Source organism: Schistocerca serialis, chromosome 3, assembly GCF_023864345.2.
Source record: "Schistocerca serialis cubense isolate TAMUIC-IGC-003099 chromosome 3, iqSchSeri2.2, whole genome shotgun sequence".
Classification (NCBI taxonomy): domain Eukaryota; kingdom Metazoa; phylum Arthropoda; class Insecta; order Orthoptera; family Acrididae; genus Schistocerca; species Schistocerca serialis.
Window position 1 is genome coordinate 282,014,652 of NC_064640.1, and position 576,716 is coordinate 282,591,367.

The window sequence follows — 576,716 nt, forward strand, 5'->3', positions numbered from 1 at the left end:
TGATCATTGTGAAGGAAACGAAGATGTAGCTTAATCGTCTGAGACATTGCTATCGCCGGCCGAGGTGGCCGATCGGTTCTAGGTGTTACAGTCTGGAACCGCGCGACCGCTACGGTCGCAGGTTCGAATCCTGCCTCGGGCATGGCTGTGTGTGATGTCCTTAGGTTAGTTTGGTTTAAGTAGTTCTAAGTTCTAGGAGACTGATGACCTTGAAGTTAAGTCCAATAGTGCTCAGAGCCATTTTTTGAACATCGCTTTCAACACCTGGAAGAGTTTTAAAGGAGCCTCACTGTGGGTTTCCATTTGGCCAGCTGGTTGAATGGGGCAATTCAGACTTGTCGGGTGTGCGGATCTGACGGCCCAGTGTTGGACTGCATTGTTTCAAGAGAGCAGGCCCACTCGTCGTCAAGGCTTCCGGTCAACCATATCTCACCACCACAAGGAAAGATCGCCGAATAGTGTATCAAGCACGTAGTAATCCCTTCGCATCTGCACCTACCGTCCGAGAACTCGTAATGGACTCCCTGCAACACTATGTGTTTTCGTGCATCATTGGCCGGAAGTGAGCAGTAGCCGGATTAGGGAATTATCACCTGAAGCGTAAGCTGCCGTTATCACTACAATGCAAAGGACTACGTTTGGAGTGGTGGCGTGACAGGGAAGCATTGACTGCTGATGAATGATGTGTTCAGCGATGAATCGCTTTTCTGCGTCACTCCGGATGACCATCGTCGACGAGTATGATGGCGACCAGGGAAGAGCTCCCATTTTTCCCATGTTTTGCAGAGGCACAGCGGGGATACTGCTGGCGTCATGGTGTGGGGAGCCATCAGGTATGACTACAAGTCATGACTGGTAGTGATTCAAGGAACTCTGACAGCAAAATGGTACGTCACGGTCATGCTGCTTCCTTGTATGTTACCTCGCTTGCGACAGTATCGTGATGCCACTTTTCAACAAGTCCACACTCGTCCACACGTGACATATGTCTGTATGAACTTTCTGCGCGATGTTGATGCATTCCCGTGGCCAGGAAAATCCTCATATTTGTCCTCTATATAACACGTGTAGGACCAGCCCAGACGTCAACTCCATCCCAGTTCCAGTATACAGGATATCAAGAACCAGATACGAAAGTTGTGAGCTAGCATGCCTCAGGACAGGCTACAACGGCTTCCAAACGTAATTAGTGTATGCATCCAGTTCTGAGGGGACGTAACGTCATATTAATAAGGAGGCTCAAACGGTGAATTATTTGAGCCGAGTATTGTCTCAATTAGTAATCACTGAAATAACATCACATACTGAAAAATATAAGATACTCCCTCAGCCAGTGATTTTCATTTCATTTCCTGCTCCCCTGCTGGGTGCTTTACTTTTCTTGTCAAGCAGTTTACTTTACAGAGTTCTGATTAGAAAATTTTTGAACAAAAGAGTTAAGGAATTAAAAATACACAAAGAACATTCTGAAGGAGTGTATAAGTAAATAACTCAATACAGTGAAAAGTTCTCTACTGCTGCCTTTACAGAATAGAAGAAGGGAACTACAAGGAAACTTTTGAACATGGATTTAAATACTTGGAAGTTATCAATCTTTTTTTAAAAAGTTCTGCTGGGAGCATATTAAAAATTAAACTTGTGGTATAGTGCACAGGTTTAGTGTTCACAGAATGAATGTTGCAATTTTTACTGAATGAGCCTTTGTTGTCAGCAACATATCCAATGAAGGAATATATGTACAGCGATGCTAGAGTTATGATTCCGTGAAACCTGAAAAATGGTCTACGCGAAATTCGTGAACTGACACTGCAGATGTGTCTAACTGCTCCTTTCTGGCCTAAGAATATTCTTGGTCATTGAACACAGATGGCCCAAACTATAAGAGCTTATGAGATGATAGAGTGAAAATAAGAAAACTAAATCAGCCTTTCGGGTTCAATGTCAGTAGTGACAGTGGAGAACAATCTTATAGTAAAAATAGCAGCATCGGCACAAGGTCTTGAACATTATACTTCCAAAAACTTTCCACCTACCCATTTAAATTTAAAATGATCGACTTCCCTCACTGTTTGACCAGCATGGGACAGCAAAATTTAACTTTCACAAGAGTACCATATCAGAAACTGTATGTATTGCGTTGTGTTGCAGTTACGCTTTGATGAGTTCTCTGAAAGCCACGTGCTGATGTTACTGACTACCCTATTAGCTACACCATTAACACTACGTTCCACATATTTCGCTGTAACACATGTGTCACATGCGAAGACTTTTTTTTTAGTTATGCCGTAGTAAAGGCTCTTGCCGTCAACAGTTCTCAGTCATCGCCATATAAGACAATATTATTAACCCACGTCTGTCGTACCCATTTTAACCTCCTGATGGTCGGTTCCACCCTGTGCTCAGCAGCAATTAATAGCCGGCTCCTGAAGCGACTTACCATCAAGTCAGTCTTCGATTATAAAAATTACCTCCTTCCACTTACCCTGGAAACATACCCTGAAATTTTTCACTTAGGAAGAAAGCACCGAAAGAAATGCACTGGCAGATTTTTTGGTGCTGAGGCGCGAAGCAAGCTATTTTTTTAAATGTTGAAGTTACTCAATTTTGGTGCACAAAACAGCGGTTTGTACAGCTTTTCCTGTCTACCACGCGACTCGACAAATAAGCAGATGCTGGTCCATCAAGAGGAAGTAGTTCCATGTAGCGCGAAATCCAAAGCTCACACACGTGAATCTCAAGCACTTTAACCATACCAAAAATGTCTCAAATCATTAATTTTTTGAATAAATTGCAGTTCATAGCGACATCCAAACTGTTTCATATGTAATTGATGCATAAATTACTTGTAGAGGAAACAAAATCAAGGCAGTGTTGATGTTACATTGCAGACGACTTCCATCAATCGGTACTTTATATTTTATAACAGTTCCTGTAGCACAGTTCATATGATAATTTTTCATTAATGTGTATTTTACTAACAATGAAACGGTTCCTTGTTTATTCCCTGTGTTCGCCACAAAAATTCGAAGTGACTGTTGGACCACGAAAACGAACATTTTCCTTACACAAGGCACTTCTGATAAAAGAAAAAACTAATACATCCAGACACTTCACAGTAATTACTAGTTTTGTTTAGACAAAATAGGAATGGAGGAGGAAATGGTCGTGGAAACTATTGTGGATATTGTGCTTCGTATCAGGCATACTTGAGCAAGTTGGTGTTGGCCTGCTCAGCTGAGTGGTAATGTGTTTGCCCCCATGCAGCGGGTCCGGGTTCGATTCCCGACGGTTGGAGATTTTTCCCCGCTCGTGGACTTCGCATTGTGTTGTCTTCATTATCACCGCTGCAGACGTCGCCCACTGTGGCATCACCTGAAATAAGACTTGCGTCCGGCGGCAGAACTTCCCCGGATGGGGCCTCCCAGTCATCAATGCCACACGATCGTTTTTTTTTGATGAAATTGGTAAAACGTAGTGACTGCCAATGCACAATGACTGAAGCTTAACAATACTCTTCCAATGATCTGAAATGACAAAGTACTATCGGAAATTACACTGTCTGACAATTTTCTGATGAATGCTTTACACTGTCGAAAAATTTCTTTATCAATATGGTGAATCAAACTATTAGCTCCGTGTGAAATCGAAACTACACTCCTGGAAATGGAAAAAGAACACATTGACACCGGTGTGTCAGACCCACCATACTTGCTCCGGACACTGCGAGAGGGCTGTACAAGCAATGATCACACGCACGGCACAGCGGACACACCAGGAACCGCGGTGTTGGCCGTCGAATGGCGCTAGCTGCGCAGCATTTGTGCACCGCCGCCGTCAGTGTCAGCCAGTTTGCCGTGGCATACGGAGCTCCATCGCAGTCTTTAACACTGGTAGCATGCCGCGACAGCGTGGACGTGAACCATATGTGCAGTTGACGGACTTTGAGCGAGGGCGTATAGTGGGCATGCGGGAGGCCGGGTGGACGTACCGCCGAATTGCTCAACACGTGGGGCGTGAGGTCTCCACAGTACATCGATGTTGTCGCCAGTGGTCGGCGGATGGTGCACGTGCCCGTCGACCTGGGACCGGACCGCAGCGACGCACGGATGCACGCCAAGACCGTAGGATCCTACGCAGTGCCGTAGGGGACCGCACCGCCACTTCCAGCAAATTAGGGACACTGTTGCTCCTGGGGTATCGGCGAGGACCATTCGCAACCGTCTCCATGAAGCTGGGCTACGGTCCCGCACACCGTTAGGCCGTCTTCCGCTCACGTCCCAACATCGTGCAGCCCGCCTCCAGTGGTGTCGCGACAGGCGTGAATGGAGGGACGAATGGAGACGTGTCGTCTTCAGCGATGAGAGTCGCTTCTGCCTTGGCGCCAATGATGGTCGTGTGCGTGTTTGGCGCCGTGCAGGTGAGCGCCACAATCAGGACTGCATACGACCGAGGCACACAGGGCCAACACCCGGCATCATGGTGTGGGGAGCGATCTCCTACACTGGCCGTACACCACTGGTGATCGTCGAGGGGACACTGAATAGTGCACGGTACATCCAAACCGTCATCGAACCCATCGTTCTACCATTCCTAGACCGGCAAGGGAACTTGCTGTTCCAATAGGACAATGCACGTCCGCATGTATCCCGTGCCACCCAACGTGCTCTAGAAGGTGTAAGTCAACTACCCTGGCCAGCAAGATCTCCGGATCTGTCCCCCATTGAGCATGTTTGGGACTGGATGAAGCGTCGTCTCACGCGGTCTGCACGTCCAGCACGAACGCTGGTCCAACTGAGGCGCCAGGTGGAAATGGCATGGCAAGCCGTTCCACAGGACTACATCCAGCATCTCTACGATCGTCTCCATGGGAGATTAGCAGCCTGCATTGCTGCGAAAGGTGGATATACACTGTACTAGTGCCGACATTGTGCATGCTCTGTTGCCTGTGTCTATGTGCCTGTGGTTCTGTCAGTGTGATCATGTGATGTATCTGACCCCAGGAATGTGTCAATAAAGTTTCCCCTTCCTGGGACAATGAATTCACGGTGTTCTTATTTCAATTTCCAGGAGTGTATATTAAAAGTCCTTTCGTTTTCCTCTTAAAGACGGAGGTGGTGTTATGTCCAGGGAATGAATGCAACAAAAGCAATCAGTTATTTTCTTCAAGTAGTTACTAGTTTCGGGTGTAATATTCAAACTCATTGTCTCCCATATTTCCTAATTTTGCTACGACGATTTTAGCAGGTAAACAGTTGTTTTTTTAAATTTTAGGTCCTAATTTGCCCAAAGGTTCCTGAAAATAGGTATAAAGCTGCGGAAACAGTAATCCAATCACGGGAATTGTTGTATACGAATGTGCTAGAGCGTTCATCGATTGCAAACTGCCTCTGTATTTCTTTTTCTTTCTTTCTCTTTTTTTAATTCAAAAAGATAAACGTGTGCTTTGCATGCAGTTCTTGGACGAAGCCTGAGTGACTGGCTTTATACACAGCATTTTAAGGGATAACAAGAAGCTACGTTTTACGTCAGCTATAAATTTCACTGTAGCATTACCTATTAATGACATTTCCTCTACACGTTTGAAGTAAATTCAATAATTTTGGGACGTCCTTTTCGATGTAATTTCCAGAATCTTTTTAACTAACCAAGTAAAAGAAGCCTGGAAATCAATAATATCCATCTCACTTGTAATTTAGCGGCCGAGTCTCAAAGATCTATCTCAGTAAAAGTGCAGTGACTCTCACGAGCAGTTCTAAATCTTTAAAACAGCTTTTCTTTCATACTTTTGCGAGTTTCATTTTGGGGCATATTTCATAGTTTCTTCCACTTATAAAATTCAATTTCAGATTTTACGAAACAAAACCAGCTTTGCACAGTGCTTAACTATAAGCGTTTTCAGCCTTTTTTGTGTTTCTGAAAGCTATTACTGTAATGTTTTCTTTGGGTTAGGAAGGCATTGCTTCTTTGTTATGGACTTTAATTAGCATCGTTGGAACCATAGTTAGAGGATCGTCCAAATTATTTCCTGTTTCTTCTAATGTTTCCTCAGTTTCTAACGAAATGTCGACATCACTCAAATGAATGCCCAAGAAGTTAACTACTAAATACCACATATGTAGGTCATCAGGAGAAGTAGGTGATTTCGATTGTCTCTCACGTTCTTCATATTTCATCTTTGGAAGGTTAAAACAATAAACTGGATTACACATTACCGAATCTGCAAAAAGACGGATGCTATTAGGAAGCATATATGAAGAATTTACAAATCAAATTAATTCAGTTTCATCTACATTGTAAACAATTAGCTATATCGCAAAGGCAACTGCTAATTAGTATGGATATGAAATAAATTGCAAATTTGAGTGCATAGTAACTGTGAATGATTGTATCAGAGAAAATATCGACAGAACATGAAATCCGCTTTACAAAATTACGATCAGATTGTCGTGTTATCTGTTTATCGACGCGCCATCAACCAAGACTATGCTTCTGCCGTGTTGCGCGTTTGCTGCCTGCTACAGTTATGAAAGGGGTGTACGTATCACCAGCCGCCTGTTCAACAACAAATTTGGCAATTTTCAACATTTTTAAAGAAGTACTTGCAGTTTGTCTTAGCAGCTAAGATTTTGACGTAGTATTTCTTTTGGTACAAACAATTTCAAGGAAGGTTTCGACAGGTCGGATTGGACTGTTCCTTGTGAGCACCGGTGCTGTGACAGCCAGTAGTAAAACTGACATTCAATTGCCATCTTACAATGGTGGCGAAGGGAGGGGGGAGGGGGACATTGCCTAAAGCTCTTGACCGTATAACCACATGACGTGGCTGAAAGCTAGAGAAGATTTTATTTATACGTACTCAGTTCCACGTTTCATGTATCATTAACGATAGCAATGCTCATTCAAGCACCATAATGAAGTTACAACTGCTTTAAACACAGAGTTTCACTTCCACCCCTATCTTTAGTTTCATAACTTGTGGGATATCAACTGTGTAAATATTACTCTGACTAAGAGATATCTAACCCGCCCTGATAGCTGCTCGGTGTAATGCGTTGCTTCCCGAGCGGGAAGGCATGCCGGTTCCCGGCACGAATCCGCCCGGCGGATTAGTGTCGACGTCTGGTGTGCCGGCCAGCCTGTGGATGGTTTTTAAGGCGGTTTTCCAACTGCCTCGGCGAATGCGAGCTGGTTCTCCTTATGCCGCCTCAGTTACACTATGTCGGTGATTGCTGCGCAAACACTGTCTTCACGTACGTGTACACCATAATTACTCTCCCATGCAAACCTTGGGGTTACACCTGTCTGCTACGAGAAGTTCCCGTGTGTGTGTGTGGGGGGGGGGGGGGGGGGAGGAGGGGGGGGGTCCACTGGGGGTCGAACGGCACAATAATCCTGGGGGTTCGGTGTGCGGCGGCACTGAGGCGAGTGGACTGCTGTCGCCTGTTGTGGGGTTGTGAACCACTGAGGGCCACGACGGGACGAAACCTCTCCGTCGTTTCTAGGGTTCAATACACAAAGAGATATCTAACGAATAATGTCTCTCATCTTAAGAAATTACACTAGGATTACATTTTGTTTCTTTCGAACATGATACTTCTGTACTTTAAATTATTTTTCTGATTAGAATGTAGTAGGTTCAAATGAGCGTATGACAACGGCAAGTAAAAACAAAATATCGTAAAGTTCACGTAATCCAACCATTGGAAATATTTTTATTACATCATAATAGAAGTAATGCTACGACGAGTCTAGAATCGTTGCACACACACTACCTAACCCACTTTGACTTTGAATCCAGTGACTGACCTTTTCAGTGTCATCACATCATCCTTAAGGTTAGCTTGACGTCATCAATGACCCTGAGCTTAAGACATCATCAATGAATCAATCAGTCAATGAATAACTGGAAATGAATAGCACCATCCATATCCACTCCCCTTTTTCTGCAATGGTGTTATGTCCACCTTAAACACGACCATTTCAGAAGCCTCGGTCTCAGTGTCTCGTCATCCCATATGCATCTCTTATTCAAATGGAATAACAGTCTCGCAAGTTACAGGATAACTTGGTTAGCGAATTCCGATGTGCTTCGCTTCCGACCACGCAGTCAGCCGACTGTAGTCGAACCTAGCCACTGCAAGCTTCCACTGCTATTCTAACATCTATGTGACTGATAGCTGATGTGGACGAGACTGAGCCTTCCCACGGTGAAGGGACATACCAAGTGACTGCAAACTACTCCTTACAACATGACACTTGGGTATCACCTCCATGGCTGTAAGTAGTACCACCTCCCTGACTGAATAATGCGTTGCCGATTTGGATCTTCACGATACCTGCTTTCCTTAATATGCCGTTGCCATCCACTTAAGCACACATCTGTCTTTGAGAGCAGTGGGGCGGTCCTAATGAGTTAGTGGCGAGTCAGGGTAGGCTTTCGCCTATAGATTCCTGTTCTTGCCACCTGCACGACATCACCGCTGGGTCCTGACCTACAGGTTCCTTAGGACATATGACAGCCACCCACAGCGGTTCCTGAGGTCAACCTCCTGTAACTGTAGTATCATCACCTCGCCTGCTCAGCCTCCATGCCCACTGAAAATAATAACATGATGGTTGACAGCTACGACTAGTGAGCAGAAGTGGGCCTCACATTGCCGCTCTACAACTGACAGTGCTACAACCACTCCATCACCACAGCAGCTTCCCTCATGTTGCAGTCAATTCTTTGCACAATGCATACAGGGTGGTGAGTGGGAAGTATTGTTTTATGTTTTAACTTACCTTTTCTGTTGCGTAATTCATTGACTGTGGTGGATCGTAGGGACAATCATTTTAATGTGAAAGTGACTCTTCTACAACCAGGTTAACCTCCTGACTTATCTGCTTTTAAGGGTAACTGTCATTGGGCATAACTAGCAATTGTCAGGTGTACATTTTGCAATCTTTCTGAGCACAAGCTGCCATGAACGAAGATTGTGCCAGCCATATGTTTCAGTTGTTGATGTTGGGGTCCTTTGGCGCGTCACTGTAGTGAATGTAGGAGGGTTATGATGTGCCATAAGTACTAGAGTAAGTCATAGCTTATGGTTTACTCTCTAGTGTGAACTTTGTGTCATTCCCTTTTGTACCATACATTTCTTTATTGTTTGGGCAGTAGCAGAATATGCAAGAAGCTGGTAGAAACAAGCACTACTAGTATGTGTGATTCTGCTGCCGCCATGACGGAGTAGGTCGTTACTTTACAAGCAGATCTTGAAGAGAAAGACGAGGAATTATAAGACTAGTGGGACCGGGCAGAGGCACTGTGTGCCGAGAAGGAACAAGTACTAGGACAACTTGAGTACGTTAAGATTATACAGTGTGTTCTCTCCCCTTCTATCGATCCTGTAGTAGCGAATGTGATGTCGCCTGTTTCTGGCAAGGCAACAGAGGACGATAACATCTCAGCTACAGCCAAGTTGGGCGGTTGGTCTGACGAAATTTGCCTCCGTATGATCAATTTGTGTTTGATCAGAGAGGCTAAGACATGCGTTACCTAACAAGAGACCTTGCAGGATGCACAAACATTCGGATAGTTAGGTGAGAGGTTACTACAGTGGTATTGTGAACAGAACAGTACTCGCTTGTTTATGGAGAAATTGAATATGCTAACACAGAAGCATAACGAGCCCATTCAGTCATTCGCGGATAGAATCCTTTTGTGTAGCTTACGGGGAATGAGGAAATCAATACAGTGCTACAAAAAGTCAAGTACTTTTGCGCGGCATTCCCTCTGAAATGTCACGTAGGGTTAGGATAGAGCATTCGCCTGATTTGGCCACAGATTAGCACAACTACACAGTTGAAAGAGATAGATACAGCTACTAGGGGACGTGGTGACTGCTGTCTGATCACTTCAGTAATAAAATGGCACAGATATGGACATCAGGGCTATGTGCAACAACGATATCGTCAGCCAAGTTGGTCACAAATCTCGGTATTGCATGAGTAAGAAACGGGAAAATCTGTATCAGCAAAAGCGTTCGTTGAACGTGAACAGGAACGTATCAACCGTCGAAAAACGTTCCCACTGAAGTGCAGTATTGGACGAGTAGACGCAGAGATCGAATGCCTCATGTGGAGTTTCGTTAGTGTCAAGGAACATGAGATTTTAGTAGATACAGGAGTGCATGTGTTAGTCGTCACGCTAGATCTCTTGGGTAGAAAGAGACAAAGCTCTCCATATTATTAAACTTCATGCTACAATCGATCTTTCGCGTCATAGTGTTGGATTTGGAGAGACTTTCTTTTTTGGTGAGTGATACCACTTCAAGGGAGGCAATGTTGCAAGGCGCACCAATCACGAATGTGTTGCCATTTTCACTGCATAAACGCACGCTAAATATGGGTTCCCATGGTAATGTACCATCAAGTACAGTAACATTAGTTTGGGTCTCTGTGGGTACAGACGTACAACAGGAGATGTTATGTGTGGTTGAGCCACTTGAAAATAAAGGGCGTTTGTATACATTGCACTATTTTGTATGGAGAAGTGTAGCATATACAAGAAACGTAAATGGTGAATGTATGATTCTGTCTAGCCTAGACAGTTTCGGTATGGGTGATGAGAGTGTACCAAAGGGCGTAATGACCGCCACAAGCATACCATAAATGATTCTGCATGATGTGACAAAGTGAGTCATCTGCAGGGCAGTGACTGGAGAGCTATGAAAGCACTACTGTTACAATTTAAGGATTTGTTTAATGCACAGCGTCCATTACCCACGACTTTAGTTACCCAACATAGGAAATATTGCTCTGGTTTGTAGGAGACCGTATCATATAGCAAAACAATTGCAACAACTCATGAATGAGTTCACTGACTAACGTGTGGCAGAAGGCACCATAGATCCCAGTGATAGTCCCGGGGGGGGGGGGGGGGGGGCACCTGTGGTCTTGGTCATGCGAAAAAGCCAGCGGATGGCAGGAACAAATATCACTTTTGTTCCGGCTGTAGATACCTGAACGCTCGAACCATTATCAGTGCCTATCCGATAAACAGCATCATAGAGAAGCTTGATAAGTTAGTCAGATGAAAATACTTCTCCACTAGTGATATGTGGAGTGGTTACCAGCAGATGGAGGAATCGTCGAAGGACAGACCTCAAACAAGTTTTACATTCCCATGGCCACGTTTTCAATATAGCAGAATGCCATTTGGGCTTAAAAGTGCACAGGCCGCTTGCAAAATATTGCTAAACAGGGCTTTGCGTGGCCTAAAACTTTGAAAATGTATGGCATATCTTGATGATATTATAATTTCTTTGGAATTTATGTGTGAACATGTAAAAAGCTGGAGGAAGTACTGAGTTGACTACAGGCAGTGTATCTTAAGCGAAGTACTGAAAAACGTAATTTTGCACGACTCAGATACCTTGACCATGCTATTAGTGAAGATGCATGAATAACACCTCCTTTAGTGTCGGCATTCTCTGAAGTTTCAACCCTTCAAACAACGTAAGAGTTACAACCTTCTCCCTCGCCTCTGTAATTATTACCGAAAACGTATCAAAACTTTATGTAAATAGCTAGACCATTAAATCATTTGTTGAAAAAGGTGTTAAATTTGAATGATCGTCAGAATCTGAGTGTGACTTTCAAGCATTAAGAAAAGCATTAACCAAATGCCCGGTACTGGTGTTTCCTGATTTTGACAAAGAATCCATCGTGCCCTTGGTTGTATTCTCAGCCAGGATATACAGGGTGGTCCATCTGAAGTTTCAGATAAGGTTATCTCGAAAACTTTACATCAGGTAAAAATAGTGGGTAAGACAAGTTCGTAAGCTCAAAGGGGGACATCATATGATACTACACGTGACCCTTGGGTGGGGCAAGGGCAACTTTTAAATCTTAAATGGGAACCCCCATTTTTTATTTCAGATTCGTATTCTCCATAAAAAAGTAATCAAGTTTTGTCTGAAACATTTTTTAAAACCATTGACAGATGACGCTGAAATCGAGAAACATTAAAATTGCGGAAGAACTCCGATTTATTTAGAATGATCCGAGAAAGACGCATCAAGTCGATACAAAATTTGCACCAATTCTTTCATTACGCCAAATTAAGCTATTTTGTTACAAAATGTATCCTACCCGCTACAGTTTTTGATGGAGGGACGCGGAATGCTATTGAAATCTCGTTAGGGAACTCTTCACAATTGAATTACTCATCCGACTGTGGCGCTACTGTGGCCAAACTGCGAACTATGGCTCAGTATAAAGGTTGGTGCAATGCGATCAGACATCATTTCCACTTTCAGATTGTGAAGCGTAAACATCAACTGACGAAGGTGAATCATTCTTTAGCGAAACATGGCTCACTATCCTCCTACAGATATTGTTGGTATGATGTCAATTTTAGGTGAAGGCCATAACAATTACACTGCAGCTGCGCAATTGTATGCGGACCGTTTTCCAAACAGATGACATCCAAGCGAAAACATTATTCGAAATTGCACTCAACGAGCTCGAAATGGATATACGCACCGTCCAACTCATCATCGCGAATACAATGAAAATGACGCTCGTACCCTTACCGTTCTCGCCTGTGTTCAACTTGTAACGCTGCGCTTTGGGGCACACAATACTCATTACAGCCTGTACTATGGTAAGTTGATGGGCTTCACCTTATGAGAAAGGATTTTTGTATAGAAATTGACCGCGTGTACCTGAATGGAGGCAAATCAGACTTACACCCACTCGGTAATAACAATGATACGTCAAGTAAGTCCGAAATGCAACTACACGTCAGGACGGACAAGAAACGACACAGAAGATGCTACCAATTTGTTAATTATACGGTCGCCAGCCTAATTAGGCATTAACTGAGTTTCTTCCCTGTACAAGTTGATGTACGTTCATGCAAAACAACACGTAATAAGACTGCATAATATGGTAAATTTTAGAACCAGAAAATCTACTGAACTGATAAATTCACTTTCTATATTGATATGAATAAACCATAAATAAATAACACCACACTACAATGTTTACTACAAAACTTCGTAGTGGCTATTGATCTGATTAAAATCGGGCATAGGTTACCCTAGAAATAGCACTTTCGAAACACACACAAAATGTCAATTTTGATAAAGGTGAAACACTGATAAATTTTGGTTTTTTATATTGACTTTAACTTTGCTGATCAAATCAGTCTAGAACACTTCAGAATTCAAATGGATAAAAAAGAGGGGGGGGGACCTTGAAACTGTTATGATCACTGTATTACAACAATTAATTACTGAAATCATTATGCACTCAAGATTTCCAATATATGAGTTACTACTCTTTTTGTCTTATTTCCTGCTCATTTAAATACCATTATATCTGTCTCGAAATAATTAAGTTTCATTACTAATTCAATATCAAAATTATCTTCCCACTTTGTCAGACCTTTGTTATTCGTCTATTAGTTCATTAACAAAAAAAATTCTTTAAACATCATTCTAACACAGCTAGGTCTGCAGGTAATAATTATTAACACAAACTTTAATTTTTCATCTTGGGACACTCGAATTGCACAACATTTGGAAAGGACCCTGTCTAGGTTAGTTGTGAGGATAATTAAATGATAGGACAGTTCTGGTAAAATTTAAGTTGTTATTGAATAGTATGGAACAAAAGTAACACTGGTCCACACGAATACAGTACTAAAAGTTTCAACCTGTTTGTATCGATGTGACGGTTGGCAGGCGGCGAGATGGCGAAGCACAGAGCGCACATACAACCACAGCAATGGCTCTTGATGTATCGGCACTTTACTTCTTCATAGCGTCGCAATACTTTTCCATTTAGTGCCTATGGAATTTTGCCATGCTGTATAGGCGTCGGAACGGCATATCCGAGGCTCAATGAAACTACGTCTTCCAGGAGAACCTCCTCGATCCAGAACGTGTTGCTCAGACCAATGCCCAACTCCGACTACTACTGCTGAGCCCGTTATGCCGTGCAGTGCCCGTGTGCATTTTCCCGCTCTCGCCTGCCATCCACCTTTTACCGCTCCCCTACAGACAGGGTATTCACCCGAGGTTTTGCATTCTACATATTCTAACACATTGCCTACGTATGGACCAGACGCACAATTACAATTTCAACATCTTACAATAGTTTCAACGTTTCTTACATTTCAATTCTGTTATAATATTGCTTGAAATTTGACATAAACATTAATATTCACATCGAAAATTGTTTACAGTTTCTTTAACATAATGGCATGAAACAAAAAAAAAATAAATGAAATCAGAACATCGATTACACTAATTTATCGAAAATCGAAGAAAAAATTATTATATGTACAACAGTACAGCGTTGTTGTTATTACAAACTGGATCGCGAAATTAGTAGTCGTGCGATTCAGAGACAAACTGGAATACCGAAATAAACTGTTTTGAGGATTTTGAAGGCACATAAATATCATGCGTATCATATCACACTGACACTGGCGTTAACGCCGAAAGATATGCAGATAAGCGTGCATTTCTGCCAATGGGCCTTGGAAATGATAAGAGGTGACAATGATTTTTTAGATACGTTATGTTCACCGAAGAAGCCACGTTCAAAAACAATGGCCAATTAAATCGTGATGATTGTCATTGTTGGTCCCTTGTCAATCCACACTGGCACAGCCCCGTTGACAAACAACACAAATGGCCATCAATGGTCTGGTGTGGAATTTTAAACGGTTACTTGATAGGACCGTATTTTTTTGACCGAAATGTTACTGGGGAATCTTATTTACAACTTCTCCGGGATGATTGGTTGGAGCTAATTAAAGATGTTGGTTTAGAAACTATGCAACGAATGTGGTTCCAACAGGATGGAGCAGCTCCCCATTATGCTAAAATGTGCGGAACGTTTTAAATTTACGGTACCCTGGTCGGTGGATAGGACGCGGTGGACCAATTCAGTGGCCTCCACATTCACCAGACCTAACATCTCCTGATTTTTTCTTGTGGGGCTATTTAAAAAATGTTGTTTATGAAAGACAGCCCACAACCCGAAACGATATGCAGCAACGCATTCGAAGAGCGTGTGCAGCCATACCACGGGATGTGCTGCTCAGAACTGCGGACAACTTTCGCAGACGTTTGACTTTATGCATTGAAGCAAATGGGGATAATTTTGAACAATTTCTTCGTGGCTAATTTCATTAATTAAGCACCCCAAATTGTGAGAGGCAAGGGGACTCACACTAATGAAGCACCCCATGGGAACATCATTCTACAACGTCCATGTCGTTGTTCCTGGGTAACACTAAAAGTAGGATACAGTACATTTTGTACAAAAATAGCTTAATTTGGCGTAACGAAAGAACTGGTGAACATATTTTATCGATTTGATTCGTCTTTCTCGGATAATTATAAATAAATCAGAGTTCTTCCCCGATTTTACTTTTTTCTCGATTTCAGCGCCATCTGTCAATGGTTTAAAATAATGTTTCAGACAAAACTTGATTACTTTTTTATGGAGAATCCGAATCTGCAACACAAAATGTGTGTTTCCATTTAAGATTTAAAAGTTGCCCAACGCTCCACCCAAGGGGGCGGGGGCTGGAGGTCACGTGTAGTATCATTATGTCCCCCTTTGAGCTTACGAACTTGTCTTACACACTACTTTTACCCTATGTATAGTTTTCGAGATAATCTCATCCGAAACTTCAGATGGACCACCCTGTCGACAGTAAAGAGTATCCTGCAGAGTATGCAACTTAACAGCTCAACAGTGCGAAAAGCAATTAATCTACCACAGAGAAGGAAATTTTATCAATGATCTATGGGATCACTTACTTTTGATGCTACCTGTACAGACAGAAAAACAGAGTTGTCACAGACCACACTTCATTGAAAGGACTGTTTGGTTTGAAGGAGCCCTCTTGCAGATTGATAAGGTGGGCTCTTAAGCTGAATGAGTCAGACTACAAAGTCATTAATAAGCCTGGGAAGAAACATAGCGCGGATACTTCGAGCTGCAGGATTCCAGTGCTACAAGCACTTAGGAAAGCTGTGAGGTACAGGAAGAGAACGCAACAAATTACACAGACTGTCAGGTATTTAGGTCACAGGTGCAGTTTATAAAACATGAGGGCCTACTATGCAAGTCAACAAAATGTGGACCATGCATAGTGGTTCCACTGTCACTGAGGAACAAGGTGTTGCAACAGGCACATGACCATGGGTTGTTGGGTCATGGTTATCGAGGACCGACGGACAGAAGGACAGCAGAAAAATTTCGATGGTGGACGAGAAAACGAGATATGGACCAGTATGTTCGAAACTGCATACCATGTGTGCAACGGGGCAAACTCAGCCATAACAGGATTCTTCTCCAAAGATTGCTGGATGCATCAAAACTTTTTAAAATAATAGGGTTTAATATTTTGAGTCCAGAAAGAACGTCAGCTGGTAATAAGTATATGTTAACCATTATTCATCGTTTTTTCGCGATTCATATCTATTGATTAAAACAGTGAAAATTTTAGTTGGTAACTTGATCTTAACATTTACTGAGGAGGTCATTTCTATGACGATATACACCATCGTATTTCATCAGAAATTTTTCGGTTTTCCCTTTTGGTGTGTAAGGATTGGTAACCAACATTCACTGGTCAACTCTGAAATGTGGAAGCTGACTTACACGCTACCCCATACATTCTTGTCTTTCCAGAGCCTTCATGTTTGCTTGTTTCACTCTCTCCCTAACTTCGCATACTTTCTTTGCAGACTCCTTTGATGACTCAATGTCGGAACCTAATTAAGTTGCAACATGTTGATGGGAGATGGCATTTTCCCTCTACAGAAAACCTCGTACGGTGAGAAACGAGTACTAGTACGGATCCTGGAACTTGGAATTGTACACACTGGCCACAAATTGGAGATCTTTGTCCCAATTTGTATTTTGGCTGTTAACGTAATGACTCATCACCTTGGGGATTGTTTTATGAAAGAGTTCGTCTAGCCCATTTGCTTGCAGATGGAAGGAGACTCGTCCATAGACTGTGAATAAGAATTACACAGGACAGGTGTTTCACCAAATTGGATAAGAAGTTTGTGGCCCTCATAAGTCATTACAGTTTTTGGCACGCCAAATTTAAGACTCCAATTATTGACTAACTCTGAAGCAACTGTAGTACCCTGCTGGTCAGGAATTGCTGTCTTAGATATAAATCGCGAAAAATGATCAACAGTCGTTAATACATACTTATTACCAACTGACGTTCTTTCCTTTTCGGAATATCAAGCGAAAAAGATCTACAAGGACTGAACACTACAATAGGTCAGGAGCAAGACACAGTAGGAAGTATTAAGACCACAGTAGAGTGGCTTACAGCACAGTTAACAAATTTGTTGCTAAATGTGTTGAACAATGCTAACGTAATACACTAGATAGCTACGGAGCTCACATAGTGTGTGTTTAATACGGCGGCCACAGCAGACAAACCCTGGCAGTAATTCAGAAACATTAATTACAAAGGAGAATCAACATTGATCGTGGAAGTAGGAATCTTTATTTCTTTTGCAATTCGATTTCAATGACTGTGTGACCACCATCAGTGCTGTAGATAAAACAAGAATAAAAAATCAGACTACACTATGACATATTACATCTGCCCGACTAAGCAAGTAAGAACATACAGAAGAGATCGTTTGCATCAAGATTCGAAGTATTAAACCTCTGTGCACTCATAAATACAAGCAGTGACACTGCAATATCTGCACATATCATTGTCAGACCGAAGGTACAAAATCAACTGGGCTAGCTGCTTAAAGGGACTTACATGGCTATGCTCATTGCCAACGTTGGACGCAACAGCGCCCTCGCTAATGATCATTATTGCATCTTCCATTAATGGAAATAGAAGACATAACGAAATATAATATCGAATCCACGCACACATTAAGAACATTAAAAGTAAAACTCTGTAGAATTAATAGCAAAATCATAAAGCTGACTGTCCTCACGCCTTCTGGTTTGTGTTTCAGGAACCATGTCTCAACATATGTGGTGTAGCATGAACCATACTAGAACTATCCAACTTACTTTCAGTGAAAAATGACACATTCATATTCTGTTTTATAAAAATTCTAGCTATGCTTGGGTTGTCCGGTAATTAATAACATTAATAAATATGAGCAGCTGTAGGAATCACGTGTATACAGATTGGCGCGTTCTGCATGTGATGCCAGTTATATTGGGCAAACTGTAAAAAGGCGTGAAGTGAGGTTCCGCAAGCATGTGACATTGGACAGGAGGGATAGAGCAGATAAATCTAACTTTGCGGTATTTCTGATTGCTAACGGCCATGCCCCCCCCCCCCCCCACTGACCAGGCATCAGAATTAAAATTGTTGTACAGGGGTGAAACAGGAAGATACCACGACGTCCTTGAGGAGGTGGAGATATTTCACAGTAAAAAGTTGGACAGATGTATGCTCTCGCTTTTGGGATTGCTTCACGTCATTTCTGGTGCCGACTACGAAAAATGAGACACCGCAGTCTAACGGACGGGCAGTAAGGGCTACATAGTTCCCCTTATATCACGTCACTGCAGCAGAACACCGTATGAGAAGGAGTGTACACAGCTACTCTTTGTTCCTTTTATGTTTCGATAAGAAACATTTCATAACAGCAAATTGTAATGTCGTACTGTAGACTAAGTCTCAACTGCAGTAAAAGTGAGTAATTATTTTTCAGATTCAAACGCCAAGAGAACGTTATGGAAATACATGATGTTAAAGTCACTTTACCTAAATATGATTATGAGAATTTTCTGTTCACGTTTTTATAAGGTCTTTTTCTAAAAGGTTTTAGATGGTGTTGTACATATGTTTATATCTACGTGGTTTTTATACGTCATTCAAAAGTATATGAGTGTCAAAATAGATGCCAGTGGGTGTGAATACAGTCACTATACTTTAATATGAATAATGACGAATTTGTATCTTGGTTTTTAAAATTTTTTTACACATTGTCGTGTATTTTTATATCTTATTTGTATTTTAAACATTGTCTGTCATACAAGCGTTTGTAATTGTAAGAATATAGACATTTAATGTCAGAGGGCATATTAGTGTAGCCCAACTTTTGTTTCACTGAAATTATTTCAATGTTACGTTAGTATAATGATTGCAATACTGTGTTCTAGTACGGTTCATGTTACACCACGTTTGTTGGGACATGCTTCCTGAAACATACTCCAGAAGGCGTGAGAATTCTTAAATTTTTAATTTCCTATTAATTCTACATATTTTTACCTTTAAGTTCCTTGATGTGTACGTGGATCAGATATTATATTTCGTTATGTCTTCTGTTCTCATTAATAAAAGATCTTGTAGTAATGATCATTAGATAGGCTGCTGTTACATCCGATGCTGCAAAGAGCATTGCTGCCTAGGTCCCTTTAAGCTGCTAGACCAGTTGATTTTAAAGCTCCGGTCTGACAAGAACTCTTCATTAACGTGTGCAGGTATTGCAGTTTTACTGCTTGCATTTATGATTCCACAGGGGTTTAGTACCAAGTATGTTGATGCAAACGATGTCCTCTGTATGTTCTTACTTGTATAGTTGTGCAGATGTAATATGACATACAGCAGTCTGAGAATTTTATTCTCATCATACCCTTCAACTCTCCCATGCCTACCTCCAACGCCACCTGAATCTCCTAGTCGAGTGGTGTAATACGTGGAAACTTCACGTTAACTCGCAGAAAGGCCATGCCGCCATCTTTGATTACACCAAACGGTGTTACTGTCGTCCAGATTTTCGTGTCTCCATCGACAACCAACCGATCCCTGTGACTAACACAGTAAAGTATTTAGGACTAACTCTCGACAGACAACTAACATGGAACGCACAGCTCCTTACCATCCAACACAAAGCCCGAAACCGACTAAAACTACTAACAGGCCGCACACGTGGTCCACAGCCTTCTACCATTATCCTCACCTATAAATCCTTCATCCATCCCATCCTAACCTTCGCTGACGTTTCCTGGAGCTCTGCCTCCCCTAAATTCTATAAATCCCTTGAAATCCTGGAAAGACATGTACTCCGCCTCTCCTTTTGCATCCACCTACCTTATCCAACTCGTATCCTGTACCAGATTCATCCACTTCCCACACCTTCTTCTCTTCCTACAGCACTTTCGATTCTATACATTAATCGTAAAACCCAGTCCGAGCACCCAATATCCCACCCTCTAATCACTAATCCACGTACCCCGTTCCGCCACTCCATCCATGTTCCATCTTCCATGCAACTGCATGCCTTATCCATCCTCTCCCGCCGGAATGTTAACAAACTCCCGCTCCCCAACAATGAAATCTGTCCCAAGATATACCCCTCATTCCATCCCTAATCACAACGCTCCACCTCCCTTCAGCCTCCAATTTTCTCCTTCCCCTTTCATCCATCTTGCTGACTTCTAGTCGCTACCTGGGGTTGTACAAGGCCCCGTAGTCATACTCATCACCACACCTCGATCATGGCAATTTTATCGTATGTCACATGGGATCACCCTGGCATCATTCATTTCAAGAGTGACTGTATTTTCATTGTAATATAAAGCCGCCAATCAAGTTTTAAAAACCATCAGTACAGGGTGTTTGAAAAAGAACTACCTAGTTTTAAGTATAAATTTAATGTGGAAATTAATGAAAAATTACATCAATGAGCACGTATCGTGTAAGAGAATTCCTTCACATTTTGTTTGATGTTAGGAGACGTCAACGTGGAATCGAATTGTTGCTCTGCACACATCGAGACGATATTCTACTTCTCGTAACGTATTCACCAACATTTCAGGTGTAACTGTCCCAACCGCTGCAACGATTCTTTCCTGTAAATGACTGATGTTTCTGATCCTTTCACTGTACACAACATTTTTTAAGTGGCTTCAAAAGGAAAAGTCGAGTGGAGTTAAGTCTGGGCTTCGTAGTGGCCAAGGTATTGGGCCAGCCCTGCCTATCCACCTTCCTGGAAAGCGAGTGTCAAGAGCCGCACGCGCATGGTTACTGTAACCAGGTGAGGCGTCATCTTGTTGGAAAAACACAAGCCCCTTTTCCGCTTCAATGTCGTCCATTTGGGGAAAGATGTACTCTTTCAACATGTCACAGTAAACGTCCTTGTTTCTTGTTTTTTCTACAAAAATGAAAGGACCAATCACACGATCTTCCATCACACCGCACCAGATATAAACTTTGGGAGAGTCACGTTGACGCTGAATAACTTCATATGGATGCTCTGCCCCCCAAATTCTGCAGTTATGACGATTAACTGTTCCACACACATGAAATACAGCCTCAGCAGAAAAGATAATCTTTTTAAAAAAATTGACGTCATCATCGATTCTGTGTAGAAAGTCAATAGCAAACTCATACCTTCCGATTTCATCAGTAGGTTTTATTTCATGTACCAGTTGCAATTTGTATGCATGCAATTTAAGTCTTTCACGCACATCCTGCACAGTATCTGTAACCACCCCTGATTGTAGACTACGACTGGCCAATGATTACTTTAGGCTCCGAACACACGAAACACGGATCTGTTCAACAACATCTTCAGAAGTTCTCACTCTACCTGGTGATTTCGCTTTTAAAACACTACCGGTTTCCTTGAAAGACTTTAGCCAATGACAGATAATTTTTGCTGTGGGTGGTTGACCACCATACTGACATCTAAAATACCGTTGCACTGTTATAAGTGACTCAGTTCTCACAATCCAAATAACACACTACACTTTCTGTTGCGGAGTACACATTGTTGCTGAGTTGCTCTGCACTGCACTGCACTGCACGCACACCTGGACTGAACCGAGGGAACAGAGGAAAAAAACGGCAGCGGTGCGGTCTCGAGGTCAAACAGACCTGCCAAATGGAGGGGAGCGAAACTTGGAGAGTTGATGAATCAAGCACCACAATCTAGAATGGTGTATGTTACTTTGTACATATTAAAACTAGGGAGTTCTTTCCAAAACACACTGTATTTTCATCTACGGGTATTTTACAAATCCTCGTTTATTGTCACTTGTTCTTATGTAAAATTTGTCACTATCGGCCACCTGTTCCAAGTTTAACCATTTTTAGATACAGTTTTTGTAACCTTTGGCTTAAGGGCGGTGTTTTCCTGCTGCCAGCCCGCCCCCATTGTGGGGAAATAAAATAACAATAAAAAAGAAAGTTATTTTATTCTTGTTTTATCTAGAGCTCTGATGAGGTCATACAGTGATTAAAATCGATTTGCAACAGAAATAAAGACTTCTTCTTCAACAAACAATGTTGACTCTCATTGGTTGTTAATAGAGCTCCTGATGGAGTACCCATTAAAAAAAATTCAGTAACAAATAAGTGGATGAAACGATGAATGTCACTAGACTTATAGATACTGGCAGACAGCATTAATGACTCAAGACTTCAAATAGTAGGATTGCAGGAAGTGGTACATCATGCAGTACGAGGACACTTACGTTCGGCATTGATGCCGGCACAATAGTTTTTGGAAGGGTTATGCCAAGCTCAGGAGGACTTACCAGCAGAGCTCCGGAATGTAGTTGACACAAGAAAACTTAGCACTATTCTACTCGTATCATCTAGCAACTGTTGACGTAAAGACGGACAGAGCAAGACTGCTCCTATCAGTCTGATTCGCGGTAGTACATAGAAACGCACATTACCAGTACTACATAGTTTATCCATACCCACTGAAATAGAAAACCGTGAATAAACGGGTACAACTACAGACTAAGGAAGTATTTGTGATTTTGTAACAAGGACATCCATATGCTCTTGCGATATCAGAGAAACTGCGAGGGTGCAGAACAAGAAGTGTTTCTCTTTGTCCGATTAGAGTAGTTCGAACACATGCATGGTCATGCGACGTTCAGTTGTTAAGAGGTGAACTTCGCGCAGCGTAATGCCATAGAGAAGTGCTGGAACTTTAGCACGTACCCACTAAATGTACTCAGTCTATACGCCGCAGATCGTAATCATTAACTTTTACGATGATGGGGAACTTAGGGGCATGAAAAGAACGTAATTTCAGAACAGTAGTATCTTGATCAATGGCACGACTTGTAATGTTGTTGGGGCTAACTGTCGTTTACCGGCACTATTACTAATATGACCATGATCAATTTACCGACACCAATGTTGTACTGGCCGAAAAAAACATTTGAATATCCTGACTACCCAAAATCTAACCTCTCTTAATGATACTTTTAATCCGGAACTCGTACATTCAGTAGATGAACTGACTGCATCGTATTACTACGAAACAGATGTACAGTCACATCCAACATTTCTGGGAAAGGCAGCATCAAACTATGTACTACTAGGATAGCCGTGTTTGTTATAGTTACTTGTCTACTCTACCTACACCAGAGGCAAAAAGCTACCACTACTAAGACCTACCTATGTATCAGATCTCTGCAGAATGACTTGACGCCATAACAGAGACGTAGGAACTGAAACCAGTTGTACCAATACATGTTATTAAATTACATGAAGCAGTACGAGGAAGATCTCGACAGTATTAGTTAGTAAAACCTAGATTTAAGTGGGAACAAATAATGTAACTCGCTCTTGTGAGACATTAACCGAGACTGCACAGTGTAAACCATTGTAAATGTATTCTGTGTAAAATAAAGTTATTCTGGGATAACACCAAAGTAAAATTTGAGACGAATTTCTTGAAGAAGGGAGGACTGTTCCAGATCAGATCCAACTCCAGGGTGCACATATACTTTTTAAAAGTTATTACTAGCCGCAGACGACAAAGAATGAGATCGGGCTATTACCGTGTGTCACAATTTGTATCTGGGGCATGCAAAGTGTGCCAGTGTTGCAGAAGTCAGGGCGCCACTTATATTTCGACACGGAGCCGAGCCGCAATCGAGGAATGCAAACGGCACAGGATGACAGCACGCAATACATTATTCTGCGAGCCTTGCAGTACAGAGCCATAAGACGCAACCTTGGACTTCAGCCGCTCCACAGCGTCCTATCACTGATGTAAAGTGTTTAGCCAAGGGAAACTGACAATAACTGAGACACCATGGTGCGCATAATAATTCTGCTGACTCCTCCAGATGATGAGGACAAATCACCATAATGCCAGCCGTGATGGCATTATGTCCAGCTTAAATACGACCGTTTAAGAAGCCTCAGTATAAGTGTCTGGTAATCGTGCCTGCATTTCTAATGGTGACGGAGCGACAGTCTCGCAAGTTATGGGTTAGCTTGGTACCTGAATTGTGACGTACAGCCTGCTGCCGTGAGAAGACTACACCTCCGAGACCGTAGCCAGCAGGCTGTAGTGGAACCTAGCCACAACAAGCTGATACTGCTATTTGGTCAACTCCATTACTGACAGAAGTTGTGAACGAGCCTGGGCCCTGCCCTGGTGAAAGAACATACCATGTGACTGCAAACCACCGCCAACACCCTGTTGGACGAGATACCTGAGTGCTACCTCTTACGCTGTTCGTAGTATCACGTCCATGGCTGTATGCTATGTTACTGCTTTGGACTTTCGCCTTCACGACCTCCACCGTCCGTGATACGCTGTTGTCACCTGTTTAAGCACATGTTCGCACCGCGCTGGGGCGGGCAACACGAGTTATTGACGGGTTAAAATGGTTCAAATGGTTCTAAGCACTATGGTACTTAACAGCTGAGGGTAGGAGAGGGGGGAAGGGGGAGGAAGGGGATGTGAGAGGGGGAGAGGAGGGAGAGGGGGCAGAAGGGGGAGAGGGGTAGAGGGGGAGATGGAGAGGGAGAGGGGGAGAGAGGGAGAGGGGGAGGGAGGGGGAGGAGGTAGAAATGATTACTAGATATCACAGTATTTGACGTATTAAATACATAGAAGTGTGTGTGTGTGTGTGTGTGTGTGTGTGTGTGTGTATGTGTACATATACAATGCATATCTTCGACCCTGTAGTCATTTGAACTTCATACCAAAGGTATGTATGTGTATATATGTATGTGTATATAAATAATGCAAAACTCTGACTTTGGCTTCACTTTAATATTAAGTCAGAGGTACTTTACTTTCACAGAAACTGCTAAGGTCATCAGTCCCTAAGATTACACACTACTTAACCTAAATTATCCTAAGGACAAACACACACACCAATGCCCGAGGGAGGACTCGAACTTCCGCTGGGAACAGCCGCACAGTCCATGACTGCAGCGCCCTAGACCGCTTAGCTAATCCCGCGCGGCCAGAAACAGCGAATATATTTGATCTGAAACTGAGGTTTGCGTAATTTATAATGCATATACAGTGCATCATTTTAATACCATGCTCTGACTGGTTGCAGGCTGAAGTGTACATCAGAAATAATGTAACTTGACACCATGTTTCGAGCGGTTCTAGGCGCTTCCGTCTGGCAAGGATTCTAGCTGTTCCAGACTCGCCATAGCGTAACTACGCATCATCGAATATGTCTCTTTGAGCGGCAACTAAATAAATGTTTCCAGTTTTATTATTTACGAGTATATAACACTTAAGAACATTGTAATAAAAAGAACAGAATACTAAGTTTCCTTAAAATGAGATAAGTTTAATGAAGTTTTCATTATTAGTAGAAGTTCTCAGTCTCACCTAAACTACGTACATTAATTCCCCCAGACTGAGATAGAAATATGTCACATTCACCAGTGTCAGCCAATGTATCTGCAACAGTGTCAGACCGACAGTGTAGTGGCTTGAGGTGACTAAATCTGTGAAACAAATCTCGGCCACAGTGAGAGGACAGAATGCCTAGTGGACGTCTTCACCTATATCTGCATATATATACTCCGAAGTATACCTTTCTGTTATGGCAGAGAGTACTTCTGGCATCACTACATTTATATCCGTATTCACCGTTATCCTGTTGCATTTGCAGACAATGTGAGGGAAGAACAATTCTCGACAAGATTCCGCTGTGTTATAATTTCTCTGAGTCACGGTATTTCAAGTGACGTACCCGTGACGAATCACGATACTCTTCAGAGCTTCTCTGTCTCCTAACAATCTTAGCTGGTAACGCTGCCAGACTGGTGACAGGTATACAGTAATTTATCGTATGAGTTAGGTCTTTCGTTCATTAGTTACATTTCCTTAGGATTATTTTTATTAACCTATCTGAGATCGGCAACACCTTCAAGTACTTTTTTAGATGATTGAACTTATGTTACTAACAGACATTTAACAGTTGATATAGTTTTCAGAGATTTATCGAGAGTAGTGTAATCGAACAATATTCGTTTCTAAGGCGTCAAATTTATTTAGCTTTGACAGTCCAATTCCAGTCCCCGTATCAAGTATCAATCCTTGCATTCTGCTACAGTTTTCTGGATATGCCACTTTCCTATGTACAACACCTCCACTCGCGAACGGTCTCACGCAGCTTCCGATGTTACCAACCAAATAATTTATACAGATTATGAAAGTAATGACCCTATAACACACCCTTGGGATATTCCTGAAACTATTTTTGCATGTGACTACTTCGCCCGTTTAGGAAGATGTACTGCGTTGCTAGGAAGTCTTCACTCCATTCAATAAGTTAACTGAATATTCCATAATCTAGTATTATATTAACTTGACGATACCACGGAACTAAATCGAATTAATTTCGACAGAAAAGGAATGCATCAACTTGAGTGCCATAATCGACTGCCTTCTCGTTATTGTGAACGAACATTGCGACCTGAGTTTCACAAAATCGTTTTTTGCTGAATCCATACAGATTGGATCAGATAACGTTTTCGTGCTTCGAAAAGATCGTAATAGGCAAGTACGAAACATGGTCCATATACACTGATGTGACAAAAGTCATGGGATACATCCTAAAATCATGTCGACGTGTCATGGACTCAACAAATCGTTGGAAGACCCCAGCAGAAATATTGAGCCATGCTGTCTTATAGCCGTCCGTAATTGCGGAGGTGTTGCCGTTACAGCATTTTGAGCATGGACTGACCTCTCGATTATGTCCCATAGATGTTCGATGGGATTCATGTTGGGCGTTCTGGATGGACAAATCATTCACTCGAATTGTCCACAATGTTCTTCAAGCCAATTCCGAACAATTGAGGCCTGATGACATCATTAATTGGGAACATGAAGTCCATGAATGCAAATGGTGTCCAAGTAGCCGAACATTCCAGTCAATGATGGGTTCAGTTGGACCAGAGGACCTAGTCCATTTCATGCAAACACAGCTCACACCCTTATGGATCCACCACTAGTTTGCACAGTGGCTTGTTGACAACTTGGATCCACGCTTCGTGAGGTCCGTGCCATACTCGAACCATACCATCAGCTCTTACCAAATGAAATCGAGACTCATCTGACCATGCCACGGTTTTTCAGTCGCCAGAATCAACCGATCTGGTCAAGACTGGTCACGAGCCCAGCAGGGGCGCTGCAGGTGATGTGCTGTTAGCAAAGGCACTCGTGTCGGCTGTCGGCTGACTGCTGTCACAGCCCATTAACGCCACATTTCGCCGCACTGTCCTAACGGATTCGTTCGTTTCTGCACTTATTTCGCGCAGTGTTGCTTGTCTGTTAGCACTGACAATTCTACGCGAACGGCGCTACTCTCAGTCCTTAAATCACTGCGTTGCCCGTCCTGAGAGATAATGCCTGAAATCTGGTATTCTCAGCACACGCTTGACACTGTGGTTTTCGGACTATTGAATTTCCTAACGATTTCCGAAATGGAATACCCCATGCTTCCAGCTCCCACTGTCATTCCGCGTTCGAAGTCTGTTAATTCCCATCGTGTGGCTATAATTACGTGTCAAATCTTTTCATCTACATCTACATACATACTCAGCAATCCACCATACGGTGTTTGGCGGAGGGTACCTCGTACCACAACTAGCATCTTCTCTCCCTGTTCCACTCCCAAACAGAACGAGGGGAAAATGACTGCCTATATGCCTCTGTACGAGCCCTGATCTCTCTTACCTTATCTTTGTGGTCTTTCCGCGAAATATAAGTTGGCGGCAGTAAAATTGCACTGCAGTCAGCCTCAAATGCTGGTTCTCTAAATTTCCTCAGTAGCAATTCACGAAAAGAACGCCTCCTTTCCTCTAGAGACTCCCACCCGAGTTCCAGAAGCATTTCCGTAACACTCGCGTGATAATCAAACCTACCAGTAACAAATCTAGCAGCCCGCCTCTGAATTGCTCCTATGTCCTCCCTCAATCCGACCTGATAGGGATCCCAAACGCTCGACCAGTATTCAAGAATAGGTCGTATTATTGTTTTATAAGCGGTCTCCATTAGAGATGAATGCTTTTCACGTGAATCACATGAGTACAAATGTGAGTTCCGCGTATGCACTGCACTTTTATACCTTGTGTACGGAATACTACCGCTGCCTGTATAGGTGCATATGGCTATCCCAGGACTTTGTCACTTGAGTGTATTTCCACGAAATGGCTCAAATGACTCTGAGCACTATGTGACTTAACTTATGAGGTCATCAGTCCCCTAGAACTTAGAACTACTTAAACCTAACTAACCTAAGGACATTACACACATCCATGCCCGAGGCAGGATTCGAACCTGCGACCGTAGAAGTCGCGCGGTTCCAGACTGTAGCGCCTAGAACCGCTCGGCACCACGGCCGGCGTATTTCTACAACATATTGCGATAGGAGGTACAACTTGTAATTATGTGCAGCTATCTGATAACACTTCTTTAAAACGATAATGACTCGCGTCTTTTTTCAATAATTGGAAAACCTTCATGGCTCCCGCAAGTTGCGACAAACTACTGCAAGCCGTGCATTATGTTTAACATAATCTCATCAGATACGGCTGGCTTTCTACCTTTTGACAATTTTATATAACATTCCATACTGCGACCACTTAGCCCAGTATCTGTCTTTTCACTGTTCACGTGCTGAGTGGAAGGAACGTAATTACGATCTCCCGCTGTGTAACAATTATGTTATATCGAATTCAGTATTTTGGACTCATCTCTGTCGTTTTCCATTTGGATACCAGAAAGATCAGTGAGAGATGTTAGGAAAGGTTTTGATCCTTTTACTAACTTTAAGTATGACCTGACTTTTTAGGATTTTTAGTCGGGTTGGCCACAAAAAATTTACATTCAAATTTGTCGAAAGGTGCTCTTATTACACTTCTTCCTCTTTTGGCTCCGAACAGATTTTGTTTGTTTACAAGTTTTTGATTTAGTTCTATGAAGCCTATTGAACAGTGAGGGTTTTCCGTCCCTCGATACCTTGTACGTCCGGAACATTCCTGTCTACAGTGTAGTGTCAAATCTTTCTGAATTTCATCCAGTGGTACTTCAACATCTTCGTCCCCAGAGAGAAATTTTTGATGTTGACTTCTCAGATAATCTACAATTTATTTTCAGTCACGTTTGCTAAGCGAGAATATTTCCTAGCTTTCTTAAATTTTTATAAACAAATATAGTTATTTATAATCTGATAACACTATGAATACTGATTCCCCGCTGTATGGTACCTCAAGTGAATAGTTTGATCCGATTAGTTATCTGGAGGCCTAAGATGTTGTTCTCGTGTGTCATTTCTGTAATTGATCATTTTTCAGAAAATACGTTCCGGACAATCTTACACGAATTCTGGTTACGAGTACTTATTTAACTCGCATATTTGCGGTAGCCGGAGTGTTCATATTCGAAGTCTTAAATGAAGTTATGCTCCCCTTATTCATTTACGATGAGTAATTCCCATCATGTTTTACGTCATGTGATTTGCTAACATGTGGCTTTAGTTGGGCCAATCCAAACATGCGTTACAAAATATTGTGTAGATCAAAGCTGCTGGATAGTGTTTAATATATTTACACAATTTAGTTATTGGTATTCCTTTAAATATAAGGCGTTTTGCGATTTAAAGACAGTTTATCCGCTTTTCGTCGGGATGCAGGCCCTTGGTGTCATAAATATTTCTAACCGTGGAGAGACAGAAAACTTCCGTCATCTACCGATACATCATTGTTCGGCTTCAGCATTTTCCGGCGTCTTTTTTAGCTTGCTTAGGTCCAATAAGACGCATCCTTCAATTTATCTAAAGAAAGCACCTGCCAACTACTTTCCCGAATCTCCCTGTGATCAGAGTCATTACACTGCTCCTGCGAACATTGAAATATTTGTCGAACACTTTTTCTGGTGTTTAAAGTGTAAAAAACTGGCTCAAATGGCTCTGAGCACTATGCGACTTCTGAGGTCATCAGTCGCCTAGAACTTAGAACTAATTAAACCTAACCAACCTAAGGATATCACACACATCCATGTGCGAGGCAGGATTCGAACCTGCGACCGGAGCGGTCGCTCGGCTCCAGACTGTAGCGCCTAGAACCGCACGGCCACTTCGGCAGGCGTTTAAAGTGTAGTTTTATCACTGTTCTTGACAATGGGACATACTTGTAAGCAATATCATAGGTGCAGTTTTGTTTAGGTAAGTCATATGATAAAATTAAGCTACCAGTTGAGAGGTAAATTCATATGAATTACTTTATTAATTGTAAATTAGGAATAATTATAGCTGTGCCGTTAGCAGGCAATTAAAAATAAACAGATTATATGCGCCAGCAATAATAATGTAAATGGAGTACATTATAATTGCTTTTATTTGTGTGAAATCCATCTGTTTTGGTGTATAACTAAATAACTTTATCACGTAGTACGAAGAGCGTTCAATAAGAAATGCAACACATTTTTTCTAGGGTAATTTCGGTTGAAAAAATTCGGAATTTGTTGTGGGACATCGTGGAATATTCCCGCTTCAGCCTCTGTAGTTACACGAAGTTCCGATACGTGGCGATGCTATATGTAGCTTTCAAAATGGCGTCTGTAACGGAAGTGCGTTTCAAGCAGAGAGCTGTCGTTAGGTTCTTTCGACGCAAAACCAGAGTATCACAGATATTTATAGGCCCCTGCAGAATGTCTACGGAGACCTGGCTGTGCACAAAAGCTCAGCGAGTTGTTCGGTTAGGCGTGAGTCATCACCACAAAGAGGTAGCGCAAACCTGCACGATCTCCCGCGTGCCGGCCGACCACACACAGCCTCTGGCAATTGAAGAAACGACTTCAGCGTGTTCGTGCCACAAACATGAAAACGAACTTCTGATTCTCCATGGGAGTGGAAGACCTCACACGAGTCTGCGCACCCGAGAGGAGCTCACAAAACTTCATTGGACTGTTCTTCCTCATTCACCCTACAGTCCGGATCTCACACCTTCCGACTTCCATCAGTTGTGCTCAATGAAGGACGCTCTCTGCGGGAAGCGGTACGTGGACGATATGGAGGTTATTAATGCAGCAAGACATTAGCTCGAACATCGACCAGTAGCGTGGTACCATGCAGGTATACAGGCCCGCCCAGTAAGGTGGAGTAAGGCTGTCGCAAGCACGGAGATTATATTGAAAAATAGGCTTTTGTAGCCCAAAGAGTGAGGAATAATATGATGTATTGGAATCATGAATTAACCCAACCTGCCTTCAGAAAAAAATGTGTTACTTTCAATATCCCTTCCAATCCCAAAGAAAGCAGGTGTGAAAATTACCGAACTATCAATTTAATAAGCCACAGCTGGAAAATACTAACACGAATTCTTTACAGACGAATGGAAAAACTGGTAGAAGCCGACCTCGGGGAAGATCAGTTTGGATTCCGAAGAAATGTTGGAACACGTGACGCAATACTGACACTACGACTTATCTCAGAAAACAGATTAAGGAAATACAAACCTACGTCTCTAGCATTTGTAGACTTAGAGAAAGCTTTTGACAATGTTGACTGGAATACTCTCTTTCAAATTCTGATGGTGGCAGGGGTAAAATACAGGGAGCGAAAGGCTATTTACAATTTATACAGAAACCAGATGGCAGTTATAAGAGTCGAGGGACATGAAAGGGAAGCAGGGGTTAGGAAAGGAGTGAGACAGGGTTGTAGCCTCTCCCCGATGCTATTCAATCTGTATATTGAGCAAGCAGTAAAGGAAACAAAAGAAAAGTTCGGAGTAGGTATTAAAATCCATGGAGAAGAAATAAAAACTTTTTGAGGTTCGCCGATGACATTGTAATTCTGTCAGAGATGGCAAAGGACTTGGAAGAGCAGCTGAACGGAATAGACAGTGTCTTGAAAGGAGGATATAAGATGAACATCAACAAGAGCAAAACGAGGATAATGGAATGTAGTCGAATTAAGTCGGATGATGCTGAGGGAATTAGATTAGGAAATGAGACACTTAAAGTAGTAAAGAAGTTTTGCTATTTGGGGAGCAAAATAACTGATGATGGTCGAAGTAGAGAGGATATAAAATGTAGACTGGCAATGCCAAGGAAAGCGTTTTTGAAGAAGAGAAATTTGTTAACATCGAGTATAGACTTAAGTGTCAGGAAGTCGTTTCTGAAAGTATTTGTATGGAGTGTAGCCATATATGGAAGTGAAACGTGGACGATAAATAGTTTAGACAAGAAGAGAATAGAAGCTTTCGAAATTTGGTGCTACAGAAGAATGCTGATGATTAGACGGGTAGATCACATAGCTAATGAGGAGGTATTGAATAGAATTGGGGAGAAGAGAAATTTGTGGCAAAACTTGACTGGAAGAAGGTATCGATGGTAGGACATATTCTGAGGCATCAAGGGATCACCAATTTAGTATTGGAGGGCAGCGTGGAGGATAAAAATCGTAGAGGGAGACCAAGAGGTGAATACACTAAACAGATTGAGAAGGATGTTGGTTGCAGTAGATACTGGGAGATGAAGAAGCTTGCACAGGACAGAGTAGCATAGAGAGCGGCATCAAACCAGTCTCTGGACTGAAGACCACATCATCAAACAACAACAACTTCTTTAAATAAATGTCCGCAAGATGATCTTTAGGGGAGTGGGGGGGGGGGGGGGGACTCCAGCTATATTCTGATTACACGTTCTTGTGCTCCGATTACTTTTTTTCCTTAATGACGAATTACCCCAAAATATGATGCCTTACAAAGGCATTGAATGAAAATAGGCATATCAAGCTAATTTACTAATATATTTATCACCAAATTTGCAAGAACCCTAATAGCGTAATTAGCTGAAATCAAATGTATCAGCAGATCATCAATGTTTTTCTTCCAACTCAATCTCTCATCAATGCACACACTGAAAATTTTTGAATACCCTACCTTACTTCAAACATCCGTTCAAAGTTTATATTTACTAATAATGTCACGCCATTTACTGTACATAACTAAGCATTCTGTCTTTTATCAAAATTTAATGAGAATCTATTTGCAAAGAACCACTTAGTAATTTTCTGAAATACATTTTTTACAATTTTCTCAAGTAATTCTTGTTTTTTGGGTGCCATAACCAAAATGAACTAGCTTTGCTTCTTCATGAAGATAGTGTGGAAAGTCAGTAATATATATTAAAGAACAGTAAGGGACTGAACCCTATGGGACCCCATTCTCAATATCTGCCCAGTTCGAGGAATCTGCTGATTTTTGCACATTAAGTGAAATGTTTATTTCAACCTTCTGCACTATTCCAGATAAACATGAATTAAAATATTTGTACACTGTGTAACTCATACCACAATACTTATGCTTATGTAGGAGAAATCCATGATTTACACAATCAAAATAATTTGAAGGATCACAAAAATTCGCAGTGGGTAATTTTCGGTTATTCAGAGCGTTTAATATTTGACCATTGAAAGCATTTAGAGCATTTTCTGAAGAAAAACTTTTCTGAAAACCAAACTGACATTTATTAGTACTTTATTTTTATAAATATGTGAATCCACTCTTCAATTCAATACTTTTTCAAAAATTTTGGATAAAGCTGTCATAAGTGATACTGGGCGGTACTTGTTGGCATCAGACCATGCGAATTTTATGCAACAGTTTAACAACAGCATATTTCACTTTATCAGGAATATTGCCCAGTTTCAGTGAGCTATTAAATGTGACACGTAATCCTACTTATCTGTTGGGAACAAAGTTTTAGTACTCTGTTGGAAATGCCATCAGTTCCATGTGAGCTTTTACTTTCGACTGAGTTTATTACATTCCTAGTTTCAGAAGGAAAGATGGGTAGAATTTCAATCAATTTTATCACATTACATAGATATTACCTCTTCCATATATAGCTTTGCCTTTTCTGATGAACCTGTGGACCCTGTTTTCTTCACAACATTTAAAAATAATTATTTAATATAGTTTCAACTTCTGACTTTCTGTTAAACTTTTCGCCGGCCGCGGTGGTCTAGCGGTTCTGGCGCTGCAGTCCGGAACTGCGGGACTGCTACGGTCACAGGTTCGAATCCTGCCTCGGGCATGGGTGTGTGTGATGTCCTTAGGTTAGTTAGGTTTAAGTAGTTCTAAGTTCTAGGGGACTTATGACCTAAGATGTTGAGTCCCATAGTGCTCAGAGCCATTTGAACCATTTTGTTAAACTTTTCATTCAATCTCATTGTAATACAGTCTTTCTGTGCTCTTGGTTGTCCTGGTTCCCTTTCAGTAATATTACAAATTGTTTTCATTTTATTGTCAGAGGTGCTGATCTCAGACATAATACACATACTCTGGACTTGTTAAAAAATTTCGAAAATACATTACTGTAGTTGCATAATATTTGACTGTTTCTGGGTCATTACTCTTTGTTGCTATTAGATCCATATCTCTTTTATTTCCATTTTCTGATTAAAAGATATTTTTATCCCTTTAGTACGCCATGGTTTTGCAAATGGTTTATTACAATTATATTTCACTGTTTCCTTTGGGAAACTGTTTTCAGACATACTCTCAAATGTATCATGAAATAAGTTGCATTTTAAATTAGCATCAGGTTCCTAGTACGCTCTTCCCAAACTAACTGGTGCAAGCTTTCCCTAAAATTTTCAACTGTTAAACCGTTAGCTGTATGCACCATTTCGGAGGACTGTTTGGCATTACTCTATGGAGCTATCTCATACACTGTAACTAGCTGTGCACCATGATCAGAAAGAGTACTATGAACAGAATAAATGTTTATTTGATTACATTTATCTTGATCTGTGAAAGTATTATCTATCAGTGTACTGCTTTCCTGTACTACTCGAGTAAGAAAATTAATAATTGACGCCACAGTGAAAGAACCGGGTAATACTTCAGAGTCATTCTTCCTATCAGGCTCTTTCATAAAATCTGCACTGAAATTCCCACAAACAATAATGTGTTTCCCTCTGTCTGACAGATAGCACAGCAAAGAAGCCAAATTTTTCGGAAGTAGCTCATAATTTCCCACTGGCAACCCATACGCAGTTCGAATTATAACAGTATCATTATTTAGTTTAAGCTTACAGACATACTCTTTGCTCTACGCATACTTTTTACTCTACGCAAAAAATTTTAGTTTTTAAGTTTTTCACGCTACGACAACTTTTAATATATATGGCAACTGCTACTTTCTCCATATTTTCTCTGCTTACATGTGCTGAAAGCTGATATCCACTTAGATTTACCTTATCCGTATCTGTGATCATATGATGTCCAGACAGGCCTATTACATCTATTCCATCCTCAGTTCTGTAAATCTTCTAAACAAACAAAAGGATCATCTACTTTTTTTTTAATCCCCTGATATTCTGGTGCAATATAACAGCATTATTTTTCAATGTACTTGTATGAGGATATTGTGATTTTTATCACCTGTGGTACCTGCCTGTCTGAGCTCCTCATTAAGCTTAATTCTTTTCAATTCTGACTTACCAGACACTGGTATTAGCCTAAATTAGAGGTACTCCCATGAGTTGCAGTGCTCCCTCCCGTCCACTTAAGAATATTGCTATCAACATAACCAAGTTAGCCTTCAGTTTTCTATTGAGGTTCAAGTCATGCGTCCGCAGCTCGTGGTCGTGCGGTAGCGTTCTCGCTTCCCACGCCCGGGTTCCCGGGTTCGATTACCGGCGGGGTCAGGGATTTTCTCTGCCTCGTGATGACTGGATGTTGTGTGCTGTCCTTAGGTTAGTTAGGTTTAAGTAGTTCTAAGTTCTAGGGGACTGATGACCATAGAAGTTAAGTCCCATAGTGCTCAGAGCCATTTGAACCAGTTTTTGCAAGTCATGCCTAATGAAATCCCGTATACCAAGAGTATCAACAAGAATCAAAACCCATGTCTGATCCAGTAGCTGCCCGAAGCAGCTGATCTAACTCCATACGGATCCTGCTTACAGGGCTGTTCAGCTGGGGCAGATCATACCACATGAAAACAGGCACCAACCCGACGCTTGGATGGGTCGTTGCAGCAGCTAGTTTTTCTCAATGCTGTAAATCTGATACCTGTCTATACCATTTCTTCTCCACCCACTATCACAACATGACCCTGCTTTGTAAGGCACTTGCATAGAGATCCTACATCCCCTACCACGAGGCTAAGAAAAAGTTTGTGACTGTTACCTGCCACCTAATTTTTCCTGCAAAATCTGGGTCATATCTCTTCTGTGTCTACTTCCTAGCAACAACACTTTCCTCCTCCTAGCTACTTTATGTGGTTTGCTGTTGAGGGTCTGTTGTGTATTATTCACTCCTACGTCTACTTGTGCCTCTTCCTTACTTAACTGAGATGTTTTCTGTACCAGTGATGAAACTATCACATACTGCTGTCTTTCCAGGGCACCTGTTCCCTGCTACCACTTTCCATTTATCTTCTACATCTACATCTATACAGATACTCTGCAAGCCACCGTACGGTGCGTGGCGCAGGGTACCCTGTACCACTACTAGTCATTTCCCGTCCTGTTCCATTCGAAAATAGAGCGAGGGAAAACGAATTTCTATATGCCTCCGTATGAGCCCTAATGTCTCGTATCTTATCTTCGTGGTCCTTATGCGCAGTGTATGTTAGTGGCAGTAGAATCGTTTGGCAGGTAGCTTCAAATGCCGATACTCTAAATTTTCTCGGTAGTGCTTTCCGAAAAGAACGTCACCTTCCCTTCAGGGATCCCCATTTGAATTCCCGAACATCTCCGCAAAACTTACGTGTTGTTCGAATCTAGCGGTATCAAATCTGGCAGCTCGCCTCTGAATCGCTTCGATGTCTTCCTACAATCTGTTCTGGTACGGATCCCAAACACTCGAGCAGTATTCAAGAATAGGTCGCACCAGCGTCCTATATGCAGTCTCCTTTACAGGTGAACCACTCTTTCCTAAAATTCCCCCAACAAACCGAAGTCGACCATTCACCTTCCCTATCAGTTCTCACAAGCTCGTTCCATGTCATATTACTTTGCAACGTGGGACCCAGATATTTAAACGACTTGACTGGGTCAAGCAGGGCACTAGTAATACTGTACCCGAACGTTACAATTTTGATCTTCCTACTCATCCGCATCAACTTACCTTTCTTTCACATTTAGGCCTAGCTGCAATTCATCACACCAATTGGAAATTGTGTCTAAGTTGTCTTGTATCTCCCTACAGTCACTCAACTTCGGCACCTTACCGTACACCATGGCATCAACAGCAAACAGCACAGATTGCTGCCCTCCGTGTCCGCAAAATCAGTAAATAGAGACCAACAGCGGTCCTATCACACTTTCATGGGGCACTCCTGACGATACCCTGTCTCTGATGAACACTCACCGTCATGACAACATTTTGGGTTCTATTATGTAAGAAGTCTTCGAGCCACTCACATATCTGTGAACTTATCCCATAAGTTCGTACCTTCGTTGAGAGTCTTCAGTGGGCCACCGTGTCAAATGTCTTCCGTAAATCTAGAGATACGGAATCTGCCTGTTGCTCTTCATCCATAGTTCTCAGTATATCATGTGAGAAAAGAGCAAGCTGATTTTCGCAAGAGCAATGCATGCTGATTGGTGGACATGAACTTTTCAGTCTCAAGAAAGTTTATTACATTTGAACTAAGAATATCTTTGAGGATTCCGCAGCAAACAGAAATTAAGGATATTGGTCTGTAATTTTGCGGGTCCGTTCTTTTACCCTCCTTATATACTGGAGCCATCTGTGCTTTATTCCAGTCGCTTGAGACTTTGCGCTGCGTGAGAGATTCATGATAAATGCAAGCTATGTTGGGGGTCCAATGCCGTAGAGTACTCTTCGTAAAATCGAACTGGGATTCCATCTAGACCTGGTGATTTATTTGCTTCCAAATCTTCCAATTGTTTCTCTACGCCACGAATGGTTATTGCTCTGTCGTCCATTCGGGAGTCTGTCCAATTGTCAAATGACGGTATGTTTGTACGACTCTCCTACGTGAACGATTTCTTAAACGTGAAATTTAAAACTTAGGCTTTCGTTTTGCTTTCTTCAACTGCGACACCAGTCTGGTCAACAAGGGACTAAATAGAAGACTTAGACCCCCTTAGCGATTTTACGTAAGACCAGAATTTTCTGTGGTTCTCCACCAGATCTTTTTCTAAGGTGTGACGGTGGTAGTTATTGTATGCTTTGCGCGTACAATTTTTTTACAGATACACGAATCTCTACTAACCTTCTCTTCATCGTTCTCCCCCTTCAACCTCATCAGTTCCTCCCTAGCACTATCCAGTTCAGGCTTAAGGGCGCTAATCTTCTCTTCCTGTTCAGATATTTTCCTGTACCTTGAACACACTCTGGGGAGAGTCTCATTTACTTCCTCAATTCTCACGATTCTACATTCGCCCCAGTGAAACCATCTGTCACAAAAGCTGCAGAGAGCCCCAGAACTAACTTCCCTATTGCAGCTCAAACACTTCGCACTCATTGTTGTTTACAAATTTATTTACGAAATTGCGCTAGATAATAACGATAATATTCTGTTGACTACAGATCACAGGAGACTCCAAAGTTATGTAGGACTCTAATGTAAGTATGTACTATTAATATAGCAACATAATGCACTTAAAATTACGTTAAACCGTTAAACTTGTACACACGAAAAAGGGATCTATTATTTATATGTGAAACCAAAACAATATAAATTATGCACTTAATACTTACGCAAAGGTCTTAAATTTGTGTAAGCCGACTTCTGGAATATGCGAAAACCGGAGCGAAATTTTAATAGATAAGCTAGAATAGGCGCTAATTAACTTCTTTACGGTGTAATATTAACTTAATTAACAACTATTTCAAAATTAACCACTTATCATTATGAGTTCAATATTGTAGCGTCTGCCGTCTGGGAGAATACTGATTTGCAGAATGATGCAGTTAAGAACACACCCAAGCAGCTTGGTGAGTGGATGCCTCTAGCTGAGGAACAGTTTCAGCAATACTATTGTCTAACATGTCATAACGTTTACTCTACTCTGTGGTAAGGCTTACAGGTGAGGAGCGCCAGTCACTACTTATCAATCATGCACGGTGTACTTCATAAAGTCCTGTTTGGGATGTTAGTAGGGGATCAGTGTCGATTCCCAGTTCTGCATGTATTTATGTTGCAAATATACTTTCTCTTCCCCCTCACCCTAAGGTCTAGGTCAATGATATGTCACCCACCTCCCTCTATCCCTCGAGCCCCCACATCTCCCACGCTCTCCCCCTGGAGACAAGGGATTTATTAATCCTCTCCCATGCAGCAAAGGACTTCACATAATTTATTACCCCTGACAGGTTTCAAGACAGTCTACACATATGCTGCTAACTGTGTAGCCAACAACACACAGGCAACGGGGATAGGCAACGAACAGTAGATGGGGGACATGCAGATAGGCTACATCCAGTAAAATGTTACCTCACCCCCTCAGTAGTAAGGCAAGGGCAGCACGAGGACACTTTTGATATCAAATTGATATGCAGATTAATTAAAATGATCAGTTAATTACAAAGTGAGATCAATGATTATGACAATGAACAAAACCTGTTTGTCTAATATGTTGTCACACTGCCCCCTACACTAACCCTATGCCTCCAGCAGCCCCATCCACAACTGCATTCCAATCTTCGATGGAGAACACTTGCATTTAACGTCAACACATCTCCCATAAGCAAGCATCGCAACAGTAATAAGTGTTGTGTTCCCACGAAAATAGGTGCTCTCATTTTCTTTTAGTTTTGTGAGCAAATTCGGTATAGTTTTTATGTTCGACTGCACCATACAATTTGCATCTCTCTCTCTTCCCCGTTTCCCATTATTTTGCGATATCCAACGAAGTAAAGTAAAGAAAGAACTACAGCACTGCAGCCACATAGGTTTGTGTTATATATTTGTCAGATGTATTAATTTACCTAACATCTGCTACACATATCTACCCTATGTCAAATCGAAAAAGAAACTGCTACTGTTTTGCTGTGAAAACTACCAATTACTGCATAATGTTTGCATTATTTCGAACCTGTCATTGGAGTTAAGAAAAAGTGAGAATTTAAATTCTGAAGAAAAACATCCATGTCAAACACTTTCTTTCAGCTTTAGGACAAAATTACATGTGTATTACAAAGATTTCAGACACTTGAAATAACATTACAAAATACAGCCCTTCACACCATTTGCTCACTTGTCAGAAAAAAACGCTATCATTCTGTGTTCGGTAACACCAAGCTGTAATTCAAGAGAACATTGTTGTTTTGTATACTGTGTTAAGTGCCATTTTACTAATGTATTGCTATTCCACACAGGCGTTTACGTAATGTATTAGGTCTACAACTTTGCTTCCGCCGTTTTGCAGTAAACGGCATTAACGAAAAGTAGTGGTGCAAGTTGTAGGTCGTAAGTGTCACACAGTAAGCTTAGGCGTTTGAGAACATAACGCCACCAGAATATTAGTCGGTTTTTGATTGCATCTTAAAATTATTGTCGGCTGAATATGTCAACTTACGAGCTCAGTTCTCGTCATCTGCGCGAGGTTTTAATTTTCTCCTTTGATATGAAGAAATCTGTGGCTGAGGCTCATAAAAAGCTGGGTGAGACTGTAGGGAAGCAGCCTACTCACGCTGTAGTAAATTCACATCAGTTTCCATTGTGTGCCAGCCAGTCTGCTGTAACTAGCTCTGACATCATAAATGTTGCGCAATACCTTAAAAATCAATGACCTAAAACTTTTCTAGCATGTCAGGAATAATACTAAATTAATGTGTGTTAAATATCAGTTCTATAACTTCAGCCATTTTCGAAATTTGGACGTTTTTCTGAAAAAATCATTGGCGCAACGGAAAAGAGCTAGAGACTTCAAAATTTATATTTAGATTCATCTTTCATAATGATTTAATAAAAACAGTACTTTGGATTTCACAAATTAAGATTTTAGTGGAAATTCATGATTTTCTGGTTTTCATCTCAAAACTGAAGGAAGCAAGATAGATTAAGTAGGCTAATAAATAAGGCTAGGATGTTTAGATTTAAATAGGCTGGAGGTCCGCTATGACTATGAAGATGTGTAAAGTTTCTTTTGAATACCTATAAAATTATAGCGATAGCGGATCTCAAAAGGGCCAGTTCAGAGCTCATCTACTGCGTGCAGTGTAATTTAATTAATTCTCTCGCCCAAAATATTTAACTTAGCCACGTCAAAATTTTATTATCAGTACTTACCTGCGTGCTGAATGCACGTTTAAATTAAGAGCTTCATCGGCCATCAGCAAAAGAAGCTATAAATTATTATGTAACTTGAAGTGGTGCGTTACTAGCCCAGCGGCTAGTCGAGAGAGCCGATTTGATCAGGCGTTCCCTTAGCCGTCCGCACCGCGGCTTTATATATAAGAACGCTGCGCGAGGAAGCAAGGCCCCAGTTCTCTCCAGACACTAAATGACACGCCATCTGTGTCGGGAGTCGCGTCGCATCAGTGTCACTGCTACAAACAGCCTCGGGTGCCGTATTAAGTTACTAGAGATACGCAGAACCATGAAAACATTTCAAGTGAAGTGTTAATTATGGGATGATTTTCATTATCTAGCTTCAGTTTGCGTATTGTCGTATTTTCAAGTGCCGTCGCGGGACAGACATTCTACCAAATATTTAGCGTGGCGTTTGATGAAATATTTTCATCAAATTATGGCGAGCATTCTTTTTAACATTTAATTCGGACATTTATTGTTGCATCAGCGCATTAGACTCTGAACTGCTCTGTTAGTTAGGTTGTAGCGATACTTGTGTTTTTTATCAGTGAATTTCAGAATATACTCAACTATTTTGGAAAATCGTTTTTTATTAGAAATCCCGGACAATCTCCTAATTCCTCAGAGCTATAAGCTGCAGCTATAATGGTATTCTCAGATGAAGTGGGCACTAGGAACTCTAATTACAGGCTTCACATTTGTTAAATCACTTTCTGGGTGCTAAAAAAAGTAAATAGAGAGCCAGTGTTGAGAACGGCGAAAGACAGCATTAACAACATTCTAAAAGACTGAAACTGATTCAGCATTCAAACATTTATACAGCAATTTATAGATTTTGTACAATCTATTCGCCGCCCCCCAAGACCTATGATGAGACGCCTGATAGTGACAGAACTTTCCAGAATATGGTTTCCATGCTTCAGAAACGGTGATTTTGACGTTGAAGACCGGAATGGTTGTGAAAGAGAACAATCACAGGAGATCGTTATCACAAGTAATTGATGTGTTTGAGACGAGCACTGGAAGACAAACGGCCACAGTACAACGATATACTGGGTGATCAAAAAGTCAGTATAAATTTGAAAACTGAATAAATCACGGAATAATGTAGATAGAGAGATACAAATTGACACACATGCTTGGAATGACATTGGGTTTTATTAGAACCAAAAAAATACAAAAGTTCAAAAAATGTCCCACAGATGGCGCTTCATCTGATCAGAATAGCAATAATTAGCGTAACAAAGTAAGACAAAGAAAAGATTATGTTCTTTACAGGAAATGCTCAATATGTCCACCCTCATTCCTCAACAATAGGTGTAGTCGAGGAATAATGTTGTGAATAGCACTGCAAAGCATGTCCGGAGTTATGGTGAGGCATTGGTGTCGGATGTTGTCTTTCAGCATCCCTAGAGATGTCGGTCGATCACGATACACTTGCTACTTCAGGTAACCCCAAAGCCAATAATCGTACGGACTGAGGTCTGGGGACCTGGGAGGCCAAGCATGACGAAAGTAGCGGCTGAGCACACGATCATCACCAAACGACGCGCGCAAGAGATCTTTCACACGTCTAGCAATATGGGGTGGAGCGCCATCCTGCATAAACATCGTACGTTCCAGCAGGTGTTTATCAACCAAGCTGGGGATGATGCGATTCTGTAACATATCGGCGTGCCTCTGACCCGTCACGGTAGCAGTTACAAAACCAGAATCACGCATTTCCTCGAAGAAAAAAGGCCCGATAACGGTACATGTGGTAAATCCAACCCATATCGTGACTTTCTCGTCGCGCAATGGAGTTTCCACGACAGTTCTAGGATTTTCGGTAGCCCAAATTCTGCAGTTGTGGGTGTTGACAGAGCCTCGGAGTGTGAAATGAGCTTCGTCGGTACACAACACGGTCCTCAACCAATCGTCATATTCCGACATCTTTTGAAACGCCCACACGGCAAATGCCCTCCGCTTCACTAAATCGTCAGGTAACAGTTCAAGATGCCGATGGATTTTGTACGGATAGCATCGGAGGGTATGCCAAAGTTCCAACCAAACAGTAGTGTATGGAATGCCGGTGCGACGTGCGACTACACGAGCGCTGACTTCCCCGTGCATAGACGAATCCGCTACAATCTCCATTTCTTTCTGAACTGTCTCAACAGCATTACGCCTTGTGATCGGTCGGCCACTACGGGGTCTATCGTTTAAACAATCCGTATCTTCGAACTTCGAAATCATTCTCGCCACAGCTGCATTTGTCAACGGACCTTTACCCGTTCGAATCCCCTTCCTATGGCGATAGGATCGTAACGCTGAACTAGCACATGCTCCATTCTGATAATACAGCTTCACTAAAAGCGCCTTTTCAGGTAACGTCAACGTGCTGCGACTGCTGGCGCATCTGATTCTCTTTGGCATTACAGCTCCTTTTATACACGATTGTCATGCTCAGTCACTGACGTTTTGCTGTGCAGCGCCATCTGTCGAACATTTTGTGAACTTTGTTTTTTTTTTTTTTTTTGTTCTAAGAAAACCCCATGTCATTCCAAGCATGTGTGTCAATTTTTACCTCTCTATCTACACCGCTGGCCACCGTAAATGCAACACCAAGAAAGACAAGAGGTAGCACAACAAAATTTATTTTGTAGATAACATGTTGACCAAGTATCAAATGATTACGATTACAGACGTCTGTGACATGTGGTTAGTACCAGAATCAGTAGCCAGAGTAGCCGCCATTGTTGGAGATCACCGCTGCCACACGTCTCGGCATTGAGTCAAAGAGACGTTGGATGTGTTCCTGGGGTACAGCAGCCCAAGCAGCTTCCACACGTTGCCAAAGATCATCTGGTGTGGCAGCTGGGGATGTAATCTGGGTCACTCGTTGAGCAACCATGGACCACGTGTTTTCTATCGGCGAAAGATCCGGAGAGTTAGCCGGCCAGGGAAGCACTTCAATCTGGTTATTGACGAAGAATCTTTGGACAATGCGTGCCACGTGGGGTCGCGCATTATCCTGTTGAAATATGGCTGTGGCCGAGCCCTGAAGGTAAGGAAGGACAACTGGCTCCAGCACCTCGGATATGTAGCGCCGGCTATTTAAAGTACCGGCAATGCGTACTAGAGGCGTGCGAGAGTAATATCCAATACCGCCCCATAACATAATACCTGGTGCAAGACCAGTGTGGCGGTGCATAATGCAGCTGTCCAACATCTTCTCTCCACGGTGTCTCCACACTCGAATCCGACCATCGTGGTGCTGCAGACAGAAGCGTGCCTCGTCAGTAAAGACAACGTCATTCCATTCTGCCGTCCACGTCCGTCTGTCATCACACCATTGGCGATGGAGACGTCTGTGGTTCTGCGTCAATGGTATACGAAGCAATGGACGTCTTGCGGACAGACCACTCTGCTGTAAACGGCGTCGAATAGTACGCGCTGATACTGGATGATGCGTTACAGACGCAATGTGCTGTGCTATGGTTCGGGATGTCACTGAGCGATCAGTCACTGCCATGCGCACAATTTGCCTATCAGCACGTGCAGTGGTGCACCGAGGTGAATGCGATCGACCACGTCGGTCCGTCGTACCCTCCTGCATCCAACGGTCACATATCCGCATTACAGTTGTTTGGTTTCGTCCAACACGACTAGCGATTTCTCTGTACGATAATCCACAATCTCGGTAAGCCACTATCCTTCCTCTGTCGAACTCGGATACTTGATCAAACGATGTTCGCTGTTGTCTACGAGGCATAACTGATCGTCTTGTGAAACAACCACAAGCTAAACACACGTGCCGAACGTACACTCGTCGATATCGCCAAGCCTTAAATGGCGCTATGAGGTGGCGCCACAGGCGCGCGTGATGTGCGTCTGCGCTGAAATTCTAATCAGTTGCATATCTCATCGTTGCAAACCCATGGTGTAAATTTCACTTGATTCGGATGCTTCCTTCAGGGTGTTGCATTTACGGTGGCCGGCAGTGTACATTATTCCGTGGTTTATTAAGTTTTCAAATTTATACTGACTTTTTGATCACCCGGTACATGAAAACGTGATTTTGTAGCATGACAGTGCTCGACCCCATGTCGCATAACCAGCCAAAACATACCTGGAAACGTTGAAATGGGAAGCCCTACCCCACACACCGTATTCTTCAGACATTGTTCCGTTTGACTAACAACTTTTTAGTTCAATGGCACACGAAATGGCTGACCAGCGCTTCCTGTCGTGTGAACAATTGCAAAATTGGATCGATGCATGGATCTTCTCGAAAGACGCCCTGTTCCTCCGCCGCGGGATTCGTATGCTGCCCGAAAGATGGGAGAAAGTAGTGGCCAGCGATGGCCAATACTTTGAAACGTAAATTTTTTGTAAAATGCTCGCAATAAAGCCTCAAAGTTTGAGAAAAAACGGCGGAAGCAATGCTGCAGCCCCAGTAAAAAACAAATCGTGAAAAATGCCTTGTAATAGAACCTCTAACATCACCTAGTAGAGAACCCTATAAGATTCCACTGATACATCGAAAACAAATACTGTACAGAGTGCGTTCCATAAGTAATGAGACCAATTTCTTTCTGACGCAATGGTACACCACAGCGTGTTGTAACCGGCTGGGCTAAGTGGAGGGGGGTGTTAACTTCAAAACGCTCTTTGTCTCACTAGGCTACGAGCTGCCGGAGAGTCAGGACGTGCGTTTCCGTCAACCCCGTTTTGAGTTGATGTAACACGGCACAATGGATCATTCTGTAGAGCAATGGTAAACTTTCAAATTTTGCATTGAACTTGGGAAGTTCGCCACCGATACGTTTCCATTACTCCAGCATGCCTTTGGGAATGATTGATTGTCCAAATCACAAGTTTTCCGATGGCATAAGTCGTTCATGGAGCGCCGAGAGGAGATCACTAACGAACCTCGCAGTGGACGGCCATCAGCCGCACGAGTCGACGAAAATGTGATGCGTGTGCGCGATTGTTTGAACTCTGACAGACGGCTGAGCCTTCAATTGATAGCATAAACTCTAAATATGTCAAAAACAACCTTTTTCTGCATTGTGACCAAAGATTTGAACATGAGAAAGGTGTGTGCCAAACCCGTCCCAAAAGAGTTGACCGACGAACACAAGCACATGCGAGTGCTTCAGTGCTGATAAATGTTGGAAATGTGTGAAAATTATCCTCATTTTATAAACTCAGTTATCAATGGTGATGAGTCGTGGATTTTTTAGTACAACCCTGAAACAAAAAGGCAGAGTTCAGAGTGGCACAGCCCATCGTCGCCCCGTCCCAAGAAAGCATGCATGAGTAAGTCCAGGATCAAAACCATGCTCATTGTCTTCTTTGACGTCAGAAGCATTGTCCATCACGAATTCGTACCTACCGGGACTACAGTGAACTCACCTTTCTACCTCGAAGTGCTCAAAAGACTGAAAAGGAGGGTCTCACACTGCCGAAGTGACATAAAGGACATGTGGAAAGTTCACCACGACAACGCACCAAGTCACAGTGCCTTCATTGCCAACGACTTTCTGGCCAGGATCAAGACCCCATTGGTTTCCCAGCCTCCCTACAGCCCTGACCTGGCTCCTGCTGACTGTTTTTTGTTTCCTCGGTTAAAAGGAGTCATGAAAGGAAATCATTGGGACGTGATTGAAACCATAAAGGAGCTTGTTACATCAGCTCTAAAGGACATTCCGGAAAAGGCATTCCAGGATGCCTTCCAGGTATGGAAACACCGCCTCCAGAAGTGTATTGTCGCAAGAGGGTGCTATTTTGAAAATTTTTGATTATTTGTACGAATTATTCAATAAATGATTTTTTTATGAATTTGATCGCATTACTTATGGAACGCCCCTTGTATGCGTGCTACATCTGACTTACTTTTTCCATAACTCGCTCCAAGCGACCTTGAGATTCTAGGAATACATCGGAAACAAATACCACACGCATGTTGACATCTTATATTTTTTGCTCCATAATTCGTCTCTAGCGACCTTAAGATTCCACCAATACATCAAAGACAAATATCATATGCGTGCTGACATCTGACAGTTTTTGCTCCATAACTCGCTTCTAGCGACTTGTATAATAATAAAAAACAGCCATGATTCCATGAGGATAGATACAGTCGATTTCTGTTAGGTTTATGAGCAAAATCGGTGTGGTATGATGGCATCCCATGTGTTCAAATTACAAATTGTCATGCATTCATTTCATATGTGTGAAATACCAGTACAGATCAGCATCTATACAGTAGTCATTTAGTATGTGTGAGAGGACCCCTCATAGTTATTTAGTAACATCCAGAGTAGGTAAAAAAACTACAAACTATCCGTATCCAAACTTTAACCAGTCATACCATTCCTTGTAATAGGGTCACCTATATAATTTTACTGTATCTCTCTCTTCTGATATATTGGAAAACAAATATTGTCTGCATGTTGACATAGGGCATGTTACACATACACATATTGCTCTATTGGAGAAGATGGCCAGTGATCGAAGTTCCTTGCACAGACATGCGTAAAATTTCTTTGTCTGTAATGGAGAAAGACCATATCCCACAGATTGTCAGTCACAAGAGAGCTTTGTACACTACCATAGATTTTGTTTTTCTACCATGACTTAGAGGTCTGTGTCAAGTTCTAAATCGAGATTAACACATTTCGATCCATATGCTCTCACAGAAAGTTGGACATCGTATGGCACAAACTATGCTGCTCCTACAGCACACATGATGGTAGAAATAAAATACAGAGGTCATGTTTCTTATTGACAAAAATGTGGAAGAGTTTGCAGCATTGTGGAGCGTTTACAAACAGTTGTACAGTTAATCTCATCTTCCGCTGTGATGAGATAGCACATGTCTCAGTGTTCTGTTTTGAACAGCTTTGTTTCCTTATTTTGCAGTCATACACATGATCACTGTTGTGGGGACGACGATTGCCAGAAGGTGCTGTTCACAACATGTGCAGGGTAGTATAAATATGCACGGGTACTGTTGTCTTACTGGTGAAAAAAATCTGGTTTGCACCACAGCACATGGAAATGAGATGAGTGTGCAGCATTGAGGAACGCATCCAAATAACTGTTTGAATGTTATGACCTCTACATTTAATCCCATGCCCCACAGTCACAAGTAGTAGATGTTGAGTGTTCTGCCAAGGCTCTCTCCACGTGAAACAAGTGCAAGTGGTGACAGTCAATCATTATGTGATAATCAACAGTGTACAAGTGGATGGGTGGGATGGAGAAGTCACCGCAGCTATGGGATGATGTACTGTAATGAGCACTGCAGTTGGGCGCGTGATTGTTGCAATTTCACCAGTTTTTCCAAAATTTCAGCACCACTCAATGACACAGTAGAATGCTTCCCAATTTCTGTATCATCGCTAAACCACCATTGTACTATTCTGCTAGTAGCATATACTAGATTGTGAATGCAGACAGATGACTGTGCAGTACATCCATTCAGTCACACACACCAAAGTATACCAGACGCTATCCTATACAGATTTTTGGTTATCTACGTATTTCTTGCACATTGACCATAGAGCAGAGTTTATAATTAGGACTGTCCATCTTCCTCTGTGTGGATGGGAATCACAGAGTATTCTTGCATTCGCAGGAAAAATCGGAGATTGACAGATCCTCCCCACATTGTCCTTAGCCAACCCTCCCTGCAACACAGTTGCTGATTTCATCTCCAACTGACCAGAAGTAGGGTACTAGACACACTACATTCCACGTCTGGTGAAGGAACAGAGAGACCTGTGTATGCAGCTTCTGTTCAGCAAAGACGGTTCGGCACCAACTTACCCACAGAACGCATCCAAGTGCAAAAGATCTCCCAGATGCGTGCATGTTGAGGAGGTTAGCACCCCTTATCGGTCTATAGTAGACAGGAGAATGTTGTGATGATATAACAGATGGTTAAAAAGAAACGTGTAGGCTATACATGATGGAGCTACAGACTCATGGAGTTTGAAACATTTTACATAAATCAACTGTGCTATCAATTCTGCAGTATTATTCCAGTGTTTGCAGGCAGTACCGCCATAACAGAAATAATTGTTGCGCTGCAACACACACTCCTATGGCTATGCGTATGTTTCGGATGGTCCCCATGACCCAAGTAGACCTGAGTTAGTGTTTGAATGGGGATTCGCCCCATGTTATATCCAGATGGTGTCTATCCACCACAAATTATATCTGGAACGGTGCATAGAGGATGATCTGCAATGCGGTACATCTGGGATAGGAATCAAAGATGGATCCACAAGTAAGAGGACTGGGTTAGGTTTAGTGGAGCCATCCACGACACATGCATTGCCACAGACAAACAGAAAATAGAGCAAATGCACTGCATCTGTAGAATATATGGTTGTGAGTGACTGGATGCATTTGAGTACAATGCTATACTATACTGTCTGACTAATTCGCTATTCTATGTTGTACATAAGAGTAATACACATGAACGACTGTCTCCCACCATCCAACAGACATCCAGCACACAACATAGAGGAATTTGGATGATCATTGTCAAAGCTTCACCTTCCATTGCTGATGGCGGACTGGAGCCGAGCTCACGGCCGCAGACTATATGTACATGGCGGGCCAACGTCCAAGGGCTTTTCCGTGGTAATTTCTGGTGCGGTTCTCTTCTTGCTACCTGCAACGATCGTACGCTGCAGCACGGGAAGCCAGGATCCGTTTACCTTGAGCATTCTTCTTACTTGTTTAAGCTATTCTCGTGTTTGCGTATTTCTAAATATGGTTCAAATGGCTCTGGGCACTATGGGACTTACCATCTTTGGTCATTAGTCCCCTAGAACTTAGAACTACTAAACCTAACTAACCTAAGGACATCACACAACACCCAGTCATCACGAGGCAGAAAAAATCCCTGACCCCGCCGGGAATCGAACCCGGGAACCCGGGCGCGGGAAGCTAGGACGCTACCGCACGACCACGAGCTGCGGACTGCGTATTTCCATAGGAATATGCGACTGCCTATTAAATATTGAAAATTCTCATCTCGTTCTTCTGTCACTCCCATTCATTTTTAAAGTCTTGCGACAATAGATCGCTAGATTGCGTCTTTTTGTGCAAACAGTGACTGTATCTATGAACGTCCTTCGTAATACGAACCAATAGCAAAGGGTTAACAGAGCTGCCACCACGGTTCTCCTGAACTGAAGAGAGTTGTGCCAATCGGAGAACGCCACACCACAAAATTAAATGAAATGTCAAACTGTATCGGGTATTTCCGGGAGAGACCTAGCAAACCTGAGACAGGAAAAGCCTCAGCCCACAGGCGGATCTCATATGGCCTGCATTGGGCCTGCACTCCTGGCATGCATGCGGTTTGGCACACTGCGGCTGGCCCTGAGTTGTCAGATGGGATAAACAGCACTATATGAGTGTTCAGTGACAGTACTGTTCTTTAGAGTAAAGTATCATTTTTACGAACTTCCAGCATGCTAGAATTTGCAAGTTTGGCTGATTTTTCGTTGTACTGAAAGTATCATTGTTGGACAGTCATACTACGCAAAACCGGCGACGAAGGACCTGAAACTGCTGTGGCCACGCCATATAAAGTGGAACTGTCTGATGTTCTGCTGGACTAACTGCCTTGAGTATTACAGTTTCTCATCGTTCTTAGATGCACAGGTTCGAAGGTATTGGAGTAGACACAATCCTTGCCTTAACCCTTTTCAATCCTAGCACTTCTCTCTTGGATTTTCAGTCTTTGGTTCCCTTTGTGACATGTAATATGAGAGTCTACAGTTCTGTTTCGCGGACCAATTTACCTTAACCTCTATGTTATGTAACACAAATTGCATCCACTCTACTGAGAGTATGTCCGGACGTCAACTGCAGATTGTACAGTAATTTTCAGTAAGAGCCTATTTTAGTACTAAATTCACAGTTTTCGACATAAAATTCGTTGATTTTGACACAATTTTCAATGATTTGGAAAACATTCAATGACTTCGACACAAAGTTCAAACCCATATCTCCCTGCAGCCTTTGCTAATTTTCTAGAAATTTCGAATATTTATTCACTAGCCCAACAGATATCCCACCCTCCTGACAGCGAATCGTTTCACACACTATCCACATCACTGCAGGAATGCCATAGGACGATGCTCGACAATGGTGATTTGTTGCATGCAACTGCGAGAAGCCTTACCTGATAATCCATCTCTTTCACCTTGTGTTCCATGAGCATAGGTATACCTTGGCAGTAACGAGTATTATTTATCAAGATATATAATAATTTGATCTACAAAACTACAAAACACACATGCCACTAGTACTTTCTAACTTTCAGGTTAAAATGCTGTCACGCATTGGAAACTACGTAATATTTCCATTAAATAGCATGCTGATCAGTTATATCCTCTACCGATAACGTTAACTAATGCAATCGAACGGCGGAGACAACATGTCACTTCGCTTCATACATCGCCATTTTACAAAAAAAAAAAAAAAAAAAAAAAAAAAAAAAAAAAAAAAAAAAAATTTAAAAATTGCCCCAACCTTGTACCGCCTTGTTAAGCAAAACTGTAACAAAGTGCTCTATATATCGGCATGTCACAGCAAAACTATAGCAAGCTCATATTGAAATCCCCCTGCTTCATTCGTATCAGTTTACATTTACGTTCTACGATATCAGAACATTGTATTCACGGCTGGATATGTGTCTTCACATTGATTTGAACAGGCTGAGTTCAAGAAATAGATTCCACTACATTCTGACCTGGTTACATTCACATGTCTGCGCTATTATCATTGCATTTTCCTGGACATCTTAAACCTCATAAACTCTCCCACAAATCGCCACGTTGTAGCAAAATTGTAACAAATTACCTCATACATGATCATGGAAATGGAAATTTGTGGTAAGGTCTTATGGGACCAAACTTCTGAGGTCATCAGTCCCTAAGCTTACACACTACTTAATCTTACTTAAACTAACTTACGTTAAGGACAACACACACACTCATATCATCATATTAGAGAAAAATTGTAGCAAGACGCTTCATACATCCTTAATGTAATAGATTACAACATGAATTGTCATGTAACGGAAAAATTGTAAAAAGATGCACCATACATTGTTGTTATAAAATAATGTACATAATGTTCCAAAATTCATCATATTACAGCAAATTCGTAGCATAATACTCGACACATTGCTACATTACGGCAAAATTGTGGCAAATTTCCCCAGTCATATAAACGATGCAGCAAAACTGTAACAAAATGCTCTATATATCATAACTACAACTAATTGTACCATATATCACCATATTACAGAAAAATTGTAGTGAAGTACCCATTCATGACTGTATGCTTTCTGCAGTTTCTGCCCCACTGTTTTTGTTGGCACTGTTTTCCAGACACATGTCATAGGTTAGTCGCCATCTCCTTTGATACTGCTCTTTGTCTATAACTAAATTTAGTTATTGTCTTTGCATTAAATTTAGCAATATAGTTTCACTATAAACCGTGCATGCTCCCGAAAGACATGATGGAGTACCCTCAAGTAGATCTGCAACAATTTCCTCCCATTTGTTCCCATTCAAAGTCTGTTATATCTGATTTTACATCTTATTAACTCCACCATAACGGTAGCAGATGTACTGATAGCTGCAGCTGGATACAGAACTAAGTCTGAGCCTAAAACGTAATCAGAAATTACGCTTCAGAGAAGAGGCGTTATTTATATTACTTACTGCTTCACCCAACTTATTCCATTTGTGTGTTGAATGAGGGCAAATGACTGTGTCACAATCACTCTTATCATACGATCCCTATGAGAGATTTAGGATGGTTAAAGCATTATAGTCGCATAGTCTTTTTTAAACACAAGTTCTAAAAATTTTCCCAACCTAGTTTCGTGAGAACTATGTCGTCTTTCTTCCAAAAAACCCCTTTAAGTACCGTTAGAATTTCTGTTACTCTTTCGTACGGCGGCTGTATCGACCTGTTAAGATTCTAATAGTGCATCTCTGAATTTCGATAATTGTTGTCACACCTTCTTGATAAGGGCTGCAAACGCTGGAACAAAACTACGGAACTTCTGGGATTAACGCTTTATGCATGACTTCCTTTACAGTTGCATAGTATTTTCCTACACCACTTCCATTTATATTTCCTAACACTGATTTTATGCCATCATTCCACTTAATAGTATTATGCCTAAATAATTATGTGTTGTTCATCACTAATCTAGATATTAACAGGTTATTTCTCTATGGTATAGCCATTATCATACGTCTTGCCCTTAATTTTCTGCAGTTCTTTATGACTGTCCAATAATGATGATTTCGTTGATACAAAAGTATCCTCATTAAACAGTCTTACTGTGATGCTGGTTCTATATACTAAATACACTCCTGGAAATTGAAATAAGAACACCGTGAATTCATTGTCCCAGGAAGGGGAAACTTTATTGACACATTCCTGGGGTCAGATACATCACATGATTACACTGACAGAACCACAGGCACATAGACACAGGCAACAGAGCATGCACAATGTCGGCACTAGTACAGTGCATATCCACCTTTCGCAGCAATGCAGGCTGCTATTCTCCCATGGAGACGATCGTAGAGATGCTGGATGTAGTCCTGTGGAACGGCTTGCCATGCCATTTCCACCTGGCGCCTCAGTTGGACCAGCGTTCGTGCTTGACGTGCAGACCGCGTGAGATGACGCTTCATCCAGTCCCAAACTTGCTCAATGGGGGACAGATCCGGAGATCTTGCTGGCCAGGGTAGTTGACTTACACCTTCTAGAGCACGTTGGGTGGCACGGGATACATGCGGACGTGCATTGTCCTGTTGGAACAGCAAGTTCCCTTGCCGGTCTAGGAATGGCAGAACGATGGGTTCGATGACGGTTTGGATGTACCGTGCACTATTCAGTGTCCCCTCGACGATCACCAGTGGTGTACGGCCAGTGTAGGAGATCGCTCCCCACACCATGATGCCGGGTGTTGGCCCTGTGTGCCTCGGTCGTATGCAGTCCTGATTGTGGCGCTCACCTGCACGGCGCCAAACACGCATACGACCATCATTGGCACCAAGGCAGAAGCGACTCTCATCGCTGAAGACGACACGTCTCCATTCGTCCCTCCATTCACGCCTGTCGCGACAACACTGGAGGCGGGCTGCACGATGTTGGGGCGTGAGCGGAAGACGGCCTAACGGTGTGCGGGACCGTAGCCCAGCCTCATGGAGACGGTTGCGAATGGTCCTCGCCGATACCCCAGGAGCAACAGTGTCCCTAATTTGCTGGGAAGTGGCGGTGCGGTCCCCTACGGCACTGCGTAGGATCCTACGGTCTTGGCGTGCATCCGTGCATCGCTGCGGTCCGGTCCCGGGTCGACGGGCACGTGCACCTTCCGCCGACCACTGGCGACAACATCGATGTACTGTGGAGACCTCACGCCCCACGTGTTGAGCAATTCGGCGGTACGTCCACCCGGCCTCCCGCATGCCCACTATACGCCCTCGCTCAAAGTCCGTCAACTGCACATACGGTTCACGTCCACGCTGTCGCGGCATGCTACCAGTGTTAAAGACTGCGATGGAGCTCCGTATGCCACGGCAAACTGGCTGACACTGACGGCGGCGGTGCACAAATGCTGCGCAGCTAGCGCCATTCGACGGCCAACACCGCGGTTCCTGGTATGTCCGCTGTGCCGTGCGTGTGATCATTGCTTGTACAGCCCTCTCGCAGTGTCCGGAGCAAGTATGGTGGGTCTGACACACCGGTGTCAATGTGTTCTTTTTTCCATTTCCAGGAGTGTAGTTTATGTATACTGATACGTGCTACGTCTGCCTCATGGTATAATGCACTATGTTCTATTAGTTAAATATTCCATAGCTAAAGACTTAAAATGTTTCAAATAAAAATAATGAACCACAATTACAGTGTTTTTAGGATACGTCAAACTCATTCTGTATGCTACCCACAAAAGGACAATGACACTTTCGTGTTTCGCACCACATCATATGACTTTTTTTCAGGTTTATATAAAGTATACCCACAGAAGGTTCCATTCTATAGATGCGTATGACACCGCTCTCACATCTGTAATGGTAGTATATAACGACAATTAGCTCCTTCAACCACATCATTCTGGAGACAGAAACGTCTCCATCAGCCATTTTCGCCAACATGGAACGAGATTTTGACTTTAGATATCGTGAATCATTGGTTTACCTGGTGTTCTAACTTTGGTATTTTAGACGAGATACAAGCCTGTGATGGATATGTACCATCGATATACAATCTAACTATTGGCTGCATGTCTTCTTCGATATTTTACAGAGTGTTCTGATATGTGAACATCGTATTATCAGACTGGAAACTAACATTTATAACTAGTGTCATTGACCTTACCCAGTCAAGTAGTATTTAAAATGCACTCCATACCATATGGTTCAATGTGGCGAAAATTAGAGAATATTTGCTGTGCTGTGATCTGCAAAGCAGCGACTTGGGTTATAAAAATATTACTTTCTTTATGTAGCAGCTACAAGCCATTTACAGAGTTTAAAACCGAAGGAATATTTACATTTAACGACAATTCGTTTCTTAAAGTGGGAAACTTGCCTGTAAGCTATGTTTAAATCGACAACACAGACTCTAACACTATTTACATTTCAGTAGCCATATTACTAATTTTTGAAGAGCCCTTATATGCATATTCCCTGACTAAAGGACTTTGAACTATACCATTTCCTACGTGCATCCGACATACTTGAAAGCAACTTGGAAGAAAGCTACATTCTCATACATATATTCACTCATTACAATTTATATCGCTTAAAAATACAATTCTGGCTGGGGCACAAGAGCACTTTCTGCTTGTGAGAAGGCTGAATGAAGTTCACCACACCACTACATCGATATCATCAGACACTTACCACTAGCTCACACTGATGGGAGTCTGAAGCGACCAAATAATGGATGTTTAATCTGTTCATTGTAGGTGCCTAAGATGCAACAACTTTACACACTACTTCCGGTCACTTCTTCTATAAATTTGTCTGTAACTGCAAATGTACCTACTAGATATCTGAGGTGGACGTGCTATACTCCTTAGTATACAGGGTGAACTTGAACCCCACTCTTGTTCAGCCCATCCGGTGTTTGTTGCTACGTCTCTTAATTCTCTTTGAACACGTTTGCCATTTGTTTCCGTAACTGTTCGACTGTTCGTTGTTGGTGGTGATCATCGCCTGTAAGTGTTCGTTGTTGGCGTCATGCGCTCCAATAATTGTTCGTTATTGACGGTCATGGGCGCCTTTAATTGTTCATTATTGCCAGTCATTTGTGCTCCTAAATTTCCAATTTTAGCTTTGGACGCAAACATATGCGCGTTGTCCGCGACCATTAGCGCCTCACAAGCGCCATGAACTGCACCCAATCTGTCACACACGGCACCTGGTTCGTGACTATGCCGTTAGCGGATGCAGCAAGTGTGTTGTCCGCACTTTGGGAACTCTGTGTTGCGCACTGTTTCTCAGAGATCACAGGTGGTAGGGTTGTACACTTTGCGATTGTAATACTTCAGCAGCACCAATGAAATCAAGTACGCAGAACGATACGTATGGATCACTAACTATGTGAGGCAGGTACATTGTTTACATTATTCTGCATATTTTGCGACTTGTAAAGTGAAGCTTCTGCTGATGGCACGGTATCTTCAATTTCGTTGCGTCTCGTACTGCTCTTACAGCGGCTACGCGTGTCCATCCTTATAGCTGATGTCTGACTAATATTCGGAGACGCGCCTAGCTCGAAAATTGCTGCACATTACGCGTAGACTGAAACCGTGTAACGCTAATAAAATTTCCCACACGCAAAACACAATGAAAAAGTTCCTACGCCTACGTAAAATGCTTCGCGAGCAAATTACAAATTTTACAGGATCCTACTTATCGGAATAGAATTAACAGGAAGACAAAAAATTTAAATACGTGAATAGTACAAAATAAACAAGGAGGTACACAACACAACACTGTTTTCATGTTTATGGGTACTTTAAACAGCGCAGAAGTTGTTCAAGTGCTAACTGTAAAAAACTTTTGTTTAGTACATTTACACATCATACGGAAATTTTTCGCAGAAAATTCCTAGAAAGTACGTACCAAAGGTCAGGGTCACCATATGAAGGGTGCCTGCGCGTGAAGAATCTTGTTGGGGATCAGTGCTCGTGATGGAGGTGTCAATAAAAATGAGTTATCTGTTAACTATGACATCCAGTGACGCCTGTGGGCTGAGGATGACACGGCGGCCGGTCGGTACCGTTGGGCCTTCTGAGGCCTGTTCGGACGGAATTTAGTTTAGTTAACATGGGAGGTGGAAAGACGATATCTGGATATACATGAAAGAAAAACCTTTTGCGTTTAAATGAACTCATTTCCGGATCTGCACATTCATTATAGTCAAATAAATATTAAATAAATAACTTGGCCATATTTCTCTGTTGCACAACGGGTAGCAGTAGGACATATAAATGGAAGTCTGCGAGGGAATGCGTAAGCACGTGCTCTGTTAAAAATATCAGGTTTATTGAAGACACAACTGAACAAACTAATAAGCTAAACAACTAGTGAATGGGCGATGGCTGAGTTCGTAACACTCTCGGCTGAGTTACAAAATTACAATTACAGCTGTGTCTTGGAGAACCCAGCACGATTTAACATTGATTATCAATTATTGAAGAGTCAGAGGAATCTTTCAATGGGAACATTCACGCACGTATACACATATAACAGGGATTCAGGCCAAATATAAGAATAAAGAAAAAAATTCACCAGTATGCACATGGTTTGCAAACGGTCGTTCCCTTGGTTTGACTGCACGAAGCAAGTAAGCAACAATTCATCGATGAGAATAAAATGTTAATAATTGCACCATAGAAGAAATTCTGAAACTAAACTACTGGCCATTAAAATTGCTGCACCAAGAAGAATGCAGATGATAAACGGGTATTCATTGGACAAATGTATTGTACTAGAACTGACATGTGATTACAGCTTGGATGGCGTGTACAGGTACAGCTGCCCATGCAGGTTCAACACGATACCACAGTTAATCAAGAATACTGACTGGCGTATTGTGACGAGCCAGTTGCTCGGCCTCCATTGACCAGACGTTTTCAGTTGGTGAAAGATCTGGAGAATGTGCTGGCCAGGGTAGCAGTAAGAACATTTTCTGTATCCAGAGAGGCCCGTACAGGACCTGCAACATGCGGTCGTGCATTATCCTGCTGAAATGTAGGGTTTCGCAGGGATCGAATGAAGCGTAGAGCCACGGGTCGTAACACATATGAAATATAACGTCCATTGTTCAAAGTGCCGTCAACGCGAACAAGAGGTGACCGAGACGTGTAGCCAATGCCACCCCATACCATCACGCCGTGTGATACGCCAGTATGGCGATGACGAATACACGCTTCCAATGTGCGTTCACCGCGATGTCGCCAAACACGGATGCGACCATCGTGATGCTGTAAATAGAACCTGGATTCATCCGAAAAGACGACGTTTTTCCATTCGTGCACCCAGTTCGTTGTTGAGTACACCATCGCAGGCGCTCCTGTCTGTGATGCAGCGTCAAGGGTAACCGCAGCAATGGTGTCCGAGCTGATAGTCCATGCTGCTGCAAACGTCGTCGAACTGTTGGTGCAAATGGTTGTTGTCTTGCAAACGTCCCCATCTGTTGACTCAGGGATCGAGACGTGGCTGCACGATCCGTTACAGCCATGCGGAGAAGATGCCTGTCATCTCGACTGCTAGTGATACGAGGCTAGTGATCCAGCACGGCGTTCCGTATTACCCTCCTGAACCCACCGATTCCATATTCTGCTAACAGTCATTGGTTCTCGACCAGCGCGAGCAACAATGTCGCGATATGTAAACCGCAATCGCGATAGGCTACAATCCGACCTTTATCAAAGTCGGAAACGTGATGGTACGCATTTCTTCTTCTTACACGAGGCATCACAAAAACGTTTCACCAGGCAACGCCGATCAATTGCTGTTTGTGTATGAGAAATCGGTTGGAAACGTTCCTCATGTCAGCACGACGGCGCCAACCTTGTGTGAATGCTCTGAAAAGTTAATCATTTGCATATCACAGCATCTTCTTCCTGTCGGTTAAATTTCGCGTCTGTAACACGTTATCTTCGTGGTGCAGCAGTTGTAATGGCCAGTAGTGTTTTCGAAGTTTTATCCCGAGAATCGGTAACTGTTACAGTGTAACGTTTCTCACAATCCACGAACATGTGGTCGTCTCAAACAAAAATTCTGCATCAAATGAGCGGTAAAACTGAGAATAGCTAAGCAGATTGGACAGGATACATTACTGTGAGGCACTATGTGCGAACTTATGGCTCTCAGATCTGTACTTAACACGTGCTGAGACAACGAAGACATGTGGAAACTAGACAGCGAACTGAAGTCGAAATTATACTAGACTCGTGAGATCACCAACGAACTAAATCAAACTGAACTGAGAAGATACGAGTCCACATGTTTGAACAGAGGTAGAGAAGAACAATGGCTTGCATGCGTGGCTATGTGCAACTGGTTATAATGTTCCGAAATCAACAAGAAAAATTTCGTATACCGGTGAACGAGCAATGTTGGATGAGAGCTAGACGTTAGTTTTGACTGGAGCTGAATCTACAGAATTAATATACTGAATTAACTATGAATTGGCACACTCACACTTAGTCGGTTGTCGCAAGTCTCATGTCTCTCCTCGACAATGACCAGAAAAATTGTGGCGCTGCTGCAGAACTCAGATCTACCAGAGGAAGTGAGGAACCGGCTGTATCCCAGAGCTCCAACTACACCTCGCCTATATGGACTGCCCAAGATACACAAAGAAGGGTTGCCTCTACGTCCAGTACTCGTCACCATCAATTCGCATAACTACGGACTCATCAAATATCTCGCGACACTCCTAAAACCCTTTATGGAACACAGTTAACGTCACGTGAAGAACTCGGCAGATTTCGTAAGAATACTTAAGGATGTGCGATTACAAAGAGATGACCTTCTAGTAAGCTTCGACGCTGCTTCGCTTTTCACAAAAGCTTATCTGCAGGACTCTTTGGCTCTGTTGAATTAACATTTCGAGCTTCAAATAGTGAATTTGAACTTGCACTAACGACCACCTACTTTAAGTGCATTGGAGAAATTTATGGACAGACGGATGGAGTGGCCATGGGTTCAAAATGGCTCTGAGCACTATGGGACTCAACTTCTGCTGTCATTACTCCCCTAGAACTTAGAACTAGTTAAACCTAACTAACCTAAGGACATCACACACGTCCATGCCCGAGGCAGGATTCGAACCTGCGACCGTAGCGGTCTCGCGGTTCCAGACTGCAGCGCCCAGAACCGCACGGCCACTTCGGCCGGCGGAGTGGTCATGGGATCCCTCTTGCTCCAGAGATCGCAGATCTACACTTGGAACACTTTTAGGAGCTGGCCCTCCAAACTGCTCGCCAAAACCCCTAACACTTCTACCGCTACGTGGACAATACTTTCGTTTGAGTTTCGCACGAGCGATGCTTCCACAGTTCTCAGCATATATCTAAACCGATTTCCAATAACATGCAACACACTATCACTCCCACTTGCTATTTATAAAGAAGCCGCTCAAGCCGGCCGAAGTGGCCGTGCGGTTCTAGGCGCTGCAGGTGCGAATCCTGCCTCGGACATGGATGTGTGTGATGTCCTTAGGTTAGTTAGGTTTAACTAGTTCTAAGGTCTAGGGGACTAATGACCTCAGAAGTTGAGTCCCATAGTGCTCAGAGCCATTTGAACCATTTTTGAGCCGCTCTTTACGCATGTGCTCAACGTGGTTCGTACAGATAACGCGAAATGTAGCGGAAATAATAAAAATTTTCCAGTTATCATGTCGCTTACTTTACTGCCTCGTAACTGTATTTGGCGTCGTGATTAGTTCTATATCGATAACAGATGCTACTTAGAGTTGCAAGCATAGAACACTGTCCATAAGTTTCATATTGATTCTTTCAATAAAAAATTGAAATTTTATGGTGGATCAGGACCCGAACACAATTTTTTTTCGTAGTAGACAACGGTCTACCATCCGTGCAAATCGTGTTGCCTCACGGAGAAATCTGAAACTTACATCTCCCATCACATGTTTCTTCTTTTGTGTACTCATGCGACAGACTTTTAGCGACACTAATGAAAACTTCAAGCTCTATTCCCGGTTTATAGTTTAATAATTTAAACCTCTGTGGAAGCATCGCGCATAATCCACGGAACACAGGAAATTTGAATCTAAGTTTAAAAATTAAATTGTCTGATAAAGAGATATTAGTAGAAATAGCGTGCAGCAGCTAATAACAGATACGCTGGGAAAATTTAAGAAGCATTTGATGTGATGTCTATAAACGTTCCTTACTCACTGACGCGGTGTATACGCAGCGGCGAGATGGCACTTCTGTTTGTCCATATTAACAGAATCTTCGTGGTTTGGGTTCAAAATGGTTCAAATAGCTCTGAGCACTATGCGACTTAACTTCTGAGGTCATCAGTCGCCTAGAACTTAGAACTAATTAAACCTAACTAACCTAAGGACATCACACACATCCATGGCCGAGGCAGGATTCGAACCTGCGACCGTAGCGGTCGCTCGGCTCCAGACTGTAGCGCCTAGAACCGCACAGCCACTCCGGCCAGCTCGTGGTTTGGGATTATGGTAGGGAGGCACTGGATAAGTTTCTCGACCACCTTAAGAGCATTCACGAAAACATTGCCTTCACTGTGGAAATAGAGGAGAATGGCTGTCTCTCATTTCTGGGTATACTAACAAGGAAGAAGGCAGATGGTATATTGGGCCATTCAGTATATAGCAAGAAGATTCACACACACATGCACCTCCATGTAACAAGCTGTCACCATCCAGTGCAGCAGAAAACAGTAGTGTCCACCTTCGTGCACAGAGCACACGTCTCCTGTGACAAAGAAACCCTCTCAGACGAACTTTAGCACCTGGAGGAGGTATTTCGTAACAATGGGTACAGCGAAGCGCACGTTAGGAGGGTGTTGAAGACGAGACGGTCATGGTAAATCGGGAGTAGGGAGAGAAAGACAAGAAATTCGCTTTTCTTCCGTATTTCACTGTCAGTCAAAATTAGGAGGCCTATGGAGAAATCGAACTTACAAACCGTCTTACGACCACCGCAGAAGGGAAAGAGTGGCTTGGCTTTGTGAAAGACCCACTTAAACTCAACGAGCCAGGAATTTACAGCATCGCTTGCCAATGCGCTCAGTAGTACATTGGACAAAGCCAGCCATGTATTTCTAAACGCTACGAGGAACTTATCAGTCATGTGTGGCTGGGACAGACGGGTAAATTGGCGATAGCAGAACACAGCGTCAAGGAAGAGCACACATTTGACTTCGAGAACACTAAGGTGCTCTGCCGAACCGCCGGCTGTTGGGACAGCGTCATACAAGAGTCCATCAAAATTCGGATTCACGAGAATCTTGTGAAGCACCTGGTGTGTAAGATGTATGAGACACTTGAAATACCCGCAGACTGTGAGAAGAATGCAATAATTCCAATTCCAAGGAAAACAGTTACTGATGGGTGCGAAAATTACCGAACCAACACTTTAGTAAGTGGTTGTTGCAAAACATTAACACGGGAAAAACCGGAAGAAGCCGACTTTTGGGAAAGATCAATTTGGATTCCGGAGAAATGTAGGCACATGTGAGGCAGTACTGACCCTATGACTTACCTTAGAAGATACGCTAATAAAAGGCAAACCTGACGTCATAGCATTTGCAGACTTAGAGAAAGCTTTTGACAGTGTTGACTAGAGTACTCTCTTTGAAATTCTGAAGGTAGCAGGGGTAAAATACTAGGAGCGAAAGGCTATTTAACACTTGTACAGAAACCAGATGGCAGTTATTAGAGTCTAGAGGCATGAAAGGGAAGCAGTGGTTGAGAAGGGAACGAGACAGGTTTGTAGGCTGTCACCTACGTTATTTAATCTGTACATTGAGTAAGCAATAACGAAAAAAAAAAGAAAGACTGGGAGTAGGTATTAAAGTTCAGGGAGAAAAAATAAAAAATATGGGGTCTGCCGAAGGGGTTTTTTTCCCAGACAACAAAGGACTTGGAAGAGCAGTTCGGAATGGACATTGTCTCGAAAGAAGAATATAAGATGAACATGAACAAAAGCAAAACAGGGACAAAGGGATGTAGTCGAATTAAATCAGGTGATGGTGAGGTAATTAGATGAGGAAATGAGACACTTGAAGTGGTACATGAGTTTTGCTATTTGGGCAGCAAAATAACTGATGATGGCCAAAGTAGAGAGGATTAAAATGTAGAGTGGCTATGGAAAGAAAAGCATTGCATAAGAGGAGAAACTTTTTAACATCGAATATAGATTTAGATATAACTAAGTCTTTTGTAAAAGTATTTGTACGGAATGTAGCCGTGTATGGAAGGGAAACATCGACGATAAACAGTTTAGACAAAAAGAGGATATAAGCTTTCGAAATGTGGTGCTACAGAAGAAAGTTGAAGATTAGATAGGCAAATAAGGTAACTAATGAGGAGGTAATGAATAGAATTTGGGATACAAGATATTTGTGGCACAACGTGACAAAAAGAAGGGATCGGTTGATAGGGCACATTCTGAGACACCAATGAATCTGGAATTTAGTATTGGAGGGAAGTGTGGAGGGTAAAATTTGTAGAGGCAGACCAAGAGATGAATACACGAAGCATGTTCAGAAGTATGTAGGCAGAAGTAGTTATTTGGAGATGAAGAAGCTCGCACAGGATAGAGTAGTATGTAGAGCTGCAGCAAACCAGTCTTCGGATTGAATACCACAACTACAACAACAACATGTGATGAGGTGACAACAGAAGTATAGGCTACACGTGCATAATACATCTCCTTAATCTCTTATTTGTTTCGTTGCATTAAAATGGGAGGCTAAAATAAGTTTAAGTAGCACAGCTGACAAACACATGAGAATAATGTTTTACGAGCAGCGTAAAAGTTTGCAAAATCGTCTCTCATTTGGACAGCTTCATTTAAAGTTCTGTTGAAGTTTCTTCCTGTCTGGTAAGTGTCTTATGTAGAACCCGCGATTTCTACTATATGTAGCTAATCGATACTCAAGGGCCATTTCTAGGTCAATAACGGTGTTTTGGGGAACAAATGTACATTTCAAAATACCGTCAGAAAACTGTGGTGAAGCTCTGTTGTATTTCAAAATATGCTCCACTTGGCGCTCATTAGCCCAGTCAATTACTTGCCGTGGTCTGGAACAGCGTTTACTGAAAAATTCTTACCCTGGATCTAAAACTCATCGTCTCTAAGATTAGATAAATTACCTCAACAATGGATATGCCTCATTTCCAATCAATAAAAAAGGCACTCCAACTGATGCGTTTCGTAGTAGAGAGTATGACAGTATCTGAAGCTCCTCTTCTTGCATGAAGCAAAATACGCTCGAAGAATGAAATCTACCACCATCACTTCCCTTCCTGTACCCACCAACATCGATTATAATGTATTTCCCGTAAGGATGTGCAACTTCCTGTGGTACAATTGAATAAAATGTTTATAACTATAAATCACTATACCAAGGCTCCAAAAAGCACGCAGAAGTGCCGGAACACGACTTGCATGGACTCGACTAATGTCTGAAGCAGTGCTGGAGGGAACTGTTACCATGAATCCAACAGTGCTGTCCATAAATCTACAAGAGTACGAGGGTTGGAGATCTCTTCTGAACAGCACGTTGCAAGACATTCCAGATATACTCAATAATGTTTATATCTGGGGAGTTTGATGGCCAGAGGAAGTGTTTAAACTCAAAAGAGAAATTCTGTACTTGTGGGGTGCCGCATTGTCCTGCTGGTATTGCCAAAGTCCGTTGGAATACACAACGGACATGAACAGATGCAGGTGATAAGACAGGATGCTTACGTACATGTCACCCGTCAGAGTCGTATCTAGACCTATCAGGGGTCCCATATCACTCCAACTGCACACGCCCGACACCATAACAGAGCCTCCACCAGCTTGAACAGTCCCCTTCTGACATGCAGGGTCCATGGATTCATGAGATTGTCTCCATACCCGTACACGTCCGTCTGCTCGATACAATTTGAAACGAGACTCGTCCGACCAGGTAACATGTTTCCAGTCATTAACAGTCCAATGTCGGTGTTTATGGGCCCAGGTGAGGCGTAAGGCTTTGTGTCGTGCAGTCATCAAGGGTACACGAGTGGGCCTTCGGCTCCGAAAGCTCATATCGATGATGTTTCGTTGAATGGTTCGCACGCTTTGCACTTCTGTCACGTAGAACGACTCCTTTCAGTCGTCGTTGGTACCGTTCTCGCAGGCTCTTTATATGGCCGCAGCGATGTCGGAGATGTGATGTTTTACCGGATTCCTGATATTCACAGTACACTCGTGAAATGGTCGTGCGGGAAAATCCCCACTTCATCGCTACCTCGGAAGTGCTGTATCCCATCGCTAGTGCGTCGACTATAACACCACGTTCTAACTCACTTAAATCTTGATAAGCTGCCATTGTAGCAGCATTAACCGATCAAACAACTGCGCCAGACACTTGTTGTCTTACATAGGTTTTGCCGAGCGCAGCGCCGTATTCCGCCTCTTTTCATATCTCTGTACTTGAATACGCACGCCTATATCAGTTTCTTTGGCGCTTCATTGTATATCGGCAAGTGCATTTGGAAAGTTCTGTATGTTCTGTAAATCATTTACAGCATTTAAAAAGTTAACAACAAAAGGAACTCTCGTGTGGAGTAGGTTCGTAAGTTAAAGTTCCGCGTTCTGGCCTAAGACGGGCCATTCGGGCCCCACCGTCCGCCGCTCTTTCAATTATCTCGCTCTCATGTAGAATGGCTGGATGCAATCCCGCAACACTTTGGTTGTTGACTCCTCAATTCTTGCAATGGTTGTGAATCCTATTGTGAATGTAAGAGCCATGACCCAAAATTTCTGAATTCTACGGATCTGTAACAATACTCGGTTCACTAGTTTTCAATGACACTTGAAAATTATATTATTCCATCGAAAAAAAATCGTATTTACTTGTATATCGCACTAAAAAGGAAGTTATACACTGTTACCACATGGCACCACGGTCTCCTCTTTGTGTTCTATCATTTTCGAAAATCTCGCTTCGATATCTCAAATTGTTTATGAGATACAAGTGTGTTACGAACATTTTACTCTCGCTTTATTGTCTGCTCTTGCGATCGAAATGGAGTGCGCTATATACAGTTTATTTTCTGAGAATGCAGTGAATTATAAATCCCATCCCAAGTTTAAAGAGTAGTTCAATATCTTACCTCCATTTGGTAACATACACTCCTGGAAATTGAAATAAGAACACCGTGAATTCATTGTCCCAGGAAGGGGAAACTTTATTGATACATTCCTGGGGTCAGATACATCACATGATCACACTGACAGAACCACAGGCACGTAGACACAGGCAACAGAGCATGCACAATGTCGGCACTAGTACAGTGTATATCCACCTTTCGCAGCAATGCAGGCTGCTATTCTCCCATGGAGACGATCGTAGAGATGCTGGATGTAGTCCTGTGGAACGGCTTGCCATGCCATTTCCACCTGGCGCCTCAGTTGGACCAGCGTTCGTGCTGGACGTGCAGACCGCGTGAGACGACGCTTCATCCAGTCCCAAACATGCTCAATGGGGGACAGATCCGGAGATCTTGCTGGCCAGGGTAGTTGACTTACACCTTCTAGAGCACGTTGGGTGGCACGGGATACATGCGGACGTGCATTGTCCTGTTGGAACAGCAAGTTCCCTTGCCGGTCTAGGAATGGTAGAACGATGGGTTCGATGACGGTTTGGATGTACCGTGCACTATTCAGTGTCCCCTCGACGATCACCAGTGGTGTACGGCCAGTGTAGGAGATCGCTCCCCACACCATGATGCCGGGTGTTTGCCCTGTGTGCCTCGGTCGTATGCAGTCCTGATTGTGGCGCTCACCTGCACGGCGCCAAACACGCATACGACCATCATTGGTACCAAGGCAGAAGCGACTCTCATCGCTGAAGACGACACGTCTCCATTCGTCCCTCCATTCACGCCTGTCGCGACACCACTGGAGACGGGCTGCACGATGTTGGGGCGTGAGCGGAAGACGGCCTAACGGTGTGCGGGACCGTAGCCCAGCTTCATGGAGACGGTTGCGAATGGTCCTCGCCGATACCCCAGGAGCAACAGTGTCCCTAATTTGCTGGGAAGTGGCGGTGTGGTCCCCTACGGCACTGCGTAGGATCCTACGGTCTTGGCGTGCATCCGTGCGTCGCTGCGGTCCGGTCCCAGGTCGACGGGCACGTGCACCTTCCGCCGACCACTGGCGACAACATCGATGTACTGTGGAGACCTCACGCTCCACGTGTTGAGCAATTCGGCGGTACGTCCACCCGGCCTCCCGCATGCCCACTATACGCCCTCGCACAAAGTCCGTCAACGGCACATACGGTTCACGTCCACGCTGTCCACGCTTCCAGTGTTAAAGACTGCGATGGAGCTCCGTATGCCACGGCAAACTGGCTGACACTGACGGCGGCGGTGCACAAATGCTAAGCAGCTAGCGCCATTCGACGGCCAACACCGCGGTTCCTGGTGTGTCCGCTGTGCCGTGCGTGTGATCATTGCTTGTATAGCCCTCTCGCAGTGTCCGGAGCAAGTATGGTGGGTCTGACACACCGGTGTCAATGTGTTCTTTTTTCCATTTCCAGGAGTGTATGTTACACTACTAGTCATTAAAATTGCTACACCATAAGGACTGGCAGATGATAAACGGGTATTCATTGGACAAATATATTATACTAGAACTGACATGTGATTACATTTTCACGCAATTTGGGTGCATAGATCCTGAGAAATCAGTACCCAGAACAACCACCTCTGGCCGTAATGACGGCCTTGATAGGCCTGGGCATTGAGTCAAACAGAGCTTGGATGGCGTGTACAGGTACAGCTGCCCATGCAGCTTCAACACGATACCTCAGTTCATCAAGAGTAGTGACTAGCGTATTGTGACGAGCCAGTAGCTCGGCCACCATTGGCCAGACGTTTTCAATTGGTGAGAGATCTGGAGAATGTGCCAGCCAGGGTAGCAGTCGAACATTTTCTGTATCCAGAAAGGCCATTACACGACCTGCAACATGCGGTCGTGCATTATCATCCTGAAATGTGGGGTTTCGCAGGTATCGAATGAAGGGTAGAGCCACGGGTTGTAACACATCTGAAATGTAACGCCCACTGTTCAAAGTGCCGTCAATGCGAACAAGAGGTGACCGAGACGTGTAACCAATGGCACCTCATACCATCAGTCCGGGTGATACGCCAGTATGGCGATGACGAATACACGCTTCCAATGTACGTTCCTGCGATGTCGTCAAACACGGATGAAAACATCATGATGCTGTAAACAGAACCTGGATTCATCCGAAAAGATGACGATTTGCCATTCGTGCACCCAGGTTCGTCGTTGAGTACACCATCGCAGGCGCTCCTGTCTGTGATGCAGCGTCAAGGTTAACAGCAGCCATGGTCTCCGAGCTGCTGCAAACGTCGTCGAACTGTTGGTGCAGATGGTTATTGTCTTGCAAACGTCCCCATCTGTTCACTCAGGGATCGAGACGTGGCTGCACGGTCCGTTACAGCCATGCGGATAAGATGCCTGTCATCTCGACTGCTAGTGATATACGAGGCCGTTGGGATCCAGCACGGCGTTCCGTATTACCCTCCTGAACCCACCGATTCCATATTCTGTTAACAGACATTGGATCTCACCAGCGCGAGCAGCAATGTCGCGATACGATAAACCGCAGTCGCGATAGGCTACAATCCGACTTTTATCAAAGTTGGGAACGTGATGGTACGCATTTCTCCTCCTTACACGAGGCATCACAACAACATTTCACCAGGCAACGCCGATCAATTGCTGTTTGTGTATGAGAAATCGGTTTGAAATTTTCCTCATGTCAGCACGTTGTAGCTGTCGCCACCGGCGCCAACTTTGTGTGAATGCTCTGAAAAGCTAATCATTTGCATATCACAGCATCTTCTTCCTGTCGGTTAAATTTCGCATCTGTAGCACGTCATCTTCGTGATGTAGCAATTTTAATGGCCAGTAGTGTACTTCCATTTGAAGAGCGGTTTATTTCCCTACAGTTCTGGTAGACACAAAGGACAGCTACACATTCAAAAATATAGACAACCAAGTGGTGCGGATTCATCACAAAGAAACGAGCAAAAATTTTAAAGTTTCAGATGCACTGTGCAAATAGCATTGAGCAAGTAAGCACACATTAGCTATAAATAGGCGTTCATTCCTTGCAAAGTCAGCCGCTATCAGTGAGGGTCTGTGGTGTAAATCTAGTCCAGTAATCTGAAGCATAGGCCGGCCGGAGTGGCTGAGCGGTAAAAGGCGCTACAGTCTGGAACCGCACGACCTCTACGGTCGCAGGTTCGAATCCTGCCTCGGGCATGGATGTGTGTGATGTCCTTAGGTTAGTTAGGTTTAAGTAGTTCTAAGTTCTAGGGGACTGATGACCACAGATGTTAAGTCCCATAGTGCTCAGAGCCATTTGAACCATTGAATCCGAAGCATAATATAGAGGGCAAGAGCAAAAAATGGTTCAAATGGGTCTGAGCACTATGGGACTTAACATCTATGGTCATCAGTCCCTTAGAACTTAGAACTACTTAAACCTAACTAACCTAAGGACATCACACAACACCCAGTCATCACGAGGCAGAGAAAATCCCTGACCCCCCCGGGAATCGAACCCGGAAACCCGGGCGCGGGAAGCGAGAACGCTACCGCGCGACCACGAGCTGCGGACGGGCAAGAGCAGCAGCTGTTACAGAGTGGGAAACGAATGAGCTGCGACATGTGTCTCGATTGGCGAAACTTGGCCAATTGACCTTATTATACTGACAGAAATTGAAAATGTTACACCATAAAGCACCAGACTGGTATTCAACCAACACTGAGGAGATGTTCATCACATAACGGGTATTAAAATTTTAAACTTTGATTCCATTCAGAACTGATTTCCATCAGCAACATCGGTCTGAACTGAGTTCTCCACGGCCACGAAAACATTTTATTCGTCTTTGTATGGAAGCAACTAGCCACCGAACGTCATCTTTAGGAATTTTTTGTCATGCATGCCTTGACAGTTGGTGAATATTGCTGGGTGAAACCTGGTACTAAAGGAGACCTTTTCGTATCATACACAAGGCACGCTCAGTGTGTGAAAAATCAGGGAAATGGGTACCTCATTCTAAGTATCTGTTGTCTGAACTGCAGTCGGTGGTGTTATATTATGCTTCTAGCATCAGCCGCTTGGTGGCTTGTCATGAAAAGCTTGAAAACTAGGTTTAACATTCTTGTCACACACTGGCGAGCATTCGGCCTCCCTTCTACAACTGCCAAATGATTCCTATTGTCGAATCGAACTGCTCCCCACAGCATTATTCCAGGAGTTGAAGAGCTGTGGGTATCGACAACGGCTGCTTCCTGTGACCTTTCTCCAGACGGTCTATGGACACGATGGCGTCGTTGTCATCTGCACAAAAAGAAGCGAGACTCATAGCTGAACACTGCAGAATGCCGCTCAGCATCCCAGTTGGCTCTGGTTCTACTCCGTACAAGTTTCTGTTGTCTGAGATATGGGGTCAGCGGTAAATGACGTTCGGGAACTCGACATTGGAACCCAATTTCCAGTAATCTCTTTTTAACTATTCGTGCTGAGACTCTGCCTACAAACTATGGTCTGGTTTCAGTTGTCGTGATCCGTCTATTTATCAGTGTTAGTCACACAGTTCTATGATCTCGTGGTGTAGTCCTTTTGGAAGGACCCGTGACTACCCTTCTCGTCAGACTGTTGTCCTCAGTCCATCTTGTCACCTCACGCTCTGTCCACATTGCACTACAGCCAGCTGTCTGTCCGATCTGTCGGTATGATGCTCCCATGCCCCAATGATTTGCCAATGATTCGATTTTTCTCACACCATGGAATATGGCGATAAGCTGAACTTTCATGTCATCTGGGAGGGCTGTGTTGCGCTCTCTGCACGAAAATTTCAAACAACATTCGACACACCCAGTAACCATTCCTCAGTAATAGAAATGGCTTTTTCCTGCACTGAAAATGTAGCTTTAATGAAAGTATACCTGACGCTTTTAAATACTGTAGTTTCAGTTTCGTAGGGCTCACTGCAGGTGTTAATGGTGTAAAAGTTACCATTTCCGATACTGTATTTGTCCACGTCCGAGCTCATATTTCTAGCAGCACGATGTCAGTTTTAATGCCTTCAAACCAGTTCATATCAGGTCACAAGACTCAATCTCTCCAGATGGTAATGTTGTGAGACTTCATGAACCGACACATCCTTTGGTCGATACATGCCTCTTCATCAGTTCCGATACTGTAGTCCACACAACACGCTGGTTGCTTGGTTATGCCACAAGATTACTATTGGCTCTTCATTAAAACATTCGGAGTCGATCGCCCGACCTTCTTATAATTTGATAGGCAGTGATAAAGCAGCGATCACATTATGTACCAAACTTCCATAATGTGCTGTTACACGTAAGGCACCTATTTCAAAATGATTTATATCCTTTGTACTCGTTACCTACAAAAGATCAGAATATTTGTTGGAATCGACTCTAGTTAACAATCGGATTTTTCGTGTTTTCCTATATATAATTAAATTTATATCCTTTTTTATCAAACTGTGATCTTATTTTATTTTGTGAAATATTACAATGATGTCTCTCCAGTTCTTGCAATAGATGTGTGAATCTAAAATTGATAAGAAAAACTATGACATAAATTTTATTAGGATATAACAGATTGATCAATGAGAGCATATTTGAGTTTAATAAATATTCGTCAATGTCACATCGACATGTTAATCTCTCCTAAAACGACTTCTGTCTGCAGTAGTTCCATCCATTCCCTACAGTACAGTACTGATTTCGTCTTCCAATCACTTAGTACAGACATTTCTCTTTTATTCGATATTGCAGACCATTAAACGTTGGAAACCTCTTTTATGTGCTGTGAAATACATTAGGAGTGATAAATTGAGATTCTAAGGAAAAGAAGCTTTCAGAGATGGCAAGTCAGGTTCTGCATTATTCATTCCGCAAAGCTTAACACGCTATTGAGGAATAAGCACGGCTTTAAACGTTTCTTCGTCTCTGAAGCAGCGCAATCTGATTCGACAGTATCAGGATTGCAGACAACAGTAGCGGTATTGTTAGATGGTTTTCGTGTCACATACACAACACTGAAACAGTTCTAGATTTTCTTGTAGACGAACACGGAGAGTATGTAAACGAGAATCGGTAATGTCTCCTTCCGCTGAGTACGTCACTCGGGTTTTGAGATACAAAAGACTATCGATATTAGGGGATGGAAAACATGTTTCTTCATTTATCCCTACAAAAGCAAGAGGGACTACTGGCACGTCTTTGTGACTGAGTTTCCATGTCTTCCAGGACCAACCTAGCGTTAATTTTGACTTCATTTAGAAAATTAATACGTCGTTTTGCTTCGCTGGAGCTAATTCAGTCACCTGAAAGTAGAAATTACCAAGGCCAGGCTCCTCATTTAGTATCAGAATGGCCAAATAGCTTTGTCCTGTAGCAATATTTACCTCGAAAATTATATTACCATAAAACTTTGTATGAGAAATTACATAAGTGATTTCTATTTCGAGAAAGTTAGCTAAAGCACCACACTTGCCTCAGGATACTGTTCGCACATTGCGCTCATCCAAATTCAACTGTTTCTACGAAATAATTAGAAAATACATCTTTCCGTGCAGATAAGTGACGACAGAACTGACTGAAGTTGTCTAACAGTAAAACTTTGGTTTCAAATCCGAATCTGACCACACGAATTAAAGTGGCCGTTGTTTTTCCTGAATCATAACGAAAAAAGCTGTAACATTTCCTACAAGGAAATCGCAGCAAGTTCTTTTCATTGTAGCTACTAAACAAAATTCGAGACGGCATTTGGATGCAGGTTTTATCCATCATTCTGCTAAAATTCATTAGTAGCTGTTTTCGTTGTAACCATACTTTCTCGACATTCACTCAACGACGGTCAGCGGAAAACTTCTCTGGGTAATATTCAGAAACTCAATACCTGCGATCAGTTGTCCACTAACTGACATCTCAGTTGTAGCGCTAAAGAAAAGCTATGTTTTCTATAGCACGAAGAGAAATAGAGCTAACATCTGCTTTAGGGCAATTAAAAGATTTCTGTTGAATTCACATGAATTCCCTCATGGATAAATAAATGAGTATCGATTCAGAACTTTCCACGTACACACAAACAGTTCACAAATTTTAACTAACAATACCTTGCACCCATTAGAAATGAAAGGTTACGAAGGCTTGTAACCTCCCCCTCACTTATCGAGCTTAATGACAGTGAAAAATTAAACCGCGTGTACCTAATGGAAATTTGGGAAAAAGCAATCGTCACCGAAGTTAATCTGTCGGTAAAGAGGGAGGAAAGGGTTACATCTAAATGAAAGGAAAAATGCAAATGAAACTGGTGGAAATTAATTTTGAAAAGGGGTAAAGTTAATGAACAAAGTAAATGTGCGGCCGTTACGTTAACAATTAACTAGCGGTAATTAGATATTTGAGATTTGGGGGAAATTACGGTCGCCAGTCCTAAGGACAATTACTATAGTAACTGAAAAAGAAAGGTAATTACACATATAATTAGCACTAGAAGCGTGGCAACTGAAGGTTGACACGTGTAGTGTGAAAACTGAAAGTTTGTCAGAAGTAATAAATTTCGCTACACTCTGACTTAATTTAGCAAAAGAATTAATAAAACTGGAAAATCGAAAGTTAATTTAGTGACTGAAGTTAATAGTGAGCTTTCTTTCTGAAGCACATCGACATTCAGTAAAATAAGGTTAGTCTTGGACTACCTCAACAATCATTTCAAAAGCTACTTGAATCTACGCAATTTAGAAATAAGAGAATTAACTTTGAACTTGAATTAAATGATTCTGAACAATTAACAATAGTAAAATTTAGTACGTACCAAGCTGAGCTGCAGTCACAGGTAACTAAAATACGGTAACAAAACTTGCACTCTTAATTTGTGCTTGTGCAATCTAAATATTGTAGCCAGCTGAACTTTGAAATTAAAGCAGTGAAATCGAATGATGCTGGCGTTTGAATTTCAACGACCCTCGGGCTCATTTCGGAAAAGGAAGGGACCCTGCTTGGCAATGCAATTGGGACAATGAGCAACAAAGGTTCATGCTAAGTTGCTGTAATTTTGCGAGGCAAATGGAACAATTTGAAAAGCTGAGGTCTGCCATACAGTTCTGAAACTTTACGTGCTTTTAGTCTTCCTTGTTGGTTGATTGAAGGTTTGAAGCCGTCGATCGAGGAGGTGGCGACAGTCACTCATTGTCGGCCGTCGCTGTTGCAGAAGCTGGATGTTGGCGCGCCTTCTTCTCGACACGGTCACCAGGCGAAACGGGCTCTTGATGTGCGCCAGCTAATGCTTCCCGTCCGCGACACCATGTCAGAAACTATCATCGCGAGTCGAGCGCAATTACATGCTGCCAAACCCCGAAAGCGCGGCAACTCGCGGGAGCGTCACACAACACACCTGCTCCACTCGCTACTCCAGCCAGACCCCGACAGCTCTGCCCGCGCTCCACGCGGCAGAGTTAACACTACCAAAGATCCTACACACTTTGATTCTTCACACGACCTATCGATGTAATCGTTCGATAGCAGTTTTCCCTAGGCAAGACCCAGCGTAAAAATACAAATAATCTTTACACAACAAACCAATTATACATCGACATAAATGCATAAATATATATATACAAATAGTAAAACAATTACAATATGTGAAGACACAGAAATATCATATATTCAGGTAGCAAAAATAAGGAAAACAAATTATAGTACAATAGATGGAAATAGGAGGATATGCATTTCCGGCGTTACACGTGCCCCACATTGTCTGAGGATGTTCGTGTAACGTAAACAGACTCAGAAAATGTCCCAAAAAAGAAACAGCGGAAATGCATATGCTCAAAACATCAAAAAAATTTAGCATTCGCCTAATTAACCATAAACCAATTTTTAGACTATAATAATTGAGTGGAGACACTCCTAATCGTATTCCACTCTGTCATCTTGCACAAAATAAAACAGGTTGACAACATATCAAAATTCATAGAAAACATAGAAAATGATTTAGCTATTCCAAAATCATTAAAATTCGTAACACTATGTGAAATGGAATACTATTTGCAAAATTAATCAGAGTGCATGGTCATAAAAACAGGTAGATCAAAATACGCAAATAGATAATTAAATAGACTACACATTTTATATAACCTTTTCATAATTAATATTCTCGTCACGAGAATCTATTTAACGCTAAACAAGAAAATAATGTACAGCAGATCGACAAAAACATAAATATTGACAACAGAATTCTTTCATATCAGCTGTCCGGGAAGAAAAACAACTCCGCCTTCCGTACTCGCAAGTACAAAGAATGCTGACAGCGGCACAAGAGCCGACAGCGGTTCCGCCCCGCCAGTATTGTTGCGCCCGCCTGTGCGGCACGCTTCATCTCTCTCGCCCTTGTAACGGCATTTCCAGAACGTCCGTTTCACTGAATTCTTTCGGTAAAACTCACTCCCGAGTAATCTCAAGGAGTCCATAAACACTATCACAGTGGATAACTCAACACTGTCCATCATCACACGCATGTACTAGCCTGAAACCTAAAACAGCGTCTAAGTACATCGGCAATGACTAGTAAACCACATATTTATGGAATCTTACAGCTATTTACAAAATCATATTTACATTCCTTAATCTACTGTGACTCAGCTGAAAACTTAAACTAGCAGCTTGGATTTTTCAGTTGATTAGATCATGATTAAATTGATTAAAATTAAATTGGTTAATCAAAATTAATTACTTATTAATTACAACTTCTTTAATGACCTTGGTCAGTCAAAAGCATGGCAATCTAGCAAATCGTTAAATCTTACACTCTATTTTACATACTGTACAAATTACCCATTCTGTGGTATTAATCAATCCTAGGTTGGTACAATTTCAGGTCTACAATGTTCCGTATACCTAATAGTTTTCCAGAGCTTGGATACTCTAAGCAATAAGCATTTGTGTGAGGTATACCAATGACTTTATATGGTCCATTATAAACAAACTTAAATTTAGAGATTTCATTGTCTATCTCGCGCGATTTCTCATGAGCTTTTACAAGTACTAAGTCTCCGATTGCAAACTTAGCAAAACACACTTTAGCGTCATGACGACGTATGCGAGCATCGGCTTTTAGCTTCATTACTTCTCGCAAACGATCTTTTTTCACACAAATACTAATGTCAATCCGTGGAGGGAATTTGATTATCTCTTCCACTAAACTTTTACTTCTGTCAGTGCTGAAATTCCTCATGTTACGGCAGTTCAAACTCATTCCTACGTCAATGTCATCCGGCCAGTTAACAATGTGTATAGGTTGGTATTGCCTATGCACACCGTCTCCTGCCTCGTCAAAACCAACTACTATTGTTTTATCTAGTGACATACATGTCAAAGTTTTGCTTTCGCAGTTAATCACTGCACGTTACTTTAATAGCCAATCTAACCCGATAATTACTTCCGTAGTTAAGTCTGGCACGACGACAAACTCTTGCTCAAATCGTGCCCACATATCTCGAAGTTGACAAAAATCCTTTATGTGACCGGTTTACTGGCCTTCCCAGTAGCACCGATAATTTTCACTCCTGTTACTGGCATAACTACGATGCCAGGTCTGTCTTTCAGTAACTCAAATATTTTCCCAGATACAGCACTCAATTCTGCACCGGTGTCAATCAACACGTTTAGTTGTAGGTCGTGCATATTAACAGACACTACCATCTGTCTACACTTGTCCTCGACTGTTTCTTTATTTTCCCGCAGTAAATTCTCGTCTATATCCAGGTCATTCCAGAAAAAACCATCCGGCTTTGATCCTAAATCCGGTTTATCTGGCGGCTTTTCAGCCTCTGTTCACATACAGTTTTAATTTCAACACGTTTGTCCTGAGGCTTAGTCTCTAGCTTCGCATCCAATACCGAAACCTTTTCCTGTAACTCGTCAACTAGTGAGTGTTGCTTTGCTATCAATTCACTAATTGTCACCTTCGTTGATTCCACTTTGGTCAGATTGATCTCATCTGCCAATGTACCTGGAGGAATGTGCCCAGTAGCATCTGAAATTACTTCCTCTGGATCTGCGCAACCAACACTGCTATCGTCTGACTGTATAATGTCAGCTCTAATCTCATACACGCTGTAATCTATGTGCTTTTCTACCAATCGTGTCCGGCTATCACTAAAATTTTCGTAATCTTTCTCCTTAATACTCTCGCAACGTTTAAACTGGAGGTTTGCGTCGGATGGGTCGGCTACTTCTACCACTACGACTTTCGGTAAGGTCTGCCGGTTAGGGCCAGAACTTTCCGTTACTACTTCAACATCCAACTCTTGCGGGACGAAACACGACCAATCTTGCTCGTGCTCCCCATTATCATCAACTATTTCTAGTAAAGTCTGCCGGTTAGGGCCAGAACTTTCTATCATTTCACAAACACTATCTTCCTGCGGGACGAGACGCGGAAAATCCTGCACGCGCTCCCCATAAACACTTCTCCCATACAGGCCCCTATAATCTCTTAGTTCGTCGTATAAGCGACCGAACTGCCTTAACCAGACCTCATCCCTCTCTGCATCCCCTCGCTCGATGACGGACGTTTTATCCGATATCTGATCTTCTCTCAACACTTGCGAATCATTCTTAAACTCAATCTCCAGTTCCGCTGTGGGTATTACAGCTGCCACTTTATAGTCGATTTCCGGAACACTACTTAAATTGTTCTCACTGACAGTGAATGTACTTCCTACTGCCGTGTATACAGCTGATCTACTACTTGTGGGCGCACTCCTTTCTCCTAACACTGGCACACTCTCCCGCCGTTGATTATTCCACACGGAATTTTCATATCGACGACACCTGGATTTTCTCCTGCTATTGGGCCGCCAAAATTTCTCCACGCCCGGTCGGCCCCTCACCGGCGCGGCTAATGGTTTCCCTGTCTCGTCCCAGCAGATACGGTCCCCGGATGCTGCTGAGGCGGCTGATCACACCCTCTGGCGTTATTACTATTCTGTGAAGCCCGTATCACGTTAGTATGATACTGGTTTCCGTCATTCCTGTTATTATTTGCATTGTACCGATTGTTATTACGATCCGAACCATTATTGTTATTGCTGCCATGGTTGCGGTATGCATTATTCCCATGGTTGTCGTTGTTGTGGTTGCTGTGGTACCCGTTGTTGTTACCACGGCCTCTACCACTGTCGCGATTATTGCGCCAATTGTCCTCGTCCTCCACTCTTTCCAGGAAATCATTTATTGTTCTGTAATTGCTTCCTACATAGCGTTTTGTATCATCTGGAAGCTTTTTGTAGAGTTCCCAGACTATTTCGGATTCCGTGCGGCGATCACGCAAGTATTCCAACTTGCGGATCCAGCCCTCACAATACTCCTTCATCGAACCGCGCGAATTCGCATCGAAAGGCCTCGATACGACAAATTCGCGCCAGACACTTTGCTGTTTTTGCTCTGACCAGTATTCAGCCAGAAACAAATTTTTAAATTCGTCAAAAGTCAGGTCCGTAATGTTGAGGTTTAAGCCCCAACGCTTGGCATCACCAGCCAACACATCAATAATCGCATTAATTTTTCTCTCATTAGTCCATGATCTGGGTAAAACTCTTTCACAATTCTTAATGAAATCCGTCGCGTGTATACCGCCTTTTTTCAAGGGGTCGAACCGCTCCTCTTTCGTCAACAATTCCGAACTATGTGCATAGATTGGCACATAGCTCTGTTTTTCGTCAAGTTTCTTTTCTAATTCCGACACTCTCGTAATTACTTGGCAAGTGGTTGTCGCAAGCGTTTCTACTTCCCTTTTTTTCTCTTCGCAGGTATTAGCCTGCTTCGTCACTTTGGTATCTACTTCGGACACTAAAGCCTTTAAAGTTTCCACCTTCTTTTGATCCTCTTTTTTCACTAACTGAATTTGTTCCGTCACCTTATTCTCGATGATCGGAGCAACTGATTCTCCCACACTTTTCTCGATTCTGCTAATTTCAGAATTAAAACGAGTATTTATGCTCGCAATTTCCGCCTGAACGCCTATCATTTCCTGTTTAAGATTACCGATTTCGGTATTAATTACAACAATATCTTCTTTGATTTTATCAACTTTTGTGTTAACGACTCCAACATTGTTGATAACAACGTTAATAGCTTTGTTCTGATTGTCTAGCATCCGTTCAAATTTTTCAGACTGAGCTTCTTGCTTGGCAGCCTGATCTTCTTGCTTGGCCGATTGACTCTTGATTTCGTTAATCAAAACATTCAATAAATCAGTTAAATTCCCGGAAACTACCGGTTTTACTTCCGCAGCGGCTTCCTCTTTAATTTTCCCCCCGTATTCGTCATCAAGGGATTCAGATTTGATTTTCACTTCCGATTCCGAAACATTTTCTAAAGTTTGGAATTCCATTTCTGCTCTTTGTTGCGTTTCGGCGGTCGCGTCTCTCATGCTAGCCGCCTGCCCCTGAACAATGGGTACCGCGGTGCGCGTTTCCCACTGTTCGACCGATTGTTCCGTATCCAAGTCTACCAAATTTTGGCAATTGTAGCCTTCACTCATTTTAATAATTTTCAATATAAATGCCAAATCTCAAATATAATTAGGATTACTCCCACTACTTATTCTCGCTGACGTAACGGCCTGTACGTAACCAGTACTTCGTTACGAGATTTGCAACATACAAAATTCGTGTCCAGAACAACCTCAAATCCGAAGATTGTCCTGTCACCAGGTCGCCACGTGTAACCTCCCCCTCACTTATCGACCCTAATGACAGTGAAAAATTAAACCGCATGTACCTAATGGAAATTTGGGAAAAAGCAATCGTCACCGAAGTTAATCTGTCGGTAAAGAGGGAGGAAAGGGTTACATCTAAATGAAAGGAAAAATGCAAATGAAACTGGTGGAAATTAATTTTGAAAAGGGGTAAAGTTAATGAACAAAGTAAATGTGCGGCCGTTACGTTAACAATTAACTAGCGGTAATTAGATATTTGAGATTTGGGGGAAATTACGGTCGCCAGTCCTAAGGACAATTACTATAGTAACTGAAAAAGAAAGGTAATTACACATATAATTAGCACTAGAAGCGTGGCAACTGAAGGTTGACACGTGTAGTGTGAAAACTGAAAGTTTGTCAGAAGTAATAAATTTCGCTACACTCTGACTTAATTTAGCAAAAGAATTAATAAAACTGGAAAATCGAAAGTTAATTTAGTGACTGAAGTTAATAGTGAGCTTTCTTTCTGAAGCACATCGACATTCAGTAAAATAAGGTTAGTCTTGGACTACCTCAACAATCATTTCAAAAGCTACTTGAATCTACGCAATTTAGAAATAAGAGAATTAACTTTGAACTTGAATTAAATGATTCTGAACAATTAACAATAGTAAAATTTAGTACGTACCAAGCTGAGCTGCAGTCACAGGTAACTAAAATACGGTAACAAAACTTGCACTCTTAATTTGTGCTTGTGCAATCTAAATATTGTAGCCAGCTGAACTTTGAAATTAAAGCAGTGAAATCGAATGATGCTGGCGTTTGAATTTCAACGACCCTCGGGCTCATTTCGGAAAAGGAAGGGACCCTGCTTGGCAATGCAATTGGGACAATGAGCAACAAAGGTTCATGCTAAGTTGCTGTAATTTTGCGAGGCAAATGGAACAATTTGAAAAGCTGAGGTCTGCCATACAGTTCTGAAACTTTACGTGCTTTTAGTCTTCCTTGTTGGTTGATTGAAGGTTTGAAGCCGTCGATCGAGGAGGTGGCGACAGTCACTCATTGTCGGCCGTCGCTGTTGCAGAAGCTGGATGTTGGCGCGCCTTCTTCTCGACACGGTCACCAGGCGAAACGGGCTCTTGATGTGCGCCAGCTAATGCTTCCCGTCCGCGACACCATGTCAGAAACTATCATCGCGAGTCGAGCGCAATTACATGCTGCCAAACCCCGAAAGCGCGGCAACTCGCGGGAGCGTCACACAACACACCTGCTCCACTCGCTACTCCAGCCAGACCCCGACAGCTCTGCCCGCGCTCCACGCGGCAGAGTTAACACTACCAAAGATCCTACACACTTTGATTCTTCACACGACCTATCGATGTAATCGTTCGATAGCAGTTTTCCCTAGGCAAGACCCAGCGTAAAAATACAAATAATCTTTACACAACAAACCAATTATACATCGACATAAATGCATAAATATATATATACAAATAGTAAAATAATTACAATATGTGAAGACACAGAAATATCATATATTCAGGTAGCAAAAATAAGGAAAACAAATTATAGTACAATAGATGGAAATAGGAGGATATGCATTTCCGGCGTTACAGGCTCCTTAGTTCAACATAATGAACTGAAAGTAACTGGCTGCCAGCTTCAGAATAATGTTTTCTCACCGTAAAACGAAGAGATTTTAACTTGAGTTCCACTTTCCACGCAGTATGACAGATCCACAAAAATGGAAGCTTTCGGAAAACTGGTGGAGCTCTAGCAAATATTTAAACACTCAAGCATGCCTCATTTATAACCAGTCTAAATTTATTCCGATTTCCAAGAGGAGCTTCCGCCACCAAATTGACATAACATCGAAATTTTCAGACTTTTTCCACTTTTCCTACTATTTCTCACGAACTAAGCTTTCAATCCAAAAGGATACATGTACATAAAATACAGAAAATTACTTTCTGTATCGATTAAGTACTAATACGTTTCAATTCAATGAAGGAGTACTGTACAAACACTAAACTAATACAAATGTAATATAAAACAGTAGGAATACAAACTGTAATGAATGCCTTTCTTTGTGCAAAACCAAGTATTATAGCTTACAGCAACACGGCAATGTCATCAAAAAGAGAGTGAAGGAAGCTATTCTTCTATGAATATGTTCCTGTATAGCTGTGTTCCACTATCCATCTGTTTCGACCCGTTGTTCCTCCATGATACTGCCAGCGTATCTGCTGCATTCTCGAGAGACCATGATGGGTTTGAGCATCTTCTCCTTCGTTCACCACTACCTTTGTGTGAAGTCAGGAAAACGGGGCAGGCATTTTGTCACAAATGACTGTAGGACAGACAATGATGCGATAAGTGAATAGTTCTGGGGCCTTAGCACACGGCAGAAGATTGCTTGCTTCGACGCTATCGTTGTTGACGTCCTAGACTAAGTCTAAAAAATTTTTGGAGTGTCGTTTGAAACTAGTGAGCAGCAGGTGGAAGCTAGAACCGCAAGAATACAAAGAAATAATTTAAATGCCAGGAAGTTGTACGGCTTTTTTCATTCGAAGATCATTTTTCTGATGTCGAATCTGTAACGTCCCTTTGTTCTGGGATAGCAGGTGATGTGGAGGGAGGCATTCATTACAATTTGTAGGCATATTGTGTTATTTTACCTTTTCGTGGTGCTGGTGTTCGGTCTGGAATAGCGAACGGCTCTTGGTTCCGACTCAGCGAAACGACGTCATAAGGAGGGCATTGCAGGACCCCTCAGTAACTAGGCACCCTGATGTAGTAACATGTATTCATGAAGCTGGCACTGCAGAAGACGCCACACATCGCTTCTGAAATCAGAAGTTATACACATTCTAACACCGTCAGGGCTTCTGGAGGCGATGGCATGGCGCGAAATCTAGGGCAAATGACCTCAATAATTATACAAAGATAACGCCCGGCATCTCAGACCTGTTATAACTTCGCACGCAGGACAACTGCCGCTTCAGAAACATTAACTCACCTGGCTTGCTTGCATACCACCTAATGCACACTGTCAGTGTCAGTTACGCAGCCATCGTCAGCTACTAGTCGCGTGGAAAGGTCCACACCTATCCGATGTCTGGGATAAACCAGCACGCTGCTGCTGACAAACTCTGTAAACAGTAGCTGTAGGCCGCTGCCTATTCGGAGTCAGAATGCTGCCGGCATGATGCCTTTCCATCGGCGGGCCACCCACTGGGTGACTATCAGCTACTGCCTGTCACCCATCTGACGGACCGGGCTTCGAGCCTGGGCCATCTAGCTGCCCAGCCACCTCCATCTAAGCGGGAACATGCTGTTCATCATCACCTAGTGCAGGCACACACCACCATCATCATCCGTGCTGGGGGCCGCAGTTTTATCCCTCCTAGTCTAGTACGCCTCGTGCTGAGCAACAGAGTTAGGTCAATTACGGCAATCCACGCGCTGTCTGTTTGTCACGCACCACCCGTTGCACCCACTCCTGAGTCAGTGTTATTACCAACTGGGGGCTATTGGCCGCCTTTCCAGCGTGTTCCTCACTGCTGTAGTTGTTATGAAAGAAAGTATTTCTTCAACAAGTATTGTTTCCGTGACAGGTAATTACCCGACACCCATCACCACACCACTGCAGCGCCGCCCAGGGTGGTAAACTGAAGGCATACCGATCTATCACAGCCAACCTCGCCACCCCCCGTAGCGGTCACTCAACGCTACATTTTTCTTCATATCCATCTCTTAATCGAAATTAAACGTATCAGTGGTTAAACGACTGAATATACGATGTTTTGTGTCGTCTCATTGTCAATGTAGGCTTGTACCATGGGAAGCAAGGAGAGGATGTTGTTCGGTGGCCGGTATCCTCTTTCTGTAACATACCTGCAAGCGTATATTAACAGGATTCTTTATTCATAAGAATAAGAAAGTTACTTAACTTAAGCTAGTTGTTGTGGTACAAGTTCCTTAACAGTCCCCGTTAGCCTCACTGCTGGTGAAGTACAAGTCCGCTATGTACACTACTCTGGTCACTAGGAACTGACTGACTCTGAGCTAGAGGCGGAGCTAGCTGCGACTGCGACTCCCACTGGGCTGCGACTGATGACTCACTGGATGACTGACTGTGTCTGCTACTGACTGGGGCCTCTGGTCCGCGGTGGCGATCTAAACACTAGTGGTCGAGAGGGCATTGGTGGCGTGTTTCTTGCCAGTTTGTCTTTGGCCTCTCTCCGGATAGGCTCACTTGCTCCCGTGCTTACTACCGATCTTCTCGCAGCCTCCTTGCCGATCGATCTGCTGGCGCCAGCTTACTCCATCACACGATGATCTATAATTTTTGAACTGGTATACTTTAAAATCTTAGATTTCTGTGGAACTAGAGGAATACTCGAAAAAGTGTGAAAATTTCAATATTTGTATCAATGTGACTGCAAAATTTCCACTCATAAATCAGTGCAAACTCAGACTGTTCGTACAAGAGGCATTCCTAAATAGGTAGACCAGTGTCCTGGACTCTATCAATAACTAGTAGAATTCTAATTTTACTAGCATATCAATAAAACATGGTAAGTTCTTACTTAACTTCTGGGGCAGCTAACTGAAGTTACTTCAGTGTTCCATAACGGTTTTACACACAAAATGCCATTTAACATGTTCTTTACTATGTGATGAGACAGTCCTTTTCGAGGTACTACAAACTTACATCACCCGGTAAATTTTTACCATTTCATTGGTGATATGCAGTTTTAATAACACCATCATCGTAGGTTCTCTCACAGCTTAACTGCTATGATTGTACAGCAGAGTCTGAGAAGGCCCTCTGCAACGCTCCTATAGGTGTACCTGGACGCAGAGGCATATGGAACACCTTCCTGAAGCTTAGTGTGAACCCAGGCCATAGCTGCGAAATTCCTCTGCTTCTTCAATTAATCGCTTATGACTTTCTCATATTGGTTTTTGCTATAGCGACCTATTTTATTTACGATACAGGATAATCTTATATTGAATCTGAAAAAATCCTAGCCCATGATTTAGTAAACATTTTTAATAAAGAAGTAAAATTCGTGTGAAGATATAACCCTTCATTTCCAACACAAAATATTTAAAATTAACTGAAAAAAATAATCAACTCCGCAATCTGGCCCAGAATACCATGCGATGCTGATAGGCCGCCGCGTCATCCTCATTCATATGGCATCATTTGTATACGGTATGGTTCAAATGGTTCAAATGGCTCTGAGCACTAGGGGACTCAACTGCTGTGGTCATCAGTCTATACGGTATGGAAGATCCAATTGTCAGCTTTCTAGACTTGTAGTCGCAGCTTTTATTTAAAGAAATTCCTCAGTTTGCTTCACAAGGCTATGTTCGTTCCTTTCCAGTCCTCCCAACGAGGAAAATTCTCTGGCAGTACTGGGAATCTAACACGGGTCCTCCACATACCATTCAAGCATAGTGGCTTATCTGTTACGGAAGTTGATCGCACAACAAAATGGTACAGATATACTGATAAAATTTGGTACAGTTTTCTTACCTATTTAATTGAAAATGATGCAGAAATTTCTGAATTGTTTCCCAGTTCTAACAATCAGTTAATCTGCAATGTTTTTATGTTGTATAGTTGAAAATTACATTTTCCTCAATAAAGAAAATAATGAAAACATTCCAAAATGGCCTTTCGAACGATGTTTTCACGCTAAAGCTCAAATTTGCTGCTATTGTTTGCAGTGGCCCTAAATTTTACGAAAAAATGAAATATGTCGAAAAGTACTCTTTAAAATTAAGAAAAATACTTGATATTATTTGTCTTTACATAGATAGCATCGTATGTCTTCACATACATAGAATCGTATGTCTTAAAAAATTTAAAGCCGCCATTCACGAACGATTTAGTTGGCCAAATGACCTCGCACCAAGGCGGGAAACTCAGATGGACTGATGTGACTCAGCCGGCTCGACTGGTTTTTCGAAATGTCCAGAATACGTCGCGCCGAGCAACCGAGCCAATGTTAGCCTTATCTTGCTTCCGTGTGTGAGGGATCCAAGGGGGCAGTCCATCTGAGATTCCGGACAGTCCACGAGGTTTTTCGATTTGACGTCACTTCGGCGACTTGCGCGTCAATGGGGATGAAATGGTGATAAGTAGGACAACACAACACCCAGTCCCTGAGCGGAGAAAATCTCCGACCCAGCCGAGAATCGATCCTGGGCCATTAGGATTGACCTTCTGTCGCCCTGACCACCCAGCCACCAGGGGCAGACAGCGAGACCGCTTGGCTAATTAGATAGTTCATGTGTGCCAGTCTAGAGTAATGATGTCCTGTGAAAGCATAAATTTTCCTTTCCCTTTTTTTTTTTTTTTTTTTTTTTTTTTTTTTTTTTTTTTTTTTTTTTTTTTTTTGGAAGTTTCATTTTAGGTAATGTTCATTGATAATTTTTAGGGGTTTTTCAAATGAAGGGAATAGTAAGACAACTTACGTTTAGCATGGGGACAATTTCATTTTTGTTGTTGTTTATTATTTGTATTTAAGGTACACAGTTCATTGTGGATTGTAAATATCCGTTATTTTTTGGCTACTTATTCCCCTAATTTCATCTTCACGTGATTTTTGTTCCTTGGGTGTGTTCATTATAGGTTTTATCATGCTTATACATGATGTCCCAGGAGAAATGGTGAATATTCAGGGATATTACAGAAACGATAATTTGAAACAAAGAACTTCATACGAACGTATGGCCTGTTCCGAATGGTTTCCGAGATGGAGCACGTTTAATGTGAACTGTTATTTATTTTCTGTATCGTTCAGTACACTGTAAGATTTATACATGTTCAACAGTTAGTAAAAATTGCAATATGCGTTTTACAAAGTATCAACTAAAAATATGTATGTTTAGGACATTCACCTCTAAGTATTATCATCCACGTCACATTACAGCTTTTGACAGTACACAATAAATGTTCGAATTTCCCGTCGTCAACTTCAGTGCATTTGTGTACTCTTGGGTGAACATGTGCTGCTTGTTTCATTGCCTCTACACATTCGCTACTGAGGTTAGCAGCGTCCACGATGCGAGCAAACAGTTCATCTCGCTTATTCACCTTTCTTTTTACACTTCATACTTCATCCAACTCCATAAACAAAAATCTAATGGCGTAAGGTCTGACAAGCTTGATGGCAAGTTAACTCTACTACCACAACCAATCCAGTGATTAAGGTAAGTACGGTTGAGACGTTTCCACACAGGTTAGGTAAAATGTGGAAGCGCTCCGTCATACTGGAAGTGCATTGCAGTCCGCGTATCCAAAAGAAGTCCTCAAGATGGTCAACGAACGAATTTTCCAAAATTTCCGGGTAATTCTGCCCCGTCATTAGCTCTTCTGAAATGGCTGGACGCATCAACACGTTACTGATCATACCGCACCAAACATTGATCGAAAACCGAACTTGGAAACTGATTTCCACTGTATTGTGTGGATTTACATGTGATTCCATTCCTTGTAAATGTGGCTTCATCAGTGAATAGTGTTACGAGGTGCATTCAAGTTCTAAGGCCTCCGATTTTTTTTCTAATTAACTACTCACCCGAAATCGATGAAACTGGCGTTACTTCTCGACGTAATCGCCCTGCAGACGTACACATTTTTCACAACGCTGACGCCATGATTCCATGGCAGCGGCGAAGGCTTCTTTAGGAGTCAGTTTTGACCACTGGAAAATCGCTGAGGCAATAGCAGCATGGCTGGTGAATGTGCGGCCACGGAGAGTGTCTTTCATTGTTGGAAAAAGCCAAAAGTCACTAGGAGCCAGGTCAGGTGAGTAGGGAGCACCAGGAATCACTTCAAAGTTGTTATCACGAAGAAACTGTTGCGTAACGTTAGCTCGATGTGTGGGTGCGTTGTCTTGGTGAAAAAGCACACGTGCAGCCCTTCCCGGACGTTTTTGTTGCAGTGCAGGAAGGAATTTGTTCTTCAAAACATTTTCGTAGGATGCACCTGTTACCGTAGTGCCCTTTGGAACGCAATGGGTAAGGATTACGCGCTCACTGTCCCAGAACATGGGCGCCATCATTTTTTCAGCACTGGCGGTTACCCGAAATTTTTTTGGTGGCGGTGAATCTGTGTGCTTCCATTGAGCTGACTGGCGCTTTGTTTCTGGATTGAAAAATGGCATCCACGTCTCATCCATTGTCACAACTGACGAAAAGAAAGTCCCATTCATGCTGTCGTTGCGTGTCAACATTGCTTGGCAACATGCCACATGGGCAGCCATGTGGTCCTCCGTCAGCATTCGTGGCACCCACCTGGATGACACTTTTCGCATTTTCAGGTCGTCATGCAGGATTGTGTGCACAGAACCCACAGAAATGCCAACTCTGGAGGCGATCTGTTCAACAATCATTCGGCGTTCCCCCAAAACAATTCTCTCCTCTTTCTCGATTATGTCATCAGACTGGCTTGTGCGAGACTGAGGTTGTTTCGGTTTGTTGTCACATGATGTTCTGCCTTCATTAAACTGTCGCACCCACGAACGCACTTTCGACACATCCATAACTTCATCACCACATGTCTCCTTCAACTGTCGATGAATTTCAATTGGTTTCACACCACGCAAATTCAGAAAACGAATGATTGCACGCTGTTCAAGTAAGGAAAACGTCGCCATTTTAAGTATTTAAAACAGTTCTCATTCTCGCCGCTGGCGGTAAAATTCCATCTGCCATACGGCGCTGCCATCTCTGAGACGTATTGACAATGAACGCGGCCTCATTTTAAAACAATGCGCATGTTTCTATCTCTTTCCAGTACGGAGAAAAAAAATCGGAGGCCTTAGAACTTGAATGCACCTCGTAGGGAAGCAAGTGACGACTGTCATTTAACCAGTGATAAAATTATAGACATGTGGCATTGTCGCCAACCTGATGGCTGTAGACATTCTCTATGTGAAATGGGTACAAGTTTTCCACATGTAATGTTCGCCATACACATGTTCGTGACACATTGATATGTGCAGAAATTAGTCATGTGACGATTGTAGGACTACGCTGCACCGTTCCAACAATGTGTTGCTGCTCCTGCACAGGTTATTGAACTATACGTTCAGAAAAAACTGGGAATTTGGAACAATACCTGTTTCACACAATGCGCCAAAAATCTGGTAAAAACTCTACGAATAGGAATTTGACTTGTCGGAACCTGCTGACGGTATTCTTCGACAGTAGCAGGAGCACTAATATCGCAGAAGCCTTAAACATACTCCATATCTGTATATTCTCCATCAGTTTAGATGTCTGGCATTTTAGCCAGCGTATGTACAAATACAGTTAACCGATGCTTCTCTTTGATACACTCTCAGTCCCTCGCACTACGTCATTCGCCACGGACATCGGCATGTTCCACGTGCTAGTTTGATTGCAGAGAGACATCCTGACCAAAGAGGCTGAAAGCAACGATGTAGGCTGGACTACAATAAAATGTCAGAGAGGTTGGGTGGTTAACATACATAAGTATGCGTCACTAGCCCAAAAACAAATTTATTAGGAGAGTCAAATTAAAAGGAGACAGATGAATAAAAAGTAACTACACTCATGCTCATAAATTAAGGATAATGCAGAATGTGGTGCCATACTACGTGGCACTACACAAAACTGGCGCTAATAGCATAGGCACATCGGGAACACACACGGCACAGATCTGTAAGTCCACAGTATTGGTGATAAGTCGAGAAAACCGTCCCGAATCACATGTGCTACAAAACGCCACTGTTTCCTGCGCATGTACCCCGACATCAATATCGGATATGATCACCATGCAGAAGTACACAGGCCGCACAACGGGTTGACATACTCTGGATCAGGTGGTCGAGCAGCTGCTGGGGCATAGCCTCTCATTCTTGCACCAGTGCCTGTCGTATCTCCTGAAGTGTCTTAGGGGTTTGAAGACTTGCAGCGATACGTCGACCGAGTGCACCCCAGACATGCTCCATGGTGTTTAGGTCTGGAGAACAGGCAGGCCACTCCATCCGCCTGATATCTTCTGTTTCAAGGTACTCCTCCACGATGGCAGCACGGTGGAGCCGTGCGTTATCATCCATCAGGAGGAAGGTGGGACCCACTGCACCCCTGAAAAGGCAGACGTACTGGTGCAAAATGACGTCCCGATAAAGCTGATCTGTTACAGTTCCTCTGTCGAAGACAGACAGGGGTGTACGTGCACTAATCATAATCCCACCCCACACCATCAAACCACGACCTACATACAGGCCCCTTTCAAGGACATTAAGGGGTTGGTATCTGGTTCCTGGTTCACGCTAGATGAAAACCCGGCGGGAATCACTGTTCAGACTATACCTGGACTCGTCCGTACACATAACCTGGGACCACTGTTCCAATGACCATGTACTGTGTTCTTGACACCAGGCTTTACGGGCTCTCCTGTGACCAGGGCTCAGTGGAATGCACCTTGCAGGTCTCCGGGCGAATAAACCATGTTTGTTCAGCCGTCTGTAGACTGTGTGTCTGGAGCCAACTGTTCCTGTGGCTGCGGTAAGGTCCCGACCAAGGCTATCTGCAGTACTCCGTGGGCGTCTGCGGGTACTGATGGTGAGATATCGGTCTTCTTGTGGTGTTTTACACTGTGGACGTCCCGTACTGTAGCGCCTGGACATATTTCCTGTCTGCTGGAATCATTGCCATAATCTTGAGATCACACTTTGTGGCACACGGAGGGCCCGTGCTACGACCTGCTGTATTTGACCAGCCTCCAGTCACCCTAGTATTCTACCCCTCATAACGTCATCAATATGTGTTCTTTGAGCCATTTTCAACACACTGTCACCGTTAGTACGTCTGAAAACGTCTACACACTTACTCGCTGCACCGTACTCTGACATGCACCAACACACCTTTGCGTATGTGGACTGCTGCCAGCGCCACCGTGCGACGACCACAGGTCAAATGCGCCGCACGGTCATACCCCGAGGTGATTTAAACCCGAAAACCGCCCACCAGAGCGTTGTTTCACCATGTATCACCATTATCCTTAATTTATGAGCATGAGTGTGTATTGTTTATTATTTCAAAGATAATCGCCACAGCGGTTAATATACGTACCTCGCTGTGAGACAACGCAGTCATTGCCTTCAGGGAAAATTGTTCACGGTTGCATAAAGGAGCATGACTGCACCCAGGCGTGCACCTCTTCGTCCGAAGCAAATCAACGGCCACGAATGTCTTTCTCCAGGTCTCACAAAATATTTAAATCGTATGAGGAGAGACCGGGACTGTATGGAGAATATGTAAGGGCTTGCCAGCGGAACCTCTGCAATGTAATCCAAACATACATAGCAACTTGAAACTTGTGGTGAGAAGATGGGCGGGGGAAATATTTTGCAACAAAAATGATGCTGTCCGTCAACATTCCTGGTATTTGGACTTGATGCAGTTTTTGCAGATCGTCCATGTATCGCTGTGCGTCAGTTGTGGCACCATGTCCCAGAAAGTAAATGAGCAGCAGGCCCTTGCAGTCAAAGAGAAAGGTCCTCATGACTTTCCTGGACGGCTTTGGATTTTTCGGTGGGGGTAAATCCATGTGCTTCCTATCTTGGTACTAGGACACTTTGCCACAGTTGAAGCGAGTCATCAAGTTCAAGCGCCCAGGAATATTGACGACATCATTCTGTTGCAGAATAATCGGCCTGCCGCCCCCCCCCCCCCGCCCCCCCCCCTCCACCCACGTTGTACCAAGGTTGTTTTGACTACGATCCAGAAGTTTCAATGGGAAGCTCTTACAGATCCTCCATACAGTCCCGATCTCTTTCCATGTGGTTTCCATATTTCTGGAGCTCCAAAGAAAGACACTGGCGGTCGCCGATTTGCTTCGGACGAAGAGGTGGACGCCTGGGTACAATCATGGTTCCATAGGCAACAGCAAACATTTTTCCTTGAATGCATTGTCCTTCTTGTTTCACAGTGGGATAAATGTATTAACAATTGTGGCGATTACTTTTGAAATAATGAACAATTCACAGATTTTACATGTCTCGATGCCCATTATACATGAAATGTGTTCTATCTCGGAAACCTGTCTGCGTACGGCATATGTCGATATGAAGTTTTTAGTTTCAAATGAGCGTTCCTGTCATATCCCTCAATATTGACCATTCCTCCTGTGACGCTTGTATATACTGCTAGTTAATGTGTTGCAGGATGGAAGGGGCGGCCGTGGAGCAGACGGAAGGAGTCCCATGAAATATTTTAATATTCCCTTGATTGGAAGAATATTCTAAACATGGTTACAACGTTTCAAGACAAGTAGTAAAAGTGAACTCATTCAATTAAAAAGTAAAAGTGGTCTTGTCTCACAGTACCAATAGACAGGGAAAATGTAAACACCACGTGTCTTCAAGATCATACTTTCAGACCGTCCGAGGTTTTAAAGAATTAGGAGAGATAGATCATTTGATGTGTAGTACCATGAACATTGTAGTTCTACGAGTAAATATATAACACAAATTGTTAACAGCAACTCATGTTTAGAGGCTCTAGAAATATGCGGACAACAGAACCTACATACAATATATTATTTACTATATTCAGCACTGAATGTCTCCTCGTAAAATACCTCCTCGATTATAAATGACACTAATGATGTTTTTCACAGTCGCACATCCATCACCCACCCTCCCCAACACCCCCAAAACCCCAACCGCAAACTCTCTCTATTTAAAATCGACAAACTGTCCCACCATATAATAACTGACTACTTCTTTCGGTCACTACCTGACGAAACTGGAAAACGATGTAAATTTAATCACAATCTATAGTCGCTGGATATTGAGCTCCGACTCGAACCACGTTTGAAATGAATAAGTAAAATAAAAACATTGACTGGAGGCAGTGTTTAATTATTAGAGTACGTTCACTTAAAGTAGCAGTCACAGCTGCCTCACAAAAAGTAATGCCTGTTACTGACGATAACATTCGGTATATTATGGGTAATATTTTACTCTAACTCTTGTTTTCAGAGTCTTGAACCATTCATAATAATCAATCAATAACTATTCCTTCTCACACAAATCAACAGCTTCGAAACGACCACAAGTGTAAACAGACGATGCCTTCGAAAAAATAGCCAAAGGAATGAAAGAATCTGTCGCCACCCTCAAACCAAGTGTGAGAAAGTTGCAGAGAAATTTCTGTTGTTAATATCTCTGGCCCCTTACTGTCAGAAAATAATAAACGATACTGTTTTCTTGGTTCAAATGGCTCTGAGCACTATGGGACTAAACATCTGTGGTCATCAGTCCCCTAGAACTTAGAACTAATTAAACCTAACTAACCTAAGGACATCACACACATCCATGCCCGAGGCAGGATTCGAACCTGCGACCGAAGCAGTCGCGCGGTTCCGGACTGAGCGCCTAGAACCGCGAGACCACCGCGGCCGGCCTACTGTTTTCTTGGCAGAGACGCATAACTTCAATTATCCTCTAGGGTAGTTACTGAGCAGACAAATTCTGGTCCGTCAGCCAGAAGTAAGGAAACGGTTATGGCAGTATTTTACACATCTGTCAATTTAGTTGCTAATTATTATGAGTAGGAAAAACGCAAAAATAAACATATTTCATACACGTTGTCTTTGCTTACCAAAAATTACTTGTGAATTGTATTATTTCTATCAGCTTTGTAATAAGGGACTATTGTTTACATGTCACTGAAAAAATATTTTAATTCTTTGCTTGCGTAGTGTTTAACTCCTTTCCCTCGATTTGGAGCAATTTACGTTGTCTCATCCATTCATAAAAAATTTCGCGAATCACCAAATTCGAGTGAGAGTTTCTACAACCACTTTAAATGCCTCAGTTGCCTTCTAGTTGAAAGCCATATTTCCTGTTGTTTCCTTTTGAGTTTCCTTTGCTTTTTGCAAATGCAGAGTTCAGCGGCACCTAAGTTAAAGAAATTTTCGTCGTTCATAGCCACGGTAGTTTACTGAAAGCGCTTCACACTTCACAGTCACAAACCACTCCCAAGTGGGGACCCATAGCACTCGGCTCTGTGTGGCTCATTCGTGAGTATCCCCATCGTAAGGGCAGCGGTTAATCGAACCTGTCAAAACGGACTACGGCCAACTGAACGGCTCATCTGTGGCGGCCTTTATGTGGGTCATACATCAATTATTCTGATGATGTGTTACTGCCCAGTCCCTGTCATCAAACGACACGCCATACCTAACGCCAGCTGCTGCATGCAGTGCCGGAATAACCAGCTCCGCAGGGCATTCGAGGCTACTCACCGCCTGGGTCCTGCATAGGAAGCTGTACTTGCTTTCCCAAAGAGACAGAGCGAACGATACTCTTCTCAGGATATGCATGCTTTCCTCACGAATAGCTAACAAAATAAGAAGAACTGACGGCAGAAGTCACTCGTGGTGAGGTACGCTTTTGAAACTTAACACATTCCTAACCACCTCGAAGTCCGTGAAATAATGAGTCAGAAATTAAGTACAAAAAAGAAGAAACGAGAGTCACATACGAAGGACCAACTTTATTATGTATCTCATTATAAATAATCAAATATGTACTATCAAAGTACAGTGGTTGGTCAGAAATATGGAAACACAGCGAGAAATGCATGCTTAAACATAAATGTGGATGCAGACAAAGCCTGCAAGTTGTGCTGTTGTATCTGACAACGAACGGCATCTGTGCAGTTTCCTCAGTACGTTGCAAGTATCAGTCATGATCATAATAGTGTTCTGTCTAGTGCGTGCGTTATGTCGGTGCTAAGTGACTTTGTGAGCAAATTGTTGGTGCTCATATCGTGAGTGCTTCTATAACTAAGGTACCCGAAGGGTTTTGTGCTTCGGGAGGCATTATATCAAAGATTTATACCGCATACAGGGAAAGCGGAAGAACATCATCCGCTTAGTCTCAACGCGGAGGAAAATATCAGTTGAGTAGTCGTGACAGACGGTTATTGAAGAGAATAGCGACAGCAAATAAGAAGGTGAGAGCTGCAAAAGTTACTGCAGAATCGAATATCGCACTCGCGAACCCATGCAGCACAACAAGACAACGGAGCTCCGTAAGAGGGGAACCGAGGGGCGAGCTGGAATTCCAGAACCATTCGTCACTCATGCCTATCCCCGTCACAGGAAAACTCGGTGCCGAAGCTATAAAACTTGGACTCTGAAGCAATTGAAGAAAGTCATTTGGTCGGACGAGTCTTCTTTCACACTGTTTCCATCTTCTGGCGAAGTATACGGCACAAGAATGAAACATGGCGGTGATGATTTGGGAAGTCATATCGTGATATTCCATGGCACGACAGCTACTTTATAAGGTCGCATTACTGCCAAGGATTATAAGAACATTTTGACTGATCAGGTCCGTCCCATGGTACAATGTTCGTTCTCAAATGTTGACGCTGTATTCCTGTTCACACAGCTCGCATCGTCCAGTACTGGTTTCGTGAGTACGAGGATGATACCCTGACGACCAGTCACGAGATCTCCATATTTATTGAGCCTTTGTGGTCTGCTTTGGAAAGAAGGGTGCATATTCGCTACCCACCTCCGTCATCCTTATCTGACCTACCCACTACTTCGTAAGAAAAATAGTGTTATTGCGATGTAAGACAAGAGTGGTAAAATTATAGGACCTGAGTAAATGGTTATATTAACACCAACTACTATACGCCATTTGATCTGATCGTACGTTTTCTACCTAAAAATTGCCGAAACACTTGTCATAGGTTTATTCTGGGAGGAGTTAAAAGTAGTTTATTACAACCTCTGTTTTTTAGAGGGTGCCTTGTGTGATGTGTTCTTGCCAGCTTCAGTTTTAATTTAATATACGTATTTAGTCAATCTGCATGGTGATGGTAACGAACCAGTGAATTTTCATCCACAGGCCGCTTCTCAAAGAAGTGAAGAAGTCCTCAGAGACGCGAGTAGTCCTGGACTGTGAGCCGGACCTCATACTGGACGTTCTGCGCCAGGCAGACGAGGTCAAACTGATGCACGTTTACCAGTCATTTTTCATCACTTCTCTGGTGAGACATTATGGAGTCTGAAACTCATCAGAGTATCTATATTGGTGTGCAAAATTAAAGGCCGAAAGTAACGTCCGCTTAATGTATTACTCGATGAAAGTTGGACGATATATGTAAAGAACTACTACAGCATAGGACAGAAGGCAACTGAAAGAAATACGCAATGAGAAACTTTTATTCAAAGACAAAAATTACGTTCAAGTCACAGCGATTTGTGATGGTCCCCTGGACATTACAAAAGGCGGAACGTGGTTCTTGATAGGGTGTGTGGTCACTCTGGACAGCAATACATCATGTTCTGTAATGTGCTCGCATGCTGGCCACAAGGTTGGTAAGGAGTTCTTGTGGTAGGGTCCCCATGCTTCCAGCAACACGGTTGCCAACTGTTGGATGCTCATTGCTACATGTGGACATTATGCAATACATCTCCCCAACGCATCACACAATTGTTCGATGGGATTAATGTTGGGGGAAGGGACAGGGCAGTCCATTCGCCAAATATCCTCTCCTTCCAAATGCTTCTACACCTGCGTTGTTCGATGCGAGCGCGCATTCTCTTCAACAAACATGACGTCATGGGCGAAAGACGCACATGGGCAAGGAGTACAGTGTCACAGTTGTTCCCGCGCAAAGTCAAGCGCCGGCAAGCCAGTCGGGAACGTTAGAGCAGAGAGGGCTGTGAAGAAGATGTCAGCCAATAGCACGTTGACCGACCCTTCTCTAGGACGGCAACGCTACAGCAGCGGACTCTAGTCGAAGTGAACATAATCGCCGCTCCCAACTGGTCGCGCCCAGTTTTACAGAAGCGTCAAGACCAGTGACCTGGATAGAAGCATCCACTGTATTACTTGACTTGTATTGGAATCGCTACACTGAACGGCATTGATTATATTTCGTGTCACTCTTTGCTTGCGACACATCTGTGTTTCTCAAAAATAAGTACTGTCATTTACTGTCTGTAATAAAATTCATTAATACGATTTTCTTGAATTGTTGTCTAGCGATCGGAGAAAGCAGGTTTCCTAGGCACCCCATATTTGACGAGTAGGCAGGATAAAACAACAATAACGTAACCGTGTTCAAAGATTTCGTAGTCAGTGCGCCCATGCCACAATCCACCCTCCCCACTACACCATAACATCTGGACAAACAAAATCAACATGTTAGAGACGATGCTGGACTTAGCCACATATGGCGAGAGGTGAGAACACCATAATGCACCGAGAAACATTGTCGCACATGGTCGCTTTTGTGATACTGGTGTTATGTAGGGAGGCATAATGTTGCATGGGCGTACTTCCCTCCAAATCTTTGAAGACGGTTCACTCACCGGTCAGTGTTATTGTGGCACTGTACTCCTTCCCCATTGCGTTTTCCCAGGAATGCATTCGGCTCTGACTCTATTTGTATGCATGACTATGGCGACCACATCGAACAGCGAAGGTGGAAGAGCTCTTGGGATGAGAGGATATTCGGCGAATGGACTTGCCTGTCCGCTCCACTACATAAATCCCACTCATGAGGTGTGGTACGCATTGGGAAGACGTATTGCAGCACGTCCGCATGCACCACCGACTATCCAGCACTTCCCAACCGCGCTGCTGGAACAATCGAACGCTCTGTCACAAGAACTGCTTACCAACCTTGTGAACAACAAGGGAGCACGTTGCAGAGCATTCACTGCCGTCCGTGGCGATCAAACTCCCTGATAAAAAGCATGCAGTCTTTTGTAATGTGTAGGTGACTATCACAAATAGTGGTCACTTTACTGTAAATACTGTATTGAATAAAAGTGTCTTTTCTGTTGGTCTCACTGCGTATTTTCTTTCTATTATCTTCTGTACTCTAGTGTACTGTACTCTACTACACTGTAGCAGTTCTTATGTATGGTCCGAGTTTCATAGGTCTATGTTCTCGGCATTGACACATCAGCGAAAGTTACTTTCATTTTTAAGTTTTGCACACCAGTGCATTTAATAAATAAAATTTTATTTGTTTCACAAACACAGTTATTACACTTTTCAGGTACAGATATGATGCTTTACAGCCTGTTATTTATACAGACAGTTTACTATAATCAGTTAACATATTATGTCGTCTTCGTACTTATTAGAATAAGCATTACTCGCTCACTTGAACTGCTGGTGACTAGAAAGTTTTTGAAACGTGCTGAAGATCCAGAGAAAACATACGGTAGACTACAACTCCAAAGAATAGCTGATGAACAAAGGTGTGATCGGTATGGCAACTTTGAGTACCACAGAAACGGCAATGCTCATCTGATCTTGTCATACTACTATCATTAGCTTTTATCTGAAGTGGCTGAACTCTGTCACATAACAGGGTGGAAACAATGGAGGCTTGCCACCTCTGCAAAAGTGAATCGTCAGCAAGTAGTGACAAAACAGATGATAAATACATCTTGCTGAATTCACAGTATTATAGCTTGTGACTACTGTCGGCGAAGGAGGTTTGTGTTTGGAACATGGAAAAATGGAAACGAGTAGTCTTGTGCAGGGGTTCCCAACAAAATTATTTCGAGTATCCCCTCATCGAGCATGATTGGTACCTTGTCATATCACAGCATCAAGTACCTAAAAAAAGCCAAATTAAGAGTCTTGTTATACGTTTTCTATTTTTGGTACTTAGGAAAAACATTGACATATTCACTATTGGAAAAAATATTAAGCTTAAAAGTTTTTCAATTTAGCCACCATTGTCATTGTTAAATTTTTGATTATTGATCAAAATCTTTGTCTTCAAATCTGTGTATTTAGTATAACAAACTCCTTAAAAAAATAGAGTGTGATAGTGTCAGTTGGGTCTAGGAAGACGCTAGACGCAGAAGTTAGCGTTCGCTAAAGCTCTGCTCATGCAGGAAACGGCCAAAACAAAAAATCTGTTATCATACGAAATATATTTAATATATTTTTTATTCTAATAGCATCTTGCGGACCCGTCTGGCATAGCTCGCGGACCTCTGAGGGTCCGCGGAGCACCTATTGGGAACCACTGGTCTAGTGTGATGAATCAAATTCCAGTAACGTCACTGATACAGGGTGGTCAAAAACAGTGTGAAAAGCTTGTTTATGGTGTTGAAGAGAACGATGTGCTGAGAAATAACCGTTAAGGAAAAAATTCTACCTGTTGCGCCGTTTTCGAGTTACGGAGTGTTGAAGGTAATCGCGCGAGCAAATTCAAGCAGCCTGCTAAAGGCAGTGTCACCAAACCTGTTCTCAAACCGAACAAACGTGGCGTTTGCTCACCTACCATAAATTTATCACTTCCGAAAAAGGCACATTTCAATTATTAATGGCATTGTAACAAGTGGTAACTCACGAACCCACAGATTTATGTGCATTACAGCATTTTAGAGCATCAAGTGCATTAGTTTGCGTTCACAATAAACTGATTGGCTAACTTCAATGCTAAATGACTCGGTACGGCGCAACTTACCGAATTTCTTTCTTAACAATTATTTATCAGCACAACCTCTCCAAGCTAATGTCCTTGACCCAGTGGCAGCAGCGGTTTCCATCAGGTCCACAAAGCTAAGCGTTCTCAGGCTTGGCTAGCACTTCGTTTGGTTATCGTCCGACTCTGCCGAGTGCTATTGGTAAGCGGGGTGCACTCAGCCCTTGTGAAGCCGATTGTGGAGCTACTTGACTGAGAAGTAGCGGCTTTTGTCACGGAAGCTGACAACGGCCGAGAGAGCGGTGCGTTGACCACATGCCTCTCCATCCCCGCATCCAGTGACGCGTAAGGCCTGAGAATGACACGGCGGTCGGTCGGTACCGTTGAGCCTTCCGCGGCCTATTCGGACGGAGGAGACTACCTCTCCTGCAACACCATTACAGACTTTTCAGATTGTTTTTGACCACCCTGTACAGCCATATAACGCTGCGTTGTTAAGAGAACCGTTGATTGATACTACACACTGACTGTGGCTATATTATCTAGTGGGGAACACATGAGTGTCCCACAAGGCACTATGATACATGAGCTTTTCTGTAGTAAGATGGGCTATTGGTAAATGTTCTGGGGGTTGAATGTCAGCTACACAGGACTTTTGTTTATACTGGTGGGAGCTATCCATTCTTGGTGTCTCTTTTCGGAATAAACGTTTTAGCACTATAGTTTGTAAATAATGTCTAAGTATGATTTTATGAATTACTGGCTAAGGTTACAGTAGATATGGATAGAGTCTTCATCAGAGGAAACAGTTACAGAAACTTAAAGAAATATTAAAAAAGGCATTCTTCAAATTTTGTAGGAACTACGTAACAACGAACTTAACAAACTCAGATTTGGTGAAAATGTGTATATTCGAGACACATAGTATCAAGATGAGGCATATCAATTAATCCTGGAAGATGGAACGTATTTAGACTAACCAGTTCCAAGAAATAAGAAACAAATAAAACTTATGTAATATTGTGTGTACAAACCAGATGGCAGAGGCAACATACAGTAATGGAGAAAGAAGCTCTTGCTATCATACATGTTATGCAAGAAGTCATGCATTATCTGACTCACGCAATTGCTGACAAAAAAAGCTGAGTATCTACTACAGCTCTGCCACGAAAATGAAAATGACGTTTGCCATACGAAATTACGTCACTGAAGGGATCGTATCTGCTGGTGAAGCATGTTTACGCTACCTTAATATGGTGATAAATTATGAAATTGGAAGTGAAACAACTTCAGATTGCTGTATTTATGGTAAATGATTGGACATGTGGCATTACAGCATCGGTAGAGCAAAGGAGTAAAAGCAAAATAGCTCATAATCCCACAAGAGCTGTTGCAGATGGTCCCTGAGATTTTGAGAAAATAATTATGGTTACGATACTTCTAATCCATCCCAATGAACTGGTTTTTGAACATATGTATGAGAGCATAAAATCATTATATTTGCACCAAAAGTGAACTTAACATGTCAATCATTTAGTTGTAGTTTTTCACATCGAACGTGTAACAGAAAGTGCAAACTTGCAAAGTAGGCATCGTTAGAGAATAAATGCAAAGCTGTAGAATCATATATGGCTACGGCAAAGATAAAAAATTAGAGAGATCTTTGTAAAGAGAAAAATCCATATATGACTATTACGAACTCGGATCCAAGTCAGTATTAGGCGAAAGAGAAAAGGCTCATAGGAGGAATGAATATGTTGAAGGGCTACGCAAGAAAAACGACTATAAAGACAACATTATGTATAGGGGGAAGAAGTAGATTGATATGATGTGATATATATGAGAGACTTTAGCCGAAATAAAGCACCTGCAGCAGGTGGTAGTCCCTCAGAATGATTAAGATCATTGCAAGAACACTCCACGATAAAATTGTTCAACCTGGTATGCAAGATGCGAGAGAGAGATGAAATACCATCAGACTTCAAGAAGAATATTGTAAGTCCAATTACAATGGCAGCTGTGAATATTACAGAACCATCAATTAAATAACAAATGGTAGTAAGATACTGACACGAATTATTCACAGAAGAATGGAAAAAAATGGTATGCCGCCATCCGGGAAGATCGGTTTATTTTCCGGAGAAACATAGGATCACACGAGGGAATACTGACCCTACGGCCTGTATCTGAAGATACACTGAAGAAAGTAAATCTGCGTTTAATCACTTATAGATTTAGAGAAAGCTGTTGACAGGTTCGATGGTAATACACTCTTTTAAATACCGATTGTAGCAGGTATACAAAACCAGGACTGAATGATTGTCTGCTTGTCTGCAATTCTGCAGAAAGTAGACTACAGTTACACGAGCCGAAGGACTCGAAAAGGAAGCAATAGTTTAGAAGGGAGTAAGACACTGTTGTCGCATATGGGCGATGTTATTCAATTTGCACCTTCAGCAAGCAGTAAAGGAAACCAAGGAGATATTCAGAGGTAAATTAAAGTTCAGGGAGAAGAAACAAAAATTTTGAGGCTTACCAATGACATTATAACTCTGTCGAAAACTGATTAAAAGCTGAATATCAACAATGGAATGTGGTCGAATTAATGAGGCTGTGCTAAGGGAATTAGATTAGGAAATGAGACACTAAAATCAGAAATTACTTTTTTAGGGTGCAAAATAACTTACAGTGGCTGTTCTAGAGAGAATATACAACGCAGACTAACAATAAACAGCAAGAAATCGTTTCTAAAAAAGAGATATTTGTTATCATTCAATATAAATTTAAATGTTAGGAACTCTCTTCTGAAGGCATTTGTCTGGACTGTACGATTGTGAAAAATGTACTATAAACGATTCAGGCAAGAAAGGAATATAGGCTTTTGCGATATGGTGCTACAAAAGAATGCTGAAAATTTGATGGGTAGATCAGATTACGAATGAGGAGGAACTGAAAACAATTGGGGAAAAAGAAACTTTTGGCTCAACTTGATTAAAAGCAGGGGACGGTTGTAAAAGGAGACCAGTGGCTGACTACGCTAAGCAGGCTTTACTGGTCGTAGGCTATAGAAGTTACGCAGAGATGAAGGACTTTACAAAGGTCAGTCTAGCGTTGAAAGCTGAAGTCAACAACAAGAACAACCACAAAAACAGCAACAGAAGAGTAATATTGAGCCAAAGCTATACGTGCTTGAAACTATGCATAATAGAAAAAGTTTCTTCCGAGAAAAAGGCACTTTGAACGGCCGATTACAACGATATCTTCAGTCATTACAAAATCTAACGAAAAGCTATTTCAGATTGCCGTTTGTTAGGCAATAGCTTAATCTCATGGACTTTTGTTTTGGAAATTCAACCTGAATATGGATTGAATTTCCAAAAAAAAATCCATGATATCAAGCTATTACCTTACAAATGGCAATCTAAAATACCTTTTCGTTGGATTTTGTAATGACTGGAGATACTGCTGTAGTCGGTCGTTCAAATTGCCTTTTGCTGAGAAGAAATAGCCATTTGTACACAAGTTCGTTATATTTTGAGATGAGGACATAATATTGTAGCTACTGAATTCATCAGTGTACATTAATATGTAATATTTAATTCTTATGCTCATAAAGAAAAGAAAATGGAGAACAATAGTGAATATTCATAAAATTTTTTGCATGTCGTAAATTATATGAATTGTAGACAGTTGCAGATAACCTAGTAGTTGTAGATTTCCTTTCGATATGTAATAAAGTACGGAACTATACAGTATTTGTAATCATTCACAGGATGCCCACACTGTAGACTACACGCAGTTCCTGAAGAGTGGAATAAATATCACAACGTTGCGTTTAATCCAACCCGGGCGGGAGTCCGTCATTAAGAAGATGCAAGACTTTTCTTATGGAAAATATTACAATAGAGAACTCCTGAAGCCAGAGAGAATCAGGGTGAGCTACGTTCCGTTTGTCCCTTTCTCCGCCGCTTAGCTTTTAGGTTTAGATGCATAGCTGATATTAACAACTGTCATAATAAAGCTGTGGAGCTATTCAGCAAAGTAATATTCCTGTTTCATAGGCATCACTTATTAAAATTAATTAAGAAAATGATTTTTTGTTGTTACCTACTTACTTCTGACCACCATTAACTCTCAACAGTTTGTCAAACAAACCTCATCTGAATATTGTTCTTGTGAGGAAACAGTGTTTGGAAAGCATGGTGCGTCCGTTGCCTAAAAATGTACACAGTCGACGGTAATTTACTTTTCTTGTTGGCAAAAAAGATAATTCGCAAAAGATAGTTATATTAAGGCCAAAGTCGTCACACATTCTTATTCGTATGTAGTAGATGGAGCAAGACATGTTGACTCATTTTCAGTACAAGAAACAACCATTTTTTCATAGGAATAGTGTTATTGAAAAGAAGAAAATCTTTCTCATGAGCGCAAGCACTTAGAATGTCTTCTTTTTACATTTTGTGTTTTATGCTCACTTCAAGTCCTATTCTATTCTCTTATGTCTTCCGCAGTCCTTCTGATACAGAATTTGTTTTCAAGCTTCATTTATTTTAAATGCATTAATGAACATCATCAAAGACCAAGAAACTCCCCGTCACAGAAATTTAGTAGCAGATAAACCTAGTGAACGCGCTCTATGAGTATACATCAGTATTAAATGTCATTTAGATTTACAAATATATACTCAAGAACGTTGAAAATAGCGCACAAGGGAGGAATATCGATCGAAATGAAATTTATTAGACATAGTGATACAGATGAGAGATTCACTTGGTCCCAAAATCAAGACAAGTACAGTGCAACATCAGTAACGCATTGGATCACCTTTTGCTGCAACACATGCCGCAACACGGTTCGGCATCGAGTTGATCAGACGTCTGATATCGTCCTGAAGCAGACTGGCCCTCAACTCTTCGACAGCCACCTCCAAATCACGTACAGAGTGGCACGGCGGCTTCTGGCGTTGGAGCTGGTCCCACACATGCTCTGTAGGGGCAATTACAGGGAGCGGCCGGCCATAGAAGATTCGAAATATGACGTAGAAAGTCTTAACCAACTCGACCTGTATGCGGACGAGTGTTATCTTGCTGGAAAAGTGCCCTTGGTACACCATGTATGAAAGTTTCCACATCTGGCTGAAGAAAGACATCAACATAACCCTGGCCTGTTAAGGTTACACATACCACAATTACAGGGGATCGGCTATCGTAGGCTATGGCTCCAGCTGTGCGGACGGTGTGGCGCACGACAGCGTAGGTGGAACTGTATCGATTACCAGGCTGTCTCCACACCCGTATGTGGTTATCATCTCTCCCCAAAACGAATCGGGATTCGTCACTAAACAACATGTTTTGCCAGTCTGTAGCAGTACACGCCGTTCTCGCTTGGCACTACTGTAGACGGAGTTCAGAAATGGTTCAAATGGCTCTGAGCACTATGGGACTTAACATCTGAGGTCATCAGTCCCTAGAACTTAGAACTACTTAAACCTAACTAACCTAAGGACATCATACACATCCATGCCTGAGACAAGATTCGAGCCTGCGACCGTAGCGGTCGCGCGGTTCCAGACTCAAGCGCCTAGAACCGCTCGGCCACACCGGCCGTCTGTAGACGGAGTCGCCGATGTCTCGCTGCTAAAGGTAGCACACGACAAGGGCGCCTAGGTTGCAAATTCACATCCTCAGGCATGGTATGAGGAAAAACTGGAGGCGGTACATCTACTTTTATCGTGATGCGAGCCACTGTAGGATCCCTGATCGCTTGCCGCACGATTCTTCGACCACCTCGCTTCTTCTTCTTCCTCGTCGCTCCAGATAAGGTACGTCGCACGTGGGTGCTATCTCGTGTCCACTGCTCCCAACATCGTATCATGGAACACTTCGAAGGATCGACCTTGCGAGCCACTTGACGTGTCGACTAGCCTGCGGTTTTCATGCCGCTAGGTAGACCCCTCTCAAACTGGCTTAACGGTGAGAAATGTCATCTAACACTTCCACGTGGAAGTGAAATGTGCATGTCACTAGCGCCTTCCGTCGTGTACACAGGTTGCCTGATGCAAGTCCTTCCAGTTGATGCCACTTCGGCGACTTGCATGTCGATGAGAATGGGATGATGATTAAGACAACACACCAGCCAGTCCCCGAGCGGGGAAAACCTCCGACCCGGCCGGGAACAGAACCCTGTCCCCTTGCATGGCATTCTGCCGAGGTGACCACTCGGCTATGGTGGTGGACATCCATTAGAATCGCCATGGGGTGTAGCCGTGTGGTCTGGGGCGCCTTCTTCACGGTTCGTGCGGCTCCCCCCGTCGGAGGTTCGAGTCCTCCCTGAGGCATGGGTGTGTGTGTTCTCCTTAGCTTAAGTTATATTAGGTAGTGTGTAAGCTTAGGAACCGATGACCTCAACAGTTTGGTCCCATAAGATCTTACCACAAATTTCCAAATTTTCCATTTAGAATTCTACAACTACTAACGTCCTCCTCGAATCGGGATGTGATCGTCACTTGAATGACTCGCCCACTATGCACCGTTTAAATAGGTCCCTGTCCGACTGCAACGCCACTGCAGGGTCTGTGGGCATGCGCACTGGCACCAAAATTGGACCATTTGGATATCTGACAGCACTGAACTTATCTCCGAAGTTTAGCGTTTTTACCGTTCTCCCCTCTTCAGTGTTCCTGGGTGTATGTATGAACTATTTCAAGATGGTGTAATTAAACCTTGTGCTATTCGGTTACTATAGAGATAGTAGTAAATAAATCCGTTCCAAAATGTAATTATTGCGAATGCTCACATTAGAAGAGAAAAACAGTAGCTGTGAAGTGTTCTGACATTTAAACAGCTTTTATCGGATACGACATCGCAATCTATCTTACTAACGATTTGTTTAGGATAGCTGGGATCATACAACAGTCTCGATCAAGTGGCGCAGTCAGGATATTCAGTGTTTTGAAAATACACATATCTATCTCACTGGTATGTTTACATATTGGCCTGATCCCAGTGAAATTACGTAGATTCTCGGAAACTGAACAGCATATGTTGCTGGGTGACGAATCGATACGACTAGTTGCGTCTGATTCACTGTATGTATGAAACACTGCATTGTTGGCATTATAATCTTCATATTCAACGCCATTACTGATACCGACTATTTCTCAAACGCGGCTGTCGTTCGCGATCAAACATTTGCAAAACAGCCAGTTAGACACCTTGGGTAACGTAGTACTAAAAAAAATGGCTCTGAGCACTATGGGACTCAACTGCTGTGGTCATAAGTCCCCTAGAACTTAGAACTACTTAAACCTAACTAACCTAAGGACAGCGCACAACACACAGCCATCACGAGGCAGAGAAAATCCCTGACCCCGCCGGGAATCGAACCCGGGAACCCGGGCGTGGGAAGCGAGAACGCTACCGCACGACCACGAGATGCGGGCAAACGTAGTACTGAAATTAATTCGAGAGCTATCAGATGCGTGTATCACGGGGCAGTAATACATTCATTAACTATTTCCGTGGAATGTGAAATCAGCCACAAAACACCTTGTAATGATACACTAAAGGAAAAACAATACGTAACTTCATCAGTTGAACTACGGACCAATGTTCAGTTTGAGATATAGTACAGACTACATGATTTGTCAGTAATAAGAATATAAAATACGCTTAGCACCAGTTGTATTCACTGGAGTGACATAGCTGTGAAAAGTGTCTTCGTATATCGACAGCATCAAGATAGGAACTCCGAAGATCGGATGATGACAGCAATCATCTGTCGAAACGGGTCATCGTGAAATAAAATTATTACCCAACGATCTTGGCTGCAGATGAAATTTCTTTTCATTAGTTCAACACATGGCTCCGAACACATACCTTGTGTAACCTATTTACCCACGAAGGAGGTAGCTTACAGAACTCTCATTCGACCAATACTTGAATATTGCTCGTCAGTCTGGGATCCGTAGCAGATAGTATTCAGAGCGAAAATCGAAAAATGGTCCAAGGAAACAAAAAGAGTTACTCACAGGTTCATTTAGGAAGTATCACAGAGATGCTCGTCCAAAATCAGTGGCAGGTGCTGCAAGAGAATGGAAAACTAGTTGTCAGTCGTAGGCAGTAGTCCGGTCAGTCAGGCGGCAGCCGCTGGCCGAGCAACAGCAACAGCAGGGAAGTAATCGATTTTAGGACATTTTTAAGAGTTCCTAACCGGGAGCGAATTATAAAGGTCCATCTGTGTGACTTGGTAGCTTATTTTTTCTATTTCTGCGTCTTAAATTAATATTTACGAGACACAGTTCTTGCGTTTTCAATTGTGTCAAAAAGTAACCATTTTTGTGACCTTTTAGAAGTTTCTAACGAGGAATGAATTATTTAGTCTCATCTGTGTCCCTTGGTAGTTTAGTGTTTGAATCTCTGCGTGATAATCTAATTTACTAAACACAGTTCTTCCGTTTTCGTTAGTATCTACAGCAGAGTTCTGCAGTTGTTGTCGATAATCGTTTGTCTGTGTAGCGTAGTTTACCACGGTCTTTAGTACGGATAGGGACTGTGATTGCTGTGTGAGGACGAGAGCTGATTTGGAGACGCTTCAGTCTCAGTTCTAGACTGCGTTGGCTTCGGTTACACAATTTGAGATTGCAGTGGATGGTGCGGCCGGAGTGGCCGTGCGGTTCTAGGCGCAACAGTCTGGAACCGAGCGACCGCTACGGTCGCAGGTTCGAATCCTGCCTCGGGCATGGACGTGTGTGATGTCCTTAGGTTAGTTAGTTTTAATTAGTTCTAAGTTCTAGGCGACTGATGACCTCAGATGTTAGGTCGCATAGTGCTCAGAGCCATTTTGCAGTGGATGGGCATCACTGTTGCGGAGCGGCCGTGGGGATCAAATGGACGTGTAGCACGACCCACGAGTTGGCTGATCGTTTCGCACAGATGACCAGCCCAGTTACTGCTCTCACTGAGGCTGACCCGTCACCTGTGGTCAAATGGGAGGTCGCGTAGGGGCGTGGCAGACTGCGAAAGACTTCCCGGGGCCCAAACGTAAAGCCTCCCTGGTTAATATCTCTCACTCAAGATGCAGTCGCTTGACCTGTTTCTGAGGAAACCTCTTAACCTGCAAAATATGGACAGTCACAGGGGGTGGGATTATTGGAAGTTGGGTTCAAAAATGGTTCAAATGGCTCTGAGCACTATGGGACTTAACATCTTAGGTCATCAGTCCCCTAGAACTTAGAAATACTTAAACCTAACTAACCTAAAGACATCGCACACATCCATGCCCGAGGCAGGATTCGAACCTGCGACCGTAGCAGTCCCGCGGTTCCGGACTGTAGTGCCTAGAACCGCACGACCACCGCAGCCGGCGGAAGTTGGGAGCCCCAGGACTAAGTACGTTATAGGGTTCCTTAGGACATGATTACCAACAAGGTGAAGGATGCCTGTGTGCACTCCATGTGCATAGCAAGTGAAGTAATTCCGGATACCATGAAGAGCACAGGATGCAGCCAGCTGTAGGTGGTGGCTCACGTCGGTACCATTGATGTACGTCGCTTTGGACTGGAAGAGATTGTCTCTGGCTTTTAGCGGGTGTCTGAAGTAGTAAAGGCTACCAGTCGCGCTCAAGAGATGAAAACAGAGCTCCCCATTTGCAGTATAGACGACATGACCGATTGCGGACCTCTACTATGGAGCCAAGTGTAGGATCCGAATCAGAGGCTGAAACCGTTCTGTGACCATGTAGGCTGCAGATTCCTCGATTTTCGCCATTAGGTGACGGCTTCTCGGATTGCGCTAGGTAGGTCAGGAGCCCAACATACGCAAGAGACGGCTACACAGGTAGAGGGCACTTGTGGCGTGGACTGTGCGATGTTTAGGTTAGAGAGCCAAGAGGAAACACAAACAGGGCTTCAGTCTCAAAGGGTGCAAGGTCGAATACAGGAAGAACGTAGATCTAGGACCATCGATATAAAAATTGTAAGCTGCCATAGCTGTGTTGGGAAAATACGAGAGCTCCAGAGCTCGAAGCGCTAATAGAACTCATTGATGCTCATCTCGTTATAGGCACTGAAAGCTGGCTAACGTCAGAGATAAATTCAGCAGAAATTTTTGTGAAGGACTTAACAGTGTTCAGAAAGGATAGGCTCAATACAGTTAGCGGTATCGTATTTGTTCCTGTTAGAAGTAGTTTATCTTGTAGCGAAATTAAAGTAGACATTTCTGTGAGTTAGTATGGCTAGAAGTCATTCCTGGCAACAGAAATAAAATAATAATTGGATTCTGACATCCCAACTCAGATGATACAATTTCTGAAAGGTTCAAAGATAACTTGAGTCCAGTTTAAAACTAGTATCCGACTCATACAATTATAGTTGGTGGTGACTTGAATATGTTGGTGAAAATTGATGTTTAAATGTGGAGGTATGCATAAAATACCATCCGAAATTGTGCTAACGCAATCTCTGATAATTATTTGGTGCAATTAGTTCACTGGCCCACACGAACAGTAAACAGTTGTGAAAAAACACTTGGCCACCTACTGCCAAAAAATTCTGAGCTGATAACGTGCACCAAAACGGGTACAGGAATTAGTGAATACAGCGTTGTCGCAGCGAGACTGAATATCGTTAACTCCAAAATCCGCCAAAAATAAACGAAAAATACATTTATTCAGGAAAGCCTTCCTGAGAGACAATCTCCACTCCTTCCAAATTAACAATGTAAGTGTAGACCAGATGTGGCTTTTAGTCAGAGAAGTAGTATCGACAGCGACAGAGCAATTTGTACCAAAGATATTAACAAAAGACGGAACTGATCCCTCATGGTATACAAAACAGGTCAGAACACAGTTGCAGAAACAACGAAGAAACCATGCCAAATTTAAACGAACACAAAATTCCCAACACTGCAGATCTTTTACAGCAACTCGAAATTTAGGGCGAACTACAAAAACGGTTCAAATGGCTCTGAGCAATATGGGACTTAACATCTAAGGTCATCGGTCCCCTAGACTTAGAACTATTTAAACCTAACTAACCTAAGGACATCACACACATCCATGCCCGAGGCAGGATTCGAAGCTGAGACCGTAGCAGCAGCGCTGCTCCGGACTGAAGCGCCTAGAACCGCTCGGCCACAGATGCCGGCGGCAAACTTCAATGCGAGATGCTTATAATAGTTAACGAAACTTTGCCTCGAGACCTAGTAGAAAATCCAAAGACATTCGCTGGTACATAAGCTATCCTAGCGGCAGGACACAATCAGTGCCTTCTCTGTTCGATATCAATGCAAATACTATCGATAACAGTGCTGCTAAAGCAGAGTTACTAAACACAGCCTTTCGAAATTCCTTCACCAAAGAATACGAAGTGAATACTCCATAATGCGACTCAAGAGCAGCTGACAACATGAGTAACTAATAAGATGATATCCTCGGAGTATTGAAGCAACGTAAATCACTTAATAAAAGCAAGTCTTCCGGCCCAGACCGTATACCAGATAGGTTCCTTTCAGAATATGCTTATGCAATAGCTCCATATTTAACACTCATATACAACCACTCGCCCTTCGAAAGATCCGTGCCGGCCGCGGTGGTCTAGCGGTTCAGGCGCTCAGTCCGGAACCGCGCGACTGCTACGGTCGCAGGTTCGAATCCTGCCTCGGGCATGGATGTGTGTGATGTCTTTAGGTTAGTTAGGTTTAAGTAGTTCTAAGTTCTAGGGGACTGATGACCACAGATGTTAAGTCCCTTAGTGCTCAGAGCCATTTTGAAAGATCCGTACCCAAAGACTGGAAAGTTGCACCACTGTTCAAGAAGGCAATAAGAGTAAGCCACTAAATTACAGGCCCATATCATTAACCTCGATATGCAACAGGATTTTGGAACATGTGTTGTGCTCGAATATTATGAATTACTTCAAAGAGGTCATTTTATTAACAGATAGTCAACAAGGATTTAGAAAACCTCGTTCATGTGAAACACGACTAGCTCATTACTCAGACAAAGTTGCGAGTGCTAGCGATCAGGGATTTCAAATTGTTTCCGTATTTCTATATTTCCAGTAGGCTTTTGACTCCGTACCTCACAAGTGGCTTGTAATCGAAGTGCGTGATTATGGAACATCGTCTCAGTTTTGCGATTGGATCCGTGATTTCCTGTCAGAGGGGTCACAGTTCGTAATAACTGACGGAAAGTCATCGAGTAAAACACAAGTGATATATAGCGTTCCCCAATGTAATGTTACAGCCCTTCTGCTGTTCCTGATTTATATAAACTATTTAGGAGATAGCCGCTGCTGTGGCCGAGCGGTTCTAGGCGTTTCAGTCTGGAACCGCGCTCCTGCTACGGTCACAGGTTCGAATCCTGCCTCGGGCATGGATCTGTGTGATGTCCTTAAGTTAGTTAGGTTTAAGTAGTTCTAAGTCTAGGGGACTGATAACCTCAGATGTTAAGTCTCATAGTGCTTAGAGCCATTTGAACCATTTAGGAGACGATCTGAGCAGCCGTCTCAAGTTGTTTGCAGATGATGCTGTCGTTTATCGTCTAGTAAAATCATCAGAAGATCCAAACCAATTGCAAAGCGATTTAGATTAGCTATCCGTATGGTGCGAAATTTGAAACTGATCCTAAATAATGAAAAGTGTGAGGTCATCCACATAAGTACCAAAACGAATTAAATTGGAAATAACACACAGAAAATGTTGCGGGGAAGGCGAACCAAAGAGTGTGTTTTATCAACAGAACACTTACAAGATGCTACAGATCTACTAAAGAGACAGCCTACACTACGCTTGTCCGTCTGCTGCGCGGTATGGGATCCTTACTGGACAGGATTAACGCAGTACATCGAGAACGTTTAAAGAAGGGCAGAATATTTAGTATTATCGAGAAACAGTGGGGAGAGTGTCACGGACATGATACAGAATTTGGGGTGAGAATCTTTAATACAAAGACGTTTCTCAGTGCGGCGTTATCTTCTCTCGAAGTTTCATTCAGCAGGTTCCTTCTCCGAATACGAAAATATTTTGTTTATGCCGACCTACACAGGGAGAAACGATTATCATAATAAATAATTGAAATCAAACTTTGCGAGGGGAGATATAGGTGCTTGTTTTCTTCGCACTCAGTTCAAGAGTGGAAGAATTGAGAATTAGTGTGAAGGTGGTTCAATGAATCCTCTGTCAGGCAATTAAGTGTGATTTACGGACTAGGAATGTAGATGTAGATGTTGAAGTGTCGTACAGTACGGTGTGCCTTATTGGTAAAATACCTTCCTCCTATTTATGTCTTGCGAAAATACGACGAAGGTAAAATTAGAGAGATTCCATTTCTGACTGGGGCTTACCAGCAACTGTTCTTTCCGCAGACCATTTTCGACTGCAACATAAAGGGGGGGGGGGGGAGAGTACACAAAGTACATTTCACTGCACAACGTAAGGTGACCTGCTGAGTACAGATGTGGGTACAGATATATACAGACATAGAACAACTGCAGCTTAACATGAAATATGAATCACACTGTGAATTTGTATTTTTACATACATAATCCCATAGCGGAGGTGATATTGACAATATGTGGCAAAAAAACGCCTCAGAAGAGGGGCTAGAGACTGTGGATCATTAGTTTGACCGTTAATCAGGCGAAAAGCAAGCCACACGACTCTGTTTCATTTTTGGATTCTGTGCTTGTAAGTTACTGTGGGTGATTTTTACACCACTATTAACATAAGACTTTTACATACTCCACGTGGAGAGAACCTGAGGTAACAGTGCAGTCCATTTCTGAGTAACGTTTAGCGTTTGATATCTTTCGACAGATTCATTAGCTGTTAGTTGCTGCTGGAGATTTTATTGACAATTATGACCAATGATCACGTTTTCTGCAAACAATCATTGCAGAAGATGAGACCTGGTTCTGTCATATCTATCCCAACGGCCATAGTACATATTTCCACATACACATTTCGACGAGTACCCAGACAATTGTGACATCACTTCTTCGATTTCCGTATGCTTCGTTAATAGTTTTCAGTAGCTTCGTAAGCGGTGCATAAGTTGTTTCGCGCCAAGTTGAGATTAGTTTCAAGATGAAAGAAGTAATCTTGTTTGTATAGTCTGCTTTCTCTGCTTTATGTAGGTATTCGATAAACTTGTAACCTACTTCATGTTAAGGGATATGACACTGAAGAGACGGTTTAACGCTGTATAATGCAAAAACAGATTACTTTAGTCATGGGGCAGGAAAGTTTAATGGAGGCATTTATGATCAAATCGAAAGTTTAAATTTCACCTATCCTAATATTCTAAGAAACGGGATTCCTTAAACATCAGTTGATAACATTTAAGTCTCATACTTGTATAAAGCTCTGTTCAACGGATACGTAATGTAAGTTACACCAACTGCTAGGCTATTTATCTTAACTTCATTGCTGCAGGCTTTTTGATATGTCTAAAAACTACCTCTAATTCGAACAATGCGCACCAACTGTTCGTTTTTAACCCAGACGCTTGTTATAAGGGGCGTTCAATAAGTAATGCAACACATTTTTCTTTCTGAAAGCAGATTGGTTTTATTCAAGATCCATTATACCATGTTATTCCTCAATATTTTGGCTACAAAACCCTGTTTTTCAGCATAATCTCCGTTCAATGGAACGTCCTTGCGCCACGTTACTGAGAGGGGCTCCATGTCGTCATGGTACCACTCTACTGGTCATCGTCGGAGCCAATTTCTTACTGCATCAATATCCTCCCCGTCACCCATGTACCACTTCACATGGAGTGCAGCTTTCATTGGGCGGCCAGCCGGTGTGGCCGAGTGGTTCTAGGCGCTTCAGTCTGGAATCGCGTGACCTCTACGGTCGCAGTTTCGAATCCTGCCTCGGGCATGGATGTGTGTGATGCCCTTAGGTTAGTTAGGTTTAAATAGTTCTAAGTTCTAGTGGACTGATGACCTCAGATGTGAAGTCCCATAGTGCTCAGAGCCATTTGAACCTTCATTGGGCCAAACAGGTGGAAGTCGGAAGATGTGAGATCTGGCCTGCAGGGTGGATAAGGAAGAATAGTCTAACCAATTTTTTTGAAGACAACCAAGAGACGTCCGTTTGCCCAGCGAGGTATTTGTTTGTGATACGTCCATCACCTCGAATGAGAGTGTCCGTACGTTCCAACATCGCAGAAGTCACAGCTGTATGCTGTCGGCCAGCACACCGGAGATCGGACAGGTTTGTGCAACCTTGTTGTGATGATGACAGACGCCTCGCCCAATGACTCACCATGCTGTTGTTCAGTACCAGGTGTGCAAGCGCCTATGAATATCTGTAATGGTATGGTTTACCGCCAAAAGAAAATCAATGACAGCTCTCTGCTTGGAACGCACCTCCGTTACAGCCGTCATTTTGAAGGCTATGGGTAGTGCCGCCACCTACTGGAACTTCGTGTAATTATAGGGGCTAAAGGGGAATATTCGACGACGTTCTATAAAAAAATTCGCATTTTTTCAACAGAAACTGGCGCAGAATACAAAATGGGCTGCATTACGTATTGAACGACTCTCGTAGCTCATTTTCTATGGAATTATTCTCATAAATGTAAGGTACTGGTTAAATTCTTTCACTGCTTCAGAATTCTTCATGAGACGCTAAATTCTAATGAAGATCCGTCTATTACTAATGTGTTTTAACGCTTTTTTTTAAACATGCCCGTTTATTCGACACCTGTGTAACACTGAGAGATATGAAATCACGAGAAAAAATATATTTATATAAAAAAATACTACAGGTAACAGCAATGTTAAATTGATAAAGTCTCTGAGAAATAGGAACGAGAAAAAGTGTGGATTTTTTATGATTAGTAAGATTGTCACCATCTTTACCAACTGAGACATTGAGACGCAATTATCTGTTATTTTACAGGTGGAAACAGCGTTGGCGTACGACGCAGTGCATGTTTATGCAAATGCGTTGTTCAAGCGAGAGACAGCTGTACCAGTGGCCGACGAGAGTCTCTTCTGCAATGACAGCCTCGTGTGGGACCACGGCATCAGCGTCCGTGATTTTATGTTGAAGGTAAGACCCAATGAAGCTAAAGACGTCTGTTCCCAAATACATCATTAATGAATTGTATAGCCAGAAGATTATGATTAACGCTCTGCCACATATAGTAGCGTGCTTGGATCACTTGGAAGTCATTTGATTGTGTACTTAAATTCCCCCAATAAGACATAGATAAACTATAATACTTTGTTGATGGTGAACAGCAACCAACCATAAATTGGTTTTACATTATTTTATTCAAAAAGTGCCGATACCGGTTTCGAATTTTTTACAAGTCATCACGACATTTGTTTCATGCTTTCATCAATACAGGTTATACACTGGTTTCCTGTGCATTGTCCTAGGGTAAAAAGTAATTTAGAATTCACAAATGTGTAACAAAAATGGTTGCACTATATATTTATGTTGGAATGCAACTTACGTGAAACGTCCATCTGGCGCAGATGAAAGGTGTGGCAGTGAAGCAGAATTCCTGATCACAAGACTTTGCACCAAAATCCTATTTCTCCTGAGAGCTATTCGATAAGAGTAGGCATGTGCTGGAATTGGGTTTCAACATCCCCCTTTTCTCACCACCATTCAATACAAACCTGACACTACACTACCTACAGGTCCATTATAGTTACATACACTTTTCAGATACACTTAAAACAGACAACTCTCAAATTTCAACAAGGAAATCTGCTATTGTGCGCGAAGCGAACGAAAATGTCTCCAGTTAGGCCGCTGAACCTCCCTTTCGGAGTTTCGCACCAAAGCATGCAGTATGAATATACTTTTTATCTCTAATATGAAGTGACTACCCAAAACATTATGACCATCTGCTTAATAGCGTGTTGGTCCATCTTTTCAATGCAGTACAACAGTGATAAAGAGGGGCATCGATTCGAGAAGTCCTTGGTCGCATCCAGAGGTGTGTGGTACCACATATCGTTGCACACGTCACTCAGTTCTTGTAAATTAATGGGCCTATGGTTTGTGTATGCAGAGCTGGCGTGCAGTAGCCTCCCAGATGCCAAGGTATCAACTTGACTTCAGTATCATCTTTCCTAAACCACTGTAGTAGGATTCTCACCTTGTGACATGGACAGTTATCATTCTGGAAGATGTCATTGCCATCACATAATACATCAAACACAAATGATGAGGTTGTGGTGCAATAATGTTAGTGACAGCACGAGAAGCTAGCTTGTGGCATGAGGGAGCGTTAAGTATGTGGTGACTCATCCAGCTAGCCGTGACTAGAAAGCCAGATGAAGCTTGCGAGGAATTCAGGTAGTGTTGATGGCTCAGCCTCAAGACGCGGGTATTCCTGAGGCAGTGTGTATGCACTGATTTAACGGGGTGGAGACAACACAGTGGTAGATAAGATGGATTAAATGAATGAGAGATAATATATATTTTCAATGAAATTACATTACAGAACATACAAACATTACACAAAAATGGAAATACATAAGAGGAATTGTGTCTGCTAGATGAGTTCAATGTAATTTCAAGCATGAGGCTAGGATTCTTATTGTAATTTTTACTATTATTTGGAATTGCAATATATTATAAAATTAATAAAAATAAACAACTGGAGTAGTTTGAGCATACAATTTGTCACTTGAAATATGATGACACAAACAAGCCACATTTAAAACCACGCATGTATAAAGAATTACAGACACATTTATTAAATGATAATAAACAAATTTTCCAGTCCTGTAATCCATCCACAGTTGCAAGTAATATCAAGACTGTATGAGTTTCACAGATCCTTACCAAATATTGCAAGTGGATGAGTAACAATAATTTTTTATTTGGTAAGTATGCATTATTGTATGGAGAATTTTGGGACTCTCCTTCATAGGTGGGGGGGGGGGGGCACTACACACACACTTAGGTAGCAGGTTCTAGCAAAGAGCATATGGCTTTTTTCTCCAATGGAAATTACTTGAACGAAGATGATCTTCTTTTTGTAAAAGATCGTTGAGAAAATTTACAGAATCAGCATTTGCAAGTGACTGTAGAATGACTACTGGTGCCAACACACATATTACATAAGGGCCACGAAGAAAATATAACAAATTAGGGCTTATGTGGAGCCATTTATTTATTTAACCTGATCTGATTAGGACCATCAGGCTCTCTCTTACATCGGACCAGTGTTTCACACCTACAGTGCCTTTTTTACATCAAAGTTTCCTAAGAAATTAAAATTTTAATACCACACATAGTATTAAAATCATCTGAACATCTGAGGAGAAATTGGGAGTAGATATTACTGATGTGAACTAATAAAGTTAATAGTGGCAGTTCTTGCTCTACTGCAGCTAATGCCACTAATAGTGGTAATATTAAAGATAATAATAATAATAATAATAATAGTAATAATGAAAATAATAATGACAATAACAGCAATATTGATAATGACCTAGAAAGTACTTGCGAAAGGTAATTTAGAGAGACAGAACCAGCTAAGAATACTGAGAAAAGTGGAAAAATCTAGATGGAAAGATGGATGTATAAGGATAAAGATTGTGTACAGGAGTAGTACCCAGATGAGAGTTCTGATGCAAAGAGCATATTGGATTAAAATTTCCAAGACGCAAACAATATTCTAATTTTGCAGTCTCCCCCCCCCCCCCCAAAATTTATCTATATCCATAAAAGGAAATTATCATTTAAAATTTAATACTCATACATTAAATTAAAAAATCTAAAATTTATTCAAATTCAGTTATGTGAATCAAATTACCTTTATTTTGTTTTCTATGTCAATAAAAAAATTTAATCCAACAATTTTTTCTAATTTATCTTCATCTTCTGAAAAGATTTTAAAATAGCAATCTGGAAGAACAATTTTAAATTTGTCATCTAAAAGTAATAAAACTTTTTCACCATATTTAGATGATAAAAGTTCAGCTTATGAAACATTGTAAGAATTATGTTTCTTCAGCTCTCATAATTCAGTCAACACTTCTGCTCAACCATTACTATTACTGTTAAGGTCTCTTACTAGAGTTTCAACTCTATAAATTTTGTCCATTTTCTTTTGGTTTTATTTATGTAGAACAAATTTTAAGATTTAACTTTTTAATCTATAGAAGTCTTAAGTTTTCAATTTTTATCTTCCCTAGATCCATGAAAATATTTCATAAGCAAAGAAAGCATGAAGTTAAAATTTCTATAATTTTTTCTAATTTGTTACTGATTTAATTAATTAAAAATTTTCAGTAAGCGTTCTGTGTTGAGAATTATGAGTTAAATTCTTCTCGCCATACGTAACAACATATGCAATTGAATCATTAGCTATATTCTCATTAAGGAATGCATATAATTTCATTGTTGATTTTTGAGAAGCTACAAAATTTATTCTTCTAAACATATTTATTACATAGATAGTGCAACTCTGAATAAAATGCAATGCACTTGCATTTACATTTTGTAATTGGGTTATTCTCTTAAAATCCCTAAAAGTATCATAAGCTTTTAAGAAGTTATTTGGTGGATAAAGATTCTATAATTCTTGAGGCAAAATTTCATTTATTCCATTTTTAAAATAGATATTTTGTAATTTAACATGATCGAATTCAGAAGATCATTTAACTGATTATTGTTACAGTTAATTGGAAAACAACAAAAATAAAGTAGGGCATATCAAATTTGGCACAATTATAATAATTGGTGTTTTGTAGTTCTACAATTTTCTTTCCATTTAATCCAGCAAATGTAGTTGTTTGTAGTTCAAAGAAAGAAATAGGAGTTTTTGGAGTTTTCTCTCTTTCTTGGTGTAGTTCAAGTGAATATTCTGGTTCATATTTAGTAATAGGAACACAGGTTTCCATACTTTTTACAACAATTTTACATTATTTAAGAATAGTATCATTATTATTATCATCAACAGGCCAATGAAGAATAGAATCTTGCTGATCTTTTCTTGAACTCCAGGTGAAAATTACAGTTAAACCTCCCTCCCACATAATTTCTTGATGATCTTTAAAAAAACTCACCAAATAATTCTAATGAATAAATTACTTGAATTTTGTTGGTTTTAATTTTACCATTGTTATGAATATGTCCTTCCATATTTAATTCATTCAATAAAGATGAAGTTGATCGAAAAGAGTTGAGAAATAAATAAATGGATGTTTTATTCTAGATAATATAGTTTCCATTTCTGATTGTAAAAACATTAAATTATTCTAAAACATAATTATAAATTAGTTTAATATTCGATTACCATCATAAACTGAAATTCTGTTCCATCTGTGTGAATAACGTCAAAAGCCATATAAAATTGAGAACAGTTAGAATGAATCCTAGCATCACTATTATTAATATTAAATTCTGTTCCCTGTTAGGAAGATTCAACTTATATTTTGTTTTCACATTAGCAGAAAATGAATAAAATTGATAACCCTCGATATTGTTCATGATTTATTAAAGTAAAAACTTATTAATTCATTTCTAAAACAACTGTTACATATTTAAGGAGATTAAATTATCATTTTCATCAGTTATAGTATCCTAAATTCTGAATAGTATAAAAAATTGGAATATTTGTAGGATCAATTGATTCATAAATTATTAGACCACCAATTCAGCAGTAGGTGTAAATGAAGCAATTGTATTAGTTTCTCAATCAGTATTCGGTGTAAATGAAGCAATTAAATTAGTTTCTCAATGAAAATGATCATTATATTTAACATCAGCTATATTAAAGTTTATTTTTCTTAATTCAAAGGAATTATTTTAGAAATATCTTCAGTAACAAGTTTTTATTTGCCTTAATAATTTGATTAATAAATCCTACCAAACTCAATATTATCTTCTTTTATATTCCATGTATAATTTTTCATCATGTTCCATAATAATTCTACTCAAAATGTATATGAATATTTGGATTTTTCGATTGGATTGATTTTTCTAAATTTTTCTGACTATACTGAATGTGATTATCTATCATTTGTCCTGTGCAATACAGTTTCTTATTTTTGATATAATATTCAGAGATAAAATAGTTGAATAAAAACCAACAAGTGATCCACATTTATAAGTTTCTCTTATTGGAACAGCGAATCTGTTTTTCAGAAGAGACGAATTATTACACAATTGAAATAGTCCACTCACTTATATTAGTAAAAATTATGTAAATAAATGTCAGATTGGGAAAAATAAGCATTCCCAAGAATAAATTAAAAAATAAACATGGTAAACTTTTACCAAATTCTATTCGATGTGCGATCATAGGACAGAGTGGTTGGGGAAAAATGACTGATAATTATATTATAGTTACAGGATCATCAAACTGGAAGAAAAATAATCAGTTGTACACTTAATATAGAAGTTTAGATCAACCAACATATCAAGAATTTATAAAAAGATGTGAATATTTAAGGATAATATTAATGAAAAAATTTCCAATTCTATTAAAAATGATGATGAGATAATTCTGTTACATAAATATGAAGATAATTCAGTTTGTGATGACTTCATTCTCGAAAACCAAGATATAGTTAGCAAATATTTTACTAGAGAAAGACATAAAGGTACAGATTGTCTTTATTTAAGTCAAACACATAGAAAAACACCAAAAATACTAGTTTGTGATAATTTTAATTTCTTAAATGTTTTTAGAAAAGAAGATACAATTTTAAATCATATTTATCATGAATTTGTTCATGGGTATTTAAACTCTGATGAATTCAAAGAAATATGTAGTAAATGCTGGAATAAAGATACATTTGGTTTTATTACAATAGATTTGACAAGAAACATTATTGATGGTAAATATAGAGAGAAGATCAAAAGATTTTTAAATGTTGAATGTACAGACGTTAAACTCGGAAAAACGTTGAACATTAAAACGTTGGCCATGAAAATGCATAATTTAAACGATGAACATAAAATAAAAATCATTAACATAAATATATGTTTGCAAAACACGATCAAGATGTTTTTAAAAAAGCCAGACAAAATAGAAGACTAAAGACACAATTTAAAGAAGTTGTTTAAGAAACAGAAAAAGCAACCAAGAACAGAATAGGCAAAATTTAAAAATGAAGATCAACCAGTTATTGATACAATCGAAAAAGTTAACTAAGGGACTGAAGGATTAGGAGAAAAAGTTATAAAAGCAATTCAAGCAAATGGAGAAGTTGAAAAACAAATTGTTCCTTCTAATCGACGTTATTTAGAAGAATTTAATGATATTCTATCAATTAAGCAATATGGTAGTGATAAAATAGATTACACACTAACGGAATCAGAATTAAATATTTTCTTACAGAATTGTGAAAAGAAAGAACAAAATAAAAGAAAAAGATGTTTAAAAATACATATAAGTGAAAGAATGTTAGACCATATCAGAGTGAAGAAAATGTTTTTGGATTAGAACCTGCTGGTCTGTATAAATCTAGTAATAAATTAACAATATATTTCAATGATGACAAATTAAAAAATGGTGAAAAAGAATATGAAGGAACAGATGGATTAATGAATCTTTTAATTAAAAAACAAATAACTATGGATGATTTAGTTATAGAATTTGATGCAGATGCTGTATATAATGAAAGTAATGCAGGTAAAATACAATCAAGTAAAGGAAATAAATTTAATGATTTGACAAGAGCAGTTGCTATAGAATATTTTTGTAGTCTTTTCATAAAGAAATCTTGATGGAGTCATTTGAAAAGTTGTGAATGTTAATAAAAAAAATATGCAGAAAAACCAGTGCAATATGTTTGGGTGGATGATGTTTGTCAATTAACTGGCAGATTAGCAGTGATACATGGAGAAGACTTAGCTGGAAAAAAAATTATCATACCAAAAAAGTTGGAATAAACTCAAATGTTAACAAACAAATTTAGTGATTTTATTATTAATCATCTGAAAGGATTCCTTATTTAATCAGATTTTGGAATAATTTACCACATACCATTTGAAAATGTGAAAGTAAAGAAATGGATTAGTTAATAATTTTCTTAATAAATTACCATTTGAACTACATCTTCCAGGATATCGATTTTGTGGTCCAGGAACCAAATTAAAAAAAAAAAAAAGATTAGCTGAAGGAGATCACAGAATTAATCCATTAGATTATAGAGATAATAAAGATTCAAAAAAAGCCATGAAGCTGATAAAGAACTTCAGTTACTTGGAAAAGAAAGAATGCTTGCTTCAGATGCTTCATTAGGAGAAAAAATAGCTTCAAGTACAGTTAGAGGAATAATGTGTGGAAAACGAAAATTAGGGTTTGGTATTAATAACTGAGGATTATATAAAATTCGTTATTAATTTTTAATCCATATAAATGAATAACTTAACAATTGATAGTGCTGTGCTATCTAGTGGCAAAATTAAACCAATATCACTTAAACTCAATTATGAATTACGAAATAGTATTGAACCATTTTTAACTGATGCTCAAAAAAGGAAGGTAGAGAAAAATCTAGTAAATATTTTCTTGTTACATTTCGTGCTGGGAAAAAAGTTGTTGAATATCTAACAAAAAAGAAAGAAGGTAAAGAAATAACACAACATGAAGGATGATTTCTTCCATTTCTTTACAGCTTTACCATATTTAACTCCACTTGGTTCATGTGCTGGTGGTTCCACAGCAATTGCAAATGCAGTTATAAATAAGAAAAAAGGTAATAAAGAATTAGACAAACAAAAAGGACGTAATTTAGCAATGGGAAAGAAAGGAAGTGCAGAAATTTTAAGAAATTAATTAAAAAATTTAATAATTCTTTATATAATTTTATAGAAGAATTAGTTACACAATAAAAAATTAAACATTATCGTCGCTTTTTTATGATTGATGAATTACTGAATGAACCAAAAAATTTATAATTTGGAATAGTTACTTTAGATGGATCTGATCATGTTGGCACACATTGGATATTTTATTATAAAAATAAAGATATAAAATTTGTTTTTCATTCATATAGATGACATATTTCCTAAACAACTAGTTAAATGTTTAGGAAAAAATTATCTATTGTACAATATCAAGAGAATACAAAACTACAATGCTGTAATTTGTAATCATTTGTGTCTATTTGTTCTTAAACTATTATGTATGAATTATAAGTTTAATGAAATTTAGATTTCATTAATGGCCATTTTTGGAAGTAAGTTTTATTCTAAACTCAATAACGATTTAGGAAAAATATTATTTTTTCAATCAAAAATTAATAGTAAGTTGATTTTAAGAATCAGATATATTCAATCATCAGTAGACTCAAAAGTAATTAATGTAATTAAACAATTTCAGAGATAATGAAATGGCATTTTTAAAGTAACTAGACTCTATATTGGTTTCAAAGTTAGAAGAATTGTGAATATAAATGATCCAATAGATGTGTAAGATGTACTGCACAAACAATATTTACAGAATGAGTTATCAAATCTTGTTACAAAATCTGAATACACAAATATTCTAACACATCTCAATAATTATAGTACATAACAAGAACTAAGTAAAAAGTTTACAAAAAAGGAAATTGAAGGAAATATTTCGGAAATGCATTTAACTCCATACCTAAAAGAAATCGTCCTCATATGGTATATGATAACCAAATTATTGAATTTACTTTTATGACTTGAGGCAAGCAAAAAAAGCAAATTTCGATGAATATAATTTCATTCTTAAAAAGGTTGTTGTTGAAGGTGAAAACATAAACAGAGTTTTAATATTTAATAATGTAGATATTTGGAAGAGCGTTCTTGACCAAAATAACTCATAACATCCAATCAATAAAAAATAGTGTGCAAATCATATTTTCTAACTGTAATATTAAAAGATTCTGTTAACTGTTCCACTCAATGTAAAGATCATTGTTTGGTGAAATAAATCTTTTTGTATTCTATATCAATGAAGAATGATAATCATATTTACTGCTTTGAGTGGAAAAAGTTTACTGAATCACATAATCCTGATAGATTAACAACTAAAAATGAAAGACAAAGAATTGAAGCTATTTCTGCAGTATGTATAGGTGGTATGTATAGGTGGTTTAGGTAATGGGTTAAGTATTCGTGAACAAAATATTTATGAATTGCATGAACCAAAAGGAAAAAATTTTAAAAGAAAAAATGTAATTCCTTTTGGAATAGATGACTTATAGCGATCTGAGTCAGTCAAAATGGATTTAGGTAAGTTGAAAGGAATTTAAAAAATTAGTAAAAGATATGAATGTATATTAACTCTTATAAATGTTTTTTTCTTAATTTGCTAGGGCTTTTCCAGTTCGAGATATATAGGTAAGAATATAGTTGATTCTTTCAAGAAAGTTTTCTTCGCTGGAGTGCTAAAAAATTTACAGACAGACAATGTCGAAGAATTTTGTGATAAAGATCCAAAAGAATTGATGAAAAAATTTAACAGTAAACATTATTCAACTTTTAGTAAATTAAAAGCATTGTTGTTGAAAGATTTAATAGAATCTTGAAAGAAAAGGTGTGGAAGAAATTTATTCTTCAAGGAATTTTTAATTCGACTGTCTTAGTTTCTAAATTAATTGATGAATATATTAAAACAAAAATTCAACATTAAAGATGTCGCCAAAAGATGCGAATAGAGAAACTGAAAAAATGTTATTGAAAACTGTTTACATAACAAAATCGTTAGCTAGTGAACCTAAATATAAAATTGGTGAAAAATTGAGAATAAGTAAATTTTGAGGAATTTTTGAAAAAGGATTCACTGCTAATTGGTCAACAGAAACTTTTGAAATTGAAGAAGTCAATCATTCTAATCCAGTCACATATAAATTAAAAGATTTAAATGGTGGCCAAATAAAAGGATATTTTTATAAACAAGGACTACTTTAAACGAATTTTCCAGCAGTTTAAAGGGTTAAAAGTTTTGAAAAAGAAAGGTGACACAGTAAGTATTAAATGGTTGGGTTTTGATAATTCAAACAATAGTTGGATAAATGAAACTAATATATTTTTTAACATGTTAATAAAAAATTTGTGTATAAATGGTCAGTGTTATCGATAATTTAATCATTTCTGACATTGAATATAATTTACATTATTTTTATTGTTTCATTAAAGAAGACAGAGAATATTTTAATATTCAAATAAAAGTTAACAAAAAGTAGCTTAAAGTCAAAATCTTCGTGAATTTCAAATTTGAGTTGATGGAATCATATGTTATTAATGAATTTTACATATTACGATATACATAAAATATTTCATAAATGTTATTTTAAGTTTTATTATCAAAAAAGTAGTTCGAAAATTAGTTTTATGTTCTAAGATACCATCGGTTTGTCTGATCACTGACTTTCGTTATAATTACATACAGCGAATTTCTGGTAAAGGTAACGAATAACCACCCTTCAGATTTTTAAAAAAAGTTGAATTTTTGCAAGAACTCAAATTTTCATTAAAAGAGTTTACAGGCGTAGAACTGATGAAGATTTACTATACCATCATACAATGGTTTTTATGAATAATTATCCAAAGTACTGAAATAATTTTGGTGACAACTAATTCTTAAAGTTTCTTTCATTCAATTATACAAATATACTGAGTTTGGTACATAATTAATTGTTGAAAATTCTGCGCAGTCTAGATGCCTATTTCTCTTTTACTAAGCTTAGAATATTTTTTAATTTCTTTATTTACCACATTTTAGCAAGATCTTTTACAGTTTTTTTATTTAATCTATTATCATTATCGTTTCATTGACATTGCCATCAGGATTTGCAATAAGATTGATTAATTACTCTTTATTAAGTTTGGAATAATCCTGCAAAATTTCTGTTTTACAAATTGATCAAAGTTCTTTTATAGTTTTATATCATATTTCTTCATTTCTGTTCCATTAAAATAATCAGTAAATACCAACAAATTTGTCTAGTTATATTTGAATAAACCATTTTCTTTACAATAATTTTCTAAAGTTCTATAGCTCAACCCCTATTTTCGTTTACTATGATTTTCTTAGTTTTGAAATAGCTCAGCTATGGTGTTAAAATTGTTTTGGTTGTATTTATATAGAAAAATATTTGAAATTTCGACATTAAAATGTTTGTTGTTGAAATGTAGCTGTGTGATTTTTAATTTAATTTTAATTGATGATGTACATAGGCAAGTTTTGACACGTCTTATTTATAAAGCGAAAAATTTATTACATTGTTATTTTTTAAATAAATTAAAATTTGGTTATTTCCATATAGAGAGATGTGTTTTGATGGCTACTAATTATAAAGAATAAAATTTATTAAATTTGTAAATTTTTTAATGTGAAAATGAAAATTTAGTTTTTATGGTATAGACAAATGAGGTTTGGTTGGGGTATATTGTGAAATTAGAATCTTTGTTTATATCCTGGAATTTTTAATGAAATATGCTCTTTGCATCAGAACTCTCATTTGGTACTACTTACAATGCCAATGGTATGCCTTATTTGTGCTTTAGTAAATACGTTATTGACTAACTGCTGAAGCTGGAGATGATATTCAGTTCTCTCATATACTGTGGGAGTCTATTCAATGTCATATTCCTCCTATTGAGAAGGACTTCGAGAAAGTGACTGAATGATGGTGTAGGACAGAAAGGATTTTGCTGTGATGGGAACAGTTGTTTTTGCCATGTTGTTGAGACAATCGAGAAGACAAAGAACATTTAACTTCCTGCCGCTTGTCTGCATGCAGCCTGGATAGCTGTGCATATTATGGTGAAATATTATCAAAGAATCGAACATCACAAATATAGCGAACATCATAAACAGTTTCAGGCGCTGTGAGCTTTCCTGAGAAAGTCCTTGCAGGATAGCATCACTGTAATCAATAAATATAAGTATCTTTGTAGGTCAAGAGTTAACAGCTTTTTATATTGATACAGGGCATGGATAGATGCTGATGCCCTCTTGCACATTTAAGTTACATGCTCAGCCGAATTTAGATTTTCATCTAGTATTACTCCCAGACTCTTTGCTGAAGGAAAGAAGTAGATAGTTGTCCCAGTAATTGTTAAATATGGCAACGATTTCCGATATACAGGCTTATTAGCCTAGAATGACCATCCAGCACAGCTTGAGTTTTGGATGGGTTGAGCTTCAACCCTATATCTTGCACTCATTTTGATAGTGCACATGGCCAGCAGGGAGATTCTCAATAGTTGCCTTCACGTTCATTGGATTTGCAGTGAAGTACAGCTGGCGATCATGATAGTAGAGGTGGTACTTTCTCTAGCACAAAACTGATAACACATCTTTTACTTACAGTGAAAAGAATATAGGACCTAATACCAAATCCTGGAGGATCAGAGGCTACATACCTCCATTGTGACATTATGGTCCTGGACATGATGCACTGTTGGTGAAACGTCAGGTTTGAGTGAAACCATTACAATGCACTTGGCGATAAACTTAGGCTTCTAAGTTTCGCAAGTAAAATGCTGAAGTCGACAGTATAACAGGTTTTGCTGAATTCTAAGAAGCACATGATTGTTGCCCCTTGTGTATCTATGGCAATCTTCAGATCATCTGTTACCTTAATTAAGTTAGCTGTTGTGCTTTGATGTTTACAGAAATCTGACAGGTATTTGTCTAGTAGTTTCTTTGTAGTATGCTATGAATTACTCCATTAGGGATTTCGTTGCAAATTTATCTATGAGAGTCTTACTACTGCTGCTATGATATGTAGGAGCAAGCTGGAGTAACGACACATTAGAAGAAGAGAGCATGAACTTAAATTTCAAACTGGAAAGAATATTGTATAGAAAATTTATGTTAGTATCAACAGTTATAATTATTTTCTCATATGTCATTCCAAGACTTGAAAGAGTAGTTTCAAAGCAGGCAAACCCACCTACTTTAAAGGTTTGCACAGGACACATATCAGACACTTTCTGTTAAGGGATTTGATCTCTGTGAACATATATTCCATTATTGTTGGATGTGTGCACCATATAAAGTGACAAATCAGAGCGTAGGTATGCCCCTGCTCCACCCCCTCGCCACTTACATCTATCATGTCTTAACACGATGTTGCCATCTAGATTTACCGAACTTGTGGGAATACTAGGTTTGAGCCAGTTTCCCAACAGAATTATTACATACATATTTATGTCTTGAAATATATGACAGAACTCCTTGAGATTAGCTATTGGAGACTGGACATTTGTGGGTACAATATGGAGCTTAGTGTGCTAGGGTGCAAAAGGTTGCGAGTATTCCTCTGCTGGATATGTGGTATTCGGGGCCAGTGGAGGTGGGGGAACAATGCATAGCGGGGCGCTCTGCGGTAGGGCAGTTCCCAGAAGTGAAAGCGACAAGCGTCTTAGGGAGAAGAGAGGTTTTGTGGCCAAGGCCAGCAGGCTTTGAGCAGCCGACTGGTCTTAGGAACAGAAACTAACTAAAGAGCGCTAGAAAAATTTGTATGCAACAGTGATGAAAAAAATATAAATGGAAGAGAGGGAAAGTGTGCTACTGATAGTTCTAATGATGAGTAACGACAGTGATATGATAATAAATTGTTTAAAAAATGAAAATCAGGTTCAAATTAATCGTCTGAATTAGAGCTCGGCGACAGTACTGAACTAATAGTGAAATAACGATCTATATTGGTATCGGAAGTATGAAAAGTGAATAGAAAATTTATAATTATACTCAAACGAAGTATACTTAAACGAACAAATGACAATAACGGGTAACTGTTTTAAGGAAAATATTACAAAATAAATTGTTTCTTGCAGAATAAAGGCACAAAATGAAACACACAAACTAGAATCTAGAATAGCTAACACGTTTTTTAGCTCGTGAAGCACAAGCATTCGACTGCATTTGCATTGTAAAGTGATTTTTTCCCATTTTCAGTCTTCACCGTTACCTGCAATCATTTGTTGACAGGCTTTGTAGCCCAAATTTAAAGAGCGCACTGTTCAAAATCTTAATGTTTCAGAGGTGAGATCATCGCATATTGTCAAATTTGACTTCGCGAATTTCTTCTTCGCTCTGAAAACTTAAGATCCTTTCTTTACGACACAAACCTGACTGGTCTACGTTATGAATATCCTGGCGCTTTACTTCCCTCTCTAAGACTGCTATATATGTCTTTCACTGTCGCCTGCTAGCTTCTCTAGGGAAAGACTGACCGCTACTCGTCTGCATTCTCTGTGTTGTTCTCGGGAATCCCGAATAGTCTCAGACTATTGTGTCTCTGGTATTGTTCAAGTCGTCTGATTTCTTGATCAGTTTCTGTGCAAGCAATCGTGCCCTATCTTCAGTTTCTTTTAAAGATTTGTTCAGAGCATGGACCACGCTCACATTCTTCTCCAGAGTCTTCTGTATTTTGAACGACACTGCTGCAGTGACAGCATTAGTTATTGTCTGTACAACGAGCCCGAGTGTGTCTTGTGACTGGCGCATGACACTCACCTCAGCCTTCACGAACACTGTAACGTCGGGAACGTTAGGCGGTGCGGCCGCAGCTCCTCGTTTCAGTTCAAAACCAGTGCTCCCTCCAGAATGACCATTGGCGATGCTGTGCGATGTTCGACGGTCATCCATTTCAAATGCAGTTCCAGATCACAGCACTTCAGAATCAAATACTAATGAGACATTATTTGTTTATTTATTTGCTATTTTCTTTTACGCTGTTATTTATGTTTAAGAACAGGCTCAATGTTGCACATGAATTGCCAGGCATAATGCACGTAATATTTTCACATGATTTCAAATGTGTTAGTATAACTAAGCATTATGCTATTTAAGGGGGCAGGTGGAATCCACATAGAATAACTACATTAAAACTAAATAATAATAACTAAAAAAGTTCTGCATACTACCATTTGGCCATCTGGCCCACAGATATCTGTTCATCCAAAATCCAGAAGGCACACTTTATTGGTCTTTTACACTATGTAGCATTTGTGATCACAAATTTCTTAATTTATAGTTCTGGACTACACTACTACGACACTACACTATACAGCACTACATTACACAGCACTACATCTCATTACTGTACTTGGTATTAGAACCAAGCTGGATCTCTCATTTGACTGGATCGTTAGCCTCTAGCTCACTGAGATGCGACTCAGGATTCACAGGGGCTGTCCCACCTAAAGTGTAGAGATTCGGAGATGGCTATCAGGATCTCAGGAAGTCCTTCCTGGTCCTCTCAGAGGCTAGTCTCTTCACTGTATCCAGAAAGATGTTGTAGGTGGGTGATGTGCCGTGGCGTGTCTCTTTATCATGATATAATTCCTCTTCTTGTCTCTCAGCCATGTAGGCTTGCAATTCAAAAGCTGATATCTTAGATGTAAGCGAGTTCAGGTTATGTCACAGTTCCTCATTCCTTGTTATATTAAAGAATGTTGAATTTCCATATGCGTCCCTGTCCTGGTCTGTAACATCTTGTCTAAGGGCACATTTCCAGACGATGTGATCCGGGGTACCGATTGCTTCACACTCTCAAGTGTCTGTGGTGTACTGTCCTGTTTTTAGTAAGTGGCTGGGATACAGACCATGTCCCGACAGGTAGTGTATAGCTCCCTTGGTCGGAAGGAAGTATGTCTATTTTGTTCGTTCGTTTTTGTTAGGAAGGAACTAGTAGATTCTCCTCCCCGTTTCCACCCTGTCCAGGTTTCTTGTCATTCCCTATCAATGCCTGGTTTTATTTCCTTGTTCGATACGGCTCTCGCGCCCAGTATCACCTTTACCTTATCATATTCGCGCGTTTTGAGCCAATATTGTGCACCCCACTTTCGTACTGCTAGATCTAGAGGTTGCAACGACTCAGTCGGTGTTGTTCTATACGCACCTGTCAGCTGCAGGAGTACACTATACCGTGCTCGCGGTAGAGCCTGTGCTGTCCTTACCTTTCTGATTCTATGAGCCCAACTGTTCGACCCGTAGGCCACAATAGCAAGTAAGATTGCGTTGCGGTACGTTCTTACTGAACTTAGTAGCAGCTGAAAACTTCTTAGGCCAATTCTTGCAAAATAGCTTAGGATTTTAATGCCTCTCTGGCAGACGATTTCTACATACGCATGGAAATTTTGCTTTTCGTCGATTTTAAATCCAATGATCAAAAGCATCCGAACACCTGGCTGAAAATGACTTACAAGTTCGTGGCGCCTTCCATCGATAATGCTGGAATTCAGTATGGTGTTGGCCCTCCCTTATCCTTGAAGACAGCTTCCACTCTCGCAGGCATACGTTCAATCAAGTGCTGGAAGGTTTCTTGGGGAGTGGCAGGCCATTCTTCACGGAGTTCTGCACTGAGGAGAGGTATCGTCGTCGGTCGGTGAGGCCTGGCACGAAGTCGGCGTTCGAAAACTTCCCAGAGGTGTTCTATATGATTCAGGTCAGGACTCTGTGCAGGTCAGTCCACTACAGGGATGTAATTGTCGTGATCCACTCCGCGACAGTCCGTGCATTATAAACAGGTGCTCCATCATGTTAAAAGATGCAGTCGCCGTCCCCGAATTGCTCTTCAACAGTGGGAAGCGAGAAGGTGCTTAAAACATCGATGTAGGCCTGTGCTGTGGTAGTGCCACGCACAACAATAAGGGGTGCAAGCCCCCTCCATGAAAAACACGACTACACCATAACACCACCGCTTCCGAATTTTACTGTTGGCACTACACACGCTGGCAGATGACGTTCACCGAACATTCGCCGCACCCACACCCTGCCATCGGATCGCCACATTGTGTACCGTGATTCGTCGCTCCACACAATGTTTTTCCACTGTTCAATCGCCCAATGTTTACGCTCCTTACACCAAGCGATGCGCATTTACCGGCTTGATGTGTGGCTTATGACCACGAAATCCAAGTTTTCTCCCCTCCCACCAAACTGTCAAAGTACTTCCAGTGGATCTTGATGCAGTTTGGAATTCCTGTGTAATGGTCTGGATAGACGTCTGCCTATTTACATTACGACCCTCTTCAACTGTCGGCAGTCTCTGTCAGTGAACAGACAAGGTCAGCCTATACGCTTTTGTACTGTACGTGTCCCTTCACATTTCCACTTCACTATCACATCGGAAACAGTGGACCTAGTGATGATTAGGCGTGTGGAAATCTCGCATACTGACGTATGATGCAAATAACACCCAATCACCTGACCACGTTCGATGTCCATGGGTTCTGTGGAGCGCCCCATTCTGCTCTCTCACTATGCCTAATGACTACTGAGGTCGCTGATAAGGAGTACCTAACAGTATGTATTTGGGGGTGTTCGGATACTTTTGATCACAGGTTGGTCATTATTCTGATTGTGGGATTTTTCGTTCTTGATAATTTTCCTATAAGTAACATATAGACAACAGTATGCGTTTCACTATTCTTTTAATTCACAGAACAGAACCTTAGCAGTACCTCCAAAAAGCCTAACTACCGCGCGTCACTCACTCGTCGCCACGTTGGTCCTTCTCAAGCCTAGTTGTCTTCCCCTCGCTGCCTTTGCGAGTATAACAGGAAAGAAAATGGCTGCTAGTGGTGTAAGGTACCCTCTGTCATGAACCATAAGGAGCATTCACGTAGATGTATATACTTGCAATTTTTCGTTAAGATTTTTTGCATTGCAAGACCGGATGAAGGCAATACTTTGTGAACTTCACTAACAATTTGTTTAAAACTCTGTTGCTGTTTTAACGAGAGGTTACAAGACTACCATAATAACGTTCCATGTAATACAGTTAATTATGTGTATGTCTAATCAGCTTTAAATTTGTATGGTAGGCATTATGTAAGCACCTAACTTTGATTCAGTAGCGTGTGACGTCATATCGGGTATTTAAGTATCTCGCGAAGAGACAATGAGGATAAAATAGGAGAGGTTAGAGCCCACACAGAGGCATACCGACAATCTTTCTTTCCACGAACAATACGAGACTGGAATAGAAGGGAGAACCAATAGAGATACTCAAAGTACCCTCCGCCACACACTGTCAGGTGGCTTGCGGAGTATGGATGAATATGTAGATGTAGATGTGAGTATAAGCAGTAGGGTACAAGAGATCTTTTATCGGTGGGCTTTTGTCGATGTTGGCGAGTGTGTTTCTGTCGAAAGGCTGTGGCGCTAAGCAGTCACGTGTGTGTTAAATACTTCAACATTTTAGTGGAGGTGGAATAATTTTGTGGGCACGGGTTGTGCACTCATCATGGGGTTTGGAATATTCCACTGTGTTTTCGCTGATTTATTTTGCATGACTATGAAATCTTTAATTTTGTTTGCTTGATTTGATTCAGATGTGAACTGCAATTACTTGGTGCAGTTAATACTTATATTCGTGTGCGATAGATTTTTTGCACGTTTTCAGTGTAGTTATTTGGAATAACGAAGTTTCCTTTACGTTGCGATTGATAGTGGAAAACTACACGTTGCGGACTTTCGTTGTCTGCTGTTGAGTTTCGTGAATTATTGTGTACCTAAGTGAACTTCGCTCACACATTTTTCTACATTCAGCATTCTGCCGTTGCAACATAATTAATTAATGTTTAACTTTTTTATTTTGATAACACAATTCCTGTGAGGCCACAGTTCTCATGTGTGTGAACTTTATTAATAAACATTTATTTGATTTAGACTAGAACTATTTGATTTCAATAATCCTTTAGGATTTACCCAGAAATTTTTTGTTTTATTTATAATTTCGTTTCGCTAATTTGCTTTTTTTTACCAAAAAGAGTTAAAGGATTCACTCCGTGTTAAATGTATGGACTTTAAAGCGATGGTGTGTGATCGACCACTACTGACACGAAACGAGTGAAGCCAACAAATAATTAGGTCGTAGACGTTTAACATAATAACGGCATATAAAAAACACCGGTGCCCCCTATGTGTTCACGTAGTCAACAGCTGCGCTGGTTCCGTCGATTACCACCGCAGGTCACATCGAAGGCCAGGTAAATGTTCCCCACTGCTTAATGCTCCCCCTCACCCCCTCCCGTCTTCAGATATCTCACAGATCATCGCCTATCATGCTTAATAAAGTGGGCTAGCTCAGACATCCAGATTGTGTGGTGAGTCGTATACATAGAGCTCCATGTCGTACACTCGTTGTTTCATTATCCGTCAATCACTTTATACACAGGATGAGTCACTATTGCCACCTAGAATAACTAGTAGCTGAAAAGTTTGTGGGACAAGTGTTGCATGAGACAACAGGGGCCCTAATATGACGTTGGTTTTTTGTTGCTAAGTGTGGTAGCGTCAGAGATATGAAGGTCAACTTTGTTTTTTAAATGGGATACTGTAGTTTGGTGGTTATTTTCTGATAGCGGCTATCGAGACGAATCCAATGATGTGTAACAATAAGGTATTTGAAGGTCAATGAAGGTCAAAAAGGTGGCATGAACGTTCCTTTACAGTAGGTGTTCGAAGTGATTACCATTGGCATCAGTGAAGTGCTGCAAGCTTCTTAATGTGGATTGAGTGGTATTCACTATCACTTAGACACTTATCGTAGCACATGCTCTGACAATTCTCTCTCGTATATCGTGCAAATAGTAAATATTCGCCGTATACGGCGTATCCATCTAACTTGCCATTTACATGTAAACACCATTCGGCGGTTTCGCAGTACAACACTAATAGGAACTGTAAGACTAGTATCGTCGAAACAAGCGAATGTGAATGATGTATTCCTTCGAAGAACAATTCAATATGCTTCTCATTTATGGATCATGCCAACGAAATTCAGTGAGAGCTAGAGACTTATACGCTGAAAGATATTTCAACATACTCACCTTACAAGTCGTACATTTAAATATGTGTATGATAATTTGACAACAGCTGGATCTTCAACACATCGGAAACATATCCGGCTAAGGAAAGTTGCTAACGAGGAAACGGAAATTGGTACTGTTGCCACTGTGGTTCGAGATCCTTGTGTTAGTTCGCGTCAAATCGCAAGGGAATCTGGCAAGACCCAGAGTAGTGTTGTTCGCGTTGTGCATCGCCATGCATATCATCCTTACCGTATCTGTCGCCACCAAGAATTAACTGGTACGGATTGTATGCGTCGCATTGAATTCTGACAATGAGCTCAACTTCAGATTCAGAGGGATGGCACATTTATTAATTTGATTTTATTTACTGACGAGGCTACATACACGAACCATCGAAATGTTAATTTGCATAACATGCATTATTGGGCAACTGAAAATTCATGTTGGCTGCGGCAAGTTGCACTTCAAAAACCGTGGCCGGTGAATGTATGGTGTGGGATTCAGGAGGCCAAAATTACAGGCCCCTATTTCATCGAAGGAAATCTTAATGGTAGGAAGTATACCACATTCCTGCAAGAAAAATTAGGTCTGTCATTGGAAGAAATACCTTTAGGAACCAGGAACAGAATGTGGTATCAACACGATGGGTGACCGGCACATTTTTCGCTGATGGCTAGAAATGAGTTGCAGACACAATTCCCAAATCGTTGGATTCGACGCGGAGGAGATGAGTTGTGACCGGCTCGTTCGCCAAACTTGATGCCTCTGGATTTTTTCTTGTGGGGATTCGCAAAAGTCATTGTTTATAACAATCCATGATAAGAGGATTGCAGCACCGCATTGATACCAATGGTCATTACTTTGAACACTTTCTGTAAATGAACGTTCGTGCCACCTTTGTGACCTTCGTTGACCTTCAGAGGTTGCACACCACTGGATTCGTATCGATAGCCGCTATGAGAAAATAGGTACTAAACTACGGCACCCATTTAAAAAAGCAAAGTTGACCTTCATATCTCTGTAGCGACCCCCACCTAGCAACAAAACACCAACGTCGTATTATGTCCGCCGTTGTCCCATGTATCTTTTGTCCCAGAAAATTTTCTTCTACTATCACACATTCGGAGTTATTCTTGGTGGCAATAGTTAATGACTCACGCTGTAGATACTCACGACAGTAGCACGGATACAACCAACCAGCTACACTGTTTCTGAGATGGTACATAGTTACAGGAAGACATTAGTCAGTCCAGGGAAACACTTAATTGACACGTATTGTATTATACAATGGAGAACTTTCAACGAGACCTTGATGAAGACTCAGATATTTACAGGACCATGTAGACTATGTCAACATCTTGTTAACTGCTTACAGCACTAGATATTTGTTTTCTGTCGGACGTGATGCTCTTCAGAAGGATAATTGTGCATACATAAGACCAGACCAGTACTAGGATGACATCATATCAATTACGATTAATTTTTGTATCCTGACAGGCAAAATATGTGACTATTGACACTAAAGAAAGCAAATGGGGCATCATAGAGCACAGCTTCTAAGATAGCATGCCACTTCCCCGCAGTTTACGGGGATTTAGATGCCTGTGCGTGAACATTTCATGGTATCCTCTTCAAATCAAATGCGAAGGATTTCATGTTATCACAAATTTAACAGATTCCAATTATTTTGCCTGCCAGTGGTTGACAAACTCTACCGTATATGGAGGGTCATAATATAGTGGCTGATTAATGTTGTATTTGGAACTGAAGAAGTAGTTCATTATATATAAGGAGCGACCAATATGTCTCTTTTGGGGGCGCTGCTACAGCGCATATGCAACGTAGAGCGACTGCGACGCGGCTGTGTAAGCACTGACTCATAGATTATTATGGAGCACATGTCTTTCTGACATGCATGCAGTAGATACAGGATCGTGAACTATGGCGATATTATTACCAAATGCGTCACTACACGACCAGCATGCTGTTATTATTTTCTAGGCTGCCGAAGGACAAACGCTGGCAGACATCCATCAGAGAATGAAGAATGTGTAAGGGGCAACATGCCTGTCGAAAACCACCATTGTGGAATGGTGCGCTAAGTTCCGTGCTGGTCCCGATTCACCACAGGACACTGGTAGTAACGCAAGTGTTACGCCAACCCAAGTGGGAGGCAACCGCGCTACCACCGCATTGTCATGAACTCTCCCCACGTGATTATCACGCCTTAGATCTCATGAAGAAGGCCAAGGTTCTACAGGTACTGTGGGATTAGGATGTGAAGCCGCCAGTTGTGGACTTCCTTACGCAGTAGAACATGGTGTTTCACCAAAGGGGTTTCTTAAGCCTGATGAGTCAGTGGGAGACTTGTTTCAATCCTCACGGTGATTTTGTCTGTTTTAAATGAAAAAAACATTATTAACAGTATATATCTTTATTCTTCATGTCTACATATTTATTTCTCAACGTAATCACTCTGGAGACGAATACATGTCTCCCAACGAAAGACAAGTTTGTTGATACAGTCAGTGTAGAATGATTGACTTTGTTGATAGAGCCACAACCTCACTTCTGCCTGCACCGCTTCATTACTATCAAAGTGAAGTTCACGAACATGTTCTTTAAGATTTGGAAACGGATGGAAACTGGATGGGGCCACGTCAGAGCTGTAGGGATGATGATGATGATGATGATGATGATGATGATGATGATGATAGCGAATCCAAGGCGTCAGATTGTTGCAGATGTCGCAGAGTTCGTGTGTGTGGTCTGGCATTGTCTTGCTGAAAGAGAGGATGCTCCATGTGCGGACAAACTCTTAGAATTTGAAACCCATTGCAGTACGCTGATTCTCACGCACCGACATCGTTACGTTACACATCGCAATGTTACACGCTATAATTCGGAGGCCTCTAATGGCAAGGGCTGCAAATGTGTAGACTTGAAGAATAAATATGTACAATTTTAATAACGTTCGTTATATATAAAAAGCCTTAAGAGTTTTCACATAAAAATTCGAAGGCATTACTTACAGCACGCCCTCATACAAATCGTACATTACAAATAATTATTTTGATTACTGTTGGTTGTGTTACCCCAAAAACAAATTACAGATCTATCTACATAGAAACACTAAGCTCCCGTCAAAGCTGAACTCTAAATTAATCTAGTCACGCTAAAAAAGTTAATTAATTTGTTGACATTTTAATTTGTGGTGATTGTACATTTATTTAAAGCTAATTATTACAAGATAAAATGCGATGCAAAGACATTCATTATCTTATATATCGGGATTGCTTAACGAGTTGTGACCAATCATACGCAGGGCCACGATTCAGTATTGCTCTACAACATATTCCGGACGATGTACTCCGCTTTGATACGCTGAAGAACCATCGCCCCTCTTCGGAGAATACATTAATCATCACAGATACACTATGTGATCAAAATTAACCGGACACCTGACTGAAAATGACTTACAAGTTCGTGGCGCCCTCTATTAGTAATGCTAGAATTCAGTATTGTGTTGGCCCACCCTTAGCCCTGATGACAGCTTCCACCCTCGCAGGCAAACGTTCACTCAGGTGCTGAAAGGTTTCTTGATGAATGGCAGCCCATTCGTCACGGAGTGCTGCACTGAGGAGAGGTATCGATGTCGATTGAAGAGGCCTGGCACGAAGTCGGCGTTCTAAAACATCTCAAAGTTGTTCTATAGGATTCATGTCAGGACTCTGTGCTGGCCAGTCCATTACAGAGATGTTATTGTCGCGTAACCACTCCGCCACAGGTCCTACATTATGAACAGGTGCTCGATCGTGTTGAAAGATTCAGTCGCCATCCCAGGGTTGCTCAACAGTAGAAAACTAGAAGGTGCTTAAAACATCAGTGTAGGCCTGTGCTGTGATAGTGCCAAGCAAAACAACAAGGGGTGCAACCCCCTCCATGAAAAACACGACCACACCATAAAACCACCGCTTCCGAATTTTACTGTTGGCACCACACACGCTGGGAGATGACGTTCACCGGGCATTCACCATATCCACACCCTGCCATCGGATCGCCAATTCATGTACCGTGATTCGTCACTCCACAAAACGTTTTTCACTGTTCAATCGCCCAATGTTTTCACTTCTTACACCAAGCGATGCGTCGTTTGGCATTTACCGGCGTGATGTGTGGCTTACGAGCAGCCGCTCGACCATGAAGTCCAAGTTTTCTCACCTCCCGCCTAACTGTCATAGTACGTGCAGTGGATCCTTATGAAGCTTGGAATTCCTGTGTGATTGTCTGGATAGATGTCTGCCTGTTACACATTACGACCCTCTTCTACTGTTGGCAGTCTCTGTCAGTCAACAGACAAGGTCGGCCTATACGCTTTTGAACTGTACATGTCCTTCACATTTCCACTTCACTATCACATCGGAAACAGTGGACCTAGAGATGTTTAGGAGCGTGAAAATCTCGCTTACAGACGTATGACACAAGTAACGCCTGATCACCTGACCACGTTCAAAGTCCATGAGTTCCGCGGAGCGCTCCATTCTGCTCTTTCACGTTGTCTAATGACTACTGAAGTTGCTGATATGGAGTACCTGGCAGTAGGTGGTAGCAAAATGCACCTAATATGGAAAACGTATGTTTTTGGGGATGTCCAGATACTTCTAGTCACATAGTGTATCTTGGAGACGGCACGCCAAGAAGGAACAGTCACAGAAAGCGTCCCTGAAGTTTTTGCTTTACGGCATGAACTGTCGAACGAAAGAATGAATTTTAAGTTCCGAATTTTCTGCGGCACGTTCTAAAACCCCACCTGCTGGTGGAGCTATAGAGTCCGAAATGAGATTATTCAAATCTGGGGATTGAATATATACGTGCTTTTCTTTGTGTAACTACATTTATTTTCGTTTCTATAAACGCAAATAAAGAGATTTCAGTACATGTGGAAATAAGCGTGGAAATAAGCCACGAAGTGTGATTCTTTCTGATGAAAGTAACTATTATACTCTCACACACTTATAAGCATGTTATAGATAGATTAACGACGTATAAACTACATGGGTAACTCATGTATGGTAGAAGACTTACGGTCAGAGAGAAGAAATATAAAGATGAGACTCTTATAAAGAAGAAGAGATTCTTAAGTACTTGTGCAACTATATTTCTCTCTGTCCATGGGCCATGCGCTTATTATTTTCATAGAAACCGGCATCATACTCACGTCACCGAAATGACAACGCCATCATCGTTGGGTGACGATGCTGCTTTTTTAAAATCTCATTCCCCCTTTAAACGAGGGGTCTGCAATGATAAATGAAGGCGGTATTGCTGGCCGGTGTCTTCATCACTGCGTGAAGCTGAGTCCGGAAAGTGGCCAATAAGTGTACTGATGTGGAGAAGTATTCGTACTTGAATGAACACGTTGGAATGTAACTACTGCTCAAATTTCGTCACTGGGTCCTTAGAGTCAACTATCGTGATCATGCAAGTAAAAGGCGCCAGGCGATGTGGATCTTGGAGTTGTTTTAGACATGGAAGACCGATAGAGTTCATGTGGTGTTGAATCTAAATGTTAAAGCAGGAAGCTTATGCAGCAGCAAAGAATATGAACCAGGACATCGAGTTTTTATGACTGTAGAATCTTTTCGAGGTATTTATTGAGGTTATATGTGTGTTACGGATACAACTTTTTATTTCGAAGTAAAGAGTTTTGGAAATAAGTCAGGATCACGTCAAGATAAAGCAAATTAGTTGAGGGTAATAAGTGTGGAATCCATGATGACAATGATGTCATATTTGAGCTGTATTGTTTCTTAGTAGAATGTCTTCTGTTGGTATAGCTAAAATTAATCCTGACGAATCTGATGATCTGGTGCAATTGAACTGCTCCAGTGGCTGGAACTTTGCTGGCTGTGCTGTTGTTTTTGCTAGCCTGCGTAGTTGTAGCGGTATTCTTGATAGTAAAAAAAAGGGAAAAAACGATGCAGACTGTAGTTTCATTGGCTACATATGGCTGCATACGTTGGTAAATTTGTGGTGGGGAAAACTGATGACGGTAGATAATGGTAATGGCGAGTACAAGTGGTGGGGAAGACACGTGACAGTAGAGATTTACGCAAGTGATGACAGGCCAGCTAACTCGAGAAGTCATTTAGTGGCTAGATGTAGACTTAAGCTAATCAGAAACATCGTTCAGAGGAGGCCACGCCATTTTCTGGACGAATGAATGAGGTTTCTGGCCTTCGGATGGTAGAAAGCTGTTCCAGAGAACCGATTAATGTGGGAGCTTGCTAGAAAGCTGCAGGTGCTCGGAGTTGGTAGGGACTGTTACTCCATCGTAAGCGTCTCTTCCAGAGACACCAACGAGGGAACCAGCGCTGCTACAGAAAGCCTGGCCGTAAGTTACACAGCTCGGCGTATCGCTCACGTAGTCAATGACCGGTAACCGCAGATACCCTGTATGGCTTGGTCTTGTGCGACATCGATATCCATCACATCTCTCTTAAACAGTGCAGAACGTTGAACAATTTCGTATTTTCGTATACTGACTAGGAATGTTGTACATTCTTGGCTTCCGAAGAATAAGATCATATTTTACAGAACACAGCAACATTTTCATCGAACCACAGTAGAGAAGATTCATTTGAAGAAGGCTGTAGCCACCAGCATAAGACAAGAAAACCATAGTAGTCGGTTTCTGTTTATCTTCTGACTTCTAACTATGTGTAAAACGTGTAAGTCGAAACGCGCGGTGGATCTGATTCTTGTAGTAATAATCCGGAATAAAGACGCAATAGATTTGAGTACGCTCTGTTAACATACCTTCAGGATCTGAAACAGCTCGTGATATACGTACGAGTGTATGTAGTACGAAGGACCCATATTCTTATGTATGAACCGTGCAATATATAATAGGAGTTCTCATTTTTTCACCAATTTCGTAGTGAATAAATTATAAGGAGAGTTCTAATAACAAAACTAATGGTGCTGCTATAGATGACGTTACCACAAAAGTTTCTTCTGCGTATCTTCAAAAAGAAACGGATTTCAGAATCCCTAATGAAGATCTTTATTTATGAATTCTCCCAAATACAATTCCAATGCTCCACCATCGGGTTAACTCGCTCGGAAATTAGGCGATGATGCGCACGATGTCATAATCCAGGTTATCTCTTATAAGTTGCAGTCACACAAATCTAAAGGTTGTAAATTCAACTGAATACCTAATAATTACAATTCCGATCAGCTTAAACTTAAACGGAAACATATGTAATTTGCCGGGAAGGCAAACAAACATTGCGTTTTTTGACAGAACGCTTAGAAGATGCAACAGGTCTACTACAGAGACTTCCTATAGTACGAATGTCCGTCCTATATTAGAGTACTCTTGAGCAGTATGGAAGTCTTACCAGATTGAATTAACGGAGGACACCGAAAAAGTTCAAAGAAGGGCAACTCATTATGTATTATCTTGAAATAGGGGAGAGAGTGTCACTGATATGGCAGGCGAGTTCGGGTGGCAGTCATTAAAACAAAGATGTTTTTCGTTGCGGCGAGATCTTTTACGAAATTTCAATCTCTAACTTCTTCCTCAGAATGTAAAATTATTTTTGAGACCCGCAATGATCATTGTAATAAAATAAGAAATATCAGATGAAAGATTAATTGTTCGTTTTTCCCCCTGCGCTGTTAGAGAGTGGAGCGATAGAGAAATAGTGTATAAGTGGTCCGCTGAACGCTCTGCCAGGCACTTAAATGTGAACTGCAAAGCATTCATGTAGTTGTAGATCAGGGGCGTAGACAACTTTTTCTTCGGGAAGGGGGGGGGTGGGGAGCAGGGGGAGGGGGGTTCAGATCTGTTGAAGTACAAGCTGTTCATTCAGATCAGTATCGCAACATATCAGCAGCTGAATTGTTATAAACTGTTTCAGCGATTGCAGTTGGAACACACGTTGCTTAAACTGAAAATCCTTTACTATGGAGATAGGAGTGACGGTGCTGGGTTGAGAGATGTGCAACAATACTCAGGAAGCATTTTGTTTAACCATATAAAATCTTAAATGACAAATCAAAATTAAGAGCTCCCTTCCGTGTTAAACATACAATACAATGTGCAGTTTGCAGTGTCCTCAAAACACGGTCTTTAAAAGAAATACGGAATAGAGCGACTTACACAGAAATATATCTAATTTAATTCTCATAGTAGCCAGTTGCCAATGCCACTATTTAAATACCCTAAAAATTTCCGATCTATGGCGCCATTTATGTTTACCTTTTTAAAACAATTACGTAACACGCATTGTGATTTTAAATCGAGGCAGATCCTTTCAAAATAAAAATCAACCTTAACAGAGGTTGAAACGGTACAGTAGTTTCCGCTCTATAAGCAGCAGGTTTCGTTGCTCGCTCGCACCGGGAAATAGAAACAGAGGCGGCTCCGCAGCCAATTTTATTACACGACGCGGCCGGCCGCGGGTGCAACAGAACCCATGTGGACGGGTGGAAAGAAATGTGTCAGGCTTCATAATACGTATTTATATGTGTCGTGTATTATGCACGTGAATTTGAATCTGCATATGAACTTTCCTAATCTTCCTTACGCCGACCGCGGTGGTCTCGCGGTTCTAGGCGCGCAGTCCGGAACCGTGCGACTGCTACGGTCGCAGGTTCGAATCCTGCCTCGGGCATGGATGTGTGTGATGTCCTTAGGTTAGTTAGGTTTAAGTAGTTCTAAGTTCTAGGGGACTGATGACCACGGCTGTTAAGTCCCATAGTGCTCAGAGCCATTTGAACCAATCCTCCTCACACCTTTCGGTAAAGTGTGGCCAAATCTTTGTTGGGAAGTAGTTCTGTAGTATAGTAGTGCCAACCTTACTCCTGGGTAGGTTATCAGAGAGACAGCACAGGCAGGTAAAAGTCAAAGACTTTCCAGTGTGACAAGATTTGGGGTTGAGAGGTTGGTCGCGGCCAAGTGTTTCGACCACCCCCTCAACCGGGGCCCAGGAAGACCTCCGGGTGCCCGCCATATTCGAGAGGTTACAGAAGACGGGTGAGTGAGCAGACGTGCCCTCAGCGCGTCTGTCTCAATTTTCACGCATGGAAGAGAGGTATTTGAATATTTGTACTAATTCTTTTATTTCCAGCTTCGGATTGTGTAAGGAAATGAATGATATCGTTAATTTAGGAAATTTCACCCCCTGTGTTAATGTATCTGGTCCCCAGTTTGCCCGTTATCCTCCTCACATAGTGGATGTCCTATGTAAAATATAGGGAGACTTTGGTGGTATACATTTGGCCAACGCAATTCCGTCTTGCCCGTAGAAATGTGCGTGCAGATTAGTATATAATATACCCGAGCTATAAGTTGTAAAATTGTAATATCTGTAAACTGGAACAATTGCTGCAATCGCTGTAAAATCGAGTGATAATATTTAAAATAAATACGTAATCAATTGTCATCTTTAACATACCTTAAAAATCACATAGGAGTCCAGTTAAAGGAATTCATTTTAAAATAGAAGATATAGAATGCAGGGACCCACAGCGTGTGAGCCCTCCAGCTCCTTGCCTGGTATCGTACAGAAAGGGCACGCTCTCTAGGTAGCGCTATCAAGCTCCCCTCCCCAGTTATCCGTTGCGCAATTTTTCATTCAGGGCTTGACGACATCAACTTCCATCTGGCGTCCCTAGGCAAGGAGGTTTGACGGTAAACTTTCAAGGTTTTAAAAAAGTCAAAATAGGACCACCTACTCAATACTCAAAACATTACCAGAATATTGCTTCCAGTTACCACTGAGCGACTTGTTTTTTAAAGAAAAGAAAGATACAGCTACTACCATTGGAATGGCAACATAATTCATCTTGGCACTTACAACTACTACTCTGTAATGAATAGAAAACATTTGTACAAATAAAGAGCACAATCTCCATTAAACATGTCAAAGCGGAGTGTAAAGGACATCCGCAACCACGTGCTCCTGACACCTATCAAGTTTCAAGCGAGACAAAAATTCAGTGCACTTAAGCTCCATACTATACAAGCCAAACTGAGCAGATACAGACCCAAGGTAACATGCCGGCGGCAAATCTTGTTGGTGGGTGCAGCTTTTCAGTAGGTCGAGGCACGTGACACACACAACAAACGGACCGCCGGTGAGGTGACAGACGACGTTGGCCGCTCGATAAAGAAGACTATGCTCGGAAAGCAGCGCCGCCTGAACGAGCCCCGTGGCGCTCCGTCTGCAGTTCCGGCGAGCATGTGCAGGCAACACCACCTAGACTACAAGTCTGCGCGCACACTTGTGACGTCACATACTGATGGCCGGGTCTGTGCAACACCGACTCAAAGTAAGGCCTCGGCGCTTGTTCGTGACGTCACGTCAGCTAGGCACGGCCAACGCCAGGTCTGTTGCAGGCATACTCATAATGGTGGTGTCTCCCTCTCTGACACAGGAAAATGTGAAACTATTGGAGGTAGTTGACCAAAACACATTGTTCTGAGAGATTTCTGCAATCAATTAATTGTGCAATTCATTACCCTTCTTAACAAATAGTGTACTCCTGAACCTAAATTTCCACCTGTTTTGAGGATTGACATACAAAAACAACTTCATGGTCCAGTACCAACAGAATTCTTGCTTCTTTCCCTTATTTCTAAATCTGAGGAAGTTACGTTTGTACTGGGTTGCTTTTACAATAAACTGTGAACATATCGGTGCTCTTCTTTAGGTATCTTGGTTGACTATGGGATGAGAAGCACTGAATGTTAATGAAATATCTTGCGATTGTACACGGCCGGCCAGTGTGGCCGAGCGGTTCTAGGCGCTTCAGTCTGGAACCGCGCGACCGCTCCTGTCGCAAGTTCGAATCCTGCCTCGGGCATGGATGTGTGTGATGTCCTTAGGTTAGTTAGGTTTAAGTAGTTCCAAGTTCTAGGGGACTGATGACCTCAGATGTTAAGTCCCATAGTGCTCAGAGCCATTTGAACATTTTTTGATTGTACACGTATGGGGATGGGGTGAGGGACAGAAGAAGAGACAAAAGAGAGATACTTGTTTTATCAAATAAAATTTTTTATCTTATAAAGTTTCTCCTTTCAGATGCAAGAGGGGGATATTTATCTTTTCTAACGTGCATGTTTAAAAAAGATTAAGCTCAGCAGTATTTTCGATGTAAGAAGCTATTTTGTTTCCTGTTTAGAATTCCTTTCGTTGAAAGCGACTGTAACCTAATGACTGGCAACAGTTGGACTTTTACACATGTAAATTAGTTCGCATTTCCAGTGACCATGTCAAACGAAAATAAATAAATAAATAAATAAAAGAAAAGAGTTCATTGTAAGGGGGTAAGAGGGGTAAGGGGGTAAGTTTCGATAACAAAATGGATCAAGTAAATATAGTTACTTGAATGTAAAATTTCCGAACCTTGCAATGGGGCAAAGCATCTTCTCATATTGATCTACGTTTGTTTTGACAGGATTCAGTAATACAGAACTATGATCTTCATTTGTAGCTTTACAATGGTAAGAAAATCTTTCATCTAAATAAAACTGCAGAATCCAAAACAATACCAACCATTTTGTCCAAAAATAAGAGATTTATAGTGATAAGCACGCCCAGGTGTTTCTGCCTGCAACAGACCTGGCGTTCGCCGTGCCTAGCTGACGTGACGTCACCAACAAGCGCCGAGGCCTTCCTTTGAGTCGGTGTTGGTCTGTATCGGAATGCTCCTGTTAAGCACTCTGCATCTATACGAACTTTACGAGTTTTAGAGCTGAGATCGCATAGGGATTCTCTTGCCTTCCTCTTCTACATGGCCTTGTAATGAAAGTGTGGAAATTGATATCATTGCGTAAAGGAGCTGAACAAAACTGCCCTATGTTTGCCGGCCGAAGTGGCCTTGCGGTTCTAGGCGCTTCAGTCTGGAACCGGGCGACCGCTACGGTTGCAGGTTCGAATCCTGCCCCGGGCATGGATGTGTGTGATGTCCTTAGGTTAGTTAGGTTTAATTAGTTCTAAGTTCTAGGCGACTGATGACCTCAGAGGTTAAGTCGCATAGTGCTCAGAGCCATTTGAACCATTTTTTTACACTTTAAACACCAGAAAAATTGTTCGACAAATATTTCAATGTTCGCAGGAGCAGTGTAATGACTCTGATCACAGGGAGATTCGGGAAAGTAGTTGCCCTATGTTATTTCAAGATGTAAAATTATTTTGACGATTTGCCTTGAATACGCGTTTCTAGACTTGAATACAAACTGTAATTTTAAATTCTGTCTTTTACCTCAGGAGCTACGTTTTTTTGCAATAAAAAATCGGCAATATGCAACAACAAGCAGACGTTTCCGGTTAACAAAAAAAAAAAAAAAAAAAAAGAAGCAGCTGGAGATCCTACACAATTTAAGAACTTGTTTCCCCGGTTATTTTCGTAAATTTTCCTCTCCACTTCAAAACTTGCTGACCTCACCCGAAACTCAGATCATTCGACGAAATGTAGCACCTCCTGACATAATGTTTAGTAAATAAAAAAAACGAAAAAATATTTTATTTCCCTGTTTCTCCAGAATTTTAGAACCTTAAACATGAAAAGATTGTTTCTCCTATATCCTTGACTGAAATTGATGTCACAGAGTGCTGTTAATTTAATCACAATGCACTTACCTCGAAATTCTGCTTTCTATACTGCTTAATCTGTCGAACACTGAATTCATTAAAGCAAATTTCTAAGGTAGTTTACTCAAATTGGAATTATTTCCGAATAGCTGTATATGTAAAACTGAACAAAATCATTCTGTAGCTCTTCCAAATAAAAATACTGGAAACTCAATAATCTGGTAGGAATGATAAGGAATACTAAATATTTTCGAGCCACAGTAACTAATATAAATATTCTGTGTGACAATAGTTGCAAATATGAGAGACATTTCACAGCCAGCTTCGTATTAACCTCGCAGCAATGGTCCAGAATTAAGAAACAAATTATACTGACACATGATACATAACTGCTTTTAAAAACAATTGGCAAATGTGGTGCAATGGAAACAAATAACACGCTATAATTTTTTTGTCATTTACTTACCCTTGAATGATGCGTAGACACAAATTCCTGTCTGGGAATAGCTGCAATCCAGCGATTTCTCAACTTCACACATTTGGGAAATAGAAACATGTGCACTTTCATGCCTTTTAGGGATTTATAATTTCCCTGGCAAAAAGGGAACGCAACACTTGTATCCCATACTTCGAAGAACAGCAGGCGAATACGGTATGAAATACATATCACTTTCACGTGGCACACACTTTCAACACAACATACACGCCAACAGGACTACCGACTAAAGATAAGATGGCCAACAGTTTGTGACGTCACGTGCCAATATGGCCGCTGTGCGTAGGCCTTGTATCTAGAAGGCTTTGGTGCAGGACGCGCAGATCCGCCATAGCCATTCGGCGCTTGTTCACAGCGGCTCGGTCATCTGACGGAAATGAAAAATGAAATGATCGTATGGCATTGTTGGCCGGGAGGCTCCATGCGGGGAAGTTCGGCCGCCGTATTGCAAGTCGTTCTTAGTTGACGCCACTTCGGCGACTTGCAAGTCAATGATGATGAATAACACACAACACCCAGTCATCACGAAGCAGAGAAAATCACTGACCCGCCGGAAATCGAACCCGGGACCCCATGCGCGGGCCGGCCAATGTGGCCGAGCGGTTCTAGGCGCTTCAGTCTGGAACCGCGCGACCGCTACGGTCGCAGGTTCGAATCCTGCCGCGGGCATGGATGTGTGTGATGTCCTTAGGTTAGTTAGGTTTAAGTAGTTCTAAGTTCTAGGGGACTGATGACCTCAGATGTTACGTCCCATAGTGCTCAGAGCCATTTGAACCATTTGAACCCATGCGCGGGAAGCGAGAACGCTACCGCAAGACCACGAGCTGCGGACGATCTGACGGAATTCGATACAGATACAAATGGATGAAGATTCTGGCACTGCACTAGAAAAATTTCGACGCGTATTGGCGTTGACGTAAATCACTAGCATTTATCATCTATAAACTGCATGTTACTAGACAGGCCAATTCTAATGCTTTATTTTCCAGTACAGTTATCTGGAAAGAAGGCACTTTGCAAAACATGGCACGCATTAGAATAAAGGGGCAAACCATTAGTCGGCCTGAAAATTAGTATTTCTGAAAGATTTAAGACTAGACATAAGAAGCATTGTGCGAAGTACTGACGACATCCGTGCTACATAGGTCTATATTGTTCTGTAGATGAATAAATAAATCATGGCTTCAAATAGTTAAATGTAAAACGAAAGTAGCAGAAGACAATAAGCATCTTCTTTATATCGACATATCCAGTTTTTCTTTTCTTGGCGGGGTTGTCTATAACATCCAATGGTGTTATAGATACTGAATGATGAATGGACGAGAGGGTTAGTTCATTTAATCCTTCCTGAAAGGATAAAGCGCAATTATCAACTTAATTCAACTGATACACCAGAATCCATCATTTATGTTTAGAACTCTTAAATATTAATAAAAGGTAACCTAATAATTGTCATACGACGTGATGTGATGAAATAAACTTCAAAACTGACCTGTTCTGTTGAATTTCGCAGATATGTAGAGAATGTTGTCCCTGCTGTGGTTGTAGTTACAGAAAGTGTGGTCAGTATCTTCTAAGGTTGTCCATATTTGAGTACAGGTCTTCCATGTGTAACTGAAGCGCTTCCATGGAAGTTGAAGATCTGGAATCTTTTTTCACAGACTTACTGCTCTGTACATGTAATTTAGCAAGAACGTCTTCAACTCCACATTCCGTATCTTCAATGTAGAATTCAATTAAGGCTTTCAAATCTTCTCTTTTTCACTGTTTAAGAGTACCTCACTGTTTGAAATCGAGAACTGTGAAGAAAATCCAAACAGCACTTTCTTATGTTCTGCAAACTTCAACTATGTTGTGCAACAGTCTAAAAATGGGATGAAGACGGCCTCTTGGAATTGCTCTTTCGGATCACCCATCACGTAGTTTGGTAGGTTCTTCTGTATCTTAACCACCTGGGGAACCAAGATTGAGATCTCCATTTGCTGACAAATTTCAGCTGTTTCTCAAAAACAGTCTTGATAATTTTGTAGCATCAGACCTCACACTTTACAGCTCTTGTCTAGTGTCTTCAACTACTTTCATGGCTTCTCTCAAACGTGTTATTGGCTTATTAAGTCACATTTCCACTCAAAACGTAGTATTAAATGGATGATACAAATTTATACCTATTATCATGTGAAGTTAGCATGATTAAATAAGAACAATTACTTAATGATACTTCACTCTTCCGAAATATAAGCAAAAAAACTTACCTAGGTTCACTTCAGGAGAACTGAATCTCAGTCACGCTAAGTACTAAAACTCCCTTCGTCCTATCAGTGTGACGAATAGTTTCAAAACTTCCACAGACGTATTCGTCCTTTTACCGTTTGTAAACAAACAGACACACACACACACACATACATTGATTTGTCTGTGACCCAAAGACACAGCAACCGGGTGTTGTTACGCCATTGAAAATAGGTCTAACTTAGGTATCATGTATATCATTGTTACATAACTACGAATTGTACTCTGAGACACTCTAAAGCCTAAAGCACCGGAAACCTTCAAACCTTTGGTAACGTCTATGTTTTTTAAGCCATGTTTCTTTTATTTCAAGTTTTAGTGACCACAGACGCAATTACTCCGCTCTATAGATATCGATAGCAGTCGGCGTAAGTTGCCACTGCTAATTTTTTAAGTAGTTTTTGGGTATCACAAGCGCTGCCAATCTCAGACCCATAAAAATAATTATCTGTTACATCCATTCAGACTGAACTTAAATAAAAAATCTAAGCAGATTAACATACACACTAAGACAAAAAAATGGCGCACAACAAAGGAAATAACCGAATGGGGCGCAAATAGGTAGATGTGATGTACATGTAAAGACAAACAAATGATTATAGTTTCACAAAGATCGGATGATTTATTCAGGAAAAATATCTTCACAAGTTGAGTAAGTCAATAACGCGTTGGTTCACCTCTGGCCCCTATGCACGTAATTATTCCGCTTGGCGTTCATTGTTAAAGTTGTTGGATGTCCTCCTGAGGGATATCGTGTCAAATGCTGTCCAACTGCAGCGTTGAATAGTCAAAATTCCGAAGAGGGCCCTGCCCATGATGCTCCAAATATTCTTAATTCGGAGGAGGAGGAGGAGGAGATTAGTATTTAACGTCCCGTCGACAACGAGGTCATTAGAGACGGAGTGCCCGCATCTCGTGGTCGTGCGGTAGCGTTCTCGCTTCCCACGCCCGGGTTCCCGGGTTCGATTCCAGGCGGGGTCAGGGATTTTCTCTGCCTCGTGATGGCTGGGTGTTGTGTGCTGTCCTTAGGTTAGTTAGGTTTAAGTAGTTCTAAGTTCTAGGGGACTGATGACCATAGATGTTAAGTCCCATAGTGCTCAGAGCCATTAGAACCATTAGAGACGGAGCGCAAGCTCGGGTGAGGGAAGGATGGGGAAGGAAATCGGCCGTGCCCTTTCAGAAGAACCATCTCGGCATTTGCCTGAAGCGATTTAGGGAAATCACGGAAAACCTAAATCAGGATGGCCGGAGACGGAATTGAACCGTCGTCCTCCCGAATGCGAGTCCAGTGCGCTAACCACTGAGCCACCTCGCTCGGTTTCATAATTCGGAAGAGATCCGAGGGCCTTACTGGCTAATGTAGGCTTTGGTAAGCACGAAGACAGGGAGCAGAACCTCTCGCTGGGTACGGGCGGGCATTATCTTGCTGAAAAGTAAACCCAGGATGGCTTGCCATGAAGGGCCATGAGGCGTGCGATATAGTCGACGTACCACTGTGTTGTAAGCGTGCTGCGGATGATAACCAAAGGGGTCCTGCTATGAAAAGAAATGGCACCCCAGACCATTGGTACTGGTTATCGCGCCGTATGGCTGGTAACAGTCAGGTTGGTATTCCACCGCTGTCCGGAGCTTCTTGACACATCTTCGTATGGCTGGTAACAGTTGGATTGGTATTCCACCGCTGTCCGGAGCTTCTCGACACATCTTTGTATGGCTGGTAACAGTTGGATTGGTATTCCACCGCTGTCCGGACCTTCTCCACACATCTTCGTATAGCTGGTAACTGTCGTGTTGGTATTCCACCGCTGTCCGGAGCTTCTCGACACATCTTCGTATGGCTGGCAACAGTTGGACTGGTATTCCACAGCTGTCCGGACCTTCTCGACACATCTTCGTATGGCTGGTAACAGTCGGGTCGGTATTCCACCGCTGTCCGGAGCTTTTCGACACGTCTTCGGCCTGGAATATCATTGACCATTGACTTGAGTAGAGGGGGGAGGGGTTTATTAGTTATTGGGAGCTCCAACGTTAGGCGGGTGATGGAACCCCTTAGGGAAATAGCGGAAAGGTCGGGGAAGAAGGCCAGTGTTCACTCTGTCTGCTTGCGGGGGGTCTCATCCGAGATGTGGAGGAGGCCCTACCGGCGGCGATAGAGAGCACTGGGTGCACCCGACTGCAAATTGTTGCTCATGTCGGCACCAATGACTCCTGCCGTCTGGGTTCAGAGGTCATCCTCAGTTCGTACAGGCGGTTGGCGGAATTGGTGAAGGCGGAAAGCCTCGCTCGCGGGGTGGAATCAGAGCTAACTATTTGTAGTATCGTTCCCAGAACCGATCGCGGTCCTCTGGTTTGGAGCCGAGTGGACGGCTTAAACCAGAGGCTCAGACGATTCTGCGGAGATCTGGGGTGCAAATTTCTCGACCTCCGCTATCGGGTGGAGAAATGTAGGGTCCTCCTGAATAGGTCAGGCGTGCACTACACGCCGGAAGCGGCTACAAGGGTAGCGGAGTACGTGTGGAGTGCACATGGGGGTTTTTTAGGTTAGAGAATCCCCTCCCTAGGCCCGACAAGATGCCTCCTGAGACGCGGCAAGGTAGGAGTAGGCAAAATGCAACAGGGAATAACAATATTAATGTGCTAATAGTAAACTGCAGGAGCGTCTATAGAAAGGTCCCAGAACTGCTCTCATTAATAAACGGTCACAACGCCAATGTAGTACTAGTGACAGAAAGTTGGCCGAAACCAGACGTAAACAGTAATGAAATCCTAAACTCAGATTGGAATGTATACCGCAGAGACAGGCTGGACAGTGAAGGGGGAGGCGTGTTTATAGCGGTAAGAAGTGCAATAGTATCGAAGGAAATAGACGGAGATCCGAAATGTGAAATGATTTGGGAGAAGGTCACGGTTAAAGCAGGCTCAGACATGGTAATTGGATGTCTCTATAGGCCCCCTGGCTCAGCAGCTGTTGTGGCTCAGCACCTGAAGGATAATTTGGAAAATATTTCGAGTAGATTTCCCCACCATGTTATAGTTCTGGGTGGAGATTTTAATTTGCCGGATATAGACTGGGAGACTCAAACGTTCATAACGGGTGGCAGGGACAAAGAATCCAGTGAAATTTTTTAAAGTGCTTTATCTGAAAGCTACCTTGAGCAGTTAAACAGAGGACCGACTCGTGGCGATAACATATTAGACCTTCTGGTGACAAACAGACCCGAACTATTTGAAACAGTTAACGCAGAACAGGGAATCAGCGATCATTAAGCGGTTAAGGCATCGATGATTTCAGCCGTATATAGAAATATTAAAAAAGGTAGGAAGATTTTTCTGTTTAGCAAAAGTGACAAAAAGCAGATTTCAGAGTACTTGATGGCTCAACACAAAAGTTTTGTCTCAAGTACAGATAGTGTTGAGGATCAGTGGACAAAGTTCAAAACCATAGTACAATATGCGTTAGATGAGTATGTGCCAAGCAAGATCGTAAGAGATGGAAAAGAGGCACCGTGGTACAACAACCGAATTAGAAAACTGCTGCGGAAACAAAGGGAACTTCACAGCAAACATAAACATAGCCAAAGTCTTGGAGACAAACAAAAATTACGCGAAGCGAAATGTAGTGTGAGGAGGGCTATGCGAGAGGCGTTCAATGAATTCGAAAGTAAAGTTCTATGTACTGACTTGGCAGAAAATCCTAAGTAATGTTGGTCTTATGCCAAAGCGGTAGGTGGATCAAAACAAAATGTCCAGACACTCTGTGACCAAAATGGTAGTGAAACAGAGGATGACAGACTAAAGGCCGAAATACTAAATGTCTTTTTCCAAAGCTGTTTCACAGAGGAAGACTGAACTGTAGGTCCTTCTCTAGATTGTCGCACAGATGACAAAATGGTAGATATCGAAATAGACGACAGAGGGATAGAGAAACAATTAAAATCGCTCAAAAGGGGAAAGCCACTGGACCTGATGGGATACCAGTTCGATTTTGCACAGAGTACGCGAAGGAACTTGCCCCCCTTCTTGCAGCGGTGTACCGTAGGTCTCTAGAAGAGCGTAGCGTTCCAAAGGATTGGAAAAGGGCACAGGTCATCCCCGTTTTCAAGAAGGGACGTCGAGCAGATGTGCAGAACTATAGACCTATATCTCTAACGTCGATCAGTTGTAGAATTTTGGGACGTGTATTATGTTCGAGTATAATGACTTTTCTGGAGACTAGAAATCTACTCTGTAGGAATCAGCATGGGTTTCGAAAAAGACGATCGTGTAAAACCTAGCTCGCGCTATTCGTCCACGAGACTCAGAGCGCCACAGACACGAGTTACCAGGTAGATGCCGTGTTTCTTGACTTCCGCAAGGCGTTCGATACAGTTCCCCACAGTCGTTTAATGAACAAAGTAAGAGCATATGGACTATCAGACCAATTGTGTGATGGGATTGAGGAGTTCCTAGATAACAGAACGCAGCATGTCATTCTCAATGGAGAGAAGTCTTCCGAAGTAAGAGTGATTTCATGTGTGCCGCAGAGGAGTGTCATAGGACCGTTGCTATTCACAATATACGTAAATGACCTGGTGGGTGACATCGGAAGTTCACTGAGGCTTTTTGCAGATGATGCTGTGGTGTATCGAGAGGTTGTAACAATGGAAAATTGTACTGAAATGCAGGAGGATCTGCAGCGAATTGACGCATGGTGCAGGGAATGGCAATTGAATCTCAATGTAGACAAGTGTAATGTGCTGCTAATACATAGAAAGAAAGATCCCTTATCATTTAGCTACAATATAACAGGTCAGCAACTGGAAGCAGTTAATACCATAAATTATCTGGGAGTACGCATTAGGAGTGATTTAAAATGGAATGATCATATAAAGTTGATCGTCGGTAAAGCAGATGCCAGACTGAGATTCATTAGAAGAATCCTAAGGAAATGCAATCCGAAAACAAAGGAAGTAGGTTACAGTACGCTTGTTCGCCCACTGCTTGAATACTGCTCAGCAGTGTGGGATCCGTACCAGATAGGGTTGATAGAAGAGATAGAGAAGATCCAACGGAGAGCAGCGCGCTTCGTTTCACGATCATTTAGTAATCGCGAAAGCGTTACGGAGTTGATAGATAAACTCCAGTGGAAGACTCTGCAGGAGAGACGCTCAGTAGCTCGGTACGGGCTTTTGTTGAAGTTTCGAGAACATACCTTCACCGAAGAGTCAAGCAGTATATTGCTCCCTCCTACGTATATCTCGCGGTGAGACCATGAGGATAAAATCAGAGAGATTAGAGCCCACACAGAAGCATACCGACAATCCTTCTTTCCACGAACAATACGAGACTGGAATAGAAGGGAGAACCCATAGAGGTACTCAGGGTACCCTCCGCCACACACCGTCAGGTGGCTGCGGAGTATGGATGTAGATGTAGATGTAGAATTGTCTTCAGTGATGGTACAAAATGAGCCCCGATGACCAGCGACGACATTTTGACGATCCAACGCGCCATTTGCCACGATATCCCTGAGGACGTTATCTGTAGTGTTGACAGATTGCCAACACTACGCACATTATTTAAGGGAGGCGGCCATTAAGCAAGCAGGTGGACTTGATGGTCTGAAACAGGATACTTCATAAAAGCTATAAAGAAAAGTACGTAGCTGCTGGAATACTTACCTTTAATCCACCATTTGTATACAGCGTTCTTGATGAGACATTTCATACGATAACTATCAAACTATGTAAGGCTAATGGCGCCTTGCTAGGTCGTAGCCATGGACTTAGCTGAAGGCTATTCTAACTATCTGCTCGGCTAATGAGCGATGCTTCGTCAGTGTAGTCGCTAGCAATGTCGTCCGTACAACTGGGGCGAGTGCTAGTCCGTATCTCGAGACCTGCCATGTGGTGGCGCTCGGTCTGCGATCACACAGTGGCGACACGCGGGTCCGACATGTACTAGTTGACCGCGGCCGATTTAAAGCTACCACCCAGCAAGTGTGGTGTCTGGCGGTGACACCACATTCCTCCCCCTCAAATCGGCGAACGGTCGTGTTATAAGGCTTCCGCCCGCCGTGAGGACCCCATGTTGACGTATGCGATGAGGTGGGGAGCCTAACAACAGGCGAGGCTGTGCCACCCGCACCCGGCCATTCGGTCCGAGGGGAGCTAGGAAACGCCTGAAAACCTAGTCCAGGGTGCATGTCAACATGCGGTGTATGTGCCAGTAAAGAGACAGGAGGGGCCGAGGGTCGACCTCCATTGCGTCGGGGTATCGGACGCGCGATGACGTCATGTGGTCCGGAGCGGGCAAGAGTTCCATGGCGGAGGACAGCTGGTCACGGGAAGCGATCGGCGGCGCGGGACCCAGGGAGGCGCTCGGCGGCTGCATCGAAGCGTCCACTGCGGGCGGCGCCGGCTGGAGGACAGGCGGCGGCGGCGGCGGCGGAGGCGGCGCGTCGCCATGGGGCAAAATGGAAGGCATCGTCGGTAACACCTGGAGATGAGGCGAGCCAGTAGATGGGTCCCCAGGGCGCTGACCGGACGGCACCGTCGCTGAAAGCAGACGGGGAGCGGCAGAACCCGTGCGACGACAGAGGCGCAGCTGATTGAGATGCCGACGCACCTCACCAGAGGCCCCCAAAACCAAATACATCGCGCGGCCGAGGCAGCGAAGAATGCGCCCTGCGAGCCAACGCCGTGAACCGCGATAGTTGCGATAGAATACAACGTCGCCTGGAGCAAAAGCAGAAGTCTGCCGCTGCACAGGAACCTGATGCGGCGGGTGCAGCAAAGACATCAAGGTTCGATGAGGACGACCGTGGAGCAACTCAGCCGGCGAGCGACCATCTCGGGGCTGAGAGCGATACGATGACAAAAAGAGCAACAACGCGTCCTCCCGAGAATGCGACTCTTTCAACTTCAACATCTGTGACTTGAAAGTCCGGACCAATCGTTCAGCGGCACCGTTTGACTGAGGCGAAAACGGCGCGAATGTCAGATGTTGATTACCATTGGCCTGGCAGAATGACTGAAATTCTGCGGACATGAATTGTGGGCCATTGTCGGAAACAATAGTCTGCGGAAGACCTTCAATGCAAAAGACAGCAGACAACGCTTGGATGGTGGTAGTTGACGTCGTGGAAGACATCCGGACAACAAAAGGAAAATTACTGAAGGCATCTACCAGAACCAACCATCGAGTATTCCAGAATGGACCAGCAAAATCGATGTGCAAGCACTGCCAAGGGGAAGTGGCTTTTGGCCATGCAAAGACTTTCCGCGGCGGTGCGGATTGTTGTTCGGCACACGCCATGCAAGAAGAACACATATTCGTAATCGCAGCATCGATTTCGAACCAAGTACAGTGCTGACGAGCAAGTTGTTTCGTTCGCACTATACCCCAATGTCCTTGGTGAAGAAGCCGTAAAACAGAGGACTGTAACGAACGTTGGACCATGACTCTGGACTGATCATTAACAGAACGCAACAACAAAACACCACGTCGAACTAAAAGTCTCTCCCTGTGAGCAAAAAATCGGCGAACCAACGGATCCTCGATCCGAGACTTTGACAAAGGCCATTGCGTAGCAACAAAACGCAAAACGGTGGCAAGGACAGGGTCAGCAGCTGTGGCTGTAGCTACACGACGAAAATCAATCGGAAACGATTCGACCACTTCATCGGTTTCCGCATCAATGAACATGCAAGCAAGTTCGGAAGCATCGAATGCTCTGTCCTCAGCAACAGGCAAACGGGACAACGCATCGGCGTTTCCGTGCTTAGCAGTGGACCGATACAAGATATCGTAGCGGTACTGCGAGAGGAAAATAGACCAGCGAATGAATTTCTGCGCTGTACGCGGAGGTACAGGCTTGTTCGGATGAAAAAGCGATTTCAAAGGTTTGTGGTCTGTGAGGATGGTAAAGTGACGACCATACAAGAAATCATGGAACTTAGTGACACCAAACACGAGAGCCAAAGCTTCTTTCTCTATCTGTGAATAATTTCTTTGCGCAGACGAGAGCAATTTGGACGCAAAGGCAATAGGGCGATCATGCGACCCATCTTTGTGCGCTAGCACAGCACCGATCCCGAAATCCGATGCATCTACCATCAACAAAAGGGGTTTCTGGGGATCGAATGGCGTAAGGCAAGTATTAGAAAGCAACGCCGATTTCAACTGGCGAAAGGCGCGTTTGCATTCCGCCGTCCAGACGAACGGAACACCCTTACGGCGTAAGCTATGAAGCGGAGCTGAAATGGAAGAAGCATTGCGCAGAAAGCGATGATAATTTACCCAGCACACTCTGTAGCTGCTTCACATTCTGTGGCGAAGGCAAATCTTGTATGGCATGGAGGTGCTCTGGACTTGGATGTATGCCTTGGGCATTGATGACATGTCCCAGGTATGGTAAGTCACGAGCAAAAAACACACATTTGTCCTTCAGCAAGCGAAGACCATTTTGTCGCAACACCTGAAATAATGTTCGTAGGTGTGCTAAATGCTCGTCCGCTGTCTTTCCGGAGATCACAATATCGTCCAGATAGTTCGCAGCAGTAGGGACCGACGCACAAACAGTTTGTAAATATTGCTGAAACAATGCAGGGGCGGAGGCACACCCAAATGGCAGTCTTTTGAATCGGTACAAACCCAGATGCGTGTTAACCACCAAGACGCGCTGGGATTCGGCGTCCACTGGGATTTGCAAGTAGGCATCTGCTAGGTCCAACTTCGAAAAGTATTTACCCGGGCACAGTTGATCAAAAAGATCTTCCGGGCGGGGTAAGGGAAAAGTTGCAATCACGAGTTGTGGATTCCCTGTTGCCTTGAAGTCCACACAAAGTCTCAGTTTTCCGGAAGGTTTTGGCAAAATTACTAAGGGTGAGGCCCAGAGAGAAGCTTGCACACGTTCAATTACACCCAGTGATTCTAAATCGTTTAATGTTCTTGCGACCTCATCACGCAAGCCGTGGGGAACATTGCGCGCTCGGAAAAATATTGGTTGCGCGTTTACTTTCAGTTCCAAGTGTGCTTCATAATTCTTAGCGCAACCAAGGCCCGGTGCAAAAATGTCTGCAAATTCTTCACACAGACGAGAAACACTGTCTGAAGGCACAGTCTGATTCACTGATGGGACCTGATTTACTATAGACATGTTAAACAACTGAAATAAATCTAAACCAAACAAGTTCACTGCAGTAGAAGAACGAAGAACGTAAAATGACACAAGTTTTGTTTGTCTCTTGTATGTTGCAAGAAGAGTGCACTGTCCTAACACAGGGATCTGCTGTCATGAATATGTAGTGAGCTTAACAGTTGCGGCACACCTGGTTTAGAGCGTGGCGGCAGCTGCGTGGACGTGCGCGAGGGCAGGTTACCGGGCCGTGGAGCGCGCCCGGCGGGCCGGTTAATGTTACACACGGCTGGTGAAGTTGCAAATGAGTCCTGTGCAAAGTCAAGTGTGTCTTGCCTATCCAATATGTCTATCACTTGTTGAAGGGAGGGATTAACTAGTTTCAAAATCTGTTCCCGTATACGAACATCAGAAATGTTCTGTGCTATTGCATCACGTACCATAGTATCTGAATAAGGGAGTCCACATTCACACTCAAAAGCACAATCCCTTGTAAGGCCTTGCAATGTTGCAACCCACTCCCTATTAGTTTGACCGGCCGTACGTTTTGTACGAAAGAAAGTATACCTTTTTGCAACTACATTAACTGTTTCTTTGAAATAGGCGTCCAATGCCGACTAAATTTTTTCGTAGGACAGAGTTGCTACGTCGCGTTGGGGAAACAATTTCACTATCACACGGTACGTTTGCACCCCTACACACGACAATAAATAAGGCTGCCGCTCGTTACCTTGAATTCTGTAGGCGGCGAGATGGAATCCAAACTGGCGTGACCACTCGGTCCATGTCTCTTGCGCTGTGTCGTAGGCCCTAAAAGGCGGTGCAACTGCGAGTTGTGGCTGCGGTAGCGGTGAAGCGGCGGCTGCCGCATCGTGTTGCAGTGCACGTTGACCCTGGACGAGCTGTCCCAGGGCATCCAATAACGCCTGCGTCTGCTGATTCTGCAAGCAATAAAATTCGGACAGTACATCGGGAGATTGTGGCGAAGCCATGACACAAGTAAATCAATCAAAGAGAAAGAAGGCGGTTTGTAACGTCGCCAGAAATTAGAGCAATACGAACTCGAAATCCTCTTTTAATCCCATCCTCGTCGCCATTTGTAGTGTTGACAGATTGCCAACACTACGCACATTATTTAAGGGAGGCGGCCATTAAGCAAGCAGGCGGACTTGATGGTCTGAAACAGGATACTTTATAAAAGCTATAAAGAAAAGTACGTAGCTGCTGGAATACTTACCTTTAATCCACCATTTGTATACAGCGTTCTTGATGAGACATTTCATACGATAACTATCAAACTATGTAAGGCTAATGGCGCCTTTCTAGGTCGTAGCCATGGACTTAGCTGAAGGCTATTCTAACTATCTGCTTGGCTAATGAGCGATGCTTCGTCAGTGTAGTCGCTAGCAATGTCGTCCGTACAACTGGGGCGAGTGCTAGTCCGTATCTCGAGACCTGCCATGTGGTGGCGCTCGGTCTGCGATCACACAGTGGCGACACGCGGGTCTGACATGTAATAGTGGACCGCGGCCGATTTAAAGCTACCACCTAGCAAGTGTGGTGTCTTGCGGTGACACCACATTATCCAATCCCCCTATCAATCACTGCCAAGCCGAATAACTGCTTGCATAATTTCCAGAGGTGGGCGAAGCTCTTTCTCTGGAATAAATCATCCCGTTTCTGAAATTGTAATCAATTGTTTGTAAATGTACTTCACATCTGCCGATTTCCGTCCCAATCGGATAACTCTTTCATGGTGCGTCGTTTTAGAGTGTATTTACTATATTATAGTGTAATAAAATAAATTTTCATATATTCTTATTTGACTCTCTGTTATATAGTCATATAGAAGCATATTCGATTTTGTGTCTTCTGTTGCTAAAAGAGTTTTAATGCTTGTTACTAAAGCATTTCCAGAGGTCATCAGGTGCTGTAGTAGTTTCGTAGTTTCTTGATACCTTCTGTGGCAGCCAAAGATGATTAACATCTTCCTTACTACGAAAGAGCTTCGATCGTGGAGTGTGAGGTGCAGAAAAAGCAGAAAGGAGAACTTTTTCGTCAAGTTGAGAAGGGACGTAAGTCTTCTATAAAATGATGCAACTTTAGACATGTGTAGGCACAGGTAATCAGCAGTTATAACATAAGTTCACACAGAAGTAACAAGGTTATAAGATAGTATAGATCATAGAGTTGTTCATCTTCAAACACACTCGTTATGCTATTTATTTTTCAGTTGACACGCGTGTTGGTCGCGTTGCTATAGTGCTACAGCTGTTCTGCTCCTGAAGATGGTAGCAGTCTTAAACACAAGAAATCGACACGAAATGTACCGACATATACTGATAACAAGTAGGGAGCCGAAGCTCAGCTCATAACCCGGCAATTTAAATCGTGTGTACATTGGGAGCGCCGCCCACAAACGCGTGGCTCAGGACAGCGCAGAACGGCGCATAGCAGCGTAAACAGAGCAGAGTACTTGTGGGTGCGGAGCAATGTCCTAGAGTGCACGCGTGCAAGTCAATAACATTCGAAAACGAGAAACTCCCTTCAAATCAAGCAGTACACGAACGAACCATTTCCTTTGATGTGCCGATACAGCGCGGAAATATTTTCGTTGTTGCGCGGAGCGGCCGGTGTGAACGTGACTTTAAAGACATCGTGCACTTTTCCCTGCAGTCTGTCATTGCAAGAGTTCAACAGGCAAAAATCATATTCATTACAGCTAGTAACTGTCACATTTATTAAAAAAAAGACTTCGTGTCTCTGGGGAGGGTTGGATCCCCTTGGTCTGCCCCCCTCCCCTTCCCCCCCCCCCCCCAATATACGCCCCTGATGTAGATAGATGTAGACTCCATATGAGGCACTGGTATATAAAGAGAGGTACGACAAAATTAGCTGACATGTGAAATGAATTGAGAAGGAAGTTCCTTAGACCTTGTGAGAAGTCTTCCGAAATGCAGCTATTGTTTCCACGGTTTCCTACCTATGGGATTCAAAGAGAAGTCACATGTGCCCTAAATGAATTTGGAAACTAAGAAAATCATATATTCTCTCAAAAATGAAGCTCATCAGGATATGAGGGAGACTGGGCTACACTGGCCATAGGGGCATGATGAGCAATTCGTATTATTTCGTTAAACTCACATTAGAATACGTACCTACCAAGGAGGTTGCTGGTAACAATACCGTCGTCTTTCCACAAACGCGTCGGCGTAGTTTGATCGGCAAACGAGTAAGGACACGCATGTTATGTTTAATTGTTAATGATAGAATATTTTCCTTCTTTGCGGTATTTTGTTGTGTACTCCAAGCTACGCCCTTACTAAACAGGGAAGTAGGTTAAAGATTATTTTGACACTGTATGCAGCGATATACGTTTAAAACATTTTCGTAAAAGAACTAAATTAATTACAATATGGCGATGCGGCATAATGACTCATTTAAACAGGAGCACGCACGACTACAAGACCAACCTCCCACGCTGTTCTCTTTTTTGAAAGGGAGTATTCTTATGAATTTTAATAGATCCAATGTAGTCAATGTCTAGATCACATCCAATGCAATTCTTATGTGAGCAAATGGTATCCCGCATTGATTGTAATCCGGTAACACCTATGCAATGTTTGATTTTTTTTTCTTTTCTTCTTCCAAATCTCATAATTTCTGTCATATATTCAACTCAAAGAGTGTAATATAAACTGAAAATTATTACTTATGGGACACTGCCGAACACTTATTTTCAACTATCAATTCTATGTGTACCCTCGAATGCAATGTTTTTACTCTTCCTCATTCTGCCGGGTTGTTTTCGAGAACTATAAAAAGAACTGATAAAATTCTCTCAGGCTTCAAGCCTGTCGAATAATTGCTGCTGCCGTCCTTATATGGACACACTGCTCTCAGTGATGTCACCGGTGCTTGCTCTAGGGCCATAGCCGGCCTTGGTGGCCGAGCGGTTCTAGGCGCTTCAGTCCGGAACCGCGCGACTGCTACGGTCGCAGGTTCCAATCCTGCCTCGGGCGTGGATGTGTGTGATGTCCTTAGGTTAGTTAGGTTTAAGTAGTTCTAAGTTCTAGGGGAACCATTTGAACCATTTAGAGCCATAGATGGTGGTACTGTTTCCGTTGCCCAATTGCCTGCGCCAGCTTCAGCCTTCCGATGGGCGGGTTCCAAGCTGTGCTTAGCTACAGGCCACCACCGTCATCGCGGATGTTCTCAGAAATTTTTACCTCGATCACTTCTTCTACGATGCTGTCCCAGAAACTATTAGTTCGTGTAATAGCAGATGTTTCGACAAGTGCAATTTGGTGTCCGTTTTCTAGAGCATGTTCCGCTGCCGCTGATTTCTCAGGATACTGTAAGCGAAAACATCTCTTGTGTTCTACACGGCGCTGTTCAATAGCATGTACAGTTTGTTGGACATAAAATTGCCAACACCACCACGGTATCCCGTATACTCCTTGCGTTCTGAGACCAACATCGTCTTTCACAGGCCTCATTAGTTGTCGAATTGTACCTAGGGCCCTGAAGACCGAATCGATTTTATGTCACTTTGAGATCCGGCTAATCTTTCCTGTTATTGAACCAACGAACGGCAAAAACGCGAGCTTCTTCGTTTCCTCCTCGGCGGTCTTCTGCTTACGTTTCATCGCTAAGATGGCTTGCGAAATCTGGCCGTTGTTGTAGCCGTTTTCCTTGAGTACCTTTCACAAGTGTCTCAGTTCCTTAGCAAGGTTTTCAAAGTCTCAGACGGCTTCCGCTCGATGCACTAAGGTCCTCAGAACAGAATGTTTCTGCGAAGGGGGGTGATAGTTGGTAGCATGCAGATATCAGTTAGTGGCTGAGTCGCCTATTTTTTTATTTACGGTGGACAAGGACGTCAAGAAAAGGCAAGACACCATCTGTCTCTACCTCTATCGTGAACTTGATGTTGTCATGCAGGTTGTTGATGTGGTCCAAGAATTTTTCCTGTTTTTCAGGTCCATGACATCAGATAACAAACGTAACCTCGACGTAACGATAAAAGCAACTAGGCTTTTCAGAGGGTCTGTAATGGGCGGTATCCCCAAAGTACTCTATAAATAGGTTGGCTGTAACTGGAGACGTGTCAAGAACTATCAAAGGACTCAACTGTATGGCCTTCCAAAGGTTCACAAGAAGAGCACAACTCTACGTCCTATCGTGAGCACCTGACTCGCAAAACATCTGGCCAGCCTCCTTGCTCCGCACTTTAGTCATTGTTTGCACAACGTGAAGAACAAAACCGTCTTTATCTGTCGTATCAAATGCTTGTGTCGTTATTCACGCACGTTTCCATCAAAGATTCTATAGATCTGATCTCCCAGTTAGGTGACGACACTGTTATCAATTTATATAAGCACATTCTGACGTCATCGTATTTCTTGTATGATGGAGAATATTTCAACGGAAGGACGGCATCGCGTTGGGGAGCACATTAGCTCCACTTATAGCCAACTTCTTTATAGAGTACTTTGAGGACATCGCATTGTACACAGCTCCTGGAAAGTCTAGTTGCTTTTATCGTTACGTCGACGACACGTTCGTTGTATGGTCTCATGGACGTGGAAAGCTGGAAGCATTCTTGAACCACACCAGCAGCATCCGTGACAACATCAAGCTCACTATGGAGGTAGAGACAAATGGTGCTTGCCTTTCCTTGGCGTCCTCATCCGCCTTGAAGAAAATGGGTGTCGCACCCGCAATCTTTAATGGACACCCATTCACATGGATCGATATCGGCATGCTACCATCTACCACTATCCTTGGCAGAAAAGTTCTGTTCTGAGAACCTTGGTGCATCGAGTGGAAATGGCATGGAAGGTAAAGTGTGGAAGTGAGCAAGAGATTAACATTACTAGGAAGCTTTAGAAAGGTACTGCAACAAATTCAAATACTGAAACTGACCACTGATGACATCTGTAATGTAGATGAAACTGTGATGAATACAGTCGAAAGGCCTGACCAGACAATGTCTCGAAGGGGATTACGTCAAATGGGGCGGGTAACATCTGGTGAAAGAGGATCACTCATCACTATGATTTTAGCAGTTAGTGCAATTGGTTACAGCGTGCCTCCATTTTTCATATTCCCCTGGGTTATCTTGTAGCCACATTTTATATGAGACGGCCATTTTGAGATCAAATGTAGTGTCCATCCCTGAGGGTAGATGACAGAAACTAGCTTCTTTCAATATATGCAAAAAATTTTATCACATGTTCGATGTTCCGAAGACAGTCCTAGCTTGGTATTAACTGACGACCATAGTTCCCATTTATACGTTGAAGTCTTACCGTTTTGCGAGGAAAATGATAACAGACGTTTGACTTTGACAGCTCATTGTAGACACAAATTACGGCCCTTCGACAGAAGTTTTTAAAGTCAGCGTATGATGCATTGGTGACTCCAAACAAATAACCAATGACAATGTACGACCACCCAGGCTTAGTGAAAACCTCACTAACAAATATATTGGCTAGATTCAAAGTGACAGGCATCTCCCCCGTAAACCGGCACATTTTCTCCGATAATGGTAGCCTCTCCTAAGCTAAATGTCACATCATCTAACCAACTGTGCTTCCCAACGCTTGAAGCAGTCACGCCATTTGAGAAATACCAACCAGGAGAAAAACACAACAAACAAACGAAAAAGAACTCCGGCAATACTGACAGACACACCAGTGAAAGACGCATTACTACGCGAAAAACAAGTCTCCACATCAAAATAAAAAAACACTTTAAAGATAAATATGGACACTTTGCGTAAAAAACCTATCTTCCAAAACAAGTAGCCGTGGTCAAGCTGAAACACAGGATAAAACTCCTCAAATAAGTGCGGAAAGAAAGTAGGCATTCATAAGAAGATGCTTCAAGTTGAAGAAGATGAGGATGAAGTTATTTTGTTCTTAGATGTCTCAACCTATTGTCTCACATCACTCCAGGTGATGAATGGATCCAATGCACAAGTTGAAAGTGATGGACACAACTGTCGCGTGTTGAAAATGACGTGAAATGACTTTTTATGAGTTTTTGAGCTCAGAAGATCCCATTGGGCATTCAGAAGAAGACTGATAACAGTTTTGGACACACCTTTCTGTCAAACTCTTATTATAACAATAATAACACAATATATGGTTACAGTTTTTGACATAAAACTGTTGGAATTTCTATTAAAATATATTTTCACTTAAACAATCAGTGTCAGAACCAATTACATGATAAAATCATATGAGCCACTTTGTCCCAAATGTTGGGCCAAATTGTCCCCAGTGTGGGGGGGGGGGGATGTTGTCCAAGCTAGTGTTACAGTTTAAACGTACCTTTAATAAATAGGACAACTGTGAGAAACCATAATGACTTAGTTGTGAAGCTGCTGAAGCAATGTTGCAATATTTCTACATAAAAGTATCAATGCAAACATCTGAAATGAAAATTGGAAAGAATCAAAGAAAAAAGTGGGTCAACTTACCCTCGTCTCCTCTACTATCTTTTCTGAAACATTTAATGCATTAGTAACCCACCGAATTTTTCCAGAGAGAATGAAATACGCCATTGTGAAACTGCTCTAGAAGGAATGTTATAGGAGAGAGTATCCCACCCAAGCAATAGTAATATCATCAGTAAATCACAATTTGGTTGTCAGAAGAGTTGATCAACTGTGAATGTTATTCACTCGTCTGCTCAACAAATTTTTAAGCACTATATAAGAAAGTAGCGCTGAATGGTTTTTTCTGTGACCTATCTAAGTCATTTGACTATGGATCACAACATCTTCCTACATAACCTGAGGTTTTATGGAATTGAGTGTATTGTGAAACATTTAATAATATCCAACCAAAACAATGCAAAAAAGTTATACTTAATTATTCAACCGATGTGAGCAGGAGAGATTCTCCTAACTGAACAGAAATCATTTATGGGGTTCCACAAGTCTATATCTTAGGACTAATATTGTTTCTCATATATGTAAAGGGATTTCCACCAAACATACAACAAGCAGCATTAGTTGGTTTTGAAGATGATAATAGTATTGTAGTTAACATACATACAACAATAAAATAAATAGTAAATGAAGCCTTGAAATGAATTATTTGTGGTTTCCTGCAATTGGTTTCACTCCCATTTTCAAAAAGACACAACAAACTCAGTTCTGCACATTTACAAGTACTAAACCAAGGTCTAATGTAATACATAGCGAGGAAACAATAACTAGAATACCAACATCAAAAATTTTAGTTGTCCACATTGATGAGAATTTAAACTGGAAAAAAATTCTTTAATTACAAAAAAATTCGTTCAGACGTATTTACAGTTCGAATCACTGCAAATATTACAGTGAGAGAGAGAGACCATTAAGTTAACACAATTTACATAGTCCAATTCAGTAGTGTCTTATGGAATAAAGTTCTACAGTCACTCAGCTTAAAGAAAGAAAATTTTCATTGCTGAAACACGTGCTCTAAGAATTGTTTGTGGTTCTCACCAAGTATTGTAGTCATATTTTTAAGGAGCTAGTTAAAAAGAAACAACGGTGGACATGATTACATTATCAGAATGAAATGACATTCATTATTTAATGTTTACTTTGGCCCAAAAACGGGTGGACAACGTTACCACTAAAATTTTTGGTCACCTCCCTAACGATATGAAGAACAGGGTTAACTTTGAAAACGAACTTAAAAAGTTTCTCCTTGACAACTCCTTCTTTTCCGTAGATGGATTTCTATTTAAGTAATACTTAAAATGTGGTAGGTAGGATACACTAATTTTTATCCACGTGAAGAAATACTAATAAATGATCAACCTGTAGCCATATTTCCAATGAATGTATAATATGAATGTAAAATGACCGGTTTCACATCAATATGATAAATCATAAAAATGAGCCACGGAACTTGAAACTAACTAAGTAATTAACTGACTGACAGACTGTCCGATCGACAGTGGGAAAACCGGAAAACAAGAGAACCAAAGAGACTCAGACGTGTTACAGAAGGATGCCTGAAATTAAATGGACTGATAAGATAATAAATGAGGAAGTTCTCTGCAGAATCTACTAGGAAATGAATATGTGGAAAACACTAACTGTACGAAGGGACAGGATGAGAAGATATGTGTTAAGTAATAAGGGAACAGTTTCATGATACTAGAGGGAGCCAAAGACGGCAAAACTGTAGGGGAAGACAAAGAGTGGAATGTATTCCACAAAAAATATTTGAGGCAGTATGTGGTACTCTGAAATAAAGAGAGAGGCACGGGACACAAGTCATGACGAGCCGCATCAAATCAATCCCGAACTCGTACGGGACTTGGTAGATTAATCTGCCACGAGTAATGAGTATGATGGGCAAACATCTATTAGGCGCACTACGAATGTAGTGGTGTGGACATGTTGGGAATATGGGTCTCACAGGGAACGTGCAAGGGATAAGTCCCTGCAGGCGCACTATCCTTTGTGCCCTGGGTGGCTCAGATGGACAGAGCGTCTGCCATGTAAGCAGGAGATCCCGGATTCGAGTCCCGGTCGGGGCACACATTTTCAACATGTCCCCAATGAAGTATATCAACGCCTCTTTGCAGCTAGGGTGTCCATTTAATTATCATTTCATATCTTATTAGCGTTGTGAGTAGCGACAGCAATATTCCATTCTTGGACAGTTTCTCTTAGTTAAGCTATACGTGCTGCTTCACCGCAGGAACAGACCCTAGTTGGCAGGTTGCTTAAGGAACCCTCTTAGCGTTCGAGTCTGAAAGGAGTTGGACTGCGAGGTAATGTACCTAAGGTACCGCATTGTGCAGAAGGGACAGTGGCTGAGCTGGACCGAATTCTTGTTGCTTTGGGGAAATCCGCCGTCTTGGAGGCGAGCATAAAGGGGGCCCTCTAAGCAATGTGTAGCTGTTCGTTAGTGTGCGGAGCTTTCGGCCAGACCTCTGCTAATTTAGAATCGTGAAATGCACCTTAGCTCGGAATTTCGTAACGAAGTCCAGGTAGCGTTCGACTGCGCTGCATTACTTGTAATTTGTTGCACCATACTAATCGTGATGCATGAAATGAAATCCGGTGTGCAGTAAATCTATGACTCTAGCACACAAGTACTAGCATGAACGTGAATACATCCAGTCCTCATCCATTACATGAGTAAATTACCCGTTGGCTTATAATTGTGAAGGCTCCCATGAGATTGACATTATTATCGAGATGTTAAATGTTGCAAGCAGTAAAATAAATTAATGGTTAACTCATTGGTTTGCTATTATTCCAAGCAAATAAAATGGAATCACGTATTTATAATGAGAATGAAAATCAGAGAAGTAATTATCAGAGGGAAAAAAAGGTTCAAATGGCTTTAAGCACTATGGGACTTAACACCTGAGGTCATCAGTCCCCTAGACTTAGAACTACTTAAACCTAACGACAGCACACACATCCATGCCCGAGGCAGGATTCGAACCTGCGACCGTAGCAGCAGCGCGGTTCCGTACTGAAGCACCTAGAGCCGCACGGCCACGACGGCCGGCTTATCAGAGAAAGATAGAATGATAAATAAACTAGAAGCGTCAGAAAGAGAACCTTTTATTAACCCTACACATGACCAGGAGTCTTTGTACTTGTTCCATTAACAAAGATATTTCCACGAAACGAACGTTCCCCGTAACAGGAACCTTTCAAATATGTACAGGAATCTTTCAACATATATCTGTGTATGTATACTATTAGCAATTTAAAACGTAACTTCCTTATCTTGTTGGACATATTCACCCTGTAGATGTACCGGATGCGTTCTGTTTGAAGCTTTCCCGACGTAATAACTATTTTAATGATACTCGCACGTACCGCTGAATATTACTGTAGTAAATTAAGATGATGAGAAGCTACCCAATAGAAATGTGATACAGGAACTGCAACAACATCCGACGCTGTGTTTTAAACAGAAAACCATTAAAATACCTCACCCCGTATACTGACTTAAATTACATCTCAGTCTACCTTATTCGTTATGCGCCAGACAAAATCTCTGATAAGTAGTAGTATTAAGTGGTGCGAATTGAGTAATGCTGTTTTGCAGCAATCTGTGCTAGGTAAGGCATGCAGTTTGTAATGAATATGGAGTCTAAAGCTGCCTGTGGTGCGGGCGTGAGCAGTATGCGTGACTGCTAAGGCCCGCACTGTTTGCTTTCCAGTAACAAGCGTCGGGCGCGCAAGCTCCGTTACTAATTGGTTTCTGCGGGCTCCTTTGATGTGCAGGAAGGCTGCCCCGCTCTCACTGCCGCTTCAGCGTCAAAAGCACTTCGTCGCCCACCGTTAGCGAGAACCTTGTCAGCTAGCGGATTTGTTTAAATCCTACGGGCTGAGAAGAAAATGTTGAAACGAGATACCGTGGCGGCAGAGGTTATTTCTATTCAGGATCCACCACAGTATTATGATCTGAGCTGTGAGCACAAAATGTTAAAATATAGAAAACTTCTCCGTCATGAATAGGAACGTTATTTTCTTTCCTGCTCGCTTAGAGCTGTTTGCTATGAAGTAATACTGTCTAGGGAGAACAGATAACTAAGTAAGTATTTTCTATTAAAGGTAGTAAAATTAATGATAGCAAAATATGTTAGGATAAAAAAATAGATTTCAAGAATAAATAAATCTTAAAGGAAAACAAAAAGACGGATAATTTGGAAGCTCAAATGATCGTTAAAATATGACAAGGAAAACAGAGAAATTTCACAGATTTTCCCGATTTTCTTCAAACCCTTAATTAAAAGCTCACTCGATATCTAAAATAAGCTGTTTTTTTTTAAATCGACAGGAAACCTGCCGTTAAAAAATACGAGTATCATGATATATTATGAAATTCTTATAGTTACGTTTAAATTTCTAGTTACAATATTTGAATTGGCATATTCACTATAGCGGAAGGAGGATTTCTCATTAAGAGAAAAACTGCGTCACCAACACATGAAACCATTTTAGAATGACGAAGCTAAGGAAAATAAACAATAATGCCAGATTTATTGGAACTGTGAGAACTCAAACATTATGAAAGTCCCTTTTTAGAACAGCAGAAAAGAGTATATAAACGTACAAAATCGGAAAATACCATTCAGATGCACACTGCTCAATACTGAAATAACTGTATTTTCTAATCGAGAGAAGTATCACATTAAGCAGCAACATATGAAACACTATCCTACAGTTTTAGAAGCTTAGTCATAGTAAATTAAATACAGTTTGAAGAATGTCAGCATGGTTTCAGAGAAAACAATTATTAAATTGGACAAATTATACTGAAAACCTGAAAATTCTCATTAGAATTTGGGACTGAATCACACAGAGTAAAATGTAGTAATATCAATTAGCATTTCAGAAATAACGGTTAACTAAATATGGAAACATTAAAAGAAGCTAACACATTACTATACGTTAAAAACAGTTTATAAAACCGTAATAGATTTAATATTTAGTGAATCACTCATAGGAAAAGGATCTCAGCTATTTGAAATAAATGGTGAAATGTAAAAGGAGACTGCATATCATTTTGAATAGTCAACTCTGTTTTTCAACAAATGATAAAATAATATCAGTGACTACAAGAATAATTTTAATTGTTGGGGGAAATAAACTGTTTGTGGTAATATAAACTACTTCATAATACTTCCACAAAATTAGTTGTAACAGCAACATATGTAAATTGTTGAGACAGTTTAGCAAATAGACATCACTGAAAATTTATTCAGAAAGTTAAGAAAAATTTGAAAATTGAAAGAAACGTTTGAAAAGAAATGGAAACTGTAAAAGATAGTGTAGTAATTAGAAATATTGCCTATACTGCGAAAAAGAACGTGAAACAATGATTATAAATAACAGGAAAATGTAAAAATGTTTGGTAAAGCCACAACTATTTATGATATAATTTGTCATTCTATAATTACTGAACAAAGGTAATGTTTATATGTATGTACCCATGAGCATGTATAATAGAAAAGAGATATCAGAAATAAGAATTATAGTAGATAAATCTGATGAGTGCTCTTTAAGCAAACGGTATTTGATGAATAGAAAGTAATGAGAATATTAAATATCTGCTGTAGACGTAAAATTAAAATTGAAGATATTGGAACTTCAACATAAAAAATAGTAAATAGAGAAATACAAAACCTGTAGTTATAAGGAAGGAAACCACATACTTTGGCTCACAGTTATCAAACAATTTCTGAAAGCAAATTATTCAGTTATCAGAAAAAGACGCTCTTACCACTGAGTTTGGAAAGATGTCATTGTATAAAACAAGAAATCTGGGATGAAGGTAGATATTGATGAAACTGGGAGAAGAATCTTAGCAAAATAGAAAACAGAGAAAGACGAGGAAATTTAATTTAGTTCAGTTCAATAATGGTAAGATTTAGTAAGAATAATGATTGTGATCATGATGATGCTAATCATAAACTACTCGGAAACAAAGAGAAATTCATGTTTTGAGAAATTCACTAATAGCTTTCCCGCCATAGATTCACTGATTTTGTAGGACTGTGTAACATATGCCATACCTAATTCCTCAGTCGGGAGGTTGGGAGGTATGGGAGCGGTATACTGGACAGATATCTACTCCTCATCAAGGTAGTGCAGGACAGCATGAGAAACCTATCGTCACAGGAACCTCAAACATAGGTACAGGCAGCAGATTTAATATGTCAAAAATGTAGTGCCTGCTGTTCAAATCATCAGCTATATGAACCAGTGATGACGCACAGTGAGAAGCAATTACGATTTTCAGCGGTACAGTGCAGCACGAATACTGCTTCACATGCACTGTAATTACAATTAATAACTTTAAATTTCCTGCTGCATTACGTCTGTAAGTTCTTTGCTTAATTCGCTCAATTATCAGTAGCGCATATCGCAATATAAACCTTTGAATGCCTCACATGTTGCTGCTCCAAATCACCAGTGCTTTCCACTAATAACAACCATATAGAATACGCCTTCAACCTGATAATAATGGTTGGCCATTTAAAAGTGTATGGATAAAATAAAACATCATGAATGACACAGAATTACACTACTGGCCATTACAATTGCTACACCAAGAAGAAGTGCAGATGATAAACGGGTATTCATTGGACAAATATAATATACCAGAACTGACATGTGATTACATTTTCACGCAGTTTGGGTGCATAGATCCTGAGAAATTAGTACCCAGAACAACCACCTCTGGCCGTAATAACGGCCTTGATACGCCTGGGCATTGAGACAAACAGAGCTTGGATGGCGTGTACAGCCAATGCAGCTTCAACACGATACCACAGTTCATGAAGAGTAATGACGCGTATTGTGACGAGCCAGTTGCTCGGCCACCATTCACCAGACGTTTTCAATTGGTGAGAGATCTGGAGAATGTGCTGGCCAGGGCAGCAGTCCAACATTTTCTGTATCTAGAAAGGCCCGTACAGGACCTGCAACATGCGGTCGTGCATTATCCTGCTGAAATGTAGGGTTTCGCAGGGATCGAATGAAGGGTAGAGCCACGGGTCGTAACACATCTGAAATGTAACGTCCAATGTTCAAAGTGCAGACAATGCGAACAAAAGGTGACCCAGACCTGTAACCAATGTAACCAATGGCACCCCATACCATCACTCTAGGTAATACGCCAGTATGGCGATGACGAATACACGCTTACAATGTGCGTTCACCGTGATGTCGCCAAACACGGAAGCGACCATCATGATGCTGTAAACAGAACCTGGATTCATCCGAAAAAAAATGACGTTTTGCCATTCGTGCACCCAAGTTCGTCGTTGAGTACACCATCGCAGGCGCTCCTGTCTGTGATGCAGCGTCAAGGGTAACCGCAGCAATGGTCTCCGAGCTGGTAGTCCATGCTGCTGCAAACGTCGTCGAACTGTTCGTACATATGGTTGTTGTCTTGCAAACGTTCCCATCTGTTGACTCGGGGATCGAGACGTGGCTGCACGATCCGTTATTGCCATACGGGTAAGATGCCTGTCATCTCGACTGCTAGTGATAAAAGGCTGTTGGGATCCAGCACGGTGTTCCGTATTACCCTCCTGAACACACCGATTCCATATTCTGCTAACAGTCATTGGATCTCGACCAACGCGAGCAGCACTGTCGCGATACGATAAACCGCAGTCGCGATAGGCTACAATCCGACCTTTATCAAAGTCGGAAACGTGATGGTACGCACGCATTTCTCCTCCTTACACGAGGCATCACAACAACGTTTCACCAGGCAACGCCGGTCAACTGCTGTTTGTGGATGAGAAATTGGTTGGAAACTTTCCTCATGTCAGCACGTTGTAGGTGTCGCCACCGGCGCCAACCTTGTGTGATTTCTCTGAAAAGCTAATCATTTGCATATCACAGCATCTTCTTCCTGTCGGTTAAATTTCGCGTCTGTAGCACGTCATCTTCGTGGCGTAGCAATTTTAATGGCTAGTAGTGAAAATGTTTTCTCATTTTAATTGACAGTCGCAGCCCTCAAAATAATACATTGTGGATTTCATCGGTATAGGTCTAACTTTTTAATTTCCAGAGACACGAATAGGACTGGTAAATAAATGTAGCTGGTACAGTATGACTTACTGATTCGTAGAGAGAGTACCGACAGCGGTTGCTTTGAAACTACACGTTACTGAGGCCGTTTGTTATTGAAAAAGCTTCTAATGTAAAACGTCGAATTAAATAATATCCACAAAGAGTGAAGCGCAGTTACATATTACAAACCAATCATGCGAACATTTTGAGAGAATATGCATATTAAATGTGTGAACAGCGCAGAATTATAATGTATTGGAAGCTATGTAGACGTTAATGCAGTGAAAGGTCTGAGGTACACAGCAGTAATTTTATAAGGCGATCAAAAAGTTTCCTTTTGAGGACGTTGCTGCAGCGCGTATGCAACGTAGCTGCTGCTTCATGATAACACACTTACCCGTATCACAAATGATGTAGCGCAGAAGCTACACCAACTCAAGTGGGTGACACTCGAACACTCGTCTTATAGTCTGGATCCCTCCCAGTATGGTTATCAAGCCTCCAGTAGCCCAATGCTTACGGCGACTTTGACTAGGAATATCTGTTCCGGACTGTAAGTCCTACAAACGGAAACTTTTTGGTCGCCCCTTACAACTTGGCTGTAAATAAGCCGAACAGTAAAAAGCAAGCAATGCATTATCATTCGTAACCAAAAAAAATATTATTGTGGACAGTATAATGCAGGAATGTGACCAGAAGCATTTGTGTTGCAGATGGGACACGAGAACCTCTCGGGCAACATCACATTTGACCAGATAATCAGAGAAGATATTACTGCGAACAATATAACGTAAAAATGTGACCAGAAGCGTTTTTGTTGCAGATGGAACACGAGGGCCTTACGGGTAGCATCATGTTCGACAGCATGGGGACTCGAGTCGGATTCACACTCGAGGCTGTCGAGTTATCCGCTGCAGGCTTTAAGCGCATTGGAACATGGACACCAGAAAACGGCTTCTCCTCCGCCAGGACAGAAAAGGAAACCATCGATGATACTCTACACAAAATTTATGGCCGCCATCTGATTGTCGCTTCCAGATTGGTGAGTACGAAGACACTTCGTCACTGATTTGTTGTCACACACGGCGAGAAAATGTTTAGTATAAGAGAGAATAGCCGTATCAGTAGACGAGAAGACTAAGTAATGCCGCGGATTGGCACTAGACTCGGAAGCAATCGTTTCACACTCTGGAGGTCACAGGATTTTCATCGCCACTACTTTTTCGCATAAGAGAGGAGGTTGTGGTGTAAACTTACATTATCGTCAGACTGTATGTTATAGTACTCATTGAAGTTCCAAATATCGCCTGAATTTTCATATGACATTTTTTGCTGTCATCTGGCGCTGCTGGTGATCATCATTACGGCAAATAGGGACGGTGGCTTCGGCGAGAAGAATAGACTGTGCTTCGCTAAAAGCCTTCTTTCTGATCATTATCAGCAACCCACTTTGGATGATACACTCTACGCACAATCATCATAGTCATCTTGGACTAAACACATATACTCAATATGCAAGCTGCCAACATATTAGCCACACAAAATAATTACCAAGAAAAATTATAGATATTGAATTTACAAATGCTCCTAGAGGAAATCGATAGTCCTGCACATATTCTCCACAGGTGTACGTATGGCAGGTTGTTTTTTCGTTATCATAGTCTGTTAGTGTCGACAGAAAGACTGCTTGTATACCATTAAAAATCACAGTTGCATCCTCGTGTATCTATCTTTTGAATATTGTACACCCTATATAAATCGCAATGACAGATTTGATACACTCCCCAGTTACTAAGTAGCAGCAAAACTTTTACTTCTTCAGCGATAATTCCTACCTATTTGTCACGGTTGAGTCTTTAAATTCAACAGATGTCATACTAATGTTAACAGCTAGTTATATGCCCAGCACCTACTTTAAATTCAGAGCAACTGAGCCGGAGGTAGCTCTCCTGCCACCACAGCGATTTGACTGGTTCCGCGTGGTTCTAGTATGGGATGTCATCGAATGCTGTACTGGACATCGTGTAACAGTCGAGCTTGGGCTGGCAAAATGCGCGATATCAACGGATTCTATCTCGTCCGGGTTGTGGGTGCCCAACACACAAGTCGCTCCACCTCAGAAGTCGTGCACGCACTGAGCTATTGGTATGTCACTATGTCGAGGGTGTGCTGTGAGAAGCTCTATACAAGAAAAGCGCCACCATCAGAGCCTACTGTCGTGGGAAAAAATGTGTTGAACACATTGGTCGACTTCGAGTATCGCTGATCGTAACTGCGAGTAGAGAGTTTACAGTGCAACAAGTCACTTACCATACCAGTCGGGGATAACAACAGTCGGTGACCAGGCATACAATCGGAAAATCGTTATGGGGTAAAAAACCACAACCCCACATTCATACATACGTTAACTGTGCCTCGAAGAAGGGGACAAGAGGTTAGCATGGATAACGCAACACTACTATTGACACACAAAGCACAGAGAAAGTTCTCTCGGACTGATGCGCGGTGCATGTCAGGAGTAACAGACAGCGAGGTACGAGTAGTCGAAATTAGCTTGAGTTCATTCATCGGGTTCATTAAAAGGACACGGTGGAGAAGTTCTCGAAAGAGGAATGTTTACGTGATATAAAATATGATAATTGATGGATCTGCGACCGCGTTTCAAGGGGAAAGGTAAAGAAACGTACTGCTTCTCCACCTACAGTACGACCACAGGTGACCCATCAGAAGGAATATTTATCACCCTTCATTCCTTAATGATTTTATGTGCAGTCCATTGTCAGAAGGATGCTTTTATATCGCCAAGGTCACTTCATCTACATCCTCTTGAGCACATCTGGGATGCCATCTAGCAAGATGTTCACATTAGGGACCCATATTCAATCAAGGACTATGAGTTGTGGGCGGCAGCAGAACCGACATGGATCACGAAAGCTCCCCTAATACTTTGACTATCCCGTGTTCATTCTACGACACATCCCGCCTTCATCACGGAAATACACGGTGTTAGAAGCCACAGGATAAGTGTCTATAATTCAGTTTCTAATAGGTACATTTATCTCACAGTTCCTGGGAAAGGCTGTGTCGTCACCTACAAAGTGGTTGAACGTTAGCAGTATTTGTTAATGGAGATATTTTATAAATATTTAGAAACAACTATAAACGCAAGGAGAATGTAATAAGACAGTGGATCTACTGTGGTTTTAATGGCGTATTTTTTTCACCATTGTACATTTAGAAACTCACTTTCATCTTCAGGGCTTCAGTTAGCTTAAAGACAGTAGACAGAGTTCATTATTACGTTCTCCATTCCTTTAATTGTTTTGGTTTTGTCAACAGTAGCTGCTATTGCTGCCATGAAATTACAAATCACTCTATTCACAGTAATATGACTTGTTTCAGGGTCCTCCTTACTTGCGTGAAAAGCCAAAGAAGGTCCCACCACGAATAGGAAACGACCGTTATGAGGGATATTCGATGGATCTAATCACACAAATCTCAGAGATACTGAATTTCACCTTCGAATTCCAGCTGGTGTCAGATGGCGAGTATGGAACCTACAATCCACGTACCCAGAGATGGAATGGGCTCATTGGAGAACTCGTTTCCAGGGTAAGTTACCAGCTTCATTTTCCCAACACTGTAAACATTACATTGGCTTCAAATAGATGAGTAATGTGTTAATACAAGTAATATCCCAAAATCGTTTCTTCTCCTTCTTCACTCAAATTTTGATGAAATATTCCCTCACTATCCCATTACGTATATACTAGTTCGAAAAGTAAGAGTAAACAAACGCCAAAGAAAAAAACTTAGCATGAGGTAAACCTAAAAGAGGGATCTTAGTCATGTAAGAGATTTTGTATTATCTAAGGCGAACAAGAAAAGCCTAAACAGGTTCACCACATAAAAGGGGAGAAGGATTGCTCATGGCTTTCGTTTTTATTTCCAAACAACAGGAGTGCAATGACGAGTGAAACCGTAAGTAACTTTTCATATTAAATCCAGTAAAATGAAAAAATCTTTTGACGCAAGCAATGCATAATGCTTTCGTTTCGCTACGACCCTGTAATGAAGACTAAAGTGACGTTAATCATTTAATTGTTTATATATTTCATGAACTTGCTGGAGAAGCAAAGCTGAGATTTAAATATTCTGGGAGGTGGTCTAATAAAGAGCGCAAGAAAGATGGTATGAGCTTAGGACGATAGCAACAAGAAGATTACGTATGGATAAAGTGGCTGTTTATTATTTTCATCATATAATAGTCCCTCTAAAAGCAATGAAATAATTTACCAATAAATTAATTAAAATCGATCCCTTAACATACACGAGGAGTGGGAAGAGTCTCCAACAACATAATAATTTTGCATCATGACTCATTTAAAATGGTTCAAATGGCTCTTAGCACTATGGGGCTCAACTGCTGAGGTCATTAGTCCCCTAGAACTTAGAACTATTTAAACCTAACTAACCTAAGGACATCACAAACATCCATGCCCGAGGCAGGATTCGAACCTGCGATCTTAGCGGTCTTGCGGTTCCAGACTGCAGCGCCTTTAACCGCACGGCCACTTCGGCCGGCTGACTCATTTAAACTTTCACACAAAGAAAAATATATGTATTTCTGCTTAACCAAAACGCTACAAGAAAACTTAATTCAAACGGGGGGGGGGCGGGGGGGGGGGGTGGTTCATAACGCAACCTTCGGGATATACTATTTAATTATGCTGCATTTTTTAAGAAAATGGCAGTGAATGCATCGGACTACCCAACGGCGTGTTATAACGAAATTTCGAGTATACGCAGTAATTATATTTCACTTTTAAGTAAACTATTTGATAATATTAAATTAGAAAGAAAGAAAAGATTCACGATATTGCAAGGTTGACGTACGTTTGTTAATGTTGTAACATACTGTAGTACTGTATGGCATAGTAACCTAGAGTCATAATACATATGATAACCAAACGATACTAGTTATCATGAACTAATTAACCCAAATATTTATATGGATAATACTGTGCAGCTAATATATCAGTTATAAGAGGCTGTCAAAAATATTATGTTTGAAGGCGTTGCTGCAGCGTATATGCAAATTAGCGCGATTCCGATGCGGGTATACAAGCACCAACATAAAGGCAAATGCAAGGATTAGAGTGACATTCATGACTTTCCGACGTGCGTGTCGTAAACGCAGATGATTGAACTGTGACGACATTATGCCTCCAAACAGGACTAACGTGCTGTAATTCTTTTCTTGGCTGTCGAAGGACAAATATCGGTAGACATCCGTTGAAGAACGAAGATGTGTATGGGTAGCATATCTCTGGAAAACCAGCGCAAAATGGTGCGCCAAAGGGTGCTGCTGCTTCATGATAATGCACATAAATATGTCGCAGATATCGTGACGCAGAAGTTACGCCAACCCAAGTGGGAGACGCTCGCGCACTTATCCTATAGTCCTGATTCCTTTCCCTGCGATTACCCCGCCTACGGTCCCTTAAAAAAGGCCTTGAAAGGTCGATGATTCCTGTCGGAGGAAGATGTGCAGAAGGCAGTTACGGATGTCTTCACGTATCAAAACACGGTGTTTTACCAACCTGGTGCATCGGTGAGATGATTGCCTCAATGCTCACGGCGATTTCGCCTGATTGTCTACCGATTCTGGACTGTACGGCCGTCAAACGGAAACTTTTGGATCGCACTTTATAATTCACTGTAATGACGGAACATTACGTTTTTAAAGAAACTTAATACCTAAGTGCCAAATTTTTTTATGATGGTGGGTTGTAAAAATACTTAATCAAAGAAACAAGTTGTCTACACTGTTCTTATTCTTAGACTGCTGAACGTGAGCGAAAGGAGTTATCGAGAAACCTCACTTTACAAAGAAGTAGGATTTAGGATTATTACTCAAGCGCCGTGGTTAAGTGGCAGATAGTCTCCATATTCTGTATTGTTCCTCATTTGTAGTGTTATGTTAATTATTTCATAATGACAAACCTCTTCTTCTGGCATCTCTATATACAGGGTGAATCACGAGGTTTTCCCCGGTTGCTGGAGGTTATTCCGTAGGTGATTTGGAACAAAAAACGTAAATACAGTAATGTGATGAAATCCATAATTAAGGAGCTACAACAGATTTCCGAACCATGCCACGGTGTATGGAGTGTTACATATGTGTTCACAGGACACACGGTCAGTCTTAGGTAGACAAGTGCAGCGAGTGGTACGTTATTGATACTGCACCCACTGTTTACTGTTATTGTCTCCTATGTGCAGTACGCTTTACGATGCCATACAAGTTTTCATCGCGGGAGTATGGAGAGATGGTGTACATTCTGGGCTTCTGTGATGGTAATGCGAAATCTACTGTTGCCGAAAATCACTATCGGTATCCTAACTGTAGGATTCCGAGTGCCCAAAACATTTAGTGGAACATATCGAACATTGCTAGAAACTAGTACTCTTCCCATTATTCATATTCATTCCGAAAGTCATCGTGACGTTCAAGAAGAGGAAAACAATCTTTCTTAATTCAGTAGAGCGCAGTCCTCGTTCAAGTACAAGACGCCTAGCTACCCGAATGAAGATATGTAGGATTCTTCGTGAGAATGGACTCTATCCTTTCCATGTGCAGAAAGTTCCACATTTAGAGCCACATGATTGTGCGAACCGTTTGCACTTTCGTAACTGGTTAAACACAAACCGGGAGCTCTATGGCTTCATAATGTTCAGTGATGAGGGAACCTTTACAAGAGATGGCATCAGCAACTTGCATAACATGCATGTCTGGGCAGACGAAAATCCCAGTGTCACTGTAGTATCTCAATTTCGACGCAGATTCAGTGTCATGTCTGGTGTGGTGCTGTGTGTGACCAGTTACTGGGGCCTTTTATTCTCCCGGGAAATTAAAATGGCCAGATGTACCGTAAGTTTTTGTGAAAAGACTTCGCAGCTTTTTGAAGATGTTCCTCTGGAAACAAGATGCCATATGTACGTCCAACATGACGGGGCACCTGCACACTTCCACAATGTGGTAACAGCGTATCTTATTCAGCAGTTCCCACATCGATGGATTTCATCAGCAAACAGAAATATTTTAGAATCACCTGTAATATTAGAGGGCATATCATTTATCTAAATAAGGAACAGGAGTGGCCCCCGCGCTGATCCCTGGGGCAAACCCCATTTAACTGCGCCCAACTCGGACCCCACAACATAGCCCTTGTCAGTAAGGTGGAGAATGACCATTTCCTGTCTGTTCTTAAAGACAGGATGCCTTAGTTAAATAAAAAAAAAGATGCCTAGCGTTCGAAATCTTTCGTTTAATCCATCAGGTACCTCGCAGAGAAAAGAGAATATAGCATTTTCAGTTGCTAAACCATTTCTAAAACCAACCTGTACGTTTGATAACAAATTATGTGAAATCAAATGATCATTTATCCTTACATACACAGTCTTTTCAATAACTTTAGCAAATACATATGGCATAGAAAAAGGTCTACATTATCCATTTCTCCCTTTTTATAATGGTTCAGGAAATTGACCATTCTTAACGGAAAAATTACAAATATGGATAATTACAGTGCTGACATGGACAGCACAGTACTTAAGTGTTCAGCTAGATACTCCATCATATCCATGAGTGTCATTATCTTCACTGATTTCAGATATCAGTCTCGGAAAGGCATTTTCTAAGAGAGTTATATGATTCCCTGCAGAAACTGTGTTTTTAATCAAACCACCAGCTATCTTCAGAAAGTAATAGTGAAATACTGTGCATGTATCTGACTTATGAGTATTAGAAACATTTTTACTACATACTTACTTTATATCCCAGACCTTGTGCTGCTGACTGGACAGTCTGTAGGATTCGGCAAAATTACTAAGGGTGAGGCCCAGAGAGAAGCTTGCACATGTTCAATTACACCTTGTGATTCTAAATCGTGTAATGTTCTTGCGACCTCATCACGCAATGCATGGGGAACATTGCGCGCTCTGAAAAATTTCGGTTGTGCGTTTACTTTCAGTTCCAAATGTGCTTCATAGTTCTTAGCGCAACCAAGGCCCGGTGCAAAAATGTCTGCAAATTCTTCAAACAGACGAGAAACACTGTCTGAAGGCACAGTCTGATTCGCTGATAGGACCTGATTTACTATAGACATGTTAAACAACTGAAATAAATCTAAACCAAACAAGTTCACTGCAGAAGAAGAACGAAGGACGTAAAATGACACAAGTTTTGTTTGTCCCTTGTATGTTGCAAGAAGAGTGCACTGTCCTAACACAGGGATATTCTGACCTGAATAGCTATTTAACTGAACATTTGTGGCACGCAACGGAGGTTTGCCCAGTTGTTTGTACGTGTCGCGATTGAGCAATGAAACTGCAGCTCCGGTATCGAGCTGGAATGGTATGACTTTGCCATTAAAGTCCAAATCTACAAAAAGTTTATTGTCCTGCTGACGACAAGAGCGACTGTCTCGTGCAATTTGAATGGACACTGGTACAGAAGTACTTGTGACTTGACGGGATTTCCGGCGACGTCAACGCACACTTTGTGTGGGACGAACACTGGCACTGTTTGAGAAAGTGGCACTGGACGGGGTGGAATTAACTACATGAACGTCCATGGGCGAAGGTCCATGAGCCTGAGTGTCCTTGGTTCGATTCCGGCGCGAAGCAAAGGGTCTGGAATGATTAAGAGTGTCTGATCTGAGCTTTGTCTGGCAAACACTTTGAACATGTCCTTTTTTATTACAGTAAAAACAAATAGCTTGGCGTGACAGGCAATTGTCACGCGAATGTCTAGTAGCACACCGCGGGCATGATTTCACTGCATTTGTATGCTGGCGCGGCACACCTGGTTTAGAGCGTGGCGGCAGCTGCGTGGATGTGCGCGAGGGCAGTTTATCGGTCCCTGCAGCGCGCTCGGCGGGCCGGTTAATGTGACACACGGCCGGCGAAGTTTCAAATGATTCCTGTGCAAAGTCAAGTGTGTCTTGCCTATCTAATATGTCTATCACTTGTTGAAGGGGGGGATTGACGAGTTTCAAAATCTGTTCCCGTATGCGAACATCAGAAACGTTCTGTGCTATTGCATCACGTACCATAGTATCTGAATAAGGGAGTCCACATTCACACTCAAAAGCACAAGCCCTTGTAAGGCCTTGCAATGTTGCAACCCACTCCCTATTAGTCTGACCGGCCGTACGTTTCGTACGAAAGAAAGTATACCTTTTTGCAACTACATTAACTGTTTCCTTGAAATAGGCATCTAAAGCAGACAAAATTTCTTCATAGGACAGAGTTGCTACATCGCGTCGGGGAAATAATTTCACTATCACACGGTACGTTTGCACCCCTACACATGACAATAAGTGAGGCTGCCGCTCGTTACCTTGAATTCTGTAGGCGGCGAGATGAAATCCAAACTGGCGTGACCACTCCGTCCATGTTTCCTTAGCTGGTTCATAGGGACGAAATGGGGGTGCAACTGCATGTTGTGGCTGCGGTAGCGGTGAAGCGGCGGCGGCCGCATTGGTTTGCAGTGCACATTGACCCTGGATGAGCTGTCCAAGGGCATCCAATAACGCCTGCGTCTGCTGATTCTGCAAGCGATAAAATTCGGACAGTACATCTGGCGAAGCCATGACACAAGTAAATGTAAGCAATTAGAAAGAACAAGACCCATTCCGTTGACTCGTCGCCAAAAATGTTGTGTCTAGACAAGACAGCCTAGACACAATGAGAGGAAGCCAAAAGGCACGCGTTTAGCAGGCAAGAGATAGGTCTGTAACAGGATACGTAATGAATGATATAAAGAAAAGTACGTAGCTTCTGGAATACTTAACTTTAATCCATCCTTGGTACATCGCTATTGACGATATAAGTGAGACTCCATAGATACATGCAATGTTACTAATGGCGCCTAGCTAGGTCGTAGCCATTGACTTAGCTGAAGGCTATTCTAACTATTGGCTCGGCTAATGAGCAATGCTTCGTCTATGTAGTCGCTAGCTACGTCGTCCGTACAACTGGGGTTGAGTGCTAGTCCGTATCTCGAGACCTGCCTTGTGGTGGCACTTGGTCTGCGATCACACAGTGGCGACACGCGGGTCCGACATGTACTAATGGACCGCGGCCGATTTAAAACTACCACCTAGCAAGTGTGGTGTCTGGCGGTGACACCACAATAACCATCTTGCTACTCTTGTCCCTAATGAGGTTTAAAAAACCCTCTATTGCCATTGAATAAGCTTTTCTAGATAGTTTGTAATTACATATAGCATTTGTTTAAGTACAAAAATCTTTCATGATTAAACTTTTTGCATCATGTTCTGAAAGGCCATTCACCCTTTTACTACTAGAATGCCCATCTAGTAATGAAGAGGGAATAAAAATATTGCCTATGGTTGTGCTACTGTTCCCTTGCATCCTGGTTGGAAAAAATAGTCCGCATCAGATCATATGAATTTCGGATATCTTTCAACATACTTTTCCTTACACAGTCACTTACAAAATTAACATTGAAGTCACGGTATACATTTAATTTTTAGTAGTTCCTGTAAAGTGAACCAAGAACCCTCTCTAGCTTTAGCAGAAATGTTAGGGAACCTATAAATAACAACAATTACTAGTTTAGTTTCACTAAATTCAACTGCCCTTGCATAACATTCAATTACCTTCTCAGTGCAGTGTTTTGATACGTCTGTGGACTGAAACGGAGTACTGTTTTTAAGTACATTGCCACTCCCCCACTCCGCAAAGAACTTGAAACCAGTCGGCTAATCTGTAACCTGGTAAAGGAAGTCTCAGAATTGTCAAATTATATAAGCGCTGTTCTGATATACCAATAAAGTCAGAGTCAATATCTATAAGCAGTTCCCTAACTTTATTTCTAATAACTCTCGTATTTTGATGAACTTTGCTAGTCCCTTCACTACTTTGACGCCTGACCTTCGCTGAAGGTGGCTCCTTTGTTAGAGAAACTTCTTTTAAGCAGGAATGCCTATCAGCTGATTCCGTCTAGAAAGGTGCAGCTCTAACACTGACTACTACAGAAATTTTTCCATGAGTGATCCCACCACCGCATACTACACTGTCACACAGGATCCAAGCCCAACTAATTCACTGGGAAAACCGTTTGAGCGATTTTCACCAGTTTATTTCCGAACAGGGTAAACTCGCTCAACATTTTCATTCTCGGGTGCGGGATTTACAAACTAGTGTAAGCCGTTTTGGTTTCGAGGACTTGGGATCGGTGAGTGGCGAGCAGAAAGTTTCGTCCGGATAAGTAATGCTCGAGAGCAATGGTCAGGTGGTAGAGGGGGTTCAGCAATCATCTGGAGGTATCTTTGGTAAATTGCCTCACGCTGTGGACCATTTGCTCTAAGATATTAAGCAACTCTCGGTAGAGAATCTGAGCGAGGTAAAATCCGTTTTGTGGCTTACTATTAAGTTTGAATTCCATGCTAACACTTTGGAGATGTCACATGATATTCTACGTCAGTTGTTGTATCCATTGACACACGGGGTTTTAAGCCGTATATTTTCCGAAGTCCTGCAAGAGCAAGGGGGACTGAAGGGTATTCGGAAGCGTATTACTGAGTTTAAGCTTTCACCCCGTATTAAAAATGAACCCGAGTGAAAGCAATTTTGGCGAGTTCAGACCACTAATAGATTCATTGTCCTTTGAGGTGAATCAGTTATATGAATGCATGGTGTCTGTCCTTTCGGTCATGTCTGAGACATCAGACACCACACACACATATAATTGATTCCCCTCGACGGGCAATGAATCCATCAAATTCAATGCGGATGCACAGCTGCATCCGACCTCCTGTGGGAATCTCTAAGTAGCGAGCATGAAGGACATGGACAAGGACTGCGGATAGCTGGCGCTAGGTAGGAATGTGGATCGGCCGGCAGGCGTACCGAGATAGTCCGCGCACTTGCGATAAACGTTCTGGTGACGCAGTGGTTAACGCAACCCCCTCGTAAGCAGGAGATCCCAGGCACAAATACCGGTCTGACACACATTTTGACTCATTGCTCCTGGTGCCGCACAAAGTCCCCATACAGCTGATATCAATAGTCCCTTTCCTTTCGTTTTTCCCCCCTGCTCCTTCAATTTACAGAGCTTATCTTTAGTTAACTTGTGGTGTATTAATGAACTTATTCTGGAGCAATTTAGTCCGGAAATTATCCAGCATAATTGGAGAAAGGCGTGATGCAGCATCCAGCATTCCCATTAGAAGTTAGGGAGGTGTTACAATCGTGGTTGTAAAAAGTTAAAAGGTAAAGCAGGGGTCCGAGTTTTTGTGTGGAACCCCAATGTCACCTTAAAAGGGGAAGCGCGTTACACTAATAAACTGACTCTATGGTTCCTCGTCTAGTGGCTAGAGTTTCTGCCTCTGGATCACGGGGCCCCGGGTCCGATTCTCAGCCGGGTTGGGGATTTTTCTGTTGTCCTCATCATTTCATCATCATTCGTGCAAGTGGCGAGATTGGACTGTGTACAGATTGGGGTTTTGTACGGGTGCTGATAACCGCGCAATTGAGTGCCCCACAAACTGAACATCATCATCCACGTTTCCTCAGTCCCTGCAAGAGCGTGCAGCGATTAAGTCATGTTAGTTTTATTTTGCAAAATTTCTGCAAGATAAATTGTTGCGGCCTCATATGAGCCAAGTGGAGGAGAATTAGTTAATTCTATCAAAAACAAGAAAGGGGAACGCTCCCGCGCCATTTTTCTCGGTTTGGTGGGCGAGGTTGAGCCGTGCCAGCTCCCTTTCTTTTTACAAACTGCCCGCTTCGTCCGGATGACTTTGCAGCTGCAACGTAGAGTGCGCTGTTTATCTAGAGGGCGTGATGGGGGTGTCATGACCGGGGAAGCGAGGCGTTGCTGTAGGAGTACTGAGCTGGGACCGTTGGTGCTTGGGCCGCGACGTCCTGCTCTCACAAGGGAATCTCCCCATCGCACCCCCCTCAGATTTAGTTATAAGTTGGCACAGTGGATAGGCCTTGATAAACTGAACACAGATCAATTGAGAAAAGAGGAAGAAGTTGTGTGGAACTGTGAAAAAATAAGCAAAATATACAAACTGAGTAGTCTATGGGCGATATAGGCAATATCATGGAAGTTGTGAACTCAGGAGCGCCGTGGTCCCGTGGTAGCGTGAGCAGCTGCAGAACGAGAGGTCCTTGGTTCAAGTCTTCCCTCGAGTGAAAATTTTACATTCTTTATTTTTGCATAGTTATTATCTGTCCGTTCGTTCATTGATGTCTCTGTTCACTGTAATAAGTTTAGTGTCTGTGTTTTGCGACCGCATCGCAAAACCGTGCGATTCGTAGACGAAAGGACGTGCCTCTCCAATGGGAACCGAAATCATTTGATCGCAAGGTCATAGGTCAACCGATTCCTCCACAGGAAAGCACATCTGATACATTCTATACGACACTGGTGACGGCATGTGCGTCACATGACAGGAATATGTTGTCGACCCACCTAACTTGTACACTTGGTGAATGGGTAAAAAGATTCTTCTACCTTGCCCGATTTAGGTTTTCTTGTGGATGTGATAATCACTCCCAAAAAAGTGATGAAAACATAAGAGTTTGTCACATAAACTGAAAATAAAAAATTAAACTTGTCACTCGATGGAAAATTTGGACCAAGGACCTTTCGTTCCGCAGCTACTCACTTTACCACGAGACCACGGCGCTCCGGCGATCCCAGTGTCCTTGATGTTGCCTATGTTCCCATGAACTACTCAGTTTGTATATTTTGCTTATTTTCTCACAGTTCCACACAACTTCTTCCTGTTTTCTCAATTGATCTGTGTTCAGTTTTTCAAGGCCTATCCACTGTGCCAACTTATAACTAAATCTGAGGGGGGTGCGATGGGGAGGTTCCCTTGTCAGTGTCAAGAGGGTCACGTGGCTAGGCGTACTGGCTTTGGACGGTGGGACGTTTGTGTATGTAGAAAGGCTTTCTTAGTGTAGAGCTCACTCAACTCTTCAAGTTACTTACTTGTAATCTTTAATTAAGGCCTAAGAAGTCGGTGGAGATCGCCAATCGTTAACTTACGTAATTGTAATCTAGCAACTGTTTTGTGTAACTGCTGTTTTTGTCATTATAAGTGCCTAAGCGACCAGTTGTTCTATACCAATTTGGTACCTCTTGTTTTAACAGTGTACATGGGAAGCTACTCTTGTCGTAAACCACTCACTCATTTGGTTTAGTAGTTCGTTTAATGTGACAGTCCACCCTTCTTTCTTTTAGTGTCGAGGGCTGTAACGGCACTGCCTTTGTGGTCCTCGCGCATGGTTTGGCCATGTTCAAATGTGTGTGAAATCTTATGGGACTTAACTGCTAAGGTCATCAGTCCCTAAGTTTACACACTACCTAACCTAAATTATCCTAAGGACAAACATGCACCCACGCCCGAGGGAGGACTCGAACCTCCGCCGGGACCAGCAGCACAGCCCATGAGGTTTGGCCATAATTGACTGCACTTCGTATGCGCGGTACCTAGAAGCAAACAAATTGTTTTTAGTTATTTCTTAATTTGTCAGGTCATCGCCCTGTTGCGTTCTGTTTATTGTGTTTGGTGTTACCACTCAGATATTGTAAGAGGAAAAGCAGATAATCTGCACTTCGTGGCTTAAGCCTCATGCTTAAGGGATTTATTTCTGCTGAACATTCTGGCCGCGCGTTGTTAACTGTGACCGTTCTTGCGCGGGGCAGAGTTCATTGATACTGAACGAAATATAAAAAAAAGAAAAAAGCCGTGGATAAGAAGAGGCCTCAGTGCCAAACTTTAAATTTGTTTCTTCACTCATTGAATTCTAGGGATAGGTATGGCACTGGAATTTGTTTCTCGCTGGAGATACAGAGGCAGCGCTTAGTTGGTATCCAAATTGTTGTTCCCCTTTTAATTTCTGTTAATGTAATTTTTGTTGATCTCGCAAATTTTTTCTTTTCGTTTATATATTGTTTTTTAATTGTAACAAAATCTGTCTAATAGTGAATGATGTGTATTACAAACCCTGGCCCAGTTCATTCACGTGTTTGAGTTTGGTTAAGCTGCACTCTGAAAGGTGAAATTTCAGTGATCACCAGTCCTAATGTTAAGTTTCTCGCTATTCTCATTTCTACGTTTATCATTTCTTTCGTCTTTCGTGGATTTACCCTCAATCCATATTCCTTACTCATTAGACTGTTCATCCATGCAGCAAATCCTGTAATTCTCCTTCACTTTCACTGAGGATAGCAATTTCATCAGCGAATCTCATCATTGATATCCTTTCACCTTGAATTTTAATTCCACTTTTCAACCTTTCTTTTATTTCCGTTATTCCTTCTTCGGTGTATACAATGAGACAGAACTGTAGGGTTGAAAGACTGCATCCTAGTCGCACACCCTTTTTAATCCGAGAACTTCGTTCTTGGTCATCCACTCTTGCTGTTCTCTATTATCTCTTGTACGTATTGTGTGTTACCTGTCCTTCACTATAGCATCCCTCTATTTTTCTCGTAATTTCGAACATTTCTCATCAACCCTATAACAGACATCGTGACAAATGTCCTACAAAAATACGTTTATGTTCGATTACGTGCAACGGAAATCCTCCAATCAAGTTGGAAATTTTATATCAACACAAACAATTTATTAATACAAATCTTTTCTCTTCAGCAGATTGCCGTCCTATGACGGTACCACTTATTAATTTTCTCACTTTTACGTTCTCTTTTCATAAGACACTACATTTAAACAATTTACTTTTATAGAGTTTTACAGCCGTCACATTCACATGCACTTTCATTAAACTCTGCTTTATATATAAACAGTTTTTATAGACACGGAGACGAAGGATTTCCTTAACTTGACAGGCGACTGGGGCGTGGCATAGGTGTCATTGATACCTAGATTTGAATCATCCATCAGTGCTGTGACCGTAGATTCTATGATTTCAGATTTCCCCAAACTGCGATAGGAACGAATAGTGTTCCTACTTTCTCTCGCCTCCATCGACAGCACGGGTACGCAAAAAATGGCATTAATTATTCAGCTCGTCCGCACAGTCCAAGCCTGAAATAAATCACAACTTCTAATAACCCTCAATACTTTTTAATATCTCAATGAATACCTTACGTTGTTTTTCATAATACTTCATCTTCACCACGAGAGTATATTGCAAATTCTAACCACACTCTTTGCTTGCCAACATTTTGACAGATATGTCATGTCATAATAACTGTGAGAGTATATCATTGAGTTTTACAGAAATTCTAGTACATAACTGTACTGTCATGAAAAAGACGGCTTCAGCTGTATGACAAAAATTTATTTATTATGCAACTAGTTTCACGGCGTTAGAGCCACACCTTAAGATACATCTGTGTACAAAAAAGAGCAGACCATATAAAGATCTCATTTCGGTTAAAATGTACTTGAAATATATGCAAAACGATGTTGGAGAATTATATGCTCAGATTTATTCATAATTTATTTCAAACGATGACGAGTAGATGATTCAACATTCTTCGTCCAATTGTGATAAAAAATTTCAGCCGTGAAGAGTTGAGTAGACCAACTTAAAATAGAGCAGAATTCAGGGAATATCGTCGTGATACAAAAAATCTAAAATAAAGATAAAGTGGTAGGCCAGATGAATGTAAAAGAATGAAACAAATTATATGTGTAGGTGACGTTCTCACTGTCAAGGTAAAATAAATCTCCCAAAGGACAGCTTGTATGTTTGTACGGCAACTAACGAAGGTCAAGTTCAGATAAAATGCTGCTTACAAAATAGACCATCACGTAGACAAAAAAAGTACTGCAGAAAGTGAAAACGAAAATATTCTATAGACATATCAAAGGCCTAACATCGTCGTAACAACATGAGGCACGCAGTGACAACCTAGACGAACGGAGCTGGATTAGCGGCCACGGTGATAAGAAAAACAGGCGCATGCTCATGAGAACGTGTGCAACGTGAGACGACACAGGAACAGAATCAAAAACAGTGGCAGAGAAAGTTGGGTAGCATCTTTACAAGTAATTTTATATGTGAAAGGTAGAACTACTAAGACACAATTGTTATTTTACACTGAAGCGCCAAAGAAACTGGTCTAGGCCTGAGTATCCAAGTACAGAGAGATACATAAACAAGCAGAATACGACGCTGCGGTCGGCAACGCTTATATAAGGCAACATGTGTCTGGCGTAGTTGTTAGAAAGATTTAAGTGAGTTTCAACGTGGTGTTGTAGTCGGCGCACGAACAATGGGACACAGCAACTCCGAGGTAGCGATGAAGTGGGGATTTTCCGTACGACCATTTCACGAGTGTACCGTGAATATCAGGAATCCGGTAAAACACCAAATCTCCGACATCGATAAGGCCGGAAAAAGATCCTGCAAGAATGAGACCAACGACGACTGTAGAGAATCGTTCAACATGACAGAAGTGCCACCCTTCCGCAAATTTCTGCAGGTTTCAGTGATGGGCCCTCACAAGTGAAACACCATCGATATGGGCTTTCGGAGCCAAAGGCCCAGTCGTGTAGCCTTGATGACTGCATGACACAAAGCTTTACAGCTCGCCTTGGCCTGTTAACACCGACAGTGGATTGTTGCTGACTGGAAACATGTTGCCAAGTCGAATGAGTGTCGTTTCAAATTTTATCGAGAGGATAGGCGTGTACGGGTATGGAGACAACCTCATGATTCCATGGACCCTGCATGTGAGCAGGGTACTGTTCAAGCAGGTGGAGGCTCTGTAATGGTGTGGGGCTTCTGCATTTGGAGTGATATAGGACTCCTCATACGCCTAGATACAACTCTGACAGATTACACGTACGAGGATTGCCCAGAAAGTAATGCACCGCATTTTTTTTCTTAGCCGAAAGCAATGCAAAGAATGCGAAACGTTACGTATGTGTTATTTGAAGTCTCCTGAGAGAGCGTGCCGAGTTTCCGTCACTTCCGACAGATAGCATAGTTGCAGGACAGTTTCAAAATGGCGTCTGTAGGTGATGTACGTTACAAGCAACGTGCCGTCATTGAATTTCTCACTGCAGAGAAAGAAACTGTGGAGAATATTCACAAAGGCTTGTGCAAAGTCTATGGAGCATCTGCTGTCGACAGAGGTACACTAGTCGCTGGGGGCGAAGGGTGAGGTCATCAGAAGGCGGTTCGGCGGAGCTCCACGATTTGCAGCGGTCAGGGATACCATCCACAGCTGCCACACATGATCTAGCCCCCTCGGACTTCCACTTGTTTGGACCATTAAAGGATGCCATTTATGGAAGACATTTTGTGGGCGATGAGGAGGTGATTCACACAGTGAAGCACTGGCTCCACCACCAGGACAAGAATTTGTACCGACAGGGCATACACAATCTTGTTTCGCACTGGAGAAACGCTTTAGAACAGGATGGAAATTACGTGGAAAAATAGGGTGTGTAGATAAAACATCATTCTTTCGTGTGTGTAATCATCATTATGTTCAATAAAGAATTGTTGAAGAAAAAAATGCCGTGCATTACTTTCTGGCCAACCCTCACACGTAAGCTTCCTGTCTGATCACTTGCATCCATTCATCTCCATTTTGCATTCCGACGGATTTGGGCAATTCCAGCAGGACAATGCGGCAGCACACACGTTCAGAATTGCTACAGAGTGGCTTACGGAACACTCTTCTGAGTTTAAACACTTCCGCTGGCCACCAGACTCCCCAGACATGAACATTATTGATCATATCTGGGATGCCTTGCAACGAGCCATTCAGAAGAGAGCTCCATCCCCTCGCACTCTTACGGACTTATGGACAGCCATGCGGGGATCACGGTGTCAATTCCCTCCAACACTACTTCAGACATTAGTCGAGACCATGCCACGTCGTATTGCGGCACTTCTGTGTACTCGTGGGGGCTCTACACGATATTAGGCAGTTGTACCAGTTTCTTTAGCAATTCAGTTTATTTTTAAAACAAGGATGCAGTCATTCCTAGCGGAATGTAATCGTAAATTAAAAAGAATTATTTAAGACCTAGTTAATAAACTTCTTTATGAAACGAAAATACATAAAAAGCGATGTACTGATCTCATAATGATTAAAAATTCTAGATTGCAAACCCGGAGATGGCAGAGTGAAGAATTATTAATTAAGGAAAGAATGCCAAATAATTGCGTGTAAAATGGTTTAACATATGGAATAGATTATATGTACTATGTTATTCTATTTAAACAGTTGAAGTTTGCTAAAATGTTGCGATGGAGCAACTCCAGTTGCCCATTGAGGGTGTGCATTGGGAGACGATTTTTGCATTTCAATATCTCGATCTCTTAGAGAATGTTGTGATTATGTCCCTGTCTTTCCCAATGAATAATTTTTAAATTATTTTGCAAATTATGAATTGGGTGTCCCTCATCACTTACATAATTACTTAATGGTGCTAACTAGATTAAGATGGTTTTTTAAATCCCTCGCAGACGCTTCAGCCTGTTTGTCCATCATAGCTCATAGGACAGTTGTCGCACGTAATGCTGTTTATCCCAGTGGTATTATATTTTCCTCTGGTAGAGTGTTCTTTGTGCCTATATGTCTCTTCGAAGTTACGTAGTATAAAAGAGGCATGCTGTTGTCTCGTACTTGTGACCCAAATTTCTCCGAAATCTTAACGATGTATGGGATGCGGTGATAAGAAGCGTTGTGCTGCATGCGATATTTCGCGTTAACCAATGTTATTATGCTATTCTTCGTTCTTTGTGGATTAGATCCATTTCACTTTTCAAAATTTCCTTACTAATATTTCCAACTAAGTTGGCCTCATAAACATTAGAGAATGCAATGTTACTGAATCAGCTGATATTCTTTATCCCAGGCTTCCCAGGAAAGGGGCACGTTGTACATTCTACACAGTAATGCCCTAAATGTGGCAATTTTAGATGGCAGGGGATGTTTAGATGTGCCATGAATGACCAAACCTGTAGTGGCGGGCTTCTTGTAACGTCTTAAGACATAATGTATGTATCGGCAGGATCTGTTAGAATCGAAAGTTTGTTGTTCGTATGTTCTCTGTTTCGTATTCTGGAATCGGTGGGATGTTGTGGCTTTAAAGCTGAGAAACCAGTTGGGCCATAAATAAACATTTATCTTACAACTGAAGCGAGTTTTCCCATCATGGTACAAGTCTACTGTTATGGATGCCCACAGTACAAAGTTAGCTGCAGTGGTACATAATTAATATATGTTTTGCTATAACTGTAATAATTTTTCTTACAAACTAAACAGAAAAAAATCGCTCTGAGCACTATGGGACTTAACATCTGAGGTCATCAGTCCCCTAGAACTTAGAACTACTTAAACCTAACTAACCTAAGGACATCACACACATCCATGCCCGAGGTAGGATTCGAACCTGCGACCGTAGTGGTCGCGCGGTTCCAGACTGAAGCGCCTAGAACCGCTTGGCCACACCGGCCGGCAACTAAACAGACATTCAAATGATATTTATAGCTTCTGAGAGAAGACATATGTCCACAGGTCAAATAATTTCTGTTTACATTAGACGAAAAGAGAATAATTCAGACAAAAGTCTTTACCCTTACTCGATACTCAGAGATATTGTCTGTTCTTGTTGTAGTTTTATCTGTTATCTAGAATTATTTCCCAGAACCCATAACGTATTTGTTATCTTTCCTTTTATTTTTTTAACACTGTTTGCGAATCAGATATGTGTTTATGTACAAACATAAATCAGTATTTCAAAGCATACATCGAATCTACTGGGTGGCGCACGAAATGTGTTACCATTTTCTTTTTGAATATAAACTTTATTGTCATTACACTCTGAAAGGAACATATACTACAATGAAGAGCCGTCCATGGAGATTTGTTCTAACTCAGAACATGCTGAATATGTCCACCATTTCGTTTCCTAACTTCCTTCAAACGAACACTGAAGCCCACGCCCGGGTTCCCGGGTTCGATTCCGGGCGGGGTCAGGGATTTTCTCTGCCTCGTGATGGCTGGGTGTTGTGTGCTGTCTTTAGGTTAGTTAGGTTTAAGTAGTTCTAAGTTCTAGGGGACTGATGACCATAGATGTTAAGTCCCATAGTGCTCAGAGCCATTTGAACCATTTGAACACTGAAGTTAGTGATTACCCTACGGGACATGTCTTCCGTAATTTCACTGCAAGCTTGAAGAATAAGTCTTCTGAGCTCCATTAAATCACGTGGACGTTTCGGGAAATTTTTTTCCTTTATCTACCCCCAAAGAAAAAAGTCACATGGATTGAGGTCTGGACTATTGGGGGGCCAATTTTGTCCGTCATTGAAGCGACCTGGAAACCTGAGTGAAATGATCTGCATGTCGAAATGCTGGTGTAAAAACTCCAACACAGTGTTTGCAGTATGTGGCCTTGCTCCATCTTGCATGAACCACTGCGTGTTGAAGGGCAAAGCAGTAGCAAGAAGCTGCGGAATGAAGCTATTGCAAAGCATGCTCAAATAACACTCACTGTTCACAGTTTCTTCAAAGAAAAAGGGTCCAATAAGTCCATGACTGGAAATTGCTGCCCACGCTGTAATTCTCAGAGCATAATATTGTCATTCATGAAGCACTTGTGGGTTTCCAGTGGTCCAAAAGCGTACATTTTGATTGTTAACCACACCGTCTAAATGAAAATGCACCTCGTCTGAAAACCAAACGTTGTTGAGAGTTTCTTCCCTATCCTCCGCTCACTGAGGAAACAGTAGTCTCTGCTGCTTGTGTTCTTCAGTGAGCTTCTGTGCACAGGTCATCTTGTAAGGGTACATATAGAGGTCACTTTTAAGAATGCGTTGGACGGAGCGTCTGGATATTCCCAGTTGCACTGCTGCCTTTCTACACGATTTCCCAGGACTTCTCTGCACAGCAGATTGTACCGCTTCAATATTCTCCGCCGAACAAACAGGCTTAGGCCGAGGTCGCTTCGCTTCCAATACTGTTCCTTCCTGTACAAATTTATCGTACAACCTGTGGATGGTCTTCTTGCAAGGGACCCGTCGTGTGTTAAACTGTTGTCGAAAACGCCTCTGAGTCACAACAAGGCTTTTCGTTTCATGAAAAAGTAACACAATTGCCGATCGTTGCTGTGTCGTCAGTCTTCCATTGTCAGCTATTGCTGCTTACTAGTCTCCTAGCGGCAGTATCGTGAATTAGTTTTTCCAAACTCTGCTGGTACTGCTGTAGAGATCCCAGCGGATATTTAATGTGCGTCGAAAATTGTAAAAGAAACAGTTGGTAACACATTTCGTGCGCCACCCTGTATGCTGTCGTGTTTCAGTTGCAATAAAATATTTTCGTATGTAAAATGTATTACGTTTCTGGAGACTAGTTACATATTCTGTTGCCTGTTTAATATTTTGTACGATGTAAACAGGTATTTCGCTAACTTCATGATAGTTGTTATAATCATTATCACATGTAGTGATGTTATTCTTGAAATCTTTATGTGGCCTTCGTATTGCAAATGCTGAATCTAGTACTTACCAACTGCACATCTGCTCTGTAATATTTCACTAATCTTCGCGGAAACCACATACCTGAAATACTGGCCGACTAACTTGTTGCCAGAAATAACCTTCTTAATCACAACATCTCTATCTGCGGACTTAATTGACGCCTAATAAAAAACCTAGATACACCATAAATGTATTTGTCAGAACTGTCCAGTGCCTATAAACAGCAACACAATTCACGTTGGCAAAATACATGTCGCCTAATAGACTGTCACCATAACAGCATACCACTGCCCGTACTTGATACAACTGTAATCTCCCCACTATATCTTTCTGCATGAAACTTAGCCCAAATATCCCTCCCACTCTACAAAAAGTCTTTACTAAAACCATGTACCCACTAATTATTATACAGCTTAAACTCGTATGCTAACCTTTTGCTAAACAGAAACTAATTTGAACTGAACTGTAGGTGTTCCGAATACAACTTGTTTATATCTTAAATGCGCAACAGAAGTACAACAATTACCTGTCCCTAATCAAAATTTCCACTTACCTCGCTTCTTGACAACATTGTTGCAGATTTCTCGAATGCACAACAGCAAACAGCAAGCAGGTAGTGATAAGCTAGATTTCGATTTTTTTTTTTAATAAAATTTCCAAACAGTATTCAAACTGTTGCATACCATATGGTGCAATGTGGTAGTGCGTAATGATATTCCAAGACGACGATTTTAGAGTGAAGTATGTATTAAAGAAGACAGAGTAAAACCTCGAATGATCTTTATGCATAGCATTAGTCTGAACCACACTATGCTTAACAAAGTGAATAATGATTTGAAAAGGATACAGCGTTAACAGAGGATTTCTGTAAAAATCAAAAAGCTTAATCAGTTGATATTTTAATGCATGACTCAGGGAGGTGGGGTGGTCGTTCTCTCGCCTCTGAGCAAATTCACTAGCTGACAATAATCGTTCCCAGAAACTAGCTAAGCAGTGCTGTAGTCTTACGTCAAACTTCTTCTCTTCAAAAATAATAACGTTATTCAAAATTTATATTCCTTTTGCCTTCAAAGATATACATAATTTTCATTCTTGTAGTCCTTCACAATAAATCTTTCTTCAGCTAACAGAGCAATACTGAATACGTCCATCACCTACCACACTTCAACTAAGAATGTATCAGACTGCTCAGAGGCTAAGCCTGTGCCACAACAAGACCAAAGACTGGTTAATGGTAACATTATTTCTTCCCTGTCCGACGTACACATAGGTAACTTACTCCCACCTTACACAACCTCCACTTTATAATGACTACGAGACAGTGTACTAGCTGTGACACTCTTTGTTATCACCTCTGCAAAGTCCTGTTACTTCACTGCTTTATTATCTCGTCATGACCACTTAACTTGTTTGGTGTAATCCACTTTTCTGGTGCAGCGAGCTTATACAATACTGTCTAGTCTTTGTGTCGTGCGTTTCTTAAAAGCCTTCATGAGCATCAGTTAAATCTCTTTACCTCTTTATTTTACTTAAAATAGTGTTTGTTCATAAAGTGTGTCCATTAATGTGTTATACGCAACTGAGGCCTTTGTGTATCTATTTTACAAATACGTTTCTTCATAAATACTTCAACCTTACTTTAATTAACTGTTGGTTGTGCTTAATGCTATTCCAAAAATGAGTACGTGTTCTCTTAATGGAAAAAAACCTTTCGCTATTTGCTTTTCTTTAGTATCTACTGTAGATATAAAGACTATGTAAAAAATTTGTGTCCATTCCGTGTGCTCATTGCGGAACATCTCTACAAATTAGTATAATGCTGTCTCACATTAATAATTTCATGAATTTTCATATGACGTTCACATACGCAAATCATTTAATGTTAAATCAGGTTAACATAACACAAACTTTACTCACATCAGCTTACTTTGCTCATTTCTCTTAAATTTATTCCCGATGTAAATACTGTCTTTCTGATCTCCGATAGTGAAGAATAACAAAGACGAATGATGTATTTCTGAATGAAAGAAGACAATATGAAACGAAAATGAAATAACATTGTCAATTACCTCGCGAACTTGGTAATCGGTAGTTATTTGGCAATGCAAACTGCGCTCGCCCCCTGACGTTATTACTCTAGTTTCCCTGTACATCGCAAACTCTTTCTCTTCCGTGTGTGTCCTGATGTTGACCGTTCTATTTCTCTCTGTTTCTTCCTCTATTCATGCCCCGCTGAAATGTACCCCACTTTCTTCTAAACAAGCTGTGGTTATGTCACATTGATTAACTCTCTTCCCACCTGTGACACGTCTCATTCCCGTCCTTGCAGCTGCCTCTGCTTTTATCAGTGACATGCCATCTGTTTCTTCTCCATCCATACTGTCTTGTGACAGCCAGAGCGAGAGCACCAGCAGCAGCGAGTACTGTTTGTATAAAGCGTTTATTTTGCATTTTGTTTACGACCTTCCACTAAGGAAGGGATTCTATTTGTGTTTATCTGCTCTGCATAGTAACTAACAGTTCTTGATAAAACTTTACGTAGTTTTCGTGTTAGATTTCTTAGTGTTTTCTTGATCGTTTAGAACAGAAAGCGCCCTAAAACCGTCTTTTGTTTGTTTCGCGGCCGTTAGCCACTAGTCACTTGAATCAGCAGTTGTCTTGTGACAGCCAGAGCGAGAGCACCAGCAGCAGCGAGTACTGTTTGTATAAAGCGTTTATTTTGCATTTTGTTTACGACCTTCCACTAAGGAAGGGATTCTATTTGTGTTTATCTGCTCTGCATAGTAACTAACAGTTCTTGATAAAACTTTACGTAGTTTTCGTGTTAGATTTCTTAGTGTTTTCTTGATCGTTTAGAACAGAAAGCGCCCTAAAACCGTCTTTTGTTTGTTTCGCGGCCGTTAGCCACTAGTCACTTGAATCAGCAGTTGTCTTGTGACAGCCAGAGCGAGAGCACCAGCAGCAGCGAGTACTGTTTGTATAAAGCGTTTTTGTACTTATTTGCTGCGCTTAGCTTTTAAATAGTTTTTCTGGGAAAACTTAGCGTAGTTTTCGCGTCTCGTATTTCAGTGAGTGTTTCTTGATTATCAGAGTAGCTCATCAGAAGATTATCTTGGGAATTTGTCACCGTATAGAGTAGGGTAAACATAGTCATGTGTAGGGACTGTGGTTGTTGTGAGCGGACGCAAGGAGAATTGGCCACTCTTCGGGGGCAGGTGGAGGCTTTGTCTGTTAGGCTCATCGAGCTCGAGGCGCAGGCGTCGGCTCGTAGTGGCGTTGGGGCAACTGTGGTGAGACCTATGCCTACTTCGGTGGCCTTGGAATCACATGGAACCCCTGATGTCGCTGCGTCTTCCGGCAGTGAGCATCTTACCGGTCAGCCATCAGTCCAGGGTGAATGGCGGACAGTGGTGGGCTCGCGCATGCCTGGCCGAAAGGCGAAGGTGGGATCTGGCCGCGTGGCAGCTGCCTTACCCCTTTCCAACAGGTACGGGGTGCTTCCTAGTGGTGATGACATCGTTTCCGAGCCACCACAGGATGCCTCGCCTGTTGGGCCAGTGGCCGATTCTCCGGCAAGGTCCCGACAGTCACAGAGGGCGGGCCTATTAGTTATAGGGAGCTCCAACGTTAGGCGGGTTATGGAGCCCCTCAGGAAAATAGCGGGTAGGTCGGGGTGCCAGTGTGCACTCGGTGTGCTTGCCGGGGGGTCTCGTCCGTAATGTGGAGGAGGCCCTTCCGGCAGCTATTGAACGCACTGGGTGTGACCGGCTGCAGATAGTAGCACATGTCGGAACGAATGACGCCTGCCGCTTGGGTTCTGAGGCCATCCTTGGTTCCTTCCGGCGGCTGGCTGATTTGGTGAAGACAACCAGCATCGCACGCGGAGTGCAAGCTGAGCTTAATATCTGCAGCATAGTGCCCAGAGTCGATCGCGGTCCTCTGGTTTGGAGCCGTGTGGAGGGTCTAAACCAGAGGCTCAGACGACTCTGCGACTATAATGGTTGCAAATTCATCGACCTCCGTTATTGGGTGGAGAACTGTAGGGCCCCCCTAGACAGGTCAGGCGTGCACTACACACCGGAAGCAGCTACTAGGGTAGCAGAGTACGTGTGGCGTGCACACGGGGTTTTTTTTAGGTTAGAGGGACCCCCCCTTGGGCGAAACGATAAAATACCTGACGGCTTACCAGAGAGGACATTATCATCGTTGATAAAGAACGTCCGTCCTCAGAGACCAAAAACAGGAAAAGTTAACGTAATATTGGTAAACTGCAGGAGTATCCAGGGCAAGGTTCCTGAATTAGTATCTCTTATTGAAGGAAATAGTGCGCATATAGTATTAGGAACGGAAAGTTGGTTAAAACCGGAAGTGAACAGTAACGAAATCCTAGACACAGAATGGAATATATACCGCAAGGATAGGATAAACGCCAATGGTGGAGGAGTATTTATAGCAGTAAAGAATTCAATAATATCCAGTGAAGTTATTAGCGAATGCGAATGTGAAATAATCTGGGTTAAGTTAAGTATCAAAGGTGGGTCAGATATGATAGTCGGATGCTTCTATAGACCACCTGCATCAGCAACTGTAGTAGTTGAGCGCCTCAGAGAGAACCTGCAGAACGTCGTGAAGAAGTTTCGTGATCATACTATTGTAATAGGGGGAGACTTCAATCTACCAGGTATAGAATGGGATAGTCACACAATCAGAACTGGAGCCAGGGACGGAGACTCTTGTGACATTATCTTGACTGCTTTGCCCGAGAATTACTTCGAGCAGATAGTTAGAGAAACAACTCGTGAAGCTAACGTTTTAGACCTCATAGCAACAAATAGACCGGAACTTTTCGACTCCGTGAATGTAGAAGAGGGTATCAGTGATCATAAGTCAGTGGTTGCATCAATGACTACAAGTGTAATAAGAAATGCCAAGAAAGGAAGGAAAATATATTTGCTTAACAAGAGTGATAGGGCACAAATCGCAGAATATCTGAGTGACCACCATCAAACGTTCCTTTCTGAGGAAGAGGATGTGGAACAAAAATGGAAAAAATTCAGAAACATCGTCCAGTACGCCTTAGATAAGTTCGTACCGACTAAGGTCCAAAGCGAGGGGAAAGATCCACCGTGGTATAACAATCATGTACGAAAGGTACTACGGAAACAAAGAAAGCTTCATCATAGGTTTAAGAGTAGTCGAATCATAGCTGATAAGGAAAAGCTGAACGAAGCGAAAAAGAGCGTAAAGAGAGCAATGAGAGAAGCATTCAACGAATTCGAACATAAAACATTGGCAAACAATCTAAACAAGAACCCTAAAAAGTTTTGGTCATATGCAAAATCGGTAAGCGGATCTAAATCCCCTATTCAGTCACTCGTTGACCACGATGGCACCGAAACAGAGGACGACCGAAGAAAGGCAGAAATACTGAATTCAGTGTTCCGAAACTGTTTCACTGCGGAAAATCGTAACACGGTCCCTGACTTCAGCCGTCGCACGGACGCCAAAATGGAAAATATTGAAATAAACGATATCGGAATTGAAAAACAACTGCTATCACTTAGTAGCGGAAAAGCATCTGGACCAGACGAGATACCCTTAAGATTCTACAGTGATTATGCTAAAGAACTTGCCCCCTTTCTATCAGCAATTTATCGTAGATCGCTGGAAGAACGTAAAGTACCTAGCGACTGGAAGAAAGCGCAGGTCGTTCCCATTTTCAAGAAGGGTCATAAATCAGATGCGAATAATTATAGGCCTATTTCGCTTACGTCAATCTGTTGTAGAATAATGGAACATGTTTTGTGTTCTCGTATTATGACGTTCTTAGACAATACAAATCTCCTTCATCATAACCAACATGGATTCCGCAAACAGAGATCATGTGAAACTCAGCTCGCCCTATTTGCCCAAGAAATTCACAGTGCCGTATAGACACTGGCGAGCGGATTGATGCCGTATTCCTGGACTTCAGGAAGGCATTTGATACGGTTCCGCACTTACGTTTAGTGAAAAAAATACGAGCTTACGGAATATCGGACCAGGTTTGTGATTGGATTCAGGATTTCCTAGAAGAAAGAACACAACATGTCATTCTTAACGGTTCAAAATCTGCAGATGTAGAGGTAATTTCGGGAGTACCGCAGGGAAGCGTGATAGGACCTTTATTGTTTACAATATACATAAATGACTTAGTTGACAACATCGGTAGCTCCGTGAGGCTATTTGCAGATGACACGGTTGTCTACAAGAAAGTAGCAACATCAGAAGACTCGTACGTACTCCAGGAGGACCTGCAGAGGATTAATGCATGGTGCGACAGCTGGCAGCTTTCCCTAAACGTAGATAAATGTAATATAATGCGCATACATAGGGGCAGAAATCCATTCCAGTACTATTATGCCATAGGTGGTAAATCATTGGAAGCGGTAACGACCGTAAAATACTTAGGAGTTACTATCCGGAGCGATCTGAAGTGGAATGATCACATAAAACAAATAGTGGGAAAAGCAGGCGCCAGGTTGAGATTCATAGGAAGAATTCTAAGAAAATGTGACTCATCGACGAAAGAAGTAGCTTACAAAACGCTTGTTCGTCCGATTCTTGAGTATTGCTCATCAGTATGGGACCCTTACCAGGTTGGATTAATAGAAGAGATAGACATGATCCAGCGAAAAGCAGCGCGATTCGTCATGGGGACATTTAGTCAGCGCGAGAGCGTTACGGAGATGCTGAACAAGCTCCAGTGGCGGACACTTCAAGAAAGGCGTTACGCAATACGGAGAGGTTTATTATCGAAATTACGAGAGAGCACATTCCGGGAAGAGATGGGCAACATATTACTACCGCCCACATATATCTCGCGTAATGATCACAACGAAAAGATCCGAGAAATTAGAGCAAATACGGAGACTTACAAGCAGTCGTTCTTCCCACGCACAATTCGTGAATGGAACAGGGAAGGGGGGATCAGATAGTGGTACAATAAGTACCCTCCGCCACACACCGTAAGGTGGCTCGCGGAGTATAGATGTAGATGTAGATATTATTTAATAGCGAATCTAACTGGTCAAGTACATGCATCATGTCACAGACGTCGTATTTTTGAATGCTAATAAGTTTTTTTCTATACCGATGCAGAGACTTTGAGTACAACTGCAGTAAAGGCAGATTCTTTAAATGGGCCAGTCGAATAGATATTTTTCACACAGTAGTATTGGAAAAATTCTTTGTAACTACCACAACCACTACTGGCGAAGCATCTACTTCCAAATATTTCGCTACTAGCGCTATTCTGTGTACTGCCGTGACACTACTGATTCAGAAATGCGTGCACAAATTCATCATACGTTTTACCCCAACGATATGACATCGCCTTGAGATTTTTAGCAGTCTGCTTAATTTTTTGTTGTTCTGGCCGATGTTCAGGAATAATACCCTTAAAATGCCAAACGAAGAATGTAAGTTACCTATTCATGAGAAATGGTGGAATTTACATGCACTAAGACAATCTACTGGATCACCTGCACGAATGCTGCCTTTCCTCTTTTCTTGTTCGTACCACGTTTCCAATCATTGTTTAATTTCTACTTCTATTTTAGTGAAATTATTAGCTAGAGATTCTATTCATGGACGTCTACCTACCTGTTCCTCGATTCCTCTCAGTTTAACCTTTTTCTTGTCTGTATATTTGGTTTCTGCATTGGAAATTTTGCTGCTAAGTTTACAGCGTTCATTTGCAACAGATTCTAATTTTCTGCTCTGCTGTGTTTGTGTGTTATCGATTTTATAGAAGCTATGGCTTATTTGATTAGTGAAAACCACGTGAGCATCGAGTTGCGCCTTCTAGTCCTTAATTTTTTTCTCCATCTTATACTCCATTTTATCATGATGCTTGTTTAAATTTTTAATTCATTCTTCTGTTTCTGCACTATTCCCTTGATAATAATGTCAGTTTTATAATCAAGTTTTGGAACCTTTTGATCTATTTCCTTGAAGTTATTAATAATTTCATCTTGCTATACTTCAAAATAGTTTTTCGTCTTTGGTTCTTTTTGTTCTTCTTATACTGCAGCTAACTCTGCTTCTAATTCTTTATTATCTTTTGTAAGTTCCTTTTTTATGTCGTCTTTAGTTTCCTTGTGCCTTGCTAACTTTTACCTCGAAAATGACTCTATCGACTGATTCTAGTTTTGTCGCACAACATTACTTTCTTTACTATTAAACTCATTTGGCAATGGGTCAACTGACACAGTGCCATGACTTAACCTATTCAGTTCTTCTGTCAGCTCGTTTGAAATGCTGAAAGCTGACAAGTCCTTTGGGCTAGCCTCTCTACTACTCTAACTATTCAGTATGTGAAGACATACGCAATTATGAGGTTTATACCGAGTTCTGAGGACACTGTGGTGGATATAACGTTTATTTAAGGAGGGTCGACGGTGGTTGGATACTAAGTTCATTAGTTGGTTGGTTGGTCGGTTCGGAGGAGGAAACAAAACAGTGAGGTCATCAGTCCCATCGCATTAGGGAAGGATGGGGAAGGAAGTCGGCCATGCCCTTTCACAGGAACCATCCCAGCATTTGCCAGAAGTAATTTAGGGAAACTGTGGAAAACCTAAATCAGAATGACCCTTCGCGGCTTTGAACATTCGTCCTCCCAAGAGTGAGTCCAGTGTGCTAACCACTGCACCACCTCGCTCTAAGTTCGTTACTAGCTTATTGCATACAGTAATTAGAGGTGACAGGCAGGACTGCATTGGTATACAGTTACCCCTAGACGAAGGAAAGTTCGCCACGGAAAAGACGAAAAAGGCAGCTTTACTGCTATCACTTCATGGAAAGTGGACAGACACAGCCGGATATATGCCGGATGGGTCTCGGAGCCCCTGCTGCCGCTCTCACACAGTGGGACTCAAGACTGGTGGATGGGTCACAGAGTGGGAGGTCCCCTAGCATCAGGAAGAGAGGAACACTTTCTGGGCCGCAGTGCATTGTCCCAGAGGCTCTAGACTGTAGAATTTTTACATCTTCTTTAGCTGAGTAGCGATGGCCCAGCTCCTTTATAATTGTTCCTAGCTGGGGAAAGATCATTCTTCTGAATCTTCAGGTATCCACCTGATGTTTCTGCACACCTTCCTGCTGAGATCTGTGTCTGCTAGGATTGTAAAGAACATTTTGCCACAGTGGTTGATATGTACCAGCACAAATTCAAATGGCTCTGAGCACTATGGGGCTTAACATCTGTGATCATCAGTCCCCTAGAACTTAGAACTACTTAAACCTAACCAACCTAAGAACATCACACACATCCATGCCCGAGGCAGGATTCGAACCTGCGACTGTAGTGGTCACGCGGTTCCAGACTGAAGCGCCTAGAACCGCACGGCCACGCCGACCGGCTGGCCAGTACAGCAGGACACCCTTTGAACTGCTCATTCACAGGTGGATTAGTTCGCGAAACTACTCCCCGCACCCCCCTCTGCTGAGCCGGTCACTGATCTGTCTAACTGTATGGTCACAATGCGACTGTGTGGTGGACACTACTGCACCCAGTGGCATGGCAGTTTTCATCAAGCCAAAAGAGAAGGGAAAAGGTTGGAGTGTGGGCTGGCAGGTAGAGGTTGGGGATAACAAGTAGCAGTGCAGCGGAGGAACCGACACACCCAGACCCTTGACCCAGCCGCTGTAAAATCATACACTACAAAGGTGCATGTGTCAGGGCAGACCAGCTCGACAGGGGGCGTTTGACGACTGGTCAGCCTGTGACTGGGTAGCTTTACAATGTCCGCCAAGACAGCTATCCCGTTTTTTAAACCACCCATTGACCGGTCAACCAGTCTGCCAACTCCCCCAGCCAAGCTGGTCTGTGCCAACATGTTCGCCTTTTACAATTTTATAGTGGTCAAGTCCAGGGTCCAGGTATGTCGGATCCACTGTCACACCACTATCTGCTAGCTTCAAACTCTACCTGCCACCTGCCACCCCTGTTCTGTTTTAAAATGGTGAAAATTGCCACATTACTGGGCACAAATAGTGTCCACCACGTAGTCACAGTGTGCCCTTAGATGGGGAGAGGGGTGGGGGGAACTCGTTGCCTGTGAATGGGCAGCTTTAGAGTCATACACACACACTCCCCAAGCTGCTCCCTACTCCTGTGGCGAAAGAGTTTCTTGCTTGGGACACCGACTGAGACGTGAGAGGACATACCAGTGGGCACCAATTCCTTGTCACATATAGTGATATTATAGGAGGAGGAGGAGAATCTGCCCATCTTCTGGAAGGAGGCTGAATGGACAGCAAAGGAATCTGCTACTGGTAAATGCAAGTGCTGAATCATTATTATTTTCACTTTCTGAGAGTACTCCACGTGGAATGTTTTTGGAAAATCATAGTGAATTCATGGAGAAGACATTTAGGTGGAAGCCGCAATACCAGTGTGGGTTGGGCCTAGGCTGCAGAGGTTGCTGGGTGAGTTGTGGGCCAAGGGCGCTTTAGGTGTTAGATTGAGGATTCGGGACTTGAATGCAGAGAAGGAGATGGAGGGGTACCGTTCAAGTCGTGGCAGAGGTGCTTTGGTTTTTGCATTGTTAGGCCCCAGCAGGTGTATGGTGAACATTCTGTAGCTCAGGCACAGTACGAGTTTTTAAGGTGAATTTTCACCTGCCTATTATAGTTCCCTAATATGAGACACCCCAACTGTGCTCATGTTAGGGGTTGCAATCTGCTGGAGAGTTTCTTCAACACGTCTAATGAGTGCTAGACGACGACACAGCGAGTAAGACGACATAGTTGAGCCGGACACAGTACGTAGAGGTTGATACAAAATTTCTTGTGCTTGGAGTTTTTGCGACATCGGTGTTAAGACAATATTTTAGCTTAAAGGTGAAAGGATATTACTGCACTCTTTTATTGTTGTTATTTGTGACGGTATTACCTATAATTATTCACAATTAGGTTCATTTTCCAACGAACGTTGTTAGCAAGCGTGTGATTCTTTGTGTAAGATAGTGAAACTCCTAATATGCGATAGTATGGGGATCCAAATACGCGACAGTGTCGCATATTACGATACCTATCGCATATTGGGGGAACTCGTTCTCTCACGATTTGTTATATGTAATTTACGCAATACAGTCATGAGATAACAATATTTTATCATTTATTGTATTAAAATTTGGCAATTGCGTTTATTTTAATTCGATTAAATTATCATAAACAGGGATTACTTTGACTAGTCTTATGATCAGAAATTGGAATGGTTTCTGGAACTTTCTTCCAAGGCAGTATTTTGCTCAGAAGTTGATCAATATTACTCCAAATTCAAAGTACTCCGTTAACAGTACTTATAAAAAATAACCTAACAAATAAAATCATAGAAGTTGAAGTCCTTTAAGAAGTATGTCTGATTATTGTATTTATTCTTTGTAGTACGCATTGGCACCTAAAAGGAAAACGTGGGATATAGACGCCATGGTTCGCGCCATTACATCTATGAGAAATGGCGAGATGGGGTACTTAAAAGCCCCAAAAGTTTTTGCTGTACCAAAACGTAGTTTGGAAAGGTATGTGAAAGATAAAACTCGTACACCCGAGAAGCTGGTTGGTGTTAATCTTGGCAGAAGGCCTGTTCTCTCATCTCAACTGGAAGATAAACTAGTGAAATACTGCCTTGCAATGGAAGAGCGATTTTATGCTCTTAAATGTGAGAACATACGAAGCATGGCCTACCAGTTAGCAGTCAGGAATAGGCTGAAGAATCCCTTCAGTTCAGAAAAGACTTCAGCAGGAAAGAAATGGCTCCGAGCTTTCCTTAAGAGACATCCCATTTTATCAATGAGAACTCCTCGGGGTCTTGCAGCAGCAAAAGTGAAAGCTTGAACTCCAGAAAATGTGGGGAGATTTTTTTATGTTTACGAATCTGTGCTATCTAAAGTCAACCATAACCTGCATCGAGTCTTCAATGTTGAAACTGGGGTGACGTCTGTGCAGCACAAACACAGCGGGGTGCTACCTTGACTCCAGCAGAAAGGGGAAATCTCATCACAGATGTAAAGTATATGAACGCAGCTGGCACTTATGTTCCACCACTAATCGTCTTCCCAAGGAAGAATATGAAGCAGCAATTGATGGACGGTGCACCTGCAGGACCAATATCAGCTTGTCATCCAAGTGGATGGATACAAACTCACATTTTTACTCAGTGGTCTGATCATTTTGTGAGTCATGTAAAGCCATCTTCAAATGATCCTGTCATTTTGATTCTTGATGGGCATTATTCCTACACAAAGAATCTCGATGTGATTGATAAAGCACGTGGAAACAATGTTCATATTGTATGTTTGCCACCTCACTCAACGCATAAAATGTAGCCACTTGACCTCGGATTTATAGGGCCTTTGAAAACCAACTATGCTCAAGATATAGAAACGTGGTTGCCAAGTAACCCAGATCGTGTTATCACCCCATTATTAACAGCCAGGTTATATGGGGCAGCTTACAACCGAGCAGCAACAATGGAAGCATCTGTGAATGCCTTCAGAAAAACAGGTCTCATCACATGCAACAGAAACATCTTTAGGGAACATGAATTTTCAATTCATGGCCATGCTGACGCTCTTCAAGACAGAGTTGCCAAAAACGAAAATGAAACTACTGATGGTGATGGTCAAGCTGTCAGCCCGGCAGATATCAGACCTCTCCCACACATCGCAAAACCACGTGGAGATAGTCAAATAGGTCAAACATCGCCTTCGTGCTCTGCTGCGTTACTAACTTCAACTCCTTATGTAAAGCAATTGCAAGAATCTAAACAGAAGAAATCAGATGCTGAAGCTAAGAAAGCAGCCAGAAAGTTATTTGGGGAGAAGAGTGGAAAATCGTCAAATCGTAGACCTAAAGCAGGAGAATCGTCTAGTGACTCGGCATCCGATGTCCATCTTGATGACGGTGGGGATTCAGACAGCAGTGATGATGATGACGCAGAGTGTCTGTTCTGTACTGGGTGCTTTTCTGAAGACAAACACGGGGAGAAATGGGCACAGTGCAATAAATGTTGGCGCTGAGGTCATGAAGATTGCGGTGTCACACAAGACAATTTTGTTTGTCCCGGATGTCGTAAATATAAACCTAAGTAGTGTGAAATGAGTGAAGGATAACAGAAATGAATGAATATGTAAAAATTGTATATTCATATGTCATTATTCCGTAATAAAATAACTGCAGCAAAATATTATTGCTGTCTCATATTAGGAAACCTTGATCTCATTTCTACGAAATGGCTTGTTTTTTAAGATTTAATAACTACTCTGAAAGGTTGTTTATTATTGTATATGCGATAATTTTATGATAAAATTAAATAATGCAAGATATTATTACCATCATAAAAAATACAATTGCACTTACTTTTAGGTCTTTCAAATGGGTTTACAAAAGTGTGTCTCATATTAGGCACCTTTCCTCTACTTAAAATCTCAGCCGTTAATTCAGAAGATATTCTTATCTTATTCATTTGATTCATTTATGAGGGACTTGATAGGATTTTTTTCCGGAATATTATATATCGCGTCAACTTCAGCTTTACTGCTAGGGCCCACAATCTGTCATTTGCATGGAAATCTTCCGTTCCGTAACATTCTACGGAAGAGTAACTGAAGGGAGGTTCTGTGCTGCAGGATATTATGGTGCAGAAATTCAGTAGAGGAATCCCACACACCTCCCACCAAAACAGCCGCATTGTAATGTCAGCGTAAGATTCTGTGCCTGTGACTTCTTCATTCAAATCCACTTCAATATCATTGTGGTCAGGTACGACAGAGTCTTCATTTTCAGTGCAGTTATTTAAGACAGTATCTAAATGTTCATACATATTATTTCTGACTTCATTGTCTGTGACTTGTAGCAGATCTGAACGAACGTCGCTACAAAATTTAATTTGCACGCCTTCCGTACTTCTAAGAAGGTACAGTCTTCCCTCTTCACCTGCCATTATCCTGAAACTCTAAAAAAATAATTCACAAAATTTATACAAATCTTTCTAAATACATTGCAAGCTTTGACATCTCTCAGTTCACTCAGTTTCGACTATCTGGCAATACATGTATTAAACTATGCCATGAAAAGGCACAATACTCCATGTATGGTTGTATTCTGTTACCTGCGTGCTATCATTATGACGATCTCCTGCAGTAGGATGCACAATGCTTGCGTGACATCAGTTACTGCTGCAGGACTGTTTCTGCACCCTGTATGGTCCAACAGTGCTTCTCGTTCAGTGTAAACTTGCCTTCTACGATATGTTGTCTCGTTGGACAATGAAATCCTCGTAATAATAATACTCATCTAATCCAAGGACTGTGCACACGAATGTTAATTTAATTCCGTTCGATAGAGTCTGATATGAACTGAGCCATTAGTCTGACACGCAACACTTGCAGTCACGTAATAATACGCGAAAAGTAAGTTGACACTCGGCGCGGTGGCTGATGGGAGCCACCGTAAAGGCATTTTCCATTTGCAGCCGCTCCCATCAGCCACCGCGCCCAGTGTCAATTTAGCTTGCCCGCATAATAAACTGCTCGCTGCCCAAGTCCAAACAGTTCAAATACTGTTTTACACAGTTCAGTGCTAATTCAAACAAAGCTCACTGTCCTAATTAATTCCCATTTTCATAAATTTAGAGAACTTTTAATTATCTCTACAAGGCATGCCGTTTACGACGGGACATTACTACATGGAGCGTTGTTTGAAACTAATTAACCTTTGCGACCGACATAAGGGTCAGCTGCTCAGTATTCACTCCTCTGTATTACCATACATAACAGGTGTCTATCGACATTTACAATGTGAATACAGAGCGTGTGAGTGGCCTATTTATTCTCTGCTGCATCAAGGCAGAACACAAACATTCTAATTGTCCGTCTACCTGGTATCTTCTATACATGTCCGTGCACTACAGCTGCGTTCATGTCGTTCGTGTTTCTTGATATGAGTCTGTAAGAAACCTATTAGCTAATAGGCTAAGGCTCTTAACACTCCTAACTGAGAAATCAAGTTCCAAAGTGGGATGCCACGGCAGACAAAGTCGAAAACTTGTAACAAGCGCTATAATATGGTGACGCTTACAGTGCCACACATAACACAGTTCCAGTGCGCAACAACTGAGATGTGTATAAAATACTTTGCATGCATTACATCCGCATATGAAAATAAACGTCCTATTTACACACTCCACTCTGCATTGCTCACACAGACGCAATTCATTGAGGTAATTTATAGACAGTGCAACCAAAATGTCAGCTCTGTGCTACTGAGCTAGGTGATGCAGTGGTTAGCACACTGGTCTCGCATTCGTGAGGACGACGGTTCAAATCCGCGTCCGGCCATCCTGATTTAGTTTTTCAGCGATTTCCCTAAATCGCTTCAGGCAAATGCCGGGATGGTTCCTTCGAAAGGGCACGGCCGTTTTCCTTCCCTATCCTTCCCTAATCCGAGCTTGTGCTCCGTCTCTAATGACCTCGTTGTCGACGGGACGTTAAACACTAATCTCCTCCTCCTCAAATGCGTGCCCTTCAGCCTACAACTAAACCGTCCATGTTTACATTGTTATTTGTGTTAATGTTTATTACGTTGCAAACCTTTAGTCTTGTTACGAAAGTTCTCGTCGTCTGACTCTTTCGTCAAGTCTAGCGTGAGGAATCCAAACCAACCATTCCAACATTTTCTGCACATCTTCTGGGACTCCAACAATAAATCACCAGTTACAAAAACGTGAACGGTGTCTTGTGTCGTTATACAGGGTGGTCCGAAACAGTCTTAAAAGCTTCTAAAGGTGTTATAGAATAAGCTGGTGCTGAGAAATAACTGCTAAAAAAAATTCTATACGTTGTGCCTTTCCGAGTTAATTAGTCAAATTAGCAAATCAGACCATTGTGAGCCCAAATTCAGTCGACCCGTCAGAGGCTGTATCGTCAAACATGTCCTTCGTTTGGTTTCCTGAAACTGAGCAAGAGAGTCATACAAAAATTGCACATGGGTCGATAGTAGGAATCGAACCCGAGTCCAAGGCTGGGCAGTCTCGTGCGCTGTCATCTACGCTATGAGAATTAGTGACAATAATTATATCTGGCAGGCAGCCTTAACTCCACGCGCAACGGCTTGATTGGCTAATTTCAGAGCTAATTAACTCGGAAACGCACAATGTATCGATTTTTTTTCTTAACCCTTGTTTCTCAGCAGAACTTACTCTGCAACAACCTAACAAGATTTTCAGACTGTTTCTGACTACCATTGTAACAGTATATTCAAGAAGAGAGAGTTCTGAGGTTGGGCTTGATTATGGAAGCAAGAATTAAGGAAAATCAAGTCACCTTCATAAGCTGTGTCGATTTATAAACGCGTTCAATAATGTTAAATGTAGGAAGATATTTGAAATTTTCAGAAAAATGGATGTATGCTGTAAGAAAAGACGGGTGATATACAATACGTATAATAACCGAAAAGTAATAATGAGAGTGGAAGACCAAAACCCAAGTGCTGTGATTATGAAGTGTGTAACACAAGGAAGCAGTTTTTCTCCCCCTACAAATGAGTTTATTGAAAAATTTACTATCGAAATTGGGGACCACGTGACAGACTAAATGAAGAAATTTTGTTACCTGAGAAGCAAGGCAACTTATGACGGACGAAGCAAAAAAGACATACAAACTCATACAGGGCATTCATGGCGAAAATAATTTTGCCAGTATTAAACATTGGCCTTAGTTTGAGGATGAAGCTTTTGAATGTACTTCTGGAGCACAGCTTTGGGTGGAAGTGAATTATCGACTGGAGGAAACTGGAAAAGAAGGGAATCGAAGCGATCGAGACATGGCGCTTTCAAAGGTGTTGAAAATTAATAGAACTGTTAACATAAAAAAGAAGTTTCTCCGCATAACCGGCGAGGAATCAATTATGTGGAAAATACTGACAAGAAGAAGGGACAGGATGGTATAACATGTGTTAATACATCAGAGAATTACCTCTATGGTACTAGAGGGAGCTGTAGAGGGTAAAATACTGTAGGGGGAGACCGAGATTAGAATATACAGGGTGTTCGGAAATTCCCATTACAAACTTTCACGACATGTTGAGGGAAGTAAGTACATAATAAAAATGGTTCAAATGGCTCTGAGCACTATGGGACTTACCATCTATGGTCATCAGTCCCCAAGAACTTAGAACTACTTAAACCTAACTAACCTAAGGACATCACACAACACCCAGCCATCACGGGGCAGAGAAAATCCCTGACCCCGCCGGGAATCGAAACCGGGAACCCGGGCGTGGGAAGCGAGAACGCTACCCCACGACCACGAAATGCGAAGTACATAATATTTTGAATAGGAACCCACGTCCGGAAACGGTATCCACTTCTGTTTGGGGAACTGAATTAGTCGTGACACAGTAGAGTTATTAGGTACAAATTCGAAAGGAAAAATAGCGAAACATCCATTTGTCACTTAAGCACTTATGTTTTTCGTATTAGGTGCATTGTACTGCCACCTACTGCCAGGTACTCCATATCAGTGACCTCAGTAGTCATTAGACATCGTTTGAGAGCAGAATGGGGCACTCTGCGGAACTCACGAACTTCGAACGCCGGCCGGGGTGGCCGAGCTGTTCTAGGCGCTACAGTCTGGAACCGCGTGACCGCTACGGTCGCAGGTTCGAATCCTGCCTCGGGCATGGATGTGTGTGATGTCCTTAGGTTAGTTAGGTTTAAGTAGTTCTAAGTTCTAGGGGACTGATGACCACAGATGTTAAGTTCCATAGTGCTCAGAACCATTTGAACTTCGAACGTGGTCAGGTGATTGGGTGTCACTTGCGTCATACGTCTGTGCGCGAGATTTCCACACTTCTAAACAGCCCTAGGTCCACTGTTTCCGATATGATAGTGAAGTGGAAACGTGAAGGGACACGTACAGCACAAAAGCGTATAAGCCGGCCTCGTCTGTTGACTGACAGAATGGTTCAAATGGCTCTGATTACTATGGGACTTAACATCTGAGGTCATCAGTCCACTAGAACTTAGAACTACTTAGACCTAACTAATGTAAGGACATCACACACATCCATGCCCGAGCCAGGATTCGAACCTGCGACATTAGCGGTCGCGCGGTTCCAGACTGTAGCGCCTAGAACCGGTCGGCCACACCGGCCGGCCTTGACTGACAGAGACCGCCGACAGTTGTAGGGGGTCATAATGTGTAATGGGCAGACATCCATCCAGACCATCACACAGGAATTTCAAGCTGCATCAGGATCCACTGCAAGTACTATGACAGTTAAGCGGGAGGAGAGAAAATTTGGATTTCATGGTCGAGCGGCTGCTCGTAAGCCACACATCACGCCGGAAATGCCAAACCACGCATCGCTTGGTGTAAGAAGCGTTAACATTGGTCGACTAAACAGTGGGAAAACGTTGTATGGAGTGACAAATCACGGTACACAGTATGGCGATCCGATGGCATGGTGTGGGTATGACGAATGCCCGGTGAACGTCATCTGCCAGTGTGTGTAGTGCCAATAGTAAAATTCGGAGGCGGTGGTGTTATGGTGTGGTCGTGTTTTTCAATGGACGGGGCTTGCACCGTTCGTTGTTTTGCGTGGCACTATCACAGCACAGACCTACACTGATGTCTTAAGCACCATCTTGCTTTCCACTGTTGAAGAGCAATTTGGGGATGGCGATTGCATCTTTCAACACGATCGAGCACCAGATCATAATGCACGGCTTGTGGTGGTGTGGTTACACGACAGTAACATCCACGTAATGGACTGACCTGCACGGAGTCTTGAATTAAATCCTACAGAACACCTTTGGAATGTTTTAGAACGCTGACTTCGTGCCAGGCCTCACCGACCGACATCGATACCTCTCCTCAGTGCAGCACTCCGTGTAGAATGGGCTGCCATTCCCCAAGAAGCCTTCCAGCACCTGATTGAACGTATGCCTGTGGAAAGTAGAGGCTGTCATCAAAGCTAAGGGTTTGCCAACACCATACTGAATTCCAATATTACCGATGGAGGGCGCCACGAACTTGTAAGTCATTTTCAACCAGGTATCTGGATACTTTTTATCACATAGTGTATGTCACAATGAACTGAAATTCGGGTGGCTAATCTTTAAATAAATTCGAGAACGCCATTACGGTGCTTTTATTAATAAACACGAAAGAACAATTCACAACAAGGCAATTTGGTACATATAACTTTTAAAAAGGCGGAAAATTAAGAGCGCTGGTGACATGGAGAACATACCTTGATTGTATCCTAAATACTGAAGAGACTAGCATGCAACAGAAATCTGTATTACACTTCATACAACTTCTGAAATATTCTTACGTTGTTGGCAGAATAATAAACGTCATTTGTTTCCTCATATAAAAATTTTACTGCATATTGCCACTGTAGAAGCAAAACTTTAATGTCACTTAGGCTTCCACGTGCATTTACTATGCCAAAAGTGGAATCTAACAATAAATATTTGACAAATGTTTTAGTTAGGCGCCTAAATCTTGGTGGGTCCCCGTCGTTCAGAACTGTCTGATTGGATCCGCTGTCGTGGCTTGTTCATACTTTCTCACACCACTGGTGTACTTCAGTACCATATCGAGTGCCCAGTCTGGCTCTGTGTTCCGAACTTAGAAACCGCTTCGCATTCTTCGCTATAACGTTTTACATTGCTCCTCAAGAAAGCAAGTAATTCCTATTAACTGCTGCTTCCAATACAACGTTACGACCAGCAGATAAAATGTTGTCGAAAGTAAGAGGAACGTCACATATCCCCTTCATTGTTTTCGTTTCAAAATTGTTTTTCTTGAATTAAATTCCAATTTAGAAAATAAGTAGAGCCATGGTATTGTAGCATGTAGGGGTATTCTTTACATTTTGTCATTTTTCTCTATGCAGGAAACTTATACATTGCCTAAGCCACAACAACAGTATATTAATAAAGCCTTTTGATGCCTTATTCGACTTCAGTAACTAAGAAATGGACTTACATTACAAACTTCCCTATACACTTAGTCTACATTAACTGATTTTTTTGATGTCTTGCTACAAAATAAAGACATTTTACAGTAAAATGAAGACATTTTACAAAATTACAGAAATACATCATATGTATACTAACTTTTTTTGCTCCAGATCATGATAATATTCAAATCCTACTTGACTTATTTTCACAGTATTAACATTTATTACGATTTCTAGTTTAATAAACAACAAATACAACGAGGTTAACCTAGATATCGCACTATATTAAATAAGTCCTTTAAGACAAAAATATCCTGCTCTTTCAGTGCAGAACCAGATCAGATAATTATTTGTAATAAATTCTTTTTCAAATTGCACATTATACAAAATTTCAAATGTTCTCGTTAAATTAAGTTTTGAAGATAGTCATCACACAAATTTCATTTTTACACCACTCTGTATATACAAAGAAAAACGTTGCAGCCACGCTTTTATCCAGCCTGAGTACCATGTGTTAGAGTACATATGAGCACCGTCTCTATTAACATTTCATGTAAAAAACGTTATTTATTTTGGACAAAACATACCAAATATTTTTAATTTTTCATAATGCTCATAAATTCTTATCAATTTTTCTCGTCCAAGTGACATAAAATATTGTTAAAGTTTACAGATAATTAGTTATAGAATTTACTTCCTTTGGATATAAAATAATATTCTTTAATTGAGTTATCTTACAAGGATATCAATCCAGCTCATGATAAAGTCAGTATTTACATCTTGTGTTTATAAACATATCGCACTGTAACACACCCACTCTCACATCACCGAGACCTCACTTCTCGCTCCCAATGTACATTGACTAGAAAGGTAGACCATTGCTGTGAGGACGCTCTCATTGATCAGCAGCGTGTTACGTCACTTGATAACCAGTGCTGGCGCAATTACATACTCACTAATGCGAATCTCACACAGTAAAACAATTTTTTCATGTCTCTTTTGAGCATCTCATTGATAGGGTTCAAGATGTTTCGAAAGAATTACTATTTGAAATATTGGAAAGGAAATGTCAAGTGGCAAAAGCACTGATCACAACACTTTTCATTGTCCTAAGCTGCTTCCAGCTTAAGAACATGACTGCACTGAATATTTATAATTCTAAGTGCTATTTTAATTCAGGCATATTTAGAGTATATTACGATGGAGACGACGAAATTCCCTTGTGATGTTGACGCGGAGAATTTAACGCGAAGTACCTGAAGACGACGCTGTACAGAGAACATTTATTTTCGTCGAAGCCCACTTCACTGCATCCCATTTGGTTCTTATACTCAAAAATCTAATGCGAATGAAAGTTCTCGGTCTTGCATGCAAATCAATGATTTTCTTTTCGACTGCGGAAAACTTGATTGTATTAATGTTGCTAATGATTCCATCATGCGTCTGCAACGTGAAATGTCTGCTCCATGGAAAAAATCGCAAAAATAATTTCGAAATCTGAGATTGCAGCAAACCACTTAGGTGATGGAGAAGTAAGCCCACCTTTCAAAAGTACATTTATCCAGTCTCGTTTGGCTATTATTTGTGCATCGACATGGCATTTTGCTGTTGCAATTCTTAATGACTTGTGTATGTTTTTCTACTTGAATGCGATACATCTTGTCAGTTATTTTAAGGCATCGTGAGTAACGTCTTCACTGGAGCTCGCTCAGTCACCAAGATCGGAACTTCCAAGCAAATATTCTTAATCTATAAAATCTTAGTGTGACCTGTCAGCCGCTTTGTTGCAGAACTCACTAGAAATAAGATTATCGAATTCTCCCACTGGTTTTTTTTTTCAGAGTTTTCGTCTTTGTCCTCCGCAATGGAAGCAGCAAGGGAAAAAGTTGTGTTTGTCACCTAGAAGGGATGGGACCATTATAAAATAATGCACCAAGACCACGAATTCTGGAAAAGAAGTTTTCCAGACAATCTTGACTCAGTCTGACAATCGGGATGTAGGTTGCCACTGCACATTTCCACATTTCACACCTATGAAAATTTCAGAAAATTAAGTTAACCAATCTTTTTTTTGAAATGGGGGAAAACTGTTTCTTTTCCCTACTTACACTTCCGAGCAAATTTACCAAAACTTCTTATGGGAAATGTTTTTGACTTATCAGCTTGTAAGGGGAGCTTTCTGATCTAGGGTGTACCTGACGTTCAACACATTGAAAACGTTGTGTATCAATTCAATGAAGCTTTCTTCGCGATCTTTATGGAGGTTAAGGCTCGGCCAGTGCGACGTGCAAATAACTGTGCAGTCATTCTAACGTTTTGATGCGCACTCGTATTCATGTGAGCCTCTGATAAGTGATAGGTGATCGAAAGATCACTTGTTTGATACTGCAGAAGAGCTTCTATTGCCGTCTTTGTAAATACGGTAATGATTTTAGCAAATTCGGTATGTTGTAAAAAAAAATCCTTGTGTTGTCCACAGGGTTCGAAAAATGCATCTAAGTTGTTTCCATAGTTTTGAATTTTTCGCTCTCATATCGCGTGTTATAACCCCATCTCCTTCAAGTTCCTTATTGATTGTCTGCAACAAATTTGTTGTCGTTGTCACACCGGAACCGTAATATATTGGCTGCTTCCAATTTGAAAATGAGCGTCTTATCATGGCTACTTGAACGTTCCTGTGTGGACCAACTATGACATCGCCAGATGAATCGTAGCTCACACGACAGTCATTGTTCATTTCATCAAAGCTTAGGACAGTCATGGCCTCAGATGGTGTAAACATTGCTTACCTACCGTTAATTAAATCAAGTACTTCCTTTAAAATGCCTGGTTGACACTTAAACCGCTTTATCCATTTTTACAGTGTTGATAGACAGGACAAAGGGCAGTTCTTTCTTCTTAAGTAAGCATATACTTTTGCAGACAAAGCGCTCGAAGTTGGGTATTTGCAATGTCCCCCGAATTCTACTTTACACTTTTTTTTCCTTCATCAGGCACTGAATTTTTTCCCCGGGTGAAACACTGAGACAGCATATTCTTAACGTCCTTATTTACCCTTCCTCTATTATTACTAACAGGAACAGATGTTTTTAGAGATACACTCTGTCTCTAAGCTTTCTTTATAGCTGAAATTTTTTGCTCCAGTAAAGCGTTTCTTTACAATAGCCAATTCCTTCTATACGTTCTTAAATTCTTGCTCTTTAGTTATAACGATCGGATCAGGAGGAATATCTGTGTTTATTGATTTCTCTAATTTTGTTTCCTTAGGAGACACAACTTCCAATGTTATGACAGCCCTCACCCATACTGCTTTGTTGTTATTAGACGTTCTCTTCATGTTAAGTCATCTTAGGTGTTGTCAGAACCTGCAACACCAGGTTTATTTCCATGCCAGTTAGGTATTTTATGGGATGGAGCGAAATGTAGTGTGAGGAGGGCTATGCGAGAGGCGTTCAATGAATTCGAAAGTAAAGTTCTATGTACTGACTTGGCAGAAAATCCTAAGAAATTTTGGTCTTATGTCAAAGCGGTAGGTGGGTCAAAACAAAATGTCCAGACACTCTGTGACCAAAATGGTACTGAAACAGAGGATGACAGACTAAAGGCCGAAATACTAAATGTCTTTTTCCAAAGTTGTTTCACAGAGGAAGATTGCACTGTAGTTCCTTCTCTAGATTGTCGCACAGATGACAAAATGGTAGATATCGAAATAGACGACAGAGGGATAGAGAAACAATTAAAATCGCTCAAAAGAGGAAAGGCCTCTGGACCTGATGGGATACCAGTTCAATTTTACACAGAGTACGCGAAGGAACTTGCCCCCCTTCTTGCAGCGGTGTACCGTAGGTCTCTAGAAGAGCGTAGCGTTCCAAAGGATTGGAAAAGGGCACAGGTCATCCCCGTTTTCAAGAAGGGACGTCGAGCAGATGTGCAGAACTATAGACCTATATCTCTAACGTCAATCAGTTGTAGAATTTTGGAACACGTATTGTGTTCGAGTATAATGACTTTTCTGGAGACAAGAAATCTACTCTGTAGGAATCAGCATGGGTTTCGAAAAAGACGGTCATGTGAAACCCAGCTCGCGCTATTCGTCCACGAGACTCGAAGGGCCATAGACACGGGTTCACAGGTAGATGCCGTGTTTCTTGACTTCCGCAAGGCGTTCGATACAGTTCCCCACAGTCGTTTAATGAACAAAGTAAGAGCATATGGACTATCAGACCAATTGTGTGATTGGATTGAGGAGTTCCTAGATAACAGGACGCAGCATGTCATTCTCAATGGAGAGAAGTCTTCCGAAGTAAGAGTGATTTCAGGTGTGCCGCAGGGGAGTGTCATAGGACCGTTGCTATTCACAATATACATAAATGACCTTGTGGATGACATCGGAAGTACACTGAAACTTTTTGCGGATGATGCTGTGGTGTATCGAGAGGTTGTAACAATGGAAAATTGTACTGAAATGCAGGAGGATCTGCAGCGAATTGACGCATGGTGCAGGGAATGACAATTGAATCTCAATGTAGACAAGTGTAATGTGCTGCGAATACACAGAAAGATAGATCCTTTATCATTTTGCTACAAAATAGCAGGTCAGCAACTGTAAGCTGTTAATGCCATAAATTATCTGGGAGTACGCATTAGGAGTGATTTAAAATGGAATGATCATATAATGTTGATCGTCGGTAAAGCAGATGCCAGACTGAGATTCATTGGAAGAATCCTAAGGAAATGCAATCCGAAAACAAAGGAAGTAGGTTACAGTACGCTTGTTCGCCCACTGCTTGAATACTGCTCAGCAGTGTGGGATCCGTACCAGATAGGGTTGATAGAAGATATAGAGAAGATCCAACGGAGAGCAGCGCGCTTCGTTACAGGATCATTTAGTAATCGCGAAAGCGTTACGGAGATGATAGATAAACTCCAGTGGAAGACTCTGCAGGAGAGACGCTCAGTAGCCCGGTACGGGCTTTTGTCAAAGTTTCGAGAACATACCTTCACCGAAGAGTCAAGCAGTATATTGCTCCCTCCTACGTATATCTCGCGAAGAGACCATGAGGATAAAATCAGAGAGATTAGAGCCCACACAGAGGCACACCGACAATCCTTCTTTCCACGAACAATACGAGACTGGAATAGAAGGGAGAACCGATAGAGGTACTCAAGGTACCCTCCGCCACACACCGTCAGGTGGCTTGCGGAGTATGGATGTAGATGTAGATGTAGATGTAGATGACTTCGGATAATTTACTGTAGGTCACAAATCATTTTGGGCGTCGCGTTTGTAATCCCGTGGACGAAAGTTTTCGAAACATATCATTGTATTTTTAATGTTGATCTTGTCCTCACATTCACAACGAGACAGCCGTTCACATTGCATTTCAAAGACTTTCGGAATACTATGGTAACGAGCGCCCTCGGTTCTACACAGACAGTTACTCTAGTTAGTTAGCAACAGCACAATACAACGTGTTTTTGCACATTTCACTCGTAAAATATTGTGAACAGCTCACAAGATTGCAAAAGATATCATTTCGTACAGGAATACGCCACAAGTAACGAAGTACACACAGGAAATTGAGAACTCAACACTACCAACAACGGCGTGACTCCCATGGTAGTGACGGGAAGAACCGAATAAAAACAATGGTTTCAGTCGGTAGGTGGAAAACAACAGACTCATTCAGTTGTAGGTTTACATATCGGTTTGATCACTCACTCATTTTTTTTTTTTAAGTCAAACCAGTTTGTGGGAACAAACGATGGAAACAGTCGTTGCAGATTTTTTTGGGTACTGACTAAGTTATTCCCTCTATGTTTCAAGTCAAACCAGTCTGTAGTTTTTCCTGTCGGTCGAACCATGTATTTTATTCGTTCTTTCAGCTAAAACCACTTTTTACTATTTCAGTTGACTGCAATACTCATTCATTCGTCTCCTACATGGATAGCCCTATCCCCGGGACTACGTAAAGACATTGCACGGATTCACGAAAGTTAAAATAAGCAATATACATACGCCTTTAATGGTGTACTGAATAGACAAATTCTTCTTTCAATTATTTAAAACTCATTAATATATACGATAAAGGTGTTCCAGATGCAATTAAGGAGTAACTAATGGGCATAAAAGTTTCCTTGGAGGAGCGTGAAGAAGAAAGGAACGTTTCCAAATTTTAGCGACTTTTTGCACTCTGTTCTACTGAAAAATAATGATGGTGTCTATTAATTAAAAAACACTATTTAAAAATCAGGAGGCGGCGCTCTACCTCCCCCTGCTGCCAGGTGTTCATCCGGCACGAGGAGGTGGCCAGCCGGCATCTCTGCACGCGCGGCCAGGCTACCTCCTGGCGCCGGATGCATACCTGGCTGCCGAAGTCTGCCGGCGGCGGTACCACACTCACGGTCCTAACGACGCAGCTCCGCCACCAGACGTAAGGAAGAAGGGCTGAAAAAAAGTGAAAATCACTCAGACCTAGAGACCGAGATAAAGCAATCATAAGACAGACGTAACTGTCAGAGACTTGCGTCAGTAGGTTATTTCAGATTACGTGAAAACACTCAAACCTGGAGTGTGAGTAAAAAAGTTTCATGTAGCTGACGTGACAGCAGAGACTCTGTTTAGCTGCATTAGGTTGTTACAGTCGATTGAAAAAAACCGACTGAACGAAAAATCAATCGACTCGCCAATCGGTTGTTAAAATTAGTCGATTTTCTCATCACTATCCCGTGGACACTGCTTAGTAGCTGCCCAGTGACGTCACACTTCGCTACTTCGCTAGGCCGGGCAACCGGCAACCGCGCGGGGACCCGGAATGCACCCCCTTGTTTCGCTCCAGCACTGACAGTGTCCGGCACATTCCGAAAGGTCATTAGCAGCGAGAAAACGCCTTGCCAGTCCATAATCCACTCCGTTCATTCACCGTAATGTGCTCATTGAGTACTGACAGCTTCTTGTGCATATTTACAAACATTAAACAAAACATGTTATTACACTTTCTGTAACGTTCGTTGTCTTGTGATAATCGGATTTCATTAATGTACGATATACATGCAACTCTACTTAATGTTGCGTATTTATGTTTAGCCAAACAGCTTTCCCCTAATTACCTCGACCGTTTTTCTGTATCTACACATTATTCTCCTTTCACCGACTTAAACGTAGAACGTGATACGTCTAATGCAATTTGGTAAGGTGCCCTACTCACTACATACTGGCAAACAAAAATCTCGTAAAAATTCGCTATCTTACTCATATTTCAATAAACCTGCCTTGTTTGAAAACACATTCTGTTATTTTGAAAGAAAATTCTTTAATACTTCTTTTACAGATTTATTAAACATTTTAATTTCCTTTACTTTTACTTTCTGATACTTCTGTTTCAGTACATATTAAACTATTCCTTTCTTTCTGTGAAGTAATTTCATTCTTCTTCGTTTTGCATTGAAAGTGTTCACGCATCACCTTGTAGTAGCGTCGTCTGCGCTTCTTTGCGAGCACCAATAATAATATTGCAAACTTTATCTTATTGTTCCCCCTTGAACCATGGACACTGACGTTGGTGGGGAGGCTTGCGTGCCTCAGCGATACAGACAGCCGTACCATAAGTGCAACCACAACGGAGGGGTATCTGTTGAGAGGCCAGACAAACGTGTGGTTCCTGAAAATGGGCAGCAGCCTTTTCAGTATTTGCAGAGGCAACAGTCTGGATGAGTGACTGATCTGGCCTTGTAACGTTAACCAAAACGGCCACGCTGTGCTGGTAATGCGACAGCTGAAAGCAAGGGGAAACTACAGCCGTAATTTTTCCCGAGGGCATGCAGCTTTACTGTATGGTTAAATGATGATGGTGTCCTCTTGGGTAAATTACTGGGGAGGTAAAATAGTCCCCCATTCGGATCTCCGGGTGGGGACTACTCAGGAGGACGTCGTTATCAGGAGAAAGAAAACTGGCATGCTACGGATCGGAGCGTGGAATGTCAGATCCCTTGATAGGGTAGGTAAGTTACAAAATTTAAAAAGGGAAATGGATAGGTTCAAGTTAGATATAGTGGGAATTAGTGAAGTTGGGTAGCAGGAAGAACAAGACTCTTGGTCAGGTGAACACAGGGTTACAAATACAAAATCAAATAGGGGTAATGCAGGAATAGGTTTCATAATGAATAAGAAAGTAGGAGCGCTGGTAAGCTGCTAAGAACAGCGTAGTGAATGCATTATTGTAGCCAAGACAGACACGAAGCCCACGCCTACCACAGTAGTAAGAGTTTATATGCGAACTAGCTCTGCAGATGATGAAGAGACTGAAGAAATGTATGATGCGATAATAGAAATTATTCAGATAGTGATGGGAGACAAAAATTTAATGGTCATGGGGGACTGGAATTCGGTAGTAGGAAAAGGAAGAGGAGGAAAAGTAGCAGATGAATATGGAATGGGGGTAAGGAATGAAGGAGGAAGCCGCCTGGTAGAATTTTGTGCAGAACATAACTTAATCATAGCTAACACTCGGTTTAAGAATCACGAAAGAAGGTTGTATATGTGGAAGAGGCCTGCATACACTGGAAGGTTTCAGATAGATTATATAACGGTAAGACAGAGATTTAGGAACCAGGTTTTAAACTGTAAGACATTTCTAGGGGGCAGATGTGGACTCTGACCACAATTTATTGGTTATGAACTGTAGATTAAAACTGAAGAAACTGCAAAAAGGTGGTAATTTAAGAAGATGGGACCTGGATAAACTGAAAGAACGAGAGGTTGTAGAGAATTTCAGAGAGAGCATTAGGGAACGATTGACAAGAACGAGGGAAAGAAATACAGTAGAAGAAGAATGGATAGCTTTGAGAGATGAAATAGTGACGGCAGCAGAAGATCAAGTAGGTAAAAAGTCGAGGGCTAGTAGAAATCCTTGGGCAACAGAAGAGATATTGAATTTAATTAATGAAAGGAGAAAATATAGAAACTCAGTAAATGAAGCAGGCAAACGGAATACAAACGTCTCAAAAGCGAGATCCACATGAAGTGCAAAATGGCTAAGCAGGAAATGTAAGGATGTAGAGGAATATATCACTAGGGGTAAGACAGATACTGCCTACAGAAAAATTAAAAAGAGCTTTGGAGAAAAGAGAACCACCTGTATGAATATCAAGAGCTCAGGTGGAAAACTAGTTCTAAGAAAGAAGGGAAAGCAGGAAGGTGGAAGGAGAATATAGAGGGTCTATACAAGGCCGTTGTAGTTCAAGGCAATATTATGGAAATGGAAGAGCACATAGATGAAGATGAAATGGGAGATATGATACTACGTGAAAAATTTCACAGAGCACTTAAAGACCTAAGTCGAAACGAGGAACCGGGTATAGACAATATTACATTAGAACTCTGGTAGTCTTGGGAGAGCCAGTCATGACAAAACACGACCTCGGGGAAGATCAGTTTGGATTCCGTAGAAATGTTAGACCACGCATGGCAATACTGACCCTATGGCTTATCTTAGAAGATACATTAAGAAAAGGCAAACCTACGTTTCTAGCATTTGCAAACTTAGAGAAAGCTTTTGATAATGTTGAGTGAAATATTCTCTTTCAAATTCTGAAGGTGGCAGGGGTAAAATACACTATTTGTAAAGTAACCAGATGACAGTTATAAGAGTCGAAGGTCATGAAAGAGAGGCAGTGGTTGCGAAGGGAGTGAAACAGGGTTGTAGCCTACCCCCGATGATATCAGTCTGTATATTGAGCAAGCAGTAAAGGAAACAAAAGAAAAATTTGGAGTAGGAATTAAAATCCATGGTGAAGAAATAAAAGGACCTGGAAGAGCAGTTGAATGGAATGGACACTGTCTTGAAAGGAGGGTATAAGATGAACATCAACAGAAGCAAAACGAGGATAATGGAATGTAGTCGAATTAAATCACGCAATGATGAGGGAATTAGATTAGAAAGTGAGACACTTAAAGTAGTAGATGAGTTTTGCTATTTGGGGAGCAAAATAACTGATACTGGTCGAAGTAGAGAGGATATAAAATGTAGACTGGCAATGGCAAGGAAAGCGTTTCTGAATAAAAGAAATTTGTTAACATCTAGTTATATTTAAGTGTCAGGAAGTCTTTTCTGAAAGTATTTGTATGGAGTGTAGCCAAGTATGGAAGTGAAACAGCCGTTCTAGGCGCTACAGTCTGGAACCGCGCGACCGCTACGGTCGCAGGTTCGAATCCTGCCTCGGGAATGGATGTGTGTGATGTCCTTAGGTTAGTTAGGTTTAAGTAGTTCTAAGTTCAAGGGGACTGATCACCTCAGAAGTTAAGTCCCACAGTGCTCAGAGCCATTTGAACCATTTTTTTTAAGTGTAACAAGGACGATATATAGTTTAGACAAGAAGTGAATAGAAGCTTTCTGAAAGTGGTGCTACAGAAAAATGCTGAAGATTAGGTAGGTAGATCACGTAACTAAGAGGAGGTACTGGATAGAATTGGTAAGAAGAGGAATTCGTGGCACAACTTGACTAGAAGCAAGTTGGTAGGAAACGTTCTGAGGCATCCTAGAATCACCAATTTAGTATTGGAGGCAAGCGTGGAAGGTAAAAATCGTAGAGCGAGACCAAGGGATGAATAAAGTAAGCAGATTCAGAAAGTCTTTCTCTGTAACAATCATTACACAGTCTGTTGTCATGGAAGCGCGAATTCTCCCCCATATTCGCTCTGGCATAATCATTGTTTTGTCAACTATCAAGAAAATGTGAACCACACTCTTTCCTACCTACTTATTTTCTCGAAAAAACTTTACTTTGTCTCTCATTTTCGTTTGTGAAAATGTTGATTACTTTGTTACGGATTCCGTTCCAACGATCCTTTAATTTACGTCTTACACCCTTCCAACTATTACCCTTCGTTGCTTTCTCTAACTAAGTAACCACCTGACCCGAGCCTTAAAAACCTCCCGATGTGTAGTACTTTTCTTTGAGTAACAAATGGTTGACAGTACCTGCTCCCAAATAGTGGTCTTCATTAATGACATTTCCACTATTATTAGTTATTGTAACCCTACTTCCCAATTTTGAATTTTATTTTTCCTTTACATTTTCAGCAGAAAAGTCAGTGTCTGTGCTATTGAAATTACTAATCTCACACCGAATAGCATTTACCTTCTCAAACACTTCCTTTGCATTACTTACATAAAATTTTCTAACAGAAACTACTTTAAAAGATAGAGGAGCTAAACATGATCATCTGGGACTAATTTGTCATTTACATCAGAGACTGTCCATTTATAATTTTCAGTCCACTTACTAGTAGTAACCTGTGAAGTGTAGCTGTCTTTCTCATTTTCATTTACATCTTTACTGGGTTATAGCTGAATGGTTTCGCTCGTATTTTCCCCATTTATCCATTTATTCAATATTAAATTTCTTTCCTTGAGCAACATTTTTATTTTGTCGAAATTAATTTTTGTACCCTTAGCATTTTCTCTAATTTAATTATAATACCTGGAAAAATGCATGACATAATGATGTCTTGTAATACTTAATTATTACGACCAGTTTTGATCACTGATCATCTTCCAGGTAAGGAAGACTACATCACCATATGTCATACAAGCCGTAACATACGAGTATGACCAACAATTTAAACACAGTCAAATGTGTAAAACAATAATTATAAGTTTCTACTGATAAGGCAGTGTGGCTCAATCTGTGACAAGCGACAAACCCGCCAAAGGTACACATTGCCTTATCCTCGCATCATTGAGTTATACGCTGACACTCGTAATAATCTAGCTACTGTCATTTTGTTGCCCAGTATGCTCAAACAATTCTGTACCTTTCCCAAATCACTGCTTACTGTTCTCATTGTATTCCATGTGTACTGTTCTACCTTCGTAGTTAACTCATGTCTCATGTTGGCGTTCCTTAGAATAATCTTTCCTGAATTCGAAGGTTGCTTAGTATGCCATTACACATAGTTTTGGTAGTGCCCGCCATCAGTTGTACTGGCCCAGTCATGTCGTTCAACTTACGTAAATCCTCATTATCCACTGTTTGAAATACCGTCTTCATTGTCTTTCCTCCTGCTTCCAACCAGCCTCTTTTCTCATGAATTGGCGTCTGTGGCACAGTGGCAGTCATTTATGACAGTTGAGCTCTTAGTCACACGATAGCCTCAGTTCTTGGTATTCGCCCTGTATCTTAGTGAGAACTTTGTTCTTCTGTGCTTCTTTGTGGAACTCTACGAATGCATCTTGCAAGCTGCAAACTTCGTTTCTTATTCCCACACACCTAAAGTCAACCATCATATCCTCTGATGATTGAAAGCAGCACGCTCATTTGTCTGGCAAACAACACACCTGATTCTAATGGCTGATTGTGAACTGTGTGCATTATTCCTCTGCTGGTGAAATGTAGCAGCATCAGGACTACAACATTCTGTCCGGTTGTGCCTGCTGATCTGCCACCTGAGGAAGAGAATTTGATAATTCCCTTCCTCCTTCAAAAACGCTTATACATAAGAAACCAACTGTGAAATAACCTGTATTAAAAACACTAACTGTAACGACCCACAGTAACTAAAATAATCATAAAATCACAATAACGTTTTAACAAGAATAAAAAAATGATGAATGCATTAAATAACTTCAGACATAACATAACAAAATCCAAATGTTACTACTTGTCACGTGACCTCAATGCGTAGGGTATGCTACATGTATCTTGCTTATCTATCGGTAAATGGTCGCTGACTTTCTTAGTCGTTTTCACGTCACTGGCTTGGTTACTGGAATTTTTAGTAATACAACCATCATTCCTTTAAAAGGTTTACCTATACCAACATGGTCAATGGACGTTTTAGTTGGTTGCACCTTAACGTTCACTCGTGAAGTCATCTCAATGACTTGATGAGAACCCTGAAACTTAGTCAAGAACTTCTTCTTCTTTTCCTTAGGAATGTAAGGATCAGTGAATAACACCCCACTGACCCACTCGATATTGAGGCAGGTTTCCCACATGCTGTTCTGACTGTTTTTGTCGTACAAAGGCTTTAGTGTTGGCTCAGTTCACTTTCTGTCATATCTCATGTATCCTCTTCGCAAATATTTTGACTGATTCACAGTTAGGTCCTAATTTAGAAATCATGATGTCAAAGTGGGATGGTATTCCTGCTGCGCACCACCTAAATGCTAATAAACCGATACTAGAATCTCTTTTAGAATTACATGCTGAAGCTATATATTGGAGGTATGTATCCCAATCAGTGTGCTGACTATTAACGTAAAAATCAAATATTTTAGAAATTGTGCTATGTACTCACTTTGTTCTGCCATTAGTCTTTGGATGGAACCAACTTGTTTGTAATATCCAGATATGAGGTACATGACATAACTGCTTCATTAATTATGATACAAAATTTTTATCCTAATCTGTAATTATGTTATCAGGGACAGCAGATTTAAGTATCAAGCTGCTAACTATAGTATGAGCTACGTATGAGCCTGCTGATCAAGAATCGTTACCATTGCCGTAAACCTTGAAAAGTGATCTATAATTGCCTGTATGGTTTTAATCCCTATGGATGTTCTACTGAACACTCCCTGGTTATTAGCACAATTATCTGAAAAGGCTTGACGCCTCTGGTAATCTTTTCAAAGGGCTTTTTAGATGAATAAGTCTGCTATCTGTGCACAGGTGACACAGTCCTTTATGTACTGCTCAACATCGCGTTATTTTGTCTTCCACCTGAATCTTTCCGTGACTTGTCTGTCTATCATTATGCATCCATCCATCTGATTATGTGCATGTTGCAACATCGCATTGGAAGCCATGACATGCCTGTGTTCAATGCCACTCCATTACACTTTTCCCAAGTGTGTTAATAATGCAGCCTTTCTACTCAACGTATCTACATACTGAGCTTTCTAAGCGCTTTATGAAAAAATCTCGTAATCAAACTCAGAGTTTGAGTGCCCACCTTGTTAACCTACTTGAAGGCACTTTCAGCCCTAACAGTTATTTCAGTTATGTGTGATCTGTTATCGCATTAAATTTCTAGCCATATAAAAAAAACCATATAAACACGCTAGCTTTTCCTTTTCCATACTGCGGTAGTTACAATCTGTTTTGTTCAGCTGTCTTAAAGCATATGCTACTGCATGTTCCTTTCCATCAATATTCTGGCTCAGAATACAACCAACCACTTCATAGCTGGTATCGCCCAAGAGAATAACTTCCTTCTCAAAATCAGGAACAATCAGTACTGGATCAGAAATTAAAGCTGTCTTCACAGTTTAAAACGCCATTTCACATTCTTCTGGTCACTGGAACTTCACAACCCTTCCTTAATAGTCGGTTCAGTGGTTCTGTGATCTGTGCAAAATTTTTTATCAATTTTCAATGATAATTACTAAGTCCATAAATGACTGTAGTTGCTCGGTGGTCTGTGACGATGCAAGGTTCTGAATTGCCTCTGTTAGGTGTGGATTAATTTGAAACCACTCCTAATCACATGTCACAGGTAGTTCACCTGTGCCTGCAAAAAATGGCATTTATCTGTGCTAAGTGTCAGACATGCTGATTTTAGTCTACTGGACGTTTCACATGTTCTGCCATATCTTTCAAGAATACAATGATAGTGTCCAAATATATCATGCATGCTTTAAGCTTCAGTCCATTTAGCACTGTGTCTAAAAACATCTGAAATGTGGCTGGTGTGTTTTTGAGTCAAAACCGCATCCTTTTGTACTGGTAATGACCTCATGGCACTGTGAAAGCTGTCTTCGGTCTATCCTCTAGGACTACCAATAGCTGGTGATATCCACTTATTCCATCCGTCACTGCAAAGTAATGGCACTGCCGTAAGTTGTTCAACATATCTCATATCTGTACGGTTTGGAATCGTATATGCGTCAGTCACTGTCTTAGCATTGAGAGATCTGTAGTCGTAACAAGCAGTAAGAGTCTTCCAGCTTCTGTGTTTTGCATCAGTTAATACGTCTGCATGTTAATGTTCCGAATACCATCTGGAAAGGCTTCTACCAATTCACAATGCTTTTGCGTTAAAGTACTCAGCTCTTCTCTGAAGAACCTTGTGTTATTCTGCTTACATAAATAGTAAGCCAACTGTTGAAACGTCTGTGTCTTGGTAATAATTCTTAATATAAATTGTATACTTTAGCTTCGTCTGTCAGACGCAAATCAACCACGCGGAGACAAGTCTCGCCTGAACAATCACTCATTGCCGCGGTAGCCATAATATCGTTAATGATCATAGTTACATCTTTGGTCATTTTGAAAGAGAAAGGCTTTATTAATGTAATTTCTGATGGATTCAGAGGAGGAGACGGTACACTCAAAACTGCCTTAGCTCATTTGATTCCAGTTGCAGTTGTTGCTGAACGCCATGTAAAGCTTCAACTTGCAAAGTAAGCATTAATTACACACTGGCGTTGCTGAGAATTTACATTTAACAGTGCCTATACTTGATCTGTCAAAGCAGCAGCACGTGTGTTTGGCATCTTGTATAAACTACAACTGCTGTTTACAATAACAAACAATCCCTCTGCCACTAGAGGGCTCCGAATTGTAACGTGTAACATGGTGGTGTGTATCGTAGCTATGTTGGTGTATGAGAAACAGTGTACTGTAATCGAGTTTAGAATTTGAAGAGTTCATTTGCAAATAGAGCAACCTCTCCCTCAACATGAAAATGCGACCACACACGAGCGCTACAACATCTGCAACAACCCGACGCCTTTGATACACTTCCATCAATCATTCACCATATAGTCCTGACTTTGCCTCATCCCATTTTCATTCGAGGTCTGCACTTCGATAGTGATCAGTGGTGCAAGCAGAGGTGAGGTTGTAACTCCGTCAAAAAATTCAAACATTCTACAATGACGGCATCAACAAACTGGTCTCTCCTTAGGAGAAATGTGTTCAATGCCAGGGTGACAGCGGTGAGAAATAAAAACGGTAGATATGAGGAGTAAAGAAGAAGAATGTTAATAAAGTTTGTTTCACTCAAAACGTTGCACGAGTTTTCACATAAATTTGGAGGTATTACCTTTTAGCACGCCCTCATAGTGCCTGTGACCAGCACTATCTTAGCACATGGCAACTCATGCACTGCAAGGTTACAAAACTTACACGGCTCTAGACTTAAACATATCTGTTTAAAAATTTCTCTAATTTGTGATAAATCTGCAGGTTCCTGTTGCCGGACAAGGGTAACCTTAAGGTTTTAACGAATGACCCTACGTCCTACCATGGGCACACACGCAAAAGGCCAACAATAAAGAGAAATGTTTATTCACTGCACCGCATTATGCCGGTACGGGGAGGTGAAGGACGTTTCTGTAGATGTGGTGCCAACGATCCGTTGAGATGACACCTACCGCTGTCAGCAGAAGTAGCAACGTCATAGTTTCTGGCGAACACTGCTGGTATGTATTCCTTGCGGAAACCTTTTGGGATAGTTCTTTCGGCTGCTGCTTTCATCAATCCTACAAACCTTGTGTAGTTCTCAGGTACTGCTTGAATCCACCGGATGTTAGCATCAGTCTAGTTGGTATACAACTTTCAGTCTGCCTTTCGGAAATTCCATCGTGGTCTGGGCGTGGAATGCATAACTGGTAATTGGAATCCGATTTTGTATATTACTGGCCTGTGTTGACTATGGGGGAAATCTTGAAGCACTTATCTCTGAAATCGAGGGACTGGTGTTATTAAGCCAGGGGTGACAAAACATAGATCTGGTATGTAATCTTGCTTCCAGCGGGCTGAGTGAAAAGTACCCCTGTCTTTCGGGTCGTAGACTTGTTTACTTCAGCCCATTCTACCAACTTAATGCCGTTATTGTCATCCTGATAGTAGCCCCAGGATGTATGATCACTGTTAAAATCCCCTATTATAATATTTCCACTCGTGGGGACAATCGCTATAGGATCAGGCCAGAGTGAGGAAGGAGGTTTGTAGACATTTGTAATCACCGTATTGTCTGTTTGTACAGATGTGGCAAAGAAAGAATGGTATTCGGAGGTCGGGATTACGTTGTACTGACATATGTCATTTTTAATATATGTGGCAATTCCGTAGTGGGCATGGTGATGTGTTGCCAATATTTTATACCCAGGAATTCTACCTCGAGCTAACAGCTGTTCGTCGCTTTCAGTGTGTGTTTATTGCAGTACTAGAACGTCCACTTTGTGTTCCTCTAAGATCTTAGCGAGTTAATCACTCTTGGCCCTACTGACGCCTTCGATGTTTCATTGGCATATAGTTAGTTGTGGGCCTATTGTTCGTGTTTGGAACTGTACGTCCTTAGAAGGACTATTTAGTGTTTTCGTCTCGTCGTTGCCGTGAGACCAAGAGGGGCAGTACGGTGGTATCTTAATCATTGTTGCTTACTTAGCACAACCCAGGGGTCACGTGTAGGGTACATTGAGGTAAACCTACGGGCGTGATGCAGTGAAAAGTGTTGAATATGTATCTCATTCTGCAGCTTCTGTCTAGCATGTTGGGGTCTCAATAGACACTGTCGATCGCTGCGAACAGGAAGAGCCAACTGCAAAACGAAGACGCTTTATTGAATCAAGAATGGCGTGTGCACGACAAGTCCGCAACCACATCATGACTCAGAGCAGTGATCGATTCAATTTTAATTATCACTTGTCAGTTGCACAACTCTCTGAACCGCCCTTGTTTTCCTAACATGCAACTGTTATCCCAGAACAAGAACTGAAATTAGCTATCAGTTTGTTTAAATTAGTATTCAGACTTACGTCATGAATTGAATGTGCTACACAGCCGAAATGATTTTATGAAAGCGTCAACCGCTGTAACTATGTTAAACTTTCTTTACTAAAGCAATTTGGCAAAAAGCTTTTTCTAAGAGTATTAAACTTCTGCAGATAACAGTAATCTTTCAAATGGCAACAGGAGAAGCTTCTCTACACTAAAGCGTGTGAAAACATTCGTCCGTAATACTATGAATGTGGACAGCCTTTGTGCACGTGCGGTATGTTCTCTCTAAAAAGAACTACTGAATCAGCCAAACTCCAATGAAATGGTCATAGACCATTTTGGAGCGCAGACGGGGAAACAAGATGATTTCATATACAAACAAATGAATTAAGGTAAGCAAAAATGCATGAATAGGTGATATGAAGCAATTCCTTTGTTGTAACCATTAGTTTAGCTTAGGAAATAAAGAGCAAAAGAAAGCGTAGTGACATGTTTAGCTGCTGACGTTATATTTTCCAAAATGCGGCTTGTTTTGTTAAAAGTCAAATTTGCCGACAGTTTAGCGCAAGAAACCGTACTAAAAACTACACGTTTGGAAGAGATCTTCCATGCGCTATACCACTTAAAATGCGTAAATTCGTAACACACAAATCTAAATAGTACGATAAATATGGTATGCAAATTAACATGCCGGTTGCTCATATCACCCAGTCACAGCGTAAGACCCGTGTCGTCACGCAAACATCGCTGTTTCGTCACGTGAACTCAAACACCGCAGTCTGAACACACGAAACATTAAAGTCCGAAGCTTAGAAACGAATACAGCAAAAACAATAAGCGAAGCTAACATATACCGCATTAAAAATCACTCCAAAACCTGTCTTTCAATACGATTTGTTGTTGTAAACTGTCGGGAAATACGACGTCAGGGGATAAACAAACCATCTATAGATTTTATCTCGGAGTTAGCTTTTGATGCCATTTAGTAAGTGATTATGAAACGGAAAGAAGGTATCGTATGTAAACGTTTGGCTAGATCTGTAGCGTAGCCCGAGGTCTTCGTTGAAATGGTTCAAGTGGCTCTGAGCACTATGGGACTTAACTACTGTGGTCATCAGTCCCCTAGAACTTAGAACTACTTAAACCTAACTAACCTAAGGACATCACACACATCCACGCCCGAGGCAGGATTCGAACCTGCGACCGTAGCGGTCGCGCGGTTCCGGACTGTAGCGCCTAGAACCGCTCGGCCAGAGGTCTCAGAGGTCTTGGTTAGTTCCGATCGATAACTATCGCAGCCTTCCCCAGTATGCAAATCACGAGCCACGTCTAATCCAGATTAACAGTCGACATAATTGTAGGAGCATAATAATGGGTTAAGGCGTTGATTTTAGCTGATCTTCATACAACTCTTTTGATACCTTTGATTTCCAGGATTCCTTTCATATGCATTTCCTCTTCAAATACCGATTGGTCACGGTTGAAAACAAATGCCTTACTGAACGATGGAATCAGTTTGTTAATCTCATTTACAAATTTCGGGCCTATTCCGCAGTTTGTTGTGCATCGTCAAGTTCATGCTTGGTTTTAAATTTCGATATCTTACGTCTTCCAATTCTGTGTCACTGTTTGAAGTCATGCAACCATCCACTGCTTCCCTTGAAACTACTGTAATCTACAGGGTGATTATAATTAGAGTTAATTCAAACCTCTGTAGAAATAACACTACTGGTCAGAATGATGTCAAATTGCAACGGAATATTATCGGAGAATGTAGAAAACGTATGGCAGAAGAAAAATAAATAGTTACAAAATGTAGCAACAGATGGCGCTGTAAGCATCATAAGCTAATAGTGGTCGACAACAAATAACAGATGAATCATAGATCAATGCCTCAGGTGTACGTTTGACGTTAAACAAACTGTACTACTCAATGTGCATCGGTTACGTAAGCCCGTCCACCACGACAAGGTCATATCACATCGGATGGTAAATAACGGTTTTTAATTGTCCTAAGGCCAAAAACCGCATAAAAAGCATCACTCACATCTGTTTTTAATTGTCCTGCGGCCAAAAACCGCATGAAAACATCAATCACATCGGTTTTTAACTGTCCTCAGGACAAATACCGCATAAAAAGCATCAATCAAAATGAAATCGGGTTATTAATTTCCTTGTGACTGGCGCAAAACGTCTTCAATATGATGTCCACCGTTTTCTGTAACATGTTGAAATCGAGAAACAGCATGTTCCACAACTGATGGAGGTGTTTCCGGGGTCATGTTCAGAATGTGTAGCGCAATGCGTGCCTTCAGTGCAGCTATGTCTGCAATCGGAACACTTAACACAACATCTTTCAGATAGTCCCACAGCCAGTAGTCACACGGATTAAGATCAGGTGATCGGGACGGCCAGGCTGTAGGGAAATGGCGGCTGATAATTCTAGCATTTCCGAAATGGCGCAGTAGCACTTGCTTAACTGGATTTGCAATGTGCGGAGGTGCGCCATCTTGCATAAAAATGATCCCATCCACACATTCACGCTGTTGGAGAGCTGGAATGACGTGGTTGCGCAAAAGATACTCATAACGCTTACCAGTGACGGTATAGTAACAGGACCGCCAGAGCCTGTCCCTTCGAAAAAATATGGCCTTATGATAAACGATGCAGTAAATCCGCACCACACAGGGACATTTTTAGGAAGAAGTGGTACTGGTTGATTTTCCGTTGCCCATATTCGAAAATTCTGTGTACTGACATATCCTGTCAGCTGGAAGTTTGCTTCGTCTGTCCGCAAAATCTTCCACGGCCAATCATTGTCCACTTCCATGCGAGCAAGAAATTCTAAAACAAAGATCTCTCTTGCTGGCTGGTCAACAGGAAGCGACTCATGCACACGGATAGTTCTGAATGGGTAGCAAAGATGGATGTTTCGTAGGATTTTATGCACCGTGCTCACGGGTATATCCAATGTTCGGGCAATTCTCTGTGCACTAGACGTTTGCACACCACCTACTCACCTCGTCCTGTACTGCTGTGGTCTCTGCTTCCACTGTTGTAGAATCAATTCGTTTCCTCCCTCTGCCAGGTTGCACACCAAAAGAATCGGTCTTTTCGAATTTCCGAATCATTTTATCCAGACCGACAGCAGTCATCGGACCAAGGCCTTTTTTCAAACCCTTCAGTGTCTGGAACTTCTGCAGAGCGACGTGTGCAGAGTAATTATTCATGTAATACAGCTTTACAAGCAGAGCGCGATCCTGCATTGAAACAGTCATGGCGAACATTGCTAACGCGAAAGGAGGATAAGCCTTTTCTTTCCTTTATTAAGTTTAGATTCCTCTCAGTGGGGGGCGGGCTGGCAGCAGCTTAATACGCCGTTCCTCAGCCTACAGAAGAGTTAAAAATATAATGAGAAGATAACAAACAATAAAAACCGGCGATAAAAACGGTGACTTTTTAAAACTGTAAAATGGCGGAAAGTTGTGGAAGTTAAAATATAAAAACAAAGGGCTGGTGATGCTAATTAAGACACACAGTAAGTAGACAGGTACAATAGTAGACAGACAGTTAAAAAAACATGGCGACAGTCAGTTTTCTGTTCGCAAGAGATAAAAAATCACACCTAGCGACGTATGGTTTCTGTTCGCAACACGAAAAAAAGGCGACGCACAACACAGAACACTGACTTAAACACCACACTATAGAGTAGACACGAAGACGACTTACTACACCTTAAGGCAGATGGGGGAAAAAGTGGGGAAAAGCAAAGGGGGGGGGGAGCCGATGGAGGCTCTGAGCACTATGGGACTTAACATCTGGGGTCATCAGACCTCTAGAACTTAAAATTACTTAAACCTAACTAACCTAAGGACAGCACACACATCCATGCTCCAGGCAGGATTCGAACCTGCGACCGCAGCGGTCGAGCGGTTACAGACTGAAGCGCCTAGAACCGCTCGGCCATAATGGCTGGCGCTGATGGAGGGAGAAGACACTTAAAAGAGGGGGGGGGGGGGGCAGGGCAGATGTGTAAAGGAGCGGGGAAGGCAGAGGAGGGGAAAGCAAAAGGACTTCAGAGAGGGAATGGAGTCAAAGTGAGGGTAGGCAGGCAAAAACAGGACGGAAGGGGGGAAGGGGAAAGAGGGAGCCCAGGAAAAGGACAGAGGTAGGGATGGGGAGGTGATGATCACAGTTGATAGGAGGGACAAATGGAGGGAGAGAGGGCACATCTGGGAGGGGGAGCTGATGGAAGCCAGCCACGTTGGGAAATAAGATGAAGGGTGTAGAGGTAGAGGGTAGGGGGGGGGGGCACAACGGCGAAGGGACAGCAGCGAGTACAGATTGGAGAGGATAGGAGCAACCAGGGGATGGGGAGATCAGGGGGGGTGGGAAGTGTAGATCACTCAAATATATTCGAGGAAAATGAGCAGATGGAGGAAAGGAATCAGGTCATAGAGGATCCATATGGGAGATGGGAGGTGTATATAGAAGACAAAGCGGAGTGCATGGCACTCGAGGATCTGGAGGGACTTACAGAATTTGGGGGAGCAGATATCCTGGCAGGACCAACATAACAGAGGATGGGACAGATCAAAGGATTTGTAGGTGTGGAGGATGGTAGAGGGGTTCAACTCCCTGGTCTGGCCAGAAAGGAGTTTAAGGAGATGAACACATTTATGGGCTTTGGATTGGTTAGAGTGGAGATGAGGGATCCAGGTGAGTTGATGGTCAATGGTGAATCCAATTTAGGTGAGGGTGGGGGAGAGCCAGACAGGATGGGCACATATGACAAGGAAAAAATCAAGGAGCCAGAAGGAGTGAGTGGTACGAACTGTGGTGATTGCCTAGGTCTTGGAAGGACTGATTTTTAGGAGCCACTGGTTACACCATGTGGCAAAAACATAAAGGTGGCCCTAGAGAAGGCGTTGGGATCATTGAAGGATAGGAGTGAGTGCAAGGAAGGCGGTGTCATCAGCATACTGCAGGAGGTGGACTGGAGGGGGGGGGGCGGGTCTCAGCACATCTGCAGTGTACAGGAGGTAGAGGAGAGGGGAAAGGGTAGAGGCCTGGGGCACACCAACAGAGGGGTAGAGGGTGCAGGAATCAGTGTTGTGGATGGTAACGTAGGAGGGGTGGCGAGAGAGGAAGGAGACAATCATATGCACATAGTCAATAGGAAGAGCGTAGGTCTGGAGTTTAAACAGGAGACTGGAATGCCATATGCAGTTGTAGGTCTTTTCAAGGTCTGCGGATACAAAATAGGCTGAGCGATGGGAGTTAAGCTCGAAGAAGAGGAGATGGGTGAGGTGTAGGGATTGATCGTGAGCAAAGAAGGAAGGTCGAAAGCCACAGTGGCTGTTGGGGAGGAGGTGGTGTTGATGGAGGTGATGATGGATGCACCAGGTAAGGATGCATTCCAAGAGCTTGTTGAGCACCAAGGTGAGACATATAGGGCGATAGGAAGAGGTATCAAACGGAGGCTTGTTAGGTTTGAGGAACATTGGGATACAGGACGTTCTCCACGGGGGGAGGGGGGGGGGGTAGAAGCTGGTGGCAAGGATTACCTTGTAGAGGTTCAAAAATGGCTCTGAGCACTATGGGACTCAACTGCTGTGGTCATAAGTCCCCTAGAACTTACAACTACTTAAACCTAACTAACCTAAGGACATCACACACATCCATGCCCGAGGCAGGATTCCAACCTGCGATCTTAGCGGTCTCGCGGTTCCAGACTGAAGCGCCTAGAACCGCTCGGCCACGACGGCCGGCAAATCAAGAATCCAACAACACCTACATTCATTGCTTGAAGTGCATCAGGAAGATTCAGTTTTTCTTTGGTCTTCATCCCTATAATTACAAGAGGCGCACGTTGATTTACATTTCCCATCACTCATGGTGCCACGTTTTACTCATTATTACAGTTGCAAATATGCAGTGTTTTGCTCTAACCGTAGGTGGCACGATAATCACTAGAAGTTTAATCACTGCACAGTGCAGCTCGTTTACCAAACTGCCGTCGTTATGTGAGGGAACAACATGGAGTGTCATCAACTACAGCATGGATGACGTGGTTTTGTATAAGTAAGATGTAAACACGGCGGATATTCACAGGGTACCGGTTGCAGTGTGTGCAGAGTATGCACCGTCACGAAAAGTGCTCTTGCAACGTGACAACGCTCGTCCTACAGGAGTCGGAAAAGCATAGCCATTCATAAGGTTAAAAATAATTCAATTACAGAGTTGACAAATCGGATGGGAAATTCAAGAATGTGTTGACTGAGTATAAAAAGACGAGCCGGTAGTATATCTGAAGTCATTGAAGAGCAGACGTTTTAGTCCAACGATGAAATCTCATTGTCAGATCACTAAACTATCAGCTAGAATAAGGAAATGACATACCATACAGATATGACAAAGAAACTTGTTTGCCAGGGCAGACCTGGGCTACAGTATCTATTAATAGGCATCGTTTCTTGTCTATTCGTGAAGCAGAAAATACGTCTGGTGCATGAGCGATGAGATTCAACAAAGTAGAAGTAACAGTTATAAACATTAAAAATAATTGTACCTTTTTCAAAATAACAATAGTAAATAATTTCTTGTAGTTAATGATTTTTTTGAAGAACTTCTATTCTTTGGTCAAAACTGTTCATTAAACAACTTTATATCTTGTTTTAAGATGATAGTCCCAATAATTTTAACGTCTATCCAATAGTTTCACTAAATTGTCTTATTCACTTTTGCCTCGTGGGTGGGGTTGAACTGTAAATATGCGAGAATTTCTTTGGAAAAGTTTATGAAATGTATTTCATACAGAAAGTGATTCTCAAGCAAGATGTGTTAGGTTATATCACGAGGTGACTTTATCTACCTTTAAGAAGTGTTTTCCTGTGAACCTTTATTTTACAAAATTTGTTAAACGTGAAGTATCCTGTTCTACATGGAGTTCCCCTATTTGTATATATTTCTGTCTGTGCGGTCGTCATGGTACCGTAAGTGTATGGAATGGGGTAATGAGTCAAATTCTTTTATGTTAACAAGGGTGCACCTTTGACTGCAATGAAGTATGACTTAATCAATCACACCAACTGACTGTAGATAGAAAATAATGATATCACTCTTGTGTGTATAAAAGTATAAAATTTGAGTGATTGCTTCAAAACTAATTACCTATAAAAGATGTCGGTGCCATATTTATTAATAACTCATGGACTGTTTCATATTTCACTGTACTGTAGGATAATTCAAATTGCAGAATAAAAGCCATACTACATGTTTATTATGAACTGTAGAAAAATTATTGTGAAATTTTTACGGTATTCAATTTGAAGAAGATGGAGCAACGGTAGCAAAGTATAGGTACATTTGGTAACGCACTGGGGATGGCATGGGTTAGTTTATAGTGTGTCAGCGTGCGGAGCATGTCCTGTGTGTAGGGCGTTCGTAGTTTTAGTGAATGTGTAGGTCAGTCTGCAAGAATGCATCCATCACACATGAGACGTAACATACGAAGTGGATCTTGGGTTTTAATGTCTGCTTCACCTTGATTGAAACTGAAAGATCACACGTGAGCCAGGACTTCGCCTTGCGTGTAGTGTGAATAAAGGGGTACTTTGGAACTACTCGTTCCTACGCCTGTGCATTATTTAGTAAATGAATTTCATTATTTTCCTAAACCTAATTCCGTTTGGATTACTTTCTGTGAATGAGTGTGATTTATTGTGGAATTATATAGACATCGCTTACGTAAGTTAACGCACTATCAGCCAGACAAACTCCTGTGTAATTAGCATGCATAACCAACTATCACTCAAGTGAGATATCTGAACAATAGTTTAACAGTTCGAGAGCTCACGCCAAGTTGTTTCTCCAGTCTGCAGAAACTAAAGTAATCTTTTGGCTTATGTCCGAGACTGGTGATCGTAATTTCACAACTAATCGTCTATGTAACTGATACTGTAGCGTAAAATCTTACGTAGCCTAAGAAAATATGTTATTAAAGGTATCAGAACAAGCCTGGGAAGAAATTTCTAAAAAAAATTATTATAAGAATACCAAGTTGATACGAAATTGTTGTCATATCTACGAATGATTACGCTAATAGCCCAGTGATCATTCGTTGAAGGAGAACAAGATAAAAACGTATGCTATAGATTACGATGATGTTGATAACGCTATATACTTGGAGGTACAGGGACTGCCACAGGGCGGATAGAAATAAAAGACAATATCAGACCAATAGAAAACTGTAGTTCAAGAAGGAAAGTTCTTTTGTGTTTCTGAATCTTTTACGAAGCTGTTTATTTTTATGAATGCTTTTAAGTACAGAAATTTCAATAGCTATTATTAAGACGGGATTTAAATGTCCTCTACGTTATAATCTTGAAATATCAATAATCTTGTTTTCAGTGGAACTCACAAAGAAGTTTATCTTCCTTAAATTGCAGAGAGCTGATCTGGCAATATGTGACCTGACGATAACTTACGAGCGGGAATCAGTTGTGGACTTCACAATGCCTTTCATGAATCTAGGTAAGTAGCACTTCTCAATATTAATATTATAAATGCAAAAGTAATTCTGTCTGATATGTTTTCATGACTAAACCGCTGAATTAATTTTGGTGAAATTTTGTACAGAGGCAGCTTGAACCCTGAGAAACAACACAGAAAGTAAAGGGAAAAAATTAAAATAAAAAATAAAATAAGACGATCCCAAAGGGAATCAAGTGGGGAAAGGAACATCATTTTTATATCAGTGAACATACATAATGTAAAAAATTATTGTATAATAAATTTGTTGTATACTGTATAGTTATTCAATAATGTGAATCATAGATGTGCGCTCCTGCCCATGCCCTTCCACACACACCGACTGGCAATGACGTTACACCGAACTACAAATTACTTTTTTTTTCGGCAGTTTAAGATTCTGTAATAATTTTAGAAAGTTAGTTAGTGAGCCACTTAATGTTCCATTGATCGATTCTTTTATCGAAATGATGTGGAATGAGTCAGTTTACACCATATGTATACATGAGTAGTGTTAACATAAACATATTACTTTTTACTTTTTTAGTCCTACTCATACTACTACGCTCAAACTTTTCTTCTTTTTTTTTTTTTTTTTTTTTGCTTTGTTACCTGTCAGACATTTTATATATTGTGACAGAGCAGTTAAAACGCCTGTCTCTTCGAAGAGGTACCTACATGATGACCATGGGTGAACGCCACATGGCATCCTTACTACTCGCTTTTGTCAGTAAGCGCCTTCTTTCTAACCGATGAGCTATCCCAGAAAATTATTCCATAATATATTATTGAGTGGATATACGTGAAATATATCAGGAGGTTAATTCCTTTGTTACCAAGGTTAGCAGTGATTGAGAAGCTCAGTATCATGTTTCTTCCATGCCAAGTTTTCATCAATATTTAGATCCAACAATCTGGAGAATTCTATCCTAGGTACTGACTCCTGCTCATGTACTAAGTCAATTGTTGATATGACTCTGATTGTTGTTTTTGAATATTTAGGTAGCCTCCATTATCTGAGAGTCACTGAAAAATTCGTTGAAAAACATCCTTAATAATCTCTTCTGTTGCATTCTCTCCAATGGAATCTGTTATGACACCAATATTGTCTGCAAAAAGTACCAATTCTTGAACGTTAAGTGGAAGGTCATTCACAGATGTAAAGAATGGGAGCGGCATCAAATTTGAACCCTGTGGGATTCTCTTTGTGATTTCCCTCCAGTCACTAAAGTTTTCTACCCTTCCAACATTGTTTGTATTATCCAGCAAAACTTTGTGCGTTTTGTTTGGTGAATATAATTCAAATGAGCTGTGTGTAAAACCAATTCCATAAAACTTAATTTTTTCTAGTAGAGTACCATGACTTTCAAAAACAAATGCCTCGGAAGGAAAACAAAAAAATACCAACTGGGGATATTTTATTGTTAAAGGCCTGTACTGTTTCATGAGTGAATGTATAAATAGCATTCTCAGTCGAGCAACCTTCCTGGAATCCAAACATGCCCGACAGAACGGACACCATTTGAATACACACATTTCTGTAAGAGTGTTGCGGCTCCTTGACATTCGTTTCAGTGCGGATGCGTCAATAGCGTCCAAATTTGCAAGTAGTCGGTAATGGACGAGGGACGCTGCATTGCAGCTTGCGATAAGTTGGAATCGGAGTTGGTCAGGGACCGGTACCGAACAGTTAGACTGGTTAAGGAAACCGCTGAAGAGCAGCGGTAAATTCAGGCTCGAGTCCAGGTCTGGCACAAATGTTAAACTTTTGCTGTTGCATTACTAAAATCCCCTGTGCTTCTGGAAATCACGAATTCCACCCTATCCCTTCCGTTCCTTTCCACATTCTCTATTTCGTATAAATTACTTGTTAAGTTGGAACAAATTTTCAAAATTATGTTCGAAATTCCATTAACAACACATCAACTTTTGCTTTTTACAATTTTTAGAATTCAGTGAAGGATATTGGTGTAGCTTCTAGTTGCTTAAAATTTTGTGGGGACATATGTTTTTATGCTTCTTCAACTAAACCACTTAATTCCACTTCTGCTGCTACATTTAGAAAGTGACTGATGAACGTACTTACGTCTTGAGAATTATCAGTATTTACAGACGAATGGAAAAACTGGTAGAAGCCGACCTCGGGGAAGAACAGTTTGGATTTCGTAGAAATGTTGGAACACGTGAGGTAATACTGACTCTACGACTTATCTTAGAGAATAGATTAAGGAAAGGCAAACCTACGTTTCTTACATTTGTAGACTTAGAGAAAGCTTTTGACGATGTTGACTGGAATACTCTCTTTCAAATTCTGAAGGTGGCAGGAGTAAAATACAGGGAGTGAAAGGTTATTTACAATTTGTACAGAAACCAGATGGCAGTTACAAGAGTCGAGGGGCATGAAAGGGAAGCAGTGGTTGGGAAGGGAGTGAGGCAGAGTTGTAGCCTATCCCCGATGTTATTCAATCTGTATATTGAACAAGCAGTAAAGGAAACAAAAGAAAAATTCGGAGTAGGAATTAAAATCCATGGAGAAGAAATAAAAACTTTGAGGTTCGCCGATGACACTGTAATTCTGTCAGAGACAGCAAAGGACCTGGAAGAACACTTGAACGGAATGGATCGTGTCCTGAAAGGAGGATATAAGATGAACATCAGCAAAAGCAAAACGAGGTTATTGGAATGTAGTCGAATTAAATCGGGTGCTGCGGGAATTAGATTACGAAATGAGACGCTTAAAGTAGTAAATGAGTTTTGCTGTTTGGGGATCGAAATAGCAGATGATGGTCTAAGTAGAGAGGATATAAAATGTAGATTGGCAATGGCAAGGAAAGCGTTTCTGAAGAAGAGAAATTTGTTTACATTGAGTACTGAATAGAATTGGGGAGAAGATAAATTTGTGGTACAACTTGACAAGAAGAAGGGATCGGTTGGTAGGACATATTCTGAGGCATCAAGGGATCGCCAATTTAGAATTGGAGGACAGCGCGGAGGGTAAAAATCGTAGAGGATACCAAGAGATGAATACACTAAACAGATTCAGAAGGATGTTGGTTACAATAGGTACTGGGAGATGAACAAGCTTGCACAGGATAGAATAGCACGGAGAGCTGCATCAAATCAGTCTCTGGACTGAAGACCACAACAACAATAATCGTCATTTCGTACAACTGTTATTGTATGTTGCGAAATGACTGGCTGTGCTGTCTCTTGTTTTACAATATCACACAAAGCTTTAATCTTATTACCTGGATTATTTATTTTTGTTAGGACGTACATTCTTCTGGACATTTTAATGAGTTTCCTTAAAATAGTACAATCTTTTTTGTAGAATGCAAGTAATGTTCAGATCTTGACTTAGTCTGACCTCTGTATAAATTCCCCTCTTCGCAGTACTTGAGAATTTAATCCCCTTAGTTATCCACGGTTTTCATGTTTCTGATGTATCAGCTGGATAACTCTTTAGGGAAGGTAATTTCAATTATTGACACAAATCTGCTGTGGAATAAATTGAATCAGACATTAGCTTCTCTGTCTATTTATACACCTCATCCCATACCACCTATTATAATGTACTGTTAAAACGTCATATTCTGTTCTCATTAATAAGTCTCACTGGTTTGTATGAACCTGCCTCGGGGCTGCCAGTATCATGTTGTTTATTTCCTTTAACTGTGCATGATGACCGGATAGTCCATTAACAATTCAGTTCACATTAACTGTTTCAGCTTGAGCACTGCCCATAAAATTTTTATCACTCAGTCTTCTACTATTTTACTGAACACGAGTTGCAAAAATCTACTACCGAAATTAGATTGAAACAACGGGGTAATCATTCTGTTTCCTTTTTCCCGTCCGTGTCTTTTAAGAAATCTACATTGAAAGATCCACAAACCACTAATTGTTTCTTTTTCTCTGACAGGTAGCTCGATGATGCATGTAGATTTTTTGTAATTGGCTGGAAGCTCCATAGAGGGGATAGGTAGACTGTTTTATTTCTCATTTTCGCAAAGAAATTTTCAGTCTCCAGTGAGCCCCTGTCATTGTTCTACCTAGTCTTTCCAACCTTTATTCGATTCTTTAAAACACTGGAAAAATTTATGACAGGCCGCTGCTGCACACTTGAGTTTCAAAATAAGATTTTAGCTTACCTTCAGTTTCTGTATAGGGAAGTATCACCGTATTTACTTCAGGACATATCTCTTGAATTAATTAAAAAATGTCCTCACCGGCATTTGTAAGAAGAAATAACTTCTATTCAACATCACCTGATAATTTATAAATGATGGAATTTTGCTTCAGTCTAACATCACCTGATAATTTATAAATGATGGAATGTTGCCTCAGTCTTGATATATAGTTTGGTCATGATTTTATCTCCCTATCGAAAGCCGGAAATTGCAGTATTTTCTTGGTCATGTTCGTTCTCTGCTTCTAGCTTTGATAATCTTGTCACCGTAAGTTCTCGCTTTGTAGGGAGTTGTTGCAGCAGCACCAAAATGGGTGTCTAGTTGAACTATTTACAAAAAAATTCTGAACAGTATATTTTATTCTGAGATACCTTCCTGAAAATGAAATGAGGTTAGCAGCCAAAACATAGCACTGAGAATGTCTCACTATTAATTATAGGTTGTTTACAGTGTCAGAAAAACTTCACTTTCACTTCTATTTTTTGTTACACGTTCTTACTCTTTTGTCATCATCGTCAGGCTTTTGTCTTGTATTCACCACGTACTCTAGGCACCACACATAATAATGTTGCAGGTAGAGTACTATTTACCACCAAAAGTAGATTCTGTAATGTGGTGGATTGCTTGTAAGCAGCAGCTGTACATCTCGTCACAAGGCCAAACAGGTTTTGGCTACAATTGAGCGAAAGTGGTAGCAAAACGGATTAGGAACAATTTGCTATAATTTCTTAACAGAAACTTTATAATGCCTAAATGTAGCGTAAATAGAGTGCGTGGTAATAGTTTACTTTTCACTGGCGCTGATCTTACTTTACATCTGACCCAGTCCTGAATGCAGTGAACAATAACGACGATCGTTTCTGCAATGTCAATTTGGGTCTTCTTGGCAACGACTGCAGACCCGGTCTGGATGCTATTTTCATATACTGTTGCTAATGTGCGAATATGTCTTGAGTGGTGCCGTGCGTCAGCTTAAACCTGCGTTTGGTATACAGATGTTTACTTGGGAACTATTTGAGTGACATAAGGAGCAACCAGAATATAATCGTTACCTTGTGCGCCCTCTATTGGAGACTAGCCTTAACTCAGTTACACCTGAGTTCTAAGCAGCTATGTATGGCAATGTTCTGGGAAACACAGCGTTTAGTAAGACAGAGCTTTGCATCCCACTGCAAATCTCTCCTCCCCCGCCCCCTCCCAGTCGGTGAATATTAATGATACCATTACACAGGACGTTAAGTTTACCTCTCTGGTTTGTATATTTCCTTTTGTAGCAGCTGATATTAAAAAGAATACAGAAAAAAAGTTAGTTAACTGTAAGCAAAACTGTCACAAGGCAGAAAACGACGCCTAAATTCTGAGGAATATGATTTTGACGCTTCTGGCAAACATACAGAACGGTGAAGCGTTTTTGCTAGAGAGCATTGGCGGATGTAGAACCTAAGCTGCGGAGATGTACCCTTGCAGACTGACAAATCGCAGGTCGCTTTATATGTTATCTACACCCAGTTTCCTGCACTGAGATACGAAACTATGTTAACAAAGACTTAGTAACGATGTGATTACGAAGTAGATATTCCTGCTGCATCATTTGACATTGTGATCACTATGACTTTTAATACTGAACTACTGTAGTATGGATTCACCGAAGAAGAAGTAGCATGCCCACATATAGCCTTTGTCAAGTGAGACTTATGTTCTAATCCGCCGTATTTCAACTTCTTCATTGAAACTTCATAATCTCAATTCGATGACAAATAAGGGAAGAACATACGGCAACAGAAAAACTTATGTCGTAGGATGTATGACTCTGTAAGTACTGCATGTGCTAATGTATATTGTTTTAAGCCAATGTTAAGCTTTGCGCCAAATAATAGCTCATTCATGATTCTTATGAATCTGCTTGTTATAATTGTCTGTTACTCGGGATTGTTTCTTAGACATCTTATGCTTGTGTGCTCTTTACATTGATTAACTTCCAAACATATTTTGCACACAAGTACAGATTTTTACAGATGGGTGATCTTTATACGTGGTATAACAGAAATCTCATTGTTTTGGTATAGTGTTTATTGTGTTTTAGCGATTCGAATTGGGTTACTTCCCTTGTGAGAATATAAACGCATGAAAAAAGGAAGATTGGGTTTAAGGTTCCGTCGACATTGACGTCATTAGAGACGGAGGACAGGCTCAGATTGTGTCAAGGGTGGGGAAGTAAACGGCCGTGCACTTTCAAAGGAACCATCCCTGCATATTCCTGGAATGACTTAGAGAAATCATGGGAAACCTAAATTTGGATGGCCGGACGCGGGTTTGGACCGTCGTCCTCCAGAATACGAGTCCATTGTGCTAAGCACTGTGCCACCTCGCTCGGTATAAACGCCCAAATTCTGGTCGAGGATCACAGCTCCTTTGTACAGACTCTGGGGTTTTTGAGTGATGAGTAAGGTTACAGGCCCAAACTGCATAGCCGTCAAGGTAGTGAGTTCTGCTTCAATGCGCTTATAATAGTGATGGCATTTTCCAGAAACGATTAGGTACCGCAAATTTTTATCGAATGTCTCAAAATTAACGCGCTTTGGTTAGCTTGGTCCAAAGCACCTGATTGATGGTTTACAATATGGGCAAGTGATCAATGAGAATTTCGCAACACGTCTCCACCAAAGAATGGATGAAGGAAATCTCGGTAGGAACATTAGACTTGTGAGTTACTCTTGTTCTATTTCAGCGTCGATGAAGATCTCATCCAGGTTTACTTATCCCGTCAAAAAGTATCGGCGTGCGATTTTCATTGAGTAAGTCCGTGATAAAAATTCCCAGCGTTCTGCGTGCCACTGGATGTTGAAAGGAGAGTAAATATTAACTAGACAAATATCATAATATTGTACGGCGATGTGATGCCTCGATGAGAGGATAGCTTGTGGGAAACAAGAAGTGCTCTGTGATTACGTAAACTTTCCCGGCGTATTAATTGGTTTCATTCTTGTCGAATCTGCAGCCGGATTATAGAGTCTTCTTGACACAATATTTTAGCGACCCTTCTGACTGCCTTCTTCAGTTAATAACGCTCTTCGCAAAACTTGACTTGAACCTTCTGTTTCTTTCTTTTTTTTATCTTCCATTCCACCTTTGAAGGAGATGGTGGGCTGCAGGAGAGCATAGCCCTTTTCAGCCATTGGTTGTGCTTTGTTGTCTTTTGACACAATTTATTCAGGGCAATTGGGTGCTTATGTAATTCTGTAGGATTTTTAATTGCATGTAAATGGATATTTGAGAGGTACATGTTGTTGTGTAAGTTTTCTTCATTCCAAATTCCAGCGTTCGCCTTACGGCTGAGAGAAATACCTCTTGGTCGAATAAACCCCTGATGTGATTGGTTGCCTGATGTTCTGGCTTATGTATCTTCATATTACCTCACTGATCTTGATAATGTGACACTGTGATCTTGGAATTTCGTTTATGTTGCGAATGTTTGTCTAATTCTGCAGAAAATGAAAATTTGAAAATCTAGTCGACAGAGAATATTGTCTCCTTCTGAGGGAATTGATTCAAGCACTTTTGTGTAATCCTGTTGTGAACGGCGGCCGCTTTGGACATCACAGTGAGCCAAATGCTGTGCGAGCGAACATCTCGCTGCTGCTCCATACCGCAAAATGAAGGAGCAGCGCCCCATTGTTCAAAGCTGGCTGAAACGGTGGACGCTGCGGAGTATGTACCTCTGTCGGCTCAGATAAAGACTGTTTTTTAATTGCAGATCAAACAGGAATCCACATTTTACTTAAAGGATAGGCCTTGACTCTATTTATAATGTTATCTGCCAGCCTAATTTTAATGGATTCTCAGTAGTAACATGGAGGTACAACTTTGTGTTATGTTGAACATAACTGCCGTGCCAGCATCTTGTCTGATGTTGACAACTGAAAAGCATTCAGAATCTTTCATAACACCGTGTAAACACATTCTTTGAAGGGAAGCATTATCTTCAGCGGTTGCACGCAAATATTCGCGGCAAATTAGCCTATTGGCCACTGAAGACACTGGAATTAGGTTGAGGGTGGCGATAACTTAAGTTCGCGTGACATAGTCGTCATATTATTTGTACTGGTCGTCTACCCACACAAAAGGCAGCGGCGCGGTCTATGGCGTCTTGTCACGGTCCGCGCGGCTCCCCCCGTCGGAGGTTCGAATCCTCCCGCGGGCATGGTTCAAATGGTTCAAATGGCTCTGAGCACTATGGAACTTAACATCTGAGGTCATCAGTCCCCTAGACTTAGAACTACTTAAACCTAACTAACTTAAGGACATCACATACATCCATGCCCGAGGCAGGATTCGAGCCTGCGAGCGTAGCAGCAACGCGGTTCCGGACTAAAGCGCCTAGAACCAATCGGCCACAGTGGCCGGCTTCGGGCATGGGTGTGTGTGTGTTGTCCATAGCGTAAGTTAGTTTAAGTTAGAATAAGTAGTGTATAAGCTTAGGGACCAATGACCTAAGCGCCGGCCGTAGTGGCCTAACGGTTCTAGGCGCTTCAGTCTGGAACATCGCGACCGCTACGGTCGCAGGTTCGAATCCTGCCTCGGGCATGGATGTGTGTGATGTCCTTAGGATAGTTAGGTTTAAGTAGTTCTAAGTTCTAGGGGACTGATGACCTCAGATGTTAAGTCCCATAGTGCTCAGAGCCATTTTTTGATGACCTAAGCACAATTTTACAATTCAAAAGGCAACGGGACCTTGATTGCGTCAGGTTTAGCATCCGCCTTTGAGGCGTATCAATCGGTGGCACAGTCATGGAGATTCAGTGTCTGTTTTGCTGGTGCGTCCGTTCGACACTGTTTTGGTTACAAAGTCAGGCGTAGTAGTAGTAGTAGTAGTAGTAGTAGTAGTAGTAGCAGCTTTATTCATCCGTAGATCACTTTTTACAAGGATATAGGACATGTCAATGTATTTGCAAATTTAGATCAATTTAAAATAAGCTAATTCGTATACACATACACTCCTGGAAATGGAAAAAAGAACACATTGACACCGGTGTTTCAGACCCACCATAATTGCTCCGGACACTGCGAGAGGGCTGTACAAGCAATGATCACACGCACGGCACAGCGGACACACCAGGAACCGCGGTGCTGGCCGTCGAATGGCGCTAGCTGCGCAGCATTTGTGCACCGCCGCCGTCAGTGTCAGCCAGTTTGCCGTGGCATACAGAGCTCCATAGCAGTCATTAACACTGGTAGCATGCCGCGACAGCGTGGACGTGAACCGTATGTGCAGTTGACGGACTTTGAGCGAGGGCGTATAGTGGGCATGCGGGAGGCCGGGTGGACGTACCGCCGAATTGCTCAACACGTGGGGCGTGAGGTCTCCACAGTACATCGATGTTGTCGCCAGTGGTCGGCGGAAGGTGCACGTGCCCGTCGACCTGGGACCGGACTGCAGCGACGCACGGATGCACGCCAAGACCGTAGGATCCTATGCAGTGCCGTAGGGGACCGCACCGCAACTTCCCAGCAAATTAGGGACACTGTTGCTCCTGGGGTATCGGCGAGGACCATTCGCAACCGTCTCCATGAAGCTGGGCTACGGACCCGCACACCGTTAGGCCGTCTTCCGCTCACGCCCCAACATCGTGCAGCCCGCCTCCAGTGGTGTCGCGACAGGCGTGAATGGAGGGACGAATGGAGACGTGTCGTCTTCAGCGATGAGAGTCGCTTCTGCCTTGGTGCCAATGATGGTCGTATGCGTGTTTGGCGCCGTGCAGGTGAGCGCCACAATCAGGACTGCATACGACCGAGGCACACAGGGCCAACACCCGGCATCATGGTGTGGGGAGCGATCTCCTACACTGGCCGTACACCACTGGTGATCGTCGAGGGGACACTGAATAGTGCACGGTACATCCAAACCGTCATCGAACCCATCGTTCTACCATTCCTAGACTGGCAAGGGAACTTACTGTTCCAACAGGACAATGCACGTCCGCATGTATCCCATGCCACCCAACGTGCTCTAGAAGGTGTAAGTCAACTACCCTGGCCAGTAAGATCTCCGGATATGTCCCCCATTGAGCATGTTTGGGACTGGATGGAGCGTCGTCTCACGCGGTCTGCACGTTCAGCACGAACGCTGGTCCAACTGAGGCGCCAGGTGGAAATGGCATGGCAAGCCGTTCCACAGGACTACATCCAGCATCTCTACGATCGTCTCCATGAGAGAATAGCAGCCTGCATTGCTGCGAAAGGTGGATATACACTGTACTAGTGCCGACATTGTGCATGCTCTGTTGCCTGTGTCTATGTGCCTGTGGTTCTGTCAGTGTTATCATGTGATGTATCTGACCCCAGGAATGTGTCAATAAAGTTTCCCCTTCCTGGGACAATGAATTCACGGTGTTCTTATTTCAATTTCCAGGAGTGTATATTTACAGATTTCTAGTTAGAGACAATCATTATATTTACTCCTGGTATACAATACTTTTTTTACAAATAACTTATTAAATAATGTGATGCCACATTATCCACTCATATCTCACTATCAGTCACTGCACACACTATATACACATTGTTTCATAACACTTCACTCACTACACACACACACACACACACACACACACACACATACACACACACACACACTGGTGATCTCTGGGCCATTTTCTGTACCGCAACTTCCTATTTGCTATCCTGAAAAAATGAGTCAGCATACCTCCATAATGAGTGAGATGTTAAGCTCAGAAAGTGGAAGAGGTGTTAGTATTGTGCTATGCATAGCCTGGGGGCAAGTATTTCTAGAAAGGAAAAAAAGAGGGAAAAAACATAAAGTGAAGGTGTTATGTGGAATGTTGGATATTTTATAATCATTAATATTATTATTTTCTGTATAACATTTTTTTATCAAACCCCTACTCTGTTTTAGCTAAGTAATCCTTCAATGTATAAAATGCATTGCATAACAGGTACTTTTTAGCTGCCTTCGTACAGTTTTATTGCTTGGCAGAAAATGCTGTTTTGAGATTTATGTTTATTTTTTCTTGGTAAATGTAAATTGAGTCTATCTCTTCTTGCATGGTCATGGACAGAGTTGTTTGTGCGGTAATTATTAATGTTATTTTTGATGTGTACAACTGACTGGTAAATGTATTCACATGGAGCAGTTAAAACCCCCAGTGTTCTGAACAGATCTTTACAATGAGCTCGACTAGTATTTTTGGTTATTATTCTTATGACTCTTCTCTGGAGTTTGAAAATTGTGTTCATATTTTGTGCATTTGTTCCCCAAAAAAGAATTCCATAGCTAAGAGTTGAATGTACATGTGAATAATATGTAACTAAAAGACACTGCATGTTACGCACAGATGATAGGATTGTAAGGGCATAACATGCTGATGACATTCTGTTTGCAAATACCTTTGTGTGTTCACACCACTTCAACTGAGAATCAATATTCATTTCTAGAAATTTTTCATTTGTTACACAGTCTATAGAGGTGCCATCTACATTTCATTTAACATTGCCATTTTTCCTCGTTAAACTGAAATTCATAGCATTAGTTTTCTTTATGTTCAATGTCACTTTATTACTTGTTGACCAATCATAAACTTCCTTGAGAGTTTCATTTGCTTTCTCGGCAAGGAGTTCTCTTGTTCTCTCCGTGACTATAACATTGCTGTCATCAGCGAAGCGGATTTTTTCACTATGAGTAACACTACTGGGAAAGTCATTGATGTACACTCCTGGAAATTGAAATAAGAACACCGTGAATTCATTGTCCCAGGAAGGGGAAACTTTATTGACACATTCCTGGGGTCAGGTACATCACATGATCACACTGACAGAACCACAGGCACATAGACACAGGCAACAGAGCATGCACAATGTCGGCACTAGTACAGTGTATATCCACCTTTCGCAGCAATGCACGCTGCTATTCTCCCATGGAGACGATCGTAGAGATGCTGGATGTAGTCCTGTGGAACGGCTTGCCATGCCATTTCCACCTGGCGCCTCAGTTGGACCAGCGTTCGTGCTGGACGTGCAGACCGCGTGAGACGACGCTTCATCCAGTCCCAAACATGCTCAATGGGGGACATATCCGGAGATCTTGCTGGCCAGGGTAGTTGACTTACACCTTCTAGAGCACGTTGGGTGGCACGGGATACATGCGGACGTGCATTGTCCTGTTGGAACAGCAAGTTCCCTTGCCGGTCTAGGAATGGTAGAACGATGGGTTCGATGACGGTTTGGATGTACCGTGCACTATTCAGTGTCCCCTCGACGATCACCAGTGGTGTACGGCCAGTGTAGGAGATCACTCCCCACACCATGATGCCGGGTGTTAGCCCTGTGTGCCTCGGTCGTATGCAGTCCTGATTGTGGCGCTCACCTGCACGGCGCCAAACACGCATACGACCATCATTGGCACCAAGGCAGAAGCGACTCTCATCGCTGAAGACGACACGTCTCCATTCGTCCCTCCATTCACGCCTGTCGCGACACCACTGGAGGCGGGCTGCACGATGTTGGGGCGTGAGCGGAAGACGGCCTAACGGTGTGCGGGACCGTAGCCCAGCTTCATGGAGACGGTTGCGAATGGTCCTCGCCGATACCCCAGGAGCAACAGTGTCCCTAATTTGCTGGGAAGTGGCGGTGCGGTCCCCTACGGCACTGCGTAGGATCCTACGGTCTTGGCGTGCATCCGTGCGTCGCTGCGGTCCGGTCCCAGGTCGATGGGCACGTGCACCTTCCGCCGACCACTGGCGACAACATCGATGTACTGTGGAGACCTCACGCCCCACGTGTTGAGAAATTTGGTGGTACGTCCACACGGCCTCCCGCATGCCCACTATACGCCCTCGCTCAAAGTCCGTCAACTGCACATACGGTTCACGTCCACGCTGTCGCGGCATGCTACCAGTGTTAAAGACTGCAATGGAGCTCCGTATGCCACGGCAAACTGGCTGACACTGACGGCGGCGGTGCACAAATGCTGCGCAGCTAGCACCATTCGACAGCCAACACCGCGGTTCCTGGTGTGTCCGCTGTGCCGTGCGTGTGATCATTGCTTGTACAGCCCTCTCGCAGTGTCCAGAGCAAGTATGGTGGGTCTGACACACCAGTGTCAATGTGTTCTTTTTTCCATTTCCAGGAGTGTATATCAGGCACAGTATTGGTCATAATATGCTACCTTGTGGAACTCCTATATTAATTTATTTTGGTTCTGATAAGTGTTTTACTAAATGTTTAGATCTATTTGAAGTATGTGTTATCTCTACTCTTTGTACCCTATATGTTAGGTATGATCAATACCAGTAGTTAGCTACCCCTCTTATTCCTAGTGCTTCTAATATAGTTAATAGACTGTTGTGGTCGACTGTATCAAACGCCTTAGAAAGATCCAAAAATATGCCTGTGACACACTCATCTTTACCAAGACCATCAAGTACAAGTTTTGTGAATTCTATTATGGCTGACTCCGTATTTTTGCCACTTCGGAAACCAAACTGCGATTCGCTTAAGTGATTGTATTTATTCAGGTAATTCATTAATCTGTCTTTCATTATTGTTTCTATTATTTTTGAGAATGCTGACAGCAGGGAAATGGGCCGGTAATTTTCTATGTCTTCTGCATTACCTTTTTAAAGCAAAGGTACAACTCTTGCCTGTTTTAACTGCTCTGGAAATGTCCCTGATGTGAAGGATTCATTTATTATATTTGTTAAGGGCCTTTTCTAATCCCTACGCATTGTTTCAGTACACACATTGGTGCTCCATCTAAGCCTATTGACTTTTTATTTCTTAGTTTTTCAAATGTTTTACCGACTTCATTCTCTGTAGTTGGAAGTAACATCTTTGTATTTAGTGCAACATTATTTACAGGTTTTATATTTGTTTGGGGGAATTTTTGCTGTAACTTCTCTGCAATACTTGAAAAATGCTGGTTTACATAGTTTACTAAGTGCTGTGGAACATTTATTACTTTATCCCCCTCCCTTAGCAGTATGTTATTCTGCGTTTGTTTGCCTCTCCTAGTTTCTTTTTTTTTATAACATCCCAGACTGCTTTGCTTTTATTCTCTGAATTATACACTCCTGGAAATTGAAATAAGAACACCGTGAATTCATTGTCCCAGGAAGGGGAAACTTTATTGACCCATTCCTGGGGTCAAATACATCACATGATCACACTGACAGAACCACAGGCACATAGACACAGGCAACAGAGCATGCACAATGTCGGCACTAGTACAGTGTATATCCACCTTTCGCAGCAATGCAGGCTGCTATTCTCCCATGGAGACGATCGTAGAGATGCTGGATGTAGTCCTGTGGAACGGCTTGCCATGCCATTTCCACCTGGCGCCTCAGTTGGACCAGCGTTCGTGCTGGACGTGCAGACCGCGTGAGACGACGCTTCATCCAGTGCCAAACATGCTCAATGGGGGACAGATCCGGAGATCTTGCTGGCCAGGGTAGTTGACTTACACCTTCTAGAGCACGTTGGGTGGCACGGGATACATGCGGACGTGCATTGTCCTGTTGGAACAGCAAGTTCCCTTGCCGGTCTAGGAATGGTAGAACGATGGGTTCGATGACGGTTTGGATGTACCGTGCACTATTCAGTGTCCCCTCGACGATCACCAGTGGTGTACGGCCAGTGTAGGAGATCGCTCCCCACACCATGATGCCGGGTGTTGGCCCTGTGTGCCTCGGTCGTATGCAGTCCTGATTGTGGCGCTCACCTGCACGGCGCCAAACACGCATACGACCATCATTGGCACCAAGGCAGAAGCGACTCTCATCGCTGAAGACGACACGTCTCCATTCGTCCCTCCATTCACGCCTGTCGCGACACCACTGGAGGCGGGCTGCACGATGTTGGGGCGTGAGCGGAAGACGGCCTAACGGTGTGCGGGACCGTAGCCCAGCTTCATGGAGACGGTTGCAAATGGTCCTCGCCGATACCCCAGGAGCAACAGTGTCCCTAATTTGCTGGGAAGTGGCGGTGCGGTCCCCTACGGCACTGCGTAGGATCCTACGGTCTTGGCGTGCATCCGTGCGTCGCTGCGGCCCGGTCCCAAGTCGACGGGCACGTGCACCTTCCGCCGACCACTGGCGACAACATCGATGTACTGTGGAGACCTCACGCCCCACGTGTTGAGCAATCCGGCGGTACGTCCACCCGGCCTCCCGCATGCCCACTATACGCCCTCGCTCAAAGTCCGTCAACTGCACATACGGTTCACGTCCACGCTGTCGCGGCATGCTACCAGTGTTAAAGACTGCGATGGAGCTCCGTATGCCACGGCAAACTGGCTGACACTGACGGCGGCGGTGCACAAATGCTCTGCAGCTAGCACCATTCGACGGCCAACACCGCGGTTCCTGGTGTGTCCGCTGTGCCGTGCGTGTGATCATTGCTTGTACAGCCCTCTCGCAGTGTCCGGAGCAAGTATGGTGGGTCTGACACACCGGTGTCAATGTGTTCTTTTTTCCATTTCCAGGAGTGTATATTATTTTGTCATTAAATGACTTTTTTGCAGCAATCAGCACCTTCCTATAGATCTTCTTGTATCTATGATAGAAATTTAAGAATTCTGGATCATTGCGAATCTTTGTCATGGAACTGAGGTGTTGGTTACGAAGTCAGGGAAGTCACATTGTTGACATATTTCAAGATTCTGCTGTGTTGGAATTCTCGTCCATAGGTCACAAAAGTTGTAGCAACTGAGAGCTGACGTTAGAGAAGTACGACCTGTGGGCTGCTGGGGCAACTGCGCCGCTGCTCGCTGTCTTGTAGCCAGCTGCTATTGACGCAGATAACGCATCTTCGGGAACACTCGGTGTTGTTTCCATTGACAGTGATAGATCTATTTTGGACAGTATCATTCCCGGTAGCAGCGAGATCCACATACACATTCGACTTTCGCAGCAACTGTGGACGGCTGCGTGCTACAAGAGGTTGCGACAGACGATGATCGATGAGCCGTTCAGTCTTCGAGGATAGAGCAGTGGCTCGGATTTGCTTTTCGCATGTACTTAAGTGGCAGTTACGGTCTGCCAGGAAGTGAATGAGGCGCCCCATTAACGTTATCGGCATGGGTGAAGAGAAATGTAAGCGGGGCCACCGCCGTTTGAGACCGTTGTGTATCGCTGCGCTAGAGGGGCGTGGGGTGATATTGTGTACACAGATAATTGGAAGAGCTGCAGTTTGAGTTACGTACGCGGTTGCCCCTGGATAAATTACTACTCCTTTAAGGTCATTTGCATTAACATAAAACTGTATACTGCGTCTTGAATTCCATGTGTAAAATTCGAGCACTGTAATCGACATTGAAGTAAACTTTTGACGTTCCTTTTGCTTATTTAACTGAAGTTATGAACAGTAGGGAGACAAAGCATGATGTATTACGGATTTGGGCGTGTCGAAGGGCATATTGTGTATACGTACTACGCTAAAACCATTCCTACATCAGACACTGGAACTTTTTAAACATCACTAGTGGATGCGGTGTGTCACCACTTCGTCATTAATTACACTTATTCACAAGAGACTCGAATTATTGACGGCCTAACAGTTTGACTACATGAAGAGCAATTACATCCGCTAACCACTGAGTAGCCTTTGATATCAGCGCACGTTTCTGGCCATTAGGAAAACCAAATGGGAGGATATTTAGCTTCTTGATGACTCCGTAATATTTGGGAAACAGTACTCACAGGGCCACACGGAACAGGAAACTCTGAATGAGTGAGGCCTATGATGAAAGACAAGTGTGACTGTCCAGACAGTTACAGTTAAATATGACAGTGCAATTTTGCACTTTTCTCATTAGTAATTATTCTCAGAAGCAAAAGAAGCGACATGCAACAGAAAGAAATTCTAGGTCCGACCAAAACTTGAACTGTAGAACTCTGGATTCGTAGTCTTTCACTTACGTAGTTAAGCATGCAGCTACTGTCGTAATGGTGCGAAATAGTTTGAAGAAGGATTGGGCAGCAGGAAGGACCAATATTTCGAAGTGTCGGAGAGAATTAAACTGCTCTGAAAAGTTTAAAGACGAGACAGATAAACAAACGTAACATGTGAACAACCGGGTGGAAATGAATTAACGTGCACTAGCATGTTGAAAGAAGTCTCCAAGTCGTGTTCAGGAAGCTGAGCGTCACATTGCATGAGATCAGCCTGACTATACCGCCTAATGTGGCTAGCCTCGAAACACGAGGCAATTGAAGGAGCGGAGCAGTTACGGTGCACTGCAGTCGTGTTCTTCCTTACAACATGGTCCAGAGACAACATATGATTGACTTTATTCTGGGAAGGACCATCGGAAAACTGGAAGAAGGACGAAGGGTGGCGAGTGTAGACAGAAGTATGGTATTGCTCACAGCATCGTACTATTTCCACGAAGAGTGTTCCGAACGACAGGGACCGCTGCCCGAAGGAGATGGGGTAGTCGGCCACAGGGAAGTACAAGAGCAGATGACGACTACCAACAGGCAATAAGTGACCCACATCAAACAGCGGGTGTATGCAACTACTTTAAACAGGATTGCAATGCAAATAATATCTCTCTACACAGCGGCACGGCGACTCCAAGGGGGTCCTCTCTTTGTCCAACGACCAGTACGTTACGTTCAGTTGACACCCGAACGTCGAATGCACCGTTTGCAATTATGCTGATGACGATGGTGATGTTGGTTTGTGCGGCGCTCAACATCGTGGTCATCAGCGCCCGTACGAGTTCCAATCTTACCATTTCCAATTTCGCCACTACCCGAATGATGATGATGATGAGATGATAAGCACAACACAGACACCTAGTCCCTGGGCCAAGAAAATACCCGACCCGGCTAGGAATCGAACCCGGGACTCCGTGATCCAAAGGTAGTTTCCAATGGTGCAAAGGGCATAGGGCCTGGACCAACGAGGAGTGGGGTCGCTTAATCTCCACCGATAAGAGCAAATCCAGTCTGACTAGCGAGTCTGGACGTACTCTCATGTAGCGAAAGGTGGGAACACGTAATTCATCCAGGAATATTGTCCAACATGATCATTTCTATGGCCCAGGTGATAAGTTGTGGAAAGGCATAAGGCATTATGGGCGTGCTGACATCAAAATCTCTGTACACGTTACGCTCACCTGTCAATTTTATCATGTCACCGTACGCCTTCCTGATGTCCTTCCCTTCAGGAGAGCATACGGCCCTGACTTCATTTTTATGGAAGATAATGCGTGACCGCATCGAACTGCGCAAGTGGAGGAGCTCTTTGAATGAGATTATATTCGACGAATGGACTGGCCTGCCCGTTGCCCCAACTTAGTCCTACATCCCACTGAGTACGAGAGGAATGCGGTGGGGAGACTTACAGCAGCAAGACCACCTGCACGAACAACCAAACAGCCACCGTCAACCGCACTGATAAATGAATAGAACGACCTACTACACAAACTCCTTACCAACCATGTGACCAGCATGGGAACACGTTGTAGAGCGTGCACTGCCGTCCGTGATGGTCATAAATCCTATTAAGAACCATATCCTCTGTTAAGCCGTCGGCACACGGACCGTGCTGTCGAACGTTAACGTTGAGCGTGCCAAGTTCAACGTGCTGCTGAACGCTCAGGAACGATGCTACTTGTGCATACGGTACGTGGGCCCCAACGTGGTGTACGCGATCGCAACGCACTCCAGCGGCAGTTGTTTCTAGTAGTTCGTAAATCACACTATTTACTCAACGGGCGAGCGTAAAATTACCACGTTAGCTCTATTAAAACGCACATTTTCTCCATCGTCCACGAAAAGGAAAGTACCATGTCCAATCAATAAGGACACAGGCTTATAACAGTTCCATTACAAACAGCGGGGTACAAGTTGGAATACTTCTCTGCATACGATAAACATTATTTCATCATTCCCACATTTTAGTAAAACTCCAGGGTCAGGCTTACTTGATCACTGTTCCTACCCAGGAGCAGAATCCTTGCTTACTTGATCACTGTTCCTACCCAGGAGCAGAATCCTTGCAACATGTGAATTACGAAGCGTAAAAGAAAAAGGAACAAAATAACTTTATACAAGTAGCGCAAGCTGTCCTGTAGATTAAGCCAATCGAACAAAGTCACCCCTCAAAAAAAGGTGAACTTATATTTACATAACATCAAATATTATAGCGTATAATTATATTAAACCAATAATAAAGTATCAGAACCTAATAATGCGAATGTTAGGAAAAAAAATTTTTGTAGTGTTAAGACGCGAACCACCGCCCCAACAAAAAGAACTTCTTTGACAGAGACGCTAACCATTACACTAAACCCCTACGACCCGTGGTGTACGTAATCATATTGTATTGCAGCTTGCTAAAACCGTTCATCGTAGATAATTATGTTACTAATTGAAATTTAATTATAACAAATTGTACCAAGAACAATGCGTTTTTGGTGGATCTTCAGTGTGTCGTTGCCTTCAAATAGCCTACTCTTATAATACGCAGGTTACAATAATTCTTTTGCCACGAATACGATGTTCCTCACAATTTTATTGGAACGAATCACACAACTAACAACGGGTTTTTCAGTGATTCTCAATTTGCTGGTGCTCAGAAACGGCATATATACATATAGGTTTGAAATGAACGCCAATATGGCGCCTCACAACTCTGTACTGATGGGAGACGGCGTGCGTGTGACGTAGTGGCGCTGTGCCATCTCATTGGTCAACGCTCAGACGCACGCTCAGAATATCTGACATGCCAGATATTGCTCTGCACGTTCGGAAAGACTCCCGAACGTGCTATTCCACGCTATGACGTCAGAAACTCGGCACGCTCAACGCTCAACGTTCAGATGCACGGTCCGTGTGCCGACGGCTTAAGGTATAGGGGACCATCATAACTCGTGGTGATTTAAGTGAAACTATTGTCTTTGAATAAAAGTGACATTTCTGTTCGTCTCACTGTGTATTTATTTCAGTTGCCTTCTGTATTATATTGCAGCAGTTCTTTCAGTGTATGGTCCAAGTCTCATCAAGCTATGTTACTTGGCCGTGACACATTATGCGAAAGTTACTTTCATCCTGAAGTTTTGCACACTAGTGTATTTATCCATGTAACGTGAAGTTTTCATTGATGAATGTAGTAAACTGGACCCATACATTCAATTTTTAGGTTATTTCAGCTATGTAAGTGCGAGTTTTGGAAAGGCAGTAAAGTTAACGTTTACTATCTCTTCGAGAATGTCATAAGAGGCGGAGTACTCCATTAACTGGACAAGGCTAGGAATGGAATTTGGCCATGTCCTTGTTAACGAAACTATTGATAATTACGCCAAAATGTTTTGGGAAAGCTATTGAAAGCCTAACCGAAAGAGGTCACAGGAAGCTCTGTACCTTCTGGTGATGAACATGTATCCATTGTGTTGAACCCCACATTATGGACATTTTCTGAACTTCTGTAGTTATCACGATAAGACGTTGGCGTGTGGTCTAGTTATGTGATCGGCTAGCCGAGTAACATTACTACTTTCTCATTTCATGCTGAGGAGTGAGCAGTAATATTGTACAAAAGTGGCGACAATTAACAAAAATGAGAGTGGACATGCTATGGTAACAAACTAAAAGCAAGAAACAATAGACATTTTTGGGGGCCACCTACGAAATCACTTCGGCATTCCACGCGTTTTTCAGATTTAACTGCTTCTTGTAGTGCTTTAGAACGTTCACAAGAATGTACGCAATTATAAAGTCATGGAAATTACCTTAGGAGAATGTTTACGTCTTCACGTGTTAAATGATTACCGAATGCGTGTAAACCTGAACGTCTAGATTCTCGTGATTATTCATATTTAAGACTACAGCACACTGACCTTTGTCTAAATGGCTATATATGTGTCTGTTTTTATATAAGTCACTTGTGAAGCAGTTGTTAACGCGGCTATGTAGCAAATACTAAGGATGTTTGAAAAGTCCGTGCAAAGTCCGAGAGATGGCACCACCGGTGAGTATCGAGGTCATGTTTAGTTAGTACCGAGCGAGGTGGCGCAGTGGGTAGCACACTGGACTCGCATTCGGGAGGACGACGGTTCAATCCTGTCTCGGCCATCCTGATTTAGGTTTTCCGTGATTTCCCCAAATCGTTTCAGGCAAATGCCGGGATGGTTCCTTTGAAAGGGCACGGCCGATTTCCTTCCCAATCCTTCCCTAACCCGAGCTTGCGCTCCGTCTCTAATGACCTCGTTGTCGACGGGACGTTAAACACTAACCACCACCACCACCATGTTTAGTTAGTAGCATCTTTGGAAACAACTCACGCCAAGTTTCAGCCATATTGGTCTATTTCTTTGTGTTTAGCATACGTGTGAATTAAGGAAGTCGAGTGATCGTCAAAAAATGGACGAAGAAGAATTTCGCGTAGTGATTAAATATTACTTTATGAAAGGCAAAACGCCTCATGAGACTAAAGAGAAGCTTGATAAACATTACAGTGACTCAGAACCTTCGTTTAGAACAGTTTATAAGTGAAACTTCCTGGCAGATTAAAACTGTGTGCCCGACCGACACTCGAACTCGGGACCTTTGCCTTTCCCGGGCAAGTGCTCTACCAAGTGAGCTACCGAAGCACGACTCACGCCCGGTACTCACAGCTTTACTTCTGCCAGTATCTCGTCTCCTACCTTCCAAACTTTACAGAAGCTCTCCTGCGAAACTTGCAGAAATAGCACTCCTGAAAGAAAGGATACTGCGGAGACATGGCTTAGCCACAGCTTGGGGGATGTTTCCAGGAGTGCTAGTTCTGCAAGTTTCGCAGGAGAGCTTCTGTAAAGTTTGGAAGGTAGGAGACGAGATACTGGCAAAAGTAAAGCTGTGAGTACCGGGCGTGAGTCGTGCTTTGGTAGCTTACTTGGTAGAGCACTTGCTCGCGAAAGGCAAAGGTCCCGAGTTCGAGTCTCGGTCGGGCAAACAGTTTTAATCTGCCACGAAGTTTCATATTAGCGCACACTCCGCTGCAGAGTGAATATCTCATTCCAGTTTATAAGTGGTTTCAAAATTTTCTGTGTGGCCATGTGGGCACAAGTGATGCTGAACGTTCTGGACGCCCTGTGGAGGTTATGACTCCGGAAATCATTGATAAAATCCATGATATGGTGATGGATGACAGAAGAGTTAAGATGCGTGTGAGTACTACTGCTGTGGGCATCTCGAATGAACGGGAAGGTAATATTTTGCATAAACGTTTGGACATGAGAAAACTATCCGCAAGATGGGTTCCGTGATTTCTCACACTTGACCAAGAACGGAAACGTGTGAAGTGTTGCAAGGATGGTTTTCAGCTGTTCAGGAAGAATCCGCAGGACTTTAAGCATCGTTTCGTCACTGTGGATAAAACATGGATACATTACTGTACTCCTGAGACCGAACAACAACCTAAACAATGAGTTACCAAGGGAGAACCTGTACCAAAACGGCGAAGACCAGTCTTTCGGCCGCAAAGGTTATGGTGACTGTCTTTTGGGATTAGCAAGGGATAATCCTCATCGACTATCTGGAAAAGGGTAAAACTATTACAGCTGCATATTATTCATCGTTATTGGACCGTTTTAAAACCGAGCTGCAAGATAAATACTGGCGATTGGACTACAAAAAAGTCCTTTTCCATCAAGACAATGCACCAGCACACACCTCGGCAGTTGTGGTCGCAAAATTAATGGAAATAGGATTCCAACTCGTTTCACATCCAACTATTCTCCAGACTTGGTTCCCTCGGACTACTATTTGTTCTCCAATTTGAAGAAATGGCTGGCGGGACAATGACAAGGAGGTGATTGCAGCAACTAATAGCTATTTTGCAAACTTGGACAACTCCTATTATTCAGAAGGGATCAACAAATTATAACAGCTTTGGACGAAGTGTATAAGTAGAAAAGGAGGCTATGTCGAAAATTAAAAAGATTTACCCCAAACACGTAAGTAGTTTTTATTTTTGAACGTACTTTTCAAACGCCCCTCGTATTTGATTACACTCTGAGAAAGTTTGGGTAGATATTAGCTGCACTACTTGTTTATTATTATGCAAACCACTTTTATTTACCAGCTTTTTAATCCGGGGTGAGAATGTACGGAGCACTGATTTAACCGCGTTTTGAGCTGATGACATGGTCGACGGGACGTATAAAAGGTTTATTAACGGTAGGAAGAGCGGTGTGCTGAGCTGCAGTTGGGGGTTGGGCCCTGGTGACCCCATCAAGGGGTGTGATGGTTGGCCGCTTCGCAAGTCAACTGTTACAGATATGCACGTATGTTGACATCGATGCAGAGGCTGTTTAACAAAACGTTAACATTTGGGTAAGAAGCATTCGTTAACAGCGTGTGCCTTGTCCTTTTATGAGCTCCCCTCTCATGTACGATGGCGTGTGGAAAAGTATCGCCACCGAACCCTTATGTGACAACTCTTAATGCTTTTTGAATAAAACAAACATTATTAACATTCTATATTTTTATTATTGATGTCTACATATTTGCATCCCGCTGTCGCTAGAGGCCTCCAAACAGTAGCGTGTAAAATGACGGTGTGTAACGTAAAGATGTCGGTGGGTGAGAAACAGCGTGGCTGTAATCGAGTTCGTCCACGCGTAGAGCACCCTCTCCTTCAGAATAAAAATGCCAGACCACAATCGAGGGCTGCTACTTCTGCAGCAATCCGACGTCTTGTGTTCACTGTCCTCGATCATCTTACATACAGTCCTGACTTGGTGCCGTCCGATTCTTATCTGTTTACAAAACTAAAAGATCACTGAGGACTTTATTGTAGATAAGTATTATAGTAGTTGTATTACATGTTTATTACCTTATAAATAAATAAATAAACTTTTTTATTTTAAATTCAGTGCATTAGTATTTGTTATTTGTTTTAGTTGTAAATATTTGTTATGTATTGTTGTTTTTCTGACATGTTCCACATCCTGGAGAACCTCCTCACTACGGATCAATTGGAATGAAAGTAAATCTAATCTAATCTAATCTTCACTTCGATAATGATGAAGCAGTGCAAGAAGAGGTGACGTTGGGGTTCCGTCAATAAAATGAAACATTCTGTAGTGACAGTATCAATAAACTAGTCTTTTCAACTGTAAATTACTAATGCAGCATACATACATTTGAAGTTACTTGTTGTATTCAAGTCTTGGTCTTCCTCACCTATTTTTGCCACCCCACACTTCATCCATTACCAAACTGATGATTCCTTGAACACCACAGAAAGCGTCCTTTCAACCGATACTACTTTTTAGACAAGTTGTGACATAAATTTCTTTCCTTCCAATTCGATTTAGTACCACCTCAGTATTCTTATCTACTGCATTCTTCTGAAGCATCACATTTCAAAAGCTTTCGTTTTCTTGTTGTCTGGACTGTTTATCGTCCACGTTTCACTTCCGTACAGGGCTACACCCCAGACAAATACACCGCGAAAAAACTTTCCAACACTTAACATTGTATGTATGTCAACAAGTTCTTCTTTTTGAGAAATGCTTCTCTTGCTATTGCAGCTCTGCATTTTGTATCATCTCTACTTTTGCCATCTTCACTTATTTTGCTGCCTAAGTAAGTAAACTCATTTACTACTTTTAGTGTCTCATTTCCTTATAAAATTTCCTCAGAATTGCCTGATTTAATTTTACTGAACTCAATTACCTTTCATTTACATTCGTGACGCTGTACATTCCATTCAACTGCGCTTCCTAGTATTTTGCCGTTTTTGACAGAATTATAACGTCATTCGCAAACTTCAAAGTTTTCATTTTCTTGTCCAGAACTTTATTTCAAGTTCCAAACTTCTCCTTGGTTTTCTTTACTACCTGCTTAGATTAGATTAGTTTCTCGTTCCATAGACCTGTGCTGAGGAGAACCTCGTGGATGTGGAACATGCCAATTGTTTTTTTTTTAAGATGAAATAACAATACTAATAGTATGATTATATACAATACATCATTTGTTTCTATTAAAAAATTCGTCAATGGAGTAGAAGGAGTTGGCCACTAGTAAGTCTTTCAGGCTCCTTTTAAACTGATCTTTATTTGTAACTAAATTTCTTATGTTTGCTGGCGAATTATTGAAGATGAGTGTTCCTGAGTAGTGGACCACTTTTTGAACTTAAATGCTTTTAAGTCCTTGTGCAGATCCTTGGTATTGTATGTATGAACTGAGCTGTTTGTTGGAAAAAGAGACACATTATTTAGGACAAATTTCATTAAGGAGTAAATATACTGAGAGGCAGTAGTTAGTATAACCAGTTCTTTGAAGAGGGTTTCTACAGGGCGTCCGTGAATTTACTCCACAAATAATACGTATTACACGCTTTTGGACTCTGAAAACTTTTGTTTGACTTGAAGAGTTATCCCAAAATATTATACCATATGACATTATGAAATGAAAGTAAGCAAAGTATGCAAGCTTTTTCATTTTTATTTCGCCTATGTCTGCTAACACTCGAATTGCAAATACAGATTTGTTAAGGCGTTTCTGCAGTTCTGTGGTGTTCTCAGTGCACAGAGAGAATTACATCAAGAAAAGGCAACAAAAGCCTCTCAGTCCTTTTTCAACTACTGCTCCTCTTTTATGGACTTCGACTGCAGGCTGGTTTCTATAAAGGTTATTAACTGATCCCTTCCTGTATTTTACCCTGCTCTTCAGACTTTCAGGGTATGTTCCAGTCAACATTGTCAAACGTTTTCTCAAAATTCACAATCGCTGTAAACGTAGGTTTGCCTTCCCCTTAATACCTTGTAAATCCTAGCGTCAGTATTGCTTCACATGTTACTACTTTTCTCCGGATCCGAAAATGATCTGCTCTGAGTTCAGTTTCTGCCATATTTCCAATTTTTGTTTAAGTACTCGTAATTTCTTTCAATATTTTGCAATCATGACTTACTAGAATGGAAGTTCCGCAATATTCGCACCTCTCAGCATTTGCCTCCTGTGGAACTGAAATTGTGACATCCTTTTTGAAGTCTGGAGCCGGCCAGAGTGGCCGAGCGGTTCTAGGCGCTACAGTCTGGAACCGCGCTACCGCTACGGTCGCAGGTTCGAATCCTGCCTCGGGCATGGATGTGTGTGATGTCCTTAGGTTAGTTAGGTTTAAGTAGTTCTAAGTTCTAGGGGACTGATGACCTTAGCAGCTAAGTCCCATAGCGCTCAGAGCCATTTGAACCATTTGAAGTCTGGAGGTATCTCGCCTGTATCATATAACTTCCGTACGAAGCGAAAAGTCTTATCATCGTATTTCCTCCCAAGCATGTCAATTTTTAAGGGATGTCATAAACTCCAGGTGCCTTCTTTCGAATTAGCTCTTTCAATGCTCTGCCAAATTCTTTTCACAGTATCGTATCTCTCAACTTACCTTCACCTGCCTGCTCCTCTCTTTCTATCCCTTACATAGCCTTCTTGTATTCTTGTTCCGCCATTCAGCTTTCCGCTCTTTACTTAATATTGGATTGCCAACTGAACTCGTGATATTCATGCAGCTGATTCTCTTTTCTTCATGTATCTCTCATTTTGTGACATGTGGCATCTGTCTTTCCCATACTCAAGCATGCTCCTAAGACCTTGCATTTTTTCCTCCAGCCCTTCCGATCTAGCCATTTTGTACTTCCTGACAATCTTATATTTTAGACGTTCGTATTCTCTTGTGTCTGCTTCATTTGATGTATTTCTCTATTTTTCTGCATTTATTTATATCACGAGTTATCGAAGGACTTTGTTTACATGCCACTAAAGCTGCTGTCAGTGATAACCCCTTCTGCAACAATTCTTAGCCGAAGGGCTTTAGTCAGAACAGAAAATTCCTTTCACCTAACCGAACAATCTATAATCAAAATAATAAATAATTTATCCACCAACTAAGATGGAGCATCTGTGTAGTGTTCTGGGTATTATAGTCTCCGTGAAAGTAACGTACAGTTGGACAGTTCTTTCCGTGGCAGGAATTAGGTATCGATTGTAACGACTAAGCCAACAGCCGTTATTCGACAATGAGAATTGTCTGGCATGATGCTTCAGAAGCATCTCGATACTGTTCACCTATTATACCACAGTCTTCGCCGATGTACCGTCACATTTATTTACCAATTGATCTGAGTTTAAACACAGCTCTGAGTTTCAATTCTCTTCTTTTTTATTTACGGTCTTGTAATTGCCATCTTTTTTATTTACGGTCTTGTATTCATTGCTCCCTTCAGACGGAATATCCCCTACATTATTCTGTGAATTACTGTAGTGAGTAACAAGTTGTAAAGAGGAGAAAAACTGTACAACAGTGAAAAGCTTTGCGCTTGCCTGCAATCATTTCAGATTGTCAACTGACACAAAACTGTCTTACTTACTTTCACCACGCAGGCAACGCAAATTTCAGAGCAGGTGGGAATTCGTTCTGGATATTATCAGCAGAAGGAATGAAATTAAAATTAGTGTAGTAGACTGAATTGTAGTCAGCCACAAATAGAGTATCACCTAACGTAACAGTCTGTTTTTGAACTTGTACTCTCATATTCTTTTCAGATAAAATTTATTGACAATGTTACACCACATGCTTCAATATTCCCGGCATAACTTGTTTCATGAGTGATGGTCACAACGTTGTTGTTACTGCGCGCTGTTCACTCGGCTTACCGAAGATATTTCGCACAAAATATCGAATCATACACTGTAAATAAATAATTATATCCTTGCCATACGAGTGCAGCAACGTGCGCCGTAGGTCATAGGTACAACGAGCGATACATCGTGATGACCTGGCCTGAACTGCCTGACGTCAGCCGGCCGGCGTCTTCGGGCTGTCCTCTACTGTATCGATAGGAAGCTCTCGCACAGGAACTACTCTGACCAGGACAGGCAACAGAGAGCTCTTTCCGGGATATGTTCTTGATAGAATTAGCTACTACTGGCGACTTACAATGTGAAGTAAATTATATTTGCGGTTCCATCACACAGGCACCTTTAGCAGTGTTATTGTAGTTTAGTTAATAAAGGTGGTAGTGTGACTGGATTCATGATCAGAAAGGCCACAGTTCGTAGCAACTGACGGGAAGTCATCGAGTAAAACAGGACTAATACCTGGCGTTTCCCAAGGAAGTGTTATAGGCCCTCCGCTGTTCCTGATCTACGAAAACGATTTAGGAGACAGTCTAAGCAGCCCTCTTAAATTGTTTGCAGATGATACTATCATTTACCGTGTTGTAAAGTCATCAGATGATCAAAACGAGTTGCAAAATGACTTAGACAAGGCATCTGTATGGCGCAAGTAGTGAAACTTGACTCTAAATAATGAAAAGTGTGAAGTCATCCACATGAGTATTGAAAGGAATCCGCAAAATTTAGGTTACACAATAAATCACTCAAATCAAAAGACTGCAGGCTGACCTAAATAGTTAGGACTTAAAATTATGACTACCTTAAACTGGAACGATGACATAAGTAATGCTGAGAGAAAAGCAAACCAAAGGCTGCGATTTATAGGCAGAACACTTAGAAAATGCTACAGTTTTACTACAGAGGCTGCTTCCACTATTCTTGTCCGCCCTCTTCTGAAGTACTACTGCGTGGTGTCAGATCCGTATCAGATAGAACTGACGGAGAACATCGAAAAATGTGAAGAAGGGCAGCTCGTTTTGTATTATCGGGAAATAGGGAAGAGAGTGGCACGGATATGATACACGAATTGGGGTGGTAGTCATTATAACAAAGGCGTTTTTCGCTGCGACAGGACCTTCTCATGAAATTTCAGTCATCAACTTTCGCCTCAGAGCGTCAAATATCTACATAGGGAGAAATTATCATCACAACACATTAAGAGAAATAGAAGCTCACACGGGTAGATATGAGTGTTCGGTTTTCCCACGCTGTTCGAGAGTGGGACGGTAGAGAAGTAGCTTGAAGATGGTTCGATGAACCCCCGCCAGGCACTTACATATGAACTTCAGAGTAATCATGTATATTTAGATGTAGTAAGCTCATATTATTGAGCAATTTCAATGTAAGTCGATGGCTGGGAAAAGATTTTTGTGGGTTCGTGTGGTCCAATGGATTGGTTCTTGCTCAGTATTCCAGTGGTCTCGTTTTAAATTCAAAACTGAGTCAAAAGTTCTAAAACGCTCTAAAAGACGTCCTTCACCTCTGGAAAAGCCAAGTGAAGATGGTAGGTCTCTACCTTTGTTCGGAATCCCATTGTGACATGATGTCCCCAGCTACCAACTGGGGTGGAGTCAATTTGAATTAGACAACGACAGAGGCGGAAATCGTAGCAAATGAAGACTCCGAATGTTACTTGCAAACGAAATTTAGTTTTTTGTCACCATCACAAAACAGGAAATAAAAGAAATCGTTATCTGTTTGCGAACACATGGCTTCGAAAAGTTCGTTTGGTGTTACGCCATTATATGGTTTTTCCACTTGCTTTTCAAATTTTTTCAGGGTTACAGATGAAGACAGCGTAAGATTACAGTGATCTCTTCATAGAGTATGCGACCCTTCAGTATTATTAAAATTGCAAATGATTTAATTACATTACTGCTAAAAAAAAAGTAACTTACTTATTAACTCTCTCCAGCTGACATAACATTGGTCAGCAACCATAAACATTGGTGGCTCGTGTCCCGCCTTTACCATGTTTTTCTTTTGTTTTTATGTTCTGCTCACGACGTTTCTGCTACCAAAAATTAAATGACTATATTGTATCAAATAACACTGGCTGTAAAGTTTCACAATCAATTTACCACATTTTTCGTCGTGAGTATTAATTTATGGGAACAAGAAGTGGGCTTAAGTTTGTCACCCCCTCTCAGAAACACATCATTGTCATGACAACAGAGCTGCCAAAAATGCGTACAACGTTGGAAGTCTTTATTACGCTTGTGGCAAGCAAAATTCTTTATCGTAGCTGGAACCATGTATGATCCAGTCTAGTGTGGGACAATGTGCTACATCGGCAGTTCAGTCCTGATCAAGCATGATTCGATATACTACAACGCATTCTTCTTGACACTAGAGAAGTGAAGGCGTTGCAACGTCGCCGGCCAGTGTGGCCGAGCGGTTATAGGCGCCTCAGTCTGGAACCGCGCGACCGCTACGGTCGCAGGTTCGAATCCTGCCTCGGGCATGGATGTGTGTGATGTCTTTAGGTTAGTTAGGTTTAAGTAGTTCTAAGTTCTATGGGACTGATGACCTTAGAAGTTAAGTCCCATAGTGCTCAGAGCCATTTGAACCATTTTTTTCGTTGCAACGTCTTACATTTTGTTTTGCCGACTCTGTTGTCATAACAATGAATTGCAGGTGTGAGACTGATGGACCCCGCTAAATTCGCTTGATTTTGTCTTGTCAGCTCGATTAAGTATTCTGAATAACTCCAACTTAAGATATCACACTGGGTTGGTAAAGCAAAAGTTTTTGATTCCAAAAATGTCGCTTCATGTATGAGCTACCCTTACTCTCACCTTTCACGTTACAGGGTATCTACCTCAGCTACGATTATTGCAATGAGAGAATGTTTGCTTCAGCAATGCCTTGTCCGCATAGATGTAAAGTGCTCACTTTCTAAAACGGCAGCTGCTTCCGAAATCAGTTCCAGTTTTGCTACAAAAGGTATATTTTACCAATTCCTTTAGCCGCATCTTTAAGTGGATTGATAACTGTCATAAGTAAGTGACGAATCTTAATCCACCATGCTATGTGTTCCTGGTAACCTCGCAGGAGTAGCAGTAGTCGTCTGCTTCGTTAATACCAACTTACGTCACCAACAAAAGAAGAGAAACGCTCTGAACAGACTCGTAGGAACTATCAGTGGCAAGAATGTGTATTTTTTTCATCATCTCGGTGTCAACGAAGACGGGAAAAATCACGGAAGCAATGAACATACTTATTATTATGCATTACCTATAGCAGATCTGGAAGTCAAAAACTTATGAAAGTGCACACAACTGCACATTTGCTTATTTCTTCTGTTTTGTTTCAGCTGCAATAGTGATATGTTCAATGCTTCCCTGCGAATCCACAGTTTCATTTATTACTCTGCGGCAACGACGTATTAATCTATTGTCAATAACATATCCACAATTTGGTGGTATTTCTGATAATCTACTTGTTTATGCCACAAGACTAGATGAAGATACAGCCCGTTTGGAGCAGCATTGCATTTTACCTTACTGTTTCTTGACATTCTGGACAAAACACATTCTTAGTTTCGTTAAAATAAGCTTTCGCCGTAAGTCCATTTTCCATTGGTGTGATATGCTATCCGTTTCCAGCCAGTCATTAGATCGACGTCTGCAAGCGCAACTCCACTGTGGGCTGGCGGGAGCAGGCTGTGGACAGAAGTGAGGACACTGAGAGCTGTCAATGAAGTTCTTCATATTGCTAGTGCAGATAAGACGCAGACGCTAATGCAGATGATAGTGTGTCTGGCACATCCTGATCGTTCATTCCACTTCGGGAGTGAAAGTGCTAAGTCTTCTAATAGATTCTTTTCATGCTGATGAAATAATCTGAATAGTCAAAGCGTTTATAAAACATCGACATCATAAATTTCATTTTTCGACTCTAGGAAAGTAATTCCAAGCTTAAATTTCAACTGTTGTTGTATTTCACGTCGTGAACTGTCATCATTAATTACTAATAGAGCAACGGCAGAGAGTTAAAATAAGCAGTGTCATGTATGCTGCATGGCGCCATGCTGTTCTCGTGATCTAAGGCAAGGGTAGTTGCTGCTTCAAATCTCGTTGTATTACCAATGTATATCGGTTCAGTTGTCTTTTTTCTCAGCAAATAGCCAAAATGTAACTCAGTGCTAAAATGCTAATAAAATCTTTTCATCGTGCCAACTGAACGATCAGCCGACTTTTATTTATTGCTGTTTTTATTCATTCACTTTCCTCTCCAATGCAATAAACTTCATTCGTTATTATTGTGTTATTATTATTATTATTATTATTATTATTATTACTCGTTCACTCGCAATACCTTTCGCATCCCTATGTAGGACCGGTGCACGTGACCAGTGAATCTGGAAGAATCGAGTGTCGGATGTGTCGCCACACAGAATACGCACATTTACATTGTCGTTTCATTAGCAGGGCAATAGGAAAAGCACAATAACTAAGGCGGCACAAGGAGGCCGGTGACGAAGATAGAACTTTGCAACAAATTCTGTTGGTTTAACACCGTAACGACAGATAAATTCGTGTCACAGTATATTATTCAACAATCGAATATTTGGTATGAACTCTGCCAGAACATAATGACCATCTACCTTATAGCCTGTATATCCATCTTTGACACGAATAACAGCGGCGACGCGTCGTGGTATCGAAGTAATGAGGACTTGGTAGGTCCGTACACATAAGCCACTTAACTGCCGCAAATTCCGGGGACGATGAGCTCTGACGCTACGCTCAATCACATTCCAGATGTGTTCGATCGGGTTCAGATCTGGCGAGTTGGGGGGTCATCACATCAACTGGAACTCGCCACTGTGTTCGTCGATCCCTCCATCACACTCCTGGCCTTGTGACATGTCGCGTTATCTTGTTGAAAAATGTCACTGCCGTCGGGAAACATGTTCGCCATGAAGGGGTATACGTGGCCTGCAACCAGTGCATGATACACACTTGTACTTTGCCCAATGTTAAAGTCTCATGCCGACATCTGTAATGAGAGGTGGGTACCCAACGCCATAACGTCTGGACGTGGTTTCACCTTGGTTTCGCCACTTGAAGACACTCACCACAGCACTCCTCGAACACCTAACAAGTCGTGGTGTTTCCGAAATGCTCGAGCCGAGCCTCCGGGACATTACCATCTTCCCTCGGTCAGACTCAGTCAGATCCCACGCCTTCCCCACTCTACACACGGACGGCACGCTCATTGATACTACATGCACCGTGCGTGTGTCTGACTGTCATTCCTCACCAGGCGACGCTGCTATCGCCTGGTCAGATTTATATCGATAGTAGGTCGGTGGTCAGAATGTTCTGGCTGATCAGTGTATAGCTGGTTTACCATTGTCCCAACTGTTTGGTTTAGTGTTATAACTGTAAATGAAAATTTTTCTTTGAGAATTTTGCTCCGCTACTGTTCTGGTGATGTACAGTAACGGATAAATTAGTTTCTTCTTGCTTTTATTTACACAGCTACGTAAAGTAACATGACAATTCTGGGTAATCAAGTGCGTGTTCCACTTGTGACATTCTATTTCGAATACACTTCATACGCTTTCTGTCAGCCTCGATCCAATACCTCGTGGGAGCCGGCAAAGTGGTCTGCTTTACGAGTACCAAGCAACAAAACAGAAAAAAAGTAGCTGGAAAGATTCGAAGGAACCATCAGTGACATAGATTTGGCTTCCTTTATCGTTTAGGGACCAAAAAGGAAAGGAAAATTACAAAAGCAATGAACAGGCTACTTACGAGTATTATATGATAGATCTGAAGGTGAAAACATATGATGGTGCAGAACGGCACATTGCTCACCTTTACAGATTATTTTCTGTGTTAATGAACATAATTTTCAGTTTCCTCTCTTCTGAATCCTCAGATAAACTGATTAGTGCATGGTACTGAGTAATTAGTTAACTGAGTTTCTTCATGGTTCCATCCCCACCAACATAGTTCTGCATGTCACATGCAGAAAGCTGCATGAGAGGAAACTAATGTGACTAGCTTTATTATACCTGCGCTGAAACTAAATAACAGCAGCGTTAACAGCCCCTTTCCACGCCGGAATACTTCAAAATTGAGGAGTTCTGTTTTAAATCTAATTGGATGCCTCAGATATGACTAGCCCCAACGGCAAAGTTAGAAAGTATCCATAGAGAGCGCTGCATAAAAACCACACGTGTTTGCATCTCTTCTCTGAGAGCCAGTATAAGACGAGCACGACAAGCATTTCGCTACATAACTGCCCCTAACACAGCTAAGACTTGGCAGCATCGCTGCAAATATTTGGTAAACCTGTGACAGTGCATTTACTTCCGCACGGGCTCGTGAATTGTTCCGCTAAATTTATTTGGGATGCTCTTTCCACTTTGATTACTTACACTACACAATCCTCATCTATGACGAGACACTCAGACAACACTTCAAGAATGCCGTATTTCACATAAATAACAATTGCTCTTTTCTTTGACGCTGCATTATGAGGCAGAGCGACCAATATAGCGATGAGAGAGGCCAGCTCCCAACAATGTCGCGTTAGCTCAGTAGTTCCACACATGGTGCACGGGTGGTGTTATTACTCAGGTCTAATTGCAGTCCAGCTCAGTACTCTAATAGGTTCTTATTTCCTGTGTTTTTAGTGGAGCTGCAAACTAAAAGATGAAGTCTCTGAAGAACTTCGACTTGACCGTCAAAGACACGAATTTGAGTTTTGTTCGTCACGTAAGACATAATGTCGGGGGAATAATTACGAAGTGAATATAGTTTCTCCGTGCTAAATCTGTGTAACAGCAATTAGGGACCCCCATAGACATTTGCTGACACCGAATTAAGCAACTTCCTTCCACTCTGGGTAGCTTCAAAATTCAGCAATTTAGTAACTTAAATACCACTTTCGATCAGCGTTAAGTTCCCCATGAATCCATATGTGGATCTCAAAATGTGTAGTTTGCCTGCATTGATATAGAGCAAGAACTGCAAGGTTTTCGCACAGTTCGTCGCATAAATTTACGGTAAGAAATAAGATAATGACAGTAAAACTGATTACACCACAATTACTTAGTGCGGCCTGACGAAAAAGTGCGTATTCCTGACAAACAACTGCATGGAAAATCGTTTCTAAATGGAAAATAAACGAGACATAAAGTATTAATAATGGGATTAAACAACGTAGTTAAAGTGTAATGCAAGACAGACTTTTTTGTGGAGCATCACTCGACAACAGTAAAGCATTTGATGCTCCCCAAAGCGATGAGCGGTAGCTGATGCTTTCGACACAAGGCGAGGACTCCGTCGCGACAGCCGCTGCCTTGTGCCGACATTATGTCCTGGGGAGGTCTGAGGCAAGCGGCGTTCAAAGGCAGACAATCTGCCAAGAAACCAGTCGCAAAAATGTTATTGGACGGAACTATTATTACTGGTACGTCAGAAAATGAAATACATTGTAGCTGATCCACCATTACATTCAGGACTTCAGCATTCAGTCGAAAGACGCTATGAAAGGTTACGCAATGAGCAGTATCGACTGCAAGAAACTGTATTCAGACGACGCGCTGTTTACCATTAGTCTACGGGCGTATCACAACAGCTAAAACAGAAGACAAACTTCCTCCAGTAACTTCGGCAGCCTACAGTATTGCGAATTGTGTAGATAGCCGAACTTAAGGAAGTATCAGCGTAAGCTTGTGATTTGTCCAGTGTCCCGACCGACGCGAAGTTAGACTCTGCGGCCGCCGGCCACGTTTTATGTCAAAGAGTGTAAATCTACACTTTCATCATCCTTATATAATGCACTGTTCCACCAAACAAAGAGGGTCACTAAACGTGTAGCCTTGCCTTACGTTTCTCTTTCTAGTGGTGCCATTTCCAGTTACGTAGCTTCATTAGTATTGGTTTTATTCATGTGGCCGTGAAGTAATTAGCCACATTTGTGTTACTGTCATATCGGCACCTTCCCTCCATGCACCAATTTCTACGGCCACTCGCTTGGAGAAAGCCACACGTAGTAACCTTCAATTTAGCTGCTACCGTTCTGAAAGCCGCATATTAAATCGTGGTCGGTACAGCCCCCCAACTGCTGATTCTCGCGTATCGTATGCTATAATCTAATAGCAATACGCTACCTTCTAGCGACTATGCCCACCTGTGTACGGAATCGCGTTACCATGTCGTCTGTCATACTCGCGCGCTTTAGCCTCTCCTGTCTATCATCTCACAAATTATAGGTTGTAAGGAAACGAAGAGCCATAGGCAACTCATATAGTGTTCACCATAGCCTGGAAACCAAAGAAAAGGCTGATGGCGTTTCCAGCTGACAGTAAAAACGAACATCATGTGTGAGCGCTTCCAGCTGGCAGTAAAAACGAACAACTTGTGTGAAACGATAACTAGGATCTCGAGATCGTGGCGTTTGACAGATCTAGAAAGAAATAAAAGTTGGTTGGTTGATTCAGGGGAGGGGACCAAACAGCGAGGTCATCGGTCCCATCGGATTAGGGAAGGATGGGGAAGGAAATCGGCTGTGCCCTTTCAAAGGAACCATCTCGGCATTTGCCTGAAGCGATTTAGGGAAATTACGGAAAACCTAAATCTGGATTGCCGGACGCGGGTTTGAGACGTCGTCCTCCCGAATGCAAATCCAGTGTGCAAACCACAACGGCACCTCGCTCGGTAGAAATAAGAGAATGAATGGTTTTGATCCATTTGTTACACTGCTTTGTGCACAGAAGAATGCCAATTATCTCATTGTGTCCTTATGAAGATTAGTTTTATTGTATTTAATTATATTCTTATTGGTAACACTTTCAGATATCGTTCACGGCCACTGCTTCGTGAAATGTGTGCTTCCAGTACGTATGTTCCTGTACACGCACTGCGAAGTACGCTTAAATGTTCAGACTCGTTTTTTTTTAAATTATTTGTAAGCTACATTTATAATCCATTATTGCCAAATATTTTTAACACAGTAATTCGAGCAGCCAATAAAAAAACTAATGTTCGTATCGGTTACTAGAGTTCAACTAAACGTTATGGTTCGTACGAGTCTGTCTTGCAAATTCTTTCTAAAAGTGCTGTCAATTTTGTGCTTCGTATTTCTTCCTATTACGACGCAGCTATAAAGTAAGTGGCTCCACTAATATTGCTGGGCTGGGTCGCGGCTTGGCAGATGTTAATTTGCATACGCGTAATTTGGAATATTGTAAACCATGTCGGTGGCGCTGTCGCTGTCCAGCCTGCTGATGTAATGTAATTGTTGGCTGGACAGATTACTGCCGTGTTGCAACATGTGTACTGCTGTTGCCTTCCGCATCGCTCCCACGCTGGCAGCTGTATCGACCCACCTTTAAACGCATTTTAGTTAGGCAGGCATACCATTTGCTGTCACGTCACACGGTATAAAACCTAAATACATAAATTTCTTTTTCTTATCAACTTAGATTCAATTAGACAATACTATCACCATACACCTTCAATTTATCGGTTGCAGAAGTGGCAAATGTATAAATTCAACGTTAAACGAATCGACAATGCAACTTTTCTGCAGCAAATTGAAATAAACTAAAATTTACTGTCTCCAGTCCACTTTTGAACAGTTACAGAATTTCACGACTTTAGCAGTAGCTAAGCCGTAATTTATCATGTAGATATTTGCAGATGTGTGGCTTCTTGAGCCGAACAATCGAAACCTCCCTGACTTCCTCGAACATAATGAAATAGGTGGCAATGGATTTGTTGCAATACTCTTAGATTACTGTGTAGGACATGTAAATACTGTATTACTCAGGGCATTTCCTAAACATTCATCTAATTTCAGAAAGGCTGTATCTTCAACATGATTGAAGACAGAAACTTGGGACAAATTTTAACTTACGAATAGGAGTAAAAAGTTTATATTTTTCAAAAGAACCATCTGCTTTTGCAAGGGTATACCTTTTCCATGCATGCACATACAACCTTGCAGTACGTTTCACAATTTTAGGACCAAAGTTTTCACTGATATCTCACAAATATTCAATACGCCCTCCCCCGGACGCACATCAACCATGCGGTGGTCACATTCATCCCACACTTCTGGAGTTAATGCATCCGATATCTCTCACCTGGCACAACGAGTAGACCTGGGGATTTCCTCTTACATACACAACTGTCTCTGAACTGCTGGTGTCGTTCTCGAATGCTTTGTGATGTAAAGGGCCCTACTCACTCACCAACATACGAGGTGTGGCTAGAAAAAAACCGGACTAGTACTGGTGAAACAATAAAAGGAATGCAATAAGGCTGAAAGTCGCGTGGCCTGTCACGTGACTCTCGCTCCGCCTACTGCTCGAGTTTCATCTGCCTCCTGCACTCAGCCGGCCCGTGGCGTCTGTTTTAAGTAGTTGACGTTTTGTCTGTGCGTCGGAAAATGTTGAGTGTAAAGAAAGAACAATGTGTTAACATCAAATTTTGTTTCAAACTAGGAAAATCTGCAAGTGAAACGTTTGTAATGTTACAACAAGTGTACGGCGATGATTGTTTATCGCGAACACAAGTGTTTGAGTGGTTTAAACGATTTAAAGATGGCCGCGAAGACACCAGTGATGACACTCGCACTGGCAGACCATTGTCAGCAAAAACTGATGCAAACATTGAAAAAATCGGTAAACTTGTTCGACAAGACAACAAGTCAACTCCTGTTAACTCAGACACTGCTCTGATTGTTAAACGGCGATAAGGTTTGGATAGTGGCTGGATATTTCAACACTTTTTAACAAGGAAGCAAGTACTTTTTATGAGTAAAAGTCCGTTGACTGTCTATATTTCGCTTTTCAGATATTACTTCCGACACGCATCGGAAATTAAATCTAAGACAAAATATGTTTGCATTTCGGTTATTAGATTTCATTTCCGGCAGTGTTGGTAATTAAACCTAAAAACCGAAATACATAACGTCGACTGATTTCTTTTACTCTCTCTGTGTCCAACATGGGTTAGGTTAGGTTAGTGGTGTTTAACGTCCCGTCGACAACGAGGTCATTAGAGACGGAGCGCAAGCTCGGGTTAGGGAAGGATGGGGAAGGAAATCGGCCGTGCCCTTTCAAAGGAACCATCCCGGCATTTGCCTGAAACGATTTTAGGGAAATCACGGAAAACCTAAATCAGGATGGCCGGAGACGGGATTGAACCGTCGTCCTCCCGAATGTCCAACATGAAACCATTATAAATTCGTATAAAAACGAAACAGGTGCTTCATTTCTTTCGTGTCTATAGCCATATTCCTTGCGGGCTTTAAATTTCTCCAGCAATTCTGTAATTAAAGTTTACCGAGCTTGGTGGCGCAGTGGTTAGCACACTGAACTCGCATTTTTGGAGGACGCCGGAGGAAACCCGCGTCCGGTCATCCTGATTTAGGTTTTTCGTGATTTCCGTAAATCACTTCAGGGAAATGCTGGGATGGTTCCTTTGAAAGGGCACGGCCGACTTCCTTCCCCATCCTTCCCTAATCCGATGGGACCGATGACCCCGCTGTTTCGTCCCCTCCTCCGAATCAAATAACCAAGCAATTAAAGTTCCGTCAACCTCGATCTCTATCATGTATACTACAACAGCTTTCAAGCCCGCGCGCATTAACAAAACGAAGTTTTGTCGGATGGTTGGCGCGACGGCATTACACACCGCACAGTTTGCTGAGTAAAGCAGTGGAGGCGAAGAGGGGGGGAGGAAGGGGGGGGCTCAACTGTCGGATGGTTGGTCGGTTGCCTAAGCGCCTACACATGTCCAAATTTGTCGGTCTGTCAGTTGGTGCTTGCGTGTGCAGGGCCCTTAAGAGTGTGGTGTCCTACTCTCGACTAAAATCACGCCACTCTGTTCAAATAGAGATCACAAACGCTTATTGTAGCTGCATTATCGCCACCTTGATAACAAAAGACCGAGCGAGAAAACTAGCTGTATCAGAGACAACCCCACCGGGAAATCACATGGACCGGCAGTTGCAATTGGCGACAAGGTAAACAAACTTTTACGTCTTTATGAGTAAGATAAAATTTACCCCATGCTTCTGTCGTCATTCATGTAGACGTGAAATCGTGTTTCTGAAACATGCTAAGTTAGTATTTGCCGGCCAGGGTGGCCGAGCGGTTCTAGGCGCTTCAGTCTAGAACCGCGCGACCGCTACGGTCGCAGGTTCGAATCCTGCCTCGGGCATGGATGTGTGCGATGTACTTAGGTTAGTTAGGTTTAAGTAGTTCTAAGTTCTAGGAGACTGATGACCTTTGAAGTTAAGTCCCATAGTGCTCAGAGCCATTTGAACCATTTTTTTTTTTTTTTACATTAGCGTTTATAGTCAATAACAGAGATTTTCCACAGCACATTAGTGTTTCCTAGCGTCCTCGGCTACAGAGATATTTTTATAGTGCATTCTTTCTATTGTACTCCCAAAGCATGATAAAACGTTATTACAGTGTCTCGCCGTCTCTCGATAACTTAAAATCCATTATCACATCGAGGCTAGAGAGGCATGGTTACATGGCTTCAGCGTTTCTCGGAGTGTCTGGCATAGTGTTTCTACTACCACGGTAAACTTAATGATCGTAATTGAACCACACAATCAGTGTAATTAGATTGTAATCATTCCTCTCTGCTTCAAAAGCGAAGGAAATTTAACAGATACAAGACTAATCTTCCTTGCAGTGTATGTTTTACCTTCATGCAGAATTTATTTCATGACTGAATGAAAAATAAGGTTCACTTTAATGAGATATTATCAAAAGACAGCATTTAGTTTCAATACTACAAATCAGAAATCATCTAATTTGTTAAAAAAAAATCTATTCAACTTTACCGTACAGCAAAATTATCTGATAATATAATCGAGCAGAAGATTTTAAAAAATAATAGAAAAAAATGTTGATATTCTATTGTCATTCAACAGGAATCAGCATACTGTATACAAAGTCAGAGAGACCGCAAAGAAATATGTTTTCATTTCTGGAGCCGTTCACCATCGATGTCTGGATCTACATGGCTACAGCTTTCCTCGGAGTGTCTGTAATGCTGTTTCTACTAGCACGGTAAGCTTAATAATAATAATCGATCCACAAAATAAGTCTAATTAGATTACAATCATTTCTTTCTGCTTCAAAATCGAAGGAGATTTAATAGAGGAATTCAGATAGTTAAATTAATTTTTGTGAAAAGTCAGTTAAAAGAATTAATATTAACTTATTTCTCATTTGTTGCAAATTATAAAACAATTTGCCGCAACTGTATTTAGAGCATGTCGAATGTTTCCAGCTAACTAATTTATACTCTCGTGTGCACACTTTCACAACGTAGATATTTCTTTAGGGGCATTTCATATGAGAAGGTACCTTCACACTGTCAGTGCAGCTAGCAACGAAACTGGTTGTTACGTACTTCTAGAGTTTCCGCGAAAAAGTATTACCTATGATATCAATTTATTTATTCAGAAACGAAGGTTAGAGTTTAGTAACTTACTGATATGCAGGTCATTTTAGATAGTACGCCTGGTCTCCTAAAAAAGAATAACAGAGGTCTGCTAATAGTAAACAGGGTAGAATGTTCCAAAGTTTTGGTGTACACATTGATGAGAACTTGAAATAAAATAAGCTTATTACGGAGCTTCTCAAACAATTAAGATAAGCTACATTCGCTCTTCGATAATTGCTAGCCTTGGAAACAAATCAATCAACCTCCTGACACATTTTCTACATCTACGTCTGTACTCTGCGGATTACTGTGAAGTGCATGGCTGAGGGTACGTCACACTGTACCAGTTATTTAGGCTTTTACCCGTTCACTTTTGACTCAATAATGTCTTATGGGATAATTTTCTAGAATAACTACACACTTATAAAAAGTAATGATTGTACAAAAGCGAGCAGTAAGAATAATATGTGATATTCACCCGCTACCATCATGTAGGTACCTTTTCAAGGAGTATTAACTACACCGTCATAATACAAACATTCGCTAATGAAACTCGTCACAAATAATCCATCACAATTCGAGAAGAACAGTCATGTCCATTCCTACAACACTAAAGGAAAAAATGACCTGTATTACCCATCAATACAACTGCCAGTGGTTCAGAAAGGAGTTCAATAAGCAGCAACAAAACTTTTTTCCTGTAAAATAATAAATAATGAGTTCATTAATGATAACATTAGTCATGTATACATATCCTGTAAACTGAGACGTTCATCGTTATTTCTATAAGAGAATCGTTTAGATGATGAATGGTACATGTAACTTACAACTAAGACTTGTTGCGAGAAGCGTCATGCAATCATTCCAAACTGTTTAAAGAAAACACAGGAATTCAAAATGAGGGTGAATGAAGTAAAAACTGAGTTTCTCCCTACCTCTATTAACCATTATCAATAAAGAACTAAGTCCAAACTTGCATAGATCAAGGAATTTACGTGAGCACTGACTGAAATAAAGTTTATTAAAACAAGTTACATGCTTGCTGATGATTTATGACAAATACATGTGGAATACGAACAAATGTGAATAACCGATCCTGCAGACGGAGCCAGCAGCATCCCAGTGCCCATCGCTGTACATAGGTAATAACATGATAGAACTGTTGAGCTGTTTTACAGAAGTTCACAGAAATGACTTGATGACTTTTAGTTATCACGCAAAAAGAGTGCTGTTGGTACCATCAACGTCGATTAAAAATCTGTGTCACAGTTATAAGTGACTCAAAATGGGTTTTCGATATAAAGCCAACATGGACATTAGCAAACAGTGTGTGGATCCAATTGCGAGCTTATTTGAAATACGGCATTGCTAAGTGAAAGTGCATACATCTGAAATCGTCATAAGACTTTATACATTTGAGTTCATTAGAAAATGTATTTATTGCTTTAATGTTTATTCAGCCGACGAAATAACATAATTGTTATGCTACATTGTCAGTTTATTCTTCTTAGTTCATCTTTGACGCGCATGTACAGGTACTGGACAAAAATATGGAAACTTTGATATCGGCGCCTGCAGATAATGCACTGGCAACGATGTTAGCAGCTAGCGAAATGGGAACAATGGCCGTCGACAGGAGCCTCCCACGCCGTGTGTACTGGAGACAGCCTCTGATTTCCGAGGCGCCAAAAATTGCGGCTGCCACCGACTCAAGTAAATCATGTGTTTACTAGCGTAGTAGCTGCACGTGTGGATATTCGGCCTTAAATGTTTGCGTGTTTAGGAGAATCTCTTCTTATTGATTCCCTTATTACCTGTGCTGTTGACCTTCTGGTTTGTGTTCTGGCACGGATCGCTGGCACGGTAACTCAGCGTGTTCGGTCAGAGGGTTAACTGCCCTCTGTAATAAAAAAAAATAAAGATAAAAAAACCAGTCAGGGATTTTCATCTGCCCCGAGATGACTGGGTGTTATTGTGTCGTCTTCATTATCATCATTCATCCCCATTACGGTCGGAGGAAGGTAACGGCAAACTACGTCCATCAGGACAGTGCCTAGTACGGCGGTGTGAGTCTCCCGCATCGTCGCCCTACGCTCTGTCAACAAAAGGGACTTCGTTTCCATTTTCCAATACGGTGTGGGAAGCACGGTGGCATTCAAAACAGGTTCGAGCCGTCTCGCAATGGATAAAGACAGGTTCTGTATGGTTTTCAAGGAATAAGTATGCCATTCTTAGTGTAAAATAGTGGCTAGTTCAGGTAACAATGATGAGGGTGGATAGTGATCACTCCCACTTCTATCCAAAGTAAACCACAAAGGCTCAATAATATTGAGAGCCGGTGACGTGGACAGGGGAGATATAATAATTCATCCTCTTTCTCACAAAACTAGCATCACCACTGGTGAATAATCATTGTACCGTGTGATTGCCTGATCAAACAAACTAGTCACATAAACGTGATGCAATCCTGAGCGGCCCATTCGGCATGCTGTTGGGCCCATCTGAACCGCGCAGAAAGGTGTCAAGGTTGCAAAGATGGACCTCGCCTTGGATGTCGGGAGTGATTTTGGCCATCATGCAACCTATTGCGCACTTTTTGAGTCGTAACACTACGTCCTGTGGTTGCACGAAAAGCATTATTCAACATGGTGGCGTTGCTGTCAGGTTTTCTCCGAGCCATAATTCGTAGGTAGCGTCATCCACTGCAGTAGTAGCCCTTGGGTGATCTGAGCGAGGCATGTCATCGACAGTTCCTGTCTCTCTGTATCTCCTCCACATTCAAACAACATTGTTTTTGTTCACTCCGAGACACCTGGACACTTCCCTTGTTGAGTGCCCTTCTTGGCACAAAGTAACAATGTGGACGCGATAGAACCGCGGTATTGACCGTCTAGGCATGGTTGAACTACAGACAACACGAGCCGTGAACCTCCTTCCTGGTGGAATGACTGGAACTGATCGGCTGTCGGACCGTCTCCGTCTAATAGGCGCTGGTCATGCATTGGATTTTACATCTTTGGGCGGGCTTAGTGACATCTCTGAACAGTCAAAGTCACTGTGTCTGTGATACAATATTCACAGTCAACGTCTATCTTCAGGAGTTCTCCCGGCGCGCGAGTCGCCTAGTGTGGCGTCTAATGAAATAAGACTTGCACTTGGCGGCCGAACTTCCCGTAGAAGGGCCTCCCGGCCAACGATGCCATACGCTCATTCCCATTTTCAGGAGTTCTGGGAACCGAGGCGATGCAAAACTTTTTTAGATGTGTGTATTTCAAATCCATTTGGCATGTGCTTACGCGGGTAAAGCCACGTGTACGAAGCTCATCCAAACCCCTGGAACGATTTCAGCCAAATTTGGTAGACATATTAGTTACGATCTGAAAAGAAATACAGTGGGGGTAAGAACCACAAGCGTCCTCGTGAGGTTGGAATGGTAACACGGAGCCGGCCGAGGTGGCCGAGCGGTTCTAGGCGCTACAGTCTGGAACCGCGCGACCGCTACGGTCGAAGGTTCGAATCCTGCCTCGGGCATGGATGTGTGTGATGTCCCTAAGGTTTAAGTAGTTCTAAGTTCTAGGGGACTGGTGACCTCAGAAGTTAAGTCCCATAGTGCTCAAAGCCATTTGAACCATTTTTTGATAACATGGAGAGAGAAGTGGTAATAGGAGATGGGCAGACAGAGTGGCGGAAGCATGAGGTGGACACAGATAGGAGGGAGGAGGAGGTGGACAGAGAGAGGGGAGTGGCAAATGGACAGAGAGAAGGAGATGGACAGAGAAAGGAAAGAGGAGCAGATGGAGAGAGACAGGGACGAGGAAGAGATTGGCAGAGAGAGGCAGAAGAGGAGATGGACACAGAGTGAGCGAAGGAGGAGATGAACTTATAGAAGATTGGAATAATTAATTCGAAACAAAACTGGGATACTCACCTAGTTATAATCAGTAAGGAAACACACAAATATTAAGTGGCGGACATCGAGTAAGACGCTAATAAGAACATTAATTATTTGCAAAAAATGCCTTTTATGAGTGTCGTTTAATCTGCCTTTATTCTTGAAGGAGAAATGTACGCTGATAGATCACTTTAGGACTCACATTATCAGCTATCTAAAAGAGAAATGACACTCAACAATTAAATAAAATAAAAATGTAATTGTTCCAAGCGTGTGTTGTGTCAATTTGCAGCACTGTTGCGTTGTGTCTACACTTCATAGATGTAAACCTGCCCCTTAAAGCTGCCAATATTGCGGCCGTTTTCTTCTTCTAATGTTGCTTTATCTCTGAGTTTATTCCTGTTCGCGTTCCAATCACTCTCTTAGGCAGATTGTGCGTGGAAGTCTCAGAAACTGATTCTAGATTGTCTTACTAGACTGAAATCACAGACAGCCTCACGCCTGACATTAATTAATCTTCCCCGCTGTTACACACACTGGTAGACGTGTGAGACGCCGCTCCTTGAGTGATCATGTCTCTGTTTGGAATTCTTCTTAACATTTAAATATGATACGGTTCTCAAGGCGAAATAAACGACTCGACAGTTCCGATTTGTTTGCCACCATAACGTGCAGTGCCTCTTACGTGCACATATCGTGTTACGGGGTCGTTTATCTTCAGAAACGCTTAATGGTCGCTTCGTATTTCTGCTTTGAGTAGATGATTGTCAGCGATGACTACGGTGGAAGGAAATACTGGAAGTATGCTAGAAACATGTTTCATTGACAGCGCTGCCAACAGAACATGCAGTGACAAGTCTTTATTTAGCACAATTCGAGCTTTGAACTGTTAAACTTATTATTATTACTACGCGAGGTATGTCCTGCTACTTTACTGAAGGCAGCAGGAATGTAATTGTAAGAGACAGTGCACCAACCTCTTGCTAGTATGGTTTTAAGTAACAATAACGGTTACTAACAGGATTAATTACCTCTGCAGGAGAAGTCGGACGTATTACACCATGCAACCCTGAGAAATGTACGTTGCTAGTAGTAATATGTGATTAAGGCCATTGGTTTGAACTGAACACTCCTTTATTAGGGTTCGACCCAATGAAGGAGGTATTTACGTGTCCTAACGAGACGCAACGAAATTTCCCACATTTATAAAGAACTGCAAATGGTAAAACTGACGTTGACTCACAGATAAATTTACTAGCAAAGTCTAGTCATTAAATGTCGGACCATTTAATCTGTCCTTTTTTAAGCAGCCACAAAACAGTGTATAAATTTGGTACAAATTTAGGAGCAGTTCATACCATCTTTTTTAGCAATACTTGGTTCAAATGGCTCTGAGCACTATGGGACTTAACATCTGAGGTCATCAGTCCCCTGTAACTTAGAACTACTTAAACCTCACTAACCTATGGACATCAGACACATCCATGGCAGAGGCAGGATTCGAACCTGTGACCGTAGCGGTCGCGCGGTTCCAGACTGAAGCGCCTAGAAGCGCTCGGCCACACCGGCCGGCAGAAATAAGTAAAGTGAATTATTTTGAGGAGTCAAAGTCAATACTGTTAGGTTTCAGATAACCTTTGAGATTCGAAATTTATGATTACTTTCACTGCTGCGAAGGAAAAACGAATCAGATCTTTATTTTCGCCCAAAAGTCTTATGTTTTATTTCAGTATTTTTCGGTTATTTATTAGATTGTTTCGGGAATAACATATATCTGTAAATTTCTTGCAGTTTAAATGAGTACAAACAACATTTATGGACTTTCTGGAAAGGTGAATTAAGAGAAAGAACTCAGTCATTAGGCAACGAAAAAGACCGAACACAAAAATATCTCAGAAGTGCTTCACCTGTGGACTTGACTTTTGTCGCGCAGTAAATACAGTTACACTTACGGTAGCAAAAGTATGATATGGAATGTATGTGGATCGATGTGCAAATATTTTGAGATTTATTTCATTCTGTTTCTTTGTGTGTTATTTATCCCACCGTGGGTATTACTTGAAACAATGTCCAAGGCTGTTTCCGACGTACTCTGCCGTTTACGATTTACGTACTGCCTGCACACTTCTCTAGATTTTGGTATATAGCGCTAGTTTTGTTCACGTAATCAGCCTACAATAAACTTATTGATAAGCTCTGAGTGCCCGTAAAATAACAGTTCAAGAAAAATCTCTGACTGATTAAACCATTATTAACATTACAGCAGTTTTATGTAGGCTTTTAAACTATTTCGCGAACAGTTTTACAATGAAGCACACAAACGGTCTGAAATATTACCAGCACATTTCATATTCATTTGCAGAATTTTCAGCTACCTCATTACAGTGATTATTATATCACTGTTTGATTAATATATTATTTGAAGCCGGCAGTTGTGGCCGAGCGGTTCTAGGCGCTTCAGTCTGGAACCGCGCGACCGCTACGGTCCAGGTTCGAATCCTGCCTCGGGCATGGATGTGTGTGATGTCCTTAGGTTAGTTAGGTTTAATTAGTTCTAAGTTCTAGGGGACTGATGACCTCAGATGTTAAGTCTCATCGTGCTCAGAGCCATTTATTATTTGAAAAATATATATTTCAATCTATAGTCGTAATTTATTTACTTTGCCTACTGGCTACCGGCTGTAGACTGTACCAATTTCATGGTATCCCCTGGCACGCAGTCGTCACACTGGCTTCCCAAGTAGCTGTGTCAATTTTGACAAACCTAGTTGGGATACCAGTGCTACGAGCTCGCGCCAGGTAATGGCCCGAAGACAGCACTGCGTACCGAAGTACGTAGCCAATCGGTAAAACAATTAAATTGCGACTGTAGACTAAAACATATATTTTTTCAGTATTACATGGGTCGCGGTTCCACCGACAATATGTCGGGAATGTGTAACATATTATTTGATTGTCATCTAGTTTCATTTCTGCGATGTATCTGTTCTTTCGTAAATTGTAAACCAGTTGTCTTCCTGCAGAGCTACACCGTCCGAGTGGAAATCGTCGCACCCATGCTCTGCGGAATCGGAAGAGCTGGAGAATACACTCACCATGAGCAACTCTATCTGGCACAACTGTGGCTCCATAATGCAGCAGGGATCCGATATAGCTCCACAGTAAGCCTAAGGAGTTCTTGATATTCTATTGGCAGTTTTAATATTTGTAAATGTACGCTTTAAATAGCTCAAAAACGAATTGAAAGTACTAGACGGTCACAGTTTAGGTTTTTAATATTGTAAGACTCGGTTCGTGTTTTGTAGCCGTGGTGGTCTAGCGGATAGGGCACTAGATTCTAGCCCTACAAGTCTCAGGTTCAGTCCGGAATAGAGGTGGGGATTTTCCTTCATTACAATCCTTCCAAGAAGGCCCCAGGTCGATTCAGTCTGCGATAAAATTAGTACCGGAGATCTTCACCATGGGTAAAAGGCAACCGGGGCGATAGTCCTGCCACCATTCCATTCCTAGTGCTACAACGAAGATGATGTTGTTTGGTTTGTGGGGCGCTCAGCTGCAAGGTCATCAGCGCCCGTACAAAGTCCCAATTTTTATTCCACTCCAATTCTTTTTACACAGTCCAGTTTAGCCACTATCACGAATGATGATGAAATGATGAGGACAACACAAACACCCAATCCCCGGGCAGAGAAAAACCCCAAGCCGGCAGGGAATCGAACCCGGGACCCCGTGATCCAGAGGCAGCAACGCAGTCCATTAGACCATGAGACTGCGGACGCCACGGCGAAGAAAGACTGCTCTCATCCTCTAGTCAGGCCAATATCCTGGTCACGGGCTTGTGCCACAGACGTTACCTTTGCATTTTGCGTTTCGAGTTTTAATACCTGCTATTTAGATACGATTCATTATGTGCGCCCATCCGGATAGCAAAATAGTGGTCATTGACGAGTGGCGTCAAACGGATTAACTAAGGAAACGATTTGTGTGGCGCAACAAAATAGTCAGACAGGATTGCTGTTGCCCGGAAAATGGTCATTTATTTGACAGTTTGTACTCCACTTTGAGCTCTCATATGTCCATGACCACATTTTTCTGCGTAAAGTTATGCACCGAACGAGTAGTCTCAGGGTTCAGACCAGCAGAGATAAGTGCGTGTTGTCAGTTACCTCTTTATGCTTTAATCCGAATCCAACAGAGAATACTACGTTATAGCGGAGTTGCGTCAGTTTAATTATTTCCCAAACGTACCTATAGGACGTCACGGAATGCCACATGTGAGCGTGACGTACACACACCACTTAATATTAGAGTGAAACTGCAGTTCTTCCACCTCACATAAATTTTATATAATTTTCCTCTGGTTCTTTGCTGTTCTTTTCCAGTGTCACTCTTTTGTTCCTTTGTACCAGATAGGAACTGACAGCAGATTACTGTAAACTAATATTACTGCAAGTAGTTCTTATTCTGTAGCCCTAAATAATTCATAAAGAAGATAGCAGCAGACTACCTTATACTTTACTACCATGTCAGACGTCTTATATGTGAGTTACGTTGTATAGATAAGGGAAACAAAATATTCTTTTGACTTTCTCATTAAGCAAGTTCTGCAGGAATTCAAAATAAGCTTCAAGTAGATCTACAAAATCACTTAAGGATAACAGTTCAGTGTATATACACCAGCAACCAATATGAAAACTAATAGAATTTTAACAATTACTCGATGCGAATTTTGCGAATGAAAGTAAGTTAAAAAAATTTTGGTGGCTCCACTAAGCAACGTAAAGCTAAACTTTCTAACATCTCTACCCATTACATTCATTAACACAATGCAGGCGAGACCTTAATGAGTGTGTTCTAATAGGCAATTTAGCACATGTTTTGACATTATTCTTACTATCGAAAGTAACATATGCTGTGGTCTCATTTCAGAGCTATTTCGACGCGGATGGTAGCAGGAATCTGGTGGTTCTTCACTCTCATCATGATCTCTTCGTACACTGCAAATCTTGCTGCGTTCCTTACAGTCACAAGGATGGACTTCCCAATAAATAGTGTACAAGATCTCGCGAAGCAATCCAAAATTAAGTACGGAACGTTCGAGAGGGGGTCGACTGCAGCCTTCTTTCGAGTAAGTTTGTTTGTTTCCTGCTCTAGTGCTAACGAATTGTACTAGTATTCTGAATGCATAAACCGAACTCCAGCTACGAAACACCATTAATGATACCCTGCTGCTCACAGCACCAATACTGATCCGCCATAAATCAATAACTTGGGATATTATGCTTCATATGGTTCTCCTGTTATGAATGTTCACCTTATTTAGAATTTATACGGCTTATAAATACAAAATATCTGCTTCTGAACAGCTGTTCTGTTGCCATAGTACAGGGTGGTTATAAGTACACTTTTTCTGCCTGCGAGGACCCTCATGAAACGTGAGTGACCGTAGGACAATGAAACTTAGTCGAAACATTTGTAAACACAAACACATTTTAATCTCCACATGAGAGGGTAACATCTATTAATAGCGTACCATGTTTACATTCCAGGTTACAAACGTTACTCAGTGTGACGACCATCTGCATCCACCACAGCCTGAAGCCACGTTAGATACCATTTCACGACTTCACCTTTTGTAGTCTTGTCTTCCTCAGTTGCGTTTAATATTACAGTATATTGTTATTTTTACTTTATGGACCGTCTGACAGCAACTGAATGAAACACAATTTTAATGTCATATGCGTTTCGCCTTTATTTTCTGCAAGGCATCTTCAGTGGCCTGCCGGCCGCGGTGGTCTAGCGGTTCTAGGCGCGCAGTCTGGAACCGCGCGACTGCTACGGTCGCAGGTTCAAATCCTGCCTCGGGCATGGATGTGTGTGATGTCCTTAGGTTAGTTAGGTTAAGTAGTTCTAAGTTCTAGGCGACTGATGACCACAGTAGTTAAGTCCCATAGTGCTCAGAGCCATTTGAACCATTCAGTGGCCTGGAATATGTACATATGTTCGCTATTTAATTTACATTTTGGTCACTGTACCTATACGTTATAAACAGTTCTGGGTGTTGGTATTTCCTATTAGGTAGTAATGTTTTGAACTGTATTTACAGGTTGCGTGGACGATTTCCTACATATTACGCTCCTGTTGCAATTATGGTGTTGTTGTTCTTCTAAATGCCAATTTGCGGTTTTTCCCACATTTCACAGCACTATGAACTTGACACTTGTTTCGATGCAGTGTTTAGGTTTGTGTTGCCGACTGTCAGATGTTATTGCCAAAGATCGAATGTTATTGCCGAACATCTGACAATCGGCAACACAAACCAAAACATTGCATCGAAACAAGTGTGAAGGTCATAGTGCTGTGAAATGTGGGAAAAAAATCGCAAATTGGCATTTAGAAGAAGAACAACAACACCAAAAATGCAACAGGAGCGTAATATGTAGGAAATCGTCCACGCAACCTGTAAGTACAGTATAATAATGAGTAAGTACAGTATAATAATGAGTAAAAGTAAAGTTATTAGAAATCCTCTGAAGGCTTTTAAGAAAAGGAGAAATGTTGGAAAGCCAAAGGTATGTGTTATTACTGTAAACAATAAAGACGATAACCAAGTGAGTGAACCTAACCTCTCAAGTACACCTGCCCATAGCAGTCAAAGTGGGAAAGAAAATACTTCACAGAAGAAGCTTGGTTCAATGAGCGAAAACTATGAATGTTTTATGGGCGAATCGGATGTGAATGAAATATTTGATATGTCGGTTCTCAAAGGAATTTTTTCAAACTGTGTAAGATGTATTCATTGTAGTGAAGTTGGTCTGGAGCTCTCCATAATAAAGCACGTAGGACTTGCTAGTGAAATACAACTGAAATGTGATAAGTGTTCATACATGACCACCTTTTGGAACAGTGTTGCAGTAACTGCAACTGAAGAAAATGGTAGCAAAATCTACGAACACAACATTAGATTTGTTTATTCCTTGCGTTCAGTTGGTAAGGGTGCTACTGCAGGTGCAATTTTCTGTGGCATCATGAATCTTCCAAATTCCCCAACCAAGTTTACGACCTATAATAAATTAATAGGGTCTAAAGTAGAAGATGTCTGTATAGAATCTATGAAGAACGCTGTGGAAGAGGCAGTAATGGAAAATAATGGTAACAGAGATTTGACTGCAGCGTTCGATGGTACCTGGCATAAACGGGGACACACATCTCTTCATGGTGTAGTATCTGCCACCAGTATGTATACAGGGAAAGTTTTAGATGTAGCAGTAATATCAAAGTATTGTAGATGTCCACAAAAATATAAAGGTACACATGAAAATAATTGCAAAGCTAACTACAGTGGCAGTAGTGGAGGAATGGAAGTGGCTGGTGTTGCCAGTATATTCCAGCGTTCGGAGGCGTGTGATAAAGTGCGATATGTTAATTACCTTGGTGACGGTGATTCTAAAAGTTTCAAACATGTTCAAGGACTGAAACCCTATGGTGATGATGTTGTAGTGCAGAAATTTGAGTGTATTGGACACTTCACTTTGGTGTGTTGATGCTGTTGCGACTTTCAATGATGGCAACAGTGTAAGGTGCAAGGTATTTAGAAATATGGGAATGAAGATAGGTTCTAACATGGTACGAGCGATGCTTGCTTTAGACAAGGAACGCCTTCGGGCTGCAGACAGGGCTGTAAAGAGTCTAGAAATACAAGCAAGAGTAAACAGGAGGAGGAACAAGAGTAAGCTGGAGGAGGAGTTTGCAGAGGATGAAGATAATCCATCCTATGGACCTGGAATGCATTAAAAAGTTAATCCAATCTTTGTCGCTCGATTCCCAAAACTTTTATTTTCTCATACTAATTACATGTTTTCTAAGGATCTTCCAAACATATTTGTTTCAAACTTTCAGTAAATGTTACACAGTACCTTCTGCATAATTTAACACAGCCTTTTTCCAAAAAACTGTATATTTTTGAATATATAAATAAAAAATTGCAAAAAATGTTGTGAATTTTCATTACAATTGAAAAAAATCACCTTTAATAATTGAATTAAAATTTTGTAAAATCCCTGTGTTGAGTTGTAGCCCATATTCCAATAAATAAATAATCTGTAAAAAGTTCAACTTCCTACCTCAAATACTTTGTGAGGAAAGATGTAATTTATAAGCGTTATTTTAACATTGCAAGTATAGGGCGTTCCAGAGCCCCTTAATAGGAAATACCAACCATCACAACTGTTTATAGCCTATAGGTACCGTGGCCAAAATGTAAATTAAATAGCAAACATATGTACATATTCCAGGCCACTGAAGATGCCTTGCAGAAAATAAAGGCGAAACGCGTATGGCACTAAAATAGTGTTTCATTCAGTTGCTGTCAGACGGCCCACAAAGTAAAAATTATCAATATACCGTAACATTTCACAACTGTTCACAGCACTTGTGGAACGGTGGAACGTGGAATATTAAGCTGCCGTGACAAAGCTCGTGGATTGCTTGAAGATCGCACAGTGCGTCCAGCATTCTCAGGCACGGCAACAGTAACTTCTTCAACAATGTGTAGCGCAACTGGCTGTCGACCTCTCCCAGAAGCAATTCCCAAATCCAACCTCGGTGCCGGAAGGGGACCTCTCTGAATTCCTAATGCGTCGATACTGGCGAAGAGCAGCAACACTGTTGCTAGTGTTTTGACAAAACAGGTTTACGAGTAAAGACTTGCTCACGTTTTCCAGACTCATGTTGACTGTCTGCAACTGTGAAGTACCCTGATGGTTGTGCTTCAACCCTACGTCGTCGCAACCGTGTTGGCGCCTAAGGGCAAGTCATGATAGGTAACACCACTAACAACGCAAATCCTGCAGCACACGATCTGAACATCATTCCTATAAAGTTGGGTACCCAAACGATAAACAGTGTTCTGTCTCTACTGACTCAAGTAGCGAAATATTAATTATAACTAATCTGTATTATCAGAGAAACACGAAATACTAATCGGCCATATAGCTTTTCTAATATTCGGTGTGAAGTATTTGTTAAAAAATTGGTTGTTTAAAAACTCGTTCACACACGGATGGCTAAGTAATAATTCCAGCCGCACTTCTTTGAAAATAGACTGTACTGATACAAACCATCTTTTTTAGCAATACTTTCTCATTTTTAGTAAGCATATTGGCCTCATTTCTAAGGAGTCAAGTCACGCGTGGAGCGAGGTATTCTAGTCCTTCTCACAGAACATTCTACAAATTAGGGACTTAATACACTCTCGCACATCATAGAAACTGTGATGTTGTGATAAATGGAGTAGGTTATTCGTCCACAAAAAAGAATAATTGACAGGGAGAAAGGAAGCTGGTTACCCTCGCCGGAGGATCATTATCACAGAATGGACGAAATATGAGCGTGAGATAAATCTCTCACCTTCGTTATGTTCTAGCAGATAATCTACGGACATAAAAGCTCATTTAGAAAAAAATGACGGCTTAATTGAATCGCCAGAAAATCATAAAATACGTAGCTGGCTCAGATAGTGATACAGTAAACGCTAAAACTATATGATTAATCCAGTTACAATTCTACACAAAAGCTTATGTATTCGACACCATCAAGAACCGTAACAAAGTTTTTGTATGAGGGAACGAAGTCAAAGAGATGCGTTTTCCTGAGATCATGCACCAAGACATTTCGATTCAAGTTAACTATGCATGGGTGCTGACTTGAGAAAGACACCATTGAGAAGATATCTCATAATTTTAAACACTGGAAGTAACGTAGTTGCTAAGTCGGAGAAAACGTCGTATGCGTTGTCCTATGAAGAATGTTTGGGCATACATGAAATATGTCATGGGGTATGGAATTGCGAAAATTGACTTCAGAGTGTACTGAAGATAGATTCGGCAAACAATCCGTCGCACGTAGTCATTACAGTTGGGAACCTACAATACTTGCAGTTACATGGAATAGAAATTATTCTTGAATCTGACCACATCACCTAGTCTAACGTTCGTTGTAGTATCACGCTTAAAAGTTACTCGCGAGTGTCAGCTAACAATGGAACTTGCCATCAAAATTGTAAGATGAAGACAATACCGATGCGCCTTTTTAACTGTAGGTGTTGGAAGTTCACCATCACTTCACAGAAATTACATAGGATGAGCTACTAGCACGAACCCTTGTCACGTAATGAATTACTACAACAATCGTGCCTGCAACGGATTTTGGTTTATCCTAAAAGTTCTACGAACGTACTGACAAAGTTAAAACTGCCTCTTAGTGTAAGGTCAAGAGACTGACTTTAATAGGGACGTTTATAAAATCGATCAAAAATGTCCATTTCCAATTTTTTTTGTTTATTTATGGAGCTCATGGGTAATAAGTTCACAAATCGCATCCGAAATGCCTGAAAAATAATTAAATATGTGACGCGACCTTCCTGCGATGTCTATTTTTTGAAGCAATACTTCAGTATCTACAGGCTCAGAGGGATAACAACTCCTACATTAAAGGAGAAGCCTGCAAATTGTATTCTGGATGTTGCCAAACTCACTATCAGGTTTCTGGCCGATCCTGAAGTTCTAAAAATGGGTATTCTTGGCAAAACCCAGAATCCAAATGTGTCTCTAGATTCACTCATATGGAAAGGCCTAAAACCACATTTTATCTGCTACATTTGTCAGAATTGCAACTTATGATACAGTTTTTGTATTTAATGATGGTAAGTAGGAAGGATGAAAGTATTAGAGAGAATGGGCTTCAAGATAGGAAATTTCACTCAAAACATCTTGAGAAAAATAGATTTACAGCGTCTCTATGCAGTTGAAACCTCAGTTAAGGACATGGTAAAGGAAAGAAGGCAGAAAAACAGAAAGCAGAAGAGAAGCTTACCAGGAGAGAAACTTTGAAGGGAAATAGGATCCTGAGTACAAATATGGAGCCTTCTGAAGAGGTGACATAAGAAAAAACGTTAAGTTGAACTTTCAATTGCACTTCATGAAAATTATGTTTTTTAAAGATTATATACCCTCCTATCAGAATCTATGAATGCTAGAATTATGAAATTTTGTATACTTATTTCTGTAAACTCAGTAAATGCTGTCTCAAGAGTAAATTTTGAAATTAACAGTGTAAATTGAGATATGGTACAAAGTGCTTGGAATTCTGTATGAGTTTTATATTATACTAACAGAATTCCAATTAAAAATTATTAAAGTTCTCGTAATCGAAATATTCAAAAATTCTCATAATAGAAGCTTACTAAATGCAAAGTGATTAAACAGAGAACATTTTATAGAAATCTCTTGAATAGTTTCTGTGAAAAATGTACGTCTTATTTTTCGAAAGAAAATTTTTTAAATTATATAAGAAGTTAACTATATATAATCGAAGGAACTTAACAGTAAATGTGTTAATTTCATGTAAAGCATAGTACAAAATTTCATTCCTGTATCTTCAAAATAGTGGACCTGGTTCATCTTTTAAGTAGTTCGTGTGTTTCATGAACGTCTCCCCTTTAATATGTTGATATATAAAATATTAACTTCTCCTAAACACAACTAAATTTAAGTCGTGGATTCTATAATTTCTGTCTGACAAGTAGCACTTTCGACAGATCTTCATGTACTCACGACAAACATTCTGCAGTACATAAACTTCGATTAATTACTTAATACAAAATGATGTCTGAAATGAGGACAATAGAGGCGAACGACGATAAAGGTTTGTTTTAGAGCTGTGGAAAACTACCACGAAAAAAAATCGGTTAGTTCCGATCACATTTATTACAGACAAAGCTGAAATGAGGAATCCAATAACTTCTTGTAGATCTGTAGAATTTAACCAACTGTCATCTAACAGAAGCTAGTTGTGCTAGCTCAAGACGGTCTGTAGCCGTTTGCAGAGCAGCATACTGTAGCTCGGTATGAATTAATTGTATAGATTTGGAGGGTTAATTTTCACTAACCACTATATACGATGAAGTAGGTATTACCTTTAATGTACACTCCTGGAAATGGAAAAAAGAACACATTGACACCGGTGTGTCAGACCCACCATACTTGCTCCGGACACTGCGAGAGTGCTGTACAAGCAATGATCACACGCACGGCACAGCGGACACACCAGGAACCGCGGTGTTGGCCGTCGAATGGCGCTAGCTGCGCAGCATTTGTGCACCGCCGCCGTCAGTGTCAGCCAGTTTGCCGTGGCATACGGAGCTCCATCGCAGTCTTTAACACTGGTAGCATGCCGCGACAGCGTGAACATGAACCGTATGTGCAGTTGACGGACTTTGAGCGAGGGCGTATCGTGGGCATGCGGGAGGCCGGGTGGACGTACCGCCGAATTGCTCAACACGTGGGGCGTGAGGTCTCCACAGTACATCGATGTTGTCGCCAGTGGTCGGCGGAAGGTGCACGTGCCCGTCGACCTGGGACCGGACCGCAGCGACGCACGGATGCACGCCAAGACCGTAGGATCCTACGCAGTGCCGTAGGGGACCGCACCGCCACTTCCCAGCAAATTAGGGACACTGTTGCTTCTGGGGTATCGGCGAGGACCATTCGCAACCGTCTCCATGAAGCTGGGCTACGGTCCCGCACACCGTTAGGCCGTCTTCCGCTCACGCCCCAACATCGTGCAGCCCGCCTCCAGTGGTGTCGCGACAGGCGTGAATGGAGGGACGAATGGAGACGTGTCGTCTTCAGCGATGAGAGTCGCTTCTGCCTTGGTGCCAATGATGGTCGTTTGCGTGTTTGGCGCCGTGCAGGTGAGAGCCCCAATCAGGACTGCATACGACCGAGGCACACAGGGCCAACACCCGGCATCATGGTGTGGGGAGCGATCTCCTACACTGGCCGTACACCACTGGTGATCGTCGAGGGGACACTGAATAGTGCACGGTACATCCAAACCGTCATCGAACCCATCGTTCTACCATTCCTAGACCGGTAAGGGAACTTGCTGTTCCAACAGGACAATGCACGTCCGCATGTATCCCGTGCCACCCAACGTGCTCTAGAAGGTGTAAGTCAACTACCCTGGCCAGCAAAATCTCCGGATCTGTCCCCCATTGAGCATGTTTGGGACTGGATGAAGCGTCGTCTCACGCGGTCTGCACGTCCAGCACGAACGCTGGTCCAACTGAGGTGCCAGGTGGAAATGGCATGGCAAGCCGTTCCACAGGACTACATCCAGCATCTCTACGATCGTCTCCATGGGAGAATAGCGGCCTGCATTGCTGCGAAAGGTGGATATACACTGTACTAGTGCCGACATTGTGCATGCTCTGTTGCCTGTGTCTATGTGCCTGTGGTTCTGTCAGTGTGATCATGTGATGTATCTGACCCCAGGAATGTGTCAATAAAGTTTCCCCTTCCTGGGACAATGAATTCACGGTGTTCTTATTTCAATTTCCAGGAGTGTATATTCAGCAGAACAACCAAACAAGATTATCAATTTGAAGGCGTATAAAGCAAAAAAGGGGCAAAAACGTGCACAGAGTTTCGCTACACGGAAAATTCTGCGCTCTTACCCTCTTCGTGACGCAGACGGGGTGGACAACAATGAGTGCAATCTTCATATTCAGTATGTATCATTAACCACCAGCTCTTAAAGTATTTACACCCTTCTCGTCTCTTTTGTTCGTGTCCTGTGAGCTTGCTGATTACTCCCAACGCTTAACAAACGAAAGAGACAAAAAAGAAAGAAAGAAAAAGCTTGCGGGAGTGAGACGAGCGGTAGTTAGCGCTGTTCAGTCAACAGCGGAGGCTCTCGCCAGGAGAGCCATACAGACTGAGGACCCGTGCTTGCGCAGCGCACTCACAGCCACACACACAGTCTCTGCGCACGTCTCCACAAGAAAGCGCACTAGTCAACGTACTCTGAAGGATTTTATTTCCGTTATTACTACTTATATTCAGTATTTTCATTACAAGATTCTAGCAAGCTGTTACTGCTTCGGAGCAGTGCAAAGACTTTTTGTGGCATTTTGTCGTCTCTGTCCGTAACAAACACACCGAAGAGGAATGAGGTACTTAAAAATACTGGTGCCGGAGGTTGGGGCTTGTATCTCAACTGAAGTTTCCTGACTAACAGACGCGCTTGTGACATAGGCCTATTTAAAAGTAAAAGAGGTCTCGTGCTATGTTAGCGATGCGAGATGTGAAATAACGTTTAAATGTACAGCATGTCATTCAATGAACAATGATTTTTGAACTTGCACGCTAACTGCGGATGAAACTTAGTGAAAATTTCTGTATTTGCAGACTCAGTGCGACGCATTAAAACTCTTGATGGAAAAGGTTGTTCGTAAATGAATTGGCAATAATCGATATATTTTTAGAACATGATGGAAGAGACTGACTTAACTATGCAATTCACAGCTACAGAACACTCATAAAATTACACTACTGGCCTATAAATTGCTACACCACGAAGATGACGTGCTACAGACGCGAAATTTAACCTACAAGAAGATGATGCTGTGATATGCAAATGATTTAGCTTTTCAGAGCATTCACACAAGGTTGGCGCCGGTGGCGACATCTACAACGTGCTGACATGAGGAACGTTTCCAACCGATTTCTCATACACAAACAGCAGTTGACCGGCGTTGCCTGGTGAAACGTTGTTGTGATGCCTCGTGTAAGGAGGAGAAATGCGTACCATCACGTTTCCGATTTTGATAAAGGTCGGATTGTAGCCAATCGCGATTGCGGTTTATCGTATCGCGACAGTGCTGCTCGCGTTGGTCGAGATCCAGTGACTGTTAGCAGAATATGGAATCGGTGGGTTCTGGAGGGTAATACGGAACGCCGTGCTGGATCCCAACGGCCTCGTATAACTATCAGTCGAGATGACAGGCAACTTATCCGCATGGCTGTTATCGTGTTGAAGCTGCATGGGCAGCTGTACCTGTACACGCCATCCAAGCTCTGTTTGACTCAATACCCAGGCGTATCAAAGCGTTATTACGGCCGGAGGTGGTTGTTCTGGATACTGATTTCTCAGGATCTGTGCACCCAAATTGCGTGAAAATGTAATCACATGTCAGATCTAATATGATATATTTGTCCAATGAATGCCCGTTTATCATCTGCATTTATTCTTGGTGTAGCAATTTTAATGGCCAGTAGTGTACTTAACCAATATTTTCCCAGATGCGCAATGTTCGTTGATTGGAATAAATAAACAAGAGACATCTTTTGTTGTAGATGAGTTTTGCTATTTGGGGAGCAAAATAACTGATGACGGTCGAAGCAGAGAGGCTATAAAATGTAGACTGTCTACGGCAAGGTAAGCGTTTGTGAAGAAGAGATAAGTGTTAACATTGAGTGTAGATTTAAGTGTCAGGATGTATTTTCTGAATGTATTTGTATGGAGTCTAGCCATGTATGGAAGTGAAACGTGGACGATAAATAGTTTAGACAAGAAGAGAATAGAAGCTTTCGAAACGTGGTACCACAGAAGAATGCTTAAGATCACGTAACTAATGAGGAGGTACAGAATAGAATCGGGGAGAAGAAGAATTTGTGGCACAACTTGACTAGAAGAAGAGATCGGTTGGTAGGACACGTTCTCTGGCATCAAGGGATCATCAATTTAGTATTGGAGGGAAAAGCGGATGGTGAAAATCGTAGAGGGAGACCAAGGTATGAATACACTAAGGAGATTCAGAAGGATGTAGGTTGCAGTAGTTACTCGTAGATGAAGCAGTTTGAACAGGGTAGAGTAGCATGGAGATGCATCAAACCAGTTTTTCGACTGAAGACCACAACAACAACAGTCTTTTGTTAGTTTCATTTACATTTACAACATTTTACAAACAGTGAAGAAATTTGAAGTTTATGTCGGTGAAAACATTTTTGCCACAAAAATAATTTTTAGTAAATTAAAGCAATAGTTTCAATTTGACGTATTGCTCAGCATATCATCAGCTGCTCACAAATGAACCTCCGTGCAAGCAATTAAAAGTTACTACGCAGTTACGAAGAACTTGCTGATTGAAAGTACAAAGTCTTCTTTAAAGTATTTCAGTTACATGACTTGGGATCAGCGAGGCAAGAAAAGGAATGTATTTCAGTGGGAGAACATACTATTTATGTTATAAATGTAAATTTTTGCTCTGCAAAGCATAATTTTAAGATTGAGTGATTTATCAAGGCAATTAGAAATAGCCTCACACATCACTGGTTGACAGTATCAGGAAAAGAGTCATTGTATGATTCGAAAATACTTTTTGCTGAATGTGGTCCACAGCTTTTCTAAATTGTAGAAATTTCATCTTGTAACCCCTTAAACTGCTGTTAAATTTATTCTTTATTGAGCGATCGATTTCGATCAAATATCATATCAAACACAGATATTTGTTAACAGCGAGAGTTACATACATACACACACACACACACACACACACACACACACACACACACACACACACAAAATTCGTGGTCTAAAATATAGTATTTATAACAATGTTAAGTTATGCAGATGTAAATGCATAGATGAATACGTTATTGCATGATGTCTGTGAGCTATACTTAAGAACCTTGCAAGATGGGAGTTGTAGACACAATGTGCCTCCGAAGTACTTCATTTATTAACGGTCACTGGAAAATTAACTCTTCCAGTAAGACTTAATATTAAGATTCCATTTTCGTCCTCCAGTTACGTTGTTTACCTTATTTTTAATATAAAGTTCACTCAGTTGTGTTACTGACACAAGGTGGAGTTATAGGATGCGCACGTTCGTTCTGAGATCAGCAACGATCTTAAATCATTACTCGTCAGTCCCCTTAAGGTTACAACAGAGATGTCGTATTTAGCAACGTCCAGTTCAAATGCTAATTTGCAGCAGCACTTATACGAAGAAGAAATGAATAAGAAAGTCCTGGTGGAACTGCAATAACGCAGTAGTAAAAATAATTGTACATAGCTTTCCGAACCTTGAAACGTTAGTTTGGCGCCGCTAAACGCGTTCTGGTCGATCAGGTGAAGCATAACGGGCGATTCGCGACACAAGTAATCACAAATCTATAGGACGTAGGGAGTGGGGCTCTCTGCTAGGTAGCAGAAAACAGTTCAGCGTCTGCAGTTGGTGAAAAGAGAATCGACAATGTAAATCAGATATCAGAAATGCTGCAGGTAACCTGAATAGTTACTGAGAGTGGGTTTTCCCCGCGTCTTTGGCCGTTGTCACATGTGCGGCGAGGTGGTGCCATGGCGATGAGTCAGGGTCCGCAAGATCATATCACGGGCACAAAATTTCAAACTAATAAAGTAACAAAAAGCAAGGCCACCAAACCAAAGATAAGAACGAGAGGAGAAACTGTGTCCAAACGCCCACTGTAGAGTGAATAGTACTTAAGATATACTGAGGTGACAGAAGTCAGGGAGACCTCCTAATATGTTGTCGGATCTCCTTTTGCTCGGCGTAGCGCAGCAACTCGACGTGGCATGGACTCAACAAGTCTTTGGAAGTCCCCTGCAGAAATACTGAGCCATGCTGCCTCTATAGCCGTCCATAACTGCGAAAATATTGTCAGTGCAGGATTTTGTGCATGAAGTGACCTTACGATTATGTCCCATAAATGCTCGATAAGATTTATGTCGAGCGATCGGTTTGGCCACATAATTCGCTCGAATTGTTCAGAATGTTCTTCAAATCAATCGCGAACAATTGTGGTCTAGTGACATGGCACATTTTCATCCCTAAAAATTCCATCGTTTTTTGGGCACATTAAAGCAAATGGTCTCGAAGTAGCCCAACATAACCATTTCCAGTCAATGACCCAGTCCATTCCATGTAAACACAGCCCACACCATTATGGAGCCACCACCTGCTTACACAGTGCCTTGTTGACAAACAGGGCCCATGGTTTCGTAGGGACAGCGCCACACTAAAACCTTACCATCAGTTCATCGTCATCATCATCATCACTGGGTTGTCTGCCTTGCGGCAGATTTTGACTGTATAGCCCTCCATGCTTCTCTGTCTTCTGCATTCCTCTTTATTTTCTGCTACCCTCCTTGTGGCCTGCTGACATAATCCAGCATCTGGAACTTTCTTCTGCCCTTCCCCCTCTTTTCCGGAAGGAAACCTTCAATTGCCTCTACTAGAAGGCAATCTCTTCTTAAATTGTGGCCCTCTCAGTTTAATTTCCTGTTCTTCACCGTCAGCAGCATCCTCCGTTCTTTTCCAACTCTCCTCAGTACTCCTTCATTCCTAACTTTATCAGTCCAGCTGATCTCCGTTCTACGCCATATCCACATTCCACAAGCTTCAGTTCTCTTCTCATCCTGCTCTCTCAAAGTCCACGTTTCTGTTCCATACGAGGCGACGCTCCATATTAAACACTTAAGCAGCTGCTTCCTTAATTCCTTGTTTAAACAACTAGTTACGAGTCTTCTCTGCTTTTGAAATACCTCTTTCACCAGAGCCATTCTCACTTTGATATCTTGTTGGTAATTCGTGTCTTCTTTAATCCAACTGCCCAAATACTTGAATGCTCTTACCTGTTCTATGAATTCTGACCCCAACTTAATTTTCACTTTTTTTTCTACGAGGATCGCCATGTCATCTGCAAATCTTATACATTCAATTTTCCGCCCACCTATCCTGACGCCTCTTGTCCCATCCACACAGCTTTCCAGTACTTCCTCCAGATAGATGTTAAATAGGATCGGCGAGAGACAACAGCCCTGTCTAACACCTCTCCCAATCTTGCTGTCTTCAGAGATACCATTACCTATTCGTACCCGAGCATTCTGATTCAGATACAGATTTGCGATGAATATTCTCTCCTTCCACTTTACTCACTTCTTTTTCAAGATATCTAACAGTTTATCCCACTGAACTCTATCAAAGGCCTTTTCAAAGTCTATGAAGACAGCATACACTTCTTTGTCCTTTTCTCCTTATCTTTCGCCGATGATTCTTAGAAGTTCAATGGCATCTCGTGTTCCCTTTCCCTTTATGAAACCATACTGTTCTTCACCAAGTGTGTCTTCCTGCGTTCCATATAGCCTCCTATTCAGAATTCGAAGAACTACTTTTACTGACTGCGATATTAGGCTGATTGTCCTGAGGTCTTCACACTTTTTGGATTATTTATCTTTGGGATTGGGACTATTATACTTACGAGAAAGTTTTCTGGCCATTCCCTTTTCTCATAGATGTAGCTGCAAAGCGAGGTCAACTCATTTTCGCCTGTTTCTTTGAAACTCTTTAAGATTTCTGCCGGAATGTCATCCACACCACACGCTTTGTTGTTTTTTAAGGTTCTCCCAATGCTTTATTTACCTCTGAACCTAGGATAAACTCTCCTATTTCATTTTCGTTTACTGATTCTTCCATCTCAATCTGCAGATCGGAAGGTCCTTTATCCGCTTCATATTCTTTCCATCTATTCTGAACAGGGTGTGGGTGACTTAAAAGAGTTCCATCTTTCCCTTTTATCTCCATATTTTTTTCGTTCTTCCTTCCCTGAAATACTATTTCCTTGGTTACTCGATACATCTTTTCGTACTTGCCCTCTTTCTCCTGTGTCTCAATTGCTGAGCAGATTTCTCTCGAACATTTTTCCGTGACCTGGTCAGTTACTCTTCTCAGCTCATTGTTCAGTCTTCTGCATTGCCTTTTTCCTTCATCAAATGTGTGTGTGTGTGAAATCCTATTGGACTTAACTGCTAAGGTTATCAGTCCCTAAGCTTACACACTACTTAACCTAAATTATCCTAAGGACAAACACACACACCCATGCCCGAGGGAGGACTCGAGCCTCCGGCGGTACCAGCCGCACAACACATGACTGCAGCGCCTGAGAACAACCGGCTAATCCCGCGCGGCTTTCCTTCGTCAGTTTGTGTGTTTTTCCATTTTATCCTTTGTGCCATCTTCAAGATCATGTCATCGGTAACCCATGATTTACTTCTCCGCTTGCACTTCACCAGACCAACATCGTGGATAAGTCTTGGCTTTTCTCATGCATATCTGGAATCTACTATGTATTAGTATGTAATCGATCTGGTATCTGCTATTGTCTATATTCGATGGGCATGTGTACCGTCTTCTTTTGTGATGTTCAAAAACCGTGTTTCCAACAACCAATGAGTTTTCCTCACGAAATCTGACCATTCTCGCACCTCTTTCGTTTCTGTTACGCAATCCAAGCTTTCCAGCCACATCTCCGTTTTTCCCTTCGCCAACCACCGCGTTCCAATCTTCCATTACTATGATGCACGCTTTTTTCTTCTCTCTCTCCACCAGTGATTCAGTTCTGCTGTAGCACTCTTCAATCCCATCGTCGCTGTGTTGGCTGGTTGGCATGTAGACCTGTATCAGAACTACATCTTTCTTGTGATCTTTCAACCTCAGAATCATCAATCTGCTATTTATGTATTCCACCTTCATTATCATGGTTTTTACGAGAGGGTGTTGGAAAACAAGTTTCCCCTGTCGACTGCTGGCAGAGTTGTGTGATATGGGAGGAAGACGACACGGCAGGTGAACGCGCACGTGCAAGACACCGATATACCATTGGGTAGAAGTCGACCGCGATCAAGCAGATGGCTCTGTCGCAGTGCCTGCGCAAAGGGGAGGCCAGCCGCCCGGTCTTTTCACGGAACTATGGAGAGAAGGTGCGTTTTGGAGTCGTGGTCAAAGGCGGAAGTGAGAGCTGTTACCCGCTATGAATGGGCTCGTGGAGTATCAGACACAGAAGTTCATAACCGCCTTGTTGAGGTGTATGGGTCAGGTGTGATGTCAAGGCAAATGGTGCGGAGATGGTGTCAGCAATTCAATGACGGACGTCAGCAAGTGTAGGACATTCCGAGACCTGGTCGGACGCGCACGGCCACTATAGATGCAAATGTCAGGAAGGCGGATGACATGATTAAAGCGAACCGGCGTATCACCATTGATGGGGTAGCGGCAGAACTTGGAATCGGACATGAGCAAGCTCACAAGAACATTCACGACATTCTTCGATACAGGAAGGTGTCAGCACGATGGGTGCCTCGCCAACTGACCCCGACACACATGGAACAACGCATGGCGGCAAGCCTGGAACAGCTCGTGCGTTACCATGAATTTGGCAATGACCTTCTCTTTCGGATTGTGACGGTGTATGAAACTTGGGTCCACCATTACACGCCCCAATCGAAGGCCGCATCCATCGAGTGGAAACATCGGTCATCACCTGCCCAAAAGAAGTTCAAAAGTACTCAGTCTGCAGGTAAAGTGCTACTCACCGTTTTCTGGGACGCCAACGGAGTTTTGCTGCTGCATTTTCTGGAGGATGCAACCATCAATGTTGCGCGGTACTGTGCCACTCTGTTGAAATCGAAAGAGGTGATTCGGAAAAAGCGTCCTGTCCTTCTCAAAATGGTTCAAATGACTCTGAGCACTATGCGACTTAACTTCTGAGGCCATCAGTCGCCTAGAACTTAGAACTAATGAAACCTAACTAACCTAAGGACATCACACACATCCATGCCCTAGGCAGGATTCGAACCTGCGACCGTAGCGGTCGCTCGGCTCCAGACTGTAGCGCCTAGAACCGCACGGCCACCGCGGCCGACCTGGCCTTCTCAGATCTGGCGTTCTGCTGTTAGATGGCAGTGCGAGACCACACACGGCGACGGCAACGCAAAACCATATTGCAACTATTGGTTGGGAGCACCTACACCATCCGCCTTACAGTCCGGATCTCGCACCAAGTGACTTCCGTCTGTTTCCCGGTTTGAAGAAGAATCTCGGCGGAAGGCACTTTGGCAGCAATGCTGACGTCAGACAAGCCGTTCAACGCTTCTTCCGTATGCAACGCCCTGATTTTTTCCTGGAAGGCTTTTTGAAGCATATAAAGCGGTATGACAAATGTCTCAATGTGCTTGGAGATTATGTAGAAAAATAAAGATATGTCTTATCTTTAATGACTCATTCTCTTTTTTTTTTCCTTTCACACACAGCCCTGACCAAAGTCGTCAGGGAAACTTATTTTCCCTTCTTCTTTACCATGATAGCTACTCCATTCATTCCGCTTTTTTCCTCGCCTGAATAAAATAGTTTGTAGTCACCACTCTGTAACACACCATTGCCCTCCATCTCACCTCGCACATTCCAATAATATGTATATTGTTGTGCTCCATCTCTTTTTTCGAATCTTCCTATAACCCAGATTGTAGCAGGATACGAACGTTCCATGTACCAATCCAAAGCTTTTCCTCTTTCCTTTTTTTATCTTTATACTTTCAATTTGCCGGCCGGAGTGGCCGTGCGGTTCTAGGCGCTACACTCTTGAACCGAGCGACCGCTACGGTCGCAGGTTCGAATCCTGCCTCGGGTATGGATGTGTGTGATGTCCTTAGGTTAGTTAGGTTTAATTAGTTCTAAGTTCTAGGCGACTGATGACCTGAGAAGTTAAGCTGCATAGTGCTCAGAGCCATTTGAACCAGCCATACTTTCAATTAGCCTCGATGTACTCCCCGCCCGGAGATCCGACTGAGGGGATGTTTTACCACCGGAATCATTATTTTTCACATAGAGGGCCATGTCAAGTGCTCCTTGGGAATAGTAATGTGGTAGCTTCCAGTTGCTTTCCACATATGATACCAGCCGCCCACTCTGGGTCAGATGCTGTTTGCTGTCGCTCACTCTGAGTCAGACACTGCAGCTGCCTGTTGGTCCGTGGCAGGTATTTGATTTCCCTCCTACCACCCATATGTGGGAGGCTTTCCCCGATCCGCCACCTGGGGACACGCCCCCTAGGGATTTCAGGCTCCCCCGAGGGTTTATCAGTTCGTACCAGCTGCAAACTGGATTCATCAGACCAGGCCACGGTTTTCCTGTCGTATGGGGTCCAATCGATCTCATCACGAGCCCAGGAGAGGCGCTGCAGGCGATGTCGTCCTATTAGCAAAGGCACTCGTTTCGGTTGTCTGCTGCCATAGGCCATTAACGCCACATTTCGCCGTACTGTCCTGACGGAAACGTTCGTCCTCCGTCCCACGTTGATTACTACTGTTGTTTCACGCAGTAATGCTTGTCTGTAAGCACTGGCAACTCTACGAAAACGCCGATGTCCTCAGTCGTTCAGTCAAGATCGTCGGCCACTGCGTTGTCCGTGCTGTGATGTAATGCCTGAAATCTGGTATTCTCTGCACACTCTTGACACTGTGAATCTCGGAATACTGAATTCCCTAACGATTTTCAAACTGGAATGTCCCATGCGTCTAGCTCCAACTACCATTTCGTATTCAAAGTCCGTTAATTGCCGCGGCCATAATCACGTCGGGCAGCTTGTAAAGGAACATCCTCCTCTAGCATTACTTTTCCTCACCTGTAGTAGCCGATACCAAAAATATTTTTCGAATTTGAGACGGGTGAATATTATCCCATCTGTTTTTCTAAAAAATTTCATATAATTTTATACGCAATATGTAATAATTCAAGCTAAAGTTCATGAAAAGGAATTACTTTGTTTTCGTTGTTACAATCGATATGTACTAGCTCTGAATGTACAATTTTGTTATGGATACATTTGAAATTACAAAATACAAGGATTGTCCAGAAAGTAGGTTCCGACCGCTCGCGAAATGGAAATCACAGTGAAAACCAGAAACGTTTCATTTGCAGCAGTTAGGTACACCTTCCCCCTACTTCTCTACGTAGTCGCCGCTCCAACTTTGGGTTTTGTCGTAGTGTTGTATCAATTTTCCAATATCCTCGTCATAGAAAGCAGCCGCCTGTGCTTTCGGCCAGTTATCTGCACTCGTCTGCAGCTCGTTGTCTGTTGAAAAATTTTGTCTTCATAGCCAGCGGTTCTTGTGAGCAGAGATGAGACTCAGTGGGAGCCAATTACGGACTGTATTGTGGGAGATCAAACACTTCTCATCGGAAACGCTGCAGGAGTGCCTTCATTGCCCTGCAGTGTGCGGCCGAGAATTGGCATGAAGAAGGAACTGATTGACATTTGTGTTATGTGGGCTGCATAAAAGAGGCGAAATCTCTAACCAGGTCCTCATACTTGGCGGCAGACGCTATTCCCTACGCATATTTACGTGCTCACTGTTCATTCAAAACTGAAAAGAGAACACGACACGATCGATGGGCGTACTGGAGACACTGCCCAACACATCTGTGCAAAACTTCACCGGATTTTCCTAGTGGTTTCGATTTCGCGACCGATCGGAATTTACTTTCTGGACAACCCTCGTATTTGGCACTCTTAAAATTTCTGTTATTAATTAAGCAATCTAGTACTGTTTATTATGTTTATTTCTGGATTAATTTATAGAATAATAATCTAAAATAATAGAAATTCATTTGTCAAGAAAAATTGTAAACCCTGTGGAATATTTTTACAACCCCAGAGTGAAATAGTAGTAAGCATGCTTTCTGATGTAATCGTGCGTATTTTCGTATTTTGGACGAACAATGTAATTTCGGCTTTGAGTGTGAAAATTCAAAAGACAGTGTGATATAGTAAAATGCGAGACAGTAAATTATTGAGCAGACAAAAATCCTGCAAAGACATTCTTCGAAATTATTTAAATCAATTGAACCATGGGAACCTAAAATGTGAAAGTTTCAGCTTCAGGAATCAGACTCGTAGACATGAAGAACTAGAGTCAACTCTGCGAGAAAAGATAAGTAAAAAGTTTATTGTACTGTACATCTTACTCGTCTCGAATTTTCTGGAAGGACTTCACCAGCATGGACAGTAGCAACAACAAGAAAGGGAGGGGTAGATTACAGGCACTTCACATGAATCATCCGAGTGCAGCGGACAGCTCCGCCAGTGCACTGCCCTTTCATGCCTCTGTACTACCGCCATCTGCATGTGTGCATATCGCTATCCCATGACTGCCACCTCAGTGTATTGAAGGTGTGAGATTTCAAAATACCTATTGACCTGAAAAATTACTAACTTTTAAATGTCCTAACTAATTTTAAAGAACCACGTGTCTCTAGATAGCGCTGTTATCTAAATAAATTTTGTGTTAATTTATTATTTATTGTGTTCAAACCTGGAATATTAATTCCGACATTTAAAATGTACACTCCTGGAAATTGAAATAAGAACACCGTGAATTCATTGTCCCAGGAAGGGGAAACTTTATTGACACATTCCTGGGGTCAGATACATCACATGATCACACTGACAGAACCACAGGCACATAGACACAGGCAACAGAGCATGCACAATGTCGGCACTAGTACAGTGTATATCCACCTTTCGCAGCAATGCAGGCTGCTATTCTCCCATGGAGACGATCGTAGAGATGCTGGATGTAGTCCTGTGGAACGGCTTGCCATGCCATTTCCACCTGGCGCCTCAGTTGGACCAGTGTTCGTGCTGGACGTGCAGACCGCGTGAGACGACGCTTCATCCAGTCCCAAACATGCTCAATGGGGGACAGATCCGGAGATCTTGCTGGCCAGGGTAGTTGACTTACACCTTCTAGAGCACGTTGGGTGGCACGGGATACATGCGGACGTGCATTGTCCTGTTGGAACAGCAAGTTCCCTTGCCGGTCTAGGAATGGTAGAACGATGGGTTCGATGACGGTTTGGATGTACCGTGCACTATTCAGTGTCCCCTCGACGATCACCAGTGGTGTACGGCCAGTGTAGGAGATCGCTCCCCACACCATGATGCCGGGTGTTGGCCCTGTGTGCCTCGGTCGTATGCAGTCCTGATTGTGGCGCTCACCTGCACGGCGCCAAACACGCTTACGACCATCATTGACACCAAGGCAGAAGCGACTCTCATCGCTGAAGACGACACGTCTCCATTCATCCCTCCATTCACGTCTGTCGCGACACCACTGGAGGCGGGCTGCACGATGTTGGGGCGTAGCCGAAGACGGCGTAACGGTGTCCTGGACCGTAGCCCAGCTTCATGGAGACGGTTGCGAATGGTCCTCGCCGATACCCCAGGAGCAACAGTGTCCCTAATTTGCTGGGAAGTGGCGTTGCGGTCCCCTACGGCACTGCGTAGGATCCTACGGTCTTGGCGTGCATCCGTGCGTCGCTGCGCTCCGGTCCCAGATCGACGGGCACGTGCACCTTCCGCCGACCACTGGCGACAACATCGATGTACTGTGGAGACCTCACGCCCCACGTGTTGAGCAATTCGGCGGTACGTCCACCCGGCCTCCCGCATGCCCACTATACGCCCTCGCTCAAAGTCCGTCAACTGCACATACGGTTCACGTCCACGCTGTCGCGGCATGCTACCAGTGTTAAAGACAGCGATGGAGCTCCGTATGCCACGGCAAACTGGCTGACACTGACGGCGGCGGTGCACAAATGCTGCGCAGCTAGCGCCATTCGACGGCCAACACCGCGGTTCCTGGTGTGTCCGCTGTGCCGTGCGTGTGATCATTGCTTGTACAGCCCTCTCGCAGTGTCCGGAGCAAGTATGGTGGGTCTGACACACCGGTGTCAATGTGTTCTTTTTTCCATTTCCAGGAGTGTATTTTAACACGAAATAAATTACAAATGAATGAATGCAGTAGAAGCCCATAGCTATTTTGAAACGTATACATTTCATTATTTTTAGTAGTAGATGAAAGCAAATAAGGGTATGTGAACTATTTCACTGTTTAAAATTTAAATTATGAGAAAACCAAGGACCTCAGCAAAAGTCTGATGTCACCTCGGGAAACCTGGTGAAATTCTAGTCTTAGTTTGTGTGTAATATGTGCAACAGCAATAAGTTAAATGTAAATTTGTGTATTTGCAACGACAGATCGTGTCTACAAAAGGGCGGCTGCCATATTGGCTGTAGATAATTTGTCTTGAGAAAGTACCAGGTACGGATGTATGGGTTTATGGGCGACGTGTCGGTTGCATTTTAAGTGATTGATATATTTCCAGCGACAGTTTTGTGGACTTGTAAAATGTTGTGCAGGGCCTCTAAAGCTTTTGACAGCTAGCTTGGTGAACGGCGAACGTGAACGGCCTTTGCGCTGTAAGTCCTCAACCTGTAGTTGGAACAACGTCCGCATCACATCACTTTGTGGTGCACACGTCGAGCAACTTCCGTGGTTGGCGAGGCTACTGCACGAAACGTGATGACGCTGATCTGATCACTGGTCGCGACTATCCTTCGTGGCGTGATGGACGTACACTCTACTGCTCCACAGACGTCTCTACCGGTGCATTACTTTCTACTGAAATGTTGCAGCCCATATGGTGAGAAGAATCGCATTCGGACTTCTGAATTTTTCGACAGTGAGTTTCGTGTGCCGGAGCTGTAATATATTTGGTCTTTTCTCTACATAGCTTCCTGAACTTTAACTTTGAATAGTAATATGGTGCGTTGGACTTAGCACTTCCGTAATTTAGCGGATGACTCTATATACCATTTCTTTCACAATATTAAACAAAATTTCAACAAACGTTTCTGTTTCTAAATGGTATTTAGATCATCATTATTTACCTGCCGAGAAAAATCCTGAGTGCAATTGATAATTATCAGAGCAATTTACAGCCTAATGCGACAGATGTTTGACCGTCTCCTAGACACCAAAGTAGCCAAACAACATTAAATCGGTTACACACTTACAAAACTCTAAAGACGTGGAGAAGGCAAGTACGACGCATCCTCCACCATACACAGGATGAATTAAAGTTCCAGTTTCAAAACGCTGTCAAAAGAGAATCTCTGCTCAGAATTTCGTCAAGTTTGACAAGCATATTCTTGACGCTGAAGGAAAGGTCATGGAAAAAAGGTAACGAAAGTCTTACCAATAGATCTCGCTGTAAGCGTCTTAAAGTAAATGGGGTTGGCTATAAATCACAAGATAAATCACAATACGACTGCTAGGCCGGCCGCTGTGGCCGAGTGGTTCTAGGCGCTTCAGTCCGGAACCGCGCTGCTGCTACGGTCGCAGGTTTGAATCCTGCCTCGGGCATGGATGTGTGTGATGTCCTTAGGTTAGTTAGGTTTAAGTAGTTCTAAGTCCAGGGGACTGATGACCTCAGATGTTAAGTCCCATAGTGCTTAGAGCCATTTGAACCATTTGAACGACTGCTAGGGTTTGACTTCCACATTACACCGTTCGCACTGTTCAATGTGTATGACTACATAAGTTCGACAGTAAATAGATGTGACACTGTTAGTTAGGTAAGCCCATCCATCACGGCCAGGTCGTAACATATCGGATGGGCAAAATCGGTTTTCGTTATCCTCAGGCCAAAAACCACCTAAACTACAAAATGACATCTATTTTTGGTTGCCCTGGGGCCAAAAACAGCATACAAAGCAAAATGACGGTGGTTTCTAACTATCGTCAGACGCGCAAGACATGTTCAGTATGCTGCCCGCCATTTCATGCCACAAGCAAATCGAGCAACACAATGTTCCACAACAGCTCGGAATGTCTCGGGTCACGTTCAGAATGCATTCCGCAGTGCGTGCCTTCAGTGCGGCTACGTTCGTAATTGGAGTACCGAACACAGCATCTTTCAGATAACCCCACAGACAGAAGTCACACGGATTTAGATCAGATGATCTTGGCGGCCAGGCTGTAGGGAAATGACGACTGATAATTCTAACATTTCCGAAATACCTCGGCAGCAGCCGCTTCACTGGATGTGCAATGTGCGGAGGAGCGCCATCTTGCATAAAAATAACCCTACCCACACACGTGCTTTTGAAGGGTTGGAATGAAGTTGGTTCGCAGAAGACTCTCATAGCGTTTATCAGTAACGGTACAGGTAATACGACCCACACGACCCATCTATACGAAAAATAGGGCCCTACAATAAACGCTGCCGTCAACGTGAACCACAGTCACTTCTGCAGAATGAAGTGGTACCGTTTGATGTGCGTGCAGTTTTTGTGTTGCCCATAGTCTGCGATTCTGCGTAATGATATGCCCATGGAGATGGAAATGGGATTCGTCTATCCACAGAATGTTCCATGGCCATTCATAGTCCAGTTCCATGCGAACAAGAAATACCAGAGTGAACGTTTGTCTTGCGGGTAGGTGAGCAGGAAGCAACTCCTGAAGACAGGTGAGTTTGTACGGATAGCAATGTAGGACGTTTTGTAGGATTTTACGCACCATGCTCTCAGGCATGTCAAATGTCCCGGCAATTCCCAGTGCACCGCATGTTTGAACACCACCGTTCGATCAATCCGGCAATGCTGTGGCCACACTTCGACAGATGTCATATGAACTACTTTCCCCCCTCCTTCCTGCCACATTGTACTTCAAAAGAACGTATCTTTTCGAATTTTGTAGTCATTTCCTCCATACCGTTACCAGAGATCGGATGAATGCAGTTTTTGATACCCCTGAGTGTCCGGATCTTATGCAGGGCTACTGGCGCACAGTCACTACTCTTGCAAAAGACCTTCACCAGCAGCGCGCAATCCTTAATGAAGAAAGTCATGTTGCGGGTCTCGAACACATGCTGAGGAACAGTCGTGTGTCATGTACTATGACACTTACAACGCCATCTATTGGTCAGATTTTCCTTAGGTTTCTTGCTTTTCTTTCTTTCTATTTTTTTTTTCTTTTTGACCTTTCTCCTTGCGTAAATAATACGCTGTTTAATACGCTGTTCAAATTGGACGTCATTCTGAGCGGTTGTTCTCTTTATACAGCGTTTTGAAACTGGACCTTTAACTATCGACACCCTGTACAAGAAGAACTATATTGCTTTTAAGTTTCGAGAAATTGAAACTAAGTTAGAAGAAAAACGACGCACATCAACGACAGTGTCGCACAACTCCAATTTGCCGTGCATGTGTGTTGCTATTGTGACTGTTCCCGTACCGATCAGCTCACTCCTAACGTTTCTGTAATCATATACAATTCTACCATGACCGATACCTGTGAATAAAACGCCGCACCAAATGCGCTGCAACATTTAGGTAGAAAGTAATGCACCAGTAGAGACATCTGTGTAGCAGTAGAATGAACGTCCATCAAGTCACGAAAGATAGTCGCGACCAGTGATCAGGTCAGCAGTATAATGACTTTTCTGGAGACTAGAAACCTACCCTGTAGGAATCAGCATGGGTTTCGAAAAAGACTGTCGTGTGAAACCCAGCTCGTGCTATTCGTCCACGAGACTCAGAGGGCCATAGACACGGGTCCACAGGTAGATGCCGTGTTTCTTGACTTCCGCAAGGCGTTCGATACAGTTCCCCACAGTCGTTTAATGAACAAAGTAAGAGCATATGGACTATCAGACCAATTGTGTGATTGGATTGAAGAGTTCCTAGATAACAGAACGCAGCATGTCATTCTCAATGGAGAGAAGTCTTCCGAAGTAAGAGTGATTTCAAGTGAGCCGCAGGGGAGTGTCGTAGGACCGTTGCTATTCACAATATACATAAATAACCTTGTGAATGACATCGGAAGTTCAGTGAGGCTTTTTGCGGATGATGCTGTGGTATATCGAGAGGTTGTAACAATGGAAAATTGTACTGAAATGCAGGAGGATCTGCAGCGAATTGACGCATGGTGCAGGGAATGGCAATTGAATATCAATGTAGACAAGTGTAATGTGCTGCGAATACGTAAAAAGAAAGATCCCTTATCATTTAGCTACAATATAGCAGGTCAGCAACTGGAAGCAGTTAATGCCATAAATTATCTGGGAGTACGCATTAGGAGTGATTTAAAATGGAATGATCATATAAAGCTGATCGTCGGTAAATCAGATGCCAGACAGATTCATTGGAAGAATCCTAAGGAAATGCAATCCGAAAACAAAGGAAGTAGGTTACAGTACGCTTGTTCGCCCGCTGCTTGACTACTGCTCAGCACTGTGGGATCCGTACCAGATAGGGTTGATAGAAGAGATAGAGAAGATCCAACGGAGAGCAGCGCGCTTCGTTACAGGATCATTTAGTAATCGCGAAAGCGTTACGGAGTTGATAGATAAACTCCAGTGGAAGACTCTGCAGGAGAGACGCTCAGTAGCTCGGTACGGGCTTTTGTTAAAGTTTCGAGAACATACCTTCACCGAAGAGTCCAGCAGTATATTGCTGCCTCCTACGTATATCTCGCGAAGAGACCATGAGGATAAAATCAGAGAGATTAGAGCCCACACAGAGGCATACCGACAATCCTTCTTTGCACGAACAGTACGAGACTGGAACAGAAGGGCGAACCGATAGAGGTACTCAAGGTACCCTCCGCCACACACCGTCAGGTGGCTTGCGGAGTATGGATGTAGATGTAGATCACGTTTCGTGCAGTAGCCTCGCCAACCAAGGAAGTTGCTCGATGTGTGCACCACAGACAAAGTGATGTGATGCGGACGTGGTTCCAACTACAGGTTGAGGACTTCCAGGACTTACATCCCACAGGCCGTTCACGTTCGGCGTGAGAGCAGGTTGTAGATATCAAAGACGCTTGAGTCAAGGGAACCGTGGGTTGAGTGCTTCAGAACTGAATTCGTCGTGCGTTCGAAGAAGCTACAGGATGTGGAGAATCGCGAACTCCACATCGTACTCCATAGCAACATGGACTCCATTGCGCTGCGGTGAGTGGCCGTGCGGTTAGAGGCGCCATGTCACCGATTGCGCGAGCCCTCCCGCCGGAGGTTCGAGTCCTCCTTCGAGCATGGGTGTGTATGTTGTTCTTAGTGTAAGTTAGTTTAAGGTAGTTTAACTAGTGTGTAAGTCTAGGGACCGATGACCTGAGCAGTTTGGTCCTTTAGGAATTCACACGCGTTTCAACATTTGAACATCTGACTCCGTTGCAGATGGGCAGGATATCATGCAGAATGGACATCCCAGTACAGGCGTCGGATTTCCGTCACGGACGAAACTCGGATATGTTTGTGCCCCGATAATAACAGGAAACCTCCTTGGACACAACCTGATAATATCGAATGCCTCTAGTTCTGTGTCACACATGTGCCAAAAGGTGATGAAATTCTGGGATGGCAATACATGGATCCATAGTAGAACTCTCGTGTCTGTCGACTGCAATCTCACTGCTCTACAATACAGGAATGACATTCTGCAACCAATAATGGGACTATATCGCCAACATTTTGGCAGTAATTTCGTCTTGATGGATAATAACTCGCGTACTTATCGCGCTGTTCTGGTGAACATGTTCCTTGAGCATGCTAGGACCACCAGAAAGGAGTGGCCTGCCAATTGTCCGTAAATAAACGCAATCGAACATGTGGGAGATCGATTGAGACGAACCACTTTTGGGCGTCGATAACAACCATGTACTCTGTGCGCCTTACACAGAATCACCGTTGTAGAGAGGGCTGTCTTCATGATCTCATCGACGATATGCCATGATGGGTTCAAGATCGACGATATGCCATGATGGGTTCAAGCTTTCATCCGAGCAAGGAGACGCTCCACCACGTATTGGCATTGCTGAGGAATGCTGTAAAAAATTGGGAACAGACAACTTTGCCATTACAGTTTTTTCTTTTTATTTCTTTCTTTTTAATTTAATGATCTGTACACATTGCAAATGAACATCCACAGTGGTCAGAAACGGTCTGAAAAGCTTGTAATGCTGTTGAAGGTTAGGCTATGCTGAGAAACAATTGTCAAGAAAAAAAATTCGATACTTTGCGACGTTTCCGGTTTGATTAATGTTGTAATTAGTCAATTAGGCCGTTGCGCGCACAAATTCAAGCGGCCTGACAGATACTATTATCGTCAGTTGTTTTCATAACGTAGATGGCAGCGCACGAGGCTGCACAGCCTTCGGCTCGGGTTCAATCCTTACTACCGTCCCATATCCAATTCTTGTATCGCTCTATTGTTCGGTTTTAGGAAATCACAATTAGAACACTTTTAGCGACACCGTCCCTGGCGGGCCCCTTGAATCTGAGAGGTTAACTGTCTGATTCGCAAAGTTTAATGCTAATTAACTCAGAAACGGCACAAATTACCGAAGTTTTTTCTTAACAGTTATTTCTCAGCGCAACCTACCCAGCTACACCCTCACAAGCTTTTCAGACTGTATACAGATTGGTTCAGAACCAATTTTTTTTTCTGTACCAAGAATTTCGAAACGAAGGGGTGACGCTAAACCTTTGCTGATGTGTGTATTACTCCCACGGATACCGAATGCAGTATAACGTGCACATTATCAGACTGGAAGATAAGATCTCTGTCAATATCTTCTGAACTACTGATACATTTTCCCCTTAGAGTAAATCCAATGAGGAATCAGTGTAGAGCTGCTTACAAAAGGATTAGTGGTATAGCTCGAAAGAGCCTCCTCGTATTTGCCACACAGTATTGAAGTCCTGTCATAGGCTATCACAGAGGAATCAGTGTAGAGCTGCTTACAAAAGAATTAGTGGTATAACTCGAAAGAGTCTCCTCGTATTTGCCACACAGTACTGAAGTCCTGTCATAGGCTATCACAACAGTGTACTCATAATTTTTTGGCCACGAGAGGAAATTTAAGTCTTTAAGAGCGTCGTTCAGTTCATGAGAGTGCATGACTTCACTGCAGGAATTATAGATCGTAAGATGTATACTTAAGCGTTAAAAGGAGACGAGCACCTCGATGCAGAAAAAGTATGATTTTTTTTTCATAACGGTATAATGATGTGGAACATAAAGTCCTCAAAACTTAATATAGACAGGTCGAAGGCACTAAAAGAAACGTCCAATATTTTCTGTTCAAAATGCAGATCAGAGTAGAGGGAGTGTGTTAGAACCTCAAATACAAATGTGTCTTATCCGGAATGTGTCGAAACTATGTCCAACGAAAGCACTGAAACTCGTAAAACTAATAATTACCTTCGAAGTTCAAAGGACAATGTGGAGCCACTAAATACTAAATATTCTTACTGACTTTCCAGACGTGTTTCCAATTCAATATGTCTTAGAGTATGAATTGATGTTACCTTCATTCTATGCATGTAGATCTGTTGATGCAGGTAAACGCACCAAACTTCCACGAACTGCTAACAATATGTATAGTGCTTTCTTTAAAATTAATTACGCCGATCAGTTCGGTTACTGTGGTCATAGGAGAAAGTTTTCAATTTACGGGTAAGTAAGGTTGAAAAACATCTTTCCTGAACTAGTAACGTACAGACCAACAGGGTAAACATCCGGTAAGTTAACACTGAATTCTGATCTTGAGAGTACGTTACACTTGAGCTCGGTTATTGGTTCTCATAATCGGTACGCATCATACAGTATGTGCTACCAATATGTTCCAAAACGGCGCCCATGACAACGGTATTTTTCAGGGCTCATACTTCGTGTTGTATTGGTGATAGGAAGATAGGGTCAAACGTTCTGTCTAGCCTTTGGGCTAGGGACCATTTGTATACCCAATAGGAGGATTGTGTTACTGTAACTATACTGCAATACAGGGTCATAAGTTTGAATATTACGCGCTTCCTCCAGCTTAGGAAAATGCAGCAAATAGGTTGGCTCTATTTGCATTAGATGGGGTCTACGGTTCGCCTTATGGGGATGAAGAGGCACCATTTAGTTCCATGGCGGTTCCTGAGAAAAGCCGAAAAAATCGTTTTTCTCCATTTTTCGGCGTTAGAATCGGGTCTCTAAATAACTAACACAGTAACTTGTTCAAATTTTAACGGTATATTTTCTAGGCATGTATCTAGAAGCAACATCTTACTGTTTTCAAAAATCCTTAGCAGTTATCGAGAAATAGCCCAAAAACATGGTCTTTGGGTACAAAAATCGACAGTGGATTCCGAGACGGCTGTGCATAGCAGATGGCTGTAATTTTTACCATACGTTCCTAAAGTTTCCGATCTCAAGGAAACTTGAAAATTTTCTTGCTATATTTATCCATTCCCGAGAGACAGTGGTTCAAAGTTACCCTGTTTGTAGTCGTACAATACGCTGGTAAAATATGGTGTGAGGTAAAAACGTAGTCTATAAAGTGACGTAGTGACTTAGCACGGAGAAATATGATGTAAAGTGTTTTCGTTATCACCTGGGAACCTCCTGTTGTAGTAATGAAGCACATGAAAAATTTTGGGTCACTTAAAATCCGGTCTCACATGTAAAATTAGTTTTGCGTTATTCCAATTTCATATGAGTAAAGTATATGAATTTTACTGACCAATTCATTTCTTTTCATATAAGTAACATGCCCTACTGCAGCAGGGAAAAGAATGGAAACAGCGGAAATGTGTTCCTATCGGAGCACAAAAATGCGAATATGTTCCTGTTTGTATAGAAGACTATGACTGAAAAATGAGGTAGCAGCTGTCTCATTCTACGTTCCTCAGGACCTTCAAAAATGTTCCGTAAAATATTGGTATCCGAACATACTGAGGTTTTTTATGCTGATAGAGGAGGGAGGAGGAGACAGTGGCAGTGGGAAAGAGACAGAAAAACAACATATATTGGAGGATAGTGATTATGGTATAGAAAGAGCGAAGAAGATAATAGCAGTCAAAGAGAAAGAGAGGGAAACTGCAGCAGTGGAACACAGTTGACAGAGACAGAACAATGCTAGGTAAAGAGCCAAGGAGACAGTGCCAGTGAGAGAGAAATAAAGGGACGGAGGAAGTAGAAGTGGGTGAGAGCAAGTGATAATGAGAGGCAGTCTATGTCAATGACAATGAGGAAAGGAGAGACAGTGACAGTGAGAGGAGAAAAAGTGGTGGGAAGGAGTGAATGAGGTGGGAGTAGTAAGTGGGAGCACTGAAAGTGAGAGGAGACGGTATTAGCAGGACAGAACGAAGGAGACTGTGGCTGTAACATTTAGAGAAGCCCAAAGATCTCTTTATGACAAAGAGTGAGTGAGAATGGGCAAGTGGGAATGAATGGATATGAGCGATTTTCAGTGATGGAGTAGTAGGTGTGAGATACTTACAGTTAGGGGAGCTTTTGGTAGTGAGAGAGGAGTTGTACGTTAAAAAAAGTGCGAATATGTTCGCATGCCAAAATTTGTAAAGGTGCCGAGGAAGGTAGAATGAGGTAGCTTCAGTGTTTTAAAACAAGAGCATATTAGCCTTTTATGTACTCGAAAAGGAGCATTTCACCGCTGGTGCTTGCCTACTGCAGCGATCACGAAATACGGAGTATCCTTGCTCGATGAGTGTCCTATCAACGATGGTCGCTAATATATCACTCGCCATTAAAACTGCAATACAAAGAATGATACCAAATAACTAAATTTTAATTACAGCACGTTCAACAGGATTACATTATTAAATTTGTAGGTTATTTGGAGTATACAGGATGCGAAACATAGTGAAAATAACTGCCTCCCGTGACAGCAGCAACGGCCCTAAGCCAGCTAGGCATCGAGCCAAATTGAGCTTTTTTTTTAAAAAAAAATCTTACGGGACTTAACTGCTAAGGACATCAGTCCCTAAGCTTACACACTACTTAACCTAAATTATCCTAAGGACAAACACACATACCCATGCCCGAGGGAGGACTCGAACGTCCGCCGGGACCAGCTCCACAGTCCATGACTGCAGCGCCCTAGACCGCTCGGCTAACCCTGCGCGGCAAAAACTGAGCTTTGATGACATGTCTGTACACTTCATCCGATACGGCTTCAACATTTAGCAGTTGCATTGTCAAGCTACTGTTGGTGCACCAGTCCCTCGGTAACGCAAGACCAAATGCTTTCAGTGGGTAAGAGATCTGCAGAACCTGCTGGCCAGAACAAAAGTCACTCACCCTCTGCAGCTGGGTAGGGCAGAGCCACATGTGCAACACATTGTCTTGCATTATCTTGTCGAAAGATGACGCCTTGTAGACCTCTAAGTTAGGGCGCAGCTACCGCCTTTAACTCGTCAGAAATGTAGAAGCTGCTATCCAAATTACCGGCTACCTGAACCTGAAGTGATGGCGTTATGTACCCAGTGTCACTCCATACAATCGTGCCAGGTACTGAGTCCTTATGATGATGAAGACTGCAATCTGGTAACATTCGTTCTCCCCCGAACCTCAATAAGCGGATACGTCCTACGTGATGCTGTCAACGGAACTAGGAATCATCTGAAAAGACGACACGGTGAAACTCGACTTTACAGTGTTGTCGTTGGGGGCTCGTCACACTTTCCTGCTGCGTCAAGGGAATGCGCGTTAACGATCGCCGACTTAACAGTCCATGGTGCACCAGGAGTCGTCGCATTGTCCGTCTTCCTTGTGGGTGGATAGTTATCTTGCTGCAAACAAGTCCATATCCTGAATTCAGATACGTAACGTGGCTGTAAGATCGTAAGATGTCCCTATCCTTTCGCGCACTAGTCGCACCATGCTGCTGAAATCACACATGGCGCCAAGCATGTCCCTCCTGAATCAATAATATTCGCGTGTCAGTCGTAGGATTCTGACCAACGCGTTTATCAATACCGCGGAACGATAAATCACAGTCTCCGCAGGCCAAGATCCTACCGCTGTCAAAATCTGACACTAACCAGGAGACGTTTCTCCTTCTTACATGATCTTCCCACAACCAAACAAAATTCAAATCAGTTCCTAAATGAGAAATCCGCTGCATGATATTTGCTTGTATACAGAATGTAAATGGCCTTCCTCTTAAGTTGTATCTTCGGTTGTGTTAAAATGCTAATCATTTTCATATCATAACAGGGCAATTTGAAGTTTGTTGCATTCTGTCTTCACGGTGTAGAACACAGTCCAGTCACATTAAAGTTACCACCGCCTATGTTTAACGTGAACCGGCAAGATCACTCAAAGAGAGCAGGTGGCATCACTAGGAGTGGAGGGTATATAAAGCGTGTCCAGGCGACCCAGACAACAATGCAGCTGTTGTCGTAATGTGCAAAAGGAGCGATTTATCTGACGTCCAAAAGGGCATCATTGGGTATCGGGCCAGTGGTGCAAGCATTTCCGAAACGGGCAAATCTGTAAATTGTTCACGTGCCGCCGTTGTTAAAGTATACCATGCGTAGCATAATGGCGCTATCCAAAACCGGAGCCAAAGCAACTGTTGAGCACTACGGGCCATAGATGACAGGAGTGAACAACGGCAGTGGAGATGTGTACAGACGAATAGACGTACAACTGTTGGAAAACTGACCGCCCAGACGGAACAAGAAGCTACTAACAGTGTCTCATTACTGAACGTTCAGCGAACATTGCTGTATATTGGCGTTCACAGCAGCCGCCTGGTTCATGAACCTTTGCAGGCTGTGGTTCATCGGCGACGAAGGCTGTCATTTGCACGCTAACACCACAAATGGACCTTCACTGAGTGGTGGCAGGTCGCCTTTTCAGATGGATCGCACTTTATACTCCTTCGGACAGATGGTTATTTGCGTTTACGGCGTGAGAAGTCTGAAAGCAAAGAGTCCAGGCCAGAGAGGTAACAGGGTCATTCAGGAAGGCACAGAAGTATACATCTATACTTGGGGATCAAGTCCACCCCTACGTGCAGTTTGCTTTTCCTCGGCACCATGACATCTACCAGCAAGACAATGCCACATATCACAGCTCACACCGAACGTGCGTAGTTCGGAGAGCATCAGGATGAGTTTACCGTACTCCACTGGCCACCACACTCCCCATATTTGAAGACAATCTGGAATCTGTAGGACCACCTCGATCGGGCTGTTCGCTCCATGAATTCTCATCCCAGAAACCTAGCACACTGGCCACGGCACTGGAGTCAGATTGGCTCCATATCCTTGTCGGTACCCTCCCGAACCTCATTCCCTGTCTTCCAGCACGACTCGCAGCTGGTCGCTCTGAAATAGATTGTTAGTCAGACTTTTGACAGATGGTCATATTAATGTGACTGGATGTGTAATAGCCAGGAGCGTATGTTCAGTACAGTATTACCGATGCGTGCGTTTTACCAGTCGAAAGGCCTTATAGTTATGGAAGATAGAACTGGACAAGAAAATCAGCCGTATCCTTTTCAAACTAACCATCACAATTTTTTCCTAAGTTATCCAGGGAAATTCTGAGAAGTCTGGGCTCACAGATGGCGATTTGAAACGCGTTCCTCCCGAATGTGAATACAGCGCACTAATCACTACACCCATAATCCCGAATGTGAATGCAGTGTTCTAATCACTAAGCCATTCGATTAGGCCGCGCAGGGTAGCCGCGCAGTCTCAGGCGCCTTGTCATGGTTCGCGCGGCTCCCCCCGTCGGAAGTTCGAGTCCTCCCTCGGGCATGGGTGTGTGTGTTGTCCTTAGCATAACTTAGTTTAAGTTAGATTAATTAGTGTGTAAGCCTAGGGACAGTAGACCTCAGCTATTTGGTCCCGTAGAACCTTACCACAAATTTCGAAATTTCCACTCGCTTAGTGACAGCTACGGAAGTAAAACCTCTGTTAGACATTTCAGTCACTATGATGTCCCGTTGAGACTGAAATGCTTTCACTGGATGTAATCAAGGATCCGAATGTTACGTGAATTCGCAAAGCATTAACTGCTGTATTCATGCACTGGTGGCGCCATTTCATACCCGGTATTCTTCATCATACGACTCAGAATTACTCGTAAATACAGTATATCCATGGTTAAAGTTCCGGCTTCAAAACGCTGTAGAAAGAGAACCACTGCTCAGAATGATGTAAAATTTGAATCGCATAATATGGAAACATCACGAAACAAAACAAAATTTAACGAAGCGTCAGAATATGCACACCAAAAGATACGCGGCACACTGCTGTTTCTCTGTTTGCGGATGATAGCCCAACATGACTGTCTCCATGAAGGGTCACGCGCTGCTGGTAAAGCACGTTTATAAGAACGGTGATTGTGCGGCAGTCACTCTAGTGAAGTTCCTGACACCCACGGATATGAAGAAAGGTACTGAAAATTGTACGAATACTGCTGCAAGTGTCTTCACGTAAATGGGGTCGGCTGCAAATTCTGATGAATCGCAGTGGGACGGCAATAGTGTAAGTTGCACATTTCATCGCCAGTACTGTACAACGCACATGACTGCACAAGTTCGGTAGTCAATAATTGCAGCATAAATGCCTCTATATTTTAAGATATTCGCCGCAATTTACATCAGATCAGTACGGCATCAAGACCCGATGGGTTATTACTATAATAATTACCGGATAATATTTCAGAACATACAGCCACACCGTCTGCTAAAAAGTGTGTTTGCTAGTAACATTATGCATTTAAACATGGCATGAACAGGAGTGGTTCTGTTACATTCATCGAGAACTGTCCAAAATTATTTCTATGTCACGTCATTATTCGCCGATACTATTTATTTGCTGTAAACAGCATAATATGAGTTTATTGACTTCTAAACTCATGAATATCCACATTACCTGTTTGTACGTGTTTGCTGGTTTGGAAAACTAATTATGTAGCTAAGATATTCGTTGTGGCATCAGAAAGAAATGACTGTTCTTAAAGGAGCAATCTTTTTTGTATCTTTCAGCATAGCGTTGTAATACTTATACGTTTCTGAAACTCGGTTTGAGTAAAAATTAAATTAATACACGAAAAGATATTTCTCAGTTGCGTTAGACAGATCGCTTAACTGAACACGGAATTTAACTTCTAGGTACATCGAAATTTTATCTGATCTAATGAATTTTAATGTTTTTTTGTATTTCTAATAGATATTTACGTTAGTTGCTTTGTGAATCATAGCAACCCGGATAATAATCCAATTTCGTAACTGATTCCACTTTTCACTGACGCGCTGGATATACATCGGCGATTTTCAGTGCAATTACCTTTAAATGGAGGATCACTAACACTTTACGTCCTTTTGGTCTTTATGTGCTTCGATTCACAGTTATATATGAAGCGTTGGCTGGTTCACATACGCTGCTCAGGTGTTATTGATGTGTGAGTGCTGTAAAAGTGATTCTTTTATTTTTGTCAATTTCTCGGCGAGCAGATAAAGTAATTACTCTTAACAGATTTAAACTGTGAATTAGAGTTCATCGCGGTAAACTGTGGACTCTCTGCGCTACTGCATGTTATTTTATCGCAGAGGACAAAACAGAATATTGGCAAATATGAAATTTCTCTTTGAGCTGATATTATTCCGTAGAAACTAATGGTCAGATCAGCTTCAATGTTCATAACTCGATGTGAAACGTTTCAGTTGGTTGAAAAAAATACTATACGCTATGAAGTAAGTCTCTATAATTGCTTTTAGTTTAAAATTTCTAAAGTCATTGTTTGTTGGCCAACATATCACCATGTAAAAATTCCGTTTCTCTTTTCACTAAAAATAAAGAGTGGTAGCATAAATTACAAGAATAAGCCGTAAGCAACGTACGTACATTAGTGTTCTGCAGTTTCATTTGGCTTTAAAATCATGAAATTATTTGATGTAAGTAATTAAGATTGAATATCTGATTGTCATAACGATGATGAGAGATGGACCTTTCAACAGCCTCCGGTAGTCATAAGTTTGATATCCTGAGTGAACTGCACTATTCTCTACTACACACGCAAGAGACACAGACAGGAAAGAGCTGATTCACACGTAATAAAGATTTAGAACAGTATATTAGAGAATCCATATGCTGGTTGTGCCATGATTTTTACTCGAGAATGGATCTGAAGACAAGCTGTAACAACATTCTCCATTTTTTAGATGAAAGTCAGCTGATAGGTATTCCTGCTTAAGGGAAGTCTCTCTAACAAAGGAACCACTTTTGACAAAGCTTAGGTATCCGAGTAATGGGGGAATTAGTATATTTCATCAAAATATACAAGGTATTAGAGATAAAGTTAGTGAACTGCTTGTAGATGTTGACTCTGAAATTATTGATATATCTGAACACTTCTTAAATAAGGAGATAATTCAGAGGCTTCCTTTACCAGGATACAGGTTGGCTGGCAGCTTTTCGAGGAGCTCTTTGCGGTGTGGGGGAGTAGCCATGTATGTGAAAAACGGCATCCCATTTGAGTCAATTGATGTTTCAAAGTACTGCACTGAAAAGGTGTTTGAATTTTGTGCAGGTGTGTTAAATTTAACGGACCTAAACTTCTAACTGTTGTTGTTTATAGATCCCCAGACTCCGATTTCACAAAATTTTTGCTAAAGCTGGAGGAGGTTCTTGGTTCACTTTATAGGAAATACAAAAAGTTAGTTATATGTGGTGACTTCAATATTAATTGTATAAGTGATTGTGCAAGGAAGAGGATGCTGGTAGACCTCCTTAATTCATATAATCTTATGCAAACCGTATTCTTTCCAACGAGAGTGCAAGGGAACAGTAGAACAACCATGGACAACATTTTTGTTCATTCCTCATTACTAGAAGGGCATTCTGTTAGCAAAAAGGTGAATGGCCTTTCAGATCATGATGCACAAATTTTAACTCTAAAAGATTTTTGTGCTGCAAAACGTGTTAAATATAGTCATCAGCTGTTTAGGAAAGCTGATCCAGTTGCTGTAGAGACCTTTGTAAACCTTATCAAGGAACAAGAGTGGCAAGATGTTTATAGCGCTGATACAGTAGACGATAAATATAATGCCTTTCTCAAGACTTTTCTCGTGCTCTTTGAAAGTTGCTTTCCGTTAGAACGATCAAAACAGGATACTAGCACAAACAGGAAGCCTGGGTGGCTGACTAGAGGGATACGAATGTCTTGTAGAACAAAGTGCCAATTATATCAAAACGTTAGAAACAGTCAGAATCTAAATGCAGCAGCCCATTACAAACAGTATTGTAAGGTGCTTAAAAATGTTATTAGGAAGGCAAAAAGTATGTGGTATACAGATAGAATAGCTAAGTCTCACGATAAAATTAAAACCATATGGTCAGTCGTAAAGGAAGTGGCTGGTCTGCAGAGACAGGTCGAGGATATAGAATCAGTGCGTAGTGGGAATGTCCATGTTACTGATAAGTCGCATTTATGTACAGTATTTAATAATCACTTTCTGAATATAGCAGGTGAACTAAATAAAACCTAGTCCCAACAGGAAATCATATAGCGCTCTCAGAAAAAAGTGTTCCGAGACTGTTACCTGAAATGCTCCTTCATGATACTGACAAGAGGGAGATTGAGTTAATAATTAAATCACTAAAGACCAAGAACTCTCATGGATATGACGGGGTATCTAACAGAATACTGAAGTATTGTTCCATGTATGTTAGCCCAGTACTTAGCCATATCTGTAACTTTTCCTTTAGGAGTGGTCGGTTCCCTGACCGATTAAAGTACTCGGTAGTGAAGCCACTTTATAAAAAGGGAGACAGGGATAATATCGACAATTTTAGACCTATTTCTATGCCATCGGTGTTTGCTAAAGTTATCGAGAAGGTTGTATATACAAGGTTACTGGAGCATTTAAATTCACATAATTTGCTGTCAAATGTTCAGTTTGGTTTTAGAAATGGTTTAACAACTGAAAATGCTATATTCTCTTTTCTCTGTGAGGTTTTGGACGGATTAAATAAAAGGTTGCGAACGTTAGGTGTTTTCTTTGATTTAACGAAGGCTTTTGACTGTTGACCACAAAATATTACTGCAGAAGTTGGAACATTATGGAGTAAGGGGAGTAGCTTACAATTGGTTCGCCTCCTACTTTAAGAACAGAAAGCAGAAGGTAATCCTCCGCAATATTGAGAGTGGTAATGATGTTCAGTCCCAGTGGGGCACTGTTAAGTGGGGCATTCCCCAAGGGTCGGTGCTGGGGCCACTGCTGTTTCTTATTTATATAAATGATATGCCTTCTAGTATTACAGGTGATTCAAAAATATTTCTGTTTGCTGATGACACCAGCTTGGTAGTGAAGGATCTTGTGTGTAATATTGAAAGAGTATCAAATAATGTAGTTCATGAAATAAGTTCATGGCTTGTGGAAAATAATTTGATGCTAAATCACAGTAAGACTCAATTTTTACAGTTACTAACTCACAATTAAACAAGAACCGATATTTTGGTCAGACAGAATGGGCATATTATAAGCGAGACGGAACAGTTCAAGTTCCTAGGCGGTCGGATAGATAGTAAGCTGTTGAGGAAAGCCCATGTCCAGGATCTTGTTCAGAAACTAAATGCTGCTTTATTTACCATTAGAACAGTATCTGAAATAAGTGACACTTCAACACGAAAAGTAGTCTACTTCGCATATTTTCATACGCTTATGTCGTATGGTATTATTTTTTGGGGTAATTCTTCTGATTCAGAAGGGGTATTTTTGGCTCAAAAACGGGCTGTTCGAGCTATATGTGGTGTAAGTTCGAGAACCTCTTGTCGACCCCTATTCAATAGTCTGGGAATTCTGACAGTGCCCTCACAGTATATATTTTCTTTAATGTCGCTTGTTGTTAGCAATATTAGCCTATTCCCAAGAGTTAGCAGCTTTCACTCAGATAATACTAGGCAGAAATCCAATCTGCATGTGGAATGCTCTTCCTTGACTCTTGTTCAGAAAGGAGTGCAGTATTCTGCTGCATCCATTTTCAATAAGCTACCACAAGAACTCAAAAATCTTAGCAGTAGCCCAAACTCTTTTAAGTCTAAACTGAAGAGTTTCCTCATGGCTCACTCCTTCTATTCTGTCGAGGAGCTCCTGAAAGAGCTAAAAAATTAAGCAAATTCCAATGTTACATTGTTGATTTTCTTTATTTAAACTTACTTGTCACCGGAATATGTCTTTTTTCTATTTCATTTTATCTGTTTCTAATATCGTGTTATAATTTCATGTATTGACTCGTTCCATGACCATGGAGACTTCTCCTTGATTTGGTCCCACGGAATAATAAATAAATAAAATAAAAATAAAATAAAAATGGTAGCAAGTAACAAGTGACTTACACAGGGGTTGGACAAAATATACACAACTGGCCATTAAAATTGATACACCACGAAGATGACGTGCTACAGACGCGAAATTTAACCGACAGTAGGAAGACGCTGTGATATGCAAATGATTAGCCTTTCAGAGCATTCATACAAGGTTGGCGCCGGTGGCGACACCTATAACGTGCTGACACGAGGAAAGTTTCCAACCGATTTCTCATACACAAACAGCAGTTGACCGGCGTTGCCTGGTGAAACGTTGTTGTGATGCCTCGTGGCCGGCCGGGGTGGCCGAGCGGCTCTAGGCGCTACAGTCTGGAACCGCGCGACCGCTACGGTCGCAGGTTCGAATCCTGCCTCGGGCATGGATGTGTGTGACGTCCTTAGGTTAGTTAGGTTTAAGTAGTTCTAAGTTCTAGGGGACTGATGACCTTGGAAGTTAAGTCCCATAATGCTCAGAGCCATTTGAACCATTTTTTGATGCCTCGTGTAAGGGGAAGAAATGCGTATCATCTCGTTTCCGACTTTGATAAAGGTCGGATTGTAGCCTATCGCGATTGCGGTTTATCGTATCGCGACATTGCTGCTCGTGTTGGTCGAGATCCAATGACTGTTAGCAGAATATGGAATCGGTAGGTTCAGGAGGGTAATACGGAACGCCGAGCTGGATTCCAACGGCCTTGTATCACTAGCAGTCGAGATGACAGGCATCTTATCCGCATGGCTGTAACGGGTCGTGCAGACACGTCTCTATCCCTGAGTCAACAGATGGGGACCTTTGCAAGACAACAACCATGTGCACGAACAGTTCAACGACATTTGCAGCAGCATGGACTATCAGCTCGGAGACCATGGCTGCGGTTACCCTTGACGCTGCATCACAGACAGGAGCGCCTACGATGGTGTACTCAACGACGAACCTGGTTGCACGAATGGCAAGCCGGCCGAAGTGGCCGTGCGGTTAAAGGCGCTGCAGTCTGGAACCGCAAGACCACTACGGTCGCAGGTTCGAATCCTGCCTAGGGCATGGATGTTTGTGATGTCCTTAGGTTAGTTAGGTTTAACTAGTTCTAAGTTCTAGGGGACTAATGACCTCAGCAGTTGAGTCCCATAGTGCTCAGAGCCATTTGAACCATTTGAACGAATGGCAAAACGTCATTTTTTCGGAAGAATCCAGGTTCTGTTTACAGCTTCATGATGGTCGCATCCGTGTTTGGCGATATCGCGGTGAATGCACATTGGAAGGGTGTATCCGTCATCACCATACTGGCGTATCACCCGGCGAGACGGTATGGGGTGCCTTTGGTTACACATCTCGGTCACCTCTTGTTCGCACTGACGGCACTTTCCACAGTGGACGTTACATTTCAGATGTTACGACCCGTGGCTCTACCCTTCATTCGATGCCTGCGAAACCCTACATTTCAGCAGGATAATGCACGACCGCATGTTGCAGGTCCAGTGCGGGCCTTTCTGGATACAGAAAATGTTCGACTGCTGCCCTGGCCAGCACATTCTCTAGATCTCTCACCAATTGAAAACGTCCGGTCAATGGTGTCCGAGCAACTGGCTCGTCACAATACGCCAGTCACTACCCTTGATGAACTGTGGTATCGTGTTGAAGCTGCATGGGCAGCTGTACCTGTACACACCATCCAAGCTCAGTTTGACTCAATGCCCAGCCATATCAGGGCCGTTATTACGCCCAGAGGTGGTTGTTCTGGGTACTGATTTCTCACGATCTATTTACCCAAATTGCATGAAAATGTAATCACATGTCAGTTCTAGTATAATATATTTGTCCGATGAATACCCGTTTATCATCTGCATTTCTTCTTGGTGTAGCAATTTTAATGGCCAGTAGTGTAGAAACACCAAAAATCCAGCCCATTACTATGCCTAAGACGGCGCAGGATACAAGCTGGCATTAAAAACAGCTTCCACTCCTCTCGGAATGGATATTATAAGTCCTATGTGGTATTGAAGGGAATATTATACCATTATTCCTGGAAAATAGTGGCAAGTTTAGGTGACGATGAAGGTGGATAGCGATCACGCAACTTCATTCCAAAGTAGACCACAAAGGCTCTCTAATAATAAGATCTGGTGTCTATGGTGACCATGCGAGATACAATTCATTCTTGAGCTCACAATACTGGTCCTGGGTGATGTGAGCTGTGTGAACAGGGACCTTGTCCTCTTGGAAAACTGGAAAACTGCAAACACTGTAGCATGGGATGGCCGTGGTCAGCCAAAATAGTCACATAATCCTTGGCAGTAATATGACCTTGCAGAGTAATTATAGTACCCACTGAGTACCATGATATATCTGCCCAACCATCACCGGATCCCTCCCCCATGTTTCACTATTGGAACATAAACTCGCCCAGAAGTTGGAAACTGTGAAACAAGAATCATCCGACCACATTACTTTCTTCCGTCGTTCCATAGCCCACGTTTTATGGCTTTGTATCCACTTTTTCATGTTGCGGGCATTTGCATCACCGGTGAGTGGTTTTGGAATTCCAGTTCGCCCTGCAGTTCACTGTTTCTGGAGCTGCCTTCTGCATCTACATCTACATGATTACTCTGCAATTCGAATTTAAGTGCTTGGCAGAGGGTTCATCGAACCACACTCATACTATCTCTCTACCATTCCACTCCCGAACAGCGTGCGGGAAAAACGACCACCTAAACCTTTCTGTTCAAGCTCTGATTTCTCTTATTTTATTTTGATGATCATTCCTACCTGTGTAGGTTGGACTCAACAAAATATTTTCGCATTCGGAAGAGAAAGTTGGTGACTGAAATTTCGCAAATAGATCTCGCCGCGACGAAAAACGTCTTTGCTTTAATGACTTCCATCCCAACTCGCGTATCATTTTTTGCCACACTCTCTCCCCTGTTACGTGATAATACAAAACGAGCTGCCCTTTTTTTGCACCCTTTCGATGTCCTCCGTCGATCTCACCTGGTAAGGATCCCACTCCACGCAGCAATATTCTAACAGAGGACGAACGAGTGTAGTGTAAGCTGTCTCTTTAGTGGACTTGTTGCATCTTCTAAGTGTCCTGCCAATGAAACGCAACCTTTGGCTCGCCTTCCCCACAATATTATCTATGTGGTCTTTCCAACTGTAGTTGTTCGTGTTGTTTTGGTGCTGACAGGGTTTGCGAGTGCGACATTCTGTCAAATGGTTCAAATGGCTCTGAGCACTATGGGACTTAACTACTGAGGTCATCAGTCCCCTAGAACTTAGAACTACTTACACCTAACTAACCTAAGGACATCACACACATCTATGCCCGAGGCAGGATTCGAACCTGCGACCGTAGTGGTCACGCGGTTCCAGACTGACGCGCTTAGAACCGCACGGCCACACCGGCCGGCGACATTCTGTACCGAAGTGAGCCTGAAGTGAGTTTATCTGCTGTCGTCCTCTTATTTCTAGTCACAATGCTCGTCAGTGACTGTATGTCACGACCACTCAACACAAATTTTTGTCCGCGTTGTGACTTAGCGGATGATGTTTTCCGCGTTTCCTGTATGCAATTTACATCTTCGATACGGTGTCTCGTGAAACACCTAACACTTCAGCTGCCTTGGATAAGGGAACACACACCACCAGAGCAACAACGATTTGCCCACGTTCGAATTCAATTGTCTCCGATATAATGCACTCACAACTACACAGAACACTGTTCTGACCACGACTGGCACTTGCAACGTATTGAGAGCAGCTGCGGTTTGCGGTCAAAAACGACAGTGCAACCAGCAGGCGTGGCTAGCATCCGCATTTATGTTCAAACATGCATTTCTCGCTGTTTTCTCCATATTATTGTCCAGCACCTAAATATACTAGTTACGCTGTTCAAAGTAGACATGTTGAGTGATCTAATAAAGGGGCTTAGTATCAAAATCAAATTTGCGTTAATAGTATTTAACTCAGAAGAGGAGGAGTTATGGTATCGTCCCCCTCTGAAAAAAAATTCACCACGCTATAACTCGCGCAGTCAGGGAATGTGACGCACAATTTATGGTGTTTTTCTAAATGGGACAGAGACTTTTAGAAAAGTAACTTGTGTGACGATACCGGATTTCACCGGCTCCCTTCTCTTTCATCAGCATCAACAACAGAGACACGAAAGTAGGGGAGTAATGAATGTTCTGGCCAGGAATTCCCTGATACCTGTCAGCATTCCCACAATTGTTAATATTCAGTGTTCCCGGAATCTTCGACTTTCCGGAACCGCCGACGTTAGCATCAGCATTCTTGGACCCGTTGACGTCAGCCTCAGTATTCCCAGATCCATTGACATCACTATAGCATTCCCGGAAACGTTGACGTCATCATCTGGTACTCAGGCAGTTGTACTTGTTATACAATGACAGCATGAAGGAAAATTGTGCAAGATAAACAAAAGCTGGTAGGTGTGTTTCTACATCTGAAACATGACGTCTATTCGGGTTTCATGCCAGTCGCATAGGAGCGGCTCTAGTAGCGCCTCTATGAGTGTACAGTTCAGGTTTGTTTTAACTACGCGCTATAATGTGTGTGTGAAATCTTATGGGACTAACTGCTAAGGTCATCAGTCCCTAAGCTTCCACACTAAGGACAAACACACACACACCCATCCCAGAAGGAGGACTCGAACCTCCGCCGGGACCAGCCGCACAGTCCATGACTGCAGCGCCCTAGACCACTCGGCTGATCCCGAGTGGCACGCTATAATGCTCGGGAGTGTTATTTACCTTTCAGACTGGAGGTAATAAGTTGGTGTTAGTCAACAATTCCTTTAAAACGACGAAAACGTCTTTATAAAGACCTCACCGAGTTTGAACGAGGTCACATAACAGGGCTACGAGAAGTTGGATGTTCCTTCTGTGATATTGCAGAAAGGCTTTGCAGGGATATAACCTCTGTACATGATTTCTGGCGGTGGTAGTCACGAATATGTAAGGTCGCAAGAAGACTGCCACGTGGCACTACCGGCAGAACAGTCACGTTTGGCGTATGGCTCTGGCAAATCATACTTCATCCACAGCAGCAATTTGAGCAGCAGTTGGCACCACAGTGACATAACGAACTGTTACAAATCGGCTACTTCAAGGACAGCACCGAGGCAGACGCCCTGTGGCGTACATTCCTCTGACCTCAAACCACGGCCGACTGCGACTTCAGCGGTGTCAAGAGAGAGCTCACTGTAGGGCGGAGTGGAGATCTGTTGTGTTTTCTGATGAAAGCCCACTCCGTCTCGGTGCCAGTGACGGCAGCGTCTGCACCTACCCTGTCTGCGGCCTAGACACAATGGACCTACACCTGAAGTAATGGTCAGGGTGTGATTTAGGGTGACAACAGAAGCACTCTCGTGGTTATGAGAAGCATCCTGACTGCACATTTGTACGTTAGTCTGGTTGTTCGACCTTTTCTGGTCACATTCATAAATACACTACTGGCCATTAAAATTGATACACCAAGAAGAAATACAGATGATAATAGGGTATTCATTGGACAAATATATTATGCTAGAATTGACATGTGATTACATTTTCATGCAATTTGGGTGCGTAGATCCTGATAAATCAGTACCCAGAACAACCACCTCTGGCCGTAATAACGGCCTTGATATGCCTGGGCATTGAGCCAGACAGAGCTTGGATGGCGTGTACAGGTACAGCTGCCCATGCAGCTTCAACACGATACCACAGTTCATCAAGAGTAGTGACTGGCGTATTGTGACGAGCCAGTTACTCGGTCACCATTGACTAGACGTTTTCAATTGGTGAGAGATCTGGAGAATGTGCTGGCAAGGGCAGCAGTCGAACATTTTCCGCAGCCAGAAAGGTCCGTGCTGGACCTGCAACATGCGGTCGTGTATTATCCTGCTGAAATGTAGGGTTTCGCAGGGATCGAATGAAGTGTAGAGCCACCGGTCGTAACACATCTGAAATGTAACGTCCACTGTTCAAAGTGCCGTCAATGCGAACAAGAGGTGACCGAGACGTGTAACCAATGGCACCCCATACCGTCTCGCCGGGTGATACGCCAGTATGGTGATGACGAACACACGCTTCCAGTGTGCGTTCACCGCGATGCCGCCAAACACGGATGCGACCATCATGAAGCTGTAAACAGAACCTGGATTCATCCGAAAAAATGACGTTTTGCCATACGTGCACCCAGATTCGTCGTTGAGTACACCATCGCAGGCGCTCCTGTCTGTGATGCAGCGGTAAGGGTAACCGCAGCCATGGTCTTCGAGCTGATAGTCCATGCTACTACAAACGTCGTCGAACTGTTCGCGCAGGTGGTTGTTGTCTTGCAAACGTCCCAATCTGTTGACTCAGGGATCGAGACGTGTCTGCACGATCCGTTACAGCCATGCGAATAAGATACCTGTCATACCGACTGCTAGTGATACGGGGCCGTTGGGATCCAGCACGGCGTTCCGTATTACCCTCCTGAACCCACCGATTCCATATTCTGCTAACAGTCATTGGATCTCGACCAACGCGAGCAGCAATGTCGCGATACGATAAACCGCAATCGCGATAGGCGACCTTTATCAAAGTCGGAAACGTGATGGTACGCATTTCTTCCCCTTACACGAGGCATCACAACAACGTTTCACCAGGCAACGCCAGTCAACTGATGTTTGTGTATGAGAAATCGGTTGGAAACTTTCCTCATGTCAGCACGTTGTAGGTGTCGCCACCGGTGGCAACCTCGTGTGAATGCTCTGAAAGGCTAATCATTTGCATATCACAGCATCTTCTTCCCGTCGGTTAAATTTCGCGTCTGTAGCATGTCATCTTCGTGGTGTAGCAATTTTAATGGCCAATAGTGTAGCATTCCCAGGGATGTTTTCCAACAGGTTAATGCTCGCTCACATATCTTTGTAGCGCATCTTTATAGAATGTTGACATGTTGCCTTGGTCTGCTCGATCACCAGATCTGTCTCCAGTCGAGCACATACGGGACATGATGGAATGACATCTCAAGCGTCATCCACAAACAGCATTAACCGCCCCTGTATTGGCCGACCAAGTGCAAGAATCATGGAACTCCATCCCAAAAACTGAAATCTGACACCTCTAAGACACAGTGCACGCACATTTGCATTCTTGCATTGAACATTCTGGCGTTACACCGGTTTTTAATATACCATTATTTCACATTTGTAATAGTCTTTCTCGCTCCTACATTAACCTATGGTGTTGCAACGTTAATCACTTAAATATGTTACATGGACAAAGGTATTCGCAAAATTTCATGACTCTACTTCAATTATTTCTTGGTACGGGGACTTTTTTTCGTCTGTGTGTTTCGCACCAGCATTACTGAAATCCTAAATACCCACAGGAGGACAGCTGTACCAAGGCCATGACAGTATCATATCACTTCCCTGTGGACGCCACTCCTATTCCGCGATCCCGCCACCATCCGAGCCTCAGCAATTGCGCCCCCGCTTCACCATACCCGTTGCATCGCGGGAGCTATCTAATTAATTTGCGTGTGGTGCTGTTTAAGGAGGCCAATTAGTACATATGTACTAATCACTGCGCTGCCCCACGTCGCTAATGGTGTGCAAGAACGGCTCCCTCCTTCCTACACCCCCCCCCCCCCCCTCACCCTTCTTAGAGCTATTTTAATTTCTATAATTCTACTGCGTTAGTGCCATCTTTTACTGCTTGTACTTTGTCCAGTACGAAGCGCGCCAGCAGCATCAGCGATCAGATGGGGAGACCGCGCGTAGTGGCCGTGTGGTTCGAGGCGCCATGTCACGGATTGCGCGGCACTTCCCGCCGGAGGTTCGAGTCCTTCCTCGGGCATGGGTGTGTTTGTTGTTCTCAGCATAAGTTAGTTTAAGTAGTGTGTAAGTCTAGGGACCGATGACCTCAGCAGTTTGGTCCTTTAGGAATTCACACACATTTGATCATTTGAACAGATGGGGAGAAGACGACGGACAGTAAGCATTAGTGAATCTTTCTTTTTCTGTTAACAGAATGGTTGTTATTAGTAAAAGCCATCAATCTGCGTACCCACATCACAGCGGCCCAACGCAGCGCGAGGGCAGCAGCTAACGATGTACTGCTTCCTTGCATGACTTACAGAACTAATGCATGAATATTTTGCAGGGACGTTGACCTTTTGTGATAAATTAATAACGTCATGGCGTTGTCTCTACACAACACACATATTTAATGTGTTTATACTTAGGTTTTGTTGTTATTGTTACAGTCTCTGAACTGGTGCTGGACCATGACATGGATTTGTTCTGTGACGCACTATTGCCTCAACAGCAGCAGCAGCAATTGTTCACAGGACGCTTTCCCGACCTATCGGACCACTTGTTGTTTGACTATGCTATGGCACAGATACCGCAGCAGGCACCTACAGCCGAAACAGCCATTTACTAATGCGATTAGGGAGCGAGGAGGCGCAGTGGTTAGCACACTGAACTCGCATTCGGGATGACTATGGTTCAAACCCGCTCCCGGCCATCTTGATTTAGGTTTTCCAATATTTCCCTAAATCGTTTAAGGAAAATGCCAGGATGATTCCTTTGAAAGGACACGGCCGCTTTCCTTCTCCAGTCTTTCCCTAATCCGAACTTGTGCTCCGTCTCTATTGACCTCGATGTCGGCGGGACGTTAAACCCAATCCTCCTTTCTTCTTCCAATGCGGGCAGAAAGGCTAGTCCTGTAAATGGTAGTGTTCCAGGATCTGCTACCGTCTGAGTCACAGGAAGAGACATCTACATCAAGATATGACAGTTTACTTGGACTGACAAGCAATCAGGAGGAATATAGCATGACAATGAGTGGCTATTGCTGTAATTTTCGGTCGCAGGTTCGAATCCTGCCTCGGGCATGGGTGTGTGTGATGTCCTTAGGTTAGTTAGGTTTAAGTAGTTCTAAGTTCTAGGGGACTGATGACCACAGATGTTAAGTCCCATAGTGCTCAGAGCCATTTGAACCATTTTTTGTAATTTTCGGTTTTAAATTAACGATATACATATAGGTCCTACAAAATTGCTTTTTTTGTTTTCAGCCGTATCAACAAATAACAGCACACACATTTGCAGTTTATAAAATGCTAGCAGCTGACCTTACAGAAGGAGGGTCCTATAACTGTTAGCTGTATCACGTTTTAAATAGGTAGGAAATGGGTGATATTGGTCAAATTTGTGCGACGCCAAACCGGAAAATGGTAATTGGTTGTGAAATCGGCAATTTGGTAGCATGCCATATCCGGATATTGGTAAACTGGCTGTACAACTGGTTAATTGGTAGGCCGCCAAATCCAGAAATAGGCGAATTGGTAGAAAGACCAAAATGCGGACATATCAGTCAAAACAGAATTGGTGGATGTGTAAATACATCCATTCTTGCGGATGTGCATTTAAATTACGAAATATTTAAGTGCTGTGCATTAATGACTGATCATCCGCTGCCATTCAAATGCACTGTAGTGAGAGGTAGAGTCAAAAAAATAATAAAATTGCGAGGTGACATAATTTGACACTACAGTGTGTGTGTGCGACGTCATAGCATATTCCACGAAATAGTGGTAAATAATAACATGTGATATTTTGACATTACGGTGTGTGTGTGTGTGTGTGTGTGTGTGTGTGTGTGTGTGTGTGTGTGTGTGAGAATTTTACGAAAAATGTTAGTCCTACAGGCGAATTGGTTTTAGCATCGAGTGTGGCATGAGGGCTATGAACATCCCAGCACCGTCCCTGGACAAGGGCTATAGATTACCACACTTCAAGCCGCGAAACGATCTGGGTGCTTTCTTTTAAAATCAACTTTCCTGCCACCTCGTCGTTACCCGTAAGCAGATACTACGGACAGTCGAGGTATTCTCAGGAAACAATGCTTATTAATAAATACCTACAATCACAAAACTTGTGGCATTTAAAACTAGGGAACGACTTCTCACTCACCCTGTAAATATCGACTCAAAGGTTTGACTCAGATGGGTTGTACTGTGAGCACAGAGAACTGCACTGGCGACTACAATTTTGTAGATCGACCAACTAGAATTTATACCACCGCTTCACTTTCTTCCAGCACAGGTTGAAACTTTGCCTTTCACTTATCATATCCGTATACCTCTCAGAAAAAGCTGACAACAAACTGCATGAGACATCAAATGATACGTGTGCTCGCAATTTGCGAGCCAGCGCACATAGGTAACTAACTGAAACTAATAAGAAATGCAAACTATACAGGAGTATCAGAAGCGTTGTGAGCCTGACAGAGCCGGCCGGAGTGGCCGTGCGGTTCTAGGCGCTACAGTCTGGAGCCACGTGCCCGCTACGGTCGCAGGTTCGAATCCTGGCTCGGGCATGGATGTGTGTGATGTCCTTAGGTTAGTTAGGTTTAAGTAGTTCTAAGTTCTAGGGCACTGATGACCACAGCAGTTAAGTCCCATAGTGCTCAGAGCCATTTGAACTATTTTGAGCCTGACAAAACAGCAGAAACCGTTGGACAGATGTATGCCAAGTTTCCTTCGATTCCTCAAACGCCGGAAACATAGGTACGGACCATGCTGGCGTACGTTCAAGCGATGTTGATGCTGCTGGCGGAGCTTTGTTCACCTCTGAAAAGCGCTTCAACATATCAATCTTCTGTTTCTGTAGCACGTTATATTGAATCTAAATTTACTGTTGTCGCTGCCACTGTCGCTGTTTCGGCACCAACTGCTGCTGTAACTATTCAATAAACTTCGCGTCCTTGATGCACTAACAACATGCAAGTGTTTGACTTCCTCGTCAACACACAGGTGTCATAGCCTGACACTGAACAAGGCAGATTACTGCCGTGAACCACTCAGTGTGTGCAACCAAAAGACGCAGTAAAAAGGGAGCTCACGATGAAGTGAGCACGAATCAGTACGATGAACGGAAGCCAGAATCATCGTACATTCAAACAGAGTTCCAAAATCCTGGTTCAGAAACTTAGGTAATAGTTGTATTTGAGAGTCGGCGTAACTATGATATCCTTAAAGAAATAAAAATTAAAGAACCAAAAACTAAATAAACTAAAAACTGCCAACCAGTCCATCGTGCCAGGTTTTTAATTTCGGTAAAGGACTAACGGCCGTTCCCATGTGACTGGAGTACCCACGCGGGGTGGTTTTGTTATACGGGTACACACTGCACGAAACGATTCCTCTGAGGATAAGCAGCAAAAAAGTTCGTCAGACTTGCGGCAGGAAATGAATTGCAGATTCCAAGGGACAAGGCCAAACAACTATACCGTGACGTCACAGCCAAGCGGGGATCGTAATATAAAACAGCCAAAAACAAAAGATTTGCGTGACTCATAAAATTACTGAGTGCTGAATTGATACTTGAATTAGGATAGTTAACAGACAAAAAGGTACAGCTGTTTATGAGGAAATGATACAAAAACAATTAAGAACGCATAACAGCTATTTTTTGTGCGTAGCATATAAAACATAACTAGTACATTTGTTAACGAAGCTGATAACGTCTTTGAGAAAAAATCCGTTACTTTCATGGGTATGAACTGTTAGGAATATCTGGAGCATTTTCCAAACAATATTTTTGTATCAAAATACTGAGGCATGAACCATACAGTCGGTTGTGTTCACACTGTTTCATGTTAGCAGTGAAACTTCAAGAACGGATTCCATAATTAGAACTTTGTTTCACGAAACACATTTCGAACCGACCTCCACTTCCAAATTATTATCAGTCACGATATACTCTATGTAATGGGACAGCACTTCGTATAAATCAATATACATAAAAATAACACACTCTTCATTCACTGTTTTCTTCGATTTCTTCTGTAAAGATATTACATAAACATTCCCTTCCTGTTCCTGAATGCTGTTATATTATATTGTCTCTAAATATTCATTATGGTTGGTTACATTAACGATGATGCTTTCCTTTTTTCTTCTGGTCCCTCTCTCGATGGTCCAGAAGTTGAAAAAAGGTAGTATGGACAGATCTGAAAAATGCATGGCACAGCATCTGAATCAAGCTGAGGATTTGAAAGTGGAGCAGTTATGGTTTTCTGTCTGTGGCAGATACTTCGCAGATAATGTCGGTAGCTTTTATTTGCCTGTGACACACCTGAAAAATGAGCAGTGAAGTACAGTAATCATAATATATTCAAGTAAAATGCCCCTACAGACATTAATATACCAAAATGTAAAACATCCATTAGTAAATTATATTGAAAACAACTCTAAACAAAGATAAATGTGAAATTTACCACTGAATAAGATAGTGTGGAATCCTCCCGTGGAACCATTCCTCTCTGATTATATAGTCTTTAAGAAACCTGAAAACATTAACCTTTTTCTGTTGTGTAATTTCCATTAAATTTTGGTATGCAACAATTCAGAATCATAATGCAGATGACACGGCACCAACGTACATTAAAGCGCCAAAGAAACTGGTATTGGCATGCGTATTCAAATAAAGAGATATGTAGACAAGCGGAATACGGCCCTGCGGTCGGCAACGCCTATACAGGGTGTTACCAAATGGTACGGCCAAACTTTCAGGAAACATTCCTCACACACAAAGAAAGAAAATATGTTATGTGGACATGTGTCCGGAAACGCTTACTTTCCATGTTAGACCTCATTTTATTAGTTCTCTTCAAATCACATTAATCATGGAATGGAAAAACACAGCATTGTTGGATGAACCATTCGCAGAAGTGTACCCGTGGAGGCCCATCAGCTGCTGATAGTGCCTGCACACGCTGTACATGGTACGGAAACAACTGGTTCTCCCGTAGCACTCTCCATACAGTGACGTGGTCAACGTTACCTTGTACAGCAGCAACTTCTCTGACGCTGACATTAGGGTCACCGTCAACTGCACGAAGAATTGCCTCGTCCATTGCAGGTGTCCTCGTCGTTCTAGATCTTCCCCAGTCGCGAGTCATAGGCTGGAATGTTCCGTGCTCCCTAAGACGCCGATCAACTGCTTCGAACGTCTTCCTGTCGGGACACCTTCGTTCTGGAAATCTGTCTCGATACAAACGTACCGCGCCACGGCTATTGCCCCGTGCTAATCCATACATCAAATGGGCATCTGCCAACTCCGCATTTGTAAACATCGCACTGACTGCAAATCCACGTCCGTGATGAACACTAACCTGTTGATGCTACGTACTAATGTGCTTCATGCTAGTACTGTAGGGCAATGAGTCGCATTTCAACACAAGCACCGAAGTCAACATTACCTTCCTTCAATTGGGCCATCTGGCGGTGAATCGAGGAAGTACAGTACATACTGACGAAACTAAAATGAGCTCTAACATGAAAATTAAGCGTTTCCGGACACATGTCCACATAACATCTTTTCTTTATTTGTGTGTGAGGAATGTTTCCTGAAAGTTTGGCCGTACCTTTTTGTAACACCCTGTATAAGACAAGATGTGTCTGGCGTAGTTGTTGCCGGCCGCGGTGGTCTAGCGGTTCTAGGCGCTCAGTCCGGAAACGCGCGACTGCTACGCTCGCAGGTTCGAATCCTGCCTCGGGCATGGATGTGTGTGATGTCCTTAGGTTAGTTAGGTTTAAGTAGTTCTAAGTTCTAGGGGACTGATGACCGCAGATGTTAAGTCCCATAGTGCTCAGAGCCATTTGAACCATTTTTTGCGTAGTTGTTAGATCGGTTACTGCTGCTACAAAGGCAGGTTATCAACATTTAAGTGAGTTTGAGCATGGTGTTACAGTCAGGGCACGAGCGATGGGACACAGCATCTCCGAGGTAGCGATGAACTGGGGATTGCCCCGTACGACCATTTCACGAGTGTACCGTGAATAGCAGGAATCCAGTAAAACATCAAATCTCCGACACCACCGTGGCCGGAAAAAGATCCTACAAGATTGGGACCAACAACGACTGAAGAGAATAATTCAATGTCACAGAATAGCAACCGTTCCGCAAGTTGCTTCAGATTTCAATGTTGGGCCATCAAGAAGTGTCAGCGTGCGAACCATTCAACGAAACATCATCGATATGGGCTTTCGAGGCCGAAGGCCCACTCGTGTACCTTTGATGACTGCACGACACAAAGCTTTACGCCTCGTATGGGCTCGGCAACATCGACATTGGACTGTTGATGACCGAAATTATGTTGCCTGGTCGGACGAGCCCTCGTTTCATACTGTATCGAGCGGATGGACGTTTACGGGTGTGGAGATAACCTCATCAATCCATGGGCCCTGCATGTCAGCAGAGGACTGTTCCAGCTGCTGGAGGCTCTGTAATGGTGTGGGGAGTGTGCAGTTGGAGTGATATGGGACCCCTGATGCGTCTAGATACGACTGTGACATGTGACACGTACGTATCCATCCTGTCTGATCACCTGAATCCATTCGTGTTCATTATGCATTCCGACGGATTTGGACAATTCCAGCAGGACAATATGACACCCCACACGTCCAGAATTGCTCCAGAGTGGCACCAGGAACACTCTTCTGAGTTTAAACACTTCCGCTGACCATCAAGCTCCCCAGACATGAACATTATTGGGCATATCTGGGATGCCTTGCGATGTGCTGTTCAGAAGAGATCTCTACCTCCTTGTATTCTTACGGATTTATGGACAGCTCTGCTGAATTCATGGCGTCAATTCCCTCCAGCACTACTTCAGACATTAGTTGAGTCCATGCCCCGCCGCGTTGCGGCATTTCTGCATGCTCGCCGGCGCCTTACACGATATGAGGAAGGTGTACCAATTTCTGTGGCTCTTCAGTGTATCTTACGTTGGGCTAAACGCACACAAACATAACTTATTAACACATAATATGATTTCTGTGTACTTAAATAATAACGTCTTAACGATCACATAGCACAATGAGTTTTTAATATCCAGAACGTTGTTGATGCAGCAGAAAACAGCTGTTGACATTCTCTGCTTTTAGCTGACGTCGCAGCATCGAGTTCTCGCAGTTGTTCGGCCTTCTCATTTAGATGGTGTCGGGTGCACCCACTTGAAGATGGAGATAAAAGTTCTTTAACAGTGACCCTGGTATCAGCACGAGGCAAGTGGCCTCTCAGTATGGGATAAGCCAGACGACCGTGTGGAACATTCTACACGAAAACTGCCACGCACAAGATGTGCAGACCTCATTACCTACGGACTTGCCTCCACGGCGACTGTTTTGTCGTTGGTTCCTCTCACAGGCCACCACATCAAAAAAATGGTTCAAATGGCTCTGAGCACTATGGGACTTAACATCTATGGTCATCAGTCCCCTAGAACGTAGAACTACTTACACCTAACTAACCTAAGGACATCACACAACACCCAGCCATCGCGAGGCAGAGAAAATCCCTGACCCCGCCGGGAATCGAACCCGGGAACCCGGGCGTGGGAAGCGAGAACGCTACCGCACGACCACGAGATGCGGGCGCCGCACATCGCTGGGATTTCTGTCCTCCACTCTCTTAACAAATAGGCTACCTTTACGAGCGGCGATGTCGTCAACCTTCACGACACCCAACTGTGGGCTGCGAAGAATACCCATGGTATGGTGGCAACGAACCCTCTGCCCCTGTTCAGCCTCACATGCGAGCTATAATAGCATTTCCTGAGCGTGGCACTGTCTAAGACGTGCCTTTGGAGGTACGAACGGTATTGTGGCTACTACATGATGTTGCTCCAGCTCACTGCCCTCTCGAGTGTGGAGGTAAAACTCAAATACAAACCGAACATTCCCATTTTCGTGGTGGGTTCTCATGTCTGCTTTCAGTCTATGAAACCTGCACTGTCAAATATCTGTTGTCTCCAGCTGCAAGTGGATGTACCTCAGCTGGAACGCGTTTCCGGCCATACGTTCGTAGGACTTTTTATGTTCCTTACTCTTTAAGGGGTCGTTCCCTGCAGTTTTTCCCCATTTAGCAACATCAACCTGTATATGCTGGCAATAGTTAGCTTGTTTGCAGTGACCCGTAGACGTACGTGTCACAAGAGCCGTAAAAACAATCTCGCCACCATTCTCTCTCAAGTGGATGGATAGTTGCGTGCTTCAAACGCAATAAGTTTCGCCGAATTGATGTGGCAGAGGGGAATTTGGATGCCACAAATGGTATCTGAAGGGTGACTGCCACTGTTGACCTATCCACATTCTCCTAGTTGATGTACAGTTTATGACTATGTATATATCCATCATGAAATAGAGAGAGAGAGAGAAGTGGGGAGCGTTAATTTGGTTTTAATATCATGTTATTTTGATAATGGCTAAAAATTCATAATAAGGATTCAATGTTTAATAATAAAAGACTTGTTTAATATATTACAGTTTCGTAATTATGAGAACTCTTGCTGTTGTAAGATACTTGCTACTTTTACAACACTGTTCTGCATATAAATCTATAACGTTAGTCTTTTTTCTCGTCTCTGTCTCATTCACTATGTCACTTTGACTCTACACTGGCGACATTGATAAGTGCTGTAAAATCAGTCAGTTCCACCTTGTATTGTATGTTGTAGACATCGAACGACTCGCTGTATCAACGCATGTGGACCGTGATGAAGCAGGCCCGCCCAGATGTGTTTACCAACGACAACATGGAGGGGGTGGAGCGCGTCAAGAAGCAGAAGGGCGACTACGCCTTCTTCATGGAGTCCACCACTATAGAGTACCAAACAGCACTCGACTGCGACTTGCGCAAAGTTGGCGGTTTGCTTGACTCCAAAGGCTATGGGATAGCTCTACCTCGCAGTAAGTGCATGTCCTTTTTTCGCAGCCGATGGCTTAGAATTTTTTTAAATTGATGTTTCACATATTTCTAACCGCATGGCTTGTTCTACTCATGGAGTAGGAACAAAGTAACACAAATAAAACTGCTCGAACAATCCACGGGTATACTGCCGGTTCATAGTGTCCAACGGGCACAATATTTCGGCGATCAGACATGTCGCCATCGTCAGGTGCGCGGCCGCCCTCAGGAGCTCAGTTCCTCAGCGCACCTGACGATGGCGACATGTCTGATCGCCGAAATATTGTGCCCGTTGGACATTATGAACCGGCAGTATACCCGTGGACTGTTCGAGCAACAAGTACGCCGGGAGAAACTGAAGAATCACACAAATGAAACAGTTATATGAGAACATGGCAATAGCTTAGGCCCCTGTAAGAGATCGGCGAATTAAAAATGTGGGTTCTTCCGTATAAAGGAAAAATTGCGACTGTGAGAGAAAAATTGATTAGATAAAAAGACACTTGAAATTTGGAATAACTGTAATACCAGTGACGATAATGAATGGCTTAAATGGTTTAAATGGCTCTGAGGACTATGGGACTTAACATCTGAGGTCATCAGTCCCCTAGAACTACTTAAACCTAACTAACCTAAGGACGTCACACACATCCATGCCCGAGGTAGGATTCGAACCTGCGACCGTAGCGGTCGCGCGGTTCCAGACTGTAGCGCCTAGAACCGCTCGGCCACTCCGGCCGGCCGATAATGAATTGTGACATTTGATTGGAGATAAGAAAGTGATGGCTAAGTACTTTTTTATATAAATATTATTTGAGTAATATACACTGATAAGCCAAAACGGTATGACCACTGACCACCGAGACGTCGGATGCCTCCTGTTGGCGTTGCGGGCACGTGGTGCCGTAACAAAGGTGTGAAAGTAGAACAGACACGGTCGGGGGACCACCCTAGCGAAAACATGCGCTGCAAATAGAGAAATCCATTGAGATAAGCGATTTTGACAAAAAACAGATTATTACTACGCTGAACCTGTGAACGAGTTCGGAGGCTTGTCTGCTCTGTAAAGTAGGATAGATGGTGATCTGTGGCATCTCTGCCGAAAGAGCACAATGCTGGTGCACGGACAAGTGTTTCGGAACACACCGTTCATCGTACTCTGTTGAACATACAGCTGTGCAGTAGGCCACCCCTATGTGTGCACATGTTGACCCAACGACATCGTCAATTACGACTACAGTGGGCACGTAATCATGGGGATTCGATCGTCGATCAATGGAAACGTGTCGGCTCTTCGGATGTATCACAATTTTGCTACACTAGGTCGATAGTCGTCTCCACAAACGCCGCTATCGAGGTGAACGGCGGCTCGAAACGTGCAGCCCTCCACGGACGCAGGCTGGTGGGAGCAGAATTGTACTATGGGAGACATTCCCCTGCGCTTCAGTGGGACCTGTAGTACTAACTGAAGACAAGCTGACAGCTGCGAACCACCTGCTTCGCTTCATGCTTGATGTCTTCCCTGACGGCGACATCATCCTTCAGCAGTATAACTGTCCGTGTCTCGGAGCCAAAACTGTGCTACCGTGGTTTGAGGAGCATTATAGTGAACTCACGTTGATGACTCGGTGACCAATTTCGCCTAATTTAAATCCTATGGAACCCATCTAGGTCGCTGTCGGGTGCCATCTCGGTGTACGCAAATCAGCGGCCCGTTATTTACACGACTTACATGACCTGTGCGTTAACATCTAATGCCACATACCTCCACAAACCAACAGACTGTCGGATCCCTGATATGCAGATTCAGTGATGTATTTCGAAAGACGGACAAACAAGCTATTAAGCAGGTGGTCATAATGTTTTGACTCATTAGTGTAATTTGATGCAATTTCTTTTTCGCCGATTTCTGCTCCATCGATCCATTAATTTCATTATAGTGCTTTAACCGACATCATAACTCGTTATTTGTTATCCTATTTTCTTCCAAGTAAAAACCATATCTTATGAGAATGCTATATTTTATTCAAGCTGACTAAAAGGTATCTGCTTCATGTGAGTAATTCCGCAGGTCTGCATTAGTGTGAATCTCCTTTTCCGTATTGTTCCTATACCTCTGTTAGTTCTCTATCCGCGATACGTAAATACAATTATCCTTGTTGCATTACTGCCTCGTTTTTCTACTTACTCAGGTTTTCCTTTTTGGCTTCCTTATAACCGATTTTATGCACGTATTGATTACTCCTTTTGCTTACTATATTATTTTCTACTGTCCCCCTCTTTTACATGATTTTCGTAACGTACCAGGTGGTTATAATGAAAGTTCAGCTACTCACAGATGTCCAATGTGGGCTGTAACCGTCGCATGGCAGCGAAACTTATTTGATGTCCCAATGGGTTAATGCGGAACCGATTTATGCTGGAAAAAATTAGTTCGAATTTTGGGCACCGGATGCAGATATGACGCTGTACAGCAGCCCACGTCCCGTTCCTGACCCATTACATATGGAACGTCTTTCTGTACGTCTTTACTGCATTCAGGGCACCAGATTTGCACCTGGTGGCCAAAACTGGAACTCATTTTTTCCAGCGTAAATCGGTTCTGCATTAGCGCATTAGAATATCTACCAAGTTTCGCTGCCTTACGATAATTGCAGCCCACACTGGACCTGTGTGAGTAGCTCCGCATTAATTATAACCACCCGGTACAAGGCCTCTCTCAGATTCGTGACGCCTTTTTTTATGTTCAATACTTTCTCTATTAACGCTCTAATACTATAACTCAGGTTGTTGATAATTCGATCGGAACGGCAAGGTTTTAGAGTGGTCCAGACAGACGGATCATATTTGGAAAATGCCATGAACACACACCTGTCTGGGCACCTTGATTTGTATATTCTGTAGCCTCCCTCAGTTTTTTAAGGTGAGTTACAAGACGATTTCCCCAGCAAAGTATGGTTGCAACCTTTCCATTTCTAGGTCACCTACTGTTAGTTGCTTAAGACCTCGATGCGAGGAAATGTCAAATCGTGACTAAACAGTCACCAATACCCACACACCAAGTATACACTACACAACAACGACACAACATCAAATCTCAACAGATAAGCTAGTACACACTGACACATGGAAGCAAACTGATACAGAATTGGTAACACCCTTAAGTAACAAGAAATAAATCTGGCATACGAAAGTAATTACTTATAACGAAATGTTTAAAGAAGGATGATGATACTGACGTATATAAACAAATCTGGCATTTACCTACTTCAGTGTAACAGTTGTGATGCTCTATACTCAGGACTGACCAACGGAGCATTTGAGATGAGATATAAAGAGCATAAAAGAGCGTGGAAATATGGCACCAGCCATTCAAGATTCTCACAGCACCTCTGACAAGAAAACCACCGTCCTACCACAACATACATTAAAATAATCAGACAGAGTAACAAATAACATTACAAGAAAACTTCAAAATCCAAAAGGAAATCAAATATACGAAACACATAATAAATGACGAAACAAACGTTATCAACCACACACACACACACACACACACACACACACACACACACACACACACACACACACACACTAAAAAAGCTGAATAAAATCACACTCTCACTCACGCACTCAGTCACACAAGTTACAACATATCACGCCACCCCATATGCCTTATTTTTCTTAAAACATTATGTAATATACACCACTAAAAAAAATGAACACACACCCTGAGGAATACCAGACCCTACAACAATGACAAAATCAAAACAAAAGACGATCACACCCCACAACATCAAAAAAAGGAGACGAAATGTAAGTGGACCTCCACAACCTGAAGACGAAAAAATATACCTTCTCTGTGTAGTGCAATGTACTAAGTTATATCATTTATGTGTAGAAGTACGATAGGAATGCAGTCGTTGTTGTTGTTGTTGTTGTCTTCAGTATTGAAACTGATTTGATGCAGCTCTCCATGCTACTCTATCCTGTGCACGCTCCTTCATCTCCCAGTACCTACTGCAACCTACATCCTCCTGAATCTGCTTAGTGTATTCATCTCTTGGTCTCCCTCTACGAATTTTACCCTCCACGCTGCCCTCCTATGCTAAATTTGTGATCCCTCGATGCCTCAGAACATGTCCTACCAACCGATCCCTTCTTCTAGTCAAGTTGTGCCACAAACTTCTCTTCTCCCCAATTCTATTCAATACCTCCTAATTAGTTACATGATCTACCCACCTAATCTTCAACATTCTTCTGTAGCACCACATTTCGAAAGCTTCTATTCTCTTCTTGTCCAAACTGTTTATCGTCCATGTTTCACTTCCATACACGGCTACACTCCATACAAATACTTTCAGAAACGACTTCCTGACACTTAAATCTATGCTCGATGTTAACAAATTTCTCTTCTTCAGAAACACTTTCCTTGCCAATGCCAGTCTACATTTTATATCCTCTCTACTTCGACCATCATCAGTTATTTTGCTCCCCAAATAGCAAAACTCCTTTACTACTTTAAGTGTCTCATTTCTTAATCTAATTCCCTCAGCATCACCCGACCTAATTCGACTACATTCCATTATCCTCGTTTTGCTTTTGTAGATGTTCATCTTATATCCTCCTTTCAAGACACTGTCCGTTCCGTTCAACTGCTCTTCCAAGTCCTTTGCCGTTTCTGACAGAATTACAATGTCATCGGCGAACCTCAAAGTTTTTATTTCTTCTCCCTGGATTTTAATAACTACTCCAAATTTTTCTTTTGTTTCCTTTACTGCTTTCTCAATATACAGATTGAATAACATCGTGGAGAGGCTACAACCCTGTCTCACTCCCTTCCCAGCCACTGCTTCCCTTTCATGCCCCTCGACTCTTATAACTGCCATCTGGTTTGTGTACAAATTGTAAATAGCCTTTCGCTCCCTGTATTTTACCCCTGGCACCTGTCGAATTTGAAAGAGAGTATTCCAGTCAACATTGTTAAAAGGTTTCTCTAAGTCTACAAATGCTAGAAACGTAGGTTTGCCTTTCCTTAATCTCTCTTCTAAGATAAGTCGTAAGGCCAGTATTGCCTCACGTGTTCCAATATTTCTACGGAATCCAAACTGATCTTCCCCAAGGTCGGATTCTACCAGTTTTTCCATTCGTCTGTAAAGAATTCGCGTTAGTATTTTGCAGCTGTGACTTATTAGCCGGCCGCGGTGGTCTAGCGGTTCTAGGCGCTGAGTCCGGAACCGCGCAACTGCTACGGTCGCAGGTTCGAATCCTGCTTCGGGCATGGATGTGTGTGATGTCCTTAGGTTAGTTAGGTTTAAGTAGTTCTACGTTCTAGGGGACTGATGACCACAGATGTTAAGTCTCATAGTGCTCAGAGCCATTTGAACCACTTTTTGAACTTATTAAACTGATAGTTCGGTAATTTTCACATCTGTCAACACCTTCTTTCTTTGGGATTGGAATTATTATATTCTTCTTGAAGTCTGAGGGAATTTCGCCTGTCTTGTACATCTTGCTCACCAGATGGTAGAGTTTTGTCAGGACTGGCACTCCCAAGGCCGTCAGTAGTTCTAAGGGAATGTATTCTACTCCCGGGGCCTTGTTTCGACCCAGGTCTTTCAGTGCTCTGTCAAACTCTTCACGCAGTATCGTATCTCCCATTTCATCTTCATCTACATCCTCTTCCATTTCCATAATATTGTCCTCAAGTACGTCGCCCTTGTGTAGACCCTCTATATACTCCTTCAACCTTTCTGCTTTCCCTTCTTTGCTTAGAACTGGGTTTCCATCTGAGCTCTTGATATTCATACAAGTGGCTCTCTTTTCTCCAAAGGTCTCTTTAATTTTCCTGTATGCAGTATCTACCTTACCCCTAGTGATATGTGCCTCTACATCCTTACATTTGTCCTCTAGCCATCCCTACTTAGCCATTTTGCACTTCCTGTCGATCTCATTTTTGAGACGTTTGTATTCCTTTTTGCCTGCTTCATTTACTGCATTTTTACAGTTTCTCCTTTCATCAATTAAATTCAAGATTTCTTCTGTTACCCAAGGATTTCTACTAACCCTGGTTTTTTTACCTACTTGATCCTCTGCTGCCTTCACTACTTCATCCCTCAGAGCTACCCATTCTTCTTCTACTGTATTTCATTCCCCCATTCCTGTCAATTGTTCCCTTATGCTCTTCCTGAAACTCTGTACAACCTCTGGTTTTGTCAGTTTATCCAGGTCCCATCTCCTTAAATTCCCACCTTTTTGCAATTTCTTCAGTTTTAATCTACAGTTCATAACCAATAGATTGTGGTCAGAGTCCACATCTGCCCCTGGAAATGTCTTACAATTTCAAACCTGGTTCCTAAATCTCTGTCTTACCATTATATAATCTATCTGATACCTTCTAGTATCTCCAGGCCTTTTCCATGTATACAACCTTCTTTCATGATTCTTGAACCAAGTGTTAGCTATGATTAAGTTATGCTCTGTGCAAAATTCTACCACGCGGCTTCCTCTTTCATTTCTTCACCCCTATCCATATTCACGTACTACGTTTCCCTCTCTCGCTTTTCCTACTATCGAATCCCAGTCACCCATGACTATTAAATTTTCGTCTCCCTTCTCAATCTGAATAATTTCTTTTATCTCATCATACATTTCATCAATTTCTTCGTCATCTGCAGAGCTAGTTGGCATATAAACTTCTACTATTGTAGTAGGCGTGGGCTTCATGTCTATCTTGGCCACAATAACACGTTCACTATTCTGTTTGTAGTAGCTTACCCGCGCTCCTATTTTTTTTATTAATTATTAAACCGATTCCTGCATTACCCCTATTTGATTTTGTATTTATAAACCTATATTCACCTGACCAAAAGTCTTGTTCCTCCTGCCACCGAACTTCACTAATTCCCACTATATCTAACTTTAACCTATCCATTTCCCTTTTTAAATTTTCTAAGCTGCCTGCCCGATTAAAGGACCTGAGATTCCACGCTCCGATCCGTAGAATGCCAGTTTTCTTTCTCTTGATAACCAAGTCCTCTTGAGTAGTCCCCGCCCGGAGATCCGAATGGGGGACTATTTTACCTCCGGAATATTTTACCCAAGAGGACGCCATCATCATTTAACCGTACAGTAAAGCTGCATGCCCTCGGGAAAAATTACGGCTGTAGTTTCCCCTTGCTTTCAGCCGTTCGCAGTACCAGCACAGCACAGCAAGGCCGTTTTTGTTAGTGTTACAAGGCCAGATCAGTCAGTCATCCAGACTGTTGCCCCTGCAACTACTGAAAAGGCTGCTGCCCCTCTTCAGGAACCACACGTTTGTCTGGCCTCTCAACAGATACCCCTCCGTTGTGGTTGCACCTACGGTACGGCTATCTGTATCGTTGAAGCACGCAAGCCTCGCCACCAACGGCAAGGTCCATGGTTCATGGGGAGGAGGAATGAAGTAGGGAACAAGATAAAAACGTGAGTAGTGATAGTAATTTAATACTGTTTAATACCAATAATTTAAAACATGAGGACTGTTTACGATCTTGCCAAATAGATTTGTAAGAAAAACAACATTGTCACATTGACCAAAGAAAATTTTTTAAAATAAAGTGAAATGCGTGTGGTCTAAATAAGATTTAGTCGCTAAAGACGGTATGTAACCTACACTGATCAGCTCGGACATTATGACCACTTACGTAATAGCCGGTATGTCCACCTTCCGTACAGATAACAGCAGCGACGCGTCGTGGAATGGAAGCAATGGGGCTTTGGTAGGTCACTGGAGAGAGTTGGCACCACATCTGCACACACAAGTCACCTAACCCCATAAATTCCGAGAAAGGGGGTGATGAGCTCTGACGACACGGTGAATCACGTCCCAGAGGTGTTCGATTGGCTTCAGATCTAGCGAGGTGGGGGTCAGCACATCAATTGTAACTCGCCACTGTGTTCCTCGAACTACTCCCGGTCTTGTGACGTGGCGCATTAACTTGTTGAAAAATGTCACTGCCGTCGGGAAACAAGATCGTCAAGAAGTATTGTACGTGGTCCGCAATCAGTGAACGATACTCCTTGGCCGTCATGATACTTTGCACGAGCTGCACTGGATCCATGGATGCCCACCTGAATGTTTCCCAGAGCATAATGGAGCCGCCGCCAGCTTGTCTCCCTCCCACAGTACAAGTGTCAAGGAGCTGTTCCCCTGGAAGAAGACGCAGCAGCGTCCTGCTATCGGCATGATGAAGAAGATATCGAGATTCATGAGACCATGGAACGCTCTGAAACTGGGCCAACGCCCAGTCCTGAAGGTCATGTGCCCATTTCAGCCATAGTTACCGATGCCGTGGTGTCAACATTGCCACATGCATGGGTCGTCTGCTGCGGAGGCCCATCGTTAGGAGTGTTCGGTGCACAGTGCGTTCATACACACTTGTACTCTGCCCAGAATTAAAGTCTGAAATCAGTTCCGCCACAGTTCACAGCCTGCCCTGTTTTACCAGTCTGCCCAGCCTACGACGTTCGACATCTGTAATGAGAAGTGGTCGCCCAATCCCACGACGTCTGGACGTGGTTTCGCCACGTGTTGAAGATACTCACCATAGCACTCCTCGAACACCCGACACGCCCTGCAGTTTCAGAAATGCTCGTGCCGAGCCTCTGGGCAATCACAATCTACACTCTGTCAAACTCAGATAGATCACGCGCCTTCCCCATTTTACACCGGACAGCACTCTCGCTAATACTACATGCACCGTGCGTGTGTCTGATTAGCAGTCATTCTTCGCCAGGGAATTCTGTTGTCGCCTGGACAGGTTGCTATCGATAGTAGGTCGGTGGTCATAAGGTTTTGGCTAATCAGTATACAGTCTGCACAGAAGAATTTTTTTGAAGATTCTCCATTCGGGCTAAAGGGAAGTAAATCGTCATAATTTCACTCTGCCTTCACTACTCGCCATCCGATTGACCTATTATGTGTTGTTCCATGAATTATATTGCGGACTTCATAGCAGCTATTTATTTTCTTACTCTGTTGAATTGAGTTTAGTGTGTTCATTAATTTGCGAGGTGCAAGACTGCAGTCCATGCAATGACACTCAGTGCAGAGAAACGCATTTGGTAGTAAAGACTGATGAACATACATGAACAGTACATGATTATATAAAAATGAAAGGCACTTCAGCGTGATTTAGTAAAAAAAATAGTAATAGTCCGAGACGCATCTAAACAGTTAGTTTCAAAAATTTGTCGTTACCTGACCTGAAGCACTTTGAGGTCGTTTTATCTAGATATATTTCATATGGCACAGCAGTCTCGTATATGGCAGTGTGCATGTCTGTCCACTAGACGTTATCAGTCTATAGAGCACTCAAGGCTACGTCTTCATTGACGGTCGTTGCGCGAGCGGGAGAGCGACAATCGCTGCTAGCTCGCAAGATAAGTAGAAGGAGAAGCGGGAACTGTCCTTATTGTAGACTGAAGTAGATCACGTGATGTAGCGTCGCCGAATCGCGCAATCAATCATGTTTGTTTTTCTATTGCGCCATCGCACTCATACGAACAGTTACAATTGAAATACGTGCAGTACACATGGGGCCTTTGTAACTGTCGCGCGAGCGTTACGTCCGATCGGCGCAATGAAAGACAAACTGTTCGCAGCTTGTGGTCGTGCGGTAGCGTTCTCGCTTTCCGCGCCCGGGTTACCGGGTTCGATTCCCGGCGGGGTCAGGAATTTCTGTGTCTCGTGATGGCTGGGTGTTGTGTGATGTCTTTATGTTAGATAGGTTTAAGTAGTTCTAAGTTCTAGGGGACTGATGACCATAGATGTTAAGTCCCATAGTGCTCAGAGCCATTTGAAAGACAAACTGGTTTGTTTTTTCATCGGGTGGTCGTTGGGCACGTATACAACGAGTAACTACAATTCCATGATTTCTGAAGAGCATTCATTTCTAGAAGAACGCTCGCTCCAGTTGCGTGAGTTAATAGACATGAAAATAATAAAAATCGTCTGTAATAAGACCAGGAGAGGGAGGCAATTGCGCGAAACTTGAAGAAAATAAGTATTCATATAGAAAAGAATTTATTTGAACAACTGTTATTTATTACAAACATTTCCTACCTTAACGAAATAATATTCACTTCTGCAGCACACCAACAAATGTAATTTATAAACTAGTGAAGAAATAAGCAGAGGAGTTCTGTCTTGCAATAATAACGGCACTGATTGTCCGATTGTTTCCTCTTGATGGCATAACTTTTGTAAATATCTGAGGCTGGTTTATAGTTTCTGGTGTTGTTAAAGCGCTGTCTTTTTCTAATATAATATTATGCAAAAGGCAAACAGTCCGAACGATTTTTATTGCGTTGCCAGCGGTTGTTTCTACATAGCCTTCAACAGAATCTGAAACTTGGCAGCAGTTATATTGAATGTGCATTCTACTGAGACTCCTGACACACATAATTCCTGGTTGAATAGCGTTCAAGCTTTATCACTGTCACGGCCTAAGTGGCCGAGCAGTTCTAGGCGCTACAATCTGGAACCGCGCGACCGCTACGGTCGCAGGTTCGAATCCTGCCTCGGGCATGGATGTGTGTGATGTCCTTAGGTTAGTTAGGTTTAAGTAGTTCTAAGTTCTAGGGGACTGATGACCTCAGCAGTTAAGTCCCATAGTGCTCAGAGCCATTTATCACTGTCCTTGCGGTTAAAGTCGCATTAGGAAGGTAGTGGGGACAAATGCTTCATTCGCCAAAAATACGTAAGGTGCAACAACGTCAGAAATTGGTAGCTGTTCTTCCGATGACAACTACAGTCTGCCAGCGACAAGTTTTTTGAGATATTTAGTGTTGCTGTGTATCCACTATCCTTGTCTCTTCCATAACTACATAAATTGCTCGAAATTTTTAATTTCAGTCAGAAAAAGTATTTATAGTTGCTGTACATACTACCAGATTTAGGTGGCTTTTTGAAGCTAACATGCTTTTCATCACGATTTCCACAGTAATATGAAAATTTGTACTTTTTCCAGATATAATTAAGCTATATTTTTGATGTCCTTTGTGATTGGAAATTTCAAAGGCTTTTCATGAAACGTCTTCCAAACAGGTTCACAAACTTTTATGAGAATGCTTTCTACAGCTGTTTGTGAAACCCTGAAAGTGAACACAAATTGCTGGAAATCGAACCGGTAGACAAGTACTAGAGGAAAAAGGCAAAGGATAAAACCTTTATCAATATAAAACGCTATAAAAATTATAAACTTAGTATTGACAGCATAAGTGGCAGGTTACTAACAATGGTCTCTTTTATTTCAAAATAAACACTTAAAATAAAGTGGAAACATATGAGAGATGTCTTCAAAAAGATACAAATACCTCTTCTGGAACTGAAATCAGTCCAAACACCAGTAATTATACAAGAAAATGGACATATTTTAGCGATACGTTATTTCTGAAAGACGCCCTGAAACCTCGAACTTCTGAATATAATTTTTCTGAGGGAGAAGTTGATGGGACGTACACTGAAGCTGAAGAACGTCGCGTCGCATGGCCAAACATGACATGTAAGTCTGACTGCGTCCTGCGATAGGTTCCAAGACGTCCGCAACTAGAGTCGTAATGTCTAATAGAAGCTAACATGCACAAGGCTGAAGCTATAATTTTGAGATGATAAGAACTCAGCTGGAAACTGAGGAGATTCTTAGGTGCCTCAAGAGAAGAACTAGATTTAACACGTTCACGACGACGTGTACCACCGGTGGATGACGGTCGACTCTACCAATTATACTAGGAGTACAACAGTATCTTAGCCAGGCGCAACGAACAACTGAACACAATTTTGTGCGACCCTTCAGCGAGAGAGCTTTCTGAACAAATGAGATATTACATAATTTGTGGTTATTTTATTATAAAACGATTTTATGTGATCTCTTGTTGTTTTAAAAGAAAGAACTTACACCGCTTTAAAAATGGAAGGTCAATATATAAACGTAGTAGCCTAGGACGTTAGAATACGACGGCTACCCTATGTCGACAAACAGGAAAAGCAGCGTCGCCAGATGAAGGAAAACCTGAATACGCCCCACAGCGAAAAACAAAACTCTCATTAATGCGGTGAACATGTTAATATGACAAGGAAGGAAGGAAGGAATATTGGGTTTAACGTCCCGTTGACATCGAGGTCCTTAGAGACGGAGGACAAGCGCGGATAGTGTTAAGGATGGGGAAGGAAATCGGCCGTGCCCTTTGAAAGGAAACATCCCGGCATTTTAAGAAATCACGAAAAACCTAAATCTGGATGGTCGGACGGGGGTCTGAAATGTCGTCCTCCCGAATGCGAGTCCAATGATCTAACCACTGCACCACGTCATTCCATTAATACGATAAGTTTTAATATATTAGACAATGATTACACCGGAGTTCAGTTAGTTGGCCCCGACTAAGACGAAGTTAAAATTGGAACAACTGCTATCTATACTCAGTAGGCTTCTGAAATGCAGCCACGCGCCATTAGCCGAGCGGTCGGTCAGTCGGCTCGCAGCCGTGCTAGCGTGCGGAGCTGCTCCGCGCGCCGTGTGACGCTCCGCTCTTGGCGGTGTTTACTTCCGCGTCGCGGTGTTTGTATCTATCGAGTCCAGTACTAACGTACACCATGGCGCACTCGTACCGCCGTGCAACGATCAAAGTAACGTTTCAGGCCGAACATCCACGACCCAGAGCTTTCGAAGTCGAACAGTTCATACGTGAGGATCTACGTTTGAACCCCCAGGACGTAATCGGCATACATTTTTCCATCACTGGAAGTGTTGTCTACATCAAGATGTCGACGGAGGAAATTTGCAATGACATAATTCACCGTCATGCCACCGGACTAAAATTTAAACACTCTGATGGACATATGGGTGCTGTGACAGTCGCCCATGCTGGATTCGGTCTCCGGACATTGCGGGTGTTTGAACTCCCGTTCGAGGTGCCTCAGGATGTGGTCATTGCCGCTTTCCAACCATATGGCACCGTCTTGGGTCACGTCGCGGAGAAGTGGCAAACATTTACGACCTACCCCGTATTAAATGGCGTCAGGCAAATAAAAATTGAGCTGACGAAACATGTCCCATCGTACCTGCTGATTGGCGGTGTGAGGGCCATCGTCATGTATGATGGACAGCCACGAACGTGTGCAGGATATGGCCAGGAGGGACATGTACGTTCCGAATGCTTACACCGCCGTTTAATACAGACGCCGTTACGTGAAGAGACCCAGGCTTCGACGGTCACGTCCTTACCCATCACCTACGCCAAGGTTGCACAGGACCCCGTCGTACCAATCTCGATTGCGCCAGCAGCATCGTCAACGCCACCCGCCGCAGCAGAACGCGCCGAGGACACAAGCACGGCGTCACCTCCAGTGCTCGCTTCAGGACCGTCCGGTTTGCAGACCGAAACCGATGTTCCTGTTGGAACCATGGACGTCGACCTCGGTGTCGTGCCGACGTCTGCCTTTGTCCAGACGGGTTCGGCGTCAGACGACGGGCGACCACATTCTGATTCAGAAGGCCACATCAGAAAACAGCGGTCGCCTCGCAAACACAGGAAACGACGACGAACGCCTTCCGATGACGCCCTTTCTCAGACGGCCCCACGAGATGTCGACCTGATGTCTGACGGTGATCTCCCACATTGCGTCCAGTCACGCGATGTGGCAGCAACAGGAGCCCCTCCTGTGACGCCTACTCTCCCAGCCAGGGACGTGTCCTCGCCGTTGTCAACGAATGATGACGGCGGTCCCCCTGCCACTCATGTTACGGAATCCACAACACCCGTTCCGGAAGTACGTGACCGTCACATGTCCACGTCGTCAGCTTCCTGGGCCGATGATGTTGAAGAAGAAGCGGAACAGACTGCCAGCGTGTCTGCACAGGAGTCCACCTCGGCGACACTGGGGCTGGCGCCCCGCCAGTAATTATCAGCACTGCGGGACCACCGGCGGGTCTCCACCTGCCGGCTACTTCTACCGCACGTTCTGCACATACTGAGGATGGCCGCACGCAGCAATATCGTATCGCCACGATGAATCTTGCCACCATTCGTGCCCCCCATAAACTGGCCATGTTCAGAGACACTATTTAGGTGGTTGGTTTGGGGAAGGAGACCAGACAGCGTGGTCATCGGTCTCATCGGATTAGGGAAGGATTGGGAAGGAAGTCGGCCGTGCCCTTTCAAAGGAACCATCCCGGCATTTGCCTGGAGTGATTTAGGGAAATCACGGAAAACCTAAATCAGGATGGCCGGACGCGGGATTGAACCGTCGTCCTCCCGAATGCGAGTCCAGTGTCTAACCACTGCGCCACCCCGCTCGGTAGAGACACTATTTACTCTGCGGATGTGGATATAGCACTCTTACAAGAGGTGTTTGTGGCTGACTTCCTAGTTCCCACCGGATACAACGCCCATGTTTCCCCCGCATCCGATACCGGTAGCGGCGTCGCCATCCTGCTACGCGACGGACTCCCTGCAGAGGACGTCATCTACCTCCCCACTGCGCGAGGTATGGCCCTCACACTGTTCGGCGTGCGTATTATTAATATCTACGCTCCGTCCGGCACTGGCCGCCGTCATGACCGACAAACTTTTTTTGCCGAAAGCGTCACACCCCTCTTCACCGGTCCGCAGGACGATTTGGTACTCGGTGGGGATTTTAACTCGACACAAGAGCCCGCGGACCAACTCCCGCGACATTTCCCTTGTGCATCTCTCTCAGTGGTCATCGACCGTCTCCGACTTGTTGACACATGGACGAAGCTCCACGGAATTCAACCGGGCTATACATTCTACACCTCTCACTCGTCAAGCCGCATAGATCGCATCTACGTTACCCGCTCCCTTGCTGATGGCACACGTCATGCGGAAGTCTGGGCCTTGGCCTTTTCAGACCATTATGCATACCTCTGTGACGTCACTCTCGCCCGACAGCAAGTGTGGCATAGTCGTGGTCTGTGGAAACTCAATGTCGCTCACCTGACCTCCTCAGACTGTCGCCGTATGGTCGAAGAGGCGTTGGCACGCTGCCACCATCGTCGAGAAGTCTATGACTCCACCTTATCATGGTGGCTCTCCTGTGCAAAGCCGACCCTCAGGAAGACTCTGATGAGTTTTGGGAAGGAATTACAGGCGTGGCAAACTAATACCCTGCACTTCTACTACACCATTCTACGTGACTGTGCGACGATGCCTTTCTCTCCAGCCCGGCAGTCGATGGTCCATCGCACGAAGGCGCAGATCTCCTTGATCATGCGGCGTAACTTGGAAGGCACTGTAGTCCGTTCTCGAGCTTCTAATCGAATCCCTCAAGAACGTCCGTCGATGTACCACCTCCTTCAGGAAAGACAACGACGACGACGAGCTCTGATCCAAGTCCTCACTGATGTGGAAGGGCGCCGGCACGACACCCAACAAAGCATCGGTCGTGCTCTCCATGCTCATTTTGCCGGGCTATACGCAGCCGTACCGCATTCTGCAGCACTGATCACAGAAGTCGCTCAGCTCACTACGAACACTCTTCCGGAGGATCCTGTGCATGACCTCCAAGACGACGTAACCACAGATGAAGTGGTAGATGCAATCAAGGCGGGTTCCGATAACAGGTCTCCTGGACCTGACGGTATACCCATCGAATTTTATAAAAGTTTTCAGTATTTGTTGGCTTCCACGTGGACGGCAATCGCACAAGGGCTGATGTCACCGAGGACAGTGGTCCAGAGCGCCTTTCTCGAAGGAATTATTATCCCCGTACATAAACCGCGCGGGTTATCGAGGGTCCAGGACTATCGACCAATTACTTTGCTCAACAGCGACATGAAAATATTCACACGGCTACTGGCATCGCGACTCAAGAAGGTCGCACGTTACGTCACATCCTGCGACCAGACTTCCCTAGGAGGCGACAACAACATCCTTACGGCCCTTTGCCGTTACAGAGACATGATAGCATTAGCGCATCATCAGCGTCTCCCTGGCGCCTTGGCTTCACTGGACTTTAGCCAGGCTTTCGACCGTGTTGACCACTTCTATTTACGGACAGTTCTTCAGCATATGGGTTTTCCTGGCGGTTTTGTAACAGTGGTTATGCGCCTGTTGAGTAGTGCAACCTCTAAAATCATGTACAATGGTCGTCTTACACCGTCCCTGGTCATCGCACGATCTGTACGGCAAGGATGCCCTCTTTCCACGATTTTGTATGCTTTCGCCTTGGAACCCCTGCTCCAGGGCATGCGCCAACGTTTGGAAGGCATGGCTGTGCAAGGCCACCGTTTTTGTTGTACAGCCTACGCAGACGACATAGTACTATATCTGCGCAGTGAAGATGAAGTACGAGCAGCACTGACATGGGTGGCGACTTACGGCGAAGCGTCGGGGAGCTGCCTCAACGTGTCAAAATCCAAGGTCCTGCTCATTGGTGAGGGCTTGCCGGAGAGATGCGCTGCCCCCCTTAGTGTCGCCGCCACCATACGGTGTCTTGGACTTGATTTCACAGCAGACCTGCGCCGCTCAGCGGCTATCAATGGTAGACGCTTGCTACAGCCAATCAGAGCAAATCTCGCAGATCACCGGCTACGAGCTCTCGACGTTATCCAACGCGCGCAATGCGTGAACATGTATCATGCTTCTCGTATACCACACGTGGCTCAAGTACTACCAGTCCCAAATCTCCTGGCGCGACGACTGTTGATGGCTTTCGGCTCCTTCGTCAGCTCGGGGATGTTATTCAAGGTGCAGTATGAATCCCTTGCACTGCCACGAGATCGTGGCGGGGTGGGACTCATCCACGTGCCGACTCGTGTCAAGGCACTATACGTCAGCTCCCAACTCAAACTTTGGCATCGTTGCCCGCAGAGCCTTACTAGCCTCCTGCTTCACAACTTTGCACCGGCCTCCTTGTCCGCCCCAGTACTGATATCGACCATTCCAACCCCCTTTTATTACATCTAACGATTTTTCCTGGAGTTCAGTTATATCTACCGGTCCTTACCACTTCCACGTTTGTACCTCACGAAAACAGTCTCCGAATTGTTACAACAGTGCCGCCCGTCCAAACCCATCGAACGTAAGTATCCACAGTACGTGTGACGACACATATGGAAGGCGATCCATGCGCGTTTTCTCGAATCAGACGTTCAATCAGTGTGGTACATCACCGTGAATGGCAAACAAGTTAACCGAGATCGTCTGCACCGCATCCATCTCGCCGATTCATCCGTCTCCACCCACTGTGGCGTGGATGACACGGATGTCCACCGGTTCCACTGTGGCACAGCGCTAGACGTCTGGACACTTGCGCGGCGAATTTTGGCGTTTCTTACTCGCCAGACACCGGCTCAGATCGACGTCCACATGCTTTTGTACCCCGATAAGACTTTCTACCCCTCCGCCAAAACTAACTCTGTGAATTGGATCTGTGGCCACACGATCCGCTATCTTTTTACTTCAGGCGACAAGTCTACGATAGGATATTGGACTTATCTCAACGAACGTCACTGCGTCCTGATACGCAACCCACGCTATAAACAATATTTTTCTAATTTCTTACGGAGCACTTTCGATGACCCACCTAGTAGCTGGAACGTCCAAGCCCTGAGAAGCTGAAAACTGTATAAAACGAACCGAACTGCATAGATCTGCTACCCAGAACTCACGCCTACGCCATGAGAAGACACGTTTGGACGAGCTGGCATGCTGTAGGCGGATACACTTCAGGAGCTCCTGTAAGAACTAGACTTTAACTACAAGTCGCATGACGACTTAAAAAGCTTTTCCTTATTTCTTCCTCATAGTTTGTTCTTAAAGGAAAAAGAAATTTGATTTTGGCTTTGAGAAAAAATTTTTTTTGTTCCAAAGGATTGCTTCTTCGCCAACAAGACGAAGGAGACTCATTTTTGTTTACTGGAAGGAGAAACCAGTGTAATCGGAGTCTTTGTTTTCTTTCAAAAAAAAAAAAAAGCGGTCAGGGCGCTGCAGTCATGGACTGTGCGGCTGGTCCCGGCGGAGGTTCGAGTCCTCCCTCGGGCATGGGCTTGTGTGTTTGTCATTAGGATAATTTAGTTTAAGTATTGTGCAAGCTTAGGGACTGACGACCTTAGCAGTTAAGTCCCATAAGATTTCACACACATTTGAACATTCTTTCTGAAATGCAAAAGCAAGACATGACGGCAGCGCAGCATCGGCCTTATCTCACAGGCTCTCACTGCCTGTAAACTTGTAACTAGACTCTAGACTCGACTCAGTACTCGCCTATTACTAAAGCTCGGGACGCCCGTCCAGGGGCTATAACTACTCTCCCTGACGTCAGACCGGCCTTTTACAGATCACAAGATGTTCTGAGTTCATATTCCACGAAATTCCTCGAGGCTCCCAGAGTGTTCTCTGGAAAGTTCCTGTCACATGACGCGTAGCCCATACAGCGTCCACCGAGCGAGGTGGCGCAGTGGTTAGACACTGGACTCGCATTCGGGAGGACGACGGTTCAATCCCGCGTCCAGCCATCCTGATTTAGGTTTTCCGTGATTTCCCCCAATCATTCCAGGCCAATGCCGGGATGGTTCCCCTGAAAGGGCACGGCCGACTTTCTTCCCCATCCTTCCCTAATCCGATGAGACCGATGATCACGCTGTCTGGTCTCCTTCCCCAAACCAACCAACCAACCATACAGCGTCTCTCTTGGAACATATTATCTTACAATATTGCAGTGCCTGTGGTATTCCGATTTACGATGCAAATTTTCATTGTTGTCAACCAATTATACAGCTGATAGTTGTCCATATTCGCTACTGCGAATACATTTATTGTATATTATCTTACTTCCTGAGTTTGCGAAGACAGAAGTTGCGCTTCTGTCGATAACATTTTTTGGAATACGGTTCAACCAGAGTTTATGTGAGAACACTAAATGTATGATGAGAGCTCTTTCGCGGTGGATTAGGGGATTATTCACCGAATGCACAGGGGACAGCTCACTGCCTGGGGCCTTAGCTGTGCCTCCGCTGGTTTTTAACTAATGATTCGCATTGTTCATGTTAGAGGCGTGATTATGTTGTGCATACACGATAGTTAACATCAGAAGGTACCACTGATACATGATTTCTGCAATCAGTGTTTGCCCTAACGAAATTAGTTCCTTCGATACTGTTACAACTGTTTCCGTTTCCCCTGCTCCAGAATATGAATACAGATTTCATTGAGAAAGTTCTTGTGCCATTAATTAACTTTGATTCATCATGGGAACAGAATTCGATCTTGCTTATCTGTGTACTTTCATTTTGTGTCCTATTATTATGTTACTAAGAATGTTTAAAAAAGAAACTGTATTTAAAAAAAAGATGTATAAACCTTTGTTTGTTCTGTTTGATACCATTGTTAATTTTGAGTAACTCATACTAAGTTAGCAATTACACTAACGCGTCCTTCATAATGCATTTTGCTAAAATAAATTAATAAGTTTCCAGTATCTAAATACAAGTGATTACCTTAACGTCAGGTGGAGTATTTCCTCAGTGCCTATTGTTTTTTTTTTTTCGAGTTTGTGACTTTATGGGTGCTCTCGCCATACGTAATCAGAGGTTGCTTTCGATATTATGTATATTCATAGAAAATATCCTCTTGAGTCCCAAGCTCTCAATAAAGATCGTAGTATTCTCCATGCACGAATCATTCTCTCCCAGTTCTATTAGGAGATTGACATTTTTGGTAATGTTGCAGCTCAATTCCGATAATAAACAAACTTCCCACCGAGAAAAGAGCAACATATCTTCCCGGACTAAATGAATTGTATTTGCGCTTTGCACGCACACTCTGAAACGATTTTAATTAGTACACGCTTTTTGTCGTCGCGCGGGTGCTTGCGGCACGAGGTATGGACGTTTACTAGAACGTACCCTTACTATGGCGGTGTCAGGCAGTTTGCATAGCGGACGAGCGGAATCAGACGCGTCAATAGGGCACACTGTTTCACTCCGCATCCGTTAACTATCAGCCACCAGATCATCATTTGATCAGCCGACCTAAACTATCACCCAAAGCGCTTTACATGAAGTCCTGCGATCATCAGCCTCAAAATATTTTCTCTTTTATTTTTCTTCTAGGAGATGTCATTTCCTTCCTCCAACAGCATGGACTACTGCATTTAGCCGTAATCACTTTTCTCCCCTGTGCCCCGCCCTTACGTCCTGCCAGTACTAAAATTCCACTCCTTCATCGACACGTCCGCATGATGTCTCGAGAAATGAGACACTACTCTATCAACACGGACTGCCGCAACGAATCAGCTCTTCTGACCTACTCAAAGTTGTCGCTACCGGCTGGAAACTGGTTTCAGGAAACCTGGATAGTCATACCCCAAACGGAGTGAGGTGCGAGGCAAAATGAATTCCAGCATTTAAATAAACAAAAATACTATTATAAGAAGTGGCGCAGTGGTTAAACCCCTAGACTCGCACCAACACATCCAATTCAGATATACCGAGATTTTTAAAATACACTACTGGCCATTAAAATTGCTACACCACGAAGATGACATGCTACAGACGCGAAATTTAACCGAGAGGAAGAAGAAGATACTGGATATGCAAATGATTAGCTTTTCAGAGCATTCACACAAGGTTGGCGCCGGTGGCTGCACGTGCTGGGCCGGCCGAAGTGGCCGTGCGGTTAAAGGAGCTGCAGTCTGGATCCGCAAGACCGCTACGGTCGCAGGTTCGAATCCTGCCTCGGGCATGGATGTTTGTGATGTCCTTAGGTTAGTTAGGTGTAACTAGTTCTAAGTTCTAGGGGACTAATGACCTCAGCAGTTGAGTCCCATAGTGCTCAGAGCCATTTAAAAAAAAAACTGCAGCGTGCTGACATGAGGAAAGTTTCCAACCGATTTCTCATACACAGCCTCGTGATGACTGGGTGTTGTGTGGTGTCCTTAGGTTAGTTAGGTTTAAGTAGTTCTAAGTTCTAGGGGACTGATGACCATAGATGTTAAGTCCCATAGTGCTCAGGGCCAACCATCTCATACACAAACAGCAGTTGACTGGCGTTGCTTGGTGAAGCGTTGTTGTGATGCCTCGTGTAAGGAGGGGAAATGCGTACCATCACGTTTCCGACTTTGATAGAGGTCGGATTGTAGCCAATCGCGATTGCGGTTTATCGTATGGCGACATTGCTGCTCGTGTTGGTCGAGATCCAATGCCTGTAATAAAGTATGGAATCGGTGGGCTCAGTAGGGTAATACGGAACGCCGTGCTGGATTCCAATGGCCTCGTATCACTAGCAGTCGAGATGACAGGTATCTTATCCGCATGGCTGTAACGGATCGTGGAGCCACGTCTCGATCCCTGAGTCAACAGATGAGGACGTTTGCAAGACAACAACCATCTGCACGAACAGTTCGACGACTTTGCAGTAGCATGGACTATCAGCTCGGAGACCATGGCTGTGGTTACCCTTGACGCTGCATTACAGAGAGGAGCGTCTGCGATGGTGTACTCAACGACGAACCTGGGTGCACGAATGGCAAAACGTCATTTTTTCGGACGAATCCAGGTTCTGTTTACAACATCATGATGGTCGCATCCGTGTTTGGCGACATCGCGGTGAACGCACATTGGACGCGAGTATTCGTCATCGCCATACTGGGGTATCACCCGGCGTGATGGTATGATGTGCCATTGGTTACACGTCTCGGCCACCTCTTGTTTGCATTTACGGCACTTTGAACAGTGGACGTTACATTTCAGATGTGTTACGCCCCGTGGCTCTACCCTTCATTCGATCCCTGCGAAACCCTACATTTAAGCAGGATAATGCACGACCGCATGTTGCAGGTCCTGTACGGGCCTTTCTGAATACAGAAAATGTTCGACTGTTGCCCTGGTACATTGCACATTCTCAGATCTCTCACCAATTGAAAACGTCTAGTTAATGGTGGCCGAGCAACTGGCTCATCACAATACGCCAGTCACTACTCTTAATGAACTGTCGTATTGTGTTGAAGCTGCATGGGCAGCTGTACCTGTACACGCCATCCAATCTCTGTTTGACTCAATGTCCAGGCGTATCAAGTCCGTTAATACGGCCAGAGGTGGTTGTTCTGGGTACTGATTTCTCAGGATCTATGCCCCCAAGTTGCGTGAAACTGTAATCACTTGTCAGTTCTAGCATAATATATTTGTCCAATGAATACCCGTTTATCATCTGGATTTCTTCTTGGTGTAGCAATTTTAATGGCCTGTAGTGTATCTTAGAGTTCCTTTGAAACGGACACTGCCGATTTTCTTCCGCATCCCTGCGCTATCTTCACCTTAAGCTCCGTCTCTAAAGGCCTCGTCATCAATGAGAAGCTTAAGGCTAAACTTGCGTTTTGTCTTTACTCATTTATTTGTCTTTCTAAGACGTCAGCTAGCATTCCTAAGATCTTTATTCATTGCAGCATTGTCTTTAACCACTTATGAACATATATCACGTACGCTCTGTGATAAATGACAATTTTTTATTGCTTTTGCTTTCTAAGGAGGGTTATCGTATTTAGTTTACTCCCTCCTGAGAATGTACCGGGCGCTAGTTAGCGTCCCTTCCAGAAACACCAAAGGTGTACGAGTGCTGTAGCTTAGCGCACTCCAGACCATAAGGCCTGGGGTGAGATCACTGTGTCTTGGACGAACGCGCTCTACAAGACACCGTTCACCAGGTCTACGTCGTACACGCCAGTGACCATCACATGCGTGCAGGCAGAATCTGCTTTTATCGCTGAAGACCACAGCGTTCCATTCCATCTTCCTAGTGATCTTCTAATGGCACCAGTCAGGTGGTGCACGTCGATGCTGTTACGTGAGTGGAAGACGGGCTATAGGTGTGATTGCCCTTAGTTTCACTTCTAATAATTGGTTCGCAACAGCTCGTGTTGACGCGTCTGGGCTCACAAGCCCTCTTATCTGTGCTGCTGTAGCTCTACGATCTGCCACTGCCGTCGTTACAATAAGGCGATCCTGGCTGGCGTCTGTGCTGCGCGGACGTCTAGAACCTCGTCTACGGGCGTGAGAATGTTCAGGTGACCACTGATACCAGCATCGCTGCACAACTGACACAGCACGTCCAACCTGTGTGGGAGTTCTCCGAAAGGACTACCCCACCACTTGGAAGGAAACAGTTTGACACTTTTCAAAGAAGCTCAGCTGGCTGCAGGAAACACGAATGCTTCCCCGTGGCGCGCTTGCCTGTTTGTTTCACTCGTTTGCATCACACTGAGCCTTCTGGCTTTGAGCATTCCTTGTTAAGAGTAGACACAGATCGCCCTCTGGTAGCTAAGCTACTCCGCTACGTGTTGGCGGACTACGTTGAAACGTTTATCAGCACATCTACTTTTCCCCAGGTGGCATGTGCCGTTATCAGATCAAAATCGACGTCGTCTTTCTAGGTGTGCTAATTTTTTTTCGGCAGTGTACATTATTAATGAAAAATGCCATTAAGGAGTAAATACACTGACAACGAGCAATTAGTATTTCCAAGTATTTGAACAGACCTCTGTGGCAATTTGTTGAATTCACACCAAAAATAATTCTCATTACACATTTTTGGACTTTGAGAATGAAAGTAATCACAGTATGCCTGAATTAGTGCTTGTCCTTTTTTTTCAGTCTGCATCCACATTTGTCGAAGGGTGATCCTTCACAGCCGAAGCAAAAGATCAAACTTATTTTCTTGATTCAGTATACAGCTCTCCAAAAAGTCATATGCAACTTCATCGTATTACTTATTCCAACTTCTCACCTCTTTTCACAATCTTTCCTTCTTAAACCGTACAGACATTTTCCTGTCCTTGCCTAACCCACCTTGAAGTACAAGACTTCCTTCTCTCTGTTCTATTACCTCTCTACCCTTACCGCATACCCCACACAACCACTGAAGAGTCATTTACTTTCCCATGCCTACACCACTACAGTCACATTAATGGAAAATAAACTATTGCAGCTATCACACCTAATGGGAAATAAGCTATTGCAGCTATCACGCAATATCATGATACTGTTGTTTCAACGGTCTCTCAAGCACTTTTCACTTTTGGAAATTACAATGATCTACCAGCAATAAGTTAATATATCACGGAGTAAACGAGAACACGTGCTTTCAAAAATTACACATATACGCGGCTAAATATGAACAAACTGGGACTTGTGAAAATTCTGCGATGCATGTCTATTAAAATTTACACTACTTCTTTGCTGCCCCTTGAACGCAAGAAAAATTATGCCTAGGATCCGCATTTATGAACTTCTCGGTTTCTTTTAATAATATGTAGATACAAATCAGATTGTCAATAAAAGAATAACGACATACACTGTTGCACATGTTTTTTATGAAGTTTTCATGAATATAACAGTTATTTCTAGCTAAATAAGTTATCTTAGCGTGAACACACGAGCATACTCATCGACGGTCCACACAGTACTGACAACTCAGTAACGCTACGTAATGAAATACATTTCAGTATTATGTTAGCATCAAATCTCTTTGACAGAATATATTAAATAAGTAAACATAATAAAGTAAGATATTAAAGAAAAACAAGAAAACATGTTTGCGAAAGATGTACAATGAGTCATGGCAAAGTTTAAACGTTGTTTGATACAGCGAGAAAAAGTTAACTGATACAATTCATTATGTCATAACAATATAACCTTAAATTATACAAATCCCGCTAACAATTTTCAAGAGACAAATGGTAACTGTTCTCTTCTTGCGTCAATGCAACATACACTCCTATATTTCGTTTGTAACGCTGTAAATGGGTTTAAGCATTCTGATGATTCCCATGAGTTTAGCTCCATTTCCTCAGTCATTTTAATCGTCACTAGCGTTGATTCTCTGTGTTTTAAAGTGTTTCTGCTGCCTGGGATAAGTTCTTATTTTTAGGAGTTTTGTAACCAATACTCGGAACCTATGGCTCCTCGAATTTTCCGCGACATATATGGAAAAGTAAACTTGTGCATTCGGATCGCTTGCTTCAAGTGATACCACTGTTTTAATTTGAATCCGCCGACCGTATGGATCACAATCTCTACCGAATTCATTCGCACTTTCTTCACAATACCCTCACGAAATGTGAAAATTTTGTAGCTTCAGCAGTTCTGAGTTTCTACCAAGGCACTTCTTTAGAAAAAATTGTCCCTCTCTCCTAGACGCTTTCGTACACATGTTAACAATAGCACATTCTGACCCTCGTATTACTGCTCTAAAGTAGCTTCTCAACTGTTTTCTTTTACTATGGGAATGGAAATGCTACTTGGCGTTGTATGTTAAATAATTATATTTTTTCTTACTTCAAGAAGATATTTCAATGTTCACTGTCAAGCAGCTGTTTAGGTCTTCTGCCTCTTTCAAAAGGCTAAGCCATGTCTCTGCAGCCACAGCTGCCTCTCTTCAGCAGTATTTAGGCAGAGGGTTTAAAATTGTGTCCAAATCGCTTCTTCACTATTTCCTTTTTAAATTGAATTCTGAGAGCATTCTGCCTCCTGTTTTACTTCACTTTCGTTGTACACCACATTCTTATCGTTATTATAATAGCAAAGAAGCGCAGTATTGGAAGGTTGTGGTACAAGTTAGTCCCTATTTAGTAGCTGGAAATCTGGCTCATCATAGGGCAATGTTTCTCCTCTTCATTTTTTAATTATTAATTTTTAGCTATAGAATACATCACGAGTAATTCAGCCGTATTTACGCCAATCTTATAATTCATGTCAACAAATCAAGTTGAGACATCAGCGTGCCTAATAGTCAGGGCCTTTGGGACCTTAAAATTCGAAAGTGATGGATTTCCGCCAGCAAGGTCCATAACTTCTAACGTCTTAAGCAATATACATTATACAGCAGTCAGTAAAGTTTGTTCGCTGAGATCAGTTCTAAAATATTTAAAATTTCGTTGATAACAAATTAATTGTGTAACACAAATGTGCTATGCATGAACTTACTCCGTCCATCCAAAAAGTTACGAGACTGATTTCATTACTAACGCGTAATTGACTTCAGCGCAATAACTGCGGTGACAGCTTGAACTGACAACTGCAAACCACATATGCGCATTCGAGCAATTAGTTGTCAGCAAGCAGCGCTACGTAGTGGACAGTGGCTGTAATGTGTTACCGTTGTTCTGTCACAAATCGCAATGGACCAACATCCCTAAATCAAGTGTTCGAGATATTTTCAGGAATGGTTTCAAGAAGACAAAAGTGTGTCTAAAGTTTGTCCTGCACACCTAGACTCACGAACAAAGACAACGTCATGTGGACGACAGAGTAGGATGGCAAGGAGAGAACTAGATAACCCCAACCAAGACGTGAAAAATCACACGCAATTGCCCATGTCATATTAAGTACGTTAAGAGGGTCGCTGTGATTTCAGGTATCTAGTTTCAACTACTTTTCAAGGTCACGTGACTACCCACATCCCACACGCGTAGATCGTCGTAAAAAGGAGACTTTTAGGATTATAGGCAGGGCAGCAAGTAAAAAAGCATAATACGTTCTTGTACATAAACTTTATTAATTATGGCGTATATATTTACACACAGAAAACAACTCTTTCTTTATTTTTATTTCGTGTATTTTTAATAAAATTCAGCTTAATTTTTTACTTATAATTTTAATCTATATGTGAATCAACCATTTGCCGCTGCAGCCAGTAATCTGACAAATAAGCAGTAGGAATGTTCTCGAATTTCAGTACAAATCTAATTTTCTTCCAGTATAACAGCTGTTTTATGGCTTTAACAATTAGCTCTGTTCCTTTCCACAGTTCCTGTAGGCGAGAGCATTTGCGGATTTTAAGTTTGCTTCTTAACTCCTCGATGACACTATTATTAGAAACCTCCACATCTTCCGGGGTGTACGTTGGCAACTCTTCTGCTGCAGATTCTTGCAGAATTTCCGTATAGAACTTAACGTTTGAAAATTTTTTCAAATGAGTGTCGATTAAATGTTGTCATTTCATCGGTTTTAAATTTACGGTTTCCGTGATTTGATTGAAATACAAAACACGGACAGTTCTCTTCTGCAAGAAATCATCACTCATGACGAGGCCTGGTATTATAAATATGTAAAAAAAAAAAAAAAAAAAAGCACTCCGTCTTCAGGCCACGAGTGTGGCCTACCGGGACCATTGACCGCCGTGTCATCCTCAGGGGAGGATGCGGATAGGAGGAGCGTGGCGTCAGCACACCGCTCTCCTGGTCGTTATGATGGTATTCTTGACCGAAGCCGCTACTATTCAGTCGAGTAGCTCCTCAGTTGGCATCACGAGGCTGAGTGCACCCCGAAAAATGGCAACAGCGCATGGCGTCCTGGATGGACACCCATCCAACTGCCGACAGCGCTTAACTGCGCTGATCTCACGGGAGCCGGTGTATCCACTGCGGCAAGGCCGCTGCCTATTATCAATATGTACGTACCATAAATTCACAAGAGGGATCAACGCTGTGACGACATGATCGACTACGTGTATTGCACTCAAAATGGTGTGGACCATGTAGAACACTCGAGCATTAAAATTTTCTCTGTTTTTTATTAACACAGAGTCAAAGCTTTTTGAAATGACGGAGTACAATTGAATGAATTTTATTTAGAATATAAAGAGATATATGACTGCTTGTCCAATTTTCAATTCGAGATGAACCTACTAAGAAACTGCTGACTCCTTAACTGTTATATTTCTGCCCCATTTTTCATCGGACTGGACTCTGCTGCCGCCACATCAGAAAAAAATCCTCACCTTCACAACAACGAAGTTTGTATTTTCTCATATGAAAGAGTTCTTTCTCTCTTGCTGTCTCCATCTCTAATCGTAGCCGCGCGGAATTAGCCGAGCCGTCCAGGGCGCTGCAGTCATGGACTGTGCGGTTGGTCCCGGCGGAGGTTCGAGTCCTCCCTCGGGCATGGGTGTGTGTGTTTGTCCTTAGGATGATTTAGCTTAAGTAGTGTGTAAGCTTCGAGACTGATGACCTTAGCAGTTAATTCCCATAAGATTTCACACACATTTTCTAACCGTAGCGCGTATTTTGCTACGTTTTATTAATCACACTTTCTCTTATAATACAATAGAATTTCTTTAAATTTGCTGTTTTCTCACTCTCGTACGACACATTGCAAAATAAGTTTACAAAGATTACTGAACGCCTGCGTAAACTTATTACTGGTGTACATTCTGAACAAGTACGAAATTTCCTTTTCAGAACAGGTGCTTAATGATCAAGTTTATTTGCAGGCCTATATTCCATTTCTGTTTAAGCTCTTTCCATATTTATTAATTGAAATTAAACCAATATTCCATCCGAAATTATTAGAAAGGGCTCTCACTATAGATAACGAGAAGAATGCGCTTAGAGTAACGACCACTGTTTGCTTGCAGACTCGCCGTTTCGGACGGCTGTGAGCGGCGCAGTGCTGATGCTACAGGAGCGCGGGAACCTGAGTGCTCTCAAGGCACACTGGTGGAAGGCGGAGGGCCCCGGCTGCGACAACACGGATGAGGATGGCGTGCAGAAGTCCAGCGACGAGCTGGTCCTACTAAACGTGGGCGGCGTCTTCCTCGTTCTGCTCGTCGGCACACTCGCAGCCTTCCTCATCGCCATTCTAGAGTTCCTGTGGAACTGCCGCCGGATCGCCGTTGACGAGCAGGTCTCTGTTAATAAAAATCCAAATCAAAATTTTTTGTTGTTGTGGTGCTCAGCCCCAACGCGGATTTTCTGCAATCTCCACACCAGTCTATCCTGTGCAAGCCAACTTATTTTTACTTAACTCCACAACTTACATCCACTTGAACCTGCTTAATGCAGTCAAGTCTTCATGACCCTGTAAAATGTTTAACTCCTATCATTCCCGCCCCTACCTTACTGATGATTTCTTAAGGGCTCACAATACGTGCTGTTAGCCTCTTGCTCCTTCTTGTTTTTCGTGATGACAACATTCTCCTGAGCAGCCCCTGCCCAGAGATTAGAATGAAGGACTATTTTGTTGGGCTGTTTTTTGGGAAGAGACCAAACAGAGAGGTCATCGATCTCATTGGATTAGGGAAGGACGGGGAAGGAAGTCGGCCGTGCCCTTTCAAAGGAACCATCCTGGCATTTGCCTGAAGCGATTTAGGAAAATCACGGAAAACCTAAATCAGGATGGCCGCACGCATGATTGAACCGTCGTTCTCCCGAATGCGAGTCCAGTGTGCTAACCACTGTGCCACCTCGCTCGGTGACTACTTTGTCTCCGGAATATTTTTACCATTTTTACCCAATAAGATGGCATCATTATTATGCCATAAAGCAGGGATCCTATCAGCGAATATGATGGCTGTAGTTTCCCCTCGATTTCGGCCGTTTGCAATATCAACATCCAGACTGCTGCCCCTGCAACTACTGAGAAACTGTTTTCCTCCGTCAAGAACTATGTCTTAGTCTGGCCTCTCTACAGATTCCCCTCCGAAGTGGTTACACCTACAGTACGTGCATCTGTGTCGTTGAGGTTCGGAAGCCATCCCATCGCGGTAAATTCCGTGGTTTGTGGGGAGGAGGGTCTAAATTGATATGAATGTCTAAATTTACACTTCGCAGCCATTGTACCATACTTAACTAAAGGTATTTGAGACGCGTAGGGCAGAAGTGGTGCTAATCTAAAAATATGGTTTGGAGAATAACACGAATTTTAAAAAATTGAAAATAACAACTATTTATGAAGTACACTGTTTTATTTGGGAATAGTTGCTTAATGAAGTAAGACACATATATTAGGATAATGGAAATATTGATTTCTAGGTCATATTATTATGCAATTAGAACAAAGTACTGTAATTAAATGGAGTTACTGTGGGTCTGAACCTAATATTACAATCCTTCTAAGATTGACATCCCACTTCTACGAGAAATGATAATCCATTGCTTAACAAATTCAATGTCATACAACGGTTCATCACCGTCACCGTCTTGGTCATTGTTGCTGACGTGGCGTCATTTTCCTGGTGTACCAAATCACAACCGACTTTTTAAAGAAAGCATGTCGACGTGGAGAAGTAAAAGGTAATAAATCCATCATATCCTTTCTTTCTTGCGTTCTGTTAAAGGTCCACTCGTCAAAAACAGTTCCTCTTCCTCAACAACTGAGACAGAACTCGGTGGATGACCCTGAAATTTTATGAGGATTATCGAACAGACATCTAACTCAGAATTGTATGCATCTTTCAATTTAATGGAAAAGGGAATCCCACCTCGAAACTCACAACCACTTTTTTTCCGTCTGTTTATATCTTTTCTGACAACAGCTTTTTTCGGCTTTATTACAGATTTTTCAAGTGACTGAGTAAATGCAATTTTGAAGTGACTGAGCAGATTCAATTCATGTTGCATCACAGTCACACATTTCATTTAGCAGTTTATACTGCATATACCCAATCATCGTTTCATTTTTCATGTAAGTAGGATTTTCCAGAACTGCGACAAGCTTTCCAAATAGTTTCTAACCGTGCAGTTGCGTTCCTACTTCTTTTCTGTCCTCTTGGTGTACTTCTGGCAGATGGACCTGAAAGATGAATAAAACTAAACTGTTCCAACTGCACCTTTCACTAGAATCTGAAGTTAAACTGTAGTTCCAGAAATTACTGTATTAAAACCTCGTAAATTCTTAAAAGAAACAGGTCTAGCTTTAATTTTCTTTCACAGTCTAAGTTTAAAAACTTATCTAAAATCAACATGCAATTTGGATTTTACTTTGATTCTAGTCATGTTTGACCAGTTATTCTGATTGCGTTGTTCATGTTCTACCACTTCAGAAAGTTCAGTATCAAAAATGTTCAAATGTGTGTGAATTCCTAAGCGCCCAAACTGCTAATGTCAGCGGTCCCTAGAACTACACGCTACCTAAACTAACTTATGCTAAGAACAACACACACACCCATGCCCGAGAGAGGACTCGAACCTCCGGCGGGAGGGGCCGCGCAATCCGTGATATGGCGCCTCTAACCGCACGGCCACTACGCTCGGCTCAGTATCAATATATTCACCACTCAAATCTGTCTTTCACAATGGCATGGAATTATTTTACTGCTGCACTGAAAATGGAGGCTATTTCCAACAGCAATAGGAAAATGCTGTACCTTGTAAGGAAAAGAGATAATTATGGACTTACTCCAGTTTGCCGCAAAAAATTATGTCATGTTCAACACAGACAATCAGTTATCCTAAATGTGTCAATACCATGGGTGGTCTCTCCCATTATTAACAGTTCTACTGGGTACATATCTATCCAGTGCATTGTCTATTATTCTTTAAACTTGTGCCACGGTTCTTCTACATGCTCCTGCCATGTGCTGAAAGGTTCAAGTTCCTCATTGAGATGTGCCACAACTGATTTCTTATCTAATTTACTAAAGATATTTATTTTCTGCTTTTTTAGCTGTCCTTTGTACTTTGGTAATCATAACTGCCACAACGGCGCCATGGTCACTATTCCAGTTTAGATGTGGGCATCCTCAAAGGAGTAAGGTCTATTTGTTCCCATTAGATCCAATATATTTCCATCACGGGTGGGGTTCTGAACTATCTGTTCTATGTAGTTTTCGGGGAGAGCATTCAGAAATGTTTCACAGGATGCTTTATCAAATGGTTCAAATGGCTCTGAGCACTATGGGACTCAACTGCTGAGGTCATAAGTCCCCTAGAACTTAGAACTACTTAAACCTAACTAACCTAAGGACAACACACACATCCATGCCCGAGGCAGGATTCGAACCTGCGACCGTAGCGGTCGCGCGGTTCCAGACTGTAGCGCCAGAACCGCTCGGCCACCAGCGGCCGGCGATGCTTTATCACGCCCACCACCATCAAAACTGTAATTTTCCTTATTGATTGTTGGATGACTAACGTCTCCATCAATGATTGTAGTGTGGTTGGGGAACTTACGTAAAAGGGAACCGCGGTTTTCTTGAAAGTTTTCTGTTACATTAGGAGATGAGTCTGGTGGGTGACAGAAGAATCTAGTTACCATTTTATGGCCACCCCTCATACTGAGTCTAGCCTAAAGAATCTCACATGGAGCTTCAATTTCCGCGTCGGGGAACTTATGTTTCTTGTCTACTGCGGGAAACACACCAACTCCATTTCCCATACTGAGCTGTTTAACACATTTGACGTCATTTTTAGTATCATCAGAAACGGAGGGATTAATAAAAGAGAAGAAGGTTGAATTGACAGTGGTCATGGCTGTTAAGAAAGTACAGACTTTAAATAGAGAACTCTGTACATCTAGGAAAGCGAACAGGGGTTGGGGAGAGGGATTGACGAGAGCGACCTGCTGACAAGTATATGGAAGAGCTAGCTGTTGTGACAGAAGGTGGGCCATTAACTGTCAGTTGAAGTTTGAAGGCAAGTAATTCCTCTGATATTTGAAGAAGATTACTCCAAAGTCAGGTTTCTAACGAAGAAAGTGCTTTTGGGAAGATGGCTGTGTTGTGTTGCGGTATACATTGCATTTTATTTAGTTGAGAATGAGCATTTCCGCGGTGCTGTTTCGACAGTAGTGTAAGAGTTGAAGATAAACAAGAGGGAGTGCAGTGTTTGAGAAGGCGATAGAGGAAACATATGGTTTGACAATTTCTGCGGTTATTGGAACATAGCCACAACTGCATGTAGCCAGGAATGATATGATCAAAATCGCATACACCACAACTGTATCGCACACAAGTGTTCATCACCAATTCCAGCAGGCGTAAACTGTCATACGAAAGCCGTTGGAGAATAGGATCACCACAATCAAGTACGGGGTGTGATTCCACAAGTCTGTTTTTAAGCTCGAAGGAAATACTTTTTTATACCGGGTGATCAAAAAGTCAGTATAAAATTGAAAACTTAATAAACCACGGAATAATGTAGATAGAGAGCTAAAAATTGACACACATGCTTGGAATGACATGGGGTTTTATTAGAACCAAAACAAAAAACAAAATTCACAAAATGTCCGACAGATGGCGCTGGACAGCAAAACGTCAGTGACTGCGCATGACAATCGTGTATAAAAGGAGCTGTAATGAGAGAGAGAATCAGATGCGCCAGCAGTCGCAGCACGTTGACGTTATCTGAAAAGGCGCTTTTAGTGAAGCTGTATTATCAGAATGGAGAATGTGCTAGTTCAGCGTTACGATCCTATCGCCGTAGGAAGGGGATTCGAACGGCTAAAGGTCCGTTGACAAATGCAGCTGTGGCGAGAATGATTTCGAAGTTCGAAGATACGGGTTGTTTAAACGATAGACCCCGTAGTGGCCGACCGAGTACAAGGCGTAATGCTGCTGAGACAGTTCAGGAGGAAATGGAGACTGTAGCGGGTTCGTCTATGCACGGGGAAGTCAGCGCTCGTGCAGATGCACGTCGCACCGGCATTCCATACACTACTGTTTGGTTGGCACTGAGGCATACCCTCCGATGCTATCCGTACAAAATCCATCGGCATCATGAACTTTTACCTGGCGATTTACTGAAGCGGAGGGCATTTGCTGTGTGGGCGTTTCAAAAGATAGCGAAAGATGACGATTAGTTGAGTAACGTGTTGTGGACCGACGAAGCTCATTTCACGCTCCGAGGGTCTGTCAATGCCCACAGCTGCAGAATTTGGGCTACCGAAAATCCTAGAACTGTTGTGAAAACTCCATTGCACGACGAGAAAGTCACGGTATGGGTTGGATTTACCACATCTACCGTTATCGGGGATTTTTTCATCGAGGAAATGCGTGAGTCTGGTTTTGTAACTGCTACCGTGACGGGTGAGAGGTACGTCGATATGTTACAGAATCGCATCATCCCCAGCTTGGCTGATAAACACCTGCTGGAACGTACGATGTTTATGCAAAATGGCGCTGCACCCCATATTGCTAGATGCGTGAAAGATCTCTTGCGCGCGTCGTTTGGTGATAATCGTGTGTTCAACCGCCACTTCCGTCATGCTTGGCCTCCCAGGTCCCCAGACCGCAGTCCGTACGATTATTGGCTTTGGGGTTACCTGAAGTCGCAAGTGTATCGTGATCGACCGACATCTCTAGGGATGCTGAAAGACAACATCCGACGCCAATACCTCACCATAACTCCGGACATGCTTTACAGTGCTGTTCACAACATTATTCCTCGACTACAGTTATAGCTGAGGAATGATGGTGGATATATTGAGCATTTCCTGTAAAGAACATCGTCTTTGCTTTGTCTTACTTTGTTATGCAAATTATTGCTATTCTGATCAGATGAAGTGCCATCTGTCGGACATTTTTTGAATTTTGTATTTTTTTGGTTCTAATAAAACCCCATTTCATTCCAAGCATGTGTATCAATTTGTACCTCTCTATCTACATTATTTCGTGATTTATTCAGTTTTCAAATTTATACTGACTTTTTGATCACCCGGTATTTCTGTAGTGATTGAAGTGACACTGACACCTTTTTACAGACTACATGCGTGCGTGTGAAGTCCGGTCTAAGTGATTGTTCAGAATTATTTACAAGTTGTTTTCAGAAGAAGAAAAAGTTATTTGTGTGCCGTTTAGGATTAAGGGTGGAAGAAATTCTCTGAACTGAGGGGTAATAAGTCGTTTGTGAGTGACTAAGGCTACCTGCATTTTAGATGGGATTTAAATCTAAATTTGCCCGCAGCTCGTGGTCGTGCGGTAGCTTTCTCGCTTCCCAAGCCCGGGTTCCCGGGTTCGATTCCCGCCGGGGTCAGGGATTTTCTGTGCCTCGTGATGGCTGGGTGTTGTGTGATGTCCTTAGGTTAGTTAGGTTTAAGTAGTTCTAAGTTCTAGGGGACTGATGACCATAGATGTTAAGTCCCATAGTGCTCAGAGCCATTCGAACCATTTTAAACCTAAATTCTGCGCCCAATGTGATGAAAGAATTAAGTTTAGCAAATCATCGCAGTTTTTCCGCAATTGTTCAGGTGCAAGATATAAACCTAATTCAGATTTGTCGAATAGAAACTTGAACTTCACTCTCACACCAGTTCGTTGTCTGCGCCACTGTGCCAACTCGAAGCGGTAGCTGTTTACGAGATACACTAAAACGTACCCTCCCTTCATATAAAAGGGCTTAACAACGCTACAACTCGTGGTCTAGTGGTTAGCGTCGTTTCCTGCCCGGGTTGGATTCCCAGACGGGTCGGAGGTTTTGTTCTCTGGAGGACTGGGTTTTTGTGTTGTCATAAAAATTTCATCACACCTTCATCGACTCGCAAGTCGCCGAACTAGCGTCAAATAGAAAGACTTCCATCAGGCGGCCGAACAACCGCAGATGGGGTCTCCTGGCCAGTAATGCCATACGATCATTTCCTTTCATTGCTTAATATAGTGCGTGTCCGATTTTCAAATTTTGTTGACTCAGTAGGTGACTAGGGACGTCCATCCTGTTACTGTTTTATGAACTGCCCAGTTTGTGAAACTATACAGAAATTTTACAAGTCTTTTAACGCCCTGCTGCTCTTCAGGATTAGAGCTCAGGAGAGCGACTGTTTAAAACTTCTCTTAAGTACCTCAACTCCCGCAGAAATTTTCCAAGTTCTTAGACTTGTTACCTGAAAAATTTCAAACATTTTAATCACGACTGCCAAGCTGCTCTACCGTGCATATCTCGACTCAGCGAGTTCGCCTAACCAACTGACACAGGCCAACATGGCAGCTGCTCTTAAGTAGCCTCCGTCTACTGTTGAAAAAACAAAACCTATTGAAACTAGACTTGTAAACACCTTACGAGACTCGCGCTTACATTCTGGAAATCTCTCTTGTTGGTTGCGCGTGAAATATATTACGAATAAAAATTACATTAAACTTACGGCTACTGTTTGTATTTCACACAAATTAGGGCTATAATTCCACCAGTTTTTTGGTGGTGGTGTTAGGTTCTTGCTCGGGTGTCTTGTTTTTGGCTCATTTGCAGCTTACATTGTGAAATGTTCAACATTAGAATTATTTACTATCATCTTTTTCAAATCTAAGGAGAATTACACCTCTGCAGATAGCTAGAGTAGTCTCTTATCTAATAGTGCCACCATACTTACTGTTTTGCAATTTATTTTGTACTTAAATGTGTTTTTAACGCTCAGAATCAACATTCTGGGTCGTACTTCAAAATGTACTGCCATAAAAAATCCCTGAAGTAGATTTTTGGTAGTGCTGTTCAAGTGCTATCAGTTGCCGTTTTGCTCGTTAAGATCGTTTAAGGCGTTTATAAATTATTAAATTTAGAAGGTAACGGATATAACCATGCCTTTCATCGTCAATATCAAAATACTAATACACCTACAGAGTGGATGTTAAATACGTGCTTCCTCACCTCGTTTTTTTTTCTTTTTTTTTCTTTCGTTGATAGCATTGTCTGTTCTGTACCTTTATTAGTATGCGTTTTACTTATGCTGCGCTCCTGAAATAATTTGCAGCTATTGAGTTTACGTCATGGCGACAACCCCACACCAAGCGAGGGCCTGTAAGGGCCACTCGCCCGGGGAAAAGCACTCGCAGTAACCCACCAGTTTACTCGCTGGCCATGTGACAGCCAGCTTACTCCGTTGTCCGTACATTTCGCTAATAGCAGAGGCTCAGGTGTTGTGTGCACTCAGACTAACGCCTCCACACGCTACCTCCTCGTTAACTGTGCTCCCCGTGCCTTGACTCTCGCCGCCTGTCAAACTTGCGTTCACCTTACCACACTTGTCTGCATCTCTTAACACGAACCTCTTCTACTGCATATTCTTCCATTGGAGCTATGTCACCATAAAAATTCTGAAAGAAAAAGCTTCCACAAAGCATTCGACTGTTCTTTGATTCGTCTTAAACCCGTCCGCCAGTCAGGCAACACTTCAAGGAACGTAACCGAGCGAAGCGGAGCGTTGGTTACCACGCCGTATGCGCATTCGGGAGGACGACGGTTCAGATTTCCGTCCGGCCACGGTTTCCCCTGATTTTCCTAAATCTCTTAAGGCAAACGCCAGAATACGTCCTTTGAAAGTACACGGCCGTTTTTATCCGCATCCGAGCTTGTGCTCTGTCTCTAACAACCTCGTTATCGACGAGACGTTAAACGCGAACCTTCGTTCAAATACTGGTTCAAATGGCTCTAAGAACTATGGGACTTAACATCGGAGTTCATCTGTCTCCTAGTTTTAGAACTACTTAAACCTGACTAACCTAAGGACATCACACACATCCATGCCCGAGGCAGGATTCGAACATGCGACCGTAGCAGCAGCGCGGATCCGGACTGAAGCGCCTAGAACCACTCGACCACAGCGGCCGGCTAACCTTCCTTCCTTAGCAAAATACGTATTATGCAGGGTGTAGCAAAAAGGTACTGATAATCCCTCAGGAAATGTGCCAAACACGCAGAAGAAGGAAATATGGGCCGGCCGCGGTGGTCTAGAGGTTCTAGGCGCTCAGTCCGGAGCCGCGCGACTGCTACGGTCCCAGGTTCGAATCCTGCCTCGGGCATGGATGTGTGTGACGTCCTTAGGTTAGTTAGTTTTAAGTAGTTCTAAGTTCTCGGGGACTGATGACCATAGATGTTAAGTCCCATAGTGCTCAGAGCCATTTGAACCATTTTTTGAAGGAAATATGGTATAAGGATTTGTTGTTGTTGTTGTTGTTGTTGTGGTCTTCAGTCCGAAGACTGGTTTTCTGCAGCTCTCCATGCTACTCTATCCTTTACAAGGCTCTTCTTCTCCGAGTAAGTACTGCAACGTACATCCCTCTGAATCTGCTTACTATATTCATCTCTTGGTCTCCCTCTACGATTTTTACTCCACACGCTTCCCTCCAGTACTAAATTTTTGATCCCTTGATGTCTCATAATGTGTCCTACCAACCGATCCCTTCCTTTGGTAAGGTTGCACCACAAATTTCTCTTCTCCCCATTTCTATTCAATACCTCCTCATTCGTTACGTGACCTACCCATCTAATCTTAAGCATTCATCTGTAGCACCACATTTCAAAAGCTTCTATTCTCTTCTTGTCTAAACCATTTATCGTCCATTTTGCACTTCCATACATGGCTATACCCCATACAAATAATTTCACAAAGGAGATCCTGACACTTAAATCTATACTCGACGTTAACAACTTTCTCTTCCTCAGAAACGCTTTTCTTGCCATTGCCAGTCTGCATTTTATATCCTCCCTACTACGACCATCATCAGTTCTTTTGATTCACACATAGCAAAACTCATTTACTACTTTAAGTGTCTCATTTCCTAATCTAATTCCCTCAGCATCACATGATTTAATCCAACTACATTCCGTTAACCTCGTTTTGCTTTTGTTGATGATGTTCATCTCATATCCACCTTTCAAAATAATGTCCATACCGTTCAACTGATTTTCCAAGTCCTTTGCTGTCTCTGCCAAAATTGCAATGTCATTGGCGAACCACAAAGCTTTTATTTCTTCTCCCTGGACTTTAATTCCTACTCCAAATTTTTCTTTTCTTTTCGTAAACTGATAGTTCGGTAATTTTCACTCCTGTAGAATCTGATTTCTTCGGAACTGGGATTATTATATTCTTCTTGAAGTCTGAGGGTATCTCGCCTGCCTTGTAAATCTTGCTCACCAGATGGAAGAGTTTTGTCACGGCTGGCTCTCCCAGGGCTATCAGTAGCTCTAACGGAATGTTGTGTACTCCCGGGCCCTAGTTTCGACTCTGGTTTGTTAGTGCTTTGTCAAATTCTTCACGCAGTATCATATCTCCCTTCTCATCTGTCTCTACGTATTCTTATACATCTACATGGATACTCTGCAAATCACATTTAAGTGCTTGGCAAAGGGTTTATCGAACTACCTTCACAATTCTCTATTATTTCAACCTCGTATAGCGCGCGGAAAGAACGAACACCTATATCTCTCCGTACGAGCTCTGATTTCCATTATTTTATCGTGATGATCGTTTCTCCCTATGTAGGTCGGTGTCAACAAAATATTTTCGCATTCGGAGGAGAAAGTTGGTGACTGGAATTTCGTGAGAAGATTCCGTCGGACCGGAAAACGCCTTTCTTTTAATGATGTCGAGCCCACATACTGTATCATTTCTGTGACACTCTCTCCAATATTTCGTGATAATACAAAACGTGCTGCCCTTCTTTGAACTTCTTCGATGTACTCCGTCAGTATTATCTGGTAAGGATACACACCGCGCTGCAGTATTCCAAAAGACGACGAACAAGCGTAGTGTAGGCAGTCGCCTTAGTAGATCTGTTACATTTTCCAAGTGTCTTGTCAATAAAACGCAGTCTTTGGTTAGCCTTCCCCACAACATTTTCTGTGTGTCCCTTCCAATTTAAGTTGTTCGTAATTGTAATACCTAGGTATTTAGGGTTTTAGATTAGACTGATTTATCGCGTAGCCGAAGTTTACTTTTAGCACTCATGTGGATGACCTCACACTTTTCGTTATTTAGGGTCAACTGCCAATTTTCACACAATTCAGACATCTTTTCTAAATCGTTTTGCAATCTGTTTTGATCTTCTGATGACTTTATTAATCGATAAACGACAGCGTCATCTGCAAACAACCTAAGACGGTTGCTCAGATTGCCTCCCAAATCGTTTATATAGATAAGGAACAGCAAAGGGCCTATAACACTACCTTGGAGAACGCCAGAAATCACTTTTGTTTTACTCGATGACTATCCCTCAGTTACTACGAACTGTGACCTCTCTGACAGGAAAGCATAGATCCAGTCACATAACTGAGACGATACTCCATAAGCACGCAATTTCACTACAAGCCGCTTGCGTGGTACAGTGGCAAAAGCCTTCCGGAAATCCATAAATACGGAATCGATCTGAAACTCCTTGTCAACAGCATTCAACACTTCATGTGAATAAAGAGCCAGTTGTGTTTCACAGGAACGATGTTTTCTAAACCCATGCTGACTGTGTGTCAATATACAATTTTCATAGAGGTAATTCATAATGTTTGAAAACATTGTATGTTCCAAAATCCTGCTGCATATCGACGTTAGCGATATGGGCCTGTAATTTAGTGGATTACTCCTGCTACCTTTCTTGAATACTGGTGTGACTTGTGCAACTTTCCAGCCTTTGGGTACGGATCTTTCGTCGAGCGAACGGTTGTATATGATTGTTAAGTATGTAACTAATGCATCAGCATACTCCAAAAGGAACCTAACTGGTATACAGTCTGGACCAGAAGACTTGCTTTTATTAAGTGATTTAAAGTGTTTCACTACTCCGAGGATATTTACTTCTACGTTACTCATGTTGGCAGCTGTTCTCGATTCGAATTCTGGATTATTAACTTCCTCTTCTTTTGTGAAGGCATTTCAGAAGGCTGTGTTTTTTAACTCTGCTTTGGCAGCACTGTCTTCGACGTTATCCCCATTGCTATCGCCGGCCGAAGTGGCCGTGCGGTTAAAGGCGCTGCAGTCTGGAACCGCAAGACCGCTACGGTCGCAGGTTCGAATCCTGCCTCGGGCATGGCTGTTTGTGATGTCCTTAGGTTAGTTAGGATTAACTAGTTCTAAGTTCTAGGGGACTAATGACCTCAGCAGTTGAGTCCCATAGTGCTCAGAGCCATTTTGAACCCATTGCTATCGCGCAGAGAAGGCATTGATTGATTCTTGCCGCTAACATACTTCACATACGACCAGAATGTCTTTGGATTTTCTGCCAGGTTGCGTTGTGGAAACCGTTATAAGCATCTCGCATTAAAGTCCGCGCTAAGTTTCGAGCTTCTGTAAAAAATCGCCAATCTTGGGGATTTTGCGTCTGTTTATATTTGGCATGTTTTTTTCGCTGTTTCTGCAACAGTGTTCTAACTCGTTTTGTGTACCAAGGAGGATCAGCTCCGTCGTTTGTTAATTTATTTGGTATAAATCTCTCAATTGCTGCCGATACTATTTCTTTGAATTCAAGCCACATCTGGTCTACACTTATATTGTTAATTTGGAATGAGTGGAGATTGTCTCTCAGGAAGGCATCAAGTGAATTTTTATCTGCTTTCTTGAATAAGTATATTTTTAGCTTATTTTTGGAGGATTTGGGGATTACAACATTCAGTCTCGCTACGACAGCCCTGTGTTCATTAATCCCTGTATCGGTTTTGATGCACGTTATTAACTCAGGATAATTTGTTGGTAAGAGTTCAAGTGTGTTTTCACAAATGTTTACTATTCGCGTGGGCTCATGAACTAACTGCTTGAAATAATTTTCAGAGAATGCGTTTAGCACAATTTCGGATGATGTTTTATGCGTACCTCTGGAATTAAACATGTATTTTCGCCAACATATCGAGGGTAAATTAAAGTCACCACCAACTATTATCGTATGAGTCGGGTACGTGTTTGAAATCAACTACTTCTAACAGCAACAAACACGCCACCGCCAACCGTGTTTAGCCTATCCTTTCGGAACATCGCCAGGTTCTTCCTAAACATTTCGGCTGAGCTTATATCCGGCTTTAGGCTAGCTTTCAGTGCCTATAACGATTTGAGCATCAGTGCTTTCTGTTAGCGCTTGGAGCTCTCATACTTTCCCAGCACAGCTAGGACAATTTATAACTATTATACCAATGGTTCCTGTATCTACGTTCTTTCTGTGTTCGGCCGTGCCTTTGTGACTGAAGCCCTTCTTGCGTTTTCCTGAGACCCTATAACCTAAAAAACCGCCCAGTCCACGCCACACAGCCCCTGCCATCTGTGTATCCACCTCCTGCGTATAGTGGACACCTGACCTATTCAGCAGAACCCTAAACCCAACCACCCTTTGGCGCAGGTCGAGGAATCTGCAGCCTACACGGTCGCAGAACCGTCTGAGTCTCTTTCAGGCCCTCGGCTCTGTACTAGAGGTCCCTAATCGGTCCTGTCGACTACGCTGCAAATGGTCAGCTCTTCTTTCATCTTGTATGCAAGACTGGCAGCCTTTACCACTTCTGTTAGCCGCTCGAAACCAGAGAGAATCTCTTCTGATCAAAAGTGACACACATCATTGGTACCTACGTGAGAAACCACCTGCAGCTGGCTGCAACCTGTGCTCTTCATGGCATCCAGGAGGACCCTTTCCTCATCTGGAATGACTCCACCCGGTATGCAGACAGAATGCACATTGGTTTTGATTCCCTTCTTGTCAGCGAAGTCCCTAAGGGGCCTCTAACGCACCTAACTTTGGTGCTCCCAACTACCAAAATCTCAACCTCTGTGATTGCCCTGATCTTGCAGGCTGAGTGGTTTTCTCTGAAACAGGGCAGGCGACAGCATCTGGCTCAGCGACAGTGTCAGCCACAGACATCACCTGGAACCTGTTTGTCAGACAAACCGGGAGGCCTTACGTGCTGCCACCTGGGAAGTCTTTCGCCGCCTGCTTCGCCCTGGGGCGACCTCCCAAACGACAGCAGGTGAAGGGTCAACCTCAGTGCGGGCAGTGGGTGGGCTACCGGTGAGGACCGATCGGAGGACTCGGACGGGCTGGACGTCTGTTGGATCCCCACGGTCTTCCCACAACAGTGGTGCCCATCCACTGAAGCCACAAGCTGTGTAACTGAAGCCATCACAGCCTGAAGCTGAGAGCGAAGTGTCACCAAGTCGGCTCGCATCAACACATAACAATCGGCTACTACCACTTCCATAATATTGCCCTCTAGTGCATCTCCCTTTTATAGACCCTCTATAACTCCTTCCACCTTTCTGCTTGCCCTTCTTTGCTTAAATCTGGTTTCCGTCTGAGCTCTTGATATTCATACTGGCGGTTCTCTTTTCTCCAAAGGTCTCTTTAATTTTCCTGTAGGCAATATCTATCTTACCCCTAGTGGTATATACTTCTACATCCTTACATTTGTCCTCTAGCCATTCCTGCTTAGCCATTTTGCACTTCCTGTCAGTCTCATTCTATAGACGTTTGTATTCCTTTTCGCCCGCTTCATTTACTGCATGTCTATATTTTCTCCTTTCATCAATTAAATTCAGTATCTCTTGTGCTGTCCAAGGATTTCGACTAGCTATTGTCTTTTTACCTACTTGATCCTCTGCTGCCTTCACTATTTCATCTCTCGAAGCTACCCATACTTCTTCGACTGTATCTCTCCCCTGTTCTGGTCAATCGTACCCTAATGCTCCCCCTGATATACTCTACAACCTCTGGTTCTTTCAGTTTACCTAGGTCCCATCTCCTAAAAAACTGCCGTTTTGCAGTTTCTTCAGTTTTGATCTACAGTTCATAATAAATAAATTGTGGTCAGACTCCACATCTGCCCCTAAAATGTCTTACAGTTCAAAATCTGGTTCCTAAATCTCTGATTGTTCTAACGTGGTCCATGCTGTCACACAGGCAACTCTAAATGTTGTAATGCCGTGACATCATCATTGGACAGAACATCTCTCTCGCTCACCTTCATTTTCTTTTATTTTTCAATAATTCTTGCATGTGATTGGCTCCTTTGACTCAGCAGTGACTGCTGGTCCAATAAAAACTGCACAATTTAAGCCCGTTTTGCCAGTCATTCCAGTGATATTACATTAAATGATTACGTGAACTTTTAGTATCTGCAATTGAGGACTGCATTTTATACACACATCAAAAAAAGTTTTGCATCAGCCCGGTTTCCAGAACTTCTGAAGATAGACGTTGACTGTGGATATTGTATCACAGACACAGTTCCTTTGACTGTTCAGAGATGTCACTAAACTCTCCCCCCCCCCCCCCCCAACCATGCGTGAGCAGCGCCTATTACATGGAGGGGGTCCGACAGCCGATCTGTTCCAGTCGTTCCACGTGGAAGGAGGTACACGGCTTGTGTTGTGTGTAGTTCAACCATGCCTAGACGGCCAATACCGCGGTTCGATCGCGTCCGCATTGTTACTTTGTGCCAGGAAGGAATCTCAGCAACGGATGTGTCCAGGCGTCTCAGAGTGAACCAAAGCGATGTTGTTCGGACATGGAGGAGATACAGAGATACAGGAACTGTCAATGACATGCTTCGCTCTGGCCACCCAACGGCTACTACTGCCATTATGACCGCTAGATACGGATTATGGCTCGGAGGAACCCTGACAGCCACGCCAACATGTTGAATAACGCTTTTCGTGCAGCAACAGGACGTCGTGTTACGACTCAAACCGTGCGCAACTTCACTCCCGACGTCCACGGCGAGGTCAATCTTTGCTACCACGACACCAGGCAGCGCGCTACAGATGGGCCCAACAACATGCAGAGTGGACCGCTCAGGACTGGCATCACGTTCTCTTCACCGACGAGTGTCGCATATGCCTTCAACCAGACAATCGTTGGTGACGTGTTTGGAGGCAACCCGGTCAGGCTGAACGCCTTAGACAAACTGTCCAGCGAGTGCAGCAACGTGGAGGTTCCTTGCTGTTTTGAGGTGGCATTATGTGTTGTTGACGTACGCCGCTGGTGGTCATGGAAGGCGCCGTAACGGCTGTACGATACGTGAATACCATCCTCCGACCGATAGTGCAACCATATCGCCAGCATAATGGCGAGGCATTTGTCTTCATGGATAACAATTCACGCCCCCATCGCGCACATCATGTGAATGTCTTCCTTTAGGCTAACGGCATCACTCGACTAGAGTGTCTAGCATGTTTTCAAGACATGAACCCTATTGAACCTGCCTGGGATAGATTTAAAAGGGCTGTTTATTGACGACTTGACCCACCAACCACTCTAAGGGATCTACGCCGAATCGCCGTTGAGGAGTGGGACAATCTGGACCAACAGTACCTTGATGGACGTGTGGATAGTATGCCACGGCGAATACAGGCATGCATCAATGCCAGAGGACGTGCTACCGGGTATTAGAGGTACCGGTGTGTACAGCAGTCTGGACCACCACCTCTGAAGGTCATGCGGTATGGTGGTGCAATGTGTGGTTTTCATGAGCAATAAAAAGGGTGGAAATGATGTTTATGTTGATCTCTATTCCAGTTTTCTGCACAGGTCACGGAACTCTCGGAACCGAGGTGATGTAAAACTTTTTTGATGTGTGTATAATCAATCTGAAACCTTCCGGTGTCTCCAGGTCTCTTCCACGTATACAACCTTCTCTCATGATCCCTAAACCAATTGTTACCTATGATTAAATTATGCTATGTGTGAAATTTTACAAGGTGGCTTGCTCTGTCATTCGTGTCCCCCAGTCCATATTCACCTACTACTTTTCGTTCTATTCCTTTTCCTACTATCGAATTCCAGTCCCCCATGACTATCAAATTTTCGGCTCCCTTAATTATCTGAATAATTTCTTTTATCTCATCGTACATTTTCTCAGTCTCCTCCTCATCTGCAGAGCTAGTGTAATGTTGTTGCATTAATTTGTTCTGAAAGCGGTGCTGATATTCAAGACCATAAAAGTGGGTTAAAAGCTGTGAGCTATCTGAGGAAGTTAACCTTGCATTACTGCGCAACTGTTTCACCAGGTATCCAGTCTAGCTTACCAAATTCCCAACCAGACTAACATTAATTATAATCTTTTAGTACTCATCTTACGATAACCGGTGATATATATATAAAAAGACAATTTAAATAAAAAGAAATAAATCAGTTCATATTTGGACATTTATTTTAACATTGATGATTGTTCCGTTAAAATTTCAGCATATTAAACTTGATTCATAACTAAACTGGTGCCTTATTTAGGATTGTGAAAACATGAGTTTGTAATCTTATGGAACACATCAAATAGGGAGCCAAGATTGGGAGACTACATACAACACTGCATTCATAAAATAACACATGAAGAACGTTGAAACATATCCAAGAGGAAATTAACCACAACCAACCGATTCAATTTTCACCCAAAGAAGTTACGTTCGTAGCGCAATCCTGTCCGTCATGAAAATACCACACACTGGTATACTAAATTCATACTAACTCTCTGTGAAATCTTCCCGAAAAGAATAGCTGAGGGCTACTTTGATGCTTACACCACATCCTTCACGTGGTCAACTTGGTTTACACAAAGAGTGTAACTCCACAATAATTTTGATAATTAAAATAAATTACATCGAAACGCAGTTTACAAAAGAAAAACCTAGAACTGGTTACTATCGTCTTATTATTAACCTGGTGGGTCTAACAATTGTATAAGCATGTGGTACTGGTCTCACAAAGTACATCCCACGTGGGTTGAACATAAGGAAAAGTTGCTATATTGAAAAATATTGTCAAGATGAGACGTTATAATCTCACGGACATTCGCATTTAAGATTGATGATCTTAGAGTTACTGATCAACACGTGGTTCCACTTTACTCACAAAGCAGTGACAAAGCAACTACCGGAAGATATTCTGAACTTCACACTCGAATTACACTGCGTTGCAATTTAAGATAACATTAGATATTTTAGAGCTGAACCTGTAATAAAGGTGATTAAATTTTCAGTTAGGCTGAACTTGAGAAATCCATTGTCCTACGGATTTAGCAGACACGCGCTTAGCCGGAGATCATACCACTTCAGACGCTCGCCGCGAACAGACTGACCTGGGCCCCTACCGAGTGTGCTTAACAGATACAAACGGAAGTGACCAGAGAGGCAGCTTCCTATACCAACATGACAAGGGACAGACAGGACCATACTAAGAATAGAAACCTCTCTGCTTTTAGAAAGCATAGCTACCTGTTCCGACGTTGGTCCTACTGTTCTCTAGCAGACAGGCTTGTCTGCTACCATCAAGCATGCAACTAGAAATACATTTGCTCATTCATCCTCTCACACAGAAGGGAAGGGGGATGACAGTATCTTATCATATACAGTATATAAAAGAAAGCGGATGTAGGTTCTGAATGAGACTGTGTGACATGAATTACATATAAACTGTGTTTTGAAGTGTAGTAGTGTGACAGATCGTTCTTGTTTATGTGTAAAAGTAACATGTTTCACTGCTCAGTCTCCTCCCAGATAGTCAGAAACACCACAGTAAATTTAGAAGAGGAATTTATGCCGTAAATGACAACAGATTTAAGAAATTTACATGAAAGGAACCCAACAGAGACATTTCATTAGTTGGCACATAAACCTGTATTACTGTGGTGGTTGTGGGCTTCGTGTCAGTCTTGGCTGCAATGATGCGTTCACTATGCTATTCATAGTAGCTTATCCGCGTTCCTATTTTTTTGCTCATTATTAAACCTACTTCTGCATTATCCCTGTCTTATTTTGTATTTATAATCCTATATTCACCTGACCAGAAGTCCTGCTCCTCCTGCGACCGAACTAACCCATCCATTTCCATTTTTAAATTTTGTAACCTAACTAGCCGATTGAGGGATCTGGCATTCCACGCTTTGATCCATAGAACGCTAGTTTTGTATCGCCTGATGATGACGTCCTCCTGAGTAGTCCCTGCCCGGAAATCCGAATGGGGGAGTATCTTACCTCCAGTATATTTTACACAAGATGATGCCATCATCATTTAATCATACAGTAGAGCTGCATGCCCTCGGGAAAAATTACTGCTGTAGTTTCCCATTGCTTTCACCTGTTCGCAATACCAGCATAGAATGGCCGTTTTGGTTGATGTTACAGGCCAGATCAGTTAATAATCCAGTCTGTTGCACTTGCAACTACTGAAAAGGCTGCTGCCCTCTTCAGGAACCACACGTTTATCCCGCCTCTCATCAACAGATTCCCCTCCGTCGTGGTTTCACCTACGGTACGGCTATCTTCTGTATCGCTGAGGCACCCGAGCCACGCCGCCATCGGCAAGGTCCATAAAACTACATTAATGGTTTATTTTCAAAAGTATATTAATGGTTTAAACACATAGGAATAGGACGTGGTGGTGTACCACCTGAAACACTCATGTGCAACATTAAAAATACTTCGAAAGCTTTTGCGTGACGAACCACACTAGAAGACCGAGCGAAATGGCGCAGTGGTTAGCACACTAGACTCGCATCCGGGAGGACGATGGTTCAAGCCCGCGTCCGTCCATCCTCATTTAAGTTTTCCGTAATTTCTCTAAATCGCTTCAGGTAAATGCGGGGACCGCTGTTTGGTCCCATCCCCCGATTCAACAAGCCAACCACAGCGTAGATTGCTGAGAATCGTCACGCCCGCGTTGTGGAAGGCTGAAAAACCATTTACATTTCCACAGGAACGTATCACCGCATCCGTAATTGCTGAGTGTTGATGCACGAGTCATCAGAGCATTTTCAACATTTCATGAAAGAAGTCTAAGTGCTATTCCTGTACGTTGTGTTCTCGTGTTTACCATGATTAATGCGCAAAAAAGAGCTGTAGAAAATGAGTTCTATTGTGAAAAAAAAGTTTCTGGACCCTTTTCCATATAATAGTATATCTTAGATTTTTGAGTGTGACAAATGTGTCCTGAAAGTTTGGGCGTATCACCACGTTACATCTTATATGCAGAGATAACCTAGATTTTCTCAGAATCCTTGCGATGAATCGCTGCCTGTCATTTTTCCCCACATCGTAATCTCAGTATCGCTCTCCCTTACCTCTGAGCAAGACGTTTCACAGATAGAGGTCGATATTCTGTCGACAAGAGATCGTTTAATACTGAATAATATAGAACTATTGCTCAGCTGTTGTAACTAGGAGACAAGGAATAGTGCACAGAATTGCTAAAATTATTATTCCTGTATGATTTATGGAGAACACAAAAGTCCCTACGTAAGTGACTTGTTTTACGATTGAACTATGCTCATCGGAATTCCTCCTGCAGGTTTGTTCAGCAAATGAAGCCGAGAGGTAGCCTACTATCGGCGACGTAATTTCTCAAAATGGAAGGAAAGCTACTCATTGACGCCGAGTTTTTCATAGACAATGGTTCCCAACCTTTCTCAGTTCACTACCTCTGAGTGCAGTCAGATGTTAGCTTGTACCCCCACCCTCACCGTCATCACCATCAGTGCATAACTAAACTTCAGAATGAAAAAGAATTTTCCTTTCAATACTTTTATTTTCAAAATTATAGACAAATTATTTCCGGTTTTTGTAGGGGTATTTTGTTAAACCACTATCTAAAATGTCAGGGAGACTGTTTATTTCTAACAATCTTTTTTTATAGATTGAGAAGGCAGGTCTCAGTGAATCGCTGCCTACAACTCCTCAACAGAAAATACATTGAGAGCAGATACTTTTCATTCGTACAAAACATGCTTCCTCTGCACCAGTCCCCTCGCTACTGACACCTGCCTCGCCCTTATTCTGAAGCCCATTCAAAATCAGTCAAGTTAAAATCTGTGCAGTATTTTTACCGTTTGTAAATCACTCGATTTTGGGACTCTTTACTTCACAGAAATTCCAAGACCTTAGGCTGACAACGCGTTATGTCTGACCACTACCACTAACAATAATAATAATAACGACAATGTTGTGTCTGCCGTACAGCCGGATAATAGGCATTGCGAAGTTACTGTTATGTCTTGCTGTCAATTATTTCGTTTATTGCAACGAAATGAATAATGAAACGATTTATGATCTACTGGGGGACCTACCTACATCTCAGACAAGTCGTCTTCATGAGCTATTCAGTCATACGTAGTGTACAGAGTGATAATGTTATAAGCTTTTAGGGATCATAGAAAAGAGTAAACATATCAATTTGAAGTATGAGACCATGGTTCGGAAACGACCATGTCGAAAATTATAAGTTAATGTATTTCCGATACCTCTGATAATCCACCTCTCCTTGTGGAAGCACCTTCCTTTCCATATATTGGGAGATGTTAACATGCACCAAAGCATGGAAAAAAAGTCCAGTGAACATCTTCGCTACTGTGAAACACATATTTTCTACTGAACAAATGCTCATAGCTCTTCAGGTATGAATTTTAGAGCTCATGTTTACTAGAATTTTTTCTTGTTTTGGTCCATACTACCTCTTTCTAAAAAATGGAAAACAAGAAGCTTGCAGTAGAAGAGATCTACTCTCAGTGGTATCAGAACGATTTTTCGGGTATAGCTATCGACTTGGTCGTTTCCTGACAAGAGTCCCTTACCTCTAATTGATACATTTAGTTTACTCAATTATCGCTAAATGTTTGTAACATAAGCACAGAATCCGCCTGTATATGTCTCAGTTTTATTGTAACAGATGCATGGTACGAAGCAGAAATTATTTGGGTGCACAAGGTAAGGAAGATGTTCGTACATTCCTTTCACAGGCTGTAACCCACACCACGCCGTGTTACGCGTTTATGCTAGTTTTGAGATTAAAAGATTTAATTATTGGTGACCTAAGTAATCAGCATTAGTGTTGTGTTGGCTGAAGAGCGAGCACCGTGTTACTAGAGGAGGCTGAAATGCACGCGTTTGAGCTCACTCAGGCTGGAGTGAGGAGGGAAGAACTATACTGACGTGGGCTCTGGAACATGACAAGAAATTAGAATTCAGAAAGCGGACGTAGCTAGTTTGGTACTTAACTTTAATCCATTAATGATGAACGTCGCTCTTGACGGTACATGATTCACAATAATATATTAGTTCAGAATACGTTCTTGAAGAATATGGCGCCTTGCTAGGTCGTAGCAAATGACGTAGCTGAAGGCTATGCTAAACTGTCGTCTCGGCAAATGAGAGCGTATGTAGACAGTGAACCATCGCTAGCAAAGTCGGCTGTACAACTGGGGCGAGTGCTAGGGAGTCTCTCTAGACTAGACCTGCCGTGTTGCGGCGCTCGGTCTGCAATCACTGATAGTGGCGACACGCGGGTCCGACGTATACTAACGGACCGCGGCCGATTTAAAGGTTGCCACCTAGCAAGTGTGGTGTCTGGCGGTGACACCACAATTAGTCTCACGAAACAGTGATAATCGTTATGATATTTAAAAATAATGTAGTTCCTTGAGCGAATCAGTTGAACTATCGCTTTTATGCGTCAGAAAACTTCATTTCACCCCTCAGGGGGCAATTACACACAGTTTTGAACCACTGCCATACACGGAGCACAAGATCATGTGACACAAAGGTGAGGAAGCAAACCGCCAAAGTTCTTTTCAATGGGACCAAGCCTGTAAGCGATTTAGAGATTCTTTTTATTTCTGTGTTTCGTTTTATACAGTTTTAGAGTGATTATTTCACTATTGTTTCTTCTACTGACGAGTCAAAACATCATGACAACCAGCTTAACAACGTGCTAATCCAATTTCCTAACGCAGTACAGCAGCGATTATGAGCAGCATGGGTTTAAACAGGTAGGCTTCCGAAGGCCATATGTCTGCGCACAGGTCACTCAGTAAATTATGGGCTGACGCTCTATGGGTGCGGAGGTAGCGTCCCATGGCGTCCCTGATGTGTTCCTCCGGTTTCAGATCAGGAGAATTTGGTGTCCAAGTCGTCTACGTGAGTTCTGTATCACTATTCTGGCCTTACAACACCTACATATATCTTGTTCGAATGTGTCATCGCTGTCGAGGAAGACATCAAGCAAAATTAGGCAAATGTCCTAAGTTCGATTATAATAAATTTCGTTGGGACCGAAAAGCTACTGTCCACAATTTGCCAAGCATCGCTCTCGCAAATCTCAGCTTGCCCTTTCATTGCATGATATCCTGCGAACCATAAATGAAGAGTAACAGTGGGATTCCACTTTTCTGTATTTCCAGAAAGCATTTGACAGTGTTCCACTGCAGACTGATAACGAATGTCCAAGAGTATGGAATAGATCCTCAGATATATGAATCGTTCGAAGACTTCTTCAGTAATAGAACCCACCACTTTATCCTTGACTGCGAGCGTTAAACAGAGCCTACGGTATCGTCAGGAGTGTCCCAAAGCAGTGTGACAGGACCACTCTTGTTCCCTACATGCGTAAACTATTTGGCGGATACGATGAGCAACTATCTGCAACTGTTTGTTGATAACGTTCTAATGTACGGGAAAGCGTCATCGTTGAATGACTGTAGAACGATGCAGGATGACCTGGAGAGAAATTTTGTTGGTGTGACCAGTGTTAGCTTGGCATAAATTTGGAAAAAATGTAACTTAATTCAGATTAGTCCTCTAACGTTCGAATACAGTGTTACTGGTGTGCTGCCTAACACAGTCTCGTCGACTTAATACCGAGGCGTAAGGATCAAAGCGGCATTAATTGTAACGAGCAATAAGTCGCTTTCAAGGAAAGAGTATGGTCGGCTCCGATTTATTCGGAGAATTCGAGGAACATTTAGCTCATCTATTAAAGAGACTGCGTACAAAACATTGAGTACTGCTCAAGTGTTCGAGATCCCCATCTGGTCGGATTAAAAGAAGGCACCGAAACAATTCACGAGCGCGCTGCTAGGCTTGTTAACTTGAGGTTCTATCAACTCGCGAGTATTACGGAACTGCTTCGTGAACATAAATAAGGATTCATGGAGGGAAGACTACGTTCTTTTCGTGAAACACTATTGAGAAAATTTAGGTGATGATGATATTAGGTTTGTGAGGTGCTCAACTGCGCGGTTGTCAGCGCCCGTACAAATTCTCAGTCTTGAAATAGTCGAGTCTCGCCACTTTCAGGAAAGATGAGGACAACACAAACTTCCAGTCCCCGAGCAGAGAAGATTCCCGTTCCGGCCGGGGATCGAACCCCATGATCCACAGGCAGCAGAGAAAGTTTAGAGAAACGGCATTTGCGTCAGACTGCGGAGCGACTGTACTGCCACCAACAAATATCTCGCATACGAACCGCGAAGAAAAGATAAGAGAAGTCAATGCCCGTACGGAAGCATACACACAGTCGTTTTCCCCTCGTTCCATTTGCAAGTGAAACAGAAAATGGAATGAATAGCAGTGGTACGAGGTACCCGGAGCCATGCACTGTATGTATGTAAGGATGTAGATGTAGACGTTGCAACACACGACCTTCAGAAGAACGTGTTCACTGTAATTGGTAACAATTCTGCTCTTGCAGTCAGTGTATTTCAGCTGATCTAAACGTGAGCCAGACAAGTGTTTGAGAACCTTCTCGATAAAAAATTACCACCGAATCGTTCTCAGGGTAGCTAGCGAATTACATACATAAAGTGGAAATTTCAGATTAATTGCTACTCCAATGGACAGGAAACCAGCATATTCGTGCTTACGTATGGTAGTGAACAGGGATGTCATGTTCAACAGTAGGAGTAGTCAAGTATGGGAACACAAAAACCCACACGCGCTTAGCTTACCATCACCATTTCTCGGTGATTATACGCGCTGGCACTGTTGACGACTTTATGATTGAACCTTACTTACTTCCCTACGGACTTAACAAAGTCGTCTACAAAATATTCCTACGGTATTTCCGCTCCTAGTTGTCACAGTCTGTGCCGCTGTGAACTCGTCGGCATATGTAGTTTCAAAGTACAGGATGCCACTGCTATAAGACATAATTTGGTCAACGATGCATTGGTCTTAGTCCTCTTCTTCTATAACCTGCTAGGTCAGCAGGCCTGACAACGCTGAATTTCTTCTTATGAGCCTAGGTGAAACGCCTCATTACAAGGCTAGGACCTTGCTGATAGTTTTGGAGCCTACCGCAGCCTACTGTAAGTCGCCTTACATTCTATTATGACCATGACGGTTGACATCTCGAACAACTCCTGTACAGAAACAGTTCTTTATTTTTATGGACGATATATTACAGTATTGTTTTCTATGTTTTCGTATCTGTTAATGTACACAGACCAACATTCGGAAGAGCGGCGTTTAGATGTTTGTTTGGCGATTGTTTAGGTGACATTACACCTAAATCGTCTTCCTTTGACTCACTTTAACGTGGACTCATAACCACCAAGTATTGTGGAAATTTCCCATTAAAGGAGCATTAACAGGAGTGAAAATCGTATTGACTTACAAAAAAAAAAAAAAAAAAAAAGAAAAGAAAAGAAAAAAAGGCTACGATTGTCAGAATGCTGAATTTGTTGTGTGACATTTAATTGCTGAGACATCAGGACATGTATAGGCGGGAAAAATCGATTTAAAGGTGACATTTGACATCCATCCCTTATGATCAGTCGTCTCCCGCAATTTAGAAAATTCGTCAAAATTGTGACACTCAGCCAGTGACAACTCGGCGAAGATTGCTGCAGTTAGTGAAACAGCACTGGCTTATATATACTTGCAGAGTAACAATCAGTTTCCAAAACACATATAATTTTTTATGGATATACTATAAGGTAGAACTCGCCCGGACAGCAGTGTGTGTTAATGGGCCGCTTCCGGTACGGGGAGGTGCACCGGCCCGGAACAAACCTGCCCGGCGTATTGATGACGAGGGGCGTTGTGCCGGCCAGCCTGGACGTGGTTTTTGTTCGATTTCCCACATCCCACTAAGTGAATACCGAACTGGTATCAAAGTTGTACCTCAGTTCCACGATTCGCAAATATTTCCAGAAATTTCGCTCACGTCCACATGAATAAAATTAGACGCAGTTGGTGTACACATATTCCGTCCTTGTGGGTAACGGGGTGACGACTGGAATTGCATCCGTTCATAGCCACGCGGACCCTGCTCTGATACGGGAAAAAAGCACCAGAAAAATAAGAAGATATCCTACAATGTAGCCCTTCCTTTATTGCATATGTAATGTTTGTTAGTTACATAATCAACCATTAGAACGCAGTTCATGTCACTAACACACAAGGTAGAAATTGAAGATAGTTTGGGACGTTACAGAAATTTCATTATATTCAACAAAACAAATAAGCTACTCAGAAAAAAAACACATCAGCCCGTTAAATGAGCACGATATTCGCTTTGGAACGCTAGACATGTAAAACTGGTACGAGGCAGTACGTGACCCAACATCGCTAATGTAAGTCACGGAAGTAAAGCCACACACAGACAGCAGGTTACAGCACTAGCAGCGGAGAGTATATAAACATGTCGGGGCGACGCAGAAAACAGTGCAGTCGTTGTCATAATGTGGAAACGGAGCGATGTTCCTGTCGTTTAGAAGTGCATGTTCATTGGCTTTCGGGCCAAGTGTTTAAGCATTTCCGAAATGAGTAAGTTTGTAAACGCGAAGCGTGCCACACATGGCAAAATGGCGCTGTCCATAACCTGCGGCGAGGCAATTGTGGTGCGCAATGGGCCAAAGATGAGAGGGATGAACGACGGCTCCGGAGACGTGTACGGGAAAATGGAAGCGCAGCTGTTGAGCAACTGACCGCCCAGATGAACCAAGGGGCTACCAACAGTGTCTCCTCAGCGACCGTTCAGTGAATGTTGGTGCATATGGGCATCCGCAGCAGGCACTGATTCATACACCCATGCTTACTGCTGTTCATCGGCGACGAAGACAGGAATTTGCACGGGAATACCACAACTGGACGTCCATTGAGTGGTGACACGTGGTTTTTTCAGATGAATCACGTTTTAAGCTCTAGCGGACAGATGGCCGTTGATGTGTATGGCGTTAAATGTCTGATAGCAGACACCCTGAAACCAGGAGGGAGGGTTATTATATGGGGCACGTTTTTATTGCATTCCCTGGATTATCTCAACATTCTGGAAGGCACAATGGATCAACACAAGTATGCATCTGTCCCTGGAGATCATGTACACCTTTAGAAGCAGTTGTTGTTTCCCCGGCACGATGGCATTTACCAGCACAACAGTGCAACGTTTCATATAGCTCGCAGTGTACGTCTGTGGTTCGAAAGGAACCACAATGAGTTTACCGGACTCCCCTGGTCACCAGACCACCCTGATTTGAACCCAATCGAGAATCTGTGGGACCAACTCTATCGGGCTGTTAGCGCCATGGATCTTCGACCGAGAAAGCTAGCGTAGCTGTCAACGGCACTGGAGTTGTCATGGATACACGTCCCTGTCGTTTCTTTCTACTCCTAGAATTTCGATGACTCTTCCTGCAGCGGTTCGCGCTGCAAAAGGTGATCATTCAGGCTTTTAACAGGTGGTTACACCAATGTGACTGGACACTCTACGCGAATATCAACACGAACTCCGCGACGAGTCTACAATAAATAGTATACCATTCACACTCACTTAACACTCCGTAAGAACAGTGTTCGTAAAATAGCCGTACCTGACAGAGACGAGTCAATGGCAGTCGTTTTCAAACCCGACAGAAATTCCTGCTGTCAGTGAATGCAGATACACCTCAACCACTTTCCGAGTGAACATTGCGAGGGGAAGGGCATGAAATAGCCAATCAGAGTAGAATACCTCATACAAGGTTACTTCTCAAAGTGTCACATAAAGGTGCACGTCTCCAGTGGAGCAAACAACACAGTAGTTGGTCAGTTGCCGACTGGAGGCGTATTACGTGGTCCGACGAGAAACGATTTTGCCAGTATTCAATCGATGAAACAGCTAACGATGTTCCATAATTCTGAAAAATGTTTAACATATGCTGCCTATCAAAAGTCGGTTAGCTCTATCACAGTCATATTGGTACAGGTAAGTATGCAAAACTCTTAAAAGTTGGTGTTCCTGGGGAGCTACATCACATGCAGCTACATCAAACAAGCAAGATGAAATTGAATCGATTATTAAATCACTAAAGAGTGAAGGTCTTCTTTGGTATGATGAAATAACAAGTAGGATTTTGAAGATCGCCGGCCGCGGTGGCCGAGCGGTTCTAGGCGCTTCAGTCCGGAACCGCGTGACTTTTACGGTCGCAGGTTCGAATCCTGCCTCGGGCATGGATGTGTGTGATGTCCTTAGGTTATTTAGGTTTAAGTAGTTCTAAGTTCTAGGAGACTGATGACCTCAGATGTTAAGTCCCATAGTGCTCAGAGCCATTTGAACCATTTTGAAGATCAGTGCGCAATATATTACTGCTGTGGCCACTTCGGCAATGCGTCTTTCAGGTGTTATTATTTTCTTGAGATATTGAAATATTCGTTTATGAAACCGCTTTTAATAATGGGAAAGAGATAATTTAGACCATTACCTTCCAGCTTCTTTGCTACCAGTGTTTTCAAAAGTTTTTAAGAAAGCAGTGTATAAGAGAGTAGTGGCACACCTCAGTACACATCCTTTGCTGTCAAATGCGCAGTTTGGCTTCTGGAGAGGCGTAGTAATAGAAATCGTAATTTATTCTTTAGAGTTTGAGGCATTTGCTTATGTGGACCTTCTAGTACTTCTCCATAAAGTTAACGTTATGGAATTGGGAAAAAAGCTCAATATTGATTTAGTTCATATCTGGAAAGTAGAAAGGAGTGGTTGTTTCCCAGTGTTAACAGATAAGGAAGAAAGCACAACGTCACTCGGGTCATGTAAAGGGAGAGGAGGAGGGGGGCGTGTGGAGCAAGTTTGTGTTCCGGGATCCGTTGCTTTTCCTGATATAATTCAATGATCTACCAGAAAACTTGACAAATGGCTAAACAGCTTTTCTCTTCGCAAATGGCACAAGTGTTATTGTGAAAAACGTAGAACGTGTTAAAATGCTGTTGTTAAAAGGACAGGTGGTGACACGAGCATGTGGCTTTCAAGGAACAGATTAAGGCTTAAATGCGGCAAAACGCAATGCATGGAGATTCTCCGACGGAATTGTTCTAAAAGCGAAATTTTACTGTCCCGAGATGCTCAGTTTGTGATGTCAACCATTTTAAATTCTTAGAATCCAGGGTAGAAGTAATAGTGCAGGAAAACTGGACTTTCACTGGCCAATAAATAAGCATAAGCTACACATAATTTTAATCGACGTTACGCATCCAAAATAAGAGTTAAATGTGTTTGTGGCCGTTCCACGCTGGTGCCAAAACTTCTGAGCGCCGAAAACCCACGAAAGTTTTCGGATTTTTCAGTTTTCCTCTTATAACTCGAAAGCGATACATCCTACAGAAAATTTCCAAAACATCAAACTGAAAGAGCATACAATTTCGCGTAGGATGATCTATTGGAAATCTGTTCACCGGTTAGCTACAATCGATCATCAAAATAAGCAATTTTGCAATTTTCCCACCTTGGCAGGAAAGTGAGTTGTGTTCATGTTCCAACGCCTGTAGCTCAAAAATGACTACTACAAATGAAAATTGTCATGCATGAAAGTTGTAGAACATAAATTTTTGCATAAAAAGAGCTCCTGAATTTTAAAATTCACTCACATCTTTTCGAAGATACAAATAAAAATGTGACAATATGCGAAGCGCTAAATTCCTGCTAAGACATTTTTCTGAAGTCAAATTACTTTTGAACCCCAAATCATCCACATTCGTCCAAATATTCAGATTGTATGGCAGTTTAGTTAGCTACATAACTACCTACCTACCTAGACAGCTAACAGTACGTATTAATATTTATTAATTATCATGCCAATCCAAGATGCTAATAAACAGGTCTAAAAATGAAAAAGACCATTCCAAATGACAGGTTTTATGAATGGAAAAACTACCTCAGTTGCACTATAAAATTGATGAGAGATGATTCTTACACGAACATTCAGTTAGACCGTCAGCGAGAGCGCACCGCTAGCTCCTGCTACTAATAAGGCGAGTACACCTTTCGTTTGTTGCATATTTTTACGAGCTTCAAACAGGAGCGACTTATTTTCAGTTATATGTGTAGTTACTAGTTTATTTTTATAATTTCTTGCGTGTTCGAGTGCTTACTAGGCACAACCTTTTATTTCAATAACAGTGTAGTGTACAGTACCGCCATTGCTATCGACCGTTGTATCGACTCTCGTATCGTGTAGGCTTTTGCTTGTTTGGTTAGAACAGCTCAGTGTCAGTTAGACCATCAGCGAGAGCGCACCGCTAGTTCCTGCTACTAATAAGGCGAGTACACCGTTTGCTTGTTCATATTTTACGAGCTTCAAACAGGAGCGACTGCAGTAATGGATAGGAACTGTGATGGTTGTGTACAGATTCGAGCTGAGCTGGCGACCCTTCGCTCACAGCTTCAGGCTGCGTTGGCTTCCGTCACACAGCTTGAGGCTGCTGCCAGGGGGCGTCACTGTGGGGGATCGGACGCGGGGGTGCTAGGGACGTCGAGCACATCCCACGTGTCCTCCGATCGGTCCACTGCTGTGATCTCCCCGAGTACTGCCTGCACTGAGGTTGACCCCTCACCCGTGGTCGAGTAGGAGATCATTCCAAAGTCTGGCAGGTAGCGAAAAACTTTCCAATGGGCCGAAAGTAGGGCCTCCCCGGTTCGTTTGACTAACAGGTTTCGAGCGTTATCTGTGGCTGACGATGTCTCTGAGCCGGATGCAGTCGTCCACCCTGTTCCAGAGGAAGCTTCTCGGCCATCAAAGTCTGGGCATTCACAGACGGTGGGTTTGCTGGTAGCTGGGAGCTCCAACGTTACGCGCGTAATGGGGCCCCCTAGGAACATGACTGCCAAGGAGGGGAAGGAAGCCAGTTTGCAGTCCGTGTGCATTCCCGGTCGAGTCATTCCGGATGTGGAAAGGGTGATTCCGGATGCCATGAAGAGTATAGTGTGCAGCCAACTGCAGGTGGTGGCTCATGTCGGTACCAATGACGTGTGTCGCTTTGGATCGGAGCAGATTCTGTCTGGTTTCGGGAGGCTAGCGGAAATGGTAAAGACTGCCAGTCTTGCTTCCGAGATTAAGACGGAGCTCATCATCTGCAGCATCGTCGATAGAACCGACTGTGGTCCTTCGGTGCAGAGACGAGTGGAGGGTCTGAATCAGAGGCTCAGGCGGTTCTGTGACCGTGTAGGCTGCAGATTCCTTGGCTTGCGCCATCGAGTGGTGGGTTTCCGGGTTCCGCTTAATAGGTCAGGTGTCCACTACACACAGGAGGCGGCAACACGGGTAACGGGGGCTGTGTGGAAGGGACTGGCCGGTTTTTTAGGTTAGAGGGTCTCAGGGAACCACAGAAGGGGCGTCCGTCTAAAAGTGGGCAGTAGGTAGTTGTAGAAACGATTGGTATTGTAATTTTAAATTGTCGTAGCTGTGTTGGGAAAGAACCAGAGCTCCAAGCCCTAATAGAAAGCACTGAAGCTCAAATAGTTGTAGGTAAAGAGAGCTGGCTAAAGCCGGAAGTAAGTTCAGCCGAAATTTTTTCAAACGATCTAACAATGTTCAGAAAGGATAGATTAAATACAGTTGTTGGTGGAGTATTTATTGCTGTCAGAGGTAGTTTGTCTTGTAGCGAAACTGAAGTGGATAGTTCATGTGAAATAGTATGGGTAGAGGTTATACCTGACAATCGGACTAAACTATTAATCGGATCGTTTTACCGACCCCTCCGACTGAGAAGACATAGTTGTTGAACAGTTCATAGAAAACTTGAGTCTCATTTCAAATAAATACCCCGCTCATACAATTATAGTCGGTGGTGACTTCAATCTACCTTCGAAATGCTGGAAAAATTATACGTTTAAAGCCGGCGGCAGGCATAAAACATCATCCGAAATTGTACTGAATGCTTTCTCCGAAAATTATTTTGAAAACTTAGTTCATGAGCCCACTCGAAGCGTAAATGGTTGCGAATGCATACTTGATCTCTTAGCAACAAATAATCCTGGACAAAACTGGGTGTTGTGTGATGTCCTTAGGTTAGTTAGGTTTAAGTAGTTCTAAGTTCTAGGGGACTCATGACCATAGATGTTAAGTCCCATAGTGCTCAGAGCTATTTACAATCCTGGACAAATTGTGAGTGTTGTGACGAATACAGGGATTAGCGACCACAAGGCAGTTGCTGCTAGGCTAAATACCGTAACACATGCAACCATAAAAAAGAAACGCAAAGTATATCTATTTAAAAAACTGATAAAAATGCTCTTAACGCCGTTTTAAGAGACAGTCTTCACTCCTTCCGATCTGATCATGTAAGTGTAGTAAAGTTGTGGAATGTTTTCAAAGAGATAGTATCAACAGCAATTGAGAGATATATACCACATAAATTAATAATTGATGGTACTGATCCCCCATGGTACACAAAACGGGTCAGATCGTTGTTGCAGAAACAACGAAAAAAGTATGCCAAATTTAAAAGAACGCAAAATCCCCAAGATTGGCAAAGTTTTACAGAAGTTCGAAATATAGCGCGTACTTCAGTGCAAGATGCTTTTAATAATTTCCACAACGAAATTCTGTCTCGAATTCTGGCAGAAAACCCAAAGATATTCTGGTCATACATAAAGCACACCAGTGTCAAGACACAATCAATACCTTCACTGCGCGATAACAACGGTGAAGTCACTGATGACAGTGCCTCTAAAGCAGAGATATTAAACACGATTTTCCGAAACTTCTTCACCAAAGAAGACGAAGTAAATATTCCTGAATTCCAATCAAGAACAACTGCCAAGATGAGAAACATAGAAGTAGATATCCTCGGTGTAACAAAGCAGTTTAAATCACTTAATAAAGGTAAGGCTTCCGGTGCAGATTGTATACCAGTCAGGTACCTCTCAGAGTATGCTGATAAAATAGCTCCATGTTTAGCAATTATATACAACCAATCGCTCACAGAATGATCCATACCTGAAGACTGGAAAATTGCTCAAGTCACACCAATATCCAAATAGGTAAGTAGGAGTAATCAGCTGAATTACAGGCCTATATCACTAACGTTGATTTGCAGTAGGGTTTTAGAATATATACTGTATTCGAACATTATGAAGTACCTCGAAGAAAACGATTTATTGACATGTAGTCAGCACGGATTCAGAAAATATCGTCCTTGTGAAACACAACTAGCTCTTTATACTCATGAAGTAATAAGTGCTATCGACAGGGGATGTCAGATTGATTCCATGTTTTTCGATTTCCAAAAGGCTTTCGACACCATTCCTCACAAGCGTCTTCTAATCAAACTGCGTGCCTACGGAGCATCGCCTCAGTTGTGCGACAGGATTCGTGATTTCCTGTCTGAAAGGTCTCAGTTCGTAGTAATAGACGAAAAGTTCAAATGGTTCAAATGGCTCTGAGCACTATGAGACTTAACATCTGAGGTCATCAGTCCCCTAGAACTTAGAACTACTTAAACCTAACTAACCTAAGGACATCACACACATCCATGCAAGAGGCAGGATTCGAACCTGCGACCGGAGCGGTCGCGCGGTTCCAGACTGAAGCGCCTAGAACCGCTCGGCCACTCCGGCCGGCAGACGGAAAGTCATCGAGTAAAACAGAAGTAATATCCGGCGTTCCCCAAGGAAGTGTTATAGGCCCTCTATTGTTCCTGATCTACATTAACGACATAGGAGACAATCTGAGTAGCCGTCTTAGATTGTTTGCAGATGATGGTGTCATTTACCGTCTTGTAAAGTCATTAGATGATCAAAACGACTTGTGAAATGATTTAGATAAGATATCTGTATTGTGCGAAAAGGGGCAATTGACCCTGAATACAGAAAAGTGTGAAGTTATTCACATGAGTACTAAAAGAAATCAGCTAAATTTCGATTACCCGGTAAGTCACACAAATCTGTACATTCAACTAAATACTTGGGGATTACAATTACAAATAATCTAAATTGGAACGATCACATATATAATATTGTGTGTAGAGCAAACCAAAGACTGCGATTCATTGGCAGAATACTTAGAAGGTGCAACAGGTGTACAAAGAGACTGCTTACACTACCCTTGTCTACCCTATTCTGGAGTATTGCTGTGTGGTGTGGGATCCGCATCAGGTGGGACTGACGGATGGCATCGAAAAAGTACAAAGAAAGGCAGCTCGTTTTGTATTATCGCGAAATAGGGGAGATAGTGTCACAGACATAGATAAATGTAATGTATTGCGAATACATAGAAAGAAGTATCCTTTATTGTATGATTATATGATAGCGGAACAAACACTGGTAGCAGTTACTTCCGTAAAATATCTGGGAGTATGCGTGCGGAACGATTTGAAGTGGAATGATCACATAAAATTAATTGTTGGTAAGGCGGGTACCAGGTTGAGATTCATTAGGAGAGTCCTTTGAAAAGGTAGTCCATCAACAAAGGAGGTGGCTTACAAAACACTCGTTCGACCTATACTTGAGTATTGCTCATCAGTGTGGGATCCGTACCAGATCGGGTTGACGGAGGAGATAGAGAAGATCCAAAGAACAGCGGCGCGTTTCGTCACAGGGTTATTTGGTAACCGTGATAGCGTTACGGAGATGTTTAGCAAACTCAAGTGGCAGACTTTGCAAGAGAGGCGCTCTGCATCGCGGAGTAGCTTGCTCGCCAGGTTTCGAGAGGGTGCGTTTCTGGATGAGGTATCGAATATATTGCTTCCCCCTACTTATACCTCCCGAGGAGATCAGGAATGTAAAATTAGAGAGATTCGAGCGCGCACGGAGGCTTTCAGACAGTCGTTCTTCCCGCGACCCATACGCGACTGGAACAGAAAAGGGAGGTAATGACAGTGGCTCGTAAAGTGCCCTCTGCCACACACCGTTGGGTGGCTTGCGGAGTATAAATGTAGATGTAGATGTAGACATGATACGTGAATTGGAGTGGCAATTGTTAAAACAAAGGCGTTTTTCGTTGCGACGGGATCTTATCATGAAATTTCAATCACCAGTTTTCTCCTCCGATTGCGGAAACGTTCTGTTGGCACCCACCTACGTAGGGAGAAATGATCATCACGATAAAATAAGAGAAATCAGGGCTCGCACAGAAAAATTTATGTGCTCGTTGTTCCCGCGTGCCGTTCGAGAGTGGAACGGTAGAGAGACAGCATGAAGGTGGTTCATTGATCCCTCTGCCAGGCACTTTATTGTGAATAGCACAGTAATCACGTAGATGTAGATGTAACTAATAATTGTTCTGTATTTACATTAATCTAAAACTTATTTTTTTATTTTTGTCTGCGTTTCGGGTGAGATGGTCCCGAGGAGGAAACGTCGTCCGGTTCTTCGTCTTCTTCTGGCATGGGACCTAAATCGATTTCCTCCTCGGAGATATCAATCTCATCGTCGATTTGCGTCGAATCAAGAAAGATGTCCTCTTCTATTGGAGAGATAAGGCATGAAAGCCCCTTGCTATCAGCTGCATATAGCCGAGTCCTTTATACACTTTATACGTGCTGGATATTATGTTTAGCAGTTCCCGGGATATTGGAGGCTGGGTGTTTGCTATGGAGCCGGCCGCGGTGGCCGTGCGGTTCTGGCGCTGCAGTCCGGAACCGCGGGACTGCTACGGTCGCAGGTTCGAATCCTGCCTCGGGCATGGGTGTGTGTGATGTCCTTAGGTTAGTTAGGTTTAAGTAGTTCTAAGTTCTAGGGGACTTATGACCTAAGATGTTGAGTCCCATAGTGCTCAGAGCCATTTGAACCATTTTTTGAACCATTTGTTTGCTATGGGGTCAGGTCGTTTTTGTGCTCTTCCATCGTCATCTCAGTGCATCGAGCTGATCATTCCTCCACAAATGAACCTGCAAGTAACCCTGAGGGATTGCTGGCAAGCGTCGTCTTCGGTGTGAGGCAAACGTGCCCAACTGAACTGCTCTCTGGAACAGTTGCAAACGAATTTCATTCAAAAGCTGGAAACTGTCACCTGTTTACAAACACACAATGAACTTCACTCTTGCGTCAGCGATCTTATCAGGAGTGGTGCTGTGATCTGTGAAGTATGAGGCAACGCGTTGGAGATTCGTGTTCTTTTGAAATATGTTTGTGAATTTGCTTTCACCCGTGTGTGGGTGTTGTGACAGCCAGTGAAGGCGTGAAGAAATAATACATGCTTTTTGACTTCTTGGGAGAGCATAGAACTGTAGAATGTGTAAATGAATGTGTCTTGGTTGTCTTTGTCCAAATTTCATAAAGAAGATATTGGTGACTGTTTCATCCTGCTCACTACTATCAGCTATGTTGTCAGTCAGCAGGACCAACAGATCAGTATTTTCCCTGGCAGTGAAGATGTTACCTCCCTGTCTCACGTCTTTTCTATAGCTGTGCCAACAAACAAGGGGTTTCCGTCCTCAATGGCCGGATTGACACCTTTCGCCATACAATTTTCTCTCAGTGTTGGGACAAGGCGTTTCTTATTAACTTCTTTTAATAAGAGACAGTCTTTTGGCATAGCTGGTGAACTCGTCTCATCAAATAAAACAGAAACGGATGATGCAGAGCAGGCTCTTCGAGCACGTTCGGCAGATTTTATGCTTTTCTCAGCTCCCTTCTCACGCTATCAATCGAACACTATGCGTACTTTTCAAGTATGGAGGAAAGCACTTAATCAGTATTCCCCACAGCTCAGTGTAAGAGAAACCCACCGTCAAGGACAAAGTCTGTGTTGCTTGTGAAAATATTGACTGGATTGAGCTGTTCAAAAACTCTCTGATTTTCTTGACTCGCGTATTATTCCTTCGTCATCAAAAAAAGTTATTGGATATGGGGTTAACTGAATAGCGAAGTATGACTGGAGCTGTTACGGTGAATTCATATGCAAAAGGATTATGCGGAAAATTGTGTCTGGACTGACAGGGACTAGTTCAACGTTTATCTTGACTGTAAGCTTCACGGCTCACACAGGCACTATTTGGTTCTTCCTCAGGAACTGCACTTGCTTAAAATTCTTCCCTCTAATATTCTCCGTGCATTTTTCTGTTTTTCATAAGCCTCTTGGCAGTTGCTGTCATCACGTCCCAACACTTCAGTACTAATGCACATGACTGGACGTTCCGTGAGGGTATGGGTTATGTGAATCAAACCACTTAGTGAATTTTTCCACATCAGTGATGTTAAAATTGAATATTTTGACTAATGTGCATGATTAGGGGTTAAAAATGAATTTGGCTCCGCAAACAGTTCTTAACAGATATTTAGCGCTACGTAAATTTTCATGTTTTTATTTGTATCTTTGTAATTTCAAAACTTTGAAGCTTTTTTATGCAGAACTTGATGCTCTACAACTTTTATGCATGACACTTTTCATTTTTAGTAGCCCTTTTTGAGTTACAGGCTTTTGAACATGAGCAAAACTCACTTTTCCGCCAAATTGATAAAACAGACGATTTTTTACTATCGATTGTGTATAAATGACTGAGCCGAGTTCAACTTTTAACTAGGTGACTCTACGATCAGATTTATGCTTTATCATTTTGTTGTTTTTAGAAATTTTACGTAGGATGTATCGTTTTCGATTTATAAGTGAAAAACTAAAAAAAAATCTAACACTTCCGTCATTTTTCGGCCCTCAAAAGTTTAGCACAAGCCAGAAACCGTCGCAGACTCATTTATTATTTTGGATGCGTAGCGTCGATTAAAAATATTTCCAGCGTGTGCATATTTACTGCCCAGCGCAGCCGTTTTTAGGGCTACTTTTCCTGTACTATAAAGGTTCCTTTGAAATATCGCGGTGCAGAAGCTGAACGCTGCTACCTTCAATATAATAATAACCTCTAGTGTGTCTGACCGCGAAACGCAAAGGCTTGTTTACTCTGATTACTTTCACTTTATTATGTCGTGTAGTGTCATGTTTCGGCGCAACTCTGAGCTCTCGCCAAGAGTAGTTTTAGCCCAGAAAAGGCTGATCTGCGGTGTCGGTTGACCAACTTCGGTAGGCGATTGTTTATTTGTCTCGGAATTTTAAATCTGTCGTTCTTGCATAGTGGGATTTGTTGTTGACAATTTGCCTCCTTCAGAAGAAACTGAAACATTCATTCAGCGAAAACTAAACGGAACAACGATATCCACTTGCATGACATTCCTTCAAGCATTGTATAGAATGAAAGATGTGCACCGTTCACAAGGTTCAGGTAAGAGTGAAAAAAGTAATTGACAGACTCCAAGTATTTACATTTAAGTTGAAAGGTTTAATTTTGACACAGCTCTATTGTGTACAGGCCTCTCATTTTTATGTTTTTTTGCGAACTCTTTAATTTCTTTGTTTTTTTACTGTTACATTAATTCCCCATAGATGAGTAGCATTTCTACCTTCTCTTACTTACTGCACATTTTACTGACACAACTTTCAAATGAAGACGATTGACAGGATGGCTGGTGTGTGTGTTCCTCAGCCGCACAGGATTAGCCGCGCGGTCTAAGCGCTGCAGTCATGGACTGTGCGGCTGATCCTGGCGGAGGTTCGAGTCCTCCCTCGGGCATGGGTGTGTGTGTTTGTCCTTAGGATAATTTAGGTTAAGTAGTGTGTAAGCTTAGGGACTGATGACCTTAGCAGTTAAGTCCCATAAGATTTCACACACATTTGAACATTTTTTTGTGTGTTCCTTGCGTTTTCATTTGTTTACCGTCAACTCCAGCAAGTGGATGAGTTACGTTACTCCCGGTAGCTGCATTGTGTGCTAGTACCAAAGAATCCAAGTCAGTTTTGTGTTACGTTTTTAATAACGGCAGGTTTACTAGCATCGTACACAGTCATGCGTTTATGAACATGTCTTGAGAAGCGGAGGTGAATTATCAAAAAATATAGGATGCTATTTGAAAAACATGTAGTGTTATTCATATCTTCGTAACGAAAAAAGTTACACAAAAGGCAGCCATACTGATTGATTTACTCTGATGACTAAGCATCATTTGCTTGACACACTTTTATTTTGTTTCTGGACAAAAAGTTATTTGGGGTGGTAAAGATAAATGAGACACATGTATACCTGCGTCTTAATTGAACTGCGGGAAAAGTAGGAACTAGAATGATTTTAAGTTTGAAATTGTTGCCAGATGACGCCGTGGGAGGCGCTGGTGAGCGAGCTGCGCTTCGTGGTGCAGTGCAGTAACAACAGCAAGCCTGTGCGGCCCCGTCGCGTCGATTCCACTTCCGGAACGGGCAGCTACGACGACTCATATCTGCGGCAGTAGTGACTGGGGCTGTTCGCCACATTACCACTACTATGGGAACAGAATGCAAGTGAAGCTGTAGTGTCTCACGTGCATCGAATACTTCCCTATGCACCATGGCGTTAGACAGCAGCTGTTAACAATCACAAACAGCAACCTAATGATAGATGCACTTCATTTAATTTATACCCCACATTGTAAATCCACTCGTAGGATGTATATTTAACATGATAGGTATACACTCTTGCACAAAAAAATATTGTTGACTTCGTCTTCGTACTAGGAGATCTGACATTCTTCCACGTCCCTGACGAATCTAGCGATTTTTAAAGCAGAATAACAATGTACACTTAAATACTGTAGTTTTCTTGTTAGTAGAATTTTTAATATTTAAACATTAAGCAGTAATTTACTTGATTAGTAAGAATATAAATTTGTTGTTCTCCTAGTCGTATTTAGTTCAGTAGATGTTTAGGAAACTTTTCAGTCCACAACATCAAGTACTAGTTACTCATCATCTGTTGCTAGGTCGATCGACCCACTAAGAGAAGCCAGACAGCAGTATTCTCCAACAGGACATTTGGTCCATTAATGATTAATAAAAAAATTACCTTTATCTTTTCATACTGAATCCCTCTATCACATTACATTACCTGTGCAAAAGGACTTCTGTGCTATTTACTTTTACTCTGATATTAATATTTTTGAAGCTTCCTGGAAGATTAAAACTGTGTTCCAGAGCGGGACATGAACTTGGGACTTTTGTCTTTCGTGGGCAAATGCTCTACGAACGGAGCTGCCCAAGCACCACTCACAACTTCAGTTCCTGTAGTACCTCATCTCCTACCTTCCAAATTTCACAGACGTTCTCCTCCATAATTTGCGGGACTAGTACCGCTGGAAAAAGGGTAGTGCGGAGAAATCCCATAAGCACAGCCAGGGGGTTTGTGTCCAGAAATAATTTTCACCCTTCAGCTCAGTGTGCGCTGATTTGAGATTTCGTGGTGGATTAAAATTGCATGCTTCGACGTAGCTCAGTTGGTCGAGCAACTGCCCACGAAGTCAAAGGTCCTATGTTGGAGTCCCGGTCCAGCATCAAGTTTTAATCTGCCGCGAAGTTTAATCTCAACACGCCATCCACTGCAGAGTGAAAAATCATATCGGACATAATATTTTCATGAAAGGAAGCTCGAATAGTGTGGTTCATTTCTCACATAATTTATGAAACATTGTTGTTGTTTTTTACACATATCCAAAATAAATAGTTTATACTAACATATTTTGTAACATTTATTAGAACTGAGTTTCAAAATATCTAGTTCTTTCAATGTCTAAGATTTTCCAACAATTAATACTGTTAACATCTGAATTGACTTAGAAACCTTTAGTGTTATTCAGCTGTCTAATTCAAGTGAAATATCACTCAATTTTTTCCTTGTCATATTGTTATAAATGAAAATTTATTATATCAGCGGAGTATATCATCAAAATTTATCTGCTTCGAAAACAGTTAACAGCCTGAACATGGATGGAAACATCTTTATATAGTTACATATTTGCAGTATTTCCAAGATTGCCAGAAACGTTAGTCTAGATTTTTCATTCATAGTTTAACGTTATTGGACTCACCAGTCTTGTTTAGGTTCACGTTATTACAAATTCATTGTTACGGGTGGCCATCGTTGAGATACATGGTTAGGGTGGGCTACCGTGGTATGTTCTGCAGGAAGAGCACCGTATGGCGTGGGTCATATGCAGGTGCCGCACTAGCGTGAACATACGCCGTAGAGTAAAGGAACTTGTGCAGAAATACTCTAACATTCTTGTTAAGTTCATAGTAAAGCCGGGGTTCCTAAGCCGGAGTCTGATCAGCGCCGCCAGTTCCCTTTAATCAGAAGCTCTGGGAATGCTTCAGCGACCACCGTGCGGCATTGTTGTGGAACGATGTTTCACAGAGAATGAGGATCCAAATTAAAAGCCCAGATAGCGAAGATAGTACAAACCTCTTAAAAAATAAATAAAATGCAAACAAAAAATAAACTTCGATCACAGTGTGTGCTGCACGTTGAGAAGGTGAATGGCTGTTAAGGTGAAGGTGTTGTTAGGTTGTAACCTCTGGGGAACCTGCCGCACCTCAGTAGTGTAAGCTTACCCAGTCACCCAGGACTCTCTCTAGTTGGCCTCTTATTTCCATAGCTCGTCGTGGGACGTCCATGGAGCCTACATCAACTTCAAATTCCACCATCTGTTCGGGTGGTTCGTTGGGCAGTATTAACAAAATGGTTCAAATGGCTCTGAGCACTATGGGACTTAACATCTATGGTCATCAGTCCCCTAGAACTTAGAACTACTTAAACCTAACTAACCTAAGGACAGCACACAACACCCAGCCATCACGAGGCAGAGAAAATCCCTGACCCCGCCGGGAATCGAACCCGGGAACAGTATTAACACCCAAACCCCAAGGAGACCTCCGTGGCTAGTACACCTGAGATCTCTGTGAATATCAGAGGGAGCACTAACAGCGGCAGACCACATTATTTGATAGATAATGTTTTCGTAGTTATTAATCGTACGAAAAGTTCATTTGAGAAATTGTCGTCCTTCAACATATGTAAGGCTTTAGAATGACTTACAGTGCTTTTTTAATATATTAAGAACCTGCGTAACCGCAAATTTCTCTCCGAGGCAAAGAAATTCACCAAAGTAAATAATTTATTAAATGTCAAATAACTTGAAGAATATGCCACCAACAGCGAACTGCAAAATGTACTAAACTGTTGCAAGGGAGCTGTAGCCTTTCGGGACAACGTGAATATAGATGCCAAAGAATTCCAACGCCAATGGGAAAAGCCAAGGAGTCATCAAAGTCAAGCATTTTATGAAAAGAGTATACGGTGAAGTCGAGAAGCACCACCTCTTGTTCCCACGTCCAATTCGCAAAAACTAGCCGAGTACACTGTAGCAGGCATTATCGTATTATCGTCCTTAAAGTTAGGCCGCTCATACCTAACCCTATGCGCTGCTTTAAGTGACAACACTTTAGTTGCACTATCATGTTTTGCGAAAGTCCAACTACGTATGGGAGATGCGGTTCTGGAGCCCACGAATCATGCATTCAGTACACTGCCCCTTCCATGTGTGTTACATGCTCCCATATCAATTCAGTTTGGAGAATGTACACGATCCCAAAATCCGATAGATAAAGATTATACAACGTATCTCACATCCTGAAGCGAAGAGGGCATTTAAGGCCTCACGGGCACGTTCTTCTGTGAAATCGTTCACCTCGGTATTGAAGCAACTTGTACCGAAGACTAGTGTATGCACCCAGGCAGTGACAGCTGAACACGGCACAAGAACCTACAAGTACATCTCTAAAGGTACTTGCAAATCTGCAAACTCATTAAATTCAAATGGCTCTAAGCACTATGGGACTTAACATCTGAGATCATCAGCCCCCTAGACTTAGAACTACTTAAACCTAACGAACCTAAGGACAACACACACATCCATGCCCGAGGCAGGATTCGAACCTGCGACCGTAGCAGCAGTGCGGTTCCGAACTAAAGCGCCTAGAACCGCTCGTGCACACTCATTAAACCAACATGCTTACATACAACTGAAACAATAGTGACAACAGAACGTGCAGGCAGGAAAAATAATAAACCTTCCCAGGAGGAAGAAAAATAGGACGAGAAGAGCTCGCGCAAATCCAAGCTAGAGTCGAACAGATTTCCAAAAAGATCATGCTAAATACCATCATTTTGTGTGCCCTTGACCCGTTTAATTGATGAGACAGTGATCATAGCTGCGATAGTCTCCCTGAATGAACCGGAAAGTCCTTCAAGTGACCCCCACCTATCGCTTCTGCTACATATTCCTGCCCACCGATGAACGACAGGGGGAAAGACGGAGAAAAATCTCACCGCTAAGATGGCGCACCTACTACAATGAAACATCAATCGGTTCAGGACACATGTGGATATGTGGAATGTCCTAGTGCATAGAAGACCACTGTGTTGGTGCATATAAGAAACAAATTTGAAATTTAGAGAGACCAATAGAAATGCAACAGGCATTTTGCGTCTTGAGAGAAGTGCAGTTACGGTCTTGGATAAAATCTTATCTTTGATCTTTGAGTTGCCTACATGCAGGCACAGGAGCTCGGGTGGGGGTAAATGGATGATGCCATCATGCCCCTCGATTACAAAAGGAAGACCCCTCTCTTGACAAAAGACCAATCGGCCAACCGGCCGGAGTGGCCGTGCGGTTCTAGGCGCTACAGTCTGGAACCGAGCGACTGCTACGGTCGCAGGTTCGAATCCTGCCTCGGGCATGGATGTGTGTGATGTCCTTAGGTTAGTTAGGTTTAATTAGTTCTAAGTTCTAGGCGATTGATGACCTCAGACGTTAAGTCGCATAGTGCTCAGAGACATCTGAACCAATCGGCCAGCTTGTAAGCTAAATTAATTACAGCAAACACATATTTAGATTCACCAGTTACAGCTCAGTATTTTAGAGCCAAATCGGCTCGACCAATCTTCTTATGGCATGGATAGGCGGGTCATGACATAATTCTCTCTCAGCGGTGATAGAAATTGCCTAATTTCTGCATGGTGCTGGGCATATTGCCGCCATCGCCAACAATAGTTACTTTCCCACACTTCGGGGAGCTGAAAAGGTGAAACATTATTATATGAGCAGCTCAGAGAGTATAGAAATGACTTATTTTGCTAGATTCTCTGTTTTAGATATAGCTATTGTGAGCAGTACGTACCTTAACATGTATGTTTAGACATAGTGGTCGTTGCAAACAGATCGTAGTATAATGCTTTTGTTTGCTTTATTTCGTATTTTCACATTTTGCGAGGACAGAAAAGAAAAAAAAGATTTGAAGTTACAGTCGTTTCGGTAAACGTTACATACTGGAGCCTCCTCTGGTTTTTCGTAATTTATGTACGATATTATACAAAATATGCATCAAAATGCTCCTGTGAATATCTGCGATGCTCTGGTTTCCGCCATAAGAAACTCAGTGACAGCTCTCTGTTTGGGACGCACCTCCGTAACAGACGCCATTTTGGAAGTTACCTAAAGCGCCGCCACCTATCGGAACATCATGAAACTATAGGGACTGAACTGGGATTATTGTCCGATGTGTCACAAAGTAGTCCACATTGTTTCAACAGAAACTCGCCGAGAAAAACGAAAGTGTGGCATTATTTACTGAAAGCCCCTCGTATATTTTAAAGTGAATCTTAAGTATTTGTGAACAAACTATAAAACAGTTTGTCTACTCCTTCGACCACAAATACAATAGACTGGTCCTCACGTCATTTTCGTGGCTCCAACATCTCTGGGCTAAAGTCACGTGAATGTTGGCAAAACATGGTTGTTTCGTGTTGCGCTTATGGCTGTACTCAGCGTTTAAAGTGTTGAAAGTGATGCCTGTAAAGTCAGACTCATATTACATTTTTGAAAGTATCTATGATAATTCTGTTACAGAAGTAAGTATAACTGTTTCTCGTTCCTACTCATAGGTTCCCTAAGGATGAAAACCGAAGGCAGCTTTGGATACAAGCCCTGAAATGGAAAAACTTTAAGCCATCTGCACATACGCGCCTTTTTGTATATACAAGTGAGATTATAATATGGTAAGAGCACCTATAGTCGACACATGAAGAGAATTTTTTTCTACATTCTAATACTATTAAATAAATGTAGGCTCCAAAATTATTTTCTGAAACTTCAAAGTCTCACCTTTCATCTAAAATATCATTTTTTTAAAACTGATAGTTTAAACTTTTGTAAAAATAATAGGAACTGAACCTTTGAAGTGCACCTAAAATTGATACTCTGAAATGGACCTGCTCCTAAAGTCGACAATTTTGGCACTTATAGTTAACATAATGCCCATATCCCATTTTCTTTTATAACTGACTCGAGCTCAAAACGCGGCGAATCCAATGTTTAAAGTTTTGACACGAGCCCACTCTTACTTTTAAAAGAATTTTAACGACATTTTACTTTAATTGATAGTTTATAGTAATTTCGTCCCGCTGCCCACCAGAGGGGTGTTCGATGTATTTGTTAGATTTTATAAATGGAACTGTGAACAAATCTAGGTCAAGTGTAGTTCTGACATAATTATTCACAAATAAAAAAGTATTTTTTGTTGGAAGTGTTTGGCAGTCAATTGAGAAATGTGGGTAAAATGCGATACAAACTTAGGATGGCAGACCGCTTATTTGAAATCCCGCCACGTTTTGCCAACAGTCACGTGGTTTATGTTGGAGCCACACCAGCCCTATAGCTTCTGCACAGCAATGCAAGTCTACTAGTATCTATGGTCGAAGGTTTACTCACTATGTACTATAGCTTTTTGTTAGTAAGTCACAATATTCCAACTGAAACGCACTGAAATTTAATGACAGTCTTGTGTGCGATGCGGATCAAAATCTGTATTTGCAAAGAATGCAAGGAACAGTGGCTATAAAACACGTGCTTTCATCACCTGACGTTTTTAGAAGTTTTTCAGGAATGGTGCACTCCACCAAAAATCATTTAAGGAGAAAAGATGATAATTTCTTCTACTGCAAGCTCTTTGTTTTACTTGGACTAAAACAAGAAAAAAATGACCAGTAAACATGTGCTCTAAAATGCATACCTTAACAGTTATGAGCATTTGTTCGTTAGAAGAGCTATGTTTCAAAGTAGCGAAGATGAAAAAGTGCTCATAGCTCTTAACGTATGGATTTTAGAAAACATGTTTACTGCACACTTTTTTCTTATTTTGGTCCATACTGCTACTTCCCAAAATATGGAAATCAAAGAGCTTGCAGTAGAAGAGATTTGTTTCACAGTATCGAAAACGAAAAATTGCTAGTAGCTCTTAAGGTATGAATTTTCAAGTGGTTCAAATGGCTCTGAGTACTATGGGACTTAACATCTGAGGTCACCAGTCCCCTAGAACTTAGAAATATTTAAACCTAACTAACCTAAGGACATCACACATATCCATGCCCGAGACAGGATTCGAACCTGTGACCATAGCTTTGCATTTCCGACCCTGTGTTTCCTGAGACTTTTTTGCTTCTACTATCGTGTGCATTCAACTGTATGCATTTACACCATTAATTATGATACACCCTTTATAATTGGTGTTTTTGACAGACGAATGTACACTGAGATGACAAAAGTCACGGAATAGCGAGATGCGCATATACAGATGTCGGTAGTATTGTGTAAGGTATAAAAGGGCAATACTTTGATGGAGCTGTCTCCCGGATGACGCCCTCTCTCCCTCCATTTATCCCTCCTATCAACTCTGATCCTCACCCCCCTCCTTTCCTCCATCCTTCTCGTGGGCTCCCTCTCCCCCCATCCCTTTCCCCCTACCCTCCCTCTGACCCCCTTCTCTCCCCCGAGTCCTTTTGCATTTCCCTCCTCTGCCTTTTCCCATTCCATCTCGCGTCTGCCCTGCCCCTCCCCTCCCCCTTATGAGTCCTCTACCTCCTTTGGTTCCCCCCCCCTTTTCGTTTTTCCTCTCCTCCCTCCCTGTTTTCCCCCTCATCTGTCCAGTTCCCCGCCCCCCCCCCCCACCCCCATCGGCCTTGGCTATGCTGTGCTGACATTTTAGTGCAGTGTTTACGGTAAGTGTTCAGTGTTGTGTGTCTTTTCTGAAGTGTTGCAAATGGACATCATACTGTCGCTGGGTGTAATTTTTATATCTCTTGCGAACAGAAACCAGACTGTCGTTGTGTTTTTTAATTGTCTGTCTACTATGTTACCTGTCTTCTTCCTGTGTATTTTATTAGCATTGCCACCCCTTTGTTTTATGTTTTAACTTTCCACAATTTTCCGCCGTTTTACAATTTAAGTCACCTTTTTATCGCCTGCTTTTATTGTTTATTATCTTCTTCTTAAGTTTTAAAAAGTCTGTAGGATGCAGAGCAGCGAACTAAGCTGCTGCCAGCCCGCCCTCTTAGGGGGGGAATCGAAATTCATTAAAGGAAAAAAAATAGTGGAGCTGTCATTTGTATACAGGTGATTCAAGTAAAACAGTTTCTGATGTGAGTATGGCCACACGACGGGAATTAACACGATTTGAACGCAGAATGGTACTTGGAGCCAATGGCATGGGACATTCCACTTCGGAAATCGTTAGAGAATTCAATATTTCGAGATACGCAGTACCAAGAGCGTGCCGAGAATATCATACTTCAGGCCTTACTTCTCGCCACAGACAACTCCGTGGCCCATGGCCTTCACTTCACTACCGTCAGCAGCGGCGTTTGCTTAGAATTGTCAGTGCTAACACACAAGCAACACTGCAGAAAATAACCACAGAAATCAATGTGGTACGTATGGTAAACGTGTCCGTTAGGACAATGCGGCAATATTTGGCGTTAAACAGTTACAGCAGCAGACGACAGATTGTAACCTCCCCACAGAAATTGTTAAATGGAAATATGAGCCAAGTGTAACCTCCCCACAAAAAATGTTAAATGGAAATTGAGCCAAGTGTAACTTCCCCACAAAATTATAATTAAATGAATTTTTTAATATTGTCACCTCTGAACAAAATTGTCTCCGATTTATAGTCTGTGCGCAGAAATGCATTCACATTTAATGTTCCCACAAAATTCTTTTCTCATTTAATGTTAAGTTCGAAACAGAAAAATTCCTAAACACCAAAATAATAAAAAAAGTTTAGTAACCTGATGAATTTTATGAGGACAGCAGCGCTGCCCTTCGGCCCTGTATTCTGAATAAAAAAGGCAAAATTTCTTACCTCAATAAAAACTGCAATTATATCTGCTCTTAATTAGATATTTTTTTGACACAGCTTCGTGCAATGCTGGTGTATATATTTTTTTGATTCTTGGAAGGAATGATCATGCATTGCAAATATTCTTTAAATTGAAATGAATGCTTTTCTTTTAGAAGAGTTACTTTATATTATAAAATTATTATTGGGGCATTTCTTGGAACAAATTAAATTACAATTAACATACATTATTAAATATGCGCAAGGCTGCTTCTTTACCTTCTACAACAATACTCATCCTCCAGAGTCCTGACCAGAGTCGCGAGCAGAGCACACAGCCGACACATGCCGACTCCACCAGACTACTGTCGACTCGCGCAGACAAGTGCAGACTAGCGACAAGCAACAACTAACGACAAACTACTATCTGGTCAGAGATTCTGTCATGCCTCGCCCATCGCCAGCGAAGGATACGTCTTACAAGATATGAGTGCTTTTCTAACAGCAAGACATCGCCTATCGTGTCTCTCCTAGGTTCATGACCGCAACATTTGGAACCAAGACGACTGGGAGACCGTGGACTGCTCAGATGAGTCCCAATTTCAGTTGGTAAGAGCTGACTGTAAGATTCGAGTGTGGCGCAGACCACACAAAGTCATGGACCCAACTTGTCAACAAGGCACTGTGCAAGATGGAGGTGGCTCCATGATGGTGAGGAATGAGTTTACATGGAAGTGACTAGATCCTGTTGTCCAACTGAACCGATCATTGACTAGAAATGGTTGTGTCTGACTACTTGGAGAGCATTTGCGGCCATTCATGGACTTAATGTTTCAAAACAACGATGGAATTTTTGTGGATGACAATGTGCCATGTCACCGAGCCTCAATTGCTCACATTTGGTTCGAAGAACATTCTGGACAATTCGAGTGAGTAATATGGCCATCCAGATCAGCCGAAATTAATCCCATCGAACATTTACGGGACATAATCGAGAGGTCAGTTCGTGCATAACACTTTCGCAGTTATAGAAGGCTATAGAGGTAGCATGGATCAATATTTCAACAGAAAACTTCTAACGACTTGTTGAGTCCATGCCACGTCGAGGTGATGCACAACGTCAGGTAAAAGTAGGTCCGTCACGAAATTAGGAGGTATCCCAAAACTTCTGTCCCCTCATTGTATATAGCTTACATTTGTTTCGGTTTTAGGAAGAACTGAAGTTATGTTGTACTGGGATGGTTAACATTTGTTATTATCTACATGATAAACGTAACTGAAGTAGCATCTGAGGAAGAATGACTGCATATATTAAAAATTTTACTATCAGCTGTCTAGCATTTTCCATTACAGACTCACAACACACACAGGAAGGCCCTTATCTGATTTCACAGCACGAAAAACAATCTGAAATCCAACAAAAACTTTAATCATTATGAGTACAAATTACAATTATGTAAAAATAAATACTGATTTTCAAGCAACACACAAAGCTATGTCAGGAGCATAGACATCTTGGTTAAACAATTGGCCAACAGTATGCAAAAATACTGAACTAAACAAAAAACTGGGCAATTTGCATCTGAGAAATATTACACTCCTTTGGCACGTAATAGATAAAGCAGATAGTTTTAAACACTCAACAGAACAGCAGTAAATACAAAAAAGCAATTAAACGTGCTCATTAGAAACCAACTGCAGGAAAATACACCCACATACACATCCACACAGTTAAACTTTCTGAAACATACCATTTTTCCCAACGGTAAAGCATCTCACTAACGTACAACTAAGTGAAGCGGAAACAAAATTTTTTGAGAAACGTCTTAAATATAACATTAGCAAGAAAAAATTAACAAATGCAGACTACAGGGTCATAGTAATAGACATGTAACATAATGTAGCGCAAAAAGGAAAAAAAACAAAAACAATGATGTAAGTGCAGGTCTTATAAGGGCACTGATAGTAAAACAAGTAAATAGCGTAATTACAACAAGAAAACACCATACAAACAAACAAGAATACAACAAAGAAGCAATAACAATTAAGTTATTAAGGAGAAAACTAGAGAAAATGGCAGTTTGGGGATGGGGGGTGGGGGTAATCGCTACAAAAGCAGACAAAAGTAACATTATAGTGCTCGTGCATAATAAAAGAAAAAACTTATTATAAAAAACTGTGTTGAAAGAAAATGATATTAAAGAAATCGTTAGGTAACACGCTGTAGAGGGAAAGAATAGGGTGTGGTGATGGGTAGTAATAGAGAAAGGGTAGAGAGTGGGAAGGGGTGTTGCTCTGTTGATGATAGTTACTTTTGTTCAAAAGTGTTCTACAGTGTCTGTATACTATATGACTGATTACTGTTATGTTTTTGAGAATGAAGGTGGTTTTATTTCTTGTGTTTTTTCATGTCTGTTGCTGGTGCTTTTCTGAAAATACTGGAACTGTGTCTCTTATTGGAGTTTGTGATTCTGAAGTCGAAGTGGGGTATTGCTTGTTCTGTTTCCATTTCTAAAATGAACTTAATGTTACGATATATAGTATTTGCTAGCATGTGTGAACTGTTTATATGTTCATCTACATCATTCTTTGCAAGCCACGTAATGGTGTGTGGCGGAAGGTACCTTTTGTACCACTAACAGAGCCCTCCAACCCAGTTCCACTCGCGAATAGCGCGTGGGAAGAATGATTGTCGGCAAGCCTCTATATTGGCTCTAATTTCTCGAATTTTCTCCTTGTGGCCATTACGTGAGACATATGTGTGAGGAAGTGCTCTCTTTAAATTTTAATAGTAAATCTCGCCGTGATGCACAACGCCTCTCTTGCAATGTCTGACAATGGAGTTTGTTTAGCATAGCCGTAACGCTCTCGTCCCGACTAAACAATCCCGTGACGAGACGTACAGCTCTTCATTGCATCTCCTCTATCCCTTCTATTAGACCTATCTCGTAGGGATCCCAGACAGATGAACAATAGTCAAGAATAGGTAGAACAAGCGCTTTATAATCCACTTCCTTCGTGGATGAATTACATTTTCCTAAGGTTTTTCCTATGAATCTGAGTCTGGCATCTGCTTTTCCCGCCATTTGTTTTGTATGGCCATTCCACTTAAGGTCGCTCTGAATAGTTACTCCTAGATATTTTACGGTAGATACTGATTCCAGAGGTTTCTTATGAGTAGTGTAGCTGTGCAGTAGTGAATTCATTTTCCTATGTACGTGCAATATGTTACGTGTATTTGCGTTCAGGATAAAGTGCCGGAGTCTGCAAATCGTTATTATCTTCTGGCGTTGCTACTTTGTTACAGAGAACCGCATCATCTGCGAACAGCCTTAAAGAGCATTCGACGCTTTCTACTAGATCATTTATGTATACTGCAAACTGTAACAACCCTATCAAACTTCCTAGGTGTACGCTGAAAATTATCTTTACATATGTCGATTTTGTTTCGTCAAGAGCGACGTGTTGAGTTCTGTCTGCAAGGAAGTCTTGAATCCAGTTAAAAATCTGCTTTGATAGTCGATAAACTCGTAATTTTTTCGCTAAACGGCAGTGCTTGATGGTGTCAAATGCCTTTCTGAAGTCAAGGAACACCGCGTCAACCTGAGTGTCGTTATCTACGTCGCTGTGAATCTCACGGAGGAACAGAGCGAGCTGAGTTTCGCTGGTTCTCTGTTTGCGGAATCCATGTTGATTTTTATAGAAGAGATTTTTATTCCCCCAAAATGTCATAATTCTTGATCATAAAACATGTTCCACAGTTCTAAAACAGATTGACGTGAACGATATAGGTCTATAATTGTGTGCATCCATCCTACCGTACTTCTTGAAAAAGGAAAAGACCTGCGTTTTTTTCCAGTTGTTAGGTACTCTTCGTTGCTCAAACAATCTACCATAAATTAATGTTAGAGGGGGAGCAAGTTTTTCCGCATAATCCTTGTAAAACCTTATAGATGTCTCATCTGGTCCTGACACCTTTCAACAACTAAGCGATTGTAGTTTTTTTTTTCTATTCCGCGATAGGTTATCTCAATATCCGACGTGTCGACGTTCGTACGACGAATGAAAGGAGGGACCATGTTAAGATCGTCTTCGGCGAAACAGTTTTGGAAGACCAAATTCACTATTTCAACCTTCTCTCTGTTATCTTCCGTTTCGATGCCAGTATGGTCACTGAGTGAATGAATAGATGATTTTGACCTGCTTACTGATTTTACGTACGACCTAAATCTCTTAGTGCTTTTACTCAGATCGGTTGACAAAGTTTTACTTTCGGAGTCATTGAACGCTTCTCTCATTGGTCTCTTTACGCTCATTTCCCTTAGTTCAGCTTTTGTTTGTCATGTAGGTTTTTACTTGTGTTTCATCTGAGAAGAAGTTCTCTTTGTTTACGTATCAATTTTCTAACACGGCTATTAAACCATGGTGGGTTTTTCCACCCCTTAAGACCTTACTCGAAACATACTTGTCTGTGGCGTATTACACGATGTCTTTGAATTTTTTTTCCATTTGTTCTCCACATTTTCGTCCTCATCGCCGAGAATATGATGCTGACTGTTTCGTTACTCTGAAATTTGTATCATGTCACTTTTGCTAGGCAAAAAAATCTTCCTTTCTTTCTTAACATTCTTCGTAAGGCACGTTGTCATAAATGCTATCACAGCCTTGTGATCGCTGATACCTTCCTCTACGTTAACTCATTCGATAAGTTCAGGTCTGATTGTTGCCGGGAGGTCTAAGACATTATCATCTCAGATTGGTTCTCTAACTATCTGCTCAAATAAATTTTCGTAAAAGGCATTCAGAACAATGTCACACGAATCCCTGTCTCTGGCAGCAGTTTTGATAGCATGACACTCCCAATCTATACTTGGCAAGTTGAAGTCACCCCCTATTACAACGTAACGATCAGGAAAATTATTAACGATATTGTGCAAGTTCTGCTTGAAGCGCTGTATCACTAGAGCTCCTGTCCCAGGCTGTCTATAAAAGTATTCAATTACCATTTTTGACCTATCTTTTGTACTTCACTTCAGACAGATTAATTTACAATCGGACTCGTTGATAACCTTGCTCGATTTTATCGAATTCCTTACGGCAATAAATACACTGCCACCACTGGTGACTAATCTATCCTTACGATAAATATTCCATTCTGAACTTAGGATTTCGTTGTTATTAACATCCGGTTTCAACCAACTTTCTCTTCCTAACACTAGCTGAGCAAGTGCACAATTTCTGGGACCTCTCCTTGGATGTTCCTGCAGTTTACAAGAATCACATTAACCTCTGCTGTCTCTGTTCTGCGCGTGAAGAATTTTGCCTGCTGATATTGTGGCTAATTTATCAAGCAAATCCTCTTTGATCCCAAGAGGGGGGTTCTCTAATCTAGAAGAGCCCCATGAGTACGTCGCACTACTCTACTACCCTAGCAGCCGTTTCCTACTTGTGGTGTACTACTCACCTATTAAATGAAACACTACAATTCTCACACCGTAGTTGAGGTCGATAAATTCGAATCCGACACCGTCGCAGAGTCGCCTGAGCCTCTGGTTTAGATATGCCACTCTGCTCCAAACAAGAGGACCGCGATCAGCCCTGGATTAGAAGTTGCAAATAGACAGCTTAGCCTGCACCCCGCGTGCTTGCTAGTTGCCTTCCCCAAATCGGCCATCCACCGAAAGGAGCCGAGGTTTCCATCAGAATCCAAGCGGTAGGTGTCATTCGTGCCACTATATGCAGGGAGGAAACCGTGGTCTAGGAAGAGTCCGCCTTTCGCCGCGGAGCAGCTCGGACTTGTTTACGTCTCGGCTGCGAACGGTCGCGGAAGAAGCGGTGTTTACACCGTCGTCACTCGCGTGTGTTACTGTTTGAATCGAACGCAATGGCACACAATTTCCGAAAAACCACGATACAGTTCACGTTCTGTAACGAGTATGCAAGACCGAAGGCTTTCGAAATCGAACGTTTCTTGAGGGACGAAGTGCATCTCAATTACACGGAGATTATTGGAATTCATTTATCAATCGTGAGCAGCACTCTTTACGTAAAGATGATTGACGACGCAGCATGTGATAGGATCATTGAAGCCGCCAAACGAGGATTCCAGTTCCGACACTCCGATGGTCATATTGGCGAAGTTTTAGTCGCTCATTCGGGCCTGGGCGTGCGTACGATTCGAATCTTCGAGCTGCCTTTCGAGGTACCCGAATCATTGGTCACTGAATCACTCCAGCCATATGGCAGAGTTATTAGTCATACGGCCGAACGCTGGGCAAGTTTTAGCACGTATCCAGTGCTCAATGCTGTCCGACAGGTGCGAATTGCCCTTACGAAACATGTGCCATCGTACATAAACATCGGCGGCTGTAGAGCTATTGTCATCTATGATGGACAGCCCCGGACATGCTCCGGGTGTGGTGGTGAAGGACATCTTCGATCAGCGTGTATGCAGAGGAGACTCGTGCAACTCCCCAGCGGATACTTCCAGAATCCGACTACACCAACGTCACTGCCGATGACTTACGTGACGGCACTTCGCGGGGAGGTGACGCCGAGGTCGGAGCGCACCATCGAACCGACGCCGCAGTTGATTGAGGCGCCTTCGGACGCCACTGAAGAAGGAATGGCTCCGACCAACCTGCAATCTCAGACACTACAGGTGGCGCAGAAAGAGGATGAGAGCATCACAATAGGCATGGAAGCTGAAGTGGAACGGCCCCAGGGCATTGTGGCGGCGGCGGGAACGCAGGAGATGCAAGATGCGCCAACACCAGAGGCCGAGGTTAGGGCCCGCAAACAACGCTCGCCAAAGCGCCGCAAGAAGCGCCGCAAGAAGCGCCGACTAAATTCTGCGGAGACGCTCCATTCTCTTCTAGGGAGCCCAGACGAGTCTAACACTATGGACGTGTCTGACATGGAACCACAAGCTTCGGATGTCGCAGATCATATGAATTCGGACAGTGAAATGATGTCATATTGTTCTGACGACGCATCCGCTCAGGGGCCTGCTACCCCATCGGCGGTAGAGACTACAGCTGCGAAAGAACAACAGATGTCACACATCAATGCCGCACAGGAAAATTTGGAGCACACCAATAGTATCAGCTGGTATGAGCAGGACGACGACATCACCGATGCGGACCATTCTATTGGCGGGGCCTTGCATCCGTCCGCATCTCAAGAAACCTAATGCCGCGGGGACACGTTCCTCGGGCGACCCTCGGCGGATGTGCAAAGGGACTATCGACACGGTGAAACTTTGTCATTTTAACATCATGTGGAGATGACAGCTACTCGACCCCAGGCATACAGAATAGGGACAGTGAATGTAAATACCATTAGATCGCCCGTGAAACAGTAGTTGTTTAGGGACATGATATACGCGTCGGATGTGGATATACTGATGGTGCAGGAAATTTACATTCCTGAGTTCCAGGAAGTACATGGATACATCTCCTACACCTCGCCGCACTCGAACAACGACAGTGGAACGGCGATATTGGTCCGGGACGGGATTCCGGTCCGAGACCTGGCTTATCTACCTTCGGCACGAGGACTGGCGATAACTGTTAATGGAATTCGCATTCTCAATGTTTATGCCCCTTCCGGCACAGAAAACAGACGGGCGCGTGTGAGATATTATTCGGAAGAGATTGTGCCCTTATTTACCGGCAGATTCGATCATTTCATTATAGGTGGTGACTTCAATTGTGTTTTAGCCCAAAAAGACCAGACACCACATTACAATACCTGTCGTGAATTGCATGTGCTATGCCGGGATCTGGAGTTAAGCGACACCTGGGACATGATTCATAGGAACCGTGAGGGATATACTTTTTTTACCAGTCACTCGGCGAGCAGACTCGATCGAATATATGTTTCGGTTGGCCTACAGGATAAGGTGGTCGACGCGGAACGATGGCCTGCGGCATTTACTGATCATCTGGCTTACATTTGTACCATGTCACTCCCTAGGCAAAGTGTGTGGAGAAGCCGCGGGACATGGAAGCTCAATTCGTCCCTTTTGGCCGACCCCGAATGTCGTCAGAGAGTCGAGGAGGTATGGGCCACATGTCAACGCCGTCTACCAACGTATACCTCCGTGCTTCAATGGTGGCTCGAGTGCACTAAGCCGGCAATAAGAAGAGCTCTAATACAGTATGGTCGGGATAAGGCGAGATGGCAGAGAGACACTCTTGATTATTATTACACCATGCTTCGTGAGCTGTCCTTCCAGGTGCCGTCTGCAGAACATCATGCGGAAGTTCATCGTGTCAAGGCACAAATCCTATCGATCACGCGACGACGACTGGGTGGCATCCCAATACGGGCAAGATGTCTTGACACCATCACTGGGGAACGTACCTCGATGCACCATGTGTCGCGGGAACATAAGCGTTACCGCCGGGCATTGGTAACAGTGCTCCACGGTTTAGATGGCCATCAACTGACAACACAACAGGACATTGCAAATGAATTTTTAGAGCATTTCCGCCATCTCTATGCCGGTACACCGACGGACCGTCAGGTAGGGGAAGAGATACTGCAACATCTGCAAACGACACTGACAGAGACGGATAAGGCAGCGCTTATGGAGCCACTCACAGAAGACGATATAAAGGTGGCACTCACAAAAGGAGCGGCCCATAAATCACCGGGGCCAGATGGGATTACGCTAGAGTTTTATCGAGAATTCGTGGACATGATGATGCCACAGTTGGTGTCGATGTACAATGAGGCGATGAGTCCAAACATGCGCCTACCGTCGGATTTTGTGACGGGCTTTCTTCTTCCCATCCCGAAGATGGCGGGGAGTCGCAGTGTTAATCAATATCGGCCTCTCACTATGCTAAACACCGATTATAAAATTTTTGCACGGCTACTAGCGTCTCGTCTCAAGCTGGCGATATCCAGGACAATATCCCCTGATCAGGCTTGCCTAGGGGTGCGAAGCAACATCTCCTCGGCGTTAAGTGAATACCGTGACGTTATCGCCCTTGCGGAAACTTGTAAAATGCGAGCGGCGATGATATCTGTGGACTTCGATCGTGCGTTCGACAGGATAAACCATGACTTCTTGGCGTCAGTCATGAGCCGAATGGAGATTCCACCTGTTTTCATCTCCATCATTATGAGGCTAATACACTCTTGGAAATTGAAATAAGAACACCGTGAATTCATTGTCCCAGGAAGGGGAAACTTTATTGACACATTCCTGGGGTCAGATACATCACATGATCACACTGACAGAACCACAGGCACATAGACACAGGCAACAGAGCATGCACAATGTCGGCACTAGTACAGTGTATATCCACCTTTCGCAGCAATGCACGCTGCTATTCTCCCATGGAGACGATCGTAGAGATGCTGGATGTAGTCCTGTGGAACGGCTTGCCATGCCATTTCCACCTGGCGCCTCAGTTGGACCAGCGTTCGTGCTGGACGTGCAGACCGCGTGAGACGACGCTTCATCCACTCCCAAACATGCTCAATGGGGGACAGATCCGGAGATCTTGCTGGCCAGGGTAGTTGACTTACACCTTCTAGAGCACGTTGGGTGGCACGGGATACATGCGGACGTGCATTGTCCTGTTGGAACAGCAAGTTCCCTTGCCGGTCTAGGAATGGTACAACGATGGGTTCGATGACGGTTTGGATGTACCGTGCACTATTCAGTGTCCCCTCGACGATCACCAGTGGTGTACGGGCAGTGTAGGAGATCGCTCCCCACACCATGATGCCGGGTGTTGGCCCTGTGTGCCTCGATCGTATGCAGTCCTGATTGTGGCGCTCACCTGCACGGCGCCAAACACGCATACGACCATCATTGGCACCAAGGCAGAAGCGACTCTCATCGCTGAAGACGACACGTCTCCATTCGTCCCTCCATTCACGCCTGTCGCGACACCACTGGAGGCGGGCTGCACGATGTTGGGGCGTGAGCGGAAGACGGCCTAACGGTGTGCGGGACCGTAGCCCAGCTTCATGGAGACGGTTTCGAATGGTCCTCGCCGATACCCCAGGAGCAACAGTGCCCCTAATTTGCTGGGAAGTGGCGGTGCGGTCCCCTACGGCACTGCGTAGGATCCTACGGTCTTGGCGTGCATCCGTGCGTCGCTGCGGTCCGGTCCCAGGTCGACGGGCACGTGCACCTTCCGCCGACCACTGGCGACAACATCGATGTACTGTGGAGACCTCACGCCCCACGTGTTGAGCAATTCGGCGGTACGTCCACCCGGCCTCCCGCATGTCCACTATACGCCCTCGCTCAAAGTCCGTCAACTGCACATACGGTTCACGTCCACGCTGTCGCGGCATGCTACCAGTGTTAAAGACTGCGATGGAGCTCCGTATGCCACGGCAAACTGGCTGACACTGACGGCGGCGGTGCACAAATGCTGCGCAGCTAGCGCCATTCGACGGCCAACACCGCGGTTCCTGGTGTGTCCGCTGTGCCGTGCGTGTGATCATTGCTTGTACAGCCCTCTCGCAGTGTCCGGAGCAAGTATGGTGGGTCTGACACACCGGTGTCAATGTGTTCTTTTTTCCATTTCCAGGAGTGTAAGAGGGGCTACTTCGAAGGTGATTGTAAACGGTCGGGAAGCGGGCTCTGTTCCTATTAACAGCTCCGTCCGACAAGGGTGCCCACTCTCCATGATGCTGTTTGCGATAGCGCTTGAGCCGCTGATGTGTGTTATGGGGCGCTCACTTACTGGGATAGCGCTTAATGAGACCTCCTTCGTTTGTCGCGCATATGCGGACGACCTGATCCTTCTTGTCAGATCAGGTCATGAAGTGCATCAGGCTGTTGAATATTTAGACTCTTACGGGACGGCAGCAGGCAGTGTCATTAACATGACGAAATCCAAAATTATGCACATTGGACGGGGTCTGGAAGACGTACCGGGACCGTTTCAGACGGTGGAATCGCTGAGATGTCTGGGGATCACATTTACCCGTTCACTACGGCGGTCAGCGGCGGCGAGTTCTCGGCGGCTTCTGCAAAATGTTCGTCTGGCGATACGGAACAACTCACTGAGAGCCTTTGACATGATCCAGCGTGTGACATACGCTAACGTTCACATAGCGTCACGACTGCCCCATTTAGCGCAGATCCTACCAATACCAAAGGTATTGCAGACCGCCTCATGGCTGCCTTTGGTTACTATGTTAGTACTGGGATGTTATTTAAGATCACACATGACACGTTAACGCTACAATTCCGGAACGGTGGCCTCAACCTCACAAACGTGCGAAACAAAGCTCTGGCGCTTTACATGCGAGCGATGATACGAAATTGGCAACACCGAAAGCACACCCTAACGTCAGCTCTGATAGAAGTACTTGTTCCGCCTTCGTACGAACCTTCTATTGCGGTGGGCAATATTTCGCCTTCTCTTGCACACATTGCCTCATTTCTTGTTGATTACAGTTATGTTCGTCTGAAAGTACCTTCGACGAGAATACCCACGACTCGGGAGATCTATAGGTGCTTGATGGATCACCATGCCCGCAACGTAATGGAATTCAAATACCCGTCGAGAACGTGGAACCACATTTGGTGTGCAGTGCATACTCCATTACTGTCAACAGCAGCGAGATCGATGTGGTACATTCTTATAAACCGTAAACTTGTGACCAGGAGTCGATTACATACAATTCATATGGTCGATTCTCCTCTTTGCACAAACTGTGGCCTGTTAGCAACGGAAGAACATGGTTTAGTGTGTGGCGCAGCGAGGGACGTCTGGATGCTGACGCGTCGAATATTGGCCTTCCTTCGGCGCACTAACTACACAGAGATCACATCGGATGTACTTTTTCTACCGGACAAGACCTTTTTTCCCAAACAAAAGACGTATGCGGTCAATTGGATCGCTGGACATGCGACGAAATATTTGTATTCGTACGATATTAAGTCCGTGATGGATTATTGGATGTATTTACAAGAACAACACGAGCTCATACGGAGTCATACGAAATACAGGACTTACTTTTCCAATTTTTTAGGAAGTGTTTTTCACAATCCGCCCGACAGCTGGGGTGTCCCAGAACTGAGAAGACTCCTGCAGCAGAACGACTAGAGACAATACTGCGCGGTTCAGTTATATTGGCATACAGCACACTGAGAAGAAAACTGGCCCTACATGGTCGACGCAGGAGAAATACATAAATATATGCCGCCCACAAAGGCAGAAATGGTCAAGATTATATGGCTGTCTGCCAGATTTATGATGCGACACCGTGTGCTGCAGGGATTGTGCTGCAGATGATAACTTCATTTTCACTCCCGCCCGTGACTAGGATTGTCATTTACTTTATTCATGTTACACAAAAAAAAGGGCAGCCTTTACGTTGATTTTCTGGTTTCCAGATTGTTTTTGCTTTGTTTTTGCTTTCTCGATCCTTTTCTTATCCCTAAGATGGTACAATTGTACGAATAAAGATTGTTCGTTTACCCTGCCTTCCTGCTCCCACAAACAAGATAAAAAAATCCGCTTGGAATACGGATTTTTATTTTTTTATTATCACCTTCATTTAACTTGTATGTAAAAAAAAAAGTCTCGGTCGGGCACACAAAAAAAAAAAAAAAGCGGTAGCGTGCCTTGTTTCTGTTCGTTATGTCAGTGGATCGAGAGCAGCTGGCATAAAACATTTTCATAGCCTCTTCTGTCTGAATGCTGAAGACGTGAATGTAATGGTAAATAAAAAAAAAAAGGGGTGACGTCTAAAAAAAAAAAAAGGGGGGTAGCGTCTTTGATTCATAATCAAAAACGTCTTCGGTCCCGGGTTCGATCCACGCCACTGCCTAAATTTTGATAAATAATCAGCATTGGCGGCCGAAGACTTCCGGCATACGAAGTCAGCCTCATTCTGCCAACGGCCTTGTCAAAGAGGGCGGAGGAGCGGATAGAGGTTCAGGGCACTCTCTTGTCCTAGGGGTGGGAAATTGCCCCTAAAGGCGGAAGAATCGGCAATGATCAACGACATGAGGATCCAGAAGGCAATGGAAACCACTGCATTAAAGACACGTAACGTGTATCCACAGGACATGTGGCCTGTATTTGAAGAAGTGTCATGATGATCTCTCCATTGGCAAAAGATTCCGGAATAGTCCCCCATTCGGATCTCCGGGAGGGGACTGCCAAGGGGGAGGTTACCATGAGAAAAAGATTGAATAATCAACGAAAGGATAACGTTCTACGAGTCGGGGCGTGGAATGTCAGAAGCTTGAACGTGGTAGGGAAACTAGAAAAGCTGAACAGGGAAATGCAAAGGCTCAATCTAGATATAGTAAGGGTCAGTGAAGTGAAGTGGAAGGAAGACAAGGATTTCTGGTCAGATGAGTATCGGGTAATATCAACAGCAGCAGAAAATGGTATAACAGGTGTAGGATTCGTTATGAATAGGAAGGTAGGGCAGAGGGTGTGTTACTGTGAACAGCTCAGTGACCGGGTTGTTCTAATCAGAATCGACAGCAGACCAACACCGACAACGATAGTTCAGGTATACATGCCGACGTCGCAAGCTGAAGATGAACAGATAGAGAAGGTGTATGAGGATATTGAAAGGGTAATGCAGTATGTAAAGGGGGACGAAAATCTAATAGTCATGGGCGACTGGAATGCAGTTGTAGGGGAAGGAGTAGAAGAAAAGGTTACAGGAGAATATGGGCTTGGGACAAGGAATGAAAGAGGAGAAAGACTAATCGAGTTCTGTAACAAGTTTCAGCTAGTAATAGCGAATACCCTGTTCAAGAATCACAAGAGGAGGAGGTATACTTGGAAAAGGCCGGGAGATACGGGAAGATTTCAATTCGATTGCATCATGGTCAGACAGAGATTCCGAAATCAGATACTGGATTGTAAGGCGTACCCAGGAGCAGATATAGACTCAGATCACAATATAGTAGTGATGAAGAGTAGGCTGAAGTTCAAGACATTAGTCAGGAAGAATCAATACGCAAAGAAGTGGGATACGGAAGTACTAAGGAATGACGAGATACGTTTGAAGTTCTCTAACGCTATAGATACAGCAATAAGGAATAGCGCAGTAGGCAGTACAGTTGAAGAGGAATGGACATCTCTAAAAGGGGCCATCACAGAAGTTGGGAAGGAAAACATAGGTACAAAGAAGGTAGCTGCGAGGAAACCATGGGTAATATAAGAAATACTTTAGTTGATTGATGAAAGGAGGAAGTACAAACATGTTCCGGGAAAATCAGGAATACAGAAATACAAGTCGCTGAGGAATGAAATAAATAGGATGTGCAGGGAAGCTAAGGCGAAATGGCTGCAGGAAAAATGTGAAGACATCGAAAAAGATATGATTGTCGGAAGGACAGACTCAGCATACAGGAAAGTCAAAACAACCTTTGGTGACATTAAAAGCAACGGTGGTAACATTAAGAGTGCAACGGGAATTCCACTGTTAAATGCAGAGGAGAGAGCAGATAGGTGGAAAGAATACATTGAAAGCCTCTATGAGGGTGAAGATTTGTCTGATGTGATAGAAGAAGAAACAGGAGTAGATTTAGAAGAGATAGGGGATCCAGTATTACAATCGGAATTTAAAATAGCTTTGGAGGACTTACGGTCAAATAAGGCAGAAGGGATAGATAACATTCCATCAGAATTTCTAAAATCATTGGGGGAAGTGGCAACAAAACGACTATTCACGTTGGTGTGTAGAATATATGAGTCTGGCGATATACCATCTGACTTTCGGAAAAGCATCATCCACAAAATTCCGAAGAAGGCAAGAGCTGACAAGTGCGAGAATTATCGCACAATCAGCTTAACAGCTCATGCATCGAAGCTACTTACAAGAATAATATACAGAAGAATGGAAAAGAAAATTGAGAATGCGCTAGGTGACGATCAGTTTGGCTTTAGGAAAAGTAAAGGGACGAGAGAGGCAATTCCGGCGTTACGGCTAATAATGGAAGCAAGGCTAAAGAAAAATCAAGACACTTTCATAGGATTTGTCGACCTGGAAAAAGCGTTCGACAATATAAAATGGTGCAAGCTGTTCGAGATTCTGAAAAAAGTAGGGGTAAGCTATAGGGAGAGACGGGTCATATACAATATGTACAACAACGAAGAGGGAATAATAAGAGTGGACGATCAAGAACGAAGTGCTCGTATTAAGAAGGGCGTAAGACAAGGCTGTAGCCTTTCGCCCCTACTCTTCAATCTGTACATCGAGGAAGCAATGATGGAGATAAAAGAAAGGTTCAGGAGTGGAATTAAAATACAAGGTGAAAGGATATCAATGATACGATTCGCTGATGACATTGCTATCCTGAGTGAAAGTGAAGAAGAATTAAATGATCTGCTGAACGGAATGAACAGTCTAATGAGTACACAGCATGGTTTGAGAGTAAATCGGAGAAAGACGAAGGTAATGGGAAGTAGTAGAAATGAGAACAGCGAGAAACTTAACATCGGGATTGATGGTCACGAAGTCAATGAAGTTAAGGAATTCTGCTACCTAGGCAGTAAAATAACCAATGACGGACGGAGCAAGGAGGACATCAAAAACAGACTCGCTATGGCATAAAAGGCATTTCTGGCCAAGAGAAGTCTACTAATATCAAATACCAGCCTTAATTTGAGGAAGAAATTTCTGAGGATGTACGTCTGGAGTACAGCATTGTATGGTAGTGAAACATGGACTGTGGGAAAACCGGAACAGAAGAGAATCGAAGCATTTGAGATGTGGTGCTATAGACGAACGTTGAAAATTAGGTGGACTGATAAGGTAAGGAATGAGGAGGTTCTACGCAGAATCGGAGAGGAAAGGAATATGTGGAAAGCACTGATAAGGAGAAGGGACAGGATGAATAGGACATCTGCTAAGACATAAGGGAATGACTTCCATGGTACTATAGGGAGCTGTAGAGGGCAAAAACTGTAGAGGAAGACAGAGATTGGAATACGTCAAGCAAATAATTGAGGACGTAGGTTGCAAGTGCTACTCTGAGATGAAGAGGTTAGCACAGGAAAGGAATTTGTGACGGGCCGCATCAAACCAGTCAGTAGACTGATGACCAAAAAAAAAAAAAAAAAAAAATGCAGCCGGTCGACCCCAGTGAGCTCCATAGTCGTCGGCAGGGTCCCCTCCACATCACGCACGAGACTCCCCGGCAAACATGCCGAATGCATACAGGCAAACTTTCCCGCTTTACCTGCTATTGTCCTGAGGTGCTCCATCATCTGCCTAGCATCGGAGCTCCCAATGAGAAGCATACCCACCCTCTACACTTGTCCGGACTGGGCAGGAAAATCGGCCGCTGGCCCAACAGGAGGCATCCCGTGCTGGCTCAGAGTCATCATCAGCACAGGCTAGCACCTCGTACCTGTTGCTGAGGCGTAGGGAGGCAGCCGCGAGACTGCTCCCTCTTTCGTTTTGGGCCCAGTGACATGCGAACTCACCTCTGTCTGCCATTCACTCTTGAGTGAGGAAGGAACAGTCAGATGCTGCGTTTCAGAATATACAGCGACACCAGGGTCACCAGAGGATTCCAACGTCACCAAAGGTGTAGCAGGTCCCGTCACCAGCGCCCCGACGTCGCCGCAACTTTCAGCGTTAGGCAGAGCATGTAGACGGTAGTCAACGCAGCTTCCAGCTGTTTGCTGACAGCAGCCAATTCTCCTTGTGTCCACTCACAACAAGCACTGTCCTTAGCCATATCGTAGTGTGTAAAAAATAGATATAAGAGCTCAAATGGTGCTGCTGAGTTTGGAATGTACGCAAAATATAACAAAGAGAATAAAGAAACGCTAAAAACTGCATCGCAGCTTTCTCACTACACCCTGAGACGGCAGGCTCTTAAACAGAAGTAAATTTCTCCGCTGAAGTGGATGTATCTACAGTTATCTGTTACTAGAAACTCTGCTTAACCAAAAGCTACCGCACGAGGTAAGTACGCAAAGTGGAATGCACTGATCTAAACCATATGCTGTGTACTAGACCGAGATTTAAACTTAGTGGCGTGACGTGGAGCTTCTGTCAGCGGTCAGATTACTCTACGAAACCGCCTTACACAAGGATAACCACAAAGATTTCTGCAAAAACAAAGCTTAGAGCAATTTGTTAACCACTAGTCTACACAGCGCTAACGGCCCTGCTGCAGTGGTAACTCCGGTTCCCGTCGGATAACCGAAGTTAAGCGCTGTTGGGCTGGGCTAGCACTTGGATGGGTGACCATCCGGTCTGCCGAGCGCTGTTGGCAAGCGGGGTTCACTCAGCCCTTGTGAAGCAAACTGAGGAGCTACTTGATTGAGAAGTAGCGGCTCCGGTCTCGTAAACTGACATACGGCGGGAAGAGCGGTGTGCTGACCAGATGCCCCTCCATATCCGCATCCAGTGACGCCTGTGGGCTGAGGATGACACGGCGGCCGGTCGGTACTGTTGCGCCTTCATGGCCTGTTCGGATGGAGTTTAGTTTTAGTTTACACAGTACAACACACACGTATGGTTGACTTCTTTGCAGAAGTACTTGAAAAAAAAGAAAGAAAAAACAAACTAAACTAAATTACTGAGTATCAGAGTATCAGACAACTGCTGCTGCTGCTGCTACCGCTGCTGGCGCGCCCTCTCGGATCGACGTCTGCCGGTACACCTGTTCTGTCGTTAATACGTAAGAGATGTGGTTTCATTACTATATTACTTTGCAAGTGTGAGATTGAGTTTGACGTTGGGAAGCCCTCCGTTGTAAAAAAATGAATTGTTAAATTCCTCAGCGATTACTTTTACGAGTTGTATTAGTTCTTCTGTGTCGGTATTTTGGATTTCTGGGGTTCATGTCGGTTGTTGTTTTATGAAGTCGATTGTATCACCGAGCGGGTTTGAAGTGTTCACATATTTAACACAAAAGGATATCATCCTGCAGTTGGTGGATTCAAAAGAAGTGGTTCAAATGACTCTGAGCACTATGGGACGTAACTTCTAAGGTCATCAGTCCCCTAGAACTTAGAACTACTTAAACCTAACTAACCTAAGGACATCACACACATCCATGCCCGAGGCAGGATTCGAACCTGCGACCGTAGCGGTAGCGCGGTTCCAGACTGTAGCGCCTAGAACCGCTCGGCCACCACAGCCGGCAGTTGGTGGGATGTTTGTAACTGTTACGTTTCTGATTAATACTATGGAGTTTTATATTCTTCTATTATTGTCTAGTTTGTACTGTTCAGATAAGTATTAGTGTGCGAACATTGTAACGTGGTATGTGTAAATACTCTTGAAACTGATGACTGGTCCCATAGAACGTTTTTCTTCAATAAAGTTACACAAAGACGCGTATTAGGAAATTCCTACCGTAAACGGAACCTTAAAAGAAATGAGAAATAGTAATCAGACTACGGGCCATATACAATACCTTAATAGAAATCAGAAACACTGAACAGACTATTATAATGAAAATTTGACTGCTACTCTACACGACGCTGCACCCGTCCTCATAATGCACAAGCAAAATAAATAAACGTTCTAACGAATAGACAAATGGCATTGACAGATTGACAACCGATAACGAATCATCACCAGAAAACAGACAGACAACATAGCAACCCCGATTATCAGACACTGAAAACGAATTTGAAATGACGTATTCTCTCTCTCTCTCTCTCTCCCTCCCTCCCTCCCTCCCTCCCTCCCTCCCTCCCTCTCGCTCCCCTATCCCTCCTCTGTCTCTGTTAATCGTGTCATCAGATTCGTACACATATGCATTAACACAGCACAGAGACTAATTACTCAGGAATCAGTCGCAGTAACAATATTTGTTTAAATGAGGTTGCTGACCCACTTCAGCGCTATGGGTTGGGTACTGATTCACAAAATAACAGTGGAAATTAGTAATTTAGATGCTCTGTTCAATAATTAAGCTGGGTCTATCAGCGTATTGCAAACTTTAGTCATGCTAGGGTTACTGCAGTTCACTGTAACGCATGCTCTGCGATAAAAAGCAGTGATGTGATGGATGTTAGCTGCAAACAGGAATGAGGCTGCTATAGAGAAATATTGCACGCCACGGATTCATGTCGTAGCTTAGACCGATGTACTGATTAAACTTTATGGCTGTAAAGGAGGGTACAATTACGTAAGTTAGAAATTATCTAGACCATAACACTACGGGGGCAGCAGTCACCTTCAGATATCAGATATCAGTTTTAAACAATGACAGCTTTTTATGTTAAATATGCTCTATTCTAACCCTCAGGTGAATACGTTATTTTACATAGTTTAAAAAAACTTAAGGGCATTGCCATGGCTGCGCTTCCTTCTACAGGGTTCATTTCTTCAGTTGGAAAAACCAGTTACAAATTATATGTAAAATATCAAACAGTAGTGCAGAATTCATAAACATCCAGACTACACACAGTCACTTATGCAGTGTAGAAAAATAATATTACTACAGCACATACTAATGATTACCTTACGTATATAAATAAAATCAAAAAATAATAAAAATATCTGTAGAGACGGGAAGTCCCAACAGCATCAAATGGAACGCCCAGTCGAATAAAGGATCCTTCTATCGAGGGAAACACCACAAAATGTTACAAAAATGGTAGTTCACAACGAGAAAAATTTCTCGAGAGGTTCCATTTCCCACTCAAGTCTCTCGCCTGTCTTGCAATTTTGGTGAAGATTCAAAGTCTACAAGGACAAGGAACACTATGCCAACGCAACAGTCGAAGCAATTTATAGCAGTTTCTTGTTTTCGTATTACTAAACGTAAAACTTGATTCTTAACTGTGTTCTGTTCACTATTTGTCTATAAGTAAACCAAATTAAGCGGTAAATAAAACATAGCCCAAGAAGCCTGCCTAAGCCGATATCTATATCGGTTTTCCTCTCATTTCGAACTGGTGAATTTCGAACCTGGATATACAGTGAAATTAAATGATTTAAAATTTCGTACTTTCATTTACAGTTATTTTCCGTGTTTAGTTGCTCCTTTTGCTAATGATAAAGGATGTTATTGAAGCAGGCACCAAAACGATACTCTGCAAACTGCGAGGTTGTCTTTATTTTCGAGGCAAGCTTCATTTTCAGTTTCGGAAGTAGAAAATACTAAACCTGTTCCCGGAAATTTAATATCCTGAGACAGAAACGAACAACTCGGAGCCAAACGCCTTTCCAACGTAGGCCGGAAACTGGACTCCCCAGCCACCAGAAGCTGATTACGGAAGCCAAGGGGAAAGCGTCGGCGTTCTGGTCCAAGAACTGCAGCACTACTGTGAGGTTTAAGTACACAGGAAAAACACCAAAGGAAGAACAAAAAAATTCGCACTCATGCTATAATTACAATTACACTGGAACAGCTGTTGTAAAATACGTACCGAGGCCATGTAAAAAGATTCTGGGGTAAATGTACAGTGAACCCGAAAGTGTCTGCAGATAACTCATGTCCTTTATGCTGTCAAGGTATTGGAGGATGAGCAATGATAAAAAGTAAAGCGGACCTGTTGTTTGAATCCCTCTCCGCACATCAACAGTCTATCTGCCTAGGCGAATGTTAAAATATAACCTCTAGGGCAGTGGTTCCCAACTTGGAGGTGATTACTCCCTGAGCGGTAAAATGAAATTTTTTAAGCAAAAGGGTTAGATTGTTTTTCGGTCACAAAACTAAATTATTTATAAAGATAATTAGTATTATCTCTTTTCATCAGACTGTAATACTGGTTACGAAAGTTACCAGTAATTGCATTTTTTAACACATGACACAGTGTGGTGGAGGTTAGTTTATGAAACAAATGTATTAACTACAACTACTTCAATTACCGGTACTCCACCCACAAGACACATACTTTGCACTTTGTATCATGCATCCATGACAGTGAAATTCATATACATCTTACATGCTAAAATATCTCATGAGAATGACTTCTTTGAATTGTACATGGTGACCGCAATGGATCATAAATTGCTTTATTAGTCACTTCGTAACAGATAAATGAAATAATTGACAGCATGATACAACAGTAACTGTGTAATGGCTGCTACATTGCAGTGAGGACTACACAATATTTATTATTTTCTATTATTCCCATTTAACGAGAGCGTTTGAACTTGACTTCCTTTATGATTGTTTATGTTTTTTCTGAGCCCAAATTTTCTTCATGTGTGCACTGTGTTGTTTCTTTCGCTCCGATGTCCATTTGAATCCTGGTCTCTTCTGTGTTGTGGTGTCAAATTTATTTTTTTGATGATGTTTCTGAATTCAGTTCTATTTTCTGCATCGTTTACTGTTATGTGTACTCGGCTGAGGTCCTCTTCAAGTTCTTTTATCCATTTTTTTTCCTTTGCCTAAGTTGATGACTTTAAGAATTCGCTTTGAAATTCTGTTTTCATTCATCCTGTGGATATGTCCGTAGAACTGCACTCTTCTTTTCCTTATCGTATCCCTAATATTGTCTATGTATTTATATAATTCTGATATTGGTCTCTTCTTTCAGATTCCTTGCTCTTGTATCGGGCCAAAAATTTTCCTGAGAATTTTCATTTCTCCTTTCTCTATTTCTTTGATTTATCATTATTATTATATCCTCGGGTTAGCAAACCAGCTTAAATCACTTAATAAAGGCAAGGCCTCCAGTCCAGATTGCATACCAGTCAGGTTTCTCTCAGAGTATGCTGATACAATAGCTCCATACTCAGCAATTATATACAATTGCTCGCTCACAGAAAGATCCGCACCTAAAGACTGGAAAATTGCGCAGGTCACACCAATACCCAAAAATGGAAATAGGAGTAATCCGCTGAATTACAGACCCATATCACTAACGTCGATTTGCGGTAGGATTTTGGGACATTTACTGTATTCGAAAATTATGACTTACCTCGAAGAAATCGATTTCTTGACGCATAGTCAGCACGGATTCAAAAGATGTCGTTCTTGTGAAACACAACTAGCTGTTTATACTCATGAAGTAATAAGTGATATCGACAGGGGATGTCAAATTGATCCCATAATTTTAGATTCCAGAGGGCTTTCGACTCCGTTCCACACAAGCGTCATCTAACCAAACTACGTGCCTATTGAATATCGCCTCAGTTGTGATTTCCTACTAGAAAGGTCGCAGTTCGTGGTAACTGACGGAAAGCCATCGAGTAAAACAGAAGTAATATCCGGCGTTCCCCAGAGTAGTGTTACAGTCCCTCTATTGTTCCTGATCTATGTTAACGACGTAGGAGAGAATCTGAGTAGCCGTGTTACATTGTTTGCAGATGATGCTGTCATTTACCGTCCTGTAAAGTCATAAGATGACCAAACTGAATTGCAAAATGATTTAGATAAGATATCCGTATAGCCCGAAAAGTGGCAGTTGACACTGAATAAAGAAAAGTGTGAAGTTATTCACATGAGTACTAAAAGAAATCCGCTGAATTTCGATTACTCAATAAGTCACACAAATCTGAAGGCTGTAAATTCAACTAAATACTTTGGGATTACAATTACAAATAATTTAAGTTGGAACGATCACATGGATAATGTTGTGGATAGAGCAAACCAAAGACTGCGATTCATTGGCAGAACACTTAGAAGGTGGGACAGGTCTACTAAAGAGACTGCTTACACCACGCTTGTCCGCCTTATTCCGGAGTATTGCTGTACGGTATGGGATCCGCATCAGGTGGGATTGACTGATGACATCGAAAAAGTTCAAAGAAGGTCAGCTCGTTTTGTATTATTACGAAATAGGGGAGATAGTGCCACAGACATAATACGTGAATTGGAGTGGCAATCGTTAAAACAAAGGCGTTTTTCGTTGCGACGGAATCTTTTCATGAAATTTCAATCACAAATTTCCTCCTCAGATTGCGAAAACATTCTGTTGGCACCCATATACATAGGCAGAAACGATCACCACGATAAAATAAGAGAAATCAGGGCTCGCACAGAAAAATTTAAGTGCTCGTTTTTCCCACGCGCCGTCCGAAAGTGGAACGGTAGAGAGACAGCATAAAGGTGGTTCATTGAACTCTCTGCCAGTCACTTTATTGTGAATAGCAGAGTAATCACGTAGATGTAGATTGTTACTGGTGGTTGTGTTCAGACACAAAGGACTGCAAACCCGAAGTCTTGTAGTTTCTGCCACTTGAGAAGTAAGGAGTCCAGCTATCAAGCGATTTGGAAAGAATGAGTGTAGTTTACATATTGTAACTTGGTTAATTTTGCATGGGAGTGCAGAGCATGTGTGAAGCACTTGTCACTAGGGAGAGGGTAACTACATAGGAATCATGTTTTGTAACAAGTGTCTACCTTCAGTCCAGACAGTTAGCTTTCATTTGTCAGGTGTTCTAGGTAGCACTCGCAATGCTTTGTGGTTTAAAGAAACACCTACAACATACAAATATCTGAAACATATGAAGCTTAGTTGGACACTAATGCTGATGATGGTAGAGAGGGGAGGGGGACGGGGGTACCAATCACTATCTGATTACACGTAGGGGTACTGGGCTCAGGATGTTTGTGAATCACTGCTCTATGGACTTTGCTTTTTATGGTGCCTTACACAATAACGAAAGCTGCGAAGAACGGTATAGCACCAGGCCAAAACCTACGATTCGTACGGGGAAAGAATGGGATCCAAATAATTAACCAACCAATGTGATTTAGACTTTCAGGATTCATCTTATTCATTCTAAGACAATGGCTCGAAGAATATCCCACGATATCTTCTGTTTCTCACACTTATCTAACAAAAGTCAAAAGTTCCCTTAAAGGCTTCACTGCCAGTGGGACATAAAAAGAAGTTTTCAGTGACTAGTCTTTAATCTAAAAAATTTATTTTAGTGCCCGTTGAAAATATGCACGTAACATTCAACATGCTTTCCCATCAAACAAAAACTGTAAGATAATTGAGAGCTCTGTGATCTCCATCAAATTACCGCACTGATGAGAGAAAGAGAAGACACCGTCTCATTGGTATAAGAGCTTGCATCCTTGCGGCCGTGAAATGTTCCTAACACCATTCTAACCCATCTCAGAAGTGATAGCATGTAGTAGTGTGTTGTGAAAAATAAAAATCGTCTGCTGACGTTGGTAGACCAACAAGCACATACACAAGTATAGACAATAAGTTCCTGTGCAGTACGTCGGTGAGAAACTACGGGAGATCTGTAGTGAATTGCACGTAAACAGCCTCCAGAAGAGAATGCCTCACGTAACTTGTAATGTCTCCTTCAGCTGTGGCAGTTTATTCTTACTAAAATGATCACATGCCTTACAGCTTCCTGTCACGGCTGCAACCCAGGCATCACCTACCTATCGTACGTTTATTCGTAACAAACTTTGGCCTTTCGTTTAATCACTGTGATTATGGTCAAGATACTGACAGACATAAAATTATAGACACCTGGGGATATTACAAACACTATGTAAATAAGAGACACAGATGCACACACATCAAAAAATGTTTTCAATCATCTCGGTTCCGAGAGAACCGTATCCTGTACAGGAAATTGGAATAGAGATCAACATAAACTTCATTTCCGCCCTTTTTATTGCTCATGAAAACCGCACATTGGATGTTGTACCACCATACAGCGAGACCTTCATAGGTGGTGGTTCAGACTGCTGTATATAGGGTGAGTCACCTAACGTTACCGCTGGATATATTTCGTAAACCACATCAAATACTGACGAACCGATTCCACAGACCGAACGTGAGGAGAGGGTCTAGTGTAATTGTTTAATACAAACCATACAAAAATGCACGGAAGTATGTTTTTTAACACAAACCTACGATTTTTTTAAATGGAACCACGTTAGTTTTGTTAGCACATCTGAACATATAAACAGATACGTAATCAGTGCCGTTTGTTGCATTGTAAAATGTTAATTACATCCGGAAATATTGTAACCTAAAGTTGACGCTTGAAACCTCCGACGTTCAGTTGCGTGTTGTAACAAACACGGTCCACGATCGGCGAGCAGCATCTGCAGGGACATGTTTACGATGACGAACGTGTTTACGAGTGTGGCTGTAGTGCACTGTTGTGGTTTGGTCTAGCTGTCGCAGGGTCCGCATGTAGCGCTTGCTGCTATTGTTATTCTGCATTCGTCTCCGCACGCAGACCAACTGTAGTACACCGTGCTACCAGACGTCTGTGATAGTGTAGTGTTGCAGGAACTGTGACCATGGTGTATTCGAACTCTGAAAAGGCGGAGATGATACTCATCTATGGCGAGTGTCGACGAAATGCAGCTGAAGCCTGCAGGGTGTATGCAGAACGGTACCCGGACAGAGAGCATCCAACGTGCCGCACTTTGCAAAACATCTACCGCCAACTGTATGCAGCAGGTATGGTCGTAGCACGCAAACGGGTCCGTAACAGGTCCGTCACAGGAGAAGCGGGTGCATTGGTGTGTTAGCTGCTGTTGCCATGAACCCACACATGAGTACACGGGACATTGCGAGAGCCGGTGGACTGAGTCAAAGTAGTGTCATGCGCATACTGCATCGTCACCGCTTTCACCCGTTTCATGTGTCGCTACATCAGCAATTACATGGTGATGACTTTAATCATCGAGTGCAATTCTGTCAATGGGCATTAACAGAGAATGCGTTGCAGTTCTACCTGTTTACCGATGAAGCGGGTTTCACAAACCACGGGGCAGTGAATCTACGGAACATGCATTACTGGTCCGTGGACAATCCTCGCTGGCTCAGACAGGTAGAGCGACAGCGACCGTGGACTGTAAATGTATGGTGCGGAATCATTGGCGACCACCTCATTGGTCCTCACTTCATTGCAGGGGCCCAAACAGCTGCAACATACATCACGTTTCTACAGAATGATCTGCAAACGTTGCTCGAAAATGTCCCACTGGAAACGCGTCGACGTATGTGGAATCAGCATGATGGTGCACCTGCACATTCCGCAATTAACACTAGGCTGACCCTTGACAGCATGTTCGACGGGCGTTTCATAGGACGTGGAGGACGCATAAATTGGCCAGCCCGTTCTCCTGATCTTACACCTCTGGACTTCTTTCTGTGGGGTACGTTAAAGGAGAATGTGTACCGTAATGTGCCTACAACCCCAGAGGATATGAAACAACGTATTGTGGCAGCCTGCGGCGACATTACACCAGGTGTACTGCGGCGTGTACGACATTCATCACGCCAGAGATTGCAATTGTGTGCAGCAAATGATGGCCACCACATTGAACATCTATTGGCCTGACATGTCGGGACGCACTCTATTCCGCTCCGTAATTGAAAACGGAAACCACGTGTGTACGTGTACCTCACCCCTCATGGTAATGTACATATGCGTCAGTGAAAAAGACCAATAAAAAGGTGTTAGCATGTGGACGTAATGTGCTGTTCCAGTCTCTTCTGTACCTAAGGTCTATCACCGTTCCCTTTGGATCCCTACGTAATTCGGTGTCTCCGATACACACGCTCGAACAGCGGAGGAGTGGTACTCAAGCGTCAACTTTAGGTTACAATATCTCCGGATGTAATTAACATTTTACAATGCAACAAACGGTACTGATTACGTATTTGTTTATATGTTCAAATGTGCTAACAAAACTAACGGGGTTCCGTTTAAAAAAAACGTAGGTTTGTGTTAAAAAAACATACTTCCGTGCATTTTTGTATGGTTTGTATTAACCAATTACACTAGCGTCTCTCCTCACGTTCGGTCTGTGGAATCGATTCGTCAGTATTTGATGTGGTTTACGAAATATATCCAGCGGTAATGTTAGGTGACTCACCCTGTATACCGGTACCTCTAATACCCAGTAGCACGTCCTCTTGCATTGATACATGCCTGTATTCGTCGTGGCATACTATTCACAAGTTCATCATGGCACCGTTGTTCCAGATTGTCCCACCCCTCAATGACGATTCGGCGTACATCTCTCATAGTGGCTCGTGGGTCACGTTGTCTATACACAGCCCTTTTCAATCTATCCCAGGTATGTTCAATAGGGTTCATGTCTGGAGAACATGATGGCCGCTCCAGTCGAACGATGTCGTTATCCTGAAGGAGGTCATTCACAAGATGTGCTCGATGGGGGCGCGAATTGTCGTCGATGAAGACGAATGTCTCGCCAATATGCTGCCGATATGGTTGCACTATCGGTCGGAGAATGGCATTCACGTATCGTACAGCCGTTACGGCGCCTTCCATGATCGCCAGTGGCGTGTGTCGGCCCCACATAATGCCACCCCAAAACATCAGGGAACCTCCACATTTCTGCACTCGCTGGACCGGGTTGCCTCTAAAAACGTAGGCGACTATTGTCTGGTTGAAGGCATATGCGACACTCGTCGGTCAAGAGAACGTGACGGTAATCCTGAGCGGTCCATTCGGCATGTTGCGCTGTACCGCGCTGCATAATGATGTGGTTGCAAAGATGGACCTAGCCGTGGACGCCGGCAGTGAAGTTGCACATCATGCAGCCTATTGCGCACAGTTTGAGTCGTAACACGACCTCCTGTGGATGCATGAAAACCATTATTCAACCTGGTGGCGTTGCTGTCAGGGTTCCACCGAACCATAATACGTAGGTAGTGGTCATCCATTGCAGTAGTAGCCCTTGGCCGATCTGAGAGAGGCATGTCATCGACAGTTCCTGTCTCTCTGTACCTCCATGTCTGAATAACTTCGCTTTGTGTGATGTTTGAAATTTTCCCGGCGTACTGATTGTTCCATAAAAACACGGGAGAACTGCTGTAAGTCAGTAACATCTTGCCACGATATTTCGGCACAAAGTCTTCTGGCCATCTTCAGGTGAGTACAGCTGTAGAAGTTCTGGCGAATACGCGCTGAGCTCTGCTATTTAAAGCCAAAGGGGGCTGCATTGCGCATGCGCTGCGCATGTAATGTTTAGCGTGCGCGTTCACAACTCCGTGCGCTGCGCCTGGCGCCCTCCGCGGTGAAAACTTGGCATTTCGATATCAGATCGATCTTCATCTTTATACCGATAACTACGTTGACTACGAAGTTTCTCTACAACGGGATTCCAAGCGGAATTTAACTGGTAACCACTATCTCGATTGATAAGAGTTTCGCTGTCTGACAATTTTATTTCTATGGATTCATTTATAATTGAACTCCAGAAATTTGATGTTTGAGCCACAATTTTTGTATCATTGTAATTCATAGAGTGGCCAGTAGAAATGCAATATTCATCGATTGCGGACTTGGTGGGTTGGAGAAAGCGAGTATGCCGCTGGTGTTCCACAATACGTTCCTACACGGTTCTTGTTGTCTGTCCTATATATGACTTTCCGCAATCACACGGAATCTTGTAGACACCTGATTTACGTAGGCCTAGGCTCAAATATCAAATTTCTGGAGTCTCAAAATAACAGGCAACTTTTAGATTCTTCGAACATCCACGTCTAAAGCGGGAAGGTGTTTCTGGATCATATGCAGAGGCTCAATCTAGATATATTGGGGTACAATGAAGTGAAATGGAATAATTATAAGGATTTCTGGTCAGACCAATGTAGGGTAACATCAACAGCTGCGTAAAATGGTTTAAATGGAGTAGGACTTGTTATGAATAGAAAGGTAGGGCAGAGAGTGTGTTGCTGCGTCCATTTCAGTGATAGGGTTGTTCTCATCAGAACTGATGGCAATCAAACGCAGGTATGCATGTCGACGTCACAAGCAGAAGACGAAAAGATAGACAGAGTGCGTGGGCTACTTTTTTCAACTTCGCGAAGTGGAAACCACACTGAAAATCAAAACCGTTTTATTTGGAACGTTTAGCCACACCTTCCAGCTACTTCTATACATAGTCGCCCCTCCGAATTCGACATGTGTCGTAGCGTGGTACCAACTTTCCAATAGCCTCGTCATAGAAGGCACCGGCGTGTGCTTCTGACAATTCTCTTCGCCGGTATGCAACTTGTAGTCTGTGCCAAAATGCTGTCCTCGTAGCCAGCCAGCGTTCCACGTGAGAAAAACCATGAAAATCAGAGGGGAAGTCGAGGCAGTATGGTGAGTGAACAATTACATCCCATAGAAAACGCTGAAGGAGCGTCTTTGTTACAGCTACAGTGTGCGTCCGAGCATTGTAACGAAGGTCAGTTCCTGATGAAAACATTCCTCTTCGCTTGTTCTGAATTGTCCTTCGTAGATCATCTTCTCGATCCGCTCGCTGAACAAGATGATCGGTTAATGCTCGCTTCATTCTCTGAACGCCTGCGTCATGAACTGCGTCCTGCTTCAAAGTTCCTGCACCATTGCTGCACTTTGCTGTTGGTCATGACAGTTACGTTATGTGGGCCGCATGAAAATCAAGCGAAGCCCCTCAGCATGAAGAAATCGAATGACAGCACGCACTTCACACCCAGCATGAGACTCAGTCGTTCTTGGCATCTTTACGTCTTCACTGTGCACTCAGGACTAAAAATTGCGATGCCTGATGCGATCGATGGACATACACTGCGCAACTCATCTCCACAAAACTTCACTGGATTTCCGCTGTGGTTTTAATTTCACGACCGCTCGGACTTTACAAAAAGATTGCCCTCGTATATGAGGATACTGAACGGGTAATTCAGTATATGAAGTGAGATGATAATCTAATAATCATGGGGTACTGGCGCACTGTACTAGGGGAAGGAACTGAAAACGGTGTTACGGGACAATATGAACTTCGTAGTAGGAATGAGAGACGCGAAAGACCAGTTGAGATCTGCATTAAATTCCAGTTAGTGCTAGCGAATACACTGTTTAGCTCTCACGAAAGGAGGCGGTACACTACGAAAAGGCGTAGACACACGGGAAGATTACAACCGGATTACATCATCGTCAAACAGGGATTCTGAAATCGGATATTCGACCGTAAGGCGCACCCAATGAGCAGATTCGGACCCAGACCACAATTTCACAGCAAAGAATAGCAGACCCAGCTTTAAAAGAAAAGTCCGGAAGAATCAAAGTGGAAAGAAGTGGGATACAGAAGTACTGAGAAGAGATGAGATGCGTTTGAAGTCCTCTAACACTGTGCGTAATGAATACCACAATAGTCAGTTCAGTTGAAGAGGAGTGGACATCGCCGGCCGCGGTGGTCTAGCGGTTCTAGGCGCGCAGTCCGGAACCGCGCGACTGCTACGGTCGCAGGTTCGAATCCTGCCTCGGGCATGGATGTGTGTGATGTCCTTAGGTTAGTTAGGTTTAAGTAGTTCTAAGTTCTAGGGGACTGCTGACCTCAGATGTTAAGTCCCATAGTGCTCAGAGCCATTTGAACCTTTAGGAGTGGACATCTCTAAGTAGGGTAACCACAGAAGCTGGACGGAAAAACAGAAGTAGAAGGAAGGTAGCTGCGAAGGTACCGTGGATTACGGATAAAATACTTCAGCTGATCGATGAAAGAAGGAAATGTAGAAATGTTCAGGAAAGGCAGGAATACAGTAATATAAATCGCTCAGGAATGAAACAAACAGTAAGTGCGGGGAAGCCAAGGAGAAATAACTGGAGGAAAAATGTGAAGAAATCCAAAAACATGGTACTCGGAAGGACTGATTCAGCATATAGAAAATTCAAAACTAACTTCGTCGAAATTAAAAGCAATGGCGACAATATTAAAAGTGCAATGAGAATGCCGCTGTTAAACGCAGAGGAGGGAGCTGAAAGGTGGAAAGTGTACAATGAAGGCCTCTTCGAGGGGAAGGACTTGTCTAATAACGTGATTGGCAGAGCTTTGGAAGACTTGCAAACAAATAAGGCAGAAGCGATAAATAACATTCCTCCGAAATTTCTAAACACATTGGGGGACGTTGCAACCAAATGACTCATTAGGTTGGTATGTAAAATTTATGACGCTGGGAAGTACCGCCAGACTTTCGGAAAAATATCATCCACACTGTCCCGAAGACATTAATGGCCGATAAGTGCGAGAGCTATTCTACTGTCAGCTTAACAGCTCATGCATCCAAGTTGCTGGCAAAAATTATGTACAGAAGAATGGGAAAGAAAACCGAGGATTTGTCAGATAACGATCAGTTGGGGTTTCGGAAAGGTAAAGGCACTAGAGACGTGGGTCTGACGTTTCTACGTTGTGCATGATAACGGAAGCAACACTTTTTGAAAAATCAAGATCCGTTTCCCAGGTGCAGAAGTATGAAACCCGAATTTGGTTGCAATAATTACGAGTCTGGTGCTTGAAACTGATAACAGTGTTTTATTCAAAATAATCTCCACTGATATTTATAAATTTCTCTCTCCTCTCCGGCAGGCTATGAATGCCACACCGAAAAAACAATTCTTATTTTGAAGTGAACTAGTCAGCTAGCCATTTTCGTACATTTTCATGGAAACTGAAGCGTTGTTCAGCGAGAGCGTGTCCCAGTGATGAAAATAGATGATAACTGAACGGAGCCAAGTCTGGAGAATAATCCGCATACCCTAGTATTTCCCAACTGAACGCCTCGATCATTTCCTTGGTCCGTTTTGCTGTGTGTGACGGGGCATTATCATAGAGCAATACGACTTTGTGTTGCATTCTCCATATTCCGGTCATTTTACACATAATGCTCGATTTGAATCGATCACTCGTTGTTGGTAGGCGTCAGTGTTAACGGTTTCACCTGCTCGTAATAGATGACACCCTTCTGATCCCACCATACAGAGAGCATTGTTTTCTTGCCAAAGCGATTTGGTCTTGCAGTGGATGTCGATGGTTTACCTGGACTCATCCACGTTTTACGACGCTTAGGATTCTCAAAATATATCGATTTTTCATCACTTGTCACTATTCGATGGAGAAACGACTTTCTTTTGTATCTGACGAGCAGAATTTCACACATAGTCTTTCGATTTGCTTCGATTTCATTCAGTTCATATGGAACCCATTTTCCCACTTTCTTCCCCTTTCCCGTAGCTTTTAACCGAAGTGAGACGGCTTTCTGTGTCACATTCAATTGTTCCGCGAGTTCCTGTTGAGTTTGAGTATCGTCTTCATCCAATAAGGCCTGCAATTTGTTGTCTTCGAACTTTTTCAGTGTTTTCCCGCGCTTGTCGTTTCTCACGTCAAAATAACCACTTCTGAATTTTTTAAGCCACTCGAAACACTGTGTTTTCTCAAGAGCATTTTCACCGAAAGCTTCGACAAGCATTCGATGCGATTCTGCAGAAGTCTTTATCAAATGATAACAGAAAACCAATGGTGCCTGCAAATCGTAGTTCTTAGGCACAACATTTGACATGTTTATGGTTTTGAAACAGATACCGACGTATGGAACTTGGGTTACTGTGTGTTGACATTCGTTGTCAGCCGTTACGCGCTGCAGACGCGGTCTCAAGGGCTCTACACTGACGGCTAGCATCATCTATAGGGAAATTCCGATTTCATACTTCTACACCTAGTATAGGCTACGTCGACCCGAGAAAAACGTTAGACTTTTGAAAATTGTGCAAGATGTTCGAAATGCTCAGAAAAATGGGGAAAGAGGGGTAATGTACTAAATGAGTAAAAATGAAGAAGGAATAATAAGTGTGGAAGACCAAGAACGAAGTTCTCGCACGAAAATCAGTGTTAAACAGGGTTTGCAATCTTTCTCTCCTACTATTCAATTTTTGTATCGAAGAAGCAGTGACGGAAATAAACGATAGGTTCAGGAGTAGAATTAAAATTCTTCGTAAAAAAAAATATCAGGTACAAGATTGAGAGTAAACCGAAGAAACAAGAAAGTAATGAAGAGAACAAGAAACGAGATTACTGGTAAACTTAACAACCAAGAAGTAAAAGAATGGTAGTAATTCTGCTACCTTTGAAGTAAAGTAACTTACGACGGACGAAGCTACGAGGACATAAAAAGCAGAATAACACATGTAAAGAAGGCATTCCTAGCCATAAAAGTTTACTAGTGTCAGATATCGGCCTTAAACTGAGGAAGAAAATTCTGAGAATGTATGTCTGGAAAACAGCTTTGTATGGAAGTGAATCACGGACTGTGGGAAAACCGGAAAAGAAGATGATCAAAGCGTCTGTTACGCAGTGCTTTAGATGGATGTTGAAACGGACAGATTCCTTCCAATGGACAGCCTTTTCCAAAGTCGGCAAAGAAAGGCAAATATGAAGATCGCTGACAAGAAGAGACAGAAAGATAGGACACGATTTGAGTGATCAGGGAATAACTTCAGTGGTACCAGTGGGTGAAAGATAAGATAAAAATTGTCAGGAACGGCGGAAATTGGAATACATCCAAAAAATACATTGTCCAGTCACATTAAGGTGGCCACTTGTCAAAATTCCACGGAACACTACGAGTTGGGCAGGAAGACTTCAATCAGGTTCTGGAAGTTACCTGTAGGGATATGGAGCCTGTCGACTCCAGTGCTGTAGCCCGATTGAGGTGGTCCCACAGATACTCAATTGTGTTTAAAACTGGGAATTTTGATGGCCAAGGGAGTACGGTAAACTCATACTGGTGCTCCTCGAACCACGCATGCACTGCGAGCTATGTGACACAATACATTGTGCCGAAGAAAAACAAACTACATGTAGGGGTGGACATGGTCCCCAAGGATAGATGCATACTTGTGCCGAAGCACTGTGCATTCTAGAATGGCAACATCAGCCAGGGAATTCCACGAAAGCATTCTCCAGATCATAACGTTCCCTCCTGTAGAGTGTTTCCATTAAGACGCTTTATCCCATACCCTCCAACGGCCATCTTTCAGATGGGGCACAAAATGTGAGCTACCTGAAAAGACTACCTGTCGCCATTCAGTGAACTCCCAGTAGTGGAATTCGCTTGCAAATTCCAGCTTTCGTCACCGATGAACAGCATTCAGCATGGGTGCTTGAAACAGTAACGTTTGCTGATCGGTCGTTTAGGAGACACTGTTAATAGTTCCTTCGTTCATCTGGATGGTTAGTTGCTCAACAGTTGGACGATTATTTGCCCGTGCAGATCTCCGCAGCCGTCGTTCACCCCTGTCACCTATGGTCCGTGGTGCATCACAGTTACCTCGGCGCAAGTTTTCGATAGCGCCATTTTTCCTTGCACGCTAAACTTTAACCACGGCGGCACGCGTATAGTCTACAAACGTAGTCATTTCAGAAATGCCTCTGCCCTTGGCCCGAAAGTCAAGGATCACTCCGTTTTGGACATAAGGTAAATCGCTCCTTTTCCGTATTACGAAGATTGGCTATTTTCCCCGTCTCCCCGACACGCTTTATACAGGGTGGTCCAGTCATAGTGACTGGGCCAAATATCTCACGAAATAAGCATCAAACGAAAAAACTACAAAGAACTACACTCGTCTAGCTTGAAGGGGGAAACCAGATGGCGCTATGGTTGGCCAGCTAGATGGAGCTGCCATAGATCAAACTGATATCAACTGCGTTAAACTGGAACCCCCATTTTTTATTACATATTCGTGTAGTACGTAAAGAAATATGAATGTTATTAGTTGGACCACTTTTTTGGCTTTGTGACTGATGGCGCTGTAACAGTCACAAACATATAACTATGTGGTATCACGTAACATTCCGCCAGTGCGGACGGTATTTGTTTCGTGATGAATTACCCGTGTTAAAATGGACCGTTTACCAATGGCGGAAACGGTAGATATCGTGTTGATGTATGGCTATTGTGATCAAAATGCCCAACGGGCGTGTGCTATGTACGCTGCTCGGTATCTACATCTACATCTACATTTATATTCCGCAAGCCACCCAACGGTGTGTGTGGCGGAGGGCACTTTACGTGCCACTGTCATTACCTCCCTTTTCTGTTCCAGTAGCGTATGGTTCGCGGGAAGAACGACTGTCTGAAAGGCTCCGTGCGCGCATGCATCTCTCTAATTTTACATTCCTGATCTCCTCGGGAGGTATAAGTAGGGGGAAGCAATATATTCGATACCTCATCCAGAAACGCACCCTCTCGAAACCTGGCGAGCAAGCTACACCGCGATGCAGAGCGCCTCTCTTGCAGAGTCTGCCACTTGAGTTTGCTAAACATCTCCGTAACGCTATCACGGTTACCAAATAACCCTGTGACGAAACGCGCCGCTCTTCTTTGGATCTTCTCTATCTCCTCCGTCAACCCGATCTGGTACGGATCCCACACTGATGAGCAATACTCTAGTATAGGTCGAACGAGTGTTTTGTAAGCCACCTCCTTTGTTAATGGACTACATTTTCTAAGGACTCTCCCAATGAATCTCAATCTGGTACCCGCCTTACCAACAATTAATTTTATATGATCATTCCACTTCAAATCGTTCCGAACGCATACTCCCAGATATTTTACAGAAGTAGTTGCTACCAGTGTTTGTTCTGCTATCATATAATCACACAATAAAGGATCCTTCTTTCTGTGTATTCGCAATACATTACATTTGTCTATGTTAAGGGTCAGTTGCCACTCCCTGCACCAAGTGCCTATCCGCTGCAGATCTTCCTGCATTTCGCTGCAATTTTCTAATGCTGTAACTTCTCTGTATACCACAGCATCATCCGCGAAAAGCCGCATGGAACTTCCGACACTATCTACTAGGTCATTTATATATATTGTGAAAAGCAATGGTCCCATAACACTCCCCTGTGGCACGCCAGAGGTTACTTTAACGTCTGTAGACGTCTCTCCATTGATAACAACATGCTGTGTTCTGTTTACTAAAAACTCTTCAATCCAGCCACACAGCTGGTCTGATATTCCGTAGGCTCCTACTTTGTTTATCAGGCGGCGGTGGGGAACTGTATCGAACGCCTTCCGGAAGTCAAGGAAAATAGCATCTACCTGGGAGCCTGCATCTAATATTTTCTGGGTCTCATGAACAAATAAAGCGAGTTGGGTCTCACACGATCGCTGTTTCCGGAATCCATGTTGATTCCTACTGAGTAGATTGTGGGTTTACAAAAACGACATGATACTCGAGCAAAAAACCTCTTCTAAAATTCTACAACAATCGACGTCAGAGATATAGGTCTATAGTTTTGCGCATCTGCTCGACGACCCTTCTGGAAGACTGGGACTACCTGTGCTCTTTTCCAATCATTTGGAACCTTCCGTTCCTCTAGAGACTTGCGGTACATGGCTGTTAGAAGGGGGGCAAGTTCTTTCGCGTACTCTGTGTAGAAACGAATTGGTATCCCGTCAGGTCCAGTGGACTTTCCTCTGTTGAGTGATTCCAGTAGCCTTTCTATTCCTTGGACACTTATTTCGATGTCAGCCATTTTTTCGTTTGTGCGAGGAATTAGAGAAGGAACTGCAGTGCGGTCTTCCTCTGCGAAACAGCTTTAGAAAAAGGTGTTTAGTATTTCAGCTTTACGCGTGTCATCCTCTGTTTCAATGCCATCATCATCCCGGAGTGTCTGGATATGCTGTTTCGAGCCACTTACTGATTTAATGTAAGACCAGAACTTCCTAGGATTTACTGTCAAGTCGGTACATAGAATTTTACTTTCGAATGCACTGAACGCTTCACGCATAGCCCTCCTTACGACCGAGCGAGGTGGCGCAGTGGTTAGACACTGGACTCGCACTCGGGAGGACGACGGTTCAATCCCGAGTCCGGCCATCCTGATTTAGGTTTTCCGTGATTTCCCTAAACCGCTCCAGGCAAATGCCGGGATGGTTCCTTTCAAAGTGCACGGCCGACTTCCTTCCCCATCCTTCCCTAATCCGATGAGACCGATGACCTCGCTGTCTGGTCTCCTTCCCCAAAACAACCAACCAACCCTCCTTACGCTAACTTTGACATCGTTTAGGTTTTGTTTGCCTGAGAGGTTTTGGCTGCGTTTAAACTTGGAGTGAAGCTCTCTTTGCTTTCGCAGTAGTTTCCTAACTTTGTTGTTGTACCACGGTGGGTTTTTCCCGTCCCTCACAGTTTTACTCGGCACGTACCTGTCTAAAACGCATTTTACAATTGCCTTAAACTCTTTCCATACACACTCAACATTGTCAGTGTCGGAACAGAAATTTTCGTTTTGATCTGTTAGGTAGTCTGAAATCTGCCTTCTATTACTCTTGCTAAACAGATAAACCTTCCTCCCTTTTTTATATTCCTATTAACTTCCATATTCAGGGATGCTGCAACGGCCTTATGATCACTGATTCCCTGTTCTGCACTTACAGAGTCGAAAAGTTCGGGTCTGTTTGTTATCAGTAGGTCCAAGATATTGTCTCCACGAGTCGGTTCTCTGTTTAATTGATCCAGGTAATTTTCGGATAGTGCACTCAGTATAATGTCACACGTTGCTCTGTCCCTACCACCCGTCCGAAACATCTGAGTGTCCCAGTCTATATCTGGTAAATTGAAATCTCCACCTAAGACTATAATATGCTGAGAAAATTTATGTGCAATGTATTCCAAATTTTCTCTCAGTTGTTCTGCCACTAATGCTGCTGAGTCGGGAGGTCGGTAAAAGGAGCCAATTATTAACCTAGCTCGGTTGTTGAGTGTAACCTCCACCCATAATATTTCACAGGAACTATCCACTTCTACTTCACTACAGGATAAACTACTACTAACAGCGACAAACACGCCACCACCGGTTGCATGCAATCTATCCTTTCTAAACACCGTCTGTGCCTTTGTAAAAATTTCCGCTGAATTGATCTCTGGCTTCAGCCAGCTTTCTGTACCTATAACGATTTCAGCTTCGGTGCTTTCTATCAGCGCTTGAAGTTCCGGTACTTTACCAATGCAGCTTCGACAGTTTACAATTACAATACCGATCCTGGACGACATCATCCAAGTGTCCGGACCGTTCGCCGGATAGTTACGTTATTTAAGGAAACAGGAAGTGTTCAGCCACATGTGAAACGTCAACCACGACCTACAACAAATTATGATGCCCAAGTAGGTGTTTTAGCTGCTGTCGCGGCTAATCCGCACATCAGTAGCAGACAAATTGCCCGAGAATCGGGAATCTCAAAAACGTCGGTGTTGAGAATGCTACATCAACATCGATTGCACCAGTACCATACTTCTATGCACCAGGAATTGCATGGAGACGTCTTTGAGCGTCGTGTACAGTTCTGCCACTGGGCACAAGAGAAATTACGGGACGATGATAGATTTTTTGCACGCGTTCTATTTAGCGACGAAGCGTCAATCACCAACAGCGGTAACGTAAACCAGCATAATATGCACTATTGGGCAACGGAAAATCCACGATGGCTGCGACAAGTGGAACTTCAGCGACCTTGGCTGGTTAATGTATGGTGCGGCATTATGGGAGGAAGGATAATTGGCCCCCATTTTATCGATGCCAATCTAAATGGTGCAATGTATGCTGATTTCCTACGTAATGTTCTACCCATGTTACTACAAGATGTTTCACTGCATGACAGAATGGCGATGTACTTCCAACATGTTGGATGTCCGGCACATAGCTCGCGTTCGGTTGAAGCGGTATTGAATAGCATATTTCATGACAGGTGGATTGGTCGTCGATGGCCCGCACGTTCACCGGATCTGACATCCCCGGATTTCTTTCTGTGGGGAAAATTGAAGGATATTTGCTATCGTGATCCACCGACAACGCCTGTCAACATGCGTCAGCGCATTGTTAATGCATGTGCGAACATTACGGAAGGCGAACTACTCGCTGTTGCGTTCTCAGAAATGATAAGTTCACGAAGGTACATGTATCACATTGGAACAACCGAAATAAAATGTTCAAACGTACCTACGATCTGTATTTTAATTTAAAAAACCTACCTGTTACCAACTGTTCGTCTAAAATTGTGAGCCATATGTTTGTGACTATTACAGCGCCATCTATCACAAAGCGAAAAAGTGTTGCAACTAAACCATTCATATTTCTTTACGTACTACACGAATATGTAATAAAAAATGGGGGTTCCTATTTTTTAAAAACACAGTTGATATCCGTTTGACCTATGGCAGCGCCATCTAGAGGGCCAACCATAGCGCCATCTGGTTTCCCCCTTCAAGCTAGACAAGTGTCGTTCTTTGTAGTTCTTTCGTTTGACGCTTATTTCGTGAGATATTTGGCCCGGCCACGATCAATGGACCACCCTGTATACCCTCCACTGCTAGTGCTGCCACCTGCCGTCTATAATTACTGCGCGTCGACGTGGAACACGGACGTTGGTCACGTACATGTGACTAGATCATGGAACTGAGGACAGGATGCAAATAGTACTCAAGATGAAGATGTTGGCACAAGAGAGGAATATATGGCGGACAGCATCAAACAAGTCCGAAGACTGATGACTCAAAAAATGGCTGTTCACAATTTGTTGTTGTCCAGTGCTACAATGGGGAGTGCTTTTCTGCACTGTGGTTCGTCTAGTCACTGGACAGCTGACGACGACCCTGAGTCGCAGCCGGCGGCGGCAGTTTTACTCACGAAATATTCTTGACATGGTGGCACATGTAAATCCCACTTTCCACACAGCATCAGAGGTGCAGTGTCCGAATCGTCGTCCACCAGCTATCTAGCAGCAATTAAAAGCGCTGATACCGTACGGCAACATGTTTCACTATTGCGACACTTGCATTGCGTTACTGATGGCAGAATATACAATAACCGATCAGAACTTAGATATTGAAATTCACTATGTTTTCCTTGGGTCGTTTCAAAGGTTTTCAGGTCCATCTTTCGAAGGTGCGTATTTAATTTTACATGCAAACACACTGCCGGAAAAAAAAAATTTGGACGCCTAGCAAGACGACGTCGGTTTTGATCCGATGACTGCATATGCCACCTGGGGGATAGTAGATGTACTTATAATGGTTTCAATATCATCCGCCAAGAATAGCGTAGTGGCGTAGCTACCACAGCGCCATCTGCGTCTACCCTTTAATAGGGAATTCTCACAGCCAGAAGGCTCAGTGTGGTGCAAGCATGCGAGGGAAGCATGCCACGGAAACGCACTCGTGCTTCCTACAGCCAAATGAGTGAGTTTGAAATGGATCAGATTGTGGCCTTCCGAGTGGCGGCATGCTCCTTTCAGAGAACTGTCACTTAAGTTGCGAGGTGCTGTGTCAGATGTGCAACGATGCTGTTGTCAGTGGTCAAGTGAACATTCTCACACCCGTAGACGACGCTCTGGACGTCCACACAACACAGACGAGCCCCAGGATTAGCGTATTGTAAGAGCCAGCTGCCACAGCACAGACAAGAGGTCTTGTGAGTCCAGACCTGTCAGGCCGTGTGGTTTTAGGCGCTTCAGTCTGGAACCGCGTGACCGCTACGGTCGCAGGTTCGAATCCTGCCTCGGGCACGGATATGCGTGATGTCCTTAGGTTAGTTAGGTTTAAGTAGTTCTAAGTTCTAGGGGACTGCTGACCTCAGATGTTAAGTCTCATAGTGCTCAGAGCCATTTTTTTTAACCAGACGTGTCAACACGAACTGCGGTTCTCAGCGATGAAAGCAGATTCTGCCTGCACCTAAGTGACGGTTGTTAGTGTGTACGACATAGACCTGGTGAGCGCTGTCTCGTAGAGTGCATTCGCCCAAGACACACTGGCCACACCCCATGCTTTATGATCTGGCATCGTACAAGGTGCATTCAAGTTCTAAGGCCTCCGATTTTTTTCCTCCGGACTGGAAAGAGATAGAAACATGCGCATTGTTTTAAAATGAGGCCGCGTTCATTGTCAATACGTCCCAGAGATGGCAGCACCGTACAGCAGATGGAATTTTACCGCCAGCGGCGAGAATGAGAACTGTTTTAAATACTTAAATGGCGACGTTTTCCGTACTTAAATAGCGTGCAATCATTCGTTTTCTGAATTTGCGTGGTGTGAAACCAATTGAAATTCATCGACAGTTGAAGGAGACATGTGGTGATGGAGTTATGGATGTGTCGAAAGTGCGTTCGTGGGTGCGACAGTTTAATGAAGGCAGAACATCGTGTGACAACAAACCGAAACAACCTCGGGCTCGCACAAGCCGGTCTGACGACATGATTGAGAAAGTGGAGAGAATTATTTTGGGGGATCACCGAATGACTGTTGAACAGATCGCCTCCAGAGTTGGCATTTCTGTGGGTTCTGTGCACACAATCCTGCATGACGACCTCAAAAATGCGAAAAGTGTCATCCAGGTGGGTGCCACGAATGCTGACGGATGACCATATGGCTGCCCATGTGACATGTTGCCAAGCAATGTTGACGCGCAACGACAGCGTGAATGGGACTTTCTTTTCGTCGGTTGTGACAATGGATGAGACGTGGATGCCATTTTTCAATCCAGAAACAAAGAGCCAGTCAGCTCAATGGAAGCACACAGATTCACCGCCACCAAAAAAATTTCGGGTAACCGCCAGTGCTGAAAAAATGATGGTGTCCATGTTCTGGGACAGCAAGGGCGTAATCCTTACCCATTGCGTTCCAAAGGGCACTACGGTAACAGGTGCATCCTACGAAAATGTTTTGAAGAACAAATTCCTTCCTGCACTGCAACAAAAACGTCCGGGAAGGGCTGCGCGTGTGCTGTTTCACCAAGACAACGCACCCGCACATCGAGCTAACGTTACGCAACAGTTTCTTCGTGATAACAACTTTGAAGTGATTCCTCATGCTCCCTACTCAGAGTTCATCGTCCCTCTCCATAGAATTTATGGGAATTAGGTGACTTGTAGTAGCAGATATGGCGCCAACTCCCTTCAACGACCTCCCAATGCCTCATTTCTTCCATGTCACAACGCGTTGCCACTTACATCTGTACTAAAGGAGGACATACCGGGTATTTCGTAGGTGGTCGTAATTTTCTGGCTGATCAGTTTATACTTGCACGCATAATAAACTACTATATTATAACTGTCATCTGTTTCATATTGTAAAGAAAATTCATTTTCTGTAGCCCTCGTATTGGAAGACAGGTTTTGGGATGGATAAAACGAAACTTTTGGGAAAACTAGTTTATTTAGGAGTGTCGTTAGTGGATGATTTTTCTATCTCAAAATGGCTCTGAGCACTATGGGACTCAACATCTGTGGTCATCAATCCCCTAGAACGTAGAACTACTTAAACCTAACTAACCTAAGGACATCACACACATCCATGCCAGAGGCAGGATTCGAACCTGCGACCGCAGCAGTCCCCCGGTTCCGGACTGCGCGCCTAGAACCGCTAGACCACCGCGGCTGGCTATTTCTAGCTTCAGATATTAGAGTGAGAGGAACACAGAGTGATATCTCGTACGTTCTTTTACTCTATGTAATATTATCCGTAGTTTTATTAGTACCTACGCACTGAGAATTAAGGCTTGTTACCCCTAGACCTTCGTTCTGATTTTTTGAATCCGTGAAGGAAAGCTTACAGCTTATGGGACATCGATAAAATTATCGGAGCATTTTCCTTCCTGTAACGTAGATAGTTCAATTTCAGGCCATGTAAGTCTTACACTAGGATAATTACTGCGAATTTTACAGTTATTAAAGGTTTACATAAGGTACTACCGAAAGATTTTCAGGGAGGAAGTATGGTATTTCTCTTCACAGGTATAGACACAGAGGCTAGGCGTGTAGTTGGAAGCAGGCAGTGAGGCGAGAGCGTCGTTGTTTTTTTTAGTGCGTCCTTTTAAATGGCGCTGCGTACACTGCCACACAAGAGGGGGGTAGGGGAGCGCAACCGTGGCCAGCAGCCCCGAGCTATGCGAGGCTTGTGGCGATGACACAGTTACCCACCCGTTGCGCGGTGCAGTACATTTGCTTGCTGTCTCGTTGCTACAAAGTCAGAAGAATAGATGGAACCACCATTTGAATAACATTTTCTGTACGACACGGTAGTTAAGGGAAAAAAGTATTCTGAGGTAATAAAACCGAATTTACACCTCTTATATGAGCTGTTATTCCCAAAAAAGGTGGGAATTTAAAGAGATGGGACCTGGATAAACTGAAAGAACCAGAGGTTGTACAGAGTTTCAGGGAGAGCATAAGGGAACAATTGACAGGAATGGGGGAAAGAAATACAGTAGAAGAAGAATGGGTAGCTTTGAGGAGTGAAATAGTGAAGGCAGCAGAGGATCAAGTAGGTAAAAAGACGAGGGCTAGTAGAAATCCTTGGATAACAGAAGAGATACTGAATTTACTTGATGAAAGGAGAAAATACAAAAATGCAGTAAGTGGAGCAGGCAAAAAGGAATACAAACGTCTCAAAAATGAGATCGACAGAAAGTGCAAAATGGCTAAGCAGGGATGGCTAGAGGACAGATGTAAGGATGTAGAGGCTTATCTAAAGAGGGGTAAGATAGATACTGCCTACAGGAAAATTAAAGAGACCTTTGGAGAAAAGAGAACCACTTGCATGAATATCAAGAGCTCAGATGGAAACCCAGTTCTAAGCAAAGAAGGGAAAGCAGAAAGGTGGAAGGAGTATATAGAGGGTCTATACAGGGGCGATGTTCTTGAAGACAATATTATGGAAATGGAAGAGGAGGTAGATGAAGATGAAATGGGAGATATGATACTGCGTGAAGAGTTTGACAGAGCACTGAAAGACCTAAGTCGAAACAGGGCCCCGGGAGTAGACAACATTCCATTAGAACTACTGACGGCCTTGGGGGAGCCAGGCCTAACAAAACCCTACCATCTGGTGAGTAAGATGTATGAGACAGGCGAAATTCCCTCAGACTTCAAGAAGAATGTAGTAATTCCAATCCCAAAGAAAGCAGGTGTTGACAGATGTGAAAATTACAGAACTATCAGTTTAATAAGTCACAGCTGCAAAATACTAACACGAATTCTTTACAGACGAATGGAAAAACTGGTAGAAGCTGGCCTCGAGGAAGATCAGTTTGGATTCCGTAGAAATGTTGGAACACGTGAGGCAATACTGACCCTACGACTTATCTTAGAAGCTAGATTAAGGAAAGGCAAATCTACGTATCTAGCATTTTTAGACTTGGAGAAAGCTTTTGACAATGTTGACTGTAAAACTCTCTTTCAAATTCTGTAGGTGGCAGGGGTAAAATACAGGGAGCGAAAGGCTATTTACAATTTGTACAGAAACCAGATGGCAGCGTCGAGGGGCATGAAAGGGAAGCAGTGGTTGGGAAGGGAGTGAGACAGGGTTGTAGCCTCTCCCCGATGCTATTCAATCTGTATATTGAGCAAGCAGTAAAGGAAACAAAAGAAAAATTCGGAGTAGGTATTAAAATCAATGGAGAAGAAATAAAAACTTTGAGGTTTGCCGATGACATTGTAATTCTGTCAAAGACAGCAAAGGACTTGGAAGAGCAGTTGAACGGAATGGACAGTATCTTGAAAGGAGGGTATAAGATGAACATCAACAAAAGCAAAACGAGGATAATGGAATGTAGTCGAATTAAGTCGCGTGATGCTGAGGGAATTAGATTAGGAAATGAGACACTTAATGTAGTAAAGGAGTTTTGCTATTTGGGGAGCAAAATAACTGATGATGGTCGAAGTAGAGAGGATATAAAATATAGACTGGCAATGGCAAGGAAAGTGTTTCTGAAGAAGAGAAATTTGTTAACATCGAGTGTAGATTTAAGTGTCAGGAAGTCGTTTCTGAAAGTATTTGTATGGAGTGTAGCCATGTATGGAAGTGAAGCATGAACGATAAATACACTCCTGGAAATTGAAATAAGAACACCGTGAATTCATTGTCCCAGGAAGGGGAAACTTTATTGACACATTCCTGGGGTCAGATACATCACATGATCACACTGACAGAACCACAGGCACATAGACACAGGCAACAGAGCATGCACAATGTCGGCACTAGTACAGTGTATATCCACCTTTCGCAGCAATGCAGGCTGCTATTCTCCCATGGAGACGATCGTAGAGATGCTGGATGTAGTCCTGTGGAACGGCTTGGCATGCCATTTCCACCTGGCGCCTCAGTTGGACCAGCGTTCGTGCTGGACGTGCAGACCGCGTGAGACGACGCTTCATCCAGTCCCAAACATGCTCAATGGGGGACAGATCCGGAGATCTTGCTGGCCAGGGTAGTTGAGTTACACCTTCTAGAGCACGTTGGGTGGCACGGGATACATGCGGACGTGCATTGTCCTGTTGGAACAGCAAGTTCCCTTGCCGGTCTAGGAATGGTAGAATGATGGGTTCGATGACGGTTTGGATGTACTGTGCACTATTCAGTGTCCCCTCGATGATCACCAGTGGTGTACGGCCAGTGTAGGAGATCGCTCCCCACACCATGATGCTGTGTGTTGGCCCTGTGTGCCTCGGTCGTATGCAGTCCTGATTGTGGCGCTCACCTGCACGGCGCCAAACACGCATACGACCATCATTGGCACCAAGGCAGAAGCGACTCTCATCACTGAAGACGACACGTCTCCATTCGTCCCTCCATTCACGCCTGTCGCGACACCACTGGAGGCGGGCTGCACGATGTTGGGGCGTGAGCGGAAGACGGCCTAACGGTGTGCGGGACCGTAGCCCAGCTTCATGGAGACGGTTGTGAATGGTCCTCGCCGATACCCCAGGAGCAACAGTGTCCCTAATTTGCTGGGAAGTGGTGGTGCGGTCCCCTACGGCACTGCGTAGGATCCTACGGTCATGGCCTGCATCCGTGCGTCGCTGCGGTCCGGTCCCAGGTCGACGGGCACGTGCACCTTCCGCCGACCACTGGCGACAACATCGATGTACTGTGGAGACCTCACGCCCCACGTGTTGAGCAATTCGGCGGTACGTCCACCCGGCCTCCCGCATGCCCACTATACGCCCTCGCTCAAAGTCCGTCAACTGTACATACGGTTCACGTCCACGCTGTTGCGGCATGCTACCAGTGTTAAAGACTGCGATGGAGCTCCGTATGCCACGGCAAACTGGCTGACACTGACGGCGGCAGTGCACAAATGCTGCGCAGCTAGCGCCATTCGACGGCCAACACCGCGGTTCCTGGTGTGTCCGCTGTGCCGTGCGTGTGATCATTGCTTGTACAGCCCTCTCGCAGTGTCCGGAGCAAGTATGGTGGGTCTGACACACCGGTGTCAGTGTGTTCTTTTTTCCATTTCCAGGAGTGTAGTTTAGACAAGAAGAGAATAGAAGCTTTCGAAATGTGGTGCTACAGAAGAATGTTGAAGATTAGATGGGTAGATCACATAGCCGGCTGAAGTGGCCGTGCGGTTAAAGGCGCTGCAGTCTGGAACCGCAAGACCGCTACGGTCGCAGGTTCGAATCCTGCCTCGGGCATGGATGTTTGTGATGTCCTTAGGTTAGTTAGGTTTAACTAGTTCTAAGTTCTAGGGGACTAATGACCTCTGCAGTTGAGTCCCATAGTGCTCAGAGCCATTTGAACCATTTGTAGATCACATAACTAATGAGGAGGTATTGAACAGAATTAGGGAGAAGAGGAGTTTGTGGCACAACTTGACTAGAAGAAGGGATCGGTTGGTAGGACATGTTCTGAGGCATCAAGGGATCACCAATTTGGTACTTGAGGGCAGCGTGGAGGGTAAAAATCGTAGAGGGAGACCAAGAGATGAATACACTAAGCAGATTCAGAAGGATGTAGGCTGCAGTAGGTACTGGGAGATGAAGAAACCTGCACAGGATAGAGTAGCATGGAGAGCTGCATCAAACCAGTCTCAGGACTGAAGACCACAACAACAACAACATTCCCTTTCTAACTAAACGGTGACAAAATAAATCAAAATAACGTTTTATCGATAACAGAAAGTAAATCAATACTGCGTCCAGTAAATTAACTAAGCACCGGCGTTTACTAATAACTTCGTGTGGCTTAATGGTTGAGTGCAACCCTTTTAATTCAACACCACTTCGGCGACTTGCGTGCCGCTAATCTACTTCTGTTATCCAACAGGGGAAAGGGGACCTACAATCTGACATGCAATTTGAACCACATGTCATTCCAGACGACTTCTCACATTGTTAAGAGATGTACGCCAAGTTAAAGATGGGTTGAAAATGTCCGTGATCCGACCGAGATTTGATTCCACGACCTCTCGGTTTCCCGGCACGCGCTTTAGTGCTAAACTACCAAACCCAACTCTGGCGTCAATTGATATTTTATGAATGCAAGGACACATCACCTATGGTGCTGTTAAAATAAGATTGGTGTTTAACGTCCAGCTGACAACGATATCATTAGAGACGGAGCAGAAGCTCGATTTAGGGAAGGATGAAGAAGCAAAACGACCGTGCCCCTTCAAAGTAACCATCCTGACATTTGCTTCGAATGATTTAGAGAAATCATAGAAAACCTCAATCTAGATGGTCGATGGGGATTTGAACCGTCGTCCTCCAGAATGCGAATGCAGCGTATTAACCACTGCGACATCTCGGTCAGTATGGTGCAGCTAAAGTCATTTTTGAACCCGTGAAAGTGTGTACCGAAACTACAGCTCTAGTACGTTGCGATGGAAGTAGATCATTTTTACATTTATTGCAGTTCATCAGTGTGAAGAGTCACCCACTGGTAACAGTGTTTTTGCTGACGAATAATTATGGACGACCCATACAGCCTTAACCACATTGTTCACGGTATGTATTTTAATTCAGAAGGCAGCATCCCAGTCTGGTTGCTCACTGCGATAGTGGGCGGAAAATATGCGGCCGAAATCCAAGAGCCGGCTGTCTGGTCGAGCGGTTCTAGGCGCTTGAGCCTGGAACCGCACGACCGCTACAGCCGCCGGTTCGAATCCTGCCTCAGGCGTGGATGTGTGTGATGTCCTTAGGTTAGTTAGGTTTAAGTAGTTCTAAGTTCTAGGGGACTGATGACCTCAGATGTTAAGTCCCATTGTGCTCAGAGCCATTTGAACCATTTGAAATCCAAAAGCATCGGTTGAAATTTACGTTGCTGCATGCACGAAATGTAATGAATTACTCATTAGTCGTTGAAAAGTTGAAGATAAACAACTGAATGTTACATATTATTTAGGAATAGAGGAGATGACTCATCTAAAGGCAGAAGAACTGCATCGTCGATGGATACACACACAAAGGTACAGAGCTTTATTTTCCCCGGCTTCGGAATGGAATACCTTTCTCAAGCTGTAGCAGAAACATGCACACAAACTCACACACACACACACATATGCCTGTCTCCCTAGAGTGTGCTCGTCGACTACCAGATCTTTTCTGATCCACAGTGAGTGTACTGGGACGAGGTGGGGGTGCCGAGTGCGGCGTGATGAGGGATGGAGAGAGGTGGGAGGCAGAGAGGGCGTTCGGGGAAAGCATCTAGCGGCTCGTGGGAGAGTGGGGAGCCATCGATGGGCTATCTAGGGGAGCAGATAGAGGAGGCACGTGACAGACGGCTGAGCACTCGATTTCACAGGTTAGGGCCTGAGAAAGCAGCACACAGCTAGCTGACACATATTGGGAGGGGGTAATGGGAAAGGGGTTGTGTACACATACACACACACACACACACACACACACACACACACACACACATGCACGATCAGAAACAAACAAACATACTATTTGATGATGGTTGGGGGACACTGAGTTACTTTAGGTTTAGACCAGGGAGGTTATGGGACCGAAGGATGTGCTGTAAGGATAGCGCCCATCTGTGCACCTCAGATAAGCTGGAGGTAGTGGGGAGGATCCAGATGGCATGGGTTGTGAAGCAGCCATTGAAACCTCACACGTTGTGCTCTGCTGCATGTTGTGCCACTGGGTGGTTCACCTTGTTTTTTGCAACTCAGCCGTCTGTCACACTTCCCTCCAACCCCCTCCCTGCCTCCCGCCTCTCTTCATCCACCACCCCATCCCATACTGCACACTCACCTCACCCCAGTACACCCACCATGGGCCAGGAAAGAGCTGTCAGTCGAATGAGTGCAATGTAGGGAGACAAGCATATGCATGAGAGTAAGTGTGTGTTAGTGTACATGTTTCTCCTACAGCTAGAGAAAGGAATTCTATTCTGAAGCCTAGCACAGTTAAGCTCTGTACCTTTCGTGTGTGTATCTGTCAACGACGCAGTGCTTCTGCCTTTATGTGAGTCATCTCCTTTATTCCTAAACAATTCGTTATTTTCAACCAGAACTTTCCGTACACGTCTTATGCAAGTATTCACACTTAGCTCGGGACGTTTGGAGTTTTTACTGTTTGTGTCAGCTGGATGAGTGGGTGGACTCGCTTAATTTTAGGGAAAATATTTTTCGAAATTTTTTTGTCATATATATGCAAATGAGAAGGTATTTTTTTCTTTTTTTTAAGGCACTTGGTACCATTAAGGGGTTTACATGGAAGTTCCTCACCAAAAGGACTACTGATCAAATTTTGGTGCGATATAATGAATAAACGCGAGTATTTAGCATTTAGTTTGAGACAAGGGTTTTATTCTCATCCACAAATCTACGATATGTTGCACAATTTTTTTAGCTATATGGTATATCAAAGTCCCAGTAAATTGGTTTACTTGTTATATTGTTACTAATTTCGTGGGACAGCCATGTCTTTATGGAAAAGTATCTGAAAATATTTTTTGAGAATATGTGTAACTTATATTGTCTTACATCAAAGAACATCATATCAAAGTCTCTAAACCTAATAAAGAAAAATAATAATAACTCTAAGCGATCCACAACGTCAAAAATGTCAGTTTTTATTCTTAATTTAATTACTACCCAAGGTGCCCCCAAGCTACCGCGTTCATTTACTTTTGTATGAGTAACGCAGTAGGTACAGAAAACTCTACAAAAACACGCATTTATAATACAGATAAAGCAATTCCGAATCATCATTTACTTTATTATTCACTTGAAGACTATCAAAATAATAATGATTTACAGGTACATGCAGTCACTTAATACATGACCTTCACTGACATAGTGTTTCTAAACTGTAGTCTCGTTACCCGATTACAAGGCTTCAATGTCAGTGCTCTCTTCATTCGAAGTGAAGGAGGTAAATCCGATATGACAGAGCAATACATATGTAGCACACGGAGCTTTCTAGCGACGCAAATTGAACTACACATTTACAGCATGTACTGAATTTAAAAAGATTGTGTGATCAATCTAATTTTAGCTGAGTCGAGGGTTAGCACTTTCTTAAATAGACTCCCTTCTCGGTTTCTCGGGTAACTGTCGAACCACATGTACATGGGCTGGGAAAGGGGGAGAAGGTTGTTGCATCCGGCTTAGGACGACAATGTACAGGAGGTTGAGTGGTCAGGACTCGCAAGTTTTCATCCAGGGCTGCCGTTAAATGACAGAACAGAAAATTAGGTAAAATAAGGAGAATATATCCCAGTGTACAGAATACAGCGGGCGCTCCTAGGTTTAGGCCAGTCTAGGAGGTCGAGCAACTAAATAAGTGGGTGACGGAAGAGGAAGCGGTTCAGGTTAGGTTAGTGTTGTTTAACGTCCCGTCGACAACGAAGTCAATAGCGACGGAGCGCAAGCTCGGGTTAGGGAATGATGGGGAAGGAAATCGGCCGTGCCCTTTCAAAGGAACCATCCCGGCATTTGCCTGAAACGATTTAGGGAAATCACGGAAAACCTAAATCAGGATGGCTGGAGACGGGATCGAACCGTCGTCCTCCCGAATGCGAGTCCAGTGTGCTAACCACTGCGCCACCTCGCTCGGTTTAGAAGCGGTTCATGTTAAGGTATAATGGTGGCCGATCGTGAAACGCAGAACCGGACGCTCTGCCACCCACGAAAGACGTCTGTTCTGCTCGAGGTCTGGATCACAAGAGAGCTAGGCAACTGTGTTCTGCACTGCAGAATCCCGCAGAGTTCATACACGTGAACTGTATCTCACGCACGCTATTGGCTAAAACCGATGACGTGAATTCGCGAGCAGTTTCAGCAGACTGCTCAAGGCGTCTCTTGTCAGCAGCTTTAACTGGACAGACCTGCCTCGGCTCCGAAAGACAGTCAGCTTGTGTAAAGTGGGCACAGCATAAGTTGCTCTGGGAGAAACCCTGTAAATATTTCACTGAGCCTTTGAAATAAATTTTTTTAAACTACACTCCTGGAAATTGAAATAAGAACACCGTGAATTCATTGTCCCAGGAAGGGGAAACTTTATTGACACATTCCTGGGGTCAGATACATCACATGATCACACTGACAGAACCACAGGCACATAGACACAGGCAACAGAGCATGCACAATGTCGGCACTAGTACAGTGTATATCCACCTTTCGCAGCAATGCACGCTGCTATTCTCCCATGGAGACGATCGTAGAGATGCTGGATGTAGTCCTGTGGAACGGCTTGCCATGCCATTTCCACCTGGCGCCTCAGTTGGACCAGCGTTCGTGCTGGACGTGCAGACCGCGTGAGACGACGCTTCATCCACTCCCAAACATGCTCAATGGGGGACAGATCCGGAGATCTTGCTGGCCAGGGTAGTTGACTTACACCTTCCAGAGCACGGGTGGCACTGGATACATGCGGACGTGCATTGTCCTGTTGGAACAGCAAGTTCCCTTGCCGGTCTAGGAATGGTAGAACGATGGGTTCGATGACGGTTTGGATGTACCGTGCACTATTCAGTGTCCCCTCGACGATCACCAGTGGTGTACGGCCAGTGTAGGAGATCGCTCCCCACACCATGATGCCGGGTGTTGGCCCTGTGTGCCTCGGTCGTATGCAGTCCTGATTGTGGCGCTCACCTGCACGGCGCCAAACACGCATACGACCATCATTGACACCAAGGCAGAAGCGACTCTCATCGCTGAAGACGACACGTCTCCTTTCGTCCCTCCATTCACGCCTGTCGCGACACCACTGGAGGCGGGCTGCACGATGTTGGGGCGTGAGCGGAAGACGGCCTAACGGTGTGCGGGACCGTAGCCCAGCTTCATGGAGACGGTTGCGAATGGTCCTCGCCGATACCCCAGGAGCAACAGCGTCCCTAATTTGCTGGGAAGTGGCGGTGCGGTCCCCTACGGCACTGCGTAGGATCCTACGGTCTTGGCGTGCATCCGTGCGCCGCTGCGGTCCGGTCCCAGGTCGACGGGCACGTGCACCTTCCGCCGACCACTGGCGACAACATCGATGTACTGTGGAGACCTCACGCCCCACGTGTTGAGCAATTCGGCGGTACGTCCACCCGGCCTCCCGCGTGCCCACTATACGCCCTCGCTCAAAGTCCGTCAACTGCACATACGGTTCACGTCCACGCTGTCGCGGCATGCTACCAGTGTTAAAGACTGCGATGGAGCTCCGTATGCCACGGCAAACTGGCTGACACTGACGGCGGCAGTGCACAAATGCTGCGCAGCTAGCGCCATTCGACGGCCAACACCGCGGTTCCTGGTGTGTCCGCTGTGCCGTGCGTGTGATCATTGCTTGTACAGCCCTCTCGCAGTGTCCGGAGCAAGTATGGTGGGTCTGACACACCGGTGTCAATGTGTTCTTTTTTCCATTTCCAGGAGTGTAGTTCCCTAAAATATTCTTGACTGGCTGCACACTGCACACACATGAGAGCACTCTTTAGGAAATCCATTTGTTTTATTTTCAAAAATAGGACATAGAAATAAGTGCTATGACAACGTCTTGCTAAAATTAACAGATATTAAACCTAAAGTCCATTTATAAGAATTTCCAGTTTACCACGGAAACTTGAAGAGATGGTTGTGTAGGCCTACTGTTCTCGGACGTTCTGGTCATTCGCTGGGGTATTCAGTTTATCATAAATCCAGTCACACGGATTTATATTTACAATCTTCGAGTGGTCCTCCTCCGTTTCAAACCAGGAGAGCGCTCTAAACGCTTGTACGAAGGACACACATACTTTCCATTTCTGAGTGTTTGCCTAAGGAGATCGCCCATCTAATAGCCAGTGGTCCTAGGCCCACCACCTTGTCATCTTCTGCCATTGCATCATCGGATGCAGTATGGATGGACATGTGGTCAGTAAACCGCTCTACCGGACGTCTTCAGGTTTCTTGGCCTTGTAGTCGCTAGTAATCGGTTGGGCAGCTCCTCAGTTGGCCCACGAGACGGAATACACCCTTTACCAGTCCTCACACCAATTGAAAATCTGTGGCAGTGCCACTCTGCTACAGAGGCGGAAAATACGAATACTATGCTTGCAAAACCCACGTATTTCTTCGGTTTGTTGGCAACGTCTCGTTTACGACAAGCAGGATACTCCGGAAACCTCAAGTTAAAGTGATTTTCCGTCGACCATCTTGGATAGGTGAAGGGTGATTTACCATTGTGAAAGACAACAGTGAATAAAATTTCTTGTCAATGTCTATGGCTTATGTAGGTCAGACCACAAGCAGCGTAGAAGAGTGTTGCGTAGAACATCAAAGCTGTACTCGCCTTTTGCTACCCCCGAAGTAAGCCACTGCTGAACATTATACATCTCCACAGGGAACCCAATGTAATACGATGAAACAATAACTCTGGCAACTGCTCTCTCGTTTTTGGTTTCCATTATTAAATAGTCAATGGAGACTAACATGTCAGAAAACGCTTACAAGGACAGCAGCTATCAATTAGATAATGTATGGAACCTCATTATTTTCATAGTTTTCTCTCGGCGAAGACTACAAAATGCAACATGAGCAACAGCAAGCGGAACACACTTGCGTGTTGAACTTCACATTGACGCTATCAAGGCCTGCTGGCACTGTGGTCGGTCTTGCTATTACTATCATGAACCATGGCGAAACGCATAGGCTGTCTAAATGGTTCAAATGGCTCTGAGCACTGTGGGACTCAACATCTGAGGTCATCAGTCCCGTAGAACTTAGAACTACTTCAACCAAACTAACCGAAGGACATCACCCACATCCATGCCCGAGGCAGGATTCAAACCTGCGACCGTAGCGGTCGCGCTGTTCCAGACTGAAGCGCCTAGAACCGCTCGGCCACACCGGATGGCGCATAGGCTGTCTGATTAAACGTATCTGGGCAGCTATTAGTGAACATTAACATGGGATGTGTCCACCCTTCGGCTTTATGGAGTCTTGACCTCCTGGGAACACTTTCAGTGAAGCGTATGAAAGTCTGTGGAGGAATGGCAGCCCATTCTTCCTCAACAGCCGAAACCAGAGAAGGTAGTGATATTGGCGGCTGGGTTCTGGGCCGAAGTCGACATTCTAACTCGTCCCATAGATGTTCCATAGGGTTCAGGTCGGGACTCTGGGCACGTCAGTCGATTTCACGAATGTTATTGTCCTCAAACAACTACCTTTCACAGTTTCCTTTATGACAGGGTGCATTATAGTGCTGATACAAACAGTCGTTTTATCCGAAATGGTCCTCTGTTGAACACAGTACACAGTGCTGTAAGAGATGGTCATACTGTCACATCGAAACCACAATCGAGTCCAAATCCAAAGACAGGGTCGTCCGAGAAGTACAAAACTTGAGCCGGCCGCGGTGGTCTAGCGGTTCTAGGCGCTCAGTCCGGAACCGCGCGACTGCTACGGTCGCAGGTTCTAATCCTGCCTCGGGCATGGATGTGTGTGATGTCCTTAGGTTATTTAAGTTTAAGTAGTTCTAAGTTCTAGGGGACTGATGACCACAGATGTTAAGTCCCATAGTGCTCAGAGCCATTTGAACCATTTTGAACAAAACTTGAACTGAAAGAACATTTATTACTGAGACCAACGCATAGCCAGAACAGGGCTGACATTTGACAGAGAATGCACCTACATGATGTGATCGAAAGTATCCGGACACTCTCAGAACCTAAAAACATACGTTTATCATATTAGGTGCATTTTGCTGCCACCTGTTGCCAGGTACTCCGTATCAGCGACGTCAGTAGTCATTAGACATCGTGAGAGAGCAGAATGGGGCGCTCTGCGGAACTCACGGACTTCGAACCTGGTCAGGCTATTGGGTGTCACATGTGTCATACGTCTGTACGCGTAATTTCCAAACTCCTGAACATCCTTAGGTCCACTGTTTCCAATGTGATAGTTAAATGGAAACGTGAAGGGACACGTACAGCACAAAAGCGTACAGGGCGACCTCGTTTGTTGACTGACAGAAACCGCCGATAGTTCAAGAGGGCCGTAATGTGTAATAGGTATACATCTATCCAGACCATCACACAGGAATTCCAAACTGCATCAGGATACACTGCGAGTACTTTGACAGTTAGGCGGGGGGTGAGAAAACTTGGATTTCATGGTCGAGCGGCTGCTCATAAACCACCAAAAAAATGGTTCAAATGGCTCTGAGCACTATGGGGCTTAACATCTATGGTCATCAGTCCCCTAAAACTTAGAACTACTTAAACCTAACTAACCTAAGGACATCACACAACACCCAGTCATCACGAGGCAGAGAAAATCCCTGACCCCGCCGGGAATCGAACCCGGGCGTGGGAAGCGAGAATGCTACCGCACGACCACGAGCTGCGGACCATAAGCCATACATCACACCGGTAAATGCCAAACGACGCCTGGCTTGGTGTAAGGAGCGTAAACATTGGACGACTGAACAGTGGAAAAACGTTGTGTGGAGTGACGAATCACGGTGCACAATGTGGCGATCCGATGGCAGGCTGTGGGTATGGCGAATGCCCAGTGAACATCTGCCAGCGTATGTAGTGACAACAGTAAAATTCGGAGGCATTGGTGTTGTGGTGAGTTGTATTTTTCATGGAGGGGGCTTGCACCCTTGTTGTTTTGAGTGACACTATCAGAGCATAGGCCTATATTGATGTTTAAGCACCTTCTTGCTTCACACTGTTGAAGAGCAATTCGGGGATGGCGATTGCATCTTTCAACACGATCGGGCACCTGTTTATAATGAACGGCCTGTGGCGGAGTTGTTACACGACAATAACATCCCTGTAATGGACTGGCCTGCACAGAGTCCCGACCTGAATCCGATAGAACACCTTTGGGATGTTTTGGAACGCCGTCTTCGTACCACGCCTCGCCGACCAACGTCGATACCTCTCCTTAGTGAAGAATGGGCTGCCATTTCCCAAGAAACCTTCCAGCACCTCATTGAACGTATGCCTGCGAGAGTGGAAGCTATCATCAAGGCTAAGGCTGGACCAACACCATACTGAATTCCAGCATTACCGATGGAGGGCGCCACGAACTTGTAAGTCATATTCAGCCAGGTGTCCGGATAGTTTTGATCACGTAGTGTATTTATAAAAACACTGAATATTCCAGAGTGCTAGTATTGTATACATATACCGAATATTTCAGAAAATGCTAACATTACAAACATAAGGTATTTCAATAACCTTCCAGACTTGATAAATATTAAGTAAAAAAATGATTGTGGCTGGGTGGTTAAACTGGCAACCTGTAGCATGCCAGCAGCAGCGCTAGCCTCCACCCCACACTGCGTGCGCTGCAGATCGCCGCAATATGCTTCAACTTTTTACCGTTTTTAAGCACAATTAGGAGACCACACCCTAACCACAAAAAAAACGCCCATAGCGTAACTCCACCTCCTCCGTACTTCATTGTTGGTACTACACATGAAAGCAGGTAACGTCCTCCAGGTATTATCCAACGCTACTGCGTTCCGTATGATTCCCAATGATTCGTCACTCATGTTTCCAGTCATTCACTATTTATGTACATCGCTCTTTACAGTATCTCAAGCGTTGCTTAACAGTGACTAGTGAAAGGTGTAGTTTATAAGAAGCTGCTCGACGAGAGTTCCTCATTATTTTAACTCTCTACGCCCAGTCACCGTGCTAACTGGGCTACGGGTCCTCTCCGTCAGTACATGAGGTCTGCCTGGCCTAAGTTTAACTGTGGTTGTTCCTTTGTGTTTCCACTCCACAATGACATCACCAACAGTCGCTTAAAACTGTTTTAATGTCAATGGTCAATTTAAATCCAACTACTTGTCCACCTTCAAAGTCACTGATCTCTCTTGACTGACCCATACTGCTGTTACTGCTTCTCTAATGACAACACAATACTTCCCTCCTACTTTTACACTGGTGGTTCCGCGTCTCGTGACATCTAGTGGACAACTCTGCGTTACATAGGGCAGTCTGTATAACTCTGATCAGCTAGTGTATAGCGTGATAATAAACTGTGCAATGTGGGTTGCCACTGCCAGTCGCCGATGGCTCACCTGAAGTTGTCTGGCAGGTACCCAGCTGAAATATCGTGCTTGGTAGTAAACGACGATGGTGCAGCACAAGTATTCTGAACCCCGAGTTGTATTACAAGACGACTCAACCTTGGATGAGAGATACTGTTGGAGGAATTAACCCTTGCACAGTTAAGTATGTGTCTCTGTCAAAATGGATTAAAACATTTATAAGTAAATCCGCGACACTCAAATCGACGATAAAATTCTGTACCTGTCATCATGGGCACTGAGGCCCAACAACATGCATGAGGAGAGAGTGCGAAATACCTTGGTCTCTATACAGACAGTAAACAGCGGCTCTCATAAGGTACGTAGTAAACTGAAGTGAAAAACCTGTCAACAGGCTTCATGCAGCAGCAGGTACCAGTTGAAATACCAGTTACGAAACGAGCATTAACATCTACAAGCCCCCCCACCCCCCACCCTTCTCACCTAAGACCACATCTAGACTATTAATAAAGCTCAATAAACACTGCTTTACAACGACAATAACACGTCTAGAGGTTGCGGCTTCGACCTCAGCAAATGTCCTGCTAATGAAACTTGAGGAGTTAACATTTCATTTTCGGCAGAAATACTTCATCCACGAATTCCTGGTGAAGAGTGTCCTCCTGGATAACGAACAGAATCTTTCTACTACTTATCTCGCCATTCGATTCTGATCGGTATAAATCTTCTACCATCTCTCAGAACAGCTAGATGGGACAGATTTTCATCCACGTCCACACAGCGAATTTTGTTATTTGAGTAATAATCACACAATTTGGACTTGGTGCTAGGCATGAGGGTGGTTCTCTTAGTGCAACAGGAAGCCGTAGAGCTGACCTAAATCAGCTACGAATAACGCATCCACACGCTAGAATACACGAAGAGCTCAAAGAACAAGGATGACAACTGTGTACTCATTCTGAGCTCTTACAGGGTGATACGAAATAAACTAAAAATTAAAGAACGACGTCATCAATATGACATCAGAGTCTACGAGTGTCTTGGACCTAGTGACGAACGTATAATTGTTAACCGAGATGCACGTCATCATGACAAACGCATAATCAGTTATCAACTTGCTTAAATACCCGAAGATAGGACACTCAAACCATGTAACAACCTACTTGATAGTAAGTAACATTTGCTGACACACTAGGAAAGAGCATCACGTCGTAGTTTTATGTATAAAAGAGAAATTAATACCCAAGTTAATTAATACCAAAGATTTATGTTCGCAATAGCAAAGAAGGATATACTCCGGTATATTCATTTACCTTATGTTAAATTTAACGTACTGCAATGCGTTTTAAGCACGCTTTCCTCACCATCAGGTATTTATGCATAGAGATCTATGTTATTTCAAGTTACGTATACCGGTACGTATAGATACCTGATGATGAGCGAAACATGTTTGAAACGCTTGCAACATGTTAAATTAAACATAAAGTAAATGTGACTGAGAGCAGAAAATTACATATAATTATCCCACACAGTTAGGGTTGCTAAACAGGTAGTATGCTAAAAATAAGTATAAACTCTGATAGCATGGAGAGACTTCTCTTGCAAGGAGAAGAATTTAATCAAAAAATATTGGGACTAGGGCTAGAAAACGTCACAAGTGATACCAAGACTCCAAATCATAATAACATGAACCATAGTAGTGAACTTTGGTATATATGGCTGCGGGCAGCAAGTTTTGGTTACCGTATCCCATTTGATGTTTAAACACGGTTGGTTTAAACCATTCAAACAACGCTTCCGTTTCGGAAATAAACCACATTCTCTTTGACTGTATGAAGCATAAACACGGCTTAACAACCTTGCTGGGGGACATCATCACTCTGAGACATCAGCTGTAGTGTTAGCATAATGGAATATTGCAGTAAGTAGAGCGTTTTATATCACTATTTGAATGTCCGAAAGTACAGACACCACGCAAAATCCGCAGTTGTGAAACATTACGTGCTAATTGAAAGGGATCACTGTCGTCAGTTGCATTGGACATTACGCGGAATCAGTGGCGACGAGTGATCCACCTTCTTCAGTGCGGATGCACAAATACGTCCGACCTCCTGTGGGAATCTCGGAGTAGCAAACGGGAGTAAAATGGACAGGGACTGTGGACAGGCGGCGATCGGTGGAAATGTGGATCGGCCCAGAGGTGTGCTGAGATTCTCCGTGGAGTGGCGATTCCACTATGTTCCGGATGGCGCAGTGGTTAACGCACCTGCCTAGAGAGCAGGAGAACCAAGGTTCGAATCTTGGTCCGGTACACATTTGTCACTCGTCGCCTCCGATTCTGCGTAACGTCCCGCTGCAGCGGAAGCAGTGATCCCTTTCAATTTACACGTTGTATACCATCTTGGTGACCATACAAGAAACATTTCTGGAATCGGAAAAAAATGAGTTCAGTGGTGAAATCTGACTGTCATCACATTTACTATGTTTTTGTACATCATTATGTGTCGCTTTAACATACAAGTGATTTTCTGTGAACAGTTTCTTGATGAAGAAGGTAAAAATATACAAGCCTCAAATAGCGAGCAATCGTCACGAAAAAAAGAAATTTCTCTCTGGTCTGCTGAAGATGAAAAACTCCAAAATGATACATTTTTGTAATTATTTTATTTATCTGCCCAATTTGCTACGTTCACAACTGTTTTTCAACGTGCTGTCATCCAGCTTCTCTCCAGCCATGACATGGTCGCTCAAGGTATGTCGTACCAGTTCGAAAAACCCCGATGTTCTTTGAATCATCTTGCCAGGAGATCCTCTTCAGTCTCGACAGACGTTCGCGCAGAATAATTTTCATAGGACTCCACAAGAACAAATCGAGTGCAGCCAGATAGGGGAACAAACTGTTAACGAAACAGGACCTCGATTCAGATTAACCTATCAGGGAACGCCACACGAAGCTTTTCTCCGAAAAAATGTGGTTGTATTGATCTGGGAATCCAGCATGTTAGATAAATGTATGAGGATCTCCACCTGATGTATCTTCCAATGATATAAGGAGAATTTCTCCCTGGAAGACAATGTACTTTGGTGCAGACGAATGGGGTGAAAGTAGGTACGGACCTGTTAACAAACCACTGATTGTGTCAGCCAAAAGGTCCACTAGAAGTCTCTCTTGACGGATCTTCACGACAATAGCGTGGAGATACTCAATGGCCGAAAACGTATGATAATTTCGTAGTCAGGTATAACATCATTCCATGAGGATTGTTGGACTGTACTCTTAAATCTGTAACCAGAAAGATTTTTTTTTTTACAGACTTTTAAACGAGGACTGACCTTGTCAGTGCACGCATCATAGCGTTAGTGGAGTTTCCTCCCCGCAGCTTCAAACATTGGTGCGGTTCTCCTATCCGCAACCGTCGCCGACGAGTTCATTATACCCTACCCTAAAGTGTTAGCACCTAAGTATACAACAAAACAGTCTATTACATCGTACAAACGACGATTCGTAGCTTCTAGTACTTCCCGAACAGAGTTATCCCACAATAAATTTAGTTTTGGAACTTTCGACTCAGTTGTTTCCAGATCAGACAGAGCTGTTTGTTTAAGTTGATACAAATCGCTTTTTTGCTCATCCCCGAAGTTCATTACGGAAACATTCTGTCTTTCTTTCACGTATGTTGTGTATATGGTGCGCTTAATGGAGTCATAAAAAAGAAAAGTAAGGAAAGTTGTTATACGTATGAGAAGCTCGTTGATCGGCGTATAGAGTTACAATTTTCAAGTCACAAATCACCTTCCGTTTTCTTCTCAGCAGTGGTGATCGTCCCACTGACATAGCTAGCTCTGAGACGAGAGAACTTCGAATTCCTTGAAAGTAATAAATACTACTGAAGTAAAACTATTGCAAATTTAATAACATTCTGCTCTGTATGAATACCAGCATTCCGTAATCCACCCTGCAATGTGTGGTAACCAAACTAATTTTCCCAACATCCTGTAACGTTCGCGAATGGTACCGCTCTGTATACTCCGACTTTGCTGTTACGTAATCCTCGTGATCATTATGCGAGACCGAGCGAGGTGGCGCAGTGGTTAGACACTGGACTCGCATTCGGGAGGACGACGGTTCAATCCCGCGTCCGGTCATCCTGATTTAGGTTTTCCGTGATTTCCCTAAATCGCTCCAGGCAAATGCCGGGATGGTTCCTTTCAAAGAGCACGGCCGACTTCCTTCCCCATCCTTCCCTAATCCGATGAGACCGATGACCTCGCTGTCTGGTCTCCTTCCCCAAACAACCCATTATGCGAGATGCAAGAGGCAAAAAGTAATATGTTTCTTCACTCGTACAGGAATGTTGGATCGAAAAATTTTCAGAATAAAGCTTTACGTGATTCTCAAAGTCTTTCTTGTAGTGTCTTCAATTCGAGTTTGCTAAGTGATTCTGCAAAGGTCTCTCGCTGACTAAACACAGTGATGGCTTAGCGCGCATACCTTCCTTCGATTTTCTCTATTCTTATTCTAGTTATAAATGGGAAAGCTTTCACGTCGACGAACGATACTCCACAACTGGTCAAACGAGGACCTTTTTCTCTTTTAAAGCCATCTACTTCATAGGCGACTCACGACGGTCGTTCAACACTTTTTTTTTCCTGAAAGCTGGTTGGTGTTATTCAACATTCCAATACATCATATTATTCCCCACTCTTTTGGTTACAAAACCCAATTTTTCAACGTAATCTCCGTTGAATGCGACGATGATTTAAAATGGAATGATCATATAAAGTTGATCGTCGGTAAAGCACATGCCAGACTGAGATTCATTGGGAGAATCCTAAGGAAATGCAATCCGAAAACAAAGGAAGTAGGTTGCAGTACACTTGTTCGCCGACTGCTTGAATATTGCTCACCAGTGTGGGATCCGTACCAGATAGGGTTGATAGAAGAGATAGAGAAGATCCAACGGAGAGCAGCGTACTTCGTTACAGGATCATTTAGTAATCGCGAAAGCGTCGCGGAGATGATAGATAAACTCTAGTGGAAGACTCTGCAGGAGAGACGCTCAGTGGCTCGGTACGGGCTCTTGTTGAAGTTGTGAGAACATACCTTCACCGAGGAGTCAAGCAGTATAGTGCTCCCTCCTACGTATATCTTGCGAAGAGACCATGAGGATAAAATCAGAGAGATTAGAGCCCACACGGAGGCATACCGACAATCTATCTTTCCACGAACAATACGAGACTGGAATAGAAGGAATAACCGATAGAGGTACTCAAAGTACCCTTCGCCACACACCGTCAGGTGTCTTGCGGAGTATGGAGTAGATATAGATGTAGACCCTATGCCAGCTTGCTGGGAGGTCCTGTTTGCCCACAGTACGGAGCCAACGTCTTGCTGCATCAATAACCCGCCCATCACCCACGTACTGCTTCCCGCCGAGTGTATACTTCATTTATCCAAACAAATGGAAGTCGGAAGATGTCCGAGCTTTTAGGATGGATGAGGAAAACAGTCCAAAGAAATTTTATGAGCTCCTCTCGGATGCGCAGACTTGAATGAGGCATTGCGTTCTCCCGGAGAAGGAGAATTTCGTTTACATTTTTGTGGCAACTAAGACGCTAAAGTCGCTTCTTCAGTCTACTGAAGGGAACACAGTAAACTGCAGAGTTGATCGTTGCCGTGTGAGGAAGACGGTTAAACAGAATAACCTCTTCAAAGTTCCAGAAGACCGTCCCCACGATTTTACTGTGGATTACCTCGAACGAGAGTGTCCACACGTTCCAGCATTACAGGAGTCACAGCTGTGTGCGGTCGGCCGGCAAGCAGGAGATCGCACAGGTTCGCGCGACCTTGTTGCGATGATGACAGACACCTCGCCCAACGACTCACCGTGCTTCTGAACACTGCCAGTTCTCCACTTACGTTCTGAAATCGCCTACGAATATCTGTGATGCTCTGGTTTTCCTACAAAGGAAACTCAATGACGGCTGTCTGCCTGGAACACATCTCCGTTACAGACGCCATGCTGTTAGTCCTTCTCCACTTCTTGACAAGTGGCTAATTACGAGCGCCCACTGCAGTACAAATACGTTGTCTGCGACCTGAGATCCACGGAACACGCTTGTGACGAGGACATTCCTCCTCTGGTATATCATGTCTTGATGCTATTCGATCAAGTTGGCTTTCTTCTCACATTCTCATACTATCAACTGTTATTGATATTTCTCGATTCGTACTGGAAGGCGCGCCCTTAAAATTTTGAGAGCAAGGCTCTCCACAAGTCACACAGCCTTTCTTGTAGTGCGTCCCAATGCAGATTGCTGAGCAGTTCTGTGACACTCTCGCACTCGGTAAAGAAACTAATGTCGTGTCGATTTATATGTGTTTCTAACGCGTTGCATTTTTGAGATTGTTCTAAAAAAAATTCCACTTAAAACTCATTGATCTTTGTAACACTTTTCTCATGAACAAAACAAGGAAACCACCCCGATACCTGCCCCCGTTCCAGCTCTATGGAATGTGGATACTATTCCCCACCGCCAGCCGTCTTGGCCGAGCGGTTCTAGGCGCTTCAGTCCGGAACCGCCGTGCTGCTACGGTCGCAGGTTCGAATCCTGCCTCGTGCATGGATGTGTGTGATGTCCTTAGGTTAGTTAGGTTTAAAAAGTTCTAAGTTCTAGGGGACTGATGACCTCAGATGTTAAGTCCCATAGTGCTTAGAGCCATTTGATTTGAATTCCCCACCAAACATCCTTCGCAGTGATCGAAATGTGTTTTCGATAGTGGTGACTGGCATAAAAAGCCGACCTCCTACTAAACACCTCCAAGAAGAGGTATTCTTCGATTCTGGTATCTAGTGCTACAAAATGTGTCAGGATTCTTTCGTTTTTTTTAAGTACCTCTTTACCAGTTACTTTTAACTAACAGCAGTTACTGATGACAGATGAGGGGAAATCTATTCGTAAAAAAATTGAAAAAGATAAAAAAGAAAGGAAAAATTTCAGCACATGGGTCGCACTGTGACTATCATTTTTTACGATTCGATATGTCCGGTGAACGGGTGTGCCGCGTTCGTTTGCGGCGTGGAAAGTGGCAAGGGATATAATAGAGCGATGCGAGTTAACGCGTGGCGACCGCGTGGGTATCGGGCGGCGGGGGCGGCGGCGGCGGCCGGGGCGCGATCGACCTGGTAGTTGCAGCGGCGGCCGCCAGGGGAGCGCTGGAGCCAGGAGGCTGCAGCAGTCGCGGGCGCGCACCAGCCAGCTTCGGCTCCCGCCAGCCCACGCCAGGCAAGTCTCGCTGCGTTGCACACCTCACGTAGCCTCTGCCGCTTCTCGCCACATAGCTATAGCCGGCAAACTTGTATACCACTCACAAGACGCTTTTTCTTCTTAAATAGAAGTATTTAATGTGTACTTTAGTCGTTGCCGGTGCATCACTGCAAAATGCGTTTTTTTTGTTTACGTGTACGACTCATCGGCAGCATTAGCACTCTTAGTAGACCTTAACTCTATCGATTCAAATTGCAAATTATTTTTTATAAATTAAATGTGCTTTGCATTTATATTGTACGTAAATGTACGTGATCTTCTAAAGTGAGGTGCTTACAATTCTATTTACAGCTTTCTCGCTAAGAAGAAGTCGATGTTTTAGACTAATAATTATGACAATTTTTTTACAACATATAAAAATATCCACTGCAGTTACACTTAGATGTGTAAGAGTAACTCAAGTTGGTAAAATAACGTAATTTCATCGTTATTCTATTTACAGCTTCCTCGCTAAGAAGAAGTCGATGTTTTAGACTAATAATTATGACAATTTTTTACAACATATAAAAATACCAACTGCAGTTACGCTTAGATGTGTAAGAGTAACTCAAGTTGGTAAAATAACGTAATTTCATCCTCTCCTCATCGTCTTCTGGTTTTCTTTGTCCCACTATCAAGAGCCTCAATTACATCATCGTCCTCAAACTTATTCGAGTGTTTTTCATGTGATGAATATACCTCAAGGGCGTTACTTTTTTCGTCGTTAAAGTGTATAATTTTACTCCTCAGCATCAACAATAATACGTTGTACGTAAAAGGTATTGCGGCTTTTAATGATACTCGTTTGAGTAAATTTGCTGGATCCTGTGTTTTCTCTTTCAACAGCTAAGACTCATGCACTGCGTTGTCTACTGGGAGCTATGTTTAAGTCATACAAAAACATTCTTAAAGGATCCAGACCACACGTCTCTGTGAAAAATCAGTGACAGAAGTGCACAGTAGTAGGACACTGGATTCATGTATAGTGAGATCGTACTTGAAACCTCGAATCCGTTCTCGTGTCTCCTCCGTACACGTCTCAAAAACAAAGCCGAGCTAGAGCTGCGCGGCTCGGAGTGGGTTTCGGATGCAGCAGCCCATTCACGGGCAGTCGGCGCCACCGCCACACCACGAGTTACGGCCTGCCAATGCGCGCTCTACTGTCTTCCTCCGCGACATAAACATCACACTCGCTCGAAAAGACCAACTCTGAGCATAATCTACTATACCCGTACACTTATCGAGCTGCAGCATCGACTTCTGAGAAACTTCAGTCCCCCTACGCACTGAGGTACTTTACTCCAACTAACGAAATAGACGGAATATGGGCGCCTGGAACATAATTTTTCACTTAGCTGACGATCCCTTCCTGCTTCTCCTCTCTCATCCCCGTCAGGCCACCTCATGCAGACTGTTTTTAAATTCTCCTAGTATGTCTAGACATCGTTTAGTAAATAATTATTTGTGGAAGAACATATATTCCAAGTTGGACTGCTTCCGATTTACAGAAAAAGAAGTAACACAATTTGATCCACTTCCCTGCGCCTGCTACTTTAAAGCAAGATAGTAATGAACTGTGACTCTGGTAATTATTATAAATGTAACAAAATGATTACTGTGATCGCAATGCCCAAAGAGATACCGTGTGTGTAATGGGTTACATGAACACTGTACACCTCATCTGTACCTAAAGCGCTGGGTGTTATTTTAAATTAAATTGTTGATTAAAGATGTATTAATTGTCAGAGTCACGGTAGGTGACACAGCTCTTTTACCGAGAATGTTTATGATTGTGGATCACATTGTTTATCATATTTGATCCTGTCACACAGAAAAGGTTCGTCTCCCTTCACGAGTTCCTATTTGGATTAGTAAGTAGCCGGCGCCCTCTACTAGTATGAGACGTCTGGAAGGAATACTTAAAACACCCAGTTTATAGAGCGTTTTCAAATAACGTGGACATCTCATAACGGCTTTAGTAGTCGAAACAAGTTCTTATTGTATATGTGACGGTAGGCTTTCCCGGCGTAAACTGTTGATGAAGGTTTCTCGGGACTTCGCTAGAAGATGGGTAGTATGACACTTCCCGAAACGTCGCGAGATATCAACGCTACCACCTGGCTGGAGACCCGAGAAACCTTCATCAACAAGTTATTATCGTACGACAATACAAAAAAGGACAAATATTTTATCTCTGTCGCTAACACCAATAACCTTCTCACGTACCAAAATATAAAAGCAAATATGTATTCTATAAGGTCTAAATGTATTTCGGAAATGAATTCGAAATTTCTCAAAGAGAGGAGTACATCGCCATAATGCGAAGGTTTTCACATATAACAGCAGAGTAATGTTCTACATATTAGGGCAAAGAATCACTAGAGCAGAAGTGAAACCTTTTTGTGCTATGCTACCCATGTTCCCACACTGAGTAAATTTCGCAACGTAGTTTTACGGAAAGTTCCACTGGATATATTATACCTGGTTGTAAAATATCTCGAATTCCAATGAAGAAAATGTTTCCTTTATTTTAAAAGAAAACTAGTTGATCCACAAATGTTAAGAGTACGAATATACAACAAAATATCTTCGTTTCGCATGGTAACATATCTCTAAAAAGCTTCTTTTCAACACATCAAACAGTTTTCGAAATACAGTGGATGTCTATGTCATGTAGGACAACATATATATCAGAAATCCCTTCTAAGGACATCAAAGTAAAATTTGGTTTGTTTGTGACCTGTAAGCGCAGACAGCCGAAATGTAGTATCCTCACGGGTTGTTTCACATGACACCTTATCTCAACATAAAATATCCTTTTGGATTGCATTATTTCCAAAATTTTGCCGAAATTTTAAATTTTCGTGCCTGTAGAGCAACTTAGATTCGCAAATTAGTATGGCGAGATGTAGGCTTCACGGATATTAACCGAGGGTAACGTTAAAGCACGAATAAGATTCAGAATTCTCTTATTCGTAAATGTCTTGATCGCACGTGGTAGATTTATGATAGTTAATCTGTTTCATCGTCAGAACCATTCTCTTCCTGCGAAAGTAAAACGTCAAGTCGTAACTTATAGTTAGTTAAGCTGATTTAAGTAACAGAGATGATTGCTAGATGATGACTTGATATATACCCAGGTATTGATTCTGATGATGAAAGCCGACCGCTGTGGCAGAGCGGTTCTAGGCGCCTCAATCAGAAACCACGCTGCTGCTACGGTCGCAGGTTCGAATCCTGCCTCGGGCATGGATGTGTGTGATGTCCATAGGTTAGTTAGGATAAAGTAGTTCTAAGTCTAGGGGACTGATGACCTCAGATGTTAAGTCCGATAGTGATTATTGTTAGAGCCATTTGAACCATTTGCTGATGAAAGCGCGTAATTTTTATAAATCCACCAAGTGCGATCAAGACATTTGTGAATAAAAGGGTCTTTTCAAATAGATTGCGTACTACAATTGGAGATTGTCAAATTTTATTGAACAGGCAGCATGCTCAACAACGTCTGAGCGCGGCAGCTGCTATGCAACACGCTGTCTTCACACACACAGTCAGTGCTGTTTTCCATTGATACTGGACGTCTTGTAAATCATCGCTTGAGCAGTCTTGGTTTACGCTAACTCGCCCTACACATCTCAAAATCAAAACTTAAAGCCTCTTGAGATTTTGCTACCTGACAACTCTTAGCGTGAGTTGGTGCCCGTACGTGTGTTTGTGTGTGTGTGTGTGTGTGTGTGTGTGTGTGTGTTTGTGTTGATTTGTCCTAGGATTTTTATCTGTCCCTTTTCAACTCTTTCACCTCACCATTGTCCGTTAACGTCCGAGGTCAGAGGAAGACAACGTCGTACCACCTCTAATACGACCATGCCTAGCAGAGCACTGTGGTATTCACGACAGCTTATATACAGTATACCAGATACCAGGTATGATCAAGAATTTTCCATTTTAGGACGTTGGCCGGCTCCTGTGGCCGAGCGGCTCTAGGCACTTCAGTCTGGAACCGCGCTACCGCTACAGTCGCAGGTTCGAATTCTGCCTCGGGCATGGATGTGTGTGATGTCCTTAGGTTAGCTAGGTTTAAGAAGTTCTAAGTTCAAATGGCTCTGAGCTCTATGGGACTTAACTTCTGAGGTCATCAGTCCCCCAGAACTTAGAACTACTTAAACCTAACTAACCTAAGGACACTACACACATCCATACCCGAGGCAGGATTCGAACCTGCAAGCGTAGCGGTCGCGCGGTTCCAGACTGTAGCGCATAGAACCGCTCGGCCACCCTGGTCGGCTAGTTCTAAGTTCTAGGGGACTGATGACCTCAGATGTTACGTCTCATAGCGCTCAGCGCCATTTGAGGACGTTGTCGCAGCGCATATGCAACGTAGCGTGACTGCGCTGTGCGTATACAGGGTGTTACAAAAAGGTACGGCCAAACTTTCAGGAAACATTCATCACACACAAATAAAGAAAAGATGTTATGTGGACATGTGTCCGGAAACGCTTAATTTCCATGTTAGAGCTCATTTTAGTTCAAATGGTTCAAATGGCTCTGAGCACTATGGGACTCAACTGCTGAGGTCATTAGTCCCCTAGAACTTAGAACTAGTTAAACCTAACTAACCTAAGGACATCACAAACATCCATGCCCGAGGCAGGATTCGAACCTGCGACCGTAGCGGTCTTGCGGTTCCAGACTGCAGCGCCTTTAACCGCACGGCCACTTCGGCCGGCTCATTTTAGTTTCGTCAGTATGTACTGTACTTCCTCGATTCACCGCCACGTTAACATGATTTCATACGGGATACTCTACCTGTGCTGCTAGATCATGTGCCTTTACAAGTACGACACATGTGGTTCATGCACGATGGAGCTCCTGCACATTTCAGTAGAAGTGTTGGTACGCTTCTCAACAACAGATTCGGTGACCGATGGATTGGTAGAGGCGGACCAATTCCATGGCTCTCCTCACCTCAACCCTCTTGACTTTCATTTATGGGGGCATTTGAAAGCTCTTGTCTACACAACCCCGGTACCAAATGTAGAGACTCTTCGTGCTCGTATTGTTGACGGCTGTGATACAATACGCCATTCTCCAGAGCTGCATCAGCGCATCAGGGATTCCATGCGACGGAGGGTGGATGCATGTATCTTCGCTAACGGACATTTTGAACATTTTCTGTAACAAAGTGTTTGAAGGCACGCTGGGACATTCTGTTGCTGTGTGTTTCCATTTCATGATTAATGTGATTTGAAGAGAAGTAATAAAATGAGCTCTAACATGGTTAGCAAGTGTTTCCGGACACATGTCCACATAACAAATTTTCTTTCTTTGTGTGTGAGGAATGTTTCCTGAAAGTTTGGCCGTACCTTTTTGTAACACCCTGTATAAGCACCGACATGTAGTTGAAGGATTAGTGTAGCATTTGTGTCTTTCCGATGTGCATGCGGTAAATGTGAAAGCGTGAACTATGGCGGTATTATTACCAAATGCATCCATACAGGACCAACGTGCTGTTTGTTATTCTTCTCTTGCCTGCCAAAAGTAAACACCAGTGGACATCCATAGAGGAATGACGAATGTGTATGGGGTAGCATATCTGCCGAAAACGGCAAGGGGTGCTGCTGATATATGATTACGCCCCATATAGCAAACGTCGTAACGCAAAAGTTACGCCAACTCAAGTGGGAGACACTAGAGCACCCTCCTACAGTACTGATCTCTCCCCATGCGATTACCACATCTACAGTCCCTTGAAAAAAGGCCTTGAAGGGGAGAGCGAGGATGTGCAGCAAGCAGTTGAGGACTTCTTCACTGAGCAGGACACGTTGTTATACCGAACGGGGATCTTCAACCTAGCGCGTCGATGTGATGATTGCTACAATCCTCACGCCAGTTTCTCCTGATTTGCATACCGATTCTGGACTGTACGGCCTTGGAATGGTCTTTTTTGATCGCGCCCATACACAGGGAGTCTTTCCTAAGAGACGTCAGTTGAATTGTCTCTGGTGTTTTGGCATATACAGGGTGTTTATAAATGAATATCGTGGTTTTAACGCTTTCGGTTCATTTCGGTTGTTTCGGGTGAGAGACCAAACAGCGTGGTCATCGGTCTCATCGGATTAGGGAAGGACGGGGAAGGAAGTCGGTCGTGCCCTTTCATAGGAACCATCCGGGCATTTGCCTGGAGCGATTTAGGGAAAACACGGAAAACCTAAATCAGGATGGCCGGACGCGGGATTGAACCGTCGTCCTCCCGAATGCGAGTCCAGTGTGCTAACCACTGCGCCACCTCGCTCGGTTTTAACGTTTTATAATATTTATTATATTACACTTACAGTTATAAATGATATGTCAAATGAAAGGGCAACTCTAGCAGTTTTACCAAGAACCTTATAAATGTTCGCCGGCCGGTGTGGCCGAGCGGTTCTAGGGGCTTCAGTCTGGAACCGCGCGACCGCAACAGTCACGGGTATGGCTGAGTGTTATGTCCTTAGGTTAGTTAGGTTTAAGTAGTTCTAAGTCTAGGGGACTGATGACCTCAGATGTTAAGTCCCATAGTGCTCAGAGCCATGTGAACCATTTGAAGCGACGTAAAATTTTTATCAGGCGAGGTGGATTGGAGCTGACTAGCGATCTGGCCTATTTATCGTAACGTAACCTCACTTCCTTACTTACAAGTGTTCACCAGAGTTTCCTCCTCGCCTTATAACCAATTTCTAAAATGCGCTATGAGAGTACTGGGAGCCTGAGAATCGCCAGTTGACAGCTAGTTATAGAAAACAAAATTCGGTAAATAGGGGACTGTCACAGCTTCCGCCGGTAAGATGAAAATGGAGCAATTCGTAACTGATAACAATCAAACGTTGAGGTACGACACAGACATTCATTAACCCGTAGTGCCATTGCGTTTTTAATATTTTGCTGTGTACCAAGAGATACTCGTATTGAATATCATACAGATATCGAAATAAATTAGAAACAACTCTTCAACACATCACTTACGTTAATGCAGGACGCGATTGTTGCAGTGGTCATTGGTAGGCTTGATATGACAGTTTTAGTGACACGCTGTGATCTCAGTGGCTGCACTCTGCCATACTCAAAAAGTCATCAGGCTGGAAATTTCAACACTCTTCACGTTTTAAGCAAAAGTTTCACATTCACAGTGATTATAAAATGGCAATATTCCAGAAATTGCCGTCAGTGTAAACTTCCTTCGCCACTTTCCCCGAATAGCTCCGTTAAGTAAATGAATGGAGTTGCCTGAACTTTCCTTTAATGGCGCTATAAACAACGCTCTGTGAGGGCTGCCGGGGAAACATGTAGTAATTAAATTCCCCATTCATACTCCTGGAGGGTTATGGGAATTCTTCTCTTTAGCTTCCATTTCATAGTAAGTAAAGCGAGACAATCTTTCCGTGAATCTTAAGCTTTTACTCATCTTAAAAGCGTCGTTAATCTTAACGCAGCTGTAATAGCTTCTTCAAAGCATTACATTGAATTGCGTGCATAGAGTGATCAAATTGTGCGTTACGAGCTGGAGCGCTTTACACCCGAGAGCACGCCATGGATGAATTTTCGGAAGCTAGCGTCGTTGATAGCACACCTTCACCCGCAGCTTGAAGCAGGCAGCACAGCACATAACCAGAAATACTTAGCTGGATAATATAAATACAGAAAATTATCTGTTTATGCGTAAGCTACAAATTCATTTCACGATGAGATCCTCGTTATCCCACAAACTTGTCTCAATTACTAACTTGTAAGCAATCTACTGGGAATATTGCAGCCGTAAGGCAAGTAGATGCGCTCCATCATGATCAACACATAATCGGTAATCAACTGCCAGAATGAAATTTTCACTCTGCAGCGGAGTGTACGCTGATATGAAACTTCCTGACAGATGAAAACTGTATGCTGGACCCACACTCGAACTCGGGACCTTTGCTCTACCGGCTGAGCTACCCAAGTACGACTCAGGACCCCTCCTCACAACTATAAATCTGCCATTACCTCGTCTTCTACCTTCAAAACTTCACATAAACTCTCCTGCTAAAATTGTAGAACTAACACTTCCGGAAGAAAAGATATTGCGGCAAAAGTCCTGAGTTCGAGTCTCGGTCCGGCACACAGTTTTAATCTGCCAGTAAGTATCAGTAATCAACTTGCTTAAATACCGAAGAAAGGACACTCAAACCATTTAATATCGTACTTGATGTTGAGAAACATTTGCTGACAGACTAGGAAAGCGCATCACGTCGTAGTTTTATGTGTAAAAGACATATTACTACACTAGTTAATTAAATGACAAAGAATTCTGTTCGCAGTAGCAAAGAAGAATATATTCCTACATTCATTTACTTTATCTTAAATTTAAAATACTGCAACGTGTTTCAAGCACGTTTTGCTCATCATCATGTTTTTATGCGTAGGGATATGTAAGTAACTTATATTGGTATGTATAAATGCCTGATGACAAGCAAAAGATGTTTGAAACGCTTGCAGTATGTTAAATTAAACATAAAATAAATGCGACTCTTATCAGAAAAATACAAATAATTGTTTGACAGTGATGACATCTTAGGTAACATGTTCACAATTAATAACACTCTGGTGTCACTGAGAGACGCCTTTTTCAAGGCAAAGAATGTAATCCGAAAAAATGGGACAAGGGCTGAAAAAGCTCACAACTGATAAGAAGACACTGAATCATAATAACATGAAGGATAGCAGAGAGACGTTTGTACGTATGGGTCATCTGCGGACTGTAAGTTTTAGACACTATATACCGTTTGATGTTTTAACGCAGTTGATTCAAACAACGCCTCCGTCTCATTAATATCATTCCATTTTATTTTTGCAGCTGTGGTGAAGGAGACGAAGAAATAAACAACATTCTTTTTGAGCGTATAAACCGTTAACACAGGTCAAAAACCTTGCTGAGGAACATCGTCACTCTGAGAAATCTGTTACTGACCAATATCTGTAATGTTAGCATAATGGCATATTGCAGTAAACAGAGCATTTTATACCACTTTGGTGACTATACAGTGTGTGTGTGTGTGTGTGTGTGTGTGTGTGTGTGTGCGTGTGTGTGATTGGGGCTTAGGGGCGCTCAACGTCGAGGTTATCAGTGAGTGTCTACACAAGGAACATTCCTGGAACGCAAGGAAATGATTTTAAGGTTAATCGCATTTGCTGGCCGGCCGGAGTGGCCGAGCGGTTCTAGGCGCAACAGTCTGGAACAGCGCGACCGCTACGGTCGCAGGTTCGAATCCTGCCTCGGGCATGGATGTGTGATGTTCTTAGGTTACTTAGGTTTAAGTGATTCTAAGTTCTAGGGGACTGATGACCTCAGCAGCTAAGTCCCATAGTGCTCAGAGCCATTTTAATCGCAATTTGCTAATTTGTACGTCATACATTTGGCTATTTCAACCATTTCTGTACGTATAATATTACGTGTCGCTTTAATATACAACTGATTTTCTGTGAAAAGTTTCTAGATGGAGAACGTAAGATGCATAAATCTGAGATAAGGAACACTGGTCAGGAAAAAAATGTTCTGGAAGACGGCTGCTCAAACACCTGTCCGGACATCGTGATTTAGGTTTTCTGTGATTTCTCTAATTCGTTTAAGGTGATCGCCGGGACGGTTCCTCTGAAAGTTTACGGCCGATTTCCTTCCCCGTCCTTCCCTAATGCGAGCTAGTGTTCCGTCCCTATGATCTCGTCTTCTACGGGACGCTCAGTCTTAGTCTTCTTTCCTTTACTGAGGCAGTTCTATACCCAAACAAACTGAATAAATTTTCCACTTCTTCTGCAGACGAAATATGTCTTTGATCCGTACGCAGTGAGCTCTTTTTATCCAACATTATCCGTTAACCTCCCGTTTCTGTTTGTCTTGGTGTTCACACAGTGCATCCTCCCATCCCGTAAACCGTTCAGATGGAATATCGGGTCAGGGATTTACTGGAATGCAGATTTTGTAACAAATACAACTTAGTTAATTTTCATCAATAACGAGGCAACAGTATAAATGAAGGTAACATCGAGCTACTTCAGGAAAGTGGAATAGGACTTACACGTATAACTCTGGGTATACATCACATAGCAGGCAACGTCGTCTCTTCCGGACGACGCAGTTATATATATGGGCATCATATGATCACTAAATTTTTGTAAAGTGCAGAAAGACCTGTAAATGCGATGGCGTGCTGAAAATTAATGCTTCCGAATTTTTTATGTGAAAACTCTGAAATCATTTCAAATAAGATTGGTTCAAATGGCTCTGAGCACTATGGGACTTAACTTCTGAGGTCATCAGTCCCCTAGAACTTAGAACTACTTAAACGTAACTAACCTAAGGACATCACACACATCCATTTGCGAGGCAGGATTCGAACCTGCGACCGTAGTGGTCGCGCGGTTCCAGACTGTAGCGCCTAGAACCGCTCGGCCACCCCGGTCGGCTTTAAATAGGACAGACTTTATTAACATTCTACTTCTTCATTCTTCCTGACTACATATTTATTTCTCAACATAGCCACCATGGCGAATAACTCACGTCTCCCAACGTAAGACCAGTTTGTTGGTACCGTCAATGTAGGATGTTTGACACTGTTGGCGTAGCCACATCACTTCTGCTTGCATCGCTTCACCACTATCAAAGTTAAGTTCTCGAAGGTGTTCTTTAATTTTTGGAAACAGATTAAAACCGGATGGATTGAAGTTAAGGTTAGAATCAGCGTTTCCTTCGTTATGAAAACGAACAACTCAACGTCGCACATTATTGATGTCGATGCATTCATCACCCTACACAGCTTTCATTTTTCTACGAATCTCAATAGGAGACACGTTTCCTGTGGTTTGAAACTCCATTACAGCACGCTGTTTCTCACACACCAACATAGTTAAGTTACAGACCGCCATGTTACGTGCTACAATTAGGAGCCCTTTAGCGGCAAAGGGTTGCAACTTGCGTCAGCAAAGCAGGAAACTCAACCGAGTAATACGCATGACATGAATTATCTCAACCAATATTGAGAACAGAAAAAAAATCAGAGGCACCACTTTTCAGCACGTCCTCGTAGTCAACACTTGCGGTGACGAGTAATTGTTTATTATATCGGTACGCATGCGTCAGGATGCGCTACATAATATGTTCAAAAATCCCGAGCATAAAAGGGAGATTTTTCCAGGGCTCACACTTCGGATTTTATTGGTGATAAAAAGGCAGGGTCAATTTTTTTGGATAGCCATTGGGCTAGGGACTATTTTTATATCCGACAGAAGTATCGTTTTACTGTAACTATCCCACCGTACAGGAATTTTACACGCTTCCTCCAGCTTAGGCAAACGGAGAAACGTTCGCAATTAGGTGTTTGTACCTGTCCATTCATGCCATACGACTTTATTTTACTTTTTACTGGTGTGTATATACTGTTTTCTTTCAGCTGGATACGTCAGCCTTGTTACACAGTTTGACAACTATTTCTAAATTTACGTCAAAGATTTTTAGAGGTTATGAGATTATGAGAGAAACAGCAGCTCTTGTGTCGAAATGAAATCGCCGTGGAACGTGGCCACGGTCTATGCTCTACGAGTGGTTTCATAAGAAGAATATTTCTACCTCCATACAGCCTTTCACATGTGACTCAGACTTTAAGATACTAGCGTCTGTGCTGCTCATACAGGACTGTTACTTAGTTCTAAGTACAGAAAATTTATCTTGAAGGTATGCTATTCTTGCTGTTAACATAAAAATTATATTAATCAATTATTTAAACTTGATTCTTGAGTGTCCACCGTACATTCTTTCTTGGAAGATGTTCTTCGCCGATCAAGTAACGCTGTCGATGGGAATGCTGACGAAGATGTGTGCAGCTAACATGGGGGTATGAGCTCCAGACACTCAGTACTTCGCTTTCACGACCTACGCTCCGTTTCACTCGTCCTACATACCATTTTTCACAGGGCTCCCAATGGGAGGTGCACTGATGTTCTGCAAGCGAGATTGGGAATTTTATTCGCCCGATCTTTCTTTAGGCTACCCGTATGGGAGACTCTGACTGTCGTATATAGAGTAAGTACAAATGGATCTGTTCGTCGGGGAGTATCATTTACTGCGTAATGGAAATTACTCCCGCATCCCCACTTTTGATGACGCCACTCTGCCTCGGAGTACAAGGTTCGGGAAGCATAGGATAAGGTCACAGCTGTGCACGGCCGGCCCGCACGCGGGAGATCAGACAGTCTTGCTTGACCTTGCGGCGATGATGACACACGCTTTGCCCAACGACTCACCGTGCTTTTGTCCACTGCCAGATCACTGTAGACATTCTGCAAGCGCCTATGAATATCTGAGAAGCCCTGGTTTTCCGCCAAAAGAAACTCGATCACTGCCCATTGTTTGCAACGCACATCCGTTACAGACGCCATTTTAACAGCTCCGTACAGCGCTGCCACCTGTCGGAAGTCAATGAAACTATACGAGACGAAGCGGGAATGTTTGAAAATATTCCACAAGAAATTTCCGGTTTTTTCAACCAAAATTGGCCGAGAAAAAAACTGTGTTGCATTACTTATTGAACTGCCCTCGTAAATGCAGCATGTACCGACTGATATGATGGATTTACAAACTTTTGCTCATATTCGGGAAGAGGCATAGAGCCTGTGGGTAATTATACTACCTCATTGACTCTGCCTGGTATACCTATTGCAATAATTTAGTTTGTACTTGTTGGAGATTGTGACACCATTTGTCTTCTTGTGATTTACTACGTTTCCCTTCTTTACTCAGCGTGCCCTCACACCCAAACTAATGGTGATGTCTATCGCGCACTCTCAGAGAATGACATATAATGACTCCAATGAGGTGGTACAGAATGCCACAGGTACCTTCAAAAGCGCACACCTGTTATCAACGCAATGTTATTCTGCGGCGTTCGACACAAAGTCTGCGTGTCAATACGCTCGCCGCGTAACAGGCTATCGATGTGCACGTAGCACACACATTTATGCGGGACGATGGTGGCCAGCAATTTATGGTAGCTGTGCGTGTGAACGTATTCAGTGTATTGCAGACCTTCTCCATTAATACTGTAATTATATTTCTGGTCACAGAATGGGATTTTCACTCTGCAGCGAAGTGAGCGCTGATATGAAACTTCATGGCAGATTAAAACTGTGTGCCGGACCGAGACTCGAACTCGGGACCTTTGCCTTTCGCGGGCAATTGCTCTACCAACTGAACTACCCAAGCACGACTCACGCCCCGTCCTCACAGCTTTACTTTTGCCAGTATCTCGTCTCCTACCTTCCAAACTTTACAGAAGCTCTCCTGCGAACCTTGCAGAACTAGCACTCCTGAAAGAAAGGATATTGCGGAGACATGGCTTAGCCACAGCCTGGGGATGTTTCCAGAATGAGATTTTCACTCTGCAGCGGAGTGTGCGCTAATATGAAACTTCTTGGCAGATTAAAACTGTGTGCCGGACCGAGACTCGAACTCGGGACCTTTGCCTTTCGCGGGCAATTGCTCTACCAACTGAGTTACCCAAGCACGACTCACGCCCCGTTGGTAGAGCACTTACCCGCGAAAGGCAAAGCTCCCGAGTTCGAGTCTCGGTCCGGCACACAGTTTTAATCTGTCAGGAAGTTTCATATCAGCGCACACTCCGCTGCAGAGTGAAAATCTCATTCTGGAAACATCCCACAGGCTGTGGCTAAGCCATGTCTCCGCAATATCCTTTCTTTCAGGAGTGCTAGTTCTGCAAGGTTCGCAGGAGAGCTTCTGTAAAGTTTGGAAGGTAGGAGACGTGATACTGGCAGAAGTAAAGCTGGACGGGGCGTGACTCGTGCTTGGGTAGCTCAGTTAGTAGAGCACTTGCCCGCGAAAGGCAAAGGTCCCGAGTTCGAGTCTCGGTCCGGCACACAGTTTTAATCTGCCAGGAAGTTTCATATTTCTGGTCAGTTTATACTCCAGGTTATATACAGGTCGTCTTTCTGGTTATGAATGTGTTGCCTAATTTAAATGCTGGATGTCGTGTGAAGGAAGCAAGCAACACGTAGACGATTTCGTGCGCTGCAATTGTCAGCTATTTTGTTCACACCACGGCCTCATTCGATCCAGCACAACACACGCTTTATTGTCAAGAGCCGCTCATCGCAGATGAATACTGGATCATCAGCGTTAATTTGTTTTTTATTCCTCCGTACTCGTCAATCAGTTCACAATCACACCTTTCCTTCTGTAGCAATGACTTTCTGTAGCATTCGTCGAACAGATTTGCTTCCTTTCCGTTTCTGTACGAAACAGATGAGCGCTCAGAAAAACAAAGATGGGTAGTATAACGAGGGCCTTGTGAACCGAATGTTCAAGATGTACCCAGCGCCTTCACACTAGCCGACGGCCAGCTACATCCGTCGTTACCTCTACATCTACATCCATATTCTGTATACCACTGTGAAGTGCACGTTGGAGGATGATTCCCATTGAACGACGTGTTAGTGTTTCCTCCCGTTCCATTCGCGTGTGGGGGCAGGGAAGAACGCTTAAATGCGTGTTTGGGCGCTGTCGTTAGTCAGTTCTTGTCTTCGCGATCCAAACGGGAGCAATACGAATGGGAGCTTTAGTATATTCCTAGTTTCCTCACTTAAAGTTGGTATTTGAAACCTCTTAAACATGAGTTAATCCACGAAAGACTATTTATTTCCAGGCGACTGCCTGTTCGAGTTTCTAAGCATTTCCGCGATGATCTCCCATGAGTCCGACAAACCTGTGACCATTCATGCTTCCCTTCTTTGAATACGTTTAAAGATTCTTGGTAGTCCTATTTGGATGGGTCCCAACACTTGAGAAATATTCTAAATTGGGTCTTACAAAAATTTTGTAAGTTATCTCCTTCGTAGACTGACTCCATTTCCCGAGTATCCTACAGATCAAGCGAAGTTTTCCACCTGTTTTACTTATGAGTGAGCCCATGCGATAATCCCATATCATATCCCCACAAATCATTACGCGTAATAGTTCTATGAGTTGGAAGATTCCAGCTGTGACTTACTGATACTTTCTGCGTTTTTTTATTATAATGGGCACAGTTTTATATTTCTGAACATTTAAAGCAAGGATTCAATCCTTGCACCACTTTAAAATCTTATCAGTATCCAAGATATGACCACGCAGCTGTCTCAGTTAGTATTTTGTTACTGATAATTGTATCATCTGCAAAAAGTCTTAAGTTACTATTCATACTGTCTGGCGGGTCAATATGTAATACGAACAACTATAGCACCAGCTCACTTCCTTTGGACAGGTATGTAGTTTCTTCATCTGCCGATGACTCGACGTCCAAGATAATGTACTGTATATACCCTAACAAAAAATTTTCAATCATTTTACAAATTACATTTGATACCATATGCAATCGTACTTTCGTTACTAGGTGTCGGTGTAGTACTTACTCATGTGGTTTACAGAAGAGGCATTCAGAGAATTGTCTTGCACACTGGCTTTCATGATGTGATGTGAGAAAAATGCGAGTAGGTTTCTGCATGACCGATATCTTCGGGACACATGTTCTTCGACGTGGAAGAGATGGATGTTATTGATACTAGATGGCAGTGTGTATCGATTCTGCTACCGTTCTTTGAGAAAGGTCTGACATGTGAGTTCGTACAGCCATTGGGCAATTTTATTTTAGAGTGATCTACGCTATGTTAAAATTAAAAGAAGGACTAACTCAAATGGAAGTTCGTACAGGACAACTATCGAGCCCTGGGGGCATGCTCAGTTTGTGCGGTTTCAGTTGTGTCTCAACGCCACTGACAATGACATCTTGCAGTAGTGTGAGAATTAAACTGGGGTAGCTTTTGCAGAGCTTCCTCTGTAAAGAAATATTTGAAACTGGAGTTCAGCATTTCTTCTATCGCACTGATACCTTCAATCTCGGTTCCTGCGTTATTCATGAGTGTCTGAACACTCTGGTTCTGTTGACAGCCTTTGCATGTGACAAAAATTACGTTTTTTCTTGTACGCGATCTTTCGATGCCTACACCCTTAAAGATGTCTGTTGATATCAATTCTTCTGAAATTTGATAGAATGTCTACCTATATCCCAAGTTTACATAAGAAGTATCTTCGAAGCGCCCTCCCGCCAAATTACCTACAGCGGCTGTACTTAGAACCGTATGCAGGAAAATTAAGATAACGAATGCTAGCGAAAAATGTGAGTTTTTTTAAAGCGTACAAACTGTATTATACGAGTGTATGTATCATGAGATAGCTAATGCGTAGTTTGAAAACAAACCGCAAGGCATATTGAAGAGTGAGGGAAATCCCAAAAGCATCACATGGTTGGATAGTATCCGTGCAATGGACTGGATATCAAAAGCAACACGTCATACTTTTCTCATCCTGATGGAACCGAACAGTTAACACTATTTTCATTTCTTTTTAGATTTTCTCCTAAACTGTTTGCTCGTTCCTCCGTTTCTGCTATCTGCATCTGCAAATCATAATATTTGCCGTCATCAAGATGGCTCACACTGAAGCATAACAAGTTGTTGTAGTAATGGAGCAGTCAACGTGTCACTCTCACTCTTAATGGAAACATAGTTGCTTTGTGCAGTCAGTGCAAATTAGAACCTTGCGTCTCAGCTATCCCTCTTTCAGTTATATTAAAATTCGACACACTCTAATTTTATTTGAAATAATAACGAACATTTTCGCACTTATTCCTAAATAGGAAAATCGTAGCATTCGCGGTGAAGTTAATTAGAGTATAGAAATCAGCTGTCTTACAAGTGCAGATGCATTATCTGTTAAGCTAATTAGCCGGCCGGTGTGGCCGTGCGGTTCTAGGCGCTTCAGTTTGGAACCGCGTGACCGCTACGGTCGCAGGTTCGAATCCTGCCTCGGGCATGGATGTGTGTGATGCCCTTAGGTTAGTTAGGTTTAAGTAGTTCTAAGTTCTAGGGGACTGATGACCTCAGATGTTGAGTCCCATAGTGCTCAGAGCCATTTGAACCATTTCTTAAGCTAATTCTGGGGAGTTGTTACATTTCACTCTATTTCCTTTACTTCCCTAACGATTTAGATAGATTAGAATGAAAATAATTTCTGCACCGTCTTAAGTCAGTGTTAAATCAAAATTTCAACGGCTCGTCAACATTTGGATGGTTACAGATGGAGTGCTATTTCAGATTGACAAGTATAGGAAGTGAATTCCTTATGCCCTTGTTGGAGGAGCCATGCTGACATGTAGATACATCAAGTCGGTACGCTTAGTGTTGTCTTCATCTACAAAATTCGTTCTTAGGTGCGAAAACTCACAAGTCCTTCTTCATCCTGTTAGTATGGCAGGGAAGTCTCTACAATCATGGAAACGTGTCGGGGCAAAATAAAATCACAGCAAGTGCCACACTTCTATTACAAGTAAAGAATGTTATATTACTGGAAGACACACACAAGTCCGATGGGGTGACATGGCATAAAAGCGGCCAATGACAATCATTTGCAGTAAGATCATCCCGAAACAGCGAAATTAATACTTGGTCTATAGAAGACGGCACACCACTTTCTTCAAAGAAGCAAAACAATGCAAGATGCTAAACCGTCCGCGTAGTCTTATTTTCTCTGGCGGCGCTGGTTCACGTTTCAGTCTACGAGTCTGCCAGAAGACGCAGTTCGTAGCTTAGGAGCGCGCGTGTTCCAGAGCCCCAATTGTGTTGGCACGTGTCCTGCACGACAAATAGACTCCTCTTCCGGCAGACCCTTCGTCACGTTCGTTTTATCGACTTACTTCGCCTCCAGATGTTTACTTTCGCCAAGATTCTACGTTTTGTTTACATTCGGAACACCTAATAAGATAGCAGCAGCTATGTGAAGACTTAGGTTATTGAATCTGCGACGTATTTCAGGGTCAAGAGACCGCGTGTGTATCTCACGTGTTGCACATGATGGAACCAAGTTTGAGCTGAAACTTGCCAACATCGTCTGCAATATCTCTAACCTGTCTGGGTTTTTAGTATATTGTGCAAAAAAGTAAAGTGTTAAAAGTATACAAGAATTTGCTATAATGTACAGTACGTGCAACACATTTCTATGGAATCTTAGTTTACTAACACACTACTGGCCATTAAAATTGCTACATCACGAAGATGGAGTGCTACAGACGCGAAATTTAACCGGCAGGAGGAAGATGCTGTGATATGCAAATGATTAGCTTTTCAGAGCATTCACACAAGGTTGGCGCCGGTGGCGACACTTACAACGTACTGACATGAGGAAAGTTTCCAACCGATTTCTCACACACAAACAGCAGTTGACCGGCGTTGCATGGTGAAACGTTGTTGTGATGCCTCGTGTAAGGAGGAGAAATGCGTAACATCACGTTTCCGACTTTGATAAAGGTCGGATTGTAGCCTGTCGCGATTGCGGTTTATCGTATCGCGACATTGGTGCTCGCGTTGGTCGAGATCCAATGACTGCTAGCAGACTATGGAATCGGTGGGTTTAGGAGGGTAATACGGAACGCCGTGCTGGATCCCAACGGCCTCGTATCACTAGCAGTCGAGATGACAGGCATGTTATCTGCATGACTGTAACAGAACGTGCAGCCACGTCTCGATCCCTGAGTCAACAGATGGGGACGTTTGCAAGACAACAGCCATCTGCACGAACAGTTCGACGACGTTTGCAGCAGCATGGACTATCAGCTCGGAGACCATGGCTGCGGTTACCCTTGACGCTGCATCACATGCATCACAGACAGGAGCGCTAGAGATGGTGTACTCAACGACGTACCTTGGTGCACGAATGGCAAAACGTCATTTTTTCGGATGAATCCAGGTTCTGTTTACAGCATCATGATGGTCGCATCCGTGTTTGGTGACATCGCAGTGAACGCACAGTGGAAGCGTGTATTCGTCATCGCCACACTGGCGTATCACCCGACGTGATGGTATGGGGTGCCATTGGCTACACGTCTCGGTCACCTCTTGTTCGCATTGACGGCACTTTGAACAGTGGGCGTTACATTTCAGATGTGTTACTACCCGTGGTTCTACCCCTCATTCGATCCCTGCGAAACCCTACATTTCAGCAGGATAATGCACGACCTTATGTTGCAGGTCCCGTACGGGCCTTTCTGGATACAGAAAATGTTCGACCGCTGCCGTGGCCAGCACATTCTCCAGATCTCTCACCAATTGAAAACGTCTGGTCAATGGTGGCTGAGCAACTGGCTCGTCACAATACGCCAATCACCACTCTTGATGATCTGTGGTATCGTGTTGAAGCTGCATGGGCAGCTGTACCGGTACACGCCATCCAAGCTCCGTCTGACTCAATGCCCAGGCATATCAAGGCTGTTATTACGGCCAGAGGTGGTTGTTCTGGGTACTGATTTCTCACGATCTGTGCACCCAAATTGCGTGAAAATGTAATTACATGTCAGTTCTAGTATAATATATTTGTCCAATGAATACCCATTTATCATCTGCATTTCTTCTTGGTGTAGAAATTTTAATGGCCAGTAGTGTATATATCTAGACGTAGATAGAAAAATTACAAATAAATAATGATCGTCATTTTCATTAAATACAGATTTTTTTTTCTTTACCACAAGATGTACAAATGCTACAGTCTCAGGTCTGAGCTATATATACAGTGTGTAACAGATTTAAGTGCAGGTATTTTTATACGTGGTATCTTTATATATACCGACATTAGTGTGTTGTTTTTCTCTGCACCAGTCTTCCCGCAAACACATCATATAACTTACTACTTGAGGTATTCTGCACAATCGTAACTGTACCGCGTGAGGTGGCTCAGTGGTTCGCATACTGGACTCGCATTCGCGAGGACGACGGTTAAACCCTGCGTCTTGCCATCCGGAATTAGGTTTTCCGTGGTTTTTCTAAATCGTCCCAAAAAAATGCTGGGATTGTTCCCTTGGAAGGGCACGACCGATTTCCTTCCTCATCCTTGACACAATCCGAGCTTGTGCTCTGTCACTAATGACCTCGATGTCGACGGAACGTTAAACCCAATACTCTTTCCTTCCTTTGTAACTGCACCAGAAAGTGGACTACACCTGCAGTACAGACTAACGGCTTTGGGTCCATACATTCACACTTCAGCACTTGACGTGCTGCCCAGGGGAAGTTTGCTCTTGCCACATGGACTTGGAGGTACTAACCAACTTAAAAAACATACTACTCTTAATAGCTACAATTATTAGTCTGAAAATGAAGTAAATAATGGTGTAATGTTGTTCAGTACACCGTCCTCTGCAGTTACACCCGTTATACCCTGTATATCGTTACCCAGACCCGAAACCAACCATGCAGCATTTGGATAAAGTTAATGTGTTTCCGGAACTCTCACTAGTTCCAAGGCCGTTTCTAAATTTACAGGAAACAACTGTCCTGTTCAAGTGCTCAAATGTGTGTGAATTCCTAAGGGACCAAACTTCCGATTTCATCGGTCCCTAGACTTACACACTACTTAAACTGACTTAACGCTAAGGACAACACTCACACCCATGCCCGAGGGAGGACTCGAATCTCCGGCGGAAGGGGCCGCACGATTAGTGACATGGCGCCTCTAACCGCGCGGCCACCCCGCGCGGCTAACTGTCCTAGTTGTGGGTTTCGTTCATGGACATACAGAATCAACCGTATGATAATATTGTTACGTTGCCACAAACAATACTGAAACTTAAAGTTTAGATGAACAAATGTAGCTGTTGTACTAGAGGTTAGCTTATTTTTTTTCCCTGTGAAGTACGATTCATTTCCTTCAGACTATCCGAGCACAATATTTCATAATCTCCAGACCAGAATATTTTATGTATGTATAAAAATAAGCTACAAACATAGCTTTCTGATCTTATTCTTCCAGTTTTTAGCTTTCTATCCTCTGTGACATTTTGTGTGCTGGTTTCAGAACACTCTTTCGGTAGTTAGAAAGGCCTTAATAACTCATCTATCGTCCGTTTGTTCTTGGAATTCCAGTGTCGTAACTAGGTAGGCGTCGTTACAGAAGATGGTTTATCGGTTTCTTTTCCAATCTCATGATTTTTACTCTCTGTTTTCATTTTTCAGTGACAAAGAAATATTTATTTTTCGATACGACAATATATGATTGATTAGTTTTATCCGCTTTCTTCATACACAAAGAAGTGACAAGATAAACTGATAGCTAATTCTGAAATCCATGAGAATTGCTTCCTTTTGATGTAATGGAAACTGGTAATTACAAGCGATGGATGAGGTAACACACATATAGTTCCCTAATTAAACCGATACCTAAATAAGTACCACGGTATCATTTAATGTGTACAAATAAATGCTGGTTAAATTGATATGTTAAGAGAACCGTCAGTGGTTTCGCCTGCATACAGATTTTCGGCATTAGTGGAACTACATTCATGTAAAGACTGTATTTCAGGAAAGGAAATATACTGGAAAGATTCCACTACTGAAGTAATGTGAGTAGACAGATATAGCAGCAAGTGTGTATTTCATAAGACGCAAATGACTGAATTGTTGTCACTTTTAGTTTTTATCAGAAAACGAACGGTTTTAATATCACGAAAGGAGGTAAAAATATCACTAACAGAGCGTTACTAAACGAGTATTTGATGGATCACAGCATGAATATCATCCCACTTGTTGATACGCGCTTAATGATTACGCAAATTTGACGTTACGCCGTAAATCACTGTCTCTTCTGCATCCCAGACTCCACTTCCGGTCTTTTTTTGTCATTCAAATTGTAAGTGATATACTAAATGTTTGACAGACAACGCTACAGCCGTATAGAAAAAAAGAACTTACCGTTACTGAATCCATCACTCGATTTGCCCAGAACGCACACAGACAAAGTAATAGTATTTGCCTGTGTTGAATTACCACCGGTGGACGAACTTTGTGTTTCATTTACTTCTTTACGCTTATTAGAATGCTACACAAAGGTAATTTTTCTATTAGGCTGTAATTAATTTAGTGCTGAGTGTTGCAGTGTACCAATGCTGACCTGAGTAAATTACGTGCGGAAAGCGCGACAGATTTACGAAAAAAATAATTACTTAATGTTGTTCGTGTAGAAATACTAATGTACTTCTGCTCAGCAGCTGAAGCTCTTCTCGATTGCTACTATCTCTGACGCTGAAATCAATAACAAAAGGCTGAAGCAACATGATTACTTGCTTCGGTACTTAGCGTTACCAAAATAAATGTTATGAAATATCACAAACGTAGTCGAAGTTACCGCTATTGTATTGCTATTACAAAATGGCAATATTTTTTAATCGCAAGTCATCTTTGCCTATTGAAGATGTTGTCGTCTTGTAACCACACATGTTCGCCATTTGAAATTCTTGTGAGAGCGTAAGATCGTAAATTAACCATCTCTATGCAATGAAAACTTTTGCGAATACACACACATGACGACGCGTCTACTTGAATTTCATAGTTCTGTGCCAACATTACATTTGTCATAATTCTATTCAGTAACAAATTCATTAAGCTAACAGTTTCGAGCATTTATTCAATACATTACAAGTAACACTTAAATGATCTCTGTTCAGGACATCATTGGTATGAAATGCCGTCTCTTTACTCAGGGAATTTTCAAACCGAGACCTCAGGTTAAAAATTAGACACCACATTTCCAAATTTAGTAAGAGGAACCACGTTCTCAACTGCCAGAAAGGGAACGGCAGAATCAAATGCATTGTCTTTGGAAGGTAACTATCATCAGAGACAATTACAATGAAGTGAGATGGGACATTCTTAATTTGATATACATGATATATTCCCTAAATGCTTTGATATACATTCAGGACTTGCTATGGGAACCGAATAGCTACAGTTCTAAATAGGACTTGATGTTTCAAAGCGTATCGCTTTTGTGCATCCAAAATAATAGGATAACAAGGAAAAATCTTATGGGACCAATGCAACGAGCAGTATTAACTTCTTACGTTGCACATCAAGAGCCTCATATTCCACTGCTGCTCAGCATCCCGTTTCACTATTATAACAGCAATTAAGATTAGGCATTGCTGTGAAGATAGTTAGTTGATTGCATATGTAACAGGACAATTACCACAGTCACGGGATGTTACTGGCTCTTTTTCACTCGGCAGCGGGGGGAAAGGAGAATACAATATTTTAAATCTTTGTCCCTGTAACACGAAAACGGTACTTTTCGGTAGGCAAGCTTTTGTTCAAAACGGTACTTACTTGGTCTCCAATACAATCACCTAGTGTTTAATGGCGATTTAAAAATCTTTTGTATAAATAACCTATCATTCACAGAACAAAACACTCATACCAACTATTAATGGTGCATAGTTTACAACAAAGTACTATTTCGTATAGCTTCACTGGGATTCGGAATGATTTAAAAAAGCTCTTCACTTACTATCTTAAATGGCATCTCACCTGAAATGTGAATAAATGCAGAATTATGAACACAACCCGGAGAAGTATCACATTGTATTCAATTTCACAGCCATGTGATACGTTTCTCGATTAAGCCACACTGAGAAAACACACACATCAAGAAAAGTTTTGCATCACCCCAGTTCCCAGAACTCTTGAAGACAGACGTTGACTGTGGATATTGTATCACAGACATAGTCCCTTTTACTGTTCAGAGATGTCGCTAAACCCGGTCAGAGATGAAAACAAGCATCCATGAGCAGCGCCTATTAGACGGAGGGGTCAGACAGCCGATCAGTTCCAGTCATTCCACCAGGAAGGAGGTACACGGCTCGTGTTGTCTGTAGTTCAACCATGCCTAGACGGTCAATACCGTGGTTCGATCGCGTCCGCAATTGTTACTTTGTGCCAGGAAGGGCTCTCACCAAGGGCAGTGTCCAGGCGTCTCGGAGTCCAAAGCGATGTTGTTCGGACATGGAGGACATACAGAGAGACAGGAACTGTCGATGACATGCTTCGCTCAGGCCGCCCAAGGGCTACTACTGCAGTGGATGATCGATACCTACGGATTATGGCTCGGAGGAACCCTGACAGCAACTCCACCATGTTGAATAATGCTTTTCGTGCAGCCACAGGACGTCGTGTTACGACTCAAATTGTGCGCAATAGGCTGCATGATGTGCAATTTCACTCCTGAAGTCCATGACAAGGCTCATCTTTGCAACCACGACATCATGCAGCGCAGCATAGATGGACCCAACAACATGCCGAATGGACCGCTCAGGTTTGGCATCACGTTCTCTTCACTGATGAGTGTCGCATATGCCTTCAACCAGACAATCGTCGGAGACGTGTTTGGAGGCAACCCAGTCAGGCTGAACGCCTTAGACACACTGTCCAGCGAGTGCAACAAGGTGGGGGTTCCCTGATGTTTTGGGGTGGCATAATGTGGGGCCGACGTACGCCGCTGGTGGTAATGGTAGGCACCGTAACGGCTATACAATACGTGAATGCTATCCTCCGACCGATGGTGCAATCATATCGACAGCATATTGGCGAGGCATTCGTCTTCATCGTCTTCATGGACGACAATTCGCGCCCCCATCCTGCACATCTTGTGAATGACTTCCTTCAGGATAACGACATCACTCGACTAGAGTGGCCAACATGTTCTCCAGACATGAACCCCTAACATTCCTGGGATAGATTGAAAAGGGCTCTTTATGGACGACGTGACCCATCAACCAGCCGCCCGGTGTAACCGCACGGTCAGGAGCGTCTTGTCACGGTCCGTGCGGCTCCCCCCGTCGGAGGTTCGAGCCCTCCCTCGGGCATGGGTGTGTGTTAGTTTAAGTTACATTAAGTAGTGTGTAAGCTTAGGGACCGTTGACCTCAGCAGTTTGGTCCCATAGGGTCTTAAAACAAATTTCCAAAAAACTACCCATCAACCAATCTGTGGCATCTACGACGAATCGCCATTGAGGAGTGGGACAATCTGGACCAACAGTGCTTTGATGTACTTGTGGATAGTATGTCACAACGAATACAGCCATGCATCAATGCAACAGGACGTATAACTAGGTATTAGAGGTACCGGTGTGTACAGCAATCTGGACCACCACCTCTGAAGGTCTCTCCGTATGGTGGTACAACATGCAATGTGTGGTTTTCATGATCAATAAAAAAGGCGGAAATGATGTTTATGTTGATATCTATTCCAATTTTCTGTACAGGTTCCAGATCTCTCGGGAACCGAGGTGATGCAAAACATTTTTTGATGTTTGTATCATGGGGTCTTGTTATGACGTTATAGGAAATAAAATTAATATACCAAATGAAATACTGGGAGAGGAAGAGGAGGGAGGGTTTATTGGCAAACTTTTGGACAAGCCACTCACGTGGCCTATACTTTCATGTTATCTACACTACTGTTTGGAAAAAGTGAGACACCAAAGCTGAGAGATTTGATGAAAATTAAATTTGTTCCATCTTTTAAGGACATGACATTACACCAGTGATTAGTGATACAGACCTGTACATGCACTGTGACTGTGGGAATTCAGTACAGAGTAGCACCACCAAGTGCTGCAGTCAGAGCTGTTAGACATTGTGGCATGGAACCAAGGAGCGCGTGAATATGTTGCTGGTGAATACTCTGCCACGAGGTTTGTATGCACGTCCACAAAGCATGAACTGTGTTTCAGGAGAACCTGAACGAAGAAGTTGTCGACCGACTATATCCCAGACATGATCGACAGGCGGTTTATCAGGCAAACGGGCAGGCCAGGGAAGCAGTGGCATCCGTCGTTCTTCGAAGAAGGCTTGCACATTCCTCGCCAAATACGGTCGGCAGTTGTCCTGCGAAAATATAGCATGTGGGACGTCCTGCAGGAAGAACAGTGCATTGGGCTGTAAAATCTCCCTGATATAGCGGTAGCTGTTCAGCTCGCTCTAAAGACGTAGGAAGCGAGATCGCGTGTTATAGGCAATGGCGCCCCAAACCATCACACTTGGCGTTTGTCCCTTATGCCGCTCAACAATACAATCTATCTGACAGAGCTCTCCACGGTGGCATAGAACGCGTATGCGGCCATCACAGTAGGACAAGCTGAAGTGGGATTCGTCCGAAAAGAATATATTTTGCCACTTAGAAATCAAGTGTCGGCGTTGACGAGCCCATTGCTGTCTGCGGCATTGGTGGGTTTTGGTCAATGGTAGCCGACGCAATGGCATACGTGCCACTAGGGCAGCCCGCATAAGGTGGCTTCGAACCGTCCACTCAGGCATGTCCACACCCGTTGCAACATCGCACCAACACTGTGGACAAAGCTGTTGTGTCCATTACGACCAAACGGTAAAGATGGTGGTCATCTCGCGCTTTGGTCACATTGTGTCGTCCAGTACCCTGTCGGCGCTGTGTATGGCTCTCTTCCCTCCACTGGTTCTACATACGCCTCATGTTGAAGTAGCGTGTCCTGTACAAGCCGCTGTGTTACGTAACGACAGATGCTCCTCCTGCAGACAAACCATTCTGCCCCGTTCGAACGCTCACGCATGCCGATATCCCACCTAGGCAAGGTATAGTGGCGCTTTGGTTACATATTTCCACTTTGTATGACGGCTCTGAACCAACTGATCATTGCACAACACTGACCTGTCCGGTCACAAAAAAGAGGGCACTGTTAGGCCTACGAGCACGCCATCTCTATGCCATTTGATTCAGTTATTATGATTCCGCTGTTCTACACGTCCTCTTATTGTGGTAAAGTGCAGACCACTGGTTCTTAGTAGATGTTTGAATCATCACTAACCATAAGTCTAACTAATGAAAAGGTGTGGAGGAATCCGAAGATATGCTGTTACGGTTACAAGCAGCCAACTCATTAGCTAAAAGACATAGGAGTCTTGGGCAAAGGAGCTGGATAAATTTCTGTGCCAGTGTTCGAGGTGGACAGTATTACATTTCTGTTTCTTCCACGGTACGTATGAGAGACCTAGTCACGTAAAGGCATAAAATCAGTCGTTTTCTGCGATTAGAATGAGAAAGAGAGTTATTACGAATAGTAAGAAGGAGCAGCCTCCAGGCACAGCAACGTAGATTGCGTGTTGTAGAATTCGGCATAGACGCAGATGCATGCAATAAAGACTGTGACTGACAGTGAGATGTTGTCTGGGGTGAGGGAATCTCGAGCCACGAATTCGATGGCCCTTGTTCGACGACGATGCTCGTGGACTCTCCAGGTACTGCGTCGGTTTTGAGAACCCATTGTCTGCTCCGAGGCAGCCGCCATCTGCAGCACCCTTCAGGTGACGCTAGGCACCGTGAACTGGGCGCGATGCAGCTCCCTGCTGTCGTACGCAGGAGTAATGTCTTCTGTATGTACGGATCCACAGTCGCTATGGATTTCCTGAGGGAAGTCATCTTTTTGCGCAGGCTACCGTTTTATTTTGAAATAAATACTTTATTTCATAGTTTAGTGATTACAATTGTGCACATTTTTTTCTTCTTCAAAACATTCTGGAGAGTGTCTTGAACACTTGGTTTAGAGATGTTGCTCCATTGCTACTTGTGACCCAACAATGCTGGTTGACACACTACGTTCGTACGTCCGCTACTTAACACATTGGCTTTTCACAACTGACTGGCCGAATGTGCATCTGCTGTGAACAGTTGCTAGATCAAGCTGCCATTGTGCTAAAGACGCCTATATGCCTGGACTACAATCAGTCTCGGAACTTTTTGGACGGACATTGTATGGTCGTGTGAAACCCTCAAAAAGTGCTGTCCTCTTCGAGTTACATTTACATTGTTTCATATATGGTGTAACATATTATAAAACGACATATTTTTGAAACGGAGCAAGGAAGATAAACCTTTAAAATAAGTTCATCCATTGCAGTTACTGTAGAATTCGGCGACTTTATGCTAAATGAAATATAAAATACATATCGCTGCTACCAGTCACAAACGAAATATTGCTTTATTTTTATGAATTAGTTTTCGAACCTTTCCTGACACTTCTTCAGATAAGGCACTCAGAGATTTTGGGTACAGTGTTCATATTTTTAGTATGATGATGTGATGTGGAGTTTGCTTCATCTTGACAGGAAACGCACTAACATGTTGCCTTATGTGTAAGTAATGAGGCTAGTTCCTTCTATGTGTATTTTATTCAAAGTGAAACTGTATTTTTGCTACGAATGAAACATCTTATAATTAGTATTAAAACGTTGTCTTTTCCAACTTGTTTTGTAGCCATTGGTAACCACAAATCTCTGTAAAACAGTACCGAGTGAAATGGTACAGTGGTTAAGACACTGGATTCGCTTTCGGTAAGACCCGGAATTAACAGCTTTCTTCAAGAGAGCAACTCACGATCTCTTCCCTTGAGTCTTGCCCAGGGAGAGTTAGACCTAAATCTCTTATGAACTTTCCTTCCTTCCGCTTCAGTAAGAGCAGATATGTAAATAAAAGATAATAAGCAGGTTATGGTCACTACAATTTCCGTGCAGTCAGTTTGCAATCAAGGATCATTGTAAGACGTTTTGTAGTCGACTCTGAGAGCGAAGTTCAGTACCACAAAAGGTCCAGTCACATAATGCGACTGCTGATCAATAAGTGAATAATTTAGGAGTTATAAATTAAACAAGGTTCATGAACTGTAGCGAGAGTCGGACTTGGGTGTTTTCTCAAGAGGGTACGAAAAAGTGTAAGAGAGATTACTGTAGACTGAAAAGAACAAAAAATAAAATAAAATAAATAGTTAAGTACTAAAATAGAAAACTGATTAAAATACTTCCGTTACAACGGTTAGTTAAACCAAATTTGATGGGAATTTAGAAGCTTCTATTTTGAGAGCAGACTGTACTGGCCTTCCCAGTCTCCACACATATACTCGTACATACTCATAACTGCTCCTGAGAGTAAGTAATTTGTAGCGACCTTATTTTGCACAGTAGACTTCATTTCTGTGCATCTCGCCCTTTTCGTGATACTTAAATATTTCTGTAAATATCTCTTTGTCGCAATATGGACTAAGCACAGGCTAAGAACTCCAGTTTTCCGAATCGTCCACTGATTGGCTCTTACAGGTAAACAAAGTAGTTCTTCTTGGCATAGGCAAAAGCAAACCATCGATTAGGCAGTTCCGTCATATCTTTTACGGTATTCTGCGTTTCATCTTGAGAAGTACTAAACGTTTTCGACCTTTTAAAGTATAAGCCTTTTTTTACGGAATTAGTCAATACACTTTAAGACAGTAAAAGGACGCACCACGAAGGAATTATCCAAATGAGACGGAAATCGGTAGATGTGATGTATATGTACAGAAAAACAAATCGTTGATTCGTTCAAGGGAAAAAATTTAACAACTGAGCCAGTCAATAAGGCGTTGTTCTACTTAGGGTCCTTATACAAGCAGTTATTCGGCTTGGCATTGATTGACAGAGTTGTTGGATGTGTTCCTGGGGGATATCGTGCCAAATTCTGTCCAATTGGAGCATTAAACTGTCAAAATCCCGAGCTGATTGGAGGGTCCTGCCCATAATGCTGAAAACATTTTCAATTGGTGAGAGATCCAGCTACCTTGCTGGCCAAGGTAGGCTTTGGCAAACACGAAAGCAAGCAGTAGAAACCCTCGCCGTGTGCGGGTTGGCATTTTTCTCGCTGAAATGTAAGCTCTGGCCAGCTGGAGGTGTCAGGAGTCGCCCCGGACAGCCATGAGATACCGACCTGACTGTTCCCCGCCATACGACCCGAAAACTAGGAGTGATGGTCTGGGGTGTCATTAATATTTCATAGTAGAGCTCCTTCAGTTGTCATCTGAGGCACTCCTCTAGCACAGCGGTACATCGACGAAATTCTACGACCCGTTTTGTTGCCCTTCATGGCAAGCCATCCTGGACTTACATTTCAGCAAGATAACGCCCGCCCACACAAGTTTCTACTGTTTGTCTTCGTGCCTGCCAAACTCTGCCTTGGCCAGCGAGGTAGCCGAATCTCTCCCCAACTGAGAGCGTTTAGAGCATTATGGGCAGGGCCCTTGAACCATCTCGGAATTTTTACAATCTAACGGATCAGTTTTACAGAATTTGGCACGATGGCCCTGGGGGGGGGGGATATCCAACAACTCTGTCAATCAATGAACATCCGAATAACTGTTTGCATAAGGGCAAGAGATGGGCCAATGCGTTATTAACTTGCTCAGTTTGTGAAACTCCTTCGCTTTACTAAATCATTCAATTTTCTAAAATTGTAATCATTCATTTTTTCTGAAATTGTAATCATTTGTATGTCTGTACATCTACATCACATCTACCTGTTTCTGTTCCTTTCGGTTCAAATGGTTCAAATGGCTCTGAGCACTATGGGAGTCAACTTCTGAGGTCATCAGTCCCCTAGAACTTAGAACTACTTAAACTGAACTAATCTAAGGACATCACTCACACCCATGCTCGGGGCAGGATTCGAACCTGTGACCGTAGCGGTTGCGCGGTTCCAGACTGTAGTGCCTAAAACCGCTCGGCCACCCCGCACCCCGACTGGCGTCCCTTTCGGATAATTCCTTCGTGGTAGATCTTTTTTTTTTTTTTTTTTTTTTTTTTTTGGCTTGGAGTCCATTTCGGAGTTCGTACTTGAGGTTTTGTTGTCCCCTTGTCAATAAATTATTATGTGAATGGTTTATTTATGGTATTCATAATGTATAATCAGTATCGTTCACTGTATCCCAATAAAATTTATGGATTGTCATCATCGTTTGCTTTGTACCGTAGCCTTAATGCAGTCTGCAGTAATCCTTACTTTACGGGAGAGTTTGTTAATATTCCAAACCGTTCGTGTAGCTTGGGTACATCTTTTGCTAATGATAACAGTCTAAGAGCACCATTACCGACCATATTTGTATTTTATCGAATAATGTTTTTGGCAGAAGCGTTCCCTACGAGATGCCAATCACATACATCTTTTTAAACCTTTATTTCATTGCCAATATTTTAGCGGAACTGCTACGCTTAAAGATAAAGTGATTCAACGGTATTTTATTGTGATGTGACGGACCTTCCCAGCAAGTCACCCAAGGAACTACTGCTACCAAAGAGAAACTCTACACTTAACATTATTCACCGCTCACGTAAATTTTCTTTTTCATCTGCCGTCCTCAAGTGTCTTCATACATTCGGAAGAATAGTGAGATGGATAACCTGATTGTATTTATCAAATTGAAACTATAGGACAAATGGGAACTAGAACCCAAATATTTGGCCCTGTCTCTGGTTTCTTTCCAGTTTTTTTAATGTCCATTAAAATCGTACTCCTCCCGGGTTCGATTCCCGGCGGGGTCAGGGATTTTCTCTGCCTCGTGATGACTGTGTGTTGTGTGATGTCCTTAGGTTAGTTAGGTTTAAGTAGTTCTAAGTTCTAGGGGACTGATGACCAAAGATGTTAAGTCCCATAGTGCTCAGAGCCATTTGAACCATTTGAACCAAAATCGTACTCCAGTCTGGCAGCCTCTGTTGAGTCCGTGCAGAATGTTGCTGTAACTGTAAAAAAGTTAAAAAAAGGAAAAAATAAGCAAAGAAAAACTGCAATTTGTTAGTCTTCACCCCGGATACCAATACGTCGGTGGTTAGTGACTCCGAGGGAGGCAGCCAACTTGCCGGCTAGGAATGCGGAAGGAAGGAGAGGCAGGCATATGGGCTGACACAATTGAGGAGGCCAGCGGGAACTGGCACATGCTGAAGGTGACACGGAGACGTGAGTAGGAAGCGGGTGGTAGGCTGGAGGAAGGAGAAACTGTTGGTTGGAGGGTGTGGAGACGGTGGATTATTGGAGACTGATGCTGGGACGATTATGAGAGCAGAGGGTAAGTTGTAAGGATCCCATCTGCGTAGTTCAGAGAATCTGTTGGTGCAGGGAAGGACGCTGATGGCTCGGGCTGTGAAGCAGCCACACAAATTGAGCATGTTGTACTCAGCTGAGTGTTGTGCCACCAGGTAATCGACTTTGTTTTTGACAACAGTTTGGCGGTAGCCACTCATGCTGGTGTACAGCTGGTTGGTAGTTGTAACAACGTAAAAGGCTCTGCAGAGTTTGCAGCATAGTTTGTGTGTAGAACGTGGCTGCTCTCACATGTGACCTGGCCTCTGATATGGTAGGATAAGCCTGTGACGGGACTAGATTAGGAGGTGCTGGGTGGGTGGATTTGGCAGGTCTTGCTCCTTGGTCTGCCAAAGAGATCATATTCCTGTAGGAAGGCGCTGGGAGTGTGAGTGGTATAGGGATGTATTTGGATGCTGTGTAAGTGGTGGAGCATCACTTTACGGGGGTGTAGGAAGGATCTTGGGTAGGATGACCCTCATTTCAGGGCAGAAGGACTGATAATCAAAGACCTGGCGAAGGATATGGTTCAGTTGTTCCAGTCCAGGGCGGTACTGAGTGATGAGGGGGCGCTCCTTTGTAGCTGATCTTGGGTGTCGTGGGAGGATTGGGGGTGTGTGAGAATATGGCACAGGAGATCTGTTTGTGGAGTAGGTTTAGGGAGTATGCCTGTCTGTGAAGGCCTTTGTGAGACCTTCAGCATACTGGGCAGGGCAGTTCTTGTCACTGCAGATATGTCATCAACAAGTGGCTAGGCTGTATGGGAGGGCCTTTTTAGTGTGGTTGGTATGGCAGCTGTCGAAATGCCAAGCCACCTGCAGACAACACACCTGCAGTGGCAACAACTCATCTGTCCAGTATACTGAAGACCTCACAAACACCTTCAGATATGGTTAAAAAAAACCAAACCTAGTCCACAAACAGATTTCCAATGCCATATCCTCACCTACACCCACAATCCTCCTACCACCCCCAAGAATCAGCAACAAAGGTGCATTCCCCTTGTCACCCAATATCATGCTGACTGGAACAACTGATCCATATCGAGACAACCTATCCAAGATCCTTCCCACCCCTCCAAAGTGGTGTTCCGTTGCCCACTCAACACACCAGGTGGCATAACATGCAGTTGAGCACAACAAGGATGTGAAGCCATACCGACTCTAGTGCCGTGGCCAACTCCGCTAGGTTTCTCGTTTTAGGATCCATGGCGCGAACAGACTGATCGAGGTAGTCCCATTAATTCTCTATTGGGACTGTCTTTGGTGGCCAGGGCAGTACGGTGAACTCATCCTGGTGCTTTTGGAACTATACACGAATACTGCCAACGTGTAACACATTGCATTGTCCTGCTGGTAGATCTCGTCGTGCAGACGAAAAACAGAGTGCATGAAGGGGTAAACATGGTCCCCAAGGTTAGTCCCATACTTGTACTGATCCACTGTGCATTCCAAAATGTCGAGATCACCCAACGAATGCCGCGAAAACATTCCCCAGACAATAACGCACCCTCCTCCGACCTGGACCCCTTTGCTTTCTGACGTTTCACGCCGTACACGCCAAAGGTCATCTGTTCGATGGAGCATGAAACGCGATTCGTGTGAAAAGGCCACCTGTGTGGACGTCCAGTTGTGGAACTGTCGTCCAAATTCCAGTCTTCCTCACTGGTGAACAGTTGTCGGTATGTGTATATAAACCAGGTGCCTCCTGCGAAGGCCTATACGTAAGAATGTTCGCTGAACGGTCATTGAGGACACACTGTTCGTAGCCCCTTGGCTCATCTGGGCGGTCGGTCGCTCAACAGCTACACGTCTGTTCGCCCGTACAAATCCCCGCAGCCGTCGTTCACGCCTGTCATCTATGCCCAGTGGTGCACCACTGCCTCAGCGCCATTTTGAATAGCATCATTTTGCCTTTCACGATATACTTTAATGACGGCAGAAAGAGAACAGTTTTCAATACTAGCCGCTTCGCAAACGCTGTCACCCATGTCCCCAAAGACAATGACCATGCCCTTATGGGAGCTAGATACACCGCTCCGTTCACGCATTACGATAACGACTGCATTATTTTCCACGTCCCACCGATACGCTTTATATTCCCTCCATTGTTAGTGCTGACACCTGCCGCCTGTGAGTGGTTATTGTACGTTGACGTCGAACATGGGCGGTGGTCACGTTATTGTGACTAAACTCCTCCCTCGTAAATCACGTGAAATGAACACAATGGCAAAAGCAGATAATTTAGTCATGCACAGACTTACCGATAGGCGTTCTTCCCATGCACTGTTCATGAGGAAAACGGAAAAGGAGGAGAAGGGCAGTGATGACAGAAGTATCTTCGCCACTCACCGTTCATCTTGCGGAGTATAGATGTGGATGTCATTTCTGGATTCTGCACAGTATACAGAAGTAAGAGCAAGACTAGTGGTAAAACAAGTTGAAACATGGACACTGGGTTTTTCCCAGGGGAACGACGTCATGCAATTTCAAATTGGGTAAGTACTCTCTAGCGTAGCAACAAGAGGCAAAACAAATAGGTAAGAAATTTTGAAGATGTCTAACAACTCAAGCAGTCTACATTATTAAGTTCTGCGACCCACAGTTTTTCAGATTCACTTAGTTGTTCAGAACGCTGGAGCACGTCTCTTTATGCCATATTTCCTTCTTGCTTTCTTTTACGTTGAAGTCCTTACCGTCCAGCAGTTTACTGTACTTATCCCGAATATTATTTGCTGATGGTTCCAATAAGAATGGAACTGTCACTAAAATGATTACAAAAAGCCAGCTGCGTCGAGCGATATTCTTTAAAAATGATCGCTATTTTTACTATACAACAATATTCTATAGTGTTTCTTAAAAACTAGGCGAATGACGCCACGTCGTTGCTTTCATGTAAAGAAATGCCTGAGTCGTTCACGTTAGCATAAAATAGTAAGAGGGGCGGTAAAATAAACGGCAGGACCGACACGAGTGACCTCGAAAGTCCTATGCTAAACTCCCACTCTCCAGTTTTCTGCGCTGCCTGTGGTCCTCATTTTTGCAAGCCGTAATGAGGAGGTGGATTATTTTCGGTCCCTGTATTACGCTATTACGCTCCAACAGGTTGGGCAGCGTCGCGGAAGGCAACATTCACAGAGTTAGACCCACTGTGCCCCTTCAGCAGTTGACAACACTAAATTATTTTCCAGAGCACCGATTTTAAAAATACTAAGCTGTGTTAACTCCCCAACAACCAGCACATGAATATAACAAACTGCAAACTGCTAATGAATTCATCAGAACGTACCAATTAATCTCTTTCGTTCCGAATACACGGAAATGTGTGTAACAAGCTGACATGTTAACTACTCAGTTGCCATAGCTGCATGAATGGGTACATGCGTATCTATATGAAACAAAGGATAAAAGGACATGTTTGCAGCTAATTTTCTATAACTCCGTCTCTTCAGTAATTAGCATACATCTTTATCAGCAGTTATGGCACTGTGAAAAAAAATTTTGTTACTATACATATAATGCTAGGTGAACCATTATAAATTTAAATCAGATCACGTGCTTTACTGCAAAGGAACAGAGCTGAGAGGAAATTCAGGTGTAACCCTCACTATAAACAAGAAAATTCAAAATTGTGAAACGAAAATAGAAGGAATCATGGACAGAGTAGCAAAATTTACTTCAAAAATAAACAAAATGTGTTCGTAGAAAATCATTGAACTCCGTGCACCGCCATACTCACGCTCTTGTCAGCTGATAGACAATTTTTGCAGCATATGACAAATGACAGCAAACTCCAAGCCGGCCGGAGTGGCCATGCGGTTCTAGGCGCTACAGTCTGGAGCCGAGCGACCGCTACGGTCGCAGGTTCAAATCCTGCCTCGGGCATGGATGTGTGTGATGTCCTTAGGTTAGTTAGGTTTAATTAGTTCTAAGTTCTAGGCGACTGATGACCTCAGAAGTTAAGTCGCATAGTGCTCAGAGCCATTTGAACCAAACTCCAACACAAGATAGTAATAAGAGTTGCAACGCGAAAAGAAAACAAATCCTAAGAGCGATTCTTCAGTGGAAAACTTGCATACGCTATTAGAGATCACAAAGGCTAACACATTAGCCGAATTTATAGAGATTAAGAACGTGTTCGTTCTTAAGTAATTCTTCCATTAAAAAATGTATAAATTTATCTTATCAAGAAATAAAGTCATTTTTGATAACGTTTGAAACTGTACAGGTTGTCTGGTCTTCAACTATTTTCGAATTGCAAGTGTACATGGAGTCGTAAGATGGAAGGTAAAATTAATACAAAGGAAGGGAATAAAACAGATACGTCAGACAAGAAAACAGAAAAGTAGATTATGGGAGCTGATTGAAGAAGACAGGAATACCAGATTAAATTAGTCCACAGGATCAGTTCCTTGAAATGTGTTTCACTCTCAAAATGTGCAGGTCAAACACAGGACAAGTGTTGACGTAGGAATCACAGGTATTATACTAGCAAACTGTCGTAGCTCTGTTGGAAAAGAACCAGAGCTCCAGGCGCTATCAGAAAGACCCTAAATAATGAAAAGTGTGATGTCATCAACATGAGTACTAAAAGGAATCCATTAAATTTCGGTTACACCATGAATCACACTAGTCTAAAGGCTGTCAGTTCTACTAAATACCTAAAGATTCCAAATAAAACAATTTAAATTGACCCGATCATATAGATACTGTCGTGGGGAAGGCGAACCAAGACGACGTTTTATTGGCAGAACACTTAGAAGATGCAACAACTCCACCAAATATGCTGCCTACTCTACACTTGTCCGTCCTATGGTTGGTTGGTTGGTTTGGGGAAGGAGACCAGACAGCGAGGTCATCGGTCTCATAGGATTAGGGAAGGACGGGGAAGGAAGTCGGCCGTGCCCTTTGAAAGGAACCATCCCGGCATTTGCCTGGAGCGATTTAGGGAAATCACAGAAAACCTAAAGCAGGATGGCCGGACGCGGGATTGAACCGTCGTCCTCCCGAATGCGAGTCCAGTGTGCTAACCACTGCGCCACCTCGCTCGGTTGTCCGTCCTATGCTAGAGTACTGCTGTGCAGTGTGGTGTCCTTACCAGATGGGATTAACGCAGGACATCGAAAAAGTACAAAGGAGGGCAGCTCGTTTCGTAAATAGGGGAGAGAATGTTACGGATATGATACGTGAATTTGGGTGTCAAAGTCCTTTTTCGTTGCGGCGAGATCTTTTCGCGAAGTTTAAAACCCCATCGTTCTCTTCCGAACGCGAAAATATTTTGTTGACAGTCACCTATATAGGGAGAAATGATCAATGTAATAAACTAATATTAATTAAAGATCTCACGGAAAGACTTAAGCGTTATTTTCTCCGGTTGCTGTTGGCGAGCGAAATGACAAAGAAATAGCGTGAAAGTGGTTCGATGAACACTCTGCCAGGCACTTAACTGTGACCGAGCGAGGTGGCGCAGTGGGTAGCACACTGAACTCGCATTCGGGAGGACGACGGTTCAATCCCGTCTCCGGCCATCCTGATTTAGGTTTTCCGTGATTTCCCTAAATCGTTTCAGGCAAATGCCGGGATGGTTCCTTTGAAAGGGCACGGCCGATTTCCTTCCCAATCCTTCCCTAACCCGAACTTGCGCTCCGTCTCTAATGACCTCGTTGTCGACGGGACGTTAAACACTAACCACCACCACCGCTTAAGTGTGAATTGCAGAGTATTCGTGTGGATGTGGATGTAGATGAAATGAAAGTTACACATCCGTAGATGAAAATGGGCAATTACTTGTCAGTGTACAGGTGTTGGAGAAAATGTTCAAATGTGTGTGTAATCTTATGGGACTTACCTGCTAAGGTCATTAGCCCCTAGGCTTACGCACTACTTAACTTAAATTATCCTAAGGACAAACACACACACCCATGCCCGAGGGAGGACTCGAACCTCCGCCGGGACCAGCCTACAGTCCATGACTGCAGCGCCTAAGACCGCTCGGCTAATCCCGCGCGGCGAGGTTGGAGAAAAATATGGAAACACAACGAGAAATTCATGCTTGAAAATAAATGCAGATACTAGCAAAGCTGGCCGATTGTGTTGTTGTATTTGACCATTAACGGCATCTGCGCAAAATCCTCAAAACGTTGCTAGTATCTGTCGTGGTCAGAACAGTTCCTGTGTTCTTGTGAGTGCCTCATGTCGGAGCTATGTGAACTCGAATGTGGACAGATTTTTGGTGCTCGTATGGTGGGTTCTTCTGTAACCAAGGTAGTCCAAGTGTTTGATGTATGAAGAGACACCGTATCGAAGATTTATACCGCATACAGGGAAAGCCGCAAAAAATTAATCCGCAAAGTCACAACAAGGATGAAACTGTCTGTTGAGTGATAGTGACGGACGGTCATTGAAGAGAATTGTGACGCAAAATAAGGGGACGACAGCTGCAAAAGTCACTACAGAAATTAATATCGCATGTGCGAATCCTGTCAGCAACAAAACAACACGAAGGGAGTTCAATAATAGCGAAACGCAGGGCGAGCTGGAATTCCATCTGTGATGCAAATACCCGTAACAGCAAAACATGGTGCCGAAGCCATAAAACTTGGACTATGGAGCAATGGAAGAAAGTCATTTGGTCGATTATGTCTGTTTCCAACTTCCGGCCGAGTTTACATTCTAAGAGTGAAACATACCGAGTGTTCGGTGAAGATTTGGGCAGCGATATCGTAGTATTCCAAGGGCCCCCTGGTTACTCTGCGAGGTCACATTACGGCGAAACATTATGAGACCATTTTGACTGTCCAACCATCCAGTGGAATAGTATCTGTTTCCCAGTGGGGATGCTGTGTTCCAGGCCGACAGGGCTCCTGCTCACACAGCTCGTATCGTCCAGGACCGGACATGTGAACACGAGGAGAAGTTGCCGCATCTCTGCTGGCCATATCTCAGTGTAACTGAACTTTTGTGGTCTTCTTTGGAGAGAAAGGTGTGTGACCACTGTACAACCCCATCATAGTCATCCACACGTGCCACTATTTTGAAGGAAAAATGGTATAAGATTCCCTTGAAAACCCTGCAGCACCTGTAGTTCAGGACGACTGAAAGCTGTTTTGAGTGTCAATCGTTGTCCTACAACGTATTAGGCATGATACTGTGTTGTGTTTTTGATTTTTCCATATTTTTGTCCACCTGCTGTCGTTAGTTAAACAGTAAAAGATACACTTGGTACAAATAAAGTAAAAGAAAAAATTTCAAATGGGACGAGGCATCTGAAGCAAGAACAAAAGTTTGGTAAGAGACACAAAGGAAAATGGTACAAATATGTAGGTAAAAAACAGAGTTTTTGGACCACACTTCATCAGTTAAGATGTCAAACGGCAGAGTACTCAACAAGCGGGGGTGGAGAAGGAGGGGGAAAGGGTGGAATTTACAAGTATTCGAATATTTCATTAAATACTTGTGTAGTCCAAGAAGTGAATCAGAAACATGGGAAGACTACTGAAACTTATGTTATAACCGCCGTAACGCCAGAGACATATACTGAGTGGCCAAAAGCCATGGGGAGGCACTTGATATTAATGGCTAGTAGCTCCCCTGTGAACCCTCAAATGTGCAGTATCACGCCGATGCATGAAATCTTCGAGGTGGTGGAAAAGTTCTAGAGAGATATTTACCCATGCACCTTGCTGTGCTACCCACAACCGTTTTATTTATAGTTAATGCGGTGTCCATAGAGTATACACAGGTACTGACAGAGTACAAATGGTCATCAGTCCCCTAGAACTTAGAACTACTTAAACCTAACTAACCTAAGGACATCACACAACACCCAGTCATGACAGAGTACAGTAAATGGTCAATTGGTTTAAGATCGCGTGGTCGGGACGACCAAGCTATGGTCATGAATTTACTGGAGAGTTTCCAAAGCCATCTGAAACTAACCAAAGGAAGGTGAGATGCTGCATTGTCCTGCTGAAACATTGCGTCTCCATTAGGGCAGTTTAATGCCAGAATGGGATGCATAGGGTCTGCAAGAATGTCTACATGCTGTGCATGGTTCCTGCTGCTAGATATCCGGGAGTAATTACGACCGTGTATGCACAAGTCCAGACCATGAAAGAGCTACCTTCTGTCTGGATTAAACCTTTTTGATACGCAGGATCCATAGCTCCGTGGGCCATACGCCTAACTCTCACGCTCCCATCAGCTCGATTATCTGAAACCAGGATTCATCGACCGCGCTACACGTCGCCACTATTCCACAGTCAAGAGAGGATTGTTACACAACAGAATGTATCACTGGCAAATGTAAAATTTTCTCAAAGTCCTGTCCAGACAGCACCAACCCTGACCAACGCCACGTGGCCCAATCAAAACGACAAACAAGTGGAAAGCCGACATTGCGGAAAGCTGAACAAATGTGGAAGAGATTGTGTACCTCGCGCAAGAGAGAAACTTGTATCGTAAACTCAGCAACACGACAGCAGCAAGGAGAATACATCTCCTTATGGTGACAGTACAGTTTGATTTTGTAAGAGAGAGTAAAAGTATCATAAGAACAACTATCAGCCTGCTGATATAGCGAAAAAGCAACAGTCTGAAGCCCTGAAAGGCATTCTTAGAAAATAAAGGGTGGTGAAGACCGCTGATGAGTCTGGAAAAGTAGGCCACGTTCGGTCGACTCCAGCCCAACATGCAGTACACAGCTACAATAACGAACCTGTGGTGCACTGCCACCTTTCGCCAAGATGACTTTTACCTCCGAGACTGCTATCTGTATGGTCTGTCATATTCCGTCGCTGTGATCCGTCGACGTTTAAACTACTAATGAGAAAAGTTGGAGACTTCTACCTACGGCTTCCTGATGTTGCTTGCCGCTCTGACCACCTGTCACAGTATTTGTGAGGTGTGCAAACCCCTTTTGACCCCGAATGGTACCTGTAAGCAGTCATCGGAATTCCCAGCCATCCCTGATGGAAGGACTACGCTGTGGATCATCTCCATTCCATGCAGAGCTGCTGAGAGCTTAACTGAGCCCATCCCTTCGATGTCAACGGAAGTGGTCTGGTACAACGCAGTCTCTGTCCTGGTCAGTGACGGCTGCTGCGAGGGCTATGCTGTTCGCCCCCTCCAGGCCTGCCACCTGCCCAACGCCATAATTATGTGAGCCCAACACGAAGGTGGTGTCTTCTGGTGTTTGCTGAGACGGCGTCAGTAAGATCGGATCCATGCACTGCTCTGCCGCCGCCAGCCTGTTCGCCAACGCAGAGGAGAATATACAATTGTAAGCTTAATGAAATAAATTCTTGTTCTGCTAATATTGTTTCATTGTCCAACCCACCGACTGGCCTCCTCCACTGTACACCACGCCCTATCATTTCGGATACAGTAGTGGCCTCAACGCAGGCACCTACAGGATGTTCACAGGCCCATTCCTGTGTTTGAGCTCTATACTAATGTTTCAGCAAAAGGACACGAGTTATACGTCGACTGTGGTGCATTTCTCTCTGTACTATCTTGATAGAAACGCTTTCCTGAAGCCACACTTTAGAATCGGCGGCGATTTAAGTCACAATAGACTGGTGATCACCCCACACGGCGCTGTGGAGACAACATGAATTCTGTTCGTCAAACAGGTAAGCTGGTCCTGAGTGGACATTTCACGTTTGGAAACATTGTCTCTGTCTTCACATGATATCTTGCGAACCATGGATGAAGGGTATCAGACGGATGCCATATTCCTTGACTTCCGGAAAGCGTTTGACTCGGTGCCCCACTGCAGACTCCTAACTAAGGTACGAGCATATGGGATTGGTTCCCAAGTGTGTGAGTGGCTCGAAGACTTCTTAAGTAATAGAACCCAGTACGTTGTCCTTGCTGGTGAGTGTTCATCGGAGGTGAGGGTATCATCTGGAGTGCCCCAGGGAAGTGTGGTAGGTCCGCTGTTGTTTTCTATCTACATAAATGATCTTTTGGATAGGGTGGATAGCAATGTGCGGCTGTTTGCTGATGATGCTGTGGTGTACGGGGAGGTTCAAAATGGTTCAAATGGCTCTGAGCACTATGGGACTCAACTGCTGTGGTCATCAGTCCCCTAGAACTTAGAACTACTTAAACCTACCTAACCTAAGGACATTATACACATCCATGCCCGAGGCAGGATTCGAACCTGCGACCGTAGCAGCAGCGCGGCTCCGGACTGGAGCGCCTAGAACCGCACGGCCACAGCGGCCGGCGTACGGGGAGGTGTCGTCGTTGAGTGACTGTAGGAGGATACAAGTAGACTTGGACAAGATTTGTGATTGGTTTAAAGAATGGCAGCTAACTCTAAATATAGATAAATGTAAATTAATGCAGATGAATAGGAAAAAGAAGCCTGTAATGTTTGAATATTCCATTAGTAGTGTAGAGCTTGACACAGTCACGTCGATTAAATATTTGGGCGTAACATTGCAGAGCGATATGAAGTGGGACAAGCATGTTACGGCAGTTGTGGGGAAGACGGCTAGTCGTCTTCGGTTCATTGGTAGAATTTTGGGAAGATGTGGTTCATTTGTAAAGGAGACCGCTTATAAAACACTAATACTACCTATTCTTGAGTACTGCTCTAGCGTTTGGGATCCCTATCAGGTCGGATTGAGGGAGGACATAGAAGCAATTCAGAGGCGGGCTGCTAGATTTGTTACTGGTAGGTTTGATCATCACGCGAGCGTTACGGAAATGCTTAAGGAACTTGGGTGGGAGTCTCTAGAGGAAAGGAGGCGTTCTTTTCGTGACTCGCTACTGAGGAAATTTAGAGAACCAGCATTTGAGGCAGACTGCAGTACAATTTTACTGCCGCCAACTTACATTTCGCGGAAAGACTACAAAGATAAGATAAGAGAGATTAGGGCTGGTACAGAGGCATATAGGCAGTCATTTTTCCCTCGTTCCGTTTGGGAGTGTAACAGGGAGAGAAGATGCTAGTTGTGGTACGAGGTACCCTCCGTCACGCACCGTATGGTGGATTGCGGAGTATGTATGTAGATGGTATTGAATATCCACCTTGACAGTGTTGAGCTCGTAAAACGAAATTCTTGTGCAATCTTCGACGTGATATGGCACTTGCTTCTTGTACTGATCCCACATGCTTAGTCAGTTAACATGCAACGTGCTGCTAATAGACCACACATCTGTCTGTAACAGACTGTTTATACACGATCGCCGTACAAAATATTAGTCACCCCCTTAAAGGAGCACACTGGTCGACAGGAGTACTGTCGATGGTGTAAATCTGGTACCAGGCTGACGTAAGTCATGGCAGTGAAGTGGTGTGTATGTGCCAGTCGGTTTATGGACTCAGTCCGGTAAAACTGGTCGACGAGCAAACGTGACAGAATAAAAGAAATGAACTGTTGTACATATACTTGCCCACAACAACACTGTGAAGAAGTTACCCAATTTGTTGGTGCACCATCACAGACTACAGCCGTTTCTACTAGTGTACCATTCGCAGTCATTTAACAATGTGTGTGTGAGAGAGAGAACAATGGTCGTTAAAAGATCCTGACAGAGAATGGAACGAGTTTCACATCTGGTCAGTGACAATTGGTTTCAAACCTGACTGGAAATGCTGCTGTCATTGCATGCAGATCCACTTCTAATGGTTTCTGAGCGAACATTGGGGAGGGAACTGCATGAAATGGGCGTTTAGAGTCAGGTACATTGCAAAAGGTCATTGATTACAGTGGAACAAAAAGCCACACGATTTCAATGAGCCAAACAAGATATTTAAGAATAGCTGACTCGAGGCATTTAATGTTGTGCCTCTTTACAAAAGATGTGAGCCATCGTGCGCACTGAGAAACCAATGGGGCATTTAACCCACAGCATGTGGAGGGTGTAGATCAAGCCCGAGGCGAATGTGTGCTGTTTTGGGGAAATTTTACGTACTACATCTTGGTGCTCTCATTCGAGATGCTGTGACTGTAAACCAGGATGTTTATTACAACATTCTCAGTGACCAAATGTTTCTCTTTCTTGTATGCCTTCATGATGCATATACAGTACTGCTAAGACTGTGGTGGCAGACCTCGTTGGTGGTTGGTGAAACCAGATCGCCAGAAGACATGAGACAAGTAGGACAGCACTCTAGGCAGGGTAGCAATGGATCAGCGCCGTCCGGAGTGGCCGATCGGTTCTAGGCGCTACGGTCGCAGGTTCGAATCCTGCCTCGGGCATGGATGTGTGTGATGCCCTTAGTTTAGTTAGGTTTAAGTAGTTCTAAGGTCTAGGGGACTGATGACCACAGAAGTTAAGTCCCATGGAGCTCAGAGCCATTTGAGCCAATGGAGCAGCCATTTGACATGCTGTCATGAAAATGTCATTGTTACGACATTCGGTTTTGGTCTTCAACTGCAGCAACTGTTATGCTATTCAGAGCAGTCAACGTCCTCAGGACGTAAGTTACACACAGTCTGTGAGGAGGCACAGCCCTCAGCCAGCAGCCTGATAACTTGTAACGTTGTAGGACTGCAGATGGTGACGGAAGTGATTCTGCAATAACACTGACTGCAACAGTGGGCGGTGGTTTGCACTGATGACTGGAGACTATTTGGCAGCACAGGACAGGGCGCAAAGAGGCGTGCAAAATCATGCCCTGGACCCAGCGTGGACGAGATGACCCACAGCAGCATCAGTGCCTGGCCAAAGGAGCACATTCTGGTCAACATCCTATCTCCTTGTCCTCCACCAGCATTGTTCAGTTAGTCGACGAGCAGTTGACCTTCATCCTCCATGACCTGCTAATACATGATCCTGTGCTTCCTTGAACACTGCCTGCCCCTCAGAGCTTTGAGAATCATAATGCATGGCCCAAACTTCATCATCCTATACAACAATCCACAGTGCATACATAGCGACCTGTTATGTGTACTGAAAACCTGTCTGTCTGCGCCAGTCGTCTGCACCTCTTGCCACTTTGCTATGCTTCTGCCAAGTGCTTGCAAGACCCCAATCTTTTTGCTTTAGCCATTCGAGTTGCTGTGTTTCCTGACAGGGTTATGTACTAAGTTGTAACCCAAGTCACTTAAGTTCAGTGTCCAACGAGTTAATATGTTCAAAGGATCTTACGACCATAATAACCACTTTAACATCACATGGTCAACTATAACCTCGAATTTTCCACCATCCACATACCAGTGAAAATGACACTCCTTCTCCATGGCTATGTAATTCCATTCAGCTTTACTCAACTGCCTTGTTGCATATGTTATGGGTGTTCCTTGCTATGCACGTCTTGATGTATAGTACATCCTATAATCTAGTTGCTTGCTTCATAGAATGAGATAAACTCTTTCTCATAATATGTAAATATTAATACCAAGCTAATTATTAGATCTTCTTTCAATTTCTCGAATTCAGTTTGGCCGTTGGCTATCCACTGGAATTTTACGCCATTTTTTAACAAATGTGTTAACAGTCTAGCGATTTCTGGTAACCTATTGAGAAATTTTCGAAAGTAATTATGAAGGCCTAAAAATGATTGAAGCTGTTTCACAGTTTGTGAGGATAATAGAGTACACAGAGCACATATCAATTTTGAGCCAGTCTTCACATCATCTTTACTAATCAGATGACCTAGATAGTTTACCTTTGTGGAGACAAAGTGACACTTCTATACACTTAGCATTCACCACCCCAAATGCAATCTCTTAAACACTTCCTCTAGTTGTAGAGTGTGTTGCTCTAAATCTGTAGAAAATACCATGCACTGAAGCAGTTTTACCTCTTAGCCCTCCATCTAATAACCTTTGGAATGTGACTGACACATTCTTAATTCCAAATGGAATCTTCCAACATCAATAATGTTAATACGGAATGGTAAATGTGGTCTTTGGCCAGTCTCCTATGACCACTTCCAACTGGTAATACCCATTCTTTAAATACATCATGGAGAATTATTTACATTGACCCATGTCTTTCCATGCTTCTAATATATTCAGCATAGAATATGCATCCATTACTGTCCTTGTGTTCAGATACTGATAATCGCAACAAAACGTGTATATCCTCTTCCTATCTGATAACTCTGGAACAATGACAACAGGTGCTCTCCATGGACTATCACTTTCCTCAATACTGCGATCCTTCAACAGGTCACCGAGAAAATCAGTACTCTATCAGCTGCAAATGTTGAAGTATTCTGTATGGCTGTTTGTAGACAGTAAGATTATCTCTCATCAGCGTTTTACGCTGCGCCATGTGTGTCGCTGATAATGGTCGACTAGTGCTGAATAAATCCATGAATTGTACCAACAGCATTTCCGTCGTTGTCTTATGTTTCCCTTTTCACGTAATGTAGATTTTTTGATGATTTGCCTGTGGAAAAGATCTCCACTCAGAATATGTAAATGATCCTCATCTAGGATGTACAAATTGGCAATCAGTAATCCATTTGGCAGATCCGCTTTGTTACAAACAAAATTATCCATACTCACCAGAAACATGTACTCCGCAGCTACTTCCTGCACATGTGCCACTCTTCTGTGTATAAAACAGTGGAAAGTACGAACTTCGTCACTGTGTTGCAGTGGCTCTATAATATACAACATAACACTCAATATGTCAGTATCCACACACAGACAGAGTAATTTCCCTGTACCTCTCAGTATTTTATCATGAGAATTGAGAATTCAGTCTGTTGCCCTCTGTTCGCCATGCCCACCAAGCAACTCTCCATATCTGCATACACCTTTGATGCATTGCGTTTTACTGAGAATACCATTGAATGGTTGGCGTTTGATGAACCCTTACCCCGACATTGCCCATTTGCATCCTATTCTAACAATCTGTGCCCAGTGCCACACAAACCCACACTCACAGCATTATGGTTGGTAACATTGTTTCCAAATGTGGTCCACATACTCGTACACACCTACGGCACTTCACTTCTGAGGAAAAAAACTCAGTATATCCTGCATCCAAGTAGCTATACCTACCTCCTCCAGTTGTGTTGCAACCTTAATATCAGCAAGCAAATCCTCCGGATTCTACACCCGTAAAGTCCTCAGCAGTTCAAGTGGAAGGGCTTTTAAAAACATACTTCTCTTCTGCCACTTGCAGGATAATTTTACCTGCCTCCTCATTCTGTGTTAACTAATACACTTGCATAGAGGTTTATTCATTTTACTGAGTTTTTCAAATTTACATACTTTTTCAACCTCTCATGATACATGATATACGACTTTGCTTCGCCCACCAGTCATGACTTGGTCATATGCATATGCCTTTCATCTAGCCGACTACTCCGATTAGTAGCAGCTTCTAGGTCATCAATAACTGCTGACACAGCTTCAGTCTCTTTATCTGAAAAGGGAGTCACTACACTAGCCACAATGGAATCCACAGAAGAAAATGCGCATTGAAAGAAGCTTTTGCCTCTATCGTCCCAGCTAGCTTACCCTGTCAGTGTGCATTATCTACCATTAAAGTGTCCACCCACATTTGTAACACAGCATTCTTCTCCGACAGTAGAGCCATCTGCTTCATCAAAGGTTTGGCAAAGATGAGGAGGCCAATTGACCATTACTCAGAGCGGTGTAGCATTGTAGTGGTGAGTGGATGCCTGGTAGCCATCAGACGTGTTACCATGAAAATATCATTATTAAAAAATTAGTTTATTGTACATTATCTGTGAGCATTGTTATGATACTCGTACAAGTCAACGCCCCAGGACATAAGATGTACACGGCCTGTGAGGAGGTGCAGCTGTCGGCAGGCAGCCTCCCAGCTTGCAGCATCAAGCGGCCAGTGGATGATGACAGCAGTAGGCAGCAGCAGAATGGGGAATGACTGGCAGCATAGGACAGGGTACACATAGGCATGCAGTATCACGCAGTGGATCCAGCATGGATGAGAAGGCTCTCAGCAGCAGCAGTGTCTACCCACATGAGCAGAGACAGGTAGCAAAGAGTTTTCCCACACAGGCAATGGCAGCTGAATGGCTGCGCAGCCCCAGGCTCGAATGGTTGACCTCCAGGGTAGGAGGCTGACAATGGCTGTGATAGACCCACAGGTAGTCCACCAGATGGAGGGTGCTAAACCCAAAGCATTGGACACATTGCGAGGAGCAGCGCTGCAGCTAGCAGCGGCAGCGTTTGGAGGTGGAGACTGGTTGGTCCACATAGATTTGTAGACTTGAGGAACATGGTAGATCCCACGTCGGAGCTGGTGGTTGCAGTACCTCTGGCTACAAATGAGGAGTATTTGTACAGATTTGGCCCATTCTTGTTTTTCTAAGGCTTCAGTTTGTGTCAGGTAAACCATAACAGGATAATGGCTCAGACATGAAGCAATCAGGTCGGTCACCTATGCCACAATAGCAATAGGCGTATGGGTATTCTCTGACAAAGACCCCGTCGTTCTCTTATGTAAACAAACTGCACAGTTGCGCTAGCCTAATTTAATGACCCTTAAGTAAACAAACTGCTCACTAGGGAGAATGTCCAGTTTTTTACATAGTACATAATTAATGGGCTATAACTGTCAAGATAATGGTAATTTATGGTCATGCTGTATAGGCAAAATGGCTTTCCCAGGTGTTCAAATGTTTTTAGCACAAAAAGATAACTGTCATTTTAATTATAGTAATTTATGACCGAAAAAAATGACGTTCCCCTAGTACCACCACCACTGGCTCCATTGTGCTCCTATTGCCCATGCCCACACCACTGCCCCATCCATTGTTAGTGTTCTCCCAGCATCCCAAGAGTGACAGTCTTAATGTGGACCCCACTCATGCAGAATCAGTAAACGAAAGTGATATTGCAAATTTCCAGTATACCATAGTACCTGGTGATATTGGCCTAGTTTTCGTGCACGTTCAGTACCCAACGATATTTTCTGCAACATACGATGCTATTTATGGTTTCGTGGCTAATTTTCACCAAATTTTTAAAAAGACCCACATTTCATTGCTATTTTACCGAGGTCCCTCACTTTCTAAGAATCTACGTGTAAATATGTGTTTCGTAACTATTTTCCTCAATTTTAAAGGAGATACAAATAAATATGGGGTTCGTGACTAATTTTACCGGATTTTTATGACGAGACGCTTATGTACATTTCGTTGCTATTTTATCGATTTTCGGGAAACACACGTAAAATACGTTACTTTAAATGATCAGTAGCTATCACCATATGACGCTATTTGTAATCTTTTGGCAATTCGTAAATATTTTTATTAAATTTTCCGCCCAGTATTCGACAAATATATACTTTTTCAAGAAGATGCACTCAAATAAGGACCTTTAAATTTATAACAACTAACGCCACCACACATACCATGCAAGCACACCAACGTTTGACACTATTTACAGTTTTTAGGCTATTCGTTAAAATTGTGTTGATTTTCCTCTCAAATAACCACGATTCTCAGGAAGACGCACTGCAGCAAGAAATTCGCAATAAGCTTGTGCTTCTCTTAAAAAGGAAATTATCCCCCTGCACTTTTAGTGTGTGACATAACTTTTAGCTCCGACAACATTAATGATAATACCAGACGTAAAAAATAATGGCTGGAATGCTTCTACACAGAGAATATACGTTCTACTGCACTTTTAGTGTGTGACATAACTATTAGCTCCGACAACATTATATGATAATACCAGACTTGTAAAAAATAATGTCTGGAATGCTTCTACACAGAGGGTATACGTTCTACTTTCAAAGCCAGCACTAGCCAGCGAAGCGTAATGTTTCTGTGACTGCCTATCCTATCTAACCATCACTGCCCCTTCGCAAGTCCTGCCACTGCTTCGCATTTTAGTACTTCCGCGAGAGAACTGCCGGGATAGTATGCGAATAATTACAACGTCTATATTGAAACAGATATCGCATAGTGCAGTGGCACCCTAAAGACATGCAGAACAATATCATTCCGTAATCTACACAGGGATTCTCTCCACATCGAGGGGGCCACCGTCTTCGCTGCACCAGAGCGCATCTAAGTAGGAGAGATGCGGCTTTGGTCAAGGGCTTCCCCTGTGTGAAATAACTCCCCCTTCTCTACGCATAGCATACGGACAGAGGGTCACTGTGTAACCCACGAGGACCAGTCGCCACCGGCAGTTGCTGCCGCTAGAGGAATCACGGACACTAACACTCAGCTTAAGAAATCTTATTCGAGAATTTACGGCCATTTTAGCCATTTGAAATCTGATCGGAACTATCTGGACACACACACACATACAAAGTACTTCTTTTTTTCGAATTACTGAACAGTAATATCGTCTACGAATCAACACTAATATTTCGACATTGCTCAAAATGTTTCGTCTTCTAAATACACAGAAACGGAGACGAAATAACGTGATTACAGAATTACAGAAGCGTTTGCATCACGCAGATTGGTGGGGCGAACACGGTGCATTATTCCCACAACATTTCGAAGGTACGGTAAACGCATACAAAAATCAAAACCAAAGAAGTAGATTTCCACAGACCTCGCCTGTATACACTTCCTATCGACTATTTCTGCATGATACAGGATCATTACCAGATAAGATTAACGAATTGTAGGTATAATGTGTACTGTATTTTCCTAGTACGCACACGTTCCACCTGATAATTGCCCATACATCTGGGAATTCACGTAATTGCCGGTGCAAAGTACTTTCGCACCAAAGACGGAGACCAATTCGTCAATAAGACGCACGTTAATACAGGTTTCATGGTTACTTTTATTTTTTTTAAAAAAAGAAGACACAGGTTTCATTGCTATTTTTCTAATGTAACTATCACATATACAGTGCAGTGTGTCACTCTTAGGGGATGCCAAGCATTTTTAAGAAAATTATCTTTCGTCTGCAGCTAGTACCAATCGTGAGTGACGTACGGAAAGAACGTCGACCAAAACCTTCGAACTGTAGAACAATGCCATAACTTTATCCACAGGACTTTATCTATGAGTAAACAATGTAAATTTAGTCAGCCTATTAAGAAGTCAGTCCACACAAAACTCACGGAAGAATGTTGTCTCCCGCTGCATGATTTGCAACTAATTTCAAGTGCTTACAGACGTGCAGCACGTTAAGCACAGTCAATATGGCTTTGAAAACAGAGGGAAAAGAGAGTTGCCCCTCATTTCCAACTGGTCGTGCTAAATGAGTCGCACATTTCGTATGAAAAAAGAAGACGTATTAAGAACACCATTCAATTTTTATTCGGGACATTCACAGCGACGTTTAAAAGGAAATCGACCACCAACCACCCTTAATATACGAGGGCTAGTCCTTATTGGATGACACTGATTTTACCCCATTACAACTTCAACCATCGATATACAGATGCACAACGCAGCATTAATACCACTGTTCATAGCTATCCCACCATGACATCTTTAACGAGAAAACGAAAGATGAAACTCCTGCTTCTGAATGTCTCTCTATAAAAAACCTTCGTATTAGTCCATATTTTCTCGGTACAGTCGCTTCGCGAGACGTATGTGGGAGGAAGTAATATGTCTGCTCACAACACATATAAGAAGTGGTAAAGAGGTCAAAAAAATGGTTCAAATGGCTCTGAGCACTATGGGACTTAACATCTGAGGTCATCAGCCCCCTAGAACTTAGAACTACTTAAACCTAACTAACCTAAGGACAGCACGCACATCTATGCCCGAGGCAGGACTCGAACCTGCGACCGTAGCGGTCGCTCGGTTCCAGACTGAAGCGCCTAGAACCGCACGGCCACACAGGCCGGCCGTAAAGAGGTCACCTCTCTGCTCACCTTTGTCAGAGTATCGCCTATGCCCCCATATTCTCACAATTCCCTCGGTAAAAAATACCTTCCTATTAGTCCAAATTTTCTCATTTCAGTCACTTTGCAAGCTGCATGTGTGGGGGAGTAATATGTAGCTCACAACATTCAACCCCACCCCTTTCAGGATATCTTTTACCCCTATATTCTCATGAATATTCCAGTCTTCGATGTATGGCACTTGCATCTAACTGATGTTGACGAGTAAGGTTGTTTCCAGATGGTTCAAATGGCTCTGAGCACTATGGAACTTAACTTCTGAGGTCATCAGTCCTCTAGAACTTAGAACTACTTAAACCTAACTAACCTAAGGACACCACACACATACATGCCCGAGGCAGGATTCCAACTTGCGACCGCAGCAGTCGCGCGGTTCCGGACTGAGCGCCTGGAACCGCTAGACCACCGCGGCCGGCACTTAATAGAACAGCAGCAGGTCCCTTCGGCTGGTTTAGATTCAATAGTTACATTAATATACATACAGTTCCAGTTCCCACCAACCCTCAATTCTCTGCAAGTCGGTGTAGCTTACTGGCGTCTCTACCCTGCTATAGACAGGAGCCTACATCTAAATATGCACAGTATGAACTATGTCGAAGCAGTATTATCGATTTCTCCGTTCCTTTTCCAGTCATATGCGTAATGATCGAGTAAAAATGAATGTGTATGCCTCTGTACATCTCCTAATCTCCTATATGATCGTTACGCCAGTTATAGGATTTTTAACGACGAAGGAAGCCTTCCTGCTGCCGCTTTCCTATACGAGGACTGCACAAAGAAAATCTGATACCTCTGCACTTCATCGATATCGGATGATTGTCTACAGGGTGTTACAAAAAGTTACGGCCAAACTTTCAGTAAACATTCCTCACACACAAAGAAAGAAAATATGTTATGTGGACATGTGTCCGGAAACGCTTAATTTCCATGTTAGAGCTCATTTTAGTTTCGTCAGTATGTACTGTACTTCCTCGATTCACCGCCAGTTGGCCCAATTGAAGGAAGGTACTGTTGACTTCGGTGCATGTGTTGATATGTGTCATTTCTGTGAACGTTTGGGCAGGCATTGTTGGTGATGCCTTGATTGGGCCCCATGTTCTTCCACCTACGCTCAATGGAGCACGTTATCATGATATCATACGGGATACTCTACCTGTGCTGCTAGAGCATGTGCCTTTACAAGTACGACACAACATGTGGTTAATGCACGATGGAGCTCCTGCACATTTGAGTCGAAGTGTTCGTACGCTTCTCAACAACAGATTCGGTGACCGATGGATTGGTAGAGGTGGACCAATTCCATGGCCTCCACGCTCTCCTGACCTCAACCGTCTTGACTTTCATTTATGGGGGCATTTGAAAGCTCTTGTCTACGCAACCCCGGTACCAAATGTAGAGACTCTTCGTGCTCGTATTGTGGACGGCTGTGATACAATACGCCATTCTCCAGGGCTGCTTCAGCGCATCAGGGATTCTATACGACGGAGGGTGGACGCATGTATCCTCACTAACGGAGGACATTTTGAACATTTCCTGTAACAAAGTGTTTGAAGTCACGCTGGTACGTTCTGTTGCTGTATGTTTCCATTCCATGATTAATGTGATTTGAAGAGAAGTAATAAAATGAGCTCTAACATGGAAAGTAAGCGTTTCCGGACCCATGTCCACATAACATATTTTCTTTCTTTGTGTGTGAGGAATGTTTCCTGAAAGTTTGGCAGTACCTTTTTGTAACACCCTGTATAAATATATTCCTGTACGTGTCCTAATCTCCTATATCTTATTACTATGATCACTGCCTTAGATATACGACAGCATAATGGTACCAGATTCTTCATTGAATGGATATCGTTTTGCGATAAATATGTAGTCCGTTTCTCAATTGGGATATACAGACATAATGCAATTCTAACAGCGTAACAGAGCTTCCAACACACGCCATCCATTGAATCATATACATTGGTGCAGCTGCTTTACAAAGGCAACCACAATTCAGAGCTACAGTAAGAGTTGGGGAGAGATTTATGGTTTAATCATAGCAGTGTTCACTTTTCCCCCCATACGCTATTCGAGAGTGAACTGACCATAATATTGTGTTCCGGATCAAGTAGTGGACAGTGAGCATATGTGTAGCTTTTTTCAAAAAAAGAAAGAAATAAAGAAAGGAAAAGAAACAAACCGACCAGTACATGCACATTTGTCTGAGTTGTAGCGTTAGTTACGTGACATGCAGACTGGATTTGCGGCTGCTCGCTTGCCATACATAAGTTGAACTTTCAGTTCTTAGTGTTTGGGTTAATTCCCTTAAGAATCCAGCAAATGAATTTGAGCGTGACACATGCATTCTACAGCAGCTCGCTTTAGATACTTACTGCTAGACATTTTACTGCAGTTAACGCTTTTGATGATAGTGAATGGGATTTCCAGTCCTATTAAAATGCAATAGGTTTAGTTACTTTCAGGTCAACTACTAGCCCCATCGCAGCTCTTCCCACCTGAATGAAAACAGTTCCATCGCCTGCAAACATCAACCATCACAAGCAAATACGCAGCAAACCGCTGTATAGTGAATGGTGGAGGATATGTGTGAGCAGTATTGTCCATTACACTTCCATCCCACTTTCATGCCAGATCTAGTGAGAAGTGATTTTCTATATACCTCCATACACACTCCACTCTACATGATGTACTACAATTGTAAACATCCAGCGCAACTGCGTTATTTTTCTGCATGTGTGTGTATCGGGTTGTTGGAGAGGGGTTCCCACGGTATAGGATAGGTCATGCATAAGATTCATCACACCTTATGACTGGGATAGAGCTTGAATGTGGGATCCACCACACTTTACGTCTGGGCTAGAGCTTGACGTTGGATCCACCACACATTACGTCCAGGACAGGGTTCGAAGGCGGATACATCTGCGATAGCTGCGAGGCAGCGTCCGAAGGTTGATTCATCAGCTGTAGGTCTGCAATAGGGTCTAGGAGTTCCCCGCAGCAAACCGACACACACTTACAGAATAATAATGCAGCTGCACTAGATGTTTACAGCTGTACTACACTTACAAGCAAATTTAGAATATGTGACTAGAAGTGATTTTATGATCATGTGAGCAGAAGTATCGGCGTCTTGGATCTTTAGAATAAGCTATATATAACGGTAACTTTGAAAGCAGGTCGCTCTGTAATGTAATGGATGTCTGAGGGTGTTAGGGTGGTATCTCTTTAAAGGTTTACCTGTGGTGTGTCGAACTATTTCTGTTGTACGTTGCTTCTAGCTTCTGCACAATTTAGATACACATTCATCCCCTCAATCAGCATTGTAATGCAGTACAACGTGTGATGTGTGGGAGATTAAATTAACCCGCCTTAAATAAAGAACATACAATGCAAGTCTGTCATCTTTCAAAGTGTGGTCTTTAACCATTAAGTAACGTCCTGACAAACTAAGTGAAGCTGTATTGTTTCATAAAAGTGACGGAAATGAAACCATGTGTTCCATTGTGGTGTAGAGTTGAAATATTGCGATGAAACAAACAACCCATGTGATGAACACGCTGTGTGGTTTTCCAAGTGCCTGTTTATGCTTTTTACAAAGGGTAAGGATTTTGTGGATAATATACTATATGATCAAAAGCATCTGGACACCTGGCTGAAAATGACTTAAATGTTCGTGGGCCCCTCCATTGGTAATGCTGTAATTCAATATGGTGTTTGCCCACCCTTAGCCTTGATGACAGCTTCCACTCTCGCAGGTATACGTCCAATCAGATGCTGGAAGGTCTCTTGGGGAATGGCAGCCCATTCTTCATGGAATGCTGCACTGAGGAGAGGTATGGACATCGGTCGGTGAGGCCTGGCACGAAGTGGGCGTTCCAAAACATCCGAAAGGTGTTCTATAGGATTGAGGTCAGGACTCTGTGCTGGCCAGTCCATTACAGGGATGTTATTGTCGTGTAACGACGCCGCCACAGGCCGTGCATTATGAACAGGTGCTTGATCGTGTTGAAAGACGCAATCGCCATCCCCGAATTGCTCTTCAACAGTGGGAAGCAAGAAGGTGCTTAACACATCAATGTAGGCCTCTGCTGTGATAGTACCAAGCAAAACAACAAGGGGGGCAAGCCCCCTCCATTAAAAACACGACCACGCCGTAACACCACCGCTTCCGAATTTTACTGTTGGCATTACACACGCTGGCAGATGACGTTCACAGGGTATTCGCCATACCCACACCCTGCCATCGGATCGCCACATTGTGTACTGTGATTCGTCACTCCATACAACGTTTCTCCACTGTTCAGTTGTCCAATGTTTATGCTCCTTACACAAAGCGAGGAGTCGTTTGGCATTTACCTGCGTGATGTGTGGCTTATGAGCAGCTGCTCGGCCATGAAATCCAAGTTTTCTCCTTTCCCGCCTAACTGTGATAGTACTTGCTGTGTATCCTGATGCATGTTTGGAATTCCTGTATAATGGTCTGACCAGATGTCTGCCTACTACACATTACAACCCTCTTCAACTGTCGGTGGTCTCTGTCAGTCAACATACGAAGTCGGCCTTTAAGCTTTTGTGCTGTACGTGTCGTTTCACGTTTCAACTTCACTATCACATCGAAAACAGTGGACCTAGGGATATTTAGGAGTGTGGAAATCTCGCGTAGAGACGTATGACACAAGTGACACCTAGTCACCTGACCACGCTCGAAGTCTGTGATTTCCGTCCCAGTCTGCTCTCTCACGATATCTGATGGCTACTGAGGTCGCTGATATGGAGTACCTGGCAGTAGGTGGCAGCACAATGCCCCTAATATGGAAACTGTATGTTTTTGGGTTATCCGGATATTTTGATCACATAGCGTGTATGTCAGAATATAGACGCAAAAATTACTGCAAAGGATGCAGCAAATATTGAACCTCTATCAAATGTTCTGAAAGCAGTATCAGAACACCATGCGACTGTATATGTTGACCGAGTCTTGGTTTTTTAAATGTAAAAAGACATGGAAAACCACACAGAGTTGAAATATTGTTGCAATTGACTTGCATATCGATCTAGTAAAAAGAGAGATTTTTTTTATTTTTTGTTTTTAAGGAATAGAAACTTACGACTACCTAACGTCTGGCAGAAACGATTACATCTTCCACCACTAAAAAGAACCTGGTTTTTAACTTCTGATTTATAACTATGGAAACGAACTGTTTGACACAACAATACAATTTTTTTTCACCGTGTGGTATTCAGCAGCAGCAGAGGTTTCGTCTTTTGTTTTCTCGATATATATATGTTATAGTGGGTAGTAAAGAAGAAAAGGCGATGTTACTGCTGCATTGTACATCTATATATCTATGGCTGAAGCTTTTCTAGAAAGGAAATTGCAAAAGGTGAGAATATGGAGAAAAGCCTTGCCATCCGTGAATGAGCAACCTTGGTAAATAACGTGGTGTTGATGATCCACCTCCTATTACGCTGCACCGTCTAGATGTTGAATAAAAATTAGTTGGTTTTTAGTACGTCTTTTTATTGCCATATAAAATTTGCGACTGATTAAGCACAACCAGTTGGTGATGACTAGGCCACTCCATTTCCTTTATTTGCAGTCACAACACTGATTATGCTAAATGAGAAACACGTCCTTAGGCACTTTAAATTAGATGCAAATCGTGGAGCGAGACACAACATTCTTCCGTGAGTGTTGTGCACCTATAAGTGAGTGGACTGACATTTTAATAGGTAGACTAAATTTACGGTATTGACTTGTTAATAAATTGATGACACTGTTCTGCGGCTGAAAACTTTTGATCCACAGACTAGCATTCTTTCTATAGTGTATATATTATATTTAAAGTCCATTAAACGCTGATTACATAATAAATGACACTGGACAAATAACCTAAAGCAGCATGTAGCATCAAGATAAGTAGACAACTTTTTCCAAGGTTGTGGGAGAGAAAGTTAAACACTGCCACTACAGAACTATCTTGTAATTTAGCAATTTGTTTCAGCTACTCATTTATGGAATATGATTACGTTACACTGAGAATTATTATCAGTCCTATACCAAATTACAGAGAGTAAATGAAGTGTTAGGAACTTTGTGACTGAGGAGACTGGATGGATGGTGCACATTCTGCCCTGAGTTTTGTCTTTCTATAAATGGGTGGATTAACATATAATAAGCACACTAACTTTACGTTGTTGACTCATAAATAAAATACGGTGAATAAAGCTATGGAATTACTTTGCAGCACAAAAATTCTGACCATCAGACAGACATTTTTTCCACACGCAATTCACGAATGATTCTAGTTACAGGTGAAAAACAAACATGCGTGACGGCTCCTGCGAGTGACAAAGTGCATATATGATCACTATGATAGTAAAACCTAAAACGAAAGGAGAGATTCTGCCGGATTTGTTACATTTATCCATTCATCGACGATTATTTGGTCGAATCGACAGAAAAAATACTTTATTGTCAAAGCATAACATAAATTTCGTGAAACAAATGAAATTACGTATGTCTGGAAACGTGTACAAGCTTTCAGGGTGAATGCGAATTCATGCATACCGTCTGCTGGAATATGTAGGGTGTGTGTGGGGTGGAGGGAGGGAGGAGTAAATGACTAAATAATTTTTTTTTTTAAATCGTGATACGTGCGGTAATATCTCACAGAAGCGTGACAACAGGGCTGGACAGAGGCGCGCGATATCTCATTGACAGGGGGGCAGGGAAGGAATGTGTGCGCTACCGGTGGCAAGGTGGACAGTCCCAGCTGGTTGCACAAAGCCCCCCTGACTTTTTACGCCCGATTTGTGTGGTAGGGTGAAATAAGGCAGTGCTTATGCGAGCAGCCGTTGACCGTGGCTGCATCTCGTTACATGCAGGCACTCTGGGACGCGCGTTGCAGTGTTCTGTGGTATGATAGAGATCACTGTACGGAGCACAGAAATTTATTTTTTTACGTGTTTTTAATGGGCCACTGCACTGAGCAGTTTTTATTTAAATATAGACACTGTATACTACCCCGACCGTTAATTCGCGGCAGTACTAAAATGAGAGACAGCGGCAGCAGTTGCAAACGGGAGTGACGGTTATGTACGGTAGGTGGATGTAGAAACGTAACGCTCCACCGGTCCAGCGCGGGGTTCGCCACTGGAACAAGCCGGCCGGAGTGGCCGTGCGTTTCTAGGCGCTGCAGTCTGGAACTGCGCGACCGCTACGGTCGCAGGTTCGAATCCTGCCTCGGGCATGGATGTGTGTGATGTCCTTAGGTTAGTTAGGTTTAATTAGTTCTAAGTTCTAGGCGACTGATGACCTGAGAAGTTAAGTCGCATAGTGCTCAGAGCCATTTGAACCATTTAACCACTGGAACATGTTCCTTTCTCTGTAGTAGCGTTCTAGCAGTTATTTTACAAATGTGGCATATTCATCTAGTGTCATGGGAGTTGACAGTTACATTACAATCTAGAAGCGCAAGGGGAGTAAGTTCAAATGGCTCCGAGCACTATGCGACTTAACTTCTGAGGTCATCAGTCGCCTAGAACTTAGAACTAATTAAACACAACTAACCTAAGGACATCACACACATCCATGCCCGAGGCAGGATTCGAACCTGCGACCGCAGCGGTCGCTCGGTTCCAGACTGTAGCGCCTAGAACCGCACGGCCACTCCGGCCGGCGGGAATAAGTTCGGTTCAAGTAAAATGTAGCCCTGCTGCGTGTTTTTCGTCGTGGTGTGTCTTCCTGGGAAAATTGGCTCTTTGCGGAGAAAACCGACAAAATTTTAACGAATCGCCTTAAAATGTAAATAATGTCATATGTTGGTTCGCTTGCAATATATGTACTGTGATGTTACTTGTTACACATTATGAGTTCCGTATTTAAGTATGTCTTCTTGTAAAAGTAGGTATTTATGAATAATGAAAGAAAATCGATTAAATTTGAACGAATCGCCTGAAACTTAAATAGCGTTGTACGGTGATAGTTATTAAATTTTTTAAAGCCACGTATTTTACATGTGTTTCTTCAAAAGCTATAAAATATCAGTGAAACCCATATTTACGTTTCTCGTCTTAAAAATTCGGTAAAATTAGTCACAAATACCATATTTACATGTATCTTCTTAAAAAATATGGGGAAATCAGTGAAGCAGCAACGGAATGTGTGTCTTCTTGAAACGGCATTAAAAATTATCTTCAGAACCGTAAATAGCATTGTATTTTGTAGAAACGGCGTCTAACCCCACCTGCGCCGGTAGTCGCTGATTTTCCCCTGTCACTAACGCACCTACTACTGACCATCGGCAGCCAGAGAGGTCTATGCGCTGCACTTCCTTCAAACCATCGGCAGAGAACAGTGTCAGTGTGAGGGGAAAATAAAGTGCATTCCAGTGTTATTTCCTGTGATACTAGAGTTGCAAGAGTGTATTTTTTTAGTTAATTGGGGTGTTAAGTTCTGTAACCACATTCTTTTTAAAGGTAATCGGTAAATAGCATACGGGCGCTTTATCGTTTTGGAAATTGAAGACACTTCATGGTGGTGGCAGTATTGGTCGATTGAGGCACAAATTAAGAATGCCCATCTTGAGGACGCTAAGGACAGGTAGGTGGCGGTGGAGGGAGGGGGGGGGGGGCGTGGCCAATAGGAGCATAGTGGGAGCGTTGGGGGTGGGAAGATGTCATTTTTTTGGGTCATAAAATATCATAATTAAACATGAATGTTATCGCTTTACGCTAAAAGCGTTTACCACCTGAGTAAACATGGACTAAAGTCGCCATCTTGCCTATAAATTTTGGTAATTATAATGGCAGTTAATGCCCTTTCATAATGTCCTAAGTAAATAAAACATGCGCCGGCCGTAGTGGCCAAGCGGTTAAAGGCGCTACAGTCTGGAACCGCGTGACCGCTACGGTCGCAGGTTCGAATCCTGCCTCGGGCATGGATGTGTGTGATTCCTTAGATTAGTTAGGTTTAAGTAGTTCTAAGTTCTAGGGGACTGATGACCTTAGAAGTTAAGTCCCATAGTGCTCAGAGCCATTTGAACCAAAATAAAACATGCCCCCAAGTGAACAGTTTGTTTGCATAAGGGTCATTAAAAAAATTAGTCTAGTGTAAATGGCTTTTGTGTTTATTAAGGACAACAATGAGGTCTTTGTCACAAAACTCTCCTATGTACATTACTCACAGTGACTCTGCCTTTCTGCTGCGGCGATGATATCACGACTCTGGTCCCTGTGCTGTGCCGGACTATGTGGTATCTCCTCGGCGCCTCCTTATAGTACCTATCATATCAGTAGGTAGCCCTAGATCTACTCCACCTGGCCAGCTCAAGCTGACCCGCTTCCGCAGGCTCTTGCGTTAGCCCTGAAAGATGCGTCAGTTATACTCAGCCGCGTCCAGTAAATTATTTGCTACTCAACAATGCTGCAGACTTTCCCGTCTTCTAAGACAACAACGTCAGTTTTCACAGGCTTACATGCAAACACACACACACACACACACACACACGCACACACACACACACACACACACACACACACACACACACACACACACACACGTTCCTGATTTGGCGCGGCACCTACCGCCGGGGGTTCGAGTCCTCCCTCGGGCATGGGTGTAGGTGATGTTCTGAGAATAAGTTAGTTTAAGTAGTGTGTAAGTCTGGGCACCGATGACCTCAGCAGTTTGGTCCCTTAGGAATTGACACACATTTTGAACATTTTGGTTGCTCTACGACATGTGATCATTTAATGGCTGCAGCTGGATATGGTCTACTTGAAGGAACGTGTGGACTCTGTTTCTCGCTGATTAGAGGTCGTTACCAAGGCTAGAGACGTTGTTACAAGGTATTATCGCCGTGCCTCCAGCGGGTAACAAGCATTTTCGTCCGGTGTGCTTATCTTTCGCTGTATGCAGCATCTAGCCACAATGTTCGGCCCTCATACGCAGTACATCTACTAATGGGACAACCCAACCAGTGACTTTTAGTCACGCAGTTTGTAAAACAATTCAATATATGAAATAATTGTAGGTGACCAGAGACAATTATGTTTGAACAAAAGTTATTGAAGATAAATGAAAAGCTATTCAAAAGGAAGCTGCAAAATTAGTAATTCAGTGTTTGCGATAGGAGACAATCCGCCAGAATGTGAACAATGTCTTAACTATTCTCCCTCACAAGATAGGGAACATAAAAGACATAAAAACGATAAGCCTCCTATTTGTTATTTCTGAGAAATGCAGTGAAATTGTAACCAACTGCATAGAGTAAAAATTACACTGTCAGTCATGTACAGAAACAATTTAGCTTTACATTTAGTATAAAACAATGGAGTATTCGTAAGACGCAGAACAGAATATCCCTGGGATTCATGGATTTTATGATATCGTGTAACTCAGTTTCAACAAAATCTATACTAATAGCCCTTTATAAACGAGACCCTGATTCAACCTATGTAGGTGCACTGAAGGGTATGCAAGTAAATGCTACAGCTTTCATTAGATACCCTCAGAACAGCCAGAAACTAGAGACAGACAAGGAGATTCCATATGACCAAATCTGTTCTCAGCTGTCTTAGAGGACGTTTTCACATCTTCAAACTAGGAAAATGAAGAAGAAGTACCAGTTCATGGTACATATTTAAACCGCCTTCCTTTGATAACGTTGTACTGTTTGGCTCTAGCGCAGATACTCTTCAACATCGAGTGGAAGAACTTACTAGACTAAGTAATTAATAAGACTAAACTACTGTACAGCCAGTGCAAAGAACTGTAAGTATTAAAAATTAACACTGAACGTGAAAGTAGATTATGGGTTTTTGTACGTGCAGGATTCGCCGATGGCGTGAGGAAAGTGGGATGTGGACATACGTGTGAGCGAAATAATTTCAGTTAAATAAGAACAAAAATGTAAAAAGAAACTTACTGAAGGTTTATTCCAGTAAATCTAGCATAATGGGACACAAACGTAAAGCTGCGGCTAGTGGGAGGCTACCGACGACCAGACTGAGGGGCAATGGCTCTCAAATAAGGGGTAGCAACAAGTCAAGTGTTGTTGGGTCGAGGATTGGCTGGCAAGAGAACATCTCGGTGACGCCGGTGCATTCTCGCCAGTCCGCCCAGCGTCTCACGTGAACCTTCACAGCCCTCTGATTGGCTGCTGGAGGGCACTTTGCAGGCGTGGCTAGTCAGCGACGCTTTGACAAAGCGTTACCTCTTCAGCAGTACTCACTATGAGAGAGTTATTCAAGTGCATTGGGCGTGTGTAGGTAGCGATAGCCAGTAACATCCGGCGTCGCACTGGCCCCAGCCGAGCCACAACCTTACAGTGAGACACAGTTCCGTTGCATCGGAAGGAAAATTGGGAAAAAACGACAGTTAATTTTAATTACAAATAAACTTTTCCCATCAGTCTGGCAATCCACCATGCACATTCCCTCCCCCTTCCGCAGGAGCAGGTTACTGGTTTTAAATAACTCGACATTATGAAAAATATTTGAGAATATTGACTCAAAAAAATGCTCCTTTGGACAGGTCGCGCCGACATTTAAAGGGGCTACAGTCTACGGGGTGTTGCTTGCCAATAGCAAAATCTTTGAAATTACTGAAAAGGCGTAAGGGGTACAGATTTTGACAATTATTTTCTTTAAGTTTATAAAAGTTGTTACAATGAGTTAGAATTCAGATGGTTACTTTTAGCTAATAACAAAACAGAGGAATGTGGTTCGTCGAGGTAGTGCGCTGGTGCGGCGCCGCAGTGACACCGAGGCGACGCCCGGTGTACTGGGTCAGCAGAGACAGCCGAGATGCGTCAGTCGGGCAGTGGTTCTGCCTCCTTGACAATGGCTGAGAGCAGTGATGGAGTACCGCGGTCGGATACTCCCGAGGCCAGTTGGCGGGTGCCGTAGATTGGTCACGCAGGTTATGGGAGACTGTAACACTCCATTCAGAGGGCGCATCAGCGGAGGCGCAACTAATCCTCTTTGTATTTCAATACAAAGAGGGTTAGTTTAGCCCAAATCGATTCTTACAATTCATTACATTTCCTATAGACTGCACAGTTTATCGTACAAGACTATTATGTCAAGATTGTTAACAATACACTATAAACTATTTAGTCACACATAATGAACAATTGACTCCAAGATATTCAGTAACACTTGTCTGCTTTTTCCCAAAGTAAATACTGTTAGTAAATTCCAAGTTATCTACATAGTTCTTGACTAAGTGAATATAATGTTCTACATGGTAATTTGAACACTTTTGTAGCAGAAGCTAATATATTTCCTCATTACATACTACAACGGATAATTATATTAAATGAAAACATAATACAAAACATAAATATTTAATTACTAACGCTTAATCATAATGGAGGGCCATGCCTGATTAGTTCCTCGTGTTGAAAGAGATTTATCTTTGATAATCTGCCGACAGCTGCTCCTCAGGTAGAGCTGACTTTGGCGACATGAATCGCTTACAATACCGTCTGGTATACGTGAAGCATATAATAAGTCCAATGGCCACTAGCGTTAGTGGAACAGATGTGACACTGGGAATGATCACTTTGTATAGATACTCTCGAGTATTCCATTCGGCGATGTGCGCAGTGGCACGATCACAAGCACTTTTACCTTGTTCCCGGGCTATTAATTCATCAATTGACTGCAGAAGGGAGAACTTAGAGTTTTTTAGCAGCATGTGAAAGCTGTCAGATAGTGGCAGCGCAAAAAGTGATTCAGGGAAGTACAGCAGAAAAGGTTTGAAACCGGCATTGTTTGTATAATTTAAACGAGCGTATATTCTAACAGTGGATATAATTACATCATAGTAGGAACAATTAAATAAAAGTTCACTGTTAGATAAAGTTAGCCCGGAAGTCAGTGACATAAATGTATGACTTTAGCAGAGAAGTGCTATTACAGCTGGCCGTGACACCGAATGCAGTAAGCTATTTCCAGTTAAGTACGAACCAAGATCCGTGCACCGCAACAACAGTGAGACAGCAAGAGGGCGTCTCAGTTTTTTTCAAAAAACAACGCAATTTCCCAATCCGTACACGTGTAATAATCGTTGTGAATGTAAAGCTGTCATTCAGTAAGCGACATAACGAGTGTATTTCACGGTCTTTGCTGACAATTAGAATATCATTCATTTGGCAGAGAATTGTTTCTGTGTAGCTGTGCAACCAACCATGCACCTGGGAATATGTGAAGACGGGGACATTCAAATTCACATTCCGCATAAGTGACTGATAGGGATATCCGCGCATTTAACACTCCTGTAGAGCGTGAAAACCACACTGTGGCAGCAGTATATTAGTACGACAAAGTCGATTCCTGTATGGGGTAGACTATTTGTACAGGCGCTGATAAATGCAATGAAATGATGGTTAATGTCTGCAAGAAAGTTACGGCTCTTAGCAGATTAGGAATAAGCTTCTGTTGTAATCCTAGCTAACTAAAAGTGGGCAGGGTGTTGACAGGCAACTGCGTTGCGTGGGTGTTATACAACAAAGTCTGTAATGCCTTAATTGCTCCAAGGGTAGCAGTTAAGTCGGACTAAGCCATGCTGGATCGAGCTCTTCAGTCCTTCATACTGCTGCACTAATTCAGTGGCCACATGACGGACCTGTCCGGTAGTGGCCAGAAGGTTGTTTTCGATATGAGGTACAAGAATTTCCTGATTCTGGATAGCTAAAAACGTACATTAGTGGAGTGTTTTATCCAATCGATCAGCATCAGACTGATCAGGAGTACCGGATATTGCCTTTAATATAATACCACTCGCGTTAAACCAAGCTCGTTTAGTGCATTGTAATAGTACGGCGCCAGCAATGCTCCGTAACTGTTCTTGGGTGTTCATGAGCACTTGCCTTAAGTCCAACAAAGTACGGAAGGTTCCTTTTCGTCCAGAGCGAGTCAGCTGGGGTTGACATGCTATTAGGCAACTGGTAACTTTCTGCATCGCAGTCTCCTCTTCTGTCAGTACAGTTAAACTCATCTCAGCTTCAATTACAATCTGATGCAGAGTATACAACAAGTTGTCCATTCGTTCGGAGTTATGGCAGAAGATGGTGGGTGGATTTGAAATGGCGGTGTACTCACAAAACTAACAAATAAAGCACACAAAATACAGCACCACATCCTAATCAGTGAGTGCTGGTGGGCGAAGGCACAACGGCATGAGCTTGCTTGGTAAATGAAACTGTCACCATGTCAGGGCATGTCGGTGGTACCCCGCAAAATAGACTATGATAGGGCACCTACCATAGGCTATTACCTAAAATTGTGCCAATGCAATGTGTCACGACGAGGAAATGCAATGCGGCAGTTGGCTTGTTTTGAAACTAGTAAAATGGTATGTCCCACACGTGGCTGTAGATTCTGCAAGGTGTTGCGACGAACTAGTAATGCAGCTGTGTACGAAAAGAACGGATTTGGTTTCGCACTCAAGCAAGTATGTGTTCGCAGGTTGAACAATGCCCGTAATATACTGAAGGAGAGCTAAGTCAGCAGGAAAATACACAGGAGGCAGGAGGCATTTTTTAGTCAGTTCTGCTTGCAAGTCGCAAATGTGAGCACTCATGTCGAGGCAAATATAACAATATACCGAGATTGGGTTGTTTCGCAACCGAAACAATCGATCAGCAGTATTTATAGCATGTTGGCAACCACCAGTGGTTCAAGACTGTTGCACAAGTCAGCAAGTCCTCCTCTTCTTACAGAAAATAGCAAAGATTTATAGCTGATAAAAGCTGAGCATTGAGGTTATTAAATTCACGGATATCACTGAAAATAATGAGGCTTGTAATGACAGTCGTTTGACATACTTATAGAAAGTCTACAGAAACTAGGAGCTAGGTCAAAGGCAGACTTCACACTAATTCTACTTTTTACAGAAGACCTAAATAAAATTAAGACATAGTTTTTTGACATGTTCTTTACGTGATGTATCTGTTTTCAGACATGTCGATGGATGTGCTAGAGACGTGTGGTAGCTTGAAAGGTAATCATGATCTGCTGTTCGGCCACGTAGCGTCCTAAGCTAACTGGTGGGTTGCGCACCACAGAGGGCAGCTCCCTACTCAGCAAACCAGAAACAAGTGTCCACAAATGTCACTTTAGGAAAGGGTTCTAGTCTTGTAACTACTTAAGGATCCAATTGGTCCGTGCCAAAACTGATCATATCAGACGAAAAACAGCTGGCACAACCCGGCAATGAAAAGGCTAATCCCGAAAGATTAACGACAAACTAAGGTACTGACGGTACTTCAGAGTGCTGCTTCTTTTCTGAAAAAAAAGGAAGGGAATACCATATACAAGAAATAAAGATAATGAACATGTCCGTAGAAGTTAAGGGTGAGAGATCCACCCTAACACAAATCGAAGTAAGTGTGCTGCTGCTGACCGCAGTGTCTTAGAGAGAATGATCGGTAGGATCATGTCTGGTAAGTGTTATGGCAGTCAAGCTTAACAGTAGCATCAGTCTACTACACGACTGTCTAGTGATGTCTTAACAGAGGTTGAAAAATTCACAGTCAGCGACACGAAGTCGACGAGTAATATTTTAGTGCTGTTCAGTGAATTAAATATTGTGAAGATAGGTATGTGTCGGAACAAAATGCTATCCGCAATGAAGTGATATTGTTATTAGGTTCGGCATAAGAACTGGTTGCCAAATGCTCCCTACTATCCCTGTTAGCAACACGAGATTAAGCGCCTAGTGCAAGAAAACCGGAATGATACCTTAGCTTATCATTTTTCATCAGATTCTGTTGGAAAGAGTGTGGCACTATAAGTAAATTGTAAATTAGATTGCGCATTGTCGCGAGTCACGCTGGTGATGGCCACATCAAAAGAGCTTCCCATATTTGTATGGGACGCATTCGCCGATAATTGTTTGCAAAATATGATTCCGTACCACCAGCGCTGTGTTACACAAATGAAACGACAAGGTAAGGGGACAAGGACTCTATAGTTACCCATACAGGGAATACGACGAATAAGCAGTCCATGGGGTTAGGTAATCCGATGTTGGAGAGTGGTAACAGAACAATCTCTAATGCAAGCATTCTTAATCGATTGATAATAAGAATAGAATGACTCTTCCACCCTAAGAATCGGTATGGCCCCTAAATTAAGGATTTACAGCTGCCAGCGTCTGTTAACGGAACGGAAAGAAGGTACAGAACCAATAACAGTTACTGCAATGTTAACGGAGATGTTTGCGCTGTTTGTATATGGGCCCACGGCATCCAACTGAGGCTAGAGTGCGATTAGTGTTCACGTGAGACATGTGTACATCTGTAGATAGACAAAAGGCTGCATGACAGATCATGGCACTTAGACGATACGAAATAAATGCCACGAACAGCTAAGGGCCTCTGTGATCGCTAGTCACTTCGTGCTAAGTGCACACCCCTGAAGGACACGGTAAGTCAATGAGAAACCTCATAACTGCTGTACGTAAATCGGATAATGTTATTCCCGTTGTCCCTCGACCACTTAACGATTGATTATTAGCATATTGTTCGCTCCTCGAGAAAATAACACTGGCTGCTTGCTTAACTAACCACTCAAGCGGTGGTTCGTTCCCTGCTGTAAATCACTGGAGAATAGATAAAATGGACATCGCGGTAAGAAAGGAACAATAACTCAGTATTAGTGGTTGGAATAGAAAGATAGAACTAGTAATGTCAGATGAGTGGAACAAGTTTGCTCGGTGACAGAAAGAGAAAAATAGAGTAAGCAATAAAAGTAGCAGGATTCACAAATTAATGACAGCAAAACGTGACTATATAAACTCACTGATGTCTCACTGGTAAGGGGGGTTGACTGTACGTCGTGCCTTGTACGTAGCATAATAAAGTATATCATTAAAGGGTTGTTCCTATTCCTCCTTGGAAACCATAGATGAGAATCAATATTATTACTCAAACCATTTATGTATTAGCCACGTTAGAGAAGGTTGACACAATTTCCATTGCTCAGCACTATCACCGTAAGATGGTCTGGCGGCGACCAGTATGGACAAGTACATCTTCGTACCGCTACCCACAGTCCGGGGTAGCGTCAAAGCCAAATCGTTTGAGTATTAACCATTCGTAATACAGGTAACTACTGCCAGGTGTCGTGGGAGCAGCTCGCTTTAATTGTACATGTTACATTAGGACAATGGTAGACACGTGTACACTCGGCCACCAGAGAAGCGCTCACATCAGCACCAGCTCAAACTAAAACTACCCGATGCCATAGCTCACACAGGTACTGTCTGCTGTAACACGTATTGCAGTTAGGCAAGCCACATAATTATGAAAAGCAACCTGCCGGGTTTTATAGTAACAAGTTTAACCTAAAGCAATGTCCAGGTACATTTCAACACTCGGTAAACGAGATACATTCACGCCACTGTGTCCCTTCTCTGCTGCCCAGCGCAGGGCGGTGTCCAAGATCTCACTCGAATTTTACAACGCATACCGTCAGTTCACGCGTGTACACTCGACTGCCAGCGAAGAGCTCACATCAACACCAGCCTCATAAGCACAAGCTACAGTTAAGAAAGCCGTATAACGTGACACGGGCAGAGTACACACAGTCTTTTTCACGGTACCAAAAGTCGATGGAAAGATAATATGTACCACTATAAACCACGAAATAAGTATTTTTCTCAAAGGGTGCTAAATCAAAATCACTTAACTAGCCACAGAGGAAGAAATAAGATCCTAACATATGAAACATTAAATTCTCAAAGTATTTGTAAGCGTAAATTCCCCAGTGTTTCCCGGAGACACAATAGAATTTGTGTACACTAGTTTACTCTCCCACCAAGTATGTTGTATATACCTTGCTAAAATCATGAAATACCTCACAGTATATTTGACAACTTCTACAGAATCACAAATTACGGCATAACATTTCATTTAAAGTCATTCTTCTCATAAACTAAGTATCACTATAACTATTAGCCTACTACTCCAGGTTCGGCTCATGAGAGACGGACTGCCATCATCCTATCCAAAAAAAAAGAAGAGTAATCACACAAAAATAGCAAGGCAGATGCTCGTAAATACCATCAACCACAACAAACAGAGTATATAAGCTTAGCAGGCAAAGTAGAGTAACCAGAGCAGTGGTGTGAGCAGTCAGCTCACCATTGTGTAGATATACCAGTCAACAACTATGTCCTCCTCTACTGAATCGTCATTAATTCTCCTTAATTCTCATTCACTCCTACGACATGAAAGTCTGCTTGCTGTCTTAGAATTTCGTGTTTTTTTAGTACCATGTAAAACTGTGCATAATTCGAATTTGCCTCCGTAAAATCCTTACTAAGAAACTGCATTTGATACATTCCCTGTCCTTGTTACCGTCAGGTACCAGTGTTCAGTGATCAGCTGAAGTCACCCATGATACGAAGTTAGCGTATAATTTAACTTTTGGGCCAATGGTCTCCGCCCAGAATTCCAGTTCTCAAACGAATATTCATCATTCTCGTTTCGTTTTGAGCTACCTACCAGGCCCTGTCTGTTTCTAAATAACGTGGAGACTCAAAGAAAGTGTGTGAGAGTGGCACATGACAATACTTCAATCATAATGTGTTTTGGTAACCATAGCTGTTACAGTGACTATGTGGTTGAGATGGAAATTCTTTCTCAAGGTCGTATGAACTCGTGTCTGAAGATGCCTGCGAGGCGTCCACAGCTGAGAGGAAATACAATCTTTTGCTGATGCAGCGGAGCACAGCCCGGATCAGGTCTTCCAGGGCGGCAAGGTGTACACCAGCGAAGTAAACTCCAAGCGAAATTTCGGTCACCATCTTACACCATGCAGCACTCAAGCTACACAGCAGCGTCAATGTACATCGTGTAATGAGTGTTGAAATGTACCTGCGTATTGCCTTTTGTTAAAGGTGTTCCGCTAAAACTCGGCACACTGCTTCTCATAATTATGCAATTTGCTGAATAGTAATATGAGTTGCAGCAATTAATATTTTTGTGAACCATGGGATCCTATAGATAAAATTTGTGGTAGTGCTCATAGTGCCTCTGCGGTGGTGCACTGTTCACAGGTGAAGTGCCATTACTGTTGTAATACTTGAGTGAAATCTGGAAGACGGTCCTGCACTCGGACGGAGTCAATGGACATACAAACATGAATGTATCTCATTTATTGACTGTTGAACTGTACCCGAACATTGCCTTTTATTAACGGTGTTCAGCTAAAAATCGACCGATGGCTTTTCGTAATTATGTAATTTGCTTAACAGTAATACGCTTTGAAGCAGACTTGCGTTAAACGTGGCAGAGTATATTTGTAGTTCGGGCTGGTGATGCTGTGAGGGCACTAGTGGCAGTAATGTGTTCGTGCATAAAGCGACGGTAAGCGTTCTAAAATCTGGAAGACCATCCTGCATCGAGCAGCAGCCGAGGAACACAGAAGCAGGAAAGTGTTTCGTCTACTTATGTTGAAATGTACTTGTATATTCTGTTTTGTAAACGAAGTTCCCCTAAAAATCAGTAGATATCTTCTCATAAATATGTAATTTGCTTCACAGTGATACGTGTTGCAGCTGATAATGCTTTTGTGAACTGGGGCATTAGAGTAAAGGTCTGGGCTGGTGATGAGACGAGTGCCAACAGTGTAGGACGCAGAAATTTAAGTAGGAAGAGTTCCTTTAGATTTGTTGAAAACGTCGTGCAGTGCAAAAGAAAAGCTGTAACTGTCTGTCTCTCAGAAGTCTAGATCCGGCCATATGCATTATCTCACAGCACTGTGGAATTAAGAAGTTCTGGAGGAACTGTTCTTGACTTCTGGAGACGCTGTAGCTACATGACAGCTACTAGCGTAACGGTAAGTGTCGCGCACTGTGGGTCAGACGTCGGGAGTTCTTTATGTTCGCTGCTACATTTTTTAAAACGCTATACTGCTGTCTTCTGAAGTTATCAATTTAATGGAACTTTGAACATAGTTCCCTTCACTTCTCAGCCCAAAATAGCCGCATGTGGAAAAAGGGCTAACTTCTGCAACATTTTGTTCTTTCCAGGTTTAATAGATGGCCAGGCAGCAGATGCATCTCGAAGCTTTTGTATTATGTATGGGGCGAGCGCATAGTGCCAAAATAGTCAGAAAAGTATTTTCTACATTAGTTGTCGTCTGGTAGTGGTATTTTATTCTTCTCCAAACCTTGTTTGACTGCTTTAACGCAGAACAAGTTATCTACATGCATGTAATCAATAAACTGCATGTGCATTGTCAGACTGTTATAGATAACATCAGAGAATTCGCATATATCGTTGATAATTAATTTCTCACTCATGTTTAGTATTGTTTTAACAACACTAAAAGAAGCCTTACGAAAATTGTGCATTTTATTATAAGAAATGAAATAAGACTACCCATGATAACCTTACGACAAAAGTCTTTTTTAATAAAACTGAGTATCTGTACACAAGCGTGCTTCCATCGACACAAATTAGTAAAATACTACTCACTTAAATTTCGATTGAGTCTGTCTTTAATTGGTATGCTGTGTCATACTCAACCGGTATGCAAATGTGGCATTTCATAAATAAAGGTATGTATTCCTAGAAATCTAAAATATCCTTGTTAGCAGCGGAAAGAAGCGTTACCTGTTGTGCAGCATTGTAAGTTTTTCACCATTGCACTATGAGCTAAAAGTATTTTCTTGCGATTTTCTAATCGATGTTTGATCTGAATTCATGTAGCTCTTTCACAGAAGGGATAAACAGGCACAGTCAGTGAGACTGGAACTGCGAACCATAACAGATGCTATTTCACAGGTCAGCACATCCCCACAGCCCGAACAAAGAGGGATGTGTTGTGCCTTCCTCTTACAAGGCCAATAGTGACTAGAACTCGTAAACCGCTATTTTAAGGACGAGATTAGTTGCGATTTCGACGTGCTACGGCTTTTCTGGGCTGAAAACCGTAAATTTACAATCTTTTGTTATACCTCAAGCGATAATAACTCAGATTATTCAATGTAAATGACAGGAAACATCAAGTGAACTTTGAGGCTTAATTCCGTGCTCTCCAGGAAGTAACTCGTCGATCACAGAGTTGCCAAACATACCTTGCCTTGTTGCCAAATCTCAGTTACAGTACCAGCAGGAAGAAGACGAACTGATGTGATCCTACAGCGGGCTGGGAAGTGACCATAGTTGGCGTCTCAAAGACGCAGCTGCTACGGCCTGGAATACATAATGCGTCTGATTCGCATTTCTGTAACTAGGTTTAGGGACCGGAGTGTAGTTACTAATAATACTCAGAACTGACTGCAAACTGAGCATCATAAATCAGTAGCTCTCATAGTTGCTTTTATATTTCTTTCGTAACTGCACTCAAAACTAAGAAACTCATTCAAGGACGTTTTCGTGCCTCGCTGATTTTCGAGCACACCAAACAAATAAAAAGAAAAAAAGAAGGTGTGTGTGTGTGTGTGTGTGTGTGAGAGAGAGAGAGAGAGAGAGAGAGAGAGAGAGAGAGAGAGAGAGAGAGAGAGGGACAGAGAGAGAGAGAGAGAGAAAGAAAGGAGAGAGAGAGAGAGAGAGGTAAAAATAAAAAAGAGTGAGAGAAAGGGTAACAATTGTTGTAAAGAAATTGAATACCAGTATGTAAGGAAATCTTTGATTCAAAGTGACACATTCCACATCATTACGAAATCTCGTATTCATAATCTATGTAACAAGTATTAATCTAATCTAATCATATTGTTGACTAGCTGTGAAGAGTCACGAATCACCGAAATTTTCGCCAATGTCAGTAACCAAATCTAAACTTGAAAATAAAAGACGGCAGTTTTTGTAATAAACCGGGACTCCTATCAAAACCCTTTCATCACTGTTAACTAATCATGAAAGTTGTCTGATATACCTGCATCCAGTAGTAACAAAGTGTGTATGCATTTAAAGATGAAGTGCATGATGTGAAGTTCTGTGACTGAGATACGAACCCAACACGTAATCGGATTGTTAACTAAGTACAGCTGCTACGTGTTTGAATCTAAAATAAGGATACAAATTTTTGTGCCTGAGCGACAATGGAACCGCACTCCTATCGTTCTTCTCTATCGTCCACAAATATAGCTTAAGTATCAGTTGCTTACTCAGCAACAGTAAGATGTATGCTTGTTTGACCAGAAATTGTTGGCAACACATGAACAGACATTAAAAATGCACTTAAATTTTCCCTAGCAGGCCGGTGTGCATGTGATAGGGCTTGAAATGAAATTACGAATATTTTTGTACTGGAACAGGAATCGGACCCACATACTTACCTTTGGAGGAGACCCAGAGAAGATTCTAGTCTTGGAAAAAGGAACGAAATGATCGAGCTATACTGTTCCAAGAGATTGAGATCCTCGAAAGAGGCAGAGCCAGTTTACATTGCGAAATGACATAGGTGGAGGTCATGGTAAACAGAAATACTGTCGCCAGTAAAGTTACTTACATTAGAAAATTTTATTTTATTTGATGAACCGATAGCCATTTAAAGGAACAGGGCTCTTATTTTACTTGTACTTGATTGAACTAGAGACGTTGAAAAATTTGGTGCTGGAATGTGATTCGAATTCGTATCTCCTCTTTCGAGGATCTGAATCTCTTGGAACAGTATAGTTCGATCATATCGTTCCTTTTTCCAAGACTAGAATCTTCTCTAGGTCTCCTCCAAAGGTAAGTATGTGGGTCCGATTCCTGTTAAAGTACAAAAATATTCATAATTTCATTTCAAGCCCTATCACGGGCACACCGGCCTGCTAGTGAAAATTAATGTGCATTTTTAATGTCTGTTCATGTGTTGCCAACAATTTCTGGTCAAACACGCATACATCTTACTGTTGGTGAGTAAGCAACTGATACTTAAGCTATATTTGTGGACGATAGAGAAGAACGATAGGAGTGCGGTTCGATTGTCGCTCAGGCACAAAAATTTGTATCCATATTTCAGATTCAAACACCTAGCAGCTGGTAAGGAAAACCGATATGTAACATTTGATTTTACTTAGTTGACAATCCGATTACGTGTTGGCTTCGTAACTCAGTTACAGAGCTTCACATCATGCACTTCATCTTTAAATGCATACACACTTTGTTACTACTGAATGCAGGTATATCAGACATCTTTCATGGTTAGTTAACAATGATGAAAGGGTTTTGATAGGAGTCGCGATATATTACAAAAACTGTCGTCTTTTATTCTCAAGTTTAGATTTGGTTACTGACATTGGCGAAAATTTCGGTAATTCGTGACTCTTCACAGCTTGTCAGCAATATGATTAGATTAGATTAGATTAATACTTGTTACATAGATCATGAATACGAGATTTCGTAATGATGTGGAATGTGCCATTTTAATCAAAGATTTCCTTACATACTGGTATTCAATTTCTTTACAACAATTGTTACGCTCTCTCTCACTCTTTTTTATTTTTACCTCTCTCTCTCACTCTCTCTCTCTCTCTCTCACACACACACACACACACACACACCTTCTTTTTTCTCTTTTTATTTGTTTGGTGTGCTCGTAAATCAGGGAGGCACGAAAACGTCCTTGAATGAGTTTCTTAGTTTTGAGTGCAGTTACGAAAGAAATATAAAAGCAGCTATGAGAGCTACTGATTTATGATGCTTAGTTCGCAGTCAGTTCTGAGTATTATTAGTAACTACGCTCCAGTCCCTAAACCTAGTTACAGAAGTGCGAATCAGACGCATTACGTATTCCAGGCCATAGCAGCTGCGTCTTTGAGACGCCAGCTATGGTCACTTCCCAGCCCGCTGTAGGATCACATCAGTTCGTCTTCTTCCTGCTGGTACTGTAACTGAGATTTGGCAACAAGGCAAGGTATGTTTGGCAACTCTGTGATCGACGAGTCACTTCCTGGTGCGCACGGAATTAAGCCTCAAAGTTCACTTGATGTTTCCTGTCATTTCCATTGAATAATCTGAGTTATTATCGCTTGAGGTATAACAAAAGATTGTAAATTTACGGTTTTCAGCCCAGGAAATTCGTTGCACGTGGAAATCGCAACTAATCTCGTCCTTTAAATAGTGGTTTACGAGTTCTAGTCACTATTGGCCTTTAAGAGGAAGGCACAACACATTCCTCTTTGTTAGGGCTGTGGGGATGTGCTGACCTGTGAAATAGCGTCTGTTATGGTTCGCGGTTCCAGTCTCGCTGACTACGTCGTTTTTATCCCTTCTGTGAAAGAGCTATATGAAGTCAGATCAAACATCGATAAGAAAATCGCAAGAAAACACTTTCAGCTCATAGTGCAATGGTGAAAAACTTACAATGCTGCACAACAGGTAACGCTTCTTTCCGCTGCTAACAAGGAAATTTTAGATTTCTAGGAATACATATCTTTATTTATGAAATGCCACATTTGCATACCGGTTGAGTATGACACAGTATACCAATTAAAGACAGACCCAATCGAAATCTAAGTGAGTAGTATTTTACTAACTTGTGTCGATGGAAGCACGCTTGTGTACAGATACTCAGTTTTATTAAAAAAGACTTTTGTCATAAGGTTATCATGGGTAGTTTTATTTCATTTCTAATAATAAAGTGAACAATTTTTGTAAGGCTTCTTTTAGTGTTGTTAAAACAATACTAAACATGAGTGAGAAATTAATTATCAACGATATATACGAATTCTCTGATGTTATCTATAACAGTCTGACAATGCACGTGCAGTTTATTGATTACATGCATGTAGATAACTTGTTCTGAGTTAAAGCAGTCAAACAAGGTTTGAAGAAGAATAAACTGCTACTACCAGACGACAACTAATGTAGAAAATACTTTTCTGACTATTTTGGCACTATGCGCTCGCCCCATACATAATACAATAGCTTCGAGATGCATCTGCTGCCTGGCCATCTATTAAACCTGGAAAGAACAAAATGTTGCAGAAGTTAGCCCTTTTTCCACATGCGGCTATTTTGGGCTGAGAAGTGAAGGGAACTATGTTCAAAGTTCCATTAAATTGATAACTTCAGAAGACAGCAGTATAGCGTTTTAAAAAATGTAGCAGCGAATATAATAGAACTCCCGACGTCTGAGCTACAGTGCGCGACACTTACCGTTACGCTAGTAGCTGTCATGTAGCTACAGCGTCTCCAGAAGTCAAGAACAGTTCCTCCAGAACTTCTTAATTCCACAGTGCTGTGAGATAACGTATATGGCCGGATCTAGACTTCTGAGAGACAGACAGTTACAGCTTTTCTTTTGCACTGCACGACGTTTTCAACAAATCTAAAGGAACTCTTCCTACTTAAATTTCTACGTACTACACTGTTGGCAGTTCTGTATAGGTGGCAGTTACGCGATTTTGTTTCGGTGATTAGAAAATAGAGTGGAATGTATGCACAGGGTCGCCGAGGCAGCTAGTTCATGGCGATTCGGTCAACCAAGTAAACGAAAGTACCGAACATGCTACAAACCACTACAGGGAGCCTGTGTGTCAGAATTCTCATCGAATGTGCCACAACGTTGTTATGATAGAGAAATGAATCTCAGAGATGAACGTTTGGTGGTCTGTTGGATTGATGATAGGTTCCTATGGTGGTGGTGTGGGTTCGATTCTTGATTCTGCCGATGATTTTTAATAGGGAAAGACAGATTCTATTCTTTTCTGGCTACACCAAGTGAAGAAAGAATAATGTCATTGTGGTATAAAATAGACATTAAACATGATATTCCTTGTCTACCAAGTAGACGTTACGCTGAACCACAATATAGTCAGGAGTGGCGAAATGTGGGAACTCTATCACCAGTAATCTTTCTTATACTAGATATTTATTTCTACTGACGAAACAAACGCTATGTAGGGTCACAGGACACTTATTCCATCTTTTATTTGAGCTTCTGTATGTCGATAAAATTGGTTCTGAGCTTGGAACGCAACTCAGACCGCTCTTAACGCGGAATTTGAGTCCTTCGCGGCAATACAGCTCGACTACAGTTTGTTGTTTGTTCAAAACTGCAGATTCCTCAACATGTCTATATATTGCGCGTGAATGGGTTCGAATCCTGGCCCAGCACTTAAGTTTTCGTTATGTATTAGGCTCTAGCATGAGAGCACCTATCTGCTGGAGGATAATTATTTTGATCTTTAATGCATTTTCATTCGTTGTCAACACTAACGATATCTGACGTTTTGGACTCCCAGTGAGACACAGAACTATTTGAGAGATCTCTGTAAGTTCAACGATGTTATTCCGAACTGCTGGTGGAGAAAAATTCGGTTACTGACGTCTCTTTGTGTGTAGTCAACAACGATATGTGTGGGGTTCGATTCCCAGTCAGCACTGAACTCTTCGTCATATTATTTCTAGTTCAAACGTGCTCACATGTCGCTGCTGGTGTAACCAAGCCATATTTAACGTTCGTTTTCTCTAGACTATAACAGCGATAGGTGCCGGGCTGGAGTCGTGGGAAGGAAAAAATTAATGATTCGTCTCGTCATTTCAGTTAAAACATCAAGCTACTGCCGAGAAAATCCCATATGTCACAGTTGATTGTGCTTCGATAACAATCCGATGAGGTTCTGGTTCCCAATCCCTGTCCAACACAAAGCTTTACCTCACGGCATTTTAAGTAAGTTACTTGTGAAGAAGCAATACTTAACATCTTTCGTAGTTCGTTAACAGGGACAATAGATGCTGGGTAGGAATTCGTGTCCGTTAAAAATGTTTACGTTATATACTCGTAATTTAAAGTTGATATTTGCTAACTGATACTTTCTAAAATCGAGGTATATAACTCTCTGTATGCCTAGTCAGGAATGACTGTTAGTTTCCGTCAGTCACGAAATCTTAGTCTGCATGACCCGGGTTTGAATCCATATGCAGAACGAGACGGTTCGTCGTGACATTTGAAGTTAGTACATATTCTCAACTAGCTGCTCATGAATAACTTAAATTTTAATGTCATTTTGTGTTAAATAACAAGTACGGTTTGTTACTTTGAAGAGGAAATCATGAATACGACGAACTTAGTACGTACATTACCTATCTGACGTAATAATGAGAGTGATAACATTTCAGGTATGTCATTTATTGCAATAAATGTGAGCTTACAAGACATAAGGACAGTCTTATCTGTGATATGGTGTTCCCTGATATTTGTAGTATCGTGGTATTACTTTACATCTTGAGTTATTGCGATACAGAGCAGAGTTTTCTACCGGTGACTTCCTGGAACCATTTTCAATAGTCAAACGACTGTACCAAGGAGCGATTAGAGGACGTGCTAGACAGCTGCGTTATGCGGGTTGCATGCGACTCAGGCGAAATGCAATTCAGGTCGTTCGGATACCTTTGTGCACGACTGTACCTGCACATTCTCCTTTGTTAACTGTGTTCAACTAAACATCGGTAGATTGCTTCTCAGAATTATATAATTTGCTTAACAGTAATATATGTTACAGCAGATAACACTTGTGTTAACGGTTACATCGTATAGTTGTAGTTTGGGCTGTTGATGATGTGAGTGGCTCGGTGTCAGTGCAGTGTACGTGCGTGAAGTGACGACAGATATTGTAAAACTCCAGTAAAATCTTCGAAACACTCCTACATTGGGCACCAATCAAGAATCTCTGAATCGTGTCTCTTTTATTGAATGGTGAAATATACCAGCCTATTCCCTTTTGTTCGAGAAGAAAGTAATAATTCCAATCCCAAAGAAAGCAGGTGTTGACAGATGTAAAAACTACCTAAGTATCAGTTTAATAAGTCACATCTGCAAAATACTAGCGCGAATTCTTTACAGACGAATGGAAAAACTGATAGAAGCCGACCTCGGGGAAGATCGGTTTAGATTCCGTAGAAATGTTGGAACACGTGAGGCAATACTGACCTTACGACTTATCTTAGATGCAAGATTAAGGAAAGGCAAACCTACGTTTCTAGCATTTGTAGACTTAGAGAAAGCTTTTGACAATGTTGACTGGAATACTCTCTTTCAAAGACTGAAGGTGGCAGGGGTAAAATACAGAGAGCGAAAGGCTATTTACAATTTGTACAGAAACCAGATGGCAGTTATAAGAGTCGAGGGACATGAAAGGGAAGCAGTGGTTGGGAAGGGAGTAAGACAGGGTTGTAGCCTCTCCCCGATGTTGTTCAATCTGTATATTGAGCAAGCAGTAAAGGAAACAAAAGAAAAATTCGGAGTAGGTATTAAAATTCATGGAGAAGAAATAAAAACTTTGAGGTTCGCCGATGACATTGTAATTCTGTCAGAGACAGCAAAGGACTTGGAAGAGCAGTTGAATGGAATGGACAGTGTCTTGAAAGGAGGATATAAGATGAACATCAACAAAAGCAAAACAAGGATAATGGAATGTAGTGTAATTAAGTCGGGTGATGCTGAGGGAATTAGATTAGGAAATGAGGCACTTAAAGTAGTAAAGGAGTTTTGCTATTTGGGGAGCAAAATAACTGATGATGGTCGAAGTAGAGAGGATATAAAATGTAGACTGGCAATGGCAATGAAAGCGTTTCTGAAGAAGAGAAATTTGTTAACATCCAGTATTGATTTAAGTGTCAGGAAGTCATTTCTGAAAGTATTCGTATGGAGTGTAGACATGTATGGAAGTGAAGCGTGGACGATAAATAGTTTAGACAAGAAGAGAATAGAAGCTTTCGAAATGTGGTGCTACAGAAGAATGCTGAAGATTAGATGGGTGGATCACATAACTGATGAGGAGGTATTGAATAGAATTGGGGAGAAGAGGAGCTTGTGGCACAACTTGACTAGAAGAAGGGATCAGTTGGTAGGACATGTTCTGAGGCATCAAGGGATCACCAATTTAGTACTGGAGGGTAGCGTGGAGGGTTAAAATCGTAGAGGGAGACCGAGAGATGAATACACTAAGCAGATTCAGAAGGATGTAGGCTGCAGTAGGTACTGGGAGATGAAGAAGCTTGCACAGGATGGAGTAGCATGGAGAGCTGCATCAAGCCAGTCTCAGGACTGAAGACCTGAACAACAACAACTCCCTTTTGTTAACAGAGTACCACTAAATATCGGCAGACTGTGTCTCATACATATGTGATTCGCTTAAGACTAGTATGTGTTACACCACATGATAAATCTGAGAACGGTGGCATCGTATAGCTTAAATTTGGGCTGGAGATGTCAGTGACTCTGTTGCAGTACAGCGTGTACGGGTGAAGTGAGAGCAGGTGCTGTAAATCTCGAGTGAAATTTTCGAAGCATTCCTGCACTGGACAAGAAATACAGAGGTGGAAACGTGCCTCTCTTTCCCGAATGTTGAAATGTACCTGCCTATTCCCCTTTGCTGACTGTGTTCCTTTAGATATCGACAGTTTGATTCTCATAGTTATGTAATTTGCTTGTAGCAGATAATACTTGTGTGAACGGGAGTATCGTATAATAGTAGTTTACAATTGTGATAAAGTGAGTGCCTCGATGGTGCAGCATTATACACGTGTGAAGTTTCCTGTACCAGCATATTCCCTTTTGTTCACTACGTACGTTCCACTAAAACTCGGTAGACTGATTCTCATAATTATGCAATTTCCTTAACAGTGATACGTGTTACAGCTGATAATACTTTTGTGGACTGAGGCATCCTATAATAGAGATTTGGCGTGGTGATAATGTGAGTGTGTCTGTGGCGGCGCAGCGTTACACACATGAGGTGACACAAGTGCTGTAAAATTACAGCACGCAGGCATGAATGTATATCGTTTACTGAATGTTGACATGTACCTGCAACCTTTTGTCAGTGGTATATCGCTAAAAGTCAACAGATTGCTTCTCATAATTACGTAATATCCTTAACAGTAATACGTGTTACAGCAGTTAATACTTAATCGAACAGTGTATCATGTACATGTAGTTTGGGTTGGTGATGATGTCAGCGCTTCAATGACTGTAAGTTAAACATGCGTGAATCGGCGGTAAGCGTCGTAAAATTCAAGTGAAAACTGGAAGATCATTCTACATTGGGCAGCATTCAAGGGGCACACAGACGTGAATCTATCTCATTTACTGACTGTCGAACTATACCTGCACATTGCCTTTTGTTAACTGTGGTGCGCTAAAATTCGGCAGATTACTTGTCTTTATGTAATAAGCTAAACAGTAATAAATGTTAAACCAGACAAGACTTGTGTTAACGGTTGCAGTTGTAGTTCGTGCTGATGATCATGTGAGAGTCTTTGTGGCAGTGCAGTGTGTACGTGTGACGTGAAGGTAGGCGCTGTAAAATTAGTGTGAAATATTGCTGACACACCTGCACTGGGCACCAGTCAAGAAAAAGAGAGGCGTCAATGTATCTCTTTTACTGAATGCTGACATTTACCTGCACATTCCCTTTTGTTAATGGTATTACACTAAAATCTGGCAAATTGATTGTCGTAATCATGAAAGAACACTTAACAGTGATACGTGTTGCTGCTGATAATACTTGTGTGAACTGGGGCATCTTATAGTTGCAGTTTGGGTTTCTGATCATGTGAGGTTCTCAGTTGTGGAGCAATGTACACGTATGAAGAGGCAGTAAGCGTTCTAATCTTCGAGTGAAATCTGGAAAACAGTCCTGCATTGAGCAGCACTCAAAGGACACATACGCATGAATGTATCTTCGAAATGTACCTTCACATTGCCATTTGTTAACGGTGGTCTGCTATAAATCTGCAGATTACTTCTCATAATCACGTAGTATGGCTAACAGCAATCCGTGTTGCAGCTCATAATACTTGTGTGGACTGGGGCATCTTACAGTTGCAGTTTGGGTTTCTGATCATGTGAGGTTCTCAGTTGTGGAGCAATGTACACGTATGAAGAGGCAGTAAGCGTTCTAATCTTCGAGTGAAATCTGGAAAACAGTCCTGCATTGAGCAGCACTCAAAGGACACATACGCATGAATGTATCTTCGAAATGTACCTTCACATTGCCATTTGTTAACGGTGGTCTGCTATAAATCTGCAGATTACTTCTCATAATCACGTAGTATGGCTAACAGCAATCCGTGTTGCAGCTCATAATACTTGTGTGGACTGCGGCATCTTACAGTTGCAGTTTGGGTTTCTGATCATGTGAGGTTCTCAGTTGTGGAGCAATGTACACGTATGAAGAGGCGGTAAGCGTTCTAATCTTCGAGTGAAATCTGGAAAACAGTCCTGCATTGAGCAGCACTCAAAGGACACATACGCATGAATGTATCTTCGAAATATACCTTCACATTGCCATTTGTTAACGGTGGTCTGCTATAAATCTGCAGATTACTTCTCATAATCACGTAGTATGGCTAACAGCAATCCGTGTTGCAGCTCATAATACTTGTGTGGACTGGGGAAACTTACAGCTGAGGTCTCGGCTGGCGATGACGTCAGGGCCTCTGTGGAAGTGCAGGGTACACGCATGAAGTTCCGGTAGGCTTTTTAATATGAAAGTGAAATCCGAAAGTCCGTCCTGCATTGGGAGGCAATCAAGGGACGCAGAACCGAGAATCGGCCTCGTTTACTGACTGTCGAAATGTACATATACATAGCGTTTTGTACACGTGTTGCGCTAAAAATCAGCAGATCGCTTCTCATAATTATATGGTTTACATAACAGTAGTACATGTTACACCAGATAATACTTTTCTGAAACGAAACATCATATAGTTGAAAGTCAGGGTGGTAATGATGTGAGTGCCTTGGTGGCAGTTCAGTGTAAATGTATGAAGAGGCGACAGGCTTTATGAAATCTTCGAGACATTCCTGAACTGGGCACCAGTCAAGAATCACAGAGGTGTCAATCTATCTCGTTTCCTGAATGTTGAAACGCACCTGCACTGTGCCTTTTGGCAAACGTGATACACTAATCCTTGGCAGACTGGTTCTCATAATTATATAATTAACTTAACAATGATACGTGACGAGGAAGTTAATTGTTGCGACTATGGGGTCATCTTAGAGTTGCGTGCGATGTACATGATTGAAGTGATGGGAAAGGTTGTAAAATGAAAGTGAAATCAGAAAGGCTGTCATGAACTGGACAGTAGTCAGGGGACACACATACAAGACTGTATCTCACTTACTGCCTGTTGAATTGTACAAGCATGAAGTACTTCGTTAACGGTGTTCCGCTTAAAAACGGCAGATTACTTCCTTGTTTAACAGTAATACATGTTACAGCAAATAATATTTGTGACAACCTTTCCGTCACATAACACAAATTTGGACAAGTGATGATGTGCGTGCCGCGGTGGCGGCTCAGTGAGCATGTTTGAAGTGACGGAAAACGTTGCATCGCACAAACCAAAGTTTTCCTCGTGATGATGTCAGTGCCCCTGTAGCGGTAGGACATGCGAATTCACGGTAGGCTTTGTAATACTCGAGAGGTAACAGTAAAACAGTCCTAAACTGGGCAACCGCCAAGGGACACACAGACGTGACTGAACTTAATTTATTTACTACTGAATTGTACGTGCATAAAGTGTTTCGTTAACGACGATCCACTTAAAATTGGCAGGTTACTTGTTATAATTATGTATTTTCTTTAACAATAATATAAGTTACAGTGGATGAAAATAATAACAGAAAAAAATTAACTGGTAACACAGACAAAAATTTGTCTGTTGATTATATCAGTGCCTTGTGGCAGTTCAGTGAGAATGTGCGAGGTCGCGGTAGGCGCTGTAATACTCGAGTGGTAATTGTAGAACGGCCCTACACTGGGCAGCAGCCAGGAGGCACATAAAGGTGACTCAATCTCCACTAAATGTTGAATTGTATGTGCATGAAATGATTCGTTAACATAGTTCCGCTTAAAAAAGGCAGATTGCTTCTCATCATTATGTAATTTGTTAAACCACAATACAAGTTACAGCAGATAGCACATCTGTTAAACGTTGCATTGCATAGACAAAAATTTGTCTGTGGAAAATGTCAGTGCCACTGTGGCGCTTCAGTGCGAAAGTGCGAAGTCACAGTAGGCGGTGTAATACTCCAGAGGTAACAGTAATACGGTCCTTCACTGGACAACCTCCAGAGGACACACAGACGTGACTAAACTTCATTTATTTGCAACTGAATTGTACCTGAATAA

General features: G+C 42.8%; 1 protein-coding gene and 1 pseudogene across 1 annotated transcript; both read left to right on the forward strand.

Moving 5' to 3' along the window:
* Nucleotides 1-46,294: 46,294 nt before the first annotated feature.
* On the forward strand, nt 46,295-420,216 carry LOC126470789 (glutamate receptor ionotropic, kainate 2-like). Its single transcript, XM_050098799.1, has 13 exons — nt 46,295-46,317; nt 96,589-96,730; nt 103,917-104,078; nt 116,056-116,208; nt 176,794-177,012; nt 179,373-179,582; nt 244,691-244,775; nt 285,562-285,700; nt 292,995-293,132; nt 294,901-295,099; nt 351,147-351,378; nt 379,787-380,055; nt 418,904-420,216. The coding sequence occupies exons 1-13, from the start codon at nt 46,295-46,297 to the stop codon at nt 419,039-419,041; spliced, it is 2,109 nt and encodes a 702-aa protein (XP_049954756.1). The 3' UTR covers nt 419,042-420,216.
* A 24,701-nt stretch (nt 420,217-444,917) lies between these two features.
* LOC126471657 (5S ribosomal RNA) lies at nt 444,918-445,035 on the forward strand (annotated as a pseudogene).
* The last annotated feature ends 131,681 nt before the right edge of the window (nt 445,036-576,716 follow it).

Coding starts and splice junctions, on each gene's coding strand:
- LOC126470789 (XM_050098799.1), top strand. CDS start 46,295: ATGGATCATTCTGTAGAGCAATG. Junction 96,731..103,916: donor CATTTTTCATCACTTCTCTG/GTGAGACATTAT, acceptor AATCATTCACAG/GATGCCCACACTGTAGACTA. Junction 285,701..292,994: donor ATGCTGTTTCTACTAGCACG/GTAAGCTTAATA, acceptor GTCTTCCTGCAG/AGCTACACCGTCCGAGTGGA.